At 37.3% G+C, this 422,932-nt stretch overlaps 7 protein-coding genes, 2 long non-coding RNA genes and 1 other non-coding gene across 11 annotated transcripts; 7 read left to right on the top strand and 3 right to left on the bottom strand.

The window, feature by feature from the left end:
• Nucleotides 1–3,625: 3,625 nt before the first annotated feature.
• Nucleotides 3,626–311,172, bottom strand: LOC135079848 (transient receptor potential cation channel trpm). The gene is made up of 29 exons (XM_063974461.1): nucleotides 310,835–311,172; nucleotides 303,924–304,001; nucleotides 139,549–139,631; nucleotides 114,826–114,982; nucleotides 113,845–114,058; nucleotides 111,038–111,197; nucleotides 94,582–94,718; nucleotides 83,167–83,323; nucleotides 78,400–78,547; nucleotides 60,355–60,544; nucleotides 41,919–42,177; nucleotides 36,160–36,343; nucleotides 34,116–34,305; nucleotides 32,152–32,363; nucleotides 31,183–31,335; nucleotides 28,394–28,591; nucleotides 25,710–25,867; nucleotides 24,488–24,678; nucleotides 23,814–23,959; nucleotides 20,335–20,556; nucleotides 18,820–19,053; nucleotides 18,321–18,443; nucleotides 18,055–18,246; nucleotides 16,156–16,242; nucleotides 13,588–13,786; nucleotides 13,022–13,163; nucleotides 10,620–10,762; nucleotides 4,610–4,783; nucleotides 3,626–3,760 (listed from the first exon to the last, which is right to left on the bottom strand). Exons 1-29 carry the CDS (start codon nucleotides 310,922–310,924, stop codon nucleotides 3,651–3,653), a joined length of 4,731 nt encoding a protein of 1,576 aa, XP_063830531.1. The 5' UTR covers nucleotides 310,925–311,172; the 3' UTR covers nucleotides 3,626–3,650.
• On the top strand, nucleotides 117,986–128,902 carry LOC135079850 (protein SON-like). The gene is made up of 7 exons (XM_063974464.1): nucleotides 117,986–118,615; nucleotides 118,749–118,861; nucleotides 123,262–123,374; nucleotides 124,334–124,423; nucleotides 127,978–128,056; nucleotides 128,189–128,313; nucleotides 128,717–128,902. The coding sequence occupies exons 1-7, from the start codon at nucleotides 118,149–118,151 to the stop codon at nucleotides 128,825–128,827; spliced, it is 1,098 nt and encodes a 365-aa protein (XP_063830534.1). The 5' UTR covers nucleotides 117,986–118,148; the 3' UTR covers nucleotides 128,828–128,902.
• On the top strand, nucleotides 182,588–184,159 carry LOC135079641 (uncharacterized). 2 transcript variants are annotated; one of them, XR_010258849.1, is made up of 3 exons: nucleotides 182,588–183,000; nucleotides 183,181–183,326; nucleotides 183,412–184,159. It is a non-coding gene; the product is annotated as an uncharacterized LOC135079641 (long non-coding RNA). The 2 variants fall into 2 exon arrangements; XR_010258848.1 differs by having other exon boundaries at nucleotides 183,181–183,533; nucleotides 183,766–184,109.
• On the top strand, nucleotides 205,434–208,527 carry LOC135079855 (uncharacterized). The gene is made up of 4 exons (XR_010258911.1): nucleotides 205,434–205,663; nucleotides 206,779–206,993; nucleotides 207,189–207,416; nucleotides 208,014–208,527. It is a non-coding gene; the product is annotated as an uncharacterized LOC135079855 (long non-coding RNA).
• Nucleotides 218,454–221,562, top strand: LOC135079851 (allergen Tha p 1-like). The gene is made up of 2 exons (XM_063974465.1): nucleotides 218,454–218,640; nucleotides 221,268–221,562. The coding sequence occupies exons 1-2, from the start codon at nucleotides 218,454–218,456 to the stop codon at nucleotides 221,450–221,452; spliced, it is 372 nt and encodes a 123-aa protein (XP_063830535.1). The 3' UTR covers nucleotides 221,453–221,562.
• On the top strand, nucleotides 233,229–233,301 carry Trnaa-ggc (transfer RNA alanine (anticodon GGC)). The gene has a single exon. It is a non-coding gene; the product is annotated as a tRNA-Ala (tRNA).
• LOC135079849 (venom carboxylesterase-6-like) lies at nucleotides 244,223–249,240 on the top strand. Its single transcript, XM_063974463.1, has 5 exons — nucleotides 244,223–244,452; nucleotides 245,239–245,868; nucleotides 246,062–246,196; nucleotides 246,449–246,933; nucleotides 247,088–249,240. Exons 1-5 carry the CDS (start codon nucleotides 244,267–244,269, stop codon nucleotides 247,497–247,499), a joined length of 1,848 nt encoding a protein of 615 aa, XP_063830533.1. The 5' UTR covers nucleotides 244,223–244,266; the 3' UTR covers nucleotides 247,500–249,240.
• LOC135079640 (uncharacterized) lies at nucleotides 272,317–273,586 on the bottom strand. The gene is made up of 2 exons (XM_063974264.1): nucleotides 273,093–273,586; nucleotides 272,317–272,697 (listed from the first exon to the last, which is right to left on the bottom strand). The coding sequence occupies exons 1-2, from the start codon at nucleotides 273,432–273,434 to the stop codon at nucleotides 272,389–272,391; spliced, it is 651 nt and encodes a 216-aa protein (XP_063830334.1). The 5' UTR covers nucleotides 273,435–273,586; the 3' UTR covers nucleotides 272,317–272,388.
• Nucleotides 311,173–315,357: 4,185 nt separating the features above from the next.
• Nucleotides 315,358–323,186, top strand: LOC135079847 (5-formyltetrahydrofolate cyclo-ligase). Its single transcript, XM_063974460.1, has 5 exons — nucleotides 315,358–315,448; nucleotides 317,062–317,187; nucleotides 317,633–317,885; nucleotides 321,664–321,791; nucleotides 323,003–323,186. Exons 2-5 carry the CDS (start codon nucleotides 317,071–317,073, stop codon nucleotides 323,093–323,095), a joined length of 591 nt encoding a protein of 196 aa, XP_063830530.1. The 5' UTR covers nucleotides 315,358–315,448; nucleotides 317,062–317,070; the 3' UTR covers nucleotides 323,096–323,186.
• Nucleotides 323,187–326,028: 2,842 nt separating this feature from the next.
• On the bottom strand, nucleotides 326,029–384,742 carry LOC135079639 (uncharacterized). Its single transcript, XM_063974263.1, has 6 exons — nucleotides 384,702–384,742; nucleotides 383,748–383,878; nucleotides 382,863–383,058; nucleotides 382,078–382,288; nucleotides 327,664–328,037; nucleotides 326,029–326,122 (listed from the first exon to the last, which is right to left on the bottom strand). Exons 1-5 carry the CDS (start codon nucleotides 384,719–384,721, stop codon nucleotides 327,840–327,842), a joined length of 756 nt encoding a protein of 251 aa, XP_063830333.1. The 5' UTR covers nucleotides 384,722–384,742; the 3' UTR covers nucleotides 326,029–326,122; nucleotides 327,664–327,839.
• Nucleotides 384,743–422,932: the final 38,190 nt, after the last annotated feature.

Raw genomic sequence — 422,932 nt, 5'->3', positions numbered from 1 at the left:
ATTAGCGGCTGCAATCTCACCTAGCACATAGTCTCGGACCGACCAGGTGCGGACAGCTGCTCGCAGTCTCGATGGTGGGCTGACGGTGGCTGTGGGAGGAGCTCACCTAGTACATGTTCTCGGACTGGCAGTCCTTAGGCGGCTGCTCAGAGCGCTGGTGGCGACTACACGACTTCTGGTGGAGTGTTAACTGCAGTCTCACCTAACACCATGGTCTCGGGGCGGCCGGGCGTGGGCGGCTGCGGCGGCTGCTCGGCGGAGCGCTGGCGCGGCAGCTGCGACGAGTCCAGCACGATGGAGGCTGCGGCGGCTCACCTAGCACATGGTCTCTAACCAGCCGGGGTGGGTGGCTGCTGCGAGAGGACAGCTGTAGAGTCGTCAGCAGTGGCAGGAGGAAGGTCACCTAGCACATGGTCTCGGGCCTCTTCTTAGTCAGAGTGGTCGTGGTTACGCTGACGAGGTACATGGTGGGGTGATGTTATCTCCGAGGGTAGCTCTCCTGGCGATGTGCTTCCATTTCTGACGGTTAGAGGCGTCGCGAGTACATTGGACCATGGTGGACTCAGTGGCCTTCGTGATGGCGTCTATCCAGCGGGTTGGCGATCGACCGCGTGCTCTCCTACCTGCCACCTGGCCCTGAACTACCAGTCTCTCCATCGAGTTCTCATTTCTAGAGACGTGACCGAAGAATTTCAGTATTCGTAGTTGCACAGTCTCACAGGTCTCGGGCCAGCTGTCCGTAAACGGTTGCTCAGAACGCTGCTGGCGGCTGTGAAACTCCTGGTGGAGGATTAGCGGCTGCAATCTCACCTAGCACATAGTCTCGGGCCGGCCAGGTGCAGACAGCTGCTCGCAGTCTTGATGGTGGGCTGACGGTGGCTGTGGGAGGAGCTCACCTAGCACATGTTCTCGGACTGGCAGTCCTTAGGCGGCTGCTCAAAGCGCTGGTGGCGACTGCACGACTTCTGGTGGAGTGTTAACTGCAGTCTCACCTAGCACATGGTCTCGGGGCGGCCAGGCGTGGGCGGTTGCGGCGGCTGCTCGGCGGAGCGCTGGCGCGGCAGCTGCGACGAGTCCAGCACGATGGAGGGCCGCGGCGGGAGGTTCTCGCTCACCATGTGCGAGAGGGACAGGTCGCTGGACGCGTTCGTTTCACCTGCAAGGAGTTTGGTTGGTTAAGAGTTTGTTAAGCGCGTTAGACACGACGAAGATCATACGAGTAGGTATACAGGGTGTTTGGCGGAAGGGTAGACAAACTTCGTGGGTGTATAGGTAAAAAAACAATTTACAGAAACACAAAATCAACATTAGACAGCTCATTTGAAGGTGATATTGATCTTAAATTAGACATTCCTAAAGGCGAAGAATTTTGATAGCAAATCATATAAATTATGTATTTAGACAGTACGACATAATAAATGTTGTACGACAAAGTTGAAAATTATTAACTGAAAGAAGAAACTCTTGAATCCAATTCCAACCAGTAAATGTAAGTTGTTTTATAATTCTTTAACTCACCGGAAGGCTGCCTCGGGACCGGCAGAAGCACGTCTCCGCACGAGTCGTCTCCGAGCAAAGGTTGCAGTGGAGACGGCAGCTCGCGGCTGTCGATCGCTGACGACCTCCGCAGCGAGTGTCTGGTGGAATATGTAACGTTGAAGCATTTATATGAAAGGTAGACAAAATCCTATAGATACCCAACACTATTGGATCCTAGTCGATACACAAGTTTACCCAACCCTACCTATCTTGGTATTGGTAAACCTGCTGCAATAACTTCCATGTAGCCAGGATCGATAAGCAAAACTTGTAACTGCGATTGGAGTTCGGAATTTTGGCGCAAAAGTTGCTGACGGTTAGCAACGTTTGGAAATTTGCATTGCACCGCTAAGTTTCGTCCTGAACGGTGGCAAATCCTTGCAAAGTATATCTTTTTGTAACCTAGAGAACTGATTGGAAACTGGTAGGTAACAGATGGGTTTACGGTATGTAAGTTCTATGGAAATGTAAAAATAAATTCATTAATTACTATAACAATTGACTGTTCTGTCTGAAAGGCGAGACTTTCAAATTTTAATACATGCAGCGTTTTCGGAGTCTTACTTTAGTCTTAGAACTTGACTGACCTCTGGTAGGGCAGGCGACGGTCGCTGACGGTTAGCAGCGTGGTGGTCTGCGGCGGCAGGTGCGGCTCCTCGCTGTTGACGCACACGCTGATGATGATGCCCCCGCCCTCCCCCTCCCCCCCCCCCCTCACTAATACATTGCAGTAAGTTGTCAACTTGACTGACCTCTGGTGCGGCAGGCGGCGGTCGCTGACGGTCAGCAGCGTGGTGGTCTGCGGCGGCAGGTGCGGCTCCTCGCTGTTGACGCACACGCTGATGCTGATGCCCCGCCCTCCCCCTACCCTCCCCCACTACATATAAATTGCAGTAAATTCTGAACAAGTTGACTGACCTCTGGTGCGGCAGGCGGCGGTCGCTGACGGTCAGCAGCGTGGTGGTCTGCGGCGGCAGGTGCGGCTCCTCGCTGTTGACGCACACGCTGATGCTGATGCCCCGCCCTCCCCCTACCCTCCCCCACTACATATAAATTGCAGTAAATTCTGAACAAGTTGACTGACCTCTGGTGCGGCAGGCGGCGGTCGCTGACGGTCAGCAGCGTGGTGGTCTGCGGCGGCAGGTGCGGCTCCTCGCTGTTGACGCACACGCTGATGCTGATGCCCCGCCCTCCCCCTACCCTCCCCCACTACATATAAATTGCAGTAAATTCTGAACAAGTTGACTGACCTCTGGTGCGGCAGGCGGCGGTCGCTGACGGTCAGCAGCGTGGTGGTCTGCGGCGGCAGGTGCGGCTCCTCGCTGTTGACGCACACGCTGATGCTGATGCCCCGCCCTCCCCCTACCCTCCCCCACTACATATAAATTGCAGTAAATTCTGAACAAGTTGACTGACCTCTGGTGCGGCAGGCGGCGGTCGCTGACGGTCAGCAGCGTGGTGGTCTGCGGCGGCAGGTGCGGCTCCTCGCTGTTGACGCACACGCTGATGCTGATGCCCCGCCCTCCCCCTACCCTCCCCCACTACATATAAATTGCAGTAAATTCTGAACAAGTTGACTGACCTCTGGTGCGGCAGGCGGCGGTCGCTGACGGTCAGCAGCGTGGTGGTCTGCGGCGGCAGGTGCGGCTCCTCGCTGTTGACGCACACGCTGATGCTGATGCCCCGCCCTCCCCCTACCCTCCCCCACTACATATAAATTGCAGTAAATTCTGAACAAGTTGACTGACCTCTGGTGCGGCAGGCGGCGGTCGCTGACGGTCAGCAGCGTGGTGGTCTGCGGCGGCAGGTGCGGCTCCTCGCTGTTGACGCACACGCTGATGCTGATGCCCCGCCCTCCCCCTACCCTCCCCCACTACATATAAATTGCAGTAAATTCTGAACAAGTTGACTGACCTCTGGTGCGGCAGGCGGCGGTCGCTGACGGTCAGCAGCGTGGTGGTCTGCGGCGGCAGGTGCGGCTCCTCGCTGTTGACGCACACGCTGATGCTGATGCCCCGCCCTCCCCCTACCCTCCCCCACTACATATAAATTGCAGTAAATTCTGAACAAGTTGACTGACCTCTGGTGCGGCAGGCGGCGGTCGCTGACGGTCAGCAGCGTGGTGGTCTGCGGCGGCAGGTGCGGCTCCTCGCTGTTGACGCACACGCTGATGCTGATGCCCCCGCCCTCCCCCTCGGCCTCCCCGCACTCCTCCTCGTATCTGCTCAACACACACGCCATGTCTACGCTACTGACGGCGCAGCTTAGTCTCGGCTCTTAGGGGGACGGCCACAAGAAGCGAGGCGACATATACAGTAGCTATTTTGTACATAAAGTATGTGCGACATTTTATAGACAATATGTATTTAATAAATTGGACGATTTGTGGTGTGTCACAGTAAACTTAGTTATTTTAAAGAAAATTTCTAACATGTAATGTGCTCTACCATCAATCCTAATATCACACAACTTCAAAAGAATCTTTAGCTTGTGTAAGCTCAACGAGAGTTAGTCTAAAAATTTACAACCTAGCAGTTTTTAATTTTCATTTAAACTAGGTACTTTCGTAGCAAACTATTTTAAAATAGGATCAAAGTTCATCTTCATTAATATCGTATAGCGGAAGGGAGTATGGAAGTTAAAGAAGAAAATTGTTTCTGAAGCATAAATCTCAACGTCATATTAAATTTTTCATTATGACTCACAAATAAAATAGGAATTGTAATGCTTTAACAACTTATCTATTTCACTAATCCTATACGTTTTTCAGCAATGGTTATTCCATTTATATAGAACAGTTTAACCATGAAGCGAATAAGTATACATAAATGGGGTTTTTCCCATAGTATCTTTTCCAGCTGAGCTAGGAAGCGCGCAGTGATAAAATTTTATCGTTTAGACGACAAATGTATGGGCTTATCGTGCAAAATCGATAAAATGCCTCGATAAAACATTATCGTGGCGCGCATCCTAAGCCTACTGCAACTGGAGAAAGAATGTGAAGCAAATATCAGACCACAAGTCTAGCAATCACACAGACCCCGCCACCTCGTAAGAGTAAGATCCTCACCGCCTCTGGATGAGGTTTTGCATGATGATGTAGTCGTCTTCCTCGGCGCCTCTAAGATGCTCCTTCTCCATGAAGAGTGCGAACTCAGGGTTCGACATCTCGCTGGCGTGACGTCGACGGACTGAGGGGGACGTGGCGCGAGCGGGGGACAGCAGGCGAGACGTGATGGGAGTCCTGGGAACAATATTTACGTTAGTTATCTATAACCAGTGAAAGTGAAGATACAGTTGGAAGCAATGAATAAGTGTACCTAATTACCTATTTATTTAGTCTTACACTAATACAGAATTCTGACATCACTTAATCAGACCAATTGTTTTCGACGTTTTTCCGAGGCATGGAAGCCGATGCTAGCATCCATAATCGTCTTACAATGCTGTTTTATACCAAAAGTTTATTAAATTGTCTCTTTATGTACCTTACTTACGGAATAATATTTTATCTTTTTTATAATCAGGGATTAAATAAACATAATTATATTACGTGTGTGTGTGTGATCCATAATTATGGAAATCGAGCTATCCACTAGAGTTGACTAGACCACGGAGTCGTTACTAACTCTTCAGTAGACAGCGACGCTTATTATTAAAATCGATTTAGTGAACCCTCATAAAACCAATTTTGTTTATTCACTATTAAGTTGCAATGACAGCTTAATATGGCAATCAAAACTGATATTCCCCCATTTCTCCCAATCTACGCGGGATTTATCCATAATTCGAGCTCATTTGTATGGGATTTAATACCCGTTCTCGATTGCTGAATCACATTGGCCCGTTAAATTGCGAACTTTAAGGCCCGCACCCACAAACGGGACGAGCGACAAAGTAAGAGTGGTGGAGTACCTAATTCAGCTTAATATTTGAATATTAAAATAATTAGGTATATACGCGCGCGTTCACACTCGTAGTTTGACATACCGTCGTCTGTAGGTACATACTAAATACATTTAAAGGTAAAAGGCTTTGGTCTTAAAGGTAGCCTTTCGAAGCAAGTTAGTGACGCTGCGTTGGTGGCACAAGACCAAAGATAAAGACGCTGCGTCTGTGACGCTTAGTTAGAAAGGCTACCTTAAGACATAAATCGGTCGTAGTTTCAAAATAGACAGTCCTCCCTCTTTCTGTCAATGTGCACGTAGGTATTTTGTGACTGTAAAAGTACGAGCATTTACAAAACCTACTACATCTGGTAAAAGATAATACTTACTTATTCTGTGATAATACTTACTTATTGGAAAATCCAGAGACACCTCTCTTCGGATTATGATGTCTATAGGATAGGATATCTGCTTAGTTAATATAATTCACTATGCAGGGAAGAGGTAAAAACGTGTTTTTATTTTATACCACTGACTTTATTACTTAGGAACTAATATGGTTAGGTATTACCTTACTGATATTCATTGATTACTTTTATTGTAGGTACCTAATAATTTCAGCTTGCCCAGCGGGTAGCTGGTCTAGTAGATTGAATCAGCCAATATGAGTTAACGTGGAAGACCCGTACCTACACATGTAAATACAGTAGGTCCACTCCATGTATGCCGGCTGGTATTTAATTTTGTGGGTTAGAATCCGTTCGAGTCTTTTGTATATTTTGACTTTTGTATATGGTCTATAGAATGAGTAAGAACATTTAGGTATACCAGATATCATCATTGTAGTACATATACCTAGCTATAAGAAAAACGGGTGAATAAATATCAAAAATTCCCTGCATACTTACAGCGTTGCAGCTTTACAAAGTAGTGGCAAGATATACTACCTTAAAACCAGATACAAGAAAGTGCGTATTTTAATTTGTAACAATACTGTTTAAAAACATGTAGCTTGAAAATAGGACGTACCTCCTGCACACTCCCATTTTATGTTCGACCTGTAGGTACAGTCGACAGCACATCCGCTACACATTTTTGTAGCAAAATAGCATCTATTCCTGCTACATAAGATATCACAGTGCCGTTGTCTGTACCCAGGGAATGATTACGGAGGTAATTGTCTCCGGGCCATTGTGAACATCTATAATGTATGTTTATTGTACATCTGTTGACAGTAATTGGGTATTGAAGTGGCATTATATTGGAGTATTGGGTTTTTTCAGGAAAAGTCATTAACTAGGGGTGCATCGTTACACGCATGTATCGATAATAATCATAGAGAATCGACTAATCTATATATATAAAAGAAAGTCGTGTTAGTTACTCCACTTATAACTCAAGAACGGCTGAACCGATTTAGCTGAAAATTGTCAGGGAGGTAGTTTAGAGCCAGGAGAAGGACATAACTAGTTAGGCTAGGATACTTTTTATCCCGTTCGAAATTAAAAAAAAAAAGTCTGCTTATTTATTGCCATTAAGGCGGAACAAAGTTCGCCGGGTCAGCTAGTACAATATAAAAGGCAATGTTTTGAAAGTTTGGTTACTTTAAGTATAATCGACGTCCCGCAGTAGGCTGCTTCGATAGCCTAATGATATAAGGAAATGGAGGATTTGGTCTACACTCCCCACGCGCTGGTCAAATGGTCTGATTTTGGCACATTGGGCCCTTATTCTTCTTTACAGCATTGAGTTCTTTGCAGAAGAGTGGGAGTGGTCCTATTATATTCTGCCAGAATCACCCGGATCTTTAAAACGAATCCTGATGTTCGCGTTTGTTCCAAGGTCCCTTTTTACGACGTCCACGGGAAGAATGGTAGTGGCCCTATTCTGCTCTGCAAGAACAGTTTGTCTGGTAGAATACAACATCAGTCTTTGCAAGGATTACACTTTGCACTCATCTAGGCATGTCTGGTAGCGAAAACAGCCCATGCACAGTCTCCACTTCATCCGTGATGCTGGTATAGTCGTGCATTGCTAGCAGCAGCGAGCGCAGTGTATTGCCGACTCATGTGCCGCCATCCGGAATTCCCGCTGCTGTCATCTACCAACCTGACTAAAAGGTACCTATGTGGAACTTACCTAGGTGTGTGTGGCGGCGAGAACAGTCTATACACAGTCTCCAGTTTATCCGTGATGCTGGTATACTCGTGCATGGCTAGCAGCAGCGAGCGCGGTGTGTTGCCGACGAGATCCCTGCCGCTGTCATCTACCAGCTTGGCTGAAAGGTATCTATGTGGAACTTACCTAGGCGTGTGCGGCGGCGAGAACAGTCCATACACGGTCTCCAGCTCGTCTGTGATGCTGGTGTATTCGTGCATAGCTAGCAGCAGCGAGCGCGGCGTGTTGCCGACGCGAGTGCGGCCCGCCGGGATGCCTGCCGCGCCGCCCGTCGCTTCCCAGCCTGATTGCCGCCCTGGAAAACGGGCAGGCGTTGTAGGAACGGTAGGAAATATGCAATTTTTCATTTCTTACATTTCTTTGGCTGTGGCATTCTAATCTAAAGATATTTGGAATCTCGTGACGTCATATGACAGTTTAAAATGACACACTGTTATGTGACGTCAACTGAGCAAGTTTATTTCAACCAAAGTTTAAACGCTTGAGCCTATGTTTCTCATTTCCCGCTCATTTCAATACTTGTTTCACAGATCACCGAAGCTTTAACTGAATTGTATATTCCTGAATTTGAAAAGAAATCAATCATTTCTTGCTCAATTTTCCGACCTTAGACTGAAAATATCCAACCGTGCTTTTCACATTTTAATATCATGTAAAAAATTCAAATCGAGAAATAAGTCTTGAGTAAATATTAATATTTTGCTCCACGCCCGCGTCTAAGATGCTTCTTGCATAATGCATCGTTCGGTCGCAACAAAGTTGGGTAAAGCAAACCCATTCCATAAACACCACGTGTGTTCTAAGTTTACTAGACGATGTCTTTCAAAGTTATGCATTGTTTCTAATTAAAAACAAATATTTTAGTACACGTCTTTATTTCTCAGAACGACAGGAAAATTGTTGGTTTTAATTTCAGCGTAACTTGTTGCTGATAGAGCATGCTGAATCCTTTTCTACTAGAATATAATGTTTTAAATTCCAAATGGAGTCCGGATAGCAAAATACTGTTTTTCTCCGTGCTAATGGAAAAAAAGCAATATTTTAATAAGGTGCCAGCTGATTACACCAGTTGCTAGAATAAAAAGGCGCCAATTTGGTAGCAAATCAAACTATATTTTTTGTTCCATAGTCTGATGTAGGTAGGTACCAATATGCAAAGAAAGCCAGCATCGTTCATTCTCATGAAAAGGCTTTTTAAATATCAAATCATAAAAGAAGCAAGATTTTGCACTCTGATAACTTCTTCTAAGATAAAGTTTTAAAAAGTTTAAGCTAAAAGAAAAAGGTGCTTTGTGACTGAATATTAAAGTAGAAGACTTAGAAGTTGGTTTAGTTATTCAGTTACTGGGACATAAATGTCCCCCAACATAACATGGAAGATCAATTTACGAGGTTGTCACATACTCTCTTGTGAACCTTCTAACTTTGTGTGTAAGTGTACCGTAATCTCATTTAAAGCATAGTGTCGTTATTTTGCATCCAGCTGCTATGCTGGCGACGAGGTACAGAACATTAAGCAATTAATACAGTAGCTTTACTGTGCAAATTCGGTCGACGAGTTCGTCTAACCAACGTCATATGCAGCACTACCAAGTAGTTTTTGCTAAGATGCATGGCCATTAGGATGCTAGTTACATCGTCCAAGACTCAACTGCATAACTCCCACACGTCACTTTACATTCCGAATTTCCATAGCAAAGGGGCGACAAACTACTGTACAACTATGCATACGAATTAAAATTAAAATGAGAGAGTAGTACGTCCCTTCACACATGTAATTCTGAGTTTTCACCTCATTAAAGCTAAAAATTAATGTAGAGCTTGATGAACTCAAATTTAAAAATAACTCTGGGTATATTCGCATTTTTATAGCGATGAAGTTGGGGCGAAAGTTTCTTACTTACAGATAAGCACTATGGACACAATCAACTAGAAAGATTTTTTTTTCTACGATTTGTCAGGTGGGAATTAATCTCCTAATCACAATCATCATCTACCTATATTTATTATTTATTTAAAGGCATAACCTACACAATACACATACTATTATTTAGTAAAATGAGATGATCATGCAAATGTGTTTATCTCATAAATCCTTTACAGTTTTGAGCACCTCATAAAGCAGTGACTCATCAGCCACTCTGATTAATACAAATCCCTCTTTATCCAGACATAAGAGCGTTGTAATTTAGCTAATCCTGCTAGTGCAAGCGAAGTCTAGTGGAAAATTGCTGCAAGGTTCGCATATTTTACGTGGCATTTTTAATTTCAGTCTTATTAAAGAAAAACTCGGATAATATGTATTCGCAGAATGGGCTTAAAATTAAGCCCATTATAGGTATGTATACATTTCAGAGGGAAAAATATTGTATGATCCTACACGGTGACATAATAAATAAAATAAAAATTGGGTTTACAAACTTAGAAAACTAATGTAGAATTAAAAAAATATATATTTGACTCACCTCTCCAAAAGAAAAGCATTTCCTAAGCCTTTGAAGGTGACTTTTCGTCGGGCTAGGTGGGATTTGGGGTTATTTACGAAAATATATTATCTAATCTTCATAAATTTACCCTGGGTATTGAGCCAAATCCTACTTCTTTACAGCATTAAAGCTTCCAACTTATCAGAATCCAAATAAGTCTGTGGTAAAAGGTTCTCTTAAGGTTTTTAAGTAGTTTTTTCTTAACAAAGGTCAGACAAAGGAAAAATCACATCTCATATTACGTTGTTCTCCAAATTGAGTACCTACTACAAATATATTTTAACTAGTCTTTCCTCTTCTTTTCCTCTGATATTAAATTAGTTTTTTGCAACTACCCATTGACAAATATAATAAGAACATACAACAACCCGATCGAGCTAACTGCGCACCTCGCTGGAATGCTACTCTCCCACGCACTCACCCCCCCGTCCGCACCAGAACGTCGATGTGACGTCACGGCTGCCAGGTTCGCAGTAAATTCGAATAGGTTGTACGTTGAAATTCTAAAAGTCAACGAGAGAACACTCACCGGTTGTTGAGTTGTGGACCGACCCAGCGTCGACCGCGGAGTTATCAGGCTCTGAATGGGTCTGGCTGTGCTGCCTCCTCGGAGCCAGGTGTTGGGCAGAGTGGTGGCCACCCATCCCGCAGTCGTTCCCGCCTTCCGACCTCCTGCAGGTGTAGGATTGTGTCAATGACAGAAGCTGGAGAATATGGAGCTACGTCTTCGAGGCACATGAATGATTTTAGGATCGGCTGTCGACGATAAGTCTGAGATGGCTAATGACATTGCATAGCATAGAGCAACTTTTATTATGAAAGCGATTCAATTTTTTAAAACTGTGTGGCAGGAAGCCATAAATTAGAGACAGTTGAATATTGCACTCGCTATCACGTCTTTGCCGGTGATTTTAATTTGAGAAACCAATCACGGGCTTGAATCTGTTCTTGAGTGTATAATTATGCGTTAAACTGGTTTCATAATACGGGCCAGCTCTTCTAGTTTAAGTAAATTAATACTTTGTTTACTTGTATTTTATTTTATTTATAAAGACACATTTTTCATACACACTATTGTCGACTATCGAACCTAAAACATTTCATGTGGCTTAGATAAATTGTATAGTGTTTCGGTTACGTGTTTTAAAGTTTGTATTATAACCGTGACGTTATAAAAAATTTTATCCAGTTGAAAAGATAACAACATTGACATTGTTTTTTTTTGTGTAAGTATAACACTGTGTAATAAAGTTGAAGCTGCATTGTACTTTAAAGTTTGCCGTAGCCGTGTTGTAGATATTTTAGATAAATAAATAAATAATTTATATAAATATACGAGTAATTAGACATACCTGTATGTAATAAAATTATTACGAGATATAAAATAAGTGTGAATATTTACATATTAATCTCATGAAAATTTTAATAAATCAATACTATATTACTTACCATTATACAACAATAGTACAATAAGGTTCTAAGGGAATCGAGGTTTGAAATTAATATTTGAAATAGTTTGAATCGAGTAATACTTGTTCAGGTACGTATTTTCTTTTGTATGACCAAACAATAGGCCCGAATCAATAAGTTTATTAATATTGTATTTCAATTGTAGAGTTAGGAAATGAAGAAAGGCGTTGTGATGCTCAAACTGTGCTGTATAAACTTACCTTTTAAATTATTATGTGAGAATTGCAAAAATCATCACAGGTATTTAAGTATTTAGTAAAAACGCCAGTCCGTATAAGCTAGACATAGAGATGTTAACATTTTACCAGTCGTGATAAAAATTGGCAGAAAAGTGTGTGTAATGTTGTGTCGATTAGAAAATAAGGATCACAAAAATTAATAGATTTGCTCTGTGAGAAGAATCAGTGCGTTGTTATGACGTCATATATTTACAAGTGACGTGTGTGCTACGAGTGTTACACACTAAGCTACTTCTAACTACAGCTATGCAGAAGCGAAGCCAATCGCCATATGAGTCTAATTGACTTACTGTTTCCACAACCGTCTCCTAACAGATGCAAGAAAGTAACAAAAAATAAAATTATAAAAACAATCATGACGGTGAAAATTTTGGTTTTATCTGTTGCCGATCGTGTGAGGAAACAAAATGGATGACTCTGAATCGGGGGGATTTATTAGAATTTTGGATTACAGTTCTATATTTTACAAATAAACAGCGCTCTGTCAGTATCAGGCCTCTACATTTAACAATTTAATTAATGAAACATGTTAATTTAACATTCAAAATCTATAACTGATCTGGCTTTAATAACTAGTATGACTCTATGTAGTTTATTCTCTCTTTATAAATATAATTAAAATACTACTGAAAGTTACATGCCTCTGTTATTTTACCTATCATGTAGACTTAACATCAATAAGAGTTTAACAATTTGACTGCGCCTGAGTTTAAGTCACATTGCATTGTCAGTTCTGACAGAAACGCTGTAACCTACAGAATAGTCTAGCCTGGGACTTCATGAGGATGGGTCAATCGAACATAAAATGGCACAGCACACATGCTTCGATCGTGGCATGATGGTCAGTATGGCACTATGCTTACTCCAGTGAATCCTAGCTTGAGCTTGTGTGTAGTTTATATCCATTTCTGTAATTCTACATTATTTTTACAATCATATCAATATCTTATTCAACAATTAAAAAAAACTTCTTATTAAGTTTTTTTCAGACTAATTTGAAAGTATTTTTATCATCAATTTGAGAAATAAACTTAACAGTCCTAGAGACTGTACTGTACTGTATTTGTAATCATCATCTCTTGACACTAAAATACAGAAATTAAAATACCTGAAATCAAATTAAGAACCTAAAATAATTATGATGAGTAAAGTCAATAAAATCTCAGCCTAACTTTCAATTGTTTCGTATATTTAATGTATAATGAAGTATTACATCACGTACCTTCTAGTATTGGCCGTCCGGCGCGTGCCAGCGGAAGTGGTGCGCGGACGCAGGCTTTGAAGGTCGGCGGGCATTTCGCGCACTTCCGGTAGGAAAGCGTCATCCGTCGTCGAGGGCACTGACGAAAGTAACCTCTTTATATCTAAGAACAAAAGGGAAGTCGAAGCACAGATAAACTAAAATTGCAGTTGAAAATAAATAGAGCACAGAAAAGCTAAGTAATCTTTTAAAATGCAAACAATAAATAAGTAGAGGTCAGCGAATTTTCCAAAGGTTTGAATAAAAATTCTGCGACATAAATTCGTGTAAGAATCAATAGACACTGTATTGTGAAGTATTTTTTCTAAGCTCTGCAGCAAGTAAAAAAACTTTCTCCGATCCGAAATAACACCACCATCTTGTACTATGGGAGCAACGTCCTCGTGTATTGAATTACTTTAGTACGAAAAAGTAATTCGTTTTTATTTTCGGCACCATAATCACACTGATGAGACAGGTTTTTTTTACATACTGTACAAGACATAGGAAATATAATAGACCAGGTGTATATTCACATGGGTTGTTACCTTTCTTCTCATCGCTCGGCTCTGTCCTGTTGCTATCGGACGACCTCTGTCTAGCCGGAGTGACAGGGGGAGGAGGGCGCACAATCGGTATGACTGTGACGTCAGGCCCTGCCACGCTGCCGCCTGATGACGTGGAAATGGAGTCCGCTTCTGGCTCCTTCTCCACTGCCACTTCTGGAGCTGAGTGAGGCAGCTCGTCCTAACCAAAGATTAAATACTTAGCTGATAAAAAAATTATGTGGAGAGTTGATGCTCGTATGTTTTGAAATACGCTCGGTGTTAAAATCATGCTCGAAATTATGTGAGAATGTGTTAAAACATTTAAAAAACAGCAGGCAAAGTAATGCAACTATAAAATTGATTAATTAATACACAAAAACAAAAGAAAATATTGAAAAAATGTAAACACAAGTTAAGAATGGTGTCAAACAAGAATAAAACAAGTGAAAATGTTCTACTTACGAGTACAGTGAAGTAGACCTTTCCACATAAAATTGCAAATATGAAAAGACTTGGTTCAAATATTGGTCTGCAAGCTGACATGTCTTGTTAATTCATAAAAACTGTTAAAATAGGGTTATTATGGTCTCAGTGATTAAAAAAAACCGTGTAACAAAGAAATTGAAATATTTGAAGCAATAAAAATAAAACAATCAAAACACTTGTAATAACAAAATAAATCAGTAGGTACTTTTTCCTTCTGCTGCTTGCAAAATCATCACAAATAAGGAGTTAATGCTACCGCAGATAAAGTGGAAAGGTCTGCCTTTTGATTTTACGAACAAATCAACAACATTTAGTTAAGTTTAGTAGTTAAGTGCTGCCTCGGACGACACAGAGCGCTTAAATATTTAGTCTTTACTTTAGCTAATTGGCGTTAAACAACTTTTGTCTTGTCAACCGCAACAGCGTTGTTTAGATAAGTTATTGTCTTATTTATATTGTAAAATGGCTACTTTTTAAACTACGCGTTTCACTGCCCATTTGGTAAGAATGAAAAATAGCAAAAGCAATAATGAAAGAGGCTTGTTATAATCTTCTACATGCTAAGATGCTTTACTAGAGACGTTAGGCTGAGTTGGACCACCTTAATTTAATCGTAACTATAACCGGTATTTTTGTACGGAGTTTTATGGATTTTTGACGTTTGATAAAGATAAGTTTCCAGCCAGCCAGCCATGGTTGTCTGAAACATGAAAACAGCCAGTGTTTTTGGCTAAGAAATTCTGTATTTCTATGCAATTTTTGCTTTATCTCAAATAGTTCAATTTTATCCAAAAACTGGATCAAATATAACTTTTGAATCGACAGACAGGTGAAGCTAACTAAAGCATGTAATGAAACTGTTATTGTAGTTGTAACCTACATTCAGGTGGAAACTTTTATAATTCATTGTTATGCGGGGCAATGCTCCATATTTCCATGCATTAACAAAAGATAAAACGCGGTTTCAAATCTACGTAAATTATGTAGGTTGCTATTACCATTATAACTAAGTTAGTCATTGCATTAGTGTTGTACAAGTAGATATCGATCATATCAATATCGATTAACTGGTCAAATCAGAAGGAGAAATGGTATTTTTTGTAATAAGTGTTTTCTTGAACACAACAGAATATCTTGTCTACGAGTAGTATAGAATTTGACTTTGAACATCAAAATACATTTTTACTTACTTCATGTTATCTTATGAAAAAAAAAATGTAATACAAGTAAAATTATTACCTGCTCTTACCAGAGTCTGCACTCTGCATTAAATTGCAGAATAAAAGCAATCATTTGCTTTCATGTTTGCGTTTAGCAAACGAAACCAAACAGTTTAATGTAAACTGAAATTTAGTAAGTAAATAAAATATGATGTTTGCGTACAATAACAGAACAACGAAAGTGTTATTGAAATTCATCCCTTGTGTGAAATGTTTTCATAGCATGAATTTCAGCAAACAAACAGCATTTTGGTTATTTGATGTTTAGTTAGCAACAGAGAAGTACTGGAGGTACTTTACAAAACACCTGGTTATTCCAAAAATAATTAATATTGACTTTCAGTATTTAGGTACTTTAATTTGCTGGATTGATCCGAATTGCGCTAAAATGTTCTACAATTACACAGTCATATGTTTATATTTTTTTACTTCATAGATTGGATATGCTTAATCTAGATTATAAAAGCATGTAAATAATAGAAAGCAGCTAATTAAGCACTTTCAGATCCATGTTGTAAAACGACACTGAGAATTCGATTCAAACTCGTCCATAGACTTAATTGTAATAAAGTTAAATTTTAAAAACAACCAATTTCAATCTATGGTAGACATTGAGTTAAGTTTCGAGCTTCGTTTCATAAACAGGCCTCAGCATAGTCCAAAGCATCTAATAAGTCCTATTCACAGGCATCTATAGTCCCGTACAACGGGTTTCAGTTCAAAGCATCAGATTCTAATAAAAGTTCTAATAACAGGTATCTATAGTTTCCTACACGGGTCTCAGTACAGCCACAAGCATCTAAGAAAAGACCTAATAGGTATAGAGTCCGGGCAGTGAAACGCAGAGGTAATGAGTGCTTACGTCGGAGGGCTGCGAGGCTTGCTCGTCCTCCTCTTGCACGGGGCGCACGGCGAAACGCGCGGCGCCGGTGTCGCTGTCTGACAGCACCTGCCGCGACCACTCACGTCACACACAGCGGGGTGGTTTGGCGTTGGTGGGGCGAGGTATCGAAAAAGTGGCAAGAGGTATCAAAAGTGGCGAGAGGTATTGCAAAAGTGACGAGAGATATCGCAACTGTGATACCTCTTGTATTGCAAAAATGACAAGAGGTATCACAAAAGTGGCGAGAGGTATCGCAAAAGTGGCGAGAGGTATCGCAAAAGTGGCGAGAGGTATCGCAAAGGTGACAATAAGTATCAAAAAGTTAATAAGTATCAAAAAGTTACGAGAGGTATCGAAAAAGTGACAAGAGGTATCCAAAACGTAACGAGAGGTCTCCAGAAAGTGTGCTATTTGTAACTTGTAAGTAAACTGTAATAGCATGGTTTTTCATGAAAATAAGTTTAAATATTTGTTAAATTCTACACACTGAAAGAATTGAACATTTAATGTCTATATTTTATCGACAAACGAATAGTTATAACATTATTAGTACCACCAACTACATTCTTCATAAAATTGGGGCTGAGTAAAAGTTGCGAGTTACAACACTAACACAAAATCTACAAAATTCGATTTCCCGCCTCCAACAATGCCAAATCACCAATTTACACATAAGCACGAACAAAAGGCCAGATCTAAATAATTCAATCATTAAAACTAGGTAGGTAATTAAAATACAAAGTTTCTATCATAAAAAAACTAAGAACTTTGTTACTAGATAATTGTACAATAAATTAAAGTAGCAAGAACTAATAAAAACTTTTAAGCCTCCAAAGACTTTCTCAAAAGTTGAATGAACTAAAATAAAAGTTCTGGCGTTTTGTTCCAACACAAAACATGGAATGAGAATGTAAATCGATACTCGGCGACAACAAAATACATTGACATCGATAAACATGCTGAAATGGTAACACAAAACGTTGCATTAGTAGACTCGGATGCATTCTTGAAAATATCGATGTATGGAAACTTAAACTAGGACACTTAACATCAATATTAAGTTCAAAAATAAAATATAAGAGCTAATAAGATAGGTCAAAGATAGGTAATAATCATAATAATTTTATTAGATTAAAAATAAAGAATTCTTTGAAATTAAATTTTTCTTATCTCTTTTTTCTTTTCTTGTTTCGTCTTTCAAAAGATGGTTAAACTACACAATTTAAATTAATTTTCAGTTAATTGTTTCACCTAATTACATGGCAGCAGATAATTTTAGACTTCCTCTGCCGTATATCAGGCAGTTTGGAAACTAATTGAGATTAATATCAAGACGACCCGTGAGGGATTATTGCGAACTTAGCGAGCATCTTGCCAGTCTATGATTGATGAATCGCCGATGATTCAACCGATTTAGAACTTTGCTGATTTACTCTGCAGCTATTAATTTGGAGCGACGATTATAATTTAATGATCGGAATTTGGATGGGATGGAGCTGGGATAAACGACCCTACGCTTTAATCCAGCCCAGCCAAAGGATTCCATGGCATCTACTTAGTTATGTGGTTAGATGACAGTTTCGTTTGAGGCAGATGGTTAAGATATACTCGTATTTGCATGTTAAACCATTAAAAACTGCTTGCAAATATCATTATCATTTATCGGCTTCTAACATATTTTTCATCATTAATTCGCTCGCACAAAAATGTAAATTTCTTTTAGTGATCGTTAACAGTGAATGGCTTATTTTGATTAAGGTAGTAGGTATTTATCAGTTATCTTTCACAACAGTACGAGCTCTGCTTAGTTTGGGGCAAGTTACTTGGATCAAAATCTTAACAAGTCAAGAAAGAATCCACAAGAATCATAACTCTTACCTCAGACCGATCGCTGGCAGTTCTCAGCCGCGACCCCCCAGCCTGGAAAGTAGGGGGCGGCGGGCCTAACGTGTCTGTTGACCCTCGGTTCACCAGCGAAGGGTGGGTCGCCATGAACCGATGGATTACTGCTAGGTGGTTCATGGTCTGTTCCGCTACGTCTTCTAGCTTACGCAATCTGAACTCTACACTCTGAAAAATAAGGTTGAAGTAAGTTTGCGTGAAAGTTTAGACCTTTAAATAGCTTGATGATTTAGTTATCTTACCTGCATAGACTGTATTTGGCAATTAGCTTTTTGATTTAAGTCCTCCATTTTGGTCGTGATATGTTCTACCCTGTCTGTAGTGTTTCTTACTCTCTCTTCTATTGAATTAGATAATTTAACTTCCTGAAAAAACAAACATTCATCAGCATTTATGAAAGTCGGGAATTACTTAAGGCGTCATTAGGTTTCATCGAATTCTTAAACATCAGAAAGGTTGATTTTGAATTTCAGCCTATCACGTTAGTGCCACCAAATAAAGTTCATTAACATGGTGGCCTACGAATGTTATAAAAGTTTATAAGTCCTTTTTTATAAACTTTAATATTGCGGCAAATAAAGGTAAACTTAATACATTAATTTAACGATAGACAAATGGTTAAAAAAACGATCTTCAGCAATGAGCGGACGAAAAAGAACAACTGTATTAAACGTAGTTACTTCGAATAAAAGCTAAGCTTCAAGAACTAAATTCGACTAGCAAAATACTAGTAAAACTTACTTGTTCCCTAAAATACCCCTCAACGCACTCCTCCTCGAAGTCATACAGCCGTTCCATATCCTCCTTCTCCAAGAACAGCTTCAGTCCATTATCATATTGGAAGCGTTTGTGCGACACGTTCCTCGTCACCCACTTGCAGGTGGCGTAGATGTGGCAGAAGATGATGATCGGTGGTGGAAGCACTGGTTTTTGTTCGTACTCCATCACCACAGTGAAGCGTTGGAACATCCACACCTGTGGAGTGGTGGGTGCTGATGATGATACTTGTATTGGTGATACACGACGTTATTGTTATAGAGTTAGGACTGAGTCCATACCATGATGGTAATCGCATAGACACATTGAATGAGGACAATCATACTCATTTAATCTAAAAATCTACGCCCTTATCACACTCGAGGGTATTAGAACCCTGTCCATTACCTACTCATGCAAATGTTCAAAAATAAATGTTCTTTTAAAAATATCCATTGATAGACCATAAGTTCGTATGAATTCGTTACCAAAATATGGTATCTCGTGAGAAATCCTTGAAGAATTCATAACATGGCAGATTTATAGCGCACCTACTGGGCACTCTCAGTAGGTACCCTACGTCCTTAGACCTTAATACGGAAGTGGAAATATATTTATGTAATAGCTGCCTTTACTAAGGGAAATTAATTGCTATAACTTTACTTCAATTTTCAATAATAAAGTTTGCAAACTAAAAAGGTAAACAAACCTAAACAAAAGAGAAAATAATAGAAAGAAAATTTTACTTACAACATCCAACTAGCATAGCTTGCAATTAAAAATAATATTTTACCTTGAGTCACCAAGAAAATAGCGAGTCAAACTTTGTAATTAGACAAAAAGAAAATACAAGATAATTAGAGACACCAAATGAAATGAATTAAAAGTTGACTCACTATTTTACAACGAAACTGACAGTCATGCAATGGTCTTATCAGAATCGGACAAGATCTCTAATTATGAAGGAAAGACACATTTTTTTAAATAAATTATAAAGATCTTTTTGCTGATAGCGTAAGTTTGTACAAAAGTTTGTTCTAAAGGAACAACGGGACTATTCCCACCTCTTGTTGCCATCGCTGCAACTCCTGTGTAGCCAGGATCTACAGCCGAACTGCCAATAGTGAAGGCTGGTTATACAAGAACCACAAGTAACATGACATCATCAAGGTGATTCGACAAATAAATAAAAAATAGTTGACGGGAGAAAATTAAACTGTCACTGGAATCGCAAAGAAAAATCATCAGTGGGTCTAGACAAAGTGCAAATTATAATCGCAAACCAGTCGAAAAGTGGTCGAAAAGCCCCTTTTTTGTATGGAGTTTTGACGGATTCGATTTTCGATTCGATCAAAAAGTGCGTTTTGTCTAGGGGGGCAGAAGAACATAGTTTGATGTTTTAAAAGGAATATCAAGCTATGACACCAGCTAGAACTAGTCCGATTCCGACGATCCAAAAACAAAAAAAGAAAAGAAAAAAGAAAAGAAAAAAGCAAAAACCTGATGCGAGACTTCATTGACTTCGTTAAATATGTTATTGAACACGGCAATTAGCAGGTTTATGAGCAGTATATTGGCGACGAGGAGGTATATTGTCATCGCGATTGGGGTGATCCAGCGGCCGGTGACGCATTTGTGGTCGTTGACCTCCAGCCCGCAGTCGGGGTCGATGTCCGGAGCGAATACTTCTCCGTACAACATGAAGTAGGGCTGGAAGAACACCTAGGGGGAGGAAAAAGTAAAGGTAAAAGGGGGTATAACTAAAAGGACGCTACCCGTATGTTAACCCTTGGCAGTTAAGATCTTTTTTTAAACTTATTCCCTTGGCATAAAGACCAAAACAACGAATTTGAACCTGTTTTAATTGTTAAAGGGTTAAAGCCTTCTTACTCATGTGGCTTTGAGTCAATAATGATAATGAAGCGGAAAGAGCTTGTAATTTGTCTTAACTGTCCTCTTCTCAGTAACTAAAGGTATTAACATACGGGTGCTGAAACTTATTCACAAACCATATAAAATACTGAAAATCACGCAATTTTCTAATATTACGTGTTTATCAGTAGGTTTTAAATAAAAAATAATATTAAAGGGAAAGGAAGAAAGGTGGATGGCTGGGATTTTTAGACTAGATATATTACCTAAAATATAAATAGAACTAAAAAACTAAAAATCTACAATGCTATCTACTATAGCATCTACCTACTATGAAGTGATCAACAAACTAATTAGAAATAGTTTTTTTTTTTGGGTTAAGTCATTCCCATTTTACCCGTTTGTCTCCATTCACCAAATACCGTAATCAAATCTCGCAACAGGGCTACAACAACGAAACAAGCAAACAAAATCGATTGCACGAGTACTATAACATCAGCAAACCTGATGCGACACTCCGTTGACTTCAATGAAAATGTTATTGAACACCGCTATGAGTAGATTAACTAGTAAGATGTTGGCAATGAGCAGGTACACGCTCATGACCACCGGTGGGACCCAGTGGCCCACGCGGCACTCTTCCAGCCCGGGCAGGCCGCATGGAGGGGCCATCTGTTCCGCGAACACCTCTCCGTACAGCATGAAATACGGTTGGAAGAACACCTGCAAATGTTAGTACATGGAGATATGGAGAATGACCTACATTTTGTTAGTTGGGAATTAGTTTTCAAAGTAAATAAGTGTTGTTTGATTTCTAGAACAACATGTGATCGGCGAAAAGAACCTTTAGCGTTGTAAATTCATGACTTATATTTCTTTGCGCCATATCCTCTTTCAAACACAAAGAGAACAATGAAATAGCAAATCTTTTTTTGTTTTTATATACCTAACAATAACGCTTTGCCCTAAATAAAATGTATTTGATGATATGCAATTTGCCCATAGTAATGGACTGATTATTGAGACAACAAAATGAAATATAACATGTTATGGGACACTGTTATTGTATTTGAGACACAAAGGATGATGGGCACAAATGTATGGAAAGTGGTACCCGCTCCAATAGCCATAACCAATATATATTTTAAAAGGCCTTTAGATGTAGGAAAATGTCTGCTATGGGGCCAGTTCTAATTCACGTTTTGAAAGCAGTAATTCCACTAAGTATTATAATGAAAGTATAACACAATCATCCATGTATACGAGTATGTATTATGACTACATTCTATTAATATAACTAAAAGAAGCATTGAAAAGGAAAGGATTATACCTACGATGAACTACCCAAGCTATTAGCCCTTTATTCGCTTTCATCATCATCATCATCATGATCATTTTAGCCATAGGACGTCCAGTTGAACATAGGCCTCCCCCAATGATTTCCACAATGGCCGGTTGGTGGCAGCCTGCATCCAGCGCCTTCCCGCTACCATTATGAGGTCGTCGGTCCATCTTGTGGGTGGACTTATTGGGTCTTGTGGGCTTATTCGCTTTAGCAACCCATAATAAAACCCTTAAGAAGTAATAAAACTTTAACCCCTTTATTAATAACAGTTACACTCTAGTTGAACTCTGGCTTAAATAGTCATTTGGTATGGAAATGTCATTTTAATCCAAGGCTCTTCCTAGGTGTAACTTTTTATTAATAAGGGGGTAGTAGGTACTTCTTTAAATAAAAATATTTATTTCACAATTATCCCCATCAATAATTATAGAGTTAAGGAAGGAAGCTGGAGCAGTAAACCCTTCCTGCCTCGCATAACCTAAGTACCATACGATGGACACGTATGATACTTCTTCTTCTTCTTCCTCGGTCCCTCACTGATAAGGATCGCGACCATAGATAGTGTTCCTCCACAGACTGCGGTCATAAGCTGTGTGGACCACACGATGCAAACTCCCGCCCACCGTCTTCCTCACCGCGTCCGACCATCTCGTCGGTGCCCTGCCCCGAGCGCGTCCCCCTTCATACTGTATGATACTTAGGTTACACAAAAAGTATCTTTATCTTCGAACGCAACCAGATCTGAGGCTGGTGGCCATAGTAAATGTTGTTCGTCTTGGTAAGACCTTTCAAATGACACTACAAACATAACTATTGGAGCCGGGTACCATTCTGCAAAAAAGTATGTATATCTTCGTACACAACCAGATCTGAGGCTGGTGGTCATAGTAAAAGTTGTTCATCTTGGTAAGACCTTTCAAACGATACTAGACACATATCTATTGGAGCCGGGTACCATTTTGCCCATTGTACTTTAAAGGAACCGTCAGCAATTTCTGACTGATGTTACTCCTCGCGCTTAAATTCGATCTATATTTAACACCCCAATAATTTTGAATGTTAATGAGCAAATCGCGGCCCACTCATCGTAATCTTAATGAGAATCGTATTATATTCCAAGTTTATTAATTTCTGTAACTTCAGAAATGCTCAGAAGATACTGTCTTAAATGTTTTCTTGGATTGAATGAAACCTTATTAGTTAAGTTTAAGAGAATTTACGGCGAATTGCGCTATAAATACACTATGCTCTTACCACGAAATAAACCCATCAAGTGAGTAGGTAGGTATACTACTTTGGTTGAAATATTTAAGTAAATATAATAAGTATGAGGACACCTTTCGCTGAACGAATGTTATTTTACCGAATTCTCTGAATTTAGTCTGTGTTATGAAATTATACTCATTTGTGTATTATGAATCTTATCTCCAGAATAGATTGAGTCGGTCTAAATATTGTATTCAACGAATCTAGGCATGACATTATATCGAGTGTTGAGTTCGTTTCTTAATGCAGGCTTTAAATTAACAGATCCTAGAAGTGCCAATTTGTCATAAAAGACTTAGGTCGTAGTGTTTGAAGAAGAAATCGACATTTAGCTAATTTCAATCATCATCAACTTTATTAGTGTGTCCTCATCATGAAGTTGAAAACCAATCAAAATATTCAACATTTCCTATTCAGACAGATAAGCCATGATGCAGTAATCATTTTTGTCAGTACTTGTACTAAGAATAAACAGATTTATCACAAATTTTCTCACCTCTCTTATCAAATACCAACTGGCTTCTTTGTCGGGGTAGAGGATGGCCTGTCTCGCCACCCCGAAAGACATCAGCACCACCAGCAATAGCACCACGAAGTATATCATGTTCTTCACCATCTTACCCATCATTGTGACTAGAGGACCTGGGGCGGAGAAAAAGGTAGCATTTGAAAAAGTTCTTTGCGCACAAGATATTCTACTTAATACTGGTAGGGGGGAGAATTTCTGATATTTTTTAAAATAATATTTCATGTTTCTAAAAATCTCATTAAAAGCAACCTAGCAGCAGTAGCAGTATGGGAGCGGCACGGGAAGGTGTTTTTGTAATGTCAAACGTCAGCGCGACTTCAGATTTGTATGCTCTGTCACGTCAAAATGTGTCAATGTCACCCCTCTCTATCCCATACCTCAGGTACTGACTGAGTTAAGTGACCTATAAGAATTAATGAATTTTATGATTTGGCACTGTATTTAAAATAGACAGCAAGTTAACACGGAAGATTCCAGAATATGTAAAGCAAAATTCAAGATTGCAAAAATTTAATTAGAATCTTCGAAGCACTAAAAAAAAGTGAAAAAGAAAGCATGACAAGTTTTCAAAAAGTAAATAAGATTTTCATAGAAGGTGTAGGTAAGTAAGACAGGGTAGAAAGTGTGTACAAAGAACTGACCTAAGTACTTATTAACGCCCAGTATGTTGAGTATCCTGAGGTACCAGTAGATGATGTCGACGCAGTAGATGACGCGGCCGACGTCCATGCTGCTGGCTCGCAGGCGCAGGCTCAACCCCACCAGGAAGAAGATGATGAAGCCCGCGTCGTACGTGTTCCACATGTTCCAGGCCCATACACTGAACTTATGTCTAGAAACAAAAACAAAGGAGTTACTGAACTTATGTCTAGAAAGAAAACCACAAGAGTTACTGAACTTACGTCTAGAGAGAAAACTAGAAGAATTACTGAACTTATGTCTAGAAAGAAAACCACAAGAGTTACTGAACTTATGTCTAGGAAGAAAACCACAAGAGTTACTGAACTTATGTCTAGAAAGAAAACCACAAGAGTTACTGAACTTATGTCTAGAAAGAAAACCACAAGAGTTACTGAACTTATGTCTAGAAAGAAAACCACAAGAGTTGCTGAACTTATGTCTAGAAAGAAAACCACAAGAGTTGCTGAACTTATGTCTAGAAAGCAAACGACAAGAGTTACTGAACTTATGTCTAGAAAGAAAACCACAAGAGTCTGAACTTATGTGTAGAAAGAAAACCACAAGAGTTACTGAACGTATGTCTAGAAAGAAAACCACAAGAGTTACTGAACTTATGTCTAGGAAGAAAACCACAAGAGTTACTGAACTTATGTCTAGGAAGAAAACCACAAGAGTTACTGAACTTACGTCTAGAAAACACAGAGGTTTAACATCATCTACACTTAAAACGGGACTATTCCCTCCTCTCATTCCCACCGTTGAAGCTTCTGGTAGCAAAGATCTACAGCTTGATCGCCAATTAAAAATGAGGGCCAAGTTTGTTCCGTAGGAAAATTTAACAGTCATTAGACCCGCAACGAAATTAATCAGAAGAACATAGGAGGAGTTCGAAAATTATGATCCATATTTTTGTGGGTGCTTATGTATACGAAAGGTTCAACTTCGATTTGAGAGAAAAAATGATTACCTCAAGGTGGCATTGCAACGAGTAGTGGATATTATATTTTATGTCTTTCGAACTCCTTCTATATTCTTCTGATTAAAATTTCTTTGTGGATTTCAAGACAGTAGCTAACCTCGGGATGGCTCTACCTTCAATGGAAGCAAAACTGTAGATCCTGGCTATACAGTTAAGTGGTTGGAATGATAGGTGCATAGTTTTGTTTTTCTTTGTTTACTCACCTAATAGCAACAGGTTCGGACGTAATGATTTCCCTTATCTTCTCACATAAGAAAGTTAATATATAACAAATAGAATATATCTCCGGCCAAGACGGCGTTGGGTCCATCTTGACTAATACTGTATACGTAAACATCAATAGGAACAATATATAGGCAATCTGAAATGAAAAAACATACATTATTATAAGTATGATGTTAGTAATATTACCATTGAACATAAAAGTAATATTACTAATCATGATAATAAATGAAATATTGAAACATGTTAACGGGGTGTAGGGGATAGCTTTGGCACAAACTTAATTCACTGTTAATTCAAATCAATTTCAGTTCCAAGAAATACAGAATACCTACTTAATAGTTTCAATTGAAAGTGCATGGTATGTTGTATTGAATGATTTTTGTATTAAAGGATCAGCGCTTATTAATCTAACATTAAAAATAATGAAAAACTTTTTTATGCTTTGTCAAGTAGGTAACGAATAGATACTCGTATCCTACATATTTATTCCCTCGTTCATTTCACTCAATCATGAATGCATCAATATTTTAATAAATAATGCGATAGCGTTTTGCGGTCCAAATGAAAATTGGATTTAACAGTTTTTATGCCCCGTCGCATTCGAGGTAAAATCAAATAATCCCCGATGAAACATGTTGATTTATTCATTAAATTCGATATGCAGAATAAATTTTATTCCATCAGAGAAAAACAAAGTTATTTTATATTAAAAATAAAGCAAGACTACGTGGAAAAAACAAAAGATCACGATACTAATAATTTCTCAATTCATGTCAAAGAAAAAATAATGGACCTATCCTAATTTGGCATATAAACTGAAACAAAGAACTTAATTAATTTTTCACTTTCCCCTATTTGTAAAGAAAATAACGTTTATTAATAAAATATTAATAAGCGCACCTTATATTACTTTTGTTTGTAACGTAACATTTCAGATTCGAGTATAATTGCTTTTTAAATTACCATAAAGATTATGGATATGGAATAAACAAAAACCCATTACGGTCTATGGAAAAATACAGTAAATACTCGTAAATTACATTCGATTATCGATTTTCACTTAAGGGTGGAAATGGGGCTCGTGTATTGACGATAATATCTTATTTTTATTTAGCAATCTGTGAACATAAATGGTATGATGCGATTCTACCCAGCAAATAAGTAGTCATGAATTTATTGTGCTGATTGAAGAAGTCAGTAAGTACTTTTATGGCTAAGCTAAGGCTAAGAAGAGGGCCTAAATACTCATGAATATTTTGATTTAAGTTTCAAGGAGGTCGTACCTAAGTAAGAAGGGGGAGTCTGCGTCTTAAGTCTTTAATTATTGATCAGTGTTTTTCTAAACTGTAGGAAATTGTTAAAAATAAACTCTTTTTTTGTGGTCGGATTAGACAGCGAACGCGCGATCCAAGTCTCGTCAAATAAACTCCATAACGATAAAAAGTGTATAAAGAGAATTCTCTGGAATTTTTTACAAGTTTTTTGAACGTTTCGCCCGGGAGAGCGCTGAGTCGGCGGAAAAATGCCTAATGGTGGCACGGTATCATTAATACAAGTCGTGCTCCATTGTTAGCCGCTATCCTGGGAGTAGCTGCACGTTATCTAAAGAAAACAGACATGCTACTTTTGCCATAGATCCATAAGGTTTGATGACCTATTTGGCGTAATGGCTGAGAGAGACCCCAGCTATCAGGATTCAGGATATTCCGGATTCAATGTGCAGACAGTTTGTATCGGTCTGGCATAGTGTTTTCTATACATATAATAACGCTTTCAGGAGGTGGAGACGTAATATATAAACGGTCCAGTTTTTTAAAACTGCTAGTCGTAATGTAATAGGGCGGATTATACAATACTTCTGCCACAGATACATGGTTTTTCAAAGCAATTAGCGAATTTGCAACCGTATCGATACATTATCTAAACTTGACGAGTGACTCTACGGAATCGAAATTCTGCATTTTATGGACTCGATCGCAGTATCGAAATCTCGCATTTTAGCGATTGCTGCACGTATCAATACCGTAATCGTGTTTTCGCGAGCGACAGTCGATTGGAGCTATCGAAAAAAAACTCTATATGTAGATACGACAGGATTTTTATGCAGTGTGGTCGCTGCATAGCCTCCGAAAAAGTGTTAAATGCTCAGTTGTATATCTGCTACGTTGTTGTAAACATTGATGGATAGTGTTTTTATGTTACACGTAGGTTTCCCGCTACACGAGTGTTTTGCACGTGTTGGAGATTAACTGGTGTGATGGTGCTTTTTGCTCTATTTATTACAGTTGTTTAAACTTTATTTGGTTAGATATGGGCATTAGGACTCGGATGTGATGTATGTTTTTACACCAAGGCTATGCGCATACGAGTGACTTTTTGTTACCGTGACAATATAATCCTTCTCTTTTACACCTTTATAAAGAGAAAAGGAGAGAACGTAGTACATACTTATTATTAAATTATCTATGGAGAGGCATACTGTCACGGTAACAAAAGTCAGCCGGTTAGAACAAGATTAATAAGGTTGAATTGCACCAACTAACTTTGACCGTAACTTTAACAATAACCGGTGCTTTTTGTATGGATTTTGTCAGATTTTTGACGTTTGTTAAAGTCAAAATAAGATGGTGCAACTCAGCCTTAAAGCATAGAATACACTCACCGAATCAGCCCAAAACTTGGTGATCGGCGCCGTAAAGAACTCATAGATCTTCTTCCTCAGTCGGAGGGGCCTCATCCGCTTGTCCTCCGGCGTGTGGTGCTCCGGGAGCTCCCGGTACGAGGGCTCCCATCCTATTTTACCCACTTTCCCGTTCTGATCCACGCGAGTATCGCACTCGGCCCCTGAGCCAATCAACGCCTGCTTGAGTCCAGACAAATACGTATAAACATTACAATAACATGTTCACACCTCCAAAAATATAAAATAAATCGTCACAATAAAATGCACGAAATGCTTCAGTTAGTAAAGTTATAAGCGCTCGATAAGCAGTCCAGGCAAGTCCAAGCCGTCGGATTGAGCGTAGTAATCAAACTTGAAGGAAGAAAGGAAATCGAAATACCAAGACGAAGCGTCGCAAGACCATAATTATACGTAGAAAACGCAACGCCAACACATATAAGTACTCTAACTACGAACATCGACGCAAATTTATTCTCTCAAAAAAGGAAATTCGTCACTGTTCAAGGCTCACCTCGTGTTTAATAAAGCACTTCGCCTTTTTAATTAAAAGATTCAGACTCATTTCGGATCGTGAACCGGGCGCATTTTTTAATAAAGTGTAATTTTTGGCATTTGCGTATGCGGTGTCGATTTTTGGCCCCGAATTTTGGGTAGGGTAATAAATTTCCATCCGTTGATAAGGGATGGGTGAGTGGAGAACTTGAGGTGAGCCATAAACGGAAAATGTCTATAAGACGAGCAAGGTACTAAAGGTGTGAAGGTAAAATATAAGACGAACGAAGCCTACGTCACGGAAAGCGCGTGTACGCGTTACGGCGCTAAAATATACGGAGATGTGCGATATAAAACCATCCTGTATATTGAAAAGCTTGAAAAAACTTTTATGCAAATTTCAGAAAAAGCATAGATCTATAAAAACAACCTTTTCGTACGTTCACGTTTTGCTACAAATTATAAAAGACAACTCGAAATAAGTAAAAATACTTGTTTTGCTAACGTAAGTTAAATACAAATGAAGTATTTAATTAATACATAATAATTATATGTAAAATTAAAGGCTACTGAAAATCGGAACATCTGTTTTCGTCACTGAGTGACTTGTAAGCATTGTGATTATTTATTTATTTTTCATAACTTTTCAATATAAATGATAGATTCATCTTTCTGTATATTTTAGCAACCTGTATACATTGTTTGCGTGTGCGAAAAAGTCATACGAACACAAGACTCTTTCTATACTGTGTTTTGTGTGGAATTTATTGGCACTAAGACACTGTGCCGGTACATTTTTAACGAAATACGTGCGACATCTCCCGTAAAACCTTTGTTATTTCTGTGTTTGTGACTTTGGTTTGCAGGTTGCTTGAAAATAAATAAAAACTACTTTGAAACTGAGGTTGTTCTCGAACAGAATTGTTAACTGAAAATAAGTCTATAGAAAACTCTAGTAACCAACGTTATTACGAGGGACAAAGGTATTATTAACTATTGAAGTGTTTTGAACTAAGTAATAATTATATTTTATACACGTAGGTTACATCAGGCTAAATTTTTTTGCAAATCCGAACCTTAAGAATCAAAGCAAACAATGTTTAGACAAAAGATTAGGAAAAAAAAAGGCTTTACATACTTTAACATTAACTAAATAAAGGTGCTCTTACAAAAGCACCGTAAAAACTTAAGTTGGAGCAAATGTGAAAATGTCTTAGAAAATAAAACAGAACGAGTTCAAGCCCTCGTTTAAGATATGAAAACGATTTCACAAGTCAAAACAGTTTTCGCTCCCTCGAAATTGAATTTAGCGGTTACGTAAATTTTCTATCAACCTAATAAAAATAATTTCAACCTAAAGAAATGTGTGTTTAACGTGTTTTTCATCTAATCCTAATTTTCTAATGCTTTTAGTGCAACATGTGACAGCCGTTTATAAGGCACATCTGGACAATAAAAAGTTACAGTTAAGTGCCAAAGTTTCGAAATATTGAAGAAGTTCATAGCAGTTTAGATCAAAATTGATTTTAGTTATTTCAGTCTGGAATAGACTAAGTTGGTAAGAAATAAAAGCTACGAATTTTAAAAATATGTGACAATGTAAATAAAAATACAAAGCGAAGAGAAAATGGCAGATTGAGGCTATCAAGTCACTCAATAATGATTGATGGATGCCCAACCGGATTTTAAGTATTCACTGAACAGCAAAATGTTGAAAGATATTTTGCGAAAAATTCCATTCCGTTAGGAATAATAAATTCGTTTTACAAAAATATTAATTGGAAAACGAACATGCATATCCTATAAAATGGTAATACTGAAATTGATACGAAACTTTTTGACAGCTAAACTAAATAGATGTGCCGTACGAAAGGCTTTAGTGTGTAGTGTGCATGTGTTCGTATCACGGATGGTCGCCGGCTCTACCTTAGGCGTCTTACTCGGCTGGCCGGGGGGGATAATCTTCTTGATAGAAAGCGTACGCCTTTTCACAACTCCCACCTATATTTAGGCAACAGTATCAATACCATTTTCTCACAAAAAAAGGTTATTTTTGTACTTAAACAATGTTCAATCGTACCAGTGCATCTACGATAATTGCGGGCTTATGCTGACTATAGTAAGTACTGAAACCCTTAATTAAATCTAAACCAACACCATTTTTAAAATCTTGGGCAAATAGTAATTTGTATAAGTGATGCCCATCACCAGTGTTTTTACAGTTAGTGTTGTTGATGGCTTGAAGCAAGATGAAGCAACTGAACACAAAACTTTACCTCGGCGTCGTTTGGGTCCTTCGTACTTCGGTCGTCCTCCATACTCTCGTTCTCTAAGTGTTCCTCCTCCGTCTGCGGCATCAGCTGCAACTCCTCCTTCGACTTGAACTCCAGTTGAAGTATGTAGAGCGGACACAGCAGGCTCAGAATTACCTTGACATGACGACAAAGCCGATGTGGCAAAGGAAACCAGCTCGATCGATGCTATTCACTTCGACTCAAGCGACATGCTACGTCACTAGACTGGACGACGGTTGTGCAAGTGAACAGTACTCGAAATAAAAACAAATAGCAAGTCAGAATGCGATGTGTTGTCAAGCGGACATTACATAGCCGAATGCTAACATAGAAAAGTGTAACTACACAATGGCTGATAGAGCACGTCCTAAGTGCTCTTTGCGAGACTATTCAGAACACTACACAGAACAATCAGAATAATTAAAGAGATTCGAGGTAAAGTTGAATAAAGGGAATGGCTGCTGTCTGTACAAATCGAGACCTTTTGATATCGTCAACATCTTTAAAACAATTGATTGAATCGAATATTTTAATTAGTCACAATCGTACAGAATAATTAATGTAACTGTGAAAGTGAACCAGACAATGGCCGATTCCTGTTATGAACAAACAAATAAATGGTTTTAGAACTATTTTATGAAATGCATTCGTAAAATATTAGAACAACATAGAACAAAACATAAATAAAGTATCGAAATCAGCGCACCATTCCCCGAAATAAAACATCTAAAAGATCAAAATGTAGGTCACTTGCAAAATCGGCGTCGACGCATCGCATGCACCAACTCATTATGAAGCTCTCGTTTCACAAACATCGAATATTTCCAATAGCCTAATCGTTACGATCGTTATTTGTTATTCTAACACTGAATCTACTATGATCGTGCCTATGATAATCTGTGCGTTAACAAGGAACAAAGAAAAAAGGAAGGTGTGTAAGAAGATTTTTACCTTCAAGTTGGTATTTTTTCGTGTTCGAAGTCCTCCCATCCAAAGATCGGCGAGGATTATTTGAGAACACGGATGTGCAAGTAGAGCTCGGTGGTTTGCTGCTACGGCTAGACTGAGGCAGGTCTGTCCCGACCAGTTCTGGAGTTCGCAGGTCAACAGTTGCTGGGCCTGGTCGTCGTCTTGCCGGTAACAGTAATCTAGCAGCTCCAGCGCTGAAAGGGGAAAGCCGTTTAGACAACAGAATCAAACTAATTTGTCTAGGCTAGTGGTTCTCAACTCGACATTCTCAGCTCTTTGTAAGACACAAAACCACGTTAAGCTTGTCAATATAAAAGAACGAGTTAACTATTAACTTTAAGAATCCGAAGTCACAATCTTTAGCCTTCGGAATCTTAAAGTTAATAAATAGCCCTTATAAAAATGAGAGGAGTAACTAATACTAAATACGCACAAGAAGTCCAAATGATATAGTCTGATTAAACTGGCAAACTAGTTACCACTGTCGACTTTGTTGTACTAGCAATAAAGGAAAACTTACAGACTTTTCTAAATGTTGACTAATTTTGTGAATTGAGAACTTGTGCTCAAGACGACGAAGTTCGCAATTTTACAAGATGTTTACCAGACTCGTGTACTTAATTGTGTTTAAAAACACTAATCCAAGCATTGAACTCCGCTGCGAGTGCGCTTATTAAACTTGAGAGCATCTCGAACATCTTTATGTTTGTTCTTTGTTATATTCGTGCACCTGTTATCTGTGAACTTTCAAGTATTGCAAGTTTTATCAACAACTTTTATTGGGTAAGTTTAATGTTTTCTTATGAGTACTTTTATAGTCTATCTACTGGAGTCTCAACCGTGTTAATATTTTATGAGCCGTCCTTCATTTGATATTGCTTCTCAAATGATGAGACCGAAGGTAGCCAGATTGGTCATTTATGATTTAACTAACAAAAAAAATTACTCAAGTCATTTTTCAGTTCAGTTTGTGAATATCATTTGGAAATCAAACGCGAGACAAAGCGCAAATCACGAGCGAAAAGCATACCTAATTGAAATGTTTCGGTATAAACTTATACGAGTATTTCAAGGTATCTTTGTACAACATACATAATCATAATCTGAAAATAAATTATAGCGACAAATCGCTATGAGAATTTTCTTGAGTCACTATGTTCCCCTAAGATGCTTCCCTTGCGCTTTTAAATTACAGTACCTACCTACATTATTTGGCTTAAAAAATACCATAATATGACTATAAATAAGGTTTCTTAATCTCCATAACAGCCGGTCACCTGTTCCGACGCTATCCATCATACAATGACTCACAAAATAAAGGCGACACAAGATTGATTGGCTGTGTATTTTTAATGGCAACACTTTTCAGTGACTTAATAATTTATGGACGTTTCATGATAAGAAACTAAACGTAATGCTGTTAAAAATCAGTAACTTGGAACCTTGGAAAAAATAGAAACCACGTTTAACCCAAAACACCTTCTAGTTTTGGGTTAAGCGTGGTTACTGTTTGTCAAGAAACGATAACAGTTGATGCATGGAATTTTTTGTTGGTAGAAAAGTATTTTTGGAGGTGGTATTGTATGCTTAAAGTCTAAGCTAAATCAAGTAGTAATCAAGCTAAGAAATCTTGAACCTCAAAAGTTAGTAATTTAGGTTACCTAAAACTCATCGCAATTTGCAGTATAAGCACACGCTAAGTTTGAAAGCTTAATATTCAAATCTCCGTAATATTATTTAGTATAATATTAATATTTTATCTAGACCTTTCTAAAGGACGAAAATATCCAGCATAAGTTAAACAAGTAAGTAGTTTTAAGTAATTTAAAATATTACAAGTTTATAAAATAACGAATCACGTGTCTTAATCCGCAAATGGGTAGACTGGCTCATAATTTAATTGTTTCCCATTTTCAATCTAATTATTTAAATCTTCAGTCAAATACCTTTATTCTCAAACTCCTTCCCGTAGTGCCTGAGCTCCTCATAGACCTCGGTCTCCATGTCATCCTCGGCTGCCTCGTGGGCCATGGCCTTGTACAGCTTGCAGGCTACTAAACTCTTGGCCAGGGCCTCTTCACCATGCGTCCACATGAGCAGCGCCATCTGGTGGCGCTTTGTCAGTACTGCCCACATCTGAAAATAAAATTGCTTTTAGATATCCAAAAGAAGAAAGAAACGCAAAATCTTCCTTCAAACTGCTAGTAAACAATGGGTTAAATGTAAATTCTGTGATTTTTTCTGATGAAAATAGAATGGCGGAGAAATAAATGAGAATCGCTTTTTTTATTGAAATAAGTTTTATCGAACCAATTATTGCAAAAGTGAGTACGCATGACTATAAGTTTGACTTTACCAAGTTAATTAGGTTACGAATGACTAATTTCACCTATCAGAATACATAGGTAAGAGGAGTTTTACCTAATTGTTAATTAAATTAATCAAAGCTTTTACAATAAAATTACATAATTACACGTCTTCGTCAGCGATAGAAAAAACAAAAGAATAGCGATATTGGTCGTCGAGAAAAATATTTCAAATTTTCTTTGTGGCCAGTGTCGCGCGGCTAAGGAGTACCTACGAACGTGCGCGGCCGCAACTTAATCTGTCACCACTCAATTTGTACCGTCAAACTGGATACGTTCAGAAATTAATATTCCTTTTACTTAAATAGGTTGGGGCAACTTTCAGCAACTTTCAACGGGTCAGCTAGTACTCGTATAGTTTAAATCGAATTAAAACAAAATACCGGACATGAATGTTTTTAGCTTAGTCATTTGTCAGATTGAGAATCTATGTCCAACTCGCTAACTTGTCAAAATTAGGTCAACGGTCCTCAGTTCGAGTGGGCACGAAGGTAACTACCACTAACTTTAATATTCGTTCTGCCTAGAAGTCCAGAACTAGTTTTAGAAGTTCGGAATTCAATCCCTAGCCGAAGTTTGAGTAGGTATATTATGTGAGAATACATTACGCAAAATCTGTTATGTAAATGTGATTTAGGTACTGCTTGCGTGACTCAATCAAGTTTTGCCTTGTCTGAAAATGAGATATCGATCATACTCGTTGTAGTAGGTATATGGAGATGGAAATTAAAACATGTCAAAATTCTTGTTTATAACAATTTATACAAGAATGTGATTGCACAATTTGTTTTTTCTCCTTAAGGTACTAAATTGTGTCCTTTTAAATTCGATACAACGGGCAATTATAGAGATTTGCTAGCTCATGTTCCACTACAGAATAGCAAGACTTATTGAATGATCACTATAATGTATTTTGATACATATAAGTAGGTACATACTATGAAAGAGAAAAGAGATACAAATAACCAGTTCAGCATAAATCCAGGTAATATATCGAATGAACGGTGTAGATTAGCTACGTGACGCTTTTAGGTAAGTAGTACTTGTTGTTACGTCGGCCGTTTGGTGTAGTGGTTCGAAACGGACTACTATTCCGGAGGTAGCGGGTTCGATTCCCGCACAGTACAAACATTTATGTGCATGAACATATTTCTTTGTATTGGACTGGGTGTTTTCTATGCATAATAAGTATGTATTAAAAAAAAGTATTTAAGTATGTTTATATCCGTTGTCTAGTACCCATAGTACAAGCTTTGCTTAGTTTGGGACTAGAAGCGCAGTGTAAAATGTCTAAGGATATTTATTTATTTATTTACCTAACCTTATTTACTAGAACGAAAACTCAGGAGAAAATGGTAAAAAATCCTTAAAAAAACAGAACTTTGGGGGAGGACTTTATCCATCAGTGGACGTCATTTCGCTGAAACGTACGAATGGGGAACTCACCAATAGCTCGTTGGAAGGGTAGTCAAACAGCGCCATCTCGGTGGTGACGGGCATGAAGCCGGTGATGAGCGACAACCCGCCGGCGTTGTGGCGGGTGAACGACGCGCTGTTGCGGTGAACGCTGACGCTCTTGTTTGATTACTTCTAGGTATCGAACATTATGATGCCAGGTACTCACCAACAGCTCGTTGAAAGGATAGTCAAACAGCGCCATCTCGGTGGTGACAGGCATAAAGCCGGTGATGAGCGACAGCCCACCGGCGTTGTGGCGGGTGAACGACGCGCTGTTGCGGTGAACATTCACGCTCTTGTTCATCACCTTCGCGTAGATAGGACGGAACTTGCGCCTTGTGTAGTAGCACCTGAGGAACAACGAACATTATTACTGTCTGATAAATTAATTGGGAGTAGATAAATGACTAGTGACAGCGAAGATGAAAGGGTTTTAGATAATTCAGTAATTTATTAACAAAATTCCTGTTCCTGGGTTGTAAGATATTTTCTATTTATCTGTATTAAAAGTGACAACTTGGTGTTACGTTTCACGTAATTTAATCTTGTTTTCGTCTTAAGATACAAAGTAAACAAAAACTTAATGCCATCAACGGTGAAATTAAGATACTGTCTTTAGTAGTTTACATTTCATGGATAAGTGAAGTAGCAAATCGAACGCACAGCGTTGAATAGTTCTCTGTGATTGGTTCGTGTGTGACCCTGTGCGTCCACGCGCACAATGAGACCTCATAGTAAAGTTTGTAAATACGAGCGTCAGATACTTTGTCGGCCGTTTGGTGTAGTGGGACAGAACGGACTACTATGCCGAGAGGTCCCGGGTTCGATTCCCGGCCGGGCAGAAATTGAAATGATGAATTTTAATTTCTGTGACGGGTCTGGGTGTGACTATGTATAATATGTATGTATTAAAAAAAACAAAAGTATATAAGTAGTATATCCGTTAAGCTAGCACCCATAACACAAGCATTAAGTTGCTTACTTTGGGGCTAGCTGGCGCTGTGTGAAATTGTCCAAAGATTTGTTTATTTATTTATTATTTATACTTCTTTAGTAGTTGTAATAGGCACAAAACCAATACATATAGCGTCCCTACTAAGGTGCTTAACTCTAAGGTGCTTTCATCCTAGATTCTCATTATTCTTGTAAGAGTGATAAAATCTTTTTGTAACAAACTGAATTCAGTCTAGCTGGAGAGCTAATAGTCCAGTCAATGAATGCTTTAACAACGGTGTAGAGAGAAATCCCTGGAACACAATTTCTGACCTCGGGACTTTATTAAGACTAGTTAGGAGGTGAACATAGCAAAAGTCCCCGCCCTTAGCCCTTGAGCCGGCGGGGAGAGGGGGGTTTAAAGGTAACACTTTTCGGTTTTTCGCTTAATTCTCGGAATCTATGCGTCCTAGTGACATGACTACTATGAACCAAAAAAAGCTTATTCAATTTGCTACAGGTGAGACAGTCAAGTTTTTCTATATCTTGTATAGTTTTCGCGGCATCTGCTCTAGAAGGTCTGTAATATTGGAAATTTTAATTTTGTCTTACATGTTCCCATTAGGAGAAAATCGACTAAATCAACATTAAGCAAATATTATAGACATGCGGAAGCATGTTAAGCCTAGTTCCAGGGAGGGGACTGCATCGTGCGTATATTTAGACGAACTAATTGGAGTCACTTTTGACTCCTCATCACTCAAAAAGCACTGTGCATTAACACTTCAAATTAGGCTCATGTGTTGAGACTTGCAAGATAAACATCAGCTTCAAATTTCATAAATATACCTCAAACGGTTATTTAGGTACTGACGTTCAAAAATCGACATTTAGGACACTAAAATCTATCTATCACATGTGAAATGTTAAAATTTACTGGTTTTTTATTTGTTCCTTTGTATTTACACAACTACCTATTTGGATGCCAAATTTAAACCTTCAAGGTCATCTGGAAGTGGTTAGAATTTGGTCTTATAGGTCAGCCATGTAGATTTTTAGACGTCAATACCTAAAGAACCGTTTGAGGTATATTTATAAAATTTGAAGCTGATGTTTATCTTGCAAGTCTCAACCCATGAGCCAAATTTGAAGTGTTAATGCACAGTACTTTTTGAGTGATGAGGAGTCAAAAGTGGCTTCAATTGGTTCGTCTAAATATACGCACGGTGCAGTTCCCTCCCTGGAACTAGGCTTAACATGCTCCCGCATGTCTAGAATATAAGCTCAATGTTGATTTAGTCGATTTTCTTCTAATGGAAACATGTAAGACAAAAATAAAATTTCCAATATTACAGACCTTCTAGAGCAGATGCCGCGAAAACTATACAAGATATAGAAAAACTTGACTATCTCACCTGTAGCAAATTGAATAAGCTTTTTTTGGTTCATAGTAGTCATGTCACTAGGACGCATAGTTTTCGAGGATTAAGCGAAAAACCGAAAAGTGGTACCTTTAAACCCCCCTCTCCCCGCCGGCTCAAGGGCTAAGGGCGGGGACTTTTGCTATGTTCACCTCCTAACTAGTCTAAATAAAGTCCCGAAGTCAAAAATTGTGTTCCATGGATTTCCATCTATAATGCTTTATTGACTGGACTATAAGTGTTTCACCGGAAAAATCGACCTAGCGTAAATGTTCAGTGGAGTGGAATTATGTTATTGCTGATAATAGAGGTTTTTCGCTTAACTTAGGTATTTTTTGTTCCTTTCTAAAAGGGTTGCCTAGCACCAGCTGAGTTTTTGGAACAGTAAGTAAACAAGAATAAAAGAACTGAAAATGGTTTCATTAAAACTGTATAAATCCGCGTTTTAAAATAAATTATATTATTATGTAGTGTACCTACCTAACTTAATTTTAAATATTGTACAGTAATACGGGACGGGAGGTGCCTGGATGCGGGCGGCGCAGGACCGATCTTTGTGGAAAAACCTTAAGGGAAGCCTTTGTCCAGCAGTTAAAAGAAACGAATACGTACGGTACGGAACACTTTGTAGACGAACCAGACTTGCATTTGGCGGTCTTTTATATTGAAGATCAAACATTATCACAGATTTAAGGAATCATTATTTGACGCTATGCTTATCTCGACTTTTACTTTCGGCTTCTACTGCCTTATATGCCACTGTTTTTTTATCATCAATGTAGAGTAGAGGAACTTGTTTAATCATTTTGTAGGTACAGAGAGTTAGGATATTAGTTCAAGGAACCGAAAAAGGTAAATAAAGCTTATTTGAACATTTTTACCAAGGCTAGAAAATTAACTGTGATTATTATTACTTTTCTCGCCATTCCTGCTTTACCTTTTTATAGTTACTTTCAGAGGGAAAGCTCGAGTCTCTACCTAACTTTATATTACAGGCAAATGCTCCACCTTTACAAGCCACGCTAATTAACGTGATATCCAGACGTGACAAAGTTAGCGAGAGTGACAGCGACACGTAATGCGGATTTAGCGTGACAAACATTGGATAGTTCTATAACTTTGGAAGTATTTGTTTTATGGCTAGGTTCATTTAGATAAATAGACCGATAGTGCCGATTCATTGTGTTATTGTGATACAGAACTTTTTGATTGAGGCGCCATCAAAGCCTTTATATCTTTTATGTCACTCCTGTTTCGGTTTTTGTTTGTAGGTAGATAAATTAAAGTCAAAATATGCTGCTGTCTGTACCTACATACGCTAAAATCAGATAAGCCAATAATGTATTGTAGTAGCCGAAGTAACTACGAAAGTTACATGGAGTGACAGCGACACTAATATAGATTTAGCGTGACAACGGGTTTTTGTGTTTAATTTCATTATTTTGTTACCTTTAAAACACACAAGTGTTAATGACCTTTTTCCTAAAGGCAGATGTTCAACAGAATTATTCTCAAAATTGTGATGACAAGTAAGTCATAATGTCTTTTTTATGCCCCCATAAATTAAAGAAAATGTAGCGCAGTAAAAGCGATAAAAAGCCCTTAAATTATCTACGCGATACAGTATCTTTGAACCTTGATCTGAGAAAACTGCCAATAACAGAGTTGAAAATATTATTATTGAAAGACTTATGAGAATCGGCAACAGTTATAAGGCAAAAAAGATATATTCCAATAAACTGAAATTACGTATCAATTTGGCTCAAACAATATTTGGAATTCGACTATAAACGTCTCATAACTGTTGTTTTGGACAACAACGAATATATGTCGTACGATTGGTACGATGTTCGAATATTTGCTACAAAAGCTTGTTTGTACTATTTCAAATGATAAGAGTTCAATAAACAGAAGAAAATACAGTGAAAATAAATATGAAATGAAAAACAAATGAACGATATAGATTATAGATACACACAGCAAACAGAATAAGGGAACCAAAAATGGAGTGAAAACAAACATAAAACGAAAAAGTAATTCAAGATGTGGACATACAATACAATACAATACCCCGATAGAACAAGGGAACGAAATCAAAGAAGAAAATCTTACAACCTCTACAATATTTTATTAGCATAGTCCCGTCTTATTTACAGAACAAAAATATTTAGTATTTTGCGGCCCGAAGCAATGCAGTTCTTTGAAATGGACTGCCTGAATTAATTACTGTCAAGGCTTCTCTTAATGTTGAAATTCTTTTATTTCTTGGAAGCTTTGCAACTTTCCGAAGTAGCAATGCCGTTGGGTTATTTTAAATCTCTATGAATACATTTTGTTCTCATTATTTATCTTTTGAGAAATAATGAACTGAACTGTATCCCAAAATGAAAAAAATTGCAGAAGAAGGAAAAAAATATTACTTTGTACCAATGTTATATGAAAAATTTCAAATACATAAGAAGAAGAGGAAAGACGTTGTTGTTTCTTGTACTCATTATACTCATTACTGGTTGTCGTAAGTATTGGAATGAAACAATAGGAATGAAATTTATATCCTACTTTTTTGTTACAGTGATATCTAATCTAAAATGCGTCGGCAACATTAAACAAACGGAATAATATAAATTGATGTCTAACAATAGGACCAAAGCAAACTTTGTTAAAAGGAAAAATAAACCGTGGTTAAATCCAGCTGTCCATTAGCTATTTATGGGTCACAGTAAGCTATGATTAGTGGGTAACTATCTGTTGACATCGTTGACAAAGTATAAGATAGTACAGAAGGCTCACAAACGCGTCATAAATGCCTTTGTTTAACAATTTGACAGTTGTCGCCTCGCACTGAGACACGTTATACACAATATCATAAATAGAGTAAGGAATCATAGACATCAGCGTAGAGAAAGGATGATGAGTGAATATGAGAAAGAAGGACTTTTTTCAGGCAGGCACGATGCCATCATATACGGGGAATTAAAAAATCTGAAGGCGCACAATCTTCTGTACTGATTTAAAGCAAATAAATGATGATTCTGATTCCTCTGAATCTAGTTATATAGCAAAAACTGTAACAATCAAAAAGCTCAAGAACTACAAACTATTACAATGATGGAACCCACTGCACGTATTTTCTGTTGGGCCGTTGATGTATTTACGATGTTTGCCCTCACGCTATCGGTGAAAGGTTCACAATCACCACCTGCTATCGACCTGAGTACACAGGTTTTATTTATATGTATACCTACCTACCTAATTATGGACAACGGGAAAAAGCCAATTATAGCAAATAAAGAAGACTTGAAGGGGCTTCATTTCCATTTTATTTCACGGCACATTTCATCGAAATATGCTCGGGCAAAGTCGTGGGCAAAAGCTAGTTCAACAAAAGTGCTAACCAGTAAGCACCTTATTGATGACTAGTCCTATATCGTGCAGCGTGTACACGTATCTTCTGGGCAGATGAGGCCTGACGTCCCTCAGGATATACTGCAGGGTGTTACTTGGACTACTAAATGTTACTACTTAATGTTATTAAAATTCACGGAAAAACTAGTTCAACAAAAATACCAACCTGTAAGCACCTCCCATGAGCTTATTGATGACCAATCCAATATCGTGCAGCGTGTACACGTATCCTCTGGGCAAATGAGGCCTGACGTCCCTCAGGATATACCGCAGGGTGTTGCTGGGACCACTCTTGGTGTTGTACAGCTCCTCCAATCGAGGGATGGTGAGGAACTTTCGCATGGAGACTCCATTCTCCAGGAGCAGTTTGACGAAGTCTATCCTGTCGTGCTCGAGGGCTTGCATCATGGCTTCGTCGAGTGCACCTGTGGAAAATGAGAGATGGTTAAAATTAAAGACTGGTGAATCTATGGTCATAGACATTTTAGGGAGTGTAGACCAAATCCATTTGCCTCAGGTACATTAGAGATGGTCGTGTTCTTGCAGTGGAGTCAAGTTACAAAATTTAGAATTTTATTTTCTTTATTAGGAAAACACAGCTTACATTATAACACAGGTGGCATACAAAATATAAGTCTTACACAAACCTAGGCCTAATTAAGTACCTTTTGTTGCAAAAAAAATTGAAAAGGTAAATTGAAGACAAAAGTTTTTATGGGGAATCTATCCCTAAAGATAGGGTTACGAAAATCGATTATTTTATTTTATTCGAATTTTATTTGATTATTAAATTCGAAAGCCAGATAAAGTGTAATACTTTACTCTAAGTAAGATGATGATATTTAATACCTGTTCATAAAATTTGTTATCGAAATGTTTCTTGAACAACAAAGCTCCCAATAGTACCAAGTTTAACTAACTTTCAGTCAAGTTTCAGTATTATCTTTCCAATTTCATACAAATATTTTACGCCTTTCATTTTGAGTGCAAGGTAATCAAATTTATCAGGATTCAGGATTCTGTTTTATGTGCCAATGAAATTTTGAAATGTTTTGAATTCATGATACCTTTAGGTGTTTACAAATGGCAGAATTAGGAGAAAAGATATGAGAATATAACGTATATTTAATATCGAAATTCTGATAGCAAAATTGAGATATTTTAGTTAGTAGTCAACTTCATTACGAGAGTGCCCTCAAGAAAACCCAATACACCGAAGCCAATAATAATGTGTTTCAACAACAGATACCTAAAAGAAGAATTCATCGCAGCAGCGCGGAAACTGAAGACTGTCAAACCTGGTTCACTGGGCTTTCAGAACGACGGGCAAATCTTCGTCAATGACCATCTTACGGTGCAAAACAAGAATCTCCTATCAAAAGCGAAGGCCCTAGGAAGAGAGTCTAATTTTCAATTCGTTTGGGTAAAACACTGCAAGATAATGGCCCGAAAGTCCCCTACCTCTCCGATAATTACTATAAAAACAGAAAGAGACCTTTCAAAAATAAAATAACTTCATTAAAATTTAATTTAAGTATTATGATATCATTATTGTTTACTTTTATAACATTACGTTCGAAGAAGCTTGAAATAACTAAATATTATTATTGTCTGCGGGCCGGCGGGTTGCGCTTGGGAGCACCTGACTTGCAACTTAACTTCGATGGGACGGTACTTCGTGCGTTCGTGCGATTTGTTGTGAGTATTGTGCGTGTTATAACTGCTACCATCCATACCGTAGTGAGCGCTAACGTCTACTCATTAAGGGTCATATTCGGTCTGCGTCTATGCGCGTTGAGCCTAATTTCGCTTGCTGTTCGCTCGGCTGAGAAATACAAAATTACCTTTAATTTTTATCTATACTCAATGTTTTCTCGTTCATTAGTTATGATCACAGTTCAAAACATTATGGACTTGTATTTTTATTGGAATGACCGTCGTGCGTCTGGACCGAGTATACGTGATTATAATGTGATTAATTACACTTTGAGTGACCGTTTACGATATTTATGGATTCCGACAATACCAAAAAATTTAACGTACTATGCATTTAGTTTAGACGTTTTTAAAAATAAAAGAACTAAATTCACTTAACATTTATTACCAAAATACTCGAGGACTACGTAGTAAAACAAGTGATTTTAAACGTAGTGTTTGCCTAAATTCATACGATGTTATTGCGCTAACTGAGACTTGGTTATTGGATGGAATATACGATAATGAGCTTTTTGATGGACGTTATTTAGTGTTCAGACGAGACAGGGATTATGCCAAGGTGGGTCAAAGTCGGGGTGGCGGGGTACTTTTAGCCGTTCGTCGCGAGTTTACCGTAATTGAGCGACCAGATTGGTGTAGTACTGCCGAAGACCTGTGGTTAACTATTATCTTTAACAATAGTAACAATAAGCAGACTTTAATTCATATTTGCGTACCTACTATATCTGTGTCCTCAAAACAAAGGTTATTCGGTGTCGGCCGTTTGGTGTAGTGGTTCAGAACGGACTACTATGCCGAGAGGTCCCGGGTTCGATTCCCGGTCGGGCAGAAATTGAAATGATGAATTTTAATTTCTGTGACGGGTCTGGGTGTTTCTATGTATAATATGTATGTATTTACAAAAAAAAAAGTATTTAAGTATGTTTATATCCGTTGTCTAGTACCCATAGTACAAGCTTTGCTTAGTTTGGGACTAGCGGCGCAGTGTAAAAATGTCCAAGGATATTTTATTCTTTTGATACTCAATTAAAAAATTACTCAGATAAAATGGTTGAAGTGTGTAATTCACGACCGGAAGATAAGTTTATTTTAATGGGCGATTTTAACCTGAGCAACGTCGATTGGATCCAAGACCATGGTGATCTATCTCCAGTGGGGGTAGTTGGCGAACATCAGGTAGACTTTTTTGACTCAATCACATTATGTAATCTAATTCAATTTAACAACAATCGTAACGTGAATAATCGAGTCTTAGACTTGGTTTTCTCTAGTTCATCCCTGCCTCTCTCGGTGCAGTGCTGCCTCGATCCACTTGTACCTGAGGACCCCCACCACAAATCGCTGGAGATATTGGCAAATCTCTCTGTCCCACCGTCTCTTGACTCCAGACCTAGACGTAAATACCTATACAATACTGCTGATTACGAGGCTATATCATTTTCTTTGGATGAGACGAATTGGCATGATTGTTTATATGGTGTACCGCTCGAGAATGCCGTGAAGTTGTTTTATGATAAGTTATACACTTTGCGTGATAAGTACGTGCCTGCTAAAACCATCATCACACGCAGATCACCTCCGTGGTTTAGTCCAGCACTCTTAAAAGCTTTAAAAGAGAAACATAAATATTTTCGCAAATTTAAAACATATAATAACTTACATGATTATCAAACCTTTTCTTTATTAAGGAAAAGAGTAAAAATTTTAGAAAAACAATGTTATGACACATATATTAATAAAGCTGAAACTTCTATAATAAATAACCCAAAGACATTTTGGTCCTATATAAAAGCATTAAAAAATAGCGAATGCTCTTTTCCGGCTTCAATGATCTATGAAAATAGATCGGCGGATTCAGGGGAGGCTATTTGTGAACTTTTTTCTACCTACTTTCATTCAACCTTTTTAGGGTCTGAAGCTGGCACGTCTTGCACTCACGTCATATCCGACTCTTGCCCCGACACCTGCTGCAGTATAGGTAATGTTGAGGTGGATACAGATGATCTGCTCAAACTATTAAAGTCCTTAGATTTAACCAAAGGTGCAGGACCTGATGAAATACCACCCATCTTTATAGTAAAATTAGCTAAAAGTATGGTTGTACCGATTTCTATATTATTTAAGCGCTCATTGCTTGAAGGTATTGTTCCGAACATCTGGAAATCTGCTTTCATTACTCCTATCCACAAAAAGGGCAATAGAGGCGATGTTAAAAACTATCGACCCATATCGAAACTATGCATTTTCTCGAGGTTTTTGAGCGAGTTGTATACCAGCAACTTTACTCCTCTCTAGCGCCGTCATTTATACCACAACAACATGGTTTTCTTAAACGTCGATCCACAGTTTCGAACCTTCTGCTATCCAACGATTTCATAACGTCATCTATGGACTCTGGTGGCCAGGTCGATGCTATCTTTACGGACTACAGTAAGGCTTTCGATCGAATTGATCACGTGATGCTTCTACAGAAACTGCAGTTGGCCGGCGTTCACGGTAACCTACTTAGATGGTTCGAGTCATATATTGAGAATAGGTCTCAGATAGTTGTTTTGAACGGGTACAAATCTAAATGGATGTCTGTCCCATCCGGTGTGCCCTAGGGTTCACTTCTTGGCCCCCTCTTATTTATTATATTTGTGAACGATATAGGTAAGTGTTTCCAAAACTCTGAATTTCTATTATTCGCGGACGACATGAAAATACTTAAAAAAATTGACAATTTAAATGATTCGATGTTACTACAACATGATTTAGTTCGTTTTCAAAACTATTGCATTCATAACAAGCTGGATCTGAATGTATCCAAGTGCCAAGCTATTACTTTTACTCGAAAAGCTAATCCAACCAAATTTAATTACACTTTTAATAACCATAGTCTAGCTCATGTCGACCATATAAGGGACCTGGGAGTGATCCATGACTCGAAACTGCTGTTCGATGGACATGTGGATTATATAGTTAAGAAGGCCTCAAAGGCTCTTGGTTTTATTATGAGATCATGTGCACGCTTTTCCAATCTAAAACCTATAAAAATTTTATACTGTTCCTACGTTCGTAGCATCCTCGAGTATGCGTCTCAGGTCTGGAATCCTCAGTACAAAGTATACTGTAACCGAATTGAGTCCATCCAAAGAAGGTTTTTAAGATACTTGCAGTTCAAATCTAAGAAGCGCGATGTAGACTATTATGTGCGCTGCAGGAGGCACCACTTTATTCCTCTTGAGTTGCGTAGGACGGCTGCGGATATCACTTACTTAATGAACATATGTAACGGCCGTGTTGATAATTCCCAACTTTTAAGTAATGTCCGCCTACGAGTCCCCAACAAACAGAATCGAAAGCGCCCCTGCTTGCACCTGCCGTTGACTCGCACGAACTACCGTCGGAACTCGTTCTTCTGTAGGGTGGCAAATAGGTTCAATGAGATAGTTAGCGCTCACCCGCATGTAGACCTATTTTGTACCAACCCTACTGCTGTAAGAAAACTGATTGCAGGTGATTTCACGCGTCAGACTCGTCGACCTGACATATAGTCAAATTTCTTCGAACTTCTTTCTATCCATTTTTTTTTTCTCTTTGCTTCTACGTATAATTAAAATTTGTTAAATTTTATACCCCTTGGTTATATAGAGGTGAAAACTATAGGCTTTGACCAACTACACTGTATCTATGCAATTTATATATTTGTAAGCTGTTTGTTTTCTGAATAAAATAAAAGAAAATAAAAATAAAATAAGTACCTATTTTGTACTTAGGAGTACTTTAAAATAATTGATACCTTTTCTCTTGTCTACTTGAGTTCGACGACTAATTGAGCATGAAAACTTCGTTAAAATAAAAATAGTTACAAAGAGATGGAAAAATAATTAATACTTAATTGCTAAAATTTATCACAGGCACGAAGCAAAATTTCAATCAAAGCTTCCATAAAAAATAGTTACAAAGAGATGGAAAAATAATTAATACTTAATTGCTAAAATTTATCACAGGCACGAAGCAAAATTTCAATCAAAGGATCCATAATAGAAATCCATGAATTGGGTTGACTATGCTCTATACATATGGGTATCTTCTTCTTCTTTTCAGCCAAATGACGTCCACATATGGGTATATTGCGTCCATAATGTACATAGGTTGATGATACAATTACGGTATAGATCATTATGGACCCTGTTGGGCGTTTTGTGAGATAGATGGTAGCTAATCTAAACAAATACAAAGTGAATGTGATCTAGTATTAGTCTCAACAACTCAAAATAAAGAGAATCTCATTCTCCTACCACAAGAACACCAAGTCAAGTATCTATGTGTAGATACAACATTCGTCGGAAAATAAACACAACATAATATATTCATACATAATGAAAGAGTCAATAGGTGTGACAGATAACGGCGGCAGTCTCTGACTCTCTGTCAGCGATACTCCATTCCGATTGATGGCTGTAGGGGTTTGTCCCAGTGCTGAGGGCACACTAGGGAAACGAGATTTCCATAATATGACGTAGCCCAAGTAGAACATAATTTTAATACAAATGCTAAGCTAATGCCTTCATTGTCTTGTGTCTTCATTGTCGATGTCCGAAAATAAAGAAAAAATATAATTATTTTGACAAGTCACTTTTATTTTCTATAGACACTGTAGCCCAATAAAGTTGACCTAAAAAAGAAATTACACAACCTCAATGACTTGCAAGCTTTTCGAACTCCCTCTAGGTACTTTATTAAAGTGCAAAACGCTCTCAACCTCCCCGCCTCGTGCTCGGTTATTCAAAAAACCCTACCTAAGTGTAGCCTAAGCCTAAATGCGTGTGGAAACGCTCATTACTATTCAGCAGGCGCCCAATACCCGCGAGTGACTTGTCTGAATCCATTACTTAGGCGCACCTGCTGCTTATATTCTCCCTATTGCCACTTATCACTGTATTCGCCACTATCACGCCCATATCAACTGATTTGGGATTTTTCGACTGGAAATTGAAAAAGAAATCGATATCAGTCCTGAGTGTTATGCGGACGACAGCATATCACTACTTATAAGGCACCTAGACACGACTGAGTTGCACCATTTTACTTTGACTTTAACAAACGTCAAAAATCTGTCAACCGGTGTTTTTTATGGAGTTTGACAGGTTTTTGACGTTTGTCAAAGTTAAAGTAAGATGTGCAACTTAACCTAACGCTCGTATTCACAAACATTACTATGAGGTCTCACAGTGCGCGTGGATGGAGGAGGTGGAGGGTGACACACGAACCAATCACAGAGCTCTATTCAACGCTGTGCGTTCGATTTGCTGCTTCACTTAAGCAAGCATCGTTTGTGAATACGGGCGTACAACATTCTTCTCACATACAAATAGTCTTGTCGCATTGTAATCATCTTCATTCCTTCAATCCAACCACCACATTGTCCGTAGTAATGACTTTACTCCAAAGTACCTAATGTCATTGTTACTGACACCACTGACAGTGTCTGATCGCTGTACAGACATTTTCGTAGTAAAATAGCTCAATTTAATATCACAACTACTTATGATATTTCAGTGTTTATATTGACATGCCGTCTGTACACAAAGTAGGTAGATAGATTCCATTTCGTGATTGCTTTACGAAGCGACGTAAGTATTTCCGAATCCCAGTCAAACGAATAAAATATGATTCTCTAGTCAACTGACTACAGCAATTTGAGCTATGTGTGCCATATAATGGGTGACCCTATTACTCTTTTGACACTGGATTCCTCACAAAAGTATGATATTCACCTACAATAGGGATATTTCCTGGGTAAAAAGCAAGAGTTTGATTAGTCTGTCCGTTATCAAAAAATACTCGACACGTATTTTTCACTTTTTCAATGTAATGAAAATTAAAAGAGATAAAGCGAGACGTCCCAAGACGAGTTAAGAACATGATGGTTCTTTAGGTAAACGGTTGCTGCATTACAATTAAAATAAGCTTTTGGTTTTGCAATAGAAATCAATAAACAATATTCTCTCACGTAAATCGCCTCCATATTATTAATTAATGGACATACATATAATTAAGAAATCCTGCTCTAAACTAAGCTAGAACAAAATTTGAAGATACTAAAGTTTCGCATCTTAATACCCTCGTAGATCTAAACCGTACACAGCTATATCGTAAGGCGAAATAATCAAAGTTAAGAGTTTGCCGATCAAACTTTATGGCATAATCTCTCATCTGCAAGAGGCTTATCGCTCATAATGTCTGAGGCATCTATGAAAATGCCGTTCAAACATTTTTAAGGATTTTTCTACCTATAAATTCTGTTGTGTTTTGGGCTTTGGCTTCAGAATTTCAGATTCTAGAGATCTTCTATAAAGCTGTCAACTTACAAAAGAGTTAAAAAACGACGGGTTCATCCAGTGTCTAAGTAGCTCAGTTGGAAGAGCAGTCGCCCGGCAAGCGGAAGGTCGTGGGTTCAATTCCCGCCTTAGGCAGTTCGATTTTTTCAAGTTATTTATAACTAGCTTTCCGCCCGCGGCTTCGCCCGCGTGGAATTTTGTCTGTCACAGAAAAACTTTATCGCGCGCGTCCCTGTTTCAAAAACCGGGATAAAAACTATCCTATGTTCTTTCCCGGGACTCAAACTATCTCTATGCCAAATTTCATCAAAATCGGTTGCGAGGTTTAAGCGGGAAAGCGTAACAGACAGACAGACAGAGTTACTTTCGCATTTATAATATTAGTTGGGATTTTCAAAAGAGTTAAAAAAGTTTGAATTCGAATTCTAATTTTTAAAAACATTCTTTAAAATAGAAATTCGTTTTACAAATTCAGATGTTTTTCTTTAGTGGCAAACCAAACAAAAGACGAACGATTGTTTCTTTTGTATTCTATTGGAAAACTAACCAGTTTCATTTGAATAGTGCGAACATGACAAATATTCTTAAAAAATACATTTATGCATGAGAGTGCGTACCAAAACGATTAAATTAAATGGATTAAAATTAAACGTATTCTTAGCAATATAATTTATTTTGAAAGAAAGAAAGAAAACGTGAAGAAAGAAATATTATAATGTACCTATTATAAAATGAATTACATACAATAGTTGTGTAACATTGGAAGTGAATTCTCAAGACAACTACATTGTCGTTGGTTTTCAAAACTAATCGTTAAACTAATAGGTTAAGTGCTAAATCGAATCTGATAACTTTAATTAATCCTCAGCAATTAACGTCAGTCTACATCGGCATGTAGTGGCAATTAGTTTTAGTACCTATTTGTAAGGCTTAAGCCAGATAAGCTTAAGTTATAGGTACCGTAGTAAGTAGGTACGTCACTGGTTCGCAAAAATATGATGACGCAAACACATTTTTCAGTTAAATATTTTTGTTAGGTAGGTAAATATACAGGTTTACAAACAACAAGTAAGCTCATACAAATGTAATTTTTTATCTTGCAACATTTATTTACATGGGACGTTTGATCAAAAAATCTGGAGGGTTTAATGAAAAGAAAAACATTTGACGTCATAAGACCCGGGGCATTACAAAGGCCCATTTAACGAGCAGCAAATATTTAAGAAACGTCGAAAGAGATTTAATTCGCTGTGTGATAGATAAGTGTGGCATTAATATAGCCTTTGTAAATACGGGTATGTGTCCTGGCATTAAGCAGACTCGTCGATTCTATGTATAACTTTTCCAGGCGAGAGTGAAGGCACTTACAGGGTAGATATTTGCCATCCTAAACTGCATCTCACTTAATACTAGGTTATGCATAAAAAATACTATAAGATGAAGATCAAGAGCCTAACTAATTTAGTCATAAGATAATTATAATTAAAACAGACCAATAAAGAAGTATACTATACTCGTAGCCTATGATTATGATAAGCTTTCTTATGGCTAAAAATTGACAATCAAAAAATAATTCGTTATAATTCAGAATTAGTCGTCCTTCGTGAAAAACTGAGCATAGTTAGGTAGTCAGATATTTTGCAGTTATTTATCGTAAATACACTCGCATGGAAACTATGGAAATCCTTGAGGGAAACCTTTGTCCAGCTGTTGACGCATTTTGCTGAAACGAACATTCGCGTATATTTTATTTACTACACAAATGGTTTTAAATCCATGTTTGGACACAACTGTGTTTGCTCCGAAAATATTCCAACTTTCGCCAGAGCGGACGTGTTTTCTCCACAACCAACAAAGTGCCCATCACGTTACCCTTTGCAGGCCGCTGGAATAAAGGGCACAATACGCGTATAAATTTCATTAATCAAACACCACGTGGCCCCCGGCGATAACACGGTACGACCGTGTTTGTGTGCGACAAACATAGTGTTGGTAGTGTGTCGATATCGATAAAATATGAGACTACTGAAGGTTTGTTAAAATTCAAAGTCAAGTTCTTTAGTTTTATTACAACGTCCATTTTTAAGGAAGTATACTGACTATTGCTTGTGATATACATCACTTCGAGACCACATATCGGCTGGTCCTCAGAAGTTCAGAAGCAAAATAATCTCATCTTCACTAGCCAAAAGTTGCCTTTAAACAAATAAAGCGCGACTATTTTTTTAACAATGCAATTTATTAATGCAACAATTCTTTTTCGCACCTTTTGTATAATATGTATGTATGACGTGTACAAGTTTTCTAGAAGGAGCAATTCCTGAATTTACGTATCATAATAAAAAGGCCCAGTAGTTGTGGGATATATTATTTGTTTATCGATATAATCTCGTCACTTCTCTCCATATAACCATTGCCTTCCAGTAACCCTCATATTTCATTACACTGACCTGTTGGCGATGATTTGATATTGATGCCCTTTAAAGCCATGTGCTCTCTCGATGTCGAGAAACGCTTCTGATTCGATTGTGAACTCAGCACTAAAGGAGATGGCGAATGGCGCATTGTCATCGAATTATATTGTGTGGATTGAAAAATGTATTGTTTCGTCGATGTTGGATTTCGTATTTTTGCGGTTTGTAAAAATAAAATTATTGTAGGGTAAGCTTGCAAATGTTTTAAATCCCATCATCTCCCATCCCTTTCCAACATGTGCACTTTTGCTGTTGCCGTCTTCGTCTGTCACCGCGATCTACGAATGTGCAACGCATACGGTGGACATCGTCCCTTCCTAATTTGCGCCTACGCTGAGACAGACGTGTCTTTATTAATTTGTGCGTGACCTATATTTTATATCGATTTTGTGCAAGACAGCTCTAAAGAACAATAATTGCTAAGTGTTCGGCTCGGAACCATCGTGTGTGGCTTGTGAAACTTGAAGAGTGCCCGACGGAGATATTATTGGTAAGTGCGCATGTTTCCTTTCCAAATTTCCTGTCGCCATTTTTCTTCGGTCTCTTCGTCCCAGTTATTATTTGCAAGCTTACAACTGCGTTCTTTAGGCAGCTGTTTAAGCATCCGTAGAAATACAGTCCACTAATACATCGAAAACCTAGCCTAATAGGTATGAACCAAGAATTATAAATTTAACCGCCATCTGATTACAAACCAAAAGAGATGTAGGATTTAGGCTACTACACCTTTTTTTTTGGTCACTTCGGCCGTATATTCGCATCTAAAATACGATTTTTACGTTATTTAACCGCATATTTTTATTTAAATTTAACTTTACAACACATATCTTTAACCCGCAAATTTTATTTTATTTAACCCGCCATTTTGGATATAACGTACAAGTATTTGTATCACGCAGATAAAAGTAGATTGTCGACATTATAATTATTTAACCGCGTTGACAACTATTTTATTTTTGTTTATTTTATTTCCGCACCGCATTTGCGTGACTTCAAGTTACTTTTGGTTATATCACATCACCGCTAATTCACTCTCAATTCTAATAATTGAATTTTAGATTTCATAATTACATAATAACGTATTTACATTCCATTATTCATTTCGTTGTTCAGTTAAATTCGATCACGCACAACACAGCGTCTCAGCGTTCGCTACCCGCCATTATTTTTCTATACATCACCCGCTCGCCATTATTTTATTTACGCAACCGCATAATATTCTTATATACATTTTTACCCGCTTTTACTTTTATAACTAAAGATATTTACAACTATTTACAATGGTTAAATCTAAGAAACGAGGAAGCGATGCTTTCGTGGACGAGAATGGCGATACTAATAAAAATCAACTCACTATTTTTATTGTTAAACGCGATGTTATTTTTAAACGCATGGAAAATATTTACGACCTTGCACAGAAAACCGAACAAAACACACAAAACTTTAAGGTATTTCGTGCAAGTGCCACAAATATAGATAAACTACGTAGTGATTTTCAAGACGTTTTAGATTCTTATAACATATTGAATTTACAATTGAATCCCGACTCAGACGTAGATTATGATTTGTGGACTTCATTTGAGGAAATGTACTGTTATATTAAGCAACTTTTGCTCGATATCGAGAAAGATCATTGTAGTTCTTATTCGCAACCGCAAACGCCTACAAACTCGAAGCCTCGCCTCCCTCCTATTGATTTGATGTCATTCAACGGTGACGTCAAGAACTGGCCGTTGTTTTATCAACAATTTAAAAACATGATTCATGATAACGCATCTCTTACCGATAGCGAAAAGGTATTTTACTTGGTTGGTAAACTAACTGGACAGGCGTCGTGCGTGTGCGCAGGGCTGGCTCCCACCGCTGAAAATTATATTGTTATTTGGGAAGCACTCGTGCAAAAGTATGACGATCCTCGTTCACTCGCATGTGCATATTTTAATCAGTTGTTACACTTTAAACCGCTAAATAATACAAGTTCAACCGGACTAGATTCATTTATAAACACTTTTAATTCCTCTGTGGAAGCGCTCAAACAATTAAAACTTGGCGATTTAACTGATTTTATTTTCTTACATTTGGCACTTCAAAAGTTAGATACAGAAACAATTAAATTATTTGAAATAACATATCGCAAAGAAAAGATACCAACCTATCATAATTTAATTGAGTTCATTAAAGAACAAAGTAAAGTTTTATCTCGCTCTGTAACTAATATTAAACCGGTTAATAATTTTTCTCAACCGCAAAATAAATCATCCGCTAAGCACACCCCTACGCCTACGAAATCTTTTGTGAATACGGAAGGGTCTAGTGTAAACAACACAAGCGGAAGCGAGAAGTGCAGCTTGTGTAATAATAAACCCCACGAACACATGTATTCATGTCCTTCTTTTATGAAATTAACGCCATTTGATCGTTATAATTTTATTAAAAATAACTCTTTTTGTAACAACTGTTTAAGTGTACGACATAAAACCTTTTCATGTACTTCAAAACATAATTGTTCTCATTGTTCTATGCGACATCACTCATTATTGCATTTCAATACAAATGTTAAATCTAGTAACTGTAATATTGGTGCAGCAGCGATGTCCGACCCCGCTAATATTTCCGCTACCGCTCATGACCCTGCCCGCACTACGGCGGCCGGCCATGCCGAGTCGAATATTATGACTCATTCTCCCGCTATTCAATCACCGCACACGTTTGAAAATAATGCATCGGTTTGTACAGTTTCGTGCGATCGTAGTAAACGTTTTCAAACGACAACTTTATTAGGAACCGCTAAAATAAAAGTTATTGATTGTAATAACCGCACTCACTTTTTGAGATGTCTAGTAGACCCTGGCTCTCAGAGTGATTATATTTCCGCTGATTGCTGCAAGCGTTTATCGCTTCCTATACATAAACAAACCCGCTATACGGAAGTTCAAGGCATAGGAGGAGCCACACAAAAAATTCTAGGCTTTACTAAACTTAAGTTTACTTCTCGTTTCAATAACAATTATGAATATGCTATACAGCCCATGATAGTTGAACAAATTACGTCCCAGCTTCCCGACTCGCGCGTAGACGCGACGGCCATACCTTTTATAAAAAACTTACCGCTCGCTGATGACGAGTTTTCACAACCTGGACCTATAGACATGCTTTTAGGAGTTAAACTTTATTGTAAAATTTTACTCGCTAACAAAATTCAAAACACTAATGATTTCATGCCCTCTGCCTTTGAAACGACCTTAGGTTACCTAATTATGGGTGACGCTCCTATTATTTCTCCGCAACCCGCTACTCGCACACTGTGTGCTTTTACTTCTGACCCGCTTCATCAAGTCGTTGAAAAATTTTGGGAGGTCGAGGAACTTCCCTCGCGCACCTTTTTAAGCCCTGAAGACCAACTATGTGAAACTATTTATACATCTACAACTGTTCGTTGCTCTGACGGCAGTTATTCTGTTGATCTTCCTTTTAATGATGACCCTCAGAAATTAGGAAATTCTTATAATACCGCTAAAAAACGCTTTTTACTTCTCGAAAAGAAGTTCGCTAATAATCCTACTTTGAAAATTAAATATGACGATATTTTTCAGGAATACCTAAATAAGGGTATTCTTTCCCGCACCGCGCCCGAGGCCTGTGAGTCTCCGGGTTTTTATTTACCGCATCATCCTGTGGTTCGCGACGACAAGTCGACCACTAAAGTTCGCCCTGTTTTGGATGGCAGTGCCAAGACTGACACCGGCCTGTCACTTAACGATGTCTTACACTCCGGTTGCAATCTACAGGCTGATATTTTTCATATTCTTTTGAACGTTCGTTTATTCAGTATTGCATTTTTTGCAGATGTTAAACAAATGTATTTGTGTATTCATACTAATCCTCCGCACCGCAAATATCAACGTATTTTATATAGATTTTCTGATACAGACCCGCTAGAAACTTTTGAGTTTACTCGAGTCACATTTGGGCTCAGATCTTCGCCATTCTTGGCACTCCGCACTTTGCGCCAACTTGCTAGTGACGAACGGCACAATTGGCCAGACGCAGCCTCCGTCGTAGAAAGAGACATCTATATGGATGACCTGGCTTCTTCTGCTTCTTCTCTTCCAGAAGCAGTTAAGATAGCCAGAGAATTAATTCAGCTGTTCAAAGCCGGTGGTTTCGATTTGGTCAAGTGGACTTCCAATTCGCTTGAGTTACTCGAGCAAATACCCGAGTCGCACCGCCAATCTGAATTTATTTCCTTTGATGACGGAAATATATTTAAGATTTTAGGCTTGCGCTGGTTACCCGCCCAAGACACTTTTGTTTTTGAGACTTCTAGTCCGCCACTAGTTTGTACAAAGCGCGCCATTTTATCCGCCACCGCTCGTCTGTACGACGTTTTAGGACTCGTCGGACCTATTATTCTTTTCGCTAAATTATTAATTAAAGAGCTTTGGCTTCTCAATCTTGATTGGGACGATGTGCCCCCCTCCCGCATTATTAATGTATGGCAACAATATTTGTTTGAATTACCGCAAATATCCCGCTTGTCGTTCCCGCGCCATGTAGGCATTAAATGCGGCTCTAAAGTTTCTTTGATTGGTTTTTCAGACGCTAGTGAATCCGCATATGGTTGTGTTATTTATTTACACGTCGTAAATGGCAATATGCCTCCTATTGTCACGCTTTTATGTTCAAAATCGCGCGTCGCGTCTGCTAAACCTAAGATCACGCTCGCGCGCTTAGAGCTCAATGGAATATTATTAATGTCTCGTTTTCTTAAAATCGTTTACGACAGCATGTCAAATAGATATGAAATTGATAACATTTACGCTTTCTCAGATTCAGAAGTCGCACTATGTTGGTCGGTCGCTTCGCCACATAGATTTGATACTTATGTTGCCAACCGCATTTCACAAATTCAAACAAATATTTCGCCTGATAAGTTATACTTCATTCCCGGCGTACAAAACCCCGCAGATTGTGTATCTCGCGGACTTACGCCCGCGCAGTTAATTCAGCACGAACTTTGGTTTAAAGGACCGTTTTGGCTTTCACTGCCTATTGACAATTGGCCTATACAACAATTTGCACCTAACAAATTATCTTTGCCTGAAGAAAAAACAGTTTCTCATGTTGCTACTAAAAAGGTAACTGAAGCTGAAAATCCTATTTTGTCTCTTGCATCTCGCTGTTCCTCGTGGGACAAGCTTTTACGCGTCACTGTTTATATGCTCAGATTTATGAAGAGGCTACCGCAAAATAATGTCATTACCGCTGACGATTTAAATGCCGCCGAATTAAAAGTAATTCAGGCTGTGCAATCTGTATATTTTTCAGAGGATATTAAAAAGGTGTCTAACAAACAACCATGTTCATCAAAATTATTAAAATTATATCCGTTTTTATGTGATGGAATATTACGCGTCGGAGGTCGCTTATCGAACTCGACACTAGATTATTCATCTAAGCATCCTATACTACTGCCTAAACAGGGACGTATAGTCGAACTTCTAATTGAATCTTATCACCGTGACAACTGCCACGCCGGACCGCAGTTATTAATTGCTCTTTTAAGGTCTAAATATTGGATTATTTCCGCTAGACGTGTTGTTAGACAGCTCATCCATAAATGTAACATTTGTTTTCGGCTTCATCCGAAGTCTACTTTCCCGCCAATGGCTGATTTGCCTAAATGTAGATTGGAGCAATGCAAAGCGTTTCTACACACGGGCGTAGATTACGCAGGCCCTCTTCATATTACGCCATATCGCAAGCGCGGCGTTCGCAGCGTAAAAGCATACTTATGCTTATTTATTTGTCTTGTGACTAAAGCAGTTCACTTAGAACTCGTTTCTAATTTAACTTCGGCTTCTTTTATTGACGCATTTAAGCGTTTCTTGTCGCGACGTGGCCCTTGTACGTTCTTATATAGCGACAATGGCACCAATTTTGTTGCAAGTAAAGCTTATTTTAATGAACTTCACGAGTTTTTAAAAACTGACGATTATTATCAAACTTTTAGTCATGAACTCGCGAAGAATCGCATCACGTGGCGAATGAATCCTCCCACTGCGAGCCATTTTGGTGGCCTATGGGAAGCGAACGTTAAGAGCGCTAAATCGCTATTATTCCGCGTCATCGGGAATCAAATTCTCACTTTTGAGGAGATGTCGACTGTTCTTGCTCAGATTGAAGCAGTGCTCAATAGTCGACCTCTTTATGTTTTAAGTTCTGACCCATCGGAACCGCTCGCGCTTACACCGTCGCATTTTTTATCTACCGCTCCACTCGAGTGCCTACCTGCGGCTGATTTGGCTGAACAACGAACTAATTTACTGTCTCGTTTCTCATTGATGGATTCGCTTGTTCAGTCCTTCTGGAAAAGATTTAGATCGGAGTATTTACATAATTTGCAATTGCGTGAAAAATGGAATACACCTTCTAATCCAATAAAAGTAGGTACCGTAGTTCTACTAATTGTAGAAAACTCTCCACCTTTACAGTGGCCTTTAGGAATAATTACAAGTATTTTTCCTGGCAAGGATGGAGTAACGCGCGTTGCGGAAATAAAAACAAAAACTGGCACTTATAAACGCCCAGTGGTGCGGCTATGCCCGCTTCCGACTCAATAGTCTTCTCTACTTTTGTTTACGTAGCAAATTTATATTTAGTTTTATTTTTATTTTTTTTGTTTATTCACTTATCAATTAACTTCTGCACCTTATGTGCTACGCTCTATGTATTACATGGGGCGATTTTCTCTTTGTTTTGAAGGGTTTCTTCAAGGCCGGGGGGATGTTGGATTTCGTATTTTTGCGGTTTGTAAAAATAAAATTATTGTAGGGTAAGCTTGCAAATGCAGTAGAATCTCGATTATCCGGACTTCGATTATCCGGATATCCGATTATCCGGACTCATTCTTCATGGTTTTCTAATTACCGATTCAGAATCTGGACCCATAAAAACCGAAGGCGCCGCCAACGTAACATGGTACGGACGTCTTTTTGGTTCATTTTTAAAAGAAATGGATGTCCAATGGTCAAAATTTAGATTTTTATACTCTAAAATGATGTATTGAAAACCCTTTCTGTTGTATTAAGTTAATTATTGTTTGATTTTACTTTGAAATCGATTATCCGGATTTTCGATTATCCGGACCACCCCTGGTTTTAATTGATCCGGATAATCGGGATTCTACTGTGTTTTAAATCCCATCATCTCCCATCCCTTTCCAACATGTGCACTTTTGCTGTTGCCGTCTTCGTCTGTCACCGCGATCTACGAATGTGCAACGCATACGGTGGACATCGTCCCTTCCTAATTTGCGCCTACGCTGAGACAGACGTGTCTTTATTAATTTGTGCGTGACCTATATTTTATATCGATTTTGTGCAAGACAGCTCTAAAGAACAATAATTGCTAAGTGTTCGGCTCGGAACCATCGTGTGTGGCTTGTGAAACTTGAAGAGTGCCCGACGGAGATATTATTGGTAAGTGCGCATGTTTCCTTTCCAAATTTCCTGTCGCCATTTTTCTTCGGTCTCTTCGTCCCAGTTATTATTTGCAAGCTTACAACTGCGTTCTTTAGGCAGCTGTTTAAGCATCCGCAGAAATACAGTCCACTAATACATCGAAAACCTAGCCTAATAGGTATGAACCAAGAATTATAAATTTAACCGCCATCTGATTACAAACCAAAAGAGATGTAGGATTTAGGCTACTACAGTCGAAATTTGTGTACTTTTTGTAAAATAAAGGAATTCAAATTGAAGTTTCAATTATATTGTATAGTAGATGACGATTCCAAGATTATTGTGCCACAATGCCCTTTTCCCCGTGAAAATGGCCGGCAGGATGTGTGGGGTTTGAATACACTAAAACTAAGGTGTCGCTAACCAACCAAACGACCAAAATATCTTCCACAGAAGTTCCCATCGACAGATTATTGTGAGACCAACCACAATAGGTATCAAAGTCACTTGGTGGAACTGTCACTGCAGTCCTTTCACTACTCTATGTGCTCTTTCTTAAACTTTTTGAGTTGGAAGGGAAAAACATTTTAATTGCCAATTTAAAATATCACAAAGTACCATACCTGGAGGCCATTCTTGTCCATAGACGAATATCTCCGACCGTGCGATGTCCACCCTGTTCCATGTCAGAGCCAGGGACAGCTGCTCGCTCGGAGACAGGTGCTGGGCCCGGAACAGTGCCGTGAGGATGACCTGATCCAACTCCTGGACCTCGCCGCCTTCTGCACGCTCTTGGATCCTGAAGACGGTGATCTGGTGAGAAACGGACTTGTTAGTTTCATTTATTTATTTAAAAGATTTACACGAGCTCGCACTAAGCGTTTCAATGACTCTTTTATAATGCGAACAGCTAGGGCATAGAGACTGGAATTCGCTGACTGCTGCGGTCTTTCCTGAACACTATATTCCGGTCCTTTTCAAGGCAAGAGTGAATATGCTTACAGGACAGATATGTACCATCCTAGACTGCATATTACTTAACACCAGGTGCGATTGCGGTCAAATACCCTTGTCTTGCATAAAAAAAAAAAGATTTTTCACATAGTATTTCAGAGAACAAAAGGTGAACTTATGTCACATTCTCCTCCTATTACACTAGTTTACAAAAAAAAAGATTTTCTTTTACCCAAAGATAATTTGTATTGGATGTGTTTTCTACCAGCCCCCTTATTACAAAAATATATGTCTCATATTTTTATCACGTCTAGTTTTTGAGAAATCCACATTAACCTAAGTAAGCTGTCTTGTTAGCCGTGTCGGAGTTTCTACTTTGTTTTAATTGCGTTTAAGTATTATTTTAACATTTTCACTTATTTTAAAATATCACCAAGGCAGTGTAAATTAAGCCCAAATAACTTTTGCTGTGTTTGTGGCCAAATTATATTGTCAAAAAAGAAGAAACCAATCACTAAGGCCGTAGAACGGGCCTATTTCTATTACTTTCTAATCTCGGTAATAAACCTGATAAAAAATGGGTTCCTGGTGTAGTGTGCGAAAATTTGAGAAGTATATTATTGCACTAGGCTGCAGGAAAAAGAAAACATATACGATTTGGCACCCCAATGTTATGGAGAGAACCAACAAATCACACTAATAAGTGTTACTTCTGTCTCACTGAAACTACAGGTTTTAACAACAAAAACCAAGAACATACAATATCCTGATGTTGCATCACTCACAAAACCTGTGCTGCAATCTGAAGGAGTTCTTTATCCGTCATTACCCAGCAATTCCAGTAAGGGAAAGATGCTTGGTATTCATTTAAAGCAGTAGTGAAAAGTTTCCTGGGAAACTATAAATTTATCTGAGAATTATGCAGAAATTGTTTCCAAATTATTGAGGAATTACCAAAGAATGGGTGTGAATAAGTCGTTAAAAATTCATTTTTTACATTCTCACCTCAATTTTTTTCCTGAGAACCTGGGAAGCGTGAGTGTTAAGCATGGCGAAAGTTTTCACCAGGATTTGAAGGTTTTTGAGGAAAGATACCAAGGAATTTGGGTTAAAAATATGTTAGCGGATTGCTGTTGGTCTATAATAAGGGAAACTGATACTAATTAGTATAAAAGTAGGAGTAACACGACTCATTTTTGGTTGTTTTTAGAGATAAATGTATAAAAATGATAAAAATTAATATAATCAATATTCACAATATTTGACGTCCTAAATTTTTTCTGAGTTCAGTTTTTAAGTAAGGGTTAATAACTCTAACGATACATATCAGATTCATCTCTGGGTAAAAAACCTTGTAAACTAGTGTTATCTTTAAGGCTTTTCATCCGAACATGAAGCTATGCCCAAGCCATTAATGTTTATGTAGAGATAGGGGAAATGCGAAAAGATAGACACTGCGAGAGAAAATCATATGATAAAGATAAAGCTTTATTATCTATTTTCGCTATCTCCATATTCCTAATGGCATCAGAATCCCAAGACACACATTGCGGGAACTATTCGCCTCAACAACAACAATTTTCTCGCGGGAACTGTTCAAGTTCCGAATTTTAAGCCGTACTTCAACGGATGCAGGGAGTTTCCTTTGTATGTGGAGCCACTTAAGAAGTATTGAAAGTTTATGGGCCCAAAGAATACGGCATTCTTGAATGGCGAAAAAGTTTTAGTGCTGCCATACGAGCAGTCGTAACAAAGACAGTAAAGGGGATAGCTTAATTTAAACTCCTAAATGAAGTGTATTCTTTGAAGTATTTGTAGTAATGATGTACGTGAGCAGACAAATCCTAGACTGGATCTAACTTAACACCAGGTGCGATTGCGGTCAAATACCTGCCTTGTTATTCATAAAAAAATCCATCAAGATATTCTAAAACTAAGTAAAATTGACATTTGGCCTATCACGATACAAATTAAAGTAAACATAGATCTATGTATACGATTATTCACGTCATTTGATGACACTTGTGTTACAATATTTCACGGATATATTTTTACCAAAACTAGGGAAAGACTTTCAAATCTCACTGTGTTTTACTGCTCTCATTGGATCTACAAAAGATCTATCTTGGAAGATCTACAAAATTGAACAGACAAGAATGAAGTATTCAATTCGCTTTGCTATTCGCAAAAGATTCTGCATGTCGCAAATTTTAAACCATGCGGTTTGAACGAGATTGCTTCGCAAAACGAAATTTATTTCTTTCAACTCGTATGCAAATCCTAGTTAACCTCAATTTAAACTTTTCAAACCTTGGAGGTCTAATTTGTAGAATAAAACCAAGAAACATGTTCTGCTGCGATAAAGTTTAAGTACAACTTTAGTACTCTACTCTCGCATTTCGAATTTACTGAAAAAACTTTTGGTTTGGCGTTTTTGAAATTTGTGCTGAAGGCTCGAATCATCAAACTTTCTACAATAAAACCAATTAAGCTAGAAGATTAATTTCGCACAAGAACTTTGATCAAATTGAAGCGGTTGGTTCTTCAAAACCTATAGTTGCCGACAAGTAACAAACACAAAGTACTTACATTTTACTATCGATAAGAATATGTTTGTATTTCATTGTGAATGTGAATGTTTCCAAGAATTCTCAACTGAATACTTTCATCGAATCTAGCCTAGAAACCCAACTCTATCCATTAAGATATGAAAAAATCCTCTGTGACCGCGTCACAAAAGTAGTTTTCGCAAAATAAAATATTTTCCATCTTTGCTGCAGCTTTAGATTTACTTGGAAGCGGCGGCCATTTTAGATTTTACGGGAAGAAATATTGCGCTTCCCGCCGCCCCTGGGTTATGCATTGCTTCAATTACACTTCTCGGCTTGATATTGATTACTCTAACCAAACTAGAATGAATGTCAATGGAATAATAAAAGCAGTTGACGCAACAGATATTTTTATCACTAGTCTAGAAAACACGCGAATCAACTTCATCGTCTGAAACTCTGAATAAACGATTTTAGTACATTAGTGATGTTTTTCCTATAATAAACTCTTTTCTGAAACCTTCTTTACACCTCAGTCGTTAGTTACATTTGATAATAAAAAGAAATAAAACACAAGTGCCTGTTCAGCAAAAAACATAGTAGTTCCATGAACAAAAAACAAAAGAATGGCTTAGAACTACTTAACGTGCTTTATGAGTGACATTAATTTTCTCTAGTACGAGTACGCCATCACATTTTTTTACATAAAACAACTAAGTGCTTCATACGGATGAAAATGCTAATACAAAAAGGTTTTTACGACCTTTCTCTCAACATTATACGCTAGTGTTACTTCTGAAATTAGAATTTCAAAATAAACCCTTATTAGGGCTGAAAGACTTTTAAAAGAAACACGGGGATCTTTAAAGAGCTTCTTATTCAAACATCGACATGAAAATTTCAAGAAAGAAGTTTATTACAGCTGAATGAAACATGTAATATTTTAATAATAAAGTAAAAAAATAGAGAACGATACAGTTCAAAATGTTGGTGATACTTGAACTTAGCTCACATGAAACAAAGGTGTTCTGAGTCATAAATGAGCTCGCTCCTCATAACAATTTGCACTTAAAGGGTGCAAATACTACGGTAGAACGAGCTTGAGGCATCTGCTGGTGCCTATTCACTCGAATTTTGAAGGCTTGATGCTTTTGAAAACACAGAATGGTAGGGAATTCCATTCCTTGGCTATGCACACAGCAAAGCGATTAGAACAAAGCAGAGGACTTAAATCAACAGATCAATGTTTTGATCCTTGACTTTAGAGTTCCACTTCATATCAAATATTTTTGTGAAATCATACATTTAGTACCGCATTTCGCTTGACTCATGCTTGTTACATAAATATTTGAGCAGCACACACATTTTCTCAATAGCTATCTTGACTACAAACGAAATTCTTTTCGCAAATGTTCAACCAATTGGAAAACTTCATTTTGCTAAGCTATAAAATGCAATTTTATCCTCAATATTGCAACTTGTGTGCTGAGGAGGGACTTGTGAAATTGTATGAATAATGCAGATACTTACTTGTAGACAGATTGCAATGTAAATAGTGTTTTACAGAGTGCCACTGTCTAGTGTTTAGTTTATGTATGACTAGCTTTTGCCCGCGGCTTCACCCGCATGAAATTTAGTTTGTCACACCAGTCACACACAGATCGTCATAAATTATTGCCTATGTCATTCTGGGTTCGTTCGTTCGTTTCAGCCAAATGACGTCCACTGCTGGACAAAGGCCTCCCCCAAACTGGGTAATAAACAAAAATACTGTAAAGTTTCATCAAAATCCGTTCAGTAGTTTTTGCGTGAAAGATTTATACCATGTTCCATTCCATAAGCTAATTTCATATTTTTACCACAGTTATTTGATCTCATCATCATTTCAATCACAGGTCGTCCACTGCTGAACATAGGCCACCCCCAATGATTTCCACGTTGACCGCGTTTAGTGGTTTAAATATGTTTAATCTTATTTTCCATAATTCTGTGAAAATTCGATGAAATGTTTGTTGTTTAGATTAATCAAAACTAGGGCGCTAAGTTCGATACAAACAGCGTACAGGCTGGTATGATCTACTGTAATGTCAGCAGTCGAAATCTTGTTAGAAATGAATTTACGTATCTTTGTACAGGTAATTTTATTTCGGATATGCATTCAGTCGTGCTTTGTCGTCAATTTAAAATTACAAATCACATTTGCCCGTCAGCTTTGGACAGAATTGGCTGAGTCGTGGATTTTATCACGGATTTGAGGGATTGCTTTTTATCGGGATCGTGTTACCCTTTGATTCACTGATTGAACAAAGGCGTGACGTCAGTCATAGATAAGCCTTAAAAGGGTTTTGTATCCAATTGTCAATTGTTTGCAGCTGCAGAAAGCAACTATGATATAAATTATACTCTATCTAATAAAACTGCCCAATTCATAAACAATATCGGAAGTAATTTAATACTCCTCTCTAAAAAGTGCCTAAACGAAACTTATCTGATCCTGCAGCGGCGTTCGAGAAAGTTAATCAAGGTGTTAATTAAGATTCCAATTATAAAATCTAATTTCCCCTGAAAATGCGGGGGGATAATGAATCGGTTGAATGATGGTAGACGCTCGTTAGCACACTAAATGGATGCCTTGAGGCGCTGGCGACGGCAGGCGTCGCACAGGGAGCGATTATCGAGCCGCAACTATTTAATATCATTTTCATAAACAATGTAATTAAAATCAGGATGTAATTTCGTTTGAGAGCTGTGTGTAAGCCCGTGGGTCATTACATGGCCCACAATGCTTCACGTCTGACATTAAATAAAGATAAGATTTTCCTGTTCCTACCTGTTTAAAACAGGCGATTACGTACTCTCGCTGAACCCCAAGAGATTCTTAAGCTGGAGCAAGTTTACCAAAAGAAAATTCTAAGACTTTAGCTGTATTATCAGTGTGTACTCAACATTAAGCATAGTCAAACAACTAAAGCTGAATCTACCTAGTTTCTAGAAACATCTAGGGAAAGTAATCAAACAAGTTTTATGAAAGAAAACAAATCTGGAGCTGGATATTCCGGAGCACGTACGCCATTACAACTTTCATGATAAAAATAAGTTGTGGCTGAACTTGCATCGCGGTGACGTTACATAAATTTAAAAGTAAAAACGGGCAAAGTGAACAAGATGACCCGTTACGTGATTAAGTTCTCTTGCAAGCAGAATTTCTTTTGGAAAATTATAAGGTTCTTAGACAAATATTTTATGCTGTTTTCGTGAAGGGGTATTCAAACTTGAGTGAGTGTTTAGATTCTTGATAAAGCAAGTAGAGATCCTATTGCTAGATATGAGTCGCTAAAGTGTAGCACTCATGATTATGAATAACTTTTAATGTTAAATCAATGATGATCATGTCATCATCATGAGAACCCTTCCCTAAAATATGTAAAAATAAATGTTTTATAAATAACCCTGTAAATATCAAAATATGTATTAGATACTGTTTAACGTCATAAAGCCATGAACACAATGTTAACATTGCTATACTTTGTCCACTGAAATTAAAGCCACAAACCGAAATTAGACAATGTATAAGGGTCGTAATAAAGGAAACTTCCACATAATTATGTCAGAAGTTCGAAATTATCGTCAAACAGACAAAATACATAACTGGTTAATGTAGTATATTAAGCTAGGGTAAAGCAGAACTTGATAAATATCGAAAAGGTTATAATGTGAAAAAGAATTTTAAAATCCATGATTTTGATGACCCAGCGATGTAACCTAATTTCCGCTGAGTGATATCTAAAAGGGTAATCGCGATTGTGATCATTGTACCATTAATGCTTTTTACAAAATTGGTACTTTTATGCTGTAACAAGGGTTTATTTTTATTCGGATAAAAGTGCTACGTATTACGAAATAATGAAATCAATTGATCAAAATCAGAAAAAAAAAAGATTACGTAAGTAAAAATAAGCTTTGTAATTTACTGATGAAATCAGCATAATTATTATTTCACTGATATGATAGTCACGAAAGATTTTCGGTTCAAGTGCCACAGAGGCAATAAACCTGCCTTTAAATGAAAAACCATGTTGAACATGTAAGAGTTCAGTGTTTATTTTGTGGTATAGCCATTAATTAACAATTTTGCAAAGCCTAAGTAGAAAGCCTGGTTCTGAGTTTAACTTCATAAGTACTCTGACGTTAGAAAAGCGCACTAACGACAGTAACTTACGTGTTATAAGGAACTTACGTTATAGCAGATGTTAAGTTTTCATATAACTTAGAAACAAGATAAGTTTGCGAAGTTAAGCCATACTTGCATCGCGGCACTTGTTGCCGTTTTCGTTAATATCTTGATCAAAATGGCAGAAATATACAGGGTGAAACAGCCACCTATCACGTTATTGATTTGCAAGAAAGTACGGTGGGTATTAAAAATTAGGCAGTGCCACTTGAAAAATGTTGTTTAATCGTTGTTAATCAGTGGTTTGAAATTTGTTAAGTTGAAATAAACCTAACGCTATTGACTGAGCTTTAGTAGTTGTGTATTTCATAAAATGTTTATTTATCATTTACAGCTACAACTATGTCAAATATCGATTTTCATTTAAAATTTTCCGACTTTTCACTACCTTTTCTTTTTTCATACAATTTTTAACCATTCTTAGATTAAGTAAATAGCGTTTACACCATTATAGTAGCAACTACTATAAGTGACTCAAAAACCCTGTATAGATTCTATAAATAGCTCATAGCATTTACTTACGGAGATAAAACGTTCAAGTAGTAAGTGTAATTTACTTGCAAGACGATTTGGCGTTTAGTCGCGTAGAAGAAGTTTGTGGGGCGCGAGCGTACCTATATGACTTTCCGATTTTATTAATATGAGCTACCGTCATTTTCTTGGATATATTTCACCATTTATGAGAGTTCTGAAAGCTTGTGAGTTTTTTTTTCATTTTCTAGTAAAACGTTTTCTCATAATTGGAAAGGAGGTCTTTTGTAAAAATAATTTTGTGAAGGTCCTCAGTTTGCTTAGCGTTATTATTATTTTTTCTTCTGTCGCAATTATACCTCTTCAGGAGTCTTACTTGTGCCAATGTCAAGTGAAAATTGATTCTAACTAGAACAATAAAACATTGCTTTTTCATAGGTTCGGTGGAGGAGACAAGTAGGTATTCCCTTAAGCAGTCGTCAACACGTCCATCGGGTCCAAATCACCAGTTTGACTGACTGCAAAATGATTCTGCTGGCATAGGTTGATAAGAAATAAGTTCATAATATTCAATTATTATGTGTATTATTGCCCAAATGATTTGGGCCAACGATTGGATCAAACACCAGGCAACGTTTCACAATAGTAATCAATACCTTGTGATTTGGTTGATTGAATCCATTGTTAGCCATCATTCCTTCATGTCGCTAAACTAATATTTCAGTTAAATCAACATAGTAATTGTACCTGATTGAAATGCCCCAGCCGCGCGTAGGGTGAACCGCAAAATGTAGAACAGTTTTATACAGTAGCTTCTCTCCAATGACACAGATTTCATTTTGTGCCTACCTATTTTTTCGTAAAATGTGTGCAACAATTACAGTAATGCCAGCAAGACAGTGTAAGCACTTGAGCGACAATTTGTAGGTAGGTATATCACTTATTCTTTGCCAGAAATTGCTACACTTTTATTTTACAGAATTAGAATTTTACATACTTGCCAATGTTCTCGTTAACTTAAACTCTGAGTAAATCGGAAGAATTTATTTGTGACAGGATGAAACTTGCTAAAGTACCTATGCTTAAAATAGTTTTTGATAATGACAACAAGCTGTCAAAGCTACAAGGTCTAGATTTTTCACAGAACCAAAATAAGCTTTAGTAACTGTGGAACTTCTTTACGTATATTCATTAGCTACTCTATTGTGCGAAATCGAACGGTTCGGTTACAATACTTCCAATCGGTCGGCAAGAAATAATAGGGTCGGATCACTTAGTCACAGGCGATATGGGTCACATAGGTACTTGACCAGGCGTGTGCACATCACTTTGAATGTAGTCAATTTGGCACACTCAAATTCTTCAACTAGAACTATAAAAGATGACGTAATGGTGTGAGCTACCATAGCATGTGACAACACTGTATCTACTTTTTTTAACTGAACGTTTTGTAGATGGACATTTATTTCTTCTTTTATCGTGTAGGACTGTAGGACATAGGTTGCACCTACTAACAGGCCTCCGTCACTCGCCTATGCCGGCCGAGATAATTACCTACAGCGAGCGACAACTTCAAGTTGCAAATCAGTCCGGGCCGCCACGCGCCTGTTTGCACACGCGTATCTATACACGCTCGGTCGATCATAGTCGCAATCAAGGTTTATTGTTCCAACAGCACTGTTATTCTTCTTTAATGAAAAATTGTAATATTTAGGAAGAATAATTAACTGTAGTGATATAAATAATTTTAAAAAACTACACTTTTTAAATAATAAATTATTTTGAAATACTTATGACAAAAAACTATAGCAAAAAAAATATTTTAGCTAATAAAAACATTTTAAAACTGTTTGTTTAATTTCGAATTATCGCAACACTGAAGTTTATTAATAGGTACTTTAGAGATGGTACGATTATACAAACTCCACTAGATTAAAGTTTTCTAATCGTAAATACAATAAATGCTTCTTAAAATTAAGTTTTTATTTATTTTACTTTGCTCATACAACCCTGACGCTTGAGCGGTGACGTAGATCAATTCTAAACACAAAAAAAATGCGCTCTTGTGAGCGTAGTACTAAGGTGCGATTTCGAATGCACCATGTGCGTTGGATATTTTGCATTTATTTATTTATTTATTTATTTAAGACGTACAAAACAGGTTACAGCCAAAATATGATTTACAAATTTTAATACACTGCGATTTTATGGACTAGGTTGTTACCCTTAGTATGTACATACTACATCAAAAATTATTATTATTACCGTTAAAATGTCGGCATCTGATCCTACACAAAGGAGTGCAATTTCTGTTGCTACTATTATGTATTCTGTGCTACTAATAGTAGTCTGGTCAATCGATCGATGGGGACTTTCACATTTCATTCATAATGGAGCCCCGAACATTCGTACAAATTTTCAGCTGTATGCGAATTATTTCAGGGTTGATGTCTAATTTGACCGGACTATAAATTGAGATCATTTCTCTATAAGATTGGACGTTGTTGTTAGTTATTGTTGTAGTGTTGATAAATCACAACTTTTCGTTTCATGGTCTCAGATAGAGATTGCTAACATAATCCTACCGGTAATTTGTCAGCATAAAGATTTATTATTGATAGATAGTGTTTTATAAGTCTAACTATATGAAACCTAATCAAGGACCGTTGAAGGTGGCCTTTAGTAAGCTTCACTGTCATTAACCAAGCCATTTTAGAAACCAAGCAACAGTGCAACAATAAGAGCTCATTAAAATGGCTTCCCGTCTGACTAGCCATTCTCGTTGCAAAATATCCCTAGCTTTGAAGTTAGCTAGCCAATTTCATGGACTGTGTTAAATTTGGTCAAAAGGCTTTTTGTCTATTTTTATAGCAGAGGGGGCAAACGGGCATGTAGGTCACTTGACAATGACACTAGAAGAGTTGCTGATACGTTGTTTTCCTAGAGAAAATATTTGATTGTTTGTATTGAATAGGAATCCGAAACTTCTTTCAGCATTAGAATCCTACATCATCCATGATGAACAATGTACTATAGAATTTTTATTGGCGGTACGACGTTCGCCGTGGCAGCTAGTCTTGTAAATTACATTGATTTTGATTTGAAGTGTCCCTGAAAGTTATTTTGAATTTAATTGGAAGTGTCAAATTGCTGATTACGATATCTCTCTATTATAAAATCCCTGTAAATTAGTAATTTAAAAGTTTAAAAATTTACTATGTAATAATATATTTTTTATTTTATTTAATTTATTCAAAAATACTACAGAAACTAAGTAACAGTAACAATGCGACAATAAGAGCTCATTAAAACGGGCTGAAGTGGCGTTTGTCCGCGTCTAACAAGCTATTCGCTTTGCAAACTAGCCCTGCAGGTCTGGCTTTGGCTTTGACTTTGCGAAAGTTAGCAGCTAATTGATGGAGTCGGATCCAGATAGACAAAGACAAAAACTTCATTTATTATGCCATTGGATATCATCACTTGCAAATCATAAAATTACCATTAAATAGACGGGTAAATAAACAAGACAGCATTAATAAAAACAAAAGGGCTATCACTTTTATTTGAGACGCAACAGGTCCTTAAATATCAAAGTAAGAACATCAATCAATACTACTCAAAAGTCCAGGAAAGAACGGCCTAAGCAGTAAAATAAAGTTGTGTAAAGTAGCTGTTAAAATTTTTATTGAATCAACTGTGTAAGAAATGAAGACCACAAAATATGTTTTCTAAATAATACTCGAATTATGAAGAAAGTTTTAAATCCTTATTATCAATACATATAATTTCATTTCACTATAAATCAGAAAGTGTAAGTAATACGATGATTTATTGCAAAACCCTTTCATACGACTGAGTATTCGTCTCACACTTGACCAGGTTTTTACTTGTTTTCTTATTTACTTGTTTAATCACCAGCAAAAAGCCTTTTTAACCTTAAACAGCCGTTGTCATGGTGATCAACTATGCCCCGATACGCGGCGTATTTCCCCCGGGACGTATATATTCCGCTCTACAGGTATTGTTTGTACCCCACAGAGAACTGGACAAACGAATGGAATTCATAAAAATGAGGCTGAATAGTTAACTAGTTTTTCTCTCGACTTTACTCGTAGGCATGTTGAATAAAATATCTATAAAATTGCACGGTACATATTTGTAACTACTTTAAAATAAACAAGCGTAGCAACTCTGTCTGTTTGTTGTTTTCCCACGACTTAACCCACTTACTCCTACCAGGTGTTATAACACCGCTAAAAAGTAGTTCGGAATATCCTCAGATAAATTATAAAAATATCGAGAATTTATTTACTGTTCCTTGTATTTTCTCTTCATTACGAATCAAGCTGTAATTGAGTATGTTCGATATCGCATATTTGCTTTATTTTGTTAGTATTTTACTATTTTGAATTCTGTTATTTAGTTTTGTGCAAAAACGTCTTCTAAAAGCTAAGATATTTCATAAACTTGCTAGTAATACCTCAGATTATACTAGTTATTATTTTAGGTACTACTGTTAGCTACAAAACTATAAACTTATGTTTTTGAAAAGCTTTACATTTTTGAGACTTTTATGACAAAATTACGATCGGTGTTTTAACACCTGGTCGCATAATCGACGTCTAACTTGTATATTCATTAATAGTTTAGGCCACGATATAAAAGACCGCTGAGACTTCACGAAATAGTGGAAATATTAGAAAACATTGACGACGATGATCAGATACCGAATTACATAGCAATTTTACCACCAGAAAATGCTAATGCAGAAGCAACAGATGAAGATTCTGGTGAAGAAGACCACGTTACCTTACAAAATCTTCTAGGTTAGCCTGCTTCCGATTATCTAACTACAGTTACTTATAGCATGTAAGTTTTCTATTGCTATTTTTCGTGAATTTCCAGGTTCTCAACTTAGAGCCGAGGCAGAAGTACAGTACGACAAGTCTTCTTCAGACAAAGAGGATAAAATCCCGCTTTCTGAATTTTTTAAAGTAAGACGAAATGAATCTAATGATGCCTCCAATGCAGCTAGTTCTTCTGCCATGAAAGTACCTACCGCAATCACAATTATTACAACAATGCAATATAGTGCAAGTACCTTCTGTTAAAGTTTGTGCCAAAATGTCTAAAACATACATGGCAAAGCAGTTATACTCGAAACAATATTTATGAAGAATGGCGCCACAACCATGGTCTACGGAGCTTACATCCCTAAGTATGTGCTACTGTACTTACGAGTACTACAGGCAACTGACATGTAAAATTTGCAAGAAAAAATCAATTTGGTGTAAAAAATGCGCCACGTACTAAAGTATCCTGGGTTATGATTTATGTCTCCACCATCCTCCTACCTCCTCTGAATAAGATTTTGGTATTTTTTAAAGGGGAATTATAAAACGAGCGACTAAAAAAAAACTTTGCGACTGATGATGGCATACTGTTTTAATACCTTGAGCGGTATGAATTTGAGTAAGCGAAAAATTTACCAAGCTAACGACGAATATTGATCAATAATAAAATCCAGAACGAGCTTACAAAATGTGGGTTTTGATTATTACATTTCAGACATAAAAATACTATCCGGGCGACTAAATTGCTAAGTGAGCGACTAGAAATACAGAGAGGGCAACTTTAATATGAAGATACATTACATTTTTCTAATTGAGGTTTTACTGAACGAACTACAAAAAAGTTAATTCTAAGCAAAGTTTTGTGAGCTGCTTTATTAATGATTATTGGTTACTGATATTATATTTGAGGTCTCATGTTTTTTATTTTGATACGCTTTATTAATGAAAACTACAGATTGTTACAGCGCGCGAATTCGAATGGGGGCGGGGCGACTGAATTTTTAACAAAATATGTATGCAAACACGTTTTGGGTCTAGCAATTCGGCTCAAACTAACAACACCGCCACTGGAAGCAAAACTGATACCTATTGGACAAAAAAGAAAACGAGGCCGGCCCGCTAAGTCCAAGCCAGCACTTATCATACAGTGACGATGAGTAGGTTGAGCTCCTCAATCCTCATAGGTACCAATGAACCTTATTAATAAGATTACTTTTTTTTGGGTCGACAGAAGCGACTTATTTTATTTTGTTTTGTTTTTTGTTGATTCGATTTAAGAAAATACAAATGTATTTCATTTTTCGTAATACATTGTTTCATTTGATTACCTACCCTTAAATTTTAATGATTTATTTTTTTCGCTACTAGAATAGTGTTCCGTCAAATATTTATTTCATAAGATCATTTTTTATTTAAATGTGGGCTCATAATACGCTGCTCATAATAGTATTTTTCAAAGTAGTTTTTGCATTCGAAACACTTCATTAAAGTTAAAAATACCGCTCAGTATAAAAAAGCATTTGCCAAATATTGAAAAAAATGCAAGACCTAACGTTGACACTCAATCAAATATTAGGTCGCTCAAATATTATGAAGCTTCTCATTTTGTATTTTAAGGAACTCAATTTTTTTTTGTAAGTTGCTATTTTTTTGATTTTTCGTCACTCGCACTCAGTCGCTCACTTAGTAATTCTTTAGCCAACATTAATTATTTTTGACACTTACAACATAAATTTACAGTCACTCGTTTAAATACTACCCTTTTTTAAATAAATGTGTATAACTTACAACTCGTTTTTAACTCTTAAACCTAACAAAATCATAGTATAATTTTTTCTCGTAGTAGTAGTCCATTCTCCGACCAGGTGTTAAAACACCACCCATTTTCCGGCTTTTCCAGTTGACCAAGAATTTTTCTAAAATTTTTCTGTGGATACTTGACCTCTATTTAGAAACATACTAAAAATTTATAAAAATTGACAAGGATAAAAAGTTTCAGGAGTATCTGGGTTAAAATGATATAAATGTCCTTTTTCAAAGTCATGAAAATGGGGTCTAAACAAGGTATGAAAGTTTTATGGGAAAGCACCATAATGGCGCAGTGACATCTAGTTATCTATCTTCTAAACAAATGAATGTCTATGTAATCCTCATTATAATCGTATGGATGGATGGATTTTAGTAAATTATTTTTTTCGTCTTTTACAATTTTATTAATGAACTAGCGGCCGCCCGCGACTTCGTACGCGTGGATCCCGTTTTACCCCCTTCATCTATCTTACGCGGTTTAGATTTTTTCATACAAATGTTTTTTTCCCGCTAACTCCCGTTCCCGTTGGAATTTCGCAATATCCTGTTGTAACTAAGCTTTAAGTTTACTAAGGGACCTGCATGCCAAATTTCAAGCGTCTAACTTAAGCGGTTTAGATTTTTCATACAAAAGGATTTTCCGGGTAATTCCTGTTCCTGTGGGAATTTCGGGAATTCCTTTCTTAGTGCACCTCTACGGTACCTAAGCTACGTCCCTTATAAATTTCAAGTGCCTACGTTTAGCCGTTTAGGCTGTGCGTGGGTATGTCAGTGAGTCAGTCATACAAAAGGAATTTCCCGCTAATTCCAGTTCCCGAGGGAATTTTGCAATATCCTGTTGTAACTAAGCTTTAAGTTTACTAAGGTACCTGCATGCCAAATTTTAAGCGTCTAACTTACGCGGTTTAGATTTTTTCATACAAATGTTTTTTCCCGCTAACTCCCGTTCCCGTGGGAATTCCTAAGTATCCTATAACCTGCCCAGGAGTATGAAGAATAATTGTACCAAGTTTCGTTAAAATCCGTCAAGTAGTTTTTGTTTCTATAAGGAACATACAGACAGACAGACAGACAGACAGACAAAAATTTTACTGATTGCATTTTTGGCATCAGTATCGATCACTAATCACCCCCTGATAGTTATTTTGAAAATATATTTCATGTACAGAATTGACCTCTCTACAGATTTATTATAAGTATAGATATAGATAAGCAAAATACAAATTGTTTACAATCGACCAATCGTGTACCAAATACCCTTTCTATCACAACATCAGAACCAGCAAAGCGTGTATTTGGTTTCCTAAATGCGGCGTCGGTTGCGGTCACCGTAAAATGCGGTGCGGCCGTCGCGGCGCAATGACGCGGGAGAGCCTCGCCGCACTCGTGTTTCTATTTGACCATGATTAGAGTGTGCTGATAATTTAGTAGCCAAATTATCAGCATACTCTAAGAGCGCTTTCACGTTAAGGCGTTAGCAGCGCGACTGCAGCGCGGCAGCGGCCTTTTTACCCGACTACGGCAAAGCCAAAGGAGGGTTATGATTTTTACAGGCTATGTATGTATGTATGTATGTATGTATGTATGTATGTATGTATGTTCATCTGTTCCCTCTTAACTTCTAAACTACTTATCAGAATTTGACAAATGACATATCATTAGAAGCGTCTTAATTGTCCGCTGGTTATAGGCTATATGGGGTTTCACAAAATCTAATGTGGCGCCCTCTAGCGGACAAAACATACAGAGTAAAAAAATAAAGTTAAGATAAATATGCCGTGTTTGGTATTATTTGAAAGGGCTTTACTTGTACATTTTGAATATATATATATTACTAGCATTTGCTTGTGACTTTACCTGTATTCATGGGCTGATTGCATATAATTCACATCTTTTCGTTCATTGCTTCTTTACTACTTATTAGTTCATCAATTTAACTTTTGTTAATATTATGCGCCACAAATACACTTTAACACCAAAATGGTACAAATAATAAATAAAAAGTAAAAAAACTAAAACCCAACTACGACAAAAAACGACGCTAAAAAAGTATAAAACAAGATTTTCAGAATACTGAACTGAACAAAGTTGCTAATGTAGTTGCATAGTAATTTTCATGTTTGGAAAGGCGTAGTCACACGTTACATATACCTACTACCTACCTACCCACTACCCCCACTTTGACAACGTGTGACTGCGGTTTTCCAAACATGAAAATTACTATGCAACTACATTAGCAACTTTGTTCAGTTCAGTATTCTGAAAATCTTGTTTTATACTTTTTTAGCGTCGTTTTTTGTCGTAGTTGGGTTTTAGTTTTTTTACTTTTTATTTATTGTATAATGTGAAGGCATGCATCCGCTGTCACATATGTAGTATGAAATTTTCGGCAGCGCGTCTGTCGCGCTGCTAAATCGCCTAAATGTGAATGCGCTCTAACTAAACTAGAGGCCGCGGATTCGATCCCCGCAATATACCTACATAAGTTTTTTGTTTTGGACTAGGTATTTTCTATGTAGGTATTATTTGTATTAATTTACGAAAGATTTAAGTATGTAAAATGGTCTCTGTCTCGCCTATTTATATCAACATCCATCATCAAAGGTTTCCATCTACGTAAGTAAATCGCTATAAGAGTTTTTAGGTTGATTAACAAGCAATTCATTAAGCTTTTATCCACCCTGGACGGAAAGGGTGTCAAAAATAAAATTACACTTTCTTTTTAAAAAAGACATGACTTACCCAACATCATTACATAATTTGTTGAGTTAATCTGTATATTCACAAATTACCAGTTATCTTAATCAATACAATGAAGAGTAATAAAGAAACACAATTAATGAAATAATTAACGAATAAGGTGCTGAAATTCTCTTACCAATAGGTACGGGAATTTACATTCCTTAAATATTGAATAAGAATAAGAAATTTATTCATAATATTCATTACATTGAGCCTTATATTACTTGTTATAAAGTATTTTTTGTCAAATAATCAACATTCCTGTGTAGTTGACTGTACACAAAAAATACCAGAGTCCCAAAACGTCTCATTTCTCGCGCCTATGTTTATGTTCTGCCGTCAATAAAGATAATGCTCGGCTTATCAGCTGTCTCTATTGACCTTTTTGCGGCTTTAGCAAAAACCGGGAAAATTACACGGACACGGAATCCCGCTCTTGGAACCCGGGAATCCGGGCTGCGTCCCGGGTGACGGCCCTCACGCATTAATGGAAATGTTAAATAAATACTTATCATACACATTATTTCATTTACGTGTTTGTGAAAGAGGATAATATTCAGAGTGGGTAAATAAGTTAATTCCTTAAGGTGCTCTGCGATCTGAGTTATAATGTAATTAAACTTTTGCGGAGATAATGGAGCGATGTTTCACGTAAAATGGACGCCTTAATACAAAATAGATAGACTAGCTGCAGCCAACACGACGAGTAATTTTATACGGATTTAGACTGCATCTTACTTAACACCAGGTGCGATAGCGGTCAAAGACAAGGCTGTCTTGCATAAAAAAAAATTAAAAAAAAAGTCAAAGCTTTTTGGAAATTATATTGAAAGGTAAATAGCAACTACTAATAACCATCCTTAACATTTATGAAATGTAACGTAGAATTAACGGGCCGGACGATCCCACTAGGTGATCCGACGATCTGGTCAGGGTTGTGGGAGGCACCTGGATGCGAGCATCGCAGGAGCTGTCTTGTGGAAATCCGTGCAGAGGCCTGTATCAAGCAGTGGACGTGTAATCAGACTGAAACGAACGAACGATAGAAGTAGTACTTACCAAGTTCTTCTTCCTGGTACACTGTAGGAGCTCCCCATATAGACACTCGGCCTGCTGCAGCCCGACCTCGAAGGTCTTCTGGATGGTGCCGATCAGGTAGTCCCGCATCGACTCCAGGACCGTCTGCTCGCCGCTCTCTGACGCGTACCTGGGAAGAGGTGGCTGGTTTAGAAAAAAAGAGAAGAGAGAAGATTTTTATATGACAAGAAAGAATATTTAAGTAGAAACGGGAAACAAATAGCATGAGTACGACAAGAATCGCAGTAACAGTTAGACTGAGCTGCACCACCTTATTTTAACCGTAACAATAGCCGGTGTTTTTTTTTTACAAGCTTTATATTGACTTCACTTGTTAGTATGTGTGGGACAAATCTTGCAACTGAAATTAAGACCACTTCTCCCCAACCGATTGAGCTGAAATTTGGTATACTTATGTAAGTACGATGACAATGCAATGTTATGGTACCATTGAGCTGGTCTGATGATGGAGTCAGGAGGTGGCCATAGGAACTCCTAAACGAAACGACGGAATCGCATCGAGTTTGGGTTCGTTGGATTTTTCTTTTCGAGCAGTTTCGTGCTAAATGATGTCCAAGGTCATGATGATGGAGTCAGGAGGTGGCCATAGGAACTCCTAAACGAAACGGCGGAATCGCATCGAGTTTGGGTTCGTTGGATTTTTCTTTTCGAGCAGTTTAGTGCTAGTTGATGTCCAGGGTCCTGATGATGAAGTCAGGAGGTGGCCATAGGAACTCCTAAACGAAACGGCGGAATCGCATCGAGTTTGAGTTCGTTGGATTTGTCTTTTCGAGCAGTTTGGTGCTAAATAATGACCCAGAGATTGAGATACAACTAAAAAGTCTAAAATAAAATTATAATAAAAAAAAACTTTTTTAAAAACAAGCTTTATCCTGAAATGCAGTTGTACTAAAACGAAAAAAATAATTGTATGCTTGGTTCAAAGAATTTCGAAAGCTTGTAGCGCAAACAGAAAAAAAGAGGAATAAATTCCATGCGCGATACAAGCTTTCGAAATTCTTTGAACCAAGCATACAATTATTTTTTTCGTTTTAGTACAACTGCATTTCAGGATAAAGCTTGTTTTTAAAAAAGTTTTTATGGAGTTTGACAGATTTCTGACATTTGTTAATGTTTGAGTTATCAGCCAATAAGGTTGAGTTATCTTCATTCAAGTTTAGTTTATTTGACTTTACAATTTTATTGGGTTAAGTGCCAAAAAAGAAAATCAAGTTTTTCTTTTTCAAGGTGTTATGAGATGGACTGCTATTTATATTTTCTTTTTCAAGGTGTTATGAGATGGAGTGCCCACAAAAAATTATGGCACTTAGCCCAATTATAAATTTCACGCCTCAATTATGCTGGCTTTCTTCTCCTGTTAAAATCTCCTTTCCTTTCAAAGTATGTTTTTCTAAAACATATTTTACCAAACATATTTTCCCTCAGCTCGATGTTTCTCGAAAATTATAATGAGTTATTGGATTTTCGCTGGAGAAGGGAGTAGTTCATCAAGAAAACTAATATTAGCGGTGCTGGAAAACGCGATGTGTTTGCTAGGTACAGTAGTCAGCAGAGCATTTGATATGACAAGCCAAAATGACCTTAATCTCGTTATTTAAGAGTCCATAGTCCCATTTCAGAGTGTTGATGGTTGAACGATCTTATTCTTTACAGTAGTTTACAGTAATGTATGGGTATGTAAAACTAGTTGAAGAAGTAAGAAAACAAGATTCTCAGCTGCTTTTAATTGAATATTAGGTACGTCGTGATTTGTAAAGAAAAACCGAGAGTCAATGCAATTTCTAACATTCAAATGTAAATAAGTTTAAAGTTAAATAAGTAGACTTTCATGAAAGTGTAGTCACATTTTTATAAGGGTCTGGTTGTTACCCTTTAGGCCCTTGAACATGAACAGTGGTACATCAGAGGCTTTTTTACATATTCAAATGTTTTTGTTAAAGGAATATCCCCAAAAAGGTTACAAAAACATACAATCGTTATCATTGGAACTCGTGGAATTTATGGCCAGAAAGCACCGGAAAATTCAGTCACACATTTCAATATACCAATATTTCACCCCTCGAAAACGGTCCTATTTCCTTACTAAATAATAACCATTGCATGGTATGTCCTTAGTTTGCTTTTTCAATATGTAAATAGTGAGGGTCAGTTTATGTACACTTCATGCTACTGCATATATTAGTTAGGAGTTGACAACTTCTGGAGAAGTTCTCGCAATGGATTTAGTTGACTTCGTTTGGTATTATAAAAGGTTTTTAATTATATTACAACCTTTTTGATCTTTTAATTGCGCGTGGAGGCCGTGTACCGAAAAACGCAGCATGACGTTCACCTACAAGGTGGACCGACGACCTGATAAAGGTAGCAGGAAGACGCTGGACGCAGGCCGCTACCAACCGTGCGATGTGGAAGTCATTGGGGGAGGCCTATGTTCAGCAGTGGACGTCCTGTGGCTGAAATGATGATGATGATGAATTGCGCTGGAGAGATGGCAGAAAAAGTAGTGGTAGAGTCATGTAGATTTTATAATATTGATAATTATATTCCAGGCCAACGCAAGATCGGTGGTTGAGGAAATCCTTGGGGAGGCCTGTGTCCAGCAGTGGACTTTTAGGTTGAATTTACCTCATCAAAATAACTTGACTAATAAAATACAAAATTACTACCTAAGCCTAGGCGCAGACCACCGACTTTTATTTGGCCAATAGTTGACTCGGGCTGTTAATCAGTACGGAAATGTAGGAAAGTGCGCACATTGGGTCGGCCGATTCTTTATAAATTAGAACGGGCCCAACTATCGGCCGACTAAAAGTCTGAAGTCTGCGCCTAGGCTTACAAATGATTGAATTAGTAGGTAGGTACGAGTATATAGATTTTAATTTCATTTCACATTCCATTTAGAGGGTCCATAGTTTTGAGTCCCTTTGGAGCCAACAACGTATTAAGCCGCGACGTAATTTGATAAAATGTTTGATATTCCTCGCCCATATTTGATTCCCTCCGCGGTTGTAATTAATTATGTTAATGTGTTTTACTTGGGAGGCCGGAGGGTGTGAGATTCAGAAATAAGGATTTCCTTGCCACCCTTAGAGGGTTAGGTTAATGTATCTGTTACAGGCAAAACTCTTAGGCTGAGCTGCACCACCTAATTTTGACCGTAACTTTAACGATAACCGGTGCTTTTTGTATAGAGTTTGACAGATTTTTGACGTTTCTCAAAGTTAAATTAAGATGGTGCAACACAGCTTTAATCGGTCAAAACAACTTTTTATGAACGATTATGAGTTTTGACTGTAACATATCAATGTACGAGTATATTCTATGTATAATGAGAATGTTACTTCTGATAGTCCAGTACACATGTCATTGTGTAAAAAATGTTTGGAAATTAATGTGACTCAAACTGCACAGTAGGTAAGGCATCGCTGAGAGCACAGTAAAGCATTGCTGAGACACAGTAAGGCATTGCTGAAAGTACGGTAAGGCGTGCTCACCTATGTATATTTTTGCAGCATCAGTGATCGAAAATGATGAACCCTTAGCTTTTCTAAATTCTGTACAAGTAGTGAGTAACTACATTCATGGATTCAAAACTTTCGGTAGCCAATTTGAATACGAAAAAGATGCTGCAAAAAGTCAAAGTTTAGTATGAATAAGAAGTAACTGTTTAACATTCGTAGTAAGTATATCTTAGCAAATCAACCGCCTCAGAAGAAAACTAAAGTTTCTTTAAAATTACTAAAAGAACGCATCAAAAAGTCGTCTAAACTATCGAATATTTGCATAGCTGTGTATGTGTAACAAATATCTTGCAAATGCGAACTGAAGCTATCGGTAGAAATATAGAATTAAAAATTATGTAAGTATACGCTTGCACGATTTCCGCAATCGTATCCATGATCGGCCTCTATTTTCCGAGTAGTTGGCAAGTTTTGAGAGCAGTTGAGGGTTTTATCAGTTGATTAAGTTCTCGTGTATTTGCCACCGCATTTGCGGGTTAACTTTGACATCGTACACGTCAAAGTTAACCGTAAAGATCCGCTTTGAGGAACATAATCCATCAAGATTATCAACAGTTTGCGAACTTTGCACGTACGAGAGGAAGTTGGGGAAATACTGCATTACCATTTCCGTATGTTTTTGGGTGAGATGAGCGATGTATCGGGAACTCCGATACAGTTAATGTTTTCGTACGCGAGAGAAAAGTTACATTATTTATGACTGTTGAGACTATTTATGTTTTGTTTTAGAATGTGGAAAAAGCCAGTGCACGTTATTCTGATGTGGTATGTGGTTTTTGTTTAGTCCACGGGCTGCAGAAAGAGAAAGCATGGGCGATGTGTAAGTGAGGAACTCTTGAGCGTCATTTTTTTTAATTCGATATCGTTGTATATGTATGTATCTCTTATTGCAATAATTTATTTCTCTTCACAGAATTATTACATAAATATTTTGACAGGGCCCCACGATAATACAAAAACTTACCTCTACCTATAGGAAGTCATGATTTTACATTATGCACGGCTGCAGCATTGCAGCTGAAACGTCATTCATATAAAAATGTCGCGTTGAGGCCCATGTTTCTCTATTTTAATTGATCTTATATTCTTACTTATTAGTTAATAATAAAAATATTTACAGTTTTGTGACCAGTTGAAGCATGACTATGAAGCAGTATCAACCTTGAAATCCCATCGCCTCTAAAATACTTTTTAATCCTCTACTCACTTGTGCACGAAGGCGATGAGGTCGGCCGCGCGGCCGCTGCCGTCGCAGACCACAACGGGCACCGGCGGCGTGTCCGTCACGTACTCCAGCACGGCGCGCACGGTGTTCGTGCCGCCCTCGATCACCAGGCATACCACCGGCGTGGACGAGTGCGTATCTGGAACAAAAGATTAAAATAAATGTCTTCAAAACTTTCTGAACTTATCAAACATTAAACAATGCTAAGTACTTCACGACCATTTGTGATAACACAAAATTTTAACTTGCTCGCTTAATATCCAAATATTTAATTTTATAGTAATTGAGTATTAATTAAGTAGAACACTTTGGATATTTAATTTGTGAGCAAGTGAGCATAGTTTCTATTGCTATACAAAGTCACCATCGCGATTCGACGTCTTATGAAAAAAAAATGTAAATTATTAGTGGTATCAATTACCCCATTTTCCCCTTTCCAACATAATGTATTTTTTATCAAAAGAAATGTACAAATAGTTTCTATGATTAAACAAAAAAAATGCTGAATTTTAAATCAAAAATGTAGAACCCGCAAATTGTTATACCATATCCATTTAAAAATGCATCCATTTTGAAACTCTTGCGAGTGCAGCGCATACGTAATAAGAAACACACATTGCGGATTGGTGGAGGGTAAATAAGGACTCCGGTTCTCAAACTGTTTCAATAATCACTTATATCAAAAACCTGTCCTGTTTTAGATCCTATGGACTGAACGGACTTTTCATAATATATAACCATTCGTAACTGCTTCTGATCAAAAAGCAAAGCCCTTACTAGTTGCCGAAATCTTAACTAAACGCTGGTCTTTCTCAAGGGAAGAATGGATAGATATTAATGGTCAATTTTGTGGCACTCGATACTACGTTTGCGCTCAATATCAGCAGGGTTTATTCCCTAGAGTAACTTCTGTATATTCCTATTTTGGGTACCTCTTACTTACAACGAAAAACTGGCTTGAGAGTTGAGTGACAGCAACAAATATACCTGAAAATACGAAACTTTCCTAGCAGTACACTAGTACGCAGACTGACGTAGGTAATGGCATCTCTAGATCCATCATCATCAGATCAATATGTAGTCTCCATTGCAGGAGCATGACTCTCTCTAATTAACCAGAGGCATGAGCCTACACTCCCTATGCTGGTCAGACCATGGTCCCGAGGTCGAACCTTAATTTCGAACTCCTCCTATGTTCTTCTGATTAATTTCGTTGCGGATCCAATGACAGTATAACTTTCCCCTGAGACAAACTTGACCTTCACTGGTTGGGTTTTTTGTGGCGGTCAAGCTGTAGATCCTGGCTACACAGGAGTTGCAGCGGTGGGAACGAGAGGTGGGAATAGTCCTGAAGCTGGTCAGACGGGTTGAATAGGCCTGATGTCCGCATTTTTGGAGATTCAATGACGAATATTTTTTCTAATCAAAGAAACACTTCACCTTGGGAACCTACGACATAACTAAGGAGTGTGCACTGTAGATTGGATGCAATCAGACTATTAGCTCTCTACCACTACGTGGAAATTGAATAATAACATTTTTCATACCATCTGCTCGACAATGGACTTTTATTAAAGCCACTGATTAAACTAGAAAATAATGTCGTACCTAAGATATTGCATTACAGTGAAATGAAGAAAAACGAGTGAGAAAAACTCGCTACGCTTAGAACTTCTGATTTTAATATGAATGTAAGGCACTGCTTTATTTGTAAACCTTTTTTTAATACACATCAACTCAAAATTGAGTTAGTTAAGTCTAATTATTTTTTCGAAAGGTAGTAGGAGGTCCCGCTGGCCGCTCGACCACACTGGTTAGGTGAGCCCACTCGTGACACAAGCATATTTAGCTTTGTACATGGCGCTAACGCGACTATTAGTAATTATTTGTGCAATACAAATTACAAAATAATCTTAAGATAGGTAGAAAATATGGTTTTATAACCTATGTCTTTTGAGTGTAGGATGACGTAATAATGAATCAGGTAAATGGAAAGTTATGGTAGAAACAATTTTATTGAGGTGATTAATGTGTAATTTTCAGTAGATTCCTTACACCACTTAACAGAATTTACTTACTTAAATTTGGCTTTTTATTACCAGAATCGTTTGAACCAATTAAGCACTTAAAAAACCTTGGAATTTCTTCGTATCAATTACAATGGAAAAAGTTCCCGAAATTGCCATAGAATGGTGGAATTATGGTAAGTATCAGATGGAAAGTTTCGTTAATTAAGTTTTAATTAGGGAGGACAAAGTGTTTATTAAGTTGGTCACTTTAATTAAAGAAGCTTTTATCAGTTTTTTCATTTAAAAGGCTACGCCTATAACTAATGTTGTAATATCGAAAGGTCAAGTTTGTCAATGCCATGATTTTAAAGATAAAGCACTGTATAACGCGGTCATAGAATATAATTTGTCCACGCTCTGGAATTTGACAGAATTGCAATGATTTTTGCATTAAAATTAGTTCACTTTTATAGTTTTTAAGACTTCCCTAGTTTTTAATAGGAATTTGAGAATCCTCTCTCAATGAAGTAGGTACCTATAGGAAGTTTGTGCGTGGGTTGTCCTTATTTAAACCCTTTTTAATAAAGCAATTCCCAAACGCCAAATAATCTTGGAAAATTTTCCGGAATTTCGTTATTTGACCACCGAATTAAGCAAAGGTCTACTTTGTTTATGAAATATTTACTTATAGCACAATATTGAATCTTAATAAACATGTCATGACGTCATGTATTAAGAAATTGCTCATTTCTCATAATGGGAAATTTTCATTTTGTGAGGGAAATTCCAAACATTTTTGATTTTTTTTTGGGAACGACTTTTTTAAATTAAGAAAAGTCCTCATAATTAACAATCATACGCATCAACTATCCACAGTTAAATAAACTGTAAATGCTTCAAGCGGAAATATTGGCAACTCATTATAAAAATCTACAGAGATATCATTTCCTACATAATTTTTTTTTATGCCAGGGATGTAGACTTTACCCAAACAAGAGAATGTCAATAATTTGTAAGTTTTCATTTAACACGAATAAAATAAAAAACCAAATAAGTATTGTTCGATGCAATAACCAAGATAATTACAAATATCTCTTTTATTATTTATTTAAAATATAACTGCAATAATCCCATGATTGATATTTACACCACCTGAATAAAACATTTCGCATAAATCGACGTTCATTCCGTAGAAACTACGAATAAAATGTGAAACATTGGCGGACAATAAAAATGACCGAATCGACAAATAAGAAAATACTCGTAAAAACGACACGTGAAAAATTCAGAAACGTTTTTATGGCGGCCATAAATGCGGCAATCTCATGTAAAGTCGAGTGGCCGAGTCCAGGTGGGGAGAACAGCTGCCATTCGTCAATATTCGGGAAAAATCCCGACAAATATTTTGGCAAAGATGGAAAATAAACAATAGAATTGCGTTGCTCATTTAATTTTGTTTTCTTTAATAAGCTGAGCTATTGAGAGCTCTAATTTTAAATTAAAGAATGAAATGGTGCATAAAGAAGTTTTTTTTTGCAAAATAGCGCTTAATTCAACTGTATGAGATGATCGAGTATTAAGTTAGATTAATCTAATGTTATGTAATCTTATAAGTTCTTGAAGATTCTAATTTGGACAGTGGACAGTGTGGACACCCTATAAATTCAATTCAACATTTCGTTTAAAACTCAACATGAAAAACAAAAGGAAAAACTAACGAAGACGGTTTGCAATTTCTGTTAGTTTACGACAAAAGTTTGTAAATAGAGCTTATTGTAGTAATAGATTCAATGAACTCAAATGTCATTGAAAGTTCACGCAACAAAGAATCTTGAGGGCATAAAGACTGATCTCATTCAAGTTTGAGTAAATGAAAAATAAATGTTGATTTTAAGAATTCAATGTCCTCTCGACTCAAGGGATAGGTGTGAAGTTAGATTAGTTTGAGATTACAAAACTTATTCAATCCATTCTTAGAGGGTCCGATAATGTTGAAACTGCGTACATCAGAAAGTAGTGTTCTATTTAATAACAACGTCAAAAAAGGTCAAATGCGAACGACGAATTGACATTATACGATTGAATAGGCTCTAAGTGAGTACTTGTATACTAAATAAATACTATCGTAGCTCTTATGTACTTTCATCAATTGAAAAATGCTGTGTTTATTTAAATTACTATAGTAATATTATTATAATAATCACCACAAATAGTCTAATCCCGAAATAAACATCCAGTTGTCATTCGCCTTCAATGATAAGTCCCGCAGAATTCGAAACGTTTAAAGTAGAAAAAATATGTTGAATTCGTGTCATAGTAAATCTTTTGGCGACTTTGCTGCCACTAAATTCAAGCTGTTGTCAATAATAGTCGATTACAAAGAGACTGAAGTTGACATCCCGACACCAATTCAATTTCCATCGGCGCTACATAGTCGTGGTAATACATCAAACACTGAATATAAATCAGTTGTCCCGCTCCTGCACACCTCCACTTCAATATATTTTATCTCAGTCATAGACATCTAAACTCTATAGACACCTCTCTCTAAGGTTTGACATGAGTCGCGAGAATCTTGGACTTATATCAATGAGCACGTAACGTCACAAAAATCATTTAACCGAAGGCTATACGATTCTATTACAATAGAAGAGTTGTGTCTTAAGGGTTACTTTACCGATAGTCATTTATTTTATCGAATATTCTTATGTACACAGTCCCTTATGTACAATTGTCTGCAAATTCCTTTGAGTGTCATATGTATATTATATACTCCAAAGACAAACTATTATTTATGTTTAATTTGAGATAGCAATCACAAGCAAGATTTCAATCAAAGCAATCGTCTAAATAACCAGTCCCATACAAAAGACCCCTAACACGCGACGAGGAAATGTGAATGTACCTCATCATCATCATCATTTCAGCCTAGATGTTAGTATGATAGTCCACTACTGGATATAAGCCGCCAAGGAACGCCATTAAGTTTATGCGAGATCTCCTATTATAACCAGCCACTTCGGTTTTGTTCCTCAGTCGATGAAGCACCTGATGTCGTGCCCTGAGTGTCCAAGCAACTGCACTCAGGAGGATTTGATGAGTGCTGCTGACAAAGCCACTCTTGTGGCGGAGTTTTGGGCTGACTCTGTGTAGGTTTGTTGTCGACACGAAAAAAGAAGACCAGCCACCGACTGACAGCTATTCCAACCTCAAAAAGGTGCCATAGGTCACGTACTAACAGTAACACGATAAGACTTTATCGAATTGAAATCGAAAACCAATGTTGACAATAACACCATCTTGGGAATAAATAATAACAAATAATAAATATCCCTGGACATTTTACACTACGCTTCTAGTCCCAAACTAAGCAAAGCTTGTACTAAGTATGGGTACTAGACAACGGATATAAACATACTTAAATACTTTTTTTTTTGTAAATACATACATATTATACGAGTACATAGTAACACCCAACCCCATCACAGAAATTAAAATTCATCATTTCAATTTCTGCCCGGCCGGGAATCGAACCCGAGACCTCTCGGAATAGTAGTCCGTTCCGAACCACTACACCAAACGGCCGAATACAGCCGATTACGTATGAGACTACGCTACGTAAAACACTAACTTTGTAGGCGTCTATCATCACAACCTGTCTACACACTCGGCCACCGTTTGGTATTTTTATCAATTTACCCGCACAAAAGCTACGACACCTTAAATCTTCTTTTATAGCTATTAAGGGTCGGTGTGGCCACCAAAATCACCAAATCCCGCGGCTTTCGGTGCCCGGCGCTCTAATGGAGGGTTATTATAAGAAGTCGCGATAAAATCCCTTTATTAGAGGGCTTTGTAGTATCTAAATTGAATCTGTTTTGTTTGATAAACAAGTCTGCAGGTTGTTGGGACGAGATAATTTGCCTGAAAAACGAGGTCTTTATGATGGAAAGGGTTTTAAACCAAGGTTTTAAAGAGTGGGAAAACTGGGTAAAGCATTTTCTTAAAATTGTATTGGAGTAGTTTTGTACGTCTATATACTTAATCTATTTGCTGCCAAAAAATTATAAAATGTTGCGTTTGTCTTAGTACTTAGCTGTCTACCACAAATGTATGTCCCCTCGTCAATCCTGTGAGCCTGTCTTTAGAAAGCTACAAATATTGCCACTACCTTGTCTGTACATCCTTGAGGTAGCTTTGTTTGTGAGAAATAATATTAATTATTCAAAAAGCGAAAAGATGTTGTAAACTTCAATGTTAGAGATCCTAGTCAACTAGTATATGATAGCTTACCTAAACTTAAACATTATCTTGATCAGTGTGATGCCATGTGTGTTAAGATATACAATTGTATCCCGAACCATATCAAAAACCTACCAAATGCAAGATTCAAAAGGTCGCTTATAATATGGCTAAGTGACATGAATTTTTATAGGGTAAAGGACTTTCTTGTGAGACATTGTAATAAGAAATTTTGACTAATTATTTTTGACATCATATTATTTTAATTGGAAATTGTATTTTTTTTTACATTAATAATTAATCTTCATCATTAACATTATTATTAAATTGTAAATATTTGCATAAGGCTCAAGGTCACCCAAAGGGCGATGGAGCGGGCTATGCTCGGAGTTTCCCTGCGTGATCGAATCAGAAATGAGGAGATCCGTAGGAGAACCAAAGTAACCGACATAGCTCGCAGAATTGCAAAAATCAAGTGGCAGTGGGCGGGGCACATAGCTCGTAGAGACGATGGCCGTTGGGGCAGGAAAGTTCTCGAGTGGCGACCACGGGCTGGAAAACGTAGCGTGGGCAGGCCTCCTACTAGGTGGACCGACGATCTGGTAAGGGTCGCGGGAAGAGCCTGGATGCGGGCAGCGCAGGACCGTTCATTGTGGAAAACCTTGGGGGAGGCCTTTGTCCAGCAGTGGACGTCATTTGGCTGAAACGAAACGAAAATATTTGCATGCCATTTATAGTAAGGTAAAACATGAGCACAGTTATTATTATTATCTATCCACATATATGTATATCATCATGTTTTAAGCAAATAAATTTATTTTGATTTGATTTGAATGTTCAAACTTATAAAATTGTTTCTGAGACCAATTTTCAGAGTTATAAAAAATAGTATTGACTAACAAAAGGCTGACAAAGGTTAATTACTTACACTTGGCTGGTGACGGAAAATAACGGAAGAATCTAGCTTCCGTTATTTTCCGTCACCAGCCAATAAATGCTGTTCAGTCGAAAAGTATAAATCAATGTTAGGGCCTTTATGCCTTAAAAATCCTAAAACCAAACAAGAGAAAGTATTTTGTGTTTAGGTGAGCCCAAAACGTCTTCCAGCTCAGTCCAGTGGGCAGGCCTCCCACTAGGTGGACCGACGATCTGGTGAAGGTCGCGGGAAGTACCTGGATGCCAGCGGCGCAGGACCGGTCTTTGTGGAAATCCTTGGGGGAGGCCTTTGTCCAGCAGTGGACGTCTTTCGGCTGAAACGAACGAACGAACGAGCCCAAAACAGAAAGCTGTAAAATATGAGTCGTGTCTAATCTCCTTACCACCCCTACAACGCAAATTGTGTCTATTTTTAAATATTCCAAAGCAATTTTCCATCCGGTGTGCTCCCGCAGATGGAATTATGTATGAATGAAATGTTCCGGGAAAAGTGTTCTCTTCTATGACACGACCCGATATTGTTCCGGGAACATGTTTGCGGAATAAACTTTTTAGGCCTAGTTTCCACTAAAGCAAGCTAACTACAGACACGAGTTATTTAAGAACTGACATCACTCAGTGAATTGAAACTGGTCAAACTGATGAATCCGCTTTGCACCGAAGGGAAGTCGAACCTTAACTTTGGACTCCCATGTTCTTCTGATTAATTTCGTTGCGGGTCCAATGACTGTTAACTTTCCCTCGGGACAAACATGATATTCTCTGGTTGGGTTTTTATTGATGGGAACTATAGGTGGAAATAGTCCCGAAACTGGTGGAGTCATAAATAAAATGTTTTGCACAGAAAAAAATTAAATAGAAAATCTCGAGGGCGCTTCATCATCATCATCATCAGCTCAGCCATAAGACGTCCACTGCTGAACATAGGCCTCCCCAAATACTTTCCATGTTACCCGGTTGGTAGCGGCCTGCGTCCAGCGCTTTCCTGCTACCTTTATGATGTCGTTTACAAGGGCGTTTATACGAGTATAATAACGTCCCTTACACAAAAACAGAATAGCTATACATATAAACTTAGCCATCGCTTCGCTTAAATCTAGAGATATACCTTTAAACTGCAAGCACGTATCACGTCTAGCAGATGTGATAAACAGATATTAGAGGCAGAAGGAAAACAGAAAAGAAAATGGCGGCTCTTTTTATAAATAAGAGACGGTCTATCAAATTGTGTGACAAGTATTACAATTTGAGGAAAAGGGTTTTCTTACAGAAATATTTTTGGAAAGGGTTTACGTATAATATTTTTTGATGAAAACGTTTCCGAGAAAATTTTACGCATTAATATGCAATAAAGAAGATAATTTCAGTCACAAAGATGTTACATACTTTCTATGTTTATTGTAGTACCTACAGAGTTGTGTGTGGATCCAATTCGTACTTTACAAGAAGTGGTACAAAGTGAAACATGTTGCTTAGCTACTGGGGATACTTATATCATAGAAAAAAATATAGTATGGATTTGTCCAATCATGGAAGAGAGACACCATGTACGAGTATGTAACGTCTTATCGTTAATGATGTTAATGATATAAGTTTTTGAACTTTGCCTTTAGCAGGTAAAATACAGACCAAATAAAACATTGTGAATCGGAATCCAATTGGAAGTCTACAGGTATTTAACTATTTACACCGCGGAATGCTTACAAATTACAGTTTTATGCAAAAACAATTTGCTTCTGAAATGAGATGGCCAGCTTGAACTGGCTAAGTGTATGTTTTACCCACGTGTATTCCATATTCCGTGTATATTTGTCGTATTTTACGATTTCTGGACTAATGTAGATTAATAATGACCAAGTGCATAAGTACCGCAACTTAGTCAATAAACAGAAAGCTTTTATATTATTAGGGGCGATATTTTATGACAAATTTTCCTGTAAACTACTAAAATGTTTACCAAAATTTTACATAATTTTCTCGATAGGGACGGATTTTCATTTGATTACTCGCATATTATTAGTGCATCACTAATTAGGTGTCGTGGTTTTTTAACAGCAAAAGTGTTGCAAATTAACAGCATCTGCAATTTTGCATTAACAGCGAGATTGCACTTGCAGCTTAGTTGGTGGTTAACTTAATTATCTACTTGGTAAGCATAGTGTAGAATCGACAGCTTATAGAAAAAGTATTATTTTCATTGTAGTTTTATTTTCAAGGTACCTTGATGTGCTATCGTCCGTACCTACTTATATTTCGGTGTTTATATCGAATCTTACTGATCCCGAATACTTTTGAATCACCATTTGAAACAATTTCTGTTTGAAAAATTATTTAAAAATCAATCATATTTTAGTTTAGAATGACGCATCTCTCTTGGAACACCCCATTTTGGTCATAATAAATATCATCCATATTAAATAACTTCAGCAGAATGGGAATCAAATGTTTTATGTATTAAATGTAAAGCATCTGAAAGCATTCATTGTCACATACCATAATTCATGAACACGTCGCGTCCCGACCCAAAACAAAGGATAGGTTAATAAGCTTCACCCGCTCGCTGCAAAATCCGCAAACCAGTCTTCAAGGGGAGGGGGAGATCTGTGACGTCACACCCCAACCGGCCGCCGAACAAGTACGAAGCTCGCCGACTCCTCACCGACACCGAGCAGGCTCAGTGACCCGCGCGCCGCGCCGCTTGGCGAACGTGCGCGATGGACTCCAACGTCGTATTCCCGCGCAAACTGCTCAAACGATTCATCCTTCTCTACAAAGATTTCCCCTGCCTCTGGGACAAAAACTGCTTCGCATACAAACAAAAGCAAAAAAGACACAATGCCATTTCAAAATTAACAGAACTAGTCCAGGAATACGACCCGACAGCAACGCGAGTGCATGTCCTAAGGAAGATCGAGAGCTTACGGGCGTGCGTCCGCCGCGAGCACAAGAGGGTGCTCGAAAACCGGCGCAATTTGACCAAGCCCGAAGAGGCGTACGTCCCTACGCTCTGGTATTACGATCTATTTTCGTTTGTCTTCGGCGATGAGAGTACGTCTGCTAAGGATGCGCAATTGGCTGACCAACCGGAGCAAACCGTGAGTTTTATAGTTAGCGCGTCATGCGCCGCGGTCGTGTGTATTACACGATTTATCATTTGTTTACCTCCAAATGTAAACTGTAACTTCGGGCAGTAAGGATGGGTTTAGCTCATGTGGAGTAAATGATAGTGCGGGCAGATATTCATGCAATATTGATATATGGCTCAGGCGGTTCATTGCGGATTTTTATTTATGTTCTGCCGCGATCTGTTTATATGAAATATTTTCTACTGGCATTTGGGAATGGCTGCTTGGCATATTATGAAAGCTGAAAGGAAGGGTTTCATCGTTTAACATCAACTTTATTGACGGACGTCAACTTTATTACGGATCACGATAGTTTTTCCGCAAATAGTAGAGCTCATATTATAATATTATGTAAATACTTGCGATGTTTGCTTCTATTTTCAATAAGATTGTATAATTTGTCATGAAGAACGAATAGATAAGTTAAAAGTATCAAGCAACCAAAACAATTAAAGTATTATTCACTAAATGTATGCAATTGTGTTCGCTAACTAAATTGCGCTCTTTCAAGTTGATTGTGTGATTAAAATCAACAGTCTCTCTCTGTCAGCCAAGTAATGAATGAGCTACATTGTAAATTGTAAGTCATCGAGCCACAACGATGGTAGCGGGAACAACTAGGTACATTTCGGAAAATGTAGTGTAGCGTCCCTTCTCGTTGGACCAACGAACACAAATATGTGGATTTTATGTGTGTGATTCCATTGACAGAAGTGATTGATTAAAGGGTAATAGACATGACTTACATGGACTGAAGGGGTAATAGACATGACTTACATGGATTGAAGGGGTAATGAAATGACTTACTTGGATTGAAGGGGTAATACACATGACTTACACGGATTGAAGGGGTAATAGACATGACTTACATGGATTGAAGGGGTAATAGAAATGACTTACATAGATTGAAGGGGTAATAGAAATGACTTACATAGATTGAAGGGGTAATAGACATGACTTACATGGATTGCAGGGGTAATAGACATGACTTACATGGACTGAAGGGGTAATAGACATGACTTACATGGATTGAAGGGGTAATGAAATGACTTAATTGGATTGAAGGGGTAATAGAAATGACTTACATGGATGCAGCTTCTGCGCCGCGATGTACTTCTCCAGCTTCCTCCGCAGCACGATCTCGGCCCCGTACCGGCCCACCGAGCCGTTGTCTACCAGCAAGAAGTACGCGTGTCTGTTGTTCAACACCGCCAGTTTGGACCTGCAACAAAAGACAAGAGCTGTAGCTACATATCGCCCCCCAAAAGATACTGCACTACCTAATGGATGGGACTATTCCCACCTCTAGTTCCCACCACTGCAACTCCTGTGTAGCCAGGATCTACAGCTTGACCGCAATAAAAACCCAACCAATGAAGGTCAAGTTTGTTCCGGAAGAAAGTTAAACTGTCATTGGACCCGCAATCTACCTAATGGATGCAGGACTCGGAGGCGAACTGTAATTAAAATAGTGGCGATCACAATAGATCGGTCCCGGTCGTGGTGATACTGGGACTTCATAGAACCAGAATAGCCGCTCAACGAAAAAAAGAGCTGTGGCAAAGGTCGTCGTCATAATGTACAGACGACAGCACATCAACTTAAACATTTTTGTTGCACAATCAAATTCAAAATTCAAATTCAAAACGTTTATTTGCTAAAAACACAGTAATACAGGGTGACAATATTAAAATAGGATCATGTGTTTAGTCTGATCACAGACGTGCAAAAATTATAGGATTCAATAATATAAATGTCAAATGATTAAAAAAAATGTCAATGTAAAATTAAATTAATAGTAGGTACCTATCAATGTCGCCAATTAAAATATTCCTTACAAAAATTATCAAATCAAATCAAAAATGTCATCTATATAAATAAAAATTAATTGTTGTTCGTTAGTCTGATTAAAATTCTATTGTTCGTCGAGATATTCCCTGACTGAATAATAGCACTTCACCCTATTATAAGTAAATAAGATCACCCCTATTACAAGTAAATAAGAGCCCACAGTGCCACAAGCTTGACGTGCCGTCATCTGTACAGTTAGAAATGACATGACTGGATTTTATCGGCAGTTACTTACGACCAATAGAAAACATTTTTAATTACTTAAAAAAATCGAATTGCCTAAGGTGGGAATTGCACCTAAAATCCTTTGTATGCTGGGCGAAAATATAAAACCAGGAACCACCTTATAGTTCCTATCGATTAGTATTGACATTCCTTAATTCCCTTTAGTTCATTAGGCCGTAGGCCCTCATAGGGTAAAATCGAAATTGTGTATAATATTTTGTTGATATCGTATCGTATACCTACCCAAACAAAAACTATACCAAAGTCCAAAACCAAAGACAGGACTGTAACGCAAAGCGGTAAAATTCTTCAATCCTCACAAATACTTTTGTAAAACTTGTTGCAACAATACTTCAAACATTCCCACGTTGCTCAGTTGCACAGCAGTTGAAAACTTCAATACCCAGTTGAAGCATCGCAAAACTAACGTCCATGAAACCGAAATATAAGTGAAGCGGCAAATCGAACGCACAGCGTTGAATAGAGCTCTGTGATAGGTTCGTGTGTCACCCTGTGCGTCCACGCGCACCGTGAGACCTCATAGTAATGTTTGTGAATACGGGCGATAAATCCTTTTTAAAATGCGTTTGAAATAAACCTTCATGCATTTACCGCTGAAATACGTACCAGCGGACTTTAAAAGGAATGCAGCCAAAAAAACAGCTGAAAAGGGAAAAAAGGTTGAAAGAGCAGCTGAAACTACAGCGGACCAATCAGCTAATCGAGTTTACACAACAGACTGTCCAGAACACAAGTTCTGTGGGAAACGTTTGAGAGAGACGGAATATACATATTCATTCTATGGGAGAAAAGGACAGGGCAGTTTAAATAGAACACGATAAAATTTAATTACATATGATACTAATGCTGGTCCAGCTATTGTTATGAGCAAAACCGACTAAACATTATGTAAATAATGCGCCAAAACTAATGTAATTATGCTACAAAATTGATGATGATTATACAAAATACTTCAACAATACTAAGCGGCTTCAGTTATCAGACTATCACAATAGAATTATTGCGCACACTGCCCGTGATAAAATCCTGTCGTGTACCTCAGTTATGTTGATTTTCTTTCTTCCTCAAAGAAATATAATAATTATTTAGAGAATTGTAATGATTCCAATAATGAGACATACAAACTTTCATTGCCTATTTCCGCCTCTAACGCCCGTATTTACAATCGAACGCACAGCGTTGAATAGAGCTCTATGATTGGTTCGCGTGTCACCCTGTGCGTCCTCGCGCACTATGGGACCTCATAGTAACGTTTGTGAATACGGGCGTTAAACATTTTAGGGATAAAAGAAAACCTAGATATGATAAAATAAACTCGTTAAAATTAATTTAGTGTGTATCAAAAACAATACGTGTCAGAAAAACTTCAAAAGAAAAAGTTTAATAACTATTTATTATCACTTTCAGTCGTATATTTCATCACAATTAAAAGTTTGTTTCAGACTCTAATAAATATCCATTGTTGGTAGTAAATTGGTCCCAAAAACTAGAAAACAAAAGACAAATAAAGGACGAGACGAAGGCCATTTATATAATTTGGCTATTCCCAGAGCGCCAGGGAATATACGACAGAATTTTATTATAGTTCTACCTGTGCTCTCCAATATTTCTGGCCAACAAAAGATATAGTATTCGTGGCATTTATCCTCTAAAGAGTATTTATCTATTGTTCACATAAGTCTCTATAACATACTTATCTAGGGGCATATAAAATATGTATAATGCCGAACAATGATGATATAAATTCTTACTTGAATATAAAAAGAAGTAATTTAAATGATATTTTATAAAAGAACTTGTCTACTCGATGTACAAATGTGAATATGAATTTTAGTGGGTGTAACATCAAGTATTAAACTTTTAAGACCCAACTTTTTAAGAAAAACTTTACTTTTATAGTCCTGAATCCAGCGACCAGAACTTTTATAGCTGGTAGCAGGCAAGCGCTGGACGCTGGATGCTACCAATCGATCAACGTGGATAGCATTGGGGGAGGCCTATGTTCAGCAGTGGACGTCCTATGGCTGAAGTGATGATGATGATGATGATGATGATAGTCCTGAAAACAACTTTGATTTGATTTTAAGTGGCACGATTGCATGTAACCAGCGCACACTCGCGCTTCTTGATAAAACAGCTTGTACTGTAGTCATTAGAAATGATATAATAGTCTTTGTTATAATATGTGCTCTACCAGCTGCAAATAAACTGTCCATTCCCACTGATAATACCATTATCATGTAATGACCCAACGATGTGAATACAGAAGTGGTCGACAATAATTCTACAATTTTAATAAGCATTTCAATTTTAAACTACATTTTGTGTAATAACTGCCAATTAGCCAGTAAAATTGCCTTTCAGAATCACAATAAATTCTGTCATTTTGCTGAATATTATAGTGAACTATACTTTTATAGCGTAGGATGAAGGGTTTACGTTAAGTCTGAGTTGCACCAAACTACTTTAACCGTAACTATAACAATAACCGGTGTGTTTTGTATAGAGTTTGACAGATTTTTGACGTTAGTTAAAGTAAGATGTTGCAACTCAGCCTAAGTATTATCTCTACATAACAGAGAAGCCCTGTGCCTTGAAGTGAGTAGTAATTTGATTTTAAAGTTTTTTTTAATTAGCTGCAAAATCTAACGCACTACAATGTAAATCACAACACAAGTCACCAAAAAGGACAACAGGCCCTATCAAATCAACAGTCGACGATTCGTAACCCAAAAAGAAAGAAGACAAAATATCCAAATTCATATTCAACTCGTGCCCATCCCAGCGGTGGCAAAAACACAATTTGTCACTACAAACCGCTGCTGAGCAGATTCGGCAATATACAGGATGACTTCGAAATGGTTGGCATCCTTTTAAACTAAGACTCTACTCATGATGATACATAGTACATTCCCTGAATATGAGACAAATCCAATGAGTTTTTTGTCTTAATTTTACTATTTATTTGTATTGTTGTGCTCTTATAAGAGTTTAAAACGAACATCACATCAGACTTTACATTTTTGTTGCAGAATAACATCTACTATATCGAAAAAAAAAAAAAGCCACAGTGTTAAGTTTGATGCGTTGTAATCTGTACAAGGTTTAGATTTTCGAAATTTTAACTCATTGGATTTGTTTCATATTCAGGGAATGTACTATGTACCATGAGTGAGTAGAGTCATAGTTTAAAAGGAAAAGTCACCCCGTATATCTACCCATTACGTGACAGTAATAACAAGTGGAGGACTCTGTTAGTAACTGAAATTATGATGTTATTAATCAAATAATGACTAAGCTGGCTGGATGAAGAAGTGGCAGATCGTGCTCTTCACGATGAACAGAACTTTCTCAATGAATAAACAAAAAAATACAAAAGTTTCTGAAACATTAAAATGTTTGCGAAGGATTGGTTGTATTTTTAATTTTCTGAAGTAGTGATTCGCGGCAATAAATCTGAATTACAAATAGTAGATTCGAATTACAATACAACTCTTAAATCTTGATCCGATTTTCTTAATCCAAGGTCAATATTGAAATCATCCAAGGAAATACAACTGTGTAAGAAATACAAGAACTTGAAACAGGCAGTTTGACAATCATTTGTAGCAAACGGTAGTCTGAAATCAATAGGGAGGTTTGACAATCATTTGTAGCAAACGGTATTCTGAAATCAATAGGGAGGTACTGACGACAGCACTTCATGCTAAACTTAACTGGTTGCAAAATAAGCGATTTTGCAACTAAATGTATTACTTTGTGTGACAAGGATAGCACATCAGACGACATAAATATGTCTGCCAACATGTCTGGCACAGTTAACGGTAAACTAAACTAACTTTGTCATTACAAAAGATATAAGTTATCTACAAAGTAACGTACGCGTTGAAGTTAAGCATGCCAGTTAGTTCGGCGCTTATAACTTTCCGTGTAAGCCGTGTAACGCGAAAGCGAAACAATGTTGGGGATAGGGTTGCCAGAAAATATCCTTGAAAAAAGAAACAGATTTTGACTCAAAACACGTAGGTATAAATTTTTTACACATGCTTGCAGCATAATTATCATAACCAACCGATAGGCATTATTGAGGTTATAATTCATCTGGACGTTTTTTTATGTTTAATTAAGTATAACAAGCAAATATTTAAGTAGTTCATAGTAGACTTTTTTAACTTCGGGACTATATGACACAGTGTAGTATGCCCAAGGGAGTTTATTTTTTTTAACCCCACTGACTGGTAAAATGGCAACCCTAGCCTGAGGATCAAAAACTTTAAACACTGATGTAGTTGGAAGAAAATAAACCTTAGTTTCTCCTTACTATTAATGTTACACATGAGTCAAGACTTTGATATGAAGTTATACATTAGGGGGCGTCCATAAATTACGTGAGACAATTTTGGCCATTTTTCAACCCCCCCGCCCCCCTTGGTGAGATTTGGTGAGATTTTGCCTGACCCCCTCCCCCACCTCTCTAATCTCACGTGATATTTAATAAAATGCCTATTTTGCAATGTCTATGCTTCCAGCCTATTAGATTTATATGATATTAATAAAATGTAAACTAATAGTTAAAAAATGTACTAAAAGTCAAGTTAAACATTGTTATAAAAACATTTTTTTTGTTATATAACCACTTGTCATTTGACATCTGTCAAATTTGACTATTGGTTACTTTAACTACGAATACATAATATTTTCATACGTATGTAATGTCATTTTTTAGGGTTCCGTAGTCCTGACAAGGAACCCTTATAGTTTCGATATGTCTGTCTGTCTGTCCGAGGTTTCGCTTGGGAACTATTGGCACTGGGGAGCTGTGATTTTGTGAAGGTATGTATATTAAAATCACACCGACAAAACGGTAAAATAAAATTTTGAAAAAAAAATTTTTTTCTAGGGTAGCTCCCCTGCATGTGTGGAGATGAATTTTTTCAAGGAAAACTAAAACGGTTAAGATACATTACTTAGTTTAAGAGTAATAGTCATTTGAACATGTATTATACAATTTCTTAACCCGTAAAATCTAAGTTTACTTTCAAAAGTAAACTTAGAAAACACCTACTCAGCATTCAAAAATGACTCGTTGCTAAGTATCATCAAGTCCTCTAGTTGTTCTTTAATATTCTTTTTGACATCTACAATTTTATCGTTTTTGACATTTGACATTTCCTTTAATTATACATATTAATGTTATTTTTTTTTTTTTATTTGTATTAATTTCTTCTACTACTTGACATTTAAATTTGACATTTATAAAACTCATATCCTGATACACCGAGCAACTCAGACCGCGGCCGCCGCGCCGTCTGAAAATCAGCGTCATGTGGTATGCACTTGACACATGCTGAGACGGGGACCTTTTTGCTGCTGCAGCGCCGCCTAAGTAACTGTCCTGATTAATTTTAATTTTAATTGTCATTCTTTTGACTGGTTCTGTAATGTTGACCGTTTGTTTTATGTATGTATGTATATTCATGTGGCAGCAAAATAAACGTTATTCTATTCTATTCTATTCTAAAAATTCCTTAGAAGAAAATATGAAAAGTGACTTTAGATGAAGTAATTGCTTGCTTCTGAAATATATTGTGGTAACGACAGACAGACAACTATGGAACCCTACACTGCGCGTGGCACGACACACACTTGGCCAATTTTTTACGCAATTGCGATGCCGATGACGTTTTTCTTTAATTTCGATTTTTCTTAGTTTCGACATGTATTCTGCATCTTTAGTGTTCACAAATGCAGATGGATGCATTTTTAGTTTAATTTGATTACACGGTTTAGAATAAATTGTCATTATCATCATAAAAAAAAACATTTTTTTTTACTTCAATAACCAAGTTTTCTGGCAATTTTACTCAATTTCTTGCGGGAAAAATTACGTGATATTTTCCGAGACCCCCCCTCTCCCCCACGTGAGATTTAGTGAGGTTTTCGTTGACCCCCTCCCCCCCCTAAAAGTCTCACGTAATTTATGGACGCCCCCTTATTTATTATGAACCTTGCGTTCCCGAAATAAAAAGCACGAAGATCATACATAATAGAGAACCCTCAGTCGAATTTTGTCTTATTCGTCGTTAGTCCTTCGGTTTGGTTATCCTTTCTGATTCTAAAAATATGTTTTTACGAATCTATTATTCAATTGAGGCAATCACATCTATTCGTAGTGTGGGCAGGCCCCCCATTAGGTGGACCGACGATTTTGTGAAGGTCAGAGGAAAAACTTGTATGCGAGCAGCGAAGGACCGGTCGTTATGGAAATCTAGGGGGAGGCCTTTGTCCAGCAGTGGACGTCATTTGGCTGAAACGAAAGAACGAACTTCTATTCTTGAACAAACGTGTTCGTTTTAGTCGAAGTCAAATGACAGTTATTCTAAAACTGACCATTGCTCGACTCGACTCGACCATTGCTCGTCGCAGTTCCTCACGGGACATGGCAACTTTAAACATAAACTTCACGAATTCAAACTAGTTCCGTCTCCTTTTTGCGAGTGTTCCACTGATGATGTCAGTCATGAGCAGTCTGCCCATCATATCTTGTGGGAGTGTGATCTTTGGAAACATGAACGTGATATAATGCTTAATTCAATACAACATACATCTGTTTCCGCAATTTATTACACCGATCTTGTCGCGACAAGGAAAAATTTCCGTGCTTTTAAGCGATTTTGTGAAAAATATTATTGGCAGGTAGTTGCTAATTGCTCATAAGATAGGCCCCCTTAATTTAATTTATTGTCCGTGGTGCATAATCTTTTTCTTAAAGGTTTTAAACCTTTGTTTGTCACCTGTCATCCGCTTTGCAATGGAGGGAAGTCGAACCTTAATTTCGAACTCCTCCTATGTTCTTCTGATTAATTTCGTTGCGGGTCCAATGACAGTTTAACTTTCCCCCGGGACAAACTTGACCTTCATTGGTTGGGTTTTTGTGGCGGTCAAGCTGTAGATCCTGGCTACACAGGAGTTGCAGTGGTGGGAACGAGAGGTGGGAATAGTCCCGTTATTCTAAAACTGACCAATATTTTCATTCACAGCAGGATTTAGTGGAAGAAGACGAAGAAGAAAGCACGGTTGATGACGTCACGTCCTACGAGCCGCCATCTTACGTCACCGACTACCACAACATGGTGGAGGTAGCCGAAAGCCCCTCTATCTCGAAGAGATATAATTTCGAAGATGAATCGAAGAATAAACGGCTGTGTACGGAGATCGAAGACGAATATGATGCTATAGGTAAGCTAAAAACTTTGGTATCAACAAAACTAAACTAAAGATAAAATCTGACTCAAAAGTTTTTGGCGCGCATTGTGTACTATCATACTTTTTAGTATATTTTGATCACCATTGTTTTTTTTTATGCATAGCAAGGCAGGTATTTGACCACAATCGCACCTGATGTTAAGTGGGATGCAGTCTAGGATGGTACATATCTGCCCTGTAAGTGCCTATTCACTAAATTTTATGAGATACAATGAAGTCCATATCAAACTAATGTAGAAGAAAATGGTAGTTATGAAGAACCTATACAGACTACATTGTATTTTTTAAACTTTCATGGTCAATTGGTCAGTAATTATTATTTACGGGATTGCTACCAAGTACCTACTTTAATTTTGAGTTTCCGATATTTCGGCTCTGTTGCAATTGCGCCATGGTCACGGAGTAAGTGAGGAAACTTGTGGGTGAAACTCAAAATTAAGGAACATGATAGCAATCCCGTAAATAAAATCATTACAGAATACATATTTGCTGAAATGCGTCGGCATTTCTAAAAGTGAATAAAAGCGGAATCACATACTAAAGCTTAGTTGATAACGCTGCACAAACGGGAACGAATGTTCGACTGTTGTCTCTCTAATGCAGTGGTTCTTAACCTTTAAGTCACGAACGAGGGACCATTTTACCAAATTTCTGTCTTGTCAGGGACCACGTTTTTTTTTCAAAATCCTATAAAAGGGGAGGTCGATTTCTCGAACACTGTGCGCCGTTTGCGTTGTGTTGACTCGACTCATCACGTCACGTCACTTGTTTATTACGATGTCTTCACGGACCACTTGGAATGCCTCCAGGGACCACCAGTGGTCCGCGGACCACCGGTTAAGAACCACTGCTCTAATGCATTTGCTAGCTCCTATAGATCCTTTTTAGTTGCGGTCCACGTACAAATACTTTTTCTAAATTGAACATGATTATTATGGAGCCAGCGAATGAAACCCTCTCCATTTTACCGTTCCCATGAGTAAGATACCCAGACACTATAAATCCTTGAGGATGCCCATTCGCGTAAATAAACTGGTATCTCGCGGGCTCAATATTAATGCGCACCTTTTGATTTCAATTGTCTGGGTTCAACAGACCCTTTTTCTGTTAGTGTGCGGTGCGACGATAAGAAAATCGGTAAAAACATAACCCTCAGCTGGCGCAGTGGGGTCAAAAGGTGTCCTATTGATAAAATATAATAATAGTAGTAAAGGGGTATAAAATCTTTTTTTTCGTATACCAGAAAAATGCGGAAATATTTCAAAAGACCAGTCGATCAATAAACTTTTGATAGTCTTGCTATTTAAAACTGTATTCTAGTATTCAAGTTAAATAAGTTTGAGTTGCTTAAGTTTTTTGTGCCACAAGATCCAATAATCGAAAATCACTATACCCGATCGAGCTAACTCGGAGCGTCGATGTGACGTCACGGCTGTTTGGTGCGCAGTTCACTCGACCGGGAGCTAAGTTTGACGATACCAGCGAACTTTTGACATATCTAGACTTTTTTTAGACTCAATGTTTTATGGTACTGTCAGCGTCAAATAGTTCGTGACACCCAAAGTAGCCAAAAAGTTCGTAACACGTCTTTGTTACAATTGAGAATGTTACTAGGTATGCAAAATCACTTGAAACCTATGTTACAGTTAAGCTTTTACATTTACAAATACATTAGTTTTTATTTCATTCAAAAATACCAAGTAGTTATGATTTTATAGGCATTCAAAGTTCGCTTAAATATTGAGTCCCGCCGACGGTCACGTGACCCCGTGTGACGTACATTCACAGCGTCCGCTCACTAGAAAACGGATTTAAACATACTTAAATATTTTTTTTTTGTAAATACAAACTTATTATACATATTAACACCCAGACCCATCACAGAAATTAAAATTGAACCAAACCCAAACTTGATGCGATTGTGTCGTTTTATTGCGAATTACCTTCCAGCTCCATCATTAGACCCCGATTACTATATAGAATTAAAATACTCATCAATACAAAACGAACGAGCCCAAACTCGATGCATTTAAGTCGTTTTATTATAGAGTTCCTATGGCCACCTTCCAGCTCCATCATCAGATCAGCTCCATGTCATCATAATATTGCATGGTCATCCAAATCACATGTGTTTGCGAAATTTCAGCTTAATCGGTTGCCTGGAAGTGGGTCTTAATTCAGTTTGCAAGATTCCACCCATACAAATATGAGCCAGTCGTTGTAATATGACGTCACGCGCATAAAATGGCGGGCCGGCCGCCGCCCGCACTTTTAAAATTCAATATCTTGGAAACTAATTGACGTATCGAAATAATTCTTTCACGCGTATTTTTTATTTTTAACAGAGAATACAGAAAGCTAAAAAACAAAATTAGTGAACATTCTTCATTAGAACGGTTGTGTTGTCAACTTTTTGGTCACTTTGGGTCTCACGAACTATTTGACGCTGACTATAACCAGCCCCCCTAGACAAAACGCACTTTTTGATCGAATCGAAAATCGAATCCGTCAAAACTCCATACAAAAAAGGGGCTTTTCGACCACTTTTCGACTGGTTTGCGATTATAATTTGCACTTTGTCTAGACCCACAGGCCTGTTCATCTCCGCGAGTTTACATCGAAAACAAAACACGCACGATGGCCAACCTACAGGATACTATTCGACAAGGCCTCAGATACGAGCGAACATTGACTCACGCACGCGTATTCTTGTGTATGATGGAAGAAAATAAAGAAAATGGTGTACTAAACACTTACTGTGCAGTATTTAACTGCCTAAATAATAATAAAAACACTGAGAGGTAAATAAGTAGTTAATATTATTCATGATAATTCATGCTAAATCATGTATTTCCTCCGCCATTTTTCGCAGTTTGGCACCTCACGTCATGGACCTATAAAAAAAGGCGGACGGAACTCGCGCTACAACGAAACTGTGACGCAAAATTTTGGCGTTTGTCTAGTGTGAGTGAATTTAGGGATGCCATGTTAGCCAAAACATTTTACCCATTTATCTTAAGAAAAACATAGATGGGCAGATATGTTACTTGGAAATGTAGACGGAATTATATCGTGCCATTTGAAAAGGATGAAAGATGAATGCGTTGAGGTAGACGCGAAATTTTCAAATTTTCTTACTTTGTTTGCAAGTCAGTGTCAGGTTAATTGATCAAAATATGATTCACGCAGTTACAAATTATCAATCTTGTGTACCTACGTAATCATAATCTTATGTATCATCAATATTATTATCTCTGATACATTTTAACATACAACCTGACACTGACTTGCAAAAATATAAGAAAATTTGAATTTCGCAGTTCCACCAGGCCTGTTCATCTCCGCGAGTTTACATCGAAAATAAAACACGCACGATGGCCCACCTACAGGATACTATTCGACAAGGCCTCACATACGAGCGAACATTGACTCACGCACGCGTATTCTTGTGTAACTATATTGAAAGAAAATAAAGAAAATGGTGTACTAAATACTGTGCAGTATTTAACTGCCTAAATAATAATAAAAACACAGAATGTACTTTTTTAAGTTGCCTCAAGACACTGAGAGGTAAATAAGTAGTTAATATTATTCATGATAATTCATGCTAAATCATGTACACTCAGCGGCACGGAATTTGGCCCAAGCCTAAACACCCAAATATAAGACCAAATAGGTGTTGTATACCTAAGTTTCGTGTGACATGTTAACAGAACATTTGTTTTGGTTAATTTAAGAGGTTAGATTAATAAAAAAATGCGTCTGTTTAACTTTTTTGACTCTAGAAACGCATTTCGTTGTTGGAGCGTAAAGAGTACGGGTAAGTTTAAATTCGATATTAAAAATGTTGTAAGGGTTTCGCGGTTTGTTTTTTGTTTTTAAATTAATTTTAGGTTATTCTCGTTTCCATAATTTGAGAATAATGCCCATTACTCCAGCTCAAGTTGCTCAAATAGTTTTGCTTAGAAGTCAAGGGCGTATGCAGCGGGAGATGGCTGAAACTTTCAATTTATGGCGTACAAACTTAAGATACACGTTAAAAAGGCATGACCAGATTGCTTTTTACGCAAGAAGACCAAGAAGTGGGGAATAAAAGTGAATGTCAGCACGCGATGACCTGATTATCGTGCTTGCAATATCAAAAAATCGGGTTCTCACTACGTTTGAGATACGCCAGCGTTTACAAACAGCAAGCCCAGTGAATGTCAGTGGGCACACAATAAGAAGAATGATGGAGGATTATAACCAGCATACTCGAAGACCAGCTCGAGGATCAGAACTTCTCCGATACCTTCGCGAAGTGCGACTTACGTTTTCTAGAGAACATGCAAATTGGACTATAGACTAATGGAGTAAACTCTTTATGAAAACTGTCTGTTTACGTAGTAACTCTTCTCCGCACCTTCTCTATACACTTTCAAGGCCGTCTGGAGCTCTTAAGGTGACTCTGCAATCATCGATCCATAGAACTTTACTCCATTAGCCTTGCGTCCAATTTGCATGTTCTCTAGAAAACGTAAGTCGCACTTCGCGAAGGTATCGGAGAAGTTCTGATCCTCGAGCTGGTCTTCGTGTATGCAAGTTATGATCCTCCATCCTTTTTCTTATTGTGTGCTCACTGACATTCACTGGGATTGCTGTTTGTAAACGCTGGCGTATCTCAAATGTAGTGAGAACCCGATTTCTTGATATTGCAAGCATGATAATCGGGTCATCGCGCGCTGACATATACCTTAATTCCCCACTTCTTGGTCTTTTTGTGTAAAAGGCGGTCTGGTCGTGCCTTTTTAACGTGTATCTTAAGTTTGTACGCCATAAATTGAAAGTTTCAGCCATCTCCCGCTGCATACGCCCTTGACTTCTAAGCAACACTATTTGAGCAACTTGAGCTGGAGTAATGGGCATTATTCTCAAATTTTCGAAACGAGAATAACCCTAAGATTAATTTAAAAACAAAAAACAAAACGACAAACCCTTACAACATTTAATATCGAATTTAAACTTACCCGTACTCTTTACGCTCCAACAACGAAATGCGTTTCTAGAGTCAAAAAAGTTAAACAGACGCATTTTTTTATTAATCTAACCTCTTAAATTAACAAAAACAAATGTTCTGTTAACATGTCACACGAAACTGAGGTATACAACACCTATTTGGCCTAATATCTGGTTGTTTAGGCTTGGGCCAAATTCCGTGCCGCTGAGTGTATTTCCTCCGCCATTTTCCGCAGTTTGGCACCTCACGTCACATCATTTTACCGAAGTCAGCCCTTCACGCCCTTGGGAAGGGTCAAATCTGCCTACGAAAATATATCCCATTAAAACACAGTTATTATAATAAATTATTTTATTTCTATAAACACCTAAAAAGTCTTAAAATTATAGATTTCCCACTTTTCGGGTAATTTTCCCACGTAAATAACTGAGAACACTGGCCTTTGACGTATTATTTTGTCGGGTGATTGACGTTTGATTTTAATATTTTAATGTTTATAAAATCGGGGAAATAAGTGATTAGATTATTAGTTTACCTGTGAAATGTGATTCCTTGATTTTTGTTCGTTCGATCAGAACGGTTTTTACACAATTTCACCACGCAAGACATGTCGTAGTTGTGTTTTTTTTTCGACGCGTAAATGTGTCAACTGTGTGAAGTTTGCACTCGAAGTGGTGTATCAGGGTATGCATGTGTGCGTGCCGGCCTGTACGTACAGGCGAGCTGGTATATCCTAATGTCACAGTATTTTGTTGATGAGAATCCGTCCGACTTTTTTTATAGGTCCATGCCTCACGTCACATCATTTTACCGAAGTCAGCCCTATATCTTCGGCGCAGTGCCGATGACTGACGTTTGTCAACAAAATGGTGCTTGACTCTTGAGACAGGCTAAATTACACCATATTGTTAATAACATTGAGCATAATTTTTTTTAAATACCTTCGCGAAGTAAAACTTCTGTACGTAGTACTTATTATTATTCTGTGCTATAACTGAATCATATTTCTACAGGAATCAACGTGGCCGCCAAACTGCGGACCCTGCCCCAAAACCAGAGGATCCTGGCTGAGAAGCTGATCAACGACGTGCTGTACCAAGCACAGCTAGATGCCCTCAACTCCTCGACTGTGATAACCAATGCTGACCCATTTAAGCAAGATATTATGTAATTTATAAAAGTTAAGAATATGAGTAATTTGCAGCGCATTAATTAATGATATTCTTGGCAACCTCTATAGCTAACCTTTAAGATCGATCTCGAACTTCAATCAGTCATCATCATCATCATCATCTCAGCCATAGGACGTCCACTGCTGAACATAGGCCTTCCCCAATGCTTTCCATGTTACCCGGTTGGTAGCGGCTTGCGTCCAGCGCTTTCCTGCTACCAGTACCTCAATCAGTAGTCCCATTTAATTTTGTGATTAAAGTTTTTAATTAAAGAGCTTATTTAATTATTTTTAAAGCAACTCTTTAAATGATCCTATACCTACGTTTCTGTAAACATTTTTTTTACTAAATAGGTGCGTAAGAAAATATAATATAGGTACAGAACTTTGCCACTAGTAATTATGAAAAAGAATTAGGTTTCCGCGCAATTATTACATCTCAAGTTACTTTATTTAATAAAGTAGTAAAATAAGTCAATATAAGGTACATACATAATTACATCATGATTAAAATAAATATAAAACAAAAGGACAGTGTTTTTTCAACGAAAGCTACTAGCAAGTAGCTGCTATATCCTTTAACCATAGTAATAATAATGTGCATGCTTAAGCTCTACATTCTACACCTACAGTATTCCAGGTGCACACAATTTTAGTCTTTAATTTTAGATCAAAAATAAGTTCCTAAATGCTTTCAGTAAGCAGCGTATACCCTCAAGCGTATAATTGCTTGAACACTCCTAGGCACTCAACCGGGACTCCGGGGAGTTCGCGAGAGCGTGCACTCTGAAGGAAAGGTTAAGGAAGCGAGTATTTGGAGTTAAATGACGAAGGTGCTTCAAAAATTATCAAGATTCTTTTAACTCTTCATTAAGAATTCTTAATACCTGTAAGGAATCACAAGAAAGAAACATGACAAATATTAAATGTGTATTTAGATAGTTGCCACCACTACAGATTAAAGTATTTACGTGATATCAAAACTTTAAACATGGTTCTTCCGTACTTTAACTTCATTGGCTCTTTTAGCTTGCATTTGATTTATTTATCAATTTGACAACTAAACTGGTTTCCAGTTAATTGAAAACTAATAATCTCAGATGCTGAAATGAAGTGGTTTTTAGAAAAGTTATGCTTTGAAATGTAATGTTGGTAGTGCTAACTAAACCCAATTTATTTCTCTCTTTATTAAGGACACGGAGTACGGACTTACCCATTTGTAACAGTATATCAAAGGTCACACACAAGCATTAACCAGCTTTTTATAGACATACTTGATCGGGTCAAATCTATTTCTGTTCTGCCTTCTTTTTATATCATGTGGGTATTTGGAACGCGATCCTTTTTGTATAATGATAGTGTAAATATAAACTGCCCACTCACAACTAGGAGCCTGTATACTATTTCTGTATTCTCTGGCTGTAGCAACCCTGATTGATAAGGCCTTTGAAACCTTTACGAGTACGGGATTCCCCTGAGATGTCTGACCCAGGGACAGAATTACAGTCGGGTTAAAATGGCACGTCTTACCTATATCTTATTGTCGTACACATTATTACGTAGGTACGAGTAATTGAACAGAATCTTAGAAGCGGCTATGTTTTTATTTGTAGTTTTCCATAGAAACTCATTCTTTTAGTTACCATTTTGGTAAAGTAAAGGTAACGTGTCGGTCAGGGTAAACAATTCTCCTAAATGTCTTTTGATGAAATTGAATTGAAAATATAATTATGTAAGGGATGTATCCTCTCTATTTCTGCCAAGTTCTATTTGATACATAAGCCTTGTATCGGTCTTTAAAGCCACATACTATTTACGCTCTGGGTCCGAGTTGAGCCAGATCTTGGGACAGATGCCCGAGTATTTTTGCCATTGTTAACTGAATATCACTTGAAAAGTCAATCATAAAAATATCTGATGGGCAAGACAAATGTTGCTTGTTAATTTTCAACCCAAATTCAATCTTAAAATGATGGGCAACAAGATAGATAACATAATTCCTATTCCTTACCTGGGCGAAGCGATAGCATGGTACGGGACGTCTCTCCCCTTCCCGATGAGCTCATTGGCGCCCTCCACAATGCCCCACGGGGCGATGCCGATGCTGACCACCCGCCCTGCTCGCTGCGACCGCTCTAGCTGAAGAGCGTCGCCTACTTGGCGGGTTACACCTGTTGGAATATAACAAAATTATGGCAGGACCGTTCATTATGGAAAACCTTGGGGGAGGCCTTTGTCCAGCAGTGGACGTCATTTGGCTGAAACGACGATTGACTATTTTCTATGAAGCGAGATGAGCGGCATAGAAAAGTTATTAGACTTTTTAAAGAGAATGGTCAGGGGTTCAAGGCCCACCTCTAGCAATGGAATTCTTTCAGGCACTTAATCAGTTAGAAAGCTTTCTCTTAATTTGAGAAAAAAATTTAGTCAGTAGTAATAAAAATATTCCAGCAGCAGCAATTCTCAATTCGATGTTAAAAGGATTACGAGAAAAACACTCGATTGGTTGGATACGAGTAAAAACAAATTATACGAGAAAAAGGCTAATCCTATGGTGACCTAGTTCATGTACAAATGTATTCAAACCGCAGCGATTACAAACGGGACCTAACACGTTGTATTTTTATATCAACCTTTGAGTTCTCGTGAAAAGGGCATGCCCTGAACATGTGGCCAGGGTACATCTTCCTGAGAGATGAGACCCTTTTAGTTGGGGCCCAAAAATTTCACAGATCTGTTCACGTAGGTCTGTTGCAAAAAAGTAAATAAAAAATACTTAGGTAAATTATGAATAAGAAACATTGTGTTCATCAGTACATATACCGTAGACAAATATCTTCAATTGGCTAGAATAATTTATTAACATTTTCCTGGACAGTGAACTGCTATAGCCGTCATAACAATTAAACTTCTATTGTGTCTGGGTTACTGTCCGGGAAAGTTTTAAAAGTTCTGTTTTAAGGTAAGGACTGTTCCACATTTTTCTCCCGAAGCAGTGATAAGCTTAAAAAGTTAGAATATGTTGGGGCTTGGGATTCTTAGAATAAATAAATAAATCTTTGGACAATTTCACACAGCGCCAGCTAGCCCCAAAGTAAGCAACTTAATGCTTGTGTTATGGGTGCTAGCTTAACGGATATACTACTTATATACTTTTTTTTTTTAAATACATAAATATTATACATAGTCACACCCAGTCCCGTCACAGAAATTAAAATTCATCATTTCAATTTCTGCCCGGCCGGGAATCGAACCCGGGACCTCTCGGCATAGTAGTCCGTTCTGAACTCAGATCATAGAAAGAGAATAGATATGAAGTCGCGCGTAACTACAACGAGAACCAGTGTCCCCACATTTCCCCCACCACAGCTCCCACACACACATTCAACTGTGTAAAAACAAAGCGACTGAGAGTCTACGACAACATGTGCAACCGGCTTAAAAGTGCTGTGATTGGCCAGAAGGCGTGCCTTATGGCCAATCAATGGCCGCGTGACGTGACGCACACTTTGAAAAAAGCAATTAGAGAGAAGAAAGATAAAATGGAGTCGATAAGATATCGATACTTTAAATCCTGGGGGCAAGGCTCGAAATTGGTTTAAAAAATGCTTGTATGAAAACCTTTTTATTATTATACGTTATTATTATGTTCTTTAACGATTTTTGCATAAAGGAGTCAGTTCCATTTTGTATGGACGAAAAACTCAGAATCAATTATTGGGACTAAATGAAGTTACCTTATATTAATTTACCCCAACCAAAGCTCAATGTCGTTATCGATGGAGTATAGAAGTTATAGACTGACAAAGTTTGTATGAAAAGTCATGGGCTTAACCCATGACTTTTAGGTACTTGCGATTTTTACCAGTATTTACAATATTGGTAATATAATTATTATTTACTTTAATAATAATAACAGGATCACTGTAATTATTATTAACTACTATCGCGCATTAACTTTTTAATTATGGCGAAATTCGTACCGCCTATGTTTATCAAAAATTATGCCTATATTAGGCTTTCAACTAGCTCTTATAGTAATTACATAGTTGACAGTTACTAATCCCTTCTACTATTGTTATTGTTTTTGTAAAAACTTAAAAATCGCAAGCAACTCATGATTTTTTTCATTCAAAATTAGAAAATAGAAAATAATAATTTACTTCTATTTATCGATAATAGGAAACCGTATTAGAACACGAGCCCTGCACTATGTTACGACCGGCACATGCGGCCGTACTGTGTATTTTCACGCGTCAGTGGATATCGGAAGAAATAAAATACATTGCGCAGTAGTTACGCATGACATAAAGTGGTTGCTAACTAAATCGTCAATGTACAACGTGTTTGAATTTTTATCACCACTAATTTCGATATCGCAGTAAATGTCACGGCACTGAATTCGTTCGTAAAAATGTTTAGTTTTTTTTATTTATAAGCAAAATACCAATGGATTTGCTATACTTACATGTGGTAAATGACTTCATTGTTCCTGTAGTTCTTCGTTTCACTTATGTTATTGCACGTTACGACGCATTATCCAACAATATCGGAGAACATTTCCTCAGTACGACTGAATCGCGACTAACCTGGCGTCGCGGGCGATGTTCGTTTCTGGGCATATCGCGGAGACACGCGCCACGCCCCCGTTTCACATCTATTCCCTTCTATGATCTGAGGTTCTGAACCACTACACCAAACGGCCGACAAATCGAATCGTCTACCTATTAGGGACATTGAAATCTCGCCCATTCACTCACTCTAAAAGAATCCATGTCCATAAAGTCATCATGCCAAGAAACTGTCTCCAATAATTACCAGTGTTAGTGCCTCCAGTGAATATCCAAGCGCCAGTGGTCTTCGCGGCCTTCAGCAGGCCCTTCCTCAGGACCTTCTTCAGCTTGGGCTGGAGGTCGAAGTTGGCCTTTCCTCCTTGGATGGTGATGAGCAGCTTCGGCCGGTCCAGCGCCCATTCTCTGGTCAGCAGCTGGACGATCAGCTCGGGCCGAGTGTCGTGGGAGAGACGGACGTACTGGAAGATTGTAATGAGGATAAGTATGAAGTAACCTTAGTGTTTGATGGAGACTCCAGAGAGAATTCAGGATAAGTTTTGGTTTTGAGTAACATACGAGTAAGTATGTGTTTACCAAGCCAATTAGTGATGAAGAAAATTAATTACCATATTTTAAATTAACCATGCATTTAGAAGCTCATCTTCTTCTTCTTCGTTAGTCTGGCTAAAACTTGAGAACGGCAGGACCGATTTGGCTAATGTTTGTCTTGAAATATTTGTGAAAGTTCAGGGAAGGTTTAAACGGTGAAAAAACACAGTTCTTATAAAAAAAATATAGCGGTACAAAGTTCGCCGGGAAAGTTAGTTGCCTAATAAAGGAAAAGTTATAAGATTATTCTTCATTAAGTTATAACATTATTTCCATCACGGTGGAGCTGGTTGGAGTTGGATGACAAGGGCCAGTTCCCCTCGTAATAAAATTCTCATAATTGCAAGTTCAGACCCACTTACCATCCGACCGTTATCTATTGAGCTGAACTGAAATGCATTCATGTTTAAATCGCGTTACAATGCAACATCACGATGACATGAGGCTGATCTGAAGGACTGGTTAAAAATGTCGCACTAATTTGTGTTTCACTGTAATAATGGATTGTGAAAGAAAGAAATAAATGCTTTTTATTATTTATTATTATTATTATCCTCTCTTTGTTCCCCTGATCTTTAGTAGCTCATACCTATGTACCAACCACTAAGGTTTTCAACATTTAAAACTCATATCATACCTGTGCCTTAGTTGGATGCGGCCCGCCCTGGAACTCGACGGTGCCATACGCGTCCGTAGGCGCTGCCTGCGTGTGCCTCGTAGGCACCCAGGCCTCGCCTGCCGTGGCCACAGCAATGCTCGACCCGTGGGCCGTCTTGCTGAGCCCGCACCAGCATCTGTGGAAGAAGAACTAGTTTAGTAGGAATAAAGACTAAAGTTTAGTAGGAATGTGATCCTAGCGAATGTGTACTGTCTGTTTTGATTGTGCTATGTGGCTATCATGGACGACGCACAGTAGTTTGATTTTAAAAATAGGTGGACTTACGATCGAAAATCATAATTTCACCGAAACAAAAATTGTTTTGGATAGCATTTTGAATGCTGATCAACATTTGTTATTATGCATTTTTCGTAAAAACGAGCCTTTCATGCTTAAAAAAAATATGACAAAAAAATTTGTATGGAGAAAAATCGTTTTTATTTTTTTTCTGGCCACTGTTGCAAACTGTAGCGGTCAAACCTTATGTAGTCGTAAGTACCTATGGTGCCTAATATTACTACATAAAAATTTTATGCGGGCACGCGCGGCGAAGCGAGTAATGGACATGCAAAATTTTAAATATTTTTATTTATGGATTATTGATTTTAATGCACTTAAAGTAATTATTAATAGGAAAATAGACTTAGTCTAACTAGGTACAGCCCCCTATTACCTCACTTCACACTAAAACCTTTCAAACTAGAACCTAAGTTTTTAGGTACTAGGTAGCCTAAGTCGATTATTGACATTATAATATTCACTACTGGTCTACTGGTTATGGTGTAAGGTGGATTAGGTAGATATGTACCCTTTTACCAAGGTATATACCTACTTCTTGGCTTGTATAATACCGACAGACATGATTAAAAAAAGTCTTCAAGCAAGAACCCTTGACTTCAATGGTTATGAAATATATTTTTACTTTCTAAAGTAGCCCTGAATAGATTATTATATCATTTTGACTGTCATAATCGATTACAGTAGGTAGTGGGTTCAGTAAGGGTTGAACGATTATAGTAAACAATACATTTTTATCACTCTTTATCAAAGTTAGTCGAATAATTCTAGCATAAATGGGAATACCCGCAACCCTGTTCCACACATTATTCATCATCCATCATCATTTCCACAATGGCCGGTTGGTGGCGACCTGCATCCAGCGCCTTCCTGCTGTATGAGGTCGTCAGTCACCATGTGGGTGGACGTCTTACGCTGCGCTTTCCGGTACGTGGCCTCCACTCCAGAACCTTGCTGACCCATCGGCCGTTAGTTCTGCGTACTATGTGCCCTGCCCATTGCCACTTTAGCTTGCTAATCCGTTGGGCTATGTCAGCGACTTTAGTTCGTTTACGGATCTCCTCCTCATTTCTGATTCGATCTCGTAAAGAAACACCGAGCATAGCCCTCTCCATAGCACGCTGTGCAATTTTGAGCTTATTTATAAGGCCTATATTGAGAGGCCACGTTTCCGAGCCGTATAGCCACACATTATTGCAGATCCATTATGTTCACCTCTACCTATAGTTTTATTTGCCAGCTAACGTACACAAACTGCTGATACATGGTGCAGATAATGTGATAACATTTTGGTGTACTGGCTAACTGCCTATTGGATTCTTTCGGAAAAAGTATGTGAGTGACTTAGATTATTTTGAACACTCTGTTCAAGATAAGTGAATAGATTAAAATATATTTTTTGATTGTTTTTCGAGCGAAGATAATAATTGAAGACATGAATGGAAGAAGGTGATAAATGACGGATTTCAGATTTTTCTCTGTTCGATGCTTGGATAAAGGTGTTATATTTCAAACCTTAATATGTTTGAGGCTACTAGATGAAGGTGTTATGTACGTTATCTTTTTTAATAGACGAAGGAAAAGGAACTTACAACTCTTTAAAGGAGCCAAAAAAAAGAATCAAAATGAAACTATCCCGCTACCTACTGTAATCGATTATGACAGTCAAAATGATTTAAGGATCTATTCAGGACTACTCTAGAAAGTAAAAAAATCTTTCATGACCATTGAAGTCAAGGGTTTTTGCTTGAAGACTTTTTTTAATAATGTCTGTCGGTATTATACGTGCCAAGAAGTAGGTATATACCTTGGTAAAAGGGTACATATCTACCTAATCTACCTTACACCATAACCAGTAGACCAGTAGTGAATATTATAATGTCAATAATCGACTTAGGCTACCTAGTACCTAAAAACTTAGGTTCTAGTTTGAAAGGTTTTAGTGTGAAATGAGGTAATAGGGGGCTGTACCTAGTTAGACTAAGTCTATTTTCCTATTAATAATTACTTTAAGTGCATTAAAATCAATAATCCATAAATAAAAATATTTAAAATTTTGCATGTCCATTACTCGCTTCGCCGCGCGTGCCCGCATAAAATTTTTATGTAGTAATATTAGGCACCATAGGTACTTACGACTACATAAGGTTTGACCGCTACAGTTTGTAACAGTGGCCAGAAAAAAAATAAAAACAATTTTTCTCCATACAAATTTTTTTGTCATATTTTTTTTAAGCATGAAAGGCTCGTTTTTACGAAAAATGCATAATAACAAATGTTGATCAGCATTCAAAATGCTATACAAAACAATTTTTGTTTCGATGAAATTATGAATTTCGATCGTATGTCCACCTATTTTTAAAATCAAACTACTGTGCGACGTGCTGTCACTACTCTGCCGCAACACAGTTTTATTACTAGCGCGGAGGGTAGTTGTCAATCTCGCCTACCAATGTACTTCATTAAAAGACGAGGTAAATGCTTATTTTAGTCCAGTTGACCAGCATCTGAAGGAAAAGGTCCAGTTTAGAAAGTTTACAAATACTTCGTCGTCAATATTATGATGGTGCACCAGCGTCTGATGGATGAACAACAAGGTAACTAAGAATAAACGTGGTCTATGCTTGTAGTTCTTCATAAAGGTTCCCTGCAGCCTAGGCGAAGAACTAGAACTACTACTCAAAGTGAATATTACACTTGTTAATTTTTTTATCAAAAGTTAATTGAACTGTGAATAATATAAAAGAGGTAAAGCTGTATTTTAGTAAGAACGGGGAAAGAAATTAAACATTTTTGTCGAATTAAATTGCCTATTAAAACTTTTTGGCAGAATTACGTAAATCACGCGTAACAGATCACGCGCTGGCAACCAAGAAAAGAACATAAACAGAAAACAAAAGCGCATTGGTTTTTTGACAGCTGCATCAAAGTTCTACAAATTTTGCCTTTACGTTTTACAAAATAAACAGTACAAAATTATTAGTTACTTCTGGAAAAAAGTTGCGATGGAAGATGACAACGCAAAGGAGGATAATCAGCCGTCCGCAAGTAAGAAAGAAAGCCAAAGGATGACGTCAGCACAGGATCTGTACAACGACAGGCGCAAGTATGAGGAGAGGAGAGATGACCATGGCTCGAACAGTATGACTCGAAGCGAGTCGTTTACGTCTGCTTCGTATTCTGCGAGGAGTCGACTGGATATGGCGGATGGCAGTCCAAAGATGCCGAAGCCTCCTATAGTTAAGAGAGAGACAAAACCCCCTGAGAAGAAAAAGAGGGGGCGGCGACCAGGCAGAGTGGAGAAACGACGTAGATCGCCAACGCGGCGGGCGGCGCTCCGAAGAGTGCCCAAGCGTAAACCTAGAAAAGAAAGGGAGCTGTCAGTGTCAACCATATTCACCAGACTGTCATCTCTGAGTGGCTCCAGAACTCCAGGCTGTAAGTTCTGTGGGCACCGATGCTGCCGCAGAAGGTAGACTGATTTCAGTTTCCTATTGTAAATTCCGTGTTGTTTTGTAACGTCTTTTACTTTGTAATGTCATTAAACTTTTTATTTTGAAGTTCCTCTTTCATTTACTGAGTGTAGAATAGCCCATTTTTATCAGATTCGAGTACCAAAGGAGATATAGCAGGAAATACTATAATAGAAGGAAACCAAGAAGAGTTAAAAGGAAAAGAGTGATTCCCAAACTTGACGACTTGTTTCCTACCAACCAAGGTTAGATTCATATAATGTTTTAAGAAAATAGGTACAAAAGTAGTAGTACAATTTAGGGCTTTCATATCATTTAATTATTTTCTTGTTAGTAAAATGAATAATACCTTTCATAATACCCGACTTCCCAGAATATATAATTTCTCAAAACTGTTAGCAAATAATGGACATGGCGCACAATTTTTGTTGAAGATGCCAAAAAAAACTACAAAAAATTAGAATGAATACTGTATTTTTACTTTTTTGATATCTTTAAAAATGACTGAAATATTCAAGCTCAAAGTGCGCTCTTCCGCTAGGAGCGATTTTCCGCGCGGATTTTGAAAATGTGACGTAGTAACATGAAAAGCTGCATGTAAGATATTATCTGTGTACAATGGTTAGAATGGTTAGTAGGGGAGCCGAAGCGGGGATATCGGGAGATACTAAAGAGTGGCAGACTAACATACAAGGAAATACTTTGTACCTGGTTGAGTACCTCTAAGTAAGAATTTTTGATATAAAACGGCATTAGTTCTTATGCCTCTTACCCAAAAAATACCTCAATTAAGCCCAAATTTGAGACCGCATTCAAACTTTGAGTGACGATGGAAACTAGCCTAGATGGAGGATACATGAAATTAAACTTCTGCTTCTTCATTGATAAAGACTTATCATTTACCATACCTAATCATTTTTTCGCTTACTGTTTAAAAACACAAACGTGGGATTTTTTTAAAATCTCAGGTCTTTTGAACGCACATCTGAACGATGTCTGGTTTTAATTTCTTCAGTTACTCCGTGACCATGGCGCTTGTAACAGTGCCGAAATATTGGAAACTCAAAACTAAGGTACATGGTAGCAATCCCGTCAGTAATAATAATAGGAAAATGTCTTGAAAAATAAGTAAATCGTATATTACTTTATGTAACTAATTTTATTATGTATCATACTTATAACTAAACACTTCATTCAGAACTAGAAAACGATTCCAAGGATTCCACTTTTCTTCAATAGATGATCAAGATAAAGAGGTATTTATTATAAATTGCTCTTCCACCATTTCAATTATTCTATCTTACATCTTACTTGATGAAATCTTTTTCAATTTTATTTACATGGTCATAATAACATTTTCACCATTCCTCTGCACCAATTTGTGAGGTACACCTGAAACCCCCGATAAAGCAGCTATCATAAGAATAATATAAAAAAAACAACATACGGGTCGAATTGAGAACCTCCTTTTTTTGAAGTCGGTTGAAAAAACCCTTCTGACGCAGTTAGGTAATAAACTAAATGTATCCAATTTCACTCCAACTTACTGTCAACTCAACGACGCGCTTTAAAATCAAAGATTGACTTTGAATTATACCTTATTTTACAATACACATTGAAAACAATATGACTTGCTTGAGCTTTATCGACTTTTTCACAAAAATAACAAATAGGCATGAAGAGATTACAAAATTTCTGCAGCGACTGACAGTTCACTTGATTTACTTTGACAGGTGACAATAAATCCATAGACATTTGCCATATGAAAGACACTTTTCCAATATTTTTGTTTGCCATGAGATTCTGGTACACCTATATACCTATCATTTAATGAAAAGATAAACTAAATTTTTTCAGCACAACGAAAATCAGCTTTGGCGCGTAGCAATGCAACGTGATAACTGCAGTTCGGACTTCTTTATGCGTCCACTACACCTACACATACAATAAAATTCGAACTATCGCACATTTTTTCTTTTTAATTCTAATTCAGTAAAAAATGTTTTTGAAACCTTCATTCAAAATTCAAAAGTTATTATCATATGACAGAACTTATGACCAGACTATGTACATTGAATAAAATATTTTTCTTTTTGTCATCAAGTTTAGCAGTCTAATAAGTTACTATGACACTCGAGTTAATCCACATTCAGCACCATAGCCTCCCCTTCTACAAGGCCCTCTACAAATGTCAAAACGTCACTTAACCCTTTTAGCACCAGTTCTTTTGTTTTTGAGAAGATGTACCCAAATTTTTATATCAATTAAATTATAGTCCAGTCGTTTGATACAAATTAACGTGGTTACCTGGAAAGTGTTCCGAGAGTTTTGAAAATTGGTGATTAAAATAGATTTCGCTATGCTCTCTGTTAGTCTGTTAGTTAAGTGTGATTGCCGCGCTCGTTGCGAAATTGGAAAAATGCTGCCTTAGAGAAGATTTTTGATAGTTACATTCTTTCCTATTTCGTCGTTACAGCCAAATTACGTCCACTGATGGACAAAGGCAAGAGGCCTTTGGGTTTTCCATAGGTTTTTCATAATGAATAGTCCTGCGCTGCCCGCATTCAGGTTCTTCCCGCGACCTTTACCAGATCGTCGGTCCACCTAGTAGGAGGCCTGCCCACGTTACGTCTTCCAGCCCGTGATCGCCACTCAAGAAATTTTCTGCCCCAATGGCCATCGTCTCTACTAGCTATGTGTCCCGCCTACTGCCACTTGATTTTAGCAATTCTGCGTGCTATGTCGGTCACTTTGGTTCTCCTGCGAATCTCTTCATTTCTGATTCGATCACGCAGGGAAACCCCGAGCATAGCCCGCTCCATCACCCTTTGGGTGACCTTGAGCCTTCTTATGAGGCCCATAGTAGTAGTTTCCTATTTATTTCACGACTAGCTTTTGCCTGCGGCTTCACCCGCGTGAGATTTAGTGTCACAGATCGGCATAAATTATAGCCTATATTATTATGTTAATCTGGGTTACAAACAATAATATTGTACAGTTTCAACAAAATCCGTTGAGTACTTTTTGCGTGAAAGAGTAACAAACCTGAGACACAGGAATCTTCCTAGTTCAGGTATCAACCCACCAACATTCTTACTTTTTGTTTTTCCTGATTGTTTGTTATCATAATAATATTATCTGTAATGTTGGCGAGAAATAAACATTACTTTACTTTATTTTAAACTTCCAGACATCCAGACATCCAAACTTTCGCATTTATAATATTAGTAGGATACAATTATGTAATGTAGAAACAAACAAGACAAAAAAAAAATGTATACTTCAGCAACGCGAATTTTTTTATACTTCAGCATATTTAGGACACCCGGCATCGTGTCCTGCCATGATCAAAGAAAAAAGAACTCGCAATTTAGCAGGTAGGTACATTAATTTGACTGTTTCACAACAGCTCTAAATCTATTTAACTTACAGTACATTAAATTTATCACATTTATCAAAGCTTCTAAACTTGTCTATGTCCCAAAAATTATAAAATGAAAAAAGTAGTTGTCAAAAACCTTTTTTAAGGCGGATTTTTTTCAATAAGGCGGGCGCGCGCGCGGCTATTAACGAGGTCACAAAATTCGGAAAGAACATAGCGAAATCTATTTATTCAGCAATTTTCGAAAATTCCGGAAAACTTTCCAAGTAAAATTAACAAATAACTGGACTATTTATTTACTTGTTACTGAGCAGAGACACAAACTTGGTTATTTTTCCAAAAAATTTATATTTTTTTAGGTGCATAAATGTGGCATAATAATGGTTACTTTTTTAGCGCCTAGTTTGAAATGTGATTGAACGATGACAACTAACATCAGTTGTCAGTTAGGTAAAATTTTGTTTTAGTTGGAAAAAGACAAAAAGTGGTAAATGGGTTAACGTGCGGGGGCTGCAAAATCATGTTGTGACGTCACGCGCGAATATTGGAAATTTTTGAAAATTTTAAAAGGTCCGTAAACTTCTCGAGGCTCTATCTTCGGTAATACTGGACGGATTGAGGTGAAATAAAAACTAGTGTAATGTGTGTGACCTAAACTTTAAATTAAGTCATAATTTAACTTAATATTACAACTTATGCGTGTTGTCCATTGGGTACGGTTTTGTATGTTAAATGTAACGTTGTTGCTGCTTAGTTACAAATGAAGTAGTAATTACAAAACATCCATATCAGGGGTTTTTTCAAATGGTAAAATAGGTTACAACAACTCTCGTTAAATTTAACATGTAACACTTGTCAAGGCTTATAATAGGTTGTAACTTTACGAAACTCGTGAACGACAGAAGTTCCGAAACATTATCCCTGGGTTAATACTTTGATCGATGGCTGTTTACCAACTTATCAATGAAACGGATTCGTACGAACTTTGGGAAAGTAATAAATGTAATCTATTACTTATTTGGCCCGGTAGAAAGCTATATATTCCAGACGGCCCAGAAAGAGGACATTACCACGTTCCACTACAACTATCTCAATGTACACACGACATCAAGCTATACTGAGACACCTTATTCAGTTGTCATAGATGCTATATTGAAACGAAAATGTTATCTGATGAGGTGGACTGTGCCTCATAACTGTACAGTAGGTAGCATAAGTAAAGTTTGACCAGTGTCAAAACATAGCACACTTGTGACATTTTAGGCACAAAAATGATCCAAGTGGGGTCGCGGAGCATGATGCTATCGCCTTTGTTCATCGGCACTAACACTACACCCATCGAAGAGTTGCCAGATGAGAAGAATACGTACATTGAAGTAAGTAAATATGTATGATTATTATGTCTAAAAGCCCGGTCTGTGAGCACGCAGAATTTTGTCCAATGACCCCTAGCTACCCATCCTTATCGCTCGCGCGTAATTATATTGCTGTCGCGACTGTGCGACTGGCACCCGCAGTGAGTGTGCGAGCGCGATAGCAACATAATTACGCGCGAGCGATAAGGATGGGTAGCTTGGCGTCATTGGACAAAATTCTACGTGCTCACAGACCAGACTAAGGCTTAGCCGGTAATGAGCGGATCAAACTAATGCAATGGCAGGAGATAGAAACGATCAGGGGAGGTATAAATGAGCTAAGAGGATTCCTCCTACTATAAATATTGTTACACCTATGTTCCACAAATAAACGCATTTGAATTGATTTGATACTTGCAGCCTACACTTGCCGGTCTATGTAGAGACACAACTAAACACGACACGTGTACATTAGTCGAGTTAACTATCAAAGTTTTATAGAGTTTCCATTAGGGAGTGGTCATATTATAATAAACCCATTAAGTGTGTATAACAAAAGTTAGGAACTAACTTTTTTTTTAGTAAAAAAGTTAGTAAAATTAGATGTTATATCAGACCAGAATTAAAGCACGCGAAGTTCCCTACACAGTTTTGTATGTATACTTTCATCATTCGTAAAATTAAAGGTAAAATAAAATTAATACTATTAAATGCAACGGACATTTTCTACGTAGTTAATTAACCTATTTTCCTCCAGCTTATGAAAACATCGGCGCGTTGGGACGAGATAACCATGTAAATGAGGATTTATTGGATTCACTTGGTTCAAATGCTTTTAGTTTATTCAGCTTTCCACGTAATTTTAAACCTGGTTCATTCATTTACTAGTAATTAATGGTTGGTTAACCCTTTAAATTCACAGAATGCTTGGGAAAGAGAACGCCCGCTTAACCTTAATTCTACTTTTTGCATGAAAATAGGTCACCCCAGAAATGATATACCAGGCACTTCGAAGACTTACCATGTGGAGGCAGTTTGTGTTAACCAGCTCTATTATGGACTATTTGAAGGTAACGATCTAACTTCATTTGTAACAAAATACATTTGGAAGCAGCATACATATTTAGATACTGGACTCAGAGCAAGTGTCCATGTCTAAGGGCTCGTTCAAAAATATTAGTAGTTTTTTTGATTCAATTCTCGAGATAATGTAACAATAGCAACTTTCTTTTAATAATAAATAACAATAACCATTTAATTCTAAAAAATGAGAGACCTATTTCCAAAAGATGAGAAATGTATCGAACGCTATCAGAATGGAGCCTGCGGTATACTCGTAGCTTAGAACATTGCATAATGGTTCGCCGTCAAATTGCATTCCGGCTCGCTTTGCGGCTATTCGAACGAGACTCGTTTCTGTTAGTGACAAATTGAGGGTCGCGTTATCCTGAGAAGTTGGTATTTAATCGCATTCATATTAGAACGAGCTTGTAACGAACGAATGAACGAAAAGGATTGAAAAATAATAATGTTCTGTCCATATTGATAAAAGAAAACAAAACACTGATGATTTAACCCTTCCAGCCGCGAATCCAGACAATAGATAAAATCAATTGTTATATGCGACCGCTTGCTTAGAGATTGATGGGGTAACAAAAAAACCCTTTAATTATGATGAGATACACCGAAGAACCGCAGAAGAAACTGTTATTCTCCTTAAATAGGTAGAGCTTCAATTCTGAACAGGAACAGGTCGTTAGATTTTCACAACCAAACCTCAAATAAATGCCTAAGATTTTGATGACATAACATAAAGTTAGAATAATAATTTACTTTTAGTCTTAGAATGTCTTACTCTTTGCCAAATAATAAATACCTTAGATTTATAACAATAGAACTAATCTTTGAGAATATTTCGCCACGTTCGAGGCTTAACTTTTCAATTAAGCCATTTAAAAAGTTTGATTAAATTAAACCTTTTTTATGGAAAACGACCCAGTCTCGCTAAGGTGTTAATTAAATTGTATTTCAGCCCAAAATATTCTAGTTTTTTTGTGAAACGGACTAATGAAATGTTTACGGACCCTAATTCGTACGGACCCCAATAACGAGGCAAACGGACAAAACTGTTATTTGAGCTTCAATCTTAAAGTTGAGTGTTTAAGTTCAAAATCAATTGGAAGTTTAATCGTCGTAGTTTGATTGCTTTTGATTGGCCCACGATATTGAATTTGTTTTGCATTACTTTGATTGGGATACGAAATATGCATTGGGATGTTGCCAGTGCATGAAATAAAGTTTAAAGAAAGATTTTAAACTTAAAAGTGCCGTTATATTTAGATTAGGCCTGGTAAAAATTCGGCTTTAACAAAGATCTAATGATAAATGAGATAACGACCCTAGTGTTAAAGCCAATGAGTCATCACAATGACTAACGTCTGGGTTACACCATCTTACTTTAACTTTAACAAACGTCAAAAATCTGTCAAACTCCATACAAAAAACACCATTTATCGTCAAAGTTCAGTGGTGCAACTCACTCAGCCTAAATCATCACTCCGACTGAAGCCTAAAATTGAAAAAAAAACTTACTACAATAACAAAGACAATTTTCGTCACCACATCAGATTTCAAAACACATGTCTTCTATTCAAATAAACCAAAATGAAAGGTTGTGACGAACAAAACACCCTTTTGCCGTGCAACACATTTATTTGGCGTAATACGACGAGGTTTCTTAGCGGGAATTTCGTAGAAACCTGTTACGGTCGCGCACAAAGGCGCACTGGGGCGGGGACAAAGAGCCACTATAGAACAAGACTGGGGCTTTAGGAATCAGTTGTTGCGGCTAAAAACCTTAGTATATCCTTTAAAGAAGATCAGCTTGCACAAAAACAAAAAATCTAAAATATTTCAATCAATTTTGACCACTGGTGGCACTTATGCATAGCAACTCTTATACCTTTAGCATAGGCCAACAAGCAGCGTAGGACGTCCACTCACAACAAGGTAAACCCACGTCCTTCTAAAGGTAGCAGGAAGGCGCTAGATGCAGGACGTTAACAACAGGTCATTATGGAAATCATTGGGGAAGGCCTATGTTTAGCAGTGTTGCAGCAGTTAGCATATTTTTGTTTAAATAGATGCTGGGAATAGTACTCCCCATATTAAATACTAGCTTTCCGCCCGCGGCTACGCCCGCGTGGACTACGTATTTTTTTCCAAAATAAAATGTAGCTATGTTACTCGTGGATAATGTAGCTTTCGAATGGTGAAAGAATTTTTAAAAACGGTCTAGTAGTTTTTGAGCCTATTCATTACAACCAAACAAACAAAGTTTTCCTCTTTATAATATTAGTGTAGAAAACACACCACACTCAACAGCTTTTAAAAAGCAATTCACACAGAAACGGTTGTCACGATCACTGCAACATGCATTTAGAGTCGCTTTTTAGCTCCATACAGCATTATTCCTAAACGTAAGCATGATGCAAAATTCTGATCGCCAAAAAAGATGCTACGTTTACTTCAATGACATGCTAACGCAATCGTGTACCATCAGTGTCATAATGGAATTGGATCTGAAAAACATAGGACCAATGAAATTGTTACTTATTTCTACCGGCAGTAGGATTGCTTTTCATTTATGAACCAGCAGAGTAGACCACAGATCTACGAGTATGCTTCATTGCTTATGTGCACCGCAAGCCCCGGCTTGAACAATCAAATTCCGCACCGGCAGATTGGGTCAATTTTCTGCGGGCAATTTATCTTGTAGCATGAGTGGGTCTTGGAATTGTTGGAATGGAACTTTTCACTGCATTTAACAATTTATCTAATGGGTTGAAGGAATAATTCAGCTTTCTTATTGCGTCTAATATGGTACCTACAATAAAAAATTACCAATATTTTCGAATCAAATCCTCGTCCAAAATAACAGGTGTGTATTTGCTAGGCTATAAAAATGCTTTTCAATCTTCTTTATTTAGCTTGTAAAAATGGTGATCACAGCCCCCATATCAGAATTTATAATGCTCAATGAAGTGGTTTATTATGCTTTTACAAGCAAGGAATCATAAATTCCAAATTCAAGTTAAGGTAAGGATCCAAGTTTTTGCCAATAATATCGTTTTATCTAAAACACTTGATCTAGTAAGCTAAAATAGCTACCTACGCAATCTCAATTAAAATATCGTTTTATATCAAACGCTCGAACTATAAAAGTAAAATAATCTACGGAACCTCGATTCCTTAGTAAAATTGCGTCTGCTTTCATTTCCTTGCATTTCTGCAGGCGGAGTACATTTCAAACGGATTCCGTCTTAGTAACGGCACACCGACTCTCTTCCAATGTTGGGACGCTGTTATTGGACATACATTGCTGTGCATTATTCGATTGTGTTTGACAGTAGACCGCGACCGGTATTAACTTACCTTAATTCAAAAGGTTTAATTCGTCGTCACTTATAATTTGGGTCAAACTTCTGCATCAATTCTCAATAAAAAACTTGGCACTTAGCGAATGGTATAATCGATTATTTTACTTCTGCGTCCATATTAACTATCGATAGTTTGTTTTTTTTACCAATGTAGCTCGATTTATTAATCATAGTTATTTTTTCAGAGAAACTATCCAGTAAATCATGATGAGAAGGAGCTTCTGAAGGAGCTAGAAGACAAGCTGAGAGTGGCTTCAATTGTTGGTATGGCATACTGATCTATTAAATCATCTATTTTTTACCGTAAAAAAGCGAACTGTTAACTAATTACTTTTCTTATTTCACTTGCCTTAAGTAAATTATTGTCAGGAAGTATAAATATTTTCTGTATTATAGGTATAGTGACTAATGTGTCTGAAGAACGATGGTGTCTCCAAAAGAGAACCCTGGACAAAACACACGTGACGAAGTTCTGGCAGATCTACGGGGACACAATGAAACCTGTACGAAGACAAAAACCAGTATGTATTATTATGTCCATATTCTTAATAACTGGTAGAGCTTAAAATCTACAACGTGGTTGAGTTATCTGCGCACCTGGCAGCCGTGACGTCACATCGACGCTCTGATACGGACGGGGCGAGTTCGAAGAGTGCGAGGAAGAGTTGCGTTCCAGCGAGGTGCGCAGTAAACTCGATCGGGTTGTAAAGGACCGTTTGAGTACTCGTTTCTACAGCAATAGGTTACAAGACTCACAAAAAAAATACATCGTTTACATAAACATAACCCCTGCCTTTGCAACCGGGCAAACATAAAAGTTTGATCCACTTTCATCCTCATCTACTTTGGGAAATCTTTGTTTGGATGTTAATACCACTTACTCTTCTTTATTCCACTTCTGATGCCAAACCGTTTGCATTCCAGCCGATTGCAGACAAAGGAGTAGAGAAAGAAACGAATGCGCGAAAACAGAACTGCTCAGCTCTTTGGATACGCGAGCCGAGTGATAACATAAACAATAACGAGTACCTTTAACTGTGTATACTTTTTGTTCTTAAAGTGAAGCGTTACATTTTTTTTTATATTTTTGTGAGCTTTTTAAACAATTGTAGTTTTCTAGAAGATTTTTATATGTATAATATACATGTGAAAACATAATTGTGCTGTAATATTTCAAAAGTGAATGTTAGTCAAATCACGTAAAAGCTTGTAATTTACAAGTTGGCATGTTGTATTTCCGTTACTTGTGCGCTTATTCAAAATAAAAGTCACAATAGAAATTATAATTAAAACCTAGTAACTTCCTTCTTTTAAGAAGAACCTACATAAAGCTATTATTTGCATTCAACCACAAACACAAACCTGCAAGGTTTCGTAACGCTGTAGCACTCGTTTCGTAGTCGCTACGAGCACTACGAACTACGAGAAGCTTTACGTATTCCGCTACGACGTAGTAGGGTAGAGAGAAAATTGCTTATCGATATTGAAATACAGACGATAGCTAGATTTAAGTCTGTAGAACCTTATATGGTAGAAATAGGTGCGATTTTGCAACAGAAATATGACTCTGATGTGATGTTGACTGTACTTGAAGTTAATGGTATAGGAATATTTTAAAGGAAAACCGGACGGAAAACGCATGTGGCACTTTTCATATTGAATTTGAATTCATCCACTCCGCTATGAAAATGTAACCTTTAAACCAGTTTTCAAACAGGAAATTGAAATGGCACTGGTTTTAAAAGCACAGTCTATGGAAACGTTTGAAAAAATTCGCGGCTGTGTAAAAATACTGGCTTTTTTAGAAATGTCTGTTTTTATTCCAAACTTTAGGGTAGGCAGAGTTATTCTGTTATTGTAAAACCTTGAAATTATACTCGATTGTTCGAGAATTTGCCTTTTCCTTGGTGTAACTAATAATAATAATATGCCATTTGATCTTAGCTAAGGATTTCCAACAATGTATTATAAACTGAAGCAAAGCAAAGGCGTGTTTCTGAAATGTTTAAGTAGGTACACACAAAGGCTTTTAGTGTTAAATATATATATTATGATAGGTGAAATCAAAAGGCGACGTGTGTAGGTACTTATATTGACTAAAGCTCATTCTGCAATTTACAAAAAGAGCACATGACTATGTGAATACTAGGATTATAACATTTGGATGCTTTAAGCCTGATTCAACCAAACTTTTATCCGAGAATAACTCCTGGTAGCTTCAGTATGGGAAATATGTCAAAATGTCGAATAACTGACGATTTATTCTGAGATTAATATTTACTCTTGTTAGGTCGAATCCACCCTTAAAATTTAAAATGTTAAGCATATTTGTATACTATGTCAATTACCTATTGCGTGTACATTATTCAGATTTCTTTTCTTTATCTAAGTAAAAGTCACACCCATGCGGAATAGCAAAGTATAAACCAGTATTACGGGTGAGTAGGAGTAGATTGGTGCTTTCGACGCGTTCGAGCGCCATAAGCGGCGCTAATACGATTCCCTAGGCGATACATACGAAGTTCTATTCCACACACTACGGAATCTATAAACAAGTGATGAGTTAGACGCCTTTGAACGGGGGATTTACTGTATAAATACCATGGTAGGTATGTGTGAATTTTTCTACATCGCATAACTGCCTACTTATATACTACCTTACTATAAATGGATGCTTTCAGTCTTCAAGGTTTTCCATTCTTTCTCCATACTTCTCAACAAAATCCGTGCAGTGGTTTTAGGTGTCAAAGGTAAATAATTTTTCTACATTAAAAAATTGGTTCAGAAAGGTAAATGTGATGAATTGACATACTGAGTTATGTTCCCATTTAGTATCGTCGCTAGAATAGAATAGTTTTTTTTTTAAAGAAAGGTATACAAGCAGGCAAGACATAGGTACATAATGAAAGTACACAAAGTTAGAGCCCAATGCTGATACTTTGGTAGCGCTAGCGTTCAATTAGTTAATCCAACTCTCATATTCACTAATCCTGCAACTATAAAAAGAAAGTATATTCTTCAAACATTCTATCTAGCATATTCTAGCAGTGGACGTCATTTGGCTGAAAAGAAAGAAGAAGAAGAAGAAATTCTTCAAACAGTTTTCCTCCGTAACGTCCGTTCACAAAAAACCGATGCTCCAGAAACCGATTAGGAAGAATTGCTCTTTGAAACGGCAACGCTAAATGTGCAGTAACAAAGAAAGGAACCACTATGACCGCAGAAGCTCTATGGCCTCTTTTATAAGCTTACGAGAGAGCTTTAAGCTATAAGCAGTTAGCGAACGAGTAGGTATTTAGATATTTTTTTACTTGGGTACTTTCTTTGAGAAGCTTAAGTATCTAATGTACAAAAACTACATAAGCCTAGGCGCAGACCATCGACTTTTAGTTGGCCGATAGTTGGGCCCGATTCTAATACCTATAAAGAATCGGCCGATCCAGTGTGCGCACTCTCACACATGTCCAATCCATACTTACTGATTAACAGCCCGACCCGTGGCCTGACCGAACTATCGGCCGACAAAATATAATGAATTCTTTGATTGTAGTCTTAAACATTTTGTTTGCCTTGAGCTTGTAACGGTTTTTGTATCTTGGTTAATCTTTTAGCGGATAAAAAAATGTTTAGCTAAAACCCTTCCCCTTCAATAGTTTCAGAGCTTATCCTTACACCACAGCCATGAGGCCGTTCCGCAAAGAAACGAACTGGGTGGTATTGTTATTGGTCCGATACTGCTTACTGCACACTTGCCGTCCCGGGGGCACATTCCGTTCATTACATAAAGTCCTCCAAGGAAACTGGACGTGACGGGGTTATCAAAAGATACGGGATATGCCACTAGTTTAAAAATCTCACATATGTAAACTTATTTCTGACTGAACAATTTTACAGTGTCAATTTTGTTAGAATGAGCAAGATACCTATATTTTTTTTAATTTAGGGAACATAAATGCCAATGGGGTGTTAAGAAGGAGGACCCAGAAATAGTGGGGATTTGTTTTTTAGGAAACTGGAGATGTTTGCCTATTTGTTCAAATTCGTCAAAATAATGCGAAAATGGTCCGTGTGAGAAAAAGTATTTCAAATATTTCTTGTTCATTTCTGTGTACATAAATCTCATTGTGCCTATTTGTACAATAAATTATGTTAAAAGGGAAAATTTGGATTCTATTGGGGCCCAGAACTATGTTTTTCAATCATCGCCGTACCACTGACGCCCGTTTCTCATATTCAATCCTTGTCAAAATCCGGATTTCAACTGTCAAATTTAATTAGTTTTAGATTAAATATCCACAATTTTCGATGCGTTTACACTTTGATATTGTTTAAATAGTCTTAAAAATAATATGAAAATGCTGTTTTGTGCCGCTGAATAAAATATTTCATTTTCATTTTCAAAATGTAAAAACATCGAACACCGCCGATCGAGATTTTCCAATCAAAAACATTTATTGTTTGTCAGTTGACGAACGGATTTGGATTAGGATTGAATATACAGGGTGTTAGGTAAATGGGTATATGAGCCGACACTAGCCCATGTTAACATGGTCATATAAATGGTATGGTGAAGTCAGAAATTTGATATCATCATTTTAATTTTTTTACATTTCATACAAAATAAATTTTATTAAATCCGATTTGTATGAAAATTAAAATAATTAAAATGAAGATATCAATTTTCTAACTTCACCATACCATTTATATAACCATATTAACATGGGCTAGTGTCGGCTCATATACCCATTTACCTAACACCCTGTATAAATCCAGCATAAGTCCCTGGTGGACTTCCCAAGGTAAGTTTAACAAGTCGTCGCGGCGTAATAACAGTGCACGCGCCGGTATCTATGTGTCACGCGCGTCTACACTCACAATAACGTCTATTGCCAACCTTTCTTCGTCGCATTGCGCTGTTGCGGAAGTATCCTCCCCATCCTTCTCCATATTTGTCGTGAGTTGTTACTTTCAATATTCTGACCCGGTTGGGCCTCATCTACACCACCTACGCTTTGTATTACAGTCCCTAACAGGGCGTAGGGTTATCATTGGAGTTGACGCGAACGCGTCATCTCCACTTTGGCACGGCAAGCTCCGCTCGACTGATGTGGAGCGTCGCTCAGCCGTGGAAGACTTCATAGCTGAAATGAACTTAGTTATTCACAACACCCCTAATGCACCACCAACCTACAGTAGCCCAACGGGCGAGTCTCATATTGACGTCACGCTTTCTAGCGCAGACGTCCAGCTGGATAGGTGGCGTGTCCTCCCCGACGCGTCTTGTAGTGATCATCGCTTGATAGTGTACGAGTTTAAACCAATGTCGCGACAAGACACAGTTCATGAGTGCAACAACAACTATAGATATAAATGTCGTGGGGCCGACTGGGCTTTTTTCAGTACTCTTTTTGCGTCTCATGCCAAAGATTTTACTCGTGCCGACCTGAGCGCGACTGATAGTGCAGAAATTATGTCCGATACTTTTACGTATTGTGCAGATGTTGCGATTGGTCGCGCTCCAACTAGAGGTGTACGTAGATGTGATTGGTGGAATGAATCGCTGGTAGAAATTAGGAAGAAGTTTCGCCGGGCTCGCCGTAAGCTTAACACACTTCGAAAGGCAAATGTTACTGGGGATGCATATGAAAATGCTTTATGTTCTTTGAGGGTTGCCAGGTCCCATTATCGAGCTGCTGTAACTAAAGCCAAGGGCGTGTTACTGCGGAAAACAGTCGAGAGATTAGAAAAAGAGGGTCCGTGGTCTCCGATATATCATGAATTCAAAGCTAACCGTAAATTAGATATTGCTTATATTTCTAACATAAAAATTAACAACACTCATACGGTGGGTGTAGAGGAAACAACAGGTGCTCTTCTTAACGCGCTTATACCCGACGATAGTGTGGCTGACGATAACGATTATCATCGGGACGTCAGAAATGCTATTGCGGTGCTGCCTGAGTCGCCTGTGTCTTCTATTCCTAGCCTTGATGAGTTTTACGATATAGTAAATAGTTTACCCTTAAACAAAGCATCGGGCGAAGATAAAATATCAAATAAAATGATTAAAGCAGCATGTAAAACAGCCGGAACGGATATTCTTAATGTTTTCACTCGTTGTATCTCGGAGGGCGTGTTTCCGAGTATATGGCGTCGCGGATTTATTAAAATTATACCAAAGGGAGGTGACAAACCGCCCGAAGATCCTAAATCGTACCGACCTATTACATTACTTCCCTCATTAGGTAAACTGTTAGAGCGATTAGTAGTGCCGCGTTTGCTACCGGGTGGTCCAATTTTTCACGAGCAGCAGTTTGGCTTCACCGCCGGGAAGTCTACTGCAGATGCAGTAATATCTGTTAGACAAAAAGTGAAGTCCTCGGTGGCAAAGTACGTTGTAGGAATATTCCTTGATATTTCAGGTGCCTTCGACAATGCTTGGTGGCCGATCCTGCTCTTAAAACTGAAAGTTCGTGGATGCTATAGTAATATATATTCACTACTGCACTCGTACTTTTGTAACGGTACAACTAAATTAAAACTCGGCCATCATGCTGAATCAAAGGTGCTCACGCGCGGCTGTCCCCAAGGATCGGTCCTAGGGCCCTACCTTTGGAATTTGGGTTTCGATGATTTTCTAGCATTACCATTACCCGAAGGCTGTTCGTTAACCGGGTACGCTGATGACGGTCTCCTTTTAATAGAGGCTGACACTAGATCAAAGCTTGAAAATCTAGCGGATACATGCTTGAATTTAATATCTCAATGGGGTGACAGGAATCGTTTGCAGTTTGCCCCTCACAAAACTTATCAGCTTCTATTAAAAGGTAATCTTAAAGTTTTGCCTCGCATTAAATTCAATGAAATAACTGTTAAAAAACGGGAATCTGTTTGCTATCTCGGACTAATTTTAGAGAAAAACTTTAGTTTTGTCGAGCACATTAAACAGATCGGTGAAAAAGCTAAAAAGAACTTTTATGCCTTAAGTCACATTTCAACCTCGACGTGGGGTCCAACGTTTAAAATCCTCCGAGTAATATATTCGGCCACTTATTTAAGCTCCATTTGCTATGGTGCACCAGTTTGGGCTGACAGAGCTACTATAGGAGCCGCTCGACGGAAACTACTCCAAAGTCAACGCCTTGCATTGATTTTTCTTTGCAAAGCTTACAGAACTGTGAGCACGGAGGCTCTGCCAGTCCTGGCTGGTGTACTGCCGGTCGACTTAGAGGTACAAAAGCGTGCGGCTATGTACTTCGCATCAAGGGAAAATATAACCTCCGATTTCTTAAATAGCCGCGATCGTTATAAAATAAGTCGATTATTTGATTCCCGAGAAGTCGTTGAAGAAGATTTACTTAATGAATGGCAAAAAAGATGGGATACGTCAGTCAAAGGACGTCACTTATATAAATTCTTCCCGAATGTACGCGAACGTCTAACTAGGCGATGGTTAGAAATCGACCATTGCTCGTCGCAGTTCCTCACGGGACATGGCAACTTTAAACATAAACTTCACGAATTCAAACTAGTTCCGTCTCCTTTTTGCGAGTGTTCCACTGATGATGTCAGTCATGAGCAGTCTGCCCATCATATCTTGTGGGAGTGTGATCTTTGGAAACATGAACGTGATATAATGCTTAATTCAATACAACATACATCTGTTTCCGCAATTTATTACACCGATCTTGTCGCGACAAGGAAAAATTTCCGTGCTTTTAAGCGATTTTGTGAAAAATATTATTGGCAGGTAGTTGCTAATTGCTCATAAGATAGGCCCCCTTAATTTAATTTATTGTCCGTGGTGCATAATCTTTTTCTTAAAGGTTTTAAACCTTTGTTTGTCACCTGTCATCCGCTTTGCAATGGAGGGAAGTCGAACCTTAATTTCGAACTCCTCCTATGTTCTTCTGATTAATTTCGTTGCGGGTCCAATGACAGTTTAACTTTCCCCCGGGACAAACTTGACCTTCATTGGTTGGGTTTTTGTGGCGGTCAAGCTGTAGATCCTGGCTACACAGGAGTTGCAGTGGTGGGAACGAGAGGTGGGAATAGTCCCGTAAGTCGTCGCGGCGACCCATCTCATAGTTTGACCGGAATTGAAGTAGTTAGTTTGTCGCATTACAGTTATTGCCTTAACTGGGTGACGGGAAAAGCCGAATCTAGTTGGAAGCTGTTAAAATACAGGATGTAACCCTGTCCAGGGTGCAAGTTCTTCTAAATAGCACAGCTAGTCAATATTTTTGTTTACAATTATGACACCAATAAAGTTCCAAGCATCACAGCAATCTGGACTATGGACACTTTCTACTTCTAATACATGGCATCTATGATACGATTTTTATCGGCAAAAATATCATTCAAAATATGAAATGTTTCACCCTGTATGAATCCAGCTCAAAGGTAAAACTATAGGACCCGGTAGTGTCCGCACTTGTGCCTGATAATAATATGTGAGGAGTTTACTGAATTTCGCGAGTTAATGTTAATTTTTGTGATAAACTCAAATTCAAAGTTCGCTCGCCTAGTTTCCCTGTTCGTTAGCTTTGGACTAGTTAGGAATATTTAAACATGACTTGCAATTATTTTCCGAACTGAAAGTATTCAAACTGAAGTTCATTAGATGTCGAATGATTTCATTTGAAAAGCCATGGACCATGTACATGATTTCGTAAACTATGTTTTTACCGTTCAGTAGGATTTACAGAGATAATTAGGAGAACTACTACTACAATTAGCCGTCATACTTTATGATTACGGTAACCCATACATTTTAGTAGAGCTAGCAATACGCATAACGTAATAAAGTAAATACCTTACCTGGATTAATTTTAGAGTAACTTAAATGAGTAATATCATCAGTAATTGAAATTTAATCGGGGTTTTAGGGCTAAAATGAACATTCTTTTGTGTTAGAATTATGGTTTAAGTCAAGTATTTACCTAATGCCCAACTTTATCGACATAGGTACTTAAAGTTAAACAAACTAATTTTTTGATCGTTACATTAAATTCAATATAAAATGTACTCGTAAGTAGCTGAAAAGAAAATCGTGGTTTTTCAACCGAAGAAAAGTAGAGACGGAAGATCGACTGTAAAAATACAGACAGCGCGGTAAAATCCAGCGAAATCCAAACTTCGAAGCTTTGCAACGCTCGCTACCAAAATAACAAATGGAATGGTTACATTCCCTGATTGTTATGCCAGTTGCCGATTCAGTATCTAGAATACTTTTATATTTCTTTTTTGTGATGAAAGTAGGGGGTTAAAGATACAGCATATTTTGGAGACTGTTCGTTTGTTACATTATTTCATTACTAATTTACTTAACTACTTACTAAAGTTAAACAAGATTGTTTAATTGTAATAAAATAAACTTGACTGCAGGTACTTTAACCTGGGTATTTATAAAATAATTTAAAACGCATTAGGAAATCTGCCCCGGTGTACGTTGTAAAATGTTAATGGATAACAGATATTTTCCATTTCTGTTTTTATACAGCCATTTTGAAAGATATTACAAAATAAAACTTACTTATTGGTTCATAAAGAAGTTATTTTTATGCTTCTATGGTTTGTATTGCCTTGCTGGAAGTAAGTTACATCGTAGTTAACTGTTTTAATTAATTTATTATGTAGTACTTCGGTTTACAGCTTCACTTAAACATAGTTAATAATTTATTTGTATGCTGAAATGCGGAATTTAATATGCCTGCTGTATTTCAGCAGAGTTTATAAACTGCCAAAGCTGCCAGCTATTTTTTCTAACATTCTATTTACTTAAATCACCGTTTTTTCTAAAAATAAATAAATATCGGTTAACAAATCGCCGTTATTTTAAAAATAAGTACCGTATCCACAAACGGCGGTGAAAAGCAAACCGAACGTTTTAAACCAAGTGCAAATACTGCGTGTTTGGTTTTTGAATAACGCTGGTTTCCACCAGATTCCCATAGCAAATAAAACTTTTCCGAACTAGTTGGCCGAGTTCTACTTACCTATTAATAAAATTGTATTGGACCTGAAAGTAATGAGTATAATAGATTTACTAATTAGAACAAGGAATAACGGCGCAGTGGCACCTCTGTGGCATAACTGCCGCATATCTGTAAATTTTCATACAATAGTCTAGTCCGCCCCATTTGGAGTCACAATTAGAAATAGAGTAGGTATTATGAAGTGTGTTTAATCATAGTCCTGAGAAGATATTCCTAAGATCCTATGGTCCCAATTTTCATGTGTTACAGTCGCGCATCTTCCGCATCACAGTCGCGTCACTACCCAAAGTTGTCCTAAAACACTTTAAAACTAACGTGTCTACGTCTACCTATATCGGTACATGTATTAAATTCAGTCTATATTTACATGCACAGTGTCTACCCGAAACCATTTTCCGAGTGAGCGGGCGAGCGCGCGCCTGACTGGGCCGGGCCAAAGATGAAAGGTAGGCACTGTGGACGCACTCAACCCTCAAACACCTCGTATTTTAGAACTGCCAGCCTTTTTTGTAGTTTCTAGTTTAGTGAAAGAAAGTTTGACTTGGACTTTTGACCTCCATCAGTATGACCGGGCGTTTGCCTTTTTGCCAAACAGAGTTTAGTTAATTTTGATATTTATTTTCATCACCATAATATAAGGTAAATAAGGCTTAAAGCTAAACAGATCATTATGGACCCTGTCGGGCACTGCAATTAGAAGAGAAGAGGATCTACTAATATTGGTCAAGTCCAAAGGTAAATAGTAACTACCTAATGAAAATTTGTGATATGTGGGTCGAATTGGGGTGTGTGGAACGTTCTGGTGAAGATCGTAGGAAACACGAAGATGCGGGCAGCGCAGGACCGATTTTTGTGGGAAACCTTGTCTAGCAGTGCACGTATTTTGGTTGAAACGAACGAAATAGGTAGAATGTCCTATTTTTTCCAGTTGTTTGGCACTGTTGAACTAAACAATAAGAGCGTGGCTAAACCGATAAAATCAAATTTTACTAGCAGCTAGGCAATTCCATGAAAACAGTGTAAAATTGGAATACCTTTGTGCCCCGAGAGCGCGCGCAATATTGTACAGCTTCTAAATTTTTATGCGCCATTTTTCGCCAGAGGTGTTTTTGTGAAAAATATAGGTTCTCTTCCCAACTATTATAGCACTTTAAAATTCAATATTCCAGTTTCTATCGTTCCACACGGATGCAGGAATAAATATGCTGGTATGTGAGTCCAGAAACATGGCAGGCATGCTTAAGTGGCACTAAGTGGTCATATCTGCCGCAAAACCAATGAAAGGTAACCGTTTCTCGAATGGAGACCACGTCTCAGCAAAACAAGTCTAGGCTTGATAGACCGACGACCCCTAGAAAAGACGTAGCATGACTGGATGAGAATGAGAACCCTCGCTTGATGGACGAAGACTATGAAAGTACGAGTAAGTAAGTAGGCAGTGGTTGGAAAAAAGGGCAGAAGTTCCTTTTTGCCTTTTTGGCATTTCTATCATATCATAGATATAATGACGTATGATGAACTGCTGAAGGTCTCAGATAAGCAGTGGGACTTATTAGTATACTTGTTTGAACCCTGCGTGCCCTGCGTGCCCAAACAACTGCACGCAAGAAGATTTAGTGACATGGCCACTCTTGTAGCGGAGTTTTGGGCTGACACTGTGTAGGTTTGCTGTCAACACGACAAGAAGAAGTGGGACTGACATGGTTGATATGATCAGCTAATATTTCTTTCTTTCTTTCTAATATTAATAATACTCACACATGCTCATCCTTGGCGCTGGGCACGAAGTACTTGCACTCTCGCTTCTGGAACGTGCTCTCTATCCAACTCCGAGTTGTTTTCTGAAACAAAATATATTTGCATGTCAATTAAGCTGTAACTGTTTGGGTGTTTTGTTTCAATTCATGCATGATGTTTATTTAAATGACCGTTTTGTGTTTGAAAGGGAATGCGCTTGTCAATACATGCATAATCAACTTTTGCATAGTATCATTATTCAAATTACCGATGATGATGATGGCTGAAATCAGCTAAATGATATTTATTGTTGGACAAAGGCCTCCCCCAAAGATTTCCATAACAACCGGTCCTGCGCTGCGCGCATATAGTGCCATACATTATTATACTTAGCTAGCGAAAATATAGTACAATAAAATCTTCATAATGTGATGTTTAAATATTCTTGTAAATACAATAGACAACGTACTAGGAACGAAAGGAATTGTTGTGTGATTTACTAACATAGTTTATAATCTAAGACCTTTGTTTCTTACTAACACTTTTATGGACCATGCCTAAATTAAATACCTTTTTATTTTTATTTATTTAGTAGACTAAAAATTTTTGTTGCAAAATCACACCGACATAGTTTGCCATAAGCCAGTGATTATTCGATGTATAGTTCGTACAATCTTAGTAGACTAAAAATTTTTGTTGCAAAATCACACCGACATAGTTTGCCATAAGCCAGTGATTATTCGATGTATAGTTCGTACAATCTAAGTGTAATTTACTATTACATGAACCCATTCAGCCTATCCCCAATCAGACTTCTAAGCTTCTATAGCGTAGCCGAGGCCTTAAATCAAGAAACCTTTATTTTAGGACATTCCATTCAACAATACTTCGGATTGGGCGGTTTAAGGCCCAGTATCGGCGGTGAATAATTCACGACGCAATATCCGGAGTGCGTGGGAGTGGGGGGCATAAAAAGCGAATGTTGCCAGGTTAAAAATAAATATCTACAAATAACTCAGTAATCTATTGCTATTGTATTGTGTTTTGTCACGTACTGGTATTTAATTTTAGATTATTGTGGAAACAAAAATAATTAACACATTTTGTAACCTTTAGAGATTATTGAGGCAAAATAAAACTTGGTTGTTAAAGTCTATGCCTTGCAGAATAAGCGTGATGCCATATCATGTATGTTAAACAAAGAAGACGATGCAAAATAATAAAATTATGCACTAACAAAGGCAAGGAAAGTAGAAAAAGTTATTGAACACGTTTAAACATTATCAAATGTCTGTAAAAATACATTCATAAGAAAATTGTGTAGTATTTCTTCATCTTCTTTTATTATTCCCAATTCAACCTCTAAACAAAATTTCAGCTAGTATCTTCGGGGCCATAAAATTGTACTAATTTTCTCTCAAATCCCCAGTGTGGCAACACCACCGTTTACGGATCTTTTCACGAACAAATCAGTAACTGCCCATTCTGCTTTTATTTCGTAATAAACACAAAACGACTTTATTTGGAGTTATGAGCGGGTTTATTGAAATTAAATGTTCAAAGGTTGTAATAAAATACAAGATAGTAAAGAGGAAAATTGATTAAAAGTTAAATCTTCTCCATCAAAATGGTTTAGAAGTTTATTTCTTGTAAATAGTAATCTTTTACCCTATACAGTGAAAAAAAGACATTATTGCGACAAAAAAGGACTCTAAGTATGTTAAATCTAAGAATGAAGATATATTTTATTTCAGAAACACGATTTTTCTGATTGTAAACGAAAACCTTACGAGAAATCGTAAGTTAACCCTGGTTTAGGAAAAAATAAGGTATTTTTTTATTCATTTCGCAAGCAGAAGGCCACAAACAAAGGTCATAAACCACACTGCCTAATTTCCGCGCCAAAGGATCTGTCAGAAAAAGAAAAATGGCCGTGTGTATGTGGCGCCGCCCTAGTGACAAAAAATTATATTATTATTAACCTAAATCGGCGAAAATCTTCACGTGTGAAGCTCAAAGTACCTTATTATTATTTGTTAGATTATTATTATTAGACTTATCAACGCTGAAATGGATCAACACCGTATCGCCTAAGGTTCGCAAGCTGTCATCGCCTTTCGCACGCTGTCAATGGACAAGTTTCGTGATGTTGAAAATATTAGATTTCACTGAATAGGATTAAAATATAGACCAAAACTAAAAAGCCGGTGAAGTTATTTTTAAAATCCATCAAGAAATGGCTCAGAAATTAATTATTTAAATTACCTCCATATTTTCGCGTGGAACTTAAACACATAGGCGGTGCCGTAACGTCAGGCCACGTGTTCAAGATTCAATCACAATGCTTACCACCCCTAACGCATTGTCGAGAATGACACTATAATGTCAAAGTCTTCCTTTTCTTTTTAAATATGGTCAGGTCTTGGATATGTCAAAAAAGGTTACACAATTTTACTAAGAAAGAATCTTGAGTGACCCTGGCTGAAAAATTAAAAACTACTAGATTTAAAAAAAAATGGATCTGTCAACAGCTCTGGACCAGTGGGCCTAGACAAAGTGCAAATTATAATTCCAAACCAGTCGATAAGTGGTCGAAAAGCCCCTTTTTTGTATGGAGTTTTGACGGATTCGATTTTCGATTCGATCAAAAAGTGCGTTTTGTCTAGGGGGGCAGGGGTGATTTACTGTTTGTACTTCGAATGACTGTCGTGACTACTTCGAATCAAAATGGTGCGAATTTTGCTATGCGCAACTTTAGGGCCCTGTAACTTTTGTATTTGTAGAGATATTTTCATGATTCTTTCACAATTATTATTAGTTTTAGTTATATTTTCAAGTTTTATTAAAAGAAAAAAGTTGGAAACTTGTCCATTGTAAGGCGAGGCGTTTACGTTACGGTGCGATTAATTGTGCGTTTGCAGTATGGAGTTTCATACAAATAATACTGACCGCATCGAGTTAATACGGTTACGATCCCTTTCTGGGTTGATAAGTATGCTACGTCCTTTATAGTGCAAGAACTAGTCGGTTTTTGGTCGGGTCCCCTTGGCAGGCTGCCAGCGTTATAGCCCCGCCAGATGGCGCTTCCGATGCAAACTGCTCAATCTTCCAGTGGCTTCCAGCTTTTATGTGATGAGGTGCTGGTAACAAAACAGAGGAACATCGGCTTGTGTTTATGATGCTTGGGATACTCGTAGAAGTGTTCACTAGTATTCAGGTCAAAGTAAATTGGCAATCTAGCAAACAAATCAGGTCGAATAACCTGACTCCAGGTGTATTATCTAATCAATTTGTTTTTAATAAACGAACTAACCAAATGTTTAGGAAACTTTAGTTCTAAGTAAGGTTTACCTTAAAGGGATGAAATTTGAATGACAAATCTTTATTAAAAAGGATTTTTCTTGGTTTTTTTTTAGCTTAATACAGTCTACACACCAAACCCGCCGGCATGAGTCGTCGACTTTTGACATGTTGTCAAAAGTCTAGAAAGTAAAAGTCGTAGACATGATTCTTTTAAAAATACCCGGGCTGACGGCGGGCTTGGCGTGTAGAGTTTTTTAGAACCTAAAGGGGGCCTAACTACATTTAATAAATATCATTTATGTCCCAGCTACCCATTTCCGGTCATGTCGTGTCATTCTATCACAAAGAATCACCATTTGATGAGAGCGAGAGAAAAAACGGAAATGACTAGCTAAAACTGTGGCCCACTGTACAGCGTATAGTATTATATCTGTACCATCGAGGCAAACTTATTAGTTATCTATGATCGAGCTAAGCTAATTGCATAGTAAACCTAGGTCCTACTAAACTTATGTAAACTGTTTTATGTGCATTCAAGTTTAAAATAAATAAATAAACTGCAATACGTCTGGGGCAGATAGCGTCCCATTGCGACGCAAACTGCTTATCTTCTGCTTATGAAATGCTTTAAGTACTTTAAGTACTTTCGTCTTCCCGACGTATAAGGCTGCTTATTAGTATGCTTGAGAGAGGAGGTTTTGTGTTGTGGAAGATTACGCTCTTAGTTGCTAATTAAAATTAGAAGTGAAGTGTACAGACGACAACACTTCCAACTGTGTTTTTTTTGCATAATAAGTAGCATCTATTGCAATAGAGTTAAGAGTTTGCCTTTTTGTGTTATCGTCTATTGTTTTAAGCTTCTTTTTTTTCAATAAGCAAAGTGGCATTTTAAAAACCGAATAACGTTAAAATCTGATACTTTACAAAACAATCTTTATTTTCATTTCAACTACATAATATATTCTTTATTTGTAAGAGCTTTTTAAGTCTGTACAACTAAGGTAAATTCTACTGCACTGTTATCAAGTAATTGAATTATATAAAATGCTATAATTCCAAGGATATTTTCCTTTATCTCTAACAGAGAATCAAAGATAAGAACAAGGAAAATCGTGCAGTTGTTTACCTACTTAAGCTTTTATTTTTAATTTTGGCAACTCCTGTACAAAATGAATACGTAAGTAATATAAACGCACCTAGCCGTTCTCAAGAATTAATAAAAAATGAATGAGATGCAAAAAACGAAGATTTAATAATATTCGTATATCTATTCTATGTCGTAAGAAAATACTGCTACTCGTAATAGAGAAAAACAGGTTTGTAACTTTGTATACTGACTTCATAAAAATAATTCTAAGGGTCTTAAATAAGGCATTGTAAGGAAAAGTAGACTTAAAAATGTCCATTAACTACAATCAAAGAAAAAACAGCATTACTTACTTAACATTTGAAACGGGCCATTAAACTTAATTCCCTAAAGAAACACGAGTACCAACGAATACGAGTTCTGTAAGATCTCGAAACTCATAATAATATTAGATAAGTAAGTGGAAAAGTACGTTTGTTCATCGTTAACATCAGGTCATATTATAGTCTCTACTGCAGGAGCACGACCCTCTCATATTTACTAGAGGAAAATGGAGCTTTAGCATACACTCCTCGCGCTGTCCAGATGAATTTGAAAGTTCAATCAAGTTGATAAAAGACTAAACTTTCGTGTTCCATTTCAATTAAAATAGAGAAACACGGGTCTAAATAGAGTGTTGCGTGTCATGGTAACATCACTAGTGGTGTAACAATAACAATATGAGGGTAGTTGAAAAAGACGTCGCGAGCCGCCCCAGTCTGCTTGTGACCATGTCAAGCCTTGAGTACATAATTATGTAACTCATATAAAAATGTCGCGTTGAGACCCGTGTTTCCCAATTTAAATTGATGAAAGAATATAGAGAAAATTTTCACAATTTCTCAATCACAACTACAAAATAATGTTGTGCATAGAGTGATGTTGACCGCGGGGCTTAGGCTTACACGCGATAAAAGCTTTTTCTTACAGCTCAAAAATTACACGAGTAAAGTCGCAGGAGTAGCTAGTTTTGTAACAAAAACACAAATTCGTCGGGAGTTGGAGATTCCTCTCGCTGAGTACACAGACGAGAAGATAACTTAAAATATGCAAATGTATAATGCCTGCACCTGTACCCGAGTACGTATTCACTGGGCTGAGGGTGAGGGTTTGTACTGTAATCTGGTTCTACTTACCTACTTTTCTCTACAAGGCAAGGTTAAGAGAGCACCAATTTCTAGTACGTTTAAAGCTTTAGGTTTATTTTAAGACAAGATATGTGTATTGAATTAATTTAAACAGTTATGCAACGCGAAAGTTTAAAATTAAACAATGTGTACCTGTTATTTTTGTTTTTTTCCGTGTATTAGGTATGCCATGCCTAATGTGCAATATTTTTTCTTTCAGTTCCATTAAAATATATGAAATAAAGACAACTTTTTTATGTGTTTTTTCTGTTAAATAATACATAATCAATTGAGAAATAAAATTGATTATGAAGCACCCGTACCAATAAAATGGCAACATACAACAGTCCCTCGAGACAAAGTGGTCCATTTTTATTAAATTCTACAACAAACAGAACTCCAAAATGTACCACAACAGTCCAAGACAAATAAGCGGCTAAAGATCTACATTACAAGAAAGTAATCAAGGCTCGGTCATAACAAAACAAAATACAATATTCGGCCTCCTACCCTCCTTCCAAGGATATCAAGCTGAACATGAGTATCTTATGCCGTCGTAATAGATGTCATTTTGCAACAAGAATGTACAGTCTGACGTGCTGTCGTCTGTTAAGCCTTGTTCGTACTAGTCGAGTAATTTAGTCGGTTAGCGAGTACCTAATTTAGTAGCTAAAACGTGTCTGAACACCAAAAATTTTGTTGAGTCTGCCCGTTTTCCCCATCAATTTCTATTTTTTAAGTGACCCCTATGGTAAACACATAACAGAAACTTTATTTTCATATGGGTCACTTAAAAATTAGGGATTGATAGTGAAAACGGGCAAAAATCGTTTATTCGAGCCAATCTATTTTAATCTATACGCGTCCCTGTTCATTCGCTCGGCTAAGCCGCCTGAGTCGGGTTGCTTGATCGAGCTCATACAAAAACCACTAATTACTTGAAACTGTACTCTACCAAAGTACGGACGGTTTTGATCAGCATTGATTTAGTTACTAAAGGCAGTTCATCCTCATCATCATCATCATCTCAGCCATAGGACGTCCACTGCTGAACATAGGCCTCCCCCAATGCTTTCCATGTTGCCCGGTTGGTAGCGGCCTGCCTCCAGCGCCTTCCTGCTACTTTTACGATGTCGTCGGTCCACCTTGTGGGTGGCACGCTGCGTTTTTCGAGTGGCAAGTTGCTCTACTAAATCACTCGCCTAATGCAAACAAGGCCTAATAGGTAGGTACATGAATGTGGTTATTACGGTTGGGCTTAAATGAAATTCAAAACAATTTTCGACTCTATCCGAATGAACATAAAGGACCTTTTCATTATAACTTCGCTACCCCTCGAGTATAGAGTGATAACAAAGTTGTTTACAATGAAATCTATTTCTAAAGCGACAATAGAAATCAAATTTAATTTTAGATTAAAAAGTTCATGAAAATAGGTAAGTTCACCATTAGGCCTAGGATGCGCGCCGCGATAATCGATTATCACGCCATTTTATCGATTTTGCCCATTAAAAACAATAATTGATTATGGTAACAAAATACCAGATTAAAAAAATCTTTGGGAACTTAGCCATGGTCTTTAAAAAAATAAATTACCTCTCATTTGTGTCGCGCAGTTGGGTAAAAAGCATCCACAAAAAGCTTGCATATGTATCTACCTAAAGCTCAAAAGCTCTGAGATTACCTACTCCAAAAAACGTTTTCCGAAGTTTCGAATGTTACCATCTCTCTCACGCAAAGTGAGATGCCAGCATGAGTGACGGTGACAGATAGACTCGAAATTACATAAACAGCGTTATGGACTAGCTCTGCTCATCTGATGCTTTGAAATAATACGAAACCCTGAAATAATATACGAGAGCTTCGTATAAATTTATGAGCTACGAGCTTTATTTATAGAAATGACGTGGCTCTACGCAGTTCATGAAAATGAAGATTACTCGTTAATGCATTATTTATATTGGACAAAGTCAGGGTCAATAGGGACAAACCTCATTATTTAGCTATAGTGAACTCGGTTCGGTGAAATATGCACCTTATATCTGAAGAATTAGGACCTAATTCGTTTGATGCTACTTGACCTTTTTGCCCTGCATTGCGTTGTCTAAATTCGCAACTATTAGGGCTGCCAACTTTTAAAGTAATTACGAATAAGTGTGTTTCAGAAATAAAAAAAACAATGGTTTGATACCCACATCCAAAGTTATTTAATACGGTAATTAAGTATTAAAAAAATAATAAATAGTTTTATTTCAGACCATTATGATCTATACAGAGTTGTGTTAGTAATACATAATAATAAAAACCTACGTAAAAAATTAAAATAATAGCATAAAAATTTTATTTTTAATTTTGGTATGGTACTCTACTCATACAAAATAACAAAGATGATGGTAAATCCATGACAGTTTCTGAGTTCTCCGCGCTATACGCCCTTTTAAATCCTCACCCTGTGTTTTCTGCAGACTAGCAATTTTCGCGCTACGTAATAAAATTGGAGGACGTCTGTCTGTAAGTTATGGCATTTTAGTCTTTGTGTTAGAATATTTGCGCGTGAATTTCTGTAGTTTGGGAATGAGAAGCATTGCAAAATGACACAAAGTACAGCCTGTGTTATGAATACTGTATTAACAAGTTCGTAAGCTTTAATTTTATTCTACTTATCACATTGAAAGTTTTTTTCCATTTGTCCAAAAAAAATTTGCTACAATTTTTGTTACAAACTTAAAAGCCTGTTTGTTAGTGGGCGTTTACACTTTTTTAACCTAACTACTTAAAATGTTAACTATTTACTTGTATCGTTATATGCAATAATAAAACGTATATCCAATACAGATTTCGGTTGTGATTTACCAGAACCGTAAACGGTAATTACCCGGATGGTCGATTGCAGCGCGCTCTATCGACCCTATGCATGCCAATAGTATGCTAGGGTTGTTAAAATTTTATATTAATTTCACAAAAAGTATGATATTACATAGAATTACACATAAAAAAAAAAAAAAAAAAAGAATTGGCAACGAAAAATGATCTAAGTAACGAATCCATAATGACTGCCTGGATCATTACAGACCGAAGTACATAGCGCTTCCAAGAAGAAATATGTGCAGTGAGATCTAGTTGCTCAAAATTGCATTTTTTTTAAATAACTCAAACATGGATATTAAAAACTGGCTCGATCTCGACTCAATTCATCTGGGTTTTTACTAAATATTTTTTTTACCACACAAATAATCTATTGTTGTGATAGTTACCTACTTAGTTTACCCAACCTAAGTCCCAAACCCATGTTTACCGTCTATAACCAATTGACGAAGGCAACCTAATTTGCGTGCACAAAGCAAATCGGACCCATGTAAGTGACAGCCCTACAGGTGTAAATGCACACGTATGCTCACCACATCTTGTTAGCGGTCGCAAGACCCGCATTTCCGGGATTTCTACCGATGCCCGGGATTTCTACCGATTCCCGGGATTCGGGATTTTTGCCGATTCACCTGGAATCTGGCACGAGCTGGTTTTAAGAGGATTACGGATTTACGGTATGCAGAACGAAATTAGTCCATTTTAAAAGGATGAAGATAGCTTTCTCGTTAAACCTATATTGGATTCGTTTGTGGGTGTGAAGATAAGATAGGTAAGAAAAGGTTTTTGATGTAAAAGGACATTGTCAGAAACCGCCTAAAAAACCGCCCAAAAACATTAACCCATCATAATTATTTTCTATTTTTTTTAATACATTAAGCACCCTTTCATTCTAATGGACACTTAAGCATTGAAAAATTAAATAAATAAGTCTTTTAACGTTTATTCTATAATACTATTACAACTTCCGGACGTTTTGGTGCGTGGCATGGTCTAAAACCTATCAAGTTCCATAATTTTTGCCGATAAAATCTGTACGAGGCATTACCGTACTTTATTGCTGGGAGTCCATGTATAGTGATGTTCCTGCGGCCATCATAGACAATAAAATATCGATTTTGAAAATAAAATAAATCGATTAAACTGCTTTGAAGACTAGATTTGCGTTAAAAGCTAAAAAGATATTGACAGTTTGACACTATTACAAGAAGATATCTAAAGTGTCCAACTGGTCGAAGGTCGTAAATAAAATAAAAATAATTAGGACCATAAACTGATATTCATGGTATCATAACTGTAAAAGTGTCAGAATCCGATGTTGAATCCAATGCCAGTTGAAGTGTGAGAAACATATATATTTTTTTTTTATGTGACAGGAGGCAAATGAGCAGACGGATCACCTGATATCAACCTAGTATAGTTGCCAGTCTCTCATAATCTATGCCAATGAGGGTTTTCGCGATTGAAAAATCCGCCAGATGGCAATACGTAGACGTGAGGTCCAAATGCTGCATGATTGGTTATTTTTGACATGACATTGACAGATATCCACCAATCATGCAGCATTTGGACCTCGCGTCTACGTATTGCCATCTCGCGGATTTTTCAATCGCGAAAACCCTCATTCATAGCACATGTATAATAATAGACCAAATGAACTTTTATAGATTGTGAAAGAGAAGATAGATTTTATTATTTTACTAGCTTTCCGCCCGCGGCTTCGCCCGCGTGGAATTTTGTCTGTCACAGAAAAACTTTATCGCGCGCGTCCCTGTTTCAAAAACCGGGATAAAAACTATCCTATGTTCTTTCCCGGGACTCAAACTATCTCTATGCCAAATTTCATCAAAATCGGTTGCGAGGTTTAAGCGGGAAAGCGTAACAGACAGACAGACAGACAGACAGACAGACAGAGTTACTTTCGCATTTATAATATTAGTTGGGATTAAAATCTTGCCACGAGGTAGTTTTTCAGTAGAAACCAGGATTGGATAATCGCTACAGGCAAGTATCAGAACATTTTATAAATATTTTTAATCGATTATATCCATGTGAATCGTTTTAATAAATTGTCATTTTACTTTTTCAATTAAAACTTTTTCAATCCCTAGTCTTGTCAAACTGTCATAATGTCAACAAATTATAAATGTCACGTCATTTGACTCAATTTCAGTCTTCTGTGCGTTTATTGTATTTTTATTTCAATGAAATAGTGCTAAAGGGTTAGTACTAAAACTGAAAGCCTTTTTTCAGAAAGAAAACCAATGTGGTGCCCTTATTATTCATGCTGTTTGAAAGTTACAAGTCAGTGATACAGAGTTGCCGACATTATAACTCCGTAGTGATACCATACCAAAGAAGAAGTTTTCCTAAACACTTGTGTTGTTTTTATATGTGATCGAATAAAAAGGATTAATTCTACTGCTCAAATGGAATAACTTATCCCAAGAGACCGAATATAAAAAAACCTCTCCATAGAAATTATCACCATCACGAGGATGTGAATTTTTTTGAGAATTTGATATTGGTCCTGTAAGAAAAGTAGTTGTATTTCAGTAGTAGAATCAACCCTTCTTGTTTCATCAGCAAGAGTAACTATAAAAACGCCCTGTAGGTAGGTATTATTAAGCTGAAGAGTTTGTTTAGTGTCAAAGACTGTCACACAGTGTAACTTAAATTGGCATATTATGATAATGAACATAAAAACTTAAATAAATATTTATGTTAATATTTTTTCTATTTATTTATTTTCCCAAAGCTTCACAGTGACAGCTGAAACAGCAATACTGTTGTAAAACTAAACTTAGAACAACTGTTACAAATATTTTACAAATTAAAATAAAACCGCATGTTGCTTTACTTTCTCGTATAGGTAATAAATGTAATTAATGGCTAGATTATTAATGTTACTTTGTTACCCTCAATAGTGAGGAGATCTTATAAAATGGTAACCCTGATTTTCATTGTCTTTCAAGTGCTCTTTCTTCGCATAGGCTTCTGTGATTTGGCCAAGGGCCACACACATTGCGATAACATTATGCGACATTGATTTGACAGCAGCGGAGTGAAGTCTTGCGACTATGCAAAATGATACCCTGTAATCGTAGCGCATATAGACATAGACGGGGCGGGGCACATAGCTCGTAGAGCTGATGGCCGCTGGGGCAGGAAAGTTCTTGAGTGGCGACCACGAGCCGAAAGACGTAGCGTGGGCAGGCCTCCCACTAGGTGGACCGACGATCTGGTGAAGGTCGCGGGAGGTGCCTGTATGCGAGCGGTGCAGGATCGGTCTTCGTGGAAATCCTTGGGGGAGGCCTTTGTCCAGCAGTGGACGTCTTTTCGGCTGAAACGAACGAACGAACGATACGTATTACCACTATTTACCAGACATTACTATTTATTGCATACTCGCCGGATTACACGTAGGAGCACGCGCGTAACAGCTTCGGCCTTGCATTATTATAAGATCTTGTTCCGCCCTTTTACGAACTTCCTCCGTGAGGATATCCCCGCCGAATTCTATGATGAACCTATCAAAAGTCATATTCTGCAATGTCAACCCACCACAAGGTGGACCGACGACCTGATAAAGGTAGCGGGAAGGCGCTGGATGCAGGCCGCTACCAACCGTGCGATGTGGAAGTCATTGGGGGAGGCCTATGTTCAGTAGTGGACGTCCTGTGGCTGAAATGATGATGATGATGAAGAAATGAATGAAAATGACAAATCTTCGAACGTTTAAAATACCGTGCCAAAGTAATCATATAATTTTGGCACCTTAATAACTATTGCCGTTTTTGTTGTAAAGATCATGCAGCGCTACTTGCGGATATTATTGGAAAGAAAACTATGTGGGCTCTAGATCTGAAGCCGCTTTAACGAACACGAAGTGCTCATACAATGCGGCGTATTTTCTTCCAGTCTTTAGTCAGGACTTTAGTCGAATTAAAACCCCGGTTGAACGTGATATAGCCGCACTAGAATACGATGCTTTTTTGCATAATCGCAAGACTTCGTTCCGGTGTCGACCGAATGTTATCATGATGTATGTGGCCCAGGGGTTACCGTAGCCGCTAAGGTTTGAAACTTCTTGCTTAAAATATTGTAGTCTTTGGCATAGACTACGATGGTAGTCATGGAGATAGGAGTTTGTTATCTCGTGTCAGATGTAAATGGTGAAAAGAAAACTCATGATTCGTGGTATTTTTATGTAATATGTAGGTATTTTATAAAAGTGGAACCCCGAGTGATCTCCAAAACCCATTCTATTATTATATACGATTCGGCTTCGATATCTATAATACAATAGGAGTTTATTTCATGTGTCAGATGACAAGGGTGGAAACAACCTACGATTCATGTTGTTTATTTACGTGCAATATGTGGGCATATTGTAAAAGTGGAATGCCGAGTTGTATTTCTAAAACTTGTTCTATTATTTTATACTATTTGGCTGCGACTCGGCGTGACGACAATACAAAACATTTTTCGCGAATCGGTGTTCATACATTCACACAATATATTAGACGCCATGTTGTCATAAACGACATATTATAAAATCGCTGTGATTTAATATTCTTAATCATTAATTTTATGGCAAGTGTCCATCAGGAATCATTGTTCTTACACACAGAATCGTATTATTTCGCTTTCGGGTAGTAATATGTCAAAATTGTTGGTTCTTTAGGCGAACAATGTATGGAGAACGAACATTGTCCTTTTAGAAGATAAAAAGACAAGAAAACATTTAAGTGCTTTTAAGTGAATTATACTAATACTAAAGTGATAATCAAAGTAATCACAATAAATCGAAATGCTACAAGACCGGCGGTCTTTATAAATTGTAAGAAACATCTTTTTAAGGACATATTAGGTAAGTAAAATACAAAACAACTTCAAGTATATTTATGTTGAAGCAAAATAAGTTATTAAATTAAATAGGTAGGAGATACCTAAGATACATTATAGGCACCTTCTTTTAAAGAAAAAATGATTTTAGCTTGTACCTACTGGCATTTGGCAACATAATAACCGTAACAAAGGTTGGACAGTTAATTAACTTGGTTCCTACATAAAATACGAAAAGACATCTCAGTCAACTCCTACGTAAAGAAAACTTCAGTCAAAAACATTAGGACTCTATGAGAAAAACATTCAGTCGCACGATCAAAGGGAACGTAATGTAAACGTAACGTAAAATAGTGTGGGTGGAGACAGTAGTCGGGGCACTGTACTTGCAAATAAACAGTTACTTGCGAATAAACTATGTTTTATGAAAGAACTGAAAAGAAGTTAAAACCGTCACTAAATACGGCATTTATTACACTCTAAAATTTACTGAAACAAAGCACTAACTTTGAAGGGAAACATTTCGTAATGCTCGCGCGATCATAGGCTAATGACAGGTCGCGCGGACTGTCATGGGTCGCGCTGGCGAGATGGTGATCTGCACGCGTTAGTGTGGTTGAAGCTTAAACGGTCCACGGATCGATAGATGGTCTTCACACTCCCCTAAAATGTTTGAAACCAATCCCTCATGGTCATATCATGGTAACTGATTTGGTATATGTATTGGCCTACCATAGAGTATACGACACATCTACAACAACCCTGCCTATTGCTTGTTTATAGACTCGATGATAAAAAAAACTCATTGATTTATGCAAGTAGGCTTTTAAAAAGCACTTTTACACGTCTCACTATTAACCCTACCACTGCTTCAAGACAACAAATGGGCCAGTGCTGACAAGAAGCAGCGCAAGAAACTCAGTCACTATTGTCACTTGATGGTATAAATTTAAATATTGCGAGCAATAATTTCCACATATTGAGTCGCAGGCTAAAGCTGTATGTGTTGTATAAGTTTGCATTGTGGTATCACAGCAACGTTCCATGACAACTTATAAAACCGTTTGTAAGCTGCGATATCGGTTTCCAATACTGCCGGTAAAACTAGAGGCCATTTATTAATTTCGAAGTTGACGCCGAGTCTCCGGAAGGCGTCAACTTCGAAAGTCCGGCGTTCCGAGTGTCCGGCGGTCGGGCGGCCGCAAGGAATTCTGCAGCCACAATATTTCAGCCAGAGCCAGAGCTATGTACTCTATACTAATATTTTAGATGCGAAAGTTTGTGAGGATAAATGGATGCTGGTTGCAGCTTGACGCAAAACCACCTACTTATCACCTACTTGTTGCCACAGAGACATCCCGTTTTTGCATGAACAGTTTTTTGCGGTATCCAGTTTAGTAGTATACGTAAATAAGTGTGTTCACATGGCAGTCCAGTTTTGCAGAATCCTGGATCACTGAATTGCCATGGGAACGTGGGATGCCCTAACGGACAAACACCCGTATTCACAAAGATTACTATGAGGTCTCACAGTGCGCGTGGCCGCACAGGGTGACACACGAACCAATCACAGAGCTCTATTCAACGCTGTGCATTCGATTAACTGCGTCACTTAAGCAAGCATCGTTTGCGAATAGTGTTAGTTACTGTCAAGTTCATTACATAAAGTATCTACATAAAATGAGTTCAGTAGACAGGTCGTCTGTGGGTCATTTTTAGCACACTTTATAACTGTGACAGATTTAGCACAAAGCACGTGCATGTCTACAGATTTATAATGCAAATCGAAATTTCGGGGGCAATTTCAGCATTATCTCTACACACAGAATATGATTGGGTGCTAATGCCAATTGTGTGCGAACGTGTGTAGAAAGCTAACACGTGCCATAAAGGGGACATTGGTTATTATAGTCTGGGTGACCTAATTCACCCCGTTTGCAACATATCTAGAAGCTTGGGTAGATAATTTTGAAATGAAAATGATTTTAAAGTGAGGAATATTTTCATTTTTCAGCTATAGGTAGGTTGCCTTTATTAGTCGAGTTCTTGTTGAAGGTCAAACTACAGATTCTGGTTACAGAGGAGTTTCAATAGTGGGAACGAGAGGTGGGATGGTGGGAATCGTTTCGTATTTTGTCACCTGTCATCCGCTTTGTAATGGAGGGAAGTCGATCCTTAACTTCAAACTCCTATGTTCTTCTGATTAATTTCGTTGCTGACAGTTTAACTTTCCCCGGGACAAACTTGACCTTCATTGTTTGGGTTTTTATTGGCGGTCAAGCTACAGATCCTGGCTACACAGGAGTTGCAGCAGTGGGAACGAGAGCTGGAAATAGTTCCGTAGTTTTTTTAAGTAAGTATCATCATCATCATCAATAGCCCTTTACAGTCCACTGCTGGACTATGAGCCTCCGAAGCCTGTGAAGTAAGTATTTAAATCAACAAATTTTCATTTCCAGCAGGTTTAAACCATATTTTTACAAGTCAATTCATCACATTCATACAGTTCATCCCCTGAATTTTCAGACAATAACGCACTCGATGTAATGCACTACGATTGTCAGGCTAAATAGCCGGGCCATATTTCTGTGCGAGGATATTGGTGTTCCGTCGTCCACAGTTAAAATACAGTCAGTATTCTAAGGCTGAGTTGCACCACCTAACTTTGACCGTAACTACAACGATAACCGGCGTTTTTTGTATGGAGTTTGATAGATTTTTGACGTTTGTCAAAGCAAAAGTAAGATTGTGCAACCCAGCCTAAATGTTTTTTTTTAATATTACATGACGATGACGTTATAAGATCACTGGCTAAAGATGGAGACAACAAGCCAAAGACATGGCAAGATATCGCGTAATAAAGAAGGCCTATGTCCAGCTGCAGACTAACAGGCTGATGATAATGACGTAGTGTTAATACACCCATGACCTGTATCTATGTATATCATCTAATCGATTTTAGAACCTAATTCGTCAGATATAAGGTGCATATTTCACCGAACCGAGTTCACTATAGCTAAATAAATAGGTTAGCCTATACATTTGTCGTGTAATAAACAGTAAACACATCATTTTTATATCGGCACGCATCCTATCCTGGCTGCTAGAGTATTGGACTCATTCGATATGTAGAATGTAGTTTTATTTCGTCTAAGTAAGCTAATTAACCCATACAACAAAAAACAGGAGCAGGTGGTGTAGTTTTTGTATGTGAATACGCGAGTGTAGTTAAAAATATAGGTACTTTAAAATTGCGCTTAATCTTTCCGTATGAAATCTGTGCAAAATACTCCTCTATTACTACTACTATTGAATTCACGTGTACTGTGTTCCCAGCTCGTTCGCAGAACCGTTATGCCAGATTACCTCAAAATATACAGCGATTCCTGCATTTGTGCTTTGTTGCCTTAAAAACAGAGTTGAAAATCCTTCGATGGGTGTTGCACCTGACTACGTTCGTAGATTTAGAGGGCTCAGGATTTAGTGTGGGCCGTACTTTACGCATAGACTCCATTGTCAGGGTGAGCTACGATACTTTATGATAGGAGATAAAATGGAATAGCGTTTGAATAGATAGTTTTAAAACGATTTGAATGCAGTGTGAATGTTATGAGCAGAACGAAAAAAGTACGAGTACACCCAATTGCAGTCCTGTCTGCCCATAACTATGGAAAACTGCGTCAGCTATGCGAGCTAAGCTAAACATAAGCTTCTCGTCTGCAACCGGCTTTAACGTCGAGAAAATTCTGATTCTTAGTGCATAATCAAGGTAGAGCATTGCATGAAAAGGTAAAAACTTTGCAGAATCAAATATTGCTCTTAAAACCAAGTTTTTAAGGTATATTGTTATTGAACTCGCTTGAGCGCAACTCAATTACGATACGTATCCTGCAATAAGCCCTCAACAATTAACAATAACGAAACTCCATGACGTAATAAACGGGACTACAACGAACTTTGCAAATTAAATCGAGGGTAATGTGAGGACGTTGTTCGGAAATCGCAGAGGATCGGAAACAGCTCGGAACGTTTAACAGCATCCGCCCTGGGAAATAATGGCGCCCGCCCTACTATAACGTAATCCGCCCAACGTAAACCAATATTACGTATTTATATTGACTATTTATATTATTTTATATGAATTTATGAGAATTTGCTGATTAAATAGCTTGGAAAATTTAACGGAATCTGCCCTGGAAAATAATGGCGCCCGCCCTACTATAACGTAATACGCCCAACGTAAACCAATATTACCTATTTATTTATATTGACTATTTATAAGACTGTAATTCACTGATTTGATTACATAGCTCAGAACGTTTAACAGCATCCGCCCTATAAAAAAACCGCCCCGCGCCCGCTTTATTATAACGTAATCCGCCCAACGTAAACCACAATATTACCTATTTGTATTGACTATTTATAAGAATGTAATTCACTGATTAGGTTAAATATCTCAGAACGTTTACATCCGCCCTGGAAAATAATGGCGCCCGCCCTCTGTAATATAACGTAATCCGCCCAACGTAAACCAATATTACCTATTTATATTGACTATTTATATTAATGTAATTTACTGATTAGATTAACCAGCTCGAAACGTTAACGGCGTCCGCCCTAGAACATAACGGCGCCCGCTCTATGCTGTCATAATAATATAACGTAATCCGCCCAACGTAAACCGATATTACCCATTTATGTTAACTATTTATATAAATGTAATTTACTGATTGGATGGATAGCATAATGCCCGTTTTCTCCATCAATCTCTAATTTGTAAGTGACCCCTATATGGTAAGTTGGTAACACATAACAGGAATTTCGTTTTCAAATGGGTCACTTAAAAATTAGGGGTTGATGGTCAAAACGGATATTAGTCAAATTAAATTAAGGAAACCTTTAAACAGGTCACATTCACATGACATGAATTCCTGTGCCAATAGAGAAAACAAAATTGGAATAATAAAGTCAGTCCCTAAATTAAGATAAAGTGTCCAATTCTCCTGTAGTTGCTAGTTTGGTAAGAGACGATATTTCAGCGTCGGGTTCCCATATGTTACCAGCAATTAGTGTTTTTACGCCTCCACTAGCTGAAACTTTGTTTGCTGTAGTACTTTGTTATAAAATACGGCACTGTAAGCTATTTGAAACTTAATTTAGTAGGGTTTTTGGATTAAGTTATTACTTCAGAATTTCGTTCTAAAAGGCCTCTCTTTTTTCATAATATAATTAATTGTTTTTTTTTTAATACATAAGCCGCTTGTAAAAATCCATTTTTTGACCGGACAACGGCCCGATTTTTTCACCTGATTTAGCGGTGTTGGTTATAATGAACGTGTGCACATGCATTGGACATAGGTACAGCGAGAAGAGTATCCGTATTTTGACGGTCCGTCGTCCGGTGAAAAAACGGATGTCTACAAACGGCCTTAGCGTAATATAATATTTAAAGGCAGTATCTATTCAAAACCGTCCAGTAAAGTGGACGAGCCTCATGAATATTCACGGTAATTTATTTCAAAATTAATTACATTTAATTCCACGTAAAAGATAGCTCAACCTTCATCGTTGTATCGGTATCAGTAGTCAATGCAAATTTTGTATGGATTGTGATTTGTCTTCTTTTACAAATGTTACCTATATTAAGTTATGGTAGTAGTGTCGATGGGAGTGAAGATGTAAGGTCCTTATAAATTACCCACGACACTACTGGCTTGGTAGTGTAGAAGGGAAAAAATATTCCCCACGACACTACTGGTAGTGTGGTTTGGTAGTGCGATGGGTCAGTGCCTCTACCATGAGTTGCCATCGAAAACTTGTATTCGTATACTACAGTCGATAGAGTTTAAACGTGGATCGATGAAGTTTGCATTAAAATCATACCATGAGTTCAATTACCGTATACTTTACTCGCCAGCGATAATTCGATGGTTTTGTGATGTAATGTTGGTGCAGAAGGGAGTCACACGACAGTCTAGTTTTGCGGGATTCTGCATTACTGGATCCCATAAACTGGATTGAGAACGGTCCCTAATCCAGCATCCAACAATAACGTCTTGATTTGTGGCATACAGCTCTCTGAACAATAGTCCCGAGTGCGCAATGCAGGCAAATTGCATGTATGTCTTGGCTGTCTCTAATATTTAATGAGTTTTCTCGTCTCTTCGGAGGGAAATAAAATACATTTCTATGTAGCAGTTATGTTATGAAGGAAAATATTAATGAAAATGAATTGAATTTGATATCTAGCTCTACTCTTCAGCATTTTCTAAGGAATACTTACATAACGATAGAGAATCTTCTTAAATATACTCGTAGGTAATCTCAGAAATAGGTATGAATGACTTCAATTATTTTCGATTGAAAATAATCAAAGTGATTTACCACAGAGTTATTTTGTTTTGGTTTATGTGTTTTATAAATGTTGCTGTTTATTTCCTTTATAAATATTTTTTTTGCATTGAAATACAATAATTATACTTCAGTTAAGTCCACTAATGAATCCAATTCTAATGAGGATCATTTCGATTTTTAGCTGTGAATGCAGATTTATAGGGCTAAGAAATCCTTAATACACAGTCCAAAAATTTTTGTTCTACGACAAAAATTGACGAAGTTATGGCCAAATTACTAAAAAAGTTCACTGACCGCCCGGCGCGGGGACGATGACGTCATTATATCCGATCCGAACGCTGCCGGCGTACTGCGTGGATAGAAAATATTTTTTTCTAGCCAAACTATCAGTTTTAGAGAAAAACTTGTAATGACATTTATTCATCAGAATAAAGTAAGCTATCGATAGGTAATTTTTAAAAATAGAAATTGTGAAAAATAACGCAAAAAATCCATACGCTCATACGATTCAATGGAACGCAGAGACGCGATTGGGGTCTCCGCGGTGGTATATTTGGCGATTTATTCAAATAAAGTGTTCATAAAGTGTTGTCTTCTTCCAAGTAAAATATAAAAATGTATAAGTATTAATTTATTTACTTCTAACAATAAGGTATAGCTGAGGCAGATACACTCTGCCTAGGCTACATACAAGACATTGCTATGAAGATCATTTCGATGTACACGCAATACCTACCTGTTATTTAGTTTTTCTGAGTTAAACCTACGTACGTACCTACCTATCTATTCGCCGTTCCCATGGGCGGCCAGCTGCTGCAGGAAAGGACAGCTGCTCCCTCCTGGAAATCTATTTAATCTTAGCCTAGAAGCTGGGTATGACTCCCCCGCCCCCCTCCTCTCCCCAGGTCATAAGCTGGGTATGACTTCCCCCTCGGCCAGAAGTTGGGTATGATTTACCCCCCCCCCCCCCCCCCCCCAGGCCCGAAACTGGGTATGACTTGACCCCTCCCCCTCCCCCCAGGCCAGAAGCTGGGTAAGGCTTGCCCCTCATACACCCCCCCCCATGCCAGAAATGCCAGAAACTGGGTATGACTTGACCCCCCCCCCCCCTCCCCCCAGGCCAGAAGCTGGGTAAGGCTAGCCCCTCCCACCAGCTCATAAGCATAAGCTGGGTATGACTTACCCCCCCCTCCCCCCCAGGCCAGAAACTGGGTATGACTTGCCTCTCCCCCCCTCCTACCAAGGCCAGAAGCTGTTTAAGGCTTGCCCCTCCCCCCAGGCTATAAGCTGGGTATGACTAATCCCCCCCACCTCTCCCCCCCAGGCCAGAAACTGGGTATTATTAGCATCATATTATGTATTATTATGTTCAATACAAACAATCATTAAGTTACACTCACCCCAACCGCGTCTCCGCATTGCATCGAATCCTATGAAAATGTGGTTTTTGGACATAGCGATACTTATTTTTCACAATTTTTATTTTTAAAAATTACTGGTCGATAGGTTACTTTATTTTGATGAATAAATGTTATTAAAAGTTTTTTTCTAAAACTGATAGTTTAGCTGGAAAAAAATATTTTCCATCCCAATAGTACGCCGGCTGCGCTCGATTCGGATATAGTGACGTCACGCGGCCCTGCGTACGTTGACTTTTAGCGGCAAAAACGGCCTATGTTTATTACTTAATATCTTCGTAAGTAATGGTCCGATTTGGATAATTCAAAAAGATATATCTTTCTTATGTCTTAAAGATTCACGTAGATACTAGTTTTATTGAATTTTCTACAACAGTACTGATCCTCATTGAGAAAATTAAGACAATGTTTGCCAAACAAATAAGGACTTACTTAGCAAAATCAGATTCGAAACAAGTTGCTCCTTGTCCCAGCAAGAGTTAGGGAATAGGGCCGACAGTTTAAAGTAAAAGTGTAAAGCCTTAAAGTTTAAATTGATTTAAACGGCGGCTTTAACAGCACCATTTCTGATTCGATTTACACTACGAGCAACTTTAGTGAAGTCTATGTATATTTTGTATGATTCCTTTTATTAGCTCGTAGAGATGATGACCGCTGGGGTAGATAAGTTCTCGAGTGGCGACTACGAGCCGGAAGACGTATTGTGGGCAGGTCTCCCATTAGGTGGACCGACGATCTGGTGAAGGTCGCGAGAGGTGCCTGAATGCGAGCGGCGCAGGACCGGTCTTTGTGGAAAACCTTAGGGGAGGTCTTTGTCCAGCCGTGGACGTCTTTCAGCTAAAACGAACGAACTTGACTTTTAAATATTAAATTCATAAAAGTAAATCATTTACTGCAAATAGGTTTTTAAAAAGCGCAGTATTACCACTGCTTCAGGACAATAAATGGGCCAGTGCTAAGAAGTAGTAGCCGCAAGAAACTCAGTCACAATAACGGGATTATTCCCACCGCTGCAACTCCTGTATAGCCAGGATCTACAGTCACTATTGTTATTAACGGGACTATTTCGCACCGCTGCAAGTCTTGTGTAGCCAGGATCTACGGTTACTATAATCAGTCTCTTTTCCAAAAGTTCGTTGCCATAGTTATATTCTTGTAGCATTAAATAGAAAAAGTTTTATAAAAAATCCCTTCTACCCAGTCCTTTTTGGGTAGCCCTAAAATAACTTTATCAATTTGTCGCACGCGGCATTGGGCAAATGACTTTGTTTAGAACTTGAGACGTCATCGTCCATACAATTTCTGTATTTGTTTGTTCATAAGTTTGTTTGTAACTTTTATAATATACGTGATAATTAAGTGAAAGTAGAATGAACTTACAAACTTGCTTGCATAAATAAGCTTAAGCTGAAGTTTGTTTCTTTATTTAAACGCGCTAATCTTAGGAACTGGTAACATTCTTCGATAAACGATAAAGCTATCGAACGCATATTTTTGTGTTATCGTTTATCAAGAAAGGCTATGGATAGGTCATAATACCATATACGCTACAACCAATAGAATGCTAACGAAAAATGATGCGAAAACGGGAAAAAAATTCAAACTATTTTAACGCAAAGCCAGCTATTGAAGTAATAAAATTAATTTAAGTACAATTTAAAAGAAGAAGACCAAAAGGGAAGGAAGTCTATAAATGAATGACTCATTACCGTCTATTGTACTCAACCGTTTTTAAAATCGCAGTAAGACTACATTGTGTGCCACGTTTCCTTCCAAAGTTTAACTCCTGGTTAAATCGCTTTGTGGAACGTTTTCCTGTCCGTGGACGTCTTTGTGTCCGTACTCCGTAGTGGTTTGAGGCCCCGAGGCTCATTTCCTGACGATATCCTCCAGCAACCGGTGGATTCTGTGCGAATGACATTACATAAATATTTCATTCCAAAATCTCGTAAAAATATAGAAAAGAACGAATGCTAATTGAAATAGAGGTCAAGGTTTGCCCTTAATTTAAATAAATGTTTGGTCGTTAGAGGTAATTGGGTAGGCACTACTTACTGATGAGATTCTCAAAATGATTGGACCATGTAATAGTCACGAACTTCCATCCTGGGATCACGCGTCTAATTTTTAAACATTAAATATTAAGTGCTAAGCAACAAAGCTTGGTGATGGCGTAGGAGAACCACGTGGCTAGTTTCTTATGTATTTTTGTACGTAATGTCGTTTAGCAAATTGTAATTTATAAAATTATTTATGTAAGATAAGAGTTTTGGGCTGACACTGTGTAGGTTTGTTGTCGACACGAAAAGAAGAAGATCGTATACTCTCTTACATACTCGTAACTTATGTACCAGACTGAGATATTCCTACATAATACAAGCAACAACAGAATCCACTTTTGTGTTACTCACATGTCTACCTGCCAAGACCCTCTTTCGGCTTAATTTAGAACCAAAAAGCAGAAAATTATTTGCCATTGAATATTTTTCCCTCCCAAACATCTTAAACAAGGCATTTTACTCGCAACTAAATGGGAAAAAATGCTAAACACACATACTTCCACACACCTCCCTCGTGCATAGTTTATGAGCTGGCGAGTAGGGATCATCCCTCCCAGGTAGGGTTGCCAGGTGTCCGGCTTTTGCCGGACACGTTAGGCTTTTTTACGGTCGCGTCCGGCTAAATATTCTCTCATCCGGCTTGTCCGGCTTTTGTTAGGCTTTTAACGTTGCTGTAGGGTCTTATGTGCTAAGTTTTTAATAACGCAGTAGACACTGGCTAACATAAATATTATACCTGTCGGCTCGTCAGGGATTCGAACCTCAGATATTGTGGGCGAAATAGGGTATCGTGCAATGAGAATAAGTCTTGTGTTCAAACACTTTTAATAATCGTCAAAAGTTCAAAATCAGCACTTAGTTCTTAGTACTACAATCTAGACTTCGTCGAGCGATAAAAAAAAAGATAAATAAATAAAAATAAAAAAATAAATAAATAGACGATGTCTTCTCTTGTCGGCGTCCGGAGCGAAAGTGAGTTCGATCCGTCCCGCCGTGACCGTTACGACTCTGTCGAAGCGCGCCAAAGCGGTGTTGCGCCGATTCGCCGCTAGGTGGCGCACTTGCGTTTCACTTTAGTGTCCGTACTCATGACCGTCTGCGACATACCTAATATTTCATGTAGGTAGTGCCGGGTTAACCCATAAGCAAATTAAGCAATTGCTTAGCATCCCGACGTGTTGGAGGCTACCAAAAGAGCATAAAAAATTTGCTAGCACATGAAAAAAAACCTGCGAATTCAAGACGGAGGGACCCGGTGTACGCTCACGAGAATGTCCGGCTATTCCAGTAAAATTTCCGGCCAAATGAAGCACCGGCTTTTGTGTTTTTGGACCTGGCAACCCTACGTCCCAGGAGATGGGGTCAGTCCACGCAGTTATCTCGTTAGCGTGAATTATTTAGACAAGGGTAGTTTACGGGGTGAAACGGAGTGACGCCGAAATGTGGGTAATTTTTACCACAGGTGGCTTGTTAAGGGGCGTGTTAGAACAAACGTAATCGGATGGACTTTCATTGTTATGTCAGGATTAATATCATCAAAACTCCCATATGATTTCATTGAGGCATTTAGCGAATTCGTACGCGTGAAAATTGTTTGAATATTTTTTCCCGTTTTCGCATATTTTTTTATTAATGCTCTGTTTCTATTAGTGTTAGACTTCTTCGATAAATGGGCTATCCAGCACTAACAATATTTTCTTCTCATCTAATATATGGGATAGCAAATTAGCAAACCTATACCTACGTGTAATCACTGTAAACCTTCCATTTGTATTTATTTATACAAAACTTAATTTAGCTTTAGATTAACAGACTCTAATCTAAATTAAACCATCGTATGAAATCTAATCCAATGTCAGCTCAAGATTAAGACCTAGACCTAGATTTCGACGTAAACGAGAGGTTATCGCCAGCGGAAATTGGTTTAACATTTCCGCCCAAACGACGCGTAACGCCGCCCGCCCTACGTAATCACGCGCCCTCAGTAATGTTATAACATGTTATAACATGCGATATTATTGGGTTAAGAACGGTTATGAAATACTAAATAAGTTTAGAAATGTCGTTTTCGTGGAAGGTGAATCATGTTATTTGAACCTTCTGTAGGTTTACTTGTATTGAAAAAAAAGTAAACTACTTTCGATCATAAAATCACATTATGAAAGATGCCTGTAATTAAGGATAATTATTCTTGAAGCAGTAAAACATGTTTAGCTTTTACACCGACTGAACTAAATTTAATTAATATAACTTTAAGGACAACTTGATTTGTTCGTTAAGTACAAACATTTTATATTATCCAATTTATCTTTTCTTTTCGTGTCGACAACAACCCTACACAGTGTCAGCCCAAAACTCCGCCACAAGAGTGTTTTGATTTGATCCAATTTATTACACTGGTCAACAAAAAATCAAAATTAAAATGGTGCCGAGATTCTGTTGATAGTTTATTATTAGGTGTGTATTAGTAATAATATAAATATTTTTCTTTTTTTTTTCCTACGTGTAGTTTTTGATCTAACCTCAGTTTTAAATTTTAGCTTTAATCGGTACTTTGGTTGCACAGTTTGTAATGTTATCGGTATATTTTTATAACGAAATTTATTTTAATATCATGTCTGCATTGCCAAGAAGTTGCCTCAACGATCCAAATGTAATTTGTTACATTTGTGATGTGTACACAGTTAAGAATTTCAAAAATTTAGACAAAATTTTAATAAAAAGTGCTTATTTTTCTTACTTTAAGTCGGAAATTGTGGTTGTTTTCAAGCGGTGGATACCCGAAATTGTTTGTATAATCTGCTGTGAACACTGTGGCAATGTTTTAATGGTCAAAGAAGCCCTAACATGAAGTTCAGAGTGGAAAAAGTGAGGAAAAAACAAAAAAAAATCCTGGTTTGAGCATAAAAAAAGGTTAAAGCAGTAAATTTTTGAGGGCCCACAAATAAGAATATTAATAAAAGATACTGATTTCTTAAGTTTTATGGACGTTTGGAACGATTTACGTGGACTTCGTTCGTTGAAGTTACTAAAATTTTTTTCGGAAATCACAGGACTAGTAACTACTATGAAATTGTGAGACATGCCCTAAAAACTCAGGATGTAATAATTTTCATCAAAGGGCACTACCTCCACAGTCATCTTGATCAATTCCCAGAGAATCTTGGGTCACTATAGCATGCTATAGCTAAGAACAGGGAGAGCGATGCTATCAAGACCTAAAAACCATTGGAAGAGAGGTACCAAGGCAGATGGGATAGTTATATGATGGCTGATTACTGCTGGAGGATGTAACGTGATAGTTCCATTACACCTCATTCACAAAAGTTGTGGAAAATAAAGTTTTTAAGCATTTCAATATATTATAAACGCTGATTTTGGTGAAATTTTGTATTTTTCTATACACGTCAAAATCTAGAAAACCACACGTAGGAAATCAACAAATTTGCTACTAAAGCAACCAGCATAAGGTCCTCAATCAAAAAATATATACAGTTCCTTGGCACCAAAACCACTGTTGACCAGTGTTATAAGACAGCATGTCTTACGGTCATATAACTACATACATATTATACTGTTGTTGGAAGGAATGTTCATTTGATTAAAAATCTAAAAGGCAATATCGAAACTTACAGGGCAGATAATAATATGTACCATCCTAGACTGCATCTCACTTAACACCAGGTGCTATTGCGGTCAAATACCTGCCTTGTCTAGCATAAAAAAAATGCATTACAACCTTGATAAGCTTTTATTAGTCGAATCCCAATATTTAATCACATAATGCAGGCCATATTCCCTAATCTCAAAATACATACTCGTACCTACTTGTATATTTATTTTTTACAACACATTTACTAAGGCAAGTCATGTGTATATTTTGACCGTATTTTGCACACACAGGCGCAAGTCTCGTGCCCGAAAAATAAAAATATAACAAGCCCAACAAAGGGGTCAACGAATAGGGACACAGGTACAACCTCTATCTTTAGTTTGAGCACTTTACCGCTCTAGATTTAAGGTCGAGAATGGCTTGAAAGAGAGGAAGAATCGAATTAAGTCGACAGCGCTTCACCTACCTTTGCGAGTATGGGACTAAAGTCTCGTTCATACTATTATTTATCACTTTTAAAATATATGTATTGAAGGAACGAGTAGAAAAATTGGATTTATTATACGGTTAGCTGCATCAATATATGTGTTGTCATAAAATCTCCTTATTTTAGACCGAATTACATTAACATATACATACAAACATGATGTTACAATAAAGTACTAAAGCTACACCACGTATAAGGATTAAAGTGCCCCGTGTTAAAGATAAATGGGTAACTGAATAAAGTTATTAATTATAATAGGGAGATGCCTGGATGCGGGCGGCGCAGGACCCGTCTTTGTGGAAAACCTTGGGGAAGGCCTTTGTCCAGCAGTGGACGTCTTTCAGCTGAAACGAACGAATTTAAATAAATTGGAAGATTTAAATCCATACTAAAATACCTGAATCTGTCTGTTAAGTATGTACTTTTTCATGATTAAACCCTAGGGCGCGATAAACCTTTCCTATGACCATGAAACCATAGTAAAAGCTATTATTATATAAGGCACGTAGCCCTTCAAATAAAGCCAACATAAACGCCGCCCTACAGAGCAACAGTTGTTAGACGAAAATAAGCCGTTAATGCGCCGGAGCCCTGGAGCATTGGCAAGGGATGACATCCTTGAGGCCTCGGGCTTCGAGAATAATGCGGAGGCTTGAGGATGAAGGCCCACTTGGCATTATTTAGTTTAATATATGTATTAGATGTGCCCACAAAAAAGAAAATTCAAACTGTCGAAAGCCAGCACGACCTGTGTGCCTACCATGAGTTTACGTTAGGTGAGCTCGCTAGCGAATACGTCAAAAGATTCTATGAAGATTTTATTTCTTGAAAGTAGCCGCTAGGGGCGCTGCACAATATGTCATACATTTAAATGTCATTTTTTTACGCAGTCGCTAGCGAGCACACCTAACGTAAACTCATGGTAGGCACACTGACTCTGAGTGACATCCGTTTCCGTTATAAAAATACTAATATTTTTTACTGATATTTTTTAGATTTGTTGTAGTTCCTTAAAATATCGATAAAATGTTAGTATGGAAAAGCCATTTTCGTTAACTTACATACAAAACGCCAGTTTCTGGGACGTTCGAATAGTCAACGTAAGGAACTGATAAAATAGCTAATATCTTTTGAAATCCTCAAAACTAATTTATACAACCATTCCAAGCTCTAAAGTTTTGCAAAAGCTATAAATTACAGACTGCAAAGAGAAAGCTTTTGAACGATACTGAACTTTTTATCCAATTATGCATTTCAAAGGTAGCTTCTGGCTCTACAAATTATTTCATTAGCCTTTGCTGGCGCAGTGGCACCGTTACTGTTACAGTTAAAGGACGTAGCACACTTATTAACCCGGAAAGGGATCGTAAGGCTAAGAACTCATGGCGCGGTTTTCACCCGCGCCCACGGCGGTTGCGGACCCGCAGCTTCTGTTAAATGCAGATACTTATGTAAAAACTAATGCACAACTCACGACGCGGTTTTCGCCCGCAGCGGGCGCGGTTGCTTAAGTGAAGCAGCAAATCGAACGCACAGCATTGAATAGAGCTCTGTGATTGGTTCGTATCAGGGATGTTATGGATATCCGTAACCGTAACCGAAACCGGTATAATAATATTCCTATATCCGTAAACGTATCCATAACCGAAACTACATATCCTTATTAACTTCCCTAGTTCGTATGATCACCCTGTGCGTCCACGCGCTCTGTCAGACCTCATAGTAATGTTTGTGAATACGGGCGTAAGTATGATATGACCTTTAAACGCTATGCAATCGGAATTAAGCTTAAAGTTAGTTAAAGCAAACTCAATAAAATTATGTACGGCAATCAAATTATTCTATGCAAACGCGACTAAATGCGTTGTTGATTAATGCCTGTAAATTAGTAAAACAAACAGAGACACATATCATCAGGCTGACATAGTTATGTAGTCATTTAACACAATATTAGTGAGGATTTTGTAGTGTAATGCGTATTATTATGTGTGTTAGGTTAGACATTTTATGTTCAGTACCCAACTTCTATGATAGTTTCGCTTGAATAAGTACCGATATCAAACGCTTATACTGATAAGCGTTTGATATCGGTACTTATTACACCTTGTTTTACAGATTTTATGTCAGAACATACTGATGTTCTGACATAAAATCTGTAAAACAAGGTTCTATTTACCAATCAATATAAGCTATTGATTACGAATTTTCTTTGTGTATTTGTAAAGAAACTACCAACCTCAAAATTAAACCATCTCACGTCACTTTACATATTACTTGTTGAAGAGACAATACGGTTATACTTATACGCTAATTAAATGAACCTACCAACTCAAAACTAAAATAAATAATTCTCTTTAACCTGGACAATTAATTGCAAGAAACTTCTTAATGAAGGCAAAGAATCGAGGAGGCAATTACTCCCGGAGCGAATATTGTGGGCGCTGGGAATTCCAGAATTTCCAGAAGAGCTAAGGCTCATAATTAATAGTAATTAACGGTCATGCAACTTCAGCCTGTGGTTTCGCTCGTGTAGGTTTTGCTCACAACTTCAGTTTTGAAAACTTTGCCAATTTAAATTACCCCTTAAAACATCAACCTGAAACCATGATCTAATGAAAGCCCGGACTTTATCAAATCTCTTTTGGAAAAAAAAATCTCTTCTTATTTTATTTTGGCAACGACTTGGTATTGAGAACCATGATTTCGCCAATGATTACATAGATTAAGGTTGGGTTGCACCATCTTACTTTATCTTTGACAAACTTCAAAAATCTCTCAAACTCCATACATAAAACACCGGTTATCGTCATAGTTACGGTCAAAGTTAGGTGCAACTCAGCCTAAGAGGACATTATTATTGTAATGATAATATTTTCAAGGCGAGAGTGAATAAGCACTTACAGGGCAGATATGTATCATCCTAGACAGCCTCTCACTTAACATCAAGTGCGATTGCCTTGATCTGTATAAAAAAGATTATATAAAATTTGTAAATTTCCTTTTTCCAAACTCCTAAAATGACAATCTCGCCCAACTGTAAACTTGTCTATCTTTAACTTTTTTCAAGCCATCCGCTTTTTTATTCATGAACTCTAAAGTATCGTGTGGTCGGGCTTTAAGGTACTTCTGGGCAACATAGCTACTTTATTACAGGTGTTTATAGCCCTTCAGATCCCGCAACAGGTGACCGAATGCCTTAGCCGAGCCTGTACATCTAGCACGAAAGTCTTTCGTCTTCGAATCGGTTGCGTATTCGACCAAATTCGATATCCAGCCATTGAATTCAATAACGTGACGATCGACGAATTAGTTCCGTGCTACCATTTCTTCGTTTATACGTTACGTTCACAGGGGCGCTGTTTAACGCCCTTATTCACAAACATTACTATGAGGTCTCACAGGGCGCACGAACCAATTACAGAGCTCTATTCAAGACTACGTTCGATTTGCTGCTTCACTTAAGCAAGGTACGTTTGTGAATACGGGCGTAAGTTTTCATAATAAATATTTTGATGGCGATTCGAATACGCAAACGATTCGAAGTCGAAAGTTTATCGTGCTAGAGGTACTAATAAAAAATGTAGCGTCTCTTCGAGAAGGTTCACTAAAGCTTTTATCAGAAGCCCCTCCTTGCGAGAGCTTATTTTCAAAACGTCTATTTGTTAGAAAATCTTTTGCGTCAAAGGGTCTAGCTAGATGTTCACTTTTAGGTCTCCTCTCTTGAACTGGAAAATGTTACCTTTTTATTTCGAAAGTACTTATAGACAGACGACAACTTAAGTTAAACACTTTGGCCTCTCTATCATTTCTTAACAAAAATGTGTAACTAGATAATGGAAGAACTGGAATTGTAGCGAATGGATGTTTTGACACTTTCTATCAAAGTACCTATAGATAGACGACGACCGACGATATTTGACTTTTATGTAAGTAATTGTATTAATTACCATATTGCAACTAACTAAGTAATATAATAATTAGGGAATCGTTTTAGCAAATGGATACTTATTTTCTATCAAATGCTGATCTTAATGTGGACAGGACAAAAGAGACAAAACAACCTAAACGGCAGTAGAAGTTGATGATAATAAAAGCACTGGTGCTTAAATGTAAATTTATAGGTACATTTTAAAATAATATTACGATGCTTTGTAGTTCGTTATTTGTAATTGAGCACTGAAGATTGCTCTCAACATTTTTTCCATGTTATTGCCGTAGCTTAAGCCTTATAAATCTCTTCTGAAAGAAAATTATCTTTTCATTTCAATGGACAACACGCATAAGTTATAATATTAAGTTAAATTATGACTTAATTTAAAGTTTAGATCACACACATTACACTAGTTTTTATTTCACCTCAATCCATCCAGTATTACCGAAGATAGAGCCTCGAGAAGTTTACGGACTTTTTAAAATTTTCAAAAATTTCCAATATTCGCGCGTGACGTCACAACATGATTTTGCAGCCCCCGCACGTTAACCCATTTACCACTTTTTGTCTTTTTCCAACTAAAATAAAATTTTACCTAACTGACAACTGTTGTTAGTTGTCATCGTTCAATCACATTTCAAACTAGGCGCTTAACCAAGTTTGTGTCTCTGTGCTCAATAACGAGTAAATAGTCCAGTTATTTGTTAATTTTACTTAGAAAGTTTTCCGGAATTTTTGAAAATTGGTGAATAAATAGATTTCGCTATGTTCTTTCCGAATTTTGTGACCTCGTTTATAGCCGGGCGCGCGCCCGCCTTATTGAAAAAAATCCGCCTTAAAAAAGGTTTTTGACAACTACTTTTTTCATTTTATAATTTTTGGGACATAGACAAGCTAAGAAGCTTTGATAAATGTGATAAATTTCATGTAATGTAAGTTAAATAGAGTTAGAGTTGTGAAACAGTCAAATTAATGTACCTGCTAAATTGCGAGTTCTTTTTTCTTTGATCATGGCAGGACACGCTGCCGGGTGTCCTAAATATGCTGAAGTATAAAAAAATTCGCGTTGCTGAAGTATACATTTTTTTTGTCATGTTTGCTTCTACATAACATAATTGTATCCTACTAATATTATAGGTAAATGCGAAAGTTTGGATGTCTGGAAGTTTAAAATAAAGTAAAGTAATGTTTATTTCTCACCAACATAACAGATAATATTATGATAACAAACAATCAGGAAAAACAAAAAGTAAGAATGTTGGTGGGTTGATACCTGAACTAGGAAGATTCCTGTGTCTCAGGTTTGTTACTCTTTCACGCAAAAAGTACTCAACGGATTTTGTTGAAACTGTACAATATTATTGTTTGTAACCCAGATTAACATATAGGCTATAATTTATGCCGATCTGTGACACTAAATTTCACGCGGGTGAAGCCGCAGGCGAAAGCTAGTCGTGAAATAAATAGGAAAGTTTAAGGTTCTGAAACGTGGTCGCTTACTATGGGCCTCATAAGAAGGCTCAAGGTCACCCAAAGGGTGATGGAGCGGGCTATGCTCGGGGTTTCCCTGCGTGATCGAATCAGAAATGAGGAGATCCGCAGGAGAACCAAAGTGATCGACATAGCACGCAGAATTGCTAAAATCAAGTGGCAGTGGGCGGGACACATAGCTCGTAGAGACGATGGCCATTGGGGCAGAAAATTTCTTGAGTGGCGACCACGGGCTGGAAGACGTAGCGTGGGCAGGCCTCCTACTAGGTGGACCGACGATCTGGTAAAGGTCGCGGGTAGAAACTGAATGCGGGCAGCGCAGGACTGTTCATTATGAAAAACCTATGGAAAACCCAAATGATTTTCGCCTTTGTCCAGCAGTGAACGTCATTTGGCTGTAACGACGAAATAGGAAAGAATGTAACTATCAAAAATCTTCTCTAAGGCAGCATTTTTCCAATTTCGCAACGAGCGCGGCAATCACACTTAACTAACAGACTAACAGAGAGCATAGCGAAATCTATTTTAATGACCAATTTTCAAAACTCCCGGAACACTTTCCAGGTCGACTGGACTATAATTTAATTGATATAAAAATTTGGGTACATCTTCTCAAAAACAAAAGAACTGGTGCTAAAAGGGTTAAGTGACGTTTTGACATTTGTAGAGGGCCTTGTAGAAGGGGAGGCTATGGTGCTGAATGTGGATTAACTCGAGTGTCATAGTAACTTATTAGACTGCTAAGCTTGATGATAAAAAGAAAAATATTTTATTCAATGTACATAGTCTGGTCATAAGTTCTGTCATATGATAATAACTTTTGAATTTTGAATGAAGGTTTCAAAAACATTTTTTACTGAATTAGAATTAAAAAGAAAAAATGTGCGATAGTTCGAATTTTATTGTATGTGTAGTAGGGTGGTCCTTATTCCTACGAAAAAAAATTTTTTTCTTATATTTTGCGGGGCACCACGTAATTTGAATATATACCATATGAAAGTCTTTCATTATTTTTTTCTTAATTTTTAAAAGACATTTAGGGGTCGCTACCAAGGTTTGAATTTTAAGTAAAAACAAAATCTGTATTTGTTAGATTCATTTATTTTTAAAGCTAAAGCCAAATAAAAATATTACAAAATTATTGTTGTTGCTATGAACTAAGATATTATGTACAATGTACATATTTGAATCAATTATTTTTAAGATATAAGAGTTTACTTGTTAGTATCTCGACGCGTCGGTACCATGGTCGGTACAGAAGAGGGGTTGAGGGGAGAAGGGGACAAGGGGACAAGAAGCGATTGTCTATTCTATTTATGCGATGTTCATTTGCACGTAAAATGTGATTTAAACACTTAAATAAAACATTTATGAAACCATGATTTAAGATCTTCAAAGCTTTTGTAAATATTTTGACAGCTGGTAGCGACCTCTAAATCTTAACCAAAAAAAAAACAAAAAAACTAATTTCATATTTAGAGGTATATAATCGAATGAGAAAGTGCCCCGGGGATAATTCAAAAGTCGAAAAGTAAGGACCACCCTAATGTGTAGTGGACGCATAAAGAAGTCCGAACTGCAGTTGTCACGTTGCATTGCTACGCGCCAAAGTTGATTTTCGTTGTGCTGAAAAAATTTAGTTTATCTTTTCATTAAATGATAGGTATAGGTGTACCAGAATCTCATGGCAAACAAAAATATTGGAAAAGTGTCTTTCATATGGCAAATGTCTATGGATTTATTGTCACCTGTCAAAGTAAATCAAGTGAACTGTCAGTCGCTGCAGAAATTTTGTAATCTCTTCATGCCTATTTGTTATTTTTGTGAAAAAGTCGAAAAAGCTCAAGCAAGTCATATTGTTTTCAATGTGTATTGTAAAATAAGGCATAATTCAAAGTCAATCTTTGATTTTAAAGCGCGTCGTTGAGTTGACAGTAAGTTGGAGTGAAATTGGATACATTTAGTTTATTACCTAACTGCGTCAGAAGGGTTTTTTTTTAATATTATTCTTATAATAGGTGCTTTATCGGGGGTTTCAGGTGTACCTCACAAATTGGTGCAGAGGAATGGTGAAAATGTTATGACCATGTAAATAAAATTGAAAAAGATTTCATCAAGTAAGATGTAAGATAGAATAATTGAAATGGTGGAAGAGCAATTTATAATAAATACCTCTTTATCTTGATCATCTATTGAAGAAAAGTGGAATCCTTGGAATCGTTTTCTAGTTCTGAATGAAGTGATTAGTTATAAGTATGATACATAATAAAATTAGTTACATAAAGTAATATACGATTTACTTATTTTTCAAGACATTTTCCTATTATTATTACTGACGGGATTGCTACCATGTACCTTAGTTTTGAGTTTCCAATATTTCGGCACTGTTGCAAGCGCCATGGTCACGGAGTAACTGAAGAAATTAAAACCAGACATCGTTCAGATGTTCGTACAAAAGACCTGAGATTTAAAAAAATCCCACGTTTTGTTTTACAGTAAGCGAAAAAAAAGTGACTTGAAAATGGAATACAAAATGATAAGGTATGGTAAATGATAAGTCTTTATCAATGAAGAAGCAGAATTCAATTTCATGTGTCCTCCATCTAGGCTAGTTTCCATCGTCACTCATAGTTTGGCTGCGGTCTCAAATTTGGGCTTAATTGAGGTATTTTTTGGGTGAGAGGCATAAAAACTAATGCCGTTTTATATCAAAAATTCATACTTAGAGGTAATCAACCAGGTACAAAGTATTTCCTTGTATGTTAGTCTGCCACTCTTTAGTAAGTCCCGAAATCCCCGCTTCGGCTCCCCTACTAACCATTCTAACCATTGTACACAGATAATATCCTACATGCAGCTTTTCATGTTACTACGTCACATTTTCAAAATCCGCGCGGAAAATCGCTCCTAGCGGAAGAGCGCACTTTGAGCTTGAATATTTCAGTCATTTTTAAAGATATCAAAAAAGTAAAAATACAGTATTCATTCTAATTTTTTGTAGTTTTTTTTGGCATCTTCAACAAAAATTGTGCGCCATGTCCATTGTCAGGTATTTTTCTTCGTCTCCAAAGAACATTTTATCACACTTCAGTAACACTTCAACAAAGTGTCCTTATTAAGAATTTCGCTTCCCAAGTTTCTAAAATCACTGTTTGTTTAGTATCAAATAATAGAAAAAACTTAGAAGCATCATAATGTATTGCTTTACTCGGCTCAATCGGTAGGTACAACAGCTTATAATGCGTGCTCTATCAAGCACGAAATCACATTTCTTTTGGACAATAATGCTTGATTCAAGCTTGCAAAATCGTTACCAAATAAGGGGGGAAATAGACAAATAAACTGTATCCTTTCTGGATTTTTAATCCAGAACTTCACGATCACGAGTCGAGAGGTCAACTCTCTAACTATAAACTGTAGAGGATATACGAGTATGAGTTCAAATAAATAAATACATCTCATTACGAAGGCTCAAGAGCTGTATTAAGTAGGCGTTTACTTGTAGCACTAGCTTAATATAGTGTCTTCTTATGATAGATCTTATCTAGGACATCGCGCCCTACATCCTACATACATCTATAATGTATATCCTGGTAACATAAGGGCTTGAATTTTAACTGTATCGAAATTAAAGTGAATATCTTCTACGCTATTATCGTTCTTGTCTTGCAAGGGATTACGTCCGGATGAAATACAGCTGTCTGAAATAATAGGATTCGCGTCAAGAGCTTGTCGTTCTGTTTCCTCGAATTATAATCACTTATCTCAGATTTGAGATGAGGTTTGCAACTTGAGTTCGTATCAGATTCAATGTTGGTTATAAAACGCCACGTCACCAGTTTATCAGATTGAAAGTTGTTTTACTAAGTTAATTAAGATCCGTATTCGATAGGCTGGGGATATTGAAATTTTACCTCTAAGTATGAACCTTTAATGTAATTTTTTATTGAAGGTAAACACGCATACCAACGCCTAGCAGAAAACTAAGCGAAGGTTTTACTATGACAACTAGATAACGAACAAACATATATACATAGTAATACATAGAGTCGTAATGAAGTCCCCTGAATAAATGCTTACTAGCTGTGCCCGCTACTACGTACGCGTGAAAACCCGTTTTCAGCAATATACATTTTTCATTTTTCCTTTGCACCTATTACTCATAGCGTGATGGTTTATAGCCTATATAGCCTTCCTCGATAAATGGGCTATCTAACACTGAAAGAATTTTCCAAATCGGACCAGTAGTTCCTGAGATTAGCGCGTTCAAGTAAACAAACAAACAAACTCTTCAGCTTTATAATATTAAGTATAGATGCTCACGTGCTTTACACTAAAATGTCCCACGGAATTCAAACCCGCAACCACAAAGAACACAACAAAACAGGAAGCTAAAAGCAGCAATATCGCCACAACCCTTTTATTACAAGACTTGTTTTTATAAATGTCGTAAAAGCCCCGTAAAGTTTTTGCACTTATGACGGCTATTCAGAGGAGGTGCGATATATTATCTGTTTACATTCCACAGTAGCGCGCATTCATCGTGCTCCTATTACGAAAATCCGCACACTATCACCACCCACTTGCGAAAATAAATAAAACAGCAAAATAAGGTAATTTCGTGAACAAATCTGGCAAGCGCTGGCATCGCACCAAATACCAGGGATGTGAATATGCAGTTTCGGTTACGGTTACGGATATGAAATCATTTCGGATTATGCAAAAGTTTCGGATAATTTCGGTTACGGATATTAGAATTTTAAAAATGTAAAATTCATTCATAGTAAGATGCTGCGCGAACCACATAGCCACTTTAAGTACTATGACGACACCTGATAAAGGTAAAACAGGCGGGGATATTAAATGGGGCCAGGGAATTCCAGACAAGCAACAAATATTAAAAAATATTATGATTCGGACTCCGCTTTTATCCGAAACTATCCGAAACTTTTGATTTGGTTTCGGTTACGGTTAGGGATACTTTTTTATTTCGGATATCCGATAGTTTCGGTTACGGTTACGGATATCCATAACATCCCTACCAAATACCTACTGAGTGTTGGCTAGGGAGATAAGGGTAAAAACTATTTTGGCGTAAAACTCTCGTCATCTTTCTCACTCACCGTACAGAGCTGGCGAAGTGAGATTTGATAAATAACGGTACTATTAGAGCGCAGGTGAGTAATCAAGCAAAGGGTGAGATGTCCAAGAATGAACCGTCCCAGCTACGACGTTGTGAGGAGGGCGCTACTAAGCTACTATCTATACTGGATTATTTGTTCTAATTTTTGCCACGTTGGACGTTGGACAACCATAATAATGACATTTACAGGAGGGCGCTACCAATAATACTGTGATTAGTTTTAGATTTTTAACCGACTTCAAAAAAGGAGGAGAATGTAGAACATGTTCGGCTGTATGTATCTTTTTTGCCACATGACATTTCAGAATCGTTGGACTATTTTTTTTTCTATAATAATGGTGTTCATAACATGTTTCTTCTTTTATTTTATTTTATTAGGGAAGAGTAGACTTCTTAAAGCCATCTTTAATTTAAAGTCCGTTCATCAAGACGCCATAAAGCAAGGGTAATTTCCCCTTTTCGTGGGTAAAGTGCAGCTCTTGTGATCTGGCACACGACCAAATGACCTGCTGGCATCTCAACAAGATAAGACCAGCAACATAACTGTGTTATGAAATTTAAGGCAGTATTTACTGGCAAACACGCTGAAATTTTCCTCAGCACCCACTGATAAGCTGTCTTCAGTATTTGATACGGTTAATTTATCATTCAAAGTGTTGCAAACAATCTAAATTGTTATGTTCTGTGGTTTGTTATTTGAAGATTGGGTCTTAAATCCGATTTAGCCCAGATTGGGGTTGGTGTAACTTTGTCATGTTTCCGTTTTGGTTAAGACGCGTTTTAGCTAGTACCTACATTGGTTTCCAAACTTATTTGAGACGCGCCCCTTTTCTACCATTAAAAAATTCCGCGCTGGAATGCATTCTCTCAGCTGTCGCAGGTTTTTTATACATAAATACACAGATAGCCCGCGCCCCCCTTTAAAGGTCTTTGCGCCTCCCCTGTTCACTTTGGGAACCAATGGTAGATGGAAGTAGACATTTTAAAGAACAAAGTGATCGTCCAATTAAAATGACATTTCCGTTCACGTCGGATTAAAATTTCTGCCAGCCATTGATATCATCTTTACTTTGACTCCACATTATTTACTAAGCACGTTTCTTGCTGTATTTAAAATAGTAAACACCGTCATCCTCCCCAGCCTAAAAAACCTTTAAACAACCACATTTAGAATCCCGAAACAGCAAAATTTAGGTTGGATACCCGCCTTTGTCCAGCAGTGGACGTCATTTGGCTGAAACGAACGAACGAACGAACCCGTATAAAACATTTTATCTATACAACGACAGTAAATAACTTTTACATAAAATGCCATCGTCTTTAGCTTGATATCCTGTCGCCTGGAATTAAATTGGAATACTTACGTATACATACAATTAACACACATGTAATAATATACATCGCTTACAATAAGAATTTTCCACGAAACCCGCTTTGTATATGAAAGCATTTATTCGGGCCCCTTTGATATAATAGCCTATTAAGAGATACTGTATCAGGGAAGTGATGTGATTGCACAACAGATCTTTTTATCGTAGGTTCTTTTAAACGAAAGAAAATTCGCGAAATTCTCTACGGACCCTTTGGGTCCATTCAAGTTTAGGGTTCTTACGTTTGAAGCCGGGGTCGTATGCTATTCAAACCAAATACTTGAATATGCCATACTGAACTCAGTATAAAATATTCAAGTACTAGCTTTCCGCCCGCGGCTTCGCCCGCGTGGAATTTTGTCTATCACAGAAAAACTTTATCGCGCGCGTCCTTGTTTCAAAAACCGGAATAAAAACTATCCTATGTCCTTTCCCGGGACTCAAACTATCTCTATGCCTTTCATCAAAATCGCTTCAGTGGTTTAGGCGTGAAAGCAATACAGACAGAGTTATTTTCGCATTTATATTATTAAGTATAGATTACTACTGCTCACTAAGGTTGTAATTGCTATAACAACAGTGTCAGATCTGTGGCAGCGCATACCATTTTAATAGGACAATTTTTGCAACAATAATGTTTAGTCTGATATGCTGGCGCCTGATCATATGGATCATAAAATGGCTAAGACATAATAAGGTGTCACAGCAACGTTATTTTATGCTTGTTTTTGTAAAGCTCATTTGCTAAAGACATACTTAGCACAACGTTGTCAGTTGTTGTTCGGATCCGAGGAACGCGGTTTTGATCCTCACTGCGCCGCTAGTGTGGTTAACCCACTTGTATCATTTGAAAAAAACTTAAACCTTCATAAATGAGCCATTATTTCAGGCTTGGTTGATTTCAACAAATTAATGTGACAGGATCACAGGATTCAATAAATTACTCTAAATTCAACAAGTCCTGAAGAAAAATAAAGACACACAGAGTAGAAACAAGCGAATATTCCAACGTAAATAAATAGAGAGCTATTTTTTTCAGCAGTAGACGTACATAATTGAATCCAAAGACAAATACTATACACATTTGTCAGACAAATGACCCCAATCTTCCCTCCTCAGACTTCATAACTCCTCAGCTAGTGTGACACGAGGACGAAATTACATAAATCACCTTATCAACATCAAATACGCCGCAAAAACATTTCAGCTAAATTACTTGTTTGAAGCCAGCGATTCAAAGGCCTGCTTTCATATTATTTGAGGTAAAATGTTAATTATTTTCAAAGAGTTTTGATGTTGTCTGATTAAATGTCAATTTTGCTAAATGGGACTCTGTATTTTGTGGGTTAATAAGGGTTGAGGAGTCTTGAGTTGGAGCGGCTTTTCTATTTTTATTTTGATCCAATTTAGGTATGATTATTGCTTCCGTTTCCGTTCCGTTTTGATGTTGTCTCATTAAGCCTGTATACGAAAAAATACTTGATCTAGCAGCTAAAACATCTTGTACCTCATTGCAAATCGTGGGTTGAATCACGAAAAGGCGTATCTAACTAAATTGCATTGTTGAGTTAAACACACCACCATGTTATTAAAAAACATGCATTTTATAACCTCACAAAAGATCGTAACTGAATTCTTTTTCAGGAAGCCAGTATTGACAGGTAAAAAGGGCCCAAAATGCATTTTTCCATAGGTAGGTACTTCAAATTATCTTGTCGGCCGTTTGGTGTAGTGGTTCAGAACGGACTACTATGCCGAGAGGTCCCGGGTTCGATTCCCGGCCGGGCAGAAATTGAAATGATGAATTTTAATTTCTGTGACGGGTCTGGGTGTTACTATGTAGTATGTATTTAAAAAAAAAAAGTATATAAGTAGTATATCCGTTAAGCTAGCACCTATAACACAAGCATATTAATTGCTTACTTTGGGGCTAGATGGCGCTGTGTGAGATTGTCCAAAGATATTTATTGTCCAAAGATATTTATATCTTTAAACGCCGCTCCTGTAAAATTGATAAAAATCAGTTGTTACGCCTTTTCGTGATTCGACCCACGAAATTGTTATATTTGATAGTTAATCATGAAAGAACCTACCACAAACCATTTTTATATAACACATCTATCTATGTATAGCTACAACTAGCTGCATGAAAAGCCGCGCAGAGTTTCAGGTGAACAAAGGAATTCTTTGTTTTTGGGAATATTCACACCATCAGATTTTAGATGAACGCGATTCGCAACGACAAAGGAGAGCGATTTGGCGCAGCGATTGAGAACTCTAGAAGTAAAGGAATAGAGCTGGATTCCCGCTTAATACAAACATTTCAATTCAATTCAAGAACATTTTAAACATATAGAAAAAGACCGGTTGGTAGCGACCTACATTCGGCATCTTCCTGCTACCTTTATGAGGTCGTCGGTCCACCAATGTGCAGTGGAAATCCTATAGCTGAACTGATATTATACTCGTAGCACCCACAGTATCAGCTCTACGTAGTTTGGGACTAGACAATGTTAGATTTGTTTTCCTAACTTGTCCTTGTGAATTCTTTTGTTTCTTATGATTTTTGGCTTTCACTTCGTTTTGATTTCGTAGCCATATAAAGGAAACATTATCGTTAATTTTTTGAGACGTCATTGAAATATCGTGCCGTGTAAATGCTCCTTGATTCCTTGGCAATTTTGACGGTAAGGCGTTATTCCACCCCCTCCCTTATTTGCAACCTGTTGAAATATTAGCGATGCCTCAAACAAAACGCGTTCCGGTGCGTTCCGTTCTGCCGGCGAATTTGTGAATAATACATGGTTAATATTGTGCGTGTGTCGGGAATTTACTCCCTTGACTATCAAAACTGGTAACACAAATACTGGAGTAACTCTACATGCTTTGGTAATACGTAGGTAGCTTTTGAACTCAAAGTTTCAACTGCAATTTACATACAAAATCATGCAAAGCTAAAAAATACCTAATTAAATTTTCATTTTCACGCCTAAAATACTTAAATAGTTTCGATATCGCAATTTAGTTTTTCACCAAAAAACTAATGACACTTGGAAGTATTTTTTTTGCCTCAAATAACATCTATAGAACTATCGGTAAACCCTACACAGATTAAAATATAGGCATAAATAAGTTATGGACAAAAAACTAATTTAATTAAATCTATCAAAATCTACTGTTTACCGTAGACAACATTTCCTTCAGTGACTGTTTCTTTTTATGCCTATTCCGAATCTTAGTCACATTTTAATAACTTGTTCTAAACGCGACCCAAATGCTTGTAGGTTAATAATAAACACATCAGGCTACCCATTTTTGTTGCAAACTCGCCCCTATTACAACTGCACAAGAACCCACAGTGGTTACGTTGACGTGCCGTCGTGCAAGTATAATTACATCGGCCGCTATTATGAGCAGGGTCCTTGTTTGGCGGGCGTGGCCGTAAACCCTCCCGCACCTGCATCGGTATAAGAACTAAAGACGATGGAAGTGACACCATTATTTTGTCTCACCTAATGTAGGTAGTCCTCGTTTTTGTTTAGTAAATTTCGACGGGTTCATCCAGTGTCTAAGTAGCTCAGTTGGAAGAGCAGTCGCCCGGCAAGCGGAATTCGATTTTTTCAAGTTATTTATAATTTTCAAATTAGTTTGATATGCGACTCTTAACGCTAAAAATTAAATAACTATAGTTTTCGTTGTCGTCATTCGTTCGTTGTTTCAGACAAATGAAGTCTACTGCTGGTCAATGATTGCCCCCAAGAATAGCCACAACGACAGGTCTTGCCAGGAGCATATCAAGTGTATGTAATATGTTGAAATCTTACTTAGACGACAAATGTACGGTGTGCATTTGCTATCGTCTAACATCGATAAAATGCCACGATAGAAGTTTATCGTGGCGCGTATCCTAGGCCTCCAGTACCTCTAGTACGAAAAACTTTCGAGTTCGTTTCGTTTGCGTATTCAAAGTGCCATCGAAAAATTTTGTATGAAAAATTAAACAGCGCCCCCTATAGGTCATAAAAAGAAAAAAACACCTAACTTTCGATTTTCTTTCGTATCGAGTTCAAATACTAGGCGTGACGAAAGATGGATTTTGTATGAAATAACGTAGTACGAACCTAATTTTGACAATCAACGGTCGTTTCGTTGTCGTTGAAATCATCGAATGTTGTGTCACTGTCAATTTTGTTGTGAGAAGATTACGTTGATATAAATTTTACGTGTTTTTGAGGCTTAAATGTGGAGATTATGTGGTCGGCGAATTTATTTCCTTGTTTGGCATCATTTAGATTGTTTAGATGCTTTAAGTTAAGAGATTAGGAAGCATCCCAACAGTGAGTAAAAAAATATATTTTGTGGACATTTTTCCTAATGTTTGTTTATTTCATATCTAATAGGGCAACATAATAAGGAAAAACTTAAATCCTGATGTTGTGGTTGTTGCAGCGATACCGCCTCAAAGTCAATAAACCTGCATTTTAGTAGATTTTTTTTTTTTTTTTATGCATAACAAGGCAGGTATTTGACCACAATCGCACATGATGTTAAGAGGGATGCAGTCTAGGATGGTACATATCTGCCCTGTAAGATACCTACTTATGTGACAAATTGCCGGAAAGATAGTCTTATGGCAACAAAAAGAGTGTCCTTGGAACACAAGGCAAGTACATAATTTATTCATACATTCTGTCTACTCTACATACCACATGATTTCTTTGTCATTTGATAGATAATAATTATTACAGGTTATATTATGTGCTATGCATTAAGATGCATCCAGTTCATACCAAGGCACTGATGGTATGAAGAAGCATTTGGAATTACTTAACCAATGCTCTCAATACCCCCAACATACTCGGAGAAGTAGGTAGGTACTCATGCCTACATAAGATTTATCCATGAACTATTTTATACAAATGTCATATGCATTCAGTTCTTAAGATCATACAGAACAAAACACAACAGGGTGATTCCATACCTTTGCTCGTAAGTGTTTTAGCCAGAAAGTTTTAGATCTTAATAAACTTATTTACCTAAACTAATAACTATAAAATTAATGTTATAGTATTCTACTCATCAACATTTATTAATCATTACAGGTACCTACCCTACCCAAACCTTACAAAGATCCAGCTCCGGCACAGAATAAGTAATAGGACTAAGGTTCCTAGGCACACTTAAGAAATACCATCAACACTTGCGGGCAAATAGACATTAATGGGATTAAAACAAAATATATGTGTGACAATTTATTTAATAAATACTTATAAAACATTAAACAATATTTTGAATTTCAATTAAAACATAGGTACCTAACAGTTTTAATTTTCTATTAATAGGTATGATACATGATTGGTAATAATCAAAATTGTTATTCAAATTGCTGAGAGTTTCAATGGCTGGCTGCTCATGGTTTCATATATTATCATCTGGCTACTCGGGTTTCCTCTGTAAAAGAAAAAGTAATGTTAACTAAATACTAATTTAACTTGCCATCCTAACAATCCATATGAAAGGGCATAACATTTCAGTTTGTCTAGAGAATGCATAGGTAAGTACCTACTTAAATAATAAAGATTCAATTATTGCAATCAACATACCTTTGACTATTCTCTTCCTGTCTTGTTAGGTCCAAAAAAGTGAGGCTAAGAACTGCAAACCGCTGCACTTTGCCTTTGGACTTCCACTCGCCAAAAGCGAGATCTCGATGCTCTTGCAGGATTTTTGTTAATTTCTAGCTGTTAAATCTTCTCCTCCATTCCATAAAATCTAAAACAAGATAGAATTACAATATACATATTTAACTACATGATTTAACTAAATAATCTTTTCACTTGCTAATTTAATTTACTTACCGATGTCTCATCATGTTAACATCGTTAAATGGTCTTTATTTACTTTAAAACATAGCTTTATATTAAAATTATTTTATTACGACTTCTAATAACATTCTAAGAGGTTAGAAAATACGTCAAAACAAGAAAAATCCCTGTCTTTTCAATGTCAGACGTGTGTGAGCGTGTGGCTGAGTGTGATTTTACAGTAGAAAAATAGAAGATAGATTTGTCCACGAAATTAATTTATTACAACAGTAGGAATACACAATGGATAGCTCTTTTTATTTTCTATGACACAAGTGACAATCAACAGAACATTGTTTCTATAGCAACTCAAATTTATTCATAACGCCGCTTTGCTTGCCAGCTACATTAACAAGACGGAAAGATGTTCCGAAATTTGTTTACCCAACAATATAAATATTGATTGGTAATAAATAATAATGGTTTTAAATACTTACATATTAAACAAACAATAACACAAAAACGTATAAACAATTAATGAGGCGTTATGAGCATTATTCATCTTTGTAACTTATTTTTTTAAATTTAATAACAACATCTTAAAATAACGCAGCATGTTTCGGACGGAACACACCATTCCATGTTAAATAAAAAAAAACTTGTAAAATACTCTATGACTCGTCGAAAGAAGCTTCTTGGCCTTGCGTGCCGACGAAAGAAATTAGAAAGTTAAGCTAACGAGTACGATCCTTAATAAAACAAGAATGAACGTTTCGAGTTCGAACTCGAAACGTACAAAAATTAGTCCTCGTCTTGAACTCGAAAGTTTTTCGTACTAGAGGTACAGATCGAATGTAAAGTAATCGTGTGTTACATTAAGGCAGTAGAGATATGATTGAATAATGTTATTGAAACGATAAATAATTTGAACTTGAACTAGGTCGAGTTAAGAGCGTAAAAAAGCCTGGAAATGTAGCACTGCAGACCCACGATACCCCTGGCGATACCCCTGGTGGTATCGTGGGTCTCGTCAAAGAACTACACTTCAGACCCACGATACCCCTGCGAGTAAAGTTGGCAAACGAGAACCGGCGCGGGCGCGGGCGGGCGGGGAGTGTGCGTCCCCACAGTGCACACGGCTAGTGCACAGTGTTGTGGAATACCTCTATGAATTCTAAATTGATTTCATTGAACATGCAATAAAATGTATATCGTTAAAAATAAAAATAAAATAACAATTCATACCTAATACCTACTACGAATAAAATTAATTAATAGCACTTGTAAAATAACTTTTTGACTTTAATTATTTATTTTTGTTCTGATACTATAATCTATGTTATTTGATGTGATAAAAAGATAATTTCATCTACCACGTTGTGTGTGACAATGATTTAAACGAGTAGTTTGCCCTTGGGAAAAAAAGAGATATTATCAATAATTTATATTTATTCACACAATATTAATTTTACGCTATATTTTAATTTTATGAAGTGAAAGTAAAGTTTTTTTTAACATTACAAAACTTCTCCTGTAGAGCAGTTTGTATGGGAAATATAACCAGTGGAACAGTTGCGCAGTTGAGCAGTCTAGTTGAGCAGTGGGGAAAAAAGGAATTTACTACGGTAAATAAAAGGTACCAGGGTAACATAACCTTATGGGAGCTATTATCAAATTCTTCTTGGTTGACCCGAAAAATAAATATGTATCACAAAATAGCTCCTTTATTTATGTTGCCCTGGTATTTTACCTGATACTACGTAATCATTATACGAGTATGTAGATATGAATTGCTGTTATTTTATTTTTAACGATATACATTTTATTGCATGTTTAATGAAATCAATTTAGAATTCATAGAGGTATTCCACAACACTGTGCACTAGCCGTGTGCACTGTGGGGACGCACACTCCCCGCCCGCCCGCGCCCGCGCCGGTTCACGTTTGCCAACTTTACTCGCAGGGGTATCGTGGGTCTGAAGTGTAGTTCTTTGACGAGACCCACGATACCACCAGGGGTATCGCCAGGGGTATCGTGGGTCTGCAGTGAAATGTAGTATGCTCATATCAACTATCTATACCTATAATAAATCTGTAGAGAGGTCAATTCTGTACATGAAATATATTTTCAAAATAACTATCAGGGGGTGATTAGTGATCGATACTGTTGCCAAAAATGCAATCAGTAAAATTTTTGTCTGTCTGTCTGTCTGTCTGTCTGTCTGTCTGTCTGTATGTTCCTTATAGAAACAAAAACTACTCCACAGATTTTAACGAAACTTGGTACAATTATTCTTCATACTCCTGGGCAGGTTATAGGGTACTTAGGAATTCCCGCGGGAACGGGAATTAGCGGGAAAATCCTTTTGTATGAAAAATCTAAACCGCTTAAGTTAGACGCTTGAAATTTGGCATGCAGGTATCTTAGTAAACTTAAAGCTTAGTAACAACAGGATATTGCAAAATTCCCACGGGAACGGGAGTTAGTGGGAAAAAACATTTGTATGAAAAAATCTAAACCGCGTAAGATAGACCCTTGAAATTTGGCATGCAGGTATCTTAGTAAACTTAAAGCTTAGTTAGAACAGGATATTGCAAAATTCTCACGGGAACGGGAGTTAGCGGGAAAAAATATTTGTATGAAAATATCTAAACCGCGTAAGATAGACGCTTGAAATTTGGCATGCAGGTATCTTAGTAAACTTAAAGTTTAGTTACAACAGGATATTGCAAAATTCCCACGGGAACGGGAGTTAGCTGGAAAAAACATTTGTATGAAAAAATCTGAACCGCGTAAGATAGATGAAGGGGGGGTAAAACGAGATCCACGCGTACGAAGTCGCGGGCGGCCGCTAGTTAAATAATAATATTATAATTTAACTAGCCCGACGTATTAGCAAGCTGAAGTGGCAATGGGCAGGGCACATAGTACGCAGAACTGACGGCCGATGGGGCAGAAAGGTTCTGGAATGGAGGCCGCGTACCGGAAAACGCAGCGTGGGACGTCCACCTACAAGGTGGACCGACGACATCGTAAAGGTAGCAGGGAAGCGCTGGACGCAGGCCGCTACCAATCGATCAACATGGAAAGCATTGGGGGAGGCCTATGTTCAGCAGTGGACGTCCTGTGGCTGAAATGATGATGATGATTATAATTTTAATTGGTTTTAAGAGGAAAAAAACGCTACTTATTTAATAATGGATTTATAATTTAATGCTTATTCCGTTTACCTATAGTCACTCCGCTATTTATTACCTACCCAGTCTCGGTGACAAATAATCTGAAACGGGACTATATTCCCACCTCTCGTTCCCACCGCTGTAACTTTGTACAGTTTGTCTTGACAAATAAGTATTAACATCATCATCATCATTTGAGCCATAGGACGTCCACTGCTGAACATAGGCCTCCCCCAATACTTTCCATGTTGCCCGGTTGGTAGCGGCCTGCGTCCAGCGCCTTCCTGCTAACTTTATGATGTCGTCGGTTCACCTTGTGGAAAAACAAGCATAGCCACTTCTAGAAGCTATGCATCGTTGTCTCTGCGCGGTCGACCTACTTCACACGGGCTCATTTGTCATGCTAACGCAAACGGTGCCGGGATGAACTTACTAACGAAACATTAATAGCGGGGAAGAGGTTGCAGCGATGCTCTTTTACTAAGCAAACATAAATCCATCGTTTCTAAGACAACAAAAAATGATTTTAAATAGACTATTATAATATTCTACTTACAACCCCGTCTGTTAACTGCGCACCTGGCAGCCGTGACGTCACATAGACGCTCGGGTACGGATGCGGCGAACGCGGGGATGTGTGGGTACGTGGAAGGAAAAGTCGCATTCCAGCGAGGTGTGCAGTTGCTCGATCGGGGGGAAATACATAATTTTTTGTCCTTATGAAACCTTACATGTCTCATAATTAATCTTTTTGCCCTGACAAAGCTTCGACCAACATTTGGCACGATTCCAACATTTGGAAATTCCAAGTGCTGAGAAGAAGCACTCAGTCACCAACTCAGAAACCGGTCTGTTTTAACCTAATGCCGTCCACTGCTGGACAAAAGCCTCCCTTGGATTTCCACAACGGGCGGTCCTGCGCTGCTAGCATCCAGTGCTTCAGCGACTTTCAGCAGATCGTCGGTCCTCTGAGTGGGAGTGCTACCTTACTAAGTGGCGAACCACTCGAGATCTTTTCTGCTAACATAAATAACGACTCCCGATTATGCACAATCGATTCCTAATGGAAAATCGATGGACGATTTCCTCGGAAAATTCACGATACTGCATTTTTTTGTTTCTCATTTTTCTGCCGTATGAGAGCGATGTCGATGCAAATACGGTGTGAATTTGCATAAATCGATTTCGCATAAAAACATTATTATTCAATACTGCGGTATCCATGAAATCGATGATATGGCTTGTTTTTCGGAGAACATTTGTAATAAAGAAACTTATGTTAAGTATTTCATACAGCTGCGTAACGAATACCTACTAAAGCCCGGTCTGTGAGCACCGTAGAATTTTTTCCAATGACCCCAAGCTATCCATCCTTATCGCTCGCGCGTAATTATGTTACTGTCGCGCTCGCACACCCACTGCGGGCGCCCGTCGTCGCACAGTCGCTTGTCGATGGGTAGCTTGGGGTCATTGGACAAAATTCTACGTGCTCGCAGACCAGACCAAACGAATATATCGTTTCATTTACTTTAGTATCATAAGATACGAGTGTAAGAGAGAGAGAGAGAGATAGACACATTCTATAAATCGAAGTCGGTTACAGTTCATCGTGAAATTCAGAAAATTCAAAACTGTCCAAAAGCAATTTATCATATTGACGTTTAAAATTGCTTTCAGCCAACGATATTGTTCGGAAAACATTCCACGAGAGCGCATGAGTTCCTTAGTCACCGCCGGTCTTTACACATCACGATAAAACCGTTAATTACGCACATGGTTACAAAAAGTAACTTCACACGATGTGTTAAAGCAGATGTAAAACCTCAAACTACATTATGAGCGTGTTTCACAATCATTTTTTTTTTATAATTCGGAGGAGTGTCTAGTGATCAATAGAGTTGAACTTCTTGTGCCAGGACTATTGTTTAGGATTTCAGTGTTTCTAAATACCTACGGGACTTTTCCCACATTTCGTTCCCACCGCTGCAACTCTTGTGTAGCCAAGATCTACAGCTTGACCGCCAATAAAAACCCAACCAGTGAAGGTCAAGTTTGTCCCGGGGGAAAGTTAAACTGTCATTGGACCCGTAACGAAATTAATCAGAAGAACATAGGTGGAGTTCGAGTTCTAAATACCTAGTGATTAACTCAGCATCCAGTATCTTCTCCACACAAGAGTTTAAAGTTTTAACCGACATCTGTTCTACTTAAAACTTTCCCTATCCCACGTGTTCGACAAATGTTTTAATTAATTAACCATCGATTAAAACAAGAAAGTTGAAACAAAACGGAACACTTCCCGTGTAAAAGCTCCGAAACTTTTAAACTTTGCGCCTGCACACGACTCGACCCGAACAAGTTTTAACAAATCACTGAGCATTGTTGAAAACTACGGAAATCTGAGAGATTGATGTGTTAATTTTAATTAAATACTCGTTAACAGTGAGTGTTTTCAACGTACCAAATGAAGTTAACTCTGAGTTTAAACAATTATTATTAATTAATAACAAGGTTCGATCATGAGTAATTAAGTTGTGTATGTTATAGAAATTGACAGAATTAGTTTTAGCTCATGGAAACCTAAGTGGTCGCATGAGACCGTTATTTTTAACACATGTCTTTCAAACTCTGACACAATGATGGTCGAAACGGTCTCCCATCTTCTTATGGTGGATGGCTAGTTTTTTACAAGCTTTTTTATAATAGAGAAGACATGAAAAAAAGACAATTTCTCTGAAAATATAACAGTTTATCGAGATAACGTCGCGGATTCGTTGCTCTTTTGACACTCCGTACACATGAAATTGTCAGCTTGCCAACTGTTATAGTTGCAGAGAAATCGTTTTGTCACACCTCTCCTCGGTCTCCCCTACTGAGTTACCCAGTTACTTATCTAACATTTCACAATAACAAGTTCCAAATGTAGTCACTAATTGCGATTTAGGTATTTTGAGTTAAACCCTACCTAAATATTTAACAAAATCTCTCGTTCAGAATATCCCTAAATAAAATCTCAATTCAGCAGCCACTTCATTCCCTGTATTTAGTATTCTATAGCTCTCCTATTTGGTATTCATTAAAAAGTCTGTGTGATGTGGTCCCGCAATAAAATAAATAAGTACTGAATTGGCAGTGTCCCCGAAGTGGGATACTAAAAAGGAAAAAAACTGATGATGACTGACTGACTGGTCGTATTTTGAACCTCATGGCATTGATATACGGTTCCAAATCAATCGCTATTCGCTAGTCAATATCCGACTTCTCTAAAAAGTACTTAAACTTTGAAAACACAATTAACATTCGATTAAGGGCTGATTTTACCATCGTCGGATAACTTTTAACTGAAGAATAAGTTTGGCACATTGACAGTTTCAGTATGGGAAATATGTCAAAATGACAAGCTTATTCTTCAGTTAAAAGTTATCCGACGATTGAAAAATCAGCCCTAAGTGTTATGTTTTTTGTTGCTTTGAAACAAATAAATAGTTAAATCAATTATTATTTGCCACTGAAATGAAATAAACCTACATACGAGTACATTTAGGATTGCAGTTAGTTGTATTCAAAATCCAATCCAATATTTCGACAACATTTTATTCATGATTGAGTTTAGATAGATTCATTCGTACCGTTTAACTTATTTTACCTCTTACGAAGATTACACCTTTCTGACATTATGTACCAAATTTCGCGCCTCCAATGAGGCGACTGAACTCAAAGGACCGACCCCCGTAAAAAGATGGAGTCATCTCTGAAATGACTTTGGGCGCGGGAGGTAATGGTATTAAGGCTTGGTATATCTGCTAAAGTAGGTATTTCGCGCTGTCAAAATCTGCGCGCGCAATACTTCGCCGAAGACAGCGCGCCAAAGAGCTCTCGCGGCTACACAGTATAGAAATACGCAGTTGGTTAGGTTAGGTTGACTTCCTTCCGTTCAAGCGTCACACTCATAGCACTTTCTAATACAAATCATATCCAAGTGATACAAATTAAAACAACTTTCAAAATTTTTGGGAATATATTTTAGAATCGAATAAATATAGAATATAACTGCCAAAGTAAACACGGTTCAAAGAGGCGTGGCGTCACCCGACCTTCCGGAAGTTCCGCGCCGGCTAAAAGAATTTCAAGATTACGTCACCCGACCTATCGGTAGATCCTCGGGAGCTTGAGCGATTGGAAAAACATTTTATGATCAGTTACTCGTAGTAGCGATTATTTATAGCTTGGATAATAAATTATAGTTGTTGCAATTCACGAAACTTTGCATGAGGTTAATTACATTAATCAGTACACGCATCAATTTTGTTCAGTCTTTTTGTTTATTAATACATAAAAATATCATACTAAAATTGCATACATATTTGTTTGTATTGGTCTGGGTGTTTTCTTTCCATAATTCATGTATAAATTATGTACGGGGCTCTGTATCGAAAATCACTATGAGCAATGAGCATCACACACGGTTACCTGGAGTGCATTACCGCAGCAAAACTTTTATAAATGTTGTGCTTTAGAGAGTCGAGAGTATAGCAGATAATTAGTCCATCGTGAGCAGAAATTTGTCCACTAATAGCAAAATTCGTTCAAATTATAGTTTTAAAGTTATTAGGAAAAAACAGATTTTGCTGGGGTAACGTTTCAAACATTACCCTGGCAAATTATTTTTTTGAAAGTCGTTCTATCCCGGAACCAAATACATGGATAGATAGCTCTTGTTGCGTAGTAATTTGTCCACGAATAGCAAAATTTGTTCGTGTTCCGGTTCTCAAGTTATTTAGAATTTTGCTGGGGTAATGTTTTGTAATGTCCCAGATCTCGTAAATGGCTCAACGCAGAAGTTTGAAAAAAATACCGTGATAGACCTTGATATGTCCAAATTAGTTCAAACATTAGTCATTGATTTGAATGATAAACACCAGTGTAATTAAAAGATTTCGAAAATCAGATAAAACGGATTTGTGAGTAAACCAGTACTCTCACAATCGAATAAAAAGGTGCAGCATGTACCCCTGGTACACCTTTATAACCACAGTAAATATAAATGATGTGGCTTTGCGCAAAAGAGAGATTTCAAGAAATCTAATTTATTTTAACAGTCTTACTTTCGTGGCCGAATACGCGATTCCCTTATAACAAGGGAGCATGGCATACAATGGACAAATTAAAATGTTCCTTGAATAAGCTATCCTGTTAATTTCAGTTTTATATTACGACTTATAAGAAAGTTATCGAACTGCAAAAAAATATCAGGAATTCTTCTATAAGCCGACCAAATTATAAAGGTTACAAAAAAGCGACCGTTCCATACATAAGGCTTGCCATCTTAAATGAACGGTATAATATCGAGGTTTCGTCAGTACAGTTGCGAACAAAGGTGTTTGTGTAGTGTAGTTGAGTTGAGAGGTCAGATTATTGAAATAATAAAACGAACATTTTATTTTTTAAATACATTTTAAAAATAATTTACATTACAGATAACAATGAGAGGATGACATTGCAAGGTTGTACCAGTCCAGTCTTAAATCCGTTGATATATGCTGCATCTGCCATGTTTTTGGCTAAAAGATTCTTCTATCTTGCAGCTTAGACTTTTATTACAGACCTTGGACAGTATTTTTGGAAAACTTTTACGCATGGTGGAGGAAGGGACGCTCTAGAGACTCAAGTCTAGAAGGAGTCACATGAACTCCAAGTTTTAAATCCGTTGACATCTGCTGCATCTGCCATCTTTTTGGCTAGAAGATTCTTCTATCTTGCAGCTTAGACCTTTAGCTACAGACCTTAGACAGTATTTTTGAAACATTCTTACGCATGGTGGAGGAAGGGACGCTCTAGACACTCAAGTCTACAAGGAGTCACATGAACTCCAGTTTTAAATCCGTTGACATCTGCTGCATCTGCCATCTTTTTGGCTAGAAGATTCTTCTATCTTGCAGCTTAGACTTTTAGCTACAGACCTTACACAGTATTTTTGAAACATTCTTACGCATGGTGGAGGAAGGGACGCTCTAGAGACTCAAGTCTACAAGGAATCATATGAACTGCAGGTTTAAATCCGTTGACATCTGCTGCATCTGCCATCTTTTTGGCTAGAAGATTCTTCTATCTTACAGCTTAGACCTTTAGCTACAGACCTTAGACAGTATTTTTTATTATTTATTTGTGTCAGTGTGCTCTTCTAAAGAGTGTAAGACGATTGTATGTAGGTACTATTAAAATTTAATTTTAACTCATTGGTTTTGTCTCATATTTGAGGAATGTACTATGTATCATGAGTAGAGTCTTCGTTTAAAAGGATGCGAACGATTTAAATTTCAATAGGTAGACAAAATTGATAATTAATTATCAAAAACTAGCTGACCCGGCGAACTTTGTTCCGCCTTAATGGCAATAAATAAGCAGACTTTTATTTTTTATTTCGAACGGGATAAAAAGTATCCTATGTCCTTCTCCTGGCTCTAAACTACCTCCCTGACAACTTTCAGCTAAATCGGTTCAGCCGTTCTTGAGTTATAAGTGGAGTAACTAACACGACTTTCTTTTATATATGTTACGGTTAATGTGATAAATTGAAAATTATTAATAATAACCGGTTATTATGAATAATTACCGACATTCGCGGTAAAAGTGATAAATTAATCACATTTAACAGTGATTATTTAATAATTCAACCTTAGTACTAACAAATTTCATAAAAGAGAACAACATCTTGTGTAACGTGCTCGTGTACAGCCAAACTTTTGAACGTTTTGATATCATATTTTAATATAATTTGGCATAATGAGTTTGGAATGTTTCTTGCATAATAATACTTTTCCATGATGCCTATAACATAATGTTTTGATTTGAAAGTGAAAAATAGGTTAAGGTGCGGCGGGGGTGGCCCTTGGGCCACCCCTAAGCCGCCTATTTAGTTTTATACACACATAAATGACCTCATATTTATCACATTTACCAAATCATGCGGTAATTATTCATAATAACCGGCGATTATTCATAATTTTCACATTTATCACTTTGACCGTAACATATATATAGATTTAAGCTTTCTCCAGTAACACTGATATTATTATACTGTGACTCATCAAAGTCATCATTGTCAAAAATATTGACAAATCGCGAACTGTCAGGGCCAAAAAACTGACACGCGTCCGTCCTCCGTAAGCGCCACCGCGCGACTGATTGAGATTGTCCAAGCCGTCATGGACGATTTTTTCCACATTTTTTAACATAGTAACTAAATAAGACGCAATATAAAAATTTCATCCGTTAAAAGCCCTCAAGTTATTTCTGAACTTTAGTTTAGTAAAAGATTTAGAATCTCAAATCACTTATTTTAAAAATAAAACCATAAATAGAAAACGAATAGAGGTAACTTTGGGAATTTATTCTATCGAGTCAACTTCATCAAATCGTGTTTCCATCCGTTAATAGCCCTAGAAAATATCCTCAACTATGCCCAATAAAAATCTTAGCCTTTAATTTTACTGTTTAGTACCTCAAAAATGAAAAATGAAAACCTCATTTTCGCCATTTTCTCTGCTACCCGGCCTTAAGAGTAATACCACAAAAACTTCACAAAATAATGAACGAACTCATCTGCAAATACGTGAGTTTTTCAACATCATATAAACAACAATTATGTTCTTATATTGGAGTCTGGATATCAAATGGGTGACGCATCAGCGACTTTTTACGTTGAATTTGTTCTTTTTGTTCAGAGTTCGTAATGCTGAGAGTTCATTCGCCAAAATTGAAACAAAAATGACAGGGGTTGGCAACTTTTGTTTATGAAATAAAATACATTGAGTGCCTTTACCAGGCTTCACGGTGAGAAAGTTGCAAAATAACAAAAAGCTCTTGTAAGATAAGAAAAGACACACGACGGCGTGGCAAACTTTTATAGACACATTTTATCAATTTTACGCAATAATCTATACTAATATTATAAATGCGAAAGTAACTCTGTCAGTCTGTCTGTCTTGCTTTCACGCCTAAACCACTGAACCGATTTTGATGAAATTTGACATAGTGATAGTTTGAGCCCCGGGAAAGGACATAGGATAGTTTTTGTCCCGGTTTTTGAAACAGGGACGCGCGCGATAAAGTCTTCTGTGACAGACAAAATTCCACGCGGGCGAAGCCGCGGGCGGAAAGCTAGTCCTTTATATTTGTCGTCTAAAATCATCGATAATCGAAACCGATTCGATTTCACAGCGCGCATCCTAGCACGGCCGGTTTATAGGTACCTCTATGAAAATTGCACAGCTATATTCTGAAAATGTTTTGAATGACGTCACATCGATGCAAACTGAACCACTAGCGTGTTGTTCAACAAATCTTTTTTATTACTCACGGAACAATGGCTTTGCTCTTTGTTATATTTTGAACATTCCCACCGGACAGTTTTATGTTTCCTTTATCTAAAACTGTTTTAACATGAATCTACACAAATACGTAAGGTACCAAAAAGGAACAAATATTCAGTTATAGTTATACATTTTCTACATCTTAGCCAAAGGTAGACCATTGCTGGACGTTTTGGCTTACGCACGCTCTTTTTCACTAGTAATCGGTAATCGTCTCGTCATCGAGCCTATATGTACCATTTGCCATTACTATTATCCACTGAGTTCAAATCTACCCCTAAGTTTAGGCTCATCATGATGTATCAAGCAAAAGCTACAATAAAAGAAAAATTACAGTTTACACGCGCTGTGTTATCATAAATAGCTGTAATACGAGTAAATAGTTGCGATCTTGCTACCAAAAAAGTTGTGTTCTGCCTAATATGAATAAAAATAAAAATCTGTAATAATTCGCAATGCATGCAGCACAGAGATTAGCAAGGTACTTATTAAAATAATTTCACGTACCACGTTTATACTGAAAGGTTTTCACGAACGGCATTGGTAGTAGCGTGTCGTAGCCATATTTAAAAGTCAAAGGAGTCTGAACACGCGAGCATGACGTGCCCGCAATTACGTTGCCCGGTCTGTCTAGATTTTCCATTTGGCTGAACAATAGCCTTTCTGAATTCCTTTTTAATCATGGGTCAGGGAGAAGGCGTGCGCTGTTCTCGTCTTCAAGGATGCACCAATTAAGGTGTAGTCATTTGTTTACCATGAGTGTCGCGGCGTCCAGCCTGCATGGTCAAAGACATAGACTAGGACTGGCTGACGATAAACGAGACGACGTTTTTTTTGACTGGACTTTTGACAGACGACGAGCAATGGACGGGAATTTTCTGATGAAATTGTGAATTTTATTAATATTGGTTTTAGACAATAAACCAGTCCGACGAAGCCTTGGCTTTTTCTTAAACCGTCACGACGACGACGGTTCAAGTGGTCCTTCGAGCTAAGACGACGGTTCAATGAGGTACTGGCAATTTAGTCCATTATAATTTGTACTCAATTTTCCTGACATTATGGTTCAAAACGAAGACTGAATTTAATTTAGGTACCCGTTAAAGGCTGAAACCTCATTTGCTGTGCATAGTCGTCTATTGTTTCGAATGTTTTTCTAGAATTTGTGAGCAAAACACTTTAAAAGATTATTAGGTAGGTACCTATAATACATATTTTTTATGCAGCGAACCTACGCTGTACTGCGAATAATATCCGCTAATGCTGAATTTTATCGAATAATGAATTATTCTGAATTTTATTGAATGTTCTCGAGGTGAAGTTCTTGACCCTCTCAATTTAAATACCTTTTTTAACAAGTGTATTTTCAGGGCACTTTTATAGTGATATATAGCACTTTAATATGACGCAATAGCCGATGAAAAGGAGAATGATGCAAGTCATGTTTTTCCTATTTACGATTTAGGTACAATTTAAAAGGTAATATGTACCTACGTGATATGTAGGAAAGTTTAAGCGTTCTTGTTGTTTAAATTCAACGTAATAGGATCCTTTTTCAAAATGATTTTCGGTATTTTTTGACCATATTGATTTAACAGGTCAAGGACAGACTTTGTTATATTGAGCTCATGATCTTATTTTATAATTATTTAGCTTCAAAATAAACACGTTTGCACTAACTGAGCCTTTATTAAATGATACCCTTCTAATTAAGGGAAATTGCCTTCTCCGTACTATGCTCCCTGCTGTTACAAGTTTGTTGTGGTAAATTCAACTTTACAGTGTAAAAGATAGAGTCTAAATATGGAGGAGGTGGATAATTTCATTGAGTTACACATTTCATTATGAAACAAGGTGTGATCTTAATGAAATCTTTGACAGCATAGGACCACGCTAGATTTTAATAATATTCTTATCTATTAAGTAACCTTGTTTATGGACGTGGTTACATACTTATATTTTGTTATTTAATTATTTAAACAAGTCTTAATGATTTTTTGACAGAAAAATGTTATTATAAGACTAGTGACTTTTTGACGGACCGATTTATTTATTTATTGATTATTTGAAAAATTCTGGATAATTACTTATGTTTGCACCTAACCTTCAGCATAAACTTTAACCCTAGAATTAAGCACTAGCTATTGTATGCCTTTAAGGCGGAACGCAGCCGATCTATATCCATTATAATTTGACAACCTATGTACCTGTGGTTCACAATAAACATATTTTGAATTTGAATTTGAAAACTTATTGGTATTTTACAGTGAAAAGTTTCAGAAGAGGTGGAAAAATTCTATAGAAAAATCACTCTTCATGTTCAGTAGTTACAGTAGTTAGTTCATCATCATCATCATTATTACAGCTACATGACGTCCCTTGCTGAACAATGTTTTTCAGATTGACCGATTGGTAGCGGGCTGCGTCCAGCGCCATTCTGCTACATTTATAAGTAGCACATCTGCTACATTTTTTGAGGCATTGTCAAAATAACCTCAGTAGTTCCAGGATTAATTATGCTGGCAGAAAAATAAATTCTCTTCAAAATGTCGTTATAGTTTGATTGAGCACCATTAGTATGCAGTGCTGCCACTTGGTCTTGTATTCATCACAAACTACCCTCATAATTGACAATAGAATGAGGACGGATCCAATTACCTCCGCGTCCAGCATGTGAAACAGAGAACGTCAAACTTTTTGCACTTTTTACCCAACTGCGTCACAAGGAGGATTATATCACAGTCATTTAAAAACTTCAGTAATAATAATTCATAATAAGAGTTATGCATAAGTAAACTAAAACTACGAGTATCAAACATTGTCAAGTCTTTTAATTTTTAGCGTTAAGAGTCGCATCTCAAACTAAACGTACGGTACGGGGCCTCCACTCCAGAACCTTGCTGCCCCATCCGGCCGTCAGTGCCACTTCAGCTTGCTAATCCGTCGGGCTATGTCAGCGACATATTAAGTTCATTTACGGATCTCCTGATGTCTGATTTGACAGACAACACAAACTCCACAAGATGAACTGACGACCTCATAAAGGTAGCACGAAGGCGCTGGATGCAGGCCGCTACCAACCGGGCGATATGGATATCATTTGGGGAGGCCTATGTCCAACAGTGGACGTCCTGTGGCTGAAATGATGATGATACAATTTACACTAACAGTTACCGTACTCCAATTAAAGCACGTGCGAACATAAACCCCCTAAAAAGTTACACCCTAGTTGAACAGTGTTTTAAGGTGACATTTCCATACTAAACGTCACTTTATTCTAGCACATAAATTATTGAATTTGAAAACAGTGATCAACTAGGGTGGAGCACAGCGTTGCCAGTTTTTTTTTTCGCCAAGTCGGGACTTTGGTACTTTTTGAGTGAAAATAGCGGGATTCTTCCGTCAGAAGCGGGACATAGTAAAAAAACGTATATAATCAAAGGATTTCAAATATTTTTATCTTTTTATTTGACTTAAAATTACGTTTACGTGACAATCGGTAGCTAATGTAGCCATAGAAAATGTATTTTAACAAAAAAATCAGATTTACTCTATCGTTAAATTCGTCTTTAGAATAAAAAAAAATAAAAAAAAACAGAAATCGTAAAAAAGTTTTATTCTTTAGAATAATATGGCGTTTCAAACAATAGTCTTGTGAAGTGAGTGTCTCACTCCGAAAAGCGGGACCGAGCATGTCCCGCGCGGGACATTTAAATTTGATTTAAAAATCGGGACGTCCCGCCAAAATCGGGACGTCTGGCAACGCTGGTGGAGCACCACAATTTTTTCTCTGACAATTTACACCACTTTGGGAAACAATGTCCCAAAGGATCCCGAACGGCCTGAAAGGGCAGAGGTCACAGTAGAACAATAGCACTTTGTAATTGAAGGTATTCGGCCGTCCAGAAAATACAGATATTCGCTACTCTTACCGTGGGGCATTTATATCCATTGTTATTTGTGTGATGGATAAAACACACCTATTATAATCATATTTTAGAAAGCAGTTCCTTATTTTAGGATGATGAGGTTTAGGTAGGGACTAAAATACGTAGAAGGTGACTCAAATCATGTAAAGAGCCATTTGGGCTCGTTCATAAGTGTCAATCTTGGTCATAATTGAATAAACAGGTATGATTGTGTTTAAATCGAGTTTTAGCTTGAACATTTTTATTCTATTCTGGAGAATAGCAGTGGTCATGGTCATGGGCGTGGAACTGATGACAGAGAACGAGATCTTGGACTGGAGGAGGCCATATTATTTTATGTATTGTAACTTAATGTAAGCCTTCTTATTGAGGTTACAATATTAAAAGATATTGGAAAGCATAGCCGGACCCAATAGAGTGCCTTGGAAGCTATAAAGCAGACTTTAAATTTTTGATGTAACTGCGAATGTTACAACTAGATAAGCGTTTCTTGTGCTATCGTTCTATAGATGTTGTAATCACCTACATGTTTATCCATGCATTCATTCATATAACATTAATACACGTACTAATAAACTACGAGTAGTAAACGAAAATACTTGAAATAATTACTGTTTTCATTGTGTATTTCAAGTAATAGACACAATCTATAAATAATTCTTCCACAGTTTTAATTACCTTATCAATACCGAGTCAGTATTGCAGTGTAAAGGGAATTAGTAATGACGACAGGACGCCATTTTGTGCCGAAATGGCGCGAAACCGCAGTCGTGGAATTAATTACGTGTCCAGAACAACACAGTCAGCAACGTTAGCGTTTTATTGGGGAACTGTCTTTTTCATAACTAGAGGTAGAATCAGAATGGCATTATCATCAGTTCTTTTGTGCTGAAAATTGAAACTTAGGCTGAGTATCTTACTTTATTTCTGACAAACGTCAAAAATCTGTCAAACTCGATACAAAAACCATCGGTTATCGTTATAGTTTTGCGGTTAAAGTTTGGTGGTGCAACTCAGCCTTATGAAGCACGAGTAATGTCTATAAGGTGCAACTTAAAGAAATACGAGTACATCCCAGTTTAAAAAGGTCAAAACAAAATGGTCCATTTCTCCCTCCTATAACTGTAGCTTGGAGCTATGCGTAAACATATTTTCGTAATTTAATTTTGTATTTCTTCAAAGAAGCTTCTACAAGAAGAAAAATAACTATTACATAGGTAGTAGGTACTATCAATGGCTTTATCTCAATCTAATGAAAAACTTCTATAAAAACAATTTCGCAAAACTAAATTGAAAAGTTTTATAACTTAGAAAAATAACTTTAACTTTCTTTGATCAACTGCAATTGATTGGTATCTCTGGAAACCAATTATCCCGTCTGAACCGAGTTATCTTATCTTTGGACTTCTTCAGGTTCACTTGAGAGGACTAATACTAACACTTCTTCAATGAACTTTGTAGACAAGTTTATTCTGCTTCTAAAACAGTGGTTCCCAAAGTTGTCTGGGCAACGACTCATCTAATACAAGTTCCCAAACTCGGGACCCACCTATAGGAAATTTAAGCGTTACCAATACGCCTAAATAAAGGACTCGGATCTGTAGGGTGGTGTGTCATTCTACAGGCAGCGCCCACTTAATGTTCGCTCGCGACCCACCACTGGGTAGCGCCCATAGTTTGGGAAACCTTGTTCTAAAACTAGTATTTTTAGCCGAGGAGGTTCTCGTCTCAATTCAGTTGATATATTTTTATAAATGGACACCGATTACGCCGAGATTTTTAATCCGATCTAGGTGATTATTTTCGTTGACTTAGAACATTGATCGGCGTTCATCATGTATGGAGTCTATTAACTCCTAATGAAGTGGACCGACTATATCAGGGACTATTCCCACCTCTCGTTCCCACCACTGCAACTCCTGTGTGTCCAGGATCTACAGCTTGACCGCCACAAAAACCCAACCAATGAAGGTCAAGTTTGTCCCGGGGGAAAGTTAAACTGTCATTGGACCCGCAACGAAATTAATATACCGACCGACTATATCAGTTAGTAATAATGACGTCAATATTACTCTCATTTCTTCGTCGGTAATGGCATTCTACGAGTAAATCTCCCATCATAATATAAATAACCGTTTTCTTTTATTCCAAACACCACATAGATAGGTCCGCTTATGGTTCCCATCTCTGCAAAGAGGTTATAGCTTGACCGCCATTAAAACCCGGTAAAGGTAAGTTACTAAGTTAGACCCGGGGGACAACTTAACTAAATAAATAGCATAATAGGACCCTCGACGAAATCGTTTAGTTAATAATAGGAGTTCGAAAGTAGGATATGACTCGTGTCCAGGCAGTAACGGTAACGTCAGATATTGAACGCATATTGAAACCGGGCCTTTTCAAGGCGAGAGTGAATAGGCACTTACAGGGCAGATATGTACCATCCTAGACTGCATCTCACTTAACATCAGGTGCGATTGCCTTGTCTTGCATAAAAAAAATAGAAAGATATATGACATCATTCATAGAATAGGCAGTGTTAGCAGTTTTCGTTGTATGTAGTTATATTGTAGTTGTCGCAGTCAACTAACGTTATAAGAGAGCCTTTTGATAAAGATATACAAGAAGTGAGTAAAATCCTCAGATGAATATGAATGCCAGTTCATTCGATACTATTCGACCAATTTATACAAAAGGTTCTATTAGGTATATTATCTCCGCAAAAATACTTTCATCGATATTTTTTGTTTTTGTTTACAAACAAAACTAATTACCGTTTCCCCATTCAATCAATTAGATGACTTCTCAAATATCCATCACTTCGGCTACAAAGGGTTTAGCAGATCGAGTTACAGTGTTGTTCGTCGAGTAAAACAACAGTAAAGTAGCGGAATTAATCGGATATCAGCCTTAAGGCTCGCTACACAAGAACGCTCGGAAACAATCCGGGTATTATCCGGATTTCCGGATTTATCCGTCACTTTTGGGTAATGTCGTTGTGTTAATAAAAAATACTTAAATGCGAAAGTAACTGTCTGTCTGTCTGTCTGTCTTGCTTTCACGCCTAAACCACTGAACCGATTTTGATGAAATTTGGCACAGAGATAGTTTGAGTCCCGGGAAAGGACATAGGATAGTTTTTATGCCGGTTTTTGAAACAGGAACGCGCGCGATAAAGATTTTCTGTGACAGACAAAATTTCACGCGGGCGAAGCCGCGGGCGGATAGCTAGTTCATAATAACGCAAACAGCTTAATAAACCTATTTTAACTATTGCACTGTTCTATCTCGTTCCTACTTGGCACTGTCATCATTTGATAGAAAGTGACAAAACAGTGCAATATTTAAAATAGGTTTATTATGCTGTTTGATTTGTTATGAATTAAGGTGTTAGTCTTGTCAAAATATTTGATCACAGAAACAATATTTCTGTAATTAAATATTTTATCACTAATGTATGTATTTTGTTTAAGTGTGAAATTTATTTTTACATTATTTAGTAGTAACTGTGTAACCAGTAGGGTAATTCAAGTGCAATCTGTCATTTCAATCTATTCTATTTGTCATTTAGCTTGTTTAATCTGTGCTGAATAAAGTGCACAATATTTAAGCAGGATATGGTTGCACGCGGATTTTTAGAGAGTTAAATCTTTTGGCCAATAGAAAACGTCATAATAGTTATTATATGAACTGGGATTGGTCAATGACTTTTGAAATTAAAATCCGATGGCCTGAAAAAATCGGTTTTCCAACAAACGTCAGTTACGCGCAAGGAGGTTTAGCTATTTATCCATCGAAGTTAATAAGGGAGAAGACATAAGACTAATTTTATTATTTGCCTGTCGCGACCCGGTTTTTACGAACAATGACGATGACGAACGATGAACCAGTAACGAGGAGCACACTTAGCAATGCTTCCAGGTTGCGCCTCGGTATCAATTAAGTAACATTTTCCGTTAAGTTTACTTTATGGCCAACTAAAGGACTTTTGCCGTCTCCATGGACAAACTCGAAGTATGATAACTACAGTCATTGTCAAAATTTTGCACTGCCATTGCCGCTGGATACCATATATCGCTACTATATTCATAGATAATAGACTTTCAGTTAATCGTCAAAATTGACATTGTTTTTTAAATAACAACAAATGGTATGAATTTTTAAATGTGATATTTTTATAAAGGTAAGTCCCCAAAACAACATTTGATAGCCTATTTTCTTTCGTTGGCATCTAAGTTCCTGTTTTCTACATATATGTTACTACTACCTATTGGATAAGTAACTAAGAACTTTGTCGTTTATTCCATGTGAACAAAATCCCTAAAAGCCCATTTGTAATAATATTCTTACTAAACACTGCTGAAAAAGGACTAAACTTCTGAGCTATGAACGTATAATCCAGTAGCATTAAGTAGGTAGGTACGTATAGCGACGTTGGAACTTGATATAGAAGTTAGCTGTTTTATATTTTTTTTCACAGCAGAAATCTTTATCTTTGATCTTAATATCTGATCGTACGTATTGTCTTTTAAAATATTACATTTGCCTAAATAAAAATAACCGACCTGCTGCTTATGTAAATTATAATTATTTATAACCCTACTTAACAATGCATAACAATCATAAGATAGTTTGGCGTATAAGTAGGTAGGTAGGTACTATCTAGGCCGAAGGTGGAAGCGATCGACCCGGAAATATTCTCAACCATCTCAACTATCATAATATGTATTTAGAACAGTCCCTCCTTACCAATGATATTATAGATAATACCATTGCTCCTTACCATCAATGCAATCGAGCAGACAAAGGACATTGATAAAAATCGCCCTAAGATTTTCAAAGACTTAGTATGTACCATAATTTTATGTATATTTTATTTATTTACTTGCAAGTGTCCAAACCTATCGGACAAGTTGCAGTTCGAAAAAATATTTTAAAAGTATTTAAACGAAATCAAAGTCACCGACATATTGACAGAGCAGAGACAGAGATGCGCTTTTTTAATTCGATTTAAGTAAATAATGGTATGATCGATTAGACTAGAGTCTAATCATTAGACCTTTAGACGGGCGCAGATCCGCCGCGCCCGCAGCGCTTCAGTGGATTATTGCATTTTATGTATATTTAATCACATTTATTTACCTACATTTACATATTTACTCTTTTCTTTAAGTGTAGACACTGTTTATGTATAAGTCCACTATTGCATGCCGTGGCAACCTATAATTAAGGCAGCACTTAGATTAAGTTAAATACGTTGTAAATATTGATTGTCTTCCAGTGTATGTCTTGTTGGTTGTCCTATTAAATAAATAAAATAAATATTTATAGCAACACAATGTTTAAAAATAAAATTTTTCAAAAACGATCAATTTAATCGATTATGTCTATTCTAAATGGACATCCCTATTTGTTAGTCAAATTGTCATTCACTCGCATCACCTTTTCTCTCTCACTCACTCTTGCTGTGTTGCTGTCTTGCTTGATCCTTCTTTGTGATTCGTTTGTGTTTTAGTGTGGTTTTAGCTTTTATTTTCGGAACTTTATTAACTACAAACTTGGCTATTCAAACGGACTCTGATTGATTGCAATAACGACATACTCAGCCTGGGATTTACTGTTTTTGTGTGGCTCGGCCAAGGCTCGGCTGGTGGTTCTATGGTGTTAGAAAATGAGCAACTTAATTATACACAACAATGGGCAGCACCTCGATCGGTAAGTACCTACATTTTGCTCTGCAATCTTATGAATAAGTACTAGCCTTGCCAAACTTCTGAATTGCCATTCTCATGGCGGGTTGTCTTGAAATGAATGTTCCGCTATTATCTGTGGTTCAACCCTGGACAGTGTGGACAGCCAGGCCCGATTCGATTGTAAGAAACTAGTCGATGGTACAGCGCAATGGAGGCATGAGCGAAACAACAATTATGTTGACAATCCAGCTGGTTTTGGTGTAAATCTAAGGAATTATTTACTTTGACACTATCTCCCTGCTCTCAATGAAAGCTTGTTTTGTTTTTTGGAACTAAGACTACTAGATTATTATTTTTTGTAACTAAGTTTGTAACACGTCATAATTAATTATTATAACAACAATGCTTATTTACTAAAGCTGTTTAACCCTACCCTCTGACCCAAAATTCTACTAACAGCACATAATATTGAATTATCATTTTTTTTATGGTTTGCGGCTCAATTTATTCAACGCACAGGGGCCGTTCAAGTATTACGTAAGCAGATTTCTTACCATTTTTTACCCCCCCGCCCCCCTTGTCATCAAAAGTAAGCAAAGCACTTACCCCCTCCCCCTATGCTTACGTAAACATTTTTAGTTATAAATGTTTTTTATACAGTGTGAGTCACGTTAAAGTGTACATATAAAAATATGTAGATGAAACTACACCTATTTTTATCATCTTCTATCAAATACATAAAATACACAAAAAAGGCCAACAAATAATAAAAATGATACTTTTTGATTAAAAAAACTGCTTTTAAATTTAAATTCGTGTTTTTTTGGTTATTTAATAAATTTCTCCAAAAAATGCCCCTATAACCGGTGGTTTTTATTACTTTGTATTATTCTCTATCGTATTACCTTCGTAAAACCAAAAATCGCATGTCTCTATCCCTATCAGTTATTACAACGTCTGCAATGATGAAATAACTAACGATGACGTAATCATCATCTAGACCCCCCTACCCCCCATGTCATCCAAAATAAGCAAAACAGAGACCCCCCCACCCCCCCTTGGTGCTTACGTAATACTTGAACGGCCCCACAGGAGTATGTGTGGCATGGCATGCAATGAATCTATTTATTTTTACAGGTTACAGCTCATGATCTTATATGCACAACATGTTGGACCCAAGCCCAAGATACAACACAAATGCATCTACTTCAAATCTTAGCAGAAAATGTGTGCTTTGCAGTAGAACACTAGAGCCTAGAACACGTTCACATCAGCTCATGTCCCTGAGAACTAACACTCAACATCATATTAACATCAGGAACATAATTGTGGAACGACTAACTCCATTAGAGGTAATGCACGCTAAAGTCCTTATTTAATAAAATGTTATTGGCTATACAATCAGTCTAATTCTTGTAAAGTTATTGGTTTCTGTAAATTAATAATTAATAATTAATTAATACTAAAATAAAATAATTTAAGTGCGGGACATTAAAAAACTGATAATTTTTTTAAACTTATTTCTAATTATTATTATTTTTAAACAGGTTACTGCAAATGACTACATCTGTGGGGCTTGTCACTCATTATTGCAAAGAGATACCACACCTACTTCACAAGACTCTCCAGATATGCCAACCGGTGCCCCGGTAGGTCACCAACAAGTTTGTGTTGGATGTGGTTGTTCATTATTGCGAACTTGAAGTCATTGTTTGGATACAGAGAATAATCAAGATATATTAAACATTGTTCGAAATTGGATTCAACCCAGAGAGGTAAGAGCCCTGCCAGTTTTATAATACATAAAAATAATTATGCCGGTTTATTATAATAATAAAAAAGGTTTTTTCCGAATCAGCCTTCCCATCCTTCAACTCCTTCCATTGCTTTTAACTGGATCTATCCGAAAATTCAATGTTTTCAGCCTCCATACTAAATGTATGCCAGCCACACAATATTAAAAGTGTTATAGATCACTTATCGTTTCCACCCTGTATAATACAAATAGACTTATATTATTAAAATATTGCAATATTATTACTTACATAATATTAAACATAATTTTTACTATTATAAAGCCAGTTAAAAATTCCCTGAGCCAAATAAACTCAGTAAAGTTTTATTTATACTTCCTGCATAACAACAGACTACTCTTTTAAACTACCACTATTCTCACTCTCAATCCTCGTTCCTCATTCATCCCTTTCGTTTCCTCCATAGACCAATCATTCCTCATCATTCAGCGTTCAAATCATAAATTATCTTTCATCACTCATCTTACTATTCCGTTACACACAAAAGTCGTTAATCCTATATAAATATTGCTCTTCTTATTGTTGAACTGTGAATCTGATGTTTTATTTTATTTTCAGATTCGTCCTTCAGATCTTCTTTGCCATAGATACTATCAGAGAGCACGAATTACTACAGTTGGTGCTTATTTAATGAAGCTGAGGACCGGTGATTCAGATGACAGAATAGCTACATTACTTGGCATTTCAAGGAGTACTCTTACAAAATATGTAATGAAAGCACGCAGTATGATGGAGGAACATTTCGTACCAGCACATTTAGGGTTACAACATATTAGTAGAGAGGAAGTAGCCCAAAGAAACCTTTATGTTCCAGTCTCTTTTCGGGAAGCCAGGAAACGATTTACCACAAAGAAAGGCTATTGTCATCATGGATGGTACATACATACATTTATGTGCAAAAAAAGTAGCAATTATGCATACCAAAAAAAAAACTTATTCCCTATACAAATATCGGAATCTCGTTAAACCATTTATGGTACTTTGTTGTGATGGCGACATCATTGATGTATTGGGCCCATATTTAATAGAAAATGTAGAACATACATGACCATTAATAAATAATAAGTACCTACATACGTATTTTCATTTATACCTACATAACTGCCTACTTACCCTTGGGTCGGAATAAAGATATTTTTGGATTTAAATGTAAGTAAAATATATTAACTTCTTTTTAAAAAATGTTTGGCTTTTCCGTAGGCATTCCTATTTTTCCAATACGCAAAGTTCTATTTGCTGCTATTCATACGGTTTGACAAAGGGGTTCTTTATCGATCTACGATTTAAAGTGTAATTAAGACGTCTCTCCTACATATCTATACCTACTTATAATAAATCTGTAGAGAGGTCAATTCTGTACATGAAATATAATTTTCAAAATAACTATCAGGGGGTGATACTGATGCCAAAAATGCAATCAGTAAAATTTTTGTCTGTCTGTCTGTCCGTCTGTATGTTCCTTATAGAAACAAAAACTACTCGACGGATTTTAACGAAACTTGGTACAATTATTCTTCATACTCCTGGGCAGGTTATAGTATACTTAGGAATTCTCACGGGAACAGGAATTAGCGGGAAAATCCTTTTGTATGAAAAATCTAAACCGCTTAAGTTAGACGCTTTAAATTTCGCACGTAGGTACTTTAGTAAACTAATTCCCACGGGAACGGGAATTCGCATTATTATACATATAATTCTTGACAATAAATAGTTTTATTAGCAACTAGCGGCCGCCCGCGACTTCGTACGCGTGGATCCCGTTTTACCCCCTTCATCTATCTTACGCGGTTTAGATTTTTTCGTTCAAATGTTTTTTCCCGTTCACGTGGGAATTTTGCAATATCCTGTTGTAACTAAGCTTTAAGTTTATTAAGATACCTACATGTCAAATTTCAAGCGACTAACTAAAGCGGTTTAGATTTTTCATACAAAGGGATTTTCCCACGAATTCCAGTTCCCGTGGTAATTAGTTTACTAAAGTACCTACGTGCGAAATTTAAAGCGTCTAACTTAAGCGGTTTAGATTTTTCATACAAAAGGATTTTCCCGCTAATTCCTGTTCCCGTGGGAATTCCTAAGTATACTATAACCTGCCCAGGAGTATGAAGAATAATTGTACCAAGTTTCGTTAAAATCCGTCGAGTAGTTTTTGTTTCTATAAGGAACATACAGACAGACAGACAGACAAAAATTTTACTGATTGCATTTTTGGCATCAGTATCACCCCCTGATAGTTATTTTGAAAATATATTTCATGTACAGAGTTGACCTCTCTACAGATTTATTATAAGTACCTATAGAAGATAGAAAATGGAAATGTACTTCTGTTATGCTAATAACCTCAAAATCTGAAGCATTTTTCCTATTGTAACGAATCTCCCGCTTATCCGTGCTTTAAGTATCTACACTAATATTATAAAGAGGAAAACTTTGTTTGTTTGGTTGTAATGAATAGACTCAAAAACTATTGGACCGTTTTTATTAAATTCTTTCACCATTCGAAAGCTACATTATCCACGAGTAACAGGCTAAATTTTATTTTGGAAAATAATAGGGTTCCGTAAAATATGTAGGTACCTAATGTAGGCCACGCGCGCGAAGCCGCGAGCGAAAAGCTAGTGGAGTATAAGGTGACAATCGTTAAGTAATTTCACATATAAAAATCATTATTTCATTGCTTGGGGGTCTTGGGGCGAACGATGTATGGACGGACGCAGAACAATATCCTTTATTTTCAAATTTAAGCAAAAAGCATTCTGTGGTTATAAAATACCTATGCTTATTTGCACCTAGTTTATCAATCACCATGTTAATTCCATGCTTTCTATCCAGTCGACTGCTCTAACGACAAGGGTGGGCAGTCGTTGAGATGACAGCGCGAAAATCGTCGGCATCCACTAATTATGACCCTTATGTACCACTATATTGACAAAGTTCTCCGTCTTCGTACGCGATATTGGAAATTTGGCATCTACCATCGGCTGATCTGACATTAGGCGTAGTCTGGCTTTGATATACAATTTTCAACTGTATTACCTTGACAATCAGTTCAAAATTGATTACTAGAAAATTATTTGACAGACGATTTCTACTCTCGACAAATGCATTTGAATTAGCCCACAGCCTTACTTAGTACCGAGCTTTTGTTCCCCTAATTTTTCCCAACTTTGCTTCGGCATTCTTCCAAATTTAAAGTCGCAAAGATTTGCGAAGAGTAATTAGAGTTCATTAATTCTATCGTAAAAGAGTTTCATTCATAAAAACGGACTTTATGTTAAGTTTCATTTAATTGTGACGAAATTAGAATGTTTCAATTTGTTTTTGTCGAAATTAACTGTCGAAGTTTTCGTTCAATTTTGTTGTAGTGATTAACCTTTTTGTTTTTTAAGTTGAACCGTAATAACAATTTTGATGAATTTTGGATCTTTGGAAAAGACAGCCTATAGTTAGCCTATGTTCTTTTCTAAGATCCAAAATTACCCTTTACCTAAAAAATCTATACCAAATTGATGGAATAGCCAAATAAAATACCTAAATTGTGCCAAGTGTAACTACACCTTAAATTAATCAGCAAAAAGGTTGTTGTTCATTACACCAAACATCTGTTACTCTACACGCCCTCTAGAATATTTGGTCTGATTACGAACTTGTATACCAAACAATTGGGGTACAATGAGTAAAGTTACCAAAGTATGACGTCAGCTGCGAATGCAACAAAAAGAATAATAGACTGTAGTAAAATATTCTGTTATTGAAAGAGTCAACCTCTCTCTACTTTTCCTCATCACTAGTTATAGTCCAGTCAATAAAGCATTATAGATGGAAATCCATGGAACACAATTTCTGACTTTGGGACTTTATTTAGACTAGTTAGGAGGTAAACATAGCAAAAGTCCCCGCCCTTAGCCCTTGAGCCGGCGGGGTGAGGGGGGTTTAAAGGTACCACTTTTCGGTTTTTCGCTTAATCCTCGGAAACTATGCGTCCTAGTGACATGACTACTATGAACCAAAAAAAGCTTATTCAATTTGCTACAGGTGAGATAGTCAAGTTTTTCTATATCTTGTATAGTTTTTGCGGCATCTGCTCTAGAAGGTCTGTAATATTGGAAATTTTATTTTTGTCTTACATGTTCCCATCAGGAGAAAATCGACTAAATCAACATTGAGCAAATATTTCAGACATGTGGAAGCATGTTAAGCCTAGTTCCAGGGAGGGGACAGCACTGTGCGTATATTTAGACGAAGCAATTGGAGCCACTTTTGACTCCTCATCACTCAAAAACTACTGTGCATTAACACTTCAAATTTGGCTCATATGTTGAGACTTGCAAGATAAACAATAGCTTCAAATTTCATAAATATACCTCAAACGGTTCTTTAGGTATTGACGTCCAAAAATCTACATATCTGACTTATAAACCCAATTCTAACTAACTTCCGGATGACCTGGAAGGTTCAAATTTGGCATCCAGATAGGTAGATGTGTAAATACAAAGGAACAAATAAAAAAACAGTAAATTTTAACATTTCACAGGTGATAGATAGATTTTAGTGTTCTAAATTTCGATTTTTGAACGTTAATACCTAAATAACCGTTTGAGGTGTATTTATGAAATTTGAAGCTGATGTTTATCTTGCAGGTCTCAACACATGAGCCAAATTTGAAGTGTTAATGCACAGTAGTTTTTGAATGATGAGGAGTCAAAAGTGGCTCCAATTGGGTCGTCTAAATATACGCACGGTGCAGTCCCCTCCCTGGAACTAGGCTTAACATACTCCCGCATGTCTAAAATGTTTGCTTAATGTTGATTTAGTCGATTTTCTCCTGATAGGAACATGTAAGACAAAAATAAAATTTCCAATATTATAGACCTTCTAGAGCAGATGCCGTGAAAACTATAAAAGATATAGAAAAACTTGACTATCTCAGCTGTAGCAAATTGAATATGATTTTTTTGGTTCATAGTAGCCATGTCACTAGGAAGCATAGTTTCCGAGGATTAAGCGAAAAACCGAAAAGTAGTACCTTTAAACCCCCCTCTCCCCGACGGCTCAAGGGCTAAGGGCGGGGACTTTTGCTATGTTTACCTCCTAACTAGTCTAAATAAAGTCCCGAGGTCAGAAATTGTGTTCCACTGATTTCTCTCTACACCGTCGTTAAAGCATTCATTGACTGGACTATTAGGAGACAAATAATATCTTAATGGACCTTAAATAATGGTAAATCATATTATTATTGTTGTTTCTTACCATAATAATTAACAGTCATCACCTCGCGCTCACTTTATCACTGGATAGTCCCACGCGTGATATTGACAGAGGGGGCGCCATGCACCGTCAATAATCGCTGGTTCTGGTTCTGCCACGTTGGACCACCATATAAATATGACATTACCGGAGGTATAGCCATATCAATACTGGGTTTAGTTATTGTTTTTTGCTACTTGACGTTTCAGAATCGTGGGATAGTCCCATTTAACACTTAAAAATTAGAGATTGATGGTTAAAACGGGCATGAGGCTGAGTTGCACACCTAACTTTAACCGTAATTATAACGATAACCGGAGATATTGTATGGAGTTTGACAGATTTTTTACGTTTGTTATAGTTAAAGTAAGATGATGCAACCCAGCCTCAGTCAAAATAACAAAACAGATTTCTGCAAAATTCAGTAAAAGTATAAAAGGAAATAATTTAGGTACTGCAGCGTGCCTATAAAGTGTGCGTACGGGAAGTTAGTTATATGGACTCCGAGATATCAGTGCCCTAGATCCTATACCTCTAGTGACACGAATAACGTTATTGGATTCGTAAAGTGCTAAAATGGACCCGGTTAAAATGAAAATAACAACAAACTGACTAAATAAAATTTTAACGGAACTTTTTTTAATCTTGATGGTACCAAAAGACTATTGTAATGTTACCATTAGAAGGAAAATTTTATTTTCAATGGAATCGCTTCTACATTTATTTTTATTGCGACCTATTTTTAAAATGTGCAGCGCTGTTGGTCGCAGATGGCTGAAAGCTCGACATGAGGCACTCTGCCAGACTTTGTGTATTATACTGCGAAACAACCACATAATGTAGGAAAAATTACACTTTTATAAGCCGCCGTATCTAATTTTGTTATTTTTAAAGTTATATTCACATTGGTAAGTGAAGTGTGTGTATGAGACTACAGAGAATCTAATACAAATATCAACAAAGTGCACTTAGCACATCTCAAGCCCTTAAGAACAATACAGCCGACCATGAGAGTGGCGCTACCCGACAAAAAGCTTATGAATGAAATATTTATTTTTAAAGTAAGCCTTTCCGTTTTTGGCAAAACCTCTCTTCCAGAACCCTCCAAATATTCCAAAGTCAAAGTTCCCATTATTTCTGGTGACCTTCCAATAACACTTCTAGGTCATGCCCTACGACGTCCACCCTTGAGATTTATTGGTGACTAAAAGCATGTTACGATAATTAAAAATAACTTACCACCTCCATGACTGTATTACAGAAACGAATAATGAATGAATGAACCTCTTAATGAAGTTACTATGACGAATCAATCGAGCTGATGACCGTTGATAAGTTTACGAAGGTCGCACGCGATTTTTCTGTAAGTCCTTAAACAAGATGGCGGTTATACATAAAGTACATGCAGAACAGCAGTCAAAGATTAGGGTCAAACTTCTTCAAGTATCCAAGTAACAGACAATAATGCCGAATTGACCAAATATAGATTTGATGAACCAACGGTTAAACAAAATTATGTTAATGATTCAGTTTTCAAAATGTGCTGAAAAATATAACATCTCATCATTTCGATAATTGCATTCCTTAACTAGTACATGTATAACCTATATCCAGCAAATTAATCACTTCACTTGCAATATACTGTAGAATAGACTTCCATAATATGACAAAATTAACAGCATGTAATTAACTATCCTTTAATTAAGTAACAATTGCAGGCTGTATGCGGTGCCCCTTAACTCATTCAATATTTTCATGATTAGAGGTATGGATGGACTTAGCGATGATAGTGACTAATTAGATAAAAAAATAAAATACAAAACATTGAGGAAATTTCCCAACGAATCCAATATAACTAAGTAGGTCCCCTTTTTAATCACATTTTAGAGTTTAATCTGGGGAATGCGTTTCCAATACGCTTCAACGAAGCGGTGGATCTACAAAGAATACAAACAAAATTAAATTTGTACGTGACCTTTGGGAGATTTTAGATTTTTCAAGAAGGAAATGCCAATGTTAGGCAGAGTACACACCAGCGCGTTTGCTTTGGAGTAATTTCTGAGTTTGAACGGCCATTAAATTGAGGTCAATGGTCAATGGATGGATGGATTTTGCAATTTTTGATCACACTTAATGCATGCACCGAATGACTCACTAAAATATTCATTGTGTGGAGCACCGTATTTTGCCCATATTCCTATTGATTTAATGAACCTACTACCGTTTTTACCCGACTGCGCCAGATGGAGGGTTATTAAAAGAAATCTATATATATAAAAGAAAGTCGTGTTAGTTACACCACTTATAACTCAAGAACGGCTGAACCGATTTAGCTGAAAATTGTCAGGGAGGTAGTTTAGAGCCAGGAGAAGGACATAGGATACTTTTTATCCCGTTCGAAATAAAAAAAAAGTCTGCTTATTTATTGCCATTAAGGCGGAACAAAGTTCGCCGGGTCAGCTAGTTATTAATAAACAATTATGAAAAATTTAATTTTGAACTCCCTTTTTAATGCCAATTCACATCAGTTCATCACACTCATAGATTGTCGTGACGTTAGATTTCAATGTCATGTTATGTCAAAGAGACATGACCGTGTACACTCATTTTAACTCTAAGGAAAAATCATCCAATAACCCGAGTCGTGTTAAAAAGAAAATTTATGCAATAAGAACAACAGACTGGGTCAGGATCTCAGGCAGTTATAAAAGGCTATCATTGTTCCACTTTCTTCAGTTTCATAGATTCTCTGGTGGTATTAGGTGTATTTCTTTGTTGGATTTAATAACTTTCCAGTAAGTCTTTGGTCGTCTCTTAAGTTTGGAGTAAACAGTCGCAAAGTAGGATTAAAATTAATTAAAATTTATACCGGGCTTACGTAGTACTGCTAAAAGATGATGATGGTTTCTTGGAATAGGGTAATCTTTAAGTCTAGGGATAGGAATAACGTTTTTGTGATTGCCAACACGTTTCAGTTTCGATTAACTCAACGATACAACTTTTTGACTGTATTTTGTGATTTTCTTTAACCTGAACTTAATGATGAAATAAAATTGAAAAAGAGGCTGGTGACTGAGTTTCTTCCGCCACTTCTCAGCACCAGCCCATATGTTGTCCCGAAGTGGTGGTAGGGCAAGGTATACAGGGTGGAATTTTGTAATGCCACCTGGAGGGAAAGTACCCTTAATACTGTAGATAGAAAATTTTACTTAAAGAAAACATTCCTTTATTTTTGAAAAGAAAAAGAACTGCATTCAGATTTTCGAAAAATTTTCGAAAATGGTATATTTTCGTACCATACAATTTTCTGTAAATAATTACAATAATTTAAGATTTCATTGTTTTCCTTTCATTTGATTAATCAAGTTTGTTTGAAAGATTTCATCCTTATACTTAACCCTAACGATCGATGCAATAAAAATACAGGGTGTAATTTTTAACATATTTTAGTTGGTTCGATTCCCGGGTGTAGCAAGCAAATTTTTGGAAATCTTTGAATGCAGTTCTATTTCTTTTCAAAAATAAAGGAATGTTTTCTTTGAGTAAAAATTTATATCTACAGTATTAAGAGTACTTTCCCTTCAGGTGGCATTACAAAATTCCACCCTGTATTTGGGACGTTTATAAGCGCCTTGGAAAGGGCCTAAGTACTGAAGAAGCGATTTGATTTGTATTCACAGTTGAACCTTGAGGTGAAATTGAATTAACTTAAGGTGTGGGGTGTATGTTAGACGATTAACTGTCTCATAAAAAGCCTATTTGGATGAAATACTTTCGATGTGTTTTGGATAAAACATCGTTTGAAATTTTAGGCGCTTTATAAGTATGTTTAGTAACAAAACATTACCTACGTTCGTTTGTGGTATTAATATAAGTTACTTGTCTATGACAGACAGCTTCACATCACTATCGTTCAATCTCATTCGGTCCGCGCGCGCGTTCACTCTCCCATTCACTGTATCCCTCTCTCGCCTATCAGCCACCGAACCGGCTTGACGTGCCGGCCGGCACGTTAACTCACAAATTATTTCAATGTAATATTGTCCAAAGTACAATAAATTCTCAAACTCAAGAATGCATTTTATTAACTAGTTCTGCGTGAACATTACTGTATGGTACAAACGATCTGGGCTATCTGCAAAGAGCCTTGAGGCACCTTGAGGTGCAATTGCATAAGCCGTAATAACTTTTTTCATCTTGAAATGGAAATAGGTCTTCTAAAAAGTTATGATTAAAATCGTTCTGGAAACCTTTTTTTTCTATTATCTCTTTTTTACACTTCAGAGCGCAGGGCCGGTCATTGTGGAAGTCCTTGGGGGAGGCCTTTGTCCAGCAGTGGACGTCATTTGGATGAAACGTATGAACGAAAGGACATTCTTTTTTTTCTACTTGTTAATTTAGGGATTTATCAGAGTATGTCAGTCCCATCATAACCTAATCGTAAATTAAAAGGACATACCTACTTACTCGCGGTTAAAATATATTATTGTTTTAGATATTTATATTGGATCATTGATGTGCCTTTTCATTAGGTATTCCTTAGCGTTAAACTACCAGCCATTAAGCCATTAATCTTGATAGTCCCGAGGCTCAAATGGACTAAATAAAGTCAACCTTGTCTAGGTAACTAATCCCTAAGCCCTAAAGGGTCATTAAATAATACTGTTCTATCAGTTAGATTGACATGTAGGTGTATACCACAAACTTACGAGTTTATTTACAAGTTTAACTTATGAATATACATGTATTTCTAATTATTCATGTTCTCTGTCGCCCAAAACTTGATTGTTAATTGAATTATTCAGATTCAATTCAGCGATTAATTAAACTTCAAAATAAAGACCAAGCCACAGACTTTTAAGCTATTTTTTATATTATAATGATTATAGATTCATTTAGAAATCCTTTCAAAAACCAAGCATAGGTAAAGCGCGAAGGAAATATTCCGTTTTCATTTATAAATTCAGACAAAAAATTACTTGGCCTAAATATTTTTTAAAACAACAAAAAGCAAGTAATATTATGCCAATCATCTGTCAACCTGACGGGCAGTCGGAAAAGCTAACACTCCCGCTTTCTTTTATATTATTCTTCACGTTTTTACTTAATTATTAAACTCTAATTTAAGTTGTAATTTAAAAAAACTGGAACAACCTTAATTTACAACTTCGACGTTGACACCTTTTGACTATTAAAAATAATTCTCATCCTATAAATATTTCACTTATCACATTTTTCCTTTGGATGCGCACTGTCCTTACCTGTAACAAAAAACAAGAGAAAATTAGACTCAATCAAAAGACAATAATAAATAAATAAACTTCAATTACGAACTTATTGACGGGAAAATAAAACATCATGTCAGTTTTATTTTATTCTAGAATTCATGTTTGTTCGAAATAATAAGCAATATATAATATAATATGTGTGTAATTTAATACAATTTGTTTCATACATAATTATAATTTTATAATGCAAGGAGTGGACTATCTTGCCAATTTCTCTGTTCTCGAAGTTATAATATACATAATCCCAGGGCCTTCATGGTTCCTAAGTCTTCAAGCCACGAGTGAATAAGCATTTTCTGGGCAAGCCCGTTCCGTCATAGATTACATCTGCACCCCTCCAGTGAGATTGTTTTCAAGAGACCATATCTTCATAAAAATAAAAATCTAGACTGTGACTGATTGCGGTCAAATATCTGACTTGTTTTGCAAACAAAAAAAATCTTATAACTATTTCTTTTACAGCATGAAGACCCTATTATTCGCCATCGCGCTCACCGCGCTCGCGTGCTGTGCGCGCGCGCAAGTCTACACCGACCGCTACGACACCGTCAACCTTGATGACGTACTGGCCAACAAGCGGCTGACGGTGGCCTACATCAAATGCATGCTGGACAAGGGCGGCTGCACGTCTGAGGGCCGCGAGCTTAAGTGTGAGAGTCAAATTATAACCTAACCTAACCTAACTCCCATGGACAAAGTATTCGTTGACAGCTTTAAACTATGCGGTGTATCCACTACTATCACAAGTATGGACCACTACAACGCCGTCAACCTTGATGATGTACTGGCCAACAAGCGGCTGACGGTGGCCTACATCAAGTGCATGCTGGACAAGGGCGGCTGCACGTCTGAGGGCCGCGAGCTAAAATGTAAGCAGTCAAATTATAACCTAACCTAACTCCTTTTGTTTGTCACCTGTCATCCGCTTTGCAATGGAGGGAAGTCGAACCTTAATTTCGAACTCCTCCTATGTTCTTCTGATTAATTTCGTTGCGGGTCCAATGACAGTCTAACTTTCCCCCGGGATAAAATTGACCTTCATTGATTGTGTTTTTGTGGCGGTCAAGCTGTAGATCCTGGCTACACAGGAGTTGAAGTGGTGGGAACGAGAGGTGGGAATAGTCCCGTAACCTAACTCCCCTAGACAAAGTATTTGTTGACTCTTAATGACGTGCTGGGCTTTAAGGTCATTGAGTCTGTGAGCTGAGTGTGAGTTTACATTAAACGTCCTCACTTGTGAGCACGTTAGAAAAATGTATGAAAATGTTAGTTCTTGAACGTTTCCGCTAGGGGCGCTGTACAAGAGCGCGTTTGATGCAAACTCACACTCAGCCCTCTGAAGAATATTGCCCCTCTAAATTAACAGAGGGAAATTGAATATTTGGCCGCAGTCAGAAGACACGAATTATGTGGGGCTCTCCCTGCCAGAAGGGTGAAGCCTACCCACTTAAATAACCACAAATTTTCGTATCTCTTAGCATATCGATGTACGCCCGTTTCCTATATTCAATCCTTGTCCAAATCCGGATTACAACTGTCAAATTGAATTTAGTTTTAGATTAAATATCCAAAATGTTCGATGCATTTCCATTTTAATATTGTTTAATAGCCTTATAAACAATATTTAAATGTAAAAATATCGAAAACCGCAGATATTTTGGCCAAAAACATATTTAAATTTGACAGTTGACAATCCTAAACCGTCTGATTTGGATTAGGATTTAGGATTGAATATAGAAATCCAGCAGTGCGATCATTTATCTCCTTTACCCAGATTGTCCGCGAACGCGTCTGCGTTTTATAACTGAAAAATATTTTCACCAGTATTTTGACTTTTATGGTATTAGTGAGTATTTTTATATACAAACAACAGTTTTATTATAGCTAAAGATCTGTAACTTTCTTTGCAGTTCCCAAAAAATATCGAGCCCAATATAACAGAATACGCAGATCGCCTAGTCCATCTTTAGGTAAAACATTAATATTTTTGTATTTTATCTTTTCTTCGATATTTACCTACAAACTGCTCTACAAAAGAGAGCTAGCGTTACCGTCCTTAATAAAATGTAGGGTTTATTTTCCTAATAATGAAGTAATAAAAAGAAAACCTAATTAAACACGGGAGCCTCCTAAAAGGTACAGTCAAAAAAATAATTTTGAACTTAACGTGTCTAATTATAAGGCCTAAAATGAAGAAATTTGTGAAATTGCCCCAGTATGACAAAATATCACGGTTGTACAATCGCATCGCCGTAAATTCTCAAAAATGTCACTCTCGTTTCTGCAGCTGTGAGATTTTATCGTTTCATTTTTCCCTGCCTAAAATACTGTCTTTTGTTTTAATTTAAAAGTCGTAAATTGATCAGCTTGGAGCCTTATACCTACTAATTTTAAAAATATTTTAGTAGTAGAATGTGTATCTTTAATTGGCTTATGTTCAAGTTGTATCTTCTTTTATGTACCTACAACAAATTCTGTTAAAACATTGTTAAATAAAAAAAAATTACCTGGTGGTGGCAGAATTAATGCCACCATATTTTGAACTTTGGTGACGTAAGATAAGGTTCAAAACCATTTTTTTTTCTCTATATCAGTTGTTAAACGCCTGGACGTTCAAGACCTTGTTTCATGGATCTGTGAAACATACAATGCTACGTTGTTCGTTGCAAGTTAATATCGTCGTTTTCGTTGGCAAAACAAGGAAATTGTATTAACTACAGCATATTAATGTTATTATGTCATGTGGGGAACGGGGAATGGTATCCATTAGGTAGACATTGTATCTATCTATGTACTTCATAATTAGTATTTTTAGGCAATTGCCAATTCGCAAACACAACTTTGCATTTAGGAGTAAGAACTAATTTAGCATAAATGCCTTGTTTACAATTTTATGTAATTTATGAAGATTAGCTTCTCTCCTCACGCATCGCGAGTTTCTCGATAAAAAAAAATACTTATACCTATATACCTACATGATATTATTTAATTCTCACCACATATTATGCTAGGGAACACAAGAAATTAACGGCTAAAACATCCTCTATTCCATCTTCATTAAGATTTACGACGGAATCTCCCAAATTACATCCATCTCTATGCCAAAATTCATCAACCTCTAATCTCGCATCAAAGAAAGAAAGACAGTAAAATAATTATTTGATGCAAGTAGATCCTTACAAAATACATCAGGCACTGATACTTTCGCATTTAAAACTATATAATAATAGTAAATTTTAGTTATTCGCTGTTTTTAAATCATCTTTTTTGTCCGCAGCTCACATAGCCGAAGCGCTCCAAAATGGCTGCGCGAAGTGCACCAAGGCGCAACGTGAGGGCATGCGAAGAGTCATCAAGCACCTCATTCAGCACGAGAAGGGTTATTGGCAGGAACTGGTAGAGAAGTACGACCCCAAACGAGTCTACACGCAGAAGTACGAAAATGAACTCAATTCCTTGTAGAATTTGGCTGGATTTCCAATGACGATCGATGATGTTGACCAATAGATGGCGCTTTGATTTGATTTTGATGATGCTGCTGACAAACTCTATCTAATCTCTTTTAAGGGTCCATAACTCAACCTCATGACTCAAGCATAAATGCAGTTTCTTCGATTGCTTTAATCTCATTATTTGTATCAGGGATGTTATGGATATCCGTAACCGTAACCGAAACTTTCAGATATCCGAAATAAAAAAAATATCCGTAATCGTAACCGAAACCGGTATAATATTATTCCAATATCCGTAACCGTATCCATAACCGAAACTACATGTCCTTAACATCCCTAAGTTCAATCACCTGCTGGAATCAATGCTTAAAAATTTCAATCGAGTCCTTCAGTCAATTTCAGTTTTGGGCGACCTGTCAAAATCAACAACATGTCAGCAGCAGATATCAAATGTTTTTGTGATCTTATAATGATTAAGTTGTTATTAGTTAAGTAGTTCAAAAGGTTTTCAAGTAGTTACTATTCATGATGCGAGGAGTTGAGGTACCGTGACTTTATTAGTAGACACACTGTAGATACGCCAACTCGTTCAAAAGTGACGTTTGACTCTTAAACTGCGTTTGACAGTGTGACCTTTCAAAATTAATTCAATTGTTTTTTAAGATTCTTAATTTGAAACTGTTAATGGGCGTAAATTATTCAATTTGACACTTTGAAAAAAGAATGGAACTATCGGTTATGTCTTATCTGTCGGAAGATGGTTTCCCTTTTGATGTTGTGTAAGAATTGACTACCTCTGCATTGTAAAATGTATGCGGCTGTTTTCTCTCATTTAATACTATTAAAATTGTTTAAATTTAATTGTATTTATATTCAATTGGTTTAATGAAAATTGTACTCATAAACTTTCTCATTTGTTGATTGTTAATCTTTTGTCTTTGATATATATATATTTTTACATTGTTAATTATTTTTGTTGCGTTTTTATTGTGTAATACAATTACAATTAATTGTAGATAATCTTATTTTTAGTCAATATAAAGCAATGAATGATATAAAATTATATTACTGTGACTTTTATTATACCCTGCTTTTTAATCGACTTCAAAAAAAGGAGGAGGTCCTTAACCGACTTAAAAAAAGGTTCTCAATACGTAAACGTTTTTGATTCCTTGGTACTTATCTCTACTATACATCAAGTATTGTACTACTTATAATTAATTAAGATGAGGAAATAGTTGTTGTTTTGAAGAAACGTCAGATCTTTTTAAACCTTAGAGTTAGGGTTAACCTCAGCCAGCAAAATTAAGTAGGTAATCCATATCACCTACATCAGACATACCATCAGCAAAACGGGCAGGGTGCCATAAAAAAGCAATTGTGAAGTGTTAAACTCGGAACACTAAAGCCTGCTATAAACGTTACGACCTTAATTAAATCGCCCGGGACTTTAACTAATTGCACTAACTCATTTACGATAGCATAACGTTTTATTGTGAGAATGTTACAGGTCATCTAGTTTTACTAAACGCGGTTTGATAAAGTTTTCTGTGAATAATTCAATTACTTATCATAATATCAATAACTGTGCAAGTCGCGGACTTCGTACGCGTGAAAATAGGTCCTAGTTTAAATTTTTGCAACATTTTTCTTTACTGCTCCGCCCTATTGGCTGTAGGGTGAAGCCTAAGGCCTTCCTTGATAAATGGGCTATCCAACACAAAAATATTTTTTCAAATCGGACCAGTAGTTCCTGAGATTAGCGCTTCCAGGCAAACAAACTCTTCAGCTTTATAATATTAGTTAGATATAACCTCTAACTTGCTTATTTACTAGACGTAGCGCCATCTATACATACTTCCTACTATTTACTAGCTGACCCGGCGACGTTCGTATTGCCTATGTTATTACCAGGCGCGGATCCACCGTTGTGGGCACTGTGGGCATGCCCACAACCCTAATTTGCTTGTTTTAATTATGATCTATTGATAAGATCGATAGGCATGTATGTATGTCCGGGCATGTAGTGATCCAACTCTCACTTTGCTAATTTTTGGTGGCTGTGCCCACAACCTTTTTGAGGGCTGGATCCGCGCCTGGTTATTACAAATAATGTAGGATTCTAATGGTGAGAAACAGTAATTTCGAAGACTATTCAATACTACAAACGAAGTAACAATAACTAACTGTCGAACTTGAACTGTTGCAAGTAAGTACTTAGTTGGTACTAAACTATACCTGCGTATAACTTGACATTCACTGGCTGGATTATTATTAGCAGTCAAGCTGTAGAATGTAGATCCTGGCTACACAGGAGTTGCAGCTGTGGGGACGAGAGGTGGGAATAAACCCGTTATACCTGCATGACAATTTTCGGTTACCTTCTCGATTTTACTGTTGCAAGTTACTTAGTTGACATAAAAAACGTACTCGTAGAATTTTTTTTTCAAAGATTATTAACATTAATTTGTATTACACAAATTACTAATACTTAGTTAGTACCATTAGCCCATCGTGTTAAGCATAATAAGCTTGACTGAGTTACGAGTGAGCTCACCACAATAGAAGAGCGGGGGTTGGGATTTGAACCCGCGTTCCTCGGATCTAGACTCGGCCAGTCCGACAAAGAATGTACAAACAATGGCACATAAGATATACGTTTTTTGTTGTAAAATCGCCATATTTCAACTACATAACATACTTCAGTGTTTACGTTGATGTGCCGTCTACTTGCGTGACAATTTACAACCACCTCCTTGATCATGGGAGTAGCATTAAACTCTTAACAAAAAAGCTCATAATACTTATTTCCCCGAATAAAACCTCATGAAACGCCATAAATTACAATAATTTATCTCAGTCGACTGCTCCACGGAAAGTCGCGTGACACCTTATTATAAAGTTCACTACAAATATCTTCCATTACGATATTAAACTGAAATGTAGTAAAATTTTTGTTTACATTGTTTGTAAGTACCAGACTTAACAACTAGTTTTTGTTTATAAATTACATAGTAAAAAATGGCTAAGTTGGACTCGCACTTAGGGTTGCCAGGCGTCCGGCTTTAGCCGGACATGTTTGGATTTTTAGGGACTTGTCCGGCCAAATATTGCCTTGTCCGGCCTGTCCGGCTTTTGTTAGGCTTTTTATTTGGTTGCCGCGCCAGGCGAAAGTTGAGCCACAGAATCATATGAAGCGCACGCATCAGGATGTTGGATAGTAACCGATGATGATAGTACTCACTCATGAACTGACACTAATTGCAACCCCCCCGTCACATGTCCGGCTTTTAGGGTAAAATGTCCGGCCACATGAAGCACAAAGTCCGGCTTTTGTGATTTTGGACCTGGCAACCCTACTCGCGCTCCGTAGAAACTTGTAGTTAGCTAAATAGTTTGCTCCTGAAATTAAAGTTTTCCAGCAAAAAACGGCAAAAATCACGTTTGTTATAAGAGCCTCACATAAATATTTATTTTATTCCATTTTTATTACCTATTTGTTGTTATAGCGGCAACAGAGATACATCACTGTGAAAATTTTAACTGTCTGTCTAGCTAGAAATACAACCTGGTGACTGACAGACAGCGAAGTCTTAGTAATAGGGTCCCGTTTTCACCCTTTGGGCACAGAACTCTAAAAAGGTAACAGACAGAGTTACATTCATCCTACTAATATTAAAATGCGAGTTTGTGTAAATGTCTGGATGTTTGTTACTCTTTCACGCAAAAACTACTTAACGGATTTTGATGAGACTTTACAGTATTATTGTTTATAGCCCAGTATAACATAAATATAGGCTATAATTTATAACGATATGTAACAAACTACATTTCTCGCGGGTGAAGGCGCGGGCAAAAGCTAGTAGGTATCTTTCTTTCTTTTCTTTCGACAATTTCACACAGCGCTATCTAGCCCCAAAGTAAGCAATTAATATGCTTGTGTTATGGGTGCTAGTTTAACGGATATTTACTAGTATTATAGCCTGACCAGGAACATAAAAACCCTGGCATAGAGGCGCGTCAATTGCATTTGATAGTGCAACACTGAGTATAGTCGCACCCGTGTTAAATTAATAGGCTAACTTTATGTATCAGGATTCAGGATTACGGGCTAATTTGATATTTTCATATATTAACGAAAAAATATTATTATAGGTAACCTAGTTTAAATAAATTAAATGAAACCATCAATCGAGCTAGTAGGATTTATTTTATTATTCATCAATAATCAAATTCAGAACTTGAATATTCAACTGCAATGTCTGCTCATGAACGCTTCAAACTCGGTACTTCTTTCCCAATTCCATAAAATTCTACACTTAGAAAGTGACAAAAAACTTTAAAATAGGTAGTTGAAACAAACCACAGCTAATTTTCATAGTGGACTGTACTATACGATAAACATGTCAGTCAATTTGACAACCTTTGTTGGAAACATTATTCAATGAAAATATTGTCCGAACCCTTGGTATTTCTCTTCGACAAATACTTTAACACATTGTGAACCACTTTTCTTTCACGACTATAAAAAGATTTTAGCAATTTCATTCACAAAATCAATTGCGCACATTTAAAATAAAGTTTGTTTACACTTTGACAGCAATAGACTGACATGCAAGGTGACATGTCAATGAAGTTTTCAGTTACTGTTGCCATTAAAAGAAATTAGTACCATTAGTTTTCCGCAACATGGCGAGGGTTTTTATGTTCCTGGTCAGGCTATACAATATTAATCATTGGATCCCTATACTTTTGCCACGTTTTGTGGTCCAGGTATTTTGTGCTCATCACTAAACAGACTCATTTATTCAGGCAGCGTTGCCCTCAAATTATGCCCGCTTATAAACCCAGGGGCAATTTATAGCGGTGTTCCAGAAAATTAGTATTAACGGGATATTTTGTTTAGGCCCACTTTATTACATTTACAAGGTTTGTGGGATTGCGAACGTGCTGAATTTTGAAGGCACAGAATAGAATAGAATAGGTTTATTGACACATTAAAAGACACAATACAGAAAAAAACCGGCCAAGTGCGAGTCGGGCTCGCACACCGAGGGTTCCGCCGTACAAACGTAGCGGTTTACAATTTATGACGTATTAAATCAAATTACTTACTTGATTCCGTTGCGAGTAGTGGCGAATTTCAAAATATGCGGTATGATTATTTTTTATTTATTTATTTTTCCTATATTTGCATTATAGGTAGGTACCTACCTCAGCGTTTTGAATTTTTGCGTTGATTTAGAATTTCTCACAGTTTAGAGGCAATTAGATTTAAGAAGTGTTTGATATGAATTTCAACTTTAATATCTCTACGCGTTCATGTGAAAAAGGGTAGGTAGTAAGTTTATAATTATTAAAAAAATATTTTATGTCATGTAAGCAAAAATAATATTTTAAATTTTATATAACTTCAAATTTATCATTTTCGCAATTTTTCCTTTATCTGTACATAACGTTGCTTCGTGCCGAATTTCAAGATTCTGAGTTCACAGGAAGTACCTTGTAGGTTTTGATTCCCTAGCGTGTGACAGAAATTCGTCTAAGGTGTCGGTATAAACTGCTGTATCTTTTGATCGCGTTAACTTAGAAGTTTGATTTTTTTACTTCTTAAAGGGACAATAGATCTAGGTATTTGGTATAAATTTCAATTTGATACCTTTATTCGTTAGTGAGAAATAAGGTAGTAAGTTTAATTTTATTAAAATATTTTTATTATATTATATAACTAAAAAAATGTAATTTTCGCAATTTTTCCTATATTTGCATTATATGACAATGCTTTATGCCAAATTTCAAGATTCTGAGTTTACGGGAAGTATCCTGTAGGTTTTGATTCCTTTGCGAGTGTCGAAAATTTGTTGAAAATATCGACATAATCGGCTGTATCTTTTGATTGGCTTGGCTTAGAAGTTTGATATTTTCACAGCTTAAAGGGACAATAGACCTGAGTATTTCATGTGAATTTCAGCTTGATACGTTCACGCGTTCTTGAGATAAAGGGTCTTGACAGACGGACGGACGGACAACAAAGTGATCCTATAAGGGTTCCGTTTTTTCCTTATGAGGTACGGAACCCTAAAAAACAACAAAAACACAACATAATACATAGGCTATAAAACAAAGAGTTAAAGGTAAGAGAAAAAAACTCAGCATTTATCGTGACATGCTCAAAAGGGCAAGTCAAGAAGCTGGTCTTCCGCGGACGCCCTTGCTTATTGCGCATCCCTTGGAGAAGACACCGACTAAAAATAATAATAATGGAACCGAAATTATATTAACAGTGAAAGTTCGATATCTCTCCAAGGGGCGCGCAACGCAGGGTTGTGTGTATTACAATTACATGCACAGGATGAAATATCATTTGTTTTTGGTAAGTTTGGATAATGCCAGCAGTGTGCGGTGATTATAGGCCCAATTGGCTAACAGACAAACTACGTGATATTAATTAGTACTAATATTACTTTAAAGTGATTAGTTTTTGTTTGTGCGTGTGAGTTGTAACAACTGAGATCACCTGCCTAGCGACAAAATAGTTTAGGTTCGAAAGATAAAGATTACTCCAAATCTATACTAATATTATAAATGCGAAAGTAACTCTGTCTGTCTGTCTGTCTGTCTCTCTTTCACGCCTAAACCACTGAACCGACTTTGATTAAATTTGGTATAGATATAGTTTGAGTCCCGGGAAAGGACAGAATAGTTTTTATCCCGATTTTTGAAAAAAAGTCCCGCGTCCCGCGCGCGATAAAGTTTTTCTGTGACAGACAAAATTCCACGCGAATCATCATTTTTTTTGCATAATTCAAGCTCTGTATGCAACCCGAAGAGAGAAAAAAACAACCAACCGTTCACGATTCACCTATTTAACCTTCATGCATGAAAATTGGTTCATCATTTTTTTCATCATTTCAGCCATAGGACGTCCACTGCTGAACATAGGCCTCCCCCAATGCTTTCCATGTTGATCGATTGGCAGCGGTCTGCGTCCAGCGCTTCCCTGCTACCTTTACGATGTCGTCGGTCCACCTTGTAGGTGGACGTCCCACGCTGCGTTTTCCGGTACGCGGCCTCCATTCCAGAACCTTTCTGCCCCATCGGCCGTCAGTTCTGCGTACTATGTGCCCTGCCCATTGCCACTTCAGCTTGCTAATCCGTCGGGCTATGTCAGCGACTTTGGTTCGTTTACGGATCTCCTCATTTCTGATTCGATCTCGCAAAGAAACACCAAGCATAGCCCTCTCCATAGCACGCTGTGCAACTTTGAGCTTCTGTATAAGGCCTATAGTGAGAGGCCACGTTTCCGAGCCATAAGTTATCACTGGTAACACACATTGGTTATACACTCTAGTCTTCAGGCATTGAGGTATTTTGGACGAAAAGATGTTGCGTAGTTTCCCGAACGCTGCCCAGCCGAGTTGGATTCGACGATTGACCTCCTTCTCGAAATTGGACCTACCTAGCTGGATCGTTTGTCCGAGGTAGACATACTTGTCGACAATCTCGAGAATTGAGCTCCCAACTGAAACTGGGTAGGGCGTAACATGGACATTCGACATAAGCTTCGTTTTGTCCATGTTCATCCTCAGGCCTACCTGTTGGGAAACTCGATTAAGGTCTTCGAGCATTGTGCCAAGATCTTCCAACGATTCTGCCATGACTACAATATCGTCGGCAAACCGAAGGTGAGTGATGTACTCGCCATTAATGTTTATGCCGAATCCTTTCCATTCCAGGAGTTTGAAAGCGTCTTCCAATGCAGCGGTGAACAGTTTCGGAGATATAACATCTCCCTGCCTAACGCCTCGCTGCAGTGGAATCGCCCCCGTGCTCTGCTCCTGTACTCGGACCGACATGGTGGCGTTTTTGTACAAGCACTTCAGCACCTCGATATACCGATAGTCAATACGGCACCGCTGGAGAGATTGTAACACTGCCCAAGTCTCAATCGAATCGAAGGCCTTCTCATAGTCCACGAACGCCAAGCATAGTGGCAAGTTATACTCCTCAGTCTTCTGTATAACCTGCCGCAGCGTATGGATGTGGTCTATGGTACTATAACCTTTTCGGAATCCGGCTTGTTCGGGAGGCTGGAAGTCATCGAACCTACGCGCGAGACGGTTCGTGATGACTCTCGAAAACAGTTTGTAGACATGACTCAGAAGCGAGATGGGTCTGTAATTCTTCAGCAAGGTCTTATCACCTTTCTTGAAGAAGAGCACCACCACGCTTCTGTTCCATGCCTCTGGCGTAGTTCCCTGGAGTAAGACGGAGTTAAAGAGTCTCTGAAGGACTTTCAGTATCGGTGTTCCACCCGCATTCAGAAGCTCCGATGTTATTCCGTCATCACCCGGTGCCTTGTTGTTCTTTAGCTGTTTGAGAGCCATCCTAATCTCGTATAGGCTGATGTCCGGGATATCTTCGGTATAGTGTCGAGTTAGCTTAGCTCTTGGATCTGAAGTTGAGCTATCAACGGGTTTGGTGACCGAGGTATATAGCTGTCCATAAAACCTCTCGATCTCACCTAGAACCTCGGCTTTTGTTGACGTTACACTACCGTCCGCCGTCGTTAGCTTCGTCAGCTGGCTTTGCCCAATAGAGTTGTCTCTTGCGAACACTTTGGAGCCTTGGTTCCGCTCTATCGCCTCTTTAATACTGTTTGTATTAAAGTTGCGAATATCATGTCGCAAGGACTTCCTTATCTGTCTATTGAGCTGCCTATATGCCGTAGCGTCAACGGAGGACTGCAGCGTCATTGCACGTCGTTCTGCCATGAGGTTGAGGGTGTGGTCGGTGAGCTTTTGCGGCTTGTCTTTACGACGAGGTCTAAAGAATTTAAACCCAGCCGCCTGGACAGTTTCTACGAACCCGTTATTGATCTCATCCACTGACTCGCAGTTTTCCAGGCATGCAAAGCGATTTGACAACTCGAGCTGAAAGCTCTCGGGGCAGTGGATATGGGAATTGTAGGGTCGGAGCGTAGACTTCATCAGACGGGACCTTTCTAGCTTGACGTTAATATTTAGTATGCCTCTGACCATTCGGTGATCACTACCGGTTTTCACCCTGTTGATCACGGAGACATCACTAAATATTCGTCACTTTGTGGTCATGATGAAGTCAATCTCATTTTTCGTAGAACCATCGGGACTCATCCATGTCCACTTCCTATGAGGCGGCTTCTGGAAGAAGGAGTTCATCGCAAAGAGGTCTTCCTTCTCCAGAAATTCGGCCAGCCTCTGCCCCCTGGGGTTCCTTTGCCCACATCCAAATTGCCCCACTCTCAGCTCATCATCACCTCGCATGCCCAGCTTCGCGTTGAAGTCCCCCATAACAACATTGAAGTAGGTTTTAGTAGTATGTATGGCCCTACTTATGTCCTCATACATAGCCTCTACTTCCTCATCTGGGTGTGTAGAGGTCGGTGCGTATACCTGAATTACCTTCAGCAAGTATCTTTTGGATACTCTGAGTATCAGGTAAGCAACCCTGCTCGACACACTTCCGATGGTGATGATGTTGTTAATGAGGGACTTGTGGACGAGAAACCCGACACCACCTTGGGACAGTTGTTCGCCCTCCCGGTAGTAGAGTAGGTTGCCGGATTTTAGGGTGATCGTGTCCTCGCCCTCTCGTCGGACTTCCGATAGTCCCATTATACTCCATCGCAACCTACTCAGTTCGTCTTCCAACTCTGTGATCCTTTCGTCAGTCCTCAGCGTGCGTATATTATGGGTTACCAGGGCCAGTCGTCGTTGGTGTGGGTAGCCAGTCCGCCTCCGGAGATTCTTAGCACCCCCCGCCCCGCTGCTACCCTGACCGCTACCGTAGCCAGGAACAGCGGGGCCACCGGAGACTGGGGGCCTGGTCGCTGTTATGTTTTGCATTAAGGGGATTTGCCGATACTCGCCACGCTTGGCAGGCGGGTTGGCGAGCGCAGTTTTTTGTAAGTTTCGCACGCAGACGCTGCTGCCCATCTCGTGCTACAGGATTTTGTCGCCTCTTACGACACGCCTCCTGTTGGCGGTGGAGAATTGTATTCTTTACGGCCGTCCCCACACGGCACGAAAATTGGTTAGCAACCGTCAAATAGACAGCCCAAAGCCTTGCTGATGCAGACCAAAGCCGGCATTTAATTGAACTGTAATCTAGAGTTTCGCGTTTCTGAACCATGCATATTTCACGCCACATACGGCAGTTTATTCGCTAGCTGAAATTACTGAGGTGGTATGGGGAGTCATTAAAGTCGCGTATTTTTGTAATTACTTTGGCCTTTAAAAAGCGCTTTAATAATATATCCCAGTAAAGTTTAACCCTAACACTGCTTTCTGACAATAATGTCGGGAGACTCTGACATATTTTGAAGGACGTGACTGTGCATACATTATAGTTGAAAATTTTTGAAACGTCAAACGACAAAGATCGGAAATAGGAACCTGGCATTGATGGCAGCGCCCTCCTGCAAATGACATTTCAGTGTTTTCTAACGTGTCAAAAATCGGAACCAGCGATCCGGTATTGACGGTGGCGCCGCCCACCTGTCAATATCACGGGTAGTGTAGAACATCTATAACTGAAGTTTCGCTCGCTGACGTTTGACTTCTCAAAAGCATCTTCCCGTGCCGCACTCATAAAGGCCTATTCAGACCTAAGCGGTATTCGCCACCGTCTGCGGCAGAGAAAACCCAGTGGGTATGCGGTAATAATACTGTTCAGACCTAAGCGGTATTCGCTACCGTCTGCCATGTATCTCTACCCACAGCGGCAGCGAATATCGCTCAGGTCGCTCTAGCCGCGATACTTGATACTAAATACCTGAGCGAAACCCGCGCGGTATGTACCTCTACCCACAGCGGCAGCGAATATCGCTCAGGTTTGAATAGGCCTTAACTCGGGCACTGACTGGCAGGCAAGACCTATATCAATTATCATACTAGAAGTAAAAGCGGCCAGTAAATAGTGACCCGTTGCTGCCCCCGCCTATCTCAAGGGATGCTTTATTCCGACAATGAGCTCAGGTCAGGGTAAAATAGCCTACAATTAGCGAAGAAGATGCCATCAAAGGGCTTTAAGTCATGCCCTTTGTCTAAGTAGAGGGGGTAACCTAATTTGGTCTGGCTCCGTCGAAAATTAGGATAGTAATGGTTTAAATAATAAAGTATGTACACTGAAGTTTAGAGAAATTTCAAGAATAGTATTTTGTGCCTTTGTTGAGTAGGTAAGATTTGGTACATTTTATGTCAACTTTTCTTTTAGAAGATGAAATAGTAATGTCAAAGATGGTTCTTAGAAAAAATTTTTCCTACGCTGAAAAATTGTTCCTACGCTGAAGAGGTAACCACCAAAGTTGGCAGTTCGCTATTAAGACCATATTTTCGGAGCTCAAAGGTAAACTATAAATAGAACGATAGAACTATGTATGTATAAAATAAGTAAGTACAGTACTAATTAACCCAAATAGAGCTCCAAGTCACATTCTGATTGGTTGTAACTTGAACCCCCATTGAATTACCTGAAAATGGGTATCTCCACGCAATCCTTCATTTCTTACCAACTATTTCTTTATTACTTCGTTCTTACCAGGCTATAATTGAAGAATAATCCCGGGATTAAAGCTAAAAGCAATCTTTGCAAACAAATAGACCGGGCCGCAGTATCCTGGTAACCAATTATGATGTAAAGACCTTTTAGTCTGTACCAATACAAACTGGCAATTTTGGAAATATAGTAATATATTATACGACTAGTTATTGCCTGCGACTTCGTACAGAAAGGGTTCATCCAGTGTCTAAGTAGCTCAGATGGAAGAGCAGTCGCCCGGCAAGCGAATGGTCGTGGGTTCGATTCCCGCCTTAGACAGTTCGATTAGTCAAGTTGTTTATTTATAATTTCGCACAAGAGTCTTCAAATCGAGCAATAATAAATAAGTGGGATAAAAACTAAATACATTTTCTCTGGGTCTCTCAACACTCTCTTTACTAAATTTCATCTAAATCGGTCCAGTGGTATTAGTAGAATAGGATAAAACAGATTCAATAATATTAAACAACTTCATATTGCAATCAAAGATAAGTTTACTTAAATCATACATTGAAATATTATTCTGCTTTATTTGTTAGAAAAACTGTCCATCTCTATCGGCACGACCTTTACTTCTGAAGGTACACACCAGAAAATATCCGAGGGTAAATTGCTTTTTGCCTAATGGAGCTTGCTATGTTTTTAGGGTCTCTTATTAGGGCTTAGTGTGTCGAAATATTATCGCTAGTCCTACTAAATACGACCCCAAATTGGTTTCTAGGAATTCCGTAGAGCTTTATAGAGGCGAGATGTATAAACAAATAAAGTATACAACTTCTGCTAGTTTCTATGGGAACTTAAAATACTTACCTATACATGACATATAAATATTTTTTACAGGACTTAAGTAAAGCTTTATAGAAAACACCCCGAACAATACAAACAAGTATCGTTTCAGCCAAATGACATCCACTGCTGGAAAAAGGTAAAATATTTCCACAACGACCGGTTTTGCGCCGCCCAGCATCCTGGTACTTCCCACGACCTTCACCAGATCGACATTGAAAAAATATATTCTTGCAATCTATATTATCCCAAGTCCCAACTAATATTATAAATGCGAAAGTAACTCTGTCTGTCTGTCTGTCTGTTACGCTTTCCCGCTTAAACCTCGCAACCGATTTTGATGAATCCCAACTAATATCCCAATCCCAACTAATATTATAAATGCGAAAGTAACTCTGTCTGTCTGTCTGTCTGTTACGCTTTCCCGCTTAAACCTCGCAACCGATTTTGATGAATCCCAACTAATATCCCAATCCCAACTAATATTATAAATGCGAAAGTAACTCTGTCTGTCTGTCTGTCTGTTACGCTTTCCCGCTTAAACCTCGCAACCGATTTTGATGAAATTTGGCATAGAGATAGTTTAAGTCCCGGGAAAGAACATAGGATAGTTTTTATCCCGGTTTTTGAAACAGGGACGCGCGCGATAAAGTTTTTCTGTGACAGACAACATTCCACGCGGGCGAAGCCGCGGGCGGAAAGCTAGTAATTATTATAAGTAAGTGTGTACAAAGTGAGTATGGAACCCGCGACTCCTGTCAGTAGTGTAGTGACTGAGCTCTCAACCACTGCGCCATATCGGGTGTTCCATGTCGTAGTATTTATTCACGTTTTTTAATTAGGTACTAAATGAACGGATTTAAATTTTTCCTTGTTCCAGGTATTTGCAATTCCTAGGTTCGTAAAGCACACGCCATGCACTTAGGGTTGCCAGGTGACATGTTTGGCTCTTTACGAACGTGTCCGGCCAAATATTTTGTCCGGACTGTCCGTCTTTTGTTAGGCTTTTTATGTGGTTGCCACGAAAAAGTCAAGCGCACAAGTTAGACCATGATGTGATTTTTTTATTAGTAAATATTTTTCGGCGAGTAGGTCCGGCTTTTAGGGTAAAATGTCCGGTGAAATTAAGCACCGAGTCCGGCTTTCGTGCTTTTGGCCTAGCAACCCTAATGCACTAGCAACACTAGCAATTACCTAGGTGCGGGGTCTAGGTTGCATGTGGCACGACACCGCGAACTTGCCCTTGTTTTACATGATAAAATCATGCTAAACCCTAACGTGTATGTTTATGTTATACTACCCAATTACTTGCGGTTGCATATGTGTATGCTACAAACTTTAAAAAAAATAGTGTCTAAAAAGCTGGATGTAGGCCGCTAAACCTGGACCTACCTGGAGTCTAAATTTCAGCAATGGGCGTCCTGTGGCTGAAATGAAATGATGATGATTGTTGTGATGATGAACAAAACCTTCGATTAGGTAATACATCTCTTGTGGTCTAGCTATAGATGAACTAAGTACACTGAACTATCCGTGACATTGACAGGGGGCGCTACTGACAATACCAGATCGGTGGTTCCGATTTTTGCCACGTTGGAAAACACTTTAGTGTCTTTATCATGCCGGGTTACAATTTACGATCTTTGCCATTTGACGTTTCAAAATCGTTGGACTATACTTCCAAAATATAATAGCGCGTTTTGACAGTTCATAAAAAGTACGAAAATAAAATTGGTCGGTGGTGCGTCCAACTACCAATTAAACAGACCGTCTGTCTCATTAACGACGTCTGTCACAGACGTTGCGATTCCCACACACAAAGTGGTACAAAACAACTGCGATAGAGCTCAATTTTGAAATACTCGGGTTACTGGCCGATAAACAAAAATATTATTTTTTCTAATTACAAGATGAAACTCGCCCGAGGCGCAGGAAAGGAAATCCTTTTTTAATTAAGTGTAACGACTAGGGCGCGCCCTTTTACTCTGAATTGATCCGGCACGGCAACAAGTTAATCTTTGATCGTATTTCTAATAATTTTCATTAAAAATAAAAACATATTTTTAAGTTATGGTGTTTTGCGAGAAATCGTGGATTCGATACTCGCCCAATACACAAAATACAAGAACATTTTTTTAATTCACAACGAGGAAGCTTCAGCATGCATTTTAACTGAGATGGAAAGTGATGATCAGGCTGAAGGAAGCGAGCTTCACCTGGACCCACAGTGGACTGGCTATCTTACCTCTAACTGCCGGAACACAACGATGCTGACAATATCATACACAAGAACTTGTTAAATTTGTTTAAATCGAGGAGAATTCTATATTAGGTTTTAAGGAAGCAATAAACAGAAGCTATCTAACGTAATCGTAAACACTCTTTTCAATAAAATGTCAATTTTCCAGCAATTGAGATTGCGTATAATTGAATGTTCAGAATCGATCAGGGGGAGATACACGCCAATCAATTGCAGTAATCGACTCCAAAACCCGGTAACTGAGCGATTTTTAACTCGAGTGACGTTTAATCCAAATTGGAATTAACAGAATACCCCTTAAAACCTTACCAATAAATTTTGAATGCGCGGTGAACACTGACTAAAAAGTGTAGTTGAGTGGATTTGGCATTTTTAACATGTTCCACAACGAATGTAAAGTTGAAACTAGGTAATTAATTAAAATCTTTGAAATATGTAAAAACTTTGTTGAAATCTAGAATCAACATCATCATTTCAGCCATAAGACGTCCACCGCTGAACATAGGCCTTCCACAATGATTTTCGTAATGACCGATTGGTAGCGGCCTGCATCCAGCGCCTTCCTGCTACCTTTATGAGGTCGTCGGAATCTTTAAGAAAGTGACAGAGAATATTATGTGAATAATGTGTCATTTTGATGACCCTTATCTAATTGTCTATGACTGCTTTGACCATGGGGTCAAAAACGTTTACTTTTATTATAACTTTGCGTTTCTTTTGACTATTAGGTATGGTGTGGTGGCACAAGTACAGGTATCTATAATGCATGGTTTTTCAGCAATTACTGAACTTTTAATTGGAATACCAGCGGTGGGGGTGGGGACTGGGGGTGGTTATGATAATGTGACCTACTTGTCCCTCGCGTGACTGAGTGTAAGCTAAATACGTGCGCTAGTGTGAATTATTAACAGCCCAAATTACACAAGCGATGAGAATGAACATTTTATAAATACTAATAATAAGCCCTTACATACCTTACTTATAATGCCTGAGCCATGAAACATTTTGGAATCAAAGGTTTGTCACGCCACAGTTTTCACATGTCCCATGTCAATAAAATCAGAGTAAATACTTTTTTCACTCCTGAATGGAAGGAAACTACAGACTATCCAGTTAGAATTTGTTTATCAATTAGTGTAAAAATTGCATTTAGTATTTCTTTTGATTGATATTGCCGAAATGCGCTTTCCATTTTAAACTGCTTTTAAGGTTTCAACAATATGCAGGCACTTTAAAATGGATGGTAATGGATGCAGGATTGATGGGTCCTATTACTGCAATATCTACAAGGTTTTTTTTAACGTAGAGCGTTACACTCTTAAGTAGATTAAACGGTTTGATTTATTACCAACTTTTCAATTTAATCCCAACGATTAAACGATTAATGGAAGGCTTTATACATAGAGTTAGTTACTTTAAAAGCAAAAGAAGTTTAAAATCAATTTCGAAAGTTTGTTTTTCAGTTAGCTCTAGATATTGACTAAAAATTTAACATGCACGCCAGTCATGTTTAAGTTATAAGATACACTCAACATCAAATAAACCGCACCTTCCGCGACGCGAACTTAAAAGATTTTCTTCTGACACAATCATGGTGCCCCAACAATATTGGTGTTATTTGAAAGCCCAATAAATATCCTTAAAGAAAATTTAATTTCTAAATACCTAAATGATTATCATATACCATAAATATGACTTGCAAAGAGACCTCACTTTGGGCTCACCTCTGGGATCAATTAGACCAAATTTTATGATTATAAAACCAAATAATGATCACACGTTTCCTCTTTGACAGATGGATACCGATTAATCCCAACTTAACAGTTTTATAGCCATAAAAGTTGGTTCAAGCGTAATAGCCTATTTTTTGAAGAAGTGACTCTGGATCCTTCTAAAGACACATTTTTGGGGTAAAAACCTTTCCTTTAATGAAATGAAGCTTAGAACTAGGCTTTTAAATGGTGCCAATATTGGTGGGAAGTGGGGATGCATACGTTTGAAAGTGCTTGTTGCGGGAGGTGCGATTTATTTGATGTTGAGTGTACATATTCCTGCACAGCTGACTGTTTAATAAACATAAAAGTGTCACAAAAAATGAGTGCTGCAATTTAGCATACCTACTCTTTTTGAATTCCAAAGCGAGGTGGTCATGAAATATTAAAACTGCTCGATAGTCGATGCCGGTCACAGATGGCGTGAATTTTTAATTCGGACCAGACAGAGTTACGGGGCCCACGTCGGGAGCACCTGCCGTTTCAATATTTAATAATAATATGAACTTGCGAGAGTATGCGGGCTTCTTTGTAATGTAAATGTTGTAGAGGGTTTGAAAGAACAGTAAGGTCTTGTTGTGGCAAAATGAAACTTACACGACTTTCATGTCAAGTTCAATGAAGTTTAAAACTAAAAAGTACCAAATAGAAATTTAGTTTACGATATTAGCTCTTATTACGGAACCTCCCCCTTTTCCCACCATAACCCTTCACTGTTTAATAACCACTGATTTAGGTGGTTGCGTTAATAACCACCAATCATTTTTGTAAGAAATATCACAGCTATTTAGATTCTCTATCTAGAAGTCCTGTCCTGGGCTTCATTTTCAGGTTTTTTGAAGCACGTGGTTTGAAATCAGTCCAATTGAGCCTCAATAGACATCTGTCATGACATAAGCAATTGAGCCTCAATAGACATCTGTCATGACATAAGGAGATCCGCAGGAGAACCAAAGTGACCGACATAGCTCGCAGAATTGCTAAAATCAAGTAGCAGTGGGCGGGGCACATAGCTCGTATAGACCATGGCCGTTGGGGCAGGAAAGTTCTCGAGTGGCGACCACGGGCTGGAAGACGTAGCGTGGGCAGGCCTCCTACTAGGTGGACCGACGATCTAGTAAAGGTCGCAGGAAGAGCATGGATGCGGGCAGCGCAGGACCGTGCATTGTGGAAAACCTTCGAGGAGGCCTTTGTCCAGCAGTGGACGTCATTTGGCTGAAACGAACGAACGAACGAGACATAGTTTTTTTTTATACTAGACAAGGCAGGTATTTGACCGCAATCGCACCTGGTGTTAAGTGAGATGTAGTCTAGGATGGTACATATCTGGCCTGTAAGTGCCTATTCACTCTCGCCTTGAAAACGCCCGGATTATGGTGTTCAGGAAATACAGCAGCAGGCAGCGAATTCCAGTCCCTAGCTTTGTTTTTTAGCTTTTTTTTCCAGTTGCTGACAACTTACAAAGTTTCACACCAGCTTTGATGATGCATGCAAGTGCACGTAAAAGAATAGAGGTCCGTATCGCACTTTACACAATATGTAGCTATAGTAAACTAACTTTTCACTAACAACCCAATAATTCTCAGTGAAACATTATTTTACAGGGTATCTATTCCGAATAGAACTTTCCACAATCTTTCCGTTTCTTTTTCTCATCGTACACGTATTTACTTCCAAAGTTTTAATGGTGCCCAAGTAAATGTCAGGTTTCTTACAAGTTGGATTTTTAGGTGAAAAAAAACGAAGGAAAGTTACACTCAGCTCGTTAAAAACGTAACTGTTTTTCTTGTTTATTTAAGGACTCATTTGGAAGTACATATTGTCTTTTAGTATCTTAACGTAGTCGTTTGAGAATCTCAAAAGCCCTATAATATTGAATACCTATTTAGTTTCTGAGAGTTTGTTATCAAAATTACCAATACCTTCCACATTCATTTATTTTTCCTCACAAAAGGAACACCTTCAGCTTGCTTATGGAACAAGATATGAGACAAGAAATTAACGAGAAAATACGAAATTTGGTAAAAAAAATTGCTACCATTTGATTATTATAGGTCTATTTTATCTTAGGGAAACTGGCCGACTCGTAAATCTCGTGATCCCAGGAACCGCTCTACTATTGTGAACCCGCTCGTAACACAGGCATTTTAGCTTACCACGAGGGGTTAACGGGATTATTTCCATTTAGGTACAAATTGCTAATATTTAACGCAAATACCGCAATGTGTTTAATAATCACCGGCGTAATTCAGCAGGTGGTTTGTGGGATAATTAATACTGACCTTGATATATTTGATGACAGCTGCACACATATTTGTAAAAAACACACATTTGATCTTTTTTTCCCGGGCCACACTCAAAAACTCTTTATTTCATTGGTCTTTAAACCATGACGTCACTATTAATAAACACTTAACTTCTTCACTAATAAAAGCTTTTAATAACAAAGTCAATGACCTCTGATAATGACAAAGTTGCGGTGTGTTAATTTAGCAAATTGTGTCATACATCTGCGCTGCGCATGAGTGCAAAACAACGCACTCACGAGTGTTGCCAACAAAACAGATGCAAGTAAAAAAATCGTACTAAATGTGTACTTTTATGTTATTGGTAGGTAAATATTAACGCTACATAGAATTCACTGCTCAGTAATAAACAAAAAACAAATAACTAAACCGCTTGTCTAGTACAGTCCTTTCAAATAATTAATCATAATGTTCATTACATGTCAAATTTTCAATTTATTTATATTTAAATGGTAGGTATTTGGGTTTTTAATGTAATTTTTATCAACACTTATAATAGTTAACCACAACGCATTTATTAAAATATAATTAGTGAACTATAGGTACCCTATACATAACACTGTTGGTTCACTACTTACTTTCCATTAAAAATTATACCACGTGTTGCACGCTCGCACTAGTTGCGCCATCTAGCGCAAGATATCAATACTACGTGACCGTTTTGTAAATGATCAATAGCAGCTATTTTTCCTATTCTTGCAATGTATCAATAATCAAATAAACATAAGCAGTTAATTAGCTACCTACCTACTTTACATAATTTAATTCGGTCAAAATAAACCACCCACCAACGACAACCACAGATAACAATATAGCGCATATCGGCCTATCGGTCACTGTAAAAACCCATAAATATTTTTAATATTAAAAGCACAGAGCATGGAATCGCCGCGCTGGCGCGTGTGATTAAAAGGTACACATGGTGAAACGTCAACGGAAAACATTAGTCCTAGATAGAACGATGGACATTAACCCTTATCTGATGAGAAAAATATTTCTTATATTAATTAATTTTGTACCTTACTAAATAGCTGTGTCCGCGACTTCGTACGCGTGAAAACCCGTTTTCGCAACATTTTTCATTGTTGCTCTGCTCCTATTGATCGTAGCGTGATGTTGTAAAGCCTATAGCCTTCCTCGATAAATGAGGTATCTAGTACTGAAAGAATTTTTCAAATCGGACCAGTAGTTCCGGAGATGAGCGCGTTCAAGTAAACAAACAAACAAACTCTTCAGCTTTATAATATTAGTATAGATGATATCTCACTACAATCTACACATAAGTGAAAAATATGGGAGCATCAAATCTGCCACCACTAGGTAAAGGTTTAACTGAAAATATGCAATAAAACATTTGAATTTGAATTTGAAATTTTACAATAATACAGGACCTACATCTTCGCGCGCTAACGTAACCTCTTTCCAACATTTCCAACTATCCTAAATAGGTACAGAGAATACAGGAAAATACATTATAGGTACTTACACATAAAATACAGCGTTTATTATTCAATAATAATTTGACTTTCTACAAACACATTTTTTCCTTAAATAAGGGAGAGTCCGGTAATTTGGACCAGTTTTTTTCAATCCCATTTTACACATAGTTTTCTTTTGTTTTTGCTAATGTTCGTGGTATATAATTAAAGAGAAATTATTCAACTTACTATTTCATAGGTATTAATCAACACAATTGTTATATTTAGTTGATTTGTGCTAAATGCACAAATCAACAAAATACGAGTTCAGATCTTCGGTCCAATTTAGCCAACCGGTTCGATAATAAAATTTGTACCACAGGGTTACTAAATTGGATTTCAATCAATTTCAAGCCTATAAAAAAACTATGGCAAAATATTATACGATACATTCTTAACAAATTAGGTAACGAAAAGGAACAGTAGTTAATAACATAGACAATAGATATTGTTTTACACATTATCACGATTTTGAGTAAAAGTTTTGTAATTCCAATTATCGCAACGCACACTTGTACCTAATCTACTTTGCCAGTCTTTTGCTTTCATTTATTGTTAGTCAAACATAACTACGCTATTATAACTTCAAAATATGATTTACTAAAAAAAATTTCAAAATCCTTTGGTAAAGTTACATACAACTTGATGTGGTACAATTTAGCCGACTAGGTGATAGTGCTTTTAAAAAATCGGTAAAAAATATAGCTTATAAATACCGAAAAATGTTTCAAATAATTGTAATCCACACTAATTTACGCTTCTAAATAATATATTAGAAATACCCTGTGATTTTTAACAAAATTACAAACTAAACATGCATTGTCAAAAGTTACTTGAAAACAATGAAAAAATACTTTTCAAAATAAAACACACGTGTTCGTTGTCACGGCAAAAACCACATGGCCGATATTAATTGAATTTTAATTGTGTATCGCTGTGTGTTGCAATTACAGACATTCAATAAATACTTTACGAAATATGAGGGTGGTACAATTTACCCGGCGGTACAATATACCGAACTCTCCCCTAATTTATTAAAACACGTTTACACGTTAGCATTACACAGCATGTAGAAAATGAAAAAAGCTTTTACTTTAGATAGATTTTATTTAAGGTGACACATTCGCATCAGTTAAGTAGACAGTTAGTAGACAAATAATAAATCAAAATATTCTTCCTAAACTTATAAAACATACACATTAAAAGTTAAGAAGAAAGAAACCTCGTAACTAGATGAAGTTCCAAAGTGGTCTCCACACAGACCACTCCATTTTTAACATTCTATCGAACCTGAGAGCTCTAGTGATCAAGAATCAGCGTGACACGCGTCACTGCGTCATCAAGCATCGATGAAAAAAAACAAATGAAACGTAGGTACCTACAACTAACATTATAAATAAATAAAATAAATAAAAAGTTTTTATTTCGAACAACTCATAAGTTCATAGTGTGGTTAGTAAACACACCTTAAATGCTATTAGTACGCCTTTCATTCATAGGCGTATTTTAAAAAATCTACTGTCAAATAATTTATTTTTATGACGTCTTTTTTAACTACCTAAAAACACCTAAAAATAAATAAAAATGGTTTCGGTTTTCGGTTACTTCGGTTCTTTCCATCTCTTTCGCTCCCGCTTGATACTGGAATGCGTGAAAAAGACAACAAGCTCGAAAGCGTCTGTAAAAACCGCGGCGCACCTCGCAATCGCTACAATTGGTAGGAATGGGTAGTAGTGAGTATTTTTTTGGATTTTATCGTGTCGATAGTAACACTTGTTTTAATGTTCATTGCTAGAGAGAGACCTACGACCTGCGACTCCTCCTAGAGAACTACTCCATATTATGAGGGTACTTAAGTAAGTTTGTAAGGTACCGCAATATGTTTTTTAAACTACATATTATTATTATAAAATGGCAGAGCTTAGTTCAAAGAAATCAGTGAACAAAGTTTTATTTTGAATGTAAATGTTTAACTTTGTACTGAAAATACCAAAGTAAAACTAAAAATTCCCATAATCCAAAGCTTCTACTAAAAATATTATCGCCAACACCATGTTGGGTTACATTCTACACTTTCTAGCTAGTGTGGTGCTATATTTTATTTAATCGATATCCAGTCGAGCTCTATCACCGCACTAAATGGCGGGGCGTCTCCAGTGAGTAAGCGTGGCCGCGTGACGTGACCGCAGTGTTGCCAGAAGGTTACTTTTGTAACCTTTTAGGTTACTTTTGAACTGCATTGGTTACTTTTAGGTTACACTAATGAAAAGGTTACTTTTAGGTGATTTTTCAGAAATTGTAGAATTAACTTTTACAGGTTATTCAGTAAAAAATATTAATAGTGACAATTTAAAAATTATGTCATAAACTGCATTTAAACATGAATTTGATTTATTATTTGTTAAAGAAAATGAGTTTTAGCGAATGTTATTCGATAATAAAACGCAAATACATGAAATTTAGGTAAACGATTGATGATCAATTGTATTCATTTCCATTCATGAACAACCTTACACAATCGCTCCAATCGCGCTTATATTTCTGGTAATTTCTGACAAGACCCGACTGGCAACACTGCGTGACCGTGAGTCAGTTGACGTCTATCGTCCGACCGAGGACCGCGTCGCGCGCAGGCGTACAAGATGCTGATATTAATACCGATAACGTGTGTGTTTATAACCTGTGTTGCCGCACAAACAGTGCAAGATGGATTGAAAGTGAACACAACAGAGGGGCCCGTCGTTGGTGTAAAAGCGACTGACGGTGACTACACCGCTTTTTACGGAATCCCGTACGCTGGGTCCGTGTCTGGCGAATTTCGATATAAAGTGGGTTTATTTTGATCACGTATCTAAACTGTCAGTTGAACAACCAATAGGATTCGCCGAAGTCAAACTTAGGCCAATAGTGGTTTACTAAAGTGACAGCTGAAATGTCAAAATGCTCAATACACAAAAATAAAGTTAAAGGAATACTAGTTTACTAATACCTACTTGTGTTTCATTGTGCAACTTATATTGTAGCACTATAAAATTGGCAAAAATAAATCTCGTTAACAAAATACTTTTACCATTATCAGAAAAAGTGTGCCTTGTTGACCTTGTGTAATATTTACCCATTGATAAAAATTCCTCTCGTGTATATTTTGTCACCTAATTTTAAATGTTTTAACTTTAACTTAATGCAGTATGGTCTATATTCGATTGGCAGTAACGAAGTTAGGGAAACAAAACTTACTATAAACAGCCATAAAGGAATGTGACGATAGTTTAGCTATCGTCACATTCCTTTATGGCTGTTTATACACTGTTATTAATTTGTTAAGCCAATTTTATCGATAAGTACTAGCACTAGCTACCATACTATTTTGACTGTAAGTAAGTACCTATTAATTATAGTAACTTTTGAGGTACCGGCTGCAACACCCATTCAAATCACGCAGTGTATTTAATCAATTAGGTCAATATGATAACCATACCCAGTGATTTCACTTTATTTGTGACACGGAGGAATCAAACTCAGGACCTCTGGACTGAGACCGCCTCTCAAACCACTCAACCATAGCGCGCGAAAAATAACACTCAGTATCTGACACCACTCATTTATCGTTACAGGCACCACGAAAACCTGAGCTTCGGAATGCTGACTTCGAAGCGCGCGACGCCAACATACTCTGTGCCCAGCCCACCATCCACGGCCTGGCCGGGGTCGAAGACTGCCTCACGCTCAACATCTTCACCAAAAACTTCACCACCCCCAAGCCTGTCCTAGTCTGGCTTGCTGGAGAAGAGTATTCCAACACCAACGACACACCTCGCTACTCCTTCAGATCGCTTGTCGAAGCCGATATTGTAGTAGTAGCTGTGAATTACAGGCTATCAATATTCGGATTCTTATGCCTTGGCGTGGAAGAGGCTCCTGGTAATGCTGGCTTGAAAGATGTCGTCCGAGCGTTGGAATGGATTAAAGATAACGTGGTTGGTTTTGGCGGGAACCCGGCAAATGTCATGTTGTTTGGCCACGGATCTGGAGCCGCCATGGTAGACTTACTGACGCTCTCGCTCGCCCAGGCCCAAGGCTTGGTTCACAAAGCTGTAGCAATCAGTGGGTCTGCGTTCTCCCCGTATGCAGTTGCCTACGACCCGATTGGGTACGCCAGGGCTTTAGGCGCCAAACTTGGTTACACTCACAAAAACAACTCGGAACTAGCGAAGCACTTCCAAAAGGCCGCCATAAATGTCTTGGTAATTGTTAGATTAGTTTTTGTCTTACAAAACTACAAAATAAACTGCTATGAGATTCAAAAAAACAATTTCACTCAATATTATGTACAGTCACCAGCAGGTGGATTTACCACAACCACATTCATTTTAAAAATTAAGCAATTTAAAAAAAATACAAAATAAATGAAAAAGTATGTGTATTCCTCATCCACAGGTAACTGAAATTAACAATTTCACATTCACAAATAACTCCGTGTTATTTGCCCCATGTGTGGAGAACACCCAGTTGGTGGGATCATTGCTGGTTGACGACCCTTCAAATATCATCAAAGCAGGGAAACATTTACAGGTATATGCTCAATGATCTACCTTAATGTCAAATACAAACTCTTGAACACTAGATTCAAGATTCTATAAACTCACGATTAGACTCCAATAATGTTATAATTATACCTATGTAATGAGCCCAAATGTTGAAATCAAATCAATTTTGAATGACTTGGCCTAGTCACATAGAACAATAACTAAAAAAAAGTATTTTCCAGACATAAATTAGTGAGATCAGAATGAAGCAATATATTATTATTTATGTTTATTTTAGATACCGTTCATAGCGGGTTACGTGGATGTTGAAGGGACCATACGCGCTGAACAAGCAGTCCATGGTAACTGGTTGAAAATGATGTCAGATGACTTCGTTCCTTTCCTCCCCGCAAATTTGGCGTTCAAGGACAACACAACACAAAAAAATGCAGCCAAAAAACTTCGTGAGTCTTACTTCGGCAGTAAAAAGGAACTGGACAATGAAAACATCAACGATTTTTTGGCTTACGAAGGTGATTCTTTAATCACAATTCCTGTAATTCGGGGTGTGAGAGAGAGAGCTAAAGTGAATTCGGAGGTTTGGATGTTGGAGTTCACATATGAAGATGAAAACTACGATTGGCCTTACCCCACTATTCGGTTGAATGGTGTGCAGCATGGTGCTATACTCAGCTACATTTTCGACTTAGATAAACCAGTTAAGCGATCCGACAAACCGAAGAATGCTTTGACAAACCGCCTTGTTACATTTGCAAATACCGGGTAAGATTTTAAATAATAATCCTCCTTTACTATTTTTTATAAAAAATGTTTTTAAGAATTTTAATATTGAGATCCTCAATCAGCTTAAATATTTATTTGTATGTTACAACCTCTATGAGTTGTTTTGTTTAATGTTTGATGTTTTCTTTAACAGAAAACCAGAAGGGGATATTCTATGGCCACCGTACACCTGTTTGGCCATAGGTGGATACAACGGCAGTTCAGATCGCCTTAAAGAGTTCTTTGAGAACCCGGTCTCAAAACCCCATGATCAATATGTCAACTTTTGGGAAAATTCTCTCAGTAAGTATTACGCAATAGCATCAGCAGTAGCATCGGAGGATTCACCAAATACAACCAGTACACCACTCGAGCCTACAGGAGAAGAGACCTCAAACCTAGGCCTCATTTTAGGTTTGCTAGCCGCTTTTATAATACTCACTGGCGTTTCTATTTTCGGGTGTAAACGCTACAACGTTCTTGATAAAATCAGATCGCAACCTAGGTTTTCAAGAGTGTTTTCAGCTATCACGCAAAGAACAAGTAGAGAGCAAGAACCAATGTAGAACTTGCGAAGGAGGCTGTTAAATAAAGTCTAGTCTGGGAAGATGTGATCGCTGAAAGATGTCAAATTCAAATTCAAAACGTTTATTGCATGTCACTGTATCTCGTATCTCATTAGGGTGGATAGTAATGAAGCCAGCTCTGGTTTATAAAATCAGTTCTTGGTTTTTCAATTAAAACAAAAATCCAGTTTTGAAAATATTTTAAATTCCTGTTTGTAAAATTATTACAGTATTTTATATTTAATCCACCTTAAGTGGCCAACATAGATACAGTGGCCACTAGTGCCACCCTTTGCCTTTACCCTACTTATTGTTTAGTTCTTTGTTGTTATTTAATTAATTTAACTGTCCTTTTTAATGAGCGTACTAGAGTAGTAAGTATGTTGATAGGTAGGCCTCTTACTTACCTGTTTGTTTTACTACAGACGTAATACAAAGTGTGTTGTGATTTTAAGCTTGTTGTTTTTTTTTACATTTGGACGCCTGTTTCTGCAACGATAACTTTTTTTTTATATTCTGTAAGCAAATAAGCATTTAGATTTTTATATACTTAGAGACTTGTAGTTTCTTTTTGAAACACTTCTTTTTTATAAACTAAGTATTTAAATGTTTAATTTAATTATTGAACTTTTAATCATACTAATATTATAGAGAAGCATGATAATCAGCACACAAAATAGAATTCTAGAATTTTTCCATTTTTCAAAATCGGTCCAGTAGTTTCGGAGCATATTCATACAAACAAACATTCAATTTCTTTTTATAATATCAGTAAAGAAGTATAGATTAAGTTGAAAAGATAATACTATTATTTTAGGTAACATATTTACACCAAGTGTATTATTATTATTAAGCACTACATATAAATATTTCCTTTTTGTCTTTTATTTATATTTATAGGATTTACAATTAATTAACGAAATAAGAGAAAGAGTACATATGCGTACTCGTATTTAAAAGAATCTGTAATATCCTACTTAATTAATCAATTTGTAATGTTCATAATGTAGTTATTATTACCAGACATGTAAATAAAGTGCTTTAACGTCCAATTGGGGCCGTTCAAGTATTACGTAAGCACCAAGGGGGGGTGGGGGGGTCTCTGTTTTGCTTATTTTGGATGACATGGGGGGTAGGGGGGTCTAGATGATGATTACGTCATCGTTAGTTATTTCATCATTGCAGACGTTGTAATAACTGATAGGGATAGAGACATGCGATTTTTGGTTTTACAAAGGTAATACGATAGAGAATAATACAAAGTAATAAAAACCACCGGTTAAAGGGGCATTTTTTGGAGAAATTTATTAAATAACCAAAAAAAACGAATTTAAATTTAAAAGCAGTTTTTTTAATCAAAAAGTATCATTTTTATTATTTGTTGGCCTTTTTTGTGTATTTTATGTATTTGATAGAAGATGATAAAAATAGGTCTAGTTTCATCTACATATTTTTATATGTACACTTTAACGTGACTCACACTGTATAAAAAACATTTATAACTAAAAATGTTTACGTAAGCATAGGGGGAGGGGGTAAGTGCTTTGCTTACTTTTGATGACAAGGGGGGCGGGGGGGTAAAAAATGGTAAGAAATCTGCTTACGTAATACTTGAACGGCCCCCATAGTTAATAACTTGATAATTTTTTGAAGCAATTCAGAATGAAGCAGGAGGGAAATAAACACTGCAAAGACTGTATACTTGCTAGCTTAATAAACAATAATAATAACTGTTGTTTAATTTGTATTTTTATTATATTCCCATTTTATTATCACAGATACAATAATAAAACAGACAGACGGGCCAGAATTTGTGTTGATATTTTTTTAAGAAGTTGGTACTAATAGTGTGCTCTACTGGTTTATTACAAGTACATAAAGTGTCATAAAGTACCACATTTATAAATAAATAAAAACAATAAAACAATGTTATAAGAATTAAAGTTAATAAACGTACGTACGTATCAAGATGAAAACATAAAATCACGTGCAATACATACCTGAAACAAAAATAATAATTCATTATTAGTTATGTAATATTTAGAGATCTCATAAAAGGTGCGATTGTGGTCAAATACCTGCCTAGCATAAAAAAAAAACATTTTGTATATTTGTAGTTTTTGTACAACAGTAAATATCAACCTAGTACCTACCAATAGTAGGTGTGCACTGCACTATATTAAAAAAAACAGCATGCTCTTTGAAAAGTGCGTCACATGAATATCAAATATTTGTTTTTCTGATACCGCAATGCATGTAGTTTGTCAGTGACATTATCTGTGTTATTACGAATTCGCTGATAAATACAAAAACAACTAACGCCCGGCCCGTATTCACAAACATTACTATGAGGTCTCACAGTGCGCGTGGACGCACAGGGTGACACACGAACCAATCACAGAGCTCTATTCAACGCTGTGCATTCGATTTGCTGCTTCACTTAAAAGCAAGCATCGTTTGTGAACACGGGTATAAAACTTCTCTTTTGCGGGAACCAGAAAAGCAGAATTTTGTTGTCATTATTTTTTTAATTCAATTTACCTATTTATTTAAAGATAACAATGATCCACATGGTTAGTAAATGGGTGGCATAAACAACTATGTTAGTAATTTATTTATTTATTATAACAAATACCTACCACTCATTTCATTATAGGATTTTAGGAGACAATATTAAGTAAGAAATAGCTGAATAGCCACTTCTATTTTGTAAATTCATTAGGTTCATTCATTGGTTGTCTGGGCGAGGTCGCTTCATAGCGATAACACGAACTAAATTGTAGCGCCTTTTATTTCTTTCTTTTCTTGTTTTGTGTGGTATAGTATCTATCTAATTTTGTAAAAGTTGTAATATATTCTAAAGCTCACATGACATGCAATTAATATGTATGTTGTTATTCATGTTAAACATAGTTACGTATTTACGTATAAAGCCAGCAAGCTACTAAACTCTTTTACCATTTGGTACAGTTACGATTCGTTAAAATAACAAAATAAATGCAGGTGGTAAAATCACGATAAATGAATGAGGAAAAATATTTTTATTTGTTCAGTCGTCATATAAATAGTTTCAACCAACGCTAACGCCATCTTTTGCCATGTTTACGAACTACGTGATTGCGATCGATCTAAAGTTCGAACACAGTTCGAACTACTAACTACTACTAAGTAAAACATAATATTTAGACGCTAGTCTCGATCAAAGTACATAGTACTAATTTTTGAGTTTCTAACTTTATAATTATGTTCAAAAACAAGCCATTTATTGAGGTTTTCTTTCAGGGTACCGTACCTAAAGGGTAAAAAGAACCCTATTGGTCATTCATTACTTTCTTTCATACTTCCTCGTTATGGATATAAACAATTTTTAGCCATTTTAGGCAACAAAGGACTAAATAAATATAAATATTCGGACGCCAGTTATTTTTAATACTGAACGTGTTGTATCTCATTGAAAATACTTATGCGCTCGAATTACTGATGCAACGAATACGAATATTCGTATTCGCCGAATAGTAGACATTTACAAAATATTCGTATTCGGTGAAATAATAATTACGAATACGAACACCTACTTTTTTTAAAATTTTGTCACACACGTGTTGTGTATCTGCAAACACTATAGCCACAACGACACGACGGGAAAACCCCGGTCAGTATGTAACAAAGTAGTAAGTATCTTCCGGAATTTGACAGCTGATAGCAGGTCGATTGTACAAGTATTATTTTGTTTTGTGATTAGTTACAAAGTAAAATGATACAATAACAAAAAAAAATGCCATTTGTAAATTTTAATTACTGAAACATTAACCATATTAAAAGAGTTAAAATGAGTATTTAATGACTATGTAGAGACTAGAAATATTCGTAGTCGTATTCGCCGAATAGTAGATTTAATATTCGTATTCGTAAAATTAGTATTCGTTGCATCACTAGCTCGAATGCATTAAGTAGGTATTACGATAATACTAACTGCCATGGCTATTTTCATCCCTATAATGTATTCTTTGGCATCGCTAAAAAACTACATAGATGTCGGGTTTGGTGGCGAACAAAACTTGTACGTGAGAGCATTGTACGTTTTTTCAAAATCATCATCATCATCTCACTGGTAAGAGTTCGTTCGTTTTTGCCAAATGACGTCCACTGCTGAACATAGGCCTCCCCCAATGCTTTCCAATACTTTCCATGTTGCCCGGTTGGTAGCGGCCTGCGTCCAGCGCCTTCCTGCTACCTTTAGCTTTATGATGTCGTCGGTCCACCATTGTACGTTTTTTACCGATTTCAAATAGAAAGAGGTTATCACTCTTCTACTCACGAGAAAATCCTGGATGCGGGCAGCGAGGGACCGGTCGTTATGAAAATCCTTGGGGGAAGCTTTTGTCCAGCAGTGGACGTCATTTGGCCAAAACGAACGAAGTCTTACCAGTTTTGATGAAGTTTTTGCTGTACTTGTTCTTATTGTCTTATAGCACTCTAGTTAGGGCAAGAAGGTTTTGTTTGAGACATGTAAAATACTTCTTCTGTTTTTAAAAATAAAATTAACTAAATTAACCCAAGTGAATTAAAATTTTCCACTTGCTATGGAAAATTTTATATATTGTAGTTGAGTATATCTAATACTTAGTGCTTATTTATATCTAGAATGCGTGTTCATTGCCAATCATAATGTCTGTGCAAACTTATGATTCAATGTAAGGGTTCTATTAATACTTTAAATAACATTTGAATTTAGCAGAATTGTTTCACGTCTAAAATGACCTACCTATTTCACTACTCGACAAAATTAAATGGATGATTTGACCTATTATACACTTCTCACGGTGGTGGTCAGCCGGGTCTGTTTCTGGCATATTTTTCCGAGATTCTTTAGCAGTTTAGACGTGCTAAAGTTACTTTAACTTTAAGCATAAAAAATAAAAATAAAATGACGTTAATTTAATTTGTGTACAGCGCCCCTAGAACTAAAATTTTCATAGATTTTTTTTCGACGCACTCGCTAGCGATAGCGAGCACACCTAATGTAAACTCATGGTAAGCACACACACAGGTGTCTACACGTAAACCTTTTAACGTAAACTCATTACATGCTTATTAAATTTGCATAGGATTTAATTTAATATTCGCCGAGTTTCAATATCAGACAAGCGGCTCCTAAGCACCTTGTAGTGCACTACTCGTACAAAGGACTGAGAAAATGGCCGCTACTCAATTCAAAACAATATTAAGCGCCTTCTACAAAAGAAAATTGAAAGGAGACAACAACAGCCATAAGAAAGATATCAAATTAGGTTCTCAAGTCCCAACCTTATACTGCAAAACTAACACATACTTATTACAATTTTCAATTTTGTCCGCAACGACAGCAGCGAAATTCAGAGACTAGCAAGAAAACCCAAAGGAAATTCCAGCAAACTTATGGCATTGTAAATGATCTCTAGGCTATACTACCAAGTATCTTCAGGAGTCCTGAATAATCCCGATAGTTACTAAGTCAACCGCACTTAAAGCTACAAAAAAGTATCCAGAGTAGGCAATCTGTAGCGTCAGTCGTCAGCAGAAACATATTCGTACCATGAAACATTTTGGAGAACAGAAATGATATTGGTAAGACCGATCGATTGACGATAATTTGAGCCAACAGAACACTGACTGAACTGACTCATGATCGGTGAGAGGTATGAGTAAAGTTTGTACGAATTTATTTCTATTATTATTTTATTAATACGAGAAGTCCGAAATTGTCGACGTGGCCTTTGTGAGTTAATTCTGCTCGCGAGAGGCAATTGCTTCTTAAGTACAGTACTCTCGTACATCTATGTAGTCGAAGAAAATCTACGCCCGAACGGACGACGCACAGTGGTCTGAAAATGAAGCTCCCATACAGAAACGTAATGTCAGAAATTAATAAATAAAAATATGTATTGTGTTTAGTATACCTCCCTTTGTTTTACTAATACAGTGTGAGTCACGTTAAAGTGTACATATAAAAATAAAACCGACTCCAAAAAACAAACACTAAAAAGTAGAAAAATAATTACCTACTAATTACTTATTTATTAGGACGAATTAATATTTATGTTACACCATGATTGATACTTCTGGAGTCGGTGCCAAGATTATGAAACGTGTGAAGTTTGCTTGCACCGACTCCAAAAGTATCAATCATGGTATAACATAAATATTAATTCGTCCTAATAAATAAGTAATTAGTAGGTAATTATTTTTCTACTTTTTAGTGTTTGTTTTTTGGAGTCGGTTTTATTTTTTTTATAAAAATTAACTTATTTCTTGCTTTTTAGTTAACTAATTATTACCTTGATGTTACCACTGAAGGTAGGCAGTACATTGAACTTATTTCTTGCTTTTTAGTTAACTAATTATTACCGTGATGTTACCACTGAAGGTAGGCAGTACATTGAGACTATATTCTTCATGTCAAGTGTAAAATAATATTCCCTACAAAATACAGGTTATCATATCGGCAACCTAAAAAGACCTTAAACCGTCAGCCTACCTTAAAAACATGAAAGAATACAACTGTGGGTCTATTGTACCTATAATATTTAAAAAATTATCCTCCCACTCCTAAGCGTTAAGGAGTTGTACCTACCATGACCAGTTCATCATGATGAGATGATGACTATCTGATGCAAACACTTGAATAAATTTAGAAACTATAGTTATCTATAAAATTAAAATAATTATCCTCCAACTCCTAAGCATTAAGGAGTTGTACCTTCTATCATCACCTCATCAATATGAGATGATGATTTCCAGGAGCAAATACTTGAATAACTTAAGAAAAAGTTTGAAATACGATATACGTGCCTATAAAATTTGAGGGTTGCCCTCGATTTCCCTAGGATCCCATCATCAGATCCTGACTTGGTGACAATGGGACCACCTCAGAAGTGTACCCTATCGAACAAAAAAAGAATTTTGAAAATCGGTCCACAATTGACGGAGTAATCGGTGAACATACATAGAAAAAAAAAACATACATACAGTCGAACATATAACCTCCTCCTTTTTTGAAGTCGGTTAAAAAGAGATGAAACTAGACCTATTTTTACACAAAAAAAATAAAAATATTATTTTTCTCACACATAGAGCTACTCATACCCTTCATACTATATTAGTAAAACAAAGGGAGGTATACTAAACACAATACATATTTTTATTTATTAATTTCTGACATTAAGTTTCTATGGTATGGGAGCTTCATTTTCAGACCACCGTGACGCCGCGAGCCGCCAGTCTGCTTGTGACCACGGCTGCAGCATCGCAGCCGAAACGTCAAGCCGTGAGTAGGTACATAATGTAACTCATTAATGAACGTCGCGTTAAGACCCGTGTCTTACTATTTTAGTCGAAGAAAACTCGCGCAGCTCTACAACAAAATATCCTATTGGTATTCCGTACGTACTCGTACATTTAGCAAATGATGTCGGATGCACCGACGAACTGCAACGGCTCTAATCTTGCGAAGCGAATCTTACGAGCACAATCTCCGGTCGGCAGGGTTGCCAGTAATCAGCCCATCGACATATTGACCTGGCAATGCCAGCCGTTTCTGCGGGCAAATTGCTTGCAGATACGGGATTTTAAGTTGAAGAAATGTAGACCTGCTTGGCAATTCAAGCATAGTACTCGTATATGCACAGTGGCAGGCTTTTGTGCGAATGACCGGGCATACGTTACCTTAGGATTTTCGCACAAATTAGTAAAATAAATTGACATTCTTGCAATGACTAAACGCCGACTAACATTACCACTGACTGAATGTGAAATTTTGCGATGCGAAAACATACAGAAATATAAACTTTAATCAGTAATTATTATTTCCTGTAATTTCCAGTGTTAGCGAGTCATCTGAGGATAATTTTGGTACTCAACCATAAACTAACTCCCTCCATACCCTTGGGACGTGGCATGGCACTAACTTCATCAGCATAAGGTATACAATCAAGCAGCACCCAGAAAGTTAGCAGGGTCGTAAGAAGCAAAATTAAGTGCCACCAATGGGCATTAATTCCAAACCGTAAGAAAACGGGTTCCATATAAAGGTCATGTAAATGTGTTTGCTTGTGTATTCTGGCATTATCTTCAATGAAGAATGTTCACTAATTTTGTTTTTTAGCTTCCTGTATTCTCTGTTAAAAATAAAAAATACACGTGAAAGAATTATTTCGATACGTCAATTAGTTTCCAAGATATTGAATTTTAAAAGTGCGGGCGGCGGCCGGCCCGCCATTTTATGCGCGTGACGTCATATTACAGTGACTGGCTCATAATTTGTATGGGTGGAATCTTGCAAGCTGAATTAAGACCCACTTCCAGGCAACTGATTAAGCTGAAATTTTGCAAACACATGTGATTTGGATGACCATGCAATATTATGATGACATGGAGCTGATCTGATGATGGAGCTGGAAGGTGGCCATAGGAAATCTATAATAAAACGACTTAAATGCATCGAGTTTGGGCTCGTTCGTTTTGTATTGATGAGTATTTTAATTCTATATAGTAATCGGGGTCTAATGATGGAGCTGGAAGGTAATTCGCAATAAAACGACACAATCGCATCAAGTTTGGGTTTGGTTCAATTTTAATTTCTGTGATGGGTCTGGGTGTTAATATATATGTTACGGTCAAAGTGATAAATGTGAAAATTATGAATAATCGCCGGTTATTATGAATAATCACCGCATGATTTGGTAAATGTGATTAATATGAGGTCATTTATGTGTGTATAAAACTAAATAGGCGGCTTAGGGGTGGCCCAAGGGCCACCCCCGCCGCACCTTAACCTATTTTTCACTTTAAATCAAAACATTATGTTATAGGCATCATGGAAAAGTAATATTATGCAAGAAACATTGCAAACTCATTATGCCAAATTATATTAATATATGATATCAAAACGTTCAAAAGTTTGGCTGTACACGAGCACGTACACAAGATGTTGTTCTCTTTTATGAAATTTGTTAGTACTAAGGTTGAATTATTAAATAATCACTGTTAAATGTGATTAATTTATCACTTTTACCGCGACTGTCGGTAATTATTCATAATAACCGGTTATTATTAATAATTTTCAATTTATCACATTAACCGTAACATGTATAATAAGTTTGTATTTACAAAATATTTAAGTATGTTTAAATCCGTTTTCTAGTGAGCGGACGCTGTGAATGTACGTCACACGGGGTCACGTGACCGTCGGCGGGACTCAATATTTAAGCGAACTTTGAATGCCTATAAAATCATAACTACTGGGTATTTTTGAATGAAATAAAAACTAATGTATTTGTAAATGTAAAAGCTTAACTGTAACATAGGTTTCAAGTGATTTTGCATACCTAGTAACATTCTCAATTACACGAATTCCCGTCACACTACTAAATTAAGCGGCAAAAATGGCAGAGCATGGCATACAATGATATTATATAAAAAAAAAAGGCATAGATCATATAAAGGTACACAAAGAAGTTCTTTATCACTTGGCAACTGTCAAATTCAGGTCACAGTTACAAACTTGGGGTTTTAAATGGATTGAATGGAACGTTTCATTTCTCGGGTTTTAGGCAGCTTAAAGTAATCATTTTGGTCCTTTTTGGGTTCGTCAGAAACATACTATGAAAAACATAACGCTCCTTCTGGCGCAGTGAGGTAAAAACTCGGGATCTCTTAGGCTAGTTTCCTAAAAAAATTTTTTTAGTCCGTAATGTTTAATATCAAAAAATATTGGACACATATATTTTTATTTGTCAATCTAACAAATAATTACATAGTTATGGTGCGTTGAAGTTCAGCACGACGTCACAACGTGCGGCACTTTTATGCACGCATTGACGTCACGGGCCTCTTATGAACTGTTGGCGCTTCTCGGGTCCTCGGGCTTCTTCGACATCGATTGGCCATCATCGTCTCCGCGCGAGGCGCCGGCACACTCCGTACGTGCCCGACGCCCACTCAGCCTCACGACCGCCACCGGTGTCAGACGCGGCCCTCCCACGTAGGCGCGAACTAGCGATATATATTTTACAATATTATACCTATGAAATACAGTCCGCTTTTAATTTATATATCTTAAGTCTAGTCAGACCCTAACATGAACTTTGGCGCGCTTTATCTCTTTAAATTTTCATTAGTTTGAAAAAGTGAAAAATACGTGTAGAGTATTTTTTGATAAGTTAACTGACGGACTAATTAAAACTCTTGCTTTTTGACCCAGGAAACATCCCTATTGTGTGGGTGTGTACTTTTGAGCAATTAGGCGTCGGCTTTTTTGGCTTAAATTTTGAATTTCACCACAAATAAAGTGGAATACGAAAATTACTCAAGAAGTACCTACAAATACTCTGTTCATAGCCAGTCACAGACCACACAACCAACGCTTTCGCACTCGATCACTGTCACAGTGAAACAAAGATTTTAGTAGTCCAAAGAAGTTTCGCAACAAAATATACAACTTACTATGACTGATGGAACCTACATGATACATCTCCATGAAAAGATCGTTAAATTAATGTTTTATCAAGGGTATGTGGCAATTTTTATGATGGACTAACATTATACGTGGCGCCGAGTTGGCTATAAAAATATGTATTTTAAGGCATTGGAAGATCCGCTCCAGAACTGTAAGCAAATGGTATCAAAGGTATGAAGGTAGCAAAGGGTGCGTGCAAAAAACAAGCAGGAAGGTTTAGGCTGAGTTGCACCAATTTTCTTTAACAGAACTATAACAATAATCGTTGTTTTTTGTATGGAGTTTGACATATTTTTTACTTTTTTCAAAGTTAAAGTATGATGGTGTAATTCAGCCTTAATGAATGCTACCGAAAACGCCACTCTCGTAGTAGAGTTTGGAGCTGACCGGACACTGTGTAGGTTTGTTGTCGACACGACAAGAAGAATGGGTACGGCTACTCTCTTAACGTTGTTTACGTATTTTCGGGTCTTTATGTCACTGTCGCTCATGCTAGGATCTTGCTTTGTGTGAGAGGGACTTCAGATAACAATGAAGTAGATCAGAACTACAGTGATTATAGACAGACAAGTCAAGTTTCAAACAGGTGGATCTCAAATCAAATCTAGAGGACACCAGAAGACGGATGATGTGGTGGAAAGGTTAGAAAAGAAGTACTACAGCGGATTTTGCATAGTTACTTATTTTTCGGTAGCGGAAAATTTCATCATGATCAATTTAGAGTCGGCCGTAAAAAAGCAATAAAAACACCATTATTCAAAAAGCGCAGTCACGGTCAGTCTGGAATAAAATCAAATCCGATTTTATATCCATACATAATATGAATTATTATTTATTTTGAATTATATGTTTTAAGGGTTCACAACTTAAAACGGAACCCGTTTAAAGTATTATTTATTATGTGTGTCAAATCTATAAATGCTGATTATGAATGTCAACATTGTCTAGTACATATTTATTCAAACCATAAAATCCAAAATAGAAACCAGAAGACAAGTAGGTACTCTACTAGTAGCTTAAAATAAACTAAACAAAGTCTGTGATGTTCAATAACAAACCACTATTAGCACTTCACAAACCAAATTCCCTATAATATGCACCACACACCACTTGTATCGTATGCCTTTGCGCTATATTAAGTCGTAACCCGATAGGCCACACCTCGTCTTTATGGGCCTGCCTTAGGCACACCCAATGGGGTTAAAACGGTCAAATTGCTTATTTACCAGTCATTCTATCAAGGGCTTGTCAAGGCACGATGTTGAGCGATCGTATTTTAATCGTGCGGTTTGTTCCAGCCTCAAGACCTTTTTGTCAGACTATAGAGGCTGTATTACAAAACAAAACAAAGCTCAAAACGATTCAATCTTAGCCATAGATTTCGTCCCTTTGATTGGTTTATAAATACCGAAATTCAATCAAAAACCTCAATTTGTTTGAAATACCAATAATAAAAAAGTCAACGAGTGTCTGAAATAGGTCATAAAACGAATGTATAGGTCCCAATCAGCCAATTTTGGATATACTCGTAAAATAAGATAAAATCGACTGGAACATCTTATCACAACATTATTTCAATTTGTAACTTATCTTTAAACAGGCTTCAAAAAGCCGTTAAAAATACGGTACCGCGTACCGGAAAACACAGCGTGGGACGTCGTCCACCCACAAGGTGGACCGACGACATCATAAAGGTAGCAGGAAGGCGCTGGACGCAGGCCGCTACCAACCGGGCAACATGGAAAGCATTGGGGGAGGCCTATGTTCAGCAGTGGACGTCCTATGGCTGAGATGATGATGATCAATATTTATCCAGTTTCATTGCTTTCCAAAATTGCTAATATTTTAGCGTAGACTACGTTTAATTATGGTTTAAGACATCAAAGAACAGAACATCGACATAGACCTAACGCATTTCCAAGATCTCCCTTGATCCTAGGACTTCAACGTGCATTGAGTTATGTTTACACTTCATTTAAAATAAATCGCTCATAAATCATTGGCAGGTACTGACGTCACTACACATACACATACATAGCATTGACGTAGAAATTATTTAACGAGATCAGTTTTGGGGTTCTGAACAACTATTGAAAAACCCAAACCCACTAAAGCTCATTCACGTGCCTCCTTGTCAGAAAATTATCTTTGAAACTTCTCGTTAAACTAGATTCTAGTAAAATAAACCCAAATAATGTAATCTGATTTTGCAATGACTAGAAATTCAGATTACTTATTTGGGTTTATTTCTGGGTCGACCATTTGCGTTATTTCAGGCATTATTGGCTATAGTATGAGAATATTCATCTAGATAATATTATGTACGGATATACGATAAAAATGTACGGATTGCCGGTTTTAAAAGTATAACGATTTAAGCAAAAATTCTACTGTCAACATGTCTGGCGTAGCAATCAGATCCTTTGAATCCTTGTGATATGAAAGATAAATAAGTTCACGTGTAGGCAAAGCCGCCTCTGTGGTCTAGTGGTAAGACCACCTGCTTCAGACGCAGAGGTCCCGGGTTCGATTCCAAGTGGGGGCAGATTTTTCTGTTCGGTTTGGTTGGTGGTAGGGCTTGTTCTAAGTCCGCCTGGCTAGCTACCACCATCTTACCTAAGTCTGTCGCCATAACAGCAATGTTAACAGCATTGTTGTGTTCCGGCAGTTAGAGGTAAGATAGCCAGTTCCTCCGTGGTTGAGGATTCCGGGTGAAGCTCGCTTCCACCTTCGGCCTGATCGTCACTTACCATCAGGTGAGATACAGGTCAAGAGCTTCCTCGTTGTGGATAAAAAAAAAAAAAAAAAAAAAAAAAACAGTAGCTGGCCGACGCGATGTTTTTACTGAAGCAGGGATGCAAGACTAAACATAACCCTCCTTCTGGTGCAGGTTAAAGGACTGACAACTTGTACGCTTCTGCCAAATGGGGGAAACAGCCAGGCGGCTTGTCTCGATACTGATTTTCTGTTTTCAGCGGGGAACCCTAAAGGCTCGGTTTCCACCAAAGCTGACTGATGTGTTTGAATAAAAAAATTGATTTCGGTACTTCCACATTCCTCAGATTCGGTTTATTTATTCTGTGGCTTCGGTGGAAATCGGGCTTTATAGTGCCTACACTGGAAGATGGACGGAAAGATGAGATACCTATTATAAGATCACATTGTTTGAAGTTCAATATGACCTAAATCTAGATCGTGGCATTCGTCATGGTTGCTAAGATAAGATATGAGGAGATGCAAAACAATCGCGGAGCAATTCCTTCGCTGAAATTGTACAAAAAGACTAGATCCCATCAAAAACAATACTTGTCAAAAAAACCAAGTCTCGCAACTCAGTTGTTCTACGGTAAAAAGTTGTGAGATCCATGTAATACCAAGTCCAGGCCAGGAAATCTTTAACGTTTTACATAAATTATTGACTTGGCCATCGCACTAAATAATTTAATTTACACGTGTTTTCATGCGATGGCCAAGTCAATATATTTATGTAAAACGTTAAAGATTTCCTGGCCTGGACTTGGTATTACATGGATCTCACAACTTTTTACCGTAGAACAACTGAGTTGCGAGACTTGGTTTTTTTTGACAAGTATTGTTTTTGATGGGATCTCATTTCTTTTTGTATTTTGTAGACAGCAGTTATGTATCTAGAAAACTGGACCGAAATTGAAAAATTTTACTCGACTTGGCGGTTGCACTACCGTGCCCCCAAATATCATTTCTTTTTGTATTTTGTAGACAGCAGTTATGTATCTAGAAAACTGGACCGAAATTGAAAAATTTTACTCGACTTGGCGGTTGCACTACCGTGCCCCCAAATATTTTAGTTTTTCCTTGATTCATACACCAAACACTACTTATATTCCAAATTTGAAGCTTCTAGGTCTGCTAGAAGTGCCTTAGAGTTTTGATGATCGGTGAGTCAGTGAGTCAGTCAGTGAGTGACAAAATTAAGTAACTTTGACCCGTTATAATTCTTAAACTACTGGTTCAAATTGAATGAAATTTTAAATATACCGTGTCTTTACAATGCCTGCATAGCTAATGAAAATTCAGCCTTCTAGTTTTATCCACAACGAAGTTACAGGCGGTCGAAAATGGCCTGAATTGCTTCGAGAAAAGGATGGTACGGCCGTGCCGCTTTTTTGCTCGACTTGGTGGGGGCACTGCCGTGCCCCCAGATACCAGAGTTATTCAACCCAGCTTTCAGATCTTAGTCCTTTATTAGGAGGAACGCGAGCGGACAACTAGCAGGCCCCTCTTTCCCACTGGACACTTTGGGCACGTACCCAGGGCCCCGCGACCGAGGGGGCCCTGGGCCCGATCCTTAAGATCCTTAAATGCTCAGGGCCCCTAGTAGGTTAAAGACGGCCCTGACAACCAGACCTACAGAAGATCGCAGAAGAATAAGAAAGTTTCCCCAGCATGATTGATCAGTGTGCTTACCATGAGTTTACGTTAGGTGTGCTCGCTAGCGACTGCGTAAAAAAATGACATTAATTGTATGACATATTGTGCAGCGCCCCTAGCGGCTACTTTCAAGAAACAAATGCTTAATAGAGATTTTTGACGTATTCGCTAGCGAGCACACCTAACGTAAACTCATGGTAGGTACACAGAACATAGCAAAAGAATCATTGGAAATTCCCTCTTATTTCCTTTCTGAAAATTATTCTGCCTATCTATTTTCCCTGACAATCGTTTTTTTTAGGTAGACAGTAAATAAACATACCTTTTTTGGAGGAGCCTTGATGGCTTTCTGCGTGTACGCCGAAGTGCAGAGGATGGTGTGGATGGGGGCCTCCGTAGGGATGCCCAGCGACGTCATCTCGTCACATCACTATTTTATCGATAGTTCAGTTCAGCTCGCACATTCACGAAAACGATCGATCCGTGTATCTTTCCTGATAATTGTTATTCATTATTTAAAGTACTCGTAATGTAAAAAATAACTGGAAATTTTGAGGTGGTGTTTAACACAAAGCGACTTTTTGTCGTACTTTAGTCTCTATTTCAACTTTAAAAAAATCTCGTTTAAATTTATCAAATTATAAATGGAAATTCACGTAAATTCATAGAAAACACTTCACACTGAAGACGTTCCAGGGATCTGTGCGCCGGCGCACCGTTGACTACTGTTAAATAAACAGACGCTCAGTGGCGCCGGTGTAACCTTGTCAAGGAGTGTATTTATAAATAATACTTTTAGTATTAAAACTAGTATCAGGCCGCGACTTCACTCAAAATGTTGATAAAAAAATATGCAATCTAAAAAATGTTGACTATCTATCAATGCTATTAAGTTTTTTAACCGGAAATAAATATGATATTAATTAAATTAATATTTGTAATCAACTTTAACTGAGATTGAAACAGGTGTCTTTAAAAACTTTAATTTTTATAAAATTTTGCATCTTACTTTTTCGTTTGTTTTAGTAAGTATTTGGATTTTGGTTCCATGTAATGTCACCATTGTTTCAACTTTTTAAACTGCTTACGTAAGTCAAAATAAAAAGCAATTATCGTCCACCACACTATTAACAATGAATTGCTGTTCCCAGTTTATAATTACCCAATTATTTATATACAAATAGCACTTCAAGGTTGCTAACAAAAGTCCTGCACAAAGGACACAGAAAACGCTTTGTAAACTGTAAAGGTCCCAGGTGAAAGGTCACTACAATTATGTCGCATGGTAACATGGAGAATAAATAACATAAACCTTAACGAGTCAACACACCCTTCTAGGAAAACTATAGCGTGGTTTATTACATTAACGTACCTCACGTAATGAACAAATAAGCAATTTAATTGTTCCAAATTACAAATCAAAGCTTACCCAGGACTATTGGTATGTACTCGTAACTATTCTTTATTTACATTTCATGATGAAGCTGCAACAATGTTTTAACTAGTAACAAAATGATTCTAACACCGGCTGATAGAACTTCATTTGTCTTACAACGAGCGTATCCCTTTCAGCACGAGAGAAAAATTTGACGATTTCTAAAAAATCGCGTTAGTTTCTGGGGTCTTTAGGATCTTAGTAAATAGAGAAAAATAGCGAAAAAATTTAGGGGGTGACTTTAACCCCCTTCACCCCCCCGCACGATCGTATCAATCCGTCATGAACCTATGAATAGCTATTTCATTACAATTACAATTTATACTAATTAAAAAAAGACATTTTAGATATAAGGAGCTTTATTATTCTTCATAAAGACATGATATCGTTATTAGATACTAATTTCTGCAAAAAAATTCAAAAATAGCTCATGGCCCTGTGGCGGCCATCCGCCACATTCCTAACTTGGACCACCGCCTTAGATTTCGGAGCGATCCGCTTCCGCCTATGAGATTGGGCCAACCCCGACTTGACGGAACGTGAACGAATCGTTGGCGCATGCGTGCTGCGGCCATCACAATACGTCTGCGTCGCTCGCACACCCGTGAAGACGTATGCTGCCGTCTCGCTTCAACGCCGGTCACCGATCTCCGCTCACTCATCGCCGTTGAAGAGATTTGAAATATGTCGTCGTGACACTTCTTCCGCGATCGCTTTGCTCTCAACGTTTAAATAATTTTATTGCTATTGTATCCTAATCAATCCCTTGCTATTCCTGTTGTTAAATATAATTTCCTATCCGCTAATAATATTCTTCCTTCCACCGTGTTCTTCCTACCTTCATTTCCTGACTCGAACTGCCTAACAATAATCTTAACGATTAAGAATCGGAATAGGATTCCGAGTAAAACATATGGTGGGTTGTTGGCAAATAACCCCCATATCTGGTGACCCCGACGACGGAGAAGGAGAATTTCCGAAGCAGTCTAAATTTCGAAAAAGTCTACAAAAGGATAAGGCCGCGGTGTGGTCATAAGCGGTGAGCGATTTTTCGAATTTGTAACAATGGGCAATGAAGAAATTTTAAAACTCAGCGTAAGAGTCCCGCCCTTCTGGCCTGAGGAGCCTGCGTTGTGGTTTGCCCAGGTTGAATCACAGTTTGTCCTATCGGGCATAACTAAGGACGAGACCAAGTTCTACTATTTAGTTGCGCAGTTAGACCACCAATATGCCATCGAGGTGAAGGACATCATCACCAACCCGCCTCCTACGGACAAGTACGAAAAGCTGAAATCCGAGCTAATTAAACGACTGTCAGCTTCTCAGGAGAAGAGGATTAAGCAGCTCCTGATGCACGAAGAGCTGGGCGATCGGAAGCCGTCTCAGTTCCTGCGTCACCTGTCGGGTTTGGCTGGTCCATCGGTGTCTTCTGACTTCCTGCTTACTCTGTGGTCCAGCAGGCTGCCGCAGAACATCCAGACGGTCATCGCCTCTCAAATGGACCTCGACAAGGACAAACTCGGTGAGTTGGCTGATAAAGTCTATGAGATCGCACCGTCAACTCCGCAAGTCGCCAGCAGTTCCTCTGCTGCAGTTCCCTACAGCGACATGGAACGCCAGATCGCAGAGTTGACCAAGCAAGTGGCTATGCTGACTAGCAGGATTGAGGATTCCGAGGAAAATATATGGTGGGTTGTTGGCAAAGAGGATTCAGAGAACCGATCACGTGCGAGATCTCAAAATAACCGGTACAATCGCTCACGCAGCCGCTCCAAGCCAAGACAACCACCGCCTGACCATCCACACTGCTTCTACCACTACACCTACGGTACGAAGGCGAAGAAGTGTAAGCAGCCTTGCAGCTTCCCCTCGGAAAACTTCAAGGGCGGTCGGAAGTAGCGGCCCACGACTGCCCCTCTGCAACAGGCCGTCTTTTCATTACGGATCGCACATCGAAAATGCAGTTCCTCGTGGACACTGGCTCAGACCTGTGTGTTTTTCCGCGATCTGCTATCAAGACGCCCTGTACTAAGACCAAGTATGATCTCGTCGCAGCGAACAACTCTGTCATCCACACTTATGGACCTGCACTGTTACACCTGAACTTGGGACTCAGGCGAGATTTTACTTGGAACTTCATCATAGCAGACGTTTCAAAGCCCATCATCGGTGTGGACTTCCTGAGCCACTACAATTTGCTCGTGGACTGCAGAAATCAACGTTTGGTCGATGGAATCACAACCCTGTCCGTAGCAGCTGTTACTTCTGGAACCTCAGACGACATCGCTTCTGTCAAAGCCGTCACTGGTGAGACCGAGTTTCACGCACTTCTGCGCGAGTTCCCAGAAATTACCAGGCCAGCAGGCGTTCGTTCTCCACCCAAGCACAACACACTGCACCACATTAGAGTCAGCCCTGGTCCACCGGTATCTTGCAAGCCTCGACGTCTTGATCCAGTTCGTTTCCAAGCAGCGAAGAAGGAGTTTGAGGACATGCTTGCGTGTGGTACGGCTCGACGTTCAGAGAGTCCATGGTCTTCTGCTCTGCACATGGTGAGGAAGAAGGACGATGGATGGAGACCATGCGGCGACTACCGTGCGCTTAATGCCAGGACTATCCCGGACCGATATCCCATCCGTCACATACATGACTTCTCCTACCAGCTCTCAGGATGTGCCATCTTCTCCACCATCGACCTGGTGAAGGCATACAACCAGATCCCGGTAAATCCAGCTGATATCCCCAAGACTGCCATCACCACTCCGTTTGGTCTGTATGAATTCCCATACATGACGTTTGGGTTAAGGAACGCTGCACAGACCTTTCAGCGATTCGTCGATGAAGTTCTTCTGGGCCTTGACTTCTGTTTCGGGTATCTCGATGATATCCTGGTGTTCTCCAGCAGCCCAAAAGTCCACCTGGAGCACCTGCGTCAGCTGTTTGAACGTCTGAAAGAGTACGGGTTACTTGTTAACACTTCGAAGTGCAATCTTGGCCAGTCGGAGATTACGTTCCTCGGCTATCAAGTCTCTGCAGCTGGAACTAAGCCTCTAGGGACTAAAGTAGAAGCCATACAGAACTTCACTCCACCGAAGACTGTCAAGGAGCTTCAGCGTTTCCTCGGTATGCTCAACTTCTACCGACGCTTCATACCGAATGCCGCTAAGATCCAAGCACCGCTCACCAGTATTCTTGCTGGCCCTCGGATCAAAGGTTCACAGCCTATTACTTTGACGCCGGAAATGCTGAAGTCGTTTGAAGACTGTAAGACTTCTTTGTCGCAAGCCACACAACTCAATCATCCAGACCCTTCTGCTGAACTTGCCATAGTCACGGACGCTTCTGACGTAGCTATCGGAGCCGTGCTACAGCAACTCAAGGATCGAGTCTGGCAACCCTTGGCTTTCTTCTCTCACAAACTGAGCGCCTCCCAGAAGAAGTACAGCCCGTACGATCGAGAGTTACTTGCAGTATACGAAGCCATCAAGTACTTTAGGCATATGGTTGAAGCCAGAACCTTCACTGTGTTTACGGATCACAAGCCACTCACATTCGCATTCTCGCTTAACAGAGACAAGTGTTCGCCTAGACAATTCAGATACCTTGACTTCATCTCGCAGTTCACCACCGACATAAGGTTCATTCCTGGACGCGACAACATCGTCGCCGACGCCTTATCACGGATCGAAGAAGTAGCTTGCGCCGTAGACTACGAGTCTCTTGCACGTTCTCAGGAGAGTGATCCAGAGCTGCAAGAGCTTCTCAAGCATGGAACAGCCTTGAGACTGCAAAAAGTTGCCACTGAGGCGAGCAACACGCCTGTCTACTGCGACACGTCTCTGCCATCTCTTCGTCCGTACATTACGCCCGAGTTCCGCAAGCAAGTCTTTGATGTGCTACACGACTTACACCACCCAGGGAGATCAGCTACTGTGCGACTGGTGACACAAAGATTTGTTTGGCCAGGGATTCGCAGGGACTGTAGAGAGTGGTCTAGGCAATGCCTAAAATGCCAGAAAAGCAAAGTTTCCCGACACACTACCTCTCCTCTATCCTCTTTTCTTCCACCTTCCTCGAGGTTCTCTCATATTCACCTCGACATCGTAGGGCCATTACCTTTGTCATGTGATTACAGGTACCTCCTCACTGTCATAGACAGGTTTACTCGGTGGCCTGAAGCATATCCGCTGAAGGACATCACCGCGGAGACCTGTGCTGCTGCCCTCGTGTCTGGCTGGATTGCCAGATTCGGTTGTCCTGAGCGGGTAACCACAGACCGTGGTCGCCAGTTTGAGAGCCACCTGTTCCAGGCCCTCACTTCTTTGGTTGGTGCGCGCCATCTCCGCACCACAGCCTACCACCCAGCGGCCAACGGTATCGTTGAGCGACTCCACCGCCAGCTCAAGGCAGCGATCATGTGCCACGCTCCAGCTTCACAGTGGACTGAAGCACTGCCACTGGTTCTTCTAGGCATGCGTAGTGCCTGGAAGGAAGACCTCCAGTCTTCCCCTGCCGAACTGGTGTACGGCGAAGCACTTCGCCTACCCGGTCAGTTCCTGTGCCCCAAGGACGACTACCTCACAGCTGACGTCACCCAGTACGCGACTCGTCTTCGCGCGTGCATGGCGAAGCTTGCTCCTCGTCCTACCACCTGGCACTCCACTTCGGCCTTCTACGTTCCACGCGATCTCCACACCTCTTCCCACGTCTTCGTTCGTCAAGATCGCGTGAGAGGCGCCCTGGAGCCACCATACGCTGGACCCTACAAGGTTGTCAGCCGACAGCCTAAATACTTCACCTTGAACGTCAACGCCAAGAATGTCAATGTCTCCATTGACCGGCTCAAGGCAGCGTATGAGTCCAAAGAAGTTCAGAGGACGGCTCAACCTGCCGAAGAAGACGTCATGCGGACTTCCCGTGGTCGAAGAGTCCGGCTGCCTGATTTTTATCGACCGTAGTCACGGTCTGCGGAGGGGAGTACTGTGGCGGCCATCCGCCACATTCCTAACTTGGACCACCGCCTTAGATTTCGGAGCGATCCGCTTCCGCCTATGAGATTGGGCCAACCCCGACTTGACGGAACGTGAACGAATCGTTGGCGCATGCGTGCTGCGGCCATCACAATACGTCTGCGTCGCTCGCACACCCGTGAAGACGTATGCTGCCGTCTCGCTTCAACGCCGGTCACCGATCTCCGCTCACTCATCGCCGTTGAAGAGATTTGAAATATGTCGTCGTGACACTTCTTCCGCGATCGCTTTGCTCTCAACGTTTAAATAATTTTATTGCTATTGTATCCTAATCAATCCCTTGCTATTCCTGTTGTTAAATATAATTTCCTATCCGCTAATAATATTCTTCCTTCCACCGTGTTCTTCCTACCTTCATTTCCTGACTCGAACTGCCTAACAATAATCTTAACGATTAAGAATCGGAATAGGATTCCGAGTAAAACATATGGTGGGTTGTTGGCAAATAACCCCCATAGCCCTAACCTAGAACTCTGTCAAAACCTGAATTTTGGGGGTAGTAGCATCTTAAAATTGAACATGAGCTTTCGTTTTTAGTAATAACTTATTTTTTTTGAATCCCAGATATCGAGGCTATTATTCAATAACACATGGGGTTAGATATTTTCATAAAAGGGATCATTTTGGTTCATCTATTGGTACTAGAATCCTGGTATCCTCTCGATTTTTTCACTGGTGGCTGTATTTTCTACAGCGGATTTGTACTATTTGGTGGTTATGTGTCTCGGAGACATTCTTGAGTTTATTCTAGTGTAAATCTGATGTACAGGCCTTTAAAAGATTCGAAAGGTTTCCATTACTCACATTACCAAAAATTCAAACATCGTCCCGACATGCACGCTCGTGCTGAGAACTTTAGGAGTACCTGGTACTCGGCTACATCTAACTTTTTTATAAAATTAAAGCGAATTATATTTTTTAATTATATAATTTAAATTAATACGCACAAAATTTATTGAAATCCACAAAAGAAGTAATTTAAATAAATTAATACTTTTCACGCCTCCCGTAGTCAGGTACACGTCCATCTTTGTCCCTCAACACAGCACCGACTGAACGCCATTGAAAGTTTTTGTATGAAAAATAGCAAATATATCGAACCGTACGATCGATCGGAAGCGTCTTGGCGCGATAAAATTGATTTACCAATTCACTAGATTTTTTCAAAGTCGAACGCACTTTCGTATTATTCTGTGCTGAAAGGGGTATATACCACTAACTGATTAATCACGAAATCTCAGAAACTATAACACCTAAAAACTTGGAATTTGACAGGTCGGTTCCTTATAGGGTGTAGGATCGTAGACCATAATATTTATATTTTGTGATAATATCCTCTTAGAACGGATATTTTACGCAATGCCAAACGCTAAGGGCGTAAGTTAGTTACTTTCCGCTCCGCTAGTTACTTATATTACAGATTTTCCTTTATTAATGTGTCGACTCGACTTCACTGTAAATTTTCCTAAACACATTATTACGAGCATTTATAAGTTGCATGATTTGGAATCATTTATCAAAGCTTTGACGCCTTAGTAATTATGCCGACCACACCTTACTAGTAGTGAAATGTCTACGGCTTTATAATAATTTTAACACGAAAGTTATTCAAATAATTATGGTTGACAGTAATAGTTTATCAAATTGTTTTGTTTTATGAAAGGCAATTCGGAAAATGCAACAGCAATAAGTAAATATTTTGGGCAATCGTCAATTGATTACGTGGAAATCGAGTAACGAATCGAGTTTAAATTGTAAAGAAGTCAATATAAAGCTTGTAAAAAAACTGAATATGAAATTTTACCTCAAGACAAGATCACATTGTGTGACATAGACTTACTTATCAAAAGCCCCGTGTAAATAAGGGTACAGAGTCAGACAAACAATTTTATGTAATCAGAAAACTGGTAACGTGAGCTCAGCCTGTTTATTTGATAGACTACATACTACCGCCCCCGACTCTACTCGGGTTTAGTGGAAATTAAATTCACTACATTTCCTAGAGAGAAATGAGGAGATCCGTAAACGAACTAAAGTCGCTGACATAGCCCGACGGATTAGCATGCTGAAGTGGTAATGGGCAGGGCATATAGTACGCAGAACTGACGGTCGATGGGGCAGCAAGGTTCTGGAATGGAGGCCGCGTACCGGAAAACGCTGCGTGGGACGTCCACCCACAAGGTGTGGACCGACGACCTGATAAAGGTAGCGGGAAGGCGCTGGATGCAGGCCGCTACGAACCGTGCGATGTGGAAGTCATTGGGGGAGACCTATGTTCAGCAGTGGACGTCCTATGGCTGAAATGATGATGATGATGATGATGATGACATTTCCTAGGACAAGGTTCTTTAGTGTTTTTTTTTTTCGGACGACAGGGATTTCTCGCGGGATATTTACTGAGATTCATATGTAGTTCGTTTCAACCAAATGACGTCCACTGCTGGACAAAGGCCTCTCTCTCTTTCCATAACGACTGGTTCTGCGCTACCCGTATCCAGGCTCTTCCCGCGACCTTCACCAGATCGTCGGTCTGGGAAGGCTGACCACGCTACGTTATCGCCACTCGGGAACTTTTCTGCCCCAACAGCCATCGTCTCTACGAGCTATGTGCCCCGCCCACTGCCACTTGATTTTAGCAATTCTGCGAGCAATGTAATGCGAGTTGTAATAGATGTTATTATAATTATTCTAGACAGCTAAAATGGGTAGTACTTTTGTGATTTAGGACAAAATTCAAATTCGATGATTTGTTCCTTTGTTGATAGAGGGTATTTCTCTTTTCTTTCAAATGCCATACTGGAAAGACATACTAAGTTTTCATACCTACTGAGTTTTGCTTATACAATTAGTAAGGTTTCACAGCCACGGGGACGAGAGGTAACCCTGTTTCATTCATTTGCACACTTGACGAATATTTTTTTTTAGTAGAAATCGCGTGCGAATCGACTCTTTTTTGAACTAGTAGTATGCGATTACTAGTTCTCAAAGGGGTCGATTCGCACCCGTTTTTAATAGTTTTGATAAATCCGGGCGAAACGCCTACTAAAAAAAAATTATTATTGAAAGAGGACGTTTCGCACATTTGTGCGAAGGAAAATAGTGCGAAACTACTACTAACCCACAAAGACATGTGTGGATTATTTACTTTTTATTATTTAACCAAAACTTATTTAAAGGTCACTATTACATTAATGCATTACGTGGAATAATCCTGCATCATCTGCATCTGAATTATTAGCTCCAATTGAGTCCGATAAACCAAGGCAATATTTTTTTGATCAATCTTTGTTACTACATACTTAATAGGAACTGCTGGTAAAGTAGCCTAGCAATGTGCTACCATACTTAATTAGATACCATAATAAAATACATCCAGTAATGATTTTTTTTCAACACTGCGCCATTGCTTTTATGTAGGTATATTTAGGGTAAAACCAAACGTAGTAGTAGGTATATTGGAACAATTTTAATTAAAAATATAACAACTAAGTTACTTGTCACTAGTGATAACTAAACTAATTAGGCAAACGTTTTCTTCCTCGCTTGCAAGGCGGTTTCAAACACTAAATTGTCTATCTGGTTCATGAGGATCAGCCTGTCCTCTTCACCTAAATTAAATAGCTTCTGTGCCAACAAAGCTCCGTACGTTTCGCAAAGTTCTTTACAGTTCTTTTCCTGTTTTTCTAAATTCGTCTGGAATTCGTCGGCATACGACTTGGATTCTTCTTTAACTTTCCTCCTTTTCGCGGGCACTACGTGTTCGGTATCCTTGGAAGTCTGGGTGTCGCTAGTGTCGACATCTTCTATAGAGGCTTCCTGGTAGAACTCCTGAAATGTAAATTTTAGGACTCAGAAACTCGACTAAAACTGAACTTTATTTACGATCTAAGACCCTATTCCAAAGCATGCCCCCCATGCTTCAGGGCGACAGTCCCTAAAAAATAAGCCAAGGGCCCCATGCCCTGAATGGTATGGGGCCCTTGGCTTCGGCCTGGGCCTCGGATGGTATAGTTACGCCCAGTTACGCCACTGCCTATTAAAAATTATTCTGAAGTCTGAACAAACAGACACAGGAATTAGGATTCATAAAGGCCAAATCTAGCTGACATAATATTTGTAATACGAATTTGTGTCTGCAATTAACTAAAAAAACTGTTTTTAGTATTGTTTCCAAAACCAGTTGTTTTTAAAGAAAGTAGGTGAAGTAAATACGGATTACTTACGTCTATGTTAGTCTTGTCGTACTCTAGGTCATACACTCTTCCCAAAAAACTGTTCATACAATCAAATGCAAACCAATTTGTAGTATAAACATTTTCCCCGGTGGGGTCTGTCTTCATTTTCTTAATTTTATTACAATGAAATCTGTAGGAAGCCATCAGGCTGTCCTTTTTCTTTTTCAGGTCTTCAATTTTACAATCCCAAGTGAGATTACGCATGATTCTCTCCCACGCTCCGAAACCGTGATGTTTTCTTTTGTGGTTCGGATTTTGTGGATCCCAAAGCACCGGTTCCAATTCGTAGTTATGCAGGAATTCTAGCACCATAGCATTCGTCCAATCCATGCTTATTTTTGTAATTTTACTGTCAAAACATGGTCAAAACTCGTCACAATTATTGACAAAGCTTTAAAAAATAGGACTCACGAAGGCGAGGACGAATGATTGTACGAATGTGTCGCGCGATCGCCCCTCGCGCGGGAACTACATAGCACGGCCGGGGCATACGCGCGGCGAAATCTGATAAAACTCGGGCCGCCATTTTGCCGAGCACGAACGTTCGTGCGCGTGAAGAGTGGCGATGTTGTGCTATTTCTGTCACTCCCACGTATCTGCCCGCGTCTGTGCTCGCAACTCACCCGCTCGACAGTTCAACGCGTAGTAGGTAGTAATCGCGTTTTGGGTTATCGCGTACCGTGCCTACCTCATCGTACCTACCTATTCGTGACGTGTTGTGGGACACGAATGTCATGGTCTTACTTCAATGTTGGACCGTTCGTTGCACGAATCACGAATAACTCTGGCAAACAACATTTATGAATTTATGAAATGAATGAAGTTACTAGCAAAATGTTTAAGGCTGAGTTGCACCATCTTACTTTAACTTTGACAAACGTTAAAAGTCTGTCAAACTCCATACAAAAAACACCGGTTATCGTCATAGCACGGTAATACTATCTATACAGTATTCCAACTCGACCATATTTTTAAAATAAATGCCAACAGCCGCGCGGAACGTCACGGAATGACAACATGCGATAGGGCTGCTCACCTGCAGACCCTATTTTCATTACATCTGCCTACTTAGAATTTCTATCTAGTTCTGTAAATGTTTTTTGTGATTGTATTTTGACAAACAAAATATTTTGTGAATGAAATAGGATAAACATGCATGTTGTTTAGGATTTAATTAAAAAAATATATTTGTGTTAAGATTTAGTAACAAATCTTATAAATTTGCGACCGTAAAATGAGGCGAACAAAATGCTTGATTATTATACAGGGTGTTAGTAAATAGGTTTTTATGCCGACACTAGCCCATGTTAACATGTGTATAATTATAAATGGTATGGTGAAGTCAGAAAATTGATAATCTAATTTTAATAATTTGAATTTTCATACAAATCTGATTTTATAAATTTTATTTTGTATGAAAATTAAAAAAAATAAAATGATGATATCACTGACTTCACCATACCATTTAATGTTAACATGGCCTAATGTCGGCTTATAAACCCATTTACCTAACACCCTGTATAAATAGGTACTTGTAATAATTTTTATAAAAAAAAGAGCGCTTACTGTTTATAAAACAACACATCGTCCGTTTATTACTGTGGCACATTCGTGACACCCCCGACTTTTGCATGTCGAGCGCATACCGAGATTTGAATTTCGAAGGAAAGCTCGCGTTTCGTCCGTTTATATGAAGTTACAATACTGTATGATAGTATTACCGTGGTCATAGTTACGGTCAAAGTTAGGTGGTGCAACTCAGCCTTAATATCGTTCTGTTTTTGTTTAACAATAAGAATATTAATTTAGGTAGTAGGTACCTATTACAACTTATTAGTTATCTATTTCTATTTTAAACTTATAATAAACTAGCTGACCCGGCGAACTTTGTTCCGTCTTAATGGCAATAAATAAGCAGACTTTTTTTTTTATTTCGAACGGGATATAAAGTAGCCTATGTCCTTCTCCTGGCTCTAAACTACCTCCCTGACAATTTTCAGCTAAATCGGTTCAGCCGTTCTTGAGTTATAAGTGGTGTAACTAACACGACTTTCTTTTATATATATGTTACGGTCAAAGTGATAAATGTGAAAATTATGAATAATCGCCGGTTATTATGAATAATCACCGCATGATTTGGTAAATGTGATTAATATGAGGTCATTTATGTGTGTATAAACTAAATAGGCGGCTTAGGGGTGGCCCAAGGGCCACCCCCGCCGCACCTTAACCTATTTTTCACTTTAAATCAAAACATTATGTTATATAGGCATCATGGAAAAGTAATATTATGCAAGAAACATTAAAAACTCATTATGCCAAATTATATTAAGAGCCATTTTACATTTTCGTGCGAATTTCTAAGATTTTGGAAGCATGAATTACTATCTTAAGCAACACCCAGAGATTATTTAATAACTGCGAAAGATAGGTCAATCCTTGTTGTTGACCATTAATGAAACGGATTTACTAAAACTCTTTTGCTTAATTCACAGTGCCCCATCTCCCACAACCATTTTACGAAAAAATTGCCGCAGACTCATTTTCAAAGTCCTGTATCTATTATTTATGCTCATATAATAAGCTTAAAAATATATAGTAATCATCGGACATATATTCTTGTAGTCCATTAATGAAATAGATTCTTGAATTTCATTACCATTATTGAGTAAAATCTAAAAATAATTTGGCAAATTTGAAGATTAACGTCACATTTTGATCGTGGTTTTTGGTTTAAAAACACAGCATAAACTGCAATAAAAGTATCCCAAAATAAAGAATATTCATTGTAGAATTAATTTCTACAGTTATTGTTTAAATATTAGTAACCACTTTGTCAAAATATTGATGTGAATATCAGTATAAATTACAATGCGCAAGCCGACATCGATTAGTATGGCGCGAGCGCCCGTCAAGGCAGGACCTGTGTCATTTTTCCCGCCGTGACGTTTACGTGCGTTCGTGTCGTAAAGCGGTGATTTGTACGGCGACCAAATACATTTGATACTATGCCGAGAGGCTGTTTCGAGTCGGCCGGCCGAGCAGAAATTGAAATGATGAATTTTAATTTCTTTGACGGATCTGGGTGTAACTATGTATAATATGTAGGTACCATGTATTTAATTTAATAAATAAATTATAAAAAAGTATATCCATTATGATAGCACCCTTAACACAAGCATATTGGTTGCCTACTTTTGGACTAGATGGCGCTGTGAAATTGTCCAAAGATTTGTTTATTTATTTATCCGCTTTGAGTTTTGTTTCGTGAAGAAGAAAAAGAAGCGTTTTGTTTTGTTGTTAAATCTATACTAATAAAAGAGGAAAGATTTAATTGTTTGTTTGTTTGTTTGGAGGCAATAGGCTCCGAAAAAAAATTTCTTTCACGATTTAGAATCCTAATTTTTTTCTATGTAGGCTATAAAATATTTTCAAAAACTTAAGTCCAAAATCTTTGTAAAATTCGACGTTTAATAAATAAATTAGATAACATGTTAATACTTTTTTTTCAGTACGATTTTAGTACTTGTTTTTCAGAAATTCTACGATTTAACTAAACTTCTAAAGTGTTTATATTTTATGCATAATTTATTAACTTCTAAAATATACATATATCCTATTGATAGATGACGTGCTTCGTATTTTATTAAAATTATTACCTGACTAGGTTAAAAAGGTGTGGAATGTTATTTTGGAGATAACTTGGTTCCATAGAAATATAGAGAGATGCTAAGTAATGCGCTGAGTTCGAAACTCAGTGTCGTATTAGAAATTCACACACACAAAGAAATCAAATTATGTGCTCATTATCCATTGCGGTATCAGTATTCAACGTTCGAATAATCTTTCGTACTATGCAAGCAATATAAACTGTTTACATAATGACGTCGCTACTGTCATCATTGCTTTCACAAGCAATATGTTCCAATTTGTCCCTTGTCACATTTCCCTTTAGTTTCTGTGATCTGTGCTTGTTTCTAAGTTGATATCAATGAAATATTCCTTAGTACTTTTGATTTAATTTTTTTTTTATTTTGACACGTGTTTGAAAAATCAAGGTCAGATTACAATAAAATAACAAGTGAAAACGTAACATTGCATTGCAACTTGCAATTTCGCAATATTGATGAGGAGATTCCATTGGAAAGTCTGTATTCATTCCTAGGATTCCCCTAACACCATCAAATTCAAGAGAATTCAAGAGAGTGCAGTTTCCCATCTCATGCTTAGGGACCACGTTTTAAAATAGTGTGGTTGCATAGAGCCTGCAACGGGCAACCGCGTGCGCAGCTGCTCATACTAATTTTCGATACAAAAGCAAGTGTTGGCGCCCTCACGAGTTTTAGCGGAGTTCCATATGGTAGCGGGAGTAGACTTAATGGAAATCTATGCTTCTCCGACGACCAGTTGTATGTGGAATACTCCAGAGTATGCGCACACAATAGCCTGGTGATTTTAGCACCTGAAGGAAAAACAAAAAAACATTGTTTACAAAGAAATCTGCGGCAGGTGTAGTGTTTTAATTTTGTTTTAGAAAGATCTCATAATTTTGTAAGTATTCAAATATTTAAACATAATGATGTGTAGATTTTATATCAAAAAATATAATCATTTAACAAAATTAATTTTCTTAGAATATTTTAATTCTATTAGAACCATTTTCCACTTCATCGCAGAAGAAGTCGCGGGCAAAAAGCTAGTATGAAATATGTAGTATTATGTAGTAGTCATAAATTATAGCCTATACATTGTTATTCTGGTCGACGCCAGGGATGGATGAGCGTCGCTGTCGCTGGCGACAGGGTCTTCTGGTTCAGGGTTCATGGCGTAGGTCTCAGGCAAAATGAAATCCACTCGTAGAAATTAATAAACTCAGTGTATTAACGAAAATAATTACACACAGCACTAGAGTCGTATCGGAACTGAGTGAACCAAAGGTCTTGCGATAGGAACGTCCGACCCGAGTGATAGTTGAACACAGACTGCCTAGTACTGCTGTACTGTACTGTAAAGTTTCATCAAAATCTGTTCAGTAGTTTTTGCGTGAAAGTGTAACAAACATCCAGACATCCACACAAACTTTCGTATTTATAATATTAGTAAGACTAGTAAAAAGTAAGATAGTAAGACGAATTATTTTAGTTATTTGTTTACTTATAATAATATTTATTTATTTATTTCTTAGCTCTGTCTGATAATGGATCTGGAGGAGATGCAATGGCCACCTCCGTAACAAAACAATAGAACCATATGGAGTTTGGGCTTGTGTGATTCGCCTTGACGAATATTTCGTATCCAGGGTCCGATGATGGAGCTGTAAGGGGGCAGATTTTTTTTTTCACTATGTGACTGTCTTTATTTTGTACTTAATATATTTTACATACTAGCTTTCCGCCCGCGGCTTCGCCCGCGTGGAATTTTGTCTGTCACAGAAAAACTTTATTGCGCGCGTCCCTGTTTCAAAAACCGGGATAAAAACTATCCTTTGTTCTTTCCCGGGACTCAAACTATCTCTATGCCAAATTTCATCAAAATCGGTTGCGAGGTTTAAGCGGGAAAGCGTAACAGACAGACAGACAGACAGAGTTACTTTCGCATTTATAATATTAGTTGGGATTATACCTATTCGTGTTTCATTATTCGTATCCAGGGTCCGATGATGGAGCTGTAAGGGGGCAGATTTATTTTTCACTATGTGACTGTCTTTATTTTGTACTTAATATATATTTTACATATTATACCTATTCGTGTTTCATTATGAATCGAAATATAAAAGACTTAATAAACTCTATTAAAAATTTAAATTAATTAATCAAGTTTGAATACCTCATTCTACCTTACAAATAATAACTTAAATCAAGTCTTAATACGGTCACGGCTCAAGATTTTTTTGTCCATTTCAGCGTTCTTTTTACTCTTTTGACGTTGCGTTGACAGCTTTTACCTAAATTCGCGCGGAATATTTTTGTGAAATGGCTCTTAATATATGATATCAAAACGTTCAAAAGTTTGGCTGTACACGAGCACGTACACAAGATGTTGTTGTCTTTTATGAAATTTGTTAGTACTAAGGTTGAATTATTAAATAATCTCTGTTAAATGTGATTAATTTATCACTTTTACCGCGACTGTCGGTAATTATTCATAATAACCGGTTATTATTAATAATTTTCAATTTATCACATTAACCGTAACATATACATATATAGAAGATCTGTAGAGGTCAATTCTGTACATGAAATAAATTTTCAAAATAACTATCAGGGGGTGATTAGTGATCGATACTGATGCCAAAAAAGCAATCAGTAAAATGTTTGTCTGTCTGTCTGTCTGTATGTTCCTTATTTATAGAAACAAAAACTACTCGACGGATTTTAACGAAACTTGGTACATAGTATACTTAGGAATTCCCACGGGAACGGGAATTAGCGGGAAAATCCTTTTGTATGAAAAATCTAAACCGCTTAAGTTAGACGCTTAAAATTTGGCATGCAGGTATCTTAGCCTCGTAGCGCCCACGGATTTTTTGGATCCTCCTTAACTACGACCCGACCGTTCTTCTTATAGGACATCTAGTTATAGTCCTATCAGCCCAAGATTTTGAGTTGAAATTCGTATGTGTTAGAGTTACCGGTTTGAAGTGAAACTTTCAGGGTATAATTATGATTATATTAGCATGTGTTTTTAAATTCAATTATTTGTCTACCTTTTGTTCTTTACAAAGGCCATCGGGCCACAAATACTAGATTAAAAGGAATTATTAAGTGATGTAAAATTACATAATACAAAAATTAGTAGTGTAAAAAGTATTAAATTAATAAAGAAATAAAATATAATAAATATCTTTGAACAATTTCAAACATAACACTATCTAGCCCCATAGTAAGCAATTTTAATATGCTGTGTTATGGGTGCTAGCTTAACGGATATACTACATTATATACTTTTTAAATACCTACATATTATACATAGTAACACCCAGACCCGTCACAGAAATTAAAATTCATCATTTCAATTTCTGCCCGGCCGGGAATCGAACCCGGGACCTCTCGGCATAGTAGTACCTTTTAGAACTACTACACCAAACGGCTGACAAATAATTAATTAATTAAATTAATTATTAGTGAAAAATAAGTTGCATTTTTATATTAGTAATATTCCATAAACCAACATAACACAAAGCCACAAACTAAAAATATTATGATTTTTTAGTACTAACTTCGACCCAACCGACTTCAGAAAGTACGTATTATTTTAAACCAAGATTTCGCAGAATTTCAGCTCTAAAAATGCAAAGTAATTATCTCTATTTAAGTAATACCTATTCGTTAGCAACTTTTTGCATAAAAACATACTCAACAACCACGGATTATCATAAAAAAATGCGATTTACTAACTACGTGTTGGTGAGCCGTCCATACCGCCGGCCATTTTTCAAAAAATCCCATCTGTCAATTATGACAGCCAATGGTAGCATACCGGAAACTGTTCCCTAATATTTCGTTCAGAAATTGAATTAAATTAATTCTTTAAGCCGCGAAATTTCAAAAATCTGGACAGAGTTTAATAATATGGCCTTCTAAAAGGCGCATGAGCGGTAATTGAAAGTTAGTTGAAAAAAGTTCTGGGCTGTAGTCGCCATGTTTATTTTGGGTTATCAAAAGGCGCGTGGGCGCTACGAGGCTATTAAACTTAAAGCTTAGTTACAGCAGGATATTGCAAAATTTCCACGGGAACGGGAGTTATCGGGAAAAAACATATGTATGGAAAAATCTAAACCGCGTAAGACAGATGAAGGGGGTAAAACGGGATCCACGCGTACGAAGTCGCTGGCGGCCGCTAGTATTGTAAGTAAAAACAAAATAGATCGCAGATCTTATCCACGTAGTTGACCTACTTATTTAAAAAATCAACCAAATAAAAAATAAAACATTTGATGACAACCGACGATCAAAAAATAGTTAGGTAAGTTAACTTCTTGCTATAAATAAAGTCGCGTACAATGACACCGCATCACACATTAATAAATTATAAATAAAACTATACAGAAGCGTCGTATGTCTTTCTGTGCGTCAGACAACGTTTCTCATGCTGTGAAATACGAAGCTGTTGCTACGTGTGGCCACGAAACGGGTGGGCCCATAAGCGGGGCGATTAGCGCAGTAAAGATCCAGTTACGGGCTCACGTTAATGGCAAATGGCAGTATTTGATGTCAATTATGATGAATTCGAACCCCTAGACGTGTCAGTTAGACGTTTCAACGTTGTTTAAAGATAAGAGTAATTATTATGAATAATTATTATAATCTTATCGTAATTCCCTATGCTTAATGTTTTGCATGACGGTTGTAGGGGCCTCGAACGGGAATCGTGGACTGTATTACAGGTTTATTTAAGGAAGGTAAATTAGAAACAGTTTGGTTGGCAAGTTATTAAACATGGGGAATTCAAAATAGGACATACCTAGTAGAGAATTTGTGTTTCATGTGGATTTAAAATTATGCATAATTCATGCGATACAAATTACTAATAATCTTTAAAAAAAATTAGTGAGTGAATTAATTAGTTGAACGGAAGTTCTACATTCTACTTACGCAAATAACACAAAATATAACAGAAGACAAACTCCATACTAAACGCGCTCGAGCCACGCACACATAGACACCGCTCGAGCAAGACTGTCTTGGACGAATGCGAGCGCGACGTGGCGCGACAGACAGACGTTCGCCACACGTTCCCTGTGGTTCGCTTGAGTCACGCGCCGGTCAACCGCCTGTGATATTATTTTGTTTTGCGCAATTGACGAAAATGAGTGAACAGAAAAAGTCGTATTTTAATTGTTCGGTATTTGGTTGCTTAAACTCATCATTAAATGCCGAATTTTCATTTTTTAAATTACCAGTTGATTCGGGGAGGTAAGTAAGTTATTTATTTGAATTTCAAATGAAATTGAAAGCCAACTCAATTATTAGGAATATCGAATTGTTTAGAGAGGTTTTAGGAATTATTAGATAACTAGCTTTTGCCCGCGGCTTCACCCGCGTGAAATTTAGTTTGTCACAGATCGTCATAAATTATAGCCTATATATTATTCAGGGTTATAAACAATAATACTGTAAAGTTACATCAAAATCCGTTCAGTAGTGATCGCGTGAAAGAGCAACAAACATCCAGACATCCAAACTTTCGTATTTATAATATTAGTTGGATAATAGTGTCAACCACTCAACTAAATACTACTTCCTTCTCGTGTATTTGTTTGCAAACTATTACTATAATAACGTACTAAATATAAATAAGTATACGTGGATATCTGTTATTGTCTTTCTTGCATAGTATTAAGAGTTACATTTTTCTATCATAACGAAATAAACGCAACACATGACAAGACAACCCTAGCGCGACGGCCGAGCGTGCGAGCGAGAGAGGTATGCAAAGCGAGGTACATACATGAGTTTACCTTCTGTTATATTTTGTGCAAATAAGGTACATTATTATCAATCAAACACTTGAACAGTAACAAATAGTTCTGATCATTAGAATATTATTTACGATGAGCAATAAAAAAGATAACATCACATTGTAGGTACGTCACGTCATCAAAGCAATATCATGATTAATTTATTGATGATCTACGTGCTTCATAGTAATTAGTATTAGATAATAGTTTGTTAGATACTTGACTTCATTTATTATCTATCAGTCGTCCGTCAAAAGGGGTCACTCATTATAGAAACACATAATTGATAAAAAATAATGCTTAGAGAATGAGCTGTTTTATTAACAAGAGTTGATCACAAGAATAATATCAAATGTGTTTTATTGAATTGAAATTATGTACATTATTGTAATACTTACCATCCTAATATTATAAATGCGAAAGTTTGGATGTCTGGATGTTTGTTACTCTTTCACGCAAAAACTACTGAACGGATTTTGATTAAACTTTACAGTATTATTGATTATAAATCACAATAACATAAGGGCTATAATTTATGTCAATTTGTGACAAACAAAATTTCACGCGGTTGAAACCGCGGGCAATAATTTATATTCCACAGTCCACACAATAAGAAACAAAGTAAAATATCTACTTTAAATGTAGATAATATATTGATGTTGAACATCATCAAGTCAAGTGCACACAACGCGCACGTGTTAATAATTGAATGCATTCACACCGTCCTCGACCCCTCGTGGTCGTGATATCAGCTCAATAAAAACCGCTTATTTTATGGCCCTACTGAGACAATAGCACTCTACGCGTGAGATATTAATGCCAGTGACTAGTTTTTGATTAACATACTCGCACAAGCTAGTTTAGAGCAGAGATTGCATTAAATCTTTTCCATTGATAACGATTTAAGATATTTTTAACCAGCGCTTCATTAATTATCATCAGGTCATTTTTTTATGCTAGACAAGGCAGGTATTTGACCGCAATCGCACCTGGTGTTAAGTGAGATGCAGTCTAGGATGGTACATATTATCTGCCCTGTAAGTGCCTATTCACTCTCGCCTTGAAAACGCCCGGATTATAGTGTTCAGGAAATATAGTGACCACTGCAAGGAACATGACCTAATTATTATTTACCAGAGGCAAATGAACTGAATATTTGGCCAGCACATTTTATCTGTGCATAAATATGAATCCTAATATTATTAACAACAACAATAAAATGAAATTTTAGACATCCTAATCTCTAATAGCGATCTTGACCAGACAACCTTCAAAATAAAATTGATAAACCGTATGTTGCGATTGTTCGTATTAATTTATATTTATAGAAATAGTTTCTTTTAGTAATTCATAATAGTATTCGATACATATACGAAATGTAGGTAGGTCAAAACTTATAAGTCAAACCTTTTGGCTTCACAAGCTACTGGTTAAAAAAGTCAACGATTAACCATTTCCATAAAAATTGCAGTTTAACAAACACTTCATTTATTTTATTCATTTTAAACTACATTATATTGCTTTGTCTGCGGGTCCCACACTAGGAATAAACTGTGTCGTGTCGTGGGCATCCAGTGGTGCTATGTTAACTAATAACTGTTTATAAAACTTACTCAGGGAAGAAGTAAGTCAACGTCAATGACCTACAGCGGTTTTTGCACCCTGCTTATAGTATAATATTGCTTTTCCAAAGCCTAGAACTGTTACAACGCACAAGTTGGCCAGGTGCACAAGACCGGTCGCTTATAGAGATGCCGAATTATCGATAGTTAACTGATTCAGGAAAGAAAATAGTATCGATACCATCAATGGCGTGATACTATCTCTCATGCCTTGAATAGTACACATTTTTATTTCTCCAAAGTTAAATGTTAAGGAGTGGGTTCACCACAATAGTGTAGCGACAGGCCTGGCTCACTCCGCGCGGTACATCCGATAATTACCTACAGCGAAGCGCCCCGCCGGCGGGTATTATATCAGTCGAGTGTCACGCGCGCACCCGTCAGGACGCTGGCATGCGTTGTAGTATGATTATAATTCTATGATCGAAGTATTATTTAAAAATGGACATAAAGAGAAAGAAATATTGTGCGGCGTTCGGGTGTTTAAATTCGAAAAGAAATCTACCGGATTTATCTTTTTTTTTCGCTTCCCAAAGATGCTGAAAGGTATGTTGGCCATGTAGGTAATCAATAATTCTTAGGATAATATAGGAACCTAACCTACCATGACTACTGTTCAGAATTCGTTCGTTCGTTTCAGCCAAATGACGTCCACTGCTGGATAAAGGCCTCTCCCAAGGTATGTAAAAACATAATGAATGCATACTTACCTACAGACGTACCTCATTACAAATAAGTAGATTAATTATTTTTTCACTAGACAGCAACCCTAACAGCGTAAGAAGAGTTCAGAGGCACGCGATAGAAAGAGACAAAACTTGTAGGTGAATAAAATTGTAGGTACGTAGTGCTGTGCGAGCTGAATTCCACTGTATCGCGTCGTAGCAAGACTCGCATTTATTTAAATCGTCTTGCGGAGTAATCCTTCTGTACCTGTACTATTACTTATTCTGTGGTAGCGACAAGGATGAAGCGTTTCTCGAATCTCTAATCGTCAGTCCGTCCGATGCTGACACTGTCGGGAAAATTCTGTCTTCGACAGGTAAAAGGGCGCATGTAACAACACCAACAAGATCAAGGCGACATAACTATCGGAGATAGTATTGTCGCCTTGACTTTTGTAACTTGAAAGTTATCAATAGTATTTCTTGTCTAGTATCGATAGATAGTAAGCTATCGAGCAGCATCTCTAGTATAGTAGCGTAGAAGTTCAGTTAACTTGCCCACGATAACTCTTGGACAGCTTGTAATTACCGTGACCAGTGACCCCAGCTCCTTGGGTGGTGACGCATATAAATAATAAATAAGATAAATGAAATAAAGGGCCTACTCAGAGACATAAACTTTATATCAATCCACACTAACAAGACAATCTATGCATGTTCTTTAGCAAATTTTTTGGGGCAATTAGTTTTCTGTAGGTCTAGTCTAGTTTAGTGGCACTTTATATTATAATTGAATCCGTTCACGGAGCGATGTAACTCCATCTATATATATAAAAGAAAGTCGTGTTAGTTACACCACTTATAACTCAAGAACGGCTGAACCGATTTAGCTGAAAATTGTCAGGGAGGTAGTTTAGAGCCAGGAGAAGGACATAGGATACTTTTTATCCCGTTCGAAATTTAAAAAAAAGTCTGCTTATTTATTGCCATTAAGGCGCAACAAAGTTCGCCGGTTCAGCTAGTATTACAATAAAACGCTGAAGCTAACGCCCGTATTCACAAAAGATGCTTGCCTAAGTGAAGCAGCAAAGCAAACGCACAGCGTTGAATAGAGCTCTGTGATTGGTTCGTGTGTCACCCTGTGCGTCCACGCGCACTGTGAGACCTCATAGTTTGTGAATAAGTAATGTTTGCGAATACGGGCAAAGGCCTTTCGACATTACAACTGTCTCGTTTTTCCACTTGTTAATGCGGGCAAATGACTAAATGGCACTTTTAAACATTTTAAAATTATTATAGAAAGAAACAGGTTATGGGCGAAAACTATTCAGACAATGGATCTTTGCTTAGATGCGGACCGTGGACCAAACTCCTCACAGCATCAGATCAGAGGAATATTTACTTCATAATAAATAGGGTGCTTTGTTTGCCTAGGCCCGTAGTTTAATAACAGCAAGATGAGCGATGACGGCTATCTATCATGATATTAACACAAAATGTCTCCGAATTGACGCCGTTAAAGTTATAATGTCAGCCCACCTGAGCGATATGATTAAAAAGATACTTAATAATCGTTAGTGCCAGGCTGTTGCTACCTTTGACAGTCATAAACCTATTTTTGAAAAGTATCTAGCCGGCTTAGGCAGAGTTGAACCACCTAACTTTGACCGTAACTATGACGATAACCTGTGTTTTTTGTATGGAGTTTGACAGATTTTTGACGTTTGTCAAAGTTAAAGTAAGATGGTGCAACTCAGCCTTAGAAGTCGATTTGCACGAAGTTCGTTCGCACGAATGTGTGAAACGTCCCCTCTTAATAATAATATTGTTTTAGTAGGTGTTTCGCCCGGATGCATTAAAATCGCGTGCGAATCGACTCCTTAGAGAACTATAATGCGATTAATAGTTCTCGAAGGAGTCGATTTGCACGCGATTTTAATACTTTTAATACATCCGGGCGAAACGCCTACTAAAACAATATTATTATTAACATTGACACATTCGTGCGAATAGACTACTAACCCATCTTGCCTACCTGCCTTACCCTACCCTTGCCTACTACCTACCTAAATATCTGACTACCCCAGATGCACTCCAGAAACTGCATTTGGGGCAATCAGGTATGCGCCAATCATTACAAAAAACCCAAGCTGTTAAAAGTTCCTACATCAGCGTAACTCTACGTACTAATTCTTCCAATGGTTTCAGATTTAAATAAAGTTTGTTCTCAACTGACCGGCAAAGTCAAGCACTACATAAACTGGAGTTTAAATAAACAGCGTTGGATGTAGACTTACCACAAGAGTTATTTGAGTAGAATTTTTGTCGATGAACCTAATAGTTACGTCATTTTCACAAGTAGCCTTTGCGCAATACAAACATGGTATGTATTCGAGAAAATGTGTCATTTTGGGAATCCCAATAAACAGGTTGATTGGAAAATTTAGATCGAAACAACAAGATTTTATCCGTGTGAAGGAACGTAGATCCACGCCCAACTCGATTGTCTTATTATGTCTGGAGATTCAGTATACGAAAGGTTAAATAAAGCAGTAAACTGCCAGCTTATGAGAGCACTGCGGCCACAAAAGCCGTATTGAAATAAATTTTATTTTATTTTTCACACATTGAAGCTACTGTAATGATTTTAGAATTAATATTGTATTTTATACGATTATTAGTTGCTTATAGATAGTTATTGTAATAATTTTGGTAGAATTTAAAAACCCATTATTAAAATTCAATACTTTACTTGATTACTTCCTGGACATTGTTGCAGATATTAGAATGGTTTCAGAATTTATTCTGTATTATATTCAATTACATATTTCATGTTTATTATTTAATGTAATTATTTTAGAATTTTTATTGTATACAGTTTAGTAATTTAGAAATAAATTGTTATTTAAGTATTGATTTTGACTACTTCCGGGGCATGCTGTCGATAAGTCGTTTCGAGCCGGTTGACTTTGACGAATGGAAGGGGAAGTTGCCTTATCGCGGGCATGCCGCCGGACAGGCAGTTCGATTGGAGCATTGAAAGCAAGAAGTAGTAACTTTAAGGTGTTATAATGTTGGAAATGTATAAATTAGTATCCTGAATAAATAAGTAATTGATCAACAAGCAACTTTTCTTTATAAATATCAGAAGTGCGAGTGATCCACATCTTCAGCCCACAGACAAAGGTATGTTAAATTATTGAGAACATTTTTTTTAAATACATATATTTATTAAGAACAATAATTGCATCTGTACAAAAGATTATTATCATAATAGATTTTACTAGCAAAGTCTGAAGCGTATTTTTGAACTCATTTGTGTAGTATTGTGTTCCGTATATGGTCGGGGCTACTCCCCGGCGGAACGGTCATAATCTCAGATCATAGAAAGAGAATAGATATGAAGTCGCGCGTAACTACAACGAGAACCAGTGTCCCCACATTTCCCCCACCACAGCTCCCACACACACATTCAACTGTGTAAAAACAAAGCGACTGAGAGTCTACGACAACATGTGCAACCGGCTTAAAAGTGCTGTGATTGGCCAGAAGGCGTGCCTTATGGCCAATCAATGGCCGCGTGACGTGACGCACACTTTGAAAAAAGCAATTAGAGAGAAGAAAGATAAAATGGAGTCGATAAGATATCGATACTTTAAATCCTGGGGGCAAGGCTCGAAATTGGTTTAAAAAATGCTTGTATGAAAACCTTTTTATTATTATACGTTATTATTATGTTTTTTAACGATTTTTGCATAAAGGAGTCAGTTCCATTTTAGATGGACGAAAAACTCAGAATCAATTATTGGGACTAAATGAAGTTACCTTATATTAATTTACCCCAACCAAAGCTCAATATTGTTATCGATGGAGTACTTACAATATTGGTAATATATTATAATTTACTTTAATAATAATAACAGGATCACTGTAATTATTATTAACTACTATCGCACATTAACTTTTTAATTATGGCAAAATTATTTTTGATAAACATAGGCGGTACGGCTTATGTTTATCAAAAATAATGCCTATATTAGGCTTTCAACTAGCTCTTATAGTAATTACATAGTTGACAGTTACTAATCCCTTCTACTATTGTTATTGTTTTTGTAAAAACTTAAAAATCGCAAGCAACTCATGATTTTTTCATTCAAAATTAGAAAATAGAAAATAATAATTTACTTCTATTTATCGATAATAGGAAACCGTATTAGAACACGAGCCCTGCACTATGTTACGACCGGCACATGCGGCCGTACTGTGTATTTTCACAAGTCAGTGGATATCGGAAGAAATAAAATACATTGCGCAGTAGTTACGCATGACATAAAGTGGTTGCTAACTAAATCGTCAATGTACAACGTGTTTGAATTTTTATCACCACTAATTTCGATATCGCAGTAAATGTCACGGCACTGAATTCGTTCGTAAAAATGTTTAGTTTTTTTTATTTATAAGCAAAATACCAATGGATTTGCAATACATACATGTGGTAAATGACTTCATTGTTCCTGTAGTTCTTCGTTTCACTTATGTTATTGCACGTTACGACGCATTATCCAACAATATCGAAGAACATTTCCTCAGTACGACTGAATCGCGACTAACCTGGCGTCGCGGGCGATGTTCGTTTCTGGGCATATCGCGGAGACACGCGCCACGCCCCCGTTTCACATCTATTCCCTTCTATGATCTGAGGTCATAATACAGATCACACGTGCATTCAAATTAATTATTTTGTTCGTATTTGATCGGGTCTACCCTCGGTTAATACTAACATAAAAGGACGCGTTCATTTGACTTAAGTAGATAATTTTTCCGACTAAAGTACATAATTTGTAATGACAATGCAACATGTTTCTTAATAAAATATTTAATTTTGTATTTGTATAATATGTATTACGCTCGAATCTTGTGTGCTGTATTGCGTCTCGTATATGGTCGGGGCTATTCTCCGGCGGAACGGACATAATACGGAGCACATTTGTATTTAAATTATTATGTTTGTATATGATTGGGTCTACCCTTTGACGATATTAACATAATGAAGCGTGTACCTATATTTTAAAAACTACTGAAGTGCATGTTCGGATCTTGTGTGCTGTATTGCGTCTCGTATATGGTCGGGGCTATTCTCTGGCGGAACGGACATAATACGGAACACATTAGTATTCAAATTATTATGTTCGTATATGACGGGGCTATCCTCTGATGATACTAACTTAATAAAATTAAATTTTATTTTACTTTTGACCGATTTAGTGTGTAGTCTATTTTCGTTAAGTTAAGTTAAGTGTGCTATGTCTTGACGAAGATAATTTCAAGACTTAAATATATATTAGTTCGATGGCTATACAGACCGATTAAGTGTATCGGCATTTATTAACCTTAAGGACTAGTTAAGTGTGCTATGTCCTGATGAAGATAATTCAAAGACTAAGTATATAGTTAGAATAATATTAGATTAGTAGTTCGCATAATATTAGAAGTCCCCCAATTAAGGTACTCTAAATCTTCATAAATTTAGTATTTATGCAATATTTAACGTAATCCTACTAATATTATAATGGGAAAGTTTGGATGTCTGGATGGATGTTTGTTACTCTTTCACGCAAAAACAACTGAACGGATTTTGATGAAACTTTCCAGTATTAATCTTTATAACCCAGAATAACATGTAGACTATGATTTATGTCGGATCTGTGACAAACTAAATTTCACGCGGGTGGAGCCGCGGGCAAAAGCTACTGAAATATGGATTGTTAATTGGCTAGTTGCTCCTTCAGTTTATCAAGATGCGACTACAAAGTACTCGTACGGTTAGATGCGCCTACAATTACTCGTACAAAGCTAGACACGTTTCTGGTATAAAGCTAGATGCCACTTTTTATATTGTTGTAGAATTGATAAGATCTATCATTAAAGTACATTTAAACTGTACATAAGAACAAAGTTATACTAGCACAAAATAGGGATGGGCAAACGGAAAAAAAATATCGATATTTATCGTATCGATATTTTTCAAATATATCGATATATATCGCCCAAGAAATATCGATATTTCGATATATCGATATTTTTTGCCCAATTTGCAATTATTTATAAAAATGGCCAAAATTATCTAAATTTCAAAGAAAACACATGTCGCTGTTTCAACTCAAGTTGTAATAATTCAATTTATTTTTTCGAATGAGCAATTAAACATTGACAAAAAAACATTATTCAAACCAGTATTTGTCTGATATTGACATCAGGAGCACTCTTTGTTTGATGTGTTCTCCTGTAAGTCTGCTCCTATCATTTGGCACAGCCAAATTTACCACTGAAGCTACCCTTTCAGATGACACTGAAGATGCCTGACATATCAAATATTTAAGAGCAATATCCGAGAGAACCGGCGTGAAGTGTTGACAATTTACCCAGAACTTTACTGGATCAGATTTTCTTTCCAAAACTGGTTGGTCCAAATACTGCTCAGTTCATTTGGTACACAGCCACTGCTTGGAACCTCAGACGAAGCTATGCTCAGATTTAATAATTTTTCATGTCTGGACCAGATAGAGGACCCACTAGCTTGTTCTGATGCTGCTTGATCAGGATTTATATCTGGAGAACGCTGTCCTCTACGCCGATGTTCTGCATGAATCTCAGCACTGATTTTCGATATAGCATTTGACACGACAATTGGCGAGGTAAAGCAGAGCTTTAAAAATATTAAAATATATCGATTTTGATATCTGAAAATAAATATCGAAAATTGATATATCGCCGGAAAAAATATCGCTAATTTATATCGATATTTTTCTGAAAAAATATCGATATTTTGATATATCGATATTTTTTACCCAATCCTAGCACAAAAAAAAAACTTGAATGATTCATTTGGTCAAGGTTACTCCTTGACAGTTTATGAAGCGATTCTTGATACGCTTCTTTTACTAAATGTTTGTCTCGAAGCACTAGGCTCCTTAAGAACATTTTGACGATTTTTAAGTAACTAATTTAATTAGTCTACACGAATAAAGATAACTTTGATTTTACGAACCGACGACTGCTTGTGCTAGTGATAAATAAGGTTCATAATTATTGTAGTATGCAGACGACAGACTTGTGTAGTTTTGTTAGACGCTATTTTTGCAATGAGTACTCAAGGTATGGTGAAAAGACACTTCATTTGTAAAACTCATAAATGCTATGTAGGATTCATTGGAGCTATGTATGTTCCACAACTAGTAGCGGCCAGGCGTGGCCAGGTGTGTCTGATTTTTAATTTAGCGGCCAGGTGTGCCGAAGGGCCAGGTGTGTCCTTGATTTTTAAGTTAGCGGCCAGGTGTGCCGAAGGGCCAGGTGTGTCCTTGATTTTATATTAACGGCCAGGTGTGCCGATTGGCCAGGTGTGTCCTTGATTTTAACTTTAGCGGCCAGGTGTGCCGATGGGCCAGGTGTGTCCATAATTTTTAAGTTAGCGGCCAGGTGTGCCGATGGGCCAAGTGTGTCCTTGATTTTAGTTATGAAGCGTTAGCGTTGTGCCCATAGTGGATAATTGTTTCCATTTTTTTTAGCTTGATAGCTAGCTTTTAGCCTTTCCAGTTTCTTTTTCATAATGTATTACCCACCTAGTAGTGAAAGGCCATGTAGTAGACACACTAGGTGTGCTTGCTGGCATTTCAAGCGAGCCACCTGGCGTTGAAGGGCTAAGTATATCCGATTAGAAGACTCGCAAGGTGTGCTTGCTGGCATGTCAAGCGAGCCACCTGGCGGTGAAGTGCTATGTATGTCCGTTTGGTAGACTCACTAGGTGTGCTTTCTGGCATTTCAAGCGAGCCACCTGGCGTTGAAGGGCTAAGTATGTCCGATTAGAAGACTCGCAAGGTGTGCTTGCTGGCATGTCAAGCGAGCCACCTGGCGGTGAAGGGCTATGTATGTCCGTTTGGTAAACTCACTAGGTGTGCTTGCTGGCATTTCCAGCGAGCCACCTGGCGTTGAAGGGCTAAGTATGTCCGATTAGAAGACTCGCAAGGTGTGCTTACTGGCATGTCAAGCGAGCCACCTGGCGGTGAAGGGCTATGTATGTCCGTTTGGTAGACTCACTAGGTGTGCTTGCTGGCATGTCAAGCGAGCCACCTGGCGTTGAAGGGCTATGCATGTCCGTTTAGTAAACGCACTAGGTGTGCTTGCTGGCATGTCAAGCGAGCCACCTAGCGTTGGGCTATGTATGCCCCTTTAGGAGACGCACTGGTTGTACTTGCTGACTTCCGGTAGGATTTTGCGGGTATGTCAAGCGAGCCAACCAGTCGTCACAGGGTTGTGTATGAAAGTTGCATTGAAATAAAAAAAAAATACAAACTTAAAATCTTTATTTGTGAAGCATAATTAAGTAAAATGGTTACATATAACAGTGAAATTACCATGCTTTGCTCAAAGAGCATACAATAATTGTCGATTAATAGATTTTAATATTTAATTTTGGATAGGAGATAAATTAAACGTGCTTTAATGTGGGGTATACTAAATTATAATACTTATTAGATTTGATCTCATGTTGCAATACCCTAGCAGGGTCCATGTTTTGGGTCTATGTCTTATGTAAGAACTTTTATATCCCCAACATTAGAGCAATAAAGAATTTGAATTCGAATTTGGGTAGGGTATGCTTGACCTCGCATATGCTGAGCCTCATCCTTTTGCCTCTTATGTTTTTAATGTAATTTTTTTGTTTATATTTCTATGTTTGTAAAGCATGTAAAAACGAGGCAATAAAGTATCTTATCTTTAAATATGAAATTAACATTGAACATAGCTCCCAATTCTGCAATTGACTATAATTAATAATCTGTATTGACAATTTCACAATTTGACATGCAATGAATATTATAAATAAATTTCTTATTCTTTTAATCTTATTCCCATAAAATGTTGAGTTGATACTTGTCATACACAGTTTATTCCGTCGAGGACTTTATTTCACAGTTGAGAACAATGACGTCTGAAGATGAATCCGGTACACCACCGGGGACGCCCGTCAGCCGACGACGAAATAAGCGAGATAAGCGTATGAAGTTATCTTCGTCATCCAAGTAAGGAAGCGTCACCACGTCCGTCTTCTATGGGGCGAAGTTCCAAGAAAAGAATGCAAGGGGCTCATCTTCGAGCTCTATTGAAGAAGCAAGCAGGTTAGCAGCTTAGGTTCGGAAATACTCTTTATTGAAGTATTTTGAAATTTTATACGTTTAGTAGTTACGTAGTTATTCTTTTAATAACAGTTTTGACAATGTAATCCCTGAATTCAACTTCAAATAGAACGACTGTTTTGGTAAATGGAAAATCTATAAACGCGTACTTAATAATTGTTGTAATGAGAGCACTCTTTTACGCAAAACCGATGCTGATGTTGGTAGGTACTTAGTTTGGCGAAGCATTTTGATAATACTCCATTTGTAAGAGATTTGGTCAGTTATCATTCTTACCTCTAAAAAGAGCTAATATAAACATGAATGTTGATAAGATTGACGTTGTTGTAATGTTAGTGATCAATGATGTATAGGTATGTAGACCACTGACAAATGGTCGGAACTTCTCGGAACTGTCATTTCTCACGGTTTTCAATGATAGTTCTACACTAACATTCTATTAAGGTCCTAATCAGAATACTTTTGAGAACCACGAACACTTTTTGGCACTTTTTGTTACTGATATAATAGAAATCACAGATACAAGCGTACTAATTCTGGTTTTACCGAGGATAGTTACAAATTTCTTAGTCTCCTCTCGATCAAAATATTTTCGTGGGCTTAATTCCCACCTTAGGCAGTTGCGATATCATTGATATTTATTTATTTATTTAAGGTTCGCAAAACAAGTGATATAATAGTGATGGAGGAATATAATGTAACTAGCGCCCCCCCGCGACTTTGTACGCGCGGATTCTGTTTTACCCCTAGGAGGTGGTTTCGTAAAATCCTTTCTTAGCAGATGCCTACGTCATAACATCTACCTGCCTGCATGTCAAATTTCAGCCCGATCCGTTGAGTGGTTTTGACTGTGCGTTTATAGATCACTGTCAGTCAGTCAGTCAGTCAGTCAGTCAATCAATCACCTTTGAGTTATATTTAGATTAACCGGAGGCCGAGTACCGGATGTTAAGTCTTTTTAATCCACAACGGCATAGAAGTCGTTGTTATTTATGTCTCCAATGCCATAACCGAACCACGTTAAAGTTAATAAGAAATTATTTTTAGTGATCCCACGTAATGCTAGATGAGACATTTGTGTGCTAATCGTGATGAAATCGAGCATTATGGATATTCAAACACTCGTAAGAATACAACAGTATTGGTTTCCAAAACAAAAAAAAATGTTGAAGTACAGTTTCGCACTTGAATGGATTATTTGGATTCCTCTGTGAGGACGAAAGACGGTAACACAACCGAATAATATTTTAGGTAACACACACATCGTTACTGTCGTAGATGCATTTTCTAAAATGTTTTTGTGAAGGCCGTTCGCTATAGAACTGAAAACAAAAAGTGCAAAGATTCTGTCAAAGTTTGTTGGTCCCTATAAATTGACAGAAATTTTAGGAAATACGATACATAGGATAGCTACTGGTGTTCTAAGTTTTGCAAAAAAACAAACCATTATGATCCATACAAGCTTAGATTCATGTTGAGGCCTTAGAAAAACATAATTCTGATGTAGTAAAGTGATAAATAAATAATGAACAGTATGCTCTTTAGGTAGGCATATTATTATGCTCTCTATGGGCAATTAAAGTTAATAAGTAATAGGTATTATCTCAGGAAAGTTATTGTGTATAGACTGCTGTACCCAACAGTGTGCGCAAACATAATTCTGATGTAGTAAAGTGATAAATAAATAATGAAGAGTATGCTCTTTAGGTAGGCATATTATTATGCTCTCTGTGGGCAATTAAAGTTAATATTATAAGTAATAGGTACTATCTAAGGAAAGTTATTGTGTATAGACTGCTGTACCCAACAGTGTGCGCAAACATAATTCTGATGTAGTAAAGTGATAAATAAATAATGAATGCTCTTTAGGTAGGCATATTATTATGCTCTCTGTGGGCAATTAAAGTTAATAGTATAAGTAATAGGTATTATCTAGGAAAGTTATTGTGTAAAGACTGCTGTGCCTGTACCCAACAGTGTGTGCATAGTACCTAAGTTACGTGGGTTAAGTTTTTAAGTTTCCTAATGTACAAAATTAAATAAAATTCAGGATCTTCTTCATTTTCTTAACAAAATTTGCACATGATAATAACACTTATTTACAAGTTGTATAAATAATAATATGATTCATATTGTTTCGAAAATTAATAGTAATGATTTTAGACTATATCTTTATTAAGACGGGAATACCAGGCCGAATGTAATGATTTTAATATCCTTATGAGACGTGAATGCCAGGAGGCATCACGGTGACGGATGGCCGAATGTAATGATTTTAGAATTAATATTGTATTTTATACGATTATTAGTTGCTTATAGATAGTTATTGTAATAATTTTGGTAGAATTTAAAAACCCATTATTAAAATTCAATACTTTACTTGATTACTTCCTGGACATTGTTGCAGATATTAGAATGGTTTCAGAATTTATTCTGTATTATATTCAATTTTTATTGTATACAGTTTAGTAATTTAGAAATAAATTGTTATTTAAGTATTGATTTTGACTACTTCCGGGGCATGCTGTCGATAAGTCGTTTCGAGCCGGTTGACTTTGACGAATGGAAGGGGAAGTTGCCTTATCGCGGGCATGCCGCCGGACAGGCAGTTCGATTGGAGCATTGAAAGCAAGAAGTAGTAACTTTAAGGTGTTATAATGTTGGAAATGTATAAATTAGTATCCTGAATAAATAAGTAATTGATCAACAAGCAACTTTTCTTTATACTACGATCCCAGTGTACAGTCGACAGCACATCAACCTATACATTTTTGTTGCAAAATAGCCTGTATTACAAAGAGATAAGACGCCACTATGTTTAGGTTGATGTGCTGTCGTCCGTACATTCAAACTACAGAATGGAACACATTTGTAAAGGATCTATTACTTTTAAGAGGATTGGATCTCCCTTTCAGTAGAATTCACTGATTTATAGAGTGCAAAAAAGGACAGGTCTCTAAGTAAGAAGAATAGTGTGAAAAGGTCACTTTTAGAGAATGTGTGTATCATGCAGGGAACTTTTTAACATGTTAGTAGATGAAGGTAAAACTCTATATTTAATTTTTTTTAAAAGTATCTTTTTGAGACCTTTAGCCTATGCGCAGACCACCGACTTTTAGTTGGCCGATAGTTGGATCGGGTTGTTAATCAGTATGGAGATGTATAGTGCACACATTACACCGCTTTGGTGTCGGCCGATTGTTCATACAAATTAAAATCGGGCCCAACTACCGACCAACTAAAAGTCGGTGGTCTGCGCCTAGGTTTAATGGTCCCATTTCAATATTGCAAAATAGTTTACTTAAGATTTAAAAAGAAATTCACTCACTCACTGGTGGTAAACAATGTTGCATCTTCGTAATTAATAGGTACAAGCTATTTTGTAACAGTTAAATGACTGAAAATAAGTGGCTAAGCTCATTATATTCCCAAGAGAAAGTTGAAAGAAAATCCTGAGCATTTCAGTTTCACATTTCTTATTACTTGCACTAGATTCCGCAGTTCATCATTGCTTTTCTAGTATTTTCTTATAAAGGAAAATCTTAGCTTCACAACTTTACTAAAAGGGAATAGAGGCAAATAATTGAAATTTAATATGGTTCTATTCACGACGCTAAAGAAAAAGTTGCTTACATTGACGACATTGCAATATTAGCAACGAAGAAGCACTTATCTGACATTGAGTTTTTTAAAACCTACTCATGAACTCCGATGTTTTAGGAATTTGGCTAATCCAATCAGTTAGGTAACATTGAACCTTACACATTTCTGTTAAAGTTGAAGTTCGTGTAACTCTTCAACGTTTTACCGTATTGCGATTTGCGAGTGAGTTGGGAACTTGGGATTAAATTGTGCTTTTATGTTTTTTACGAAAAGGTGCGCCGAAACAAGAGCCGTGTAAATATAGAAACGGGTTGGAGTTGCAAATTGAAATGCGCCGGGTATTTTGCGTACTTGCAAATAAATAACTTGCAGAATAGACGAGAGGTATTTTTTAAGCATAAACAGAATGAAAATAGAGTTCTTTATGTAGTTTTGGAGTTGTTAGGGGGAAACGAAATTGCATTTGGCTAAACTTTTCCTCGTCCAACTAAATTCCTACTCCGAGCCATAAGTATCTGTTAAGTATACTATTTTTTAAATCAAAATCAATTGAAACATGGCAAATTCTAGAACGACTTTTGCACTTAATGGTTTACCTACATATTCTGTCGGTCCATCCTAATTGATTATGAAAGAAACAGTGATAACGTTATCTATTATCACTTCCTGTTCAACCTTGACGACGTCGTATGACATAGTTTGATGGCTTCACCTAACACGCCGGTGCTAAAACAAAAGATGACCAAATGACATTCAAATAGTCTAGTACGTAAATCAGTCAGTATCTGAGGTATGTGAAAGAAAAGCACGGGAGGATGTTTTTTGTTGCGTAAAATGTAAGCGAGACTTCAGTGGGTCTAGACAAAGTGCAAATTATAATCGCAAACCAGTCGAAAAGTGGTCGAAAAGCCCCTTTTTTGTATGGAGTTTTGACGGATTCGATTTTCGATTCGATCAAAAAGTGCGTTTTGTCTAGGGGGGCAGATTTGCATGCTCTGTCACGTTAAAATATGTCAAAATCACCTCTCCCGTCACCCGTGCCGCTTTCATACCTCAGGTACTGTCTGAGTTAAGCGCTACACCTAACTCTACACCTTGACACAGACAACGGCAACGGCTTGTCAAGCTTAACACTGTAGGATCTTTTGTAGTAGTAATAAGAGCGAGAATGCACCAATAGTGTACTCTTATGTGCTTTAACCTGGGTGGAAAAAAATCATGATATTTTTTTTTTAATCAAAAAAATCGTGATTTTTATTTATACTATATCTTTTTTTATTTTCATTAGATTTTCGTTTTCATTACAAAAACAGGAATATGTTATTACAAGTCAGTGCCTAGGTATCAATTTCCCAGCGTTGCTTTAATTCCATTTTCGGATATTGTATAAATCAGAGATTTTTATTTAAAAAATCATGCAATAAAAATCGTGATTTTAAATCAACTTGATTTAAATCATGCAACCCTGGCTGTAACTGTACTCAACAAAGTACCTACACAATGTTACTGGCATGTTACAAAGTAACCTTAAATTGTTCCTTACTAAGTTACTAACGACTACACTGCGGTAGACCACAACAAGTAATAATTCATTTCAGACCACCAAGTAAGATGCTTGACTTGACCATAAATATTTTCAATAGGTATTGGTAGGTGGCTGAGACGTGGTCGCTTACTGTGGGCCTCATTAGAAGGCTCAAGGTCACCCAAAGGGCGATGGAGCGTGCTATGCTCGGAGTTTCCCTGCGTAATCGAATCAAAAATGAGGAGATGCGTAGGAGAACCAAAGTGACTGACATAGCACGCAGAATAGCTAAAATCAAGTGGCAGTGGGCGGGGCACATAGCTCGTAGAGCTGATGGCCGCTGGGGCAGGAAAGTTCTTGAGTGGCGACCACGAGCCGGAAGACGTAGCGTGGGCAAGCACCCCACTAGGTGGACCGACTATCCGGTGAAGGGCGCAGGAGGTGCCTGGATGCGGACGACGCAAGACCGGTCTTTGTGGCAATCCTTGGGGGAGGCCTTTGTCCAGCAGTGGACGTCTTTCAGCTGAAACGAACGAACTAGATTAAATATAGCAAGCAGGCTGAAGGACATCTTTGTCAAAGGTTTTTTAGAATATAATGTTAGATAAATAATATTATAATGTGCTAAAACAGATGTTTATCAGGCACTTGACAAATCGCCGGCCTTGTGACAAGCTGCCACGATTTAAATTAGCAATGTTCATTGTCGATTTTCTATAGCAAGGTGATTTTATTTAACCGTGCATGCTTTGTATTGTGTCCAATTTGTAAAGTGCGCGTGTTGGCGTAATCTGAAACTGTACCTATAAAACAATGTTCACAGCATTGTGTTTCGGCAGATAGAGGTATGATAGCAGGTTCCTCTGTGGTTAAGGATTCCTAGAAGGAGGAAGCCAAACTCTGGTGAAGCTCCCTTCTCCCTTCGGCCTCATCATCACTTTCCATCTGGTGAGATGCAAGCCAATTCCTCATCATGGATACTGCGATTATTTATTAATCAAAAGCTATACAAAGTAACGACACGAATGAGACATAACCAGGAATAGAAATCATCAATAGTAACTTCAGAACCATAATTATTATTCTGAAAAGTATTTAGTACCGTAATCGATTTGCTTGTTACACTCTGAATTAAATAGTAGAATTAATACTCTTAAAAAAACTTCTTGACTTTGACCCAGGAGATCATAGAGCTAATTTAATTTCAATTTTATTGGGAATTTCCGCTATTACTAGAGAATATTCATTAATAGCTTTGTAATACAATGTCAGTAGAGGGGATTAGTCAGAGTTAAAATACACACACTGCTGAAAATACCTTACCTTTGAGAGCCTTTGAGTAACCTGATACATTTTGGGAAAAAACGGTTGCCCTATTTATTTACTCACCTTGTCACTTACCAACATATTTGATAGTCCAGTCATTTAAGCTTAAATTAGGTAAGAATCTCGGAATTCGAGATACCTAGCTGTAAGTCTGTAAATACTTGTATATTGACACCCTAAAAGTTGTCTCAAAACCTACATATGGTAAGGTGTAAGCAACTATTAAATTTTAAGGTCAAAGGTCACAAAAATCGGTTTTTTGCGCTTTTTTTGGAAATATCTCATTTCCTATGGGTTTTTTGCTATTTGTATCTATTATCAATATTGTAGAATACAAAATTCTCTACAAATTTTGTTCAAAAAAATTTTTTATACGGTGAACCGTTTTCGAGATTGAGGGCGGCCGCTAGTACTTATAATAAATCTGTAGAGAGGTCAATTCTATACATGAAATATATTTTCAAAATAACTATCAGGGGGTGATTAGTGATCGACACTGATGCCAAAAATGCAATCAGTAAAATTTTTGTCTGTCTGTCTGTCCGTCTGTATGTTCCATATAGAAACAAAAACTACTCGACGGATTTTAACAAAACTTGGTACAATTATTCTTCATACACCTGGGCAGGTTATAGTATACTTAGGAATTCCCACGGGAACAGGAATTAGCGGGAAAATCCTTTTGTATGAAAAATCTAAACGCTTAACGGAAGTTAGACGCTTGAAATTTGGCATGTAGGTACCTTAGTAAACTTAAAGCTTATTTACAACAAGGAATTCCCTAAATTCCCACGGAAATTAGCGGGAAAATCCTTTTGTATGAAAAATCTAAACCGCTTAAGTTGACCTGAAGTGATGTTCTATCTCGAAAACGGTTCACCGTATAAAAACATTTTTTAAACAAAATTTGTAGAGAATTTAGTATTCTACAATATTGATAATAAATACAAATAGCAAAAAACCCATAGGAAATGAGATATTTCTAAAAAAAGCGCAAAAAATTTATTTTATGACCGTTGACCTTGTAATAGTTGCTTACACCCTACGATATGTAGGTTTTGAGACAACTTTTAGGGTGTCAATATACAACTATTTACAGACTTACAGCTGGGTATCTCGAATTCCGAGGTGAACTTACTATAATGACTGGACTATGACTGTATAACGTGGTATAATACATGCTTTTATTTAACACAATTTTGGAAATTTAAATAGATCCTAAATTATGCAAAGAATTCGGACATTTAATAACACTAAAAGGGATCATTACAGACAAATTGGATAATTTCACAAAAGTTACATTCATTGGATCAGATGCAGATTATGTGTAGGTCTTGGTAGAGACTTATTTACAAAAGGCAAGATTGACTAAACAACTTTGGTTCTAATTAAAGTTAAGGGACACATACATTCGGGATAACACGATAATTATGCACAATGTTTTGTATTGTTTTTATAAGTTGGTTGTTATTCAGGCTCGACTCACGAGCAGCTGGATTTAAAATTATTCCATATCCGAAACATTAAAAACAAATTACGTAATACTCACATTTGTTTTTGAAAAATACAAGAACAGCTATCATCAAATCATCAAATCAAATCAAAATCATATTTGCTCCCTTATAACAAACGAACATATTTTTTTTTACATTTTTACACCCTTTGTTATTTTAGATCAAAGTAAAATACATGAAAACATAGACAAGGAAACACGATCCAGGGTAACCCCAATCCAGGTCACAGACAGGTAACATGCTTGAGTTCAAATCATCCCATAGACAACAATCTGTACAATCAAAACTCAAGAAAACGAGCCACTGCAAACCGTTAATGCTCATGATGATGATGATGGTGTTGATATGGTTAATGATGATGATAATGATGCTCAATCATTCATATCTGATTTCGATTAAGGTAGGTATCATCTATTTACTATTAATGGTGACCACGTGAAGTGATGGCTTTTTTAAATCGTCTGATAATTTAATCAAATACACTAATCGTCTCGAGGAGTATCCTACTAATATTATAAAGGCGAAAGTTTGGATTTCATGATGTCTGGATGTTTGTTACTCTTTCACGCAAAAACTACTTAACGGATTTTGTTGACGATCAGTGACAAACTAAATTTCACGCGGGTGAAGCCGCGGGCAAAAGCTAGTTGTAAATTAATAGAAAAATACAATTAATCCAAAATCGGTGGATGTGGAAATTCGAAATTTCATAACTCTCCATAAAATGTCTCTTAATTTAAAGCGTTTTATAGCCTCTTAGAAACTGGATACAATCATCAAAACAATTGAATTTTAATCGATTGTCCCCAACTAATTGAACTAGTAACAAAACAACAAATTACTGTCAAACCACTAAATATTATTTCTATCTCAATAAGGAAAATATAGACGTCATGACACGAGGAAGAACGTACCTATTATTAGCGTAGAATGAGAACAATGATATCGATGGATATAGTCGATTTATTAGTTACCATTGCTTTTATGATTTATGGGAGTCGACAAGAATTATTATGGATCCTAATGACAGACTTATTAAGATAAGCAGTCACTACCTATTTGAGGTGAGATTAATCCTTCAAGGCCCGCGAATCTAGACACAATAGATAATCAATTGTTATGACATTAATTAATGCCGTCTGGGACTCAAGCGGTTAATTAGATTGATAAACATAATATACAAAAGGAATCATAGAATTACAGAAACCTAATGACATTATTTAGACGATTTCAAAAGTTCACCTACATCCAAAGTTTCTGCTTTTGTTTCTCTCCGGGGTCTTTTAAGTTTTGTCATCATAAAGAATTGAGAAAAGAATTGGATTTAGAATGTAAGCAGTTTACAATGAATGAGACTATTCCCACCTCTTGTTCCCACCGCTGCAACTCCACAGGATCTACAGCTTGACCGCCAATAAAAACCCAACCAGTGAAGGTCAAGTTTGTTCCGGGGAAAGTTAAACTGTTGGACCCGCAAGTTAAAAATGAAGTAACAACTCCTTTTTACCCGACTACGGCAAAGCAAAAGGAGGGTTATGATTTTGAAAGGCTATGTATATGTATGCATGTATGTATGTTCATCTGTTCCCTCGTAACTTCTAAACTACTTATCAGAATTCGACAAATGACATATCATTAGAAGCGTCTTAATTGTCCGCTGGTTATAGGCGTAGTCACACGTTACATAATATACCTACCTACCGTAGCACTTTGACAACGTGTGACTGCGTTAGCAACTTTGTTCAGTTCAGTATTCTGAAAATCTTGTTTTATACTTTTTCAGCGTCGTTTTTTGTCGTAGTTGGGTTTTAGCTTTTTTACTTTGATATTAAAGTTCATATTGATGATGAGGATAATGGAAATGACAATGAAGATGATGATGATGACCATGCTCAACTCGAGCTACTGACTTTGTTTTTGTCTTCGACGGGAATCGACAACGACAGCATCGCCAGCCCCACCACTCTTTTGAGGCCACTTTGCACGCCCTGTTGAAAATACCAAGGTTAATGAACAAATTGTATTTTGGCGAGCTACTTTCACCTGAAGGTAAAACAAGAAGTCCGTGAACATTTTTGTAAATAAACTTGATGCTAATTAATCAATACAAATCCGACATTATCGGTAACGTTGTCTAATTTATGGTAGGTATTACAACCAATAATTTTATGATAATATCTGCCAGATAGAATAGTAGCATGGTACCTATGGTATGTACAACCTATTGAACTACTACTACTACTAGCACTTTGCGATTTTTCAAGTTCATACATTTGTGGTTTCGGCGACAGTGATCCCGTCTGAGGCACGTGCAGGATCATAGTGAGGCCATATCGCAATATTTGCAACTACATAATATTATGTACAATACTTATTTAGGGCCACTTTTACACCAAAACCAAATACAGTCAAGCTAAAAACTATGACACCACAAAAACGACATCTTAGCACTTAACACGTAACTTTTTTAACAGTTAAACAGTAACCGCTTGATTATCACAGAAAAGGTCTTAATTAATAGTGATAATACCTTAACGATCCCACCAGTCGGCTCCAGACAGTTCCTATTGTGTCTACTCACGCGCATGTTGACGTACTAAAGCAAAATGACACGAAATATCTTGTCATAGTAAATCACGAAACAAAAGGCCATCTATCGTTAGAAACAACATGACAAATTCTATCTATCTACCCTTCATTCTCTATGACAGAGAGAGACAAAACACCAGTTAATAGCGAAAATTCCTATCGAAGGCTGCGCGTGCGTCAATCTGCGTGTTGCGTTAGTTATCAAACATGGGTTAATTTTGAATGGAACCGTCTCCGTGAGCAATCAACTGAAATTGTGACGGCCTTTATTACCTACATAGGTAAGACAAAAGCATACCAGACTATACTTTTGTTGCGAACTCTTTTTTTTATTCAGAACAAGGCAGGTATTTGACCGCAATCGCACTTGATGTTGAGTGAGATGCTGTCTAGGATGACATAATATCTGCCCTGTAAGTGCGTATTCACTCTCGCCTTGAAAAGACCCGGGTTATAGTGTTCGGGATCGGGAAAGACAACAGCAGGCAACGAATTCCAGTCCCTCTTGCAACTCCATAAGTTCTTAAGGATTGATGTGCCGTCGTCTGTTCAAGTACTGAGACATTTTATTGCGTAGACTTCTGTCTATAAAAAGTATTGCATTTGTAAAAATCGTAATCGTTTGAAAGCTAGAAAATATACAAACACAAAATATACTAACCACAAAACATCACAAAATCAAACGAAGCCAACGAGAACGCTCGTTCTGATTAAACCTAATGGTTCTGATTTAATCTCGCCCCGATGAATATGAATATTTATTGATGTAATTGCCTGGCTCTTGTATCGGCCATCGCGATCATGGCGCCCTCTGTTCTGAGCGGAATTCCAGCGACAAAAACAAAGTAAGCCCTTTTAATCTGTTATGGATGTAAAATGGCAATTAAGCTGATGTGTTTTTAATTTTTAAACGATATTGTTTAATTGATTGACGTCCATATACAGCTTTATGTCGCTGCCAAATGGCTGTTCCACTTTGATCACGTGTGTTTGATCACCCAGGTGATCAATCAAAGTGGACTCCAAGCTACACTTTAGTGTCCTTTGATCACCTATGGATAAGAAGTCCACTTAAGTCTACTTTGATAACCTAGAAGATCTTATCCATGTGTGATCAAAGTGGAATAGACCTTGCCAAAACCTAAAAAAAACTTTTTTGCTAAAGTAGGTATACATACATTCAAACTGACTTCCTCAGTAAAGACAAATACGTCGTTAGTAGAGTGACGAGACCGTAACGCAAATTCAAAGGCATTTAGATTCAGATGCTTTGCTCGTAAAGATGTATCTTCGCCGGTAATTGGTTGTTTTGCCGACGTGTTTCTTTACCTAACAAGCGGACATGTAATTATTCACTAAATCATGAACTCTTGTTTTCGGCGAATTCTTCGAATGTCCTTCTGTGAGAGACATCATACAAAGAGAACACAATTCATTTGTAACGATATAATGAACGCTGTTGCAGTTGTCAATTACTGACGAACATCAGCGTGCTGTAAAAAGGAAAAAAGTGCATTTATTTTTATATATGAGTCCGATATCGTTTCTGAATTGCTGACGCTTGTACATCAAATACATGACGTAAAATGACGCGCTATCGCGTCATAGGCACACATTTTATAGTTGACTGAATGAACCACAGCTGTCCCATGGTGCGCGCTAAACTCTGCCGGGAACAGATTTTCGATAAGATAGCAAAAAAAAGTTAATATTTTATAAAGATCTAAGAATAGCAAAATGTCATGTTACAAATAATCGGCAGCCTACTTGCTTGAATTGAATTTTCTTAAAATGGTGTCATAGCTTCTATGAGAAAAATCGTGCACTATCTTTAACAAAGGTGTTTTACCACATTATCCCTCTGCTGTCTATCAATATGTCAAGCTAATATCCATTCCATTCGAGTTCTTTACTTTGTTGTATGGTGTAATGTAAGAAACATCTTTTCTGTAAAGAAACGTGTACCTACCTAAGAAACATCTTTTCATCATAGAGTTTCTCCATTAGGTTAAATTAACAACGCCTTATCAATTCAAACTTACTTTTACTGATAAATAATTGCGCATGCTGAAAAGAAGGCTCCTTGACTAAATGATTACTATTTACAACTACTAAATACTGAGGTATTGGTACGATCTTTGTTTCAATCTAGTTCAAACTAAACTTTTATGACGATCCTATTCCTAATAGAAATTTAACGTAGCAATCAGTATTCACGTCGTGACGAAATTAAACTCAATTGATGTTAACGAATAGTTACTGTTATCACTTGATTACCATATTATTCCAACAAGCAGGTACAAATGAGTACGTCAGAATCATAATAAATAACTTACAAAACAACTCCAGTTAGAATATCGCGGTGTAATCAAAATTCTCCGTTGTAGGTCGAAATTATTCACGTGTTGTTTTCAACCCAACGCAAAATTTATAAGGGTAATTTCGTGATATTTACGCAATAACCATATAACGTACGTGTCAGGACCGCTTACGTTTTCTGTATTCATTTGAAATAGAGATTAGAATTACTTATTTTTTACAAAGACAGATTTTAAAGGGTGCACACTAAACTCAGGTGAAGCGTTTCTAGTTGAAAGATGATTGTAGCCGCCAATCGGTTAAACCACAGAACATAGAAAGAGGTTAAACTGACACGTTATTATTTTTTTCCTCAGTGAATAAAAATAAATTCCAACTTAACGCTGTCAAATGATATTTAGGCTACCATGCGCCATTTTAGAATGCATTTCATGCATTCTTTGTTTAAATGACCCGAATTAGTCCTCGCTATGAAAGCCGTGGGACGAGAGATTTGAATGGAGTTTTTGTTTTTATCCTACAGACGATTGAAACCCTACTAGAAGTAGTTAAAATAAACCAAGATTTTTTAATGTAAAGACGTAGTTATTTTATTAGAATCACGCAAAACTCGGCGATATGAGAGCATTTCACGGTTCGATTCACAATGCTTGAGGGACAGAGCCACAATATGTTTTGGTTTTTTCTTATTTGGCGGGAGATTCTTGACATAACAACATTCTTCTCAATTCATTTATCTTCGGTGTTTAGGGATAGGATGCTGGATGGGTGTGGGATTTGATCACTGTGAACAAAAAGGAAAAAAATCACATTAATTGGTTTAATTCAAGGACATTGCGAATTTGCGAGGATATTGGAGTTAGGATAGGAGAAGGATAGCCACTGAACATAAATAGAACCTGTTTCTAAATATCATTTTAAACAACTAATCGAATTACACGACTTGTTGGATATTTTTAGCAGTAATTATAATAATGGCAAAAGAAACATAATTTCCATTTGCCCTTGGGTGAAAATACACGTTTTAATTAAAAGTGGACAGACGACGTAAAACTAACATCTAAATCCTAAATAAAGGCTACATAAAGGTTAAAAGTCTAATGCTCTATGAGAGATAAGCCCTATCTCTTAACCCGCGAGGATCTGCCTCTGCCCGTGACAGGCAAGTTTTAGTTACTCGGATTCATTTCAAAGACAAGAGGGATTTAAAGTAAGTTCCGTATCAGGAACTAATTGGATTTTCGCTCTAACTGGTCGAGGAGGAGCATAATACTGTAATTTAAGTAAAATAATTAGCGTCTTTACGTTTCCAGTATGAGTGTTAAAGGGAACTAGGTGTATTTTAAGAATAAAATTATGGTTCCGTTTTTTATTTAGAACAAGAATCAAAGATAGCAGAAGCAGCAGGATTGAGAGACTACGTCCCGTTTTTACCACTGCAGTGCACTCATGTGATGCCAGAAAAACATCTGGAGGAGAGGATAGGGGGTTCCCTCGAAGTCGGAGAGGGTCTACTAGCCTGAGGCGGAGCTGCGGACGAATGTCAGAGCTAGGACAATAACACGCGGCTCCGTTTCTTTTGGGCTCCGGTGGACACCGTCAGGTTTTAGTGAGCAGGCGGGAACAGTCCCACATAACCCACTGGCCGTCCCCATCGACATTTCCCGACGTTAAAAAAAAGGATTTAAAGCACGACCGCTAATGAAATCCAACCATAGCTAAATCAGTTTCAGGGATTAACTGTTAATCAGTCCCGCAACGAAATTGATCAGGATTAGGCAGAGTTCAAAACTGGTCCTTCTTGTCTCCATAGTAAAATGGATGACAGTGACAACAGAGTTTGGACCCCTTCTCTCCAGAGTAAAAAGGATGACAGTGACAACTAAAGGTATAATAAACCGGTTAGAAATAAAATCATATGCCACAGACAGTGCGTTTTATTATTGGAGGAACCTATCAAGTGTGTAACAATCTGCCTGATAAGAAAATTCATGGCGAATACTCCAAAATGCAGTTAAGTAAGTCTCCTTTAATTTCTTCCATAGTGCTATAACAATAATCAATTTAGAGGTTTTTGAACTCTCATACGCAAAATGATACTTACTTATCTGTATTAGAATTTGGTCAAGTTTAACCCGGTTATCAAATGTCAACGTCGCGTATCGATAGCAAATCAAGTAAATATTATCTAATGGATTTAACAGCGTGATAAATTGATACAATTCAGAAGTAGCTGTAGTAAAGTATTTGTGCTTTTTAGTTTGCTCAAAAAAGTAAAATAAAATGGATCTCGTCCAGCAGTACCATAACATCGACCAATAACATCGACCATACCTTGCCAAAAAACTAACTCCCGTATTCACAAACGATGCTTGCTTAAGTGAAGCAGCAATTCGAACGCACAGCGTTGAATAGAGCTCTGTGACTGGTTCGTGTGTCACCATGTGCGTCCACGCGCACTGAGAGACCTTATAGTAATGTTTGTGAAAACGGGCCGGGCGTAAAAATCTAAACCATAGGCCATAGATGATCGACACCATGTTGTACTCTACATAAAGTCGCCAGATTATTATTATTGAGATTATAACAGCTACACTTGGTAATCTAAATCCTTTTTTGGTCAATGAATATGGTAAAAAAACAGTTAAGACTGCAAATAATGCAATAGAGATTCATTAACGTGAACACGAAGATAGTAACTATGAAACTAAGGCGGAGTTTCACCACCTTACTTTAACCATAACTATAGTCGTAACCGGTGTTTTTTGTATGGAGTTTGATAGATTTTTAACGTTTAAGATAAAGGAAGATGGTGCAACTCATCCTTACTAGGTAGGTATTTACTCGTAGTTACTAGCCTACCAAACGTAGGTATCCAGTAAACTGCTTGCCTCAATGGATCCCATTACGGTAGGTATTGCATAGATATTATTATCATTGCAAAATGAGATGCAATGACCCTATTACAGTTTACGTCACAACTGCTATAGACCTTTCTAGAAACTTGTGTCCTTATGCTGATACGAATAAGGCATAAACAGTCTGATTTTTTTTAACGAATCAGTAGGTATTTCGACATTTGAACTGTAGACTATTACAACTAAGCTATTAATAGATTCTGTGAAGATTAAAATAGAAAAATATGTGTCTCCTCTACATACTCGTAGTAGTAGTTGGTACCTACCTATGTAGATACTTGTAGGTCCTTACCTACTTACTAACATATTGGGTATAGATTTTAAAGTAGGAGCTAAGAATTTAGCAACCTCCTAACTTAGGTCTTCATAGGTTTTCTTTCAGTGAGTTATGGTAAACCTCTCAGATATAAATCGTGTTATCATTAATTGGCATCAAACTCATTATAATAACATTACCAAGGCAGGCAGGTAGGCCTACTTACTCGTAGGTATAATACCTACCTACCTATCCATCGGATTTAAATTACGTTCTTTTTCTTTTTTGCCCTCGGTAGGTCCTAAATTCCTAATGCAAGTTATTAAGTAGGCCTAAAGCCTAAAGTTTGACACCATGTTACTTTTCTGCTCGAAATAATTAAGTGGGTAAATCATTAATTAACTGTAATTTAACTTGTGCCCTTTATCTTTCAATGTTAAACTAAACCCTACTTGAATCGGACGGTCATTTACTGCGGGTAATGTCGACGCAAAATCATCGTTATGACACTTTATTGTTATTGTTTTAACAATGAGTTAGTGTGTCGAAAGCAAGCTACGATAATTCACGCCTGTCCAATAAATTACCATCTCAATAGTTTGCAGTTTACACGTCAAAATCTTACTTAGTTCTATTTTTGTTGCTAAAAGATAACCTACAAAATAATGTAGGAATCCTAACAAGGTCGGTAATCACTCGCCACAAGTCGATTCATACAATGTTTACAAACTTCACTTACCGTTTTCACTTCGTTGCTGTTCGACTTCGCCGTGGACATCGCCTTTATCATCCTACTGGAGTTATCCAGAAGACACTTTTGAATACTCATAGCTCCCTTTTATTCACAAAACACTATTCACTAAATTATTCACATCGTTGGCACAATAAACACGTCACTTCAATGCACGAGAACACTAAGAGCCCATTTGGATGTTGTAAACACAAGGTAATTCACATTGTAGTCGATGATTTGAGAAAAGCGCGGCGTGTTAGGTTATATCCATTGATTTGACGTAAGAAAGTTTCGGTGGCGCGATGCACTGGCGGCACGTGCTCACACGACCGACTGTAGCGCGCTACTGCGGTATTGTCGGATTCGGATTGTCGGCGGCTCGGCGGAGGGCAATCCGAGCGAGCCGAGCCGGTCGACCAATACCCGCTACTAGCAGCTCATGGGCCCGTTTCACGCTACTAAACAAAGATTCAGCCGCTGACTGCATTCATTCAGCATGCCACACCTTTGTTGAAAAGCCCAGCGCGAATCTTTGCTTTGATCCCTTTTTGGGACGAAGTGACTGGGAATAGGTATTGGGATGCACATTAGTTAGAATCTAACGGCGCGATCACAAGCTTCACAAAATGTTTTTTGCAAGAAATTCTAATAAGGACGCAATGTTATGCTTTCCATAGAACCAATTAATCAAAATCACAAATAAATTAATCCTACGTGGAAGGCTAACCTGCCGGCGTGGTTCTGCGATTTATTTTAAATCCAATTTGAAAATTATGACGAATTTTTGACAGTCAATAATGTTCTTCTTAGCATAAAAATAAACTTACCTCTACCTCCCTAAGAGAGCAAATGACTGACTCATCTTAACCACAAACAGTTTTTTAATGATACGAACTGGCCAGAAGATTTGTTATGGTGCAGAGAAAAAAGAAAAAGTTTCTGTGATCACATAAAAATAATATGGCGTTACCTTGATGCTTCAGAAAAAACCACCAGCCATGCGTGTATGCGTGCAGCTTAAAAGACACTATGCGTGGCCTTTTTTATTACACTACACACGATATATTCTGATATTACTTACTAAGTAGGTGTAGTACCTAACTTAAACCACACTTAAACTGTCCAAAACTTTTAGGCATTCCAGCCAGATGCTTACTAAAGTTATGGGATTTTGGCGTGTGAGCGTTTTTATGCTGTCGAAAAAAAAAAAAAAAAACCGACTCCAAAAAACCTACACTAAAACGTAGAAAAATAATTACTAATTACCTACTTATTTATTAGGACGAATTATTAATATTTATGTAGGTATACCATGATTGATACTTCTGGAGTCGGTGCCAAGATTATGAAACATGTAAAGTTTGCCTGCACCGACTCCAAAAGTATCAATCATGGTATACCTACATAAATATTAATAATTCGTCCTAATAAATAAGTAGGTAATTAGTAATTATTTTTCTACGTTTTAGTGTAGGTTTTTTGGAGTCGGTTTTATTTTTTTTTATAAAATTTTACTTATTTCTTGCTTTTTAGTTAACTAATTATTACCTTGATGTTACCACTGAAGTACACTGAGACCAAAAAAAATTGGTTCATAATCGGCGGAGATATTGCGTAGAAAAAAGTTCATCCCCAATTTTCCACCCTTGGGGGTGAAATATTTTCTTCAAATTCGCATGAAACCACCCTTTTGATAATACCTATTCAACAAAAAAATAATCGTTCAAATTGGTTTATAATCGGCAGAGATATTGCGTATAAAAAAGTTCATCCCCAATTTTCCACCCTTGGGGGTTGTTTTTTTTATTATTAAATTTAAATGGGACCACCCTTGAGGTATTACCTATACGCCGAAAAAAGATTTGTTCAAATCGGTTCATAATTGTCGGAGTTATCGCGTAACAAACATAGAAAAAAAAAAAAAAAAAAAAAAAAAAAAAAAAAAAAAAAAAAACATACGGGTCGAATTGAGAACCTCCTCCTTTTTTGAAGTCGGTTGAAAAGAGTAGGTATTATAGTGTATTATTATTTGTGGTTAAGGTTAAGTATGATTACCTCTTAGTTAGCATCTCAGATCCTATGATCTAAGGTTAGCATCGTGTAGAGTCAAAATTGAATATCGATATTGAATTAAACTTTTAGGGAGATTTGAAAATATTAAATAAGCTTGAAAAAATCGAACTGCCTACTTTAGGAACGAACCTACGAACTTTAGGGAGATTCCGAAGCTAGGAAATTCATAGTCACGCTCACTTATGCATACCTACAATATCTTTTATGGTCGCAGAACATACGTCTTTATACGTCGTGATCGCAAGACCCATCCGATCAAGTGAAGGAAATGAAGAAATTCATCCACATTTAAACTTTACTTAAATCGTGTGAAAAGTGTATTGGAAAAATTTAATGTTATTTTTAAATATTTACTTATCGTTGTTTACTTTATTCAGAGGTCAGAGATTATCAACAGATGGTAAAAATAAAACACTGGATCTCACCGCGCTGTAAACAGTTTTTTTATAACTGATATTGTTAATAGTATTAATATCTAGGAAGCTTAAGAAGCGATCCATATATGTATACCTAATTTGTTGCCCTGTAAGGAGGTATTCCTCGAAGCGCACCTAAACTATTCCTCAAAACGTACCTACCTATGTATACTAATAATAAAATTTTGAACGTTGTGTCATCTAAGATGAATAAAAAGGTGGTGGGTAGGTGCGCTTCGAGGAACAGTTACTGTTTAGATGCGCTTTTTTATAAGGTGCGCCTCAAAATGGGTGCGCTTGTAACCTTGTAAGTGCTTGTTCACTCACTCTCGCCTTGAAGATGCTCAGATTATAACCCAGATTATAGTGCTCGGGAAAGACATCAGCAGGCAGTCTCTAGTTTTTCACAACGCGTGTAGAACTGTAGTTTAACTCGAGTTACGAGCAGCGTTTTATTTGAACCTAATTCAATTAAGTTATTGACGGTCAAGGATAATTACTTCATTTGGAACGTCTTAAACATTATTGAGTTGTTAGTTACCTACCCACATTGTTGTCGTTACGCTATTACGATCAAATTAATTATACTTATCTTATACTGACCTCCACGGTACAAAAATGATTATGAAAGTCAAACTGGCTTGTAAAAATAAAGTTTAAAACTTACTCAGGTAATCCAGTCATTTGGTAGTTTTAACAAAAAGGTTATGTAGACATCAAAAATAGGAATTTTTCATTAGTTTTAGTTTCTCTAACCATGTTTTGTCATAAAATTAATCCGAAAGGAAACATTTAAGAAAAACTGCTACAAGGCAGCATTTTGCCAATATGGGCGGCGCGAGCGGCAAACATACGAGGTCGCAAAGTTGAAATTCGTAAAGAGCACATTGAAATCTATAGAAATACCAATTTTCATTACTCCCGGAAAACTTTTCAGGTAAAGCCATTTTTGTACCAACAACAAGGAATTTGATGAATTTATTGAAAGAACACATTTTACACAATATTTTTCCTTCCTTCCTTTTCAACTGAAAGTGTCTACTGCAGGACAAAAGGTCTGCCCCAAACATTTCCAATTTTCTACATCGATCCATCTATATCCAGACGGTTCCGGCAAACTTCTTTCTTATCGACACACATTCTGAGTTCATTTCAATATTTTCTGTCAATTTTGGAATCTTGGAAATACCTTTTGTACTGTACTTATTTTCAAGAGTTGCCAGTGTCTTCCACGAGTAAAGGAAAGATTCTTTTCATCTCGTAACATATTATTTAGTATCTACCGTTTAGGTCCCAATTATAAACCTGTCTATGGTTCTGTATTTTTTGTATAATCTACTCAGGTAGGTAAATAGGTAGCGTAATTTAGACTCGCATGTGATGTGTACAATATTAAGAACGCAAGAGCAGGCGACCGACTTAACTTATTAGCATATTATCAATGGTACAGCTGTTCTTTGACATTGGCATTGACAATCGACGTGATAAAAAGCGTTAACTTCACTTGTTTTTTTTAATTCTTGACACAACTAAGAAAATAAAACAATTTTACTCCTGCAACTGTGATATTATCGCACATACCATAAAAAATAATCCATTAACGAGTTAGGTTAGGTAGGTATGTATTTCATGGATCGATGTAGGTATTATTTCTTACTTTTCTAATCTCTATTATTTTTACTTGACTGCACAAAGAGATACATTTTAGTGTTATTCAAGAGTATTAATTGAACTCATTATTGAATGTGGCATTTTTATTTACCTGCCCTTTTGCCCGAGTTGGGCACCTTTTCGACTAAGCGAACTTAGCGAATAGCGACATCTATGGACATTTTTATTTTACAGTGCAGTTTAAAGGTGCCGCGATGCCGCACCGCTTTTAAAAGTATATCACAGTCCGCATTTTAGTTCGCTACGTAAAATATAGATGGCGCTGCCAATTTTCACACGTGCTAGTTAGGACACAGACGAACGATTCATTGCGAGGTTGTTTTGATTACGCTTTCCGTACGATGTTTAGGTTTATCACGTCGTTTGATAACTTCTATAAACCTAGCTAGACGGTCATCAATGATATCAGTCTTAAGGAAAAACTGAACAGAAACGGACCTTCGAGCAGAATATTTATTTGGTAAGAATTTATTTCAATTATTCACTAAACGATACTGAATTATTTTTTTCGAGTTGACTTAATTTACCTAAGTTTAAATTGTTTGTTATCTCGCAATCTTTGTTAGGTATTACATTATAAACGAGCGATGGATGATAAGCCTAACTGTCAACTTAAAAATAGACTTATTTTTAACCGACTTCATTTGTTAGTTATAAAAAATTATATTAATTACCTACCTAAAGTTACCTACTTTACTTATTTGGTGTGAGGAAGATCATCAATTTAAAATATTCCTATAATGTTTTTGTTTAATTTTAGTATAATTACTCTATTATATCATGTAGACAAGTGTAGCAAGGCTACATAGTGCTAAACGTGATCCACGATCTACGAGTATGATGGAAGATGGAACAAACATTGCCTTTGTAACATTTATTCTTACTTTGAAGGTCTTTGAATTGTATGAATAATTAATTAAAATATATTATTTTAAGAAAATAAATTGTGAACATGTGCCATTTTCTCCTACCGAAGACACTGTTTCACCAAGTTTGATTCCCAGTAAGGTCAATTTATTAAAGACGTTGGAGATTGAATTGATAAAATCTCTAATCGTAATAAATGTTTCTTTCTTTCCCTTCTGAAAGTACTCAGCTACTCACATTATTTTGTAGCTATGATAGGATGTCTATACCAAACAAGATAATATTTTATACTTATACTTACTTACCTAAGTAAATCTGGGGGCACGGCAGTGCCCCCACCAAGTCGAGCAAAAAAGCGGCACGGCCGTACCTACCATCCTTTTCTCGAAGCAATTCAGGCCATTTTCGACCGTCTGTAACTTCGTTGTGGATAAAACTAGAAGGCTGAATTTTTATTAGCATTAGCAAAACTCTAAGGCACTTCTAGCAGACCTAGAAGCTTCAAATTTGGAATATAAGTAGTGTTTGGTGTATGAATCAAGGAAAAACTAAAATATTTGGGGGCACGGTGGTGCAACCGCCAAGTCGAGTAAAATTTTTCAATTTCGGTCCAGTTTTCTAGATACATAACTGCTGTCTACAAAATACAAAAAGAAATGAGATCCCATCAAAAACAATACTTGTCAAAAAAACCAAGTCTCGCAACTCAGTTGTTCTACGGTAAAAAGTTGTGAGATCCATGTAATACCAAGTCCAGGCCAGGAAATCTTTAACGTTTTACATAAATATATTGACTTGGCCATCGCATGAAAACACGTGTAAATTAAATTATTTAGTGCGATGGCCAAGTCAATAATTCATGTAAAACGTTAAAGATTTCCTGGCCTGGACTTGGTAGGTATTACATGGATCTCACAACTTTTTACCGTAGAACAACTGAGTTGCGAGACTTGGTTTTTTTGACAAGTATTGTTTTTGATGGTTTAATTTTACGGCTTGTCACAAGACACGCACAATGTTACAGGAAAACTAATTCAAAGTAAATTAACATTACAAAAGTATTAGGTAGGTTTACATTCTGCAATTAACTGAAGAATCATGCAAGCAAAACACTGGCTCTTTTTCTTTATTTCTGCTTAATTTTTATTCTGTCTCGCACTGATGTCATGTAATCGTAAATACAACGACTGTTTAATTAATTTACAGACTTACAAAATGAGCAAAATCAAGCCCAACCCCGCAAAAATGCTGCTTCGCGACGAAATCGCTACTCGCATCGCCAGCCTCTCGACTGAAGAAAAGAAGAGACAGTCCAAAATTGTCTATGATAAAGTAAGGAAGAATTTCTTTCACAGTTTCTCGACGTGGTAAAAAAACTTAAGCAACTATTTCACTAAAAATATAAAAAGAAGTTGCATACTTCCCAGATCCGTGACACTTCTTGAATTCGAACTACATATTTTAATCACGTACCTATTTCTCGCATTCTGTAAATTCTTACGTTTTCCTCAATGACACTCAATAAATATTTTGCTCTGCTTCGTACCTACTCGTCTACTTATAGCCAATGGAAATTTAAACAAGCAAATCTTGGAAATATGCGACCGTAGCCTAATGGTGTTTCAGAATGTGGACTGCCGATTACCTCCGGGTAATTTGGACCCTGTCGCCGCTGGATTGTGGTGGACTCACTTGTGTAACACCGGCATTCACAGGATTTAGCAAGCTCAGGGTTAACAGGACTAATTACTAATTCTTCAAAAATAACCCATTCCAGTTAATCAACCACCCGTACTACAAGTCATCCAAACGGATCTCTCTCTTCATGAGCACCGACCAGGAGATTGATACAGCACCCATCATCGACCACATCAGGGGGAGAGGAGCTGCTGCCTTCATCCCCCAGTACGCTGGTGGGGTGATGAAGATGCTGCGAATGAAGACAGGGGATGAACAGTCCATGCCTTTGACCAGACACGGGATACAGCAGCATGGAAAGGATCAACCCAGAGATGACGCTTTGGAAACAGGTAAAGTGCTAGCTTGGTCGTGAAATTCAGCAGAGGGAGAGGAGCTGCCGCCTTTGTGCCCCAGTATGCTGGTGGGGTGATGAAGATGCTGCGAATGGAGACAGGAGACGAGCAGTTCATGCCTCTGACCAGACACGGGATACAGCAGCATGGAAAGGATCAACCCAGAGATGATGCTTTGGAAACAGGTAAAGTGGTCATTGTAGTGAAGTCCTTACCGTTTGCTCAAAGTAAAAGAATTAAGGTTCAGCCAAACCAACGCGATCACACGCGATCAGCCGGCGTGCAGCGATGGCACAGTAGATAAATCAAACAGTACGGAAGCTTCATACAAACGCTCGAAATCAGACTCACGCACACAGACGCACGCTTTACACGAGCTCTAAGCGAACCTCGCAGTCCATCCGTCGCGAGTGTCGCGCGCGTTGTGTTTTTAATAATAATTTTATTGCATGCACTGTCCGCTGTATTTTTAAAAAACATGCCACGAGTGTATTGCGTAGTATACGGCTGCTTGAACTCGGCATCTTCAAAACCAGAACTTTCATTTTTTAAACTTCGTAATAATTCTGAATTGTAAAAATGATTAAATATTACTTTTTAAATAAAGTGCTTACATCTGATTTTGTAATAGTTCTTTTTAAATTACGTAATTACGCTTTTTAACAATTTATGTGTTCTATTTGATAAAGTAATTTGCTCCGCGCGCTTTTGTACTAAGTGATGAACTGTATTTAAAATGAGGCAATAGCTATGTGAAAGTAAGTATCCGGTATTTTATTTATGAGAATAGAATATCTTCTACCGGCCTCTAATAGTACTTAATCAATTTATTCGATTATGTATTCGATCATTATAGAACCTAATTAACGTTTTATTTTTTTGTTAACTACTTAGTCAATTAATTTATTCCATTAGGTATTTGATAATTAAAAAACCTAAATAAACGTTTTAATAAATAAGTAAGTCAGAACCTTATTAATTTTATAAAGATTAAGAGTGCCAACCCTAACACTCAGTTGAAGTGTAGGTATTTAACTCGCCGAAAGGGCTAAGTTTCCGTACTGCTTTAGCTCATATATCTACTGTGGCGATGGCGATCAGACTTAAATGCATTGATCGCCCTCGCTGCGCGCCGGCTGATCACGTGTGATCGCGTTGGTTTGGCTAAACCTTTAAGCAATAACGAAATGGTTGTTTGGTCCTGGGGTGGTGGCGTAGTGAGGCGGGTCGTTACATTCCGTCTAATATGGTCGAGTGAAGCGATGGCTGGTTCACTCGTCATGTCTGGCGCTGCTTTCGGGGACTGGTCAATCCAAGTTATTCAAATTTATGTATGCGAGTCATTTCTACTAGTACCTTAATATGTAAATCTAGATATTAGCACGTCACTACCTTGTTTAATATACCACGCAATCTTGTATACCCATTCTTATGATACACCATACAAGAATGCATGGTAAATTCAGTGAACTGCTCCTGAATCGAATGTACCTACTACTACTATTTCTATTTATTTATATTAACCGGCAGACAGTGGTGACTGAGTTTGTTGCGGCGCTTCTTCTCAGCACTTGCCAAATGTTGGTCTCGAAGCGTTGGTAGGGTAAAAAGATTATGAGACATGTAGAGGCTCCTTAAGAGCATATGACGATTTGTAAGAACTATTATATTAGTCTAAACAAATAAAGATATTTTGACTTTGACTTTGACCTTGGACGTTCTCATTTCACTCATATAATGATTAATCAAATGAGGGTTTTACGTTTGTGTACCGAACAAGACCGATTTAACACATTATAATTTAATATTATAATATAACATTTTAATTTTTTTCAAACTGTGGATTATCTTTAAAACATGCGGAAAGTATCCCAAGCACGTTATCCTCTAACTACTGACCCGTTTTCCTTCACCCTGTATACCAACTTAAAAAAGAAAGCCATTATCACATTTAACGATTTATGTATATGTAGAGTGGTCTTTACCTCACTAAAATAGTGGGGAAGGCTGAAACACTCAACTTCGATAAGTAAGCCTTATTTCTACATCTGTGCTTCTACATAACGTTACGTTACTCACTCCGATATCGACAATATGACTTTAGATCTCAATGATGAGAGTCGCACTCAGATTCTATGCTACTCCGACAAAGGTGAAAACTGGGATGATAACAACATATGGGTAGTTCTACAAATCAGGGAATTTTACGGGGCTCAACTTGCAGCTCCTTAAATTACCAATTAATAGTTCTCGTTTTAGGGTATTAATAAAGTTTAACTCACATAGTACTTGGTCACTGAATTTCAACACGTTTTAATAAAAACATCACAGACAAAAATGGCTTCAAATGGGAAAAATTCTCATTTCCCTGTGGGGTGACATTCCAGAATTCATGATGTAAATCACAATAAAAAATATATAAAAATATAATTAGTCAAAAATAACATTGTATTGAAAGTAACCATTAGTGTATCTTTCATTTAGCCTATATGGATTATGTTTGAATTCCCTATTTACATAATTTTTTGATTGCTGAACAAAGGCGACACGAATTAAGTATCACTTCCCTGCCACCTATAAACACGTTAAAATCTGTAACAAAACAAAGGGTAAGCCACGTTGTCGTTCTTATGTATTTAAGTATGCAGTTAAGTTCGCCTAGTGAAACGTTTATTTCGCCCAAATCGTCAGTCAGTTAGACGCAGCTACGCTGTTATCATCGTCTGTCGTGTCTGGGCCAGACAACTTCTCACTCATCTGTTACGTATTTATAACAGTATTTTATATTATTTTAGGGCAATTATGAAACAATATTGTCAAACTCGCTTGCGTCCATTGACTGATAATATTAAATTTGATATGAAGTTTATATAATTCATGATTTTGGCAAAATACATCATAAATCTCACTTCCCTGTGTATCATTTCCCTGGGTTTACGAAGAAAATGGAAAAGTAAATATCGACTAACCAGCAAAACTTACTGCCATATAAAGGCATTTTACAAATACACTAAGTGCAGGCAAATGCATACACTCCATTGAAACTGGATACTCCATTTTGACTTGCTTGACTCTATACAAACTTTTAGCTGTTTTTGCAGTAACGTGTGCGAGCACTTCCAAATAGGCATCGTAAAATATTCTTCCATGAAAGCAAATGTTGATGACGCTTAAACTGAATCTGAAACTGAGACCAGTAATGCCTGCAACACCAGTATTTTGATTCATCAGACTTGGTTGACCTTACGAGTGTACTGGGACAGAATGAACATTGATGATCCTGATGGATTGCTGGAGATGCCGAAAATAGATACTAACGAATTGTTTCCAGTCGAAGAAAAGCGTCGAGGAAAGAAGAGGAAGATAATAGAAGGAGATACGAATAGTAGGGAAAAGTCAAAGAGATCAGGTGACGGAAAAAGAAGCAACCTAAATGAGTTCCATGTTCAATTGATAGTGGACCTTTATGATGCACATAAAAGTATTTTTTATTATTTTTAGAATAAAGACTATAAACTCACATGCATCTTTCAGTTAAATTTTCACTATCCTGTATATGTTCTCACTTCCCTGTCCATCGAAAATAGAAAAACCGATATAAAATCAATATTTATCATAATTTTGTCTGGCCCTTTAAAAATTGGATATGTTGTAGTATATTCTCGGTCTTTAGTCACTGTTTATACTGATTACTAACAAAAACTGGAGATTCATTTTATGGTCCTAAATAATTCCACCGTGAGTAGAACTACCCATATTATTACACATATTACAGGTGGTCTGGACCTAGTGATCACACCAGGCGTAGCGTTCTCCCGTTCAGGAGAGAGGCTCGGTCATGGCGGTGGATACTACGACAAGTTTCTCACTGGTCTGCGGAGCAACCCTGAAACTGCACCCAAGGTAAAATAAGCTATAAATGTTAGGAGATAAAAGATACTCTTCAAATACACCACACAAAAGTGTCAATTACTTCAAATAACTAAAAAAATAGAACGGCACACAGTATGTTATGAGACTGTATAATCGGACATTCTCATTTATTTGATGAACCGTATAGAGCTCAGTTATACAAACATGATAGTAAAATCCCGTTTGAAAATTCCACGTTCCAATTTTTATACCGCGAAAACTATCTGGAATTTTCAAACGGGAGTTTTACTATCATGTTTGTATAACTGAGCTCTATACGGTTTGTAGACGATGTAGGTCGATGGGTGAACGATGATAAGATGAAATGAAAAGTCCAGGTAGGTACGTTGAAAAAGAGGCGCGTCCGGGTGTGCGCACTAGTACGTTCGCAGATCACGAGAGTTCGACGACGACTGGCGGCTCTCGGCCGCGTGTGCGGCGCGGTGCGCCGCTAGAAGCTTCTCTAACCATAAAAGGCGAGAGGCCTCCGGCCAATCAGCGGGCCGCATTGCTAACGGCTAGCTCGGAATGTTCTAGGCGCGCGATAATATTATTACCTACGCGCGCACCCAGATTCGCTTACTTATTTAATTATGCCATAAAACAACAATACAACATTTAGGTAAATGTAGCAAACATTTAGACATTATTGGCTTAGTTAGATATAGGTAGGTAAAGATATAGATTACACATTTAGGTATTAAATAGATTTCAGGTTATAAACAAAAATACTATCAGGTAAGTCACAGGACTTAAGGTCATATAATAATACCTATAGCCTACATTCAGGCACCATCAGTTACATATTCATACAAATGAAAGGCAAATCTAATAAGGTATTAGTAAGTTAGTTTCATAAGCAGCCATTTTAATTAATAATATTTAAATCTAGCTAAGTTGTACCTACTTCAGGTGGCCATCGTCAACACGGTTCATCAAATAAATGAGAATGTCCGATTATACAGTCTCATAACACACTGTGCGGCACTTTGATTGAAGTGATCTCTAGATAAAAGGAATACTTACATGGGACAAAGGGATTTTAGGATTAGAGTTCTAAAGGTACCTATAATATATTAAGCTTAGCTCAGCTTTTTATTTAATACTCCTAGGCTTTACATTGTTAATTGCTCTGCTTGCTTTCTGTTTTATCAAATTAATAATTCTTTTTGCTAATTTTCAAATATTTTTTCACTTTGCAGGTGGTAGCTGTAGCCTTCGACGTCCAGGTGGTAGACAGTCTCCCGATGGATTCTCACGACCAAAAGGTTGATGACGTCATCTTCGCAGAATGATAATCTCACCATAATGTTTGAAATGTACTCGAAACTATCAGTCGTTTTGTAGGCAGCACTGAATTTGCGATCCGCCATCTTCGCCTCTTCATAAGAGTTGATTTTACCAATAAACTACCACAAACCCTTTTTTGTTACGCGCCACTTAAAAACAAACAAAATCAAGTAATATAATATTTTCTCTTTAATATAGCGGTTATATCAATCAAACTTTTTTATTGTTATGTTGAATTGAAACTATTTAAGTAATTATTAAATGTATATTTTTATATGTATAATATGCATTTTTATTTTATTACTTTAAAAACATGAAAAATTACGCCATTTCATATTAAAGTTATACTTTATTCTGCCTGCATTATTAAAAATATTGAAATATAAAAACTAGACATCTTTACAAGCAAAATATAATGGTATTCGTTCAGTAGATATTTTGATATAAGTTTCAAGATATTACTTATTGCTAAAATATAAATCTGAGAAACAATATTTATAAACATACAAAAATCACAACAAACACACACTTTTCGTAGGTAAATATGTTATTCTTACGCGCTAAATCACAAATTTGATTTTAAATTAAAGTTTAGTAGACATTATCAAGTTTCTACAATGGTTGGAAGTACCTATTCAACGTATATTTTTTACATTAAATAAGTAAAACATCCAGGTTGAGATGAAATGATGATGAAGAAGGTATCCCAATGTTGGAATGGTTCTTTAATTACGGCACTTTAGGAATGAAATAAATAAAGTTTTCATTCGTTACTGACTTAAAAAAAAAATATTCCAATGTTTTGGCTAATCCACCAAACCGCCTGATGTTGACTCTACAATCTGTTAGACGATATCGTTTGATGTTTATAGTCGTTTAGAAAACTCATAAAAAAATATCGAATTTAAATCCTCCTATGGCACGGTTGATTTAATTTTTCAGATTTAGTTGCTTACATTTGAAACACTGCGATATAATGATTGAAGCAAATAGCAACGGAAAGTTTTCCAGGCTACGAATGCATTGAAAAATAAATGAAAACATTCAGGATTTTGTTGCCAAGGCTCTGATACTTTTAGTAACAAAGAAATTATACATTTTGCCAAAAATCTACTTACAACTACTAAAATCAAGGTAAGATTGCATCCCACTATCAAAATTAAAATCCTTAGTTCTTAGATTAAAAACCCTTAAATTATCAATCAAAAAGGCATAAGTAATCATTCTATTCATCACACGAAGCTTATATCTAAACAGTAATAATAAAGAGTAAAACAAAAAGTAAAACACTTTAGTTATACTTACCCAAGGTAAGTTACCCTCTACCTTCTGGGTAAGAAATGATCAAATGTAGTTTATATCTACTAACAAAATATGTATTTATAGTAAACATTATTATACAAATAAAAGCTTTATCACTAATTTAAAACTAAATAAATTCGATAGTGGAATTGAAATCATTTTTCAAACATTTAACTATGATTACAAAATTCGTTTCAACTAAAAGAAAGATAAAAGTCTTAAATAAAAAGATTTTGAAATTAGGAAAATGGTTTAAAAAAAAATAAGCCGATAAGCTAACACACAAAAAACGTCAGTAAAAAAAAATCTATTTACATAAAAATATAAACATCGTTAACATTGCACTGACCTTAATTCACAATAGTTAATTCCGTTTTTATGTAATATACAATTTACCTAACAATATGAGTAACGCAAGTTTTTAATAATTCAATTTACAATATCACTATAAGAGTAGGCGCACACCGTTGATTTTTCATCGGCCGATAGTTTAGTCGGGCAGTTGATCAGTATGGGCACAGTAGATATATGAGCTAAAGCAGTACGGAAACTTAGCCCTTTCGGCGAGTTAAATACCTACACTTCAACTGAGTGTTAGGGTTGGCACTCTTAATCTTTATAAAATTAATAAGGTTCTGACTTACTTATTTATTAAAACGTTTATTTAGGTTTTTTAATTATCAAATACCTAATGGAATAAATTAATTGACTAAGTAGTTAACAAAAAAATAAAACGTTAATTAGGTTCTATAATGATCGAATACATAATCGAATAAATTGATTAAGTACTATTAGAGGCCGGTAGAAGATATTCTATTCTCATAAATAAAATACCGGATACTTACTTTCACATAGCTATTGCCTCATTTTAAATACAGTTCATCACTTAGTACAAAAGCGCGCGGAGCAAATTACTTTATCAAATAGAACACATAAATTGTTAAAAAGCGTAATTACGTAATTTAAAAAGAACTATTACAAAATCAGATGTAAGCACTTTATTTAAAAAGTAATATTTAATCATTTTTACAATTCAGAATTATTACGAAGTTTAAAAAATGAAAGTTCTGGTTTTGAAGATGCCGAGTTCAAGCAGCCGTATACTACGCAATACACTCGTGGCATGTTTTTTAAAAATACAGCGGACAGTGCATGCAATAAAATTATTATTAAAAACACAACGCGCGCGACACTCGCGACGGATGGACTGCGAGGTTCGCTTAGAGCTCGTGTAAAGCGTGCGTCTGTGTGCGTGAGTCTGATTTCGAGCGTTTGTATGAAGCTTCCGTACTGTTTGATTTATCTACTGTGGTATGGGCATGTATGGGAGTGCGCACACTACGCCGATTCGATTTGGCCGATTCTTCATACAAATTAAAATCGGGCACAACTATCGACCAACTAAAAATCAACGGTGTGCGCTTACTCTAATGCTATGGTTAAACAATATCTTTCCATCTGTCAAATATGATAAAAAAAACAATGATACCTACTGCCCAAAAAATAAATAAAACTAAGTTCAAATTAAAAGTGCGTTCCTGTAAGATAAAATGAAAGTTATCAACGGTGATCACCGTTTTTTCCCATTAGATAATACTACACTGAATAATATAAAAAAATAATATACTACGTATATTATTTTTTTATATTATTCACATCACAAGGAATACATTTTTCACTATCACTTTTGTCCCGTTAAGTCATTTTCAACGCCCTGGTGCTGGCCAACTCTGAAATCACAAATTAAAATCACTAGCTACCAAAAAAGTATGTCAATTTGATGTTATGGAAGATTGCATTTGTGTTTTATCTAAAATTGCACAAAATTGCATTTGTTGAAATCGTTGTTTTAAAAGTTTCATAACATCCACGGTTCACGTAAAATTAATGTAAATTAATTACAATTAAAACATTTGCACAATTTAATAATTTGTAAACAACTTGCATATATTTTACAATGAGTTGACATTTTTTTCTTTGCACAGCTAATCAAATGGTAGATAATATTATTAGATAGATACTTGAACTCTGATAAAAATCAGTTTATTATACTTATCAACATTTTTAAATACACGTAATGATGATCAGTTTTATCGGCTTACCCAGATATCAACTAATTAGAGCAACAATTGGCTAGTCAGGTAATTGATCGATTGGCAATTATTATTGGTAATGTTAAGTAGGAAAGGATGTAGTATCCACTATCACAGGAAAGGTTCGAAGACCTTTTCCATTTTTCCAATAGTTGCTTGTAAAGTGCTAGGAATGGCACTAACGGAATTATTCCCACCTCTCGTTCCCACCGCTGCAACTCCTGTGTAGCCAGGATATGCAGCTTGACAGCCAATAAAAATGGAGTAATGTTTATAGCATCTCTATGCTTGCAGGAAGTGGGAAGGACCTATAATACTTTGTACAACCAGTTAGTAGTTATCAACTTATCATCAACGCAGCACAGCTCCAAAGACCAGCTGCCCCCTTGACATGAGCCGTTCCACTGCACCCACATTTGCTAAGAGTAGCAGCAGCGTGACTATGGCAAGGGATAGTCTTGCAGAAAGTAGAATACGTCATTTACAACATTCAGGGCCACTACTACTTCCCTATCCAGTTACCATCATCGCAGCATATCTCATATTCCTCTGCAATATAGTCTATAGTTATGATAGTCCTACAGTGAGTAGAATAGACTATTTTATATCCAGTTACCATCATCGCAGCACAGCTCCAAACACCCGCTGTCCCCTAGACATGAGGAGTTCCACCGCTCCCACGGCAGCCAGGAGTAGCAGCAGAACAACTATGGCAAAGGATAGTCTTGCAGAAGGTAGATTACGTCATTTACAGCATCCAAGGCCACTAAGAGTACCAGCAGAGAATCTATCGCCAGGAAAATTCTACAGTAAGTATAATACTTCCTTATCTAGTTACCATCATCGCAGCATATCTGATAGTTCCTCCGCAACCCTAGAGAAGAGGCATCATCATCATTTCAGCCATAGGACGTCCACTGCTGAACATAGGCCTCCCCCAATGACTTCCACATCGCACGGTTGGTAGCGGCCTGCATCCAGCGCCTTCCTTTATTAGGTCGTCGGTCCACTTTTAGAAGAAGCAGAGGCAGAGCAGTGAGTAGAAAAGACTATTTTATATCCAGTTACCATCATCGCAGCATATCTCATATTCCTCCGCAACCCTAGAGAAGAGGCAGAGCGACTACAATTATGATAGTCCTACAGTGAGTAGAATAGACTATTTTATATCCAGTTACCATCATCGCAGCACAGCTCCAAACACCCGCTGTCCCCTCGACATGAGGAGTCCACTGCACCACACCAGTACCACAGTATCGCTCCAAGGCTGCTAGAAGTAACACTGAAGTGTTTATAGCATCTCTGTGCTTGTAGGAAGTACCTATAATAAATTTGTAAAACCAGTTAGTTACCATCATCGCAGCACAGCTCCAAACACTCGCTGTCCCCTGGACATGAGGAGTTCCACCGCTCCCACGGCAGCCAGGAGTAGCAGCAGCGCGACTATGGCAAGGATGGCTCGGCAGCGACGTCGTCTCTTTTCGCCCCGGGCCAGTCGTCTTGATAGGGCTTCGCCGCGGGCTCCGTCCAGGGTGAAGAGGGCACTTGCTGCCTGGAAAACGAGAATGTGCTGTTGAGAATATGGAAAAGGGAATAAATGGGCATGCTGCAACACCAAAAAAGGTATTCCAACTTTTTGCTAACTGATCATTTTAGTTTTGAAGTAACGATCATAATCATAAGTATAAGAATATTTGATTGAACAGTTCATTTGATTAAAACTTCATCATAATTATTTGGATAGATATAATGTGGGTAATAAATAGTAATAATATTCACGCTCTACATAGAACACCACATTTTGAACTTCATTTGAACTAACATTTTTTTTGACTGCTGGAAACATTGATTTTTCGGATAGATCCAGTTTATTCTGTAACGTTTTATTGATACCATTTGATAGAGCTCGTGAAGCACTTTCAGGATCAGTAACCAGCTTAGGTATTTTGTATAGTTTAGAAATAATCGAGTGTGATCCCTTATCGTTTCTCTCTATGTAGCTATGAAGCCAGGTTTAGGATGATTTCACAATAGTCAAGATTAGTAATCTTCACAAGCGAAGCCACAAACAGAAACTAGAGTTTTATCATGTCAAGTTCATCTGCGTGGTATTATGGATATTATGAAACATTCATAATTACTTCATCATCATCCACAACCACATCGCGACATCAGAGCGTTCATGACACACATCAGTCAAGTTGTTTGGGCACTCATTAGTAATAATTAAAACATCTTAAGAAAGGTGAAATATCTAATAAACTATCGTAAATCGTACTGGATGTTGAAAGTGAACGACAGGTGTTCCTCGAGTGCCTGACGAAAGTTTATAGTGGAGCTTAGTGGAGCAATAAATATCGTCGCAGTATCTTTAGAAATCACAGCTACTGGGGAAATGCACGCGAGGCTTTTAGGCTTCGCTACTAAGTATTAGCACAGAATAATAATAAGTACTACGTACAGAAGTTTTACTTCGCGAAGGTATTTAAAAAAATGTATGCTCAATGTCATTAACAATATGGTGTAATTTAGCCTGTCTCAAGAGTCAAGCACCATTTTGTTGACAAACGTCAGTCGGCACTGCGCCGAAGCTATAGGGCTGACTTCGGTAAAATGGTGTGACGTGAGGTGCCAAACTGCGGAAAATGGCGGAGGAAATACATGATTTAGCATGAATTTTATCATGAATAATATTAACTACTTATTTACCTCTCAGTGTCTTGAGGCAACTTAAAAAAGTACATTCTTTGTTTTTATTATTATTTAGGCAGTTAAATACTGCACAGTATTTAGTAGGTAGGTACACCATTTTCTTTATTTTCTTCCATCATACACAAGAATACGCGTGCGTGAGTCAATGTTCGCTCGTATGTGAGGCCTTGTCGAATAGTATCCTGTAGGTGGGCCATCGTGCGTGTTTTGTTTTCGATGTAAACTCGCGGAGATGAACAGGCCTGGTATTAGTATCCACAAAACTGCTTGAAATTAGCGTATCTTATTCTAATTAGCTACTTCATGTGGTCTGTACATTGGTATAGTCAGACAAGTCTGGTATAGAGTAACATCTTTGGTGCATGACAAGTGTCAATCAGAGGCACATTAAGTATTCTGAAGCTCGGAATCGGAATCATAACTATTTCTTTAAAGACTTGGGATAGGATTGATGAGTGAGTGATAGAGAATAGTGTGACATGAGTTTGAGTTGTTTGAGGTTTTAATACTGGCGCGTACAGACATTCAGCCTCTTTATTCTGGGGACAAAAAGGTATCATGGGAACAATTAATATCTAAGTATTGGTATGTTTTTATTTTTGCCTCCCACCTCAGATAAAACCCAGGATTAACAGTCGAAATCTTGAACCATTAGATAGGCATTATTTTACAAGAACTGCTTAGAAAATGGATACAGACATATAATACAATGAATAAACAATAATATGCTCCAGGTAAATAGGTATGCCATAGCATGTAACCGCGTAAAGTAGGTAGGTACGAGTATTATCTACGAAAAAATAAATTATTCGAATGATTCAAATAACTCGTATCACTCGTAGCGTAAAGCAGGTCATTAGACGACATCATATAACAAAGATTCAAAGGCCCATTCAAACTTAGACTCGCCAAAACCACAATGAAATGGCGTTATTACGTAAAAACGCATTACATTATATCTAACCGCGGAGTTCTTAATGAAAACAATACAAAATCGGTCAAGTACGAGAACTACAATGCGATTATAGGTACTTAATGGCGTTTAGGTGGAGATTTACGGGGCACGATTATAGTAAATAATGTGGAAACCATCTTTTAAATCATCAGCAACCTTGTGGTAGCCAAGTATTTTTTTATTCATACTTGATCTTATACTGAAACTTGTAGAGACGAAAGTAGGTTCACTTTTCTTTTCGCCTTATTTGAATGATTGATACATGATGAAAAAGCATTCAGAACACATTCTCGAAATGACTATGGATGATATGAGAATGACAAGCGATTTTTATTCATGTAAAATCTATCTTTATTTCAGTTCTCCCAGCTTTCTTTTCTTTCGAAGCCCTACCTATTTCTTTTCTTTTAAATCAATAACAAACCTAACTTTAACCGACTATTATTTCTATGAAAATATGCGACTTTTTTCACTCGACTTGGCTACTTAATATTAAGCTCTTATTAAGCAAAAAACGACTAACCTTTTTTCGCCACAAACAAGTATAGGTAATCGGAGCTAAAAGTAGGTAATTAGTAAATAAGTACAATTTTGGCACTATCTATAATTAAAATATCCAAATTCACACGTATGTAATCTCATTTTAAATATAATACTACTCTCAATCAATTATTGTAGCTGCATTAAATGTAATAACTACTTTTAACTTTAAATTATACAGCCTAGCTTGGTAAATTACCCTTGGATTTGCCAAAAATGGATTAATTCAAATACTTATTTCAAGTTTCGAATGTGGAAAATATAAGTTAAAAAACTAAAGTTTTTTTTATATTATGTTTTTAAATTACTAGTTTGTCAAGAAAAGAGGAGGTTTAAAAAGTTTGCTTAACTTTATTCGTTTTAAATGAAATATCGTCTGATGGTTTACTTCAGAGCTTATAATACTGTTTCACAACACGATTGGCTTTGATTTATCAACTGTTTGACAATAAATATAAGTCATTGCTATCAACCGATCTAGCACCAAACCGTTCGTCTGGCTCGTCACGAACGCATTAACTATGTCTGTAATGTCAGAAACATGTATACGAAATGAGATTGTGTTTTATAGAAACATGCTCAAATATTTTATTTCAGATCACGTCCTATGAGTCTCCCAACGATATGGCCCACTTTTAGCTTTGTCTACCCACACACAGTTTTATAAGTTTGTTTAATAAGTAACTACTCATTAAGCAGGCTTAAGGTATACTTATGGGTAAAAAATACACTAGATTTATAGTTTGAGTCTTTCAAATCAGTTAACAACCTATAGGAATGTTCGAATTTGAGCAGAATCATTGTAACATTTTAAAACATCATTTTACCGGCTACAGTAGTTAGTATTTGAAGAGATCCTTTGGTTTGCGTTCATTCTAATAAAAAAATGGATCCAAAATATCATAAAAACAGCTTCATATTTGTGAAATATGTGACTGAAGTATAAATTTCAGCTTTTCGACATAATATCCACAGCAATTAGCACGTGAGCCCGCCAGCGCCTGTCATAATTTACCCTTAATCATTTCAACAGTAGAGTAATTGCTCTTGACTGACCTCAGGCGCAATCGTTTAAACAAAGCGTTAAATTACTGTGACCTTCGCTAACAACAAATAGAGCTTTTGAATGTGCTGGTTTAATTGTCCTGGCTAATATTTGCATTTACTTTTGTTAGCCAACTGTCCATGTTAATGAATTTCCATTGACCACTGCATTCAGTATCAAGGACCTAAGATCAGATGATGAATTTGACTTAATTAAAAACACTATTAGTTGATACTTCGCAGTAAACTCTCCATGGTGTAGAGGTAGAGTATCGATTTCAAACTCAAATTCTAATCGATTACACAAGGGGAGATCGCCAGTTTGGTTTAAATACTAACGTTTTATTTGACCAGATTGATCGTTAAGAAAAAGATCCATCCACCATCATTTTCTGAGGACATAATACAGGATCTCAGTATTTCTTCTGACAGTTTTCTTCGGCAGCTCATAAATTCTAATACCAAGGCTGTTTCCACACGATTAATCAATAATTAAATATGTTGCACTGATCAAGACATCTCTTCACGACCGCCCCAGATACTTGAGAAACCATTTAAAACCATAATTTATAGAACAAACAGTAGTGATTAGAACAAATTAGGTACCTACTCAAAACCCATTTTAATTTCTACATGACTGATTGAACTCACTAATTACGCCATTCATTTATTTAAACAACAATAGTTACATTTGAGATTGAACAATAACAATTTGTAGGATATTGTTAAAAACAAATCATGTGGATATATTAATGGTTTTGCAGGGGAAACGTCCACGGAAGTGTAAAACATTTTGGCCTGTATTTGACTTGATTTATTAACAGAATAACATGTGTAACACAGTTAATAATGATAAAAACATAAAAAGTAAACGTCACATTCTTGTTTTTATACAGGGTGTCCCAATAAATAGTGTCACGTCAAAGCCCAGAGGTAGTAACCCTAGATACTGATTACAATTCTAGGGAGAACTATAGCTTTAACTGGTAGTTATGTGGTGGTGTCATTATGCCTATTGACATGGACTCAATAACTTCTAAGTGTTACGTTGCGTGTACAGCATTCCAAAATTCAATGAGCGCGTTCTCAAACCATGCTTTCACCATCATCACGCATAATTAGAATCACGTCACAACAACAATGGATGACGCAATGACGCAATGACAGAACAAGTCAAATGTCGCAGAGTCGTGACTGCAAATGATACGGGAAGTGACAGGTATCTGTTCCGTATCGCGATAGGGTTGTCTAGAGATGATATTACATGACTAGACTATTGTGATATCTAGATAGGTTGGTATATACATTTACAAAAAGTTGATCCTAGATATCAACGTCTAGGTCGGCTAGTTTTTGTTTCAAAATGGTATTATTGTAGAGTCATTTTTTTCTAACAATAACTGGCGACTACCACTACTGGCCTTGTGGGCTTCAGTTACACACACAAACCTTTGTCAATGAACAAAAACTTTAAGGCTGGGTTGCACCATCTTACTTTAACTTTAACAAACGTCAAGAATCTGTCAAACTCCATACAAAACGCACCGGTTATCGTTATAGTTACCGTTAAAGTTAGGTGGTGCAACTCAGCCTAAAACCATTAAAGTATTTCTTTGACACTATTCATAAAACTGTTAGATACAGGACGTCAGAGAAATGCAACGGGGCTTTGTAAAAAGCTTTTTATTAGATTTAATCACTAATTCCAATGATTTTTTCTACTTTTTAACCGACTTCAACAAAAGGAGGAGGTTCTCAATTCGGTTGGTACTTTTATGCAAGGGTCTAACAGAGAATACCTTATGCATGGTATTAGTTTGCCTTATTGAGTAAATTAGTGTGGTATAAGTTTTAGTAAATAATAAACAATTTAGTAGGGTGGCAGAAGGAAAACGCTGCAGCAATTGCGACAAGCTGAAGGCAAAGAATTTCGATAAGTATTTATTTAAACATTTTTAAATTATCTGTCCCTTCAGTAGGCACTGGGCTTGCGCACGCGCTGTACCGTCCGTCGCGTGTGAGAATGCGTCTGCGATTAATTAGTCGGTCTCGTTGCCAAACCGGCAGGTGCCGGTCAAGGCCGCTGTCGCAATTCGTAGATACGGCCGAAAGTTTCGACTTCTGCCGAAAGTCCAAGAAAGAACTTTGGTACGATCCTTATTTGTATTCCCAACCCGACTAGTCAGGCGTGGGGACTGGGGGAGTATAGGCTACGTCCTCTATTTGCTTCTGGCAAATTAAAGAGGGTCGTGCTACTACCTACTACAGTGGTGACTAAATGACCTGATGATGATGACAGGTTAAAATGCTATCAGTACTGAGGCATTTGACGTACTAACATTTCTCCAACCACGGTACCTTTTTTATAGTCCGGTAGGTACTAGCACAGAATAAGTAATAGTACCAAGTACTAGATAGAATAGACAATTTTTAGAGGTTGCTATAAGTTCAGCTTCAGTAGCTAAGCTACCTTGTCTCGGTAATATAATGGGCATTTCTACTGTACGGTGTATTTTTTCTCAATTCGGTGCTAAAATTTATATTTAGTTTTTTAAGTAGTTTCAATACAAAAAAATAAATGTTACTCCATTCTGAATGTAAAAATAGCATTGTCACTAAATATTGTGAAGTGGTTTATGAGAAATGTTAAGCATCGAATTGAGAGAGCACCGAATTGAGAAAATGAATCACGGAATTGAGAAATGAATCTCCAAATATAAAAATCGCTCCCCAAACTTAGAATTGATGACATTATGAAGAAATACCTAATGTATTTCAATAATTAATATAATAAATACTTAAAACGTTTTGATATCTGATTGCTGGTCTATTAGTCAGATGGTTCATTTTAGGTTTATGTGTCTGAAATACCAATGGAATAAAACAAAAATTCTAATCAATATGTTTAATTTTTTAATAAGGAACTATAATAAATTCTTAATTTGTATATATTATTTTAATTTTATTTAAATAAAACAAATAAATACATAACACAGGGTCTCTTTGTTTATTTATTCTTAACCTTAAACATAAAACAAATATTGCAAAACCCAAGAGCTAGATTGACCTGACACTATACCGAAGATATTATATCGGACGTCAGTTTGTACACGATTAAAATGGCACTCAAATAGCTGAAATACAATAAGGCACCAGGTGCTACGGCATTATAGCTGAGCTTCGCCGGTACTAAAGGCTCTACAGAAGCAGTTCAATTACGTCATTCTCGAAGAAAAAACGCCTCCGGCATGGCACAGAAGTGTGGTGATAGCATTATAGACTCATCTCACTTATGAGGCGTGTTTACAAGCTGTTTTCGAGAGTCCTTACGAATCATCTCGCTAGCAGACTCGACGACTTCCAGTCTTCCGAACAAGCTTGTTTCCGAAAAGGCTTTAGTGTTATGGTACACACACAGGTACGCTACGGCAGATTATACAGAAGACCAAGGAGTCGCGATATCGGGGATGATATCGGAGTCATGGCCTCCATAGAGCCTTTCAACAAGTGGGTCTCAAAATGAACATGGACAAGACAAAAATCATGTCAAATGTCCGTGTTGCACCCACTCCTCTGAAGGTTGGAGACTACACTCGAAGTTGTTGACAATTGTGTATACCTGGGACAAGAGTCCAGATAGGTCCAACTTTGAGAAAGAGGTCTATCGCTGAATTCAACTCAGCTAAGCATCGATCGGGAAGCTTCGCTATTACGCCTGAAATACCGCAGCGTCTTAAGACAAAAGTCTTCTACCAGTGTGTGTTGCCAGTGATGGTGTATGGATGTGAAACTTGGTCGCTTACTATGAGCCTAATAAGAATCAGAAATGTGAATATCGGCAAGAGAACCAAAGTGGCCGGCATAGCCCGTAAAATTGCATAAATCAAGTAGCAGTGGGCGGGGCACATAGCTCGTACAGATAATGTCTGTTGGGACTGAAAAGTTGTCGAGTGGAAACCACGGACCAGTGAGCAGGCCCCCACTAGGTAGACCGACGATCTGGTGAAGGTCCAGGGAAGAACCTGGAAGAATTATTTTAATAAGATAGCAATAGCAGTGTATTTTTTTTAATGAAACCTCAAAACATTAGTTTTATTGTCTTCTGTCTAATGACTGGTACGGCCAATGATTGGTAGTTCACCCTATTATTATGCTCTATTGATTTCATTATTATTTTAAGTTACACAAACAATTTATAGGACAATAAAAGTATCTATTTTCATTTAATATCAATTCGGTGTACGTGTTTTCTCAATTCGATGCCCCATATTCCGCGGAATTGAGATCCACGGAATTGAGGAAAAATCACATTTCATCAAATTACTCGAAAATATTATAAATTACAACGATTTCTACCAAACGTAATGGCAGATATTAGTTAAATACTTAATTAATTCAGCAGTAATCTCATTAAATACTTCATGAACATTATTAATATCACACACCGGTTTGAGAAATGACCAGTGACCAAAAATTCTGAGTGATTTCAAACCTCTGAAAAATGCTCCTCAAAGCGACTGATCCCTCTTTTATACTGCTCGACCACTCGAGTGCAACTGCTAGTTTATGGGAATCAGGCGTGGGTGTTCGTATTGTGCGTTGTTAGTGATATAGGAGCACAAAAGTAAAAATCACGGAATTGAGGCACACACGTCGGACAAAATTTAAATGTGTTACTGTATTAAAACCCAAGGACTTGCAATAAAGAAACTCATTTATATAGCTTTATTAACTATCCCTTGTTCTGTGAATGTGGGTTTCATAATGGGGAAGTTATTATTTCAAAAGTTATGAAGCAAAAACGAGTAAATTCTGGAAACCGGACACTCCATTTTAGGCCAAATTTCGCCCGTTTTTGAACTTTCGGATTTTTTCAAGGCGAGATGTAAAACCTGGCGGTCTTCTAAATATGCTCTCCATCAAGTCAAGAGTCCTATAAATACGTGTGAATTTTTTCAAGTCCGTACTTCAATTTTAAAGGTTTTTTTTGCCCCAGTAGGTCGATCGGTCGTCCCCGTAGAAATGCCCTAATACGAAATACACATGCGCATAGGGCATGGAATACCGGAATAAGTTTTATACCGGTATTGATACCGGTATTGAAATTTCAAATACCGGTATACCGAAATTTCGGTATTTTTTCGGTATTTTTTCGGTATTTCTTGAGATACTGCTATTTACTGTTTAAATGTTTCCAAGAACGATTAGTAAGTCTCGTTTGCGAAAAGTTATTAATAGGCCAGTAGAATAAGACGTGAAAATTAATCAAATCGGAAATAATTCCTAAAGGTTTTATTGTTTTAATAGTTTCATTTGTTGCTCATTAAGACTATCCTAAGATTTCGACTTCGACGGAGGTGTGGTGGGGCCCCCCGAAAGGGGCATTTTTCTGGTTTTATGGTTATACAGTATAAAGGACTTGCAGTATAGAAAACTGATCTTCATAGCAGGTGAAGGGCATGCGTATAATTAATGACCCTCTCTACGTTCAATGGCTCGTCACCCGCTGGCTCCCAAGCCTTGAAAAGGGCCACCTTAACCAGCGTATTCCTGTCAAGCCTCGCGAGTTGGATTCACCTATCCTTATTCATCCCAGCCGTTCCTTTACTACGGTTGCTGCGCCTCTTCCTTGCTCTCTCTTGAACGACTTTCGTGTTATCTACTGTGGCTGCCCCTCTTCCTTGCACCCTCCTACACGACTGCGTTGCCTATTCTTATGCCTAGTCCAAGGTTCGACTCCAATAATCAACAACAACAGTTTCATATTAAAACGCTGAAGAGTTTGTTTGTTTGAATGCACTAATCTCAGGAACTACTGGTTTGATTTAAATAATTATTTTTGTGTGGGATAGCTCGTAAATTGAGGAAGGTTATAGGATATTATACGATCACGCTACGTCTAATAGGGGCGAAGCAGTAAAGAAAAATGTTGCAAGCACGGGAAATAGTATTTAAACTATTTTCACGCGTACAAAGTTGATTTCGTGGCGTTGAACCTTAGACCAGGTATACGGCTAGGCAACGCAGTCGTGCAGTAGGGTGCAAGGAAGAGGAGCAGCCATAGTAGATAACACAGAGTCGTTCAAGAGAGTGCAGGGAAGAGCTGCAGCAACCGTAGTTAAAGATCGGCTGGGAACAAGGATAGGCAAATCCAACTCGTGTGGCTTGACAGGGATACACTGGTTAAGACGGCCCTTTTCAAGATTTGGAGCCGTGTGGTGACGAGCCATTTTACGTAGAGAGGGTCATTAATTAATACGTATATTTTCGTGCTTATTAACCTTTAGCTACTGAGGTGGATTTAATTTCACGTAAATACTGACGTGGGGGCCTAAGAGGCCCGTACACATGTGTGCTTATATTTTAAAATATATTATCTTTTTAGGGTTTTATGTTTAATAATTATTAATAGTGGTTATATTTAAATACAGTAAAACGATTTTTATGTAAATTATTTGTTTATAAGTAGGTATTATTTGAATATTTAGAAAACATGTAGCATTTTTTGGCAAAAATCTCATGAAATCATGATTCACAAAGTTATCATGAAAAATATTCATAAATTCAACAAATCAACTTAGAATCTTAATTTTCAATAGTCTTTTTAGCTAGTGATATATCAGTAATCCTAATATGAAAAAGGGGGAAAAAAATTACACACATCAAATAGTGCGAATTAAACACAGTCTGGATAAACTTGCTTTGCTCAATGAAGGAAGCCATACATGTTTTTAAAATGTAGATTTCATTTGAATCTTCAAAAGACATGTATGGCACTTGGTTTCATCGTTTAAATCTTGATAGACAGGTACAGGTTTATCATTTCCTAACATACGTGCCAAAAACTACTGTGCTTCTATTTTTCGTTAAATGCTGGTTATTTTTACTTCCGAGATAACGATTTCTCTCGGACGACGTACTGTTGGCTCCATATTATAGATTTTTTCAAATTATTTCAAGAAAAGACGACAAATAAATGAAAACTATAGACAAAAAAAGTTACGCCAATACTGAGGTGGGGGCCTGAGAGGCCCACGAGAAACTTTAAAATTAATTTACCTACTGAAATTGCGCGTGGAATCATGTGCACAGTTGTTGGCAGCCTCGGCGCAATGAAACTCGAAGGTACTAAAAGATTCACGTGTGTCGTGCACGTGGGAGAGGAGAAATTCAATAATTTGACTTTTTGAAGGCCTGAGAGGCCCCCACGTCAGTAGTTAAAGGTTAAGATGATCGTGCTCGCTTCAATGATATCAGCAGAACTGACCTGACTCAATCGATTATTGGAATCGATATGATGATTCAAATCATTATCATCTAAATGAATATTAAAAATAAGTATAAAAATAAAAAGGGATGGTGTAAAACCTATCAATGACTTTCCATTAGTTGAAAAACTGCCGATATTGCAAAATTAGATCACTTTTTTCGAAAAACCGAAATACCGGTATTTTCCCCTCAAATACCGGTATCAAAATACCGAAAATTTTGACCGGTATACCGGTATTTCGGTATACCGGTATACCGGTATCCATGCCCTACATGCGCAGAGCCAGCTCAGGATACGATTTTGATCTTGTAGAAAAACATTATCGACCATCGCCGTAAATAACATTATCAAAAAAAGTTACATTATTTTTACATAATACATGTTCTTAAGTGAAAATAGGCTTTTCCCCATGCTTTCTCATTCATAGAACATAGAAAAAAACCTACATCTTTAAACTTCGGATCTTGACGTCATAATGTAATTTCAGCCGAAATTCCACATTCGCGTTTACTCTGTAACATTCGGCTTCAACCAAGAACTGACCTACGGCCTTCGGGTCGCACTACCTTCAACGACTACGTCGCTCGGAAAACTCATAGAGGTCATTTACCTTCTTGAATTTCAATTGTTTTTCTTTTCAGCTGATCTAGGAATTACACGGTTCAATAACTAGGTGGATTGAATTCGAAATAAACACTAAATTGACATATTGCAAAGGAAGTTATATATTTTTATATAGAGTAAAAAAAATATGGTAAGTCGAAAAGCAATGAGTTTTTTTCGTTTTCTTCTTGTAATAATGTAAAAGAAGTTTTTCTTTTTCGCATTTTTCTTATTTTAGACAGTAATTTACCAATGTTACAAACATTCAAATACTCACGATTAATACGCCTAGAATATGATTATTAGAACATTATTTTTTAATGTTCACTACAAAATACTAAGAGCATAAAATAACATAAATAATCACTAAAGTGGCCGGTTTAAATGTTCCTCAGACTAATGAAGTCATAAAATGTTGGACATCTAAAGTATTCCACTTTCGTTACTGCATAACGAGTCGACTAGACAAACTGGTCCGCGCAAGACGGACGTGCGACAGCCCACTTAGGGCCCACGGGTTACAGCCTACTAAGAAATAAAATTAACTAATACCTTTAAACCTTGTTGTTACGTCATCCGCTTTGCATTGCACTATAGGAAAGTCAATCCCTTATTTCGAATTCCTAAGCTCCTATGTTCTTCTGATTAATTTTGTTGCGGGGCCAATGACAGTTTTACTTTCCTCCAAGACAAACATGGCTTTTTTGGATGGGTATTTATTGGCGGTGAAGCTGTAGATCCTGGTTATACAGGAGTTGCAACGGTGGGAGCGAGAGGTGGAAATAGACCCGCAGTAACTTTTAAAATTACTTGAGCGAGCTGGTGACTTGTGAGTTTCACTTAAAAGGACGGTACATACAGACAGAGTCAGACAAAACTACAGCGCAGGCTTTGAAGGAACACAAATTACTAAATATTTAGGTACAGTGCTTTTAGTGATTTATCTATTTCTTACTAAAATGCAGATTGATAAAAGTTTTAGCACACATTTTACTACTATTTTTGTAGTAAAATACAACTAACAAAATACCGCTAAGTCTAGCCAGATGTTCTATCGTCTGTCTTAGGTAACTTTTGATCCTTGGAGTTCTCGTTTTTGCATCAATATAAACAAATATCGAGTTTAATCATCCTATAACCGCATAAATTAATTTTACGTAACTATCGACGTTGATCTGTTTTATAAACCAAACAGACTACTTATTGATAAGTAGGTACAGTCGACCACATGACCTGTAAGTATTACAACGAAATAAGATGCCACTGTGTTTATGTACTGTCGTCTGTAGGTACAGTCAGCGTCAAATAGTTCGTGACACCCAAAGTAGCCAAAAAGTTCGCAAACGTCTTTGTTACAATCATTTCGATTTTTAGCTGTGAATGCAGATTTATAGGGCTAAGAAATCCTTAATATACAGTCCAAAAATTTTTGTTCTACGACAAAAATTGACGAAGTTATGGCCAAATTACTAAAAAAGTTCACTGACCGCCCGGCGCGGGAACGATGACGTCACTATATCCGATCCGAACGCTGCCGGCGTACTGCGTGGATAGAAAATATTTTTTTCTAGCCAAACTATCAGTTTTAGAGAAAAACTTGTAATGACATTTATTCATCAGAATAAAGTAAGCTTATATCCGATCCGAACGCTGCCGGCGTACTGCGTGGATAGAAAATATTTTTTTCTAGCCAAACTATCAGTTTTAGAGAAAAACTTGTAATGACATTTATTCATCAGAATAAAGTAAGCTATCGATAGGTAATTTTTAAAAATAGAAATTGTGAAAAATATCGCAAAAAATCCATACGCTCATATGATTCAATGGAACGCGGAGACGCGATTGGGGTCTCCGCGGTAGTATATTTGGGGATTTATTCAAATAAAGTGTTCATAAGTGTTGTTAGTCATATCTTCTTCCAAGTAAAATACAGTGTGTCACGTTAAGGCCGGGTAGCAGAGAAAATGGCGAAAATGAGGTTTTCATTTTTCATTTTTGAGGTACTAAACAGTAAAATTAAAGGCTAAGATTTTTATTGGACATAGTTGAGGATATTTTCTAGGGCTATTAACGGATGGAAACACGATTTGATGAAGTTGACTCGATAGAATAAATTCCCAAAGTTACCTCTATTCGTTTTCTATTTATGGTTTTATTTTTAAAATAAGCGATTTTAGATTCTAAATCTTTTACTAAACTAAAGTTCAGAAATAACTTGAGGGCTTTTAACGGATGAAATTTTTATATTGCGTCTTATTTAGTTACTATGTTAATAAATGTGGAAAAAATCGTCCATGACGGCTTGGACAATCTCAATCAGTCGCGCGGTGGCGCTTACGGAGGACGGACGCGTGTCAGTTTTTTGGTCGTGACAGTTCGCGATTTGTCAATATTTTTGACAATGATGACTTTGATGAGTCACAGTATAATAATATAAGTGTTACTGGAGAAAGCTTAAATTCAATTCAATTTTGTCTACCTATTGAAATTTAAATCGTTCGCATCCTTTTAAACGAAGACTACTCATGATACATGGTACATTCCTCAAATATGAGACAAAACCAATGAGTTAAAATTACATTTTAATAGTACCTACATACAATCGTCTTACACTCTTTAGAAGAGCACACTGACACAAATAAATAATAAAAAATACTGTCTAAGGTCTGTAGCTAAAGATCTAAGCTGTAAGATAGAAGAATCTTCTAGCCAAAAAGATGGCAGATGCAGCAGATGTCAACGGATTTAAAGCTGGAGTTCATATGACTCCTTGTAGACTTGAGTCTCTAGAGCGTCCCTTCCTCCACCATGCGTAAGAATTTTCACAAAAATACTGTCTAAGGTCTGTAGCTAAAGGTCTAAGCTGCAAGATAGAAGAATCTTCTAGCCAAAAAGATGGCAGATGCAGCAGATGTCAACGGATTTAAAACTGGAGTTCATGTGACTTCCTTCCTCCACCATGCGTAAGAATTATCACAAAAATACTGTCTAAGGTCTGTAGCTAAAGGTCTACGCTGCAAGATGGAAGAATCTTCTAACCAAAAAGATGGCAGATGCAGCAGATGTCAACGGATTTAAAACTGGAGTTGATGTGACTCCTTGTAGACTTGAGTGTCTAGAGCGTCCCTTCCTCCACCATGCGTAAGAATTTTCACAAAAATACTGTCTAAGGTCTGTAGCTAAAGGTCTAAGCCGTAAGATAGAAGAATCTTATAGCCAAAAACATGGCAGATGCAGCAGATATCGACGGATTTAAAACTGGAGTTCATGTGTACCCTTGTAGTTTTGAGTCTCTAGAGCAGTCGTTCTTAACCTTTAAGTCATGAGGGACAATTTCACCATATTTCTGTCTTGTCAGGGACCACCTCATAATCGGTCAAAACCAGTTTGACTGCAAAAATCAGTTAAAAGTGGTTTTGACCAAGGTGTGCAAGTGCACATCGTGGACCACTTGGAATGCCTCCAGGGACCACCAGTGGTCCGCGGACCACCGGTTAAGAACCACTGCTCTAGAGCGTCCCTTCCTCAACCATGCGTAAGAATGTTTCAAAAATACTGTCTAAGGTCTGTAGCTAAAGGTCTAAGCTGCAAGATAGAAGAATCTTCTAGCCAAAAAGATGGCAGATGCAGCAGATGTCAACGGATTTAAAACTTGGAGTTCATGTGACTCCTTCTAGACTTGAGTCTCTAGAGCGTCCCTTCCTCCACCATGCGTAAAAGTTTTCCAAAAATACTGTCTGAGGTCTGTAATAAAAGTCTAAACTGCAAGATAGAAGAATCTTTTAGCCAAAACCATGGCAGATGCAGCATATATCAACGGATTTAAGACTGGACTGGCACCACCTTGCAATGTCATCCTCTCATTGTTATCTGTAATGTAAATTATTTTTAAAATGTATTTAAAAAATAAAATGTTCGTTTTATTATTTCAATAATCTGACCTCTCAACTCAACTACACTACACAAACACCTTTGTTCGCAACTGTACTGACGAAACCTCGATATTATACCGTTCATTTAAGATGGCAAGCTTTTTGATACAGAGTCCCGTACATACGTTATACATAAATTATGGAAAGAAAACACCCAGACCAATACAAACAAATATGTATGCAATTTTAGTATGATGTTTTTATTTATTAATAAACAAAAAGACTGAACAAAATTGATGCGTGTACTGATTAATGTAAGTAACCACATGCAAAGCTTTGTGAATTGCAACAACTATAATTTATTATCCAAGCTCTAAATAATCGCTACTACGAGTAACTGATCATAAAATGTTTTTCCAATCGCTCAAGCTCCCGAGGATCTACCGATAGGTCGGGTGACGTAATCTTGAAATTCTTTTAGCCGGCGCGGAACTTCCGGAGGGTCGGATGACGCCACGCCGCGTCTTTCCGTTCTATACATAGCCAGAACGCAAGGGTGTGAAACTAATCGAGTATAGTTTGGAGATGACTTTTTTTACTAAGCTCCTCCAAACTATACACGACCAGTACGCATATGCTGCGTACTGCTCGCGTATACTTTGTAGTGACTTAGGTCAATTATCTTACTCCAAAATATACATCGCCAGTACGCATACGGACGGACTAATTATGTATGTATTGTAATAAGTGCGTGATTACAATTTATACGCGAGTAGTTGCATGCTAGTCATTTTGTCTTATTGACCTCTCTTTCTATTACATATTAATTCATATCTGCGTGTCTACTTTAAACATTGAATCATCTTTCGACACGTATTCTGCCATAGAAAAGATATTTGTTTTGGGGCTGATATTTAATTTTCACCAATTCTCGAATAACTCTTAAATTAAGAATTATGTAGGTATGGAAATATTATTATGTCAAAATGATTTTGTTCTTGAGATAAAAGTTAATAAATAAAATAAATAATAAATAAATATCCTTAGACATTTTACACTGCGCTTCTAGTCCCAAACTAAGCAAAGCTTGTACATAATACTAAGTATTAACATACATACTTAAATACTTTTTTTTGTAAATACATACTTACATAGAAAACACCCAGTCCAATACAAACAAAATGTTCATGCACACAAATGTTTGTACTGTGCGGGAATCGAACCCGCTCCCTCCGGAATAGTAGTCCGTTTCGAACCACTACACCAAACGGCCGATAATACAAACCTAGTCTCGCATAATGTAATAATAATGCACGTTGAACTTTCTTATCTCACTCTCTCTCATTTTAAATGAATTTATGATTACACTAATAATAATTGTTATTTAATTTGAAATCTACCTAATCAATTTAATTTCAAAAACCACTTACAATAGTGTTAAAAATCTAGATTTATTATAGATTCAGTAAAATAATAATATTTTATGTAATAATATCGAATAAATGTAATTTTAAATATAATTCCATATTTTACTAAATCAATATCAACTAAACACACTCTAGTCAAGTGTAAGTGGTGCAGTAGAAGCTCTTCCAAACTATACACGATCAGTACGCAAAATTCGTGTATAGTTTGGAGTCACAGATTTACAAACGGGCACTACAAAATATACACGAGCAGTTTCCTATGGGTGCGTTCTGGCCATGTATAGAACGGAAAGACGCCGCCACGCCTCTTTGAACCGTGTTTACTTTGGCAGTTATATTCTATGTTTATTCGATTCTAAAATATATTCCCAAAAATTTTGAAAGTTGTTTTAATTTGTATCACTTGGATATGATTTGTATTAGAAAGTGCTGTGAGTGTGACGCTTGAACGGAAGGAAGTCAACCTAACCTAACCAACTGCGGTGCCTATTTCCAAACTGCGTATTTCTATACTGTGTAGCCGCGAGAGCTCTTTGGCGCGCTGTCTTCGGCGAAGTATTGCGCGCGCAGATTTTGACAGCGCGAAATACCTACTTTAGCAGAAATACCAAGCCTTAAAGTGTACATATGAAAATAGATGAAACTAGACCTATTTTTATCGACAAAAAAGAGGTCAAAAAAATTTTGAGATTTTTTTTAAATTTTTTATAGAATTGTTTTTCTTCCAATTACTTATTGTAAAGAAAACGTAATAACTTTTAAACTAAGCGGTATATCCTGATAAAATAAAAACAGTAATAATGCTAAATAACAGGCAATAGTAAAAAATACATAAAATACACAAAAAATGCCCAAAAATAATAAAAAATGATACTTTTTGAAAAAAATCTGCTTAAAAATTCTTATTTTTTTGGTTATTTGATAAATTTCTCCAAAAAATGCCCCTATAACAGGTGGTTTTTATTGTTTTGTATTATTCTCTATCGTATTACCTTTGTAAAACCAAAAATTGCATGTCTCTATCCCTATCATAACATTTGCTATGATAGTTTGAACAAAGGCCTATCACAACATTATTCTCCTCTACAGGTAGGGACAATTTTAATTTTAACTAAAATGCTTATTTTACTTCGAAATCTTTTGTTTTTACTTGAAATCTAACTTGTCTTTATCAAAATTACAAATCTAGAGCCATTTTCAGTTTCGTGGTTAACGAAGCGTTGAATGGCGCGCCCGGAGAGGCTTAGTTCAAACGATCATAGCAAATGTTGTGATAGGGATAGAGACATGCGATTTTTGGTTTTACAAAGGTAATACGATAGAAAATAATTCAAAGTAATAAAAACCACCTTTTATAGGGGCATTTTTTGGAGAAATTTATCAAATAACCAAAAAAACACGAATTTTTTTAGCAATTTTTTTCAAAAAGTATCATTTTTTATTATTTGTTGGCATTTTCTGAGTATTTTATGTATTTTTTTAGTATCGTCTGTTATTTAGCATTATTAGTGTTTTTATTTTATCAGGATATACCTCTTAGTTTAAAAGTTATTACGTTTTCTTTACAATAAGTACTTGAAAGAAAAAAAATTCTATAAAAAATTAAAAAAAAATCTCAAAAATGTTTTGACCTCTTTTTTGTCGATAAAAATAGGTCTAGTTTCATCTATTTTCATATGTACACTTTAACGTGACTCACACTGTATAAAAATGTATAAGTATTAATTTATTTACTTCTAACAATAAGGTATAGCTGAGGCAGATACACTCTGCCTAGGCTACAAGCAAGACATTGCTATGAAGATCATTTCGATGTACACGCAATACCTACCTGTTATTTAGTTTTTCTGAGTTTAACCTACGTACCTACCTATCTATTCGCCGTTCCCATGGGCGGGCCAGCTGCTGCAGGAAAGGACAGCTGCTCCCTCCTGGAAATTATTTAATCTAAGCCTAGAAGCTGGGTATGACTCCCCCGCCCCCCTCCTCTCCCCAGGTCATAAACTGGGCATGACCTCCCCCTCGGCCAGAAGTTGGGTATGATTTACCCCCCCCCCCCCCTCCCAGGCCAGAGACTGGGTATGACTTAGCCCCTCCCCCAGCCCATAAGCATAAGCTGGGTATGACTTACCCCCCCCCAGGCCAGAACCAGAAACTGGTTATGACTTGATCCCCCCCTCCCCTCAGGCCAAAAGTTGGGTAAGGCTAGCCCCTCCCCCCAGTCCATAAGCATAAGCTAGGTATGACTCCCCCTCGGCCAGAAGCTGGGTATGACTTAACCCCCCCCCCCAGGCCAGAAACTGGGTATGACTTGCCTCTCCCCCCTCCCACCAAGGCCAGAGGCTTGCCCCTCCCCCAGGCTAAAAGCTGGGTATTACTTATTCCCCCCCCCCCCTAGGCCAGAAACTGGTTATTAGCACTCATATTATGTATTATTATGTTCAATACAAACAATCATAAAGTTACACTCACCCAAACCGCGTCTCCGCATTCCATCGAATCCTATGAAAATGTGGTCTTTGGACATAGCGATACTTATTTTTCAAAATTTTTACTTTTAAAAATTACTGGTCGATGGGTTACTTTATTTTGATGAATAAATGTTATTAAAAGTTTTTTTCTAAAACTGATAGTTTAGCTGGAAAAAAATATTTTCCATCCCAATAGTACGCCGGCTGCGCTCGATTCGGATATAGTGACGTCACGCGGCCCTGCGTACGTTGACTTTTAGCGGCAAAAACGGCCAATGTTTATTACTTAATATCTTCGTAAGTAACGGTCCGATTTGGATAATTCAAAAAGATATATCTTTCTTATGTCTTAAAGATTAACGTAGATACTAGTTTTATAGCATTTTCTACAACAGTACTGATTTTCATTGGAATAAGGTTGTGTTGTCAACTTTTTTACTACTTTGGGTGTCACGAACTATTTGACGCTGACTGTACCTTGCTTATGGCTGTGATGAAATCTTGGGTATTTAATGGAAACTGCATGGATACTTTGTAGTAGCTAATTGTGGTTTTAATCGGCTTTCCATGTTGTAAAAGAGCGTGTTATTTTATGGTAGCCGTATTTAATTTTATGGCGTGATGGGATGTAATAAGACAGGCTATCATCAATGTTGTTTCACTCTTGCGAAGCATGGCTTCTGTATAGTCACTTATCTTAATACAGTCTGCTGGACATAATGGTACAGAGAGAGTGATCCTGTATTAAATAATTTAAATATCGTCAATGTAGACACATCACTTGTGTCATTCATATCAGTGCAATTACTTATCTCAATCTGAAACGAATTGTCTTCTTTCTTCTTTCTATTATAATTAGTAAAAAATATATGCCAGCTTCAGTTTCACAACTCCATTCCATAGTCCATCACCGTACGATTTAATGAAGTAAGTAAGTATAATTTTAAAATGGTGGCGCTACATAATTACCTTTTTAAAAAAATAAAACCGACTTCAAATGCGTGAACACAAAAAAAACTAAAAATTAAAAATATTGCATATAAAAAAGTTCATCCCCAATTTTCCACCCTTAGGGGTGAAATATTTTCTTCAAATTCGCATGAAACCACCCTTTTGATAATACCTATTCAACAAAAAAATAATCGTTCAAATTGATTTATAATCGGCGGAGATATTGCGTATAAAAAAGTTCATCCCCAATTTTCCACCCTTGGGGGTTGTTTTTTCTATTATTAAATTTAAATGGGACCACCCTTGAGGTATTACCTATACGCCGAAAAAAGATTTGTTCAAATCGGTTCATAATTGGCGGAGTTATCGCGTAACAAACATAGAAAAAAAAAAAAAAACATACGGGTCGAATTGAGAACCTCCTCCTTTTTTGAAGTCGGTTGAAAATATGCAAGATCATTAGTTGGTCCAAAAGATAAATTACGCCACTTCTCCACAAGAACTTAAAACTCCATTAGTATGTATTTATCGTCTCCATCAGCACATTATAAGCTCTCAACACACCACATTATGTCCAATTAAAAAAACATATTTCTATTGTGAATCGTAGAGCTGCAATCGTATACAGGGTGGAATTTTGTAATGCCACCTGAAGGGCAAGATAGAAAATTTAACTTAAAGGAAAACATTCCTTAATTTTTTAAAAGAACTGTATTTTTCTGAACTGTATTCAAAGATTTCCGAAAATTTTCTTGCCTCAACCAGGGCCCGAACCGACTAAAATCTGTTGAAAATTACACAATGTATTTGCACAGATCGTTAGGATGAAATCTCTCGAATAAAAATGATAAATCAAATGAAAGGAAAGCTATTCTCAAATTATTTAAAAAAAAATTGCACGCACTTCTCTTTTTTTTCACAAATAAAAGAATGTTTTCTTTGAGTAAAATTTTCTATGTACAGTATGCAGTATTAAGAGTACTTTTCCTTCAGGTGCCACCTGAACCTACTCTTAATACTGTAATACGGTTACAGAATTCCACCCTGTATATCGATAGTGGAAGTATCAATTAATGTAAGGGACATTTTGGCCAAAATGAGTTATATATACCAACGCATTCAGAATTTTCGGCTCTATCGATTGGTATACTTGAAATGTTGATATCTTTAAAAAAATGTCCCTTACCTTAAACATTTTTAGTCGTCTGAATACGACTTTTGGGGAAACAAATGATTTAAAGGACGTAAATTCCTTTTAATAATACAATTCAGCCCTTACCCTAAACTGTTGGTTTTAACTTTTGAACTCATTGAACCTTACTTCATTTAAAACTTTTTGATTCATTATAATTAGGCCCTTACGTTAATATGCATATAGGATATCAATTACTTTTTTTGGTGGTGATATGCATTTAATGCCTCCCACTCCTACTACACTTATGAACACTAAGTTGTCTTGTTTCTATCTTTTTTCTGTTCATTTTTACGCAGTTGGGTTTTTGACCGAGGGGCTGAAGGCTCTTCAGGAGCTGTTCAATTCCGTCATCCTCGAAGGAAAAACGCCTACGGTATGGCACAGAAGTGTGGTGACACTCTTCTTCAAAAAAGGCGACAAAACCTTGTTGAAGAATTATAGACCCATCTCACTTCCGAGTCATGTCTACAAGCTGTTTTCGAGAGTCATTACGAATCGTCTCGCTCGTAAGCTCGATGACTTCCAGCCTCTCAATCTCTCAATCGCTTTAGTACACCACATACATACGCCACGGCAGATTATACAGAAGACCGAGGAGTATAGTCAGTCACTTTGCCTGGCGTTTGTGGACTATGAGAAAGCTTCGATCGAGACCTGGGCAGTACCTACTACAGTTTCTCCAACGGTGTCAAATTGACTACCTATATCGATACATCGAAATGTTGAAAGGCTTGTACGAAAACGCCACAATGTCGTTCCGTCTCCAGGATCAAGACTCGAAACCAGTTGCAGCAGCAGACAGGGGGAACTGAAAACTCCGAAACTGTTTCTGGACTGGAACGGATTCGGCATAAATATCAACGGTGAGTAAATAACCCACCTTCGATTCGCAAACGATATCATAGCCATGGCTGAGACCGTGGAAGATCTAGGCACAATGCACAATGGCCTGAGTCGAGCCTCTCAACAAGGGGGTCTTAAAATGAAACATGGACAAGACAAAATCATGTCAAATGTCCGTGTTGCACCCACTCCTCTAAAGGTTGGATACTCTACACTCGGCAGTTGTTGACACTTATATGTACCTAGTACAAACAGTCCAGTTAGGCTGGTTATAGTGTCACGCGGACCGTCCAGTGCGGATCCGCTTCACACAGCCGATCTGTAAACTTCGAGGAAGCGTTTTAGAGTAATGCGGTCCGCAGGAATCGCTCGCTCCCTATCAGTTCATACAGATTGGCTGTGCGGAGCGATCCGCACTGACGGTCTGCGTGACACTAAAACCAGCCTTAGGTAGGTCTAACTTCGAGGAAGAGGTCAATCGTCGAATCCAACTCGGCTGGCAACGTTCAGGAAGCTTCGTGATATTCTCACGTCTGAAATATCGCACTGTCTCAAGACAAAAGTCTTTGATAACTTATGGATCTGAGACGTGGTCGCTTACTGTGGGCCTCATAAGAAGACTCAAGGTCAAAGGCGATGGAGCGTGCTATGCTCGTAGTGATTGAACCAGAAATGACGTGATCCGCAGGAGAACCAAAGTGACTGACATAGTCCGCAGAATCGCTAAAATCAAGTGGCAGTGGATGGAGCTCGTAGCTTGCAAAGCTGATGGCCGCTGGGGCAGAAAAATTCTTGAGTGGCGACCACGAGCTGGAAGACGTAATGTGCTGCAGACCCCCACTAGGTCGACCGACGATCTGGTGAAGGTTGTAGGAGGTGCCTGGATGCGGGCGGCGCAGGACCGGTTGTTGTGGAAATCCTTGGGGGAAGACCTTTGTCCAGCAGTGGACGTCATTCGGCTAAAACGAACGAACGATGATTGAAAAAAAAAACCTATCTGCGTAAAAATGAACAGAAAAAGATAGAAACAAGACAACTTGTTCACAAATGCAGATGTAGGCATCATCAGTGACTAAATGTTTTGTTGGTGATGTGTATTTGATGCCTCCAACTGCATTTGTGAACACTAAGTTGTCTTGTTTCTATCTCTTCTCTTCGTTTTGTTAATGAATACTCGAATGCAACCTCTACTTACATCAGGTTTCAATGTTAAAATTGTCAAGTTACAATAATATTACTGTCGTGTTTATTCTTAAATGTACCTTACAACATACATGACATTCCATACTGTGAAATTTCGACATTGTAAGGTACAGTCAAGCTCGTTTTTTTAATGTAAGGGACATGCTATCTTTTAAACTACCCATTTTTCGAAAATTTGGCGTTTATATTATGAAAGAACAGATAATTCTAAGAAACTTTGTCATAGAAACTATTTAAATCGTAACATCACATAAAAAGATATTGAGGTATAAAGAAAAAAAAAATCGTTTTTTGGCTCTCCTGAAAAGTCGTGTTTTGTCCCTTACAGTAATTGATATTTCCACTATCGATATGTCCATTCTCCGGCCTTCAGCTCCCATCCATTCTCTACGATTGTCTCTACAATCGTGATTTAAACGCGTTTCGCAAAGTAAGTAGGTAGCTGATGACTTATTAATTTTGGTAGAGTTTGGCGAAATACTTAGTCCGATCAACGAAGGTTTTGTAACCCGAATAATTCCTCAGCCTAATGCTTATGAAACTCATAGATACTGTAATACAACTTTAATTACATACGAGAAGTTATTTTATGCAAGACAAGGCAGGTATTTGACCGCAATCGCACCTGGTGTTAAGTGAGATGTAGTCTAGGATGGAACATATCTGCCCTGTAAGTGCCTATGCACTCTCGCCTTGAAAAGGCCCGGATTATAGTATTCAGGATATACAGCAGCAGGCAGCGAATTCCAGTCCCTAGCTGTTCGCATTATAAAAGAGTTTGGTATTTTACCAAAACATGATAAGTTTTTATTGCTACCCCCGTGAGGTTAACACATAACGAATCTCGTCGTTGATCGGACTAAAATTGTCGGGGCAATGTTGCTGCTTCAAGCAATAAGACACGTAGACGTTGCTGAATAAAACAAATTGTAATTCGACATGCAAAATGTTGAAACTAACCGGTGAGTTACGGTGTCTATCACGTTTTGCACCGGCAAATCTACACTAATATTGCAAGATTTATAAGTGCGAAAGTAACTCTTGTTTTTGTTTACATTTTAACGCAAAAACAGCTGAATTATAAATTTTGAAGCGTTTTTGGATAGTAATGAAAAGTATCTCTTCACACCATGTTGTAACAACAACGTACACGAGAGGGGTGGAATTCGGAATAAGCGATAACATATTTTACTGGAAACCCAATTTTCATTATAATACTCGTAATATGGTTGGCTTTTTTGTGAATAAAATATAAATTATTTACGATCTTATATATCACCTTTATAAGATCGTAAATAATTTGTATTTATTAAGATTTTCTCTGCAGTTAGTTACATAGAAGGATAGGGCGTGGGTTCGAGTAAAAAAAATCCAGCAAGCAATTAAGTAAAATCAGAAAGGCCAAAATGAAACTATAAAGACGAATAGCCAATACAAATAAAAAGAAAATTACTTCGTTTGATAGTTTATTATTGCTAAGTTATAGCTGTAATTTGGTTGCCAAGACTAGTTGAATATTGCAGGATGTCCTAAGCGTCCATTATGTCGTTGTGGCCTGCCAGCCGTTATTTAAGACATCCGATGCCTTGACATGCTTATTTATTAGAATAGGTAGGTATAGATAGGCACTTTATTATTGTAAGTGCATAAACTATGTTTTGCATCAGAACCTTGGTAATTGATACCTGGTTGAAACCCTGTGTTTAACGCCCCTGTGTGATTGTTCTTTTATCTTTAAAAGTAGTTAGGGTTATAGGGATACGATACAGTCACATATCAACATTTTGTTTTTAACTACGAATCAAAAGGTTTTGGGTACAAACTTGTAATATTTAACATGATTTTTCGGAAAGGATGTTTTTAAAAAGTCCTTTTATATTCCTAGTCATTTAGGCTTCACTACAGGATTCTAATTTTCCAGACGCATATGAAGGATTTCTGCTACACTCCCTACCCCTACGCTGTCAAGTTAATATACTTTTCCGTTTAGTCTCCTTTTATCGACGTCAAAATGTATGGGCAAAATTGATAAAATGGCGTGATAACCGCCCGCTAATCGCGGCGCGCATCTTAGGCCTACTGGTTACGACATCCCCTCCCGGGGAAGTCTGTCCCGGGGAACTCTTCCCAGAGTAGAGGTGGTCCTACGTACTCTACTTTGATGGAATCACAAAGCAGTTCCTTAGTAAATCCAGTATAACGCAGATTAGACGCAATTTTGCCACAATAGTAAGACTTTTAACTCATTCTCTTCACTTTGTTTAGTTTGCAACATCAATATTTGTTTCCCAAACTTTTCTTTGGACAGACAAACGAATCTTTAGTGTTCTCGATTAGTTGTTTGCTCTCCAAACAATAGTCTTTATTATTTTGCCAGTTTGCTAATCCAACGTCACGTTCGTACAGTTAACGACATTTGGTTGATAGTTTATTTATTTATTTCTAAATTACTTTTTTTATGCATAACAAGGCAGGTCATCAATACTCAATACTCAATACTCAATATGTTTATTGCTTCCTTAAGTACATTTAGGTGTTACATATATTTGGAGATCATTAAGGACCCTGTTGGGTGCTGCAAACTTAAAATCTAAGGAGAGGAGGCTTCTTTTTATAGATAGAAAGTTATAGTTTAGTTAGGTACATCGTTAATTAATTTTATCGTCTAGATATTCTTTAATGGTGTAATAGCATTTCGTAGTTAATAGCTCTTTTAGTCCTGTTATGAATGTACTATTATTATTTTCTTTTAATAAATGATCGGGCAATTTGTTATATATTTTTATGGCCATATTGTAGGTGCTTGAAGAAGATAAATTTAGGCGGATGGTTGGTATTTTTAATTTATTTTTATTTCTCAAATGATATTGTGTCATCATCATCATGTCAGCCATAGGACGTCCACTGCTGAACATAGGCCTCCCCTAATGCTTTCCACGTTGATCGATTGGTAGCGGCCTGCATCCAGCGCTTCCCTGCTACCTTTACGATGTCAAGGCAGGTATTTGACCGCAATCGCACTTAGTGTTAAATGAGATGCAGTCTAGGATGGTACATATCTGCCCTGTAAGAGCCTTTCACTCTCGCCTTGAAAAGGTCCGGACGGATTATAGTGACTTGATGTACATATTTAAAATATCTTTATGGACTGCACAGAGTTACTATGCACGAAGATACTGTCCGGTGCGATACCGAAAGAAAAACTCCAGTGTACGCGTTATTTGAAATCCAATTGTAATGAAATAAAAATTAAATTAAATTAATATCCTTGGACATTTACACTGCGCTTCTAGTCCCAAACTAAGCAAAGCTTGTACTACGGGTACTAGATGATGAAAATGATGGGTATTATCTTGGTCGAGGGGTGTCATTTCGATTGAGACTGTACAAAACTTCAGCAGTCAGGTTTTTTTCCCAACTGCAGCACAAAAGAATGTAGCATTGCAGATTACGACAGAATTTTGTGAAATAAACGAACTACTATAAATATACATCGAATTCTTTTGAAAGTCACAACACCTGTACATTCACGAACAAAAGATATAAAGATGTTTCAGCTAACAGTATAAGATCGTCACAGACACCCATTTACGAGGACTTATTTTCTGTAATAATAATGATTTTTAAAAGCACCACAGCAACCGGGAATCAGTCAAGCAAGGTTCTAATAGTTGTTGGACTAAATAACAATCAATTAAGCAATGTAAATCAGTTTTGCACAATACTTCTTTTGTCTAGTTGTTGAAAATACTTTTTTTCGACTTCGGGACAGCAATTTTAGTTCATTGAGCGTTTTACTGCCTTTAGGTACTGCGGTTACTGCCTCTCTTACAGTCTGTTTATTAAGTTTATTACATACTTTTGGAGTATGAGTACAAATGGATATTATGTTTTAATGTTGGCAGTTTAACTGTCAATAAAATTCACATCATGTGCAACAACTTGGTGCCAATAATGCACATCCATATGCGCCGAGTTTGCCAAAGCGACTAACATAATAATAAATCTGTCGGTGTGATAGATTATATCAGATTTGTTACGCAAGATTGCACGGCAGTGTGTGATTCTTGCAAATGTAAAGACGAACTCAGCAGCAAGCTAACGTGGGTACGTAATGTTTGGAATTCTGTTTTTGCGTGCGTGCTGGGGTATATCTCACTCGCAAAAAGAATAATTCCGCGCAAGAGACGTAGTCAAATTATTAACAAAGTAGCTAAGAATTCCCTTCGCGCGTGTTAAGGGCGGGCGGTGTGCATTATGAGGCATCTCAAGCTCAATAAATAGAGAACAAATGCATTATCAAACATAGTATTTATTATAACATGGAGGTAGTCATAGCCTAGCTACTTATTGACTCAGCTACTAGAGATGATTTGTGCTCGCGTTTACAGGGCGTGCTGTAGTCTCTCACTCATAAATCCGACTCAAACTTAAGTCTATGCAAGTAGAGACGGAGTCAAATGCTATTCTAATGTTTGAGCCCGAGTTTGTTCCGGCGTTTCTTCTCAGCCACAGACCACGCAACCTATGTGGTCTGTGTTCTCAGCATTTGCCATGCTATATTATGTTTGTCTCAAAGCGTTGCGTTGGTAAGGCTCAAAAGATCCTTATCTTTTGGGCCTTACCAACGCTTTGAGAGACATGTAAGTGCCCTTTAAGGGCTACCTTTTTTTAATCATTCTTTGACGTTCATAAGTGCCAAAATACTGGTCAAAATCAATAGTTTTCATTTGTTTTGATTTATTCATTTACAAAGCTTCTTACACTTCTGTTCTCGCATGTACAGTGGCGGGTGTTGCAAGCAACGGCATTGCCAGCGGCAAGGCAACTCCCGCGGCGTCTCTCGCCACGTGCTCGCAACGCATTCGCGAATTCGAGTAAGTAATCCGGCAACTATCAGTAGTAAAAGGTGTCGAGATAATTACGAAATTCCTTGCCGAAACCTTTTTCAAATATTGATAAATAAAATTATTGTTAAATAAAATTATTGATAAATAAAAGTATTGATAGCAGGGAAGCGCTGGACGCAGGCCGCTACCAATCGATCGACATGGAAAGCATTGGGGGAGGCCTATGTTCAGCAGTGGACGTCCTATGGCTGAAATGATGATGATGATGATAAATAAAAATAAAACACGCGCGTGGTGTGAATTATAGAAACGTGAAGTCCAAGCCCTTGTTGTCCGACTATGAAACGCTATTGAAGTTCCTGAAGGATGCTTTTCTGAAGGAAATCAACCGGTGCGTATTACAGCAACTACGTTAGTCTATGTGCATGTGGATTGAGTGATCCTTGCTTCAATCTTAACAAAAATCGAGGAAGTTTTACTTAAAATATGTTAAAACATTGCGATGAAGTTTAAAAATTTGTTAAACCTAAGATAAAAATGTTATGGTCAATAAATAGGAGCACTCATACCGCACGCTTTAAGAAAACGTCAAAATGTTTATTCCAGAAAATAAAGCCTTTCCACTTCTTTTTATAGTATTGAAAAATTGTTAAGAATATGTTAAAACTATTAACAAATTCTGAAATCCCTTGCACGTCGCGTTCCAAAGTTATGACGATTATTTAGGATCACTCACACCGCACACGGGCCGTATGAGTGCTCTTCAAAATCATGACCATTTATTAATAAATACGTTTTATTTCTGTTGGGAAATGTGTGCAAACTGACGAGCGAATTTGTTAAAGAATAAGTGTGACAAGACTTAAAAGCTGAAGGAAGAAATTAACCTTTATTCTTTCCTCCAATATGCCGTGTGAGTGATCCTTACTTTTACAAATTCGCTCGTCAGTTTGCACACATTTCCCAACAGAAATAAAACGTATTTATTAATAAATAGTCATGATTTTGAAGAGCACTCATACGGCCTGTGTGCGGTGTGAGTGATCCTAAATAATCGTCATAACTTTGGAACGGGACGTGCAAGGGATTTCGGAATTTGTTAATAGTTTCTGGGGGCACGGCAGTGCCCCCACCAAGTCGAGCAAAAAAGCGGCACGGCCGTACCATCCTTTTCTCGAAGCAATTCAGGCCATTTTCGACCGCCTGTAACTTCGTTGTGGATAAAACTAGAAGGCTGAATTTTCATTAGCTATGCAGGCATTGTAAAGACACGGTATATTTAAAATTTCATTCAATTTGAACCAGTAGTTTAAGAATTATAACGGGTCAAAGTTACTTAATTTTGTCACTCACTGACTCACTGACTCACTGATTCACTGACTGACTCACCGATCATCAAAATTCTAAGGCACTTCTAGCAGACCTAGAAGCTTCAAATTTGGAATATAAGTAGTGTTTGGTGTATGAATCAAGGAAAAACTAAAATATTTGGGGGCACGGTAGTGCAACCGCCAAGTCGAGTAAAATTTTTCAATTTCGGTCCAGTTTTCTAGATACATAACTGCTGTCTACAAAACTACTTGTCAAAAAAACCAAGTCTCGGAACTCAGTTGTTCTACGGTTAAAAGTTGTGAGATCCATGTAATACCAAGTCCAGGCCAGGAAATCTTTAACGTTTTACATAAATATATTGACTTGGCCATCGCATGAAAACACGAGTAAATTAAATTATTTAGTGAGATGGCCAAGTCAATAATTTATGTAAAACGTTAAAGATTTCCTGGCCTGGACTTGGTATTACATGGATCTCACAACTTTTTACCGTAGAACAACTGAGTTCCGAGACTTGGTTTTTTTGACAAGTATTGTTTTTGATGGGATTAACATATTCTTAACAATTTTTCAATACTATAAAAAGAAGTGGAAAGGCTTTATTTTCTGAAATAAACATTTTGACGTTTTCTTAAAGCGTGCGGTATGAGTGCTCCTATTTATTGGCCATAACATTTTTATCTTAGGTTTAACAAATTTTTAAACTTCATCACAATATTTTAACATATTTTAAGTAAAACTTCCTCGATTTTTATTAAGATTGAAGCAAGGATCACTCAATCCACATGCACATCGTTAGTCTGGGTTGTGCACCTAAGACTAATAGGAAAAACATTTATGAAATAATAAAATTTTAATGCGGACAGTCCGCATGCGGATTAAATCCGCACGCGTGCTGAAATCATCACTGGAAATAGGCACTTACTTTAAAGACGAAGAGTTCCAAATCCATTGGAGATTTATCACGTCGTGGCAGTTAACCTGCTGGCGACCAATGACGTCACTAGGGCGGTCGACATCGCCGCGGGCAAGGCAGCGACGAGCCACGTGCGATGCGATATTGAGGCATTGAGGACAATATTGACGAATACGACGAAATATCTTACATTCTTGTCCAGTGAGGTGGAGGCCGATCTTTTGGCAACTTTTCGCTAGCACACGTAAGTATGTATGACGAGTCACGAGGTATTGTGACTTCTTATGTAGGTAGTTCGAGCTTGCTTCTTCTTCTTCTTCTTGTCGTGTCGACAACAAACTTATAACAGTGTCAGCCCAAAACTCCGCTCTAAGAGTGGCGTTGTCAGTAGCATTCATTGAATCTTCCTGCGTGCAGTTGTTTGGGCACGCAGGGCACGACATCACCTACTTCATCGACTAGGGAACATAACCATACTTGCACTCCAAGTTTGAGCCATTCCACCTGAACAGATTGTCCTTACTACGGCCGATCTGCGTCCGAAGTCTATTTAAAGACTTCCAGGTAAGCCAGGGGGGAGCTCATGTCTAGGCCAAGGACTCTCAGACACAGGGTCAAAAGGGCAGGGAAGATCAGCTCTCTCACGCCATAACCTGCATCTCTCTTTTGACTGATTCTTATCAAGGAGACATTTTTCACAAGCTTGCAATAAAAATGTAGAGTCTGATGTCTATGCGCCGGTAACTGAGTGCTCGATCTCAACGGTGACTGTAACTTTTCATTATTATTGTACTCTTAGTATAGGAACTCTATATTAGTGACAGTAAATTTCAATTTTTATTATTGCCTGCCAGTCTATAGATTCTAGCTATACAGAAGTTGTGAAAATGGAATCATAAGGTAGTAGTAGCGTATTAAACTCTTTTGAGCTGTATTTAATTAAGTCGAACGATAATAAATTTTATCGAGATATTTTGTCAATTTAAGACGCGGCGTTAACCTATACCATTTGTCATTTGTCGACTAAAAACGTTAAATTTAAATAAAGCTACAATAAAACTATTGACTAGTTTATGCCTGGTCTTTATAACTTCTGAGAGTCGATAACCCTTTGTGTGTCACCGTTTACAAGATAATAAGTACGCAATTATTGCGTATTTTCTAACTAAACAACATCCATTGTGAGGTAGGTCGTGAAGCAACACATAATATTTATAATCGCTGTCGTGGACCACAAAGGCTATACGATCAATCATTTTTCAGTGACAATCGTTGTCAATTTCAGTTACTAGTCCAATCAACGAGGAGATTCGTTGTATGGAGACATCCGAATAATTCGTCCGTCAATGAAACTTGGCACATGGTGAAAGTAGGTAATATAGATCATAGATATGCAAAAATCCAACAAAATTTTTTTTGGGAAGTTATGTTTTTTGACCTAAACATGAAAATCGTTAATAACTCTCTGTGTAAAAATTCTCAGCCTGAAATTCTTTCTGTATACGTACCTATGTACTACTTAGAATATGTATGTAAAAGAATCCAACACTTTTTCGATTTCAGAGATACCTGAAATTTAACTTTTAACATTTTGCACTATAACTTCTACTGAAAAATTGCTCTGCTGATTTTTATTTTTTAATACGCTTTTATATGTTCAAATACATAGCTTTTCACAGTAATCCAATAGATTTTCCTTTACTATATTATAGTTCTTATTTTTACGGAATTACGTCGTGTGAATAATTGCTCCGTCAATTTTTATACATCTATTGGCCATTTGATAATATATTAAAACAGATTTATCAATAATCCAACAAATTTTCGAACGTTAACTATACTTTTAATGATATAATCCACGCGGGCAATGTAGTTCGCGGACTAAAGTCAGCGATACACTCTTATTACTACTCCCGTAAGGTTGACATTTCAAGTAACAAACCCATCCTTATCACTCGCGCGTAATTGTATTGCTGTCGCACTCGCACACTCACTGCGGCCGCATGCTGCACAGTTGCTAAAGATGGGTCATTGGACGAAATTCTACGTACTCGGCGACCGGGCTTTAGTTGTTTGTAGTAGTTACTAATTGTTGCAGACAGGGAACATAATCCATGATATGCGCAAATGATAGCTGTTATGATGAAATAATTCTTTGACTGTACATTTATAAAATCGATTAAAAATAAATACTTACCCCCTTACTAATAAAACTTACACGCTCGTTGAACAGTGTTTTAAAGTGACGTTTAGTATGGAAATGTCATTTTAAAACAGTGTTCAACAACTGTGTAACTTTTTATTAGTAAGGGGGTTATTATTCTTCAAATACATAATTGTAATCCACACTCATTTACGCTTCTGAATAATAAATTAAAAACACTGTGACGTGATTAAAACCAAAATCACAAACTAAGCATGCATTGTCAAAAGTTAAATCGTCGTCGTCGTTTCAGCCAAATGACGTCCACTGCTGGACAAAGGCCTCCCTCAAGGTTTTCCACAATGAACGGTCCTGCGCTGCCCGCATCCAGGCTCTTCCCTTGATTCAGGCTCGACCTTTACCAGATCGTCGGTCCACCTAGTAGGAGGCCTGCCCACGCTACGTCTTCCAGCCCGTGGTTGCCACTCGAGAACTTTCCTGCCCCAACGGCCATCGTCTCTACGAGCTATGTGCCCCGCCCACTGCCACTGCAAAAGTTAAATAAAAACGAAAAAAAAACCGTCCGGTTTTGATGCTGAAGTCGTCAATATAATCACTATTCTTCTATCGCGGTAAGAAGTCTTCCTGTAGCTCTTCGGTCGGAGGAGGTTCACTCTTGATCTGTTCGGAGAACTGTCTTGAGTAAAACTGATTGTGGAACTGATAGTAGGGAATTTAGTGCAATGATTTGTATGGAGACCCCTCCACTTTGGTATAGAAGGCTCATTTTTGCACCAGTTGTTCTTTGGGTGCTCCTGAGTAGATTTCCGTCGGTAGACATCGGGAGCCCCCCCTGTGGTAGCAGGGGGAGGGGGGGCAAGTTTCCTTCTGCCGCGCTTCACTTTAAGGCCCATATCTTCAAAACTATAGGTATTAGGGCAAGTGTGGTGTCATTTTCGGATAATTAAAGGATGGCGAATTCATTTCTAGAACAAACTTTTTGCCTTTTCATACAAAAAAATAGAAATATTGAGAAAAAATCACAAAAACCAAAAAGTTTTTTTTTTAAATAAACGTCGTTTACTTTTAAACCATTGGAGATAATCTAATAAAAAAAATATGTTCTGAAAGCTACATTTACCAGGATTATAAATATACAGGGTGGAAATGATAAGTGATCTCACTCGATTATTTCTAAACTATACAAGATATCAATAAACTAGTTATTGATCCTGAAAGTGCTTCATGAGCTCTATCAAACGGTATTAATAATAGGTTACAGAATAAACTGGATCTATCCGAAACTTCAATGTTTCCAGCTTCCATACATTTGGTAAAGTCACATTATTTTAAAAACTACATATGATATCGTAAAACTGATTACTGATTCTAAAAGTGCTTCACAAGCTCTATCCAATGGTATCAATAATAGGTTACAGAATAAACTGGATCTAACCAAAAATTCAATGTTTCCTTCTTCCATACATTTAGTACTACCACAGTCATGACACTCATCTCTTGACAATATTATAGCAAGTAAAGCCTAAAACCAATGTTTTTCATTAATAATTTAAAATAAGAATACAATTTACGAGTTTATTTTAAGTATTTATTATTAAATTAAAAAAATTACACTTCTAATATTGTGTGTCTGGCGGTATCCTTCCGTTTGGCCAAATTACTTTTCGCCAAATTTCACTTCGCAAACAACTTATCGCCAAAGTTTCATTTCCCAAATAAACTTTTAGCAACTGTACTTTTCGCAACTAATTCATTTGGTCAAATTAACATTTGGCCAAATTTTATTTGGCAAATGTTTATATCGCAAATGTTTTATTTTGCCAAATATTATATCCCAAATAATTTGCTTGGTCAAATTGACACTTCACATACTTACGAGTACCCACCGTTACCCACAAATCAAAGCATAAGGCACATGGGCAATGGTCATGGTTTTCACAATAATTTTATGTAAAATAGAGAGATTGCAGAAAATAGTATGGTTGCAAAAAGTAGGTATTGTAGAAAATAGTAGGTTAGGTTAGGTTAGAACAGTGACCCTTAATGCGCGAAGGCGAGCGAAGCGTGCCGCGGCAGCGGCCGCCGAGCGCTAGAATCATCTCTATTGTTAATTAATCATTTGGAAAATTCGATAAAAAGAATGAAATATGAAAATTTATTTAGAAAAAAAATTATATTAACTACCCACTAAACAAAATAATAACCACAAGCTAATTTGTATTCCATTCTATGCACCAATCAAATTGTTTTGTAAATAGTTTATCGTGAAATATTTTTGCCAAATGAAACATTTGGCAAAACATACTTTGCCAAACAATAATTTGCTAAACAATAATATGCCAAAAACGACATTTGCGAATTAAAAGTTTGCAATAAGTTGTTTTGCCAAATGAAAATTTGCGAAACGTTGTTTGCGATGTGATAATTTGGGAAACGTTTTTTGGCCAAACATTAGTAATCCGTGTCTGGCATACATTTAGTATGGAAGCTGGAAACATTGAATTTTCAGATAGATCCAGTTTATTCTGTAACTTATTATTGGTACCGTTTGAAAGAGCTCATTAAGCACAACCAATCGGGTAAAGGGAAGACTGAGTCGGTTGCTGGCACATCAAGCAACCGACACTCAGTCTTCCCTTTACCCGACTGGTTGGGGGTGGACCAGAGTCGATAGCAACATGGAGCCTACATGGACCGATTTGCCTGTAGCTGCCGAAGCTTGCCTGAAAATGGTGAGATGTAAGTGCAAGAAGTAGTGCAGAAGCTGGTGCTGTCTGAACAAACATCTATAATGGTCTCAGCCGTAGCCTTTGTGCTAAAAATAATCTTCCGTACTATGATTATCAATCCTCACTTTCCTCACACTTACCTTTCCGTTAAATCACTGGTACAATAGTATGTAGAAAGTGTTAATTAAAATAATAATAATAATCATTAGACGTTTAGACAAATTCAAGTTCTTTATTTAGTTCTTTCTTCTTATGATATTTTCAATATTAAAATGTATTTAAGCTATTTTCAACCTTATGTCTTACACATAGAGTTCAAAATTAATTGAAGAAAAAATACAAATCATGATAGCTTGATGTGCCAGGAACTATAAATAAATTCTAAAATAATAATCCATACTTGCTTATGAACCAAATAGTATGAATTCATGGATAAAATAAATATTTTTTTCCGACGCGCAGTAAAATTCGCCCGCTGTGTCCTGAAGAAAGTTAAGTTAAGTCGGCCGTTTGGTGTAGTGGTTCAAAACGGACTACTATGCCGAGAGGTCCCGGGTTCGATTCCCGGCCGGGCAGAAATTGAAATGATGAATTTTAATTTCTGTGACGGGTCTGGGTGTAAATATGTATAATATGTATGTATTTAATAAAAAAAAAGTATATACGTAGTATATCCGTTAAGCTAGCACCCATAACACAAGCATTGAGTTGCTTACTTTGGGGCTAGCTGGCGCTGTGTGAAATTGTCCAAAGATTTATTATTTATTATTATTAAGAAAAAAATTTTTTCACCTACTTTTTTTCGAAAAAAGTACCATACAATGGTATATATTTATAATCCTGGTAAATGTAGCTTTCAGAACATATTTTTTTTTATTAGATTATCTCCAATGGTTTAAAAGTAAACGACGTTTATTTAAAAAAATACTTTTTGGTTTTTGTGATTTTTTCTCAATATTTCTATTTTTTTTGTATGAAAAGGCAAAAAGTTTGTTCTAGAAATGAATTCGCCATCCTTTAATTACCCGAAAATGACACCACACTTGCCCTAATACCTATAGTTTTGAAGATATGGGCCTTAAAGTGAAGCGCGGCAGAAGGAAACTTGCCCCCCCTCCCCCTGCTACCACAGGGGGGGCTCTCGATGTCTACCGACGGAAATATACTCAGGAGCACCCAAAGAACAACTGGTGCAAAAATGAGCCTTCTATACCAAAGTGGAGGGGTTCTTGCACTAAATTCCGTACTATGATTGACGAATCGGTCGCCGGTTTATACAGTGTGAGTCACGTTAAAGTGTACATATGAAAATAGATAAAACTAGACCTATTTTTATCGACAAAAAAGAGGTCAAAAATTTTTTGAGATTTTTTTTAAATTTTTTATAGAATTTTTTTTCTTCCAATTACTTATTGTAAAGAAAACGTAATAACTTTTAAACTAAGCGGTATATCCTGATAAAATAAAAACAGTAATATTGCTAAATAATAGGCGATACTAAAAAAATACATAAAATACACAAACTTTTTTGTGTATTTTATGTATTTTTTAACCAACAAATAATGAAAAATGATACTTTTTGAAAAAAATCTGCTTTTAAATTCGTGTTTTTTTGGTTATTTGATAAATTTCTCCAAAAAATGCCCCTATAATAGGTGGTTTTTATTACTTTGTATTATTCTCTATCGTATTACCTTTGTAAAACCAAAAATCGCATGTCTCTATCCCTATCACAACATTTGCTATGATCGTTTAAACAAAGGCCTGCCACAACATTATTCTCCGCTACAGGTAGAGACAATTTTAATTTTAACTAAAATGCTTATTTTACTTCGAAATCTTTTGTTTTTATTTGAAATCTAAGTTGTCGCGGCAAGTATTCATCATCGGATTCATAACATATCTATAGCTATAATAAGTGCGTATAAATCATCGGATTTATAACATATCTATAGCTATAATAAGTGCGTATATGTATTTGCTGCGGTTTCTTTATGTTTATTAGGGTTCTGCGGGAAGAATTCGTAGTCGTCGTGAACAGTATGTAAAGTTCCAAAAATGTTACATGCAAATAATTATAGCAATCGAACCCTCAAATTGCAATACTCAGCGATACGAAACTAAATTCATTGAATATCGGCTATAAAATGGTTTTTGAATACCTATGACGTGTGTTTTGTTAAGATAAGTTTTTATTTCATTGTATTTATGCATGCATAAAGTTTAGGTTTTTTATTACACCTACCTAGCTAGAATAGAGCAACAAATGACTGAGCGAGCGAGATGTCACTAGCAGCAAATTGGTGTAATAAAAAGAGATGCGTGATGCCGTCACCGTCACGTCAAACAGAACCGTTTTTTGCAAGGAAGGAATAATAACTTTATGTTTTTATGTAACTTTTGACAATGCATGTTTAGTTTGTAATTTTGATAAAATTTAATCACCCAGTGTTATTTTTAAGAGAGGTAAATAAGTGTAAATAGAATTTACGTAATTACGTGAAATAAGCTTGTTTAATATTTAGGTATGTCGATTATCTAGGTACCTCCTACTACAATCGCTATGTTAGTACATAATTAAACCAAATACTTAAAATTAAGGCGTATGGTGAAAAACTCGCTATGGATACGCGTCTACCTTCTGTTACTTGAAATGTCAACCTTACGGGAGTAGTAATAAGAGCGTATCGCTGACTTTAGCCCGCGAACTACATTGCCCGCGTGCATTATATCATTAAAAGTATAGTTAACGTTCGAAAATTTGTTGGATTATTGATAAATCTGTTTTAATATATTATCAAATGGCCAATAGATGTATAAAAATGGACGGAGCAATTATTCACACGACGTAATTACGTAAAAATAAGAACTATAACATAGTAAAGGAAAATCTATTGGATTACTGTGAAAAGCTATGTATTTGAACATATAAAAGCGTATTAAAAAATAAAAATCAGCAGAGCAATTTTTCAGTAGAAGTTATAGTGCAAAATGTTAAAAGTTAAATTTCAGGTATCTCTGAAATCGAAAAAGTGTTGGATTCTTTTACATACATATTCTAAGTAGTACATAGGTACGTATACAGAAAGAATTTCAGGCTGAGAATTTTTACACAGAGAGTTATTAACGATTTTCATGTTTAGGTCAAAAAACATAACTTCCCAAAAAAAATTTTGTTGGATTTTTGCATATCTATGATCTATATTACCTACTTTCACCATGTGCCAAGTTTCATTGACGGACGAATTATTCGGGTTACAAACGCCTCGTTGATTGGACTATACTGCTACTTAAATCTAGTAACAGTAAAGACATATTGTGAACTTTAATTTTATTTGAATTAGGGTCCAAAAAAATTGTTTATGCCAATATTTTTTTTAAGTTCAGCATCTGCATTTAAAGTAGGTGTACTATGAGAAACTGACCTTTAAGCGTAAAGTTGCATATAAATAGGTACTAGCGACCTGCCCCGGCTTCGCACAGGTGCTATGTATGTGTATCAACTAATCATACATCCTCTTGAAGCACTCTATCGAATCCTGTGTGTAGTTCAAAAGATCGAAGCACACAGACAGCGAGAGCGACTTTGTTTTATACTATGTAAAGAAGAAGTAATGGGACAGTAGCTACTTAACATAGTTATGTACTCACTGAAAATTAACTCGTTTATTTGTTTATTTAGTTACCTTTGCAGACGCCAAATAGCAATTTGCAACTGCGTAAAAAAACGTTATAAAAGAAGTTTTTAAACAATTACTTTTCGGTTCTCGTAAATTACAATTGCTTAACTAATTAAAAATCGTTCAGAATACCCTTTTAAAGCCCAATTTTCGAGTGTTTTATTGCGATATTGGGACCTTATCCTGCATTTAAAAGATATTTAAAAGATTTATTGTTTCTTTCATGTTACGCAAGAGTTGTAAATGTGGAATTCCTTTTATGACAAACTAGTTCGTACATAACTAGTGGTAAATGGTAAAAACGATTACGCTTTTGACAATATTTAAAATATTTTACTTTATGTCACTGTGTAACGGGTCTCTGTGTGTGCTAGTTTCAAACTACAGCGCAACAAGAACGGGCAAATCACGAACAACCAAGAACACTCAGAAGCGAAGAGCACCCAGGTGCAATTTTAGATTCAAAATTGTCAGTTTATTTTTATTCTACGAACAGCACCTGGGTGCTCTTCGCGAACTAAGTAGGATAGGTTCTATTCGGGCATGTGCTCTAAGTGGACTACGTCCTTGGTTTTTGGCAAATGCTTCTAAAATAAATCTTCGGTTGAATCGAGCGTTAAAAGATATATTGTCGGAAATAGAAATATTATAAAAAAACTTAACATCATGCCTGAATTTTCCCTGAGAGAGTCGGCAGAGGTATGTCAAGTTGCAGTTAAGAAGGTTAATAAAGTTCTACTCTACCTGTATGTCCTGGTTTCCATTCCAGTTGGGAAACGAAAAATTTGAAACATTGGAAATAGACAATATTAATCAGAATTATATATTTTCTGATAATAAGCTGTTTGTTCTTACTGGAGTGCGGATCACGATGGGTATGAATTATGTTATCTGTGGGTACGCCATATTTTCACAATATTCAAACTAGTGAGCTCTTAAGTAATTGTTTAGTCTACTTACAACACTAAACTGGTTGGACTTGTCTCTGCTTACGTTTTAAAAATGCGGCTCTAACATTTGATGTAGAGAAGTAGAGAGTAGAGACGACTTAAGCGCCAGGGGTCTTAATAAATAAATAAAGCATTTATTTCTCTCTTCACAAAATAGGAAACATGCGTACCTAAATACAAGGGTCTTATGTTAATAGTCTAATGCCCGTTTTCACCATCAATCCCTATTTTTTAAGTGACCCCTATGAAAACAAATTTCTCCTATGTGTTACCATAGGGGTAACTTAAAAATTAGGGATTAATGGTGAAAACGGCCATTAGTTTAGTTCCTATTACTTGTGAGAGCCTGGCGCCTGAAGTAGTGTAAAAGAAACCTGTAACACAGATCGCCAGGCCACAGATGTTGACAGTTGGAACAAACAAGATAAATGTATTAAAGGTATAACACTAATAATCTTAAGTGCAAGCAGTCTTAGGTTTGATTCCTATTTGGGCCGCTTTTCTACATTTGCTTGACGCGGATAAAGTCGCGGACAAAAGCTAGTGAGTTCATAAATCATACGTTACTCAATCATGCAATCAGAAGATGCGCGAAGAAATTCGCAACGAACAGGTTTGGTTGCCCTATTTTTTTAGGGCTGTTAACTACTCGTAATATAACGAGTTCGAGTTCAAAACTAAATTCAATTTCAAACAGAAAATTTAGAGTAATCACAGGGACAGAATCGATGACAGAGTGAAATGAGTTTTGAGCGTTGTTTTATAATACGAACCCAAAAAATATCTACTATGGTCAACTTCCATGACATGTGATGTGATACTCTATCATAGAAGTGTTACAATCACTGCACTGACTACGAAATTAAACTAACTAAATTACGATGTTTCTAGTCTTTCAAAGTGAATTTATCGCAATTACTTATACGTAGAAAAATTCTATTAGGTATACGGGACAGTGACATCTTTTAGTCAACTACAGAACCAAACCTAGCATTTAGTTTCAGTGTGTATTTGTGCCACCCCTATCGAAGCTAAGTGCACGCAAAGAAATGATGCGTAGGCGCACATTACTATGCGCTAACGTATTAGATAACGTTGTATAATAATGAGTACTCAACTTTATGCAATGACGATAACCTTTTGTTGCTACTACGAGTATGATTTCTTCCAGCCCCACCTTTCCCGTAACTTTTGCAAACAATTTTGGGGTATTTTTGTAGTTTAAAACTCGTTATTAATAAAATACTTTTTATGATATTTATGCTTGTGTTACCAAAGTTCAGATATCTCTATCTTTCTAAATTCATCCTGAAAATTGTATATTAGCAAGAAACTAAGCAATCTCTCTTTCAATAAAATAAATAATCGTGATCTATCGAAATGAAAATTAATGGCAGTACTCAGCAGAATATAAAATTACCTGAAAAAGCCTGAAAACTGTGCGAGAGAGGCACAAATACAAAAGCAGTCTAAAATAAGGTATTTAGAGATTGTTAACTCTTCAGTAAGTAGAACAACGGCCCGCGGTTGTCTTTTTATTGTTTGTCCAATGTTCACTGCTTTAAACAATAGATTTATTTGTGTTCAAATTATAACAATTTATAGCTTACGCATGCGTGTCTGCGGGCTACAAGACATAAACTACATTTTATTGGTCATTACGGGCTAAGTACTGTGTAATCGACGTCGATAACAATCGTAAGTCCGAACTAACCTTTAAACTAACGATTGTCGATAGCATCTACATGCACCGATTTTGTGATAAATAAAACTTTTATGCATTGTTACGCATGGCATTGGCAGAAATGGCATCTGCATGCTTTGGTTGTGAAGGTCTGAATAACAATTGGACGCTATTAGATAGATAAACAAGTACAGTTGCAAAACATAACGTGGTAGTTAGTAAAGACCGGCCGTCATAATTTGATTAAAAACTTTACTGGTGGTTATATTTCCATATAATTTACAACACATCAAATAAATAATGTAAGAAATCTTTGCCCGAACGACTGTCAAGTACGTGTCCACTATATTCGCGAATCTTTCTTGTAAAGTTGTGAGCGCTTTTGAGTTTCTTATGCCCGCTTTCACCATCAATCCCTTATTTTTAAGTGACCCCTATGGAAACACTTAACAGGAATTTTGTTTTCAAAACTCGTACCGGAAAGCGCAGCGTAGGTCGTCCACCCATAAGGTGGACCGACTACCTCATAAAGGTAGCGGGAAGGCGCTGGATGCAAGCCGCCACCAACCGGCCATTGTGGAAATCATTGGGGGAGGCCTATGTTCAGTAGTGGCAGTGGAGGTCCTATGGCTGGAAATGATGATGATGACTTAAAAATTAAGGATTGATGGTGAAAACGGGCATTAGTCAGTCGGAATATAGTGGAGTAGTTGCAGAAGGGAAGAATAGAAGTCCTAGGCTCCAGGCACACGGTTCGACTAGAGTAGTCTCGTAAAGGGAACGCTAATGCGCGATGTGACTTTTACATAATTAAAAAAAAAAAAAGAAATCCAAATCAAATCCAGGAAGCGATACCATGGCATCACGCTAAGAAGAGAAATAAAAAACCTTTTTTAAGACAAAAATCTCATTTGGTTTGAGTACGATCATGAATTCCTATGCCGTCATTGCGTAGGAGAGTCTTAAATATTAGAGTCTATGGCGAGTCATAAATCTGATACCAGGGTAGTTCAAAGCAATTCCTTTCCTCTACCTCATTTAGTAGGTACCAGAAGATTAACTTAATCCATCAACATAATCTTGAGAGCCGCATATATTTGTGGTCTCTGTACAAGTGTTGCAACACGGAATATTTCCACTTTGCCGAGTGAATGTAGTCCGAGTGATGTGGCAACACTAGCTTGTACGCATAGGAATTATATTTGCAACCTTAATTACAACACCATAATGTACATTGTCGGCTGTCTTGTCTAATCTGTGGTCAAACTTTATTTATGGGTTTATGCAAAAATTCGAATATGCATTTATTTTGGAGAGTGTTACCACACTCGGCGAAAAGAACCGTTATAAAGAATTTGTAAAAGTATTCAAAAAATGTTGATGACGTTTCAATAAACATTGGTGGTTAAGAATTCTTTTGTCCTTTTTCTGCTAATACCTAATGTGCGAATTTATTCTTTCGTTACTTTAAAAAAAAAGAAGTCCACTGCTAGACAAATGCCTCCCCAAGGATTTCCACAGCCACCAGTCCTACGCTGCCATTTCCAGGTGCTTCCAGGAGATCCGTAGGCATACCCGAGTGCCTTTGCTTTAGTTTAAATATTGAAATTGATACTTCGTCTGTCAGCCGGCTAACTATCATGAATCATAATAAAATAAACAGTATTGAAATTTTCAAGAAATATTTTTAAAAGTCAATTAGGTTTCAGCACCACGTTCTGAAACAATCGACCCAAGAAACATTGTATCACTACAATACAAAATACCTATTTCAACATTCGTGAAGAGTTTTACACACATTACTATGAGGTCTCACATTGCGCGTGGCGTGGACGCACAGAGTCGAACACGAACCAATCACAGAGCTCTATTCAACGCTGTGCGTTCGATTTGCTGCTTCACTTAAGCAAGCATCGTTTGTGAATACGGGCGTTAGAATAATTTTCATATGCACGTTCACAATACCGGAACACTTACAATGCATATTGAGGTCGGAAAAAAACTCATTGAGACTGACAGATTATGCAGAAATGGATGCACCTTGATTATAATTCAATGTCGAGTGTTGCCGCCCAAATATCAAGGGTAGCTAAATAATAATGATGATTATAATTTGAAAGAAATAGATAGATAGATAGATAGATTCATTATAATTTGAAAGAAATAGATAAATTGGTAATAATGAAAATTCTATATCGATAATTCGACACCCAACAAAAACAAGTGGAAACTGTGGATTTTACGGAAGGTTTTTTCTAATTTTATGCTTTCTAGAAACATTGGGAGTATTCACAGGTAAAGTTGGCAAAATAAACTTGTCAAAACACATGAGATCATAGAAGTGCACATCGAATTCGAAATAATTTCTCCATCAGCTTTATACACATAATGCAGTACCTACTTATAATACCGCAGAGAAGTCGCAGACAGAAGCTAGGGTCTCTTTTATTAGAAAAGATAAAAGTAAACACGCGATAGTTACGTTAAACTACGTATGCGCACGCACGCTATCGATGGATCTCGTGAATATAATAACAGATTATCATTTAAGAAGAATGTACTAAGCACCTACACTATACTTTAAAAAAATTCAACGTAATATCGCGGTAAATATGATGTGTTCAAACTAAGTACCGGTTTCTCTAGAAAACGGGTCTCTACCCTAATATTCTGAGAAAGCTACCGCGAAAATTTTCAAATTTTCCCCATCTGGAATTTTTTCCCGGGAACGACACACAATATACAAGATCCAAATGTACCAACATGATGCAATAAACATTTAAGACTATGACTATAGACATTTCAAACTCTGAAGTTCACGAAAAACTGGTGAACTTGGCAAAAGGCATTCGTATATGGGACATATTTCGTTGGAAAAAGACACAAATGAATGTCGGCCCTTCAAAAACCCAGAGCTTGGTTATTAGCAGAATACTAAGTAAGACAATTGCGATTATTTCCACGTCCTATCCGTAGCAATGACCGACTTGGCTGCGCGTGCGCCGTTCATCTATAACAAATAACAATACAATATTATGCAATAAATTGGAATATTGAACAGGATTTTGAGACATTATTTACATGGTATTATTTATTATTATATTTAGTTTTTGCCCACGTCTTCGATACATACAGGGTGAAAAGGACATTGTCAGAAACCGCCTAAAAACCGCCCAAAAACATTAACCCATCATAATTATTTTCTATTTTTTTTAATACATTAAGCACCCTTTCATTCTAATGGACACTTAAGCATTGAAAAATTAAATAAATAAGTCTTTTAACGTTTATTCTATAATACTATTACAACTTCCGGACGTTTTGGTGCGTGGCATGGTCTAAAACCTATCAAGTTCCATAATTTTTGCCGATAAAATCTGTACGAGGCATTACCGTACTTTATTGCTGGGAGTCCATGTATAGTGATGTTCCTGCGGCCATCATAGACAATAAAATATCGATTTTGAAAATAAAATAAATCGATTAAACTGCTTTGAAGACTAGATTTGCGTTAAAAGCTAAAAAGATATTGACACTATGACAAGAAGCTATCTAAAGTGTCCAACTGGTCGAAGGTCGTAAATAAAATAAAAATAATTAGGACCATAAACTGATATTCATGGTATCATAACTGTAAAAGTGTCAGAATCCGATGTTGAATCCAATGCCAGTTGAAGTGTGAGAAACATTATATCAACCTAGTATAGTTGCCAGTCTCTCATAATCTATGCCAATGAGGGTTTTCGCGATTGAAAAATCCGCCAGATGGCAATACGTAGACGTGAGGTCCAAATGCTGCATGATTGGTTATTTTTGACATGACATTGATAGATATCCACCAATCATGCAGCATTTGGACCTCGCGTCTACGTATTGCCATCTCGCGGATTTTTCAATCGCGAAAACCCTCATTCATAGCACATGTATAATAATAGACCAAATGAACTTTTATAGATTGTGAAAGAGAAGATAAAGATTTTATTATTTTATTAAAATCTTGCCACGAGGTAGTTTTTCAGTAGAAACCAGGATTGGATAATCGCTACAGGCAAGTATCAGAACATTTTATAAATATTTTTAATCGATTATATCCTTGTGAATCGTTTTAATAAATTCTCATTTTACTTTTTCAATTAAAACTTTTTCAATCCCTAGTCTTGTCAAACTGTCATAATGTCAACAAATTATAAATGTCACGTCAGTTGACTCAATTTCAGTCTTCTGTGCGTTTATTGTATTTTTATTTCAATGAAATAGTGCTAAAGGGTTAGTACTAAAAGTGAAAGCCTTTTTTCAGAAAGAAAACCAATGTGGTGCCCTTATTATTCATACTGTTTGAAAGTTACAAGTCAGTGATACAGAGTTGCCGACATTATAACTCCGTAGTGATACCATACCAAAGAAGAAGTTTTCCTAAACACTTGTGTTATTTTTATATGTGATCAAATAAAAAGGATTAATTCTACTGCTCAAATGGAATAACTTATCCCAAGAGACCGAATATAAAAAAAACCTCTCCATAGAAATTATCACCATCACGAGGATGTGAATTTTTTTGAGAATTTGATATTGGTCCTGTAAGAAAAGTAGTTGTATTTCAGTAGTAGAATCATCAACCCTTCTTGTTTCATCAGCAAGAGCAAGATTACTATAAAAACGCCCTGTAGGTAGGTATTGTTAAGCTGAAGAGTTTGTTTAGTGTCAAAGACTGTCACACAGTGTAACTTAAATTGGCATATTATGATGATGAACATAAAAACTTAAATAAATATTTATGTTAATATTTTTTCTATTTATTTATTTTCCCAAAGCTTCACAGTGACAGCTGAAACAGCAATACTGTTGTAAAACTAAACTTGGAACAAACTGTTACAAATATTTTACAAATTAAAATAAAACCGCATGTTGCTTTACTTTCTCGTATAGGTAATAAATGTAATTAATGGCTAGATTATTAATGTTACTTTATTACCCTCAATAGTGAGGAGATCTTATAAAATGGTAACCCTGATTTTCATTGTCATTCAAGTGCTCTTTCTACGCAAGCTTCTGTGATTTGGCCAAGGGCCACACACATTGCGATAACATTATGCGACATTGATTTGACAGCAGCGGAGTGAAGTCTTGCGACTATGCAAAATGATACCCTGTAATCGTAGCGCATATAGACATAGACGGGGCGGGGCACATAGCTCGTAGAGCTGATGGCCGCTGGGGCAGGAAAGTTCTTGAGTGGCGACCACGAGCCGAAAGACGTAGCGTGGGCAGGCCTCCCACTAGGTGGACCGACGATCTGGTGAAGGTCGCGGGAGGTGCCTGTATGCGAGCGGTGCAGGATCGGTCTTCGTGGAAATCCTTGGGGGAGGCCTTTGTCCAGCAGTGGACGTCTTTTCGGCTGAAACGAACGAACGAACGATACGTATTACCACTATTTACCAGACATTACTATTTATTGCATACTCGCCGGATTACACGTAGGAGCACGCGCGTTACAGCTTCGGCCTTGCATTATTATAAGATCTTGTTCCGCCCTTTTACGAACTTCCTCCGTGAGGATATCCCCGCCGAATTCTATGATGAACCTATCAAAAGTCATATTCTGCAATGTCAACCCACCACAAGGTGGACCGACGACCTGATAAAGGTAGCGGGAAGGCGCTGGATGCAGGCCGCTACCAACCGTGCGATGTGGAAGTCATTGGGGGAGGCCTATGTTCAGTAGTGGACGTCCTGTGGCTGAAATGATGATGATGATGATGAAATGAATGAAAATGACAAATCTTCGAACGTGTATAATACCGTGCCAAAGTAATCATATAATTTTGGCACCTTAATAACTATTGCCGTTTTTGTTGTAAAGATCATGCAGCGCTACTTGCGGATATTATTGGAAAGAAAACTATGTGGGCTCTAGATCTGAAGCCGCTTTAACGAACACGAAGTGCTCATACAATGCGGCGTATTTTCTTCCAGTCTTTAGTCAGGACTTTAGTCGAATTAAAACCCCGGTTGAACGTGATATAGCCGCACTAGAATACGATGCTTTTTTGCATAATCGCAAGACTTCGTTCCGGTGTCGACCGAATGTTATCATGATGTATGTGGCCCAGGGGTTACCGTAGCCGCTAAGGTTTGAAACTTCTTGCTTAAAATATTGTAGTCTTTGGCATAGACTACGACGGTAGTCATGGAGATATGAGTTTGTTATCTCGTGTCAGATGTAAATGGTGAAAAGAAAACTCATGATTCGTGTTATTTTTATGCAATATGTAGGTATTTTATAAAAGTGGAACCCCGAGTGATCTCCAAAACCCATTCTATTATTATATACGATTCGGCTTCGATATCTATAATACAATAGCAGTTTATTTCATGTGTCAGATGACAAGGGTGGAAACAACCTACGATTCATGTTGTTTATTTACGTGCAATATGTGGGCATATTATAAAGTGGAATGCCGAGTTGTATTTCTAAAACTTGTTCTATTATTTTATACTATTTGGCTGCGACTCGGCGTGACGACAATACAAAACATTTTTCGCGAATCGGTGTTCATACATTCACACAATACATTAGACGCCATGTTGTCATAAACGACATATTATAAAATCGCTGTGATTTAATATTCTTAATCATTAATTTTATGGCAAGTGTCCATCAGGAATCATTGTTCTTACACACAGAATCGTATTATTTCGCTTTCGGGTAGTAATATGTCAAAATTGTTGGTTTTTAGGCGAACAATGTATGGAGAACGAACATTGTCCTTTGGAAATCCTTTCTTTCTAAACTCGCAATCCGTTCAGTGGTTTTAGATGTGTGTTGAAGGATCAGTCAGTTCGTTTCAGTCACTGCTTAACAAATGCCTCTCTCAAGGATGTTATAGAAATGGACCAGTCCTGCGCTGCCCAGGTACATCTCCCGATCTTCACCAGATCGTCTGTCCACCTAGTAGGAGGCCTGCCCATACTACGGCTTCCGGCTCATGTCAATCAGAGGATTGCCTTTTACTTACTTATTTTTTATAATTAGACTGTTTGCCAACCAAACAACAAACTGTACATACATTCTGAAGGAGGTATGAAACTGCAAATTGGGCTCTATGCAAATCTTGAGCATCCCACGGTGCCGTGCCTCTGCAGTAAAATTAATTAACCCCGATCATTAATGCACATGAAGTATTAACATTCTGCTTCCAATTGCATCGCTTCAGTATTAAATTACGATCGTATCTGCCGTTATTATGGCAACCATAAACGTTGTTTTAAGATTAAATTGAAGTCAAGATATTAAGGTACAGAATACATTTCGAAAAGCCGCTTAATTTGTATGGAAATATCTTAAAATTTAGCATGAAATTAAAGAATTGGTAACGCGTTTACGAATTTTTAAGCAACGCTAATGAAAGTGTTAAAACGAGTATCGGATAAGGACAATCTGATAGTAAGCAAATTACGCCCTTTTTTGGAGCGAATTAAGACAGAAATGTGTTAATTGTTTAGTCGAATGGTTACCAGGGTTCGCGAACAATATAATGTAAAAATATTGTCTATTTAAAAAATAAAGATACATTATGCAGTGGCACGCAGGGCATATTATAATAGCCAATTGGGCAGTGCTTTTCTGGATCTACAGCTTGTCCGCCAGTAAAAACACAACCAATGAAGGTTAAGTTTGTCCAGGGGGAAAGTTAAGCTGCCATTGGACCCGCACGAAGTTATTCAGAAGAACATACGAGGAGTTCGAAGTTAAGGACCGACTTCCCTCCAGTCTAAAGCGGATGATAGGACAAAAAGAGGTTTAATAAACTGAAGCCACGATAGCCAAATGGTGAAGGGGTCGGACTGGCCGACTCGTGATACGAGGAACGCTGGTTCGAACTCCGCTGACGCTTGGCTGTTGTGGTAAGCCCCAGCCAGCGTTGCCAGACGTCCCGATTTTTAAATCAAATTTAAATGTCACGCGCGGGACAGGTTCTGTCCCGCTTTTCGGAGAGAGACACTCACTTCACCAGACTATTGTTTGAAACGCCATATTATTCTAAAGAATATTTTTTTTATTTTGATTTTTGTTTTTTTATTCTAAAGACAAATTTAACGATAGAGTAAATCTGATTTAAAATATTATTTTTTTGTTAAAATACATTTTCTATGGCTACTTTTGCTATCTATTGTCACGTAAACGTAATTTTAAGTCAAATAAAAGGATAAATATTTGAAAACCTTTGATTATATACGTTTTTTTACTATGTCCCGCTTCTGACGGAAGAATCCCGCTATTTTCACTCAAAAAGTACCAAAGTCCCGACTTGGCGAAAAAAAAACTGGCAACGCTTGGCAGCCCACTCGTGACCAAACATTTTTTAGCTTAGTACGAGGGGCTAACGGGACTATTAGTAATTTGTGCAACAACAAATTACTAATATTGTTTTAAAAAAAAAAACATGCCCGCTGCTGTAGCAATATCATAAACATCGAATATTTTCAAACTTACATCATCTACCTACATCATCGCATGTAATTTGCAAAATACATTCTTGAAAGTGATTGACTTCGACAAGTACCGTTGAAGTGTTTATACGTTTGAAGAAGCACTTGTTAGTAATTATTACATTATATTGTTATTTTCTGCTTAACGTCTGTTACAAGGCATTTCGTAACTCTACAATCGCAAGTCATTTGGGAGGCTCGCATCCACCTCTTGTGATCGAAGTTTACTCTGTCATTGTCTTTAAGGTGAAAGAGGAAAAGCGTAGAAACTTTATTACAGAGTTTTAGTCGTTTTTGTACATCTCTTTTCTTTTTTTTTATCGTGTCTTCTTCTGTAGCACCTCTGTGGCGGATTTACACATTTGTCGCCGGTAGGCTTTCGATTTTTTAACAGATATTTGGCCCCAAAATTGCCGCCCTCTAAAATTTGCCGCCTCAGGCTGCAGCCTACTTAGGCTACTGGTAAATCCGCCCTGTCATTATGTCAGTAACACGGAATACTTATTTGCGCATCTTACCATCAGAGCCCCGCTCTGGACCAATTTTATCTTTGTTCCAAAATAATATCGGTTTCAAACTGGAATAGAATACTTGTGTATTCCATTCCAGTGTCAGTTCCAAAGCATAATGTCTATTATTTCATTAGTTGTGTGAATAGAAAGTCATAGATATGTCAGGTCAGTCTATGTATAATACAGTTGCTTCTTTGCTTCTTTCGTTAGCCTCTCCTTATCTAAATTATGTAAGTGAATCAATGTCCGATGTTTAATGCAGATATTGATACTAAATGGCTAGTCGATTAATATATTCGCGATACATAAGGCTGCGGTCACAGTAGTGTTGCAATATTGTATAGCATAAGGCTGCGGCCACATAAATGTTGCAATGTTTTAATTTTCGAGGATTTTATGGTATTTAGAATGCACATTAAGATAAGGCTTATTTACAGCCTTATTCATAAACACATCCCAGCATTGTCATGGCCATGCTCTAATATTTCCTCCCGATATTAAGTTTTGTAATATCGTATGCAAATTCGGTCGGGAAGCGTCGGCAATTTCCGTGCGTTTCGTCGATTTTATCAAGCGTTCCGCAAAATGCTTCTGTGTGTAATTGGTATCTTCCATCAGCTGTGGTTGAACAAAGAAATTAATCACAAATGTAAGTAGGTATTTCTTGTTCTGGTTTGAACTGTAACCACCCTGGCTTCCTCGACAAAGTGATATTCAGTTCGCTTCGTGTCGAATCATACCTCCGAGTTGGTAAGGTCCAACTCTACCATTGACTACACCATAAACGCAACATCCTAAACATTGATATCCTAATTAATGCACTGACGGCCTGATGGCCGATGGGGCAGCAAGGTTCTGGAGTGGAGGCCACGTACTACCACAAGGTGGACCGACGGCCTGATAAAGGTAGCAGGAAGGCGCTGGACGCAGGCCGCTACCAACCGTGCGACGTGGAAGTCATTGGGGGAGGCCTATGTTCAGCAGTGGACGTCCTGTGGCTGAAATTATGATGATGATGATGATGAATTGATGCACTAAAAGGGACATCCAGAGAACCTGGGATTGATTCCCAGCAGGAGCATACAAAGTGGTTTAATTACCTTGAAATTAAAATGTGATGTAGTAATTTTTCGCTACGTTTCCTTAAAAACAATCATTGGTAGAGACGGAAGTGTGCTTTAATTTGAATTTTCAATATAATTTTATTATTATTATGCATTCGAAATTTGTTATTTCTGCTAACTCTAATTTAATTCATTATCATGTCCAATTTTTATTAGCAAAGAAGTAGGTAGTTATACTTCCTACTACTTAAAGAATGGAAAGAATTTTCACCAGTCATCCGCTTTGTAATGGAGGGAAGTCGAACCTTAACTTCGAACTACTCCTATTTTTAAGTCATTCAAAAATTTTTAATTGATGGTGAAAACGGTCATTAAGCATTAGACCTATAGTTAAAGAAGTAGTTAATGGTGTGGGTAGTAGCTACACAATGCTCATTACTATAATAAGTTAGCAACCAATTAAACGTTTTTATGGCCAATAACTGTTATTAGGAGTTTGTCAATCCATCTTGCGGTATTTCGAAATAATAGACATGATTATAGCTAAGTAGAGACTACCTTTCAAAGCATAATAATAATTACACGAGAAGCGCCTCAATGCCAGTACCAAATTAGAGGCTGTCCCATTGAAATTCTTCGCAATAATCACTTGGTTTGATGTTACAATAGAAGGAGATAAAGTAGCTCTGATTTACTAAAAATATCGGCCATAATTGATGACAGAGTCACGATTCTTGTGTCTTGTTGCTTGTATTCTGCTAATCAGCTGTTAAAGTACACGTACTTTAACAGATTTTAACGCTTGAGTGTCGGTTACTGCGGTATTTGAATCTCTATCTATCTCTAGCTTTTTTAGAAAGTTTATACCATGTGTCCCGCTAAAACACGGCCGTATAATCTAAACATTCAAACACCAGTTAACCTTTTTTTTCTTGACACACGGACACATAACGGATATGGGTAGGTACACTTGGAAAAAAAATTAAAAACAATTTCAGGTGTTTTGTACAGTCGCACGAATACATCCGACTATCCATTTTTGCAAAATAGGCTCTATGATTGATAAATGTTACCAGTGTTTGGCCTTACGAGAAACTACATACATTATGTTCTAAAAAATCCTCAAAATTTGATTGCATATGAAGGCATAGTCGAAGGGCTCCGTGACTCTACCGTTGTACTCTACCAATATAATATTGACAGGTAATTAAATATAACCTTATAGATTATTAGGGCCTGTGTTTCGTCACGACTCAGCCCATAAACCGTTGGTTTCCGAAACGATGCACTTAAAATAATCGTTTTGGCCCACGGCTGAGGGTTTCGAAGGGCCATAATTGCATCATAATACGGACTATTGATAAAATAATGGTAGAATTAATTGTTATTATGCCCTTAAGCTTTGTTTGTAACGCACTTACGGCCATTGTAAATTTAATTTAAAATATTGTATGTGGTCTGTAATTGCGGCTTTATAGTGTCTTAAGATTATAGAAACTACGTATCTAAATAATAATATGAATATAATAAAGTGGGTGTGCACAGATAGATGATCCAATACCAGAGCCCTATATGAGCGTGACGGACCCCCTACGAACCCTATAGACCCTACAAAATCTATAACGAATCCACATTTTACGTTAGTTTTAGCCAAAAGATTCTTCTGTTTGGATTCTTCTGTGAATTTGTAATGTAACTAATGTTTTTCGATGTCCAGTTTATCGCCGATGCAAGAAAACATAGTCAATAATTAACTTTAAAAAAAAATAAAACCGACTTCAAATGCGTGAACACAAAAAAAACTAAAAATTAAAAATATTGCGTATAAAAAAGTTCATCCCCAATTTTCCACCCTTGGGGGTGAAATATTTTCTTCAAATTCGCATGAAACCACCCTTTTGATAATACCTATTCAACAAAAAAATAATCGTTCAAATTGATTTATAATCGGCGGAGATATTGCGTATAAAAAAGTTCATCCCCAATTTTCCACCCTTGCCTTGGGGGTTGTTTTTTCTATTATTAAATTTAAATGGGACCACCCTTGTTAGTAACAAACATAGAAAAAAAACATACGGGTCGAATTGAGAACCTCCTCCTTTTTTGAAGTCGGTTGAAAAAGAAAAAGAACTCACCAACAAAGACATCTCGGTATTCTTCGGCATCATGGTGACGTCGCCGGGGCGCACGCCAGGACCGCAGTAAGGCAGCGAGGGGCCCCGGTTGGGCACGCGCGGCGGCTCGTGCAACGCCAGTAGCGCCGCGTGGAGGCGCGCGCGCGCTGCGGATATGCCCCCCGCTCCCCTCACCGCTGCCTCCACCACGTCGCCTACGTCTTTCTCCCATCTGAGAAAGATTTCATATATTTCAAGGGAAAATCCAAAATACCTATCTTCTTTGTCTTGACTAAACATAACTACCTCTTCTGCCTTTTCTACTTGACCTTCACTGGTTGGGTATTTATTAGACGTCAAGCTGTAGATTCTGGCTACACAGGAGTTGCAGCGGTGGGAACGAAAGTTGGCATGGGACTAGTCCAGTGTTACTTCTTCTGCTCCAACTCCAATTCCTCTAGCCAGGGTGGGAGTGTATGCCAATCCCTCCATTTGCCTCTTTGTGAATAACTAGATGACCCTCATCTTGCAGTAGGTACTAAATGACCTGATGATAATGATGATATCTTCAGCTTCGTAACATTTTGAAAGATGATGATAAGTAGGTTTAAGTCAAATGACGTCCACAGCTGGATAAAGGTCTCCTCTAAGGATTTCCACATAGATACATGTAGATATGTAATGCTTTCAATCCAAATGCTCTGCAACTGATGGCCTAAAAAGGCCAAGACTAATGTCTTACATCAATTGCTCAGTAAAAACTTCATATAATTACACTACGTTAAATACTCAAGTTATCCACTAACCTGCATCCCCCTAAACACGACCTGATATCCTCTTTCAAGCTCCTCGAGAGCGTGCACACTGGGCTGTCCGAATCGGAGGTGGTGTGAGATCCGTCGGGTTTGTCCGACCCGGACAGCCTGCGAGCCGGCTCTGGGTACTCGCTCTTTGGCATCGAGGGCGACACTCGGCCGTGGCTGCCCCCGCCGCTGCCATAGCCTGTGGAAAAAAATAATTAACAAAAGCTGAAAAAAAACGGTCTAACAACTTATGTATCCTCCGAAGCATGGAATCATAATTATTTTCTATTCAGATTGAAATTTCCTAAGCTAACAGAGCACAGGTTACCAGTTCTAGCTTAGAAAATGTCAATCATCTTGTAGAACATGTCCTAGAGCATGACCAATGCTTAATGGGTGCTATTTTGGTTCAAAAATTAATTCATGCATTCAATTTGAAATTACGGCACTTACTAGGGTCGACCTTTTCTGGTTCAATTGGTTTTTTTCTTATTTCCTAAACAAAATCGGCCTATTTAAGCGGAATTTTTCATTCATGCATTGTATAAATTATTTTTCTTTTGTCTTTCTTTGAAAGTGGTGGCATAAAGCAACTTTTTATCTAAAAATCGAACCCATAAGTTCGACTCGTCACTAGAAGTCCTAACTCTACGAAAGCGTTAAAACAGAATATCGTTTGTCAGGATTAGTTTAAGAGATTGTCGCCATAACAATAATGTTAACAGCATAGTTGTGTTCCGGCAGTTAAATAGCCAGTTCCTCCGTGGTTGAGGATTCCGGGTGAAGTTCGCTTCCACCTTCGGCCTGATCGTCACTTATTACCATCAGGTGAGATACAAGCCAAGAGCTTCCTCGTTGTGGATAAAAAAAAGATTAGAAGCCACTGACCTGATGAGGTAGAGGGGGCCCGGCGCGGGGTGCGGGGCGCGTCCGGCACGTCCCCCTCCGCTGGGTCCTCCAGCGAGTCCACGATTATCACTACCTCTTGCTCCTCCTCCTCTGTGTACAGGGGGTTTGACCTGGGGAGATAAAGAGAGATTAGGGGCCTGTTTTACACCTCTGGCATATTTATCTGTCAAATAAACTACAACGTTTGATTTCCCAGATACATCTGGCCAAGAAAGTCGTCGATAATCAGCAATATTTGTTAGATACAGTTATATGTCAGATACCTGATAACTAACTAGTTTGGAACTTCATCAGGAAGCAGTAGAACGTGGAGTAGAGTGACGAAGAAAGTTGGATACGACAAGCTTAAGTAAGATAAGGTAAATTGAGAGAGACAGACAATAAACTGCTTTGGGCTGATGATGATAATGAAATTATGGAAACATTAATTTAGAAAGTTAGTTATTTTTGAGAAGCATAGGACTATTGTTTGTACTTGCATCGATGAAGGCTGCATATTATGTGTATTTTTTTTATGCATAACAAGGCAGGTATTTGACCACAATCGCACCTGGTGTTGGGATGCAGTCTAGGATGGTACATATCTGCCTTGTTATAATGTTAGGCGGTTATCACACTGCGCCGCGCTCCGTCGCGGAGCGCGGGGCGACAGATTTAATAATTGTATGCAAGTACCTCAGTTTGTATGGAAAACACGCGCGGCACTTCACACTGACAACGCGTCATTCGTGGTTGATTGAGGCGTGATTTTTGAAGCGCGCGTGAAGCGCGGGGGCGCGCGGGCGGGGCCCGCTACCGGAGGCTGCGTGTAGTAGTGTTACAGACGAGTGTTACCTGAGTAAGGGCGGCTGCATGAGGTCGAGGGCGCGCAGCGGGTGCTGGCGGGGCCCCCTACCGGAGGCTGCGTGTGGTAGTGTTACAGACGAGTGTTACCTAAGTAAGGGCGGCTGCATGAGGTCAAGGGGGCGCAGCGGATGCGGGCGGGGCCCCCTGCCGGAGGCTGCGTGTAGTAGTGTTACAGACGAGTGTTACCTGAGTAAGGGCGGCTGCATGAGGTCGAGGCGCGCAGCGGGTGCGGGCGGGTCCTCCTACCGGAGGCTGCGTGTAGTGTTACAGACGAGTGTTACCTGAGTAAGGGCGGCTCGGGGGCGGGCGGGGCCCCCTACCGGAGGCTGCGTGTAGTAGTGTTACAGACGAGTGTTACCTAAGTAAGGGCGGCTGCATGAGGTCGAGGCGCGCAGCGGGTGCGGGCGGGTCCTCCTACCGGAGGCTGCGTGTAGTGTTACAGACGAGTGTTACCTGAGTAAGGGCGGCTGCATGAGGTCGAGGGCGCGCAGCGGGTGCGGGCGGGGCCCCCTACCGGAGGCTGCGTGTAGTAGTGTTACAGACGAGTGTTACCTGAGTAAGGGCGGCTGCGTGTAGTGTTAGAGACGAGTGTTACCTGAGGAACCAGAGGCTGCGTGTAGTGTTACAGACGAGTGTTACCTGAGTAAGGGCGGCTGCGTGTAGTGTTACAGACGAATGTTACCTGAGTAAGGGCGGCTGCATGAGGTCGAGGGCACGCAGCGGGTGCGGGGCGGGGGCGGGCGGCGCGGGCGGGGCGGGCGGGCCCCGGCCGCACGCGCACCCAGCCGCGACGCACTCACGGCGCCCTCCACCCTGCACAAACACAAGCATATTAGTAACATGACCGATTAGTGCAATGACGAAATGACAAGGAAAAATGTCCGTGCTTGCGAAAAACATTATTGACAGGTAGTTGCTAATGAGGGTTATCGTTTTTATACTTAACAGTTGGCACCCCTGGCGATTGACAGGACCTTACTCTACAGTGGCGCCATCTTGATGAGTGCAAATGCGATAGTCCTCCTACCACTTTCGCGCTCACCAGCCGGCGCCACTGTCTTCGCTACTAGCAAGTGACAGGACCTTACTCTACAGTGGCGCCAAATGGTGAGCTCTAAAACGATAGCCCTCATTGCTCATAAGATAAGCCCCCTTAATTGATATTTATTGTCCGTGGTGCATAATCTTTTCTTAAAGGTTTTAAACCTTTGTTTGTCACCTGTCAACCGTTTTGCAATGGAGGGAAGTCGAACCTTAATTTCGAAATCCTCCTATGTTCTTCTGATTAATTTTGTTGCGGGTCCAATGACAGTTTAACTTTCCCCCGGGACAAACTTGACCTTCATTGGATGTGTTTTTGTGGCGGTCAAGCTGTAGATCCTGGCTACCCAGGAGTTGCAGTGGTGGGAACGAGAGGTGGGAATAGTCCCGTAGTGCAATGGTTGAGGAAATTGTGCTAGAGATCACTAGTTCACGTGGTTTGTGTGTAGTTCACGAATTCTAGTACTGTAAATCGAAAGTCAGCACCCTTAGATTTCCCTCCAGTCGTAGAAAGCGTTAGATTTCCCGTTGTTTTCATTAAAACTTCGTTTGCCTAATCATTCTGCGGAGAATACTCTTGTCCTAGCATTACTGTAGGTACATTTAGTCAGTTTAAATATATTTCCTCAACTTATAGAATAGCACGTTACAGGATAGCATAACATAATCCTACTAATATTATAAATGCGAAAGTTTGGATGTCTGGATGGATGTTACAGTATTATTCTTTATAACCCAGAATAACATTAGGCTATAATTTATGACGATCTGTGACAAACTAAATTTCACGCGGATGAAGCCGCGGGCAAAAGCTAGTGAATAATAAAGTGTGATGAATGAGCTGCGTTTTGTTATTGAGTTTGCTTAATGTTTTCTATGAAGTAGAGATAGTAGTAATGGTACAAGGTCTAATAGATAATTATTAGAATTTTCCGTAGAAGCGATGACCGATGGTTTTTTGAAAATTACGAACGCTGAAATGTTAAAGTCTTCGGTAAATACATACTCAAAATTGACAACTAAAAAGTGTACGACAAAACGAGCCGATTAGAAAATTACGCTTGGCCATACTTAACTACATTCAGTTTTCCCCCGAGCTTGTGTGATATTATTGAAATTACCCACCCTTTCACTACAAATTACATACTTCAGATAGAGAGAGAATCCTGCTACCAAACGACAAATAATAAACGATACCAGTGTGCTTACCATGAGTTTACGTTAGGTGTGCTCGCTAGCGACTGCGTAAAAAAATGACATTAATAATTGTACAGCGCCCCGGCTACTTTTTAGAACTTAAATCTTCATAGATTTTTTGACGAACTCGCTAGCGAGCACACCTAACGTAAACTCTTGGTAAGCACAAACTATGTAGAGAAACCTAGACAAGGCATCTTCGTAGCTAGGATCTCTATAGTTTACACTGGAATGCAATATGATGGCACCAAAGATCTAAACTGACAAGCGTTATTCCTTACTCTACACTAAATCAAGACAGCCGTAGCAAATTGAACCTAAAGCGACGTTCATTTACATACAAGAGATTCCTAGGCGGTCATCAAATAAATTGTCTAGCCCAAATGACTTACAAACAATAAGCTTACTGTTACCAATCATGATAGGCATTGACCATAACCCTTGCTAGGTCTTCTTATGTGCCCCAAAATTTATGCAATATCCTTCAGTTTCTGGAAGCCAATTTCAGAGCAGAGTCGATGCCTTCACTTCAACCTAATTCATTATGTAGCAAAGCAGTATTAAGTCAACTATAGGCTACGATCAAATAATTAAAATTAACCAAGCCATAGTATAAAAATGTAATAGGTAGGTATTTGGACTCACTTCAACTTCATTTTTCCAGAAAACAGTCGGTTAAATAAAGATAAATTCAGGCATACCTACTACTCGTACTAGCTTAAAAAGCTCATAAAAGCAAGTATCTACAAGCCATTAGGCATTATTACAAAATTGTGGCACAATCGATCTCAAAGCCGCTTCAAGCCTACTGCTTATACATCTATGTAAACAGCCCGTCCAAAATGCAGCAGCGTGCGCGCAATGCAGCTAATTGCACAAGTCGTCTGCCGCCTTATGCGCGGGCGCCATGGCCCATGCGCATTGCGCAAACAGGCCGAAATATCCTTATCTGATCGAGGTGGACAAACTCACTGATTAGGAAGGCTTAGGGCTTGCGGAGATCTAGATTTTTAGGTAAGAAATACTTTTATGCTTAGACTCCCCCCTTTTTAATAAAAGTCACACCCTAGTTGTACTCTGGCTTAAATTTTCATTTAGTATGGAAATATCATCCGAGGTTTAACTTTTTATTACCTAATACATTATAATGATTATTAATCTTTTTCTTAGCGTTAGAGTCGCATCTGAAACTATGGATGAGCAACCAGTCAGCTCTGATAGAAGAGCAGTCGCCCGGCAAGTGAAAGGTCGTGGGTTCGATTCCGACCTTAGGCAGCTCGATTTTTTAAAGTTATTTGTATTTTTTCTAGAATGTAATGATTGTTTTACAAATAAAACTGTGAGTGTGATATGAGGTTACATTGTTGTCAAAGTATTATAACAACCAATAAGTTTGATATTTGTTTTTGTTTAATAATCTTATGAAGGGGTTCATCGGTAGGTATATTTACTTGTCATAGATTACCTACCTTTACTGTGACATACTTAATACTTAAGTAACGATTAAGTTTACCTTTTGTACTTTTAACATCTGCACAGTGGAAAGATGGACACCCTAATAGAAATACCATACTTTATGAATATTTTCACAATTTCAGCCAGGATACACTGATAATAAACCGACAGTTAAGTAATTTATTTCCAGTTAAAATTGCCGTAAACGCAGCATATACGCACCAAGCCAGAGGTTAATCGTCTGACAAGAAGACTCTATCTGTTATTAGATGTAATATCTGAAACGTACAATTATGTTGGCACCAAGGTTTAGATGAGGCAACCTCAGTACCTTATGTAATGCCTTTGTTTCCACCTGCAGGCTTAGTCCTACAAAGGAGGTAACAGGTGAGCCAAGTTGGGTACAATATGCGACACTTGCGTAGGCAAATCTAATGTCTTAAGCTACAGTCACAATAGATCGCAATCGTCAAGGAAATACGAAAATATTGTCATCAATAAACTTTTTAAAATTCCAACATTTAACTACCTAAAGATGTGGCCTTTTAAATGCTCTAGTTGAAATGAAATTCATTACTTATAATGTGTGTCTACACGATTATACCTATGTATAAAACATAATCTATTCAATTTAATAACGAAACTATCTTTTATCAACCGGTCTTAACATATCATGTAGGTAACACATAAACGAAGATGAATATTTTTATTTTTTCATTTATTTATCTCACAACATAAATTAGGAAAAACTTGTAACTATGAAATATGTAAATATGAAAAAGTTGTAACTAGTGATAGTAACTAGGAAATTAAATAGAATAAAGAAAAAAACGTCTATTTATTTCTCGAACTTGGCGCTAAGTCTACTAATCTAGCGCAGTTGATTGTAACCGAAGCTTCTTTAGATGTTATCGGAATGATTTGAATAATGAAGCCGCGGCCGACTGTACCGTCGATTTACATTGTTAGGCCAAAAGTTAATGTTGTAAGTGTAGATTTTATCAACATTACAACAAAATGCTGCAGCTGATTTCGGAAAAGCTTTTTCCGGCGATTACTAATCTTTTTATTTAGAAATTGTGACCTTTGTATTTTTTTTTCTTTATCCACAACGAGGAAGCTCTTTGCCAGCATCCCAATTCCCACCTGATGGAAAGTGGTGACCAGGCCGAAGGCAGAAACGAGCTTCACTCGGATTCCTCAAGAACAGAGGAATCTCTTACTGCCTCTTATCTCTGACTGCTGGAACACAACATCCTCATAATGGTGTCGTTATGGCGACAGTATAAATAAGGCTGAGTTGCATCACTTAACTTTGACCGTAACTTTGAAGATAACCGCACCGTATGGATTTTGACAGATTTTTGACGTTTGTTAAAGTCAAAGTAAGATGGTGCAACCGTTCAACCCAGCCTTAGTAAGATGGTTGTAGCTACCAGGACGTACTTTTTTTATTGATGTTTAAAGGCGCATAAAAACTTGACTCGGTAATACCCTGAAACCCTATTTCAGGAATTATTTATCCTTAAATTTAAGTTAGTTTATTTTATGTAAAAACCTGCAAATAGGACCATGGAATTCATGAATTATTGATTCGATTATGTCTTGTTCTTGACATTGACATGGGTCAAGGCCAATTCGCCAAATAATGTCATATTATGCACTATAACCCCGCCTAATCCGTGTGCTCTACGCCTTACATTGCCAATTTACGCCATGTTTGACACAAATGTCACAGCCGGCAGTTTGTCGCTAACTCAAAGAGGCAACAAGCCTGTCGCCCTCAATCCCTCTGACCCGTAACGTGTTAACTGTGAGGAAACATTGTAAGTAATCTTCTTAAGAGGGTAACATAACATCTTAACTAGAAGATACGAACTTTCGTTTTTTGAGACCGTTAGGTAGTTATTTTATGATTTGTATCGTAGCGTGATAGCAATGAAATAAAAACTATTATCAAATATTGGTGTTACGTGAAGACCAGTTGCGTGATGTAGAGTCAGCCCATCAATTTATCAAAAAATATGTTAATACGGCCATTCTCAGATGAGCTAGTTTTTGCGTGTCCGGGCTGTTAAATCGTTAAAAATGACAAATTAGAGACATGCAAGTATTTTAATATGTTACTTTACAACCCTATCCAGTTCTGCATTAAATCATAGGCCTTTATTTTAAGTATTTGTGTCTTAATTAATTTCATGAACCTCTGTTCTCTAATTACCGTTACGCGTCCGCACACCGACTTAATGTTAAAAGTTGGCTGTAATTTTTATGTCGTAAAGATTTGGTTTACTCCATTCAACATTTTAAAGAGTATAAAAGATTGTCTTATGCATAGCAAAATATCTATTCAATTGAACCATTTTGTAAATAATTAGAATTAAAAAACTGCTTGTCCGAGCGAAAATCCTAATTCCCGTGACGTTTTTTGTTTTTGGGCACACAAGCCTAAACAATAATATTTGACACATCATTTACGTGCGCGGCGCGAGCCCTTAGTTAGTTCTATGACCTGTAAGCAAGTAGACGTCTATTGCGTTGGCGTACCGTCGATGAATTGCGTAAGAGTATAATTACCATATCTTTGGTTTTCAATTTTTCTATTTACCATGTCCTTATTTTTAAACTAGATTTTTGAAGGTAGATCCACGTTGTTGATTTAAATAGAATCAGTACTTTGGCCTCCATACGTTATAGTAAGACAGTATTTGCATACCCTGCAGATTTTGGAAATTTTGAAGAAAAACTATCGTTTTCTAATTTCCATGTACTAATTACCATATATTTATAATCACCGTTGTATGACGTTATTACCTACAAATTGCACTCACGATTGAATAAGTATGATTATAAAATACCTAGACTTTCGCGTAACAACTTTACGGACTTTTCTTCCAATCTGACATGAAAATTTTGAAAAGCTTTCGTTAGAGTTACCTCGAAATAGATTCGATTTCATGACGAATGTTTAGCTTCAGTTGCTGCATGGTTGTTGAATTTTAGAGTATATTTTAAAACCCCTAAGGTAACCCCACAAAAAGAAGTTAGCTGGAGTGAAATCGGGGCTTCCTGATGGCCAGGAGATGTCACCCCTGCGTGAAACATGTCTCGTACCAGATAATTATTCTTACAATTAATATCATTGATATTAACATGTTAAATCATTAATTAATTCTAATTTATAATACCATTAAAATCTATCCATGTTAACTTTGCCCTAAGAAGATGAGATTGTCCAATAGTAACACTTACCTGGCGTGATCACATTAAGAACAAAAGGGAACAAATGAACAGACAATGGGCCTTTTCAAGACGAGAGTATTTAGGCACTTTGTACCATCCTAGACTGCATCCTGCATAGAAAAAAAACTTCGTGATATGCAATGGATACTGGGCAGAAGAAGCTTGGAGAACAAACTAAATACAAATGCATCCTAAGACCCATGTAGACATATTATTATGGCATCGACCGGTTTACAAAGTCCACTGAAGTGATACCAAACGTCAAAGAGGGTGTAGAAAATTCCTGTAAAGCTTACAAACAAAGACTAGACCATCATGAAATCTATTTGCTGCATCCCTTCTAAATTCTGAGAATTCTGCATTCAGGCTCAGGAGAAAGCGAATAGCATCAATCTGAAAACTTATTGTAAAAGAATCGAGGTGAAAAATCATGGGATATGCAGAGCTGGAACTGTCATTATTACAAATTCAATGTAATCTGATAATGGGTGATGGCTGATCACAGATAGATTAAAAAGAAGAAAAAACACTAATAATATCATTAATACATATTTCGATATAAAATATGCATATCCGAAAAGTCAAATTTGTGAGACCTCCTGATCCATTATCTGTATCTATCGTTTGTACCACATATAAAGCAAAAAAATGATGATTCAGATTCTGATTCAGCTAAATGCTCTCATTTTAAGTGTGACACATAGCCCCTTCTTGCTGAAACTAAGTGTTCCTGTTATAGCCTCGATTCTTGCAGTATACTGAAAATATCATGATACAATAAATAATAGAAATTAGTGTTTTTCTTTTTGCAAAGGGTTATTAAGAGTACCTACAGCCTTTTATATGACGCTACACAATATTTGTGCACAAATTTATCAATGCAAGATGTTGTTTTTTTGCTATTTTACATATCTTTTCTAATTACCGTTAGATTAAGTATTAGCCTTATCTAATTAACGTGACCATAAAATTTTTGGGTCTCATTTACGCGAAAACCGTTTTGAATAATTTGACGCCTTTACGATTGTTAAATTCGTACTTTTCATGTGTTTTATATTTAAATGAGTTTAAGTCAATTAAGCCAAATTTCAAAAATAATATGGTAATTAGGCTGAGAACGCCTAATCGTGAGAATGACCGGTTACATCAATCAGTCTCACTAAACTTGAGTATTATGGCTTGAGATTCCAGATCAATCAAAAAACAAACGCGAAACTCATTTGTAAAGTTTTCACGCCTAAGCCACTGAAACAATTTTGGATCTAGATTTATTACTTTCACAATATTTAACAAAAGATTTTAGGTACGTAACTACATCACAAAGTGTACTTCGCACATTAAACGTTGATTGATTAATTGGTCAGTTTATTTAGTTTAAAGAACAAGTTGATGGCAAGATCTATCATACAGCGACTAGGTACTCTAGTTAAGACACCAGTCTCTCGCAAAATGTATGTTTGTTTTTGTAACTCATTCAAATCGTATCCAAAATTCTTTGTATCTATTCTTTGTGAAGAGAAAATAACATTAAATAATAAGATATATTATCTCTTATTATTTCTAAAGAGTTCCTAATCAAATCATATCCCTGTCATTTGGTGATCTACGAACAAAACTTTCGTAGCACCTTTGGTAGAGTCCCTTTAGAATTCATGTTTTTAATTAACTAGATTAAATTTATCGGTTCACTGAAGTGTTTGCTGCTCCAAGATGTGTGCCGAGCAATTATTTAATCAATTAATGGATCGGAAATGTATTTCCAATTAGTAATGCTCGATTTAGTTGAAAAGTGCTTAGATTTGTGAGTTATTAATAGTCTTATTAAATGTTTAGATGCGTGGGATCTGTTTAATTGATTTCATAAATGGATAGAGATCCTATAAGCCGTTTAATTTAAACTCGGTTTGACTTCACTGGGAATCGAATCATTAAGCTTCTTATTTCGTAGATGCGAGTTGTGCAATTCAATGTAGGTGGGTACGACACAACATTGCATGTAACAAAATACTACAGATTTATTTATTTATTTTATTACTAACAGCCGCTATAAATAAGTATTATTGACTTATTTGAAGAAGCATGTAATAGAATAACTAAAAATAGTTTTACACTTCATTAACTGTTATCGATTTTTGAAAGTTAATTAAGTTGTTATCTAATAAATACTTACTTACGTCATTAATGGCTAGTTGTTTTTGCTCTCAATTTTATCAATCTTAAGAACATATCAAACAAAACATGTGATACCTCTTCGTGATATACATAAGTTTTTTATAAGAATATTAAGTAGTAATTTTGTATTGCATTTACTAATAGTCCCGTTAGCTCCTCGTACTAAGTTAAATAAGCTTTTGTCATGAGTGGGCTCCCACCACAATACCACTTTACCGTTCGGTATCGTGGTTTAAGTTTTTATTGTCAAGTAATGTCAAATTCAATACCAAACATAATATTATATTGAGTCACGATGAGCATACTAAACGAATCAGACCAAATCTAGGGTCAAATATGGAGTGGTCATCACTTTGACCGGCCAGGGTCGAAGCACAATACTAGTCTAATGTAATTATACTAATACCGAGTGTGATTTGATGCGCAGGCGCCGCTGCCTGTGGGGTGACCGTGATTTTGTAAAAGAGTGGTCCGTTTTTGGTACTAAGTCATTGTTGTGTCCTAATCTATACTATTCTATTCTAATATTATAAATGCGAAAGTAACTCTATCTGTCTGTCTCTCTTTCACGCCTATACCACTGAACCGATTTTGATGAAATTTGGCATAGAGATAGTTTGAGTCCCGGGAAATTCCACGCGGGCGAAGCCGCGTGCAGAAAGCTAGTATTGTAATATTTAAATTATACAATGTTAGCTTGCAGCGTAATTTTTAAAAGAAAGTGAATTTTTAAAGGAGTTGCGTTTCCAACACAAAATAAAGTAATTTGAGTTCCACAGTTGCTATTGCTAAGTAGAGCACTCACTTGCTGATCATAAATAATTTTATTCTGTCCCTAGATCCCATATCTACCAGAAAATTGATCTTCACTGTTTCGGTTTTTATTGGCGGTCAAGCTGTAGATCCTTGCTACGCAGGAGTTGCAGCGATACGACAGAGATGTGGGAATAGTCCCGTTATCTACCAGAAAATGTAGCTGCCCCATGACAGTTCTAGCTGTCAAATTTAGCGGGAGGCATCGTGATCTCGCCGCAACCAGCGCGTGACCGCGCATTTTGTAATTACACCCGATTGTGCAACGTATTAATTACTGCATCGAAACTTAACACTTGCCTCACGAGTGTGAGATTTCATACGCGACAGTGAGAAATGTAGTAGAGGCCACTAGGTATGGAATATTGGGGCAATAATCCTCAAGTCTATGCGAAAAAAGTACCACATGAGGTGCCACCAATGTTTCACATTGAGTTAAGAATGAACCAGCCATTTTAATCTTCTTTTTTTTCAGATAACTGTCATGTTTAGTCTGTCTTATTACAAGACTCAGAAATCAAGATTCAGAATCTTTCTGTATTCTACTGATTCTATTCGATGCGAGTAAAACAAGTAAACAAACAAAGAGAGTTAGTTATTCCTCGATCCTACAAGACTCTTACTTCATCCTAAAATAATGAGAAGAGATTTCAGCAACTTTTTAGGGCAATCGTAGTCAATTTTGTCTTTGATTGTTGAAGAGACAAAACAAAAGAACTAACAGCTCATTATAAAATCATATTTCATCACTTTTTCAACGGATTCACTATCTAACAGAAGACTAAAAATACATTCGAAAATTATTTCCATTCGTCATAATAAACATTCGATGCTGTCTAAAATATGATTGCTGACCAACTTACAAAACTGACGTCCTTGCCCAATTTGTCTGCATGAGTTAATAAAAACAAATTATTAAAAGAAACTGATTTTAATCTCATTACGCCATCTAGTGGCGGCCCATTAAGCCCACATAATTATAAAACTAATAAATTGTTTCCAAATGAGCCGAGTACTTGGCCGTAAGGTGTCATAAGTGCTCGTTAATGGTACCTAAGATCGCTGATATCCAAATTTAGCAGACAATTATTATAACTAAAGTATTTATAATAACTCAAGTGGCACAATCCAGGTTAAGACAGTATCACTTAACACGCTGTGGGTTAATTCAGCGTATTTTAATTAACGTTCGTAATATCTTACTTAAAAAACTTCTTATATTTCATACCATTATTTTGTCACATCCAGATTATAGACAAATCCGATAACATTATTTAGAACAGCCACAACTGCACCATTTTCTATCAACCACGCAAATAACTTCGAATTTCCATCACATTTATCACTTTATAGATTTTGTATCGAGTCACGATAGAAAATCGATAAAAGAAGTTGTTTATAGATTAATTTAATTTATCGATATTATTGCAACATACGAAAGAATGAAGAAAACATACATCAAGGCAATAAGCATAATGCGCGATCATACCTTGACCTAACTTGTGAGTTTCTTAGATAATGTAAAAGCAAATGTATGGAATTAATTTAATTTTGTTAAATTCCACCAAGGTTGAATATTTGGCCATACTGTCACACGTTTATCTGATCATTATAATTATAATCACTGAGATTATTTACCGCAAAAATCTCAAAACCTTGTAAAAATGTTTACAATGGAAGCTTTAGTTGAATAAATATGTAAACCAGTCAAATGAATACGCAATTAGTTTTATAAGATGCTAGATTTTATCCTGCTGCTGAAAGAATTAAAATACCTATTATCTGCCGAGATATTTTAACCTTATAAGAAGATAACTTATTTTGAAATCAACACAGTTCCAAAATGTATCCTGAAATATATGAAAATCTCACGGAATTGTCTTAAAACACATTAGCATAATCAGCCCATTTAAATCTAATAAATATGTAGAGCAAAAATAATACAGGAAATAATCTTCTGAAATCATATAAAATTATGTAGGTATGTGAATTTAAATTGTATGCTAAAGATACCTCCTTTGTCTTCTAGAGTATATCATATTTCTTTATTGACAGATAGATCTATGCTCGTATTTAATTTAAACAATATTATTAATATTCCGGTACGTGGCCTCCATTCCAGAAACTTGCTGCCCCATCGGCCGTCAGTTCTGCGTACTATGTGCCCTGCCCATTGCCACTTCAGCTTGCTAATCCGTTGGACCAATGGGCCATTGTTGAAATCATTGTTCAGCAGTTGACGTCATATGGCTGAAATGATGATGATGATGATTAAGATATTATCCCAAAACACCCAGTATTACTGAAAATAGTAATAATTGAAAACGTAATTAGGTACCTACTTTCAGGTGATATTACCAAATAATAATTATGAAAATGATATTCATAATCATAAAACTATTTAATGCTTGGATTGGCATTTAGTTTGAGAGGCCATCAACCAGGCAATGCCGTAACTGAAGATGCTCAAAACTTGAGAATTTGATGGACTATCAGTAATTAGATAACTAAGTATATTATATTCCTACGTTGATGTAATTACACAAGTCTTTAGTCGCATTCATAAATGCCAATCGTTATAAAGCTATCATTACTGTGCAATAATATTGATTCAAATCTCTTCATTGCTAATAGGCGTACCTAATGAATTTCTTCATAGATCAACACAGATGATGGCACATCTAACTAATGGCATCTTTGCCACAGGGTTTAGGAAGACCTCCTCTGGTAAATAAGAGAGGGTCGTCCTCCTATGTAGTGGAATCTCAACGCCGTTGAAATAATTATGGAAATTGAACAACATTTCGTTGACACCATTGAATGATTTTTACGCACATCCTTCGTGATTTTGTGAAACTCTAGCAAATTACTACTCCATGGAGCTACAGCTAAAGAAAAACTAAAAGAAATGTAGGGCATTTCTCTTAAAAGTATTGTCCTCCTTTTATGCTTCTTTTTAGCTAAACAATCCTGCAGCCATGAATGGTCAAATATTCGACCCACAGGTCAATACTGTTCCAAGCTTAACACTTCAAATGTCAGCGAAAATGATTTGCCTCAATAAACTCATTACCAAAAATGGTTAACAATACGTTAATCGTAGAATGCCCAATTTACTGTTATTGTGTGTCAAATTGGCCTAGAACTTTTGCAGACAATATAATTTGATAATAAGCTTCGTAAAGCTCCTTCGGAGAATAATGCTTTATTAGTTTAGTAGAAAATTGTTTAGCAATTTGAGTGTTAAATAAATAAATAAAAAAATAAAAAGAATGAGCGCAGTTTCTATGTACTGTGTTTGGTTTTTTTCTGTATTGCAGTACTTAGGCTGAGTTGCACCACCAAACTTTAACAGTAACTATAACGATAACCAGCATTTTTGTATGGAGTTTGACAGACTTTTGACGTTCGTCAACGTCAAAGTAAGATGGTGCAACCCAGCCTTATACTGCAATGCAACGTAACGTAAAATAATATGTCATTAACTGATTACGTTTACCAAGGTATACATTTAAAATACCTAATACTTTGATCGTAATGACGTTATTATATTACATTATTTTCATATAACTTAGGGCTGGGTTGCACGCTATCTTACTTTTACTGTAACAAACGTAAAAAAATTGACAAACTGCATACAAAAATACCGGTTATCGTTATATTTATGTTTAAAGTTAGGTGATGCAACTCAGCCTTAAACTTTAAAGGGTTGTTAAAGTGAAATTTCACCTAGTTTCAAATTACACCACATACCGTTATCATCTAAATCAAAGGTTAACGATACCATTTCCCAGTCCACAATCCACATTACCGGTCAATAGTTCACATTGGTTCGCATTAATTGATCAATTCAACATAACAGCTTGACATTTGCTGACTTGCTGACAGTCATACAAGTTGTGCAACCGGTCATTTGACGAGGAACATCACTACGTCGGACGTATGTGAAAATGTATGACACACGCATGATGGGTTAAGGCAGAGACGGCAAGCGGTAACGTATGAGTATTTGAAAGAAAGAAAGAAAAGAAAATATTTTTATTTAGTCCAAACATCCTTAGACTACTTACAACAACATAAACTAGCTGACCCTGCGAGTTTCGTACCGCCTAAAATAAGCCAGAAAAAATGTAGGATTCTAATGGTGAAATAATTTTCGGAGTTTATTCAATACAAACAAAAAATCTAATATTTCCTCTATGTAACATTAGTTACATTAGTGTAGAAATAACCAAAATTAGAAACAGCTTGTTATCACAGTATCTTATCTTGAGCTAATAGCCATCTTAAGTAACTGCATCTAGCTTCTAGACTAGACCAACGATCTGTAGCCTTATTCACGTAACAAAACTTCAACGACAACAAAACATTGAGTTGCGATTCTCTCGAGAAACTGTTTTTCAATGGGTCGACTTCTGAACGTCAGCGAAATCTTGACTGTCATAATATGTACGTGAATTAGGCCACTGGTCTAGAATCTAGTCGCGGGAAGCGCCTGGATGTGGGCAGCGCAGTACCAGTCGTTGTGAATATCCTTGGGGAGGCCTTTGTCCAGCAGTGGACGTCATTTGGTTAACACGAACAAAGAACAAAGTGCATATTCACTAGTTGGGTTTTTATTGGCGGTCAAGCTGTAGATACTGGCTACACAGGAGTTGCAGCGGTGGGAATAGTCCCGAAGGTGCAATAGCGATACGTTGAATCCCTCTCTCGACTTGGATATGTTACGGTTAATGTGATAAATTGAAAATTATTAATAATAACCGGTTATTATGAATAATTACCGACAGTCGCGGTAAAAGTGATAAATTAATCACATTTAACAGTGATTATTTAATAATTCAACCTTAGTACTAACAAATTTCATAAAAGAGAACAACATCTTGTGTACGTGCTCATGTACAGCCAAACTTTTGAACGTTTTGATATCATATATTAATATATTTGGCATAATGAGTTTGGATTGTTTCTTGCATAATATTACTTTTCCATGATGCCTATAACATAATGTTTTGATTTAAAGTGAAAAATAGGTTAAGGTGCGGCGGGGGTGGCCCTTGGGCCACCCCTAAGCCGCCTATTTAGTTTTATACACACATAAATGACCTCATATTAATCACATTTACCAAATCATGCGGTAATTATTCATAATAACCGGCGATTATTCATAATTTTCACATTTATCACTTTGACCGTAACAGATATACCTAATTAACTTCTGTTAATTGATGAAAGCCTATTCCTTACACCACACGCGTCTTCCGAATGATTTTATCACAATTCCGTATGCGCTTCCATGCTTAAAATATACAGTGACCCACAATTTAAGGCTCGTTTACATGCTTCTATAATTTATTTCGTTAGATCCATCGAAAACCTTGAATTTAAGAATAACATTCTTGAATAGGTATTTATCATTATCCACAGTTTTAGTAATTACGAACAATAAAACCATCGAAGACAACGAATTAAAATGTCCAGTTGTTGAATTAATTCTTTCCAAAAATGTACGAACCTGTAAATTATTGTAAGTTTAATAATAAAGTGACTGAAAACGAAAACATACACTAATATTCAGTTGCTGAAAACGAATAATAAGTAATACTGAAAAACAAGTTGTAATATGGTAGGTACTTCAATAAAAAATGCTGGGCAGATCTTGTCAATATTTTGTAAAGTAACTGTGTTTGAACCAAATAAATATTTTTTCTTTCTAACTAATGGATCATTATGATAGGCTGAAGAGAACACCAAATGAAAAATGAAAAAAAAAAGTCGCTAAGAGCGAAAATCACTTCGATTCACTTCCTGAATCGTAACATTCATGCACCGGACTTATGTTACACTTAGCAAGTAATTGTTCAGCATAGATATTAGTGGATAAACATTTGACAAATTAATAGATTCCTGATTACTTATGAATGCCCTCAATAATATTAATGTTAACCTCTCACCCCTCGCTATTGAAACAATCATCAGAAGTTGTGCGCGGGAGTGTCGGCAGATACACCCTAGTCACACAGGAACTTGAAATATTTGACAAATTGATTCCAGATTACTTATGAATACCTTCAATAATATTAATGTTAACCTCTCACCCCTCACTATTGAAACAATAATCAACAGAAGTTGTAACTACATGCGCGGGAGTGTCGGCGGATGCGCCCTACGTCACACAGGAACGCGGTCAAATCCCACCACCACCCATGGCCATACCAACCTCGCGGTTATTGTGGCCGAATCTTGAGAGATGCGCGCGGAATTGCGGCTGCCTACGGCAGATTGCACTCCACCGCGCGCAATTCTTGACTCTCTACAAGTTCTTTAATCTTTGTCCATTTGTCCCTTGCCACTCTCCCCCTTCTGGGGCATGGACTCTACTGACACGTTGGCACCATCCGGTGCCTGGCCGCTAGGCGTCTGTCCGTTCCGCCTCCTGTGCCACGCGTGCGCGAAACCTCGCAGCCGCGCGAAGTTCGCCTCCGAGCTGACAAGATCGGGGTACCACGCAGGACCGTAGCCCTCCGAGAGCGCTATCCCACTCAGCATCTCCCACCGCAGGTCTTCATACAGGGGACAGTACCACAGAACGTGGTGCCTGTCCTCCTCACTCTCGCCGCACTCACACATACTCCCCTCTCGCAGCTTCATGTCGCTCAGCCTTTTATTGAAGCACCCGTGTCCAGTGAGTATCTGCGAGGTCACATAGTCCGGTTGGACCCAGCGCATGCTGAGCCTACCAGCCACCTCCGGGAAGAACTGATAGAGCTCACGACCTTTGGTCTCATAGGAACGCGGTCAGTCGGTCTCAATGTCGTCTTGTATAAGCCGTAATCGAGTGAAAAGTACGGGTGTTGCGTCACCGGTCGGCGGTATGCACTTACGCGCCACGTAACTCAAGCTTTATGCAGTTAAAGATTGCAAAAGCTTTGAAATACAACTTCCTGATTTTATGGAATTTTAAAAACCAGCGTTTTGAAAGAAATACATTTTTTATTTAGACCAAAATCCTTAAACTACAAAGTCAACATAGGTCTTTATGTGGTTTTTTTTTTACTTAATAGACTATCGAAAGACCTTTTTAGTATCATTAAATATAGCTGGGTGTAGAGGTTTAATTTTGGTGAAAATTTTAAAAGAAGATAACCTGAAAAAATTGAATTACCTAAGGTGAGAAACGAACCCCAATTTATTGACTATATCAAAAACTACAGTACAATGTTAGCCAATTTTCTCAGCAGTAATTGGAGGGCCGAAGGAAGTTTCCAAAATTTTACAGGGTCTGAAAAATCACTAAGTTATTGGATAATTTATTTGATTGATTTACTCCTGCCAAAGCATGATTAAAGACAAAAAGAGAGCCCGAAGACTGGTTTTCTTAAAGCCGTAGATTTTCAAGGTGACTTGCGCACAACGCGGTCCGTCTCGCGGCCGGCGCACGCGCACTTTCTCCTTCTGTTTGCCAGAAACCATGCCGCCATGCTAAATTTGAACAACAGCGGCCATTCGCACATGGACTACTTAATCGCAAAGTATAGTCGCAAAAAATAAGTTTATTGAACTTTTCGGACAAGAACTCGCAGAACCCAGAGACTTTGGAGGTTTTAGTGGGTAGGCCCTGCCTACCTATCTGGCAGGGAGAGCCCCATATAAGTGATCATAACCTACTGGTCCCCCCGGACTAGTTACTTTGCTTTAACTACATTGTCATTTATTATGAAACCGGTATATAACGGTTGTAGTATACCTACAATACGTAATATGTATAGTATTGTACGTATTGTTGTAGTACGGAATATACTACAAAAGTACACTGCCTACTTCGAAATGATTCCTACCTTGATATGATTATTCATATTCATCATGACTTTGTAGTTTTGCGAATGAGAAGAGTATAATCAATAGGAAGAGCATTATGCAAGCGTGAATAATGTGATGAGAAGATCAGAAAACCTTATAAATATTAATAAATGCCAATGTCAGTATCGATTCTGTATCGATAATGTAGGAAATTTCCCAATAACATTCAAACCATATTAATTTCATGCCATTTAAGCTCTGCTTTGCACTGCGTCGCCAATATATGTATATATACGCATCATCATCGTCATCATCAGGTCACTTAGTTTCCATTGCAGAAACATGACATTTACCAGAGTCACATGGTGGATTGAGCCTCTACTGCCCGTTCTAGCCACGGGTTGGACATCCACGTCACCCCTTACGACATTCACGGCGATGGTCCTATGATACTCTTTTTTCATGTGAAAAATGGATTGAATTGCATACCTATCCCGCAAGGACAGGGCAAGTTATGTGAGCTCCCTAAGTCAGAAGGATGAGACATACCCACTAAAAAGAGGCTCCGTCACTCGCCATAAGTGGAACGCGACTATTCCCACCTCTCTTTCCCACCACAGCAACACCTGTGTAGCCAGGATCTACAGCTTGACCGCCAATAAAAACCCAACCAGTGAAGGTCAAGTTTGTCCCGGGGGGAAGTTAAACTGTCATTGGACCCGCAACGAAATTAATCAGAAGAACATAGGAGGAGTTCGAAGTTCGAAGTCGCAATAAGTGGAAGGGAACAGTGGGATTCCGGACAAAGACTTTGCCGGAACCTTTGCCGCAGTCTACGCAACAAAATCGTAAGCCTGCAGCCGGCCTAACCACTTGGGTAAGTATGGCACCATACACGGGTTAATTACACACAGATAAGTAGGCCTCATGTCAAATTTGAATATCGTAATCGCTATTACGTGTCTGTGAATAAAAAATGATTGTTATGAATGTGCTAACTGATTTATGCGATCTTTATACCTGCAATTAAGTCTTGGATAAGCGGGTGTTTATTTTTTTTAATCTAATTTCGCAGTAATTTTAAACTAATAGTTCGTTATTGGTTAATGACTCACTTAATACCTAATAATTTACTAGCTTTTGCCCGCGGCTTCACCCGCGTGAAATTTAGTTTGTCACAGATCGTCATAGTTTATAGCCTATATGTTATTTTGGGTTATCTATACTTATAATAAATCTGTAGAGAGGTCAATTCTGTAAATTAAATATATTTTCAAAATAACTATCAGGGGGTGATTAGTGATCAATACTGATGCCAAAAATGCAATCAGTAAAATTTTTGTCTGTCTGTCTGTCTGTATGTTCCTTATAGAAACAAAAACTACTCGACGGATTTTAACGAAACTTGGTACAATTATTCTTCATACTCCTGGGCAGGTTATAGGATACTTAGGAATTCCCACGGGAATGGGAATTAGCGGGAAAATCGTTTTGTATGAAAAATCTAAACCGCTTAAGTTAGACGCTTGAAATTTGGCATGCAGGTACCTTAGTAAACTTGAAGCTTAGTTACAAAAGGATATTGCAAAATTCCCACGGGAACGGGAGTTAGCGGAAAAAAACATTTGTATGAAAAAATCTAAACCGCGTAAGATAGATGAAGGGGGTAAAACGGGATCCACGCGTACGAAGTCGCGGGCGGCCGCTAGTAAACAATAATACTGTAAAGTTTCATAAAAATCCGTTCAGTAGTTTTTGTGTGAAAGAGTAACAAACATCCAGACATCCTGACATCCAGACATCCAAACTTTCGCATTTATAATATTAAGTAGGAAGTAGGATTAATTATAAAGAACTCAGTACCAATTAGTTACGCAATCGATTGTACAATTCAAATTACATACATTGACAGCGCATAATACATTTGTATTAAATACTAGGTAAGTCTAGCATTAGTCTAAAATGCAATGAAGCGTGCTATGTGCGGAATATTGATTAAAAGAAAAATGAGGAGATCCGAAGGAAATCTAAAGGGAATAAACATTCTATAAATTCAACAAATACCTACATTGACTTTAGTAATCGATTACATTAACTGAAGAAAGAGTCATTTCATCATGAATATAAGCAAATGTCAACGGACTTTGCGGAACTAATGCACAAGTCACGCTCGCGCTTGACCGCGAGACACGCAAAACGCAATGCATTACACAAAAACTTACTTCTTTTCATTCGATTAACCAAGAGACACAAAGTAAGTTATTAATAGCGATTAGGTACTTTGATGAGCAAAACTAGTCAATTCTGATCCCACTAAAAACATTTGTTATTAAAATGTTGGCAAGACGATACCATAATGGCTAGCATTGAGAAAAAGAAATATCAGATCTTAAGTAAACTGTAAAACCTAGCATTTTTCAAACTCTACACTTAGGCGTGTAGAGTCTACGCCTTAATCAAAAATTTCTTGATTTCGGTATTTGTAAGAAAATTGTATTTGTTTAATTGTGAGAATTCATTAATTTTGTTTACTGAGAATGTGCGAGACAAACACCCAACGGAGTTGCCGAAATGTGCGGTTACAAGAGTGTACGACGCGTGAAGGTGATAAACAGATTTACACCTCGCGATTTAGAACTACAGTGATTTAAATTCACCACAATTAATTAAATGTTTTAATACAATAAATTAGGTCTTTTATTAGAAACACTTTCTTAACCATAACTCGTCTGCAATTGGAAGTGAGCTTCACAACGAATTTTTAACCACAAATATTTTTCAAAACGTGTTTACTTGTAAGTTCATCGATTTTAGGAGACTCCTACAATAATTGGATTTTTTTTATTACTGTTTCTAACTATTTGTTTTCTCACATTATGTATGAATGTATGAAATACGTAATTAATTACAAATGATAAATATTTCCAAAATTGCCTAAATATTAAGACTTTGCTAGTACCCCAAAGAAGCAAGACAATCGATCATAAAAAAATACTTTGCAGAGATTAATTCAATAATAATGCAAAAAACTAGTAGAGTATTATCGTGTAAATCCATTTACAGTAGACGGAGACCTGGCGCGGCACGCAAGCTTACCTCAATATAATGCAAGATTTCATAATATCTACGTATACAGACATTACGAGATTTTGCGTATACATGTTTGCTTATTCAAATATCTGTCTGTGTATTTTACATATCGACATTGATATTACGATAATAATATCTAAATACAAAAACAAATATTGCAGCTTTAGAAATTAATGTAGAGTCGATTGAGATCTAAAAAATAAGTTTTAAACAAACTTTTAAATGAGATTCAATACTGGGCGTACTAACTGAACTTCTAACAAAGAACAAAGGTTTCTTTTTCTTCGATATTAGGTTACTCCGACACTATTGACTATTGACTACTCAAAAACGCATTGGTTGACTTAAGTCAAGACTTAGTTCACCCAGTGTCTAAGTAGCTCACATGGAAGAGCAGTCGCCCGGCAAGCGAAAGGTCGTGGGTTCGATTCCCGTCTTAGGCAGTTAGATTTTTTCAAGTTATTAACAATAATACTGTAAAGTTTCAACAAAATCCGTTCAGTAGTTTTCGCGTGAAAGAGTAACAAACATCCAGACATCATGACATCTAGACATCCAAACTTTCGCCTTTATAATATTAGTAGGATAGTAGGATAAAGTCAAGTCTAAATTAAATGGTGTCGGGTAACGCAATGTCGAAGTAGCGTTGGTCGGAGTTAAGTTTTGGAACCTCAATATTGAACTGACACTGACATACACACAAAGCTCTGGGATGGAGTGAAAGGAATGATGTTCCAGGCACAAAGTGGCAATAAGCGGCGTCAGGGCGGCGGGCGCCTGGTGGCGAGAGGTGCCAAATGCCGAAGGACATTTTAAAAGTTTGGTCAAAATGGCCGATCAATACTAACTAAAATGGCGTCCAGACAATCTTGATCTAGTGCTAAGTTAATAGATAACGGGACTATTCCCACTGCTGCAACTCCTGTGCAGACAGGATCTACAGCTTGGATGACCCACGCTGAACTGTCCCAACCGCCTATAAAAACCCAACCAGTGAAAGTCAAGTTTGTCCCGGGGGAAAGTTAAACTGTCACTGGACCCGCAACGAAATTAGTCAGGAGAACATGGGAGGAGTTCGAAGTTAAAGTTCATCTATCTCTGAACTTGGATTGTGCCATGTAATTTCGACAAATATAGAGCTACTTAGCGAAGTCGCTTATTCGCGAATTGAAAGTAACGAATGTTGTCTAGCTAGAACTAATCCCAGGCCTAGGGCCGGCTCTAAAGGCATATACCTAGTTGATGAATCTAAATAAAAAACCTTATATTAAATACAAGCATTTTAACTTTTACCTTCGTCATTGAAGCACGACAGAACTAACAGATCAGCTGGTCTTATTATCACAACTTTTACTCCGGTTTACAAAATCTAGTATGTTTTGTAACACTATCGTATTTACTACGGACGGACTTGCGTCCAATTTGGAAGCGTTTTTTAATTTTTTCACAGTCTAGTTTCTAGCCTTGGAATACAAAATCTGGTTTGATTTCCTATATTCGGAATTTCGAGTTTATTAGTCACCACATAAAATGTAAGTGTAGGTACTTTGTCTGCGTTAGTTTTAGCGACTTCTTTGTCTTAGGCTTAGGCTACATTAGCTAGCTTTAGCAGGAAACGTTCTATTAAAAGTTCACGTGCTGCTGTACAGCCATATGAAGTTAATGTGTACGTTCATCAAGCTCTGTACAATTTTATGCTTGAATCAATAATAATTTCAAGCCTGTTATTCATTTAGGCTTTTTCAGGGCATTTATAGACACAGTGCAATAAGTACAGTGCCTTACCGCTACTTCAGGACAAAATATCGACTGGAGCTGAGAAGTGGTGCATGTAACTCAATCCAAACATTGAAGTTACAACATCCAGAGTAGAGTCAATGGCCACAATAGTCATTTATACAACAGAGTTCTAATATTTCCAATAAAACCCATCATCATCATCATCATTTCACCATAGGACGTCCACTGCTGAACATGAGAGCCAAGCAAGGACCTGTTTATCACCAGGACCTCACGAGTAGTCGCAGTAACTGGACCGCGCTGCGCGAGTTCGCGCACTCCTGGCACACAATCAGGCGAAATTATGAGAAGAAGTTGACATTTATCAACGATAGCAGCCCGACGCGAAGTACCGTATTTGTGGTGTCAAGCCCCAGAAGGGGGAGAATTGACTATGAGAAGGGACATGGATCAGAGAAATTTGTAGGGTAAAAAAGGTAGCAAAGCACCCGGGGAAAAGAGTCCAGAGCAAGTACCCGCGCGCTCTCCCGAGATTCGGTTCGTACGCCGTGAGGCAGGAAGAACCATGGGTGGTGGTGGGTTATGCTGAACATAAGCCTCCCCCAATGATTTTCCACAATGGCCGGTTGGTGGCGGCCTGCATCCAGCTCCTTCTTGCTACATTTATGAGGTTGTCGGTCCACTTTGTGCTGCGCTATCTAGTACGTGGCCTCCACTCCAGAACCTTGTTGTGCGTGTGAGTTTCAATAATTCCAATAAAACCTTTTAACGTTGGTAAAATAATATAGACCAGCGCTAAGCAGAAGCAAAGCAAGAAACTTTAACATTAGTACAGTGACTGCACTGCAGGTACTTATTCTTGGCAACTTCTAACTTAGCGCCGGCAGTGTGTCCCCAGTCCAACAGCCAAGCTGCCAGCAAAGGATATCCCCCGACGAACCAGTCGTCAGTCGTCAGTCGCCCGACAGTATCGCGACCATCGACCGATATAATCGGCCGTCGACAGCGATCTAGTGAAATGTCTTGCAACACCGACCTTGCATTTTTGGCCGCAAATGCAAGTGACAGTGCACTGATTATCGGTATCTTCAATTTTGCAAGGATTAATGAACCTGTATTTAGATCATGAAAGATTCTGATTCAGATTTCAGATTGGGAGTCAGACATCTTGATCAGCACTCGCAATATAAAAACATGTCAACCATATCTCGCGCCTCTCACGGCGCCCGCGAACGAGTCTCCAGCTGCGAGGAGCTAGACAGGCTCATGGAGCGCCACAGCACAGTCATCCCAGTGCCCCAGGAGCACGTCCCGAAACGTGCAGGCCGTGCAGCCGAGCCTGCGGCGCGCGTTGCAAGTGCTGACGCTTCCATCCCGAAACCAGGGGCATCCAAAACGCAGCGGACATGCAGATCGAAGTAGTGTTGTCATGGTGTTTCAGTGTATTTTCACACAACTGTTTAAATTTTGTACTTCGCCTCCCATTTGCAACTCCAGTTGTGGGTACTCAGTTACAGTTTGTGCCTGTTTTTAACCGTCACTATTTTAATCCTTTTTTATTTTCAATTCAAGGTATTTTCACTGTTCAATAACTTTTTGTTTTCTTTCCGGTATTCCGGTGTTGTTCTGACATCTGTCTGACACTTCACCACAACTGACAGATGTGTCACGTCAGAAGGGAGGCAAAGGCATTTGTACATATTCTGTATAGACAAAATAAGTCTTCTCTTATGTAACGTTGTAATAACGGTATTTCGATAACGGTATTTATTTACGTCATCACATAAATAATTTTCTTTTTGTTCTAGTAATCTAGCCTCAATAATTTAGCTGTACCTGTATTTTGTTATGCTTTTCCAGCAGTTAACGTTAGTTATTTTATAAAGCAAATTTTCTTGTTTCTTTTTTTGTAAAAATAATCTTATTGTGAACCACTGTGAACAGTCAACCGGCAGGTCATGCGCAGCTATTAGTTGTAATAGGTTTAACTTCATGTAACTTGACTGGATAGTATAGTATTTTTTTTTTAATTATTTGATATTATTTATTGTTATTATATATATTAGTACACAACCATGTCAGATGATGATGAATCATTCGTCTCCGCTAGTGACCACTCCTCCTCTTTTTACTCTCTGCACTCTTCTAACTGCTCGTCTTCTCTTCACAATTCTCTTCTCCTAGAACTTCAAAACTGCGACAACCTTCTCAATATCTGCCATATAAACGCACAAAGCATACCCCAACATCATTCCGAACTTCTTAACACTTTCTCTACGGATATAATCCACGCGTTGCTGGTCTCCGAGAGTTGGTTGAACCCAAATCTGAACTCAACATCATACTCACTCCCAGGTTTTGTCCTGATTCGGAACGATAGACTCGGGAAAAGAGGCGGCGGTGTCGCCATCTACCTTCGAGGCGATATTCCCTTTAAAATCATTCATACTACTCCCGGTGATTACTCTAACTCTATTGAATATATGTTTCTCGAGGTGCTCGTAAAGGGCGCTAAGGCTGTACTGGGAGTCGTATATTGCCCGCCTTCTGTCCACTACTTCCCCAAACTGGAGTCTGTGCTGGAATTAATATGTTCGGAGTATGCGCATGTTATAGTCATGGGTGATTTTAACACTGATTTGCTCAAGCCAACTCCACAGACTGGTAAGCTTCTGTCCATCCTTGAATCTGTCAATTTGTCTAACTTACCGCTGGAGCCTACTCATCACAACATTGAGACTGATGACACTTGGTTAGATCTGATCCTCGTTTCTTCTCCTGAGCTCGCATCCAGACATGGGCAATTGCTCGCGCCGGGTTTTTCACGGCACGATCTCATTTTTCTCTGTTATAAGCTCCGACCGCCCAAACATAAACCCGAGACCGTCTTCCTTCGAAGCCTTGCCAGGATCGATCAAGCGAAGCTCCAACTCGACTTATCGTCACTTGATTATAGTCCTATTGCTCGTGCTGATGATATTGATAGTAAAGTCAGTATTCTTAATGGCCTAATACTGCAGCTGTTTGACGTGCATGCCCCGCTGCGATCCGTTCGCGTTAAACGCCCACCGGCCCCTTGGATTACTAGCGCAGTGCGTGCGGCAATGGCGAAACGTGATCGGGCATTCCGCAGCTTTAAGGATAATCGATCTAGTGATAGGTGGAGCGCGTACAAACGTGCCAGGAACCGTTGCAACAACTTAACTAGAGCAGCGAAACGCCGTTATTTCCATGATAACGTGCTCTCCTCTTCTAGTTCTGACGTCTGGAAATTTTTAAAATCACTTGGTCTTGGCAAGGCATCTTGTATTACTCCTTCCTCAACTTTCACTCCCAACGAGCTGAATATACACTTCTCCTCGGCCACTCTTTTGGACGTCACTACTAAGCTCTCTACGATCTCCTATTTAAACTCTCTTCCTATTTCCACACATAGCTCCTTTTCATTCTCCCCTGTCACCGTTGATGAGACCAAAAAGATCATCCTCTCTATTAAATCGAAAGCTGTAGGCCCGGATGAGGTTAGTAGAGCGATGATACTCATGATCCTGGATAACTTACTTCCTGTCATCACCCATGTCATTAACTCCTCCTTTGACAGTGGGTGTTTCCCTTCCGCTTGGCGTCTGGCTCATGTCATTCCGTTGCCCAAACTCTCCAACCCTACCACCTTAAACCAATTTCGTCCTATCTCCATTCTACCCTTTCTTTCTAAAGTTCTTGAAGCGGCAGCTCACAAACAATTTTCAAAATTTGTACTCGAAAACCGTCTCCTTAGCCAATTTCAGTCTGGCTTCCGCCCAGGACATAGCACTACAACTGCACTCCTAAAAATAGTGGATGATGTCAGGGCTGGCATGGAGGAGTCACGGGTTACTGTACTAGTCTTAATAGACTTCTCAAACGCTTTCAACACTGTGGACCATGACATCCTTCTTGCCATTCTATCCCACCTTGGAGTCTCTCCATCGGCTGCGGAATGGTTCTCATCTTATCTCTGCGGTCGGAGACAGGCGGTGCGAGTCGGTCGAACATGCTCGGAATGGAGAGATCTTGCAACCGGCGTGCCTCAAGGAGGTATACTCTCACCCATCCTTTTTTCTGTCTTCATTAACATCCTAACTTCTCACCTTTCTTCATCCTTTCATCTCTACGCTGACGACCTCCAACTCTACGTACAAGCTGACCCCTCTAATATTTCTGATGCAGTCTCGCAGCTAAATTCAGACCTTCGCAGTATTGCAGATTGGTCGGGTAGGTTCGGAGTAAGGGTCAATCCTGGCAAGTGTCAGGCGATAGTGCTGGGGGGCTCTAGGCAACTGGCTAAATTGGATCTGGGATCGGCTCCTAGTGTTGTCTTTGACGGAGTTGTTGTCAACTATTCTCCGTGTGTGAAAAATCTTGGACTCGTCATTGATAGCACTCTGAGTTGGTCTCAGCATGTCAAGGAAACCAGCAGAAAGGTGATTGGTACACTGCGGGCACTGTACCGCTTCAAAAATTTTCTACCCTCCAGCACAAAGACCTTGCTTGTGCGGTCCCTGATCCTGCCTATCATTGATTATGGTGACATATGTTGTACGGACATCTCACAGGAACTCCTGAACAAGTTGGACCGCCTCCTGAACAACTGCATCAGATTTATTTTCGGCCTCCGCAAGTTTGACCACATCTCGTCTTTTCGCTCACAGCTTGGATGGCTTCCCATTAGACAGCGTAGAAACATTCGTTCTCTCTGTATGCTTCACTCAATTCTCTTCAATCCTGACTCTCCACCTTATCTAAAAGAGAGGTTCCAGTACCTTCATTCTACTCACAACAGAAATCTTCGCTCTAGTCAGACTCTTCAGCTTGTCACCCCTCGCCACACCTCCGGCTTCATGTCTGACTCCTTCTCAGTCTCAGCAGTACGGCTCTGGAACGGCCTTCCGGCGAATTTGCGAAAAGCAACCTCCAAATTTACTTTTAAAAAGTAAAAGACTAAAACTTTTTTCTTATCTCTGACATGTGTTTTGTGTACGCCAATATTATTATTATGTTTATGTATCTAGATGTATGTCTATTATATTAATATGTATTCTTATGTTATTTATTTTATCTAATGCTATGTAAGTATATTAATTAAACGTCATATTTATTGCACCGCCTTAGTCTCTCTACTCGACCTGTGGTTGACTGGCAGATAATGCCACCTGGCATTAAGTCCGCCACTGTACAATTGTATGTGCAAAAGTGTAAATAAATAAATAAATATCTCACTACAGCAATAATATAGAGTCAGATCTACTTCACCATGAGGGCATTTAGTCTCCAATTTCCCAGAAGGAAATTAAGGATTTATCCTACACTCCCCATAGTCCCCATCCTGGCCAGGCGGGTTGAAGAGGCCTGATGTTCAAATGGAGGCTGCGTACCGGAAAACGCCGCGTGAGACGTCCACTCACAAGGTGGACCGACGACATCATAAAGGTAGCAGGAAAGCGCTGGACGCAGGCCGCTACCAACCGGGTAATATGGAAAGCATTGGGGGAGGCCTATGTTCAGCAGTGGACGTCCTATGGCTGAGATGATGATGATGACGATGATGTTCAAATATAATATCTTCCTTAATCGCTTCTTATGACAGATCCACTTACTGGTTATAAAAGAAACCTAAAGCTTGGGATCCAATATTAATAACATTGTAAATTAAGTTACACGTTTGTAAAACTTATCACATAAGAACTAGACTCGTATGATGAAGTTGTACAAGCGTGTAACTTAAGTTACAATATTATTCATATTGGGTGTTATCATCCAAATATTACAACAAAAGCAAAATTTACAAAACACACAGTCTCCAACATTTAGCGTGATTTCACAAACATTATACCTGAGACTTGGTTATTCATAGTTTTCATAACATATCCCAAAACGATGTTTTAGTTCAATCTACACCTACTGAAATATTATGAAATGCTGAAACCTAGGTTGATATTTGAAAGCGTGCGATGTTGATAGTTGATAGCCGATAGGCAAGCGTAGAGTCTCAGTGTTTACAGAGACTCTCTCGACTCAGACAAAATTAAATCTAGAGTTCGATTCCCAGATGAGACACGGTGTAAAACAACATTCAGTTAAAGACATTGCAGGCTTGAACTTTGAACTTAAGAAGCAAAGAAAGTTCTTTTCAGCTATGTCAATGTAGCTTTTAAGCTTACCTAGGTATATTAAAAGCTAACTTTACTTTTGAGAATAGGTACATCGTGAATTTTTATGCTCCCGTAATAATATTTGCAGAGATTACACTACTTTAGGAATACAAGGGTTTAATAAATAATTTGGTATGTCAAGTTCATACGTTGGATAGTTTCTGTAGTATCTAGGCCTACTCAGCGTTACAAAAGTATACAGTATCTTTTTTGTAATGCAAAAAACTTGCATAATTAGGTTCCAAGTTAGCAACTCATCCGACAAGTAAATGTGAAAGTACTTACACGATGTAAGCCTCTATCTTGATAAAAAAACACAATTACACTGTGCATCTTGCTGTCCAACGTAATTTGTTTAGAGCCACAAAAAATGCGTGTGACATAAACTTTTGAATTGACTATTACTCAAGTTATCAGATTGACTCTCCATAACTTACTAGCTTTGTGTGAGGAAATGATTGTCATGAAATAATGGCTACTAAGGTTTAAAGTCTCAAATAATTAAAGTAACAAAAAACTATTTTCAGTTTTCAGTATTCAGTGTACGTTTTTTGTTCATGTTACCACATTTATAGGGTTCTTTTTGTACATTTTGACTATTTTGGCTACGAAAAATTATAATCTATTTTTGAACAAAACAGATCGTGACTCGTGAGGGGCAGTGTTCGTTTCAAATATGCATTGCTGACTAAGCTTATGAGTATTACGACTTTTGAGTCATGCTTAAAGTCAAAGTCAGTAAAGTACGTGATGTGTTAAAAACATGTTGTTTTCAACCATAATTTATGATAAGTACCTGCATAATAAGAAGCTGTAAACATTTACTAATACGATATTGAAAAACAATAATTTACGAATAAATTCAAAGACAACAACATGCATTTACTAAATACGATTAGAAGGCTGATCTTAAAATAGAGACCACGCGACAGATTGAGCTTAAATTGTTTGCCCCTGATTTTGAATTTAAATTAATTATTAAAATATAACAAAATATACCTAATATTTAATAACCTACAGTTGATGACCGATTATTATAGACAGTAGGCAATATTTGCACTCTTTAGCTGACTTAGTTTCTTCCGCCACTTCTTCTCAGCACCAGGTCATAATTATAATGTTCCAAAGTGATGGTAGAGCAAGCTATATTTGGGACGTCTACAGGGTGTTAGGTAAATGGGTATATGAGCCGACACTAGCCCATGTTAACATGGTCATATAAATGGTATGGTGAAGTCAGAAAATTGATATCTTCATCCGATTTGTATGAAAATTTAAATAATTAAATTATTTAAATTTTCATACAAATCGGATTTTATAAAATTTATTTTGTATGAAATTTAAAAAAAATAAAATGAAGATATCAATTTTCTGACTTCACCATACCATTTATATGACCATGTTAACATGGGCTAGTGTTGGCTCATATACCCATTTACCTAACACCCTGTATAAGCACTCTGGAAAGGGCCTAAGTACTGAATCATCAATATCATCATTTCAGCCATAGGACGTCCACTACTGAACATAGGCCCTCCCCCAATGATTTCTACAAAGGCCGGTTGTTAGCGGCCTGCATCCAGCGCCTTCCTGCTACTTTTATGAATGAATAATCGATTTGATTTGATTTAAATTGAATATAGGCAATAATTAGGTTCCTATTGGCACCCTTTAGCTAAGGAACCTTTAAAAGTCTTGCCAACTTGCTAATTAAGCTCAGCCTCCCTCACCTACTTACTGGACCCGCGTGTCATCCTGACGTTACGTAAGCTTATCGCGAGCGAAGTTCAAAGATCGAAAAGCTCTCTGCCTTGTTTGCGAACTTTCGACGTAACTGCTGGTTACGGTACGTACACAAAGGAGTTGAGCAATGTAATACACCTGTTTCGTTTTTATTATCGCGACAATAGTCACAGTCCTAGTGAAAAACTTGATGAGCCGCCTGGCTAAGATGGCTCAATTAGAGACATTTGGCTTACGTATGCCCTCCAAAGAGTCCAAAGCAATTATGATTTATTTTTCAGACAACGTTCATTCAAGCCTTCAATCGAAAGCAGACTGGGAATCAATACATAAAGTGATTTGACACTACATTTGTCTATCTGGGAATCAAACCTAAAAGCTCAAAATCGAGAATCTGGTCATTTATTTACGGAATTTATGGAGGTAGATAATCATCAAGTAGGTAAAGCTAAGTAATTAATTACAGGATTTGACTACTACTATTTTGCCTGGCCCATTCCTATTTTAATGGGGGTCGGCCCTCCGCGTCATGCGTCTCCAGGCGGCTCGGTCCTGGGTTGTCTTACTGTTAACTTGGCACTAATTACAGGATTTGACTGTCATTGTTTTTTTATTAACCGTCTAAACTTCAATAAACAAACCTGAAAGAAGAATTTGTTTTTTTTTTTAATATCATCCAATTTCTTGTTGTTTTTGAAGTTACCTATAATTTTATTGACCTCACAAAATTCTGTTTCAAAATTGTGACCTCCATTACCGTAATCCTGTGGTAGCCAGCTGCTAATCTGGACCTTGTATGGGATTGTGCGGATAATCGCATATTAGTTATACTAAATGCCTATTGAATGTATGGATGGAATAACGAAATGAGCCGTTATGAGGATTAGCGAAATAAAAATATTTTTTTAAAAGCAAGAAAACAAACATTGTGACTGCCTTTGCACTAAAATGAGTGCATGTCGTAGAAATAAACTTTCATAATAAACTAGTATACTACGGCTTCGATCGTAACGCTTTTGGCACATTTGGTCTGACGAAGTATGAATAACGTTGACAACAAAACACGATCGCAAAATCTAAATGTTTGAGACTTTAAAAGCAAAATATTAAAACATCTCAAAATTGAGAAATTATGCTAAATTAATTCAAGTAACCTAGTTAATCGTGATAAGAAATCCCATTTCATGTTATGTTTTGATAAAAAATAAAAAAAAATTGATCGGGAAAAGCGCGCTGCGCCTGAAAATCTTTCTGTGACAGACTTTTTTCACGCGGACGAATTCACGGACTAAAGCTAGTCTCAAACACTAATCCATATTACTATTACTACACTATCGCAATATTTAGTAAAACTGGACATCAACATTCCCAATAGACATTGCAGATTGCTACATGATTTTAAAAGGTTTGGACTATACAAGGACTGAGGATTTATTTGCTATTCTTAAATAATTAATATATACATAATGATATACATAATATACACAATATATATAATATACATAATATAGTCATATATTTATTTATAAAATATATATTATTATACAAATTTACCGCATACATAATTATGCAATAAGTATAAAAAAAAAAAAAAAAAATCCTATATAATTATTATTTATAAACATAATAAAATATGAGTATATATCATCAATTTAACTACTACCTATCCAAAAATTTCTACAATTATTATAAAATACTCTTTATTACCAAATTCATTAAGAATGGTCAAGCATTCGAAATTTTATGTCTTTAAGTGGTTAAAGGTTTTATTAGAATATTACTACTTGTCGCTTAAACAAACACCTAAATAATAATAAATTACTAAAACCTATCAAACTTAACTCCACATTATAATAACTTCAAAATTTGTCTTAATATTTTGCATATACTACGTGTTTACGCTTTACTCGTCACTGTATCGTCATGTTTAGTGTGTCGTCGTTTTAATCGCATCATTGCAAAGCAGTCTTTATGTTAATTAGTTAAAGCTGGTATTCGGAAGGCGAGAATCCTACCTTGCCGTAACACAGTTACGACTAGCACGGAAGGTGGGGAACTTTTTTTCGGTATACCGACAATAGATGTTTATTTTATTAGTTACATTTATTGTATATTTTTACAAACTAAATAGCTAAATAGGGGTTAACCATAATGATTAATTAGAGTGTTGTGGTATGATATTGTTGTTTGTATGGGGAATTTAAGAAAACTAATTTTTTGGCAAACATTTTTGCGATCTTTTAGAGAACTTTGCTTCGATTTTTAGAGAATCCGATTTTATAATTTTTTGGGCAGACTGAAACAACATTAATTAACTATTATAAATAAAAATTTAAAATTTTCAATCAGTGACCATTCGCTTTTATAGATATAGATTAAGTAGTCCTTGAAATTAAGAATAAAATAGAAAGAATAATGAACATAGGCGTAATAAACTAATAACTATATTATTGAAAGGAAAATCGGCGCCTTCACACCCCATATTGCAACATTTTTATACCTACTCAATAATTACTGGTTAATGTTTGTAATCGTTTACTAGATAATGTTTAACTACAACTAATAATGTACCTAATTATATAAGGCAGTGTACTGTATACTTTTTTACTGAAATAAAATATTCTTTATTCTTCTTTATTCTTCTTCTTTATTTATCCAAAAGCATTAGCATTTTTCGACCAATCTAAATACCAATCAAAGTGATTCACTCGGGCGCACTGCGAATCCAATCAAGAATGGAAGTCGACAAATTACGATTACACAGTTGCGAAATAGTTTTAATTGAAGAGAAAACTTTCTAAGCGATGAATGGCTGGCATAAAACAATAGGTGAGTAGAACGCTTCCCAAATAACACTTTATTAACAGGAGAGAGAAGAGGTTGTAAGACATTCGAATTTCAATCATTGATATTTATGATAATGAGAGTAAATTTTGAGACTAATATTTTATAATTATTTGTAGAAACAAACACGTAGTAAGACGTTCATAATTACCCATTTACGTATGTGCTTAGATCTTCTTGACCTATATTATTACTTTATATCTTACGAAAAACATTTTCTTGTAAAAAAACCCGATACAACACTAAGGTACTTACTTGTACATTATGACTTGCACTGTGATGGAGTTATCAACTCTACACGCCCTTAACTTCACAAACTCTACCTACATACACCGTAGAAAAAATATGAAAATAGGTTATTAATTAACTCATTTACCTACCTAACACCAAACCAAGCTGAAAAAGACTGCGGTGACAGACAAAAAACATAATTAGATGCATAATACATAATTAAAGCACATTAATAAACGTCCATCCTACTAATATTATAATTGCGAAAGTTTGGATGTCTGGATGTTTGTTACTCTTTCACGCAAAAACTACTAAACGGATTTTGTTGAAACTTTACAGTATTATTGTTTGTAACCCAGATTAACACATAGGCTATAATTTATGCCAATCTGTGACACTAAATTTCACGCGGGTGAAGCCGCGGGCAAAAGCTAGTAACTTGATATACAATGTTCATGCTCATCGCAAAACGATTGTCCCTTGCGAGATTGGAACCTAAAGCAGCTAGAGTTACTTGAACCATTAGTTCAGACGATCATCACAAGAAATGACGCAAAGAGTAAGAGAAGTTTTTTAAGAAAATTTAGTCCTCAAAGTAATTTACAGCTTTACTTTCAATACGCTACGGGACTATTCTCACCTCTCGTTCCCACCAATGCAACTCCTGTGTAGCTAGGATCTACAGCTTGACCGCCTTAAAAACCCAACCAGTGAAGGTCAAGTTTGTCCCGGGGGAAAGTTAGGGGGCGTCCATAAATTACGTGAGACTTTTAGGGGGGGGGGAGGGGGTCAACGAAAACCTCACTAAATCTCACGTGGGGGAGAGGGGGGGTCTCGGAAAATATCACGTAATTTTTCCCGCAAGAAATAGAGTAAAAATGCCAGAAAACTGGGTTATTGAAGTAAAAAAAAATGTTTTTTTTTATGATGATAATGACAATTTATTCCAAACCGTCTAAATCAAATTAAACTAAAAATGCCTCCATCTGCATTATTTTGTGAACACTAAAGATGCAGAATAATAAATGTCGAAATTAAGAAAATTCGAAATTAAAAAAAAACGTCATCGGCATCGCTATTGCATAAAAAATTGGCCAAGTGCGTGTCGTGCCACGCGCAGTGTAGGGTTCCGTAGTTGTCTGTCGTTACCACAATATATTTTAGAAGCAAGCAATTACTTCATCTAAAGTCACTTTTCATATTTTCTTCTAAGGATTTTTTACTGGTTAAGAAATTGATTGAATAATACATGAGTCAAATGAATATTACTCTTAAACTAAGTAATGTATCTTAACCGTAAAAACCGAAAAAATTCATCCCCACTTTACATGCAGGGGAGCTACCCTAGTTTTTTTTTTATCAAAATTTTATTTTACCGTTTTGTCGGCGTGATTAATATACATACCTTCACAAAATTACAGCTCCCCAGTGCCAATAGTTTCCAAGCGAAACCTCGGACAGACAGACAGTTAAAGTAACAAATAGTCAAATTTGACAGATGTCAAATGACAAGTGGTTAAATAACAGAAAAAATGTTTTTATAATAATGTTTAACTTGACTTTTAGTACATTTTTTAACTATTAGTTTACATTTTATTAAATTTTGCTACTAATGGAGTAGCAAAATTTAACAATTAGTTATTTTAACTATGAATCAAAAAAATGGTCCTAGGTTGAAGCAATTGCTTGTTAAACTAAATGACGGGAAGCTACGGAACCCTGCACTGCGCGTGGCACGACACTGGGTTACTGATTTTTTCATATAAATCTAATAGACTCGAAGCATAGACATTGCAAAATAGGCATTTTATTAAATATCACGTGAGATTAGGGGGGTGGAGGGGGTCAGGCAAAATCTCACCAAATCTCACCAAGGGGGGCGGGGGGGTTGAAAAATGGCCAAAATTGTCTCACGTAATTTATGGACGCCCCCTTAAACTGTCATTGGACCCGCAACGAAATTAATCAGAAGAACATAGGAGGAGTTCGAAATTAAGGTTCGACTTCCCTCCATTGCAAAGCGATGACACCTGTCAAACAAAGGTTTAAAACCTTTCAATATGCTAAATTAAAATCTTTCTGTAAATAGTTCGCGTAGGTACTTAGTTTATTGCAAAAGAAACGACTCTACATTTTTGGTAGCTTTCAACAACCGGTCTTTAGTTCAAGTTGTTTTCGATCTGAAAATGTAAGTTTCAACTTCACTGACTACAAAGATATTTTTATGTAGTCTATTTTTAACACATTTTTTTGCATAATAGTTTCTGGTGATAGGTATTAATTACTAAAACCTTATTCATCTCTAAAACAAACAATGATGACAATATTAGCCGTAAGAATTCTTATCTGCATATAATTAACTTTTTAGTTAAATATTATAACCACAGTTTTATTAACGTTGTCTGTATAAAGATTCAAATTCATTCGTTTTCATAATGAATATCAACGTACACAACCCTCTTACTCTTATATTCTTAGCAATCTACCCTCAAAAACTTATATGATAACTTATACCTACCTACTCAAATTAAATTTTCACTGCATGTAGAAAAATAACACATTTTAAAATTCTGCTTCATTGCACGTTACTGCATAATTTCGGCGTGCAACAGATGGTCCGGCTCGAAAAACAAAAATATTACCAGTGCGCTTACCATGAGTTTACGTTAGGTGTGCTCGCTAGCGACTGCGTAAAAAAATGACATTAATTGTATGACATATTGTGCAGCGCCCCTAGCGGCTACTTTCAAGAAACAAAATCTTCATAGAGATTTTTGACGTACTCGCTAGCGAGCACACCTAACGTAAACTCATGGTAGGTACACTGTTATTGTCAACAACCGACATTACTTACTTTTCGACCAGGGTTGCCAACTCTACGTATTTTTACGTAGATCTACGTATTTTAAGCCTTCCTTGCAAACCTACGAACTTTAGTCCCAGAATCTACGTATTTTCTATCAAATTTGCAAAATAGGCTAAATGGGCATCGTTTCCTTTACTTTCGCGAAAAAGTTCGATTAAGGTTCCGATTACGGTTATTTGGCATGTGGCAAAAGTCGGAACTAATGTTATTTTGACATTTCCCCATAGAAAAAATGCTGTACAGCGCCCCCCTGTAAATGTCACTGAAGAGACTGACCTGTGAAATTTGAAATGTGACGTGACGTGACAGTGTGTGTAAACCGTCAAACGGTCAAAGTGAATCTTCACTATAAAAATATTTCAAACTAAGATTGTGCTAAGATTTCGTAGGTGTTGTGTTGTTGTATTTCGATATTTTTCAACTTCCTTCCTTCTTTCCAACAAAATTAAATATAATTATGTATAAATTTAATTTGTCTGAAAATGATACACAATAAAAGTGTACTATTTTTAGGGTAATATAAATTGTCGTTTTATTACTTTTACCTACCCCTACTCTCTTCATTTCACTCAGAAAAAAAAGTACGTAGATCTACGTATTTTCTATTTGGAAATTGTACCATTTCTACGTAATTTTCTAATCTGTCCTACGACTTTTTCAAAATCCGAGTTGGCAACACTGTTTTCGACAGATGGTGTTGAATTTATCACTCGTTCACTAAAATTGCACCACATTACAGCTCACTGATACAACACACTGCGTTCTGCACATCATTTTTTGAAAAACACGAAATTATTCACAGAAACAAATTTTTAGGATCTTTCAGTTCGGCAGGCTTAACCGTCGGTTAATTTAGCAAGTTCTAATTTTAACTTAGAGTTAATAAAAAAAGGTTAGCAAAGTTTGAATCACTGGTTAATAGTTTGTTTGGTAGTTAAGAAAAAAAGTATGTCGTTTAGATGCGGGCGAGTCGGCTGCGCGGTTGTTACGTAAGACGCGCGCGCCCACTACGTTCGTCGTTGAAACTGAGAGTGTTGTTTTCCCGGTCGACGGTAACCCCCCCTTAGTTAGGTAATGGTAGTATTTCCATCAATCCCTATCATAACTGCTTTGAACATCCGCCGTCTTTGTTGTAGGCGAGGGGATAATGTCCTTGCTTGTGCTGTCTTCAGAACATAAATGTGGTAGTCACTTGATACTGCGATGTTTTTGTAATTTAGATAACAACGATAAGAACTTTTATTAAAAAAGGATTGAGTTAAATGTTTATCCGGTGCTTCGGAGCTATTTAAGTAGCACTTTTCATTAGAAAATGAGCACGCTCAAGCTAAAAACTCAGAAAAAGGACACAAATCGTAAAACAAGAAGGACACAAATTTAAGCAAGGGCATAAAGATTATTTTTGTGTACAAAGTGCAAAGATTTAATAGAAATAAACTAATAAGTCACTTGTTATTAGATGGCATTGAGGTCAACAAAAACATAATTTTTGTGTGCAAATAAAGATTTAAAATAAATAAATTAATAAGTCACTTCTCATTAGATGGCATTGAGGTCAACACAACAACATGCAGTACCAAACTAAAAAAAACAATTTAAGTATGTTGTTGCCATATTTGATAGACAAATAGCGTCACTAACACCTACTTAAGTTTTGCTCCATTTAATAAATGTTAGTAACGTAACCTACGATATGAAGCCCGCATCAGTTAAAATAAAAGAGGTCACGGCCTCTACCTTGTAATGCATTATAAAGATAAACCGTTTTGTTTTTAAATAAGTTGAATAAATTTTAACCAGGCAGGTACAAGAAATTCGAAGGCTTGGCAATAAGGACATGACATCAGTTTTTTACCGTCATGAGTAAGAACACTAAGATGTTTGTAAAATAA

Source organism: Ostrinia nubilalis, chromosome 17, assembly GCF_963855985.1.
Source record: "Ostrinia nubilalis chromosome 17, ilOstNubi1.1, whole genome shotgun sequence".
Classification (NCBI taxonomy): domain Eukaryota; kingdom Metazoa; phylum Arthropoda; class Insecta; order Lepidoptera; family Crambidae; genus Ostrinia; species Ostrinia nubilalis.
This window is presented reverse-complemented; position numbering and strand designations above follow the sequence as displayed.

Coding starts and splice junctions, on each gene's coding strand:
- LOC135079850 (XM_063974464.1), top strand. CDS start 118,149: ATGGAAGATGACAACGCAAAGGAGGATAATCAGCCGTCCGCAAGTAAG. Junction 118,616..118,748: donor CACCGATGCTGCCGCAGAAG/GTAGACTGATTT, acceptor CATTTTTATCAG/ATTCGAGTACCAAAGGAGAT. Junction 118,862..123,261: donor CTTGTTTCCTACCAACCAAG/GTTAGATTCATA, acceptor GTGACATTTTAG/GCACAAAAATGATCCAAGTG.
- LOC135079851 (XM_063974465.1), top strand. CDS start 218,454: ATGAAGACCCTATTATTCGCCATCGCGCTCACCGCGCTCGCGTGCTGT. Junction 218,641..221,267: donor TGAGGGCCGCGAGCTTAAGT/GTGAGAGTCAAA, acceptor TTTTGTCCGCAG/CTCACATAGCCGAAGCGCTC.
- LOC135079849 (XM_063974463.1), top strand. CDS start 244,267: ATGCTGATATTAATACCGATAACGTGTGTGTTTATAACCTGTGTTGCC. Junction 244,453..245,238: donor CTGGCGAATTTCGATATAAA/GTGGGTTTATTT, acceptor TTATCGTTACAG/GCACCACGAAAACCTGAGCT. Junction 245,869..246,061: donor AGGCCGCCATAAATGTCTTG/GTAATTGTTAGA, acceptor CCTCATCCACAG/GTAACTGAAATTAACAATTT.
- LOC135079640 (XM_063974264.1), bottom strand. CDS start 273,434: ATGGATTGGACGAATGCTATGGTGCTAGAATTCCTGCATAACTACGAA. Junction 272,698..273,092: donor ACGACAAGACTAACATAGAC/GTAAGTAATCCG, acceptor TTTACATTTCAG/GAGTTCTACCAGGAAGCCTC.
- LOC135079848 (XM_063974461.1), bottom strand. CDS start 310,924: ATGAGTATTCAAAAGTGTCTTCTGGATAACTCCAGTAGGATGATAAAG. Junction 60,545..78,399: donor GTACCAGGAAGAAGAACTTG/GTAAGTACTACT, acceptor GTTTCTCACCAG/ATCACCGTCTTCAGGATCCA. Junction 13,164..13,587: donor GCCGAGCGATGAGAAGAAAG/GTAACAACCCAT, acceptor TTTTGTTCTTAG/ATATAAAGAGGTTACTTTCG.
- LOC135079847 (XM_063974460.1), top strand. CDS start 317,071: ATGAGCAAAATCAAGCCCAACCCCGCAAAAATGCTGCTTCGCGACGAA. Junction 317,886..321,663: donor AGATGACGCTTTGGAAACAG/GTAAAGTGCTAG, acceptor CACATATTACAG/GTGGTCTGGACCTAGTGATC. Junction 321,792..323,002: donor ACCCTGAAACTGCACCCAAG/GTAAAATAAGCT, acceptor TTCACTTTGCAG/GTGGTAGCTGTAGCCTTCGA.
- LOC135079639 (XM_063974263.1), bottom strand. CDS start 384,721: ATGCAGCCGCCCTTACTTAG. Junction 383,059..383,747: donor GGCCCCCTCTACCTCATCAG/GTCAGTGGCTTC, acceptor TTTTTTCCACAG/GCTATGGCAGCGGCGGGGGC. Junction 382,289..382,862: donor TCGTGTTTAGGGGGATGCAG/GTTAGTGGATAA, acceptor AATCTTTCTCAG/ATGGGAGAAAGACGTAGGCG.